At 33.0% G+C, this 555,022-nt stretch overlaps 2 protein-coding genes across 3 annotated transcripts; one reads left to right on the top strand and one right to left on the bottom strand.

Annotated features, from left to right (window-relative positions):
* The first annotated feature begins 31,049 nt into the window (after positions 1–31,049).
* Positions 31,050–97,967, top strand: LOC114324276 (F-box-like/WD repeat-containing protein TBL1XR1). Its single transcript, XM_028272075.2, has 8 exons — positions 31,050–31,398; positions 36,150–36,437; positions 69,680–69,963; positions 70,170–70,322; positions 73,641–73,832; positions 75,394–75,620; positions 77,184–77,373; positions 91,258–97,967. Exons 1-8 carry the CDS (start codon positions 31,341–31,343, stop codon positions 91,339–91,341), a joined length of 1,476 nt encoding a protein of 491 aa, XP_028127876.1. The 5' UTR covers positions 31,050–31,340; the 3' UTR covers positions 91,342–97,967.
* A 26,487-nt stretch (positions 97,968–124,454) lies between these two features.
* LOC114324275 (growth factor receptor-bound protein 14-like) lies at positions 124,455–541,040 on the bottom strand. 2 transcript variants are annotated; one of them, XM_028272074.2, is made up of 5 exons: positions 540,815–541,040; positions 455,515–455,820; positions 372,656–372,751; positions 152,745–153,028; positions 124,455–125,045 (listed from the first exon to the last, which is right to left on the bottom strand). In XM_028272074.2, exons 2-5 carry the CDS (start codon positions 455,527–455,529, stop codon positions 124,745–124,747), a joined length of 696 nt encoding a protein of 231 aa, XP_028127875.1. In that variant the 5' UTR covers positions 455,530–455,820; positions 540,815–541,040; the 3' UTR covers positions 124,455–124,744. The 2 variants fall into 2 exon arrangements, with proteins under 2 accessions (XP_028127875.1, XP_028127874.1); XM_028272073.2 differs by lacking the exons at positions 372,656–372,751; positions 455,515–455,820; positions 540,815–541,040 and adding an exon at positions 161,497–161,878.
* Positions 541,041–555,022: the final 13,982 nt, after the last annotated feature.

Below are 555,022 nucleotides of genomic sequence, written 5' to 3'. Positions count from 1 at the left end.
CGTCATATAGAAATTTAAGAATTTCGCAAATCATTACATGACATTTTAGTTAAATCTGACAGTTGTCAGAATATTTATATAAACATCAATATTATACAGGGTAGGGAGAATGTATGGAAACACGGTAATTTCTCGGAAACCGCTAGAACGATTTTTATAGATTTTGGTGGGTAAAGTGCTGGTTTCCTCGAGAGCGGTGCCGACAGGCTGCGACCGTGACACTGCGATGAATGACGTCATAAAAAACTGTACCATGCAAAATAATAGCGGTGGTTTCCAAGGATGCGTTGGAAGCCACCGCTTGCTGAGTTTGCACATTCCATTACCGCAGTGAAGAACCTTGAATTTTTCACCGTAATCTGACGTAATTCGTCGCAGTGCTGCGGTTGCGGTTTGTCGGTGCCGCTTTTGAGGAAACCAGCGCTTTGGGGACTTTTAATGCGACCGATATTATAGTGGTAATTACATTTACATTGCTGTCAAATCTTCCGTTTTTCTGTAAATCTAATGAACTTTCTTATTTTAAATGGAACATCCTGTATAATTTTTATGTTTTGAATTAAGAAATGCTGATTATTTTTCGTGTTATATTCCCTATACCTAAATGCCGTTATTTCGGAGTTATTGCTACATTTATAAAAATAAATTATAAAAATCAATTTGTTTGGCGCGGGTAGATATTATTTTTATGTTCTTTGGATCATTGGGAACAAAAAAGGTATTTTGTAATTTTCTTGTAAAGTTAATTGTTTCAGAGTTATAAACAATTTAAAACTGAAAAAAAAGACGATTTTCAAGGTTCAAAAACACAAGAAAAAAAATAATTTTTGAAATTACGAGGCACCTAAATTAAAGTTCAAACTTTCTTCTATCAGCTCACTATAAGAATCTTTGGCACATTTTATTCTAAAACATTGTTTTTTTTTAATTGTTAATGAAGCGCATATGAGATGACGGGCGATCGGGGGCTGCATTAACAATTAAAAACAATGTTTTAAGATGAAATAAGACCAAATCACTTATCGGTATCTGATACAATAATGTTTATACTTAAATTTAGGTTCTTCGTAGTTCCAAAAATAATATTTTTTACTTGTGTTTTTGAACCTAGAGAATCGTCATTTTTCGATTTTTTCAGTTTTAAATTGTTTGTAACTCGGAAACGATTAACTTTTTTGTTCCCAATGATCCAAAGAACCTAAAATAATATCTACTCGGGCCGAAAAAAATCAATTTTTATAATTTGTTTATTTTTTTTTTAATAAATGTGGTAATAACTCTGAAATTACGGCAAATAGGTATAGGGAATGTAACATTAAAAATAATCAGTATTTCTTAAGGACTTCAAAACGTAAAAAATATACAGGATGTTCTATTTAAAACAAAAGAGTTCATTAGATTTCCAGAAAAACGAAAGATTTGACAACAATGTAATTACCACTATAATATCGGCCGCATTAAAAGACCCTTGTTCACCAAAATCTATAAAACATGTTTTAGCGGTTTCCAAGAAATATAGTATATAAATATATTATATATACAGAGTCGATATTTTGTTATCGATGGTATGCGCATTTAATAAGAGCAACAAAGAGACATGTATTTATTATACATTTAAAACGGGTTAGAAGATGTGGGACGGTCGAACGTGGCGGAACTGGGAAGGGTCACCAAAAAATTTCGGGTCGTAGGTAATGGCTTTGTCAGACAGTGTTGCCAAAGTTGGAAATTATCAAAAGAAAATAATAAAATAGAAAAAATAATATATTTAACTTTTTGTAAACAGATATAATAAACAAATTATTTAAAAGAAAAAAACTTAAGTAAAAAAATATTGTTTTCGCCAATTTTAAAAAATGTGAAAACGTTGAATTATATTTTAACGTTTATTTTTTTATTAATTTTTTCTTTTAAATAATTTGGTTAGTACCTACACTATTATAATATGTTTTCTATTTTAATTATGCAAGTTTTTCTGTCCCAGAGACTTTGTAAACACAACTTTTCCGTCATAAGATCAGACAGAAGGACAAATGAGGTGTAAGATTGAAAGCTCTTAACCCAAGGATGTTATTAAAGTGAGAAACTTGATCGCACAAGTACTATTTTAAAGTCGCCGAAATAGTACAAGCGACATATTATTCGACGCGCCGTAGCAAGATGCTTCCGGTATTAGTCAAGTCCGACAAAAAAATAGAATGACAAATGATGTGTCGAATGAGAGCTTATAACCCAAAGATGGCATTAGAAGTAAGACATTTGACCTCGGACTTCCGTTTATAGAGTTACAACCGGGAGTACGGTTTTAATGACGCCGAATTAATACAAGCAATGTATTATTTAACACGCTTTAGCAAGACGAAAACAAATGTATTGTACTATTTCGGTGATTTTAAAACAGTACTTCCGGTTGCAACTGATACCATCTTTGGGTTATAAGATCTAATTTGATACCTTGTCTTCGTATTGCTAAAGCGCATCGAATAATATGTCGCTTGTACTATTTCGGCGGCTTTAAAACACTACTTCCAGTTTCAACCGGAAGTGTGAAGTCCAATTTCTCAGCTTTAATACAATCCTTAATTCGACACCTCATACTTACTACGTACTACGTGGCGTTACAACCCTTCGTGGGTTTTAGCCCACTCGACAGCATGCCTTCACTCTTCTCTGTCTTAGACAATCTCTGTCCAGTTCTCCACGCCCGTAGCTTTCAGGTCTCCTGCTATATTATCTTGCTACCGGAGTTGAGTGTTTTAATAACGTAGGAGTTATATTCGATAGACAGACGGACGGACAGACTTGCACAAAGCCGGAAAAATATAATGGTTTTCGTCTTGCTAAAGCGCGTCCAATAATAAGTCGTTTATAATATTTATTGGGCGACTTTAAAATAGTACTTCAAGTTTCAACTCAAAAACTGGAAGTGCAAGGTCAAATTTCTCACCTTAATAAGATCGTTGGGTAATGAACTTTCATTCGACAGCTCATTTGTCCTGTCTTATCTAATGACGGAAAAGTTGTGTTTACAAAGTCTCTGAGAGAGACAGACATGCGTAATTATCCATCAAAGTAGAAAAAAAATAATACAGTGATGAGCGCGCTAATAACCGGCAAAATAACGCAAAAGATGGAAAACTTAATACGTTGTAAAATAAAACGAGATGAAACTAGTAGATGTGTAAAATTATCGATAGGAACCTATAAGTTTACATTACATCAGGTACCTACATAGTTTCCCTCCTTTAGACGTCTGTGACAGAAAACATTTAGAATTTTATAAAATTCTCCTGTCACGGTTAGATTTGTTATACTAAACATATATGTCTAAAGGTGCGAAACTATGTAATGTTATGTAAATTTATAGGTTCCTATCGATAATTTTACATCTCTATTAGTTTCATCTCTTTTTATTTCACAACGTATTATGCTTTCCATCTTTTGCGTTATTTTGCCGGTTCTTAATAGCGCACTCATTACTGTACCTATATTATTTTTTGTGAACAAATAAGTACATCTACTAAACAAATTATTTAAAAGAAAAATATAAGTAAAAAAATAAACGTTGAATTATAATTCAACGTTTTCACATTTTTTTAAAATGGATGAAAACAATATTTTGTTATTTTTAAATAATTTGTTTATTATATCTGTTTACAAAAAGTTAACTATATTATTTTTTCTACTTTAATATTTTCTTTTGATAATTTCCAAATTCGGCAACGCTGTCTGACAAAGCCATACGGCCATACCTACAACGCGAAATTTATTGGTGGCTCTTCCTACTTCGGCCGCCCAATATCTTCTAACCCGTTTTAAATGTATAATAAATGCATGTCTCTTTGTTGCTCTTATTAAAAGCCCATACCATCGATAAGAAAATACCGACTCTGTATATACTCGTATAATAGAATAAAAATTGTATTGTATTGCCTTCAAGCACACCACTGCTCATTGTTTTAAAGAGACGATATGGCTCATTTCTCTTTCCAAAGGTTCGAACTTTCTTGCAAAAACAATTCGAGAATTCCACCGTGCATTTGTATATTTATTTACCTCTTTATGGTTCAAGTCCGTCAGAATTTAATACAAAAAGGTATTTAAACGCATAGAGGCATTTAAATAATTATAATTTGTAAATAAAAAGTTGGAGATATTGCAAAAGATTGTTTGTGGTGAAATAAATATTGAAAACATGCATTCCAATACATATATTATGATGTTAACTATTATCTTTTATTGGATGCGCTTGAATGGGTTTTATTGGTTGATTGTGTAAAAACAATATAAATGATAATGTTTATGAGTTTCTCTTCAAAAGAGAATGTCCCTGTTATATTTGGAAATGCGAACAAAGTATATAGGTTATTGGATGCATTTTCAATAGTACATCAATATTACAAATGCAGGATGACACTGTAGTTATTGACCAATATAGAGTTTCCATAGTAAACCTATGCAACTTAGAATCCATCTTGTAAGTTTTTCTTAGTAGACAATCCATGAAAGCCGTTTTATGTATTTGAACTCGTAAGACAAGTTCTATATTGATCGATTATTCAATTATGTCCGTTCTATGTGCTGTTTTTAAATGTATATCTGCAATATCATCGCTAAAAGCAATTTTCTACTACATTTACTCGTTGGGGTATCTTTCAGGGGCGGCCCGTCGGGGTAGGCAAGGTAGGCGCCGCCTACCCTCTTCAAATGTAGTACAATAATATAAATTATTAATATAAATTACTTATTTCAAAATTGTAATTTATAAATTTTGACACAATACCTACAATAAAATAGCAAAAATTATCCAAATTATTTTTAAAAATATCCAAAAAATTTTCTCCGTAGTTATAATTATTGTACGCTCCTTGTACTGTATGAGATTCTATATTCTTCCTTGGTCAGGCACTTGAAAACGTAGCCTGAAATAGAACGACGCCAACACCGAATTAACGTGCGATCTCTCTCTGTTTTTTGATTTTGGCTGTTATTAGTAGGTTAAGTATTGAATAAAACTAGGTAGGACAAATTAAATTTGTTTATGAAAACTGAATAATAAACAGGTAAATTTGAGATCGGTCTATTGAAGGGCATTTTAATTTTATATTAATTTAGTAATAATTCACTAACGACAAATAAATCTGTGAATAGTTATTTGTCAGTCGTCCATTATATTTTATAGATATAAATAGATAGAAGTGTTATTAGAATTTATAGATAATTAAAAATTTAAAGCGAGGTTAATTGTTAACTTATCAATTTATTCGAAGAGTAAATTATTATTTGATACAAAAATAAAATAAGTAATATTTGACGTTGTTGAAACGTAGGTGTGTTAGTTTTATTGGTGGAAAAACTTTAGTCATCGAATATGAATATTTTAAACGATGTAATATGCAGTTTGATCGAGATGCCTTATTCAAGGCGCCAAAATCAAGAAAGGTCAGAAATTATTTCAATGGGCCGGCCTTTACCAAATTTAACAATTTTATCCACAGATAAGACAAAAGACAATCAACCATTTTCGAGATCGTTTAAAACAATATGGTATGAAAATCATAAATGGCTAAGCGGAAGTTATTTTAAAAATTCACTTTTCTGTTGGCCTTGTCTGTTGCTCTCAAATTTGAAGCAAAATGTTTGGGTGAGTCAGGGATATTCAGATTTGAAAAATTTATCAGCTAGTGTAAAAAGACATGAATCTTCGAAAGAACATTTAAACAATTGCTTAGGTTCAAAACGGTTAGAAAAAAATAAACAAACTATTGACAGTGCTTTAGCTGGACAAATTTCTCTATCTAATAAGATATATAATGAAGAAGTTGAAAAAGATTGAAGAAGTTGAAGAAATTGATGTTACAATTCTGTTAGTAAAACAAGAACCTGCATTTCGCGGTCGTGATGAGAGCCATAATTCTTCAAACATGGGTAATTTTAAAGAAATTTTTAATTTAGTAATTAAACGCGATCAGGAAATCCAGGATCATGTTAAAAAATAGAAGGGGTGTTCACGGGTTTGTCAAAAACAATACAAAATGATTTAATAGATTGCCTTGCCGATTACATAAAAAATGAAATTTCAACAGAAATTAATGAAAGTCAATTTTTTTCTATACTAGCGGACGATACTACTGATATAACCGAAAAATCACAGTGTACTTTAACAATCCGTTTTGTTAAAAAAGTTAATCAGGTAACAGAAAGATTTTTAGGGTTTTTTGATGTTAGCGAGAATAGATCTGCAGACGCTCTATATAGTTTAATTTCAAACGTGCTTGAGCCATATGATTACAAAAATAAATAAATTGCTCAATTTTACGATGGTGCAAGTGTAATGGCTGGCTCTTTAAACGGATTACAATCAAAAATTAAAGTAGATGCTCCAAAAGCAATTTTTACACATTATTGCGCTCATAGATTACATTTAGTATTGCAAGACGGCTCAAAATGTATTACAAATTGTAGGATATTTTTTGTCGCCCACCCGAAGTATATGTGTAGCCTACCCGCATACTGAGGTCGCGAGCCGCCACTGGTATCTTTCTGCACCTACTCTTCTTGAAAATATTCTGAACATCTTATCTTAATTTAAGTTATGTTTTATAAGTTTTTCTTCTTTTCTCTAAGTTCATTGCCCTTCAAGAATATTGGCGACCAGTCTCATGATCTTTTCTCTGTTTGCAGTGGACCTAATGGTGTTGGGATGCTCCATAGCTCCATACCACTGGCGGAAGGTTTCTCCATCGTATCTCTATCTAGCCTAGCTTGATCACAATGATCACAATTACTGTAGCATGCCGTCGGTATCTTCATTTGGATTATAAATTATCTTCTTCAAGTGCCGTCTCCTAATCGGAGGTTGGATATCATCATCACTATCTCTACTCTATCCACCGCTGCTCTAAAGAGTTCTATAGAACTGCATCTAAACCAGTCCCTTAAATTCTTTAACTATGACACTCTCCTTCTTCCTATACTCCTTCCGCCTCTTATCTTTCCCTATATTATCAGTCTTAGCATTTCATATCGCGGTCCCCTCATTACTTGTCCCAGATATTGTGACTTTCTTATTTTTATTGTGTTTATTATTTCGCATTCTTTACCCATTCCTCGCAATACTTCCGTGCTCGTTGTCCTCTGTGTCCATGCGATTCTAAGCATCCTTCTGTAACACCACATTTCAAATGACTATAGCTTATTTATGTGTTCTTGCTTTAATGTCCAGCTTTCAAGTCCATATTGTAGTATCGAGAACACGTAGTATCTCAAAGCTCACTCTCAGTTCTAAGCTAAGGTCTTTGTTGCAGAGAACTGTTTTCATTTTTACAAACGCATTTCTTGCTATTTCTATCCTGGTCCTTATTTCTGTTGTTTGATCATTTTTCTCTGAAATCCAGGTTCCTAGGTATTTGTATTTATCAACCCTTTCTATCGGTACATTTCCCAAATGTATGCTTGTTTGTATGTTTGTTTTCTTAGTTATTATCATGTATTTGGTCTTTTTTATATTCATTTTTAGTCCATATTCTTCACAGAAATTGTTTGTTTTGTTTAGTAGTAGTTGGAGTTGTTCAGTTGTAATTATAAATTATGACTAGGTTAATTGTTTCGATTTACTCCTGAAATTTCATAAATTGCAGGAGTAGCAGTATTCAATATTTCTTGCCATGTTTCGAAAACTGCTGCGTCACTGTAACCGTTACATCCGTTCATGTAAACTTGAAAGCAGTTCTTCTTTCAACCATTTCACAAACATCTCCGTATTCATGTTATCGTGATAATTAGCAGATTTTGATTTTGACGAAAACACAAGATCTGTTCCATCAATAAAACGAGGTTTTCCACCAGCATGCAATATAATAGGTTTGTTCTAGCATCAGTTTCAAACGGTTTGAAACCATCAGCGAATAGTGGACCAGCGTGAGTAGAGGGGATAGCACTAGTGACTGTATTATTTTCTCTCACTAACCAACTATTTGCTGACGGTTTGTGATTAGTTTGACTGTTTGCTAGAACAAACATAATATATCTGTTTTCTATATGTGGTGTGTTTTATAAATTTTATACTCTCGTCCTGTCAAATCCCCTGTATTCCACCTTGAAAAAATCACGTTGCATCTAAATAAACAAGAGAAGAGTGTTATTTTTTAAAACTGCTAAAATATTTCTTTTACAAAAATTAAAAAAACATTAGTCTTAAAAAACATCACTTTAGTTAAAATTATTTAAACGTTGACATTTAAAAAAATTTCAAAATCAAAGTCCATCTCTTCGTTAGCATTAGCTTCAATATCTTCCTCTGACACCTCAGTTATCTTAGAGTTCCCACAATAAGTACCCATACACATGCACCCTTTTGTAGAATATTGAACAACTAATTCCTATCTTCCTACAACCCCAGTTTTTTGTACATCGTTTGGTTATATTTACATGCTATTTTTTCAAGCAAAGCTTGTAGTGCAGGAGCTTTGACAGTAAATATTGGAATTAATCCATATTTTCAAGTTTGCCCGGCCGAGTCAAGTGGATCAAAAGTATTACCTATAAAAAATAAGATTTAATCATAACACACAATCACATAAAAAAGTTATAATGGGGAATTTAAAAAATAATCCTAAAATCAAAAATCGTTGCAAGTACTTATTACAATTTGAAAAAGCATATCTTATTCAAAAATAACCCTAGAATTTTTTATAATACACCATTTTAAAGTAAACAGAATAAGCTTTCTTTTTTATTATATAATATATACCATATATAAAAAAAAGTTATAATGGGAAATTTAAAAAATAATCGTAAAAATATAAAAACTCGTTAAAAGTCTTGAAAAAGATAACCTCTTTAAAAGAAGTCGTACAACATTATACAGTAGACCATTTTAAAGGTAATTAATTTCTATTCCTCTTACATGTATTGCATATACCTAAAGTTACGCAGAAAAAAGTTACAGAACAATATTTGCGAAATAACAAGGAAAATTGCCCAAAATTACTGTGAGTGGCGAACTTTGAAAAATCATATTTCGAAAACTGTAAATCCTAATGACCTCTACCAAACATCATTTAAAAGAGAAAATATGTAAGTTTTTTTTCTGTGAAGCACTGTCTATACCTATATCCCCGTGGACAAAAGTTATGGGACAAAAAACAAAATTTCTTTCTTTTGGGTTTCTTTGTGCTTTTTCTTTTGAATATATTTTTGTAAAAAAAAGTATCTTTGACTTTAAAAAGTTATATTTAGATAGGAAATTTAACCAGGAACAATTTTTATGTAGACGTGTTTGTACCAAAAGTGAATAGAACTCACCCTAATGTAACCTGTGCGCAGGGACTAATTCACTCATTTCTAAAAACGCACCCCTTTAAATGGTAGCACTCCGCGGTTTTTTCATATAGAGAGAGATTCATTGACCATATGAAATAATAAAACCCCGTTAACGTTGTAGTTCTTTTCTATAGTACATAATCAATAGCCTATAGTTGGAGTTGACTTCATAGTACCCAGGCAAATACGTAATACTGTATTTTGAAACACGTCTATTTTTCCCAAAATATACATAGCTGCAGCTATACAGAGAGAGTCTGTAATTTGGAATAAATTGAATATCTTAAATACTAATTGTTTTTTTTTAAATGCTTAGGCCCGTCGATTAGTATTTCAAATTGTCCTTTTTGACATACAATAATAATGTATAAAGGGTGTCCAAATTTAGAGATATGACGTCATGGTTGATTTTCTTAAATGGCAACACTGTCATTTTGATAGCTATTTTCATAGGGTGTGAAAAGTTATACACAACTGCAAAATATTAAATTTTTATTCAGTACCATTTACAAGATAATAGAAAATAACAAAGTTATGTCTGTAATCTGGATTAAATTCAATAATTAAAATACTAATTGTTTCTTTGAAAAATGCTCAGACTCGTCGATTAGTATTTCAAATTGTCATTTTTTACATACAATAATAATGTATACAGGGTGTCCCAATTTAGCGATATGACGTCATCGTTGATTGTCTTAAATGGCAACACTGTCATTTTGATGGCTATTTTGATAGGGTGTGTAAAGTTATACACATTTGTAAGATTTCAAATTTTTATTCCCTACCATTTACAAGATAATAAAAAATAACAAAGTTATGAAAAACAAGTAATCACATAATAATTGAATTTAATTATTTCAATTAAGCAAATACTCATAATATTGCCCTCAATTATTGTCAAATTGTCAATGGGCAACGTTATGAGCATTTGCTTATTCGAAATAATTAAATTCAATTATTATTTAATTTCTTGTTTTTCATAACTTTGTTATTTTTTATTATCTTGTAAATGGTAGGGAATAACAATTTGAAATTTTGCAGTTGTGTATAACTTTACACACCCTATCAAAATAGCTATCAAAATGACAGTGTTGCCATTTATGAAATTCAACGATGACGTCATATCTCTAAATTGGGACACCCTGTATACATTATTATTGTATGTCAAAAAGGACAATTTGAAATACTAATCAACGGGTCTAAGCATTTTTGAAACAAACAATTAGTATTATAATTATTGAATTTATTCCCAAATACAGCCATAACTTTGTTATTTTCTATTATCTTGTAAATGGTAGAGAATAAAAATTTGATATTTTGCAGTTGTGTATAACTTTACACACCCTATCAAAATAGCTATCAAAATGACAGTGTTGCCATTTAAGAAAATCAACGATCGCATCATATCTCTAAATTGGGACACCCTGTATACATTATTATTGTATATAAAAAAGGACAATTTGAAATACTAATTGACGGGTCTGAGCATTTTCCAAAAAAGCAATTAGTATTTGAGATATTGAATTTATTCCAAATTACAGACTCTCTCTGTATATAGCTGCTGAACCATACAAAACACATCCATAATCGATGATTGATCTTATGTACGATCGATAAAAAAGCAATGCCATTTCTACATCGGCTCCCCACCAAGTTTTAGAAATTGCTTTAAGGAAATTTAATCCCTTGTTGCATCTGTTTAACATGAATTCGATGTGTAGCTTCCAAGCTAATTTACGGTCAAGAATCATCCCTAAATATTTAATTGAAGCACAGAAATTATACTCACGACTGCTTACTGTTATCTTGTCTATTTTTGGGAGATTATGTCTCGTGAAAATACATATACTGGATTTGCTTGGTGCTATTTCAAATCCATTTTCTTTGAACCAGCTATTAGAGAAGTCGTCCATTTTTCCTAAAATTTGTATGCACTTTTCGTATGATTTTGAAGATGAATACAGGGTGTCCCGAAAAGATTGGTCATAAATTATACCACACATTCTGAAGTCAAAAATAGTTCGATTGAACCTAACTTACCTTAGTACAAATGTGCTCATAAAAAAAGTTATAGCCCTTTGAAGTTACAAAATGAAAATCGATTTTTTTCAATATATCGAAAATTATTAAAGATTTTTCATTGAAAATGGACATGTATCATTCTTATGAGTTCCAATTAAACTATTATTGTGGTACCATTAGTCAAACACAGTGTTTTTAAAACTTTTCTGCCTCTTAGTCTTTTTTTGATGTCACCTTTTATCGAGATGTGGCTTCTTTTTCAAAATATACCTAAAAATGTAAATTATAAATACATTTTCAGATTATTAACAGGTCTCTATAATGTACTTAACCATATACAAATATGTGGTGGGTTCGATAAATATTCAAAATATCTCGATAAACACTGGCTTATCGAAAAAATCCTAAGAGGCAAAAATGTTTTAAAAACAGTGTGTTTAACTAATGGTGCCACAATAATAATTAAATTGGAACGTACACAAAAGTTTGGGGGGGTTTAACGGAACAAAACCCCCATAAAATTTTTATGGGGTACACAAATTTTACTTTAATGTTTATTTAAGATACTGCTGTTATAAAAATGCCACATGTCCATTTTCAATGAAAAATCTCTATGAGTTTTCGATATATGAAAAAAAATTGATTTTCATTTTGTAACTTTAAAGGGTTGTAACTTTTTTTGTGTGCACTATTGTATATAGGTAAGTGAGATTCAATCAACCTATTTTTGACCCCAGAATCTGTGGTATAATTTATGACCAATCTTTTCGGGACACCCTATATCAGAAAATCATCAGCATGTATTATATTAAAGCTGTTATTTACTATTGAAATATTGTGCAAGTCAGCTGTATACAGATTAAATAATAGAGGGCTTAAAACTGACCCCTGTGGAAGTCCTAGGTTATTATATCGAGGACGTATTAGTTTATTATTATTACAAAAGAAGTAGTTGATTTTTCAAAGTACGCTAAGATATTTATCTCTTGTATCTGCAAGCCAATAAAAAGAGAAAGTGGGAGAAGACTTTATAAAGATAGTTAAAGTATTTTTAATATTTTTTACGTATAATCAATCTATAAATCTAAATAAACTTTAATTATATTCATTGTGCATTGGTACAACTACCAATTATTCGGTTAAATGACTCAATTTATTCACTTTCCTTTTCTCGTATGTCTGATCTGAATCTTACGTAATTTTGTCTCGTTTGAAAATTTCTCTTACGCTTTTTTTATCGGTCGTTGTCACTTTAAAGCTCACACCTTTATTTGAAACTGTCGTGTTAGTCCGGGCTGTATGCCCGACCCGTTAGGTAAATTATTCCGATTCGTTTTTCTTTGCACAAACTTAGTGCACGTTCAGAGTGGAGCGAAGAAAGAGTGCGAGCAAAGAGCAAAGAGCAAAGCGTTGAAATCAAACTGCTACTGAGAAACGGGGGTACACAGAGTGCTAGCAAAGAGCAAAGCGGCGAAACCAAACAAGTTTGATTTCTCCGCTCGCACTCTTGGGTATTTTTCCGAAAAATGAATCTCGATATTCGTGTTTCAAAGAAAGCTGTTATGGGATCAGAAAGATTCCCTATTCAGATGACAACGATGAGTTTTTAAATTTATAACTTTATGCAATTTTATAATTAAAATAATATTATGTAACTTAATAATTATTATTAGTTCTACAGTGTGGCAAAACCAAATGGAATAAATTCATTATTTCGTAAACCGACGACTTTAAGAAAAAATCCCGAAACAGGACGATTTTTATTTTTAAATTATGATTTTTTGGCATTTACATACTAGTGACGTCATCCATCTCGACGTGATGACGTAATCGATGTTTTTTTAATGGGAGTAGCAGCAGTGTGCTAGCTCATTTAAAAGGTTATTCAATTCTCTATGTAGTAATATAAGCATTAACATAATTATACAGGGGGTCCAACAAAATTCTTATTGAATTAAATTAGAAGAAAAGAAGAATGTGTGTAATTTATTTAATTCAAAATACATTTTACTGCTCTCAGAAACCAGAAAAAAAATGTTTATTTCTCAAATAAGGCTATGGGTACATATGCTATGTACCCATATTTCTCAAATATGGCTATGGGCTATGTTCTCGTATTAAGGCTATGGGTACATATATGTATTTGTACAAATATTTTACGTACAAATATTTTACGACTATCCCTACCTTTTCTGTCTTTACATGGCAAATTACGTATAGTAAAATTCACACTGTTATGGATATGTAAATATTACTAGAATGTCATTCTACTTGACAATGTCATAACTAACTTAAAGAGATGGCTTTTGAATGTTCTTGGATAACTGTTATTTTTTGTATAATTGCAAATTATTAATTCAGTTAATAAATGTGATAATTTGTTCACTAACTGTGTATTCAGTGATTGTAATAATTTATATGTACCTACAACAAAAACTAATACTCAATCGAGAAAAGAGGAAAAGTGTTAAAGCGATTTTTTAATAATATATTGTTACTATGGAACGCTTACAATTTTGAACATCTTTAACAACAAAATACTTGGATCACAGAATATATCTTGATGTATTCTCTGCTTCTATCTTCCATAAATAATACACAATAAATAACTTTTTATAACACGTCTTAAATCAATTATTTATCAAATACACTATATCAATATTATTTAATCAACAACTCAAAATATTCCCGATTCATGTCAAATATTTAAAATTGTCACTGATTGTCAGTGTCTGACTGACATTATCCTGACAATATTCTATTCGACTGGGCCGAAAGTCCCTTAGAATAAATAAAAAGTTTATTTTGAATTAGATATTTGAAATTAAAAATAACACTAAATTTTCTCTTAGTTTTTCACCCCTGTAACTTATTAAAATACATATTATAGAAGTTCTCAGAGACTTTCGGCCCTCTATAATAACGTAATCTTTCATTCAGCGTTTAAATTTTTCAAAAATACTTATCAGTTTTCTCAGGATTCGAAAAAAAATGAATCCCCATTTGAATAGCATTGCAGCCGAAAATACGTGCCCATCCTCTTAATTAAATATTCGAACTGCCAAGAGGCAGGTGGATGGCAGCTTGAACCTTGAATTTAAGCGAAAAGCAATGTTAATTTTTCAAATAAACATTTTTTTCTGTTTTCTGACAGTAGTAAAATAATGGGTATTTTGAATGAAATAAATTACATACATTCTTCTTTTTGTTTAAATTAATTTAATTCAAAAAAAATTTTGACACTCTATATAAATAATTATATCAATGTTTATACAGTAGACTCTCTCTATAACGAACACGGTTATTACGAGGTTTCGCCTATGACGAGATACACTAGATGTCCCATGAAATTCCTATTGAACTGAACACCTCTGTAACGAGGGGTATTTGGATATAACGAGGGAAAATGAAATCGTAAAATATGTATCTTTATCTATTTTTAGCGTTGTAATGGCTATAAGTAAATACCCTAACTACCTGTATACATAAATCCCCAACATATGTGCGGTTATCGAGGGTAGTGCTGTAATAAAATCCACCGCCTACCTATAATAGACTTCTTGCTGATCTGTTTATGTATTGACCGATACTGAATGTTGTAAAAGAATTTATAATTTGTGATGGTGAAGCCTTATTGTCGAGGAAACAATATTTAGCATTTTATATTGCCGAATGGCTTCACTAAAGAAAGTTAATATTTTTGAAAACTATATACAGTAGACTCCCTCTATAACGAGAACTAAAATGGCAGACTAATTACCTCGTTATACGCGGATCTCGTTATATCAGACAACAATAATATTGTGCATACATATGAATATACAGTTTTCTAAAATATTAACTTTCTATAGTGAAGCCATTCGGAGCAATATAAGATGCTAAATATTGTTTCCTCGACAATAAGGCTTCGCCAGCATAAATTATAATGATTTTTTCGACAATATTCGGTATCGGTCAATAGATAAACAGAACAGGAAGAAGTATACAAAAAATTTACAGAAGTTTGTAAAAATGTATTTTTACAAAAAATACATCAATTTTATTACGATAGTCATTTATTTGTATTATGTTTGCATTGTATAATGTATTGTATATACACAGAGAGTCTGTAATTTGGAATAAATTCAATATCTCAAATACTAACAGTTTTTTTGAGAAATTCTTAGACCCGTCGATTAGTATTTCAAATTGTCCTTTTTGACATACAATAATAATGTATACAGGGTGTCCCAATTTAGAGATATGACGTCATCCTTGATTTTCTTAAATGGCAACACTGTCATTTTGATAGCTATTTTGATAGGGTGTGTAAAGTTAAACACAACTGCAAAATATCAAATTTTTATTCTCTACCATTTACCAGATAATAGAAAATAACAATATCTGTAATTTGGAATAATTTCAATAATTAAAATACTAATTGTTTTTTTGAAAAATGCTCAGACTCGTCGATTAGTGTTTCAAATTGTCATTTTTGACATACAATATTAATGTATACAGGGTGTCTCAATTTAGAGATATGACGTCATCGTTAATTTTCTTAAATGGCAACACTGTCATTTTGATAGCTATTTTGATAGCGTGTGTAAAGTTATACACAACTGCAAAGTTTCAAATTTTTATTCCCTACCATTTACGAGATAATAAAAAATAACAAAGTTATTAAAAACAAGTAATCAAATAATAATTGAATTTAATTATTTCAATTAAGCAAATGCTCATGACGTTGCCCATTGACAATTTGACAATAATTGAAGGCAACATTATTAGTATTTGCTTAATTGAAATAATTAAATTCAATTGTTATTTGATTACTTGTTTTTCATAACTTTGTTATTTTTTATTATCTTGTAAATGGCAGAGAATAAAAATTTGAAATTTTGCAATTGTGTATAACTTTACACACGCTATCAAAATATCTATCAAAATGACAGTGTTGCCATTTAAGAAAATCAACGATGACGTCATATCTCTAAATTGGGACACCCTGTATACAATATTATTGTATGTCAAAAATGACAATTTGAAATACTAATCGAGGGGTCTGAGCATTTTTCAAAAAAACAATTAGTATTTTAATTATTGAATTTCTTCCAAATTACAGATATACCTTTGTTATTTTCTATTATCTTGTAAATGGTAAAGAATAAAAATTTGATATTTTGCAGTTGTGTAGAACTTTACACACCCTATCAAAATAGCTATCAAAATGATAGTGTTGCCATTTAAGAAAATCAACGATGACGTCATATCTCTAAGTTGGGACACCCTGTATACATTATTATTGTATGTCAAAAAGGACAATTTGAAATACTAATCGACGAGTCTTAGCATTTTTCAAAAAGACAATTAGTATTTGAGATATTTAATTTATTCCAAATTACAGACTCCCTCTGTATAATGCTTGCCGCCCCCAATCAAAATTTCAAATGACGCCCCTAGGGTGTCAGGAGGTACCTCGGTCGACCAATTGTTTAAACATTTTTTTAAACAAATCCAAAATATTAATTTTTTACTTTTGGCAATTTTTTTTAGCTTCTTTGGGTCATTATGAGGCAAAAAGGTCTCTTGTAATTTTTCTCTAAAGCATATATTGTTGTCGAGTTATACGCGATTCAAAATTTGAAAAACGCGAAAATGGCCATTTTTAAAGCTTAATAACTCTGTTAAAAAATTTTAATATGAAAGTCAGAAAGTGGCCAAATCAAAGTGTAAAGCCCCCCCTAGAAGATCCTGAAGAAATAATTTTTGTCATTATTTTATTACTAAGCTGTTATCTTTAAATATAAACAATGAGCGTTAAGCGCGTATTAGCCCACCGTCAATGGTGAGTGCGTGTGATATGCACCATTGGACGGCCAGAATGGTGCATCTCACTCGCACTCACCATTGACGGCCGGCTAATATGCGCTTAACGCTCATTGTTAATATTTAAAAATCACAGGTTAGTAATAAAATAATGACAAAAAATTTCTTCAAGGTGTTGTAGGGGGGCTTTAAACTTTGATTTGGTTTATTTCTGACTTTCATAATAATAATTTTTAACCGAGTTATAAACCCATAAATAGTATATTAAGTATGGAGGACGGTAAGGGTTTTATACCGATCGAAGACAATTGTTTGGAGGAGGAGCGGAGCGACGACTCCAATTATTGTCTGAGATCGGTTACCCTTAACGTTCGACATGCTTACATTGTTTTTTGCACGATTGATACCATTATAAATTATAAAATTAAACATTTTCGTCATATTGACTAGTTTCATTCATTTTATCAAGATAGATACTTTGGTTGTTAGGTAGTAACTAGGGTGCATAACAACAATGGAGAATTGAGTTTTTATTTGGTTGTCAATAATTTTAAGTACAATTTTGATTATTATAAATTAAAATATGAGCGAAAGTGAATTTGAAGAAATTGAACGGGCTTGGGAAGAAGGGTGTTCCGAAATTATTCCCGAAAAATCCAAAATCTGTTATCAAAATACCTACCAAAGTTTTAAAAAATGGTGCGAAGGCAAGAATTTAAGAATCGAAGAAAAGACTCTATTGGCATATTTCGTTCAAAGACATATGCAGTTGAAAGCTCCTGGAAGCCTCTGGGCAGAATATTCAATGATTAAATCCACCGTTTTTCTTTATGATGGCATTGATATTTCCAAGTTTTCAACTTTGATCGCGTATTTGAAGAGAAAAAATGTTGTGCAATACTAGTAATACTACTAATGTATGCGATTCTGCAGGAGTTTCTGTTAGAAGTGAAACCACAGCCCAAACAAGTGGCATTTCATTAAATAATTTAACAAATTGTACCATAAGTTTCAATATTAATAAATAATTCGTTAGTTTTCTTTATTCTTTCAAAAAATAAATTAAAATTAAGAGATTTTTTAACTCGACGGTAAGTGAATTACTTACCGTCGAGTTGGAGTACTTACCGTCGAGTTGGATTACTTACCGTCGAGTTGCTAGTAAATGTCACCTACTGACGTAAAATCTGTCACGGTAAACAGTCAAATTTGATCAATCGTGCAAAAATGGCCATTTTCGCCTTTTTCAAATTTTGAATCGCGTTTAACTCGACAATAATCAACTTTAGAGAAAAATCACAAGAGACCTTTTTTGCTCGTAATGACCCAAAGAATCCCAAAGAATCTAAAAAATGAAAAATTTATATTTTGTATTTGTTTAAAAAAATTGTTTAAACAATTTTCCGACCGCAGTATCTCCTGGCACCCTGTGGATTTGTTATAAGGACCTCTTTTTAGGTAAGTCTGTGAAAAAAAACGAATCGGAATAATTTACCTAACGGGGGCGAGCATACAGCCTGCACTATATGTTAATCGATTATCTATGGATCGGTATAGACAAATGCACTAAATGACAGGAAGTAAGGGACATTTAGGCCACTAAGCGACATAAAAAAACGTTATGTTTACTCAGCGAAAAGTCGTAAGGTTCGTTAATCAATCCAAAAAGATAAAATAGACTTAGATCAGGGGTTATAATGTTTTAAGCAAAGTTGATATTTTATAACTGTTTTTTTTTATTTGAAATATGACTATCAAAATATTTTGAATTATCTGATCTTCGTATTTCATTGCGTGTCCAGTTATGTCAAATCAAATTTTATTCATCCAAAAAAGAACGGTCTAAATACCCTTCCCATTTGTATACAAAAGATTTATACTCTGGGCTAATTAGCAAAATTCATGGAAAAGTTATTCACCAGCAATTTTATTGCTGGAATCGAATTATAAGATCCTATATATTAATAATATAGGTATGCAAAGTCCGCAGATAGTGTGCTACTGTTTTTATAAACAAAATGGCGCCGACAAATCGTATTTTTTTCAATTATTGCTCTATAACTCCGAGGATTTTAACTTTACAACAAAAACACTCAAATAAAAATTCACCGCAATTAAATTTTGCATAGAGATATGTTTTTCACGATTTGCTCCGACGAAAATATTCCTCGGAAAATGCGGGTTTTCCTAACAAAAACTCTAATTTTCAAATAAAGTTTTAGGTAAGTATTTATTAATCAATAATTAAATAACTTAGTGACAGCAAAGCTTTCTTGGTATAGATTGTAATTCCAGAAGTCGGTGAAAATTAAACGAATATTTTAGCAACAATTCAATTGTTAATTAACAATTTACGATCGCAATAATAACCAAAATAATAATGATACATTGATCAAACTTATAAAGATTATAAAGATGAGATGCTTATTTAATATTTTATCGACAAAATATAAATTTTTCTTTTTTTTTGCATAATCTTTAAATTTTGAAAAAAAAATAGTTATAATACGCTGGTCTAATTAGTAAAGTACAAAGAAAGAAATTTTATTGCTGAAATCGAATTATAAGATCCTATATATCATTAATATAGGTGTGCAAAGTCCGCAGATAGTGTGCTACTATTTTTATAAACAAAATGGCGCCGACAAATCGTATTTTTTTTTTCAATTATTGCTCTATAACTCCGAAGATTTTAGCTTTACACCAAAAACACTCAAATAAAAATTCACCCCAATTTAATTCTACATAGAGGCACAATAGTTTTTCCCTATTTGCTCCGACGAAAATTTTTCTCGGAAAATGTGGGTTTTCCCAACAAAATCTCGAATTTTCAAATACATTTTTTGGGCCAGTAATTATTTATCAATAATTATATAGCTTCGTGAAATAAAAGCTTTCTTGGTATAGATTATAAATTCAGAAGCCGGTGAAAATGAAACGAATATTTTAGAAACAATTCAATTGTTAATTAACAATTTACAGTCGCAATAACAACCAAAATAATCATGAGACATTGATCAAACTTAGAAAGATTATAAAGGTGTGATGCCTATTTAGTATTTTGTCGACAAAATATAATTTTTTTCATTTTTTTGCATAATATTTAAATGTTTAAAAAAATTGTTATAAACAAATTAACATTTCTCAGAAATTGTTTATTATATTCTAATTTTAAAAAATACTTAAAATGCGTATTTCATAGGTCTTGAAAATGAATGCTTTAAAAAAATTTTACAACCATTTGCAAAAAAGTTATGAAATAGCAAAGTAAATATACGAATTCTCCGTTGTTTATAATTTGTTTTAATTGTTTCAAAGCTTAAATGTGAGTCTATGGTACAAACTAATTACTCACAAAGAATGTCAAAAATTAGTGCAATGGTTATATTTTAATCAAAGATTAAAAATACTTTTTTTTGTAATTTTTAGCGCAAAAGTAGGCCTGATACAGAGTCGGAGCTAAAATGTTCACTCGAAGCGACTGACACGCAGCATACATTATTTATTAAAAGTGTACGTTGCGCGGCCGGTCGTCGCTCCGAGTGAAAATCGGAGCTTCGGAGTTATAGAGCAATAATTGAAAAAAACACGATTTTCGGGCGCCATTTTGTTTATAAAAAAAGTAGCACACTATCTGAGGACTTTGCATACCTATATTATTAATATATAGGATCTTATAATTCGATTCCAGCAATAAAATTGCTGGTAAATCACTTTTCCCAAAAATGGCCTATTCTCCGATAATCAGCCCAGACTATTAGCTCTGTGCATGGATTTCCCAAAATAGAGCAGATAAATAGATGTGCTGAATCTTGCTGCACACTATAATTACATCTTACATCCCCATTACTCCAGATTCATTTTACACTGAAATACTCCACCTCGTAGGCGACTGAGAGTTCTCAACAGGGCCTATTTTACCACTAGGTCCGTGAGGCACCTGCCTCGGACCCGTATTTGTATGGGGTCCGGAAAGATCACCAAACAAAACATGTTTATTAAAATAACAAAACAAATTTTCAAAATTCTTTCATTTTACGAACACGCAATGATAAATGATAACCATAAGAGTTTTAATTAAGTGGATAGGCGCAAATTTTCGGCTTCAATGCTCTTTAAATGCATTCATTTTTTCGAATCCTCAAAAAACTAATAAATATTTAAAAAAGATATATACGCAGAATGAAAGATTACATTATTACCGAGGGCCGAATGTCCCTTAGAATAAATAAAAAGTTTCTTTTGAATAATATTATTTAAAATTAAAAATCACACTAAATTTTCTATTTTTTCACCCCTGTAACATATTAAAATAAACATCATCGAAGATTTCAGGGACTTTCGGCCCTCGGTAGTAACGTAATCTTTGATTTTGCGTTGAAATTTTTCAAAAATACTTATTAGTTTTCTCAGGCTTAAAAAAAACGAATGCATTTAAAAAGCCTTGAAGCCGAAAGATTGCGCCTATCCCCTTAAACAATGTTTAATTAGTTAAATATAAATTTTATTTATTGTTAATAAAAATTTTATTTTCTTGTGCAACTATATTTCTATTAAATAGTTAATCCATTTAAAAAAGTTATTATTATTATTAAATTATATTTAGGTGCCCGAATATTGTGTAGTGCCTCGGGCATGATTTGAAGTAAAATAGGCTCTGGTTCTCAACACAGATTAAGAAAGCTTGCTACCAGCTCGAAACTATAGAAGTTCAGGAATGACTTTCTTTCATTTGAAAAAATTAGTTATTTTGTAATATCTCTGCTATGTAGCTTTTCCACTCTTTTATTGATCTGCCTCTTCTGTTTTTTCTTATTGGTTTAGCTTTCCACACGTTTTTTACTTGCCTGTTACTGTCCATTCATGTTGTATGACCAAACCCTGCTAATTTTTTCTCCTATATTGTATCAGATAACGGTTTAATTTTAAGTAGGTATGTTCCTTGTTCCTTCATTTTTGAGTCTGTCTGTCAGATGATATATAGTCAATAATTGATTATTCGTTTCTTGATTTGACTATTCTTGAAGTTTTTGAAATGTGTATTCATAATCATCATGTTATTGTCTAGACAGAATTATTTAAGTAAATAATACTGTTCCATTATTGTTGATTTTATCCTCTCCGTATGGTCCTATAATATCGTTCCATTTTTCTACTTATTTTCCCATTCTAGCATTCATATATTCTGTGATTCTGTGATTGTTACTATTTTCGCTTTACAACCATTTATTTCTTCTTGCAGTCTGTCCCAGAACTCATTCTTTTCGTTTTTCGTAGCATCTCCATAAGTACCATAGCATAAAATTAGGTTTGTTGCTTCCTTTGTGCCCATCTCTATAATCTCTAAGTATGTGCATAACCTTGCTAGTTTCATGATCTTCAATTAATCCTCCGCATCTTTTTATTATGGCCTGGATCCCGCGTACCAAAAAAAAAGTGTATTACTACCAAGCTGAAAATTTGTTAATAGCTTAACGGTGTCTAGTCGGACAAACTTTGATGTACGGTAACACTGGAACAGGTGAAGTTTTAATTGTGGAACAGGTTACAGGTTTCGATCGTCAGACTATGAAAACGTCCCATGTATTTTGACGGACAGAACTTACAATTGATTTGTTACTCTTTCATTAAACTCTCATGCAATAATCAGATTGATATTTACCACTAATATAATTCCTGTAATTTAACATGTTCTACTTGTCGGACTTATTAAAATGCCCAACATATTTGTCGGACAAACATTTTTTCATATATAATATAAAGTTTGCTAATGAATAAACTTAAAAACAACCTGCTAGTTTATACAATCATAAACTTGTCAGGATGACACGTTCCACAATTAAAATCACGTTCCACAATTATTAAAACTTCCAGTGTTCCGGTGTCCCCATATACATTATATCAAAGTTTGTCCGACTAGACACACCGTTAAGCTATTGACAAATTTTCAGCTTGCTATTAATCAACTTTTTTTGGTACGCGGAATCCAGGCCTATTAATATGTACTTTGATATTGAAATCACCCATTGTAACAACTATGTCATGTTTTTGAGGAATTCCATTAATTGCTCCATTTATTCGAATCCTTTTCGAAGCAATTTTACTCCAGGGAAATAAGCAATAAATAGACCATGTTCGGGACACTCAAATATCCAGATAGCTGACAACTTTTTTAGTTATTGTAGACCTATAGGAAGAAAACCTACCTGTTTCCTGCCTAGAGTTCGCGTCCGTTTTTTAATTATTAACAATTTAGTGCAAAAAACGCGATTTTTTCGATTATTTGCATTCCATTCGAAAGCTAAATAATTGACATAAAACTACTAATTGATTAAAAAGCTTCAAAATGCCGGTTTTTGAATGTTAAAAAGTCAATTTGTTGCTTCGCAAATTGCAAAATAATTGAAAATCGATATTTTGTTAACAACTTTTACTAAATTTAACTTAGAACTTTAGGGTTTCATCCAAAGTTGGGTATTGGTGGGGTACATAACAAACCCTCAAAATTTGAGGCCGATCCATTAATTAGTTTAAAAGTTATTCTATTTGTTTATCCCAGATAGGTACCTACCTTTATTTTGCAATAACATAAGACAGAAAAAAATGAATATAGGGCAGTTCTGCGCGTGCCAAATGAAAGTTGAAGAGTTATACTATCAAAATGCATTAAAAAAAGATAAAAAATGTATCTAGGTCTAGATCTAGGTCTACAATAACTAAAAAAGTAGTCAGCTACCTGGATATTTGAGTGTCCTGAAAAAATCCTTATTTCTCTGGAATATTTGTATAGGTACTTGTATATTTGTATATTTGTATACAAGTTTAGAAAACACCTTTTAATGTCTAGAATATTCCATAAAAAGTAAATAATTGTATAAAAATTTTTACAACGTGCAGAATGTAAAAAATTGGGGTTACATGGATTGCACAAAAACGCAGTTTGGCCATTTTCAGAGATCTTTGTGATGTCACGTTTATTTACCAAAGTTATCAAAAGCGGTCAATGCGAACCACAGAAACCTTGAATAATAAATGAGCAAAAAAGCAACTAGCCAACGAAACAGAAATAAAAGAATGAGATTAAGACAGGTCTGGCTTTTAAGATTTGTTTTATTTCAATAGGATTTATTTGGATTTTATGAATTAAGGCCAAAATTAATCCAAATCGATATGGTATCGTATCAGACACCTCTTTTTAAAATCAGGTTTTTCGGAGACTATGCTACGTGCTGGAAGCGATTCGTGCATGATAATATGCCGCGACCTTTAGGTATCAAAACGTGTTTAACCATATATTTATTGGCAGGGCCTATTTTACCACTAGGCCCGTGAGGCAGCTGCCTCGGGCCCGCATATTAATGGAGCTCGGAAAGATCACCAAAAATTTTTTTATTGCAATAACAAAATAATTTTTTAAAATTCTTTCATTTTATGAACAATAAATGAAAAATGATGACTCCACTGTTGATTTTCAAGCGACTTCACCTGTCGCAAGTATATCTCCGTCATCTGCTATAGAAAACGACAATAACTTTTCCTTAGCGATATAGAAAATTGGCCAAAACATTTAAATCTGAAATGTCAACAATATCTTATAAATAATCGACCGAATCAATATATTGATAAAATTAGTGAATGTGTTACACAACTGGATAATAAAAAAACCAGACGTTTGCAAAGTGCAATTTTTTAAAACATGAAAGCTGATGGGGAAAAATTCTTCGCGAGTGGTTAATGTTTAGTCCTAAATTTAGCCGTGTTTATTGTTACGTTTGTAAACTGATTTCCACGAAAATTATTGTTTTTCTAACTTTCGATGGGTATAATGACTGAAAAATACCAATAGGACAGTAGTTATTCAACACGAGTAATCTCCTGAACATATTTCATCAACTGGTTGTCAAAAAAATTAGTACAGCAGTACAAATTGTAACATTAATGGAAAAAAGTTATTTAGAAGAAAAAGAACATTGGAGAAACGTTCTTCAACGAATAATAGAAATCACTAAATTTTTGTCCTAAGATACTCAGCTAAGATTAATATGTATTTTAAACGCAGCCTACTGCGACTCCAAAAACAGGGTAAATTTTCGATATTTTGCTTCGCGTTAGAGATATCGGAAACAGTTATTGAAAAAGATGTTCCAAATATTATTCTAGCCCCAGATACCAAATTTCATGACAAAATTCGCACTTTTAGTTTTTTCATTATTTGTAGTCAGGATCCTAAAACTTAAAATTAGCTGGTCCGAGATGCATCTAAAATTGCTTAATTTTTTGGAAATTATATGTTGAAATATTCGATTTGGAATTTGACGAATAAGAACGCATTTTTCATGAGCTACAACTTTGCTTTTCCTGGGTTTAGAGACTTCATTATTACACGATTTTTTCGTTTTTTTAGAAGCTATATTTTTGCTAGGAACATTTTTTTCGATAAAATATTTACTTTTTGAGTTATTTGCGAAAAACAGCTTGAGTTGTTTTTTTTTGTCGAAAAATCAACATTTTTAATCGCAAATAACTCGTAAAGGATTGAATTACGCAAAAAACTCTATAGAACTAAATTTGCTCAGATTTAGCCAATTTATCCATTTCCGGACTTACTGTAAACTCGCGTTTTGTGGGGTGATATTCCCCCCTTCTCGGGGGTGAATATCACCCCCAAGTAAAAGCAACCAACGGGACAAATTCAACTTTGAAGTAAGTAGAACCAAAATCCAACTTTTATCCAATTTTGAGTTGACCCTGAAAATTACACTCCAAAACCGTCATTTACGGGGCTCTAGTAGTAATACGTTATACAGACGGAATGAAAATTAAAATGTACCTATAAAAACAAACCCAATGTTTTCCAAAATTCCAAATGTTTTTATTGCACTAAAAATATACCGAGCAATGAACACTTTTTTTCTAAGCTCAACATTATTAAAACATATTTTAGATCGGGCAGTATCGTCGCCCCCGCTAGCGAAATTATTCCGATTCGATTTTTTTGCACAAACTTACTTAAAAAGAGGTCCTTATAACATATCCACAGGGTGCCGGGCGGTGCCGTGGTCGAAAAATTGTTTAAACAATTTTTTTAAAACAAATTCACAAAAAAATTTTTTCCATTTCGAACAAAATTTTTTTAGATAAATTGGCTTATTCTGAGCAAAAAAGGTCTCTTGTCATTTTTTTCTAAAAGTGATTGTTGTCGAGTTATATGCGATTAAATATTTGAAAGATGCGAAAATGGCCATTTTCAAGGCTTAATAACTCGATTAAACATTATTATTATGAAATTCAAAAAGTCACCAAATCAAGTTTCAAATCCCTTCTTCAAGGTCCTGAAGAGATTTTTGTCATTATTTTATTAGAGAGCTGTTATTTTTAATTATTAACAATTAGCGCTATAGTCCAGGATATATCGTCGCCCCCGTTAGTGAAATTATTCCGATTCCATTTTTTTGCAGAAACCTACTCAAAACGAGGTCCTTATAACATATCCACAGGGTGCCGGGCGGTGACGTGGTCGAAAAATTGTTTAAACAATTTTTTTTAAACAAATTCACAAAAATAATTTTTTCACTTCGAACAATTTTTTTTAGATAATTTGGGACATTCTGAGCAAAAAATGTCTCTTGTGATTTTTTTCTAAAATTGATTGTTGTCGAATTATACGCGATTTATAATTTGAAAAATGTGAAAATTGCCATATAACTCGACAACAATCAATTTTAGAGAAAAATCACAAGAGACCTTTTTTGTTCAGAATAACCCAAATTATCTAAAAAAAATCGTTCACAATAAAAAAAATATTTTTGTGAATTTGTTTAAAAAAATTGTTTGAACAATTTTTCGACCACGGCACCGCCCGACACCCTGTGAATATTTTATAAGGACCTCGTTTTGAGTAAGTTTCTGCAAAAAATGGAATCGGAATAATTTCACTAACGGGGGCGACGGATACATCCTGGACTATAGCGCTAATTGTTAATAATTAAAAATAACAGCTTTGTAATAAAATAATGACAAAGATCTCTTCAGGACCTTGAAGAAGGGGTTTGAAACTTGATTTGGTCACTTTTTGAATTTCATAATAATAATGTTTACTCGAGTTATTAAGCCTTGAAAATGGCAATTTTCGCATTTTTTAAATTTTTAATCGCATATAACTCGATAACAATCAATTTTAGAAAAAAATGACAAGAGACCTTTTTTACTAAGAATAAGCCAATTTATCTAAAAAAATTTTGTTCGAAATGAAAAAATTATTTGTGTGAATTTATTTTAAAAAAAATTGTTTAAACCATTTTTCGACCACGGCACCGCCCGGCACCCTGTGGATATGTTATGAGGACCTCTTTTTGAGTAAGTTTGTGCAAAAAAATCGAATCGGAATAATTTCGCTAGCGGGGGCGACGATACTGCCCGATCTATTTGGGAAACTCTATGTCACAAACTAGGCTATCGAATCTAGGTATTTTAAGTACCTATATAGAACAAGATACCGCTCGAACTTAAGACATCGTTCATTAATTGACAATTTCGCACAGGCAAATTCACCACGACTTGCTAAATTTAATACCATGTTACAATACAAAAATGTACCAGGAAAATAAATATACATAGGTACTTATTTCTTTTTTGTTACCTATTTATTTTTTTACTTAGTCTCTTTCATTTACACATATTTTAGTAATTATACTGTTATTAGTTGTCGTTATGTTTATAGTACGGGAGCCCACAAAAATTGTCGCGGGGGGCCCCCAATCTTCAGCTACGCCACTGTTTAGCTTTAGTATTAAATGAATGTCTTTGGAGACTGTCTTCAGAATCGGCGATTAAGCCAGCATCGTCAGCGTAGCAAACGACTCCAAAGAATGCGTTACCCAACTTAAATCCAGCTGTTCTAGAAACGATTTCTATTATTTTGTCCATTATTAAATTAAATATGAAATGGCTCAGTGAATCGCCTTGACGGATTCCTGTGTTTATAACTATGTCTTCTGTTGTCAAATGTCCTACTCTTATTTTTGTTTTACATTGTTTGTTAATATCGTGTATTGTACCCTCGGAGATCCGTGGAAAAAATTTACACCCAAAATAACAAAATTCAGTTTGGCAACACTGTGTAAATGTTGATAGTAACATATCCTTTTTAAGATAAACACAACTGTAATTTAGTCCAAACAAATTAATATATTTTTTTTGCCAACAAAAATGAGATTTTTCAACCAAATAATGTTTCAAATATGATGTGCAAAATAATTTTTAATTGGGTTCTGCTAATGGGCTTGCTCTTTTTGTCATTAAAGTAAAAAAAATTTCAAATTTCAGTCATTAAATCATTATTGTCCGGTTATCGGCTTAATTATTTTAACTGTACTAATATCCGTCGAGTAATTCTGAATGATTATAGGTCGTTAAAACATTTTATCTGTAGCGGCTTCTGGAATATCTTAAAAATATCGAATTTCATTGATAAAATGCACATATCCCACCGAACTTCGCTTCGACCATACTAGGTTAATTAGCCTGTAGTTTAGCCGTTTTTCTCCCATTATTTCTGACACGTCCTTTAATCGCACTCTGTCAAAAGCCTTGCTCATATCGACGAAACACAGATATGCAGGTTCATTAAATTCTATGGATTTTTCCGCTATCTGTCTGATAACAAATATTGCATCAATGGTAGATCTATTTTTCCGGAAACCTGGTTGTTCTTTCCGTATGGTTATAGTTTTGGCGATTTCTTCCACTATAGTTTTTGTGAATTCTTTGAGAGTGCTGTTAAGCAGTGTTATTCCCCTAAAGTATCTGGATGTGTTTTCTCTCCCTTTGTGAAAATGGGTATTGTTATTTGATTTATTGATTTTTTTCAAAACCCTGTCCTGTAAAAATGCAGATGCGTGTTTAACCATCTGTTCTTTATTCTCACAAACCCAAAGTAACTGTAATACCAGATAATTATGTAATTAAATAAGACATGGTACGTTATTAGGTGTCTTACTCTTCTAGTTAGACAAAACGGCTTGACATGCGGAAGTTGCAATTGTTAACTAAATACTCACGGAAAGTATTTAGATCAATCTATTTACTCCTCTCCTGTTCCAGTAAATTTCGTGTCCTTGCAATTTAAATTAAAAGCATATAAACATCATAAATATAATATTATCAATCAGCCAATCGCGTCCACTGTTGGACATAGGCCTCCCTCAGTTCTTTCCAGTGTTGTCTACACTGGGCTGCTTGTAGCCAGTTTCTCGCTACTCTCTTTTTATGTCGTCAGTCCATCTAGTCGGTGGTCGCCCTCGGCTTCTTTTGCATTTTCGCAAATAGGTTAGGAAATAGAAATAGGTATTCTTCGTTCCTCCACCGCAAGTCTCAGATTTGCGATCTGATTCCAGTTAAAGCTTCTAATTACTTTCAGATCTTTGCTGTTAATAGGGCTTTTCGTGGCTTTTCATTCACAGTCATTTGTTTCGAGCTGCTGTCATATGTCGTATATTCCGTCTATATTAATATTATACACAGATTATACAACACATGACAGACAGAGGTGTAACCAGGATGATCCTAAGGGGGGGTTACATCTACTTGAAGGCACTTGAACTTGAAGGTCTCTGGGGGTATGGAATAATAATGGTGTTAATAGCGTGTATTATACACGGTGTATAGAGCTCAAAGTACATCCAAAAGGAGGGTTATAACCACCAAAACCACCCCTCGTTACGCCTATGATGACATAGAAGCTCGAAATAAATGACAATTGATGAAAAGCCCTATTCCATAGACTTATATATTATCATAGACAGAGTGTCATTCAGAGTTAAGTGACGACACCTTTTTTTTTATTTGGCTCAGTGCTGTTTCACTTTTATGCATATTAAAGTTGCGACAGTAGTCCTCCCCTTCCGTGCCTATATACTCACTTTTAATGTCATCTTAGTTTCTCTATACAGTGCTAGAAAGAGATACCACAAACCAGTGCAAGAGATCTTGTCGTCAGGAAGCGCGGAGGGTAGGCTCACTCTATGTTAATATTTACCTCTATGACCTATTCCTGCTCCTTTTAAATATTAGAAATCTTTCAATGCTCACAGCCCCCTCTGACCGAGCAACTCCGCCCAGCTGTGGCCTTTTCCCTAATAACACTAAACATTCCAGGAATGTTCCTAGAAGGTACACACAGGACATTGAAAACATTCCTGGAATGTCCTCAAAAGCACACGAATGTCCCTGGAAATTCCCAGGAAAGTGCTGTGTCAGCATTTTAAACATTCCTTGAATGTCTTGTTGGAACATTCCATGAATGTCTACGAATGTTCTTTGGATATTCACAGTATATTTTTTAGACTGAATGTCTTGTTGGAACATTCCATGAATGTCCACGCGAATGTTCGTAGGACATTCACAGTATATTTTTTAGACATTCTCTGAAATATATCGTCAGTGATGTGACAATACCTCCTATATGTTCTGCCGTCTTGCCACCCTATTGTAACGCCACTGGTTCTAGAAATAGTTTAATTACTAAAAAATCATTTCATTTTTAACTGGCTGAATAGTAATTTAAAATGGTATTTATGCAATTTGTCGATTTTATTCATTGTTTCACTTTTCTTCCTAATCACGTCCTGTAAAATGGCACCCGATTTGGGAGTCGAAGTGTTAATAATAAAATCATTTTTTTAACATCTTTGTTAATTGCAAAAATGCCACAACAAAATAGCTTCAGAACAACATTCCAAATAAAAATTAAAACTTCTGAGAATATGTGTCAGCCACACAGATAGGCAACTTGTATTACCAGTACGCTGAAGAGGAGAGGCCGCAGCCACAAAGAAGAGTAGCGTCATTACACAAATTTAGCTTCAAGCCAGCTTGCAAACCAAAAAAGAAAGAAGTGACATTGACAGTTGACTTGTCATGACAAAATGAAAAAGGTTAAAAATTTTGTTAGTTAAACAATTTGTTGGATACTCTGAAGGCGTTGGACAAAAACAAAAATTGATTAGGGCGAAACCTCAAAATATTTCCAATCAGTATTATACAAGGACCAATTAAACTTAGCCACTATTATTTCAGTACGCCTCGAAGAAAATGATTGTTTGACCGCTGACACGAGTATTTTTGTTGATTGTTTACCGAAAAAAATTAAAACCTTTTTAATAGATGGATCCCTACAAATAGCCAAAATGAGTTTCTCAAGTGACGAAGTTAACTTTTTAGTTTATAGGTATTTACAGGAATCTGGTGAGTACATGCAAAAATAAAGAAGATTCATTCATACACACATAACCTGATTATGGGACGCGTCCAAAACCAAAAGGAAAAATTACAAAATTTGAAACTTCATTACTATCCCCAATTACCTTAAATCTAAATAATTATTACTTTAAAGCATAAACATTGTTTTTGATCACAAAAAGTTTCCTAATATTTCCACCATATTCCAATGCTTATGTGGTTGGCTAATTTTAACAGTATAATAGCTTATGTGTATTAGAAATATATCTTTATGATAGTGAGAATCTACATTTTAAAACCACAGCCTATTTTTTACCAAATATAATCATCTCTAGGCCCCTTTCTGTCCACCCATTGTTTAAATTAGTTGGGGATCCTTTGGTCTAACATTGCTTTATTAATTAAGTAGTAAAACTGGTTGTCAGTGGTGGTGTGCTTTAAGTAATTTCTTTTTCTTTTACACAAAATCTTTATCTTCAAAATTTGTTTTTCTCAAAATTATGGCCAAATAATAGAAGCCTTAAAGTTTGATGTATGCATGAAACGATGCCACAAAGTCTTCCCTATAGTTGATGAATCAAGCATGCAAGCCTACATTCATGTGCACTTTTATAGATAATAAGTGAAAAATATTCAGAATGAGGTATAGTTGTTATGGTTAAATTTTTGAACACATTCATGGACGCATCTTCGTATTAACACAGTAATGACCCTTTATAAGTGTCTGCATATGCAGTTGTGTCTGTGAATGTATTAATTATAGATGATTGTGCAATTGTATCAGAAACTGATTCATCTCCAGCTTGTGATCTTTTTTTTTAATATTTTCAATAGAATGCTTGTGAGGTTAGAAAACATGCATAAACTAGTCATAAAAAATTTGTACTTTTTAATAACCTCCCACCCCTTCGTTGTAAAGCATTATTTACAATCGAGACCCTTCCTCATGTAGATGTCACAATTACAACTCATGATCCCTTTTTTTAGTGATTTTTTTAAATTCCTGGTTATATCTTTCATTTGATAAAATTATCTATAAAAATTGATTTACAAATGTATCATAACAAGAATAATAACTCACGTAAATAATTTAATTTAATAAAAAAATATGACAGCCTGAATAAAATGAGTACCTTGGGTAAAACCAGGGGTAATAATAGGCGGTTAAAGCGTAGCACTGGCCCTGTTACCTTCCTTGTATACCGTAGGCCCTAGATATAGCAGACTACCCTGCTAGAATCCCAAAGCTGCGTCAGCGGTATAAAACGGGAGACTACTGTTATTAAAAAAATATGAACACAGGATTTTGTGAAGAGCATGATACAGTTGACCTGTTGCATCTTTGTACATCGTCATCATTTGTGTTTTAGGAAATAAATCAAAACAGGTGAGCCAAGCTTACGTTGGTTATAAGAATTGGAAAATGGCTAATATTACAATGGATTACAATATATTATTTCATTTAGTGCATTTTGAAAACTGGGTATACATTTATGAACGTGACTTTCCAATTTTTGGAAACTTATAGGTTGTCCAATAACATCTACAGTAAATAAATATTTAAACCGTATTAATCAGAAACTAAAGTGTTGTTATTGAATATAAGAAAATATATGGTGTTGAAATGAAGGGTGTAGGGAGAAAATCATGGATGTCATCAAGAAATGATTTGGAGAAAAACGAATTTTAAAGTTCTAACATATATGGTTTTCTCCCGACATGGTCAATTTAAAAGGCTTAAAATCACGGAACATTAATCGTTTTCTACCGATTTGAAGAAATGGTGCGATAGTATTTATTAAAAACTACAAGATGACATATTTAACTACATTTCACTCATTTAGTGACATCCACGATTTTCTCTCAACCCCCTTCAAATATGACATAAGAAGGTTACAAAAAATATGATAAGAGAAGACTAAAATGTAAGTTGCACGGATTCTTTCAGAGAAGCTAAGTAACAGGAGCTAACATATAACGAAAACAAAAACCCTTAAAAAATATTTCATATCACCACATTGACATGGTTTTAGCATTTTTAAATAACTAAATGTCAATTTAGAAGTTAAAAAAATATATTTTTTGTTATTTAGCTAATAAATAATTTCTTAAGCTAATAAATCAAACACTATCTAAACAAAATTTGCAATTGTTAATAGGGCTATTCAACGCTTCTCATTAATTTGAGTTACTTGAGTTTGACCATAGGTTGCCTGTCATATCAGACATAAAAATTGTAAAACACATAATTAGTTTTTGGCATTTCTAGCATGCCATAAGTTTAAATTAAAATCTTATAACTCATTAATTCTATTGAGTACGTAAATAAAAGTGTTTTTATAACGTCAGTTTAGATTCACATTATGTATGAAGCAATTCCAGGGCTATCTCGGCCAAAAGACTACAAGGTAAATGCAGTAAAAAATCAAGTTAGCACCCAGATCACTTTAGGCATATTTTGTCAGCAATAGAATATCTCGTTAAAGAGAAGTGTTTATGTGGAGTTCTGTTTTTATAATAAATAATATATACACTAGTCTGTAATTAAGTTCACCCTTTAATTCAATAATTGAAGTTTGCGTTTAAAATATGTTAATAAAATTTAAGAATAAATTGTATAAAAACATGAATTTTATTTGAACTAAATCAAATTTTATGTGAGAGTTTAACACTTCATTCCATTTTAAATTCAACTGAAGGTTTTTAACATGTTTTATTCAGTTCTACCAAATACAAATACTTTAAAATAAATAGAAAAAAAGATAGAGGTGTTTTACATAATGTTGTTAGAAATATTAGATTGACTAAACAGCTACGACAACCTCAGTGCACTTTCATGTGTCAAACAGTGACACACAGTTCAGTAGGCATGTACAGCTGGTTCCTAAAAAAACTGATACCATTCTTAGTAAGATTTGATCATTTTGAGCAGTGTATGATTGGTCTGACATTATACAAGGTGTCCCAAAAGTAGTGGAACGGTTGAATATTTCGCGAACTAAACATCGGATCGAAAAACTAAAAAATACATGTTCAATCATTTTCAAAAATCTATCCAATGACACCAAACACCAACGCCCACTACACCCCTTGGAGGTGGGGTGGGAGGTAACTTTAAAATCTCAAATGGAAACCCCCAGTTTTTCTTGCAGATTTTAATTCGTTACATAAAAGTAAGCAACTTTTATTCAAGACATTTTTTCGAAGTGTGGATAGATGGTGCTATAATTGGGAAAAACGATTTATCCTAATACCATAGGTAAATTATAGAAACAATCTAATATCTCACGAAATACACTTCCAAATGAGAAACTAAAAAACAGGTTTTTAATCTTTTTCTAAAACCTGTCGAATAACACCAAACGTGACCCTCCAACCCACCCCCTGGAGGTGGAGTGGGGGATAACTTTAAAATCTTAAATAAATTTAATTAATAGATTAAATCTTAAATAGGAATTACAGATTCGGATCCGTCATGAAAAATTAAGCAACATTTATAAGAAATATTTTTTGGAATTGTTAATATATGGCGCTTTAATTGGAAAAATTCGATTTATTAGCGCCATCTAACAGAAATTTTAAAAAATGTTTCCAATAAATGTTGCTTAATTTTTATGACCAATCCGAATCTGCAATAAAAAGTGGGGGTTGCTATTTAAGATTTTAAAGTTACCCCCCACCCCACCTCCAGGGGGTGGGTTGGAGCCATGTTGGGCGTTATTCGATAGGTTTTCGAAAAAGATTAAAAATCTGTTTTTTGGTTTTTCATTTGGAAGTGTATTTCGTGAGATATTAGACCGTTTCTATAATCTATGGTATCAGGATAAATCGTTTTCCCAATTATAGCGCCATCTATCCACAGTTCGAAAAAATGTCTTGAATAAAAGTTACCTACTTTTACGTAACGAATCCAAATTTGCAAGAAAAACTGGGGGTTTCCATTTGAGATTTTAAAGTTAGCCCCCACCCCACCTCCAGGGGGTGTAGTGGGGATTGGTGTTTGGTGTCATTGGATAGATTTTTGAAAATGATTGAACACATATTTTTCAGTTTTTCGATCCGATGTTTAGTTCGCGAAATATTCGACCGTTTCGCTACTTTAGGGACACCCTATATTATATTTATTATGGCAGACAAATAATAAAATAAACAAACAAACAGCCATTTTTTGAGGTTGAAGTTATCTGACAAATTTTAAGATTTGGCAGTGACAGTGACAGTATGTAAATAATAAGTTATCCTTCAAAATATAATAAATTAAATATAATTAAACTCATATTCATTATATCACACCTCATCAAAAGCTTTTTACAAGAACATAGTCAGAGATTTTGATATGGCTTAGAGCCAGACTACATCAAGATCGCCTATAAATCGTGCTGGTAATTGCCTTGCAACGAGACCAAAAACTAAAAGAAGAAGAAAATACACTGCTCAATTTTCTACAAAATACGCTTTAAGAGTCGTATTAGTTTTTTGGAACCAGCTGTAATACATGCCAACGACTTGTTTGACATTTTACTTGCTATCACGTTAAACTGCAAAGGGTTAATAAACAAAGTTCCCCTCCAACTTCTCTATGACATAGTTTATGGATCTTTCCTGAATAGGGTTAAATTAAACTATTTTGTTGCACTGTTATTTATTTATTTGCTACCAAAGCAAGGTTATTAAGTTGGTAACTATTCAATTATTACATGGAGAATGTAGTTAAAAATAATATATTTATAAAAATTATATAAAATTATATATTTTAGGATTTCAACACTCAGCGTATACCTTCGGAATAGAATCCCATATATCCCAATCAAATATAAATGGAGCACTGGTGCCCCCTGCAGCCCTATTAAGTATCCTTCAAAAAGGGCTGCAATATACAGAAGCTGAAATTAGTATTGGAGAAGATGGTACTGAACAAAGGCTAGTAGAAAGTCTTAGTTTAATAGATGCTGTGATGCCAGATGTAGTAGCTAGTAGACAAAATCAACAAAATCAGCAAAAGCAGGCTGTTAAAGCTGAGCAATCAGAAACAAACGGAGAGGAAGGTAAGTGTTTTTAAGTAATTACAGGGTTACACACAATTTCTGCCTTTGAAGATTTTGAAGAACGCAATATTGAAAAAAGGGCAAAAAACGGTGATCACTCCATATTAAGATATTTTATTTTCAAAACTTGTAAAATAAATATGGTTAGATGCTTGAGTTATTATGCGGAATATTGAGTTTTCAAAAAAATTCAAGTGGACCAATTATTATTTTGAAAATGGATTTTATCTGTGTTGCTTCCAAAAGTTGTTTTTTGCATGTTGCATCTCAGTTTATGGAGTTTATTTATTTTTTGCTTTATATAATAACAAATAGTTAAGAAGTCGGTAAGATAGTGTATGATGATTTCATTACATTCTTCAAAAAGATCTCATTACATATCAAAAAATTGACATAAAACTTTAATTAAGCGTTGATTAGACTGACTCAAATTGTACCTCGTTCAAGAAGCCTTTTGACCTCGAGACATTTTTTTCTTGTTGAAGTTATACTTCTTTAGACGCGATTGAGATTGAGGGTGAATTTATATTGATCTGCGCGCATGCGCACACCGACAGTTTGGTATTAGTCTTTATACGGGCTCTGATTGGGTGTTGAAATGATCTGTCAATAATTGTTCAATATGGAGGTTATCGGTAAACAAAAATGTTGTATAATATATTACTAGTTTTTATTGTTGTGAGGACAGAAATAAAATCAAATTTATAATTATAGTGACTTTTTAAATAGTTTTGAAAAGCCACAGGTACGTAATTCTAAATGTTTCAGTTGTATTCCAATAAAAAATTATCTTCATACCTATTTGGAAAATGTAAAAAAAAAATAATGTACTTACCTAGTACTTGGCTATGCTATACCCCTAGTAGGCAATGCTTTAATTTACATAATCTGATTACGAACAAACTTTCTACAAATTTTCATCTAATGTATCGTTTTCTTACTCTATATATTGTTAAAATCAAACTAATAAAAATTCATATAAACAAAATGTCAAAAAGTTGTTCAGTTTGTGTATATTCCCACATGACGTATACGCGAAGGTGGTGCAGTTTGAAATCGCTTCGACTCTCGTAAGGCGGGATACACGGGAAGTAGGTTCAAGCCCAATGCAAGTTATATCATTTTTTTATTTTTTTTTTTATAGATTTTATGGTTGTAAGTATATTATTATATAATTTTTTTCAGAAAATACGTATTTACATAATTAAAATTTTTGGCAACAATTATTGTTCAGAAATCATTTGTGGCATTTTTCAATGTGTTTGTGTGTGTTTTATTCTTTTATTTTTTTAATTTTTGGTATTGTTTTAATAAAAATTTTTGGTAAGTAATAGAGAAACTGTTTAAAGTATATTGATTTCGTTGAAATCATATAATAGAAGTATAACTTCTTACGTGCGTACAAAGTACACACATTCTTTTTTTGTTAAGCTATTGTCTTTTTAGTTATTTTGAAGAATTAATGCTTAACTTTTTTTTCCTTTAATAATATTCCGGTAATAAAACCGTTCTGCTTGGACGAGAATCATGTGCTGGAATTTTACTCCTCCCTTAAATTTGAACTTTTTTGAAGGCTAAAATTTAAAGTGCCATTGAGAAATATGTTTAAATTATCTACTGCCTCTTGCTTCCAATCAAAAATATCTATGACAGTAATTAGTCGTCTGCTGATCCCATACTTTTTTAATTCTTTAATTTTTTAATTGTTTTTTGATTCATTCGCTTATGTTGGATTATAAAAATGTTAGGTACTTTAACAACTAGCCTTGTTTTTCGTCAATACGTTTTGTCAATCGTTTTTAAATAAGTATGGCAAACTTCAAGGGGTAATTCTGCATGAAAAATAATGACAGTTTGCTTTATAAACGTACCTATGTCTGCAAATGCTTCGTTTCTGAGATAGGGGTGTTGAAATTTTTCTTACAAACTGAAGATTTATTTGTTGCTCTAAAACCGGTTGAGATATGCAAATGAAATTTGGTGGATTTTAAGAGATAGTTATTGTGCATTTTTTGACATATAGTTAAGAATTTTATGTTCACCATTGCCGCACATCAGGGTTGTATTACCTGTATGCGCGCCAATGGTGAATATTAAATAAACTTCCATTATTTTTTCATGCAGAATTACCCCTTAAAGTTTGCCATACTTATTTAAAAACACTCTGTATTGACGAAAAACAAGGAAAAAAATAGAGTGTTAAGAAAACATGAGGCTATAGTTGGGTTTCAATTTCGGTATTTCATAAATACTAGAATATTCCACAGGGTGGAGAAAAATAGAATATTCCACTTTAAGAAAAAATGACTTGATTGGTACACCCGGTATACAATGACAATTTACCTGTCTAGCAACAATATTATTACAGCCATATTGTTAAAGAATAAGGCTATAACTATTAAAAAAAATTACTCAAATCGGGTAACAGGTTTAGGAAATTCGAGACATCAAAAATAACCCATTTTTGCGTCTTTCTGCGTTAATTTCTTGGAGTGTACATTTGGATTCTCGATAAATTCTTGTTTGAATTTCTTTTTGCAAAAACCAAATAAACAGTTTAGTGGTATGAAAGAATGGCCTTGTATTGTACCCTCAGAGATCGCTGGGAAAATTTACACTCAAAATAACAAAATTCAGTTTGGCAACACTGTGTGAATGTTGATAGTAACATATCCCTTTTAAGATAAACAGAACTGTAATTTAGTCCAGACAAATTAATATATTTTTTGCCAACAAAGATGAGATTTTTCAACCAAATAATGTTTCAAATATGATGTGCAAAATAATTTTTAATTGGGTTCTGTTAATGAGCTTGCTTTTTGTCATTAAAGTAGAAAAAACTTTAAATTTCACTCATTAAATCATATCGTCTTAATTATTTTAATTGTACTAATATCCGTCGACTAATTCTGAATGATTAATGGGTTGTTAACACATTTTATCTGTAGCGGCTTCTGGAATGTCTTAATAATATCGAAGTTCATTGATAAAATGCGCATATCCCACCGATCTTCGCTTCGATCATACCAGAAATATCAATTCTACCTCTACAACATTCTTAGAGGCGAATATCTGTTTAGCATAGAAATCATACTTTTATTCTTGTTTTGGCCACTGCAGTCATAGCAAAAAGATTAACTTGCGATGTATCTAAGTTTTGCAGATAATGAAATACACATGACGGTACCTCATTTAAACCTTTCGGATAGGTTCCTTCAGCTTTTTATGAGCCAAAGCCTTCTCAGAACAATCCTTCATTTACCCCTGTCTCTGGCAACTCTTCTCCATGCGCTAACTCCCAATAGCCCAATAGACAAAGTATTTTGAGACAGTTTGCACTGAGAACTACCAACAGCAATAAAAAATTGAAAAGGTAAATTTGATGTCGTTATTTGGTCTCCTTATCGGGAATTGTGGGACTGAGCAAATTTTTCTGTCAATCGAACGAAAGCATGAATTCCCTGTTCTTTTACTTTTAGTAAAGCAAAAAAGGTTAGCTATTTTCTTGTGAATAGCTTGTTTAGCTTTAAAGATGTGGCTTACCGAGGATCAATTACTTGTTTTATTTTTCTGAAAGTTACAGGTATGTCTAGCATACATTGACTCGAGGTGAATCAAAGCCCAAATTAAACTTATGCACAAAAATGAGGCACAAGTAAAAATTTTTCACAAGTGAAGGGATTAATATTAATAAAATTACTAATAATAACTGCAAAACACCTCCCAGCATGTGGCCAGATAACATTTACAAAGAATAATTGATTGATTCGACCGTTACTTGATGGAAGTTCATTTTATCTAACAGTAAAACACTGAAAACGTTTGTTTTCTATACTTCCACAAAAATTTATTATAACTATGTGACTACAGCTGTTTCGGCAGAGTGTCTTTCTCAAGTGATTTAGTTTACTATGGGTTTGCCTTTTTAAAGTCTTTAACTGAAGAGGTTGAGGAGTAGGGAGCTGTTTGTCTCGAGTGGGTCATTCAGAATTATATCTGTATTTTTTAATTTATTAATTTCCATAGATTCTAATAAAGATAGCTTAAGGTCTTTATTTTGAATATGCAGAATTTGAAACTCTTCATTAAAAGAATGATTATGATCTTGAAGGTGAAGTGCGTATGTAGAAGTGTCTGTTTTTCTATTGTTGAAAGCCCTTTTGTGTTCTGCTATCCGTTTTTCAAAGGTTCTGCCAGTTTGACCGATGTCATTTTTCGGACAGTCACCACAAGTTAGTTTGTAGACAACACTCTGTAGTTGTTTTCTCTTTCGGCTCTTATTGTTCTTAATATATTTGCTTAAGAAACAACTACAGAGTGGTGTCTACAAACTAACTTGTGGTGACTGTCCGAAAACTTACATCGGTCAAACTGGCAGAACCTTTGACAAACGGATAGCAGAACACAAAAGGGCTTTCAACAATAGAAAAACAGACACTTCTACATACGCACTTCACCTTCTAGATCATAATCATTATTTTAATGAAGAGTTTCAAATTCTGCATATTCAAAATAAAGGCATTAAGCTATCTTTAAGAGAATCTATGAAAATTAATAAATTAAAAAATACAGATATAATTCTGAATGACCAACTCGAGACAAACAGCTCCCTACTCCTCAACCTCTTCAGTTAAAGACTTTAAAAAGACAAACCCATAGTAAACTAAATCACTTGAGAAAGGCACTCTGCTCTCATAATAAATTTTGTGGAAGTATAGAAAACAAACGTTTTCAGTGTTTTATTGTTAGATTTACAAAGAACTCAACTTTAGACTCTATATTAAAATAAAATATTGACTCCTGACCAATATCTACCTCCAAATGTAACGCCATCTCACATTCCCTGGAGGTAGAGTATAAGGTGCCTGTCTGCAAAACTAGTAGGCACCCTTCGTTTTTTAATTAGTATTTTGTAGTATAACACCAGCAGAAAAAAAGCTCATTTCGCCCACCAAAGAGGGGGGCCCGCCTGGAGTCTAGTTATCGCGGGTCCTGCCATTTCACGTTTATTGTAAATATTTTTATGAAACAATCCTGCAAAAATCCGCTCTGTGGTATAAAATTTATGACTCTATGATGCGTGATGCCAGTTTTTTAAGGGTACTCCAGTTGTTTGACGCACCAAAGTTTAGAAACCTCTATATTAAAGAAAGTTTCATGATGGAGGTAAAAATTTTTAAGTGTGAGCCCAAGGTCTATTAGAGGTCATAAAATTTTATGTTTTTCTGGCTGCATAGTTCATAATAGTCCAGGAACCAAAGTTTTTCACCTCGCAATTTTTACAGAATGAATCAATTTGCTTGAAAATTTGAGAATAAGTAGTGGATAGTCTATGAATCAAAATCTATATGATGTCGACAAGCGCTTTTACCATGGGGGTACCATGCGGGTTTGCCACCCCATCTCGGGGGTGGAAATTTTTTATTATATTTTCACCGCAAAGTTAATAAAAATATGCATTCTACGCAAAAAAGGTTCTATACATTTTTTTGATAAAATTAATAGTTTTTGATTTATTTGCTGTCGAAAGTGTTTTATATCTAAAAATCAATGTTTTTCGATGTATACTCATGTACGATTGACTCAATTTTTTCCGTAGAACAAGTTTTATCAGACCAAGTTCTTGGGAATTAAATTACCTACAATTTCATATTTAAACGTTTTTTCGTATCTCTGATGCTAATCTTTCTATTCTGAAGAAAATGGCATTTTTTACCAAATTGCAAACATTCGTTATTCACTTTAAACTTCAGTTTTTTAAAAACTAATCATTCTAAGCGAATAAAACTTCTAGAATCTATTAATAATACATAAATAAAGAAGAATAAATAAGTGCAATGACTAAAAACACCGCTAACTTACATTATTATGCTTCCAATTGGATTTCTCTTTTTTTTTTCTCTCTCAAAAAATATTTGATTTTTTAACCGTAACTTTTTTTATTTTTTATCGTAGAAAGTTCGTTAAAAAAGAATTTTGAAGGTTTTTACAAGATCTATAAGGCTATTAATATTAAATCCTTTTAAAATTCTCAGTCACAAAAAGAGGTGGCATTGAAAGTGTTGGTAAAGGTGGTTTTTGCATGATATTACAAGTTTTAATTGTCAATAGCTCATTCAATTTTTGCCGTAAAAAAAATTTTTGCCAACCAAGTTCTTGGGAATTAAATAAGCTGCAATTTCATATTTCAATATTTTTTCGTATCTCTGATGCTAATCTTTCTATTCTGAAGAAAAGGGCATTTTTTAACAAACTACAAAACTCGTTATTCGCTTTTAACTCCATTTTTTTTTAAACTAATCATTCTAAGCCGATCAAATTTCTAGAACATGTTAACAATTCGCTCCGAGCGTTAACAAAGTGTCAAAGCAAAATCGACCGACCTGCTCATGGTGGCGGTTTTTTGAAATTTTATAAGGACGCTTTGTGTATGTTTAAATGAGACATTTAAAAAAATGTCGTGTCACGCTAGTGATATTATGTATTAATATAAACAGAAAATAAAAACGCACTATAAATTCTTCACTTTCCAATATTGATTATCAGTTTGATTTTGTATGCATAACCTCACTATCGCAGTTTATGTCAATAAATATTTATTAACGAAAAAGAAAATATTTTGTTGCACTATAAATTACAGTATAAATTAATAACTAATGAATTCTAAGAATTGTATTCGGTTATTATCACTACAAAATAAAATATTCAAGTTTAACAAAATAATCCCATAAGACTCAATGTTAAAACGTCCTTACAAAATCTGACAGCGTATCACGTGACTGTACGTAGAGGGGAGACGCACGGAGCCAATTTAACAATACATAAATCAAGAAAACCAAATCAGGTCAATGACAAATTTTAATTAGGGTGGTGATTAAGGGGTTGTTTACGATCACTTTTTTGCTGAAAAAAATAGGGACTGACATTCTTTTCATTATAAGTCACTTAATTTTTTTAGCTAGAGGTAGAGATTTTTTTTATTTCTGGAGATACATATTTTTAAATACTTTAAATTAGTTTCAACAAGTTATCCTCGAAAAATGCATAGTTTTCCCGTCCTTTGACTTTGAAACTACAATATTTAGCATTTGACGAAGAAGAGCCAACATATAATAAAGTATAGCTCGATTACTATTGGTCTTAAAGAAAATACAAAAAAAAAGCGGTTTTGTTTATTTTTTCAAAAGGTAGGTACATTTTTGTTAGGTAAAGTTGTTTTGATAAAACAAAAACTTTTTGAGTTAATAGCAGAAAACTGATTAAAACAGCGTTTCCCAACCGGTGGGTCGCGACCCACTAGTGGGTCGCGGACGGTTTTCAGGTGGGTCGCGGTGTTGCTCTTACCGTAGCTGTGTAGCGTATAGTGACCGTGTTCCTTATTGTTTTCTATCATCATGGGTGAGGGATGGGTCGCGAATATGAAAAAACATCAAGAGGTGGGTCGCCAGACATAAAAGGTTGGGAACCACTGGATTAAAACATTGATTTTTTCGATATAAACTAACACTTACGATAGCGAATAAATCGAAAACTATTAATTTTATCAAAAAATATGTAGAACGTTTTTTGCTTATAATGAATGTTTTTACCAACTCTTGCGATCAAAATATAATAAAAATTTCCACCCCCGAGATGGGGTGGCAACCACCCCCATGGTAAAAGCGCCTTTTGGCATGATATAGATTTTGATCCTTGGACTATCCACTACTTATTCTCAAATTTTCAAGCAAATCGATCCATTCTGTAAAAATTACGAGATTTTGTCCTATTTTAAGTTTCATTACTTGGACTGATAGGAATGAATTATCATATAATCTAGATGTAATAATTATTAAGAAATTGTCAGAAAATATATGAGCATAATGTATTTATTTAAATGTTGAGTGTCAATAAGTGATTAAAATTCTCCATACACTAATTATTTTTAAAGTGAATAATTATTTAGCATTAATTTCAAATAAAAACTGATAATCTAGATTAAATTCAATGCTTTCCTTTCTTTAACCAAATAATTAGTTCTTCTTCAATCATTTATTACACATTAAATGTGTACAGATGTTATTTACAAGAACATCACAAATTCAGAAAAGATTAAAACAGTAAACATGATTAAATTCTTGGAAATAGGATTTGATAACTGTAAACAAACATCAACAACTGGTCACAATAAAGCTCTAAATAGTCCATCTGGTGAGACCGCTCCCGTCTGAAAAAATTTCTGATTCGGTTTCTTTGTGGATTCCTATTCAAAAATATCTCCTTTAAACAAATCTGAAGGGAGCCGGGCGAAATTTTTGGGCAGAAATTGTTTAAACAATATTTTTAAACAAATGCAAAAGATCATCTTTTTTTGTCCCGAAAAATATTTTTTTAGATTTTTTGGGTCCTTCTAAACAAGAAAGGTATCTTGTGATTTTTCTCAAAAATTGATAGTGTTCGAGTTATAGACGATTTAAAATCTGAAAAATGCGAAAATTCGCATTTTCAAGGCTTAAAAACTCATATTTAAATTAGTATTTTTGAGGTTGCCAGGTACTTGAATTGTAGTTTAAGCATTCATTTTCAAGATTCTGCCGACTGATCGGGTCTATCTTCAATTTACACCGTTGCAGTTGGTAATTAATTGTTTATTATGCGTGTCCATCCGATTTTTTTGCCGGTGCGGCGCGCACTTTTTCCAAAAGTCTCCTATTATCCCCCGAAAAATATATGTTTTGATTTTTCGCGACATTCAAAATAAAATAGGTTTCTAGTCATTTTTCTCAAAAGTTAATAGTTTTAAAGTTATAAGCGATTTAAAATCCGAAAATGCGCTTTAAATCGCTTATAACTTTAAAACTATTAACTTTTGAGAAAAATGACAAGAAACCTATTTTATTTAGAATGTCCCGAAAAATCTAAAAAATATATTTTTCGGAGGAAAATAGGAGATTTTTGAAAAAAGTGCGCGCCGCACCGGCAAAAAAATCGGATGGACACGCATAATTAACAATTAAATAACAACGGTGTAAATGGAAGTTAGACCCGATCAGTCTGCAGAATCTTGAAAATGAATGTTTAAACTACAATTCAAGTACTTGGCAACCTCAAAAATATTAATTTAAATATGAGTTTTTAAGCCTTTAAAATGCGTATTTTCGCATTTTTCACATTTTAAATCGCTTATAACTCGAAAACTATCAATTTTTGAGAAAAATCACAAGATACCTTTCTTGTTTAGAATGACCCAAAAAATCTAAAAGAATATTCTTCGGGGCAAAAAAGGTGATCTTTTGTATTTGTTTAAAAAAATTGTTTAAACAATTTCTGCCCAAAAATTTCGCCCGGCACCCTTCATATTTGTTTAAAGGAGATATTTTGAAATAGGAATCCACAAAGAAACGGAATCAGAATTTTTTTTCAGACGGGAGCGGTCTCACCACATGGACTATAATGTAAACATATACGCATCTTCATTGATGGGTTTTTATAGATACTTATATACAGGGTGTCCCAAAAGTAGGGGAACGGTCGAATATTTAGCGAACTAAACATCGAAGCGAAAAACTGAAAAACAGGTTTTCAATAATTTTTAAAAATCTATCCAACGACACCAAAATCAATCCCCCACTCCACTCCCTGGAGGTAGGGTGGGGGGTAACTTTAAAATCTTAAATAGAAACCGCCAGTTTTTATTGCAGATTTTAATTCTTTATGTAAAAGTAAACCACTTTTATTTTTTGAGACATTTTTTCGAATTGTGGCTAGATGGCGCTATAATCGGAAAAAACAATTTATTGTAACACCATAGGTAAATTATAAGGCGCTCTAATATCTCGAGAAATACACTTTCAAATGAAAAACCAAAAAATATGTTTTTAATATTTTCCAAAAACCTATCGAATAACACCAAACATGACCCTCTACCCCACCCCCTACAGGTGGTGTGGGGGTTAACGTTAAAATGTTAAATGTCAACCTATATTTTTTATTGCAGATTTGGATTAATCATATAAGATTGAGCAACATTTATTTAAAACATTTTTTTAGAATTGTTGATAGATGGCGCTATAATTGGAAAAAGGCTATTTGTTAGCACCATCTATCAACAATTCTAAAAATTGTTTTAAACAAATGTTGCTTATTTTTTCATGACTAATCCAAATCTGCAATAAAAAATGGGGGTCGCTATTTAAGATTGTAGAGTTAACCCCCGACCCCACCTCCAGGTTGTGGAGTAAGGGGGTCCTGTTTGGCGCCGTTCGATAGGTTTTTGAAAAATATTAAATACGTAATTTTTTGTTTTTCCTTTGGAAATGAATTTCTCGAGATATTAGACCGTTTCTATTATTTACCTATGATATCATAAATGATAAAAATGATCTATCCATAGTTCAAAAAAAATGTCTCGAATAAAAGTTACTTACTTTTACGTAAGGAATCAAAATCTGAAATAAAAACTTGGGATCTCCATTTAAGATTTCAAAGTTACCCCCGCCCCACCTCTAAGGGGTGGAATGGGGGGTCGTGTTTTTTGTCATTCGATAGATTTTTGAAAATTATTGAGAACGTATTTTTCAGTTTTTCGATAACATGTTTATTTCGAGAAATATTCGACCGTTCCGCTACTTTTGGGACACCCTATATAATCTAGTTACAGAGAGGACCAAAAGTCTCGAAGCGCCTAATAATTATGTCTTAAATGAATGATCCGAATTATACAAAAACAGGGATACACTTTGCAATATGAAGATTTAAAATTTCATGTTTGTAACATTGCCAGATTTACCATTTTTCTTATTTCATTGGTCACTTTCGTTTTATAAGTGCAACACCCTGTATATTGTACCTTTTTTGGAATCTCCACTTCAGTACCAGTTTAACCATATACAATACTTTCGATTTTATGTACTCAGGAACATCTTAAAAAGATAAAACAAAAGCCTAGAAATGTCTAATTACTGTCTCAATACATTTTTTGATTCAAACTATGTACAACTAATTTGAACATAATAATTATTAATTGTAATTAATTATAATTGCTAAATTAATGTCTACCTAATTAAGTATTCAAAATGTCCTCCGTTGTTAATTTGACAGGATTCTAAACGATGATAGAATGAGTATATTACAGATCTCCATGTTTCTTTAGAAATTAATAAGGATTAATCGATTACCTTAATCGATAAGGTAATATTAATAAGGATTAATCGATTAATTGTTTACCTTAGCTCTGCAACACTTGCTGGTTTAGTTTTATAAGTTCTACTTTTTAAGTAAATATCCTGACTTTTTAAATAAAAATATCCTTTATAGTCCAGGGCCGATCTGTTCATCTGTATATGTCTGTGTCATATAATAATTGAGTTATCCTCCCACTCAAAAAGGTCCGAAACATTGTTTAAATAATCAAAATGTCAAAAAATGAAGGAAAAATTCGATTTTTTTCTTCGTTTTTTATTATAACTTTAAAAGTATTTACTTCCGAGAAAAGTTGCACAAAAATAAAAGTTGCGTAATTAAATTTCCTACAATATAAGATTGGTTAAAATTTTTAAAATTGTTACCCTTGTTGCAAAATAGCAATAATGGGGAAAAAACATTAAAAAACAAATATTCGCATTTTACGTTTTTCAACCATTTCTACTACACTTAGAACCTTCATATTTCACCCAGAAAAACTTTATGATATGATAAAACAAGATTTTAAATTTAGTTAAGATTTGTTTAATAGATTTTGCAAAATAAATTTTGCAATCCAGCTTTCGCAAAAAAATTCAATTTTTCAAAATGTTGCAGGACTGAAAATAAAGCAAAATGCAAGTTAAATTTTTTTTAAATAGAAGAATACTGTACCTTTCATTTGCAGTTTGCATAATTAAAATCGGTTAACTACCATGGCGTCAGGAATTTTTTTAAATAAACATTAATTTTTGGTGCTGCGCGCAGAACAGCGGTGTTCGATTCACATAAGTTGATTTCCACTAAAATTTCTTCCAATCTTTATCTAATATATTATTTTCTTACTATGTATTTTGTTGTATGTTCATATTTTAATTCCACAAAAATCAAACTAATTTGATTATTGTTTGTGAAAAATTGTTTAAACAATTGCATATGTTTAAAAATAATACACTTTTATTTTCTAAGTTAAAATATATAAACAAAGAAAGTTTTTGCTAAAAAAAGTGTTATATCAAAGGACAGAGTATGTGTTTTTATTTTGTAATAAACAAATTTATTTATTTATTTCGAAATGTATTAAGAATTAAAATTTATCAATCATTATCAAAGGTCATTGGAATGCCCAATCAGAGCGAACGTATCCGCTGTCCTGCGCGTAGCACCAAGAATTAATGTTTATTTAAAAAAAATCCCGATGTCGTGGTAGTTAACCGATTTTAATTTTGCAAATTGCAAATGAAAGGTACAGTATTCTTTTATATATATAAAAAATTCAACTTGCTGTCTGCTTTATTTTCAGTACTGCAACATTTTGAAAAAATGATTTCTTTTGCGAAAGCTGAATTGGAAAATTTATTTTGCAGAATCTATTAAACCGATCTTAATGAAATATACAGCATTGTTTTGTCATATCATAAAGTTTTTCTAGGTGAAATATGAAGCTCCTAAGTGTAGCATAAATGGTTGAAATACGTAAAATGCGAATACTATGTTTTTTATGGTTTTTTCTTATCCTATGGTTAATCCTATATTATAGGAAATTTAATTATGCAACATTTATGCTGGTGCAACTTTTGTCGAAAATGAATACTTTTAAAGTTATAATCAAAAAACCATGAAAAAAATCAAATTTTTCCTTCATTTTTTGACATTTTGGTTATTTAAACAATGATCCGGACCTTTTTGAGTGGGAGGATAACTCAAATATTATTATATGAGTTATTTTCAAGCAATTTCTGCAAAAAAATATGAGTCACCTCTCAACATCCAAATGTACTAATATTTTTACAGATGCGTCCTGGTCTATTAAGATTCACATGGGGTATTTTCTGAAATCCAGGTTCCTATGTAGGTATTAGTATTTATCAACTCTTTCTATCGGTACATCTCCCAAATGTTTGTATATTTGTTTACTTTGTATCATATGTTTAGTCCTTTTTGATTTTTAGAATACATTTTTCACAGAAACTGCTTGTCTTGTATAGTAGTAGTTGCAGTTGTTAAACAGAGCTTGTAATCATCCGCATATTTATGTTGTTAATAGTTCTTCCGTTAATTATGATTCCTTCACTTTCAGATAGAAATGTTTCCTCAAAAATGCCTATAGAATAGTAGTGGAGACAGAATACATCCCTACCTAACCCCTCTCCTGATTTCAAGTTCTGAATTAGATTCGTTATCGTTTACAATTTATACTCTTTGATTCCAGTAAAGGTTTGTTATTATTCTTAAGTCCTTTTTGTCTTTAGAATTTGGACTTATTTTTCAGGTCTTACTTTGCCAAATCCCTTTTCAAAATCAATGTAACAAATATGCACATCCACATTCATATTCATGCATCTTTGAGCTATCATATTAAAAGCTAATAACGCCTCTCTGGTTTCTAGTCCTGTTCTGAATCCAAACTGACCAGAATCTATTCCTTCTTCCAGTTTTTTTTATACCACCATGTATTATTTTCAAAAATAATATGAGAACATGACATTAATCATATTGTTATGCATTCATTGCAGACTTTAGCGTATGTATTTTTAGGGATAGCGCAAAAGGTGGAGAGTAACCATTGTTTTGTCTATTTCCTGTTTTGTATATTGTGTTAAACAAGTCTACTATAATGTCTGAGGTCATCATTTACATTTTAAGCTTTCTACTGGGATATCCTCTTTTAATACCTTTAAGAGCCCGCGCAGACTGCAGACTTTTTATCGGCCGATAGTTTAGTCACCTGGAACCTCTAATATACTGTGGTTTAGTCGGCTTCTTAATCAATGCAGAGAGGTATGCAGATGCGCACATTACACCGATTCAGTCTCGGCCGACAAAAAAGTTTGATGGGCTTACCCATCATGGACAGTCCAACCCGACTAAACTATCGGCCGATTAAAAAGTCTGCAGTTTGCGGGGACTCTTAAACCACGTCATCTTCTACTTCTAGTTCCATCTGTTGCCATCTCTATCTCTTGCCCGGGCAATGCAATACTCTGCCTACTTTTCTTATACTATTTAAATTGCCATTATGGTATAGGCTGTGATAATAACTGGAGTTTTGTTTTTATCTTCTACTGATAACAGAAAACAGGTTCTTAATGACCTTTAGTACACACAAATCAGTTGAGTTTAAAATTTTTGTTGCTCATTAAGTCAATTAATGAACTACCGATTTCTTCGAATAGTTAAGTAGCTAGAAAGAAAAGAATTGCTGTACAATGGTCAACGTGTTTTTACGTAAGTTTTTAAATTTTTGATTAAAACAATTTTTAATATTAATTTGGAAAACGACAGTTTGCCATACTTGCACTAAGCAAGTATGGCAATTCGCAAAATTAAATTCCAACAGAGGGCGCTCAAAATTTCAAAGATGGACGACAACGCTAGGAAAACAATTCATTTTGTCATTTGAATTCACAGTTCTAAAACGTTAAATTAAAATCATTTACAGGAGTGTTTTGCCAAAGTAACCACTAAGTTTTGCAACTAAGACATCATATTATAAGTTAAAGACGACTCAAAATTATGTTTAATCTGTATGCATTTATTAAAATTTGATGCTAACTACTGATTTGTTTTTACCTTTTTTTCATAAAAAAATCTGGCCCCCGATAATCACACAGCGTTCTGAAAATTATTAATCTATCTTAGGATTTCTAATTTTGTTTTTAATTTAATTAATAGGTACACTACAGTTTATTTTACACCAAATTTTTAATTAAATAAAAACTGGAAACTAAGTAGGTGAATTTATTTTATAATAATTGTGTTCTGGAAATTACGAAGTGGTCGGGATATTTTTCATAACAATGTACATTCTATGTACAGAATATATACTACATTTTATTCATTTATTCTATGCTTAAACATTAAAAAATACTACGTTTAACACAAACGTTAAATTAACAAAATGTGTGATTTGGCATTGGTTAATTTAGGTCATTACGTAGAGTATAATAGGAATGAATACTGAGGAACACTGCAATAGTTTTTTTAAGTCGAAATTATTGTTAATTACAACATAAACTGACCGCAAATATGTACACAAGTTAATGGCAAAGTCAATGTTTTCCTTGAGTTGATGCTTTTCAACTTCGCCACCAGGCGTCGCCCACTTTGCGGTTCCTCGCCTATAATAATTTAGAGCTCTTAACGGCATAGGCGCAAAATGTCGCCTATCAAAATGTATTAATTTTTTTTTTCGAATCCTGAGAACACTAATAAATATTTTTGAAAAATTTAAACGCAGAATCAACTATTTTGTTATTACTGAGGATAGAAAGTGCCTGAAAACTTATACCGGGTGTCCACTTATATTTTCCCCCATTTTAACTGCCTATAACTTCTAAACAGCTAAAGATAGAAATATGCGGTTTTCGATGAAATGTTTTATTTTAGTAAAAGTTTTGTCTGAATGAATTGAATTTTTTATATCGCTTTTAAATACGAAAAGAAAAATGGCGGATTTTTGAAAAAAACGTTGTTGACTTTTTTTTAATGGAAGACCCAGTATATTTTTTTGTAAATTGAAAGAAAGGGCATTCACCTATCCAGCGATATAAAGTTTTTCAAAATCGGTTGTCAAATCACTGAGTAATTAATTTTTAAAATGAGCGGTGCAACGTGGATATCACATACCTAAATAACATAACATGTGATTTCCACATTGCATCTTTCATTTTAAAAATTATTTTCTGTCATTTGACAACCGATTTTAAAAAAATTAATATCGCTGGATAGGTAAATGACCGTTTTTTCAAGCTACAAAAAATATACTGGGTGTTTCAATAAAAAACGTCAACAACGTTTTTTTTTCAAAAATCCGCCATTTTTTATTTAAAAGCGACATAAAAAATAGTAATTTACCTAAAAACTTGAAAAAACGGTCATTTCCCTATCCAACGATATAAATTTTTTTAAAATCAGTGATCAAATGACTGAGCAATTAATTTTTAAAATGAGAGATGCAATGTGGAAATCACATAACATAACATCAATTTGCTTAGTTATGTTATTTAGATATGTGATATCCACGTTGCACCTCTCATTTTAAAAATTAATTACTCAGTGATTTGACAACCGATTTTAAAAACCTTTATACCGCTGGATAGGTGAATGACCTTTCTTTCAATTTACAAAAAAATATACTGGGTGTTATATTAAAAAAAAAGTCAACAACGTTTCTTTCAAAAATCCGCCATTTTTCTTTTCGTATTTGAAAGCGATATAAAAAATTCAGTCCATTCAGACAAAACTTTTACTAAAATAAAACATTTCAGCGAAAACCGCATATTTCTATCTTGAGCCGTTTAGAAGTTATAGGCAGTTAAAATGGGGGAAAATATAAGTGGATACCCGGTATAATATTTGTTTTAATAAGTTACAAGGGTGAAAATGAAGAAAAAGTTGAGTGTGATTTTTAATTTTAAATATTTTATTCAAAATATACTTTTTGTTTATTCTAAGGGACTTTCTACCCTCGGCAATAATGTAGTATTTCATTGTGCGTTTAAATTTTTCAAAAATAGTTATTATTTTTCTCAGGATTCGAAAAAAATGAATACATTTAAAACACATTGAACATTTTGACAGGTGACATTTTGCGCCTATTCCCTTAAGTTACATAAAAGTTGTAATGAAAAAACTATGGTGTTGTTCTCTTAGTGGTCTCAATTTTTGCAACTTTATGTGGTATTCTTTACCGTTTAATATGTCAATAAAAAAGGTGGTATCATTTGGTTTTATTTACAGTAATAATAATTATCAATCATCCTTTCTTACGGTCATCTTATTGTGGCTCCATCCCTTAATAGGTCCAGAAGGTATATTCTAATAATATTAAAGGTTAGCATATGTATTTCCGTCCCCTATTGCATAGCTAAATTGATTAGCAATTACCGTATTTCAGTTTTTTTAACTCTTTATTGTTCTTCTTCTTTTTTTAGCATCATAGCCTTGGATGAGTCTTTGCCTATCTGGCTAAGTCTTTCCATTCAGACCTCTCTTGTGTCCAACCCTTTTTTATTAGTGTTAAAATTATGGTATAGATTCAATTATTAATTTTTCACTTATTTGTTGGCAATTTTTTAGCATTTGAGGGCTTAATAGCCCGATCAAAGAACAATCTGACCCAAAAAAAATTAAGCAAGGATGAAAATTTGGGAATAGGTAGTTGAAATTGTCTATTATTATATAAGCAAAAGTTTACAATTCTACATCCCCTCCATTTTACAAAAATGGAGGGGAATTCCCCCTCCCGAAGGTGAAAAATATACATTCAAAATAAGACCAGAATTTGATAAAGTGACTAATTCTAAGCCAACTTTTGTTCTATAGAGTTTTTTCGCTAAGTCGATACTTTTCGACTTATTTGCAAGTGAATATGTTCATTTTTAACAAAAAAAAAAACATGTTTTTGGACGGTTTTTCGGAGATAACTCAAAAATTAAATATTTTATTGAAAAAAATATTAAATATTATAAATAAAAAAATGGTGTATGCATGAGGTCTGTAGACCCAGTAGAAGCAGAGTTGTAGCTAATGAAAAGTAGGTTCTTCTTCGTCAAATTCCAAATCGAATATTTCAATGTGAAATAACCCAAGAACGGAGCACTTTTCGGGGAAAATTCCTTTTAACTTTTTTAAAGTGTTTAAAATAAGTTTTATTTTTGTTTTTTTTTTTAACGTCAAACATTAAAATTAAGTGAGTTACGCTCAAAATATTGTTGGTCCCTTTTATTTTTTGGCAAAAAAAATCGCGAAAATCACCCCCTAATTAGCACCACAAATAAATTTTATCATTACAACTTGACAAGTTACTTTGCTTATGTATTATTTATAGGTATGATCTGTAAGTTACATCGGTTAAAAGTGCTTATTTTTGAAAAAGATGTAGTTAAAATGGCTTGAACGAGTAACTAATCACGAGTTTAGGCAAATTTTGAACAGCCATAGCATAAACAATTTTTGTCTAACAAGAAAACAAAAAATCAAAAATATTCAGAAAAGCAAAGACGAACATTTTATTACTCTTTGAGATTTTTGGTATTACTAATAATTTTTAAGTTAAATCCATAAAAAATTCCATTTTATTCAAAATTAAAAAAAAAAATGTTTTATTTGAAACCCAATTTTTTTCAAAAATGAGCACTTTGAACCAATGAAACTTATAGATAATATAAACAATACATAAGTAAAGTAACTTGTGAAGCGCTAACGATTAATTTTATTTAAGAAGCTAATTAGGGGGTGATTTTCGCGATTTTTTTAGCAAAAAATAAAAAAGACCAGCAATATTTTGACCGTAACTACTTACTTTTAATGTTAGAAGTTTTTTAAAAAACAAAAATTAACCTTTTTAAAAACACTTTAAAAAACTTGTAATGAATTTTCCCCGAAAAGAGCTCCGTTTTTGGGTTATTTCAAATTTAAATATTCGATTTGGAATTTGACGAAGAAGAACCTACTTTTCATTAGCTACAACTCTGCGTCTACTGGGTCTACAGACCTCATGCGTACACCATTTTTTTTTCAGTTTTTTATAAGCTATATTTTTGCTAAGAATATTTTTTTCGATAAAATATTTACTTTTTGAGTTACCTGCAACAAACCGTCCAAAAACATGTTTTTTTTTGTTAAAAATGAACATATTCACTCGCAAATAACTCGAAAAGTATTAACTTAGTGAAAAAACTTTATAGAACAAAAGTTACTTAGAATTAGTAATTTTATACAATTTCGGACTTATTTTGAACGTATATTTTTTCACCCCCGAGAAAATATTTTTCACCCCGTATTTCTTAATTTTTGTAAAATGGAGGGGATGTAGAATTGTAAACTTTTTATTTTTTTGGAGGTTTTCGTAAAATTTTATGATCCCTGATCGGGCTATAACTCTTGTGTTACCGACCAAATAAATTTACACTATTGGACAACCGGGGTACCCATATATTATTTTTTATCTAAAATTCCGTTATAACTTAAAATTGTCTTGCAGCCGATTTCATAATCATTCGAAAAAGTGGACTTTAGTAAAAGAGGCTTTATGTTAAAGTGGACTTTAAAGCGGCTGTTAACGATTTTTATTTCATAATTTGATTTAAAGGATGCTTTTAGTAAAGTCTATTTTAATGAAATTTTATACTGTTGGTTAAACTGAATTATGTTATATTTGAACCAAAGAATGCAGCACCCTACAGTTGGGTGCTGTATTCTTTGTTTGAACTAAAATGGAAATAATGACATTTGAATGTCATACATTTTGCCAGTTTGTAGCGTTTTGTAGGATACCTACTCTCGGATACTACTCCTATAATTTTTGTTTTTACTGCAAAAAGTTACTTATTATTAGTTAATTATTGTAATAATTATTATTAACTATTGTTATTACTATTTCTATATATTTATTATTACTCTACTTTTCTTTTTAATCGCCTAATACTTACTTTTTAATTTTATTATTGTATAGGTATTACTATTATTTAATAATTATATACACCTACTATTACTTAATTACTCATCAATAAAAAGTGAAATCTAAAAAATGGACATATAACGAGATAACAAAAAATTACTTCTACAAACTTTAGCAAAGAGGAGGAACTTCTTTTGTTACAAAAGACAGAAAGTTATAGAAATATAATAAATAAATGTGAAGAATAAAGGAAAGGTCGGTACAATATTTTATTTGTTAAAAATCATTTAAATTATCCAAATAATTGAGTATCATGTACAGGCAAGCTAATGTTCATTTGCATTGCATATTTGCAGAACAGAAGGAAAAAAAGGAGAGAAAGGGAAGAGGCAGAATATAAAAAAAAATTATTGGATTTAAAAATAAAACTACCTAATAGGCCTGGATCCCGCACACCAAAAAAAGTTGATTAATAGCAATCTGAAAATTTGTTAATAGCTTAACAGTGTCTAGTCGGACAAACTTTGATGTATGGGAACGCTGGAAGTTTTAATTGTGGAACAGTTTAAAAATTTGGAAAGTCAGATTACGAAAACGTCCCTTTTTAATTAATTTTGTCTGACAGAACATCCAATTGATTTGTTCCCTTTCCTTAAGCTCTCATTCAAAAGTCAGACTGCTATTACTAACCAACATGATTCCTGTCATTTGACATGTTCTTCGTGTTCCACTCATTAAAATGCCCAGTTGGTGATAAACACCAGTCTGATTTTTGCATGAGAGTTTAATGAATGGTAACAAATCAATTGGAAGTTCTGTCCAACAAAATACGTGGAAAGTTTTCGTAATTTTGCGTTCCAAATTTTTAACCTGTTCCACAATTAAAACTCCCCCCATTCCAGTGTTCCCATACATCAAAGTTTGTCCGACAGACACCGTTAAGCTATTAACAAATTTTCACCTTGCTATTAATCAACTTTCTTTGGTACGTGGGATCCAGGTCTATAAAAAATGGGATAAACTAGAATAAATAAAAAGTTCAATACATTCATTTTGTTTTTATTAATAAATATATTTACAATCTACCAAAGTGTTCATTTATTAACACAGTTGTATTGTTTTCTGAAATATTTTCATTATTTTTCATATATATGATGTTTTCATATGTATATTCATTGTTTGCTTCATCTTCAGTTCTATTCACAGGAAAATTGTCATCCATATCAATGGCAATATTATGAAGCACTCTAGTTGCAACAATCACAGTCATGTTTTCTAATTGTAGTCTCATTCCTAAGGAAGTATAGGAAATCTTCATTTCCACAACCCATATTGCTGTTCTACTACATTCCTTGTTCGTCACTGTCACCAACCAGTATGTAATAGCCAAAGATACCACTTTCAAAATTCAGGGGGTTAGGGTCAAACAAACATAACTACATAACTACTTATTTAAGATTCACATGAACGTAAGTCCACCTGCTTTAGTTCTAATTTGGACATGCATACCTAGACTAGGTACCTACATATTATAACGTTCAGTTACCGTAACCCTAATATTTCTGTAGACGAAAATAAAACAAAATGTAGCTACGTTTGTGTGATTCTAAGCCCCTGAATTATGCTTCAGCCTACTATTATTAAAAATGTCTTATTTGATGGCCACAGTACAACAATATCTCTAATTTTAAATTTTGCATCACTGACTGAACATTCAATGCAAAAAATGATTTTCTGGACCTGAAAATTTCTGCATCCTGGACACCTGCAGAATCTATTTTAATTAAAGTATAACCCATTGCACTCATTTAGTACAATTAATTAATCCTAGTAATAATTTAATAATTATTATTGACTGTTATGTTAACCTTAAAAGTTAAATACAAAAACAAAACAACTGTGTTTTCAACTCAACAAAATAGGTTATGTATCCTTTAAAGGAGACTTTAGCAACTTAAAGGTCCGAAATCTGCACTTTAAAGTTAAAGAGGGCTTTTGATAAAAAGGGCCCTTTAACTTGATTATGAAATGAAAATCTCAAGTTAAAGGCAACTTTAAAGGGCCTAGCCGGGTAAGATGGTGAAAAGTGCCCCCAACTCGATTTAAATTCCATATAGGCCACTTTTTAGCACATATAGAGGAACTCACTTTCTGAAATTTTTAGCCCCCTAGGTGGTCATGTGACCCCCCCCCCCTGAGCCTAATTAGTCTTTTTAGGTTTTTATTTTTTATCTCAGCCGCATCAAGAGCTCTAGCCAAAAACTTTATTTAAAAAAGTTGTAAGTTTCAAAAAGATCTATATGAAAAAATTTTTTTTTTTTTTGGAAAGAAATTAGAATTTTTAAAATTGGTGAAACGTACCTTTAAAAATAAAAATCCGCATTTTTTCGGTTTTTTTTTTCGTTTTTTGATACAATTTTATACATATTTTTCAAAATAGGTAACACCGTCACTAAAATAGGTAAAAAACTGAAAAATAATTGGGGTTTTCTTAATAAAAATTTTTTGTAACGCCATCCGTTTTCAAGATACAGGGCGTTGAAGATTTGATATTCAATGATGAATATCAAATCCAATTGTATGTCAAAACATGCACAATAACTACCTCTTAAAACCCGCCAAGTTTTATTACAATGTTCCCAGTAGTTTCGGCAAAATCGTAAAAAATGTGTAAAATTTTGTTTTCTTCAACGCCCTGTATCTTGAAAATGGATGGCGTCACAAAAAATTTTTATTAAGCAAACCCCAATTATTTGTCAGTTTCTTACCTATTCTAGTGACGGTGTTACCTTTTTTGAAAAATATGTATAAAATTGTATCAAAAAACGAAAAAAAAAACAAAAAAAATGCGGTTTTTCATTTTTAAAGGTACGTTTCACCAATTTTAAAAATCTGAAAAAATTCAGGGTGAAAGATTGTGCAAAAATACACATTATAATTGATTTTCGTAAAAACGAGTGTCTTAGATTTTTTTTTTCAGAGTTGTGTGTGTGTGTTTAGATTTATGACCTTGGTTTGAACCAATTGGCCAGCTCAATTTTTTTTTTTTTATTTTCATAGACACAATTTCCTAATTTTAACTGATATACATTATATTTTAATAATCACAAACATATATTACATACATTACATTAAAAATACATACTAATAAAACACTATTACTAAATACTTATACTAAACCACTAATTGATATTAATTTTTTTTTTTCTTTTTTTTTTCTTTTTTTTTTCTTTCGCGCTAAGACTTAAACCCGATTCATCCTCGCGGAGGTTTAGGCCTTCTTTGTGATTTTTTTGTTTTTTTTGTTTTTTTTTTGTTTTTTTTTTTATTTTGTTTTTTTTATTGTTTTTTAATATTTATTTTTTTTATTATTTTTTTTCTTTTTATATATATATATATATTTTTTTTTAATTTTTTTTTTATATATATATTTTTTTTTAAATATCAATTTTCATATTTTTTAAGTGGTTATAAACAATTTTATACAAATTTATATTTCGTGTACATAAAATGGAATTTAAATTGGTGGGGAGAGTAACTCCTACTGTTTGTAGATTCTTATATAACTGTTGATTCAGCATCTGGAAGTTTGCGCAATCGAAAATCACATGCTCTAAAGTACCCAACTCCCCGCATGTGCAGTTTTGAGAAGTGGCCAACCCTAGTTTATTTTTGTGAACTGGATATAAACCATGTTTGTTCCTTGCTCTATTTAAGGTTTTAATGAAGTGACGATTTGTAATGTCGTTAAACCACGGTTTTCTATAAATTTTTGGTTGGATATCATGAAATCGTACACCTTTAAGAGATATATCATATTCCAGTTGCCATTGCTCCATTTGTTTTTTCTTAAACCATTGTCGTAGATCAGTGACTGGCATTAATGGTTCTTCTATCGTTTCCCCTGTTGTAGTAGCATCCTTGGCAAGTCTATCCACTATTTCATTTCCGTTAATTCCATAATGAGCCTTAATCCAAACCAAAGAAATTTGTTTACCTGTATTCGTAAGTAACTGGATTGTTTCTAAAATTTTTATAATTACTACTGATGAAGTGCTTGATAATTTAGTTTGTACTATTGTGTCTACCGAACTTTTGCTATCTGTTAATATAACAAACTTATTCTTGTGATGGATATTAATATACCTCAAAGCTTGAAGAATTGCGATGAGCTCAGCAGTATAACTAGACATTTGATTTGAAAGTTTAAATTTTTTGGATAGATTTTCATTTGAATGGTAAAAGGCGCATCCAGTTGACTCAGCGAATTTGGATCCATCTGTATAAATACAATCGGACTCCGGCCATCTTTTCAGAATTGTTTTCTCAACAAACGTATTTATGTTAAATTGATTAACGTGTGGTTCAATATTAAGATAATAATAAGGAATTTGTAGTTCTAATAGGTTATAATCACAATTATAAAAGGGAAGGATGTCATTTCTGTAAACCTCGCTATTAAATTGGATTAATAGCTGATAACTGCTTATTACTTTGGGATGAATTTTACGTCTCCAGAAGGGACTATCTATTTTTGAATTGAGGTTTTGTATTTTCTCAGATCTTTTCTGTGCTAGGAGTTTTGACATAAAAACATCACACAAAAATTGCCGTCTAAGATGCAAAGGAGGCTCTGCTGCTTCAATTTCTAAAATATGTGTTGGTGTGCTTTGTATACATCCAAGACAAAGTCGTAAACACTTATTTTTTATTTTTTCCAATATCTCCAATTGAGTTAAATTTGCATTTCCATATAAAATACAACCATAGTCAATCACTGAACGTATTAGTGCTCTATAGAAGATTAGTGATATATTTGGATCGGCTCCCCACTTTGTGTGGCTAAAAGCTCTTAGTATATTTATTGCGTTTTCACATTTTTTTGACAAATGATGAATATGTTCTTTCCAAGAGAGCTTTTGATTTAAAATTATGCCAAGGTATTTAACAGATGTTTTATATGGGAATGTGAAAGGTCCTATATTAATTTGGTTTGGTGGTTGATAACGTCTTCTCGTAAATGAACACATGACTGATTTATCTTGAGAGATGCTGAATCCATTTCTTTGTGACCATTCGGCAATTCTTTCTGTGGCGTTTTCTAATGCATTGATTGAAGCTTCGATCGACTTCTTTTCCGTATAAATGCAAAAGTCGTCTGCGTACTGAAGTATTCTAGTTTCTTCGGTAATAGAACTAGTAACATCAGCAGTGTACAGAATAAACAATAATGGACTTAAAATACTTCCTTGAGGCAATCCAATTGATGTTGATTTGGGCGTACCTATCACTCCATTTATATTTAAATACACTTTTTCTATCACGGTATAACTTCATTAAGTTCGCAATAACCCCTTCTGGAATTCCTATGGCGTATAATTTATCTGTCAATATGTCTAGATTAACTACATCATATGCTCCCTTAATGTCTAAAAATAGGCAGGATATTGAGTTGTTACGAGTAAATGCTAATTGTACATCAGTAACAAATGATGTTGTAACTTCTTGAGTTGAACGTCCTCTTCTGAATGCATATTGGACTGCTGATAATAATTGATTTTTCTCCAGCCAGTGTTCTAACCTGTTTTTAATAAGTCGTTCGTACGTTTTCATTATACAAGACCCCAATGCAATAGGTCTGTAGGAGTCTGCAGAATCTCTAGGTTTATTAGGTTTAAGAATAGGTACTATTAAATATTTTTTCCAATCGTCTGGTATGTTCGACTTGTTTGTATATATACTGTTATAAATGCCTAATAAGCGCTGCTTAGTTATAAATGGAATCTCAGCAATCATTGGGTAATGGATGTTGTCTATTCCGGGAGACGTATTATTTCTTTTCTTACAAGCTTGTTGTAATTCGTTCATTGTGAAAGGTTTATTTAGCATGTGATCATTTGTATAATTATTTTTGAACTCTCTTGGTTTTTCGTTAACCCAATTCGGACAGATTTTACTATGAAAATATTCTGTCCAGTCTCCCCACTCTATTTGATGTCTATTTGCTTGTTTCCTGTTTTTAAATCTGTTTAATTTAGCCCAAACATCTTTCATTGGAGTATTTTTGTTCAAACTTTCACAATACGATTTCCAACTAGCTCTTTTTGCTTCATTTGTAATTCTTTTAACGATCGCATCTTGATTTTGATACTTATTAAGATTATCCAAATTTGGATTCTCTTTATATTTACTAAATAATTGCTTGCGTTTCGTTACTGCATCTTGGCAGTCATTATTCCACCATGGTTTGCATTTTTCCCAAGTATTTCGTTTATTTGTACTCTTTTTTGGTATAGCTACGGTAGCTGCTTCGTTCATATCTTCTAATAATTTGTCATAACTATCGTCAATAACATTCAATGATTTTTCATATAACAAAGTGCTAAATTTTCTCCAGTCTGCCTTGTTAATTTTCCATATTTTATGACTTTTTGTTGGTGGTGGCGTTCCTCTAAGTTGACATTTCATGAGTATTGGCAAATGGTTAGAGCCATGGGGATCTTGAAGTACCTCCCACTGGAATAATTGACTGATATTTTGAGAGCATATAGTAATATCAATAGCACTTTTTCTTTGGCCTGGTCTAGTAACAAGGGTTGGTTCCCCTGTATTTAAAAATACTAGATTTAATGAGTTTATTGCTTCTAACAGGTTTCTTCCTTCAAAATCTTCTAGATCTGATCCAAAAGCCGAATGATGCGAATTAAAATCCCCACCAATTATACATGGTTTTGGTATGCTATTAAAAAAATTAAGAAATTGTGTCAGTGTAACTCTACTCAAAGGTTTTATGTAAACTGAAACAAGATAAACTTCCTTAAATTGACCAATCCGAACACACACACACCTAGCCATAATCTTTTCCATTTGAGGTAAATCTATCTCAGAAAAACTAATTTCATCCTTAATTAAAATTGCTACACCAGCTTTTCCATCTTCTCTATCTAAACGTGAACAATTATAACCTACGAAATTATAATAAATATTTGGTTTAAACCAAGTCTCCGAAAGAAGACCTATATTGACTTTATATTCATGAAGTAAATACTCCAAATTACATTTATTTGAAACTGCCGATCGGCAGTTCCATTGTGTAATAGAAAAGGTTTTGTTCATGTCTGCGAGCTTAATCCCTGTTTATTGAGTCTGTCCTTAATAATATTAACCACTTCAAACTGTTGAACATTTAAAATATTATCCCTATTTAAAGACTTTAATATATCCATAACTAATTCAAATACTAATGTTATCGTTTCTGTTTCTGACATTTCATTCGTTTTAATAATATTCTCTCGGTAAGATTCTTGACTCAAAATACCCCCTTGTAACCTAGCGATTTCAATTGGTTTAGTTATTTTGATTGCTTCATTAATACAAGGATCAGGTGTTTGAGGCCTGGCCCTTTTCGTTGGATTTCTATAGATAGTGTATTTATGGGAATCTATGGGGCTAGACTGCGAAAAACCTGAAGAATATGGAAGAGCAGCTTGACTTGGAAGGAGTGGAAAAGCTTTTTGAGACGCTAATTCTATGGGAAATTGAGGATTTAATGTTTTATTTTCACTAGTAGTTGCATTTGCATATGTTCTATTGGGGATTAATTTAATTGCGTCATTGTATGTTAAATTTTTTTGAGACATAATATCTTTAATAGTTTTTTGCCTCAGATATTCAGGACACAGCTGAAAATTTGTAGTTAAATGATCTCCGTTGCACTGAAGACATTTATTGTTTGGATTTTCCGTGCATTTGGAGGATAAATGTTCACCGTGACATTTGAAACATCTAGACTTACCACGACACTGTCCACCCACGTGCCCGTAACGATGGCAATTGAAACACAAAATTACTTTCTGTACAAATAGTTCGACCGGAATTAATACCTTATTAATAACTACATACTTAGGTAAACTTTGTGCCCTAAAAGTCACAATAATACTTTTAGTTGGAACATATACCGTAGTATTATTCTCAACAATTTTCCTTTTTAATCTTTTGACTTCTACTACTGTAAATTTACAGTGGTAGTCATAGGCTTTAATTTTATTTTTTAACTCCTCATCTGAAATGTCTCTATCAATATCCCTTAAAATACCCTGACGATGAATCATAAATTTAGGTACATAAGCCTCAAGTTTATTTTCAGTAAACCTTTTTGATTTATTTTGATCTACTAAAAAATTGGCCCATTTTGACTCTCCAAAAACTACTTTTACTCGATGTTTTCCTGCCAAATCAATTCTTTTTATTTTATTATCCAGTTCCGGCCAATTTTTTAGTATTATATCACCAACCCTAATCGCATTTAGACGTAAATCACTTTTATTTTCAATTATTACTTCAAAAGGACCTGTGTCAGTTTGTAAATATTTATAGGTAGTTCTAATGTCATTTGTATTTATTTGGGACGAGTTTGACGAAATATGAAGTTGATTTTTACTTACGTTTGAGCTGCTATTGACATTTTTATTAATATTATCGATACCTGAAACCGCTGTTATTTCCATATTATTATTCTGTTCTTCTCTAAACTTGTAAAATTCGTCCTCTCCGGGATCGGGAGGGTCACCGTCACCGTGTCCGCTCATCAAGATTTAATCGCTTCGAACGCTAAAACTGACTTATATTTATATAAAACTTAAACTATAACTAAATTAACGAAACTAAAAAAGAAAATTTAACGGATTTAACTAATAAAAACTGCTAATAAATTTAAATTTTCGAGAGGAACTTTGAAATGCGTCTTTACACTTTGACAGTAGTTTGACGTTGTGTTTTTTCAGAGTTATTTAAAAGATTAAAATTGTTCTGAAAATTCGAATTTCCCGCCAAAAAAATAAAAAAATTTTTTCATATAGACCTTTTTGAAACTTACAACTTTTTTAAATAAAGTTTTTGGCTAGCTCTTGATGCGGCTGAGATAAAAAATAAAAACATAAAAAGCCTAATTAGGCTCTAGGGGGGTCACGTGACTACCTAGGGGCCTAAAAATTTCAGAAAATGAGTTCCTCTATATGTGCTAAAAAGTGGCCTATATGGAATTTAAATTGAGTTGGGGGCACTTTTCACCATCTTACCCGGCTAGGCCCTTTAAAGCCTCCTTTAACTTCATTATGAAATCGGCCGTTATTATACATCCAGGGGATGGAAAATGGGGAAATGTCCCCCCTAACAAGATCCAAAATTAAAGAAAAAATTGTTGAAACATGAAACTTAAACCAAAGACAGACACATGCAACCCCATAAATACGCTAGTTAGGAAAATTAAGGAAACTTAATGCATATAAGTTATTATTAATGTCTATTATGTAGTTTACGTTTACCTTTTTTATGTCTTTTGGTTGGTGTTTCATTGGAAGTTCCCCACCTAAGACAAATTTCCTCTCCCAAGGCAAATTTCTAGACCCGCTACTGTATGGTTGATGAGGATGTTCGGAGGTAAATAAAATTATATAATTACATAAAATGGCCATTATTATCGCAAGTCAAATATAAAACACTGACAGCCATTATAATCTGCCCCGTAAATTTACTTTTCTTTGTAAATTAGATATACTACCAAGAAGTATTTCTATCCATAAGCTTTTATACCTGAGGGATCTTTGAAATAAACATTACACAATTGAAAAGCAAAAGCAGTTTAGGTTAGTTTGTATTGACCACTTGGATTAGTAAGACGTGTAGTTTAGACAGTACAGCTATGCACCGTAAGTTAATTTGAATATTTTTATGTGCCTGTGTGTTGTATTTATATTTCAGAAATATTATGTATAAGCATTCATTTCATGCAGTTGTTTATTATTTATAATGTAGTTTATAATTTAAACTAAGGATTTCCACAGTTTTCACTGTATTCCTTTACTCGCCCGTTCTCTCCAGTTTTTTATGATTTTCTAGTACTACCCTTCCTTCCTGCAGATTTTTTCATCCATTTCATCTCTGAAAGATCTTCGGGGTCTATCTCCCTTCCTTCTTCCTATCGGACTCCACTCTTTTATTCTGTTTATCCAACGTTTTTGGTATTCTCTTCTGACCTGACATATCCGTATCACGTTAATTTCTTTTGTTCTATGTAGTCTATTATAACTAAGTTCATTCCCATTATTTTCTTAATCTCTATGGTATTAATTTATTCTATCTCTTCTTGTAACTCTGCAGCTTCTCCTTAGGAATTCCATCTCTATTGCTCTTATTTTGTTTTTGGTTTTTTATTTATTATCCAATTTCCACACCCATATGTCATTGTGTTATATTGTATTCTTCTTTTTGTTTTTACACTCTAATGCAATTTTTATATGCAGTCTTTTGTTTGTCATAGTCTATTTTTTATATCTTCTTCAGTTATTCCTTTGTTTATTATTTTTGTTGATAAATAAAAGAAATAACAATAGTTTCAATCTATTTATTTTGTACGGAATATAAAAGATGGTGATGATCTCAAGAGCTGAATTTTTGAGTTAAGGTTCTTGGAGAAAATTTTGCTAATTTAAAGTTACATGAAACGGTTTTTTGGCTGATGCATACGTTTATTTATTTACAAATGCAAACTTGGCTGCTATTTACAAGCCAACAGAAAATTTAACTATAGATGAACAGATCTTTCCTTTCCGATAGAGAACGAAATTCACTCAGTATACGCCTTCGAATATGGTATAAAAGTGTGGTGTATATGTGTCAAAGAATTGGTTGATTTCAAAGGATCTGGTCGAAACATAAGTATGGATAGAAATTGAAACTTTCTTCTCCGTGGAACCTCACTCTCGCTGGCACTTAAAAAAAACCAAAGCATATTATATTTTTCAAGATTCTAAAACAACAGAACCGTTGTCAAGTCTTTTTGGCTTTCATGTCTCTTGATCATTTCATTAGCTTTAACAAGTCTCTTGGTAATAGGTCTAGACTATAAGATTTATGGGTTTTCATCGATATTATTGAATGAATAACCTTTACATTAGTAATACCGAGTGCGAGATTTCAGTTTCTCCAGGACTTGTGTTATGGGAAAATTTCGACAAATCACGGGTCAAAGATTTTCGATTTTACACTTGAACATTTATCATTTTGTATTTGTGTAGACATTTACTTATTCGACAATAATAAATAATTTGGGTAAAGAATTTAGAATTTGTGTCTATTTCATTTTAAGCTTTTTCTGGCCATTTTTTAAATATATTATGTACGTTTAACGGTTTAATGGGTAATTGTGATTATTATATCTGGCGCGCGTAGATTTGAATTGTTTTGAAAGTTAAGGCAATTAAGGATTCATTCATTCAAAGTCTTAAATATTTAAGATAAAATTGTATATGTATATGTATTTAAAAGTATAAACGCACTTTTGATTACCTTATAGTTTTATATATTTTATTTACAGTCGGAAAATGAAAGAATACCCATGAACGATCACATCAATCACATATTTTGTATTTGAAAAGATAGTAAAATCCTTTATAAAAGGTATATTTAAAATCCCTAAAAAGAGCTACATCACAATCACATAACTAGTTTTCGACTGGTTTACCAGTCATCATCAGTGCTTACCTAAAATGAATATAACCTGGTAAATAATGCAAAGATTTTAAAAATTTTGTAACGTGGTAGTTCTTCTAAGGACGACAGACTCAGTAAAACACAAGTTAAAAATAAAGTATATATATTAAAGATAATTATATACAGTTTAAAACAAATAAAATAAAATATAATTCCATCTTCTGCAAAGGAAAAAACAATATTAAACTTTATTACAGCCATCCGATCATAACAGCAACATTAAAATAATACGATAAACCATATATACAATAACAATATTGCTACGTTAAATCAACATAGCCTGGAGACTGCATTTCACTACAATGCAGTCACTCGCTACTACCGCCTCCTGCGATAACGATTGTGGCAAGACTCCACGTCACTACGGTGGCGTCTACCTAGGCATAGTTCCACCTCACAAACGGTGCATCTTTGCCAAGCCAGCTAAAGCTCGTTCAGTACGCGAGCATTAGCTGTTGAGCCATAGTTAGTTCAGTACGCTAACCATGACTGATTTTCTCATTCTCCTAGCTCGCCTTAAATATGCTCTCGATGCCCTCTCCTTCGGTTTCCCCCAGCGGTGCTATGAAGAAGGAATGCGCAAACACGGACACTCCATCGGTCGCCTCTGGTAATAGCAGCTCATCGCTTGCCGAGGTATCATATCGTTACAATTTGACTACGGTTAAGAAAAGTTGTAGGTTATACTCACGTGAAGTTTACATGCTAACCACCAAAATTTAACTTTTTGTAAATTATATGATATTTTTTTTTTAATTATATCTTGGTGGTTAGCATGTAAACTTTACGTGAGTATAACCTACAACTTTTCTTAACCGTAGACAAAATTTTAAAATCTTTGCATTATTTTACCAGGTTATATTCATTTCAGGTAAGCACTGATGATGACGGGTAAACCAGTCGAAAACTAGTTATGTGATTGTGATGTAGCCCGTTTTAGGAATTTTAAATACATATACCTTTTATAAAGGATTTTACTATTTTTTGTATTACATGGTATACAGCCAACTACAGGAAAACTTTTTCCTTGTGAATTTTGTATTTGCTGTTTTTTTTTTTCATAATAAGAAACGAGAGAGATAGATTATTAATAATCTGAATAATATGTGATTGATGTGATCGTTCATGGGTATATAAGCAAAAGCATTGTATAAGTAGATGTACTTATGTACTATGTTCTGTAGGGAATACCGTAAAAACAAGTTGAGATTATTTAGTTGTTTTTCTATAAAGAAATGATAGAACATCCAAAAGTATTTAGGTACCTTATTATTTTGTGTGAATCGCAAGCATAGATAAATGTCTTATAATGAAAGGTGAAATACATACTAGGAAATTAAAAAATCCCAATATTTTATTTCTTTGATTGTAACTTGTCTTTTTGGATCCAACAAAAATACCTCATTTACTATTTAAAATCTGTTTTGGTAAAACACTTGTATTTATATTTAAGGTGTATTTATTTTACATTTTCATAGTATTAACATTAAAATCATTATTACACATCATTATACACACATACAATTACACCTTCTGAATTTGAACTCATTTTCAGATATTTGATACATGTAAATCCAATTATACTTCTATAAATCCAATTAACCTACAAATATCAATGAAAGTACAGAATACGACAGAACAAATTAAATAGTGGATAAAAATAACAAAATGAAAGAGGTAGACACACATAATTAAAAACAATAGTATATTGTACAACAAGAGAGAAAAAAGACATATTTCTCACGAGCGCAGAAGTTTGTTGGCACGAGCCGAGGCACGAGGCGAGTGCCGCAAATCAAAACGCAGCAAAACGCAGAATGAAAGACTAAATTATTACCGAGGGCCGAAAGTCCCTTAGAATAAATAAAAAGTTTCTTTTGAATGAGATATTTGAAATTAAAAATAACACTAAATTTTCTCTTAATTTTTCACCCCTGTAACTTATTAAAATAAACATTATAGAAGTTCTCAGGGACTTTCGGCCCTCGCTAATAACGTAATCTTTCATTCTGCGTTTAAATTTTTCAAAAATACTTATTAGTTTTCTCAGGATTCGAAAAAAATGAATCCCCATTGCAGCCGAAAATACGTACCCATCCCCTTAAACAAAAATTTCTGAATGTTTTAGCTGCAGTGGAATCTACACAAAGTGAAACCATGGAAGTGGATGTCACCATTGAGATTCCATCCTCAAAAGCAACAGTACTCCGTGGACATGAATCTGAAGTTTTCATTTGTGCTTGGAATCCCACCATCGACTTGCTGGCCAGTGGATCTGGAGACAGTACAGCTAGAATCTGGGATATGTCAGACAACACAGCCAGTCCTAATCAGCTGGTCCTGAGGCATTGCATACAGAAAGGAGGCACGGAGGTGCCTAGTAATAAGGATGTTACATCGTTAGATTGGAATGTAAGTATATACAGTATTAACCATTTTTTGCTTATTCCTCAAAGTAGTCAAAATAATTATGTTTATGTTCCTTCACTTCAAACTTCTTCCTTGATCAGTTTTGGAATCCTTAACTCTTACTATGATTTGGAAACACTTACCATTGATGTTGTTAATCGTACACTAACGTGGAAGTATCTTTATATAATTTTGTTCTTATTTTTTAGTGTGATGGAAGCTTACTAGCAACAGGAAGTTATGATGGGTATGCGAGAATCTGGACAAGTGATGGTCGTTTAGCAAGAACTTTGGGACAGCATAAAGGGCCAATCTTCGCACTGAAGTGGAACAAAAGAGGCAACTATATTTTATCCGCGGGGGTAAGTTATTTGTAACATTTATTTTTACATCATGGCCATAATCAATAAGCCAATCGCGTCCATTGCTGGACATAGGCCTCCCTCAGTTATTTCCAGTGTTTTCTACACTGGGCCGCTTGTAGCCAGTTTCCCGCTACTCTTTTTATGTCGTCGGTCCATCTAGTTGTTTGTAGTTCTCGGCGTCTTTTATAGTTTCTGGGCCTCCATTCCATGATTCGTCTTGTGCACTGCCCATCTTGTGTTCTAGCTAAGCGCCCCGCCCAGTTTCACTTAAGCGTCGCGATTCTTTCGATGACGTCTTGTACTCCTGATATTTGTCTGATTTGTTTGTTTGTTATGTGGTCTCGAAGGCTCACGTTCAGCATTGCACGTTCCATGGCACATGTAACTCTTTATTCGAGGATTTTTGCGTCAATGCTAAAGTCTCTGCTCCATAAGTTTGTACGGGCAAAACAGATTGGTTATAAACCTTAGAGTATCCTAATCCTAAGAGTACCTACCCGCTACTGCTACCTAGCGGTGGCGGATAGATATTCTTCCACAATCCCAGTGGAAGACAGACTTACTTCAGGGATTCCACCCTGCCCTACGCAAGCCTTGATTTTCTCTCAACTTCTGTGGAGAGAAATCATGTCCCAACCCCATTCCTACCCAATACCCATCCATCATCATCAATCCGTACTCGTCCACTGCTGGACATAGATTTCCCTCAGCTCTTTCCATCTTTCTCTGTTTTGTGCAGCTTGCATCCAGTTGCCGACAATACGCTTCAGATCGTCAGCCCATCTGGTTGCTGGTCGTCCTCTGCTCCGTAGTGCTTCTTCTCGTGACCTCCACTCGACAATACGTTTTGTCCATCGGTTGTCTGACAATCTGGCGACGTGTACTGCCCAATTCCACTTGAGCGACGCGATTCTTTCGACGGCGTCCGTTGTTTTTGTTCTACGACGTATTTCTTCGTTTGGGATTCGGTCCCTCAGGGAAGCACCCAACATCTGGCGCTCCATAGCCCTCTGAGTTATGCGAATATTGTTCACTACCTTTTTTGTGGGTGTTAATGTTTCCGCTCCATAAGTAAGTATAGGGCAATACACACTGCTCAAAAATTTTCCTTTTCAGGCATATGGGTAAGTCTGATTTAAATACATAGCTCAGTTTACCAAACGCTACCCAGCCTAAACCTATGCGACGTGGGAGCTCGCACGTTTGGTTATCTCTTCCCAACCGAATTTCATGTCCCAAGTACTTATAAGATACAGTCTGTTCAATATCCATTCCATCAACAACAATATTAAGATTTAACATCAGATTGGTCATTATTTGGGTCTTATTGATGTTAATCTTTAGTCCGACCTCTAAGGAAGCGTGATATAACTTGTTCAACATTATTATTGCATCATCCATACGATCGGCTATAAGGACGATGTCATCTGCGAATCTCAAATGACTGAGCTTCTCTCCATTTATATTGATACCATATTCGTTCAGATCTGCCTTCTTAAAAGTGTGTTATAAAAGTTTTGTGAATAGCTTTGTTGAGATGGTGTCTCCTTGCCGTACTCCTCTCTGCATACAGAATTTATTAGTTTGTTGATCAGAGAGTCTTACCCACCCAATACCTACCATATCCTACCAATTTCCCAAACCAACTCATCAACCCGCCTGGCAAGCATGGTGTTTAAATGTAAAAACCCCCTCAGTATCATGGCCATACCTTGTTCTAAATAGTAGCTAATCATGAGAATAATAATTTTAACACCTTGGCTGCGTTTAGAGGTATTAGGGAGTTTTTGTTGCTACGTAACGTACGCATCTCCGTATACGTAAAGCCACTAACGTGTCGTAGAGGATGAACGTTAAAATAGGTAGTTTTTGTGACTGCCTTAACGTAACGTAAAGTAATTTTTAAATTCCGTTGACATTAAAAAAATAAAACACAATATACAATTAATATACAAATGTAAAAAAAGATAAATGAATGATGAAATTGTATGGTTTTTATTGCTTCTATTTAAATATAAAAATATTATTTTTCCTTAGGTTAAAATTTTTTTATTTTTGTTTATACCTACTTTTTAGTTGTAAATTATTGTACCTACATCAGAATTCCAGTATAATGTAAATAGTTTGTTCATATTTATTTGAAAATTTTACAGAAATTAGCTCATTTATTTATCAAGTTATTAATTGTGGTGATCACTGTATTTCTTAAATTAATACAAGATTTGTTTGTTTTGCTTTATTAATAGACAACTTGAAAACAATAAAATTTTAAATCTATTATGAAGTTCCAATTTCCAATTACAAACACAGAATAATTTTACTCAAATAGACTAAACCAATAACCAATATAACCTTAAATATTTATAAACGGGTACTGGTAGTACGCTGATGAAATGTTCATTTACTTCATTTGGTAGCCATTGGTAGATAATCGCCAATCGGGCAAGATCCTCGTGTGCATTCGGTGACTTTCGTCTCGATAGGGATGCGTTCTCACGTACGTATCAGAGCGCTACTTTAGGTAATACGCATCGAGATACGGGAGTTCAACCATTAATGCGCAAGCGTATATGTCAAAAAGATGGGTTACGTTTACGTATTTGTGTGCACAAAAACTCCCTATTTATAAATTATTTCCGTTGAGTGTTTTACGAGGCATATATGTCCCGTTTGTATACCACATTTGCCACCCTGTGTTGCCACAAAGGCGACGCAGCCAACCGTTAATCTAATACGAGGTATATTTGTCTCGTTACGCAGCCAAGGTGTTAACTTCATTTCAAATGCTTTTATACTAAGCCGGTGTTTATACTAAGAAAAAAAATCGTGCAATTGTAAAACATCGTAAAAGAAAACTTATTCTACTTCCTCGGATTTTCCCTTCTTAGGGTCGCTTTTCCTTACCCCTTATTGCGAAAGTAATTTTGGTGATTGACTGTCTTGAAAAAGGTAAAACCATAACTAGAAAATATTCTATTAAAGTTAGATGCAAACATTCTTGAAAACAGGCTTAGTTTAAAGAAGAAAAATCATTCACCATTAGGATAATGTACGTAGCCACAAAAGGGTTCTGCTAATGCGTAAATTGAGGGATACGCACTATGAATTGCTGGAACATCCACCCTATTGATTAGATTTGACTCCCATCTATTGTTATATCAAGACGCTGTAGATGGATATCTTTCGGTAATTCAAGAGGAACTACCTCTACCACCATCAGATCCAAATTAAAAGAGATCAGATCCCATAAAAAGGGTTGAGTTTTAAGTGAATATTTTGGTATGATAAATTTTAATCCCTTTAATTTACTTTTAGGTTGATAAAACAACAATAATATGGGATGCGGCCAGTGGACAATGTACACAACAGTTCAGCTTCCATTCTGCACCAGCTTTAGACGTCGATTGGCAAACCAACACTTCATTCGCCAGTTGTTCAACAGATCAGTGTATCCATGTTTGTAAATTGTCGATGGACAAACCCATAAAATCCTTCCAAGGACATACGGTAAGATTCTGCTAATGCTTTTAACCTACAAGAAGATTCTACTAATGCTATTCAGTAAAAAAAACAAATCTTGCTCTGGCTGTGTTAGTGCCGTATACTTGGACTACTTTTCGTTAATAATTAAATTAACGTCTTCTACCGTAGTTTTGAATATTTGTGTTACACTACTCTTAGTATCTGCATATTTAGATAAAATCGACTTCAGCGTAGGTCACTAACTCTTTATTCATATTCTATAAAACCCTGATCTATTTAATTCATTTTCTCTTATTGCCCATTCTAGGTACAGATTAAAGAGTTGTAAAGGAAGGTGGTCTTCTTGTTTTAACACTTGTTTAGTCCTAAAGCTTTTTGAGAGTTTTCTGTAGTATTTTATCTTCATGCTCACGTTACTAATTGTCATTTTTACCAGGTTTATTCATTTTTTGTGTATCTACACTTTGCAGTAGTTTCACTAGACGAGAAACGATCGTGCGCGAATAGCGGAAAAATGTTGCAACTTTCTTAAATAATTCATATTGTCAATTGAAATTGTCAAATTGACGTATATTTCATACCTGTCATTGAAGAAGAAAAATTATATGTTACTCCACAATATTGATATGATATGCAATTATGTATTATATAAAAGTAAATTTATTAATTGTATTTTACTTGCAGTACTGTATTTTAATAATTAATTTTATTTGCTACATACAATTGTTTACCTTTTAATAACATAACCTCAGTCTTACTTTTTCTTCTTATAATTTTTTTGGGCAATGGCCTTGACAATTATCCAGCAACCAGGACCTATATGATTGGCCAATATAATTAAAAGGGCGAAAAAAGTTACCGAGCTATGAAACCAGGTGTCCGTTTTCCGAACTTGCACGGTCCCAATAGGAAACACTGGAAACTGAGTTTCCTTATAGGAAACCACATTGTGACTCTACTTCTTTTCTCCGTACCATGTCTATTACTGAACGTTTGTTATCGTACTGGCCTATCATAATTTTATACACCGCAGCTCTGAAGAGGGACTACGAAGACTAACCAAAGCCACTCACGCAGGTTACTAAGTCATGATGTTCTTCTCCGACCGGGTCCCCTCTTTGCACATATTGTGCCGTGAATAATAAATTGAATGGATCCATATCATCCCGGGTGTCGCATGCCATGGGTAAAATATTCCATTTTTCGTATTTTTACGATTTTCATTACTTCGGTTTATTTTTTAAACGTTGTAATACCTCTTCGACGTTGTAATACCTGTAAAACCAAGGTCAAGCAAAAGAAGTAGAGGCAGACCTCAAACAAGATGAACTGATGACATCAAGCGAATGGCTGGCCACGAATGGAAGCAAAAAACAACTAACAGAAATTAATGGAAACGCCTAAGGGAAGCTTGCATCCGACGATGGATGGAATAGCTGTTGATGATGATGAATACCTCTTCATTTGTCATTCTGTCAACCTCAAAACAGATCCGGACTGGGTTACTTTTAATGGAACTTTTCTTTTTTGGCACTATTTTTGTTTAGTTTAGATTTTGTTTGACAAATATCTGTTTTTCTTTTAGAACGAAGTAAATGCTATCAAATGGGATCCTCAAGGACAACTGTTAGCATCATGTTCCGATGATATGACATTGAAAATATGGTCCATGAAGCAAGATACGTGTGTGCATGATTTACAAGCACATTCAAAGGAAATTTATACGATCAAATGGTCACCAACAGGTCCGGGAACTCATAATCCCAATATGAATCTTATATTAGCGTCTGCAAGTTTTGATTCGACAGTTAGGTAAGTGCAATGTTTTGCTTTAGTTTGAAAAATATTTAATAGAAAGAGTACAGTATAGTCGCGGTGACATATATTTGATACCTTCTTGTTTACAATCGACTGGATTCAGATTTAGTGAGATAAGCGTTTTAGTTAGGAAGCAGGTCGTTAGTAGAGTGTCGACTGTTTTGCATTTAGATTAGAACATTTTGTTCGACATGATGTTATAAAAATAGGAAGGTCCCTGTAAGGTGAAATGTATAAAAATTGTAAAAATTAATTTTGGGACATTCGATATGTCCTGATTTAGTGGTATAAAACCAAAAATAAAAATTTTTAATTACATATTTAATTACAACCAGCTGCCGCACTATATCTTAAATCAGAAACTATCCAAACCTATGGTCTACTCAGTTGCCGAATACTGTGCTCCAGTGTGGTTGACACGACTGATATACAAATCCGACGAGTAGTGCGACAGGGTTGCGTCTTATCACCGCTATTATTTAATCTGTATTTGGAGTCTATATTCAGAGAAGCATTGGACGAGGTCCAAGATGGAATCAAGATTAACGGAACCAGCATAGACAACATCAGGCACGTCGATGATACCGTCCTAATAGCAAGCAACGCACAAGAACTACAGAATATAATAAATAGTTTCCAACTAGTAAACGTTTCCAAAACTAAAATTTTAGTATTCTCAAAGATACCTCTAGTGTCTTGTAGTGCCTCACTCTTTTTACATGGGTTTGGTTGATATAGAGTTGACCTTCTATTGTCTTTTTCTTGCTGACGATCATAAGCTTTGTTTTCTTTACGTTTATATTGAGTCCATATTGTTGACTATAATACGTGATTTTGTTCATGAGGACTTGTAGGTCTTCTAGGTTGGCCGCAAATACTATGGTGTCATCTTCATACCTGATGTTATTTAGCCGGTACCCGTTTAGTAGAATACCTTTTTCAGTTTCGTGCAAAGCTTCGATAAACATTCTTTCAGAGTAAAGATTGAAAATTAGGGGGGACAAAATGCAGCCCTGCCTCACTCGACGCATGATTTTCACATATTCGGTTTGTTCACCGTCAACTCAGGTTTGCAGTCTGATTCCAGTAAAGTTTTCTAATTATTTTCAGATCTTGGTTGTTAACTCCTGCTTCTTTACTTGCATCATCTTTACGTGTTGTACTCGATCAAACGCCTTCTCGTAATCAACCAGACATGCGTATACGTCGCAATTGACGTCTCTGCATCTCTGGAATAAGACTTGTATTGAAAACAAAGACTCTCTCGTACCACCAACATTTATGAACCCGAACTGGTTGGGCGAAATTTGACTTTCACATAGCTTGTAAATTCTCGTATGGATTGCCTTTAGGAACAATTTTAGGAGATGACTCATCAGGCTGATCGTACGGTATTTTTCGCATTTTTTTGACTCCTTGTTTTTTTGGAAGTGCAATAAACTCAGACTTCAGCCATTCTGTTGTTATTTCTCCAGAGTTGTATATGTTGTTGAATATCTTTGTGATTAATTATTTATATTGAAATATTTAGTAATGCTTAATTTTTTATTTTTTCAGGTTATGGGATGTAGAAAGAGGCTTCTGTATTCATAGGTTAACTAAGCATACTGAGCCCGTTTATTCAGTAGCATTCAGTCCAGATGGTAAATTTTTAGCAAGTGGTAGTTTTGACAAATGTGTTCACATTTGGTCGACGCAGTCCGGGCATCTTGTTCATAGTTATAAGGGCACAGGAGGAATATTCGAGGTAATTTTGTTGACACTTATTGTAGATGTAAGACAAGATAGCTACTAAACTAAATATTTAATATAATATGAAACAAATTTTCTAACAAAGTAAAAATGACAGAATAGAAATAATATCCAAAAGATTTAGTTCTTAGAAAAAGTTCTTACAATAATAGCAAGTTGCAAAAAATACCAACATTACAAAGAATACATAAGACTACAAAATGTATTCTCATGAAGGGAAAACATATAAAATATGTCGTTACTGTTATATCTGTTTTCATAAAAAATTACAAAACATTATACAATGTTAACATAAGATTAGGTACAATACCCAGTTAGTTTTCATCAAACTTGTTTTTGAAACTATTAGCTATGTATTATTTGAAACTAGTAGCTTCTGCTATGTCATCACTTAAACTGTTCCATTTCTCAAAAACTCGATTAGTTTTGCCTTACAGTAGTTTTAGAAGACTCCTTTTTCAAATGAAAGTTATGACCCTTAGTCTAGCATCTTCGTTGATATTAAAAAAGTTTGAACAATCACAAAAATGCTCCCTAAGAATTCAACAAGAACATCTACTTGTGGATGCCATATCTATATGCCATCGCCTCTTTCTTGTCTGAGTTAATGGAGACACTTGAGCTTTCTTAGTCTGGTTTCATAAAAGGTCATCGGAAATAAGTAGCTTAGTAACTCCTCATTGTACTAGTATTAATGTCTCTTAACAAATGGGGTGACCAAACTGACACTGCATATTCTTGGTGAGTTCTGACATAACTTTTGTAGTTTCAAAAACAACTCTGGACATATTCTGTGAAAAGCTTTCGATGTAAAGTATAAAACAGAGTTCGCTTTACTGACTACTTTTGCTGTTTGAGCAGACCAACTTAATTTTGGTTGACCGTAACACTCGGATCATTAACTTCCAGTACCTATGTCAGAGGAACTACATTCAAAAAATTTGCTATTCGCGGTGTGCAAGTACTTGGAAGGGGAAACGAGAAACGACCCTGCGCGAGTCGCGGAGAAATATTGCAACTATCTTAAATAATTCATATTGTCAATTGAAATTGTCAAATTGACGTATATTTCATACCTTCTGTCAATGAAGCAGAAAAATTATATATTGCTCCACAATATTGATATGATATGCAATTATTATATAAAGGTAAATTTAATTAATTTTATTTTGCTTGCAGTACTGCATTTTAATAACTAATTTTATTTACTACATACAATTGTTGACATTTTCACAACATAACCTGAATCTTATTTTTTCTTCTTATTATTTTTTTGGACTATGGCCTTGACAATTATCCAGTAACCAGGACTAATATAATTGGCCAATATAATTAAAAGTGCGAATTTTAGTATAGAGCGTAGAAATAGGGGTCCCTTTGCCGAACTTGCACGGACCCAATACATGGTGATTGATTAGTGGGGTAAAGCTCAATAGCTCCGCTATAGTAATAGATAGCAATAAAAGTTAATAACAAAAATGTTAGCCACCTTTGAGCTTCACATTACAAAATTAGTTAGAATGTTACAGGGTGTTCGATAACACAGTGGCAGACCAAACTTATGTTTTTTTAAATGGAACACCCTATATTTTATTTTATATTGGAAATCCTGTTAACTTCTCCATCACAAAAATATAAAGGTTTGTAATGTTATACAGGGTATTTACAAAGTTATAACCAATTTTGTATGAAAATCGTAACAAGTTCAACTCCCTGTATAAATAAAAATAAGTACAACAGTAATGGTTTATTAATGCCATATTTTTTTATTTATTGTCAAAATTTTCAAGAATTATTGACATTGCTAATTTTCTTTATATCAAATACAGGGTGAGTCAAAACGCAAGTACATTATTTTCTCAGTAATGTTAAATGGAACACCCTGTATTTTATATCATTATTGAAAAGTAACATTACCGTACTTTAATTTTTATATAACATTCCCTATGCCCAAATTTATTAGTTTTCGAGATATTTTCATTTTTCAGAGAAAATTATTTTAGGTGTTTAAATTGATCTAAATTTTAAGTAAGCCATGACTGAATTGACAATTGACGATTATCGATTATCAATCCGGTAATCAATGTAACACTGTAGCAAATAAAGAAATAAAAAGAATTTATTAGTAATACATTTTACAAACAAAAACACAACCACACCAGGCAACATTTTTGAAACAATTAAAAACTATCTTTTTATGTAAATGCAACAAATAAACAAAGAAAATTAGTAATAAATTTTACAAAAAACACACAAACACAAAATACAACATTTTGTGAAGACAATTAAACACTACTTTTGTATGTAAATGTAACAATGTAACAAATAAAGAACGAAACATAATTTATCAGTAATACATTTTGGAAAAAAACATGTTTGAAAAAATTAGAAGCTACTTTTAATAAAATATTTTTAATATTTAATTACATAAGATGTTCAAAATTATCTCCATAACACATTTATGCACATAACACATTTAGGCGATTGTTAACACATTCTTTAAAAAGAGAGAAACTCAACTTATTACCTACAAAAGTGGACAACATCAATCCCAAATAGACTACTTCATGATAGGGAAAGAAGACATACGTGAATGCAATGACTGCAAGGTAATAGTTAGTGAGACAGTAAGCCAACAACATAAGCTGCTTGTTCTGGACATCGAAGTAAAAAGCGAAACTAAACAAAAATATCGGAGAGGACCACAAAAAATCAAGTGGTGGCTGCTGAAAGATGAGAAAGAAGGTCTATTCAGGAGAAGAATAGTAGAAAAAATATGTTGGAACATGAAAGGAAGCCCTAATACAATTTGGAGAAAAATGGCCAGTAGTATTAGAGAGACTGCTATTGAAATACTTGGGAAAACGTCAGGAAAAAAGTTTGAGGATAAAGAGACTTGGTGGTGGTCAAACGAAGTAAAGTTCTTACGATGTCAGTTGGACCAGTATAAAAACAAAATTCGACACCGATTGTCGGCACCGTTTGTAAAACATAGGCGGCGCAATAGAAATTAATGAGTAAACTTTTATTTTTAAATTATGGTTCAATATTTGTTAAACAGTAATAATGTTGTTAATTGTTCACATTTCTTTATGAAATTGACAGCAAAGATAATTAAAAATACATAATACAAATGAAATTTAACGTGCTCATTAATTTGAGAACTAAAGAAATAATACTACACTTTGAATATACACATAAAATACATGAAAACGAACAACTCGTCTTCCAGTCGAATTGTCTTAATTCATGACTAATGGAGAGATCACTTCTACTACTGTACATGGGACATATTTTTGACAAGTTGAAATATATCACTATCCGTGTGTTCAGAACTTGACTCGACACTTGTTGTGTTTATAACTACCACACCAATATTGGAAAAGAAGTGAAAGGCGCAATTTACACAACAGTTATCAGACCAATAATGACATAAATACGCGGCAGAAACGCGACTTGATACAGAAAGGACAGAAAGAATGCTAGAAACAGCAGAGATAAAATACTTTGCAAAATCGATGGGATATGGGAAGAGCTAGAAGTGCAGATATACGACAGATATGCAAGGTGGACAACATTAATAACTGGGTAAAAAGCAGAAGAGTATAATGGAACAACTACATGAGCCAAATGACAAAAAACAAAGTAGTAAGGACGGCGAGAGACGGTTCCCCAAGTACGGATAGTAAGCTGAAAATTTGTTAATAGCTTAAACGGTGTCTAGTCGGATAAACTGTGATATATGAGAACACTGTAACAGGGGCAGTTTTAATTGAAGAACATGTTAAAAATTTGGAATGGTCAGACTTAAACTCTCCGAACAGAGATTAAACTCTCATGCAAAAATCAGACTGCTATTTATCACCTGTCATAATTCCTGTCATTTGACATATTCTACACGTTCCACTCATTAAAACGCCCATTTGGTGATAAATAGTAGGCTGATTTTTGCATGAGAGTTTAATCTCTGTTCGGAGAGTTTAAATCTGCTCTGTCGGACAAAATACATGTGCCGTTTTCGTGGTCTGGCCGTTCCAAATTTTTAACTTGTTCCACAATTAAAACTTCCCCTGTTCCAGTGTTCCCATATATCAAAGTTTCTCCAACTAGACACCCTTAAGCTATTAAAAGATTTTCAGCTTGCTATTAATCAACTTTTTTTTCATACGCGGGATCCAAAGCTAAGTGGGAAGACCACTAAAACCATGGAATGACAATTTACTGGAGGCACATTGAAAAACAGACAGAGTCATGTCTACACAAGAAGAAGAAGAAGAAGAAGAAGGAAAAGAAGAAGAAGACATTAATATTGGTGACAAAGCAAGATAATATTTTTATTTTACTTGAACATGAGCTACACAATTTTTCCAAATGTCACTTTTGACTTATAAGTATATATATTGTATTAAAACAGAAAATAGTGAAGAATTACAAAGAATGATGGAAGCACTAGATAGTGAATCGACAAAGATGGGACTGAACATCGCTTACCGTAAAACAAAAACCATGACCAATCAACAAGGAGAACCAATAATTACAGTGGCACAAACAAGAATAAAGCAAGTAAAAGAGATATTCTAGGACAAATCACTAAATTAAATAAAAAAAATCAGACCGAAGAAATAAAAAAAAAATAAGATTGGCCTGGGCATCACTCGAAAAACTGTCTTTTATTCTAAAAAAAAAAAATACCCCCAATACCTAAAATCAAGAGTCTTCAATCAATGTACACTCCCTCTCCTCATATATGGCTCTTAGACATGGACACATACAAAGGAAAATATGGAAAAAATAAAAATATGAAACATGAAAAATTCCATTAATTACATTATCCAATCAGCGGACTGAGCAAATTGACGTCATTAAATCTCGCATAATATATGGGACATCCTGTATAAACAATACAGTTATTAAAATTTAAAATTGATCATTAAAAGTATATAATACTTACTTACAAATGCAATTTAATGTGCTTATTCATTTTTTAAGTACTAAAGAAATGAGACAAAAAATGTATTATAAAAATAAAATAATTGTAAGTTATGACGACGACACTGTTTAAATAGTGTTTATATTGCTTGCCGCCTTTGAAACATGAGAAGGTATTTTGACCAGATAACGATATGATTTGAGCCTAAGCACTTCCGAACAATTTAACCAATTACTCTTCAGTATTGCCCAATAAGATAAGTTAGAAAGTAATAAGCCACACCCGCGTCCATGTGGACTAATACAAGGAGTGATCAATTTTAAAGCAAGCAAATGTTTATATGGTTTATCTTTATTTCTATGCTCTTCGTAGAATTACTGACCGGACCCCAAAAATGCTTCTGGTCCAACTGACATCGTAAGAACAGTACAAGGAAAAATAAAAGAGAAGAGAAAATTATATAAAAAGTGGCAAGAAACCAGATCCGACACAGATCTTCAAAACTATATGGTGGCGAAAAAGGAAGCAAAAGTAGCAGTAGCAAAAGCCAAGGCAGAAGCGTATTCAAACCTATACGATCAACTTGATACCTGGGAAGGCGAAACGAAGATATATAAAATAGCCAAACAGAGAGCAAAGAAAGCAAAAGATTTTAATCAGATTAGATGTATCCGAGATGAAAATAATAAAATACTAGTTCACGAAAGGGATGTCAAAAAGAGATGGAGAAAGTACTTTGACAGCTTATTAAATGAAGAATTTGACAGACTAGAGTCAACGGAGAAAGTAGCAGCAATGGTCACCAAAATAACCAACGAGGAAGTGGCTCAAGCGCTTCAAAAAATAAAGAAAGGAAAAGCGGTAGGACCAGATGATATTCCTGGGGAAGTATGGAGAGCATTGGGAGAGACAGGAACAAGGTGGCTAGCAGGTCTATTTAATAAAATTATGGAAGTTGGACAAATGCCAGACGAATGGAGAAGCAGTATACTGGTACCTGTTTACAAAAACAAGGGAGATATACAACAATGTACAAACTACAGGGCTATAAAACTGCTTAGCCACACCATGAAAATATGGGAAAGAGTAATTGATAGACGAATACGTGAAGAGACCGAAATATCCGAGAATCGATTTGGCTTTATGCAGGGTAGATCAACAACAGATGCAATTTTCATTATAAGGCAGTTGATGGAAATATACAGGAGTAAAGAAACAAACGCTCATATGGTATTCATTGATCTTGAGAAAGCATATGATAGAGTTCCTCGAGAGATTCTGTGGTGGGCACTCAATAAGAAAGGAGTCCCTGGTGAATATGTAAAGATTGTGAAGGATATGTATGAGGGAGTAACGACTAGTGTTAGGACAGGTGTGGGAGAGACTGATAAATTTCATGTGAAAGTAGGATTGCACCAAGGCTCTGTGCTTAGTCCGTATTTATTCTCATTAGTTTTGGACCAGATAACAGCGAAACTACAGGGTAACATTCCATGGTGCTTAATGTATGCTGATGATGTCGTGTTAGTAGGAAATAGTGAAAGAGACTTGGAACAAAAACTGGAACAGTGGAGACAAGCTCTGGAGGAAAAAGGTTTAAAACTTAGTAGAACAAAAACAGAGTATTTGGAATGTTCATTTAAAGATGGAGCTACTACAAATAAAATGGTATCTTTGGATGGTGAAATGATTGTGAAAAGCAATAGTTTTAAGTACCTAGGATCGGTATTACAGAGTGATGGAGAAATAGATGGAGATGCATGCAGTAGAATTAGGGCTGGATGGATGAAGTGGAAAGAAGCGAGTGGTGTGTTGTGTGACAGAAAAATTCCAATGAAGCTGAAGGGAAAATTCTATAAAACAGCCATAAGACCGGCTATGATGTACGGAACTGAATGTTGGGCAGTGAAAAAGAAAGAGGAACAACGAATGCATGTGGCGGAAATGAGAATGCTTAGGTGGATGAGTGGAGTGACAAAGAAGGATAAAATTAGAAATGAGTATATTAGGGGAAGTCTAGGTGTGGCACCAATTGATGCCAAAATGAGAGAGCATAGGTTAAGATGGTTTGGTCATGTTCAACGTCGAGACGTTAATCATCCAATACGAAGAGTAGCTGAAGTGCAGATTCCTGGAAGGAGTAAGAGAGGAAGACCAAAGAAGATCTGGGGGGAGACGATAAGGCAGGACATGTTGGTAAAGGGAATTAACATTGATATGACCCAAGATAGAATTGTGTGGAGAAAGGCAATTAGGGAAGCCGACCCCGCATAGGGATAAGGCAAAGAGAATGATGATGATGACATTTATGCACGCCTAAAAACGATCATTGAATGAGCTACTTACTCTACGAAGCATTTGTAAATTAACACATCGAAATACACTTTGTATTCTATTGTTCATCTCATCCCTTGTTGTTGGAGGTATTTTATAAACTTCATTATTAACGTAACCCCAAAAAATTCAGTCCAGTTTATTAAATTCTGGTGATTTGGTTGGCCACGCTACTGGTCCATTGAAAAATGAAAATATCTCGAAAACTAATAAATTTAGAGACAGGGAATGTTATCTAAAAATTAAAGTACGGTATTGGTACTTTTCAATAGTGATATAAAATACAGGGTGTTCCATTTAAAATTACTGAGAAAATAATGTACTTTCGTTTTGACTCACCCTGTATTTGATATAAAGAAAATTAGCAATATCGGTCATTCTTGAAAATTTTGACAATACGTTAAAAAATATGGCATTGCTGGTTTGCTTATTTTTATTTATAGAGTGAGTTGAACACAAACAGAATTTCGAATTTAAAATAAAATATAGGGTGTTCCATTTAAAAAAACATAAGATTGGTCTGCCACTGTGTTATCGAACACCCTGTAACATTCTAACTAATTTTGTAATCTGAAGCTCAAAGGTGGCTAAAATTTTTGTTATTAAGTTTTATTGCTATCTATTACTATAGCGGAGCTATTGAGCTTTACCCTACTAATCAATCACCCTGTATGGCTACTGCACGTGGAACACTCGAGTGATTTTCAACTTTGACCGAAAAAGTTCTTTCAAAGAGGAAGTTTTCTAACCACAATAACAACTCACCAGGCATGCCGTAATGTTCTAGCTTCAGCATTAATTTTTTTATAGATGGCTTATCAAATGCACGGGAAAAATCTATATAAACAGTATAAATCGGCTCATATCGGTCCAAAGATAAGTCCAGTCATTAAGAGATAAAGAGAAGGAGGTTGCTAGTTACAGAACAATTCGGCAGAAATCCGTTTTAAGAGACTGGAATAACATTGTCCTCTAAGCAAAAGGATACTCTTATTTACGAGGGTTGTCGTTTTAGTTTTGCATATAGCCATAAAGACAAAAAATATACAGGGTGTCCCGAAAAGATTGGTCATAAATTATACCACAGATTCTGGGGTCAAAAATAGGTTGATTGAACCTCACTTACCTATATACAATAGTGCACACAAAAAAAGTTACAGCCCTTTGAAGTTACAAAATGAAAATCGATTTTTTTTCATATATCGAAAACTCAGAGATTTTTTATTGAAAATGGACATGTGGGACTCTTATGGTAGCAACATCTTAAAAAAAAAATTAAAGTGAAATTTGTGCACCCCATAAAAATTTTATGAGGGTTTTGTTCCTTTAAACCCCCCCAAACTTTTGTGTACGTTCCAATTAAATTATTATTGTGGCACTATTAGTTAAACACAATGTTTTTAAAACTTTTTTGCCTATTAGTACTTTTTCGATAAGCCAGTGTTTATCGAGATATTTTGAATATTTGTCGAATCCACCACATATTTGTATATGGTTAAGTACGATTGTAGCGACCTGTTAATAAATCTGAAAATTTATTTATAATTTACATTTTTAGGTATATTTTGAAAAAGAAGCCACATCTCGATAAAAGATGACTTATCAAAAAAAGACTAAGAGGCAAAAAAGTTTTAAAAATACTGTGTTTAACTAATGGTACCACAATAATAGTTTAATTAGAACGTACACAAACATTTGGGGGGTTTAAATGAACAAAACCCACTTAAAATTTTTATGTAAACATATTAAAAAAGAAGCCGCATCTCGATAAAAACTGGCTTATCGACAAAATACTAGGAGGCAAAAAAGTTTTAAAAACGTCGTGTTTAACTAATGGTACCACAATAATGAATTAATTGGAACGTACACCAAAATTGTGGGGGATTTAAGGGAACAAAACCCCCATAAAATTTTTATGGGGTGGACGAATTTCATTATAATTTTGTTTTAAGATGTTCCTGCCATAATAATGATACATGTCCATTTTCAACAAAAAATCTCTAATACTTTTCGATATATTGAAAAAAATCGATTTTCATTTTGTAACTTTAAAGGGCTGTAACTTTTTTTATGAGCACATTTGTACTAAGGTAAGTTAGGTTCAATCGAACTATTTTTTACCCCAGAATGTGTGGTATAATTTATGACCAATCTTTTCGGGACACCCTGTATAAATTAAATTGAAAAAGACTTCACACTTCTAAGTAGGTCAAACCGGCAAACAGGTGTATGTTCTCAAAAAAATTTATAGTGTGTAAATTTTTTTTATTAAAATTAGCTGAGTACTTTCAGCACATCACGTGCCATCATCAGAGCTTCGTCCTAAAGCTATAAATCCTTCATAGAAGAGTAATTGCCAAACAACATATTAAAAATGGATAGATGTTGGACTAAGCCTCAGATCTAGGGTGTAAAAACGCTTTACAATTACTAAAATCACATCTAAATTCTTTTTAAAGACAATATGGCTGCGCTACACCATTATATATTCAAGTGAACAGCTGTAGACTACAAAAAAAATTTAGACACTATCAATTTTTTTGAGAACATACACCTATTTGCCGGTTTGACCCAAAATATATACAGGGTGTTTCATTAATAATTGTCCATATAGTAACTGGAGAAACCTTACCACAAAATACGATGATTTAACCTAAAACACTTAAATAAAATGTGGTTCCTTACTGAGTTACAGGGTGTTTATCTAAAAATTTAAAAAATATTTTTGCTCAGCATTTTAAAACTATTCGACGTATCCTTTTCATACTTGGCAGGAAGTATAGGTACTGTACGAACTACTAAATTATGTTAAACAAACGTTTCTGGCGATTACCAGAGGCGTACAACGGAGGAAAGTGAATGGTTGACCCTTTCCAAATTTTACGCCACTGGCGAAATTGCTATTTTAGTTCAATTTTTGGATTTTCCAATACTTTCTATCAGTGGCGGCTCTTGGCTTTAGGGACAGGGTCGGCAAGGTTTTGTCTCCAAAGGCTTCAATTTCATAGGAGATCTTTGGTTTTTGTTTTTTTTATTTTTTTGTTTTTTTTTTTGTTTCTTTTTTCCTATAAATTTAGAAACTATACCTGTTTATAAATTAACTCTAGTCTATGTTGTTACTAAGTAGCAAAATGGGTTATAATGTATGTAATTGTAAAATTTATTATTGTTTTGGAGGGATTTTAAAAGTTTTTTTCTATCGACATTTGAGACAAGTTTGACATTCTCTCCTGTTTCATGGTGTTTCGACAATACGTTTTTACTCTTTTGAGACAAGAGAAATCCCGTTCATTTGAGACAGAATTTGCCCACATTTGAGCACAATAATTTATTAATTTCGGGAACAGTCTGTTGTACCTAATGAATTGCAGTATATAAAATTATACATAGTCTGTAACTTATCCCACCTTCCGAAAATATTTGGATCAGAATATAAAACTGTTAATTCATTTTCTTATTTTATTTGATTAAAAAATGATGGATAATTTTTAATGAACTTGTCTAATAGATATTTTGAAAATTCTTTGGCGTAACTTTTAAATTTTGAATAGTCAAAGAGGTCAATGACTTATAACAGTGAGTAAATAATAGTTTTGCCTGATGCAATTGTTTTAACTTTTGTCCGGAGACCATACAATTCACTGGACATCAAGACAGCCCCGTCATAAATTTGCCTTACCAATTTATTTTTGATATCAAAAAATTTAATCTATCCTTTAAATTAAAACACCAAAAATATATTCTGTCTTATGGCTTCTACTCACGTCTGGAAACCTAACAACCTCTCATAAATTTAGACGTAACGCGTATCGAAGAACAATTATTGATACTTGTGAATGACATGTTACCTCTATCAGTAGTTTCGTCTACTTCTACCGAAAAGGATCAAAATGTAACTACTAATTGATTCTTTCATTCTGTCCTGTTTTAGGTACGCCGGTATATTCTTCGAGTCAGAAAATAAATTAGAAAATTCCAGATCGTATTTGTTAAACAATTTTATTTGTTCTCTATAATTAACTTGATTTAACGAATGCTTCGATACATCCTGTCCCCTAAATGGTAATTCCTAACAACTTAAAAGAATTACAATATCAATAATAATATTAATAATTAAACGACGTAAAACTACTTAGGTACCTATTTCATAATTATCCCGGGCGTGCTAGCAAGGCAATACGTGGCTACGTACGTGCCTTTCTGCCGTTTGCAGATCACCGCTCGGCCTCGGCAGAGGTACCCGCTGCCGTACTTGCCATTCAAATAAGTACGGAGATGTATAATTGGTTGCCTATCGGCTAATATTCCATAGCTTCTTATTATATAGCAAATCCTCGATCTGGGGACGGCATGCCGTGCCGGGCTTTATAATAAGAATTCACGCAATCGGGTGCGGGTGCATGGCTATAGGATCATTAATTTGAAAAGTCTCTTACGCACAGCGCACAGGGATCACTTAACTAACGTATCGGGATCGAAGTCTTTTAAAAACAATGAATAAAATTTAGTCTGTATTATCTCACAGATATATTTTTTATTTCACAGAAACGAATATCATCAACTCCGATTAAATTAAATATTTAAAAAATCTATAATGTGTCCATAAATGTGCGGGTCGGCACTGCCGACCCTGACGAGCCGCCACTGCTTTCTATGAAAATAATATACTCTTATTCGTAACGAATTCATTAGTTTTCGAGCTCTTTGAAGTTAAAAATGAAACGATACGGTTACTTTGATTAATGTATTGTGTGGCTTCATTTTTAATTTCAAATATCTCGAAAACTAATCATTGTATCGTTACGAATGAAGAGTATATTACTTACATAAAAAGTATTAAAAAATAAAAAAATTACACTAAAATAGCAATGTCGTCAGTGGCGTAGAATTTGGGAATTTATATTCTTTTTTTTTTGCTTGTATATATGAGGCCGTGTAAAGATTAGTTTCTTTCTGAAGAGGCGGAATATGGAGGTCCATTTAAAATTCGGATGGCAATTGGCATAAGTGGCTGCGATGTACATAAACCTTGCTACCATATAACGGGATTAGTAGGTACTACAACATATTTGCACTATCCCATAAAGAATTTCGACTAAAAAATTCAGTTTTTGTTCTAAATTGGGCTAGATTTGCCACCACCTTCCCTACATCTAGGTTTAGGCCCAGCCTTTTCACCTCCGAATAAATAGTTATCGGGAAGTTTATCCGGCAGATTACATGTAAATCTGTCAAATAAACTTCCCGATAACTAGTTATTCGGAGGTGAAAAGACCGGGCCGATGTGAACAAGCCATTTAAGAAATGAAGTCTATGGCTTCCATTAGTTGGTCTTCATTCAATTATTCTTCTTTAAAGCGAGCATCAAGAGGCTGAAAAGTGAATCAGCTTAGAACAAAATTCGTAGCGTTTTTCAACATACATATTTTAGCAAGCTTTCGATAAGAGAACTAGTCTGGTTAATTTGTTGGGGAATATTTTTTAATATTGTGTCTTTTATATACCTACTTAAAGACAAAAGGCACTTCTGATGATATAGATCTATCGAATTCTACTAAATTTATCGATTTTGATACGGGATGCAAAATTTGTTTAGTATATTATAAGAGATGTCAATTTTTCCGTATTTTTCCATTTTTTCCTGTTTTTTTCCAGGTTTTTTTCCTGTGCCCAATTTTTCGGGAAATTTTAAATCTCTAAGTGTTTCATAGCTATGGAATCCTGTCCATTGGCGAATATTGCGTAGCCATGACATCTTTCTACGTCCCAGGCCCCTCTTACCCTTTACCTTTTCTTCGAGTATCAGTTGCTGAAAAGTGTGTCGTTCTCCTCGAAATATGCGCCCCAAGTATGCAGTCTTCTTACTTTTAACATAATTAAAAAGTTCCCTATCCTGTAAGCCCGCTCTTCTTAATACTTTCTCATTTCTGACTGTCTGTCCATGATATTCTAAGCATTCGACGTAGGTACCAAATTTCAAACACTTACAAGTTTGTTAATGAAACTGGCCTTTAAAGTCCATGCTTTTATTCCGTACAAGAGCACAGGCCAAACGTGACACTTTAGGATCTTGTATCGGAGGTTGAAATCCAATTTGCGAACAGTCAGAAATTTACGAAGCCTCAAAAAAGCATTTCTGGTTTGTTCTACTCTGCTCTTTATTTCATTCTTAGGGTCCTAACCCTCGTTCAGCAGACACGAGGCAGTCATCCTTAATTAGCTGACAAACCACATCAATATTTTTGGGTGGACCTGGCCTGGATTCGTCGCTGAGACTGGAGCGGCCACGTTGAAATAAGCAATACAGACTGGTGTGATGCTTTATTCCCAAACACAGAAACCATTTCAGCGAAATATTGCTGTTGGGATAATGGGATAATCCTCTCCGAAAATTGCCAAAAATTTTTTCTCGAAATGTTCTTGGCCAAGATCCATTTTTCAACCGACTTGCTTATTTCAAAAATTCTGGATTTATGTCAACAAAAGATTGAGGTTACATTTGTGTCGAAAGGTTTTATTGGTGGCGTCCTCTAAGCGGCTATAGGCAAAACTAAAAAGACAAACCTCGTATTAGCCATTAATTTTTCATTATTTTAATTGACTAATTGTTTTCAGGTTTGTTGGAATTCGAGAGGAGATAAAGTGGGCGCCAGTGCTTCCGACGGTAGCGTATTCGTTCTAGATTTGCGCAAGCTCTAGCATTGAGAGAAAAATTCTGATATTGAAAAACTTTTGATAGTAGTTAGTAATTATTTAGTTCTACATGTAAAATAATTATTGACGGCTGAATTGAATGATTAATTTATAAATAAAAGTGAAAAAGGTGAAGAAAAAGTCTGCCGTGACATTTCATAGTGTTAACGAAAACATTTATGTAACTGTTTTACCTGTTTATAAACCACTCATCAGCGGTAAAAAAATGTAAAACCGTGGAATTTTGAAAATCAACACCCATTTTAATGAAAATTTGGGTTTAAGTTCGATTGACCATCTTCTTCAAAATTTACCTTATGCCGAACCGTGCTTTTGCCCTGGGGGTATAAACAATCCCATCTAGGTGATGAAAAATTTTTCAATCAAAATAACTATGGAAATCGATAGAGTGATCAATTCTGAGTAAATTTTGCTCTATAAATTTTTTTGCAAAATTGACACTTTCCTAAGTTATTAGCGATTAAATCTATACATTTTTATTGAAAAAAACGCACGTTTTATAACCGTTTTTCATGAATAACTTAAAAAAATAATTTTATCGAAAAATCATTAAGAACAAAATTGTGACTGATAAAAACACAAATAGATTCCCGGTGCGAATACCATAAAGACGAGTCATTGGTCTTTAAAGGATGGTTATTTTCCAAGAACCTCGAAATGGAGAACCTTCAATCTCAAATAACTCGAATGTGGTGCAATTTTTTGGGAAAACTTAACAGGCATCTCTTAAAGTTCATTATCTTTCAAACAAGCTCTGACAAAAGTTTTTTTTGCATAAGAGCTGACTGACTTATGACAAAAATAAAGTCGCTCTCTGCTTTTTTCTTTTTGAAATGTAACAATTAAACCCTCGTCAATACAATCCTAACAGAAATGAATAGCTTCCCACTTGAAATTAACTTTATTTAGGTATAGTTGATACGATCCATGCGATTTGACCGGTTTGGAATGCCAAGTTTAGAAAAAATAGTTGATTAAATCGAAAATGACATTTTTATAATTTAAAAAAAATGCATTTTTCCTAAATAAATCTAAAAGTATTCATAATATGAAAAAATGTTTCAAATGTTATTTGTAGGATTTCTTTTACTAAAAATTTTAATTTTTCTTTATTTTGTATCATGAATACTTTTAGGTTTATTTAAGAAAAATGCACTTTTTTTAATTATAAAAATGTCATTTTTTATTTAATCAACTATTTTTTTAAACTAAGCATTCGAAACCGGTCAGGTTACATGGATCGTATCAGTTATACCTAAATAAAGTTAATTTCAAATGAGAAGCTATTAATTTCTATTAGGATTGTATTGAAGAGGATTTAATTGTTACATTTCAAAAAGAAAAAAGCAGAGTGACTTTATTTTCTTCATAAGTCAGTCAGTTCTTATGCAAAAACTTTTTGTCACAGCTTATTTGAAAGGTTTTTTAATGATCTTTAACGGCTGTCTCTTAAGTTTTCCCAAAAATTGGCAACACATTCGAGTTATAGTCTGGACTGATTATCGGAGAATAGGCCATTTTTGGGAAAAGTTATTTACCAGCAATTTTATTGCTGGAATCGAATTATAAGATCCTATATATTAATAATATAGGTATGCAAAGTCCTCAGATAGTGTGCTAATTTTCTTATAAACAAAATGGCGCCCGAAAATCGTGTTTTTTTCAATTATTGCTCTAGAACTCCGAAGATTTTAACTTTACAACAAAAACACTCAAATAAAAATTCACCGTGATTAAATTCTGCATAGAGACGTGTTTTTCCCGATCTGCTCCGACGAAAATTTTCCTCCAAAAATGCGGGTTTTCCCAACAAAATCTTTAATTTTCAAATAAAGTTTTAGATAAGTAATTATTTACCAATAATTAAATAATTTGGTGACTTAAAAGCCTTCTTGGTTTAGATTATAGTTCCAGAAGCTGGTGAAAATTAAACGAATATTTTAGCAACAATTCAATTGTTAATTAATAATTTACGGTCGCAATAATAACCAAAATAATTATGATACACTGATCAAACTTTGAAATCTTATAAAGATGAGATGCCTATTTAACATTTTGTCGACTAAATATAAATTTTTTATTTTTTTGCATAATCTTTAAATGTTTAAAAAAATAGTTATAAACAAATTAACGTTTCTCAGAAAGTTTTTATTATATTATAATTTTAAAAAATAGCTAAAATGCGCATTTCAAATATCTTGAAAATGAATGCTTTAAAACTTTTTTGCAACGATTTGCAAAAAAGTTATGAAACAGCAAAGTAAACATACGATTACTACGGTGTTAATATTTTTTTTTAATTCTTTCAAAGCGTAGAAGTGAGTTTAAAGTATAAGCTAATTATTTATAAAACAATATCGATTATCAGCTTAATGGTTACATTTTAATTAAATATTATAAATATATTTTTTTTGTAATTTACACGCGCGAAAGTAGAATAATACAGTACCGTAGCTACCCGCCCACATACACAACTCGCGCGGGTTTAAGCGTGTCAGTCGCTTCGAGTGAACATTTTATTTCCGGCTCTGTATCAAGCCTACTTTCGCGCTAAAAATTCCAAAAAAAAATATTTTTAAACTTTGATTAAAATATAACCATTGCACTAATTTTGACATTATTTGTGAGTAATTAGATTGTACCATAGACTCACTTTTAAGCTTTGAAACAATTAAAACAAATTATAAACAATGGAGATATCGTATATTTATTTTGCTGTTTCCTAATTTTTTGCAAATGGTTGGAAAAATTTTTTTAAACATTCATTTTCAAGACCTATGAAATTCGCATTTTAAGTATTTTCTAAAATTAGAATATAATAAACAATTTCTAAGAAATGTTAAATTGTTTATAACAATTTTTTTTAAACATTTAAAGATTATGGAAAAAAATGAAAAATTTATATTTTGTCGACAAAATATTAAATAGGCATCACACCTTTATAATCTTTTTAAGTTTGATCAATGTCTCATGATTATTTTGGTTGTTATTGCGACTGTAAATTGTTAATTAACAATTGAATTGTTGCTAAAATATTCGTTTCATTTTAACCGGCTTCTGAATTTATAATCTATACCAAGAAAGCTTTTATTTCACCAAGCTATATAATTATTGATAAATAATTACTGGCCCAAAAAATTTATTTGAAAATTCGAGATTTTGTTGGGAAAACCCACATTTTCCGAGGAAAATTTTCGTCGGAGCAAATCGAGAAAAACATGCCTCTATGTAGAATTAAATTGGGGTGAATTTTTATTTGAGTATTTTTGGTATAAAGTTAAAATCTTCGGAGTTATAGAGCAATAATTGAAAAAAATACGATTTGTCGGCGCCATTTTGTTTATAAAAAAAGTAGCACACTATCTGTGGACTTTGCATACCTATATTAATAATATATAGGATCTTATAGTTCGATTAAAGCAATAAAATTGCTGGTAAATAACCTTTCTTTGTACTTTACTACTTAGACTACGTATTATAATTATTTTTTTTTCAAAATTTAAAGATTATGCCAAAAAAAGACAAATTTATATTTTGTCGATAAAATATTAAACAAGTATCTCATCTTTATAATCTTTATAAGTTTGATCAATGTATCATGATTATTTTGGTTATTATTGCGATCGTAAATTGTTAATTAACAATTGAATTGTTGCTAAAATATTCGTTTAATTTTCACCGGCTTCTGGAATTACAATCTATACAAAGAAATCTTTGATGTCACTAAGGTATTTAATTATTGATTAATAATTACTTACCTAAAACTTTATTTGAAAAGTATAGTTTTTGTTAGGAAAACCCGCATTTTCCGAGGAAAATTTTCGTCGGAGCAAATCGTGAAAAACATATCTCTATGCAGAATTTAATCACGGTGAATTTTTATTTGAGTGTTTTTGTTGTAAAGTTAAAATCTTCGGAGTTCTAGAGCAATAATTGAAAAAAATACGATTTGTCGGCGCCATTTTGTTTATAAAAAAAGTAGCATACTATCTGCGGACTTTGCATACCTATATTATTAATATATAGGATCTTATAATTCGATTCCAGCAATAAAATTGCTGGTAAAAACCGTTTCCATGAATTTTGCTAATTAGCCCAGATGAATTTTGCTAATTAGCCCAGAGTATTATGTGAGATTGAAGTTTCACCATTTCGACGTTCTTCGAAAAGAACCATCCTTTAAAGACCAATAACTCAGTCGTTATTGGGTTTACTAAGGCGTTTAGAAGCCAAGGAATACAAGTGCATTTTTGGTACTGTTGAGAAAATCAAGTTTGAAGTTTAACATCTTTCCTAAATTCTACCGCTTGTCTTTCAAAATAATTAGTGATTGGCTAGTCTTTTTTACTTTAATAACTTTTTTGTAATAGTACAATTATATCAGATTAAAAAAAACTTATCATTTTACAACCTATTTTAAAATAAGAAACGGCACTTATACCCATTATCTTCCAATTGTAATACTTGGACTGTACTTGTATCTTTATTCTTTTAAATACAATTTTATTAACAAAACACAGAATTTTTGTGAAAAAGTTAAAAATTGGTATATAATATGAAAAAAGTAGGAAACACAGTAAAGATAAACTTAACTAGTCATCATCGCTTTCAAAGCAGTTATCTGGTTCGTCGGGTTCTTCCTGAATATTATCCCGAGGGGCTTGATCTGGGATTTGTTGTCTTTTCCGTTGTTGATGAGGCAAATTTCTGTAGAAGTTGTGATGGATGGGAGGCTATTAAGGGAGGATTATTAAGAGATATTATCTAGAGCTCTTTAAAGATGGCATCTGGTGATTAATTTTTTTAAAATACCTCCAGAACGCTACCATTTAAAAAAACGAAAACTTGTGTGCCTATTTATTCTCCAGATATAAATCGATTCCATCTATTGCGAATGTATAGTAGTGGTCATAGGCGTCGGTTTTAGGCAGGGCAACGGTTATTTTATCGCATAACTTTTTTTGTTTATCTTTTAAGCAATTTTGACCCTGGATTATTAAATTATGAGGTATTCTGTTACTAAAAGTTACTCTTACTTTAAGTCGATAAACTACAATGTATTCTATAAAAATCGATATGAAAATATTTCGTTTTTTGAATTTGAAAACAATGTTCACAAAAAAAAACTATTTAGAATAACGAAAACTGGTACGTTTATTTTTTTTCCAGATATGAATCGATTTCATCAATTTCGAATCTCTAGTACCCATCGTAGGCGTCCGTTTTGTGTAGGTCAACGGTTATGGTATCGCACAACTTTTTTGTTGTGAATTTTTAAGCAATTTTGACACTAGATTATTAAATCATGAGGTATTCTAGTACTAAAAGTTATTCTTGCTTTAAATTTGTAAAATACGCCGTTTTATTTTGAAAATATTTTTCAAATTTTTCTCAAATTCAAAAAATGAAAATTTTTCAAATCGATTTTTCTAGACAACGGTGCATCTTAGCGACTTTAATCAAGAGTACCTTTTAGTACTAGAACACCTCACAATTTGCTATTACAGTATCAGAAATGCTTAAATGTTACCGAGAAAACAGTTATGCGATAAAATAGCCCTTGCCCTACCAAAACGGACGCCTATGACCGGTACTAGAAATTCGCAACTGATGCAATCGATTTATCTCTGGAAGATAAATAAGTTTACCAGTTTTCGTTTTTCTGAATAGAAGCGTTCTATAGGTATTTTAAAAAAATTAATTGTAAGACTCCATCTTTAAAGACCTCTAGCTCCCTTAGGAAGCATTTTCGGACTGGATGAATTGAGTTAAATTGTCTTAAAATTGTCTGAGGAATCTCCGGTCTTCGTTTGTCGGGATATTTTCTGAATGCCCCTGTATGACTAACACTTATTTGGAAGCCAAGAGATATAAGTGAAATATCCATATATGTCACTACTGGTTTTAAATTCACTTGTATCCTTTGTCCACAACATTAAAATGGGTATTGACTATCTATTTCTGTACTTACCTCCAACTTGACCAAAATTGCACTTATACCACTTGACTTCTAGACGCCTCATATATGTCTTTCCTACGCGAATCTCTTTGTTTTCTTATGAGTCACAATTTATTATTTAATAATTGTTTCTATAAAATTAAAATTTTTTAAACTATTCATGAAAAACGGTTATAAAACGTGAGTTCTTTTCAAGGAAAAAATGCATGGTTTAAATCGCTAACAACTTGGAAAGTATCAATTTTGCAAAAAAAATTTATAGAACAAAATTTACTTAGAATTGGTCACTCTATCGATTTCCATAGTTATTTTGATTGAAAAATTTTTCATCCCCTTGATGGGGTTGTTTCATCCCCAGGGAAAAGCGCAGTTCGGCATAGGGTAGATTTTGACAAAGGTTATAATTACTACCTAAATCCAAATTTTCAAGGAAATCGACCTTGATTCTCAAAATTCCACGAGAAAATGGCTGTTGATTGGACTTTTATGTACATACTTGAACATGCTGAAATATTTCCAGTAAGTGATGATGACGAATCGTTTGACCGGCGATTTTTGGATTTAAACTAATTAAGACACATCAGATATACTTAATTGTGAGTTTCTGGACTTATTTTTATAATATATAGGTGAATAAATTTTTATTCCATTAGTTTTTTTTTTATTGTCCCCACCCATCAACTAGATATTCAGGTAAGGAATGGTAAAAATTTATGCTGGGTATCTTAATTACAAATCACAAGAAGGGAGACAAACAAATATGTCGGAACTATAGAGGAATATCGTTAATTAATACAGCATACAAGATTATATCCATAATACTGTTTAGAAGACTAACTCCATACGCAGAGGAAATAATAGGCGACTACCAAAGCGGATTCAGGCCGGGAAGGTCGACTATAGACCAGATCTTCGTCCTACGCCAGGTGTTGGAAAAAAACTGGGAATTCAACCGCGATGTACACCAAATCTTCGTGAACTTCAAACAAGCTTACGATTCTGTTAGCAGAGAAGCATTGTGGGAGACTATGGTAGAAATGGGAGTACCTGGAAAACTGGTACGATTAGCAAAGGTGAGCACGGAGAACGCTTCCGCACGAATCAGAATTGGCAGCACCACGTCGGAGGAATTTCTCATTGACACCGGACTTAGACAAGGAGATCCTCTCGCCCCCCTGCTGTTTAACTTCGCACTGGAACATGCGGTAAGGAAAGCTCAGCCACAACTGACAAACGGATTTGCCGCCCAAGGATCAAAAATACTATTAGCCTTTGCGGATGACGTGGACACAATTGCACAATCCACCAGAGATGCAAAAGAAGTTTTCACCCTATTCGAGAACGGAGCCAAGGAAGTTGGTCTTAAGGTCAACGAGGACAAGACCAAAGTACATGGTGGTTACGAAGAACCCAAGACCAAGGGTTAGACAAAACGTAACAATGAATACAATTTTGAAGTCGTCAAAGAATTTAAGTACCTGGGAGCGATCATAACATCTGAAAATAACTATGAAAAGGACGTGGCAGCCAGGATTATTGCAGGAAACAGGGCATATTACTCATTAAGGACCCTACTTAAATCAAAAATACTCTCAAGACCAGCAAAAATAAGAGTATATAAGACAATAATTCGTCCCACAATAACGTATGGAAGCGAAACATGGACTCTGAATCAGCGGGAAACAACAAAATTACTGGTACTTGAAAGAAAGATACTGCGGACTATCTATGGGCCTTGCAGAGAAGAGACAACAGGAGAATGGAGAAGAAGACACAATGATGAACTCCAGACAATATACGGAGATGAAAACATAGTACGTTACATTAAATCAGAATACGACGGGCGGGTCACGTACTAAGATCAAGTGACGAAAGACTTCTAAACGCCACATTCTGGGAAAGGTCAGTTGGTCGCCCAAGAAAGAGATGGAAGGACGCAGTAGCCAGCGATCTACGCAAAATGGGAGTACAGCAATGGGAAATAGCTGCTCAGGACCGACAACAATGGAGGGAAATAGTAAACGCGGCCAAGACTCACATAGAGTTGTAGAGCCAAATGATGATGATGATCTTAATTACAAATGCTAAATTCTCGATAATTAATAGTGTTCTCTGTATGTTTTAGAAACATGATCAGGGCAATTTGTTACCTAATGGTTATTATTTATTTATTTATTTAGCGTATGGCTATATCACAGTTTTTGTATATAAGTGAAGATTATAAATAATAATTAATTTTTATAAACAAAAATTTAGTTGAAATTTGTCTTCTGTGTGTGTTTCTTGTATTGCGACCAGATCAACATCGTTATCCTTTAATAGTCTGTATAGAATTTGACATTTTGCTCTACTTACACCTTCTATTATTTAATTGGCAAACTCTTACATTGGGTCCAGTTTCTTTTGTAATTTGTTCCTTGGGAAGTCCATTCATTGACTGTGTCATCTTTAATTATTCTAAAAAAACTGCGATATACTTCTGCCAGGAGATCTTTGGAAAGATTGTCTGGCGCCTCTTGTGCTAGCTCTTTAGTTTACGCAGGGTGCACGTGCAGTATTACCTGCGGACGCGAACTAGCGTTCAGCTACACCCCCTTTAAATATATAAAATTATGTATATGAATAAGATATAAATATAAAAATATATTTTAAACGATTCGACATTAATTTACGTTGACATTCATTAAAGAGTCATCTTTCCAGCAAGTGGCTTATGTATAATATTCTTCCCGTAAATACAATTGTCAGTAGTTATATTAAAAGGTGTATCAACACCATCTACTTTTAAAAACAACGTATAATGTCACGATTAGTGGGTCTATCTAAAATGGTTCAGATCTTGACTAGTTTGATAGCAAAAGAAGGTCGACCCCAAAATCTCAACTGTCATTAAAGCGGAAAACACACCGAAGCGATAGCGTTCACGATGGCGATCGCGATCCAACTCGTCTGAAGCAAACAAGTAAACGAGTTGAATCGCGATCGCGTTGGTATGTTTTCCGCTTAACACGCGCAACTGTGATACATTCAAAAAGCATAGGCACCAAGTTGGAAACGACCCTATTCATGTGCACAGCAACTCACATACATTATATTAAGAAAAATAAATACATAGAATATATCGTCGACCTAATATGTAAACTGCGTAACTCCATTTATTAAAATTTTACAGGAGACACAAAAAACTATCTCTCTAAATACGACTAATGCGAATACTACGTATCTCCCATTTTAAAAGATAGGATGGTAAAACGGAAATATTTTATGGATACACATATCACTAACATTTGTATATTATTTAATAAGTATTGAGTGGAATTTCATTTCGCTTATTCCCCGTTAGAGGGCGTTCTATCCATACTGCGATATAAATTATTTTAATTTATATCGACAATCTACGGTCGGAATGGTAAAAATCTGTCTTCCTTAGAGCCTCCTTGACAACAGGTAGACCTAGAAATAGTACTATCGGAGGATGGAGGAAGACAGATTTTAATCAAAACGAAACCGTAGATTTTCTTATTTTATTTAATATTACTTACCACCAACTTTTTCTTTAACCTTTAACTACACGCGCTGGCGTACTTTGTACGCCAGATATAAGAATTCTACTGGAAATATATTTAAAAATTTAATTTTTGACCTTGCTTATTTTTCTAACCTATCACTGGAATGTGCTTTACAATTTGGTTTTAGTTTCGTTATAATCGGCGTTCTGGAAAGATCGTAATTTACATTTTATTATTTGTTGTTTCCGGTGGTGGACAATATACCCCAGGATTATATTACTATAAGTCGTAATATAAGTACATATTTTAATTGTTTTTTAGTCATTATGGCAAAAAATATATTTTTCTTTGTAAACAATACTTTTTCTCCTGTAAAAAATCACATTTAAAAAAATTTTTTATTAGTAATTTTATTTATCATGGAATCCAGTTATTCCATGATTCCAGTTATAAATACCAATTGGCTTACTGAAAAGGAACTCCAAGTATTCACTGATGCCGAATAAGGTTTATAACAAACAACTAAGTGTATTTTTTCAAAAAAAAAAAAACAAATCCGCTGTTTTTAAGTGTATTTTCTTGTGGCGTACAAAGTACGCCACGCGTGTAGTTATGTTATAACTTGATGCGCGGGTAGTTAAAGTTACACTTTCTAAACAGTGATAGGTCAGTAGTATGGTATGACTAACTAGGGAGTTATGTGTTTTTCGTACTAAATTTGGCGGCAAGGGAAATACGGTGTATACGAAGAGGTCGCTATTTACTCATCTGGTATAAATAAGCACGTGCATCCTTTTTTTAAACGATAAGTAGGGAATTTTTGAAACAGATAGCAGTAATCTCATTTTCATAAAATTGTGGAGTAACGCATGTTACAGATTAGGTCGACGATATTTGGAAATTGAATTAATGATGCCATTCTATTATATTTATTATACGTGACGTTTGACAGTTCAAAGTTGTTGATATTTTGCGTCGCACCCAGCAAAAGGCACGAACCGCAATAAGATTCGTGGGTGGAGGTCGGTAATGCAGATCCAATGCTTACCGACATTAGCATTAGTTGCGTCAGAATTGAACTTTGACCGTCTGGCAATACCGTCCCAATAACTGGTGATATTGAAAAACTTTGAACTAACAGGCTCACCCTACCTCCCAAAATCAGACTTCTGAAATTTTATGTATTCCCAGTTTTGTTATATGGAATGGAGGAGTGGACAATGACCGCAGTAGTGGCCTTCGAAGTGTGGGCTTACCAACGTAAATTACGTATATCCTGGACCGAGCACGTGACCAACCGAGGAGGTACTACGTCGGATAGGTAGAGAGAGAGAGAGGTAGGAATAACCCCAGATATAATAACATGTAAACTTGTGGCAAGTTTGATTCTTCCATTGATTATAAAGCACCCTCTAGATAGCTCACCTCTTGATGATTCTTCTTTGATTTTACATTGCTGCGTCAAATATGACGAGGCAAGTTTGCTGCAATATTGTTATGACAAAGATGATGATTCAAGTTTGTAGCAACTTTGCTGCAAGCTTACGGCTGCACAGCCACGCGTGCCAGCTATTTGGTTGACCTACACGATACGTTCGGTTCGGTGCCCTGACTGACGTCACGCCCACGCCAACGAGAGTGTGCCCTCCGGAGGGAAATTTCCATTTTAGCGAGAATTTTCAGCATGAAATGGAAAAAATTAACTCAAAAGGGAACTTTTTCCCCAGACCAAATTGTAAAATATAAAAAAAATCAAAATATTTGAAAATATTTGCTCTGATTTTGTAAATAGGAGGGAATTCTTTCATAAAAGTGAGAATTTTTAAGGTAAGTTGCGGGAAAAGGCTTACTCGACGGCTGGCAACACGGGAAAAATAACCTGGTACGCGGTGATAATTTGTGGTTATGTTCTATGTTATATTTTTTTTTCGAGTTTTTTACAACTTAAATTTACCGTACAATTCTTCGAGACTATTGCCTTAATTGTTATTACTAAACTGAAGCTTATTTTCTTCAATTTTTCATAGACCAACCTGCTTATGGTGATTACAGAGATTAGTATCTTTTTTGCTTTGGTGGCATCGAGGTAATTTTTTTTTTGTCTTTTTTGTAGCTTCTAGCTGTATTCACATACTACCTAAAATAAATTATATATTATAATATACTAGGTGTCCACAGAAACTAACGACAAATGAAGACAGGAGATTCCTCAGATTATTTCATTCATAGGAGATTCTGACCAATAAAAGCTACAGACATGCAAATTAAGGTGATAATTTTTGATAATCTCCCGTCGTTAAGCATATTACGTCAGATGCCCTTCGTTGCTACGAAAAAATACATTCAGTGACATTAATGACAAATGTTTTAAAAATTATAAAAGTGATGACTTTCAACCGTCAAATACATATTTATAACAACTGTGTGTTTAATTTCACTAATTGGTACTTACATATATAAATTACAATAAAATTTTGGTTTTGAACAGTTTTATTCATGAAATAATCGCAACAAATTGCACTCGAACTCTAAAATTAATATAGAATTAATAAAAATAAAAATGTATACCATTTTTATTCATTCAGTTGCGGTGCGAAACCAAAACTGTCTTAATTTTTACTCAGATCAGAGAGTGCAGCCAGCACTCTTATCGACGATTTCACCTCTTGTTAGAGGTTCATCAGAGACTGCATAGGCTGCTTTTCTCTGGCCCAGGTAAAAATCTTCGACATATCCACCTCCCACCGCAACTGACGAGATGGTAGTAGGTGCCTAGCGGCATCTGCTAAATAAAAGACTAAGTTTTTCAACCTAATAAAAATATTTGTAAATTAAATATTTTTAACAGATTTTTAATTGAAAAACTTTATTGGCCCATTTCCTGGTGACAACCTCCAAGGCTTCTACAATATGCAAGCCAAATGGATGCTGCAGTGAAGACTAAAGGGAAGGAATTCTACACTATGCAATTCACAACCCCCGTCTGCAGCGTGGTAAAGCTCCAACGGAAAATGGACCTAGTTACTCTATAGGAGTAATACTAATATAAAAATAAAAATGTATACCATTTTTATTCATTCAGTTGCGGTGCGAAACCAAAACTGTCTTAATTTTTACTCAGATCAGAGAGTGCAGCCAGCACTCTTATCGACGATTTCACCTCTTGTTAGAGGTTCATCAGAGACTGCATAGGCTGCTTTTCTCTGGCCCAGGTAAAAATCTTCGACATATCCACCTCCCACCGCAACTGACGAGATGGTAGTAGGTGCCTAGCGGCATCTGCTAAATAAAAGACTAAGTTTTTCAACCTAATAAAAATATTTGTAAATTAAATATTTTTAACAGATTTTTAATTGAAAAACTTTATTTTCCGTTGGAGCTTTACCACGCTGCAGACGGGGGTTGTGAATTGCATAGTGTAGAATTCCTTCCCTTTAGTCTTCACTGCAGCATCCATTTGGCTTGCATATTGTAGAAGCCTTGGAGGTTGTCACCAGGAAATGGGCCAATAAAGTTTTTCAATTAAAAATCTGTTAAAAATATTTAATTTACAAATATTTTTATTAGGTTGAAAAACTTAGTCTTTTATTTAGCAGATGCCGCTAGGCACCTACTACCATCTCGTCAGTTGCGGTGGGAGGTGGATATGTCGAAGATTTTTACCTGGGCCAGAGAAAAGCAGCCTATGCAGTCTCTGATGAACCTCTAACAAGAGGTGAAATCGTCGATAAGAGTGCTGGCTGCACTCTCTGATCTGAGTAAAAATTAAGACAGTTTTGGTTTCGCACCGCAACTGAATGAATAAAAATGGTATACATTTTTATTTTTATATTAGTATTACTCCTATAGAGTAACTAGGTCCATTTTCCGTTGGAGCTTTACCACGCTGCAGACGGGGGTTGTGAATTGCATAGTGTAGAATTCCTTCCCTTTAGTCTTCACTGCAGCATCCATTTGGCTTGCATATTGTAGAAGCCTTGGAGGTTGTCACCAGGAAATGGGCCAATAAAGTTTTTCAATTAAAAATCTGTTAAAAATATTTAATTTACAAATATTTTTATTAGGTTGAAAAACTTAGTCTTTTAATATAGAATTTTTGCCCTCGTGACACTTTGACATAATTTCACTCGCCTTCGGCTCGTGAAATTAAAACTGCCAAAGTGACACTCGGGAAAAATTCAATAATTTTAGAGCTCTTGTGCAATTACTACTGATAATTTTAAGACCATTTAACCAAATTCAAGTCCGAAAATGTTTCCTAAGGGAGCTAGAGCTCTTTGAAGATAGCGTCTTGTAGCTAGTTTTTCTTATATACCTCCAGAACGCTTCTATTAAGAAAAAAATCGGTATGCTTATTTATCTTCTAGAGATCAATCGATTCCATCCATTGCGAATTTATAGTACCGATCATAGGCGTCCGTTTTGGGTAGGGCAACGATTATTTTATCGCATAACTTTTTTGTCTTTAATTTTTAAGCATTTTTGACACTGGATTATTAAACTGTGACGTATTCTTGTACTAAAAGGTACTCTTGCTTTAAGTCGATAGGATTCACTGTTTTCTAGAAAAATCATTTTGGGACTAGGCGAATTGGGTTAAATTGTCTTAAAATAATCTCTCCTGTCTTAGTTTGTCGGTAAAGTTTCTGGACACCCTGTATAATAACATTATATATAAATAAATTTTAGGTTTTATTGTAAAATTGTTACTTTAACATCTTTTTACCTCTTTTAATATCGATGCCTCGGAAGCCAATCGGTGTAAGTCAATAAATGTTTAAAATGAGATACTAAAGATGTTTCTGAATGCAGTTGCAGAAATATAAGTAATTATTAAAAACAAATAAACCGTCTTTATTTATCATAATATGGGTAACATATTCATAAATACAAACTAGGAAATAATATTATATATAATAATGTGTGTTAAACTTCAATAAGTAATTTTTAGGAAGAATTGACTTACACCGTTTGACTTCTGAGGCATCAGAATCTGAGGCATCTTGACAAGATTTCTCATTCCGATGGTTTGAAGGCCCTTGAAGCAGCTCTCGCATACGTTGAGCAGAAGAGGAATCATCGCCAGCAATGTCCTTCATTTTCAAATGTTAGCGCAACATCGCCGCCTCAAAAAGAGGAATGAAGCTTACGTAAAAATAAAAAAGATCAATCACGACTTTTTAAACAGTAATATCAAAGAATACTCCATCCAACAAGAAGCGAAACCATCGACTATTTCAGGATCCAAATTTCTTTGAGCATGTACGATCCGCCATGTTTCATGTATTATTTCTTATTTCTCAACCTAACCCCTAACAACTGTTTGTTGAACCTAACAAATAATGTATTTGTATAATTATTATTGTGTTGTTTAATCTTTTCTTATTGTAGAAAAAAGGATAATACTATTAAATATATCTATTGTTAAAATAAACTCTCATTGTGATGGCTACACGCAAAGGTGGATTTTCTTGTGTGGTTCGTAGTTCGTACTGGGATGCCCCACTAGATCGTGAACAAATAGAAATAATTCTGTTTTCAGTACCGAGAAATCGTAACAGGTAAACGATCGTAGGGCAATGAGAGAAGTTCCTTTTAAACATTATGTGACATTTTCAAACATTTATGTGATTTCATATATCTACGTACCTATCTATTAAAATTATTTATTCCCAGATTTTTAATAAAGAATAAAAACAATTTAAACATAGCTATTTTATTAGTGTTTTATGTAATTAGCAATAGTATTATTTTATTTCCAGTTAACAAACATTTGCTTAATTTTGTTCAGATCATTAAGTATTTGTCTTAGCACCCTATTCAAAATAAGTTTTCGTCATCGTAATACATTTGAAATCTAACAAACTTTAGTGTGTACGGTTCTAGAAATAAAAGTCATTTTGAATTTATGCAAGGCAGGTCCACAACATCAATTTTTATTTTATGTCAGCTGAGGGAAACACTTACGAGTGGAAGAGAAAGACTTGTACATAGTGTTTATTAATCTTGAGAAGGCATATAGCAAAGTTACCAGAAACCTATTGGTACGAAGTAGGAACGGAGTGTCAGCTGCATATGTGAGAGTGGCTTAAGAGATGTGTCAGACGGTAACAATTAGAGAGCAGCTAATATGCAGCTGAAACTGGAAAATTTTGTGTGAAAGCAGAGCTTCATTAGGGTTAGGTTAAGTTCCGTATTAAACCCGCAGTTATTAATAACTAGAACTAGCGAATAACTAAAAAAGATAGTGTTAGGAATCAGTATATACGATAAAATTAGGTGTGTATCCTATTGGAAACAAAATAAGAAACAGGTTAAGGTGGCTAGATGCCAGATCTGATATCTTCTTTGTTTCATATAGGCAGTACTGCCTGTTTTTCTTCAACGGTGCATTTCATTCTGTCCCTAAATTGTCATTACAGCTTTTCCTTGGGCGTCCTATACTTCTTCTGCCTAACAGTGACCTGTCCCTGGCTATTCTTACTATCCTTGATTAAAACATCCTGCTTATATGTTGAGTCCACTCTTCTTTTCTGTTCTTTACCCAGGTATTTATATTGTCTACCCCACATATATGCTTCTGATTTCCTCACTTCTTACCCTGTCCTGTAGTCCTTTTCCAGCAATCCTTCTTAAGATCTTCATTTCGTTGGTCTCCAGATGTCTGTGTGCTTTGCTTGTATCTGGTCTTGTTTCGGCCGTATAAGTCATAACGGCCTAATAACTGACTTATTGGGGTCTTTGTTTGCACTCTTACGTGTTTGTTTTTCCAAATTGTGTCATTTAAGCATCGGGCCGTTCTATTGGCTTTAATGATTTGTTCTTTTACCTCTTCTTCGATATTGTTGTCAGCTGATAGATTAATTCCCAGGTATTAGATGCTAGATGTGATGGAATAATTGTTATATATCCAGGCAAGTTGAATTTGGTACAGTACAACCAGAGTTTCCAGAAACCTCAGATACACAGAAAGAAATCGAAGGTGAATAAAGTAATTCTAGCCTCAGCCGTATAGTTTCCTCGTGCAGCGAGAATATGGTGGTGTTGGAGGTCAAGAGACATTCAAAGAAATTTCTCAAAAGGAAGCAAAAAAGTTATCAACATAAGACAAAGTTAATAGAAAATTTGAAAGTATAATTCTGTACTAAGTTAAAAGGTCTTGGGTCAAAAATATCTATTTTGACAAGTTTTTTAGTACGAAAAAATGTAATAGAAATCGATAGAAATTTTAATCTCTATTTTGAAATTAACTATTAAATTCAACTAAGCATTAAAAATCCATCACGTTTATATAAGTTTACAAAACTTAGTCAAAATCGATATTTTTAACTTAAAACCTTTTTACTTATCAGTACAAAATTGATATATGGGTTATATTAAATTATACATAAAAAAATACAATTCATATTAAATAGATCAACTTAAAAACACTATAGTTTTAATTATTACTTTGTTTCTCAGTGTAACTCAAATTTCCTACTGTTTTGAACGAATTCTTCATTACTTTTCTCAGTGTGGTGTGAAGTATTACCCCTAGCATTCTCTGGCGGATATTTCTGTCCCCTGAATATCAAAGGAGCCGACAGGTACTTTCGCTTCTTGTTGGATGGGGTATTCTTTGGTAATATTAATAATAGAAGTCATTAAAATAACCCCAGTTATCGTTTTTTCCGTATCCGAGGTAGTCGCGAGTCATTTAGTCAAATGTAATGTTCCTTTTCTTGCAATTCCTGTCCTTTTATTTTTTTTTTTTCGCCGAAAAATACCGCCCTCTAGTCGTCTTTATTTCTGTCTTAACCCATTCGCAGACACGACTGCATATGGAAACCCCTTTGTAAGTGTCTGCATATGCAGTCGTGTCCACGAATGGGTTAATAAGATCATAGGGAGTTCGACATCTAGGTTATTTTCATAGAACTCTGTAGTTCTATTGATCTTCGTTGGTACCTAGTAAAAGTCAAATGGTAAAGGAAAAAAAGTAAGCCAAAGTTTATTCATCAAATATAAATTTATTTTGTCATGAAACTACAATACAAAAAATGTGATTTATAGAAAAAGTGACTTAGAAGAGGTTAAGTTATCTAAATTAGACCGGAGCGTGATGGTTTACTGTTCTAATTCAGAGACATTAGTCTAGTATGTTTCATAAGTTACTACGTTATAATATTTTGTGTTATGCTAAAGGGTTTGAGAAACAGAAAAATCGGAACACAGAAACGAACAACTTTTGATTTCAATGTGTCCCTTAAATTTACCAATTTTTATACTGTATAAACAAGTAAAAGTCGATAATTTTAATGTTGAACACATAAGAGTTGAAAGGGACACAAAAGATAAAGAACCACTTAAAGCTTAAGTAATCCAAGAGATGACAAACTACAAAACTAAATAATAAATTATTGTTTTGTACTTTTTCTCTATATATTTTTATTATTATTATTGCTTGCGTATGTCCCGAGTGGTTCTGACAAACTTAATACAAAATAAAGACGATAAAAGAAATCAAAAGTTATTCGTCTATGGTCAGAAAATGTTACATACTATCATTATAGGACAAATAAATGTGTATATACAAAAATAATAGAAATGAAAACGGACTACCAAAGTCTAAAGTACCAAATTCTGAAGTCTAAGAGATGAAATTTTCCAAACAATACATAAAAATCCCAAAACATTGTAATTTCATTATTTCTTAATTTTAAAAATTTTCTTAAACAATATTTTCCTAGTTAAGATCCTGTATGGACTTGTTTGTACATGCAATTATCAGTTTGTAAACGTTCATCATCTGCTCCTATCTCTTGTGACATCAACACTTTGGTAGTCCGTTAAGAATATAAATAAGCAATCACTTAAACGACCGATACAAATTGCTGCCTCTCGTATATTTGTCGAGCATGGTCAATTTGTACCGGATTTTAATTCTAATGCAGCAATACAAAAATACTGGTTCACATGTAGGGATAAATAAAAAAAAGTATAAAAACATGGAAATATCACATCTATATATGGATAAATCTACGGTAGAAGAAGGAGTCACAAATTTCAAGTCGAAATGAATTCAAGTCCACAGTTTGTGAACGCCAAAAGAAGACAGTGGCACCTGACTTAAGTATGGTCCTACAATCTATCTAAGAGACTCATCAGCGGGGTGCTATTGTTCGAAATGTGTTCTTACATAAACAAGGGATCGTTTCATAAAGCAAGTAGATCCCTTGTTTATGAAATTCCACACCTCTAACAATAGCACTTCGCGGAGCTGAATATTAATGAGTTTCTTAGGCAGACTGTAGCATTATAGAGCAAAACGTTTCTTGGCGATTGATGGCAGCGAATGTGTTAAGTGAAAGTCTCGCTCGTCCATTTTTAATTTAAATTTGGCGGAGTTTTCAACTGCGCAGATACGTGTCATTGACTGCGCAGATTTGCCAATTGTTCAATACTTCCGTAAAATTTTTATTCATTACTCTTGATCACAATTAATATGTTTGAATAAGTTGTATCTACTGTGCTCAAAAATACGAACGAAACGCCAAGATTTCTCCAAATCTTAACGACATTGAATATTTGTAACTCCAAGTTCTTTGTTACATGTAAAAGGTGTATTGCTTTTCTATTTAGAAGATGAGTTTTTGGCTTGAACATCTGTAAGATTTTTTAAGTTAGACAACTAACAACTAAACAGAAAACAGTATTATTTAGATTATTATATTCATAGATATAACAGTTTGTTTGTGAAATCAGTACAGAAACTTAAGGATAATTTTCTTATTACTGGTTTTAGATTGTAGATTTAGATAAAAAGACAGAAATCATCGAATTTGTATATACAGATTGGGACATATTAGATTCTTTTTCTTCTTTTGGTGCCAATTAGTTTCGAATATTGACGATAATTCTGGCTATAATTATTTTATTTACTGATGCTTTAAATAGATTAGTTGTTGTTTTGGAGAACAATTTTCTCAGGTTCTTTAACCATGATATTCTTCTTTTCCTTATACCTCGCTTTCCGAATAATTTGCCTTGAAGGATTATTTTCAGTAATCTGTATTTAGTGCCGTTTCTCATTATGTATCCGGGATATTCTAAATATTAGATAAAGTTCAACAAATAGTTTGACTATCATTCAAAAAGTACAAAATCTTTTCCTTGGTATTTTAAATAGAAACTATTGAATATGATGGCTCAGATACACAAAGACAGATGGAGATTGACGCCTTATTTATTACATTTGATGTACCTATATCATATGTCACATCCATATGCCAATTGTGACATGTTCATGCTTCAACAACTGTTACATGCTCTACTGAAACGTTTTTGTTAACAAAATATACTCAGAAGAAATCTACTGACACTTTTTTGTTGTAAATTAAATGAAATATAAATTTCTAAATATATTCTTTTCTATTTGCGATTACCCCTTCGGTTTTGACAGACAGCAACGTTTCTTATTGTGACAGTGTCTCCGTTACATGTTTAGACTGTCTCTATATTTTTATTCGTTGCTTTTTTGAGTTGGATTATTAGGGTAGGCCTAACATCAGACGTTTAAATAAAGGATAGCATATTACTGACTGATATATACCAATTCGATGATTTGTGTCACTCTATAAGACTGCTTGCATTATTTATTAATATTGAGAAACAGGAACGATACACTGATAACTTATTAAAAATGTTTTCGTCTAACATGATGTTGCTTCCTGTTCCCAACGGATTTTTTAAAATTGTCCTATATTCGACTTCTATATCTATCTAAGAGACTACACAGTAAAATATAACCAAATAAACAGATCTATAAAGTGAAAGTAAATTTTAAAAATACACAAAAGTGGTAAAATATATTCAATTTTCTTTAAGTCTTCTAATTGCCTAGTTTTTGTTTGCCTAATTTGAGTGTATTGTTTAACCCCCTCTCTTCGTTAGTTTTTTAGCGCATGTCAATAGTACATTGCCAAAAACGCATTGTTGACTTAAGCCTGAACCTGAATTTGCATGTCCTAACCTTAAAATGTTTTGTACTAACCTTAGAAAATACGTAGGTACATTAAAAAATCAGAAACATTTTTAGAATGATATCTTCAACCCGACTTGTAACATTTAAAAAAAATGATATTTGTTTATGCATGTATGCTGCAGTAAAATTTTTAAAAAACAAAAAACAGATAAAAAACAAGAAAAATGGCATCCTGATAAAAATGTAAAAATTTTACATACCAAATTTTAAGAACTTTTGCAAAGAGAAAAACTGAGAAAAGAAATTTCCGAATTCCCCCATTACCAGATTCAAAATCATTATTTTTACATTATATTAGCTAATTTTCATTCATACGTGCTGGAATATTTGCTTTGCTAATTGGAGAAGCAACTTCTAAGTTTAATTAACCAATACCTAATTCATTTTTGAGGTAGACTCAATGTTCTTTTTTACCATGACATCCATCTACAACAGTTCATGCTTTAAAATGAAAAAAAAAGATCCTATCCTAAGATTTTATCCGATTTTCAAATTATGCAAACAATATCGCAGACATAATTTGGACAAAATACTAGTAGATAAAATGACCAAGTAATGATTCCGTAATTTTGGTTTATATACTAGAAAAGACATTAAATTGTACAAAATAGGGACACATAATTTAAAAAGTAACATGGTTGAATATAGTCGATACAAACACAAGAAAAATGTGGAAAATAGAACGATTGAAGTACATATTTATGTATATTATATAATATTTTTTGATGCAGTGGCCTACCACAGAAAAATTTCGACGAAAAATATTTAGAATTGACTGGATTGAACAAAGAGACAGTTTGAGTCAGTCTTATTTATTTTACGCTTATTAAACAACGAAAGAAATGGAAAGAACAAACTGATTAATGGACAAATGCAGTGAAAAGTATGCATGAAATAAGGCTAAATAAAAAAAAGTAAAAACATGAACAAAAATAAACAAGGAATGAGTTAATCCCGAATTTGCACGTTTTTTATTACTATTATTTATGAACTTTGTTTACAGATTAATGTTTATTTTTTTTATTAAAATTTTACTAATTTACTAACATTTATTTATAGTTTATTTTTTAAGTTATTTCTTATCTGTTTGAAACTATGCAATTAGTAACCCTTTGTTTCCTTCAAAATTATGGGATTTATCGAATCGTGTATTTTCAAAATGTACTTCGTCTAAACTAAAAAATGGAAAATCCTTGATGTTTTTCTATTTTCCACACCTAAAGCCACAGCCTTTTCGTCTATAATAAGAAGTATTAATATTTATCTCCTAGTGGTTTTAAATCTAGTAAAACCCTGTATATCGAAGATTTAATACTGAAGAAATTGAATAAACTTAATTTTAAACTATTTTCTTTGGGGAAATTTTATATAAAAATTAAATCAGAGATTATAGTCCAGTCAAAATGGGATATTTTTATTATGTGCCTTTATACCGGGTGTCCACTTATATTTTCCCCCATTTTAACTACCTACAACTTCTAAACGGCTTAAAAGATAGAAATATGCGGTTTTCGCTGAAATGTTTTATTTTAGTAAAAGTTTTGTTTGAATAGATTGAATTTTTTATATCTCATGAATTTTTTATTTCAGCGAAAACCGCATATTTCTATCTTGAGTCGTTTAAAAGTTACAGGCAGTTAAAATGGGGGGAAATATAAATGGACACCTGGTGTATTATTTTTTAACATTTGCCAGGAAATAATCTCCCAGAACGAAGAGGGAGACTTATTTCTATATCTAGCATTTATTGAAATATCTAAAAACAACAGTATATAGGAATTAAGTAAGAATATTGTAGATTTTTCGGTAATACATTTTACAATAGCAGATTTTTTAAATTTGAAGATGTGTCAATTTGTGTTATTAACAAATGAAGAGTTTGTTTGTCTAATGGGTTGTATACGCTCTGAGCTTCGCTGGTGTCGCTCCTAGCGGACTACTAATTCAACTTTCACCGGTAATTTTTAAATTTATTATTTAATTGTTATCGCTTAATATTTACTAACGCAAAAAAGTAATTAAATTGTAATCGATTTTTTTAAGATTTTGTTAATCATTTTGACGTTCTATTGATAAAATATAAATTTCTTACTTCGGATACTTTCACAATTATCGTGTAGATGGCGCTAAGATTCATAGAGTAATTTATAATTACATATTACGGAACATTAAAAAAACTTAAATTCAGTATTTAAAGCGTAAGTATATTTAAGGTAAAAATATATACCACAGCTTTGACCAACTAATATTTTTTATAATTAATGTTTTTAATTTGAATTTTAAATTAATCACTTTCGACATTTATGTCAAATTTCCGGTAAAGGTTTACAGACTTGTCACTACTGGCGCTTGCGAATTTGTAAATATCCCCTCTACGTACGAACTCACAGCGTATAGATATCTATTCACATCATAATGTTCAATATTAACGTATTTTGAACATTTTTGGTTGAACTGATTGTCGGGAATTGGGAATATTCCATACATTGACTGGACTAGCCATACAGAACAAATAATAATGATTTAATATTTGGTCTTTCTTAAGCAAGTATTTCAATAAGTTGATAATCAGGTCATTTTCTTATTCAGTCGAATTCAGTTAAAACATATACTGCACGGGATATTTCAAGAAAAAGTGATGAATTTTGTATTTTTAAAAACCCCACTTTATAATTTGTAGTCGCTTTTACCAAAGAAGGCACTGGAATTGTTTTTGAAGGCCGTTGATATAAGCGAAATAAATGAGTTTGCTGTCCTTCCTAAATAAAAAGCTATAAATAAGAGTTACTGATTTGGCAACTATTTAGACAGATAGACAACCCGAACAAGAAAAAAAATGGGCAAAAGAAAATTTTAACTTGAATACTTTGATCCATGCTAGCAGACGGATACTGTATGAACAAAAATATCGGATGATAAACTCATTAATAGAACTGAAATATCAACGATAGAAGAGATATACGGGAACATAGCAAATAGTGGATGATCAAACAAAGAAACAGACAAGAAAAAAGGGAAGGGTCTATTAAATGGTTAGACAGTAAACAAAAAAAAAACAAAGCTGAATACCTGGAGCACAAAATCACAACAAGAAAAACAATAACATCAGCAAAAAGGGAAATCTGGGAAAATACATAGGTACTAGAAGATTAATATCTGAAATGATAAGAGTAGGAATAAATTTCAAGTCTTGTGAAAATTCCAGAATCATAGCTCCCATCCGTCTGGGGAAACTATGACGTAAGCCCCATGATACCTTCCATTATAAGCTTAGCTCTGATATAACGCTGCTTGATGCCAACTTCACGCTAATTCGTCGTTAACTTCCACTTAGCGTCAAATCCATAGAGGTATATATTAACATAGAGAGAGTGTCATTCAGAGTGAAGTGACGACACCATCTTTTTTCTTTATATTAGTGCTGTTTCACTCTTACGCATAGTAAAGCTGCGACAGTTGTCCTCCCCTTCCGTGCCTATACTCACACTTAATGTCATCTTAGTTTATCGATACAATGTGCTAGAAAGAGATACCGCAAACCAGTCCATGAGACCTTGTCGTCAGGACACGCGGAGGGTAAGCTCACTCTATGTTAATATATACCTTTATGGTCAAATCAACCTAGACTTAATGTGAAGTTAGCATCAAGTCTGCGTCAGGGGTTAAATAAAGGTTATAATGAAAGATGTTTAATGTAGACCTTCCTCATTCTGCGCTCGTGTTGTCTATCATCTCTGGCGACTCAAGAGATCGATGCCTTGGAAGATTTGATGAAGACTCTACGAAGAGGGTCGAAAGCTCGACGTAGCAAACTTCGATGCTGTTCAACCAGAAAACTTGATAAGTGATAAATATAGAAACTAATAAGCCTTAAAGTGACAAAGAATGAACTTTGATCTGCGGAATAGTTTCTTGATTGAAGTAAAATGGGGTGTCTAATTAAAGAGAGGTGAAGCAGAGAATTAAATGGAAAATTTTTGGACTTTTATTAGTTTGAGCCTTGACTTCGAAAGACGTTTTCTAAAATAGTTTGGCAGAAAAGTGCCAAATTATTTTAGAATATTAGCCGAAGACAAGAAGCAGCATAGGTATGTGTAATAGTTAATAGCATGATCACAATACTAAAAAATAGTAACTGGTTGTGGAGTACAACTGAATACTTTGCTTGAAATATCCTCTACAGTAAACTAATTAATTTATAGTTATTATCTACCAAATCAGTATGTGAATGAGTCAAGCAAATTCATGTTTTCTTTAATATTAAGTTCATTCACGTACAATTTTTTTATTAAATTTTAAAATGCCCAATTTTTCATATTTACAAATAATATTTCAAAAGTTAGTAATAATCAATTTGCAAACTATTCATTTTATCAGTTTTGAATTTATAATAATTATCATAATACGTGAGTGTGCGCTTCACCTAAAATACGTATCTAGAGCCTTTTTTCTAAAAATCCGTTGCACGTCATTATCAGCTGACCAGATGTCTCTGTCATCGCTGTACACTGTTGCGCGATCGTCTAAAATTATGTTAGGTAATTTATAAAACAGTGACAAAAAATAAGAGCATGTTAAATCATTCTGTTTTTATTAATCTTAATTTTTTTATATTACAGGTTTATATGCATTATTACAGGTTTATCTTTAAGCAACTGGGTTTAATGTTTAGTATTATTTAGGATTTCAATAGCTCATTTACGTTTATATATTTATAGTGTTGTTATTGATTTGTGTAAAGCAGTCTTCAACACGATCGTATACAATTTGGATTTGATGATCCAGCGATCCACTGAATGTACCTTAGTAAAGATCAGTGGATCAAACAGACTTTTGCTATTTTCACTGGTAATACTTCAGCACTTACATGATACATGTAGTTTAAAGAACTAAAAAATGTATAAAATGAATTGTTTGCAAATTCTGGACGACTATCATATAAAATATTAATAGTAACTGACTACAAAAACCGTTTGCCAGAAGCCATAATATATAAAAATTATTAGTAAACTTAACTTTGTATTATAGATACCTTTATATTCTATACAAACATTAAAAAAAATTATAATTAAAGATAAAGATAAAAAAATAATGATTTGGACTAAACGATAAAGAAATATACAGTATAGAGAATCTAATATCACATAATTAACTAGCATAATATGAAAATAAAAAAAATATTTATTATGGAACTAAATACTAATGATTAGTGACTTATACTAAAAGTATATAATATAAACAAACGATAATGACAAAATCACACTGAATGACAAAATGTTATATGCACAGTGTTTAACAAAATGTGGCAAAACTACTTAATGTTCAAGAAGGAAATAGTTTGTTACAGTATCATAAATCCGGTATGGTGTTACAAATACCTAAAACTAAAAATCAAGTGTCAAAATTCCTGGAATATTTGTGAAGACAATATGTAGGGGTACAGAATAACCGGAGACAGATGTTCGCCAAAATATTGTATCATTTTGTGTCCAATTTTTAATTTAAAGACTCAAAGTGTGAAAATTGTTATAAACAAAATAAAGTAAACCGTTGTAATGGGTCATATACGTATTACCCCTGATTGAAAACTGGTGTCAGAAGTGAGGTTAAATAAAAAGAAGTCATTTCAGAGAAATCGTATGATGAAATAAGAAGCCAGACCAAGATGGAAGAAATTCGAGATATGATTATAGCAATTAAACAACGTTGATGAGAAGAAAAGAGGCCGAAAAAAAAAACGGCAAGGAGAAAAAGAAAAACATCGAAAAGAAACCGAAGAGATACTTCGTCAGAAAGAAAAGGAAGTTGAAGAGAAACTTCGTCAGAAAGATAAGGAAGTTAAAGAGAGACGTCAGGAAGAAAAGGAAGCTGAAGAAAGACGTTGTTAGGAAGAAGCGGAAGCTGAAGAAAGGGAGAGCTGCTTATGTGTCTCATAGCAAAAATAGAGGTCTCAAAAATGAGTAAAGAAAAGATGAATAAAAAAGAAATCGAAGAGACAAAAAAGAAGATCAATGACCCTGTATATAGTGTGCAACTGTCGCCACGGAGTAAGCAGAAGGTCTTCCACGTGAAGAGACCGTGTCCTTAAGAAGAGCAGAATCCACCGACCTGCTCCATCTGGGTACGGTTCGGGGAAAACATATATAGTGACCTAAATATAAAGACGTGTAAAATTATCTAGCCATAATGAGTTATATCTCCAAACAGGTAATATCAACGTTGAGATACTATTGACTACTCTAGTTTTACAGTCTCGTTTCCCAAAAAATCTGTTAAACATTGCGTACATAGATAATATACTAATCAATGGGCTTTATTTTCGTCAAACGGTTTTTTAGCTTATTGTACAATAATAAATGTATTTTATATCAATTTATCACAAGACAAATTCTATACATAATATTTTCCTTATTTCGAAGCTATTTTCGTTTTGATGCCAACCTCATATCGTGCGCAGGAGTCCGAGTGCAAATTCTGGCGACAGTGAAACTAAACGGAAAAACTGGAACTATGGGTACAGTCAATGATATGTTGGCTCTATATAATATAACAATCTATAGGATCGTGATGGTGATCGAATACCCCCAAATTTAACCTCTTGACGGACATTTTTGTGGGTATTTGACAGAGCTTTTTGGTATTTAGACAGTTATAGTATCTAAATTAATTTTAAGAAGCAATTGAACCTGTAAATTCAATTTGTAAATAAATACTGCATTATAATGCTTAGGCCGTGTCCAGATCCAAAAGCAACCGGGATCGCAACGCAACGGCAACGCATCTCGGCGTTAATGTTTAAATACGGGTGTTTCCACCTGCTAAAAGGTACCTCAATTGTAACGCAACCAGTTGCTCATTGGTTGCTGGCAGCGCTGTATACCGCGTTGCTGGCAACAGTTGCGGTCTACAGTTGCCAAGAATAGTTTAGTCATGGCGGAAGAGACAGCAAAAATTTTGAATTTTGTGGCCTCGTCGAAATAAGAGATTTAAAAACAGTTGATTTCACTAAGTACACAAAAACAACTCAACGCAACTACAGTTGAGGTCGCATTGCAATTGCGTTGCGGTCTCCTTTCAATTGCGTTACGGTCGCCGGTTGCTTTCGTGGAACACGACCTTACAACTATTTGATTCAAAATATCCATTAAGTAAGTCTTTTTAAGAACGGCATTTTTGTGTAACTCTGGCCAATTAGCTTCAGCTTAGCGAAAAGCTTATTTTACTGACTTTCTGTAATAATACCCTGGAATCTATGATCAAATATTTGTACCAAAATCAAGTTTTTACGGAATTTCTGGTAAATTCGACCAATTTTTGTCTAATTCCACTGTATAACGTACAACTAAGTTCAAACACAATCAATCTATGGCCTCTGGTCGTTTCTGGCATTAGTCGAAATTAAGTTTTCTCTCGAACGAAAATAGCTTTTAATTTGCTCGAGTCCTTAAGTAAACAAAAGTGCACTCTACAAATGCGATTTCTATTGTCTAGAGTAAATACAATTTGGTTGCTGCTGCAACTTGGCGAAAGATTTGAAAATCATTTCCATGTTTAATTAAATAAATACTAAGAGTTCGCCACGCTTTATTTCCGGAGTTAGTTCAATATTTTAGCACAATAATTGATAAAGAAAATCCACGAGGATAAATAAAATTCCTGTAGCTGGCTGTATACCATAAATCACAAAAAATACAGGATCGTTTGTAAAAGGTATATTTAAAATTCCCAAATAAGGGTTACATTAAATCACAAAACGTTTTCGGATTAACAAATCCATTATCAGTGTTACTAAAAGCCCTAAAATAAGTATAACCTAATTAGTTAAGAAAAATGATTTAAAAAGTTGACTAAGGTTAAAAAATGCAAGAGGTCATACTTACAAAAATATCATGCCTGAGCCACCAAACTGTTTTGGGTAAAAACACTTTAAATGTTGAAAGTTGTTAAGATATACTACATATTTTTAATAATATTGAGTGATGTTCCAAATATTCCTGGATATTACCCAGGGCAACACAGGACTCTTCCCACGTGGTTGGAATTTAAGGATTTAAACCTCACATATTGGAGTTAAATGGCCCAATGAATACAAAAAGACCTTAGAAGGATGTCAAATACAAACTGTCAATGCAATGTTAGAAAGTTACTGTTACTTCAGCTATACAATATAACATTTTCTAACGGTGCATTGACAGTTCGTCTTTGATATCCTTCTAAGGTCCTTTTGTATTCCGTTGGCCATTTAACTCCAATATGTGAGGTTTAAATCCTTAAATTCTAACCACGTGGGAAGAGTTCTGTGTAGGCCTGGGTAGTATCCAGGAATATTTGCAACATCACTAAATATTATTAAAAATATGTAGTATATCTTAACAATTTTCAACATTTAAAGGGTTTTTACCCAAAACATTTTGGCGGCTCAGGCATGCATATTATTGTAAATATGACTTCTTGCATTTTTTACCCTTAGTCAACTTTTTAAATCATTTTTCTTAACTAATTAGGTTATACCAATTTTAGGGCTTTTAGTAACACTGATAATGGATTTTTTCATCCGAAATCATTCTGTGATTTAATGTAACCCTTATTTAGGGAATTGTAAATAAACCTTTTACAAGGGATCTCGTATTTTTTATTTCAATTCATAAATACTTTTACGAAGTGTTCTATAACGATTAATGTGAGTATATACGCGCAATCAACGTTAAGTAATAATCGGCATATCAATTCCTGTCACTAGAACGCTGCTGAGATTTTTACAGACACGATAAAAGGAGAATTGATCAAAATTAAGTGCAAATTTTGAAATGATCATAAAGTAGTGGAAACATTTAGAATTTGCAGTGTCCAAAGAGATTATATAGTCCTGTCGCCAAGGGGGGTACAACGGCCTTCTTAATTCAGATGGACTTACCCAAGTTTTTTTTATGTATTTTGACCCGTAGAACACGAATTTTTTGGGTAACAGTTGATCCGGATGTCGATAAGATTGTTATAAACAAAGAAGTTGAGGAATTACATAACAGCGATTTCTCGCAAAACAAAACAATTTTTTGTATTTTTTGGGTCATTCTAACCAAAAAATGTTCCTACAAGTTTTTTCGTAGGATGCATAGTTTTCGAGATAAACGCGGTTGAACTTTCAAAAAATCGAGCAATTTTTGAACCCGAATAACCTTTGAATGAAAAATAAAATAGCAATTCTGCTTACCGCCTTTAAAAGTTTAAGTCAAATTGTATCTGTTTTGCTTAAAATTTATTTTTTGATTGTTAAAAAAAGCTATAAACACATAGTGTTTCCCGTGCCTAATACATGCGTTTTAATGCATGTTACGTAGAAATAGCCATGCTTGCACTTTTACCTCCTCTACCTACTCATTCGATTTTAAATGAGAAATCATTGAAAACATCACTCAAGCACTAGGTGTTTATAGCTTTGTTTTAACAATAAAATAATAAATTTTTAGCAATACAAATAATTAAAACCGATAAAATTTGACTTGAACTTTCAAATGCGGTAAGCAGAATTGCTATTTTATTTTTTAATCAAAAGTTATTCGGGTTCTAAAATTGCAATTTTTCGATTTTTTGAAAGTTCAACCGCGTTTATCTCGAAAACTATGCATCCTACGAAAAAAATTGTAGGAACATTTTTTGGTTAGAATGGCCCAAAAAATACAAAAAAAATGTTTTCTTTTGCAAGAAATCGCTGTTATGTGATTCCTCAACTTCTTGGTTTATAACAATCTTATCGACATCCGGATCAACTGTTACCCAAAAAATTCGTGTTCTACAGGTCAAAATACATAAAAAAAACTTGGGTAAGTCCATCTGAATACAGGAGGCCGTTGTACCCCCCCTGGCGACAGGACTAATATCAACATAACCAATGCTAGAATAATTAGAGGTGGCAACCGAGATAGCATTGCATGCCATATAGATAAACACCAAATTTATGGCAAATTCTATCGCCACAAATTTTACGAATTAGAAATAAGTATAAAAAAATATTTTAAATATCTCAAAAATTGGTAGTCAATAATATTTACCCACAAATATCCCTTAGCAAAGTATTAAGAGTTCGCCACGCTTGATTTCCGGATTTATTTCAATATTTTAGCCCAAGAATTGATAAACACTTTTACGAGGTGTTCTATATTAGATTGACGTGAATATATACGCGCCTTCAACGTTAATTAATAATCTACATCTCAATTCCTGTCACTAGAACACTGCTGAGGTTTTTACAGGATTAAAATTAAATGCAAACTTTAAAATGATCATAAAGTAGTGGTAACATTTGGAATTTACAATGGCAAAACAAGCAGACATGAACATAACCAATGCTAGAATAATTAGAGATGGCAACCGTGATAGCATTACATCTTACAAGGGCTATCCAGAAATTTCTTTACGTTTTGATCTGTAGCCGCTAGGGGCGAGGCTAGCGCGGCCATGTTAGTATGGTGGCGTTCCTCCGTTCAGTTGCTGTCCAGCTGTGCTAACCAGAAGTCACTGTCTCTTCTCGTTATTTTCAAACAGCTATTTAAAATATGTGCCGCGATCTAAAATCCTGTCAGTTGTGAGGTGCGATAATACGGTTCTTGTTGGCTAAAAACAACAAACCAATTGAAATTTATCGCGAAATGGGTTCTGTTTATGGGAACAATGTAATCACTGAAGGTGGAGTGCGCCAATGGTGCATTTAATTAAAAAATGGCCTAACCAATGTGGACGATGAAGAACGATGTGGACGGATAAGCATTGTGACTGATGAACTTGTGTCTCTTTTTTTCAAGTGGGAGGTGTGTCCTTGTACGCCGTATAGTCCGGATCTTGCACCTAGCGACGACTATCAGTTTCGAGCAATCAAGACCTGGCTTGCAACGCAGCGCTTTGATGACGATGAGGAGCTACATGACGACGTTGAACACCTGGTTGAAGTCTCAGTCGGCAGAATTTTACGACAATGGTATTTCAAAGCTGGTTCACCGCTATGATAAGTGCCTGAACTCGTTGGGAGATTATGTAGAAAAATAGTATTTGAGTGTCTCTTTCAAATGTATATACATATAAAATATTTGTCTTGTACTTGTTCTTTTTTAATCCAAAACGTTACGTACTTTCTGAATAGCCTGCTTACATCCCGTGTAAAAACAATGGTCTTCTCCAGTTTTTTATATGGATCTGAATACAAATACATAGATCTTTAAAGAAAGTTGATAAACAAACTATAGATTCACTTGAAATGTTTTGCTGGCGAAGAATGTTGCGAATGTCCTGGAGCATAAGAAGAACCAACAAGTCTATTCTTAGACAGCACGTTAAAAGTAGGCCTCGAAACATTGTGACAGAAAAAATCACCGCTTACTTTGGTCATGTGGTGTGTAGAGATGGCCTGGACATCGCAGGGGATGGTGCAAGGAATGGGAGCCCGGGGAAGTTCTAACCGGGGGAGAGCCCGGGGAACTAACAAGGTAGTGGACCACGTTACAAAAGAGGTCTGAGCTCCACTAAACTTTTGCTTCAGAGTTGCAGAGGACAGTGAAAGGTGGAGACAGTTTAAGAGACACCATTGAAAATCCAAGTTAACATGATCTGAATCGCACGACCAACTAGGAAGAAGAAGAATTATATTTTGTAAATAGCCACGATTATTGGCTTCTAATATGACCATTTGATCGGTAATACAGTAACGAACCAAGATACGCACAAAAAATATACCCATTGGATCGAATGAGCAGCTTTTGGCGAAAAAAATCTGCTGTTTGGCAAATTGAAAGGAACCTCTAGCCGGTATGTAAGACAAGGGATGATATACGGCGAGAAAAAAGCAGCCAATACATTATTATGAATAGCACAAACATGGACACCACGAATTATATACAAGATGTAGAAAGAAAAATCGATAGCTAAATGTTATAAACGTGTTGGAAAGAATGCGTTTGAGTTTTTAATAATTTTCTGATAGAGCTGCTGCATCGCGAAATTTTGGGAGTAAAGCTAAAGTAAAAGCGCTTTTAAAGCCGGTAAGGGCGCAAACTCAAACAAATAACTGACTGATCTCTACGCTTATGCCATCTTTTCAGGGTATACCAAAGATTCATAATAATTGTATACAAAAAATGTAGTTGACCTGAATCTGATACTACAAGTTGGGTTCAGATATGAAAATTAACAAATAACAGAGACTGCAATGGTCAACCTGAACTCAACCTGCGATACAGTGAATGACAGAAAATCCTTGCTGCAAAACAGTTCATTCTAGTACGCTGGAAGAAGAGAGGAGCCGATGAAGAAAAAATAATGACCGAACTCAGAATAGCGTTATATCCACCATCCTCATTTACATGTACACAAATGACCACGTACCTATTCGCGAACTCAATCGATTATAGGTGGCAGTGCAGTTGCATGAAAATGGCCGATGTAATTGGGATAACGTATTTTGATGTAATTAATATTATTATTGATGTAACTGATTAAAAAAAATGAATCACTCATTAAATGAACACACCCGACAAGCATTCAGCGACCGCGACGTTGATATAAAGGTTAACGGTTAATGGTTTGTTTACATTTTCATCCCAATTCCTCTAGTTCCAAATAAGCGACAGCACCCTCGCTTGAGTTCGCGAATATAGAACACTTCTTATATGCCGCTGTAAGTAGTGACTTTCTTTTTTTCAGATTTAAGCGAATTATGTGGTGGTAGCACTCCTATTATAAACAGGAGCAGTGTTACCACATCGCCGAAGGACTCGAGCAATATAAACACACAAAGTTCAAACATCCACAATATCAATCATTCAAGTTCTATCTTTTAAAAGGAAATAGAAAATCACCATATTAAAAAATTTGAATAAATGTCCATTGAAATGAAACGCACAGATGATCCTAAGTGCTCGTTCCCGCTTTGGGAAACTGCTCTTCGTGCTTCTCGGAGATGTCCTCCGTTAACAAAAAGGTTACATAGTGTGTCAGCCTTGTAGGTAGGCAACCCGCATTCAATTGATAGAATTCCACGAGTTGTAGCAGATCGTAGAACTTGGTCGCCCCGTTGTCAATCGAGAACACGGGCCGATCTCTAAGGGGGTCTAGAATCGGGTTGACTTGTGCATGTATAACTTTCCCCCCGCATTTGTAGGTTATCACATAAGAACCAGGATTGGAACGACTATCACGAACTAAAAATACCCTAAAACAAAAAAAAATACATCAGATATGTTACATATAACAAAAATAACATAAAAATAGACGGTTTCGTTTTGATTCAATTCGAGTCTCTTGTCATTCTATGACACGTGTTTCTAGGTTTACCCGTAATCAAAGAGGCTTTGCAAGGAACTGATCTGAATCAAAACGCACCGACCGGTTGGTTTAAATATTATAACTATTTATACATACAGGGTGATTGATTAGTGGGGTAAAGCTCAATAGATCGGCTATAGTAATAGATAACAATAAAAGTTAAAAACAAAAATTATAGACAACTTCGGGATTCATATTACAAAATTAGTATAAATGTTACAAGATGTTCGATAACCGAGTGGCAGACCAAAATTATGTTTTTTTAAATGGAACATACTGTATTTTATTTTATATTCGAAATCTCCTTAACTGCCCCATTACAAAAATATAAAGGTCTGTTATGTTATACAGGGTATGTACAAAGTTATAACCAATTTTATATGAAAATCGTAACAAGTTCAACATCATGTATAAATAAAAACAAGCACAACAGAAATGGTTTATTGGTGCCATATTTTTTTTTTTTTATTGTTAAAATTTTCGAAACTGATCAATATTGCTAATTTTCTTTATACCGAATACAGGGTGAGTCAGAACGCAAAACAGAAATACATTATTTTCTCAGTAATGTTAAATGGAACACCCTGTATTTTATATCACTATTGAAAAGTACCATTACCATACATTAATTTTTATGCAACATTCCCTATGCCTAAATTTATTAGTTTTCGAGATATTTTCATTTTTCAGACCAAATTATTAATGGGCGTCTAAATTTTTCCAAATTTTAAGTAAGCCATGACTGAGTGGCCGCAAAACTGGCAGTTCATCGTGATAAAACTGTTATTGTGTTGATAGCAGTGTTCGCGCAGTACATTTCGCTGTCCAGTTAGACTGTTAGACTGTCCTAACCACACTCCGCTGCAAATATTTTATTATCTGCAGTTCTTCTTCGTTTCGTTATGGTTCAATTCAGTCTACTTGTAAAGCCTCTTTGACAAGGAATAGATTCCGAAACATCAGATGTCAGAGGATGGCAAGAGACTCGAATTGAATCAAAACGAAAACGATTATTTTCTTTTTTGTCATACCTTCCTCGGTTTTAGAGTACAAAATGACCACGTTTCATTAAAGTAATCTGCGTCGCATTATTGGAGTGTTCTCCTAGCGGCGCCGCTTGGTACTACTGTATCTCGGTTAACAGTTTTCTGGACTCGTGGTCGAAATTATTTTTCACTCATTTCAGAATAAAAAGTGAAGACATCAGACAAAACTGTGGAATACAGGATATAGGAAAATGGGTCAGACAGAGACGAAGATATTGGAACAAACATATAAAGAGAATGGAGGACAGCAGACTCGTTAAAAGCGTAAAAACGAATAACCCATTAGGTACAAGACCGCAGAGTAGACCACCAAAACGATGACGAGAATGCTGGACCTCATCGTCCGGGGAAGACTTGATGGCAATGAACAGGCAGTAGCCTACTAGCTATCATGCTAGAAAGAAGAAGTAGAAGAAGACGAGATTTTGATAGGACAGTTTATTGTTAAATATGGACGTGCTTACAGAATTGAGTTTCGCTTAGTACTGATTTAAAATATTCCAAATTACAAAAATGATTAAACATAATGAATAAAAATAAATTAGAATGAATAGAAATAAAAACAAAATGAATAAAATTAAACAAAATTAATTAAAATTAAATAAAATTTTATAATTTACTCCTTGTTCTTTTCGTGTGCTCAGAACTTTTCTCCTGCTTGCCGTTCGTCAGAAAAGTTAGGTTTAGAGATAGGTCTGAATCCCGCGTATGAAAAAAAGTTGATTAATAGCAAGCTGAAAATTTGTTAATAGCTTAAGGGTGTCTAGTCGGACAAACTTTGATATATGGGAACACTGGAACAGGGGAAGTTTTAATTGTGGAACAGGTTAAACATTTGGAACGGTCAGACCACGAAAACGGCACATGTATTTTGACCGACAGAACAGACAAACTCTTCGAACAGAGATTAAACTCTCATGCAAAAATCAGACTGCTATTTATCACTAAATGGGCGTTTTAATGAGTGGAACATATAGAATATGTCAAATGATAGGAATTATGACAGGTGATAAATAGCAGTCTGATTTTTGCATGAGAGTTTAATCTCTGTTCGGAGAGTTTAAGTCTGTTCTGTCGGACAAAATAAATGTGCCGTTTTCGTGGTGTGACCGTTCCAAATTTTTAACCTATTCCACAATTAAAACTGCCCCTGTTCCAGTGTTCCCATATATCAAAGTTTATCCGACTAGACACCCTTAAGCTATTAACAAATTTTCATACGCGGGATCCAGACCTAAGATATTTTTTGAAAGTTTCGAAAAATTAAAAAATTCATATTTTGCCCAATTTAAGTCCAAAAGTTAAACAATTGCACTTTTCTTCGATGAAATTTGTTGCTCGTTCTTCTTCTGGCATCAGAATATTTCTACGGCTTAAGATATTGTATTTCGGACACCGTTTGAGCTAGAGAAAAAATTTTAGTACGGTTCTGTTCGGAATTCAGCAAGGAGTCTACCTACTTAATGTCATATTATTCACGTCATTATTGTACGAGTTATGGCGTCATGGGTAATCCCCTTATGAGGTACGGGTATGAAATATAGATAACCTACTCCCAGTCCGGTCGAATATACCTGCCAAATTTCATAATCGGTAAAGTCGTTTCGGAGGAGTATGGCGACAAAGACTGTTTTTTATACAGAGCATTTTATACATATGGATGTAAAAATTTTGGTGGCTAATAAAATGACTATATAAAACCGTATAAACCTTCCCTGAACTTCTACAAATAATTCAACATCAAAATTAGCCAAATCGGTCCAGCCATTCTCGAACAGCAATTGATTTTTTATATAAGATTGCTTTCTACGAACGCAGGTAAATAAGCAACGGAAACTACAGTAGACTCTCTCTATAACGGACACGGGTATTACGAGGTTTCGCTTATAACGAGGTACACTAGATGTCCCACGAAATTTCTTTTGAACTATAACACCTCTATAACGAGGAATATTTGGTTATAACGAGGAAAAATGAAATCGAAGAATATATTTCTTTACCTGTTATTGGCGTGGTGATGGCCATAAATAAATACCATAATCTGCCTGTATACAGGAATGTCCAACATCGGTGTGCTTATTGAGACCAGTGCTGTAATAAATGCCACCGCCGGTAATAACTTCTTCCTTCCTGTTTAACTATCGAACGATATTGAATATTCTAGGAAATTTACAAGTTACGATGGCCAAATTTCATTGTCGAGGTCGACCATCGACACCTAATAAACTACGTAAGAAGCATCAAAACATTTCAGTGGTGGTGGTATGTACAATATTATTGTTGTCTGATATAACGAGATCCGCTTATAACGAGGCAATTAGTCCGGCACTTCAGTTCTCGTTATAGGGGGAGTCTACTGTATTTACAAACAGAGGGAACAACAAAGATATAGGAATTTTAACGGAAATAAAAGACAGATGTCGAGCACTGAATTTATTAAATCTTGCCCAAGTATACTTTCGCTCCTAGAGCATCATCAGTGGCGTTTCGTCAAATCAGGAAGGAAGGTATCCTACCTATCCTTGAACCTTCGTTCCTATCGTTCAATTTTTACAATCTCCCCAATATGTACTTGACATAGATACCTCCATCTTCAACATATACTTGACGTAGACGTAGTACCGGCATTTAATTTTAATCTGTTTGTCCTTTGTCCAGTGTGTGCTACATGTTATGTGTTAATTTTTGCCATCACTTAAAATTGAACAAATGTTTGACATTCAAGGATACCTTCTTGAAAGGGGGGGTATGGTTTGAAATATTTAATTTTTTTTATTATTTCAAATAAAAGTGCATACTTTCAATAATACTCTTCGAACATTTCAAAATAATCGGAGTAAAATTATCAGAGATACAGCGTGTTGAATATCCCTACCCTCGACTCGCTTTGCAGCGACTTCGCACCAGCACGCTTGAGCGTAGTGAGAAACGTTAAACAACTGTTCGCCTTCTCTTTTGTAGATTACTCCTTGATTCAAAAAACATATTCTAATGTGCATCACTTTACCATTTGGCAGACAAATAAGAAGATGAAGATGCAGTTGTCAAAACTTTAAACGCACTTTTCTCAAAACTGCTTTTTCAAATGCGGTGGACATTGTAACTGAAAAACTACTGGGCCGATCTACCTGATATTTTGCACAAATTTTCTTTAGACATTTCATGAGGTAACAACGTCGAGATATTTTTCTTTTTTTGCTTATTTTTTGTTCAACAAAAATAATCCTGTTGATTTTCACAAAATTTTTACCAAAAATTTCATTTTTTGACTTCTGAGTGATACCAAAAATTCAAAAATCATTAAAAATAAAAAAACTCGACGTTGTGACCTCGTGAAACTCATAAGCTAATTAAATCTTTTTGAATTTTTTGTTTCGTATGCTCGAGTGTCGAGTTCTGATGTCCACCGCAAAATCCATTTTTTTGTGAGCTGCCTGTCAAAATTTGTCATCAATTGGCTTATTTTTCCATATTTTGGATTGAATTTTTTTTCTAAATATTCTTTGAATTGTACTTAATATGCTTATTTAATTTAAAAATAAAATAATTGTACCACAGCTTCGAAAAAAATTCACAAAAATGTGCTTGATTTGTTGATTTCAAACCATACCAATTGATACCCCTTAACGAAACGCCCCTGATGATGTTCTAGGAGCGAAAGTAAATATACTTGGGCAAGATTAAATTAAATTCAGTGCTCCATTTCCTATGAACAGGACCTTTATATGATTAGGAAAATTATTTCCAAATTTCCCGTTGATACAATTCCCCGTAAAATCCTCAATCATTAAATTGCAGCCTCCGGTCTCGTTATGATTAAGAAGCAGCATAATTATCTTTTTTTTTGTAAAGTCTTTGATTTATAGAAAACAAAGGAAATAATTATAAAAGCTGATAAGGCACTTCAAGAAAATGCGAGTAGTGACTTTGGGGCCATAGGGTCGATACAAATTTGCTCGCCTTGAACCCGAAGTCCGTGGGCAGCAATCAATCATACAACAAAGTATCAACAGTATTATTCTAACAGGCGTGGTAAGTCTCTCTATAATTTTTATTAGGCAAGGCAATGTTCTTCGGTTTTACTACCCACTCGATGTAATCAACAGGTTTTGTTAAATAGTTAGGTACCATGTGGGATAACGAATTTTTCAAATATGGTTTTTATCAATCAAACTGTATAGGCCAGTAAAGAAAAAAACTTTCAGACATTTTAAGATTATAAAAAGTATTTAAGGGACAGCTCATGACATGTTCTTGAAGACGTAGGTACAGCTAATTTTGTTTTTTTAATAATCATAAAAAGTGAAAAAAATATTTTTTGTCTATAAAACATTTTTACATTTTAGAGAAAAATGGTTCCAACAAAACCTATAGATCTTTTAAAATTCATAAACAATTTACCGTCCAGAAATTGAAATCAGGAGAGGAGTTAGGAAGGGATGTATTATGTATCCACTACTCTTTAACCTTTAACTACACGCGCTGGCGTACTTTGTACGCCAGATATAAGAATTCTACTGGAAATATATTTAAAAATTTAATTTTTGACCTTGCTTATTTTTCTAACCTATCACTGGAATGTGCTTTACAATTTGGTTTTAGTTTCGTTATAATCGGCGTTCTGGAAAGATCGTAATTTACATTTTATTATTTGTTGTTTCCGGTGGTGGACAATATACCCCAGGATTATATTACTAGGAGTCTTAATATAAGTACATATTTTAATTGTTTTTTAGTCATTATGGCAAAAAATATATTTTTCTTTGTAAACAATACTTTTTCTCCTGTAAAAAATCACATTTAAAAAAATTTTTTATTAGTAATTTTATTTATCATGGAATCCAGTTATTCCATGATTCCAGTTATAAATCCCAATTGGCTTACTGAAAAGGAACTCCAAGTATTCACTGTTTCACAAATCCGCTGTTTTTAAGTGTATTTTCTTGTGGCGTACAAAGTACGCCACGCGTGTAGTTATGTTATAACTTGATGCGCGGGTAGTTAAAGGTTAATAGGATAATCGCATAGGATTAACCTGGGCAGCGTTTGGTAAACTGAACTATGTATTTAAATCGGACTTATACCCATATGCTTGAAAAGGAATATCTTCGACCAGTGTGTGTTGCCTGTACTCACTTAAGCGGGCCATTCACAATCTGATTTGTGGTACCTCTAGTGGTACGAGTTTCGTAAGTAGTTGGATCTAAAATCAGACCGTGAATGGGCCGGTTGGGTTAGTTGTACCACTAGTAATACATACCACTAGTGGTGTTACTAAGAAAGTTAGAGCGTGAATGCTGATGTTGGATTAAAAATGTTCACTACACTGCGAGTCATAAGTTAAGGATATAGAAAATGCATGCTCATTTTCATGGTTGATTTTTTCGTGAACGGATTAACGGATTTCGCTATTTTTTTTTATTATCTTAGATATTTCTTTAGTATTTACACAGTTGTGTAAATTTTTAATTTAATTAAACTTCTTTTTTGTACTTATACCGGGTGGAAGAAAAGTAATGTTTTTATGTTAAGTTTGAAACACCCTGTAGGGAGAACGAGGTACAAATCTGTGTATAGATCGGAATCGTATTGTAGTCTTATATTTTGTGAACATTTTGTTTTTTTGAAACAAAACTAAATTAACACTAAAAAATAACAGTTAACAAAACTTTAAAAACAGAAAGGCACATAACGTAAACGATTGTCGATCAGGTAAGCGGTATGCACAGCACAACATAAGAGAGACGAGATTGTTTAATGGAGGCTCTATGCTGCTTTGGGGTGGAATTTCCCTGAAAGTAATACGGATTCGGTGTCTACCTGGAGGCTCTTTAAATATCGAGAGATACATTACACATATTCTTTTTCTTTGAACACTCTTTTTCTTTAGCACCATATATAGGAAATAATTTCGTCTTAGTGGTATGATGACATGACCTCCTCACGTATCGCAGTCGTCAATTAAAACACATATTAAAAAGTAAAACCGTTAGTTTCGTTGTTATTTATTAAAGATATCAGAGAAATTTAAAAAAATAAATGGTTCACAAAAGATGAGACTACAACATAGTATCGATGCATAACCACCATTCACCATTTTATCTTTTCCTCCCTAAAGGGTGCCTCAAACTTTTGTTTCGGTTAAAACACATGTTAAACTACAAAACAGATACATCTAAATTCTTTAAACATCGACTTATTGTCGACATTGTTGTAGCCGAAATGGCCTAATTATTGTAATATTAAGGTCTTTTGACCTAACTATGTAGCTAATTCCAACTACTTTGGATCTAAAGTAAGTAACCACATGTTTTAATTTTTCCTAACTTTCTAACAGTCAAAATTTCATCTTGGCCTTTTTTAATACAGTGGTTTGCTTATTTTAGGTTTCTACCTGATGATGGACTGATTGGTCCGAAAACGTTTATGTGTTTATAGATGTTACCCACTTCAATCCAATTTGGATCATTTTAGATAAAAATTTTAATAAATTTATATACCATCTACCTACAAGTGAAGTTTTACTTCCTTAGTAAGTTTTCTATTATGGTATACAGCCAATGAGAAGAATCTTTTCCTTTATAGAATATAAAAAAGACAAAATACATGATAATAACTACGAAAACAAACATACAAACAAGCACACATTTGGGAAATGTACCGCTAGAAAGGGTTGATAAATACAAATATGTACCTAGGAACCTGGATTTCAGAGAAAAATGATCAAACAGCAGAAATAAGGACCAGGATAGAAATAGCAAGAAATGCGTTTGTAAAAATAAAAACAATTCTCTGAAACTCTGCAACAAAGACCTTAGATTAGAAATGAGAGTAAGATCTCCGAGATGCTACGTGTTCTTGATACTGCAATATGGACTTGAAAGCTGGACATTGAAGCAAGAACACATAAATAAACTGCAGTCATTTGAAATGTGATGTTACAGAAGGATGCATAGAATAGCATGTGCACAGAAGAAAACGAACAAGGAAGTATTGCGAGAAATGGGCAAAGAATGCGAAATAATAAACACAATAAAAATAAGAAAGTGCAATATCGGGGACACGTAATGAGGGGTGAGGGGACAGCGATATGAAATGCTAAGACTGATAATACAGGGAAAGATAAGAGGCGAAAGGAGTATAGGAAGAAGAAGAGTGTCGTGATTGAAGAATTTAAGGGACTGGTTTAAATGCAGTTCTATGGAACTCTTCAGAGCAGCGGTAGATAGAGTAAAGATAGTGATGATGATATCCAACCTCCGATTAGGTGACGACACTTAAAGAAGAAGAATTCCCCATTATAACCTCCAAAAACCTGTATAAATTTTATTCAGCTGTTTTTTTTTCTTTACTCGACTAATTAAATTACTTTTGCTTTTAAATGAACTATTGGCAGGAAGATAAAAATAATACCGTGTCTCTCTCAAAAATGTCTTGTCAATAATCTTATTGTAATAGAAATTCCCATCAGTATATAATCGGTGCCAATCAACTTGTTAAGGATTAAAAACTGAACATGAGATTAAAGAAAGATTGATGACTACAAGTTTTTTCAAAGGTATACAGAGATCCGGACTACGTAATATTTTAAAAACATAAGATGTAGATCTTTGAAACACACTCAGTGATCAAAAGATCCAAGGTTAATGGTTAACGACCACTCGTACGAAATCAAACAGATGAAATAGAGAATGTGGAAAAATCCCCTTACGAACAATTCACACATCCACCATTTCGGGCTGGGAAAAATTTTTCGAATAGAATCAAAGATCCAAACATCAGTTCTCAGAAATGTGTTTCGCCCTCTTCAACCTCTCTGGGCTCATCAGTAAAGATGAGAGGTTGAATATCTTTAGACACATTCCAATCAAAAAACAAAATTCGAGACCTAGACATAGCAGGAGCGTAAATCTACGGCAAATCTGACAATGACAGTCTCAAGTTTTAATTCCCTAATTACTTAAAGTAAGTAAAATATATGTTTAAAAACACAAGATGTAGATCTTTGAAACACACTCAGTGATCAAAAGATCCAAGGTTAATGGTTTAACGACCACTCGTACCAAATCAAACAGATGAAATAGAGAATGTGGAAAAATCCCCTTACGAACAATTCACACATCCACCATTTCGGGCTGGGAAAAATTTTTCGAATAGAATCAAAGATCCAAACACATTTTTTTTTCCACATTTCACAATGGGATTTTTCCACATTCTCTATTTCATCTGTTTGATTTCGTACGAGTGGTCGTTAAACCATTAACCTTGGATCTTTTGATCACTGAGTGTGTTTCAAAGATCTACATCTTTTGTTTTTAAACATATATTTTACTTACTTTAAGTAATTAGGGAATTAAAACTTGAGACTGTCATTGTCAGATTTGCCGTAGATTTACGCTCCTTCTATGTCTAGGTCTCGAATGTTGTTTTTTGATTGGAATGTGTCTAAAGATATTCAACCTCTCATCTTTACTGATGAGCCCAGAGAGGTTGAAGAGGGCGAAACACATTTCTGAGAACTGGTGTTTGGATATTTGATTCTATTCGAAAAAATTTTCCCAGCCCGAAATGGTGGATGTGTGAATTGTTCGTAAGGGAATTTTTCCTTCATTTTTTGACATTTTAATTACACACACCGGCAAAATTAGCCGAACACGTTAAAAATGGGACATGTTTGATGTCTCGTATTTCATAAACCAGTGGTCCGATTTGAGCGATTCTTTTAGTATCTTATAGCCCTATTATTTAAGAATATCGATGTAATAATATTGTTGCCAGACAGGTAAATGTCATTTTATACCGGGTGTAACAAGCATACTGTGTTTTTTTCTTAAAGTTCGGAACGCCCTGTGGAATATTCCAGCATATATAAAATATTAAAATTAAAGCTCGATTGTAGAATTATGCTTTCCTAACATTTTCTTTTTTGATTCATTTGCTTATGTTGGAAAATCAAAAAGTTATGTGCTTTAACAACTAGTCATGTTTTTTATCAATAAATCCTCATAGTAGGGGAGAAAAGTATGTTAATTTGCAATTACTCGAGCGTTCTTGTGACCTGGAGTGGATTCTGAAGAGTGGGTGCTACAACCAAAAAAAGTTAAGTTAAGTTTTCCATAAAGTGTGGGACTCTCCATTTTTCAATTTAATTTTCTATTTCCACCAATCGTTTTTTCCGATTTTAGCACTATTTATCCATAATAGGAAAAAATGTTGCGAATAAAAGTTGCTTATTTTTATGTCAAGGATCCAAATCTGCAATAAAAATTGGGGGCTCCTATTTAATATTTTAATGTAACCCCCCACCCCACCTCCGTGGGGGGTCGTGTTTGGTGCCATTCGGTAGATTTTTGAAAAATATTGAATAGGTGTATTTTGCAGTTTTACGATCTGATGTTCATTTCACAAAATATCGCAGGGTTCGTATTTATAATTTTTAATTTACCCCCCACCCCTCTCCGTGGGGTGTCACGAGCCCCCACGGAGGTGGGGTGGGGGATTTAATTTGAAATCTTAAATAGGAGCCCCCAATTTTTATTGCAGATTTGGATTCTTTGCGTAAAAATAAGCAACTTTTATTCGACATATTTTTTCGAATTATGGATAGATAGCGCTATAATCGGAGAAAAATGATTGTTTCAAATAGAAAATTAAATTAAAAAACGAAAAGTCCCCCACTTTATGAAAAACTTAACTTAACCTTTTTCTGATTTTAGCACATACTCTTCACAATCCAATAGGTTCCCATAACGCTCGAGTAACTGCAAATTTAGTATACTTTCCTCCCCTACTATGAGGATTTATTGATGAAAAACATGGATAGATGTTAACGCACATAACTTTTTTATTATCTCACATTAGTAAATGAATCGAAAAGGAGACTGTTAAGCAAGCCTAAGTCTATAATCGAGTATTAATTCTAATATTTTACATATGCTAGAATATTCCACAGGGTGTTCCAATTTTTAACGTGTTCGGCTAATTTTGCCGGTGTGTGTATTTAAACAATGTTCCGGACCTTTTTGAGAGGGAGGATAACTCAAATATTATTATTTGAGTTATTTTCAAGCAATTTCTGCAAAAAAATTTGAGTCACCTCTCAACGTCCAAATGTACTAATATTTTTACAGATGCGCCCTGGTCTACATATGTTTATAAAGAAAACGGTCATTATTTTTTCATGCAGAATTACCCCTTAAAGTTTGTCGCACTTATTTAGACACACCATGTATTGATGAAGAACTTGGCTAGTTGTTAAAGTACAGTACAGTAAAGTAAACTTTTTTATTACCCAACATAAGCGAATGAATCAAAAAAACAGAATGTTAAGAAAACCTGAGACCATAGTTGGGTTTTAATTTCAGTATTTTATAAATGCTAGAATATTCCACAGGATGTGGTGAATTTTGAGAAAAAAGACACAGTTTGATTGGTACACCCGGTATACAATGACAGTAGGAGGTTTAGGAAATTCGAGACATCAAAAATGACCCATTTTGGGGGGTGCCCGTTTTTTTTGACGCGCAGTGTATAATTAAGCAATGGCCAGATATAAAAGCATAGCGTTTGGTGATTAACCATAAAGTTGTAATAAGAATTTTCTTATCGAAATTTCAACTATATTTCTAGATAATTGGCTTCTTTTATACAGTGAACTAAAAATTTCATGGGAATATGTAAATTAGTCTTTGGACCATGAAACGAAAACACAATACTCCGTAGACATTTCCAATAATAAATGTACATACAAAATCCACCTCTATCGAATCCCACCGGCTTTACCTAATCGCCTATTGATTCGTCAAGTTTTTTTGGAAGTCTACAAACATTTCAACATCGATTCGAGCTAGTCCGGATCTTCGGAGCTTAGAAACAATGGCAATCATTAATTCGTCCTGAGGTAGGTCAGGTAGAGAAATGACTAACCAAGGTCAAATCGGTCGTATATACCAGTTAATGTTTAATGCCATGCCAAATTCGCTGTAATAACTATTTTGTGTAGAAAAAATGCTTCGTTATTTTTTTGTACTTAGAAGTAATGAGCGGAGATTGGATTCCGACATGGCTGTCACGTTTCGCTCGCCAGGAGACACGCAAATTTTTTCTTGCTATTATAAAAGTAAATCTTTGGGATATAAGAGTCACGAGTGGAATAAAAACTACAAAGTTGCCTAAAATATTCATTTTACATACACAATAGCTTGTTTTATAGCTGGAGAGAAATATAGAAATATAGATTTTTAAGTTTTGTTGGCGATTTATTAACCTTAAATCATAATCGTAGCCACAGCGGATGCCGTGGAACCCACAAAGCGTGTGATACACACGCGAGTAAGTACGCGAACTTATGGCTCGCGACCATTTTCGCGCGTGTGTCACAGCAAATACCTACGCGAGCACACGCGGGTAAGTACGCCGTCGATCCAACAAGTTCGAAATCTTATACGGGCTCCACACTAGGGTGGTGCGAAAAAAGTCAAGTTGATAATTCCGTATCGCTATAGTGCGGAAAAGTTGCGATTGGTAATTACAAGAAAAACAAAAAATTATTATTCAAATCGGACTTTATCTTCCGATCCCGCAACAGGCCTAAAGATTATGAAAAAAATTAAATTTTACCTTTTTTCAAAAAAATTTTATTCATCCTTCGTGTACGTTTTATTTATCGCTATCTTCTTCTTTAGTACCGTACCCAAATTTTTAGGCGTGGGTAGCTTCCATAACAATTTGCCGATATCGTTCTCGATCTTTTGCGGCATGTAATGCATTTATCGCTATAGTAAAATTTATTTACAGTTTGCATGGTAGAGTAATAAAAAAAAATAGATTTACGCAATTAACCAATATCTTCCGATCCCGCAAGATCAATCCAAATCTATAAAAATTCGAAATTTTTAATGATTTTGATAAATTAAAAAACATTTAGTTATCTCATTTTTCTGTTACATTGCGAAGCTTTTCGCTTGTTTAGATATTGTATGACAATATTTAAACAACCCAGAACTCAAAACGAGGGGGTGGTTGCAGTTCTAGCTCCACACGCACCCCTCTCTCCAACCAACCAATGAGTGTGTGTTTTTTACATTATTTACATAATATGTAATACATTTCTTTTTCATCTGTTTGTGTCCAGCTCTTATACATCAACTTTTGTATTGTGATTTCTTGGTAAAATCTGGCAGTATGGACCTTGATTTAAATGTTTTCCTGATGAATCCATCTGTTGATTGGGGCCCATATACATTTGCATTAGACGATGCTTCCGTGGGCAACTTTAGACACCGCCCGTCAGCTTGCATGTGGCAGGGATAGTTTTTGTACATTACAGTCTGGCATGTCTCCCGATGTAATGCAAGAAGTTATATCTTCATTTGAAACTCTTCGAAGAACTGGTGGAGAAGATAGTTTTGTAACATTCTAGTTTATTATTTCAGTGTAGTCCTGTGCTTGAAAATTTAAAGTAGGAGGGATGAAATTTCTAATACTTTTGCCCTTGGCTTTAGTCTGTCCGGCTTTTAACACTCTCCTTGGCCCTAGCTCTCTAATGTGTTTCCTTTCTCCCTACTACTTAAAATTTTGAAGCACAGGACTAAACTAAAATAATAGACTGGAATGTTGCAAAACTATCTTCTCCGCCACTTGGTCGAAGAGTTTCAAATGAAGATGTAACTCCCTGTCTTACATCGGGCGACATGTCAGACTGGAATGTACAAAACTATCCCTACCACAAGCCAGCTGATGAGTGATGTCTAAAGTTGGCCACGGAAGCATCGTCTAATGCTAATGTAGGTGGTGCTAGTACATATGTAGTAAATAATGTCAAAAACACACACTCATGGGTTGGTTGGAGAGAAGGGTGCGTGTGGAGCTAGAAGTGCAACCACCCTCTCGTTTTGAGATCTGGGTTGTTTAAATATTGTCATACAATATCTAAACAAGCGAAGAGCTTCACAATGTAACAAAAAAACGAGATAACTAAATGGTTTTTAATTTTCCAAAATCATCAAAAATTTCAAATTTTTATAGAAATAGAAATATTTATTGATCCTTTCAAGACATTTTTACAAATGTATAGGACAGGTCATATACATGATTTTACATTGTAGAACAGTAATATAACTGTTACAAGCTAACATGGTTCAACTACAAAATTTCATATAGGTACCTAACACCTAACACGTGATAACATATATAAAATAACATATTTAGACATATACAAAACAATTTATACATAAAAAATAAAATAGTTTAAAATAGTTTATAGGTTATCGTCAAGGAATTCTTTGACTGAATAGTAGCATTTGGCTAATAATAAATTTTTGATTTTATTTTTGTAACTGTTAAAACTAGCAATCTCCTGCATTTCATCGGGACGTTTATTGTACAATTTCATTCCCATAAATTTAAAACTATTTTCTAATCTTGATGTTTTAAACTGGGGTATTCGGAGCTTATTAGAATTTCTTGTATGGTAATCATGTCGATGAGCATTAGTTTCAAATTGATTGAAATTTTCTTTGACAAACAGAAGAGTGTGGTAAATGTATAGACTATAGAATGACATAATTTTGTATTTTATAAACGTTGGTTTACAAGTTTTCCGAAATTTTAGCCCGACTATTTCACTAGACTGTTTTTAACTGATAAAACGGCATAGCAACGCTTCGTTTCCTACTGACAAAACGACGTGAAATCTCAGCGACATAATTATGACAGATAATAAATAAAGATAAATAAATAAATAAATAAAGAAATAAAGATTACATTTCGTTGATATGGTGCATTAACCCTCCGTTAGGCGCGTGGTCTACAATCGTAGACCACTCTCCTTTAAGTGGTCGCCAATTACATAAAACTTCACATACGCCCCCATCCCGCTTAGTAGCTGTCACTAATACTTCCAACTTACTCTTCAGTTTCCTAAACGCCGCCGATCTGTTTGCATGATTTTTTACCATTATTCAAAGAGCACTGGTCTACAACCGTAGACCACGCGACTAAGCGCGTTCCAGTTTTTAGTTGTATATATAAAGCTAATATGTAGCCTGCTGTGTATATAAAGCTAATAACATAAACGAAAATGTTTCAAAAAGCGACTTCATTGAAAACTTGCATGGTAACTAATCAAACAGCAAATTGAATATGGATCAACTAAGCCTTCCCCGCTAAGAGAACTTAGACGACGAGCTCGCGTACTGCTCGGAGTTCAAGAAGTGTACCCCCTTCCCCTAATATTCCAACAAATTACGTGGGACGATGTTGTATTTGTGCATGCACTTGCAATATGTCAACAAGAAGGGCATGCCAAAGATGTGACGCATTTGCATTCAAGGATCATTTTGGGGATATTTGCACTGAATGTTTGACGAACTAAAATTGTGCCATTTTGACCATTTAATAGTTTTGTTCTTTTTTTACTTTTTAGTTCTATTCTTTATTATTTATCCCTATTGGTCATTCTATAAGTTGAAAGATAAAAAATATTTGTGTTTTTTACTAAATTGAGCTTATTTTTGTGACCATTTTCATTTACTTGCGAATAAAGACCAAAAAAATCATGACCTCGTTTTTAATTTTACCACTGTCAAAATGAGAAAAGCCAAGGAACAAAACATATCTAATATCAAAGTGCGAACATAAATAAACATGTTATTAACCACTAATTTGTTAATTTTGTCAAAATCCGGTATTATACGACAAAAAACTATTGGTCTACAATCGTAGACCACGCGCCTAAGCTTGTCAGCAATAGCGACGCGCCTAACGTAGGGTTAATTGTCTCGTGAAATAGTCTTGTCGAATATCATTCGAGAGAAAATTATTTCCGGCAAAATTTTCTCCTGGTTTCATTCAAGTTCGTTGCCTTTTGGTAATTTTCGCTTATGAAATTTTGACAAAATCACTCGACTGACGTCTCGTGATTTAAGTCAAAATTTAATTCGCGAAAATTGCCAGGCAACAAACTTTCATACCAGTCGAAAATATTGCCGGCAAAATTTTCTCTCTTGTGATATTATATACGAACATTTTTCGAATAATTTTTTTCTGAGTTACAAAAATTTTACAAGCTGTCAATAGAATTTCCCCATAGTAGTATGTTGTAACTCATATGACTGTAAACAAGGCCGTAATAGATATTGATCAGTGCTGATATCGGCATAGTATCTTTTATTCTAGAAATAGCATAAAACGATTTATTTAATTTTGATTTTGATTGACCTTGCGGTATCAAGGGCGCCCATATAAAAATTTTTAGGGGGGGGCCAAACGTGAAGATGTTGCACATTACATTTTGTATATTTCGGATGACAATATATACAGTAGACTCTCTCTATAACGAACACGGATATAACGAGGTTTCGCTTATAACGAGGTACATTAGGTGTCCCATGAAATTCCTATTGAACTATAACGCTCTATAACGAGGCATATTTGGTTATAACGAGGAAAATTTAAATCGAAGAATACTTGTCTTTACCTGTTTTTAGCGTTGTAATGGTCATAAATAAATAAATGCCCCAACTACTTGTACATAGAAATGCCCAACATCTGTCTTATTATCGAGGCCAGTGCTATAATAAACTCGGCCACCTGTAATAAACATCTGCCTGTTTATCGACCGATATTGAATACTATAGGAAATTTACAATTTATGGCGGCGAAGTCTCATTGTTCACTGTTCAGGTTGACCATCGACACATAATAAACCACGTAAGAGGCATCAAAAGATTTCAATATTATTATTGTTTGATATAACGAGATCCGCTTATAACGAGATAATTAATTCACCATTTCAGTTCTCGTTATAGAGGGAGTCTACTGTAGTTTAAACCACCTAAAAAACCTAGTTTGAACCCTGTTGTGAGGAATTATTCATACATTTAAACACTAGACCAAGTTTTTGAATGGAAATGTCATGGGTACCACAAAAGTTGCGCCTCTCTTTAAAACCCGTTTGAAAAGAATACAATGCTTGCAAAGCCTTCCCTTCAACTTTGGCGAGTAGACTAACCATGAGTATGTGTCGAACCAAGTTTTTACTTTAATATCTTAAAAAGGAGCCCCCTTTATTTTTGCAGATATAGAATCCTTATGAAAAATAAGGCACACATATTCCAAACATTTTTAGAATTGTTGATAGATGGCGCAAATAAATCGCATTTTCCGAATATAGCGCCATCCGTCAACAATTCTAAAAAAGTTCGAATAAATGTTACTTATTTTTTGAGGAGGAAACCCAATCTGCAAGAAAAAACGGGGGTTCCTATTTAAGATTTTAAAGTTAACTCTCACCCCACCTCCAGAGTGTGGAATGAAAAATCCTGTTTGGTGTCATTCTATAGATTTTTGAAAAATATTAAACACGTGTTTTTTAGTTTTTATTTGGAAGTATATTTCTCGAGATATTAGACCGTTTCTATAATTTTGCTGTGGTATCACGATATACCGTTTTTTCCGATTATAGCGCTATCTATCCACAATTCGCAAAATGGCTCGAATAAAATTTGCTTATTTTTACAAGGAAAATCCAAATCTGCAACAAAAATTAGGGGTTCCATTTAAGATTTTAAAGTTACCCCCCGCTCCACACCCAGAGGTTGAAGTGGTGGACTTGTTTAGTGTCATCGCATAGATTTTTGAAAATTATTGAACAGGTATTTTTCAGTTTTTCGATCCGATGTTCATTTCGCGAATTATTCGGCCTTTCCGCTACTTTTGGGACACCCTGTATATAACACTCATTCATCATGAAAGATCACCTGTTTTTTATTTAAATAAAATTGTTCTGTTCATCATAATGCACACTTTAAAAATAATCTACTTGCTAAAAAAATACTTTTGCAAACTAAAATTTGACTATGTTCAATAAATTTAAAAAATTATTTTTCAGTATGAATTTTTTCAAAATATAAAATATAATTACTTTATACCAGTTGTTAAAAACAAATGGCTCATTAGTGATTATCGATCAGAGATCGGATTTCTTGCTGATATGGTTTTTTTGCAGTATTATAAATGATTCATTTAATTTGTAATTTTGGGTGTCGATTACAGTGTATATGTTTCCCACGCCTCTAATCTCTTTCAATGTTTTCGTTAGTAGCATACCGTGATTGTGGGAAATGTGTATTATGCACATTCCATACAGACCACTGTTGCAGACACAAATATTTTCTGTTAAACTATTAATAACTACCCAATATGTGAATTTTTTTTATTAATAAATATGTTGTTTCCAATTTATCTCTCAAAATTATCCAATAATGTTTTGACAAAAATACGTTTATGTAATATAAATTTAATTTTTTTCTTTCCCGAAAAGCTAGGGGGGGGCCACGGCCCCCCCCTGCCCGTGTGTATGGGCGCCTATGTGCGGTATCGGAAAATATCCGTTAAATGCGTAAAATATTTTTTTTTAGTACTCAACAATGCAAAGTGTAAATACATTTTACTATAGCGATAAATAAAACGTATTCGAAAGATAAATAAATTTTTTTGAAAAAAGGTAAACTTTTATTTTTTTTCATAATCTTTAGGTCCGTTGCGGGATCGGAAGATAAAGTCCGATTTGAATAATTATTTTTTTGTTTTTCTTGTAATTACCAATCGCAACTTTTTCGCACTATAGCGATACGCAATTATCAACTTGACTTTTTTCGCACCACTCTACTCCACACTCTCGGCGAAGTTACTTCGCCAAAGTTGCCCGAAGTCCGAAGTGGCTCTCTACACACTCGTTCTACTTCGCGAGGAACACATTCACATTCAAGCGGTGCGATACCGACAAAGATCCCTTTGATTCGGACGCGTCAGACCGACAGATTTCGGAAGTAGAACGAAGTTAGGCAAAGTTAGACAAGGTGGCCGTCTACACTCTCGTACTTGTTGAACCTCGATCGACTTCGGCGAGAGTGTGGACGGCGTTTTACTCGTAACCCGTACGTGTATCACTGCCACGAGCCGCGAGCCTCGGGCCATCATGTTATTGCGTTTAAAGTTACACTTATATTTTCACTAATTAAGCAAATTGCCTAGAAATAATTCAATCGTTTATTGTTGAAAGGAGACAAGTTATATTTTGTAAGTTTTGAGAAAACCGTAAAACACTATTTTAAGCTTTTTTGATTATTTGTTTTTGAGTAAACCTAATTATTTATAGGCTGTTTTATCCTCCTGATGAAAATATTTACCCTCTTATCTATGATATTTTGTTTGTTACCCACACTTTTCGATTTCGTCCTTTTTTATTAGTATTAAAAATATACAATACGATAGTATACGATACGAAGTATATAATACGATAAAATTCCTAAATAGCACAAAGCATCTTCTCTCGACGACATCGCAACTGCCGTGTATCACCGACGGCGAGCCGAGTCCGCGATCTTTAAACCCGCGTACTTAAAGTTTGCGTGTGTATCACACGCTTAAAGCGGAAGCAAAATCACTAAAAAGCCCAAAACCGAGGAATTTTGTGAAGTAAGATGAATCGTCATGCAACTTTTTGCATTCGATTCAGGAGAATGTCAGGAAAGTTTGTGAACTAAATTGATCCCCGGCAGATGAAAATTTCCATAAGAAAAATGCATTCAAAATGCATCTCGAAGAGATGGAAAATGAAAAATTTATAACTCAGGAAATACTGACGGAAATGAGTTCAATTTTTATACTCGGGGGTTTTGGAGGTCGTTGAACACGAATTTCATCGCGGCGATAATCTCGGAGGTATCTGGTGACTATGGTAGAACTCGTCGCCTGCAGTTTTATGTTATAATCAAAATCAGTCAATAACCATTATTTGGGGGTTTTGGCGGTTGCTGAGCACGAATTTCATGACGGCGATGGTCTCTGAGGTACCTGATGTCCAGGGCGGTTGTCGTCGCCTGGAGTTTTTCTATAATCTCTCAAAATCAGTAAATATCCATTGGTCGGGGAGTTCTGGGAGTCGCTGAGCACGAATTTCATGACGGCGATAGTCTCCGTGGTACCTGATGCCCATGGTGGAACTCTTCGCCTAGAGTTTTCTGTTATAATCACTCAAAATCAGCCAATAACCATTACTCGGGGGTTTTGGCGGTCGCTGAGCACGAATTTCTTGTCGGCGATGGTCTTCAAGTTACCTGGTGCCCAGGGGGGAACTCGTCTCCTGGAGTTTTATGTTATAATCATTCAAAATCAGTCAATAACCATTACTCGGGGGGTTTTGGTGGTCGCTGAGCACGAATTTAATGCCGGCCATGGTTGCCGAGGTACCATGATACCCAGGGTGGAACTCGTCGCCTATAGTTTTACGTTATAATTATTCAAAATTAGTCAATAACCATTACTCGGGGGGTTTTGCTGGTCGCTAAGCACGAATTTCATGACGACGATGGTCTCCGAGGTACATGGTTTACCAATGAAAAATTCATATTCAGCGACTTCCAAAACCCTCGAGTAATGGTTATTGACTGATTTTACACTGTTTGTTTAACATACATCTACACTGTTTGTTTTTTCACAAAATAATATGAAACATCCAACGAGCGGTCGTACACCACTGACCACTGAGTGAAAATGAAACATGAAGAGACTTCTTGCCCATACACTGTCGTTCTTTCCCGATCAGTGACACCTTTAGCCTTAAATATTTAATCAATCTTATCTTCAACGCCTTAAATATTTAATCAATCTTATCTTCAACCAAGAATATTAAAAATTTTTCGAACGTACCCAACCCTTAGCCTCTTATTATCTTGTTAGATAATTACATTAAATTGATTAGGTTCTTCCGCCGTTTCCCAGACTGAAATGCGGATGGGAAGTTACACGTTAATAACAGGTTTTGTATAATTAGAGCGAAAACAAAAGAACGACAGCATATGATTAAGTTGAGAATAGAAATCTGCGTATAATGAAAAAACGTTTCTGATTATAGTAGGGGAGGAAAGCATTCTAAAATTGCAGTTACTCGAGAGTTATGGGGACCTATTGGGTTGTGAAGAGTAGGTCCTAAAACCAAAAAAGTTAAGTTTTCCATAAAGTGGGGGACTTTACATTTTTTTAATTTAATTTTCCATTTCCAACAATCATTTTTTCCGATTATAGCGCCATCTATCCATAATTCGAAAAAATGTCTCGAATAAAAGTTACTTATCTTTACGTAAGCAACTCAAATCTGCAATAAAAAATGGGGGCTCCTATTTAAGATTTTAAAGTACACGACCGACACCAAACACTCGTGCTTGGTGTCATTCCATAGATTTTTTAAAAATATTGAATACGTGTATTTTTCAATTTTTCGGGGAAATATCGCGGGGTTCGTATTTAAAATTTTAAATTTACCCCCACCCCTCTCCGTGGGGGTCGTGTTTGGTATAATTCGATAGATTTTTGAAAAATATTGAATACGTATTTTTTAGTTTTTCGACCTGACGTTCATTTCGCGAAATATTCGCTTTTTCTTGTGAAACTTTGTGACTCACCCATTTCCTTACGCCCCGCTCAAATCGCCAGATTTTTGAAATAAACTGCTCGTCAAAAGTTAGGGATACAGAAAATTATGCTGATTTTCATAGTTGATTTTTTCGCGAAGAGACGGATTCCGCTATTTTCTTTATTTTAGATGTTTCTTTAGTATTTACACAGTTGTGCAAAGGTTTACTCAAACTTATGTGTTGTACTTATACCGGGTTGAAGAAAAGAAATGGTTTTCTTATGTCAAGTTTGAGACACCCTTTAGGGAGAACGACGTACAAATGTGAGTATACCTACATCAGAACCATGTTCTAGTCTTATGGCTTGTGAACATGTTGTTGTTTGAATGTCCCTGATATCTTTAGAAACAAAAAAAATAGACGGTTTTGTAATTTGACATGTGTTTTAACCGAAACAAAAGTTTGAGACACCTTGTAGGGAGAAAAAGGCCCAAAGCTGAGTATACCTCGATATTATGTTGTAGTCTCATATTTTGTGAATATTTTATTTTTTTAATTTCTCTGATATCTTTAATAACAAAGAAACTAGACGGTATTACGCTTTAATATGTGTTTCTATGTTTCACATGTGTGATGTGACGCAAGTCTTCAATTAAAACACATATTAAAGAGTAATACCGTCTAGTTTCTTTGTTATTAAAGATATCAGAGAAATTAAAAAAATAAAATATTCACAAAATATGAGACTACAACATAATATCGAGGTATACTCACCTTTGTGCCCTTTTCTCAATACAAGGTGTCTCAAACTTTTGTTTCGGTTAAAACACATGTTAATTTACAAAACTGTCTATTTTTTGTTTCTAAAGATATCAGGGACATTCAAAAAACAAAATGTTCACAAAACATAAGACTACAATACGATTTCGATGTATACTCACATATGTGCCTCGTCCTCCCTACAGGGCATCTCAAACTTAAAATAAGAAAAACATTTCTTTTCTTTCACCCGGTATAAGTAAAAAAAAGGTTTAAGTAAACCTTTGCATAACTGTGTAAATACAAAAGAAAAATCTAAAATAATAAAATAAAATTAGCGGAATCCGTTAATCTGTTTACGAAAAAATCTATGAAAATTCAGCAGAATTTTCTATATCCCTATATACAGGGTGTCCAGAAACTCTACCGACAAACGAAGACAGGAGATTCCTCAGATAATTTTAAGATATTTTAACCCAATTCACCTAGTCCGAAAATGCTTCCTAAAGGAGCTAGAGCTCTTTGAAGATGGCGTCTTGTAAGTAGTTTTTTCTTAAATAACTCCAGAACGCTTCTATTGATAAAAACGAAAATTGATACACATATCTTGCAAAGATAAATCGACTCCATGCATTGCGAATTTCTAGTACCAGTCATAGGCGTCCGTTTTGGGTAGGGCAACAATTGTTTTATCGCATAACTTTTTTATCTTTAATTTTTAAGCATTTTTGACTCTGGATTATTAAATTGTGAGATATTCTACAACTAAAAGGTACTCTTGTTTTAGCTCGATAGGATACACCGTTTTCTAGAAAAATCGATTTGAAAATTTTTCTTTTTTTGAATTTCCAAAAAAAATTTCAAAAAAAACTATTTAGAAATCTGAAAACTGGTACGTTTATTTATATTTCAGAGATGAATCGATTTCATTAACTGCAAATTTCTAGTACGGGTCATATGCGTCCGTTTTGGGTAGGTCAACGGTTATTTTATCGCATAACATTTTTGTCTTTAATTTTTAAGCATTTTTGACTCTAGATTATTAAGTACTAGATTTAGGTATTCTAGTACTAAAAGTTACTCTTGCTTTAAGTTGATAAAATACACCGTTTTTTTTTTAAATTCAAAAAACGAAAAATTTTCAATTCGATTTTTCTAGAAAACCGTATGTCCTACGGACTAAGAGTACCTTTTAGTACTAGAATACCTCACAATTTAATAATCCAGTGTTAAAAATGCCTAAAAGTTAAAGACAAAAAAGTTATGTGATAAAATAACCGTTGCCCTAACCAAAACGGACGCCTATGATCGGTACTAGAAATTGGCAATGGATGGAATCGATTTATCTCTGGAAGATAAATATACGTACCGATTTTCGTTTTTCTAAATTGAAGCGTTCTGGAGGTATTTAAGAAAAACTAATTACAAGAAGCCATCTTCAAAGAGCTCTAGCTCCTTTACGAAGTATTTTCGGACTAGGCGAATTGAGCTAAATTGTCTTAAAATTATCTGAAGAATCTCCTCTCTTCGTTTGTCGGTAGAGTTTCTGGAGTATAACTTTTGACGAGCAGTTTATATACTGGTTTGCATGTACTTAACTTACCTTTCTTAATCTAACGATTTTGAGTTTTTTTCGGACTCCCCTTGTATTAAGAGCAAGAGCCAATATATGTAGAGGTACATTTACAGGATACAAGGTTTCTCCCCATGTGATAATCTGACGCGCTCGAGTAACTGCAAAAATCCCCGCTTGGGCTCCCCTACCATTATGGGTACGCTATGTTACACATTTTTCGTTTAAATATGCAATACCTATATCCGGCACTAATTAAACTTAAATAATTCGACACTTCGACTGTGATTTAAGGCAGAACTAGATTTGGAACAAACGATGAATACAGAAAGTCTTAATTCAACTTCTACTTCGGAAGAATTCAAATCCAAATTTTCTGAATTTTTCTAACGATATAATTTTGCCTACTGAATAAATATTTCTTTTATTCTTGGTCAAATTTACCGTTTAATAACTGAATCATTCTGTTTAAAAGCGGATAAAATACAAATGATCACAAGTGTCTTTGGAATAAATATTATCAAGAATATAGATGATTTGATCCTTAATTCTTCCAAAGCAACTGCTAAATTTTTTCTATAGCTTCACAAATATCTATGTCTATAGTCCGTCTCACCTTGACTTTACAGTATATGGAATATAGGCAACGCAGTCCTCATGAGAGTTCATTATGCGTTCCAAGTTTATTTAATATACTGCTATAGTTATTACGCCTTTCAATCCTAAAATAATTGTAGATTGCCTTTCTAAAACAGTTTTAATTTAATCTATCTAATATTCAGTTACAAATTATTTTTGTTAAAATCGGCATCACCGCGTTAAAAACTCTCATAAGGACTGCATTGCCTATGTTCCTTATTCTGTAAAGTCAAGGTGAGACGGACTATAGTATCCCTTTACCTTCAGCTCTAGCTTTTGCATCAACTGTCTCTTCAATTGCTCTATAATTGAGCCATTGAGTACAGGTGTATAGCTCGAATGGTTTCTTCCCGACCGTAAAAGGAATTTTAACCTACATTACGCAAAAATTAGCACTTTGAGTCTAACTTATACAGGGTGTCCAGAAACTCTACCGACAAATGAAGACAGGAGATTCTTCAGATAATTTTAAGATAATTTAACCCAATTCACTTAGTCCGAAAATGCTTCCTAAGGGAGCTAGAGCTCTTGAAGATGGCGTCTTGTAATTAGTTTTTCTTAAATACCTCCAGAACGCTTCTATTTAGAAAAACAAAAATTGGTACGCGTATTTATCTACAAGACATAAATCTAATCCATCCACTGCAAATTTCTAGTACCTATCATAGGCGTCCGTTTTGGGTAGGGCAACGGATATTTTATCGCATAACTTTTTTATCTTTAACTTTTATGCATTTCTGACACTGGATTATGAAATTTTGAAGTATTCTAGTACTAAAAGATACTCTTTTTTTAAACCGGTAGGACACACCGTTTTCTAGAAAAATCGATTTTAAAAATTTTTCGCTTTTTAAATAAAAAAAAAATTCAAAAAAAAACTGTTTAGAAAGACGAAAACTGGTACATTTATTTATATTCCAGAGATAAATCGATTTCATTAATTGCGAATTTCTATTACTGGTCATAGGCGTCCGTTTTGGGTAGGTCAACAGTTATTTTATAGCATAACTTTTTTGTCTTGGAATTTTGAGCATTTTCGACACTAGATTATTAAATTATGAGGTATTCGAGTACTAAAAGTTACTCTTACTTTATGTTGGTAAAATACTTCGTTTTTTGTTGAAAAGTTCTTTCAATTTTTTTTCAAATTCCAAAACGAAAAACTTTCAAATCGATTTTTCTAGAAAACGGTGTGTCCTACCGACTTAAAACAAGAGGACCTTTTAGTACTAGAATAACTCACAATTTAATAATCCGGTGTCAAAAATACATAAAAGTTAAGGACAAAAAAGTTATGCGATAAAATACCCGTTGCTCTACCCAAAGCGGACGCCTATGACCGGTACTAGAAATTTGCAATGGATGGAATCGATTCAACTCTGAAAAGTAAATATGCATACCAATTTTCGTTTTTCTAAATAGAAGTGTTCTGGAGGTATTTAAGAAAAACTAATTTCATGGCGCCATCTTCAAAGAGCTCTAGCTCCCTTAAGAAGCATTTTCGGACTAGGTGAATTGGGTTAAATTGTCTTAAAATTATCTGAGGAATCTCCTGTCTTCGTTTGTCGGTAGAGTTTCTGGACACCCTGTATATGTAGGTGTCAGAGAGTCGCTTCATTGTTTGTTTTTTAGGGAGACGAGAAGACGAGTTGACACCTATTGATATGAAAAGGCCTACTCATATTGTTTTTATGACGATAACCTGGTGCCTACAGTTTGAAGATCCAGATATTGTTTAAATAAAAAATGGTCTAACAGGTCGATTCAAATAGAAATAGATACTATTCCTTTGTTATACAGGGTGTCCCGAAAATATTGGTCATAAATTATACCACAGATTCTGGGGTCAAAAATAGGTTGATTGAACCTCACATACCTATATACAATAGTGCACACAAAAAAAGTTACAGCCCTTTGAAGTTACAAAATGAAAATCGATTTTTTTCATATATCGAAAACTCTTAGAGATTTTTTATTGAAAATGGACATGTGGCATTATTATGGCAGTATCATCTTAAAAAAAAATTAAAGTGAAATTTGTGCACCCCATAAAAATTGTATGGGGGTTTTGTTCCCTTAAACCCCCCAAACTTTTGTGTACGTTCCAATTAAATTATTATTGTGGCACCATTACTTAAACACAATGTTTTTAAAACTTTTTTGCCTCTTACTACTTTTTCGATAAGTCAGTGTTTATCGAGATATTTTGAATATTTATCGAATCCACCATATATTTGTATATGGTTAAGTACGATTATAGTGACCTGTTAATTATCTGAAAATTTATTTATAATTTACATTTTTAGGTATATTTTGAAAAAGAAGCCATATCTCGATAAAAGGTGACTTATAAAAAAAAGACTAAGAGGCAAAAAAGTTTTAAAAACACTGTATTTAACTAATGGTACCACAATAATAGTTTAATTGGAACGTACATAAATATTTGGGGGGTTTAAAGGAATAAAACCCCCATACAATTTTTATGTAAATATATTAAAAAAGAAGCCGCATCTCGATAAAAACTAGCTTATCGAAAAAATACTAAGAGGCAAAAAAGTTTTAAAAACATTGTATTCAACTAATGGTACCACAATAATGAATTAATTGAAACGTACACAAAAGTTTGGGGGGGTTTAAGGGAACAAAACCCCCATAAAATTTTTATGGAGTTTACAAATTTCACTATAATTTTGTTTTAAGATGTTTCTGGCATAAGAATAATACATGTCCATTTTCAATAAAAAATCTTTAATAGTTTTCGATATTTTGAAAAAAATCGATTTTCATTTTGTAACTTCAAAGGTCTGTAACTTTTTTTTTGAGCACATTTGTACTAAGGTAAGTTAGGTCCAATCGAACTATTTTTGACCGCAGAATGTGTGGTATAATTTATGACCAATCTTTTCGGGACACCCTGTATATGACATGTTTTGCTGATTTATGAGGTAAAAAACTTTTAGACAGTTAACGAAAATTTTGACCTTTTTTGTGAGTTAAGTAAATATAATGAAGGAACATTTACAAAGAAATATGGTACAGAATTGGATTGTGTTTGCCGAGTAAGAAATTGAAAGTAGTGGCGTTAATTTTGGTCCGACCTTTATGTAACCATTTTAATGAAGAAATATTTTAGTGATCAAAAATTAACTTACCCATCGACGGTGCCATGTTTCGATATCAATTCCGCAGCCTTATCTCTAGACAAACCACTGTGGAACCAGGGTTGTGTCATGTGGATGCCGGCATCTATAGATTGCACGTACGCCGTTTGTTGACTGAGACCAGTGGGACCTGTCGACCCACGAGTGTACCCTCTCCAACGGCGTTTCCACGAATATCCTTCGGCTACTGCGATGGCCGTCGCTTCTTGGGGATCTTCCACTATCCTACCCACGGCGCCTGTGAAGTCCATGGCGACGCGAGAGCGGACTGATTCCTGAAACAAAGAATTTGGGTCCATTAATCATTAATGCATAGTCAACAAAACAAAACAAAAAGGTAAGTGAAAATTAGAATAAAATACAACATAAAATGTAAGTGACAAAGCCTTAAGGTGATACAGTAGCGATCAACAGGTAGCCAAAACGCGTTCCAAGATTGCGGCTGTAATTTTGAATATTTTTTCGAGAAATTTGGCACACGTATTCGTAATATAATAAAGAATGGCGGTACAGAGCCCAATTTGAAAAATATATTAATATGTGGCAATTACTCTGTAATTAAATACAATATTAATAAAACGAGCCTGTACCGCCATTAAGAAGAACAAAAAAATACACTTTCTTCAAATAAACTTTTTTATCCGATGCCTAGATTTTGTGTCATTTTGGAACTACTAATGAAATAAAAAATTTTAGTAGTTCCAAAATGACACAAAATCTAGACATCAGATAAAAAAGTTTATTTGAAGAAAGTGTATTTTTTTGTTCTTCTTAATGGCGGTACAGGCTCGTTTTTTTAACATTGTATTTAATAACAGAGTAAATTCCACATAATAATATATTTTTCAAATTGGGCTCTGTATCGCCATTCTTTATTATATTACGAATACGTGTGCCAAATATCTCGAAAAAATATTCAAAATTACAGCCGCAATCTTGGAACGCGTTTTCGCTACCTGTTGATCGCTACTGTTTCCTCTTAAGAGTAAACAGTAGCGCGTCATCAATATTTTTGTTTTTCGAAAGTTCTGCGAACTTTCAACAGTGAGGCAACAGTGCGTTGGTAATTTGACACTGACAGTGACATTATACTATCAAAAACAATAATTTTTATACTCATATGAGTATAAGCTGTATTGCATGTATTAGCTCTAGAATTACCACAGTTATCCAAGTAAATGTGGGTACGATCTAAGGAACCATAACTGATTTAATGAGCCTTTCGCGGTTTCACCTTAATTTGGCTTGTACTGAGACATGCATGGCTTAATCTTTGAGACAAGCATATGACTACTGGCAGGATCAACCAGGGAATTGTAACTCTAAATATATGAGATGAATATGTGAAATGTTGCCGAGTCAGTCACGTTCGATTTCTTGTTATAGAAAATCGATTTTTAGTAGATCCAATGTGACACAAAATCTAGGCATGGGATATAGTATATTATTCAACGAGCATGTAATACCCATTACATGTAAGTAGAATACTATACTTTTTCTACGACCTTTTTTATTTTAATTAGTAAAAAAACATAATTATCAACTATTCGAGATTAAAATTATAATTTACAAAAATAAATTTTGTTTACCAATACCTAGTACACGACTGAATAATTTGTTGCTTACTATTAATTAGCAATGCTGTCTTTGTCTTAATTATGTATTGTAAAAGACAACAAGAAATAGTCAATTCAAATTATATTCATTTCCGAAAAATTAGAAAAAAGTATAAATTTGTACCTACTGTCATTGTAATAAACAGGAAATGGTGCGTGGACGTATTTTTAAAAAGTTATAATGCACATTTATATTTAACTATATATTAATATAATAATATAACTATGTATAATATGTTATATTGTATTTAAAATATATAGCACAAGATAACTTTATAAAATAGTCACAATATAAGTTTTAAATTCCAATAAACACAGCAAATACGCTAATGTCACTGTCACTGAAAATAGTAAACGTCAAAATTCATAATAGTAAACAAGGTATAAAAGTAAAAAATATATTGACGCATTGTTTCAGTAAAAATCCTTTAAAAATTTTTCGAAGTTAAATATTGATATAAATTACAATAATTATTGTGTCAAATAAACAAGTTTAAGTAATTTTATTTGCAGTTTATATAGTCACATTCGCCACTTGAACCTAACTTCAGCCCGTGAGTAATGACCCGTGACTAACTTCAGCCCGTGAGTAATGAACTATTACTCACAGGTAAAGTAATGGGTGTTATTATCTATTTAAAAATAGCGAATAATGAGCATATTATTAAACGGTCGTAGAAAAAAAAGTTTATTTGAAGAAAGTGTATTTTTTTGTTGTTCTTAATGGCGGTACAGGCCCCTTTTTGCAATGTTTTATTTAGTTATACAGTGTGTCAATTTTAAAACTTACAATGGCTATATCTCACGAACAAAAGCTGATACGGAAAAATGCTTGAAACCGTTTCTAGGATAGTAAGGGGGAACTAAAATGACTTAAAAGAGAACTCACCCCTATCAACCCCCTAGTTATATATCAACCCCAATACCCATCACACCAAAAAAGTTTAAATTGCAATCCCCTATTTGTGATACATCATTGAAAAGGCTTTAAAAAATGCTATTCAATGGTATAAATAATAATTATACAGGGTGAAGCAATAATTGTGAATCTTTGGCTTAAATGAAAAATTTAATAAAGTTTTGTTGAATTACAAATTTATTAAAAATGTCAATTAAGTAAATATTTAATGTGAATTTCGTTGTTTGGTAAACAATAATACAGCCTATTTTTAAATTCTGCACGAAATTTAGCAAATGTTCTAGTAATAGAGCGACATGTTTGAGTAATGCTTTCTCGCAATTCCCCAAGTGAATCAAGTTGAGTTTTATAAACAACTGATTTAGGGTAACCCCATAGAAAAAAGTAGTATACTATCCTACTATAAAAAGTACTATCCAATGGTATAAATAATAATTATACAGGGTCTTAATATCATCTGGCTTACTATCACTTTTGTATTTGTAATACTCCCGGTCCATTATTTTAAATGGAAAGTGTCCGCTCGTAGTTTTTTTGTTAATTAAAACTTAATTTGCCATTTTTGCCTTAAATCAGTTGTTTATAAAACTTAACTTACGTCACTTGGAAAATTGCGAGAAATAATTACTCAAGCATCTCGCCCTATTACTAGAAAAACATTTGTCAAATTTCGTGCAGAATTTGAAAACAGACTGTATTATTGTTTACAAAACAACGGAACCCACTTTGAACATTTACTTAATTGACATTTTTATCAAATTTGTAGTTCAACAAAACCTCATTAAATTTTTCATTTAAGCCAAAGTTTCACAATTATTGCTTCACCCTGTATAATTATTATTTATACCATTGGGTAGCATTTTTTATAGCCTTTTCAATGATGTATCACAAGTAGGGGTTTGCAATTTAAACTTTTTTGGTTGTGGTGGGTGGGGCCTAGGGGGTTGATGGGGGTGAGTTCTCATTCGTGTCATTTTAGCTCCCCCTTACTATCCTAGAAACGGTTTCAAGCATTTTTCGTTTTCAGCTTTTGTTCGTGAGATATAGCCATTGTAAGTTTTAAAATTGACACACTGTATAGTAATTTCCACATACTAACATATTTCTCAAATTGGGCTCTGTACCGCCATTCTTTATTATATTACGAATATGTGTGCCACATATCTCGACAAAATATTCAAAATTACAGTCGCAATCTTGGACCGCGTTTGTTGCTACCTGTTGATTGCTACTGTATGCTCTTAAGGCCTTAAGCCTTAAGCCAGAATAGCACGCCTCAGTGGCAGAGAAGAAAAGTTTAATTTTCCATGGAGAAATAGGCACACATGATGTCTTCCGTACGGGGATATATGAGTGAAAATTTCAATAATTCATTTAGTCTCCCGTCTTTGCCTGCAGCTTTTCTGTTCTTTAGTTTTTCGAATGTTTTGTACTTCATGCTTGCAGTGGCGGATGCAGGGGAGGGCGATGAGGGCAATCGGCCCCTCTCTCAAACCAAGTTATATAAAGATTATAAAAACATTCATTTATTTTTCATAGAAATTTAGCCAATCCCCCCCTCTTGACGATGCTGGATCCGCCACTGCATGCTTGCTTATGTGAACTTTATGTTTATGGTAATTTCTGGTGTTTGTGAATCCAACGTCATTTATTGTACCTCTGTAAATTCCTTTTTTTTTAGATAGTCAACCCAGCTGGATGGCTCGCTGCCAGGATTTTTAGTCATTCAAAGGGTGAAAAGTTTAACCGCGTAAAATAACAGAAGATTACACAAGGGTATCCAAAGTAAAAAATCAGTACAGCCTCCTCTTTTGGTAAGTACTGCCACTGTACTGCTTTAAGCGGAGGGGTAGCTTGGGAGTCAGATAGGTACCGTTTGATCTTCAGCATGTGGGTTTCACTATTTGTCTGGAACACAGATGCCTTTGTAGGAGCTGGATTGTACGCTTTCGTGAGTGTATCTTAACTGAACTCATTGACAATAAGGAACGCTATAGCGGGTTAAGATGGTAAAATCTGCACTCGGCTGGATTCCTATTTGGGATTGGCCACTAGAAATTAAATATGTAATTCAAAACACTTTCACCAAAATTTTTAGCACCATATGTGGCCCCAGATGTCCCCTATCGCAAAAACTGTGTTTTTTCAAAAAAACATTTTTCTTAGCGATCCTTCACTTTAAAAAATCTGAAAAAATTTATATGAACATACATTGTTATGTCCAAAAATATACTGATTTTTTCCAGATTTTTTCAGAAAACACAGCTCAGAATTTTTTTGAATTTTGAAATAAATTTTAGGTTGTGTAGGAAATTTTTGACAGACTTCGAAATAATTGTTTTTCGTGTATTTTTTTTTTTCGTTCTTTCGACAACAAAAAAATGGGGTTTTTCTAATTTTCAGGAAGTTCCGAAGAAAAAATGGTAAATCTAACCTTGCCACTCCAAAGAATGAAAAAAAAATACACGCAAAATAATTATTTCGAAGTTTGCCAAAAATTACTTACAAAACCCAAATTTTTTTTTGAAGAATTCAAAAATTTTTTTCTGAGCTCAGTTTTGATCCAAAAAACCTGAAAAAGAATTAGTGTGTTTTTGGGCATCAAAATGTATGTTTGTAATTTGTTTCGGATTTTTAAAGCAAAGACTCGCTCAGGAAACGCTCAAAATATGGATGGGGGACACAAAAAAATGGGTTTTTTTTTCTAATTGTGACAAATTTCCGGAAACAAAAAGCCAAATTTGACCCCGCCAAGTAAAGGAACGAAAAAAACATTAACGAGATATAACTTTTTCGAAGTTTGCCAAAAATTACTTATATAATCTACCTAAATTCAAATATTTTTCCTGAGCTCAATTTTGATCCAAAAAATCTGAAAAAAATCAGTGTGTTTTTGGGTATAAAAATGTATGTTCGTAATTTGTTTTAGATCCTTTTAAAGCAAAGGATCGCTCAAGAAACGCTAAAAATATGGTTGGAGGACACCAAAAAAACGTTTTTTTTTAATTTCGTGAAATTTTCGAAGACAAAATGGCAAATCCATTTAAAGGAACGGAAAAAAATACACAAAAAATAATTATTTCGTAAAAAAGTATGCGAAAAATTTCCTACATAACCTAAATTTTTTTTTAACAATTCAAAAAATTCTCCTGCGCTCAATTTTGATCTAAGAAATGTGAAAAAAATCAGTGTGTTTTTGAACCCAATGCCAAATACGAATCCAGCCGAGTTTTGACTACCTTATCCCGCTATAGCCTTTTATGCCAATTGGAGATTTTAACCTTTTTCTAAGAGACTTGCTACTTCTTACTGATTAAAGTTTGTACCAGCATAGATTATAAAGATACCTAGATTATATAGATTACTGTTTTTTAAAATACTGCAACATTTGAGACAGAAAAACTTCAAATGATTTGAAATGTAGGTACATATTGGGGATTATCAGCTGTCGGCGTAAAAAAAACTATCATGCGTTTCGGTTACCTTTATCACGTGTTTGAATTAAACTTTTCATGCTCATTAAATAATGTTAAATGTCTATAGATTAACGAACCTCTTAAACTAAATTTGGAAATATTTGCATGTCATTGTATTAATAGAAATCTTTATCAATTTTTATCAGTCTGTACAAAGTTTGATATAACAGTTTTTGGATTGAATCAGTAATGACTAACAATATAATCAAGTTTGACTAATGAGAATTAATATTATGTGAATTAATATTATATGAGAATTAATATTGGTCTAAATCGCCAGTCTGGAAGAAGAATGACGTAACAGCAAAAAGCAAATTTTTTCAGCAGAGCAGATAAACGATTTTTAAATATTTAAAATAGGAATGAAAGATTAAATGATGAATGATCGTCCCCATCGAAGAATCCCCCCATCTGAACCTTATCTACAGTTGCGTCATTATGCATCTGAAATAAGGGCTATCAAATAGCGCGTATTTCAATAACGGCACAACTACCCTGTAGTGGCTCAGCACATACCTAGTTACGTTCTGTCGTTTTTGTATTATACTGGGTTGGGATAAAGTATGGAACCAAGCAAATATCTTTGAAACGAAGAGAACAATACTTATGAAACTTTGCATGCAAGTACAGTGACGCAAAAGGCATCTGTTGCCATAATTTTTGTTACTACTCCACTTCCTGTTTTACCGGAAATACCCTTAACTTACTTAATTTAAATGTGACACCTTATATATTTTTGCGGATATTAAAATAACTTGTTATTTTTAATTCATACATACCAAATTTGGTAGAAAAAATTTGTTAAAAAGTGTCTGTAGATAATTTTTTGTATTAATACAAAGAGAATACATAGTAGAAAATAAACGAGTAAATACCATCTACACTACAGACTAAAATTGTTACTGAACTAATTGTTACTAAAATTGAAAACTGTTACTGAACTAATTGACAGAAATAAGTTGTATTAAAAATGGTTCATCTAAGTGAAAAAGATCATATTGAAATATTAATGATAATCGGTTATGGTGAATTTTCATTTTTTGGAAGTGAATTATCCAAATCGATGGATTGGACGTAAAGGATTCATTCAGGAGTGGCCCGCTCGTTCTCCGGACCTCAACCCGTTAGATTTTTTTTTCTCTGGGGTTATCTAAAATCACGTGTTTACGTTAGGCGACCAACATGCTTGCAGGATTTGAGACCAATAATAATTGATGAATGTGAACTAATACGTGGAGAAATCTTGCAAAAAGTGACTTACGAATTTATTTATAGGCTTGCACGTTGTCAGGAGGTGAACATTCATTAAAGAAAAACGTGGCGTGGCGCGTCTTCATCGAATAAACGGTTTTCGCACCACGTTTTTCTTTAACGAATGTGTTAGATTTTTTCATTTTTTTTTTATTTTTTGCTTTTTAGTTGATTTTTTTTATAATATGTTTAATTTTAGTCACTCGTCACTAAAGAAAAGCGTTTCTTAAAAATATTTTTTTCATATTTTTTTATTCTTTACTTTTTAGTCTTAGACTTTTCAAATATTAAAATATATCGTCATGTTTATTAAAATATGTATAAAACATATGATGTACAAACATAAAAAGTAGTCGGAATCGGCAAAAAATTTGAAACTTTATTGTTTATTTATGAAGCATAACGTAAACAATTAACGTAAAAAGTGAAATTATGTATAGTTCATATAATTAGCTACAATCCGTAAAAGTTTCAAGTTTCTTCATTGTAAAAAACAAGAGAATTTAAGCGTTTTCCGTTAAAATCGTATTTTAATTTAAACAATTAAAAAACAAAAAAAAATTTATTGTCTATTCGTGTATAGTTCCCGCGAATGCATATGTCTGCAAATTTTTAGTCATTTGCATTGAAGAAAAGGCAGTCAAATTAACGTCCAAAGATTTGACTCAAACGATTGAACTAAAGAAGAGTTTAATTAATTAATACGAAAAAACGAATTCTTGTTAATTGTAGCACAAAACGTATCTACCGGGAGTTTTTCTAAGACTACGATAAAAACACGAATTTTTTGAATTCGAGTTTTGGTTGAAGTTTTGTTTCGTATCGTAGGGTAATGGATCCAAATATGAGACCTTTTTTTGAAACTCCTGGTAATGGTAAAGTTTATGGATTCAAGAAGTCTTAAATTAGATACATGTCAGATAATTATGCTATTATATTGCAACAGGTTCAAAATTAATTTTAAACTAACATTTTTTTACCAATAAATTAATTTGTTAAAAATGTCAAAATTCCCAACTTAAAAAAAGGTGTCTTAATATGAGACCACGTGGTATCCTAATATGAGACATTACGTTATACAGGTTAAAAGGCGATACATATTATTTTAACACAATGTTCTGGATATAAACTTTATTACATGCTGTAGACATGATTCTATTGTTCTGAAGCTGTTTCTTTGTGGCATATTATGCAATTTACTATTTTATTGGGAAATAAGCCACAATTTAAGTTAAAAATAAAAATTGGAAGTATAAACGTCAATAAATTTGATTTTTAACTTAAATTGTGGCTTATTTCCCAATAAAATAGTAAAAAGACATAATGCTATTCTCAAAACATATCTCAAAACAGTATGTGTTTTATCTCGCCAGGTATTAATGACGCACGGGTAAAGACTCGCGGACTCAACTGTATATATGTAATTTCCTGAAAAAAAAAACAGAAAGAAAATGAAATGATGAAATCAAATCAAATATTACCTGTCGTTTAACAGAAGAATAATCACTATAGTCTTTACAATTCCTCCTCCTCGAATCAGATCTTCGACGCGATTCTTCCACGCTTTTGCACATTATCTTTAAATGAACCATTACAGTTTCCTTAATTGTTCTCAAAAAGTAAAAACAATCCATTGCCCGCCCGTCCGTACACTATGAAAAGCAAGACCGGCACTTCGCAACATAACATGTCAGAAACACCACAGGAACTGAAGATAAATGGAGGCTTTTAAAAACAAATTAAGAGAGTAGATGTGGTGAGGCACTGGAGGGGAGACGAAATAACAGATCAGGTAACCACCCCTAAGTCAGTGGTGGAGAAGGGTGCGATTTTGGTGATGTTCCGCGATGAACTAACATTGATTCGGTGAAGTTTTAACAGTTTAAATGAAATTGATATAAATGTTATAAACAAACGTAGAAAACGCAATTTACAAGCTGATATTACGATTTCTGGGAAGTTCCTATAGATAACGAGGTATAATGGGTTTCGAATGTTTAGTGTCACGTAGATATTAAGAATTACATACTGTTAGTATATAATAATAACTTTCCACTACAAAGGGTTAACTTGTAAGTTAAGCACCAATGAATCACATGTGTGACCTTGATGAAAATACAGGAAAAAAGAAAATGTTAAATATTATTGAAATTTGAAAGTTAAAATATAAATTAAGTGCATTGAAAAAACACGAATGTATTATTTAAATTTATAAGAACACAACCGTGTTTTGAGGACTTACCTATAATCAGAAAACCGATTAGTTAGTCGGTTTTCGAATTGAATAATCATTTTATTAGTTAGTAAATGCGTAAAAAGGGCTTTTCATTCAGTCATTTGTTTCGAGCTTCGGCCATGTGTCACATAATATTAATATATCTACGTCTACGTCGTACGTTATTGGTATATGGTATATACCAATGATACAAACCAAAGACCGTCAAAGACGTATGACGTAGATATATTAATATTATGTGACACATGACTAGTGTTGCCAGGTTTAATCGGCACATAAGCAAAAATAAATTGGGATGTATAATTCCAAAAATATTGGAAAATGCTCTTTCTTCAAAATAACTTAAAAAGTATTAGGGATACTAAAAATCTCAAGGAGTAAAAAGTAGTTATAAAGTTCTTATATAGTTCTTTTATAAATATGATAGATTCATTTTGTTTTTCTGTTAGACAAAAATTGGTTCAGATATGGCTGTTCATATTTTGCATACACTCGTGATTATTGAGTCGTTCAGGCCCTTTCAATCATGTAAAAAATACATAAGTAAATTGTTTGTAATAACGATTAATTTCATTTGGGGTGCAAAGTAGGGGGAGATTTTCACGATTTTTTTTACCAACAAAAAAGAGTCAACTTGATTTTGAGCATAACTCGCTTAGTTTTGATGCTAGAAACTTTTTTAAAACATAAAAATAAAGATTTATTAAAAGTTTTAATTGGGTTTTCTCGAAAAGTGCTTCATTTCTTGGTTATTTCACGTTGAAATATTTGATTTGGAATTTGACGAATAAAAACGTATTTTTCATGAGCTACAACTCTGCTTTTGCTGGGTCTATAGACTTTACGAGTTCACATTTTTTTTTTAATTTTTTTATATACTACATTTTTGCTAAGAATATTTTTTTCGATCAAATACTTACTTTTTGAATTATTTGTGAAAATCGCCTGAAAACGTGATTTTTTTGTCGAAAAATAAACATTTTCATTCGTAAATAACTCGAAAAATATTAAGCAAGTTAAAATTCTATAGAACTAAAATTGCTTAGAATTAGTCAATTTATCCTTATTCGGACTTATTTTAAACGCACGGTTTTTCACCCCCAACTAGGGGTGACTGTCACCCCCCGAGTAAAAGCAACCAACGGCACAAGCCGTCCAAATTTTCAAGCAATTCGGAGTTGATCCTGAAATGTACACGATATCGCCATATTTCCCGTTCATTTACTGGACTACAAGGTGCTTCTATAATCTGTATTGGATCCTACATAATAATAACCAGACGAAATTACAAAAAAAAAATCGTAGATTAAGTAAATTATTTATTTTTTTGTTAAAATTATATTTTTCATTCGATTTTACCCCTTGTAGGAGTGCCTTGTTTGTATAACGTAGTTATAAAATTCACTGCAAGTCCTCCTGAAATTGTTTTTCGTGGTTGGAAATCGGGACATTCAGTATCCCGATCAGGTACAATTGGTACGCGTCCCCAGACCGCTGAAAATCGGGACGTCCCGCGCAAATCGGGACACCTGGTAACGCTACACATGACAGAAGCTCGAAACAAATGACAATCGATGAAAAGCCCTATTATAGTACCGCGTTTAGATAGGCAAAATGCCGTTCGTCACTCCCAGAATTCAATACTTTTCACATGTTTTTACTTTCTGTGATTAAATAATAACACTTCTCGCAATTTTAGCCCAGCTTTCCCCTCTCCCTAACCAAAAAAACTTCATTTTTTCGTTTTTTTGGATGGGTTCAAATCAGTGTTAAGATTTCAAAAAATTCCCACGCATATATGAGGAACAGAACTTATCTATTTTTTTATATGTCACTAGATTGAGTGTACATATCCTAAAAATGCATTATTTTCTAAAAAAGCGTATAACTTTTTTTGGAATGGCTGCTGATCTAATATTTTTTAATTTGTATATTCTATCTAAAACTATATCTCTGATCTTTTCCAGATTTTTGCGTAAGGTAGGCCTGGATCTGAATACAACGTAACTTCCCAATGGGAAATGCATAATAATATCTGGATAAGCTCTTCTTCTTCTTCTTTCTCGAAACTCCTTATGCCTCTCAGGGGCGTCTGAGGTTTTATTCATCCTCTATCAATATCTTCCATTTATTGCGGTAATTTGCTAACTCTTTCATTTGTTGATGTGTTTTTCCTTTTTCCTCTTCAATTTCTATAATCTGGTCGATCCATTTTTTCCTTGGCCTACATTTCCTTCTTTTACCATATCCTTTTGTTTCAATCACCTGCTTTGGTAGTCTTGCCAGGTCCATTCTGTTAATGTGTCCATACCATTTTAATTTTCTTTTTTGGATCTTTGTTATTATCGATTTCTATTTCAGTCTTTGTCTAATATCCTCATTTCTTATTCGGTCCAATTTCGTTTTTCCTGCTATTTTTCTTGACTGCGTCATATTGTTGTACTGTCTATTTTTGCATTGTTTACCCATGTCTCGCTTGCATATCTGGATAAGCAAATGACAAAATCTATATAGACGGACATGCGCTTATAAAGCTAAAGTACTGCGAAAAACAAGCAGAAATCAGCTCAGAATCATAGACATGCGCCAATCAAGGAATACCTGCATATAATGGGGCTGTTGCATGAAGACTTAAGCTGCAGACATAGTAAGCTATAGTCAACCATAGTTTAGATGACTGCGAGTCACTAAATCGCATGTGGCAAACAGTGGATACTACCAAGTGGGCCACACGGTACCCATCCACTGGATCTGTACAAGCTAGTACAGGGTTCCAGAATTCTGGAATTATTCTGAAATCATTAATAAATGAAAGATGATAGGCGAATTGGATGCAGAATTAGTGGTTGATGACAGATCGAATATGCCACAATTGATTGTGGCTTAATATGGCAAAACATAGTGTAGAAGTAATAGGTTTAGAATTTAGAACATACGGCTTCAGAAAATAAAAAAAGGTGGCTCCTAGCAGTTTATTGTTCACTTTTGTATTTACATATAAGCTATTTGAGTCATATCATTCTTCAAACAAATGAACTGGAACCAAGGTTGTTCATCATATTATAACCGCTCTAATAACGAGTAGTTTATATAGATTCAAATTGTCATTTAACATAAATATGATTTTTATTGTGCAATATAGTAAGTAAATATCGGGGTGCGTGTGGCCAATATTGCGCAATGTTCAATTTATAGGCTAGACCACTTGTGAATTTTAAATGTCCAAAAGTATTTCCAGTAGCTAGGTTATTGTTAAAGGTTGACTTGGTGAGATGGAATCTCGCATCACATTTTCCTTTTTTTTTAATTTCACGGTTAATGATTCTTAATAGTTTATCAAAGAATGTACTATCTAGTCGTATTATAAATATTTTAATATCACGTAGCTCACTGATTCTTAAATTATTTAACAAATTTTCTTGAGGTTACTTATTTCCTTTTTTAAACCATCTCTTCATCCTCCTTCGATTATTTTTCCTCTTCTTTTTCGTCTTCCTTTATGAAGCTACAACTAATACAATAGACATACAATTCGCTATCATCCCACATATTGATAGCATCAGATCCAGCCGGAAACTAATTTACTGCGCAATAATTGTGCATCGTGTGAACTTTATAAGCAATAAATAATTTGAAAGAGACTGATATGTTTCTGTATACACTTATGACAAGTGAATTAATGAGAAAGGAAACGTATTTTTGAAGTGTGTAAAAATATTTAATTCCTATTAAACAGAGTTAAAATTGACTAAACAGAAACTCAAAATTAAATCAAGAATTTGTTAAAAAACCATAGAACGCATCTACATTCAATTTCAATTAAGTGATATATGCTAAGTGATAAAGCATACGTGACCGCTTCCTCGTAGCAAAAATAAGTTCAAGTCCCCGATCCCTAAAAATGGACGGCGAAACGTTTGCAACATTATCACGCAATCGTTTCTTATTTTAATTTTTTTGCGGTTTCATTGTTTAACATTGTCGCGAAATGTGTCAAGAGGAAAGTAAATTTAAGTGGTGTGTATATTTTTTGAGTACATTCATTTTAGACATGCAACCTTCATGTTGTTTTAGTGAAGTCTCTTTCAAATTTATTACTGGGGCAAATGACTTTTCCGTCCAGGACTGGAAATTATTCCAAATATTTTTTAGTACATTCAAAATATATTGGCAATCTGTTTTATATTTACAGTCGAACCCGCTTCTTGGAATACCGGTTATAGGAATTTCCCGGGTTAAGGAATAGAAATTTGAGGTCCCGAAAGGTTTCTACTAACCACCAATGATCGGTTATTAGAATATCCCGGTAATCAGAATACTTTTAATTGCCACGAAGGCTATTCCAATAAGCGGGTTCGACTGTATTATGAAATGATAAATCAATTCCGTTCCATTAGTTTACTGTTTTGTTTTCTTTCCTAAGCGGCTCCCAGCTTCTTTGGTCTTTCTCTCCTACTGCTTTCAGAAACCCGCAACACTACGAGTGTTTAGTTTTCTTCTGCATTTTTTCTTTAACTTCCTTTGACAATACCCTTCTTCTTCTTGTTGTGGTTCTGTCTCCTTTAGTGGAAGTTAGCAACTACACTGGCAAATCCGTCTCTGTTCAATGCGGCTCTAAACAAAGATGATCAAGGCCGGTCCAGTCTTTAATATTTCTAAGCTATGAAATCTGGCGCCTACTGGGACACCGTTTTCCTTCAATCTTAGCCTGGATGATTAGTTGCGCGAGACGGTACTTTTCGTGTCTCATTATGATGTGTCCCAGGTAGGCAGCTCCCACAATAACCAGCTCCCGTTTTTCTCCAACTTCTTCCTGAAGTTTTTTCATATTAATTAGTATTATAATAGTACCTGTAATAATAGTAGCCGTTACTAGCCATATTTCTGCAAACTGTATGATTTCCTTTCATATTCTGGATTTCCTTTGTTCTGCTATTTTTGCCCTTAATAGACCTTCATTTTTTTAAACATTTCTCATTTCTTAACCATCACTTGATTTTTTGTAGTCCACTGCGATATTTTGGTTAGTTCCTACCAGGCGAGCGGGAGATACCCCTAAAATGACCAGGTACTGACCACGGAGAGGTGAATGGCTAATTTTATTCATACTTTATATTTTTGAAGGTGCTGAAAACGAAAATGAGGTTTATTTTGAATTTTATGTGGGGGAACATTGTCAAAATCGCAATTTTAACCTAAAAATAAAAAAAAATGGAAATCACGTTTTTTTGCGTTTACCTCGCTACAACTCTGTTCTCCTTTAATATTTTTTTCTGAAATTTTTGCAGTATATATTTCTCACCATTCTTAAGAGAATGGTACTTACTTCAAGCTTTCAGTCTTATTCTAATAAAAGTTATGAATTTTTTAAAGTGAAAGATGAAAAAAAAAGTGAAGTCACGAATTTTTACGTTTAACTCACTACAACTCTGTTCCATTTTAATAATTTTTTCTAAAATTACTACAGCATATATTTCTCACCTTTGGGAAGACTGTGAAAGTAACTGAAGTCTTTCAGTCTTTATTTTTATAAAAGTTATGAATTTTTAAAAATGAAAGGTGCAGATTCGTGAATTGCAGAGTTAAATCGCAAAAATTAAGTGACAAAATTTATCTATTTGATTTCGTTTATGTTGTAATTATATTATATACTTAATTCTTTGAAGGTAAAATATTGCAAAACCTCTAAATTTTAAAGAACTGCCTGGATTGACATGAAATTTGGCATACACATAGCTAATAAGTCAAAGAAAATAAGTGATATTGTGCCGATGTGTGCTTTTGCCCTAGGGGTGAGTTTCATCCCCTTTTGGGGATGAAAAATATATGTTCGAAATAAGTCCGGAAATGGATAAAATGCCTAATTCTAAGCAACTTTTGTTCTATAAAGTTTTTTCACCAATATAATACTTTCCGAGTTATTTGCGAGTGAATATGTTAATTTTTCTACAAAATAACTACGTTTCCAAACGGTTTTTCGCAAATAATTCAAAAAGTAAGTATTTGGCGGAAAAAAAGTTCTTATCAAAAATATAGCACGTAAAAAAGTGAAAAACTTGGTGTATATATTAGGTCAATGTATCTAGTAGAAGCAGAGTTATAGCTAATGAAAAATAGGTTCATATTCGTCAAATTCCAAATCGTATATTTTAACGTGCCATAACCAAAAAACGAAGCACTTTTTTGGGGAAAACTCATTTTAACTTTTTTAAAGTGTTTAAAAAATGCTTATTTTTGTTTCTTAAAAAAATTTTTAGCATCAAAAGTAAACAAGTTACACTCAAAATAAAGTTGGTTAAAAAAATTTTTAGCATCAAAAGTAAACAAGTTACACTCAAAATAAAGTTGGTAAGAAATCGGGAAAATCACTTGTTATCACTTTACAAGTTTTTTACTCGCGTATGTGTTGATCATACGATCTGTAAGTTTCATCGGTTCAAAGTCCTTATTTTTGAAAAAGCTGTAGTTAAAAGGGCTTGAACGAGTCACTTATCACGAGTGTATGCAAATTTAGAAACACCGAATCGTGACCAATTTTTGTCTTACAGAAAAACAAAAAAATACAAAATATTCAGAAAAGTAAAGCCGACTTTTTATTTTTTAAGACTTTTGGTATCTCTAACAATTTTTAAGTTATTTGAAAAAAAGCATTTTTTTCAAAATTAAAATTTTTAAAAATTTTACTTTAAAACCAAATTTTTTCATAAATAAGCACTTTGAATCGATGAAACTTACAGATCATATAAACACAACATAAGTAAAGTAAATTTTGAAGCGGTAACGATTAATTTCATTTAAGTTGCTAATTGGGGGGTGATCTTCCTGATTTTTCTTGCCAAAATAAAAGGGACCAACTTTATTTTGAGCGTAACTTGCTTACATTTGATGCTAGAAATTCTTTTTATAAAAACAGAAATAAAGATTTTTTAAACACTTTAAAAAAGTTGTAATGTGTTTTCCCCAAGAATGCTTCATTATTTGGATATTTCACATTGAGTTATTCTATTTGAAATTTTTCGAATATGAACCTTTTTTTCATTAGCTATAACTCTGCTTTTGCTAGGTATAAAGACCTAATATATACACCATTTTTTTCACTTTTTTATAGGCTGTAGTTTTGCTAAGAATATTTTTTTCGGCAAAATGCTTACGTTTTATTTGCGAAAAACCGTCTAAAAACGTGGTTATTTTGTTGAAAAATAAACATATTCACTTGCAAATAACTCGAAAAGTATTGATTTGGTGAAAAAACTCTATAGAACAAAAGTTGCTTACAATTAGTCAGTTTATCCATTTCGGAACTTATCTTGAACATATATTTTTTCACCCCCGAGATGGGGTGAAACTCACCCCCAGGGCAAAAGCACACATCGGCACCATATCACTTTTTTTCTATGACATGTTAGCTATGCGTGTGCCAAATTTCATGTCAATCTAAGCGGTTCTTTAAAATTTACAGCAAAAACCGTGAAAGAATGGACTATTAAACCATAAAGTTCAAAGAAGTTTTATGGGGAGTTTTAGGTCTAGATGTGTTATAGAAAAAATATGGTGCAACTTTTAATTTTAAGAAAAACGTGGTTTAACTTTTTTTTATTTTTAGGGCAAAATTGCGATTTTGACAATGTTCTCCCACCTAAAATTCAAAATAAACTTGATTTTCGTTTTCAGCTCCATCAAAAACATAAAGTAAGACCAAAATTAGCCATTCACCACCAATGATCAGTATCTCGAAAAATTAGCGTTATTTTGGGGATTTATAACGTAGATGTTAAACGTTGCACGATTTGTTTTCTATAAAACATTTTGATCCAAAACTTTCCAGAAAACTTCTTTGTACTCATGTTTTATTTTTGAATTTGATTTAAAATCTATATTTCAAATTTTGTCAGTCAAATTTTGCGATTAAACTTTGAAATTAACAAATCTGCACCTGTACTTTAAAAGATTCATAACTTTTACTAGAATAAGACAAACAGCTTCAAGCAGAAACCATTGTCTTTAAAAATGTGAGCTATATATAGTGTACACAAACTTTAGAAAAAAATATTAAAACGGACCAGAGTTGTAGCGAGCTAGACGCTAAAAACGTGATTTCATTTTTTTTTATTTTTAGGGTACAATTGCAATTTTGACAATATTCCCCCACCTAAAATTTAAAATAAATTTCATTTTCGTTTTTGTCACGGTCAAAAACATAATGTAAGACCAAAATTAGCCATTCACCACCCATGGTCAGTATCTCGAAAAATAAGCGGTATATTGGGTATTTCTAATGTCGACATTAAAAGTTGCATTACTTTTTTTTTCTATAAAACATTTTGATCTAAAACTTACCAGAAAACTTCTTTGTACTTCTACTTTAACATAAACGTGATTAGGAAGCTAAGTTTTAAACTTCGTCACACAACTTTGGCGATTAAACTTTGCAATGCACAAATCCGCACCTTTTCCTTTGAAAAATTCACAACCTTTATCAGGATAAGAATAAAAGCTTGAAGCAGGTACCGTTGCCTTCAGAAATGTTAGAGCTATATACTGTAAAAATTTCACAAAAAAAATATTATAATGGAACAGAGTTGTAGCGAGGTAAACGCAAAAAAACGTGATTTCACCTTTTTTTTATTTTTAGGTTAAAATTGCGATTTTGGCAATGTTCCCCCACATAAAATTCAAAATAAACTTCATTTTCGTTTTCAGCACCCTCGAAAATATAAAGTATCAATAAAATTAGCCATTCACATCTCCGTGGTCAGTATCTTGAAAACTAAGCGCTTTTTTGAGGGTGTCCCGCTCGTGTATATCTCCATTGTTCAGCAATAGCAACTTAAGTTGTAGGCTTAAAGTCTGGCTGACTATTGCCTTGTATTCTATATTCTTCTTTTTTTGGTTCCTATTCGTTTCGAATATTGGAGATCATTCTGGCTATAATATTATTTTTATTAACTGATGCTTTAAATATATTAGTTGTTGTTGTGGGGAACCATTTCCTCAGGTTTTTTAACCATGATATCTTTCTTCTCCCAATTCCTCGCTTTCCGAATACTTTATCTTGAAGGATTATTTTCAGTAACTTTCTTTTTCTATACATTCTATTATATATACATTCACATGATATATCGCCTTTCTGGTAATTACAGATATGAAAATCTATATGAAAATAATTTGTTCTAGTTTTGTATGAGATAAGTTAACTTTATCTCATTTGAAATTTCGTTTTTACAATGGCCTTATCTACAATTATCTGTTACCACTTCCAAAATACCATCGTATTATTTGTAGTACGAAACTACTACAGGGGAATTCAAACACTGGATTCGACACTTCTATACAAAGTACAAATTTTATAACCCAATTCTTCCAATAGTTCTTACAACTTTCTGCTAGTTCTTTTGCTCTTTGTCCTTTCCACTTCATGTTCGAATACAAACAGTTTGTGCTTTCCTTTTATTCACACATCTACTTAACACCATACTCTTATCTGTAAGAAGTCCAAGATCTCAAGACCCTATTCTAAATTTCTGCTTGCTTTATGTACATATTTTTGATTGTCTTTTATGTATTTTTAACGAATTTTGATATTATCTCAACGTTTTTTCAAAAATTTTATAACTTCGTCATTGACATTATTGGCTTCAGCAACTTTTCTGTTTTTACTGTAAGTTTATTTATTTCACAAATTTTAATTATATCTGATTTTTATTGATAATCAGATACATCTACGATTCTTTTCTAATCCCGATAATACACGCCTAATAGCATAAAGTGGGAAAGTTCCCGGGGGTTGGCTGTACACCAGAGTACCTACTTAAAAAAACTCCACAATGAAGTACAGTAAAACCTCCTTTAACAGAAACCTTTTTAACCGAAACATCGTTTAACCGAAACGGCCGATTTCGGCAATAGAAAGTAAATTTTTATCGCAAAACGGAAACAATTCGGTGTTAGTTTGTCAACATCTTCAACATTGCTTTCATACAACTAAAGAACGCAATTAAATATACAACACATTACGAAATCACCTCATTTTTTTAATACCAACTGTGCCCAAGTATACTATGTAATTTAATATAAGAAAAATACAAAAATCAACGTTATTTTTAACCGAAATTCTTGTTATCCGAAATGGCTTCTCCCCCAATTATTTCGGTTAACGGAGGTTTTACAAACTTCTACTGTAATTGGTATACGTTACAACATAATATGTTATATTGGTGTATGAACATATTACACCAATTACATACATTAGAACTTTTTACTTCATTGTAAAGTTTTTTACATTCCTAATAGATTTTTTATTTTCTATATTCATTCCTTAGCAACCTATAAAAATAAGCGTGAGCTGCCACTGGAGAAATCCAATTCAGAGAGAAAAAGTGCCGTAAGGGATACATTTACCAGACCTGTCAAATTATTTGGACCACTTTCGATGGCGTTTCCTTTTTGCACTGGGCCCCTGGGGTCACTACATATGGATGTGTATATCCGTTGTGACGAAAACGGGAGAATATCTTTTGTTGTCTGCTAATTTTTGGGGGTTTTTATGCGAATAGGAAAGCTTCTCGGTTTGATGCGGCGCGAGAAAAAATTAAGGGTGCGAATGGAAGCGTACCAAAGGTCCATTTTTCGTTTTGGGTGATGATTTTTGTGAATGAGTGGAAAAATTCGGGGCGGAAGTGTGTGAGTGATTTACAGGAGGGTAAATTTATATTTCTCTTAAATAAAAAAATAACAATTGATGGATTCGACCGTTACTTGATGGAAGTTCATTTTATCTAATAATAAAACACTGAAAACGTTTGTTTTCTCCACAGAATTTATTATAACTAAGTGACTACAGCTGTTTCGGCAGAGTGCCTTTCTCAAGTGATCACTTGAGAAAGGCACTCTGCCGAAACAGCTGTAGTCACTTAGTTATAATAAATTCTGTGGAAGTATAGAAAACAAACGTTTTCAGTGTTTTATTATTAGATAAAAAAAATAACAGTTTACTTACACTTAAATTTTAAATACTATAAAAGATAGCTTGGAGGGTTAGTAGACAAGAACATCAAACGTATTGTAGACAAAGAAGAACGATAAATTTTTATAGGCATGAAAAATTTACATAATTACATTCAAAAATAGAAAATCACCAGGAGAGGACAGAATATCGAATGAACAATGAACTAATAATGGTAGGGAGCCCAAGCGGGGATTTTTGCAGTTACTCGAGCGCGTCAGATTAGCATATGGGAAGAAACCGGGTACCCTGCAGATGTACCTCTACCATATATTGGTTCTTAACATAGGGGAGTTCGTTAAGGGGGGCCCGAAAAAAAATCTATCCTTAAAAATACTCGAAATTGTCAGATTAAGATAAGGTAAGTTAAGTACATGCAATATAGTGTATATTTAAAAAATCTGACGATTTGAGCCGGGCGTAAGGAAATGGGTAAATCCCAAAGTTTCACAAGAAAAAAGCGAATATTTCGCGAAATGAATGACAGATCGAAAAACTAAAAAATATGTGCTCAATATTTTTAAAAATCTATCAAATGATACCAAACACGACTTCCCACGGAGAGGGGTGGGGCTGTAAATTTTATATTTTAAATACGAATCCCGCAATATTTCGCGAAATGAACATCAGATCGAAAAACTGTAAAATACACTTATTCAATATTTTTGAAAAATCTATTGAATGGCTCCAAACACGACCCCCCACGGAGGTGGGATAGGGGGTTACCTGAAAATCTTAAAAAGGAGCCCCCATTTTTTATTGCAGATTTGGATTCCTTACGTAAAAATAAGTAACTTTTATTCGAAACATTTTTTCGAATTATGGATAGATCGCATTATAATCGGAAAAAACGATTGTTGAAAATGGAAAATTAAATTAAAAAAATGGAAAGTCCCCACTTAAATGAAAAATTTTACTTAACTTTTTTGGTTTTAGGACCTAGTATTGGCAACCCAATAGGTCCCCATGACGCTCGAGTAACTGCAAATTTAGCATACTTTCCTCCCCTACAATTATGTTAATTAATAAAAATACATTAAATGGGTATCCCGAATGAAGTACGTGCCTCCTAGTGGCGGGATACGGGCAACAATACATTGGCTTATAGGGCAGTCCTTACAGTAGGGATCCTGGCCTATACAGAAAAATGCAGGCGGGTGTGGGGTAATACTGCACTTTGGTTGCATTGGTGGTGTATTGGCTAAACGTGCAGGATAGGGCAGGGTATGGTGCTGATAGAAAAGGCATTCAGGCATCAAATATCCAAAAATCTTTTCAGGCCATAATAATGAAAAGACCTTCTCCAAACGAAATAAAAACTTATACTGAAATGATGGCATCTCCTGAGGTAAAATGTTCCGGAAGTAAAATGAGCCTCCATTCGGATCTCCGGGTGAGGACTATCTCAGGGGGAACACCATTGCAGGTTAGAAAAATCAGGATAGGGTCTTGGAATCTTGGTAGTCTTACAGGTAAGAGTCTGGAGTTAGTGGATGCGCTCAAACGAAGAAGAGTTCAAATTGCTTGTATTCAAGAAACTAGGTGGAAAGGACAAAGGGCGAAAGAACTAGGTGATGGATATAAATTGTGGTATGTAGGGAGTAGTAACAGTAGAAATGGAGTTGGTATAATTGCTGATAGTGAAATGAAAGATAACGTAGTAGAAGTTGTAAGAACGAGTGATAGAATGATGTCAGTGAAATTTGTAATTGATAAAGAGGTATTGAATGTTGTGTGTGTGTGTATACTCCTCAAACAGGTCTGGGTGAGAATGAAAGAAGAGCTTTCTATGATCAATTGGGAGACATACTGAGTGATATTCCAGCGGAGGAGAAAGTTATAATAGGAGGTGATTTCAATGCACATGTGGGCCAAGCCAAGACAGGATATGAAACAATACATGGGGGATTAGGCTTTGGAACTAGAAATGAAGCTGGATATGACATGCTAGAATTAGCAACAGCATTGGATATGGCGATTGTTAACACATTCTTTAAAAAGAGAGAAACTCAACTTATTACCTACAAAAGTGGACAACATCAATCCCAAATAGACTACTTCATGATAAGGAAAGAAGACATACGTGAATGCAAGGACTGCAAGGTAATAGTTAGTGAGACAGTAAGCCAACAACATAAGCTGCTTGTTCTGGACATCGAAGTAAAAAGCGAAACTAAACAAAAATATCGGAGAGGACCACAAAAAATCAAGTGGTGGATGCTAAAAGATGAGAAGGAAGGTCTATTCAGGGAAAGAATAGTAGAAAAAATATGTTGGAACATGAAAGGAAGCCCTAACACAATTTGGAGAAAAATGGCCAATATTATTAGAGAGACGGCTATTGAAATACTTGGGAAAACGTCAGGAAAGAAGTTTGAAGATAAAGAGACTTGGTGGTGGTCAAATGAAGTACAAGGAAAAATAAAAGAGAAGAGAAAATTATATAAAAAGTGGCAAGAAACCAGATCGGACATAGATCTTCAAAACTATATGGTCGCCAAAAAGGAAGCGAAAGTAGCAGTAGCAAAAGCTAAAGCAGAAGCGTATTCAAACCTATACGATCAACTTGATACCAGGGAAGGCGAAACGAAGATATATAAAATAGCCAAACGGAGAGCAAAGAAAGCAAAAGATTTTAATCAGATTAGATGTATCCGAGATGAAAATAATAAAATACTAGTTCACGAAAGGGATGTCAAAAAGAGATGGAGAAAGTACTTTGACAGCTTATTAAATGAAGAATTTGACAGACAGCCTGTAGAGTCAACGGAGACAGTAGCAGCAATGGTCACCAAAATAACCAACGAGGAAGTGGCTCAAGCGCTTCAAAAAATAAAGAAAGGAAAAGCGGTAGGACCAGATGATATTCCTGGGGAAGTATGGAGAGCATTGGGAGAGACAGGAACAAGGTGGCTAGCAGGTCTATTTAATAGAATTATGGAAGTTGGACAAATGCCAGACGAATGGAGAAGCAGTATACTGGTACCTGTTTACAAAAACAAGGGAGATATACAACAATGTACAAACTACAGGGCTATAAAACTGCTTAGCCACACCATGAAAATATGGGAAAGAGTAATTGATAGACGGATACGTGAAGAGACCGAAATATCCGAGAATCAATTTGGCTTTATGCAGGGTAGATCAACAACAGATGCAATTTTCATTATAAGACAGTTGATGGAAAAATACAGGAGTAAAGAAACAAACGCTCATATGATATTCATTGATCTTGAGAAAGCATATGATAGAGTTCCTCGAGAGATTCTTTGGTGGGCACTCAATAAGAAAGGAGTCCCTGGTGAATATGTAAAGATTGTGAGGGATATGTATGAGGGAGTAACGACTAGTGTTAGAACAGGTGTGGGAGAGACTGATAAATTTCATGTGAAAGTAGGATTGCATCAAGGTTCTGTGCTTAGTCCGTATTTATTCTCATTAGTTTTGGACCAAATAACAGCGAAAATACAGGGTAACATTCCATGGTGCTTAATGTATGCTGATGATGTCGTGTTAGTAGGAAATAGTGAAAGAGACTTAGAACAAAAACTGGAACAGTGGAGACAAGCTCTGGAGGAAAAAGGTTTAAAACTTAGTAGGACAAAAACAGAGTATTTGGAATGTTCATTTAAAGATGGAGCTACTACAAATAAAATGGTATCTTTGGATGGTGAAATGATTGTAAAAAGCAATAGTTTTAAGTACCTAGGATCGGTATTACAGAGTAATGGAGAAATAGATGGAGATGCATGCAGTAGAATTAGGGCTGGATGGATGAAGTGGAAAGAAGCGAGTGGTGTGTTGTGTGACAGAAAAATTCCAATGAAGCTGAAGGGAAAATTCTATAAAACAGCCATAAGAACAGCTATGATGTACGGAACTGAATGTTGGGCAGTGAAAAAGAAAGAGGAACAGCGAATGCATGTGGCGGAAATGAGAATGCTTAGATGGATGAGTGGAGTGACAAAGAAGGATAAAATTAGAAATGAGTATATTAGGGGAAGTCTAGGTGTGGCACCAATTGACGCCAAAATGAGAGAGCATAGGTTAAGATGGTTTGGTCATGTTCAACGTCGAGACGTTAACCACCCAATACGAAGAATAGCTGAAGTGCAGATTCCTGGAAGGAGTAGGAGAGGAAGACCAAAGAAGACCTGGGGGGAGACGATAAGGCAGGACATGCTGGTAAAGGGGATTAACATTGATATGGCCCAAGATAGAATTGTGTGGAGAAATGCAATTAGGGAAGCCGACCCCGCATAGGGATAAGGCAAAGAGAATGATGATGAATAAAAATACATTAAATATGCAGCTATAACGTGTTTACACTATTACACTGTTTCATTCAAGTTTTCATTTGGTTTTAGGGCCTACTCTTCACAACCCAATAGGTCCCCATAACGCTCGAGTGACTGCACATTTAGCATACTTTGCTCCCCTACTATAAAGTACGGTGGACAAGATCTGACCAAACAACTATTAAAACTAATACAAAACAGAATACCACTAGTAGAATGGAGATCAAGCCAATGGCGGATCCAGAAATTTTTTGGGGGGTGTCATGGATCTTGAAGGTGATTTAATTACTTTTCTCTGATGCAAGGTCATTTAGTCTTACCACCCCTAGGATAAGTGGGTTTTCAATTATTATTTTTTGGATGGGCCTAAAATTTTTATTTTGCTTGGAACCCCCCTTGGATCCGCAACTGGATTAAGCATCCTAATACCTCTCTTCAAAAATGGAGAAAAATCGGACCCGGGGAATAACAGAGGAATTAATTTATTTAATGTCCGACTGGTTTATTATTTGACAAATAATGACGTTATTTCGAATTATATTAAGTACGATATAATGCCCAAGGGCGTGTTATTGAAAAATTACGCCCTAGGGCCTATTCAATTTAAATAACGAGTTAAATACTGTCAAGTTGACAAATAAAACTCTAAGTAAAGCTATGGTTACCACAATTACGTTACGACTATTTCTGGTAAATGTACTTAGGTATTTGAAAACTAATTAATTCAAAATTCATTCAAATTTTTTGCATATAAAGAATAATTTAGTCGGAAATTAAACGTTGAAGGCACCACGGGTATTATAATAATAACGCTTTCGGTCAACGTATATACCTCGGGCCGAAGGCCCTCGGTCTGTTGACCTCAAGCGTTATTATCCTTATAATACCCTTGGTACCTTAATAACTAAAACACAACACTAAAATTAACCACCAAAGTGATAACAAACTGAATAAAATTATAACATTAGCAGAAGAACAACAATGTTTTATGTCGGGAAGATCATGCACCGACGCTATATATTTAAAGAGGCAAGTTCAAGAGAAATCAGTAGAATACAACAAACCGGCCTACTTATGCTTCGTGGACTTTAAAAAAGCATTCGACAGGGTCAAATTAAAGGACGTTATCCATTTATTGTAGGCAATGTTGTACGGAATAATTAAAACGATCGAAAATATCTTCCAGAACAACACAAAAGTAAAAGTAGATGAAGAACTAACTGACCTAATTGAAGCTGGCAATGGGATAAGACAGGAAGACTCTCTGAGTCCTCTATTGTTCAACCCGATCATGGATGAAATAATAAAAAAAGTAAGAACAAAAAAAGATACCAAATGGGAGAAAAACAACTTACAATAATCTGCTATGCAATACTAATCTCTCAAAGTGAAGATTATTTACAACGTATTCTGCACCAATTTAATATAACCGCTAGAAAATTTAACATGTTAATTTCTCCAAAAAATACTAAATGCGTGGTCATAACAGCAAATCTAATAAGGTGTAAATTACTGGAGCTAGATCAAATATCAAGATCTAGATTCATAAAGGCGAGAAAGCTTTTAAAGAAATGTTACTCTCTACCTTACTTTACGGATTAGCAGGATGGACGTTAAAAGTAGCAAGCACAAAATATTGAAGCTTTAGAAGTACTGAGCATTACAGAGATATTAACACCAATGGGTAAAGAGGTGAAATTGTTAATAATTGTGAAAAGGAGAAAAGCTTCATATCTGGGCTACGTGTTGCGTAATGTTATGTATATTCTGCTACAGCTTATAGTGGATTAAAGGTACATTCTCTATACCTCCAGTTGTAAGATGCAGTTTTTGATCAAAGCGAATTTTCTTTTTACTTTTATGTGTCGTTTTTCCTCTCTTCTCTTGGTCTGATATTCGTCTGTGGTTGCTCTAGTGCGCCTATTAGTAGTTTTTTTTTGCAGAATTCTTCTTCCCTAATTCCACACACTTCCTCACACTTCATCTTACCAGGTGCCCCTTTTATCTTCTCTTTCAACGTGTTTTCAATGATTGATTGAATACATGAACTTATATAATATACCTCGTAGATAGTGCAACAAAGTTAACAAAACATGAATTATGCAAAAAATCCTAATAAGTACTATAATCCTTTAAAAACTGATAACCGTGACATTTGAAGATAAGGAAAACTCAAAATGTGACCAAAAATACATAAAAAGTATATGATTCATTCCGAATTTTCCAGTTGTTAAAATTATATTCGTAATTAGTCATTTTTTATCGTTAGGATATTAAAACTGCATAAATTAGCAATAAATTGTCAAGGTACAGCCGAGACTAATTATTACTATTATTATTATCGGCATAATTTTCACCGTAAATTTAATTTCATTTGGAATTTCCTTGTAGAAATAATTAATAATAGGTAACAAGGGTAAGACGTAAATTACGTCTAAGTGATATTTTATGGAATTTGTTCTATATTCTATGTTCATTACAGTAACATTTTTAATTGAAGCACTTTAAAATTGCCCTATACTGTATAACAAAATCCATTTTTATCTGGTTTCAAAAAGGTAGATAATAAATATGAAGTGTTTCTATCATTGTACCTTTCCCAGTACTGTTATTTCTCTGTAATTTTCTTTTTCCACCTCTTTCTCTCTCCTCAGTCCTGACACCCCCCCTCTCTTCCAAATGTAGTGGTCATCGTGATGACCTGTATTGTCTGGCTCTGGTTATCTCTTTTTTAAACACATGCACAGGTCTTTTACATATTCCTGTAATTTGGGAATCCATCTTGTTAGGGATCTTCCTCATGATCTTCAGCCTTCTACATTTCCGTGTATAAGTCTTTCCGTGTGTTCTGTGCCTGATCGCATATCACGTCCAAAGTATTTCCATTGCTGAAGATGGACTTTGCTGGAGAGCCTTTTGCTGATCTTTAGCTCATTTAAAATTTAATTATTTGTCCTGTAGACGGAGGAAAAATTATTAAGAAGCATCAACTACCTAATAGTTAGAATGTGGTAAGCACAAGAAATGCCTCAGGATGGAAAGAAGGCAGAATTTTACCAATATTTAAGAAAGGAGAAGTAAGAGACTGTAACAACTATAGAGGAAAATATCTACTGAGTACAAGACACAAAATTCTAACAGACCTCCTCACTCATATCACAATCAGACAAAAACTCAATCCACAGTGAAAAAAATTGGGAACTACTAGGTTCCACATATGTAATTACACAAAAAATCGAGAAATGCCACGAAAACAACATAGAACTCCACACCCTCTTCGTAGACTTCAGACAAGTCTTTGACTTTATTGGAAGAAATAAAGTATTTAATGAAATGAAAAATCAAAATATACCGGCAAAGCTAATCAGATTAACAAAAATAACTATGGATGGATCCTGAGCCAAAATAAAGAACAAGGTAGCACAAACAGAATTAAAATAGAAACAGGAGTGTGATAAGGTGATTCCTTGCCAACAGCACTATTCAACATAGCAATAGAAGGAACAGTCAAGGCCAGAGGAATTAAAAAAATATAGCCCACTCTCAACAAAAATACATAGTAGCATCTGTAGATGACATAGTTCTCATTGTAAGATACCAGGAAAGATTAAAAGAGGCATTAATAATCCTGGCAAATTAGGCAAAGAAAAGAGGTCTAGAAATTAACGAAGGAAAAACAAAATATTTAGTCTGCAAAAAGAAAAGATAACAAGACGAGAGAAAACTACACTTTTGAAAGAGTTCAATAATTTAAATAGGTACTTAAGAGTATTTGTGAATAGCAAAAAACAGAATGTGTGTGTACTTTGTACGCACGTAAGAAGTTATACTTCTATTATAATATAATCTAACTTCATATTATGATTTCAACGAAATCAATATACCTATCTACTTTAAACAGTTTTTTTGTATTGTATTTAAATATTAAACTAGTTTTAGAAAGAACAAAAAGAATACCAAAAATTAAAAAAAAAGGATATGACTTTGTCAGGATTCGAACAGGGGACCTCTCGATCCCTAGGCGAATGCTCTACCGATCAGCTACCACCGCTTTTGTATTCAGTCGATCATTTCTCGGACATAATTTCAATAATCAAAATTATAATAAATATATTTACTAAAAACACTAATAATATATTCTTTTCACGCACACCTTATTTGCGCTACAGAACTTAAAATATGTAGCGACTAATACCATACTGTCGGTGTGCGCATGCGCCAGGGAATGTAAAAATTCACCCTCGTGCCTAAAGAAGTATAACTGCAAAAAGAGAAGTAATGAAGTATCGGAGGAAATGCTAGCAAGCAACATAACATACTGGAGATACCATAGGTTAATGAAGGACAAGACCTTAGCCATAAATACAAAACTAAAAATATTGCAATATATTGCAAAATATTACAATCACATCTGTAGTTAGGTATATACGCAGCTGAGACAATGTGCCCCACAGATAAATATGAACGAACAATAAAAATAAAAGCAAAATCCTCAGAAGAATTATGGGTTCGATACGAACGGAAAACTGAGAAATGAGAAGAAGAGTGAATGAACTTCTTCTGAGAAAGAAAAAAAAATGAACCATGAAATACGAGACAAATATATAAGTAGTTAGATTTATTAAAGCGCAGTTACTGAGATGGATGGACACATAGAGGGAAGGAAAAATGACATACTGATTAAGAAGGTCACCAGATGTTAGCCAGAACCTGAAACACCGAAGGAAAGACATGGGAGGACCAGAAAGAGATGGGAGGACCAGGTCATGAGAGACATCAAAATCCTGAAAGAAAGAAACTTGAGGGATCTAAGCACAGATTGAAATAAGTGGAAGAAAATTATAACAAAAATTAAGTAACTCATACAGAAGTAAAAACAAGGTGTATACTGGTATAAAATGGTTTATTAAAAAACTTCATAAAAAGTCGTGCAAAACGTTTTCGTGATAATTCAGAACATCTTCAGTGCCTAGAATGAAGTATTTCCACGTTAGATGAAGGAAAAAAAGGTTACAATTGTGACTGTTAATTAGAAAAAACATGTGGAGAATACTTACATTCTGCTAAGTAGTTAAAACTAGCACACTAATTAAAGTGGTAACATCATAATATATGGTTTACATGATAGATTTAAATAAAATATGGTGAATACCAGTCGATGTTAAAGGATTAAATTAGTACATGCTTAAAGGGAAACATGCTTCCCTGCTCGAAAAACTAGGTACTTTGCCAGTTCAATGGGCACAGACCAACTGATAAAATACTAAATGTACTTTCAATATGACATGACAAAGAGTGACATGACAAGATAAGACAAAGTCAATTTTTGGTTAAGAACTTCAAAAAGTGTAGTTTTAAGTTCGGATTTTAATTAAAATGTAAAGGTTGTTAATAACTGTTTGAGAATGTAATTAAAATTGTTTAAAAAATTAGAATCTATTTTAAAGTCTAAATTAGCAACTCTCTATTCCAGAAAAAACTTTTGGATTGTAGGATTTAAGGTTGGTATAATCCATGGTTAAAAGTGTGACGTCATCGGTTGTAAAATGATAAGGTAAAAGTTTAATTTAGTATAATAAAATGAGATATATGCTACATAGTAAACAATTAATAACCTGACGTGAAAGGAATGGATGGTAAATAAAGCAAAGTTCTAATTTTATATGTTTTACCGATATGTACTATTGGTTGCCTAACAAGATGGGAAGTGTTTGGATTTAGCTGCATACTGTTGTAATATACTGTTGTTGACGTTATAGATTAATTCTGTCTGTTAAGATTGGATAGGAGTTGTGGAGAAGTTAAAGTAACTAAAAGAAAAAAAAAACAAATCCGGAAGTGAATGATAATGTTAAATAAATAATTTTAAATAATAAAATCAATAAAATTATGTAATGGAATTAATAACAAAAAGGGGAAATAAAATATGTGACAGCAAAATCTAATTGAACTTTATGTTGTTTTCGATGGAATAAAATAATTTGAGGAAATATAACATGATGGGCTTCCAAACGGAGCGGTTATTGTATGAGTGAATAATAGAAAGAAAGCTAACTAATATAGGTCTAAGTGTGTGTATTAATGTCAATATGTAATGGAGAAACTAAATTTACTGAATATCTGAGATACTAGCGAACTATGAGTTTTTGTAATTGGTAGTGGGGTGAACAGACTGAAACAAGTGTGATATATTTTGAGTGCAACAGTTTATAAACTTACGTGACAGAGATGACCAAAAGAATTAAGACTGATGTAAGAAAGAACGAATATGAAATTAAATTAAGATAGTTGAGTAATGGCGGTTGCCTAATATGAAGATGGAAAAATGAAAAAGGAATGGTATATATGAAATTATAAACTTATATATAACTAATATATGATATGAAAGAACTGTGAATGAATGTAAGCTAATGAATTTAGGTGTGCAATACCCTATTGTTAAGTATAGTCAAAAAATAATCTGAAATAGGAGAAGGTAACATGAAAATTAATAAGAAACAGAGAGTGAAATGTGTGGCAGACCAAAGTAATTAACTGTATGTTGTTATTAAATGGGATGAATGAAGTGATGATGACATAACAGGCAAAAAGACAAAGTGATTGTGTAGTAAGTTACATTCTAAAAAGAGACAAGTAAACCAGATCAAGATTTGAGGGTTATTAACAATAAGAAACGGAGAGTCTAAATAAGTTACGATAGAATTGGTGAATAAGATCTGGAATAAGATCTAAAGGAATAGAAACAAGTGTAAAAGAGGATTGGAATTAAAAGAGGAAGAAAAGAAAGAAAAGATAAAGAAGAAGAAATGAAAGGAGAAGAAAAGAACAGAAAGAAAGGAAGAAAAGAAAGAAGAGAAAGAAGAAAAGAAAAGAGGAACAGAGAAGAAGAATAGAAATTGTGTTAGGAATGGGATAGTGGAGGAGGAAAGAGTGAACGAAAAGAGACGGTGTAAGTTGAGATGTGTGTTAATGGGTGATTAGTAAGGAAATAGAAAAATGTTAAAAAACTAGTGGGGTGGTGGAAAAGAGGGAACAGGTAATGAATAGAAGAAACGGAAAAGGAATATGGGAAAATAATAAGATAAACCAAAGTTGGGTTAAGGGAATAGTTGTCGAAGGATAGGAGTGAAAGGTCGGTTTAGAGTAGTTTGACGATTGACACAATTAGGGCTAGTCCTCATGTCTCTAGAAATCTCAAGGTCCTCGTACAAATCCAACCGTAGAGTGTTCTTATCTTGGATATTGTGAATTAATTTAACACCATCAGGGATGCTGAGATGGTGATTATTAACTTTGAGGTGATGTGAAAAGGCTGATGTAGTATCTCTCTTAGAATGTTCAGCACATCTAGTTGATAGTGATCTGTAAGTCCTGCCGATGTAAGAGGCATCACAATCAGACAGTGGCGACGCGTGACTTTTTCTGAAGTGTTACCAAAACCAGATGCAAAAAATCTTATTAAAAAAAATTAAGATATGGCTAAATGTATATATACACTCACCGGCACAAAATTCTGCTACCCAAAATTTTTGATTAAGTTTGACAATCTATAACTTTCTTATTTGTACTTCGATTTTAAAGATTATTGCACGTGTTTGTAGGTACATGTATTGATGTCAACTGCTATTATTCCGGTAACAAAAAATTTTTGCTTAGATGGCATTATACGGGGATGAATGTAAGCGTTGTTTTTTCTCCTAATTTTAAAAAATTTTGTGGAAAAATTGGAGGGCTGATTTTGTTTCATACTCCTTTTGTATTATCCTGGAGGTATCACTAAGGTCTTGTTTTTTGAATTATCTGAATATCTCTTTTCTTGTAAGAGCTGTAATTAAAAACACTTCTTTGAAGGTTTATTTAATTAAAAATATCAAACGCACTAAAATTAACAAAACAAAACAAATTTAACAACAAAACAAAACAATTCAATAGCGGTTATGTCCACCTCTTGCAGCAACGACTGCTCGCAATCTGTTTAGCATCTAATAAAGATGTGTTTTCCTTGCCTGGGGAATAGCCCGATATTGCTCTACCAGTGCCAATAACTGTACCAAATTTTCTGGAGGCCTAGGATGACGGCAAATAGCTTTTTTTATTCATCCCATAAATGCTCAATATGATTGAGATCTGGGCTGCATGCGGGTCATTCTAATCTTATCAATCCAACCTCAATTGTATGAGTCCAGTGTTTTTATTTACAAAAAATGGTACAGCTCTTACAAGAAAAAATATATTCGGATAATTCAAAAAACAAAATGTTGGTGATGCCTCCGGGAAAATATGATAGGACTATGAAACAAAATCAGCTATTCCATTTTTCCACAGATTTTTTTAAAATTAGGAGAAAATACAACGCTTCCTTTCACCCCTGTACAATGACATGCAAACAAAATTTTTTGTTACCGGAATAATACCAAACAATATGAATACATGTACCTACAAACTGGTGCAAGAATCTTGAAAATCGGAGCACAAATAATAAAGTTATAAATTGTCAAACTTAATCAAAAATTTTGGGTGGCGGAATTTTGTGCCGGTGAGTGTAGCTTCAATAATATCATTTTGTATATCACTTAAAACTCTCACAAAAACAGATGTTTCTAGATGTTGACAAAATTTTTGATCTTTTTTGGCAATTATTGTTAACAATTTCCTGTAATTGCCTAAATTGTCAGAGTCGTCGCACTCAAAATGACCACGAAACGCTAGTTCTTGTTTGGCCCAAAAACATACAGTATCTATTATATAAGTGTGCTAAGGATATACCTATCTATTTTTTTTAACAAATTCATTATGTTTAGCAATATTTGCTTTAAAAGCTTGGTTAAGAGAACTTTTGATTTTTGTTTTGCCAAACTGAATCAAATTGGGTATACATCTTACATGTAGGTAACGGAGAAATTTCATGTCTCCTTTTTAAAAATCTAACACTATTTAAATCGTGAACCTGGTCCACCCATTTTTCTGTAGAAACGAAAAGACATGTCGAACAATACAGTATATTTTTCTTGCAACCATAATATAACCAAGGATTTTCACTGTACCAACTAAATTTAAAATATCGAACTACTTTTGTTGATTCCTTTTTTAAATTGTTTAATAGGTCTTTCATTTTTAATCTCATTTTTTTCTTCAAAATTATACAAGGAGAATTACTTTTCAAGTAGTTGATCGATTAAGAAGCGACACTCATTCATGGTTAAGGGGGGGGGGGTATAGTTAATTCTGCGTTTTTTTGCATAATTTTAAAACGTTTTCCCTTGAAAGTGGTGGGGTTAAATTAAATGGGTAAAATGATATCTTAAAGAACAACACTTGAAGATGATTCAGTTAAATTTTTATTGAAAAATATTAAACAATGAAGCAGTGGCGTCATTTTTAAGTAGACGATCCAAAAAAGAAGATGATTTGCGGTGTACACTATATCTTCGGACTGAATCATTTGAAACATATAAACCACAAAAATTATTTTAGTTTAAGAGTTTCTTGAGGTAGTGACGTCGAGTTTTTATGATTATATTGATTTTTAAATTCATGGTATAACTTTAAAATGAAAAAATTGAAAAAAAAACAAAAAAAAAAGTGTGTTTGGAAAGAGAAAAATGGTAATATAAACAAAAAAATAAATATAAACAAAAAAATCACTACCTAGTAAAATATCTAAAAAAGAAGTCTGCAAAATTTCAGAAAGATCGGTGCATTACTTTTTGAGTTACAGTACACCGCCTCAAAAAAACATGTTTTTCAGAAAACGCGTTTTAAAAAAAATGTAGTTTTGTCAATAATACTAAGAAATTTTTTGTATATATGTATCCATATCTCCGTCAATTTTGCTCAGATTAACTTGAAATCTTAATGGTACACTCTTGAAAATATTTACAATCGAATAAGCCAATAAAAAAAATCGAAAAAAAATAATCAAAAATACTATACCCCCCCCCCCCTTTAACTGCACGCACACTTTTTATAGGTACTGTCACCAATTTAAATCTGGTATAGTCGGTTCTCTAAACTCAGACACAACTGGCTAGTGATTTTAGTAAGTAATTTGGAAAATTTGGTAAAATTTGCAAAAAAATAATTACTGAATAGTTAATAATTACTAAATAGTTAGTAATTTTGCCAATTTTGGCAAAATTGGTCAAAAACCAAAAAATTGCCTACTAAAATCACCAGCCAGTTGTGTCTGAGTTTAGCGAACCGACTATAACAGCGCTACTGATACACAGCGCGCTTATGCCGTCGCTTCTTCAAAATTTTCAGTCACTAGCCGGTCCCGAGCGCCAGCGTGGGTAGGGTATATAACCATTGTAACCAGAAATGAGTCTGGTAACAGAGTATAATAAAGTGCAACTGAGTCACATAAACTCGCCAATATTTTCGTGTCTACGAGTAGTTGGCTATTTACTGAGTTAGGTACTATTACCACATAATATAATAATATATTTCTATTGGTAAATAGAATTATTCATCGTCATAAAATATTTATTTGCAAGATTTTTAACTGTTACCAATGGTAACAGTGGTTACATGGACGCTTCGCCAGTGCAATCAGAACAAGTCAGTCTGTAAACTCCACTACGGTTCATATAGTGTATTGTATCTTTAGTATTTGTCAAAAAGTGGCCAAGGGTATTTCCAACTTTAAAAGAAATATGTAAAAATCATAGGCGTAACCAGGGGCGGTTTTGGGAGTTAACACCATACCCCTCGGAGACCTTCCAGTAGTTGTAACCCCCCCTTAGGATTATCCTGGTTACGCCTATGGTAAAAATTAAGTCTTTGTACAACAAACTTTGACAATACATAAGAATAATGCGGAGTGATCCATAGACTAAGAGCCGCTATAGGTGAAATTTCTTAATCATTTTAGGCACGACGGGACCCTATAACTTAAATAGTATAACCTAAAAGAAAACGTTTGAGCACTGTGCCGTCACTTTTCAGTGGCACATGCGTCTACAGTGGCGCATCAAAGTTTCCACTTATGGACGGGATACATAAATTAAAAAATACCCTCCCTCATTACCAGAATTTAATTTTTTTCATTTTTTTAAGTTCTATGTGATTAAGACATAAGATTCATCGTAATTTTAACCCACTACCCCCTTCTCCCTGCCCCCACCATCAAAAACTTTATTTTTCGATTTTATTTTTTTTAGTGGGATGCAATCAATTTTAAAATTTCAAAAAATTCACACACATAGTTAAGGCTTTTATAAAACACGTCTATTTTTTATAGACCTGTAGGTTGAGTTTACATAATCTCAAAAAATGTAAAAAAAATTTTTTTTGGAAAAAAGTATATAACTTTTTTTGGGGATAGCTGCAGATCTAATTTTTTCTTAGTCTTATGTATTTTATCAAACACTATATTTCTAATTTTTTTCAGATTTTTCTGTAACGCTGGTCACCTTCAAAAATCCAAAAAACTGTTTTTAAGGGGGTTTTTGGGGGGTTTGAACGTGTTTTTCTGATTTTTAAATATTTTATAGGACTCAGTTACTTCAATTTACATATAACCTATAAAAACAAAATTGATTTGATATATTATGAAGTCTATAAAATAGGGAAAATCCCCCAAAACCCCCCAAAAAACAGTTTTTCGGATTTTTGAAGGTGGGGAGCCTTACGGAAAAATCTGAAAAAAATTAAAAATATAGTGTTTGATAAAACACACAAGATTAAGAAAAAATTAGACCTGCAGCTATTCCTAAAAAAAAGTTATGCGCTTTTTTGAAAAAAAAAATTTCTTTTAATTTTTTGAGGTTATGTACACTCTACCTATGGGTCTATAAAAAATAGGCATGTTTTATAAAAGCCTCAGCTATTCGTGTGAATTTTTTGAAATTTTAAAATTGATTGCACATAACAAAAAAAAATAAAAACGAAAAATGAAGTTTTTGATGGTGGGGGCAGGGGAAGGGGGTGGTGGGTTAAAATTACGCTGAAACCTATGTGTTAATCACATAGAACTTAAAAAAATAAAAAAAAAATTATTCTGTTAGTAAGGGATGGTAACTTATAATTTATTTATCCCGTCCATAAGTGGAAAGTTTGATGCGCCACTGTCGACGCATGTGCCACTGAAAAGTGACGGCACAATGTTTAAACGTTTTCTTTTAGGTTCTACTATTTAAGTTATGGGGTCCCATTGTGCCTAAAATGATTCAGAAATTTCACCTATAGCGGCTCTTAGTCTACCACTGCAATCAGCGCAGCGCATCAAAGAATAAGAGTGGCAATCATACCATCAGCATCAGGAATGAAATGCCTTCATGATGATGTTTTATTAAAAAAACATTGTATATCAATTTTATCATGCAGGGTAGTTGCCTATGCCCAAAATTGAGTATGAGTAATTAAGAACCAGAATTTTCGCAATAGTTCCCACGCCAGAGGTACAATAACAAGTTATTAACCAGTTTTAACAATATCGTTCTTTAATTTGTAATCCATCATTTCTTCCAGTCTACCGCACTGGTTTTTCAATAGTTGGGATATTTTATCATCCTCTAATCTTGACGTCTCCATTTCAGAGATCTTAAAATTTTACACTTATTTGCTTAAAGTCTGTCATGAGTGATGAATGATGCTGTAGGCGGCTATGCAAGTATGAATAGAAAATTATTCATGTCAAATTTCGGAGTTCTATCATTCGTCTATGTTGAAAATTTGTTATTATTTTTTATATATTTACCAGTATTCCATTTGTGTCTGTCGGGAGGGTACGTCTCAAGGCTACTGCACAAAATTATAGAATAGAGGTGAGTGCGGAACGACTCATTTAAGGAACGATAACCAAGACGGCATAAAAATATTCATGTTTAAGGAAATGAGAAAAACAATAAATCTGAAAATTGTCGTGGAACCACTTTCTGGTAACATCCTTAACCCTTAAACGCCCAACCTTTTTTAGGTTCCATGTACGCCCAAGGGTGGGTAAAAAATGTCCACCTCGAAAATAGCTAATATATTTATTGAGAGTTGTTGGAAATGGATTAAACTTAAGAATCTTATGCTTAATAAACACCGTATCTTCTAAAATATTAAGATAAACAATTTACAAACCTTACAACAACATTAAAATGTACATCAATATTAACATACCAGTAAAAGCAAGTAATTCAGATTTGTCGATTTTCTTCACATTCTTCTTTCAGCCTCCTCATTGGCGGATAATTATGTCGATTATGTAATTATACGTCGATAATTATATGAATTGTGTTCCTATCAACGAGAAATTATATTATAGAAACCTTTAGTAACAAGTTTTACCAAGGGTGTACTTTTTATGCCCACCCATATTTAACTCAAGATATTACTTTTATTTTCAAAAATATCGATAGAACCAATTTAACATTAGATAAAAGGCTGTCTTTTTAACAACAAATAATTTTTGGAAAATGTTTAAACACGTAATCAATATGTTATGAACAATCAATATGAACAAGTGGGTCGAGGTGGAGGTGTAGGTCGCGGTGGATGCTACTAGTTAAGTCGCGGTCGATGTCGACAGCACATAGCAAGGAGGTTACCTGCACTAATCTCGAGCTAGAACCACTATCAAGTGAAGTAGTTTAATGCAATTTGAATGAAGCATCCTTGTAGGCCGCGCAGTAGACATTCATGTAAAACAAACTGATTTTACTTTCAAAAGCATCGATGTAAACTTCCTGGATAGCATCGCGCTAAACCTCCAGCACGACTTACCTGCTCTGTTCTCTTCCGTTCACTACAATGTGTTTGTATTACATGGATCGACATCGACCGCGACCTCCACCTCCACCGCGACCCACTTGTTCTGTTCTTACCCTAAGGGCGGGGTTACAAATACTTGATAGTCTTTGGGGGTATGGAATAGTAATGGTGTTAAGCGTATAGAGCTCAAAGTACATCCAAATGGGGAGGGGTTATAACTAGTGTGACCAACTAGCCCGAAAAATCCGGGACATGGCCCGAATTACGAAGTGGTGTCCCGGCGTCCCGGACAAGGCTTCCGGGTCATCCGAATTTTCGATGTTTTGGTTTCTATTTTGAATGCGTTATTTTTCTAAGAATTCACATCAAATTGAGTTGGTGGGACGTGGGACACGAAAAAAGGCGACAATTTCTATAGTGTAATATTCTAATACCACATCCAAAATGCATACATTTTATATAGTGGTATTATATTGCATCTCAAGACAACTATGATTTTAAGAAACACGCTACAATAGTAAGAAGTAATCTGTTCTGAAGCGGTTTTCTTTTGGCATGTTTGACAATTATATTTTTAATGGGATTAAGCCACCATAGGTTTGATTGATAATTACATTTTTATATTAACCATATTAAGGTTATATTTACATGGAAATCCATCATTAGTTGATTTTCTAAATTTTCCTTTTTTTGAGAACAATTTCCAGATTGGAAGTCGAAACGTCAAAAACTAACAAAAATGTAATTATCAGTAGTATTTGCACAAGAGCTCTAAAATTATGAATTTTTCCCGAGTGACACTTTGACAGTTTTAATTTCACGAGCCAAAGGCGAGTGAAACTATGTCAAAGTGTCACGAGGGCAAAAATTCTATATTAATTTTAGAGTTCGAGTGCAATTTGTTGCGATTATTTCATGAATAAAACTGTTCAAAACCAAAATTTTATTGTAATTTATTTATGTAAGTACAAATTAGTACAATTAAACACAAAGTTTTTATAAATATTTGACGATTGAAAGTCATCACTTTTATAATTTTTAAAACATTAATTGTCATTAATGTCACTGAATGTATTTTTTCGTAGCAACGAAGGGCATCTGACGTAATATACTTAACGACGGGCAATTATCAAAAATTATCGATTTAATTCAGATTTCTGTAGCTTTCTATTGGTCAGAATCTCCTATGAATGAAATAATCATTACAACCAATTGTAGCTAAATCCCATCAAAAATATTATTGTTAAGATGAAAATGTTAAATAATAAATAAAATGATAATATTAAAGTTCAATGTTAAAAAAATGGCCCGATTTTCATTGAAAAGTCCCGGATTTCAGGTAGTTTTTTCAGCCTTGTCCCGAATTCGACTGAATTGGAGTTGGTCACACTAGTTATAACCCCCAAAACCCCCGTTACGCCTATGAGACGACCAATAAAGAAGACGAAAGGGACTACAATATGCAGTCACATTACGTGTATTCGTCTAGGAAAAATTCCATGCTGTCTTTAAATTTTCATTTTACTCATATTTTGAGTTATGTACACGGAATCAACTTTCGTTGGAACTGTTCCTAGACGAATAAACGGAATGTGACTGCATATTGTAGAGTCTCTTTCGTCTCCTTGCCTTATAAATTGTAAAAGGCAGAGATTAAGGATGATACCAGGGACTTCTCATTTCTTTAATAGATGTCGCTACAGCGTCCGATACAACAATTTTTGTAAATTTTATACGAGGTATGTCAAAAAATATGAACTTCACTCAAAAGTAAAGTACCTTTATCGTTCAGAATATTTCAACTAGAAAGATGCAATTTCATATCGAAACATAGTTTTTAATCCCGAACAACTTTTTATAATAACAATTTTCAATATTGTGAAAAATAAAGATACTTTACTCTTCAGCGAAATTCATATTTTGACATACCTCGTATACTATTGATGAAATTTGATATATGATTTCATCAGACTAAATTTTTAGTTTTTAGACGTTCAGACGTTTATACTTTTAGACGTTTTAGACTATGCAGAGCAGTTTATGAAGAACTTTTTTTCGTAAAATTGATATTAAAAAGTTTTCCCACATATGATTCCAAGTTACGCAGACAAAATGTACCAGATTTATTCAATAAAACCGCCTTCTCTACAGCAATAAAACCGTCGTCCCTGCTATACTTTTTCTTAGATCTCTAGATAATCAGCAGTTATATATTTTTTACATTCAATAAAACTGTAATTAAGTCATAACACTTTACAACTGTAAACCTTTATTTCAGAAGTTAGGTATTATGTCACTACCTTCACTCTATATATATGAGACGCTGATTGAAATTCATTCCAACAAAACTAAGTTTAACACAAACTCCAACTTCCATGATCACCATACAAGATCGAGCGATGCTATTAGAGCACAACGTATATTGACGAAAAGTATAAAAAACTCAACTGATGTTAGTTTGTACAATTTTTTGCCAGATGAAGTAAAAAGTCTTCATTTGCAGTCGTTTAAAAATAAAATAAAATCACACTTTTTAAAACATTGTTTTTACACAAAGACAGAGTAGGTACTTAGGTACCGCTTATAATACATTATAATAAGTACACTAGTTTGGTCAAGGTTTTTTTTGCCGATTATGACGATATTTCATGTTTTTAAGTTTATTTCATGTCTTTAAGTTTTTACATAGTGTGTTAAATTGTTTAAATTTGTTACTACCTGTTTGTATATCTGTTCATTATAATTTATAATATTTATCTTTTAAATTTTGTCAAAATTTTATAATGTAGGTACGTACTCTTTTGACTTGTCAAAAACAAAAATAAATTTTGTATATTTGATGAAATAAATTCTATTCTATTCTATTCTATTCAACGCCAATTTAATTCTCTTAGCAACTATTATGCATTTTTTTGTAGGAATAACCTTGAACTTGAACGAATATTTCATAGTGAATCACACCCATACAACAATTTCATTGTTCTGCGGTGATAGATAAAAAAAATATGTAAATGTCATTAAAAAGCAACGAATACTGGTGACTACTGTAATTAGCGAGTAGAAGACATGTATCTTGAGACAGATAAGTTTTATAATTAGACAGAAGAATTTAGTTTATACTTCAACAAGGATATGAAGTGAACGACTTTAAAAAACGTAGATACGATATTATGATAGGACTGTAAACGTAACTTCTAATTATTTTTTAATAAGGAAGGAACATACGTAATTTATTGTCTGACATTCCTACTTCCAACGAAAGCCATTTTCAGACAAAACAATATGTATTCGGAAGTGAAATGAACGAAAAAGAAAGAGAAATGACAATCAAAGAAATTAAACGAAATAAAATATCTAGAACTAATAAAATCCTACGAGAAATGCCGAAGGAAGATGGAAAAGAAGTCACCCCTTACCCCAAATACCCAAAAACTGGATTTTAAAAGAGGTACACAGCACATTTGACCTTACATACTCTGAAAATACTAGTAAAAAAGATTAATTATGTCTTAAGCGGGTAGGCACAAAATCTTGGTCCAATGCTATTTAAATGTGTTAATTTTTATCGAATCCTGAGAAAACTAATATGTAAATATTTTTGAAAAATTTAAAGCAGAATGAAAGATTACATTATTACCGAGGGCCAAAAGTCCCTTAGAATAAACAAAAGGTCTCTTTTGAATGAAAAATTTGAAATTAAAAATTACACTAAATTTTCTCTTTTTTTCACCCCTGTAACTTATTACAATAAACATTATAGATGTTTTCAGGGACTTTTGGCCCTTGATATTAATGCAGTCTTTCATTCTGCATTTAAATTTTTCAAAAATCTTTATTAGTTTTCTCAGGATTCTAAAAAAATAAAGCATTTAAATAGCATTGGACCAAGATTTTGCGCCTACCCCCTTAAGAAGAAACAAAGTTTTTGCAGGAAAACATTCGAATTTTCAAGAATTATTATCTCACGCGAAATGTTAAAATCTGATTATGATCAGCACAAAATCAAATTATTTATATAATTCGAGAGCCTTTCAGCATCGTGTAAATGTGACCCATATCTCATACTTGAACCGAGTGGCTCTCGACAATAATTTCATTAAATATAACAGACCTTCCAATTTTTCATTTTTCCTACACACAAACATTCTTAAGAAGGGATTCAAAGGTAAAAGAATTTTTCATTTCCAGATTTTTTTTCGGGGAAGCCGTAGCACACGTATCGGTTTCCTCACTTTTGCGGCTCTTGAGATGAGGGATTTAGAGGTATTTCATTATTTCCAGGTGGTTGCTGTGATTTTGGATGTACAGGGTGGACATAGTCCATAGAAAGGTAAATATTCCAATGGAAATGATAAAAATAATTATCTAATATTGAAAATGTAGACAAAATTGACAAAAAATTTTTTTTTAATTTTCTTTTTGTTTCAATAACTCTTCTACACCATCTATTGTAGAAAAAAAATTATAATGCAACATTTGCAGAGAGTTGTAAATCCCTTCACACTTTTTTATTGTGAGGTTTTTCAGGGAATTTTACCTGGAAACTCACATCTTTGATTGACTTTTAACAAACTTTCTAGTTTACATTTTACAAAGGCAATAAAAAGTTTTTATTAGCGGACACATCAAGTAAATGTGTCATGTTATTTTGCAAACAATTGAAAAAACTGATTGAATGCAGTGATTAAGTGTATTCAATTCAAATTAATCAAGTTAATGTAATTTTACAGCTTAGCTTTTTTTACTTTTGAGATATTTTAAAATTGAATTTTTGTTTCATAATAATTTTATACACAAATTTTGTATTAAAATTTGAGCGCGGTCAGGTATTAACCCTGATTCTGAGCGCGGCCTGTTAACCTTCGGATGACCAAGGGGGTACATTTGGACCCCAATTAATGTTTTTATTTAATAAATTCAGAAATATTTTCAATTTTAAACTCATAATTTTTTTATTGACTTTAATATCATTCTAGATACCCTCATATTTTGTAATAAAAAAAATTCCCTACATTTTACGAAAAAAAAAATATTTTCTGAATTTGGGGTCAAAGACGAACGTCGCCTTCCATATTCCAATTTTATATTAAGTAAATACAGTCTATTATGTGGAATTGTATGTAAGAAACCTTTCAATATTGAAAAAAAATTGTTGGTTAAAGCTGTGGCGACGTAATTAGTGTATATTTTAAAATTTCTTTAGTGAGAAATATTTTTTCTCACGCGTTCTCGGCTTTCGTATATGATCGCCGTTTCCATGGTAACATGCACAATACAAACACAATTAATGTTGTCAAACAAAATGTGTTGAAGATAAACTTACCAGGAATTACCTTTCAAACCGATTCAAAAATAACTGTTAATTAGAATTTTAAATAAATAACGAATATTATAAATTAAGACTATTAAATATCTACATGTACTCGTATAATGTATTTTACTTCAATGTATGCATATAATATACCTAAAAGCACATAAATTATTTAATTTTGAAGTTTGAACTCTTGACAAAACCGCATCCATAGAAAAAGTACAGTGTACTTGAAACACATGAGAAAATGACATATTTCTCCCTCGCTTGATTTGATTTGCTTCTGCACTCGTGAGAAATGTGTCTTTTTTCTCACTTGTTGTACAATATAATATTATTTATCCTGGGGTAGAAATTTGATGAAGTATTTATACCACCTCCAAAAGAAGCCTGTTGGTCCAATTATTCTTTCCTTTGTAATGATATTCTCAAATATGCTATTATAATGGCCAAAATATATTATTTAGGCTTTAAATTAATACCCCATTCGCATTATTTTCCAGATTTGGTTACTAGCGATTTTTTTAAAAACAATTTTACTACTTCCGAGGTAATGGCTACTCTAAATAGCAGTTTTGGGGACTAGTATTCATCAATTTGGGTATTTTTTGGCCACCTAATAGTTATGAAATAATCCTTGACAAAAAAATGAAACAGATATAAATAGAAAGATTATGTCGATTTAGGCACATTAGAAGACGGGAACCGCAAGTAGCAAAAATCTAGATAGAAACCATTAAGACAATAATAAAAAACAAAGTTTTTCTTTATCAAAACTAAATTGAAACGCTTCAACTAAATCAACAATTGTTTTGAATATTAAAACATATTTATTAGATTCTTAGCAATTATAGATACATATACAATTCTACTCGGAAAAGGATAAAAAAACTTTCACTGATGCAACAAGCCAATTTTTCATAAATGGTAAAATCCAGTTTTTACCATCAGTATTCATTTCTTTGAAAAAATTGAAAAAATTGTAAGAATATCGCATTTCCAATATCAACAATATTTATAGAACTATATAGAAAGTTTAACATTCAGTTAACCGTTATGTTTAATTTATTATATAAAAATGATAAGAAATATGACAATAATAATAGACTTATGGTCACTTTCTAATACATTGTTAATTTGTTTTAATAACAGATCTTAATAAAAAATATAATTGCCTACAGCGTGCTGTGAGGAATATGAAATCTAGATCTTTCATATTCGCGCTTATATTACTCAAAATAGGAAGTCAATAACATAAACAAGATATCCAAAGAATATAGACGTAAGTAAGGATATAGAATATAGATAAGTCTATATTCTTTGATAATACTAAACTACAAGAGAAAACGAAGGAAAAAATTGTAACCTTACTTGTACTATCTTTAGCTTTGTTTTGACTTTCTGTATGACCATCTGCATTCAAAAATAAAAATGAGACCAATATAATAATTATCATACGTTTTAAGTCTTACGTTTTAAAAAGGATTGCTTATAATTAAATTCTAATAAATCTTCTAATAAATATTGAGCCCATACATTAATCTTCTCATTTACTTCATCAACAAGTTACTCTCGTTTATTTCTACGACATAGGTACTTATGAATTTCTTAGTGTTATCCTCTTTTGTTTCTTGATAGAAGTTATTTCTGTATGTTCTTTTTACTACGACTCTCTTTTCCTTGTACAAAATTTACTGTCCTATTAGTATTAGACAAAAGTTTTGACTTGATTTTATTTCTTTCCTGGCATACTTTCTTACATTATTCATTGGACAGATTGCAATTGCGCGCAGCGATCTGAAAGGAGGAAGACCTAACCCTTCGGTCCAAACCTAACTTTCGGGTATTAGAGTGAGAGAACCGCAGGAGGTATTTGACCGCTGCGCGCAATCACAACCCACCCTATTCATTATATTAGTTATTACTTGGAGTTTTTGCATATTTCTGAAAACTTTTTGTACTGTATCTGCTATTATTTTTTTCAAACTTTTTCTTCTTTTTACAATTTTGTCTTTATTTTTTTTTGTTGCTAGGTAATATACATTCGCGAGGAACCGCAAAGTGGACGACGCCTGGTGGTAAATTTCAAAAGCATCAATTTCGAGAAAACCTTGAAATTGTCATTAATTTGTGTACATATTTGCGGCGGTTTATATTAAAATTAACAATGACTTCGACTTCAAAAAACTTTTGCAGTGTTCCTCAATGTTCATCCTATTACACTCCATGTAATGATGTAAACTTCTTCAAAAGGTGCCTATCTTCTGGAGATGTTGGCGACCACATTGACGTATCTTATTCTATTTACGGCAGCTCGAAATAGATCAGTTGACGTTAGACCAGTCCACTTCCTAAGATTGGCCAGCCAGGATATACATATGTATACGTCCAAGGCCTTTCTTGCCCTCAAGCTTGCCTTGAAGAATCAACTGTAGTAGTCGGTATTTATCATTACGCATAATGTGACCGAAGTAAGCCAATTTTCTGTTCTTTACGGTGTTAATAATTTCTTTGTATTTTCTTAGCCTCTGGAGAATAGTTATGTTAGTTGTGTGGTGTATGTATGAGACCCTCAACATAGCTCCGGTAGCTCCACATTTCAAACGCCTCTAATCGTTTTATGGTATCTTCTGTATGACTCCAGCTTTCAACACCGTATTGCAGTGTTCCTCAATGTTCATCCTATCCTATTAATTATACTCCACGTAATGAAGTAAACTAACCAATACCAACTCACATTTGGTTAATTTAACGTTTGTATTAAACGTAGTATTTTTTTAATAATGTTTAAGCGACTCCAAAATTAAATAAATAATTAAATAATGCGTAAATATATTTTGTGCACAGAATGTACATTGCTATGCAAAATATTCCGACCACCTCATAATTTCCAAAACACAATTATAAAATAAATTTACATACTTAGTTTGCAGTTTTTATTGAAATTAAAATTGTTATCTGTTAGTGTAAAATAAATAATTGTAGTATTGTTCGTCCGCTATAACTTTTTCCATGCGTCACGATTCATTTTCAGTAGTAATTGCACAAGAGCTATACGCTGTGAGCTCGTACGTAGAAGGGATATTTACAAATTCGCGAGCGCCAGTAGTGACAAGTCTGTAAACGATTACTGGAAATTTGACATAAATGTCAAAGTGATTAATTTAGAATTAAAATTAAAAACATTAATTATAAAAAGTATTAGTTTGTCAAAGCTGTGTTATATATTTTTACCTTAAATGTACAATACGTTTTAAATAGTGAATTTAAGTTTTTTTAATGTTCCGTAATATCTAATTATAAATTAATATATTAATCTTACCGCCATCTACACGATAATTGTGAAAGTATCCGAAGTAAGAAATTCATATTTTATCAATAGAACGTCAAAATGATTAGCAAAATCTTAAAAAAATCGATTATAATTTAATTACTTCTTTGCGTTGTAAATATTAAGCGATAACAATTAAATAATAAATTTAAAAATTACCAGTGAAAGTTGATTAGTAATCCGCCAGGAGCGACACCAGCGAAGCTCACAGCGTATACGCTGTGAGCTCGTACGTAGAGGGGATATTTACAAATTTGCGAGCGCCAGTAGTGGCAAGTCTGTAAACGTTTACCGGAAATTTGACATAAATGTCAAAGTGATTAATTCAAAATTAAAATTAAAAACATTAATTATAAAAAATATTAGTTGGTCAAAGCTGTGGTATATATTTTTACCTTAAATATACTTACGTTTTAAATACTGAATTTAAGTTTTTTTAATGTTCCGTAATATATAATTATAATTTAATCTAAAAATCTTAGCGCCATCTACACGATAATTGTGAAAGTATCCGAAGTAAGAAATTCATATTTTATCAATAGAACGTCAAAATGATTAGCAAAATCTTAAAAAAATCGATTACAATTTAATTACTTTTTTGCGTTGTAAATGTTAAGCGATAACAATTAAATAATAAATTTCAAAATTACCGGTGAAAGTTGAAGTAGTAATCCGCTAGGAGCTCCACCAGCGAAGCTCAGAGCGTATACGCTCTGAGCTTCGCTGGTGTCGCTCCTGGCGGATTACTAATTCAACTTTTACCGGTAATTTTTAAATTTACTATTTAATTGTTATCGCTTAATATTTACAACGCTAAAAAGTAATTAAATTGTAATAGATTTTTTTAAGATTTTGCTAATCATTTTGACGTTTTATTGATGAAATATTAATTTCTTATTTCGGATACTTTCACAATTATCGTGTAGATGGCGATAAGATTAATTTATAATTACATATTACGGAACATTAAAAAAAGTAAATTCAGTATTTAAAACGTAAGTAATTTAATTCATCACGAGTGTCCATTGCCACTAAATATTACAGCTCTCCTTTCTTCCCCAGATAAAGCGGTACTAGATTCCATCATTAATTTTATCAGAAATTCAAAAATAGCGGTATAGTTTAGAAATAGACAATATGAAATCATTTAATGTAATTAAGAATTTACATGTTTTGTGGCAAATAGATTTTGTCTGATGCCAGGATCTCTCACACACACACACACACAAAACGTAAGTATATTTAAGGTAAAAATATATACCACAGCTTTGACCAACTAATACTTTTTATAATTAATGTTTTTAATTTTAATTTTAAATTAATCACTTTGACATTTATGTCAAATTTCCGGTAAACGTTTACAGACTTGCCACTACTGGCGCTCGCGAATTTATAAATATCCCCTCTACGTACGAGCTCACAGCGTATAAAATTATCGAATTTTTCCCGAGTGACACTTTGACAGTTTTAATTTCATGACCCGAAGGGGAGTGAAATTATGTCAAAGTGTCACGAGGGCAAAAATTCGATAATAATTTTAGAGATCAAGTGCAATTTGCTGCGATTATTTCATGAATAGAACTGTTCAAAACCAAAATTTTATTGTGTAAGTAAATTTATTTATGTAAGTACCAATTAGTACAATTAAACACACAGTTGTTATACATATTTGACAGTTGAAAGTCATCACTTTTATAATTTTTAAAACATTCATTGTCATTAATGTCACTGAATGTATTTTTTCGTAGGAAAAGGAAACAAGAAAAAATGGAAAAATGGAAAGAGGAAAAAGGAAACAAGGACAAGGAAAAATAAAAGAGAAGAGAAAATTATATAAAAAGTGTCAAGAAACCAGATCCGACACAGATCTTCAAAATTATATGGTGGCGAAAAAGGAAGCGAAAGTAGCAGTAGCAAAAGCCAAAGCAGAAGCGTATTCAAACCTATACGATCAACTTGATACCAGGGAAGGCGAAACAAAGATATATAAAATAGCCAAACAGAGAGCAAAGAAGGCAAAAGATTTTAATGAGATTAGATGTATCCGAGATGAAAATAATAAAATACTAGTTCACGAAAGGGATGTCAAAAAGAGATGGAGAAAGTACTTTGACACCTTATTAAATGAAGAATTTGACAGACAGCCTGTAGAATCAACGGAGACAGTAGCAGCAATGGTCACCAAAATAACAAACGAGGAGGTGGCTCAACCGCTTCAAAAAATAAAGAAAGGAAAAGCGGTAGGACCAGATGATATTCCTGGGGAAGTATTGAGAGGATTGGGAGAGACAGGAACAAGGTGGCTAGCAGGCCTATTTAATAGAATTATGGAAGTTGGACAAATGCCAGACGAATGGAGAGGCAGTATACTGGTACCTGTTTACAAAAACAAGGGAGATATAGAACAATGTACAAACTACAGGGCTATACAACTGCTTAGCCACACCATGAAAATTTGGGAAAGAGTAATTGATAGACGGATACGTGAAGAGACCGAAATATCCGAGAATCAATTTGGCTTTATGCAGGGCAGATCAACAACGGATGCAATTTTCATTATAAGGCAGTTGATGGAAAAATACAGGAGTAAAGAAACAAACGCTCATATGGTATTCATTGATCTTGAGAAAGGATATGATAGAGTTCCTCGAGAGATTCTGTGGTGGGCACTCAATAAGAAAGGAGTCCCTGGTGAATATGTAAAGATTGTGAGGGATATGTATGAGGGAGTAACGACTAGGACAGGTGTGGGGGGAGACTGATAAATTTCATGTGAAAGTAGGATTGCACCAAGGCTATGTGCTTAGTCTGTATTTATTCTCATTAGTTCTGGACCAGATAACAGCGAAACTACAGGGTAACATTCCATGGTGCTTAATGTATGCTGATGATGTCGTGTTAGTAGGAAATAGTGAAAGAGACTTGAGAATAAAAACTGGAACAGTGGAGGCAAGCTCTGGAGGAAAAAGGTTTAAAACTTAGTAGGACAAAAACAGAGTATGTATTTGGAATGTTCATTTAAAGATGGAGTTACTACAAATAAAATGGTATCTTTGGATGGTGAACTGATTGTAAAAAGCAATAGTTTTAAGTACCTGGGATCGGTATTACAGGGAGAAATAGATGGAGATGCATGCAGTAGAATTAGGGCTGCATGGATAAAGTGGAAAGAAGCGAGTGGTGTGTTGTGTGACAGAAAAATTTAAATGAAGATGAAGGGAAAATTCTATAAAACAGCCATAAGACCGGCTATGATGTACGGAACTGAATGTTGGGCAGTGAAAAAGAATGAGGAACAACGAATGCATGTGGCGGAAATGAGAATGGTTAGATGGATGAGTGGAGTGACAAAGAAGGATAAAATTAGAAATGAGTATATTAGGGGAAGTCTAGGTGTGGCACCAATTGATGCCAAAATGAGATAGCATAGGCTAAGATGGTTTGGTCGTGTTCAACGTCGAGACGTTAATCACCCAATATGAAGAATAGCTAAACTGTAGATTCCTGGAAGGAGTAGGAGAGGAAGACCAAAGAAGACCTGGGGGGAGACGATAAGGCAGGACATGTTGGTAAAGGGGATTAACATTGATATGACCCAAGATAGAATTGTGTGGAGAGATGCAATTAGGGAAGCCGACTCCGCATAGGAATAAGGCAAAGAGAATGATGAATGTAAATAATCAAACAAATTAAGTCAAAACATAAAGTGAAACGAACGTCGATGTGTATATACATTTTGTATACTGTATACTATAGACTACACACATCGGCGTACGTTTTACTTTATGTTTTGACTTAATTTGTATAGCGGACGAACAATATACCTAATACTAAATTAAAAAACAAAATTGGAATTGTAAGATAGATTAATAGTTTTTAAAACACTATGTGATTATCGGGCGCTAGATTTTTTTGGTGGACTGGGTATATCGAGCATGATAAAAGGTAATGGCCACTTTAGTATAATTTTTCCTTTTCTTTATAAAGAAATTAAGCAAACATATCGACGGTTTAATATGAAAGCATTGTAAGAGTTCCTTATATTAAACTATGATTATCGCAGATGCAAGTACATATTTGAATTATTGATAGTTTCTAGTTAATGAAAAAAAAAAAAGGTAAAAACAAATCAGTATTTCGCAACAAATTTTAATGGATGCATACAGATGAAAGATAAATTGAGGCCATCAGTGCAAAAGTGGTGTAACCCACAATCCACAATTTTACCAAAACGCTTTTATTACATTAAAGTTATCCTTTAATTAAGTATTTTCGGATGCAGAGTGTAGTGAGCAACCATTGCTTGAGCCACTCTGCATCTAAAAGTACTTAAATAATAACTTTAATGTAATAAAAGCGTTCTGGTAAAATTGTGGGTTGTGGGTTACACCACTTTCTCAATAGCCTCAATTTTGAGTATGGGTCTTTAACCCATTTAGCGCCAAAGGTGCGAAAACGCACCATTTTTTTGTAGAATTTTTTTTTGACAATTCGTTAATTTTTTTAAATCTTTGTATTTTTTAAGCAACCAGAAGATATAAGTGTAACTAAATTTAATTTTGTTTAATTTCCAAACTCATGTTTTCATCACAAAAATATTTTCTAAATGTCCGACATTTTCAATCCTTCGACACAACTTTATTTTTACTGTAGTAATTTTATTGGCATAACACTTTTGTGGTCAAATAAATTAAAACATTATTTTTTTAACCTATTTTTACACCAATTGTTATAAAAATACAAAAAAAAATTTTCGGAGTCATCAAATCTCGTGTTTGAAAATAATGGTTCGATAACGAACCATTGGCGGAAGTCGACATATAATCCTGTCTGATCAGGAATAAGTTCAAGATGATGCACAGGCAGTAATTTGTTGGGATATTTCTTTATTATGTGTAAAAGCACGTATCCACTATGCTTGCACTCCGAGCTCCTGCAACTGCTCCACATAGTGGACACGTTTGGCGCTCCCGGACTGTGCAATTTTGCGCACTCTGCCTCGGCGTTCCAATCTGTGGCGGTTTATATGTAAGGGAGCGATACCGTGAAGTTCGTGAAAATAGTGGATGCGCTCTCGGACCATGCAACAGTGTGAGCTCCGCTTCAACGGTCCAATAGGTGACGGTTTATATGTAGAGGAGCGCATACATGTACATGGGAGCAGTAGCAGGGAGCGCGGAGCGCAAGAGGTTTGTGAACATAGTGGATGGTTGGCGCTCCCGTACCGTGCAAAAGTGCGCGCTTCGCCTCGGTGGTCCAATAGGTAGCTGTTTATATGTAGAGGAGCGCATGCCGTATCGATGGGAGCAGTTGGAGGGAGCGCGGAGCGCAAGAGGTTCGTTAACATAGTGGATGGTTGGCGCTCTCGGACCGTGCAACAGTGGTCCGGTGGTCCAATATTACGAACGTAGTGGATACATACCTTTAGAAAGACGGGTATTCTGGTATTCAGTTTTGTTATAATCTAGGGTGGGGGAGGGGGCTACATAAGGGAGGTTGTGTAGTGTTGTAGACAATATGTCGATTTGTCGAATTTATGCAACTGGCACAGTGCAAGATACAGGATTAGAAAGTGTAAACTTGAAATATCTAAAATAATTTCTAAAAAAGATATAGGGCCGTTCGACTTCGTTTTTGAGAAAGAAGCTGAAGAAGGTGTAGGCAATGTTCTAACCATACTATTTTTGTTTATCAAAACTTCCAGGTCCATTTACACTCTAAATGTTTTGAGACTTTTCACAAAAAATAAAATTGTGTATTTCAATTTTTATATCTCATTTCCGCCAAAGGTCCGAAAACGAACCATTTTGTTGTTCTGACACCTGCCATTATCAAAGTGTAAAACAATTTTTTTACGAATTTTACGAGGTTTATTTTACTCTAGTTAATCAAATATATTACACATTATTGCAGTATTTCTTTGCTTGGCGGTTAATGGGTTAACCCATAAGACGTCTTAGTGGTCACTTTGGCAAAACACACGTGTAAATGATTTATATTCAACGTTTTATGCCTTCGAGATCAAATTAATGACAAATTAATTGTTTTCCCAAAGTTATCGTCTATCTTTGAGATTCTGTCAGAATTGGCTATTGCGAATACCCAATAAGCTTCATTTGCTACTTTACAACAAGAAATATAGCTCGGATATAAAAAACGGTCAATGTTTGTGATTAAAAACCATTAGTTGCAACATAAGAACAATATTTTTTCTTTAACTTTCAATAAGAACCGGCCTATTTTCAATAACAACTGGATAAAGTTATATTATCTAAGTTTTAATGCTGAGCGATGATAACAAATAGATTCATTATGGATTTATTTAAGTATTTTTACTACCCACTATCTTTATGTTAATGCTTTTTTTATTTTTTTTTTTCGGGTTAAACGTGTCCATCCCGTACATTTACATCCATCTGTCCCTTTTGTCACGTATAGGACCGTGTATTATTTGTCGAAAGGGACACTGCGTTCAGTATTCCTGTCAGCACGGATCTTCAGAATCCCAAAATCCACCCACTAAACAAGGGACCTCAGGTCCCGTGGAATCTGTAATCCTCCCGGATCTCTAAATCACTTTACTAAATCTTCCCTAATTAACACAGGTTCCATCGAATAAGAGGAACACATTTGGCACAAACAACTCCTTAGGCCTGATACACAGGAAGGTCTTTAGGTCGTCTTAATCGGCAAAAAATAACGTAATTAATTTAAGGGAAAGATATTCCTGCAGGATTAAATACAGTAAAGGTTTCCAAAAGATACTTTTCCTTTTTATATGAAGAGGTATATCAATTTTATCACACAAGAATATAAAATGAATGTTGCATATTTATAACCAGTTTTTATTTACAAAAATTATTTCCGATTTGAAATTTGGAACGTAAATAAATATTTTCATATAGTCCTGTCACCAGGGGGTTACAACAGCCTCCTTTATTCAGATGGACTTACCCAAGTTTTTTTTATGTATTTTGACCCGTAGAACACGAATTTTTGGGTAACAGTGGATCCGGATGTCGATAAGATTGTTATAAACAAAGAACTTGAGAAATTATATAAAAGCGATTTTTCGCAAAACAAAACATGTTTTTGTATTTTTTGGGTCATTCTAAGCAAAAAATATTCTTACAAGTTTTTTCCTAGGATGCATAGTTTTCGAGATAAACGCGGTTACACTCAAAAAATATTTTTTGAACCCGAATAACTTTTGACTAAAAAATAAAATAGTAATTCTGCTTACCGCATTTGAAAGTTAAAGTCAAATTCTATCGGTTTTGATTATCTACATTCCTAAAAATTAATTTTTTTTCTACGTAGCATTGCATTAAAAGGCATGCATTGGGCACGGGAAACACTATTTGTTTATAGCTTTGTTTGACAATAAAAAAATTAATTTTTAGCAATGCAAATAATCAAAACCGGTATAACTTGACTTGAACTTTCAAGTGCGGTAAGCAGAATTGCTATTTTATTTTTTAGTCAAAAGTTATTCGGGTTAAAAAATTGCAATTTTTCGATTTTTTGAAAGTTCGATCGCGTTTATCTTTAAAACTATGCATCCTACGAAAAAACTTATAAGAATATTTTTTGCTTATAATGACCCAAAAAATACAAAAAAAACGTTTTGTTTTGCGAAAAATCGCTCTTATGTAATTCGCGAAATATGTAATTACGAAATATCACTCTCAAGTTCTTTGTCTATAACAATCTTATCGACACCCGGATCAACTGTTACCCAAAAAATTCGTGTTCTACGGGTCAAAATACATAAAAAAGAATGTGTGTGTACTTTGTACGCATGTAAGAAGTTATACTTCTATTATAATGATTTCAACGAAATTAATATATGTACTTTAAACAGTTCATTTATATTTTATTTAAATATTAAACTAATTTTAATACTTACTACCTCTCAAAATTTTTTATTAAAACAGTGCCAAAAATTAAAATAATAAAAGAATAAAACACACACAAACAAACACATTGAAAAATGCCACAAATTATTTCTGAACAATGTAGGAATTTTTTTTAACTAAATACGTATTTTCTGAAAAAAAAATTATATAATAAATAAACTTACAATCTTAAAATGTATAAAAAAAATAAAAAAATAAAAGTTTCCATTGGGGTTCGAACTCGCTTATCACCGCAGTTAGTATTGAAAGTCATTCACCTTAAACTTTTACCCACGGAGACCATGTGTCATCATGTGCGAAGATCAACTAACTAAACGGATTAAACTTTTGACGGTTCTGAATTTAACCAAATTATTTTGATTTTGAATTGAAATTATTTAGAATTGAAAGAAATATTACCATACAACAAAACATAGAGTAAGAAAACAATATATTAGGTGAATATTGATAGAAATTTTGATGGTAATCAAATTATGTAAATCAAAGCATTACATGCTATTTTGGTTGGTTCTTTTTAAATTTTCCTAATAATAGGTAGGTACTATGAAATTTTTTATTAGGATACTGAAACATTTACAATTATTACGTACCTGTCGCTTTTAAAAACTATTTAAAAAGTCACTACAATATTATAAACTTTTTTCTCTGCCATCACAACAATAAAAACTAATATACACAACATTAATTTGTTTATCCAAAATCTCCATATTGAACAATTATTGACAGATGATTTTAACACCCAATCAGATCCCGTATAACGTTTATACCATACTGTCTGTGTGCGCATGCGCGCAGAATTATGAAATTTTACTCTCAATCGCGCCTAAATAAGTATAACTTCAAAAAACTTGGGTAAGTCCATCTGAATAAAGTAGGCCGTTGTACCCTCCCTGGCGACAGGACTAATACAAATGCATTTAGCACTAAAAACACCGGAATAAATCTATTTTTAAATACAGCACCTGAGACTTGCAACTTTTTACATTGTGTTCAGAATGAGGAAAAGTCTCCAATAGAAAAATGTGTGAAAATGCATAATTGCATTTAATAACATGCATCGAAAAATGCATAAACATGTCAAAATCAGTATATTAGGGGCCAGACTTTGTTCATTGGGAGGTTTTTGGGGCCACTGAATACGAATACGCAATCAGAGCCAACCCCCGATGCATCTGGTGCCCAGGGTTACTGCTAAGGTACGTAATCTTCTGAAGTTTCGAGGGTTTTCGGCACTAAATTGACACAAATAGATTACTCCGGGGTTTTTGAGGTCGCCGAACACGAATATGACATCAGAATTGACCCTCATAGCACCTAGTGACCAGGGTGACTGATATGCACGTCATCTTCTAGAATTTCGAGGATTTTCGATTTTCGGATGTTGGTTCTGACGGCATATTCGTGTTCAGCAATCCCAAAAATTACCCAGTAATCTAGTTGCACCAATTTGGTATCTGAAAGTTTTTTACCCTTGAAAGTCCAGAAGATGACGTGCATATCAGTCATCCTGAGCACTAGGTGCTCTGAGGGTAGGTTTTGATGTAATATTCGTGTTCAGCAACCCCAAAAACTCAGTGCCGAAAATCCTCGAAACTCCAAATGATGTGCCTCAGCACCAACCCTAGGCACCAGGTGCTTCGGGGGTCGGCTCTAATTGCGTATTTCGTGTTCAATGATCCCAAAATGGCCCTGAATATCAAAATCGGGTCTTTAACCTCTTCAGCCCCAAGAAAAGATTTTTTATTATTTTAACAATATTTTCTATTTTCTCTCATCATTTGTGAAAACAATAAACGAAAATCTATAAAAACTATAAAAAAATTATTTGAGAGACACAATATGACTGGTCCAGCATAATGGACATCAGGACTTAGCTTTCATATAATTTAAGTTTGAAACTGAAAAAACATTCTCGTTCAGGAGAAATACACATTTATACATTTTGCATTTTGTACAATAGAATCTCGTCTTCTTAGTGCATCCAAGAGGTTTAGGCAACGCGGTAAGAATTTCTATTGCTGACAGAGCATATTGGCAAATGGTCATTACTGGTTTTTCTTACATCTATAGGCGGTAACTGAACAACTGTAGATCTTTTTGCAGGAATTATGGGCACTTCACCTTCAGATCTCTCCGGTTCTCTTGAAATAGACGCACTAGCTTGTCTCCACTTGCAGGCTTACCACCTAGAGCTAGTGACCTTCCAACATACAGCTTAAATTCCTGTAGATCCATTTCTCTTGATCATTATCGCTATTTTCACTGACGAAAAAATCGTTATCTGTCAAAATAGCCTCCAATGCACGTTCTATCAATATCCTTTTACTATCTGTAACTAAACTTATTGGTTGGGAATGGTTCGGCTGCAGTTCCATCGACCTATTTAGGGCGGCCGCCAGTAAAATAAGAATAACTGTGATGATTTCCAACCTCCGATAAGAGACGGACTTTAAGAAGAAGAACTAAACTTAAAAAACATGAGTATGGTAACATATTTTGCTAACTAAGTCCCAATGTCCAAAATGCTGGACAAAAAGTTTAGAGGACCGCTAACGTGTCCAGTTGTAATTATTTTTAAATATATTGATGTGATCATGATTATTGATATGAGATAATATTCTTATATGTTACTTAATTTAATCAATGTATTAATACTAATCTAATTAATTAACCAGATCACATATCAATATGTTTTCAATCTCAGGGCGAATTATAAATTAATTACTTACTTCCGTGGCTTCTAAATATTTCTTAATGGTTCCTAATCGGGATAGAAAAGAAAAGAGTAAAAAAAATACACATATGGGTTACAATTATAATCAAAATATTTTTTATTTTATTTAAAAGGCAATCAATGCTTAATATTTGCTATTTCTTATTATTCTTAAACATAACATTTACAAATGGGAATCTTATTTCCTTTTGGTTTTCAATTGAAAGTTTTTATTAACATTTAACTATTAGGAGTTATTAGGAACAACTCTATTTAATCTAACAATAAAAAACTGAAAACGTTTGTTTTCTATACTTCCACAAAATTTATTATATCTAAGTGACTACAGCTGTTTCGGCGGAGTGCCTTTCTCAAGTAATATAGTTTACAATGTGTTTGCCTTTTTAATCTTCAACTGAAGAGGTTGAGGAGTGGGGAGCTGTTTGTCTCGAGTTGGTCATTCAGAATTATATCTGTATTTTTCAGTTTATTAATTTCCATAGATTCTAAAAAAGATAGCTTAAGGCCTTTATTTTGAATATGTAGAATTTTAAACTCTTCATTGAAAGAATGATTATGATCTAGAAGGTGAAGTGCGTATGTAGAAGTGTCTGTTTTTCTATTGTTGAATGCCCTTTTGTGTTCTGCTATCCGTTTGTCAAAAGTTCTGCCAGTTTGACCGATGTACGTTTTCGGACAGTCACCACAAGTTAGTTTGTACACACCACTCTGTAGTTGCTTTCTCTTTCGGCTTTTATTGTTTCTGTGGAAAGCAACTACAGAGTGGTGTGTACAAACTAACTTGTGGTGACTGTCCGAAAACGTACATCGGTCAAACTGGCAGAACTTTTGACAAACGGATAGCAGAACACAAAAGGGCATTCAACAATAGAAAAACAGACACTTCTACATACGCACTTCACCTTCTAGATCATAATCATTCTTTCAATGAAGAGTTTAAAATTCTACATATTCAAAATAAAGGCCTTAAGCTATCTTTTTTAGAATCTATGGAAATTAATAAACTGAAAAATACAGATATAATTCTGAATGACCAACTCGAGACAAACAGCTCCCCACTCCTCAACCTCTTCAGTTGAAGATTAAAAAGGCAAACACATTGTAAACTATATTACTTGAGAAAGGCACTCCGCCGAAACAGCTGTAGTCACTTAGATATAATAAATTTTGTGGAAGTATAGAAAACAAACGTTTTCAGTTTTTTATTGTTAGATAAAATGAACTTCCATCAAGTAACGGTCGAATCCATCAACTCTATTTAAGTTTGATGAAGCTTTTCTGATATTATTGATTATGTTATTCAATTTTTTATGTGGAATTTAATACGAAAACCCATACATTCATGTCCAAACAAATGAGACTGACCTTTTCCTGGTGAACTGAAAATGTCCTCACACAAGACCCTTTCCTGCTATCCTTGGCTGCGATCAAACCTCGTCCTGGCTTCCAGTGATGTTCTCCTTTGAAAAACTAGCTCGAATAGCTCTCGTTCCTGCTTTTGTCGTGATGCTGTGTTCTACCTTTTTCGAAACTGCTATCAGCTACCGGGACACTCTGGGCTCAAGGAGGTTCTTTTACTCTCGACCTGGCCTACTTCTCGTTCCACGATAGATACTCCACACTCACGGAACTACACCGGCTTTCTCACTCCTCGAACACTACCGTCTACTACTCGACTTCACTTCTCGACAGCTCAAAACATTCTCCTCTCTATTTGTCATTCATTCCCCTACTTTCTAAATATCCCTTCCAGATTCACAAATCAAACTTCCACCACCAACTCTCATTCGCAGTATTCCTCAAAACCAATTTTTAATCTTTCTAAATATGCTTAATGGATTTCAAAAGAAAAATAGTTAATTCCCATTCTAAATTTACTTTCTACTAATTACAAAATTTAATGATCTATTATCTACTTCCACTAAGTCTTATTTAGCATCGGCTGATGATCGAACCTTCCGCGAACTACGATAATGACCTATTATCGATTTCACTTTGTTTATTCTAAGCGCATTTTCCCGACTTTCGTTTAATCACTTCTTAAAATTAAATATAACAATTTGTTGTATACAGGTTGTTCTAAATTTATATGCCCGTGGTTGAGAAAATTGAAAATATTTTATATTAAATTGAATTCTGTTTATAATTATCAAAATTTAATTTTCATATCAAATAGAAATATAACAAATCCCCGCCTTGTATTCGATAAAATTTATCCGCATTTTTAAATAAATTTTCTCGAGGCAAAACCAACTCCCTGTATATTTCCTTACTTTAATCTACGTCTTATACCCCTTCTTCTTGTATTACTCTAATTAGTCCCACCTGTAGAGTAATTGTTTCCTTATTTTCAGTGTCCTCATCCTGTATTAGAGTGTCGGCTATTATGTTGTCTTTCCCTTTTTCCCATATCAATCTTCTGTCTTTTTCCTCAGATTTTTCACATACTTTTACCATGTATTCTTCATCCTCGTTTTCATATGCCTCCTCTTCAAATGCCACTGTTTCGATCATATCTTTTTCGCTTTCATTTGTTAGCTTTATTTCTTCTTCTCCTGAGCTCATCTCTTCTTTTGAGGAATCCCAGTTTTCTTTTGCTTTTGATACTCTCAATTTTTCTTCTTCTGGGCTCAACTCTTCTTTTGAGGAGCCACAGGTTTCATTTTCTTTTGTCTTTTTCTGACTTTTTCTCCCTTTTCTTCTTTGTCCTTGCTTCGTTGCCAAATTCATTTCCACTGTTTGTTCTTTACCTGATTCGTCCGTATTTTGTTTCTCCTGTTCCTTGTCCTGTTCTTCTTCTTTTTCTTCTGTTAGATTCATCGTATTATTTTTAAAATCTATCACTACATGTTTTTCTGCCAATTCGTCAACTCCTACTATCATGTCATGTGACATGTTTGGCATTATTACACATTGTAGTGCATACATCTTCTTACCCAGTCGTACCATTACTCGTATGCCTTCATTTATAGTTGCCAATGTCCGTTTGTTTGCGCCCACTAAATTTACCCTAGGTATTTTATAAATTAAATTTGTTAAGTTAACTTCTTCTATTAGTTTTCTGTTGACCAATGTTATTTCAGATCCAGTGTCTATCATAATTTTAATTGGTTTCTCGTTGATAAATCCATCCACAAATTTTAAATTAACTCCATTTTTCTTTTCGTTGTTTCCTGCCAATTTAATAAACTCCTTGGGGTGACAAAAAATTCCTGTTTGATTTTTGGTTTTTAGTGAGCGCCGTCGTGAAAAGACGCCGGTTGCTCATCGTTGTTTATATTTTCGTCATAATGTCTCTCTCCGTCATATTCATCTGTCTGGGTATTATTTACTTCTCTTCTATTTTCTCTTGGTCTGTCGGATCTGTTTCGGTTTTCTCGATATCCCTGTTCATTTTGTCTACCATTATTTCTGTTTTCTTGATTTGAGCGTGTGGTGTTTCTATTCTGGTATTCTCGATTTCTGTCCTCATTCCATTGCCTATTTCTTTGTTCATAATTTCCTCTTCCGTTGTCTCTATTTTCGTTTTCCCTTCTGGGATTAAAATCTCGTCTTGTATAGTCCCTCCTATTTTGATTTCTATCTCTGTAATCTTGTGTTTCTCGGGGCCTGTAATCTTCTCGCGACCTTCTTGATTTTCTTTCTCTTAGACGTGATTCTCTTATTTGTAGGAATTGGCATAAACTATCTGTCTTTGTAATTTTGCAATGTGATATGGTCTTCCAGCGTTTCCTCGAAATGTCTTGCAATCAGTTCGACTAATTGTTCCGATGAGTAATTATATTGTAAATGTTTTGCATTATTGTAAATTTGCAAAGCATATGTCCTTTCTGATACACCCATCCTATCATTGTATTTCCCATTTTGCAATTCCTTGTTAATTTCCAATTGTTGGACCTTTCCCCAGAAATAATTCAAAAACTTTTGTTCAAATTGTTGCCAATTGCCGAATTCTTCTTCTTTACTATCGAACCATAGGCTTGCTTCATATTTGAGATGGTTTCTGATAGTTTCTTTTGCTGTATCGAAATTTCCGATGTGTTGTATTTTCTTTTTCAGGCTATTAATGAACGGCACTGGGTGTAATCTTCTTACATCCCCGCCAAACCTTATCTTCACGTCATCTGTGCTATGTATAACCATTTCTCTTCTTTCTCCGACATTTTGTTGCGTATTGATTTCCGCAATCTTTCTTTCCACTTCTTCTATGTCTGCTTGAATAGCGTTTTGCAACTTGTTTTCCAAACTTTCCATTTCTTTTTTCTGGCAATTCGTTAACTCCTTCATTTTATTTTGAATTTTCATTTCTTGTTCTTTCATGTGGTCCTTCATTCTCATTTCTTGTTTTTGCATGTGATCTTTAATTTTCATTTCATACTTTTCTATGCGTTCCTCTATTTTCTTATTGTTCTCTTCTATCGCTTGTTTTGTTTCCTGTTGATTGTCATCCATTTTTTTCTCCACTTTATCCATTTTCTGATCCAATTTTTGTTGTGTTTCATCCATTTTTCGATCCACTTTTCGTTGATTGTCATCCAGTTTTTGTGACTGGAGTTGCATCAGTTGTAATAGTTTATCTATTCCTGATAATTCTTGCTGTTCTGATGCCATGATTGTCGTGTCTAAAATATCTTCTTGGTCTGAATGTTCTTTTTGTTTTTTGTTGTCCTTGCTTTGGCTTCTTGTCACAGACATTTGTTTTCAAGAAGTATTATCCCCGCCAAATATGAAATTTTACTAGTATGTTACCAAGACGACTTTTTTTTTACCCAAATATTATAAATTGTCAATAAATATATCAAATGTAAATATCGTAAAAATAAAATATTAAATCAGTTATGTAAAATTTGTACCTAAAGAGATCTAAAATTTTATGTTATCAAATGTAAGTATCTCACTTTTTACCACAGGCATATAAATTTTCAAATACCGGCTTTACTCTTTCTATCCTTCAAATTTGCCACTAGAAATACTTTACAATGCTTTCCACGTTGGACGACAGTTGATGTGATCATGATTATTGATATGAGATAATATTCTTATATGTTACTTAATTTAATCAATGTATTAATACTAATCTAATTAATTAACCAGATCACATATCAATATGTTTTCAATCTCAGGGCGAATTATAAATTAATTACTTACTTCCGTGGCTTCTAAATATTTCTTAATGGTTCCTAATCGGGATAGAAAAGAAAAGAGTAAAAAAAATACACATATGGGTTACAATTATAATCAAAATATTTTTTATTTTATTTAAAAGGCAATCAATGCTTAATATTTGCTATTTCTTATTATTCTTAAACATAACATTTACAAATGGGAATCTTATTTCCTTTTGGTTTTCAATTGAAAGTTTTTATTAACATTTAACTATTAGGAGTTATTAGGAACAACTCTATTTAAGTTTGATGGAAGCTTTTCTGATATTATTGATTATGTTATTCAATTTTTTATGTGGAATTTAATACGAAAACCCATACATTCATGTCCAAACAAATGAGACTGACCTTTTCCTGGTGAACTGAAAATGTCCTCACACAAGACCCTTTCCTGCTATCCTTGGCTGCGATCAAACCTCGTCCTGGCTTCCAGTGATGTTCTCCTTTGAAAAACTAGCTCGAATAGCTCTCGTTCCTGCTTTTGTCGTGATGCTGTGTTCTACCTTTTTCGAAACTGCTATCAGCTACCGGGACACTCTGGGCTCAAGGAGGTTCTTTTACTCTCGACCTGGCCTACTTCTCGTTCCACGATAGATACTCCACACTCACGGAACTACACCGGCTTTCTCACTCCTCGAACACTACCGTCTACTACTCGACTTCACTTCTCGACAGCTCAAAACATTCTCCTCTCTATTTGTCATTCATTCCCCTACTTTCTAAATATCCCTTCCAGATTCACAAATCAAACTTCCACCACCAACTCTCATTCGCAGTATTCCTCAAAACCAATTTTTAATCTTTCTAAATATGCTTAATGGATTTCAAAAGAAAAATAGTTAATTCCCATTCTAAATTTACTTTCTACTAATTACAAAATTTAATGATCTATTATCTACTTCCACTAAGTCTTATTTAGCATCGGCTGATGATCGAACCTTCCGCGAACTACGATAATGACCTATTATCGATTTCACTTTGTTTATTCTAAGCGCATTTTCCCGACTTTCGTTTAATCACTTCTTAAAATTAAATATAACAATTTGTTGTATACAGGTTGTTCTAAATTTATATGCCCGTGGTTGAGAAAATTGAAAATATTTTATATTAAATTGAATTCTGTTTATAATTATCAAAATTTAATTTTCATATCAAATAGAAATATAACAATATATTTACCACAAATACGTACAATCATCAAGTAACATACATTAAAAACAATCAATACTTTAAAGTACAGCAAAACACTACAACTTAGTGTATTTTTGTGGAACCACCACCATAACTTAAAAAGTTCCACCACATGTAACAACAAACTACCGAAGTAGGCGCTGTTGTCAAATTTTTCAAGCGAGTAAATTTTACTTTTGACGTTTAGCACTTTTGGATGCATATTGTGCACTTTAAAATGCAATTATGCATTCTTACCTATTTTTCTATTGTAGACTTTTTTCCTGACATTATCCTAAATACAATGCAAAAAGGTGCAAGTCCCTAGGTCTCTCTTCACCTCAAACCATCAAATAGGTCAAAACATTTAATTTATACTGCACAAAAATGAAAAAGTTTTTTTTCTATTTATGATTTAATTTCAGAGACAAAAGATTCTGAATCCGGTCCTGTTTTATCAAACTTTTCCAAGTATCCTATCGCTTCGTAATCTATTGTCAATTATCCTTAAAAGGTTGCTTTAATTTTTGCGTTAGTTTTCCAGATTTAATTATACTTTTTCCCGTTTTCTTTGATCGGATGAACTTCTGATATCTGAACGACCAATTATGGTGAATAGTATTATGTACATTGTTAGAGCAACCTAATAACTTTTTTCTTCTTGTATGTTATTAAAACAAATTGAGTTGCGGGGATTTTTGCAAATTTATCGAGGCGTCAGATTAGCATATGGGGAGAAACCTGGTACCCTGCAGATGTACCTCTACCATATATTGGCTCTTAAAATAGGGGAGTTCATTAAGGGAGGCCCGAAAAAAATATATCCTTAAAAAAACTCGAAATTGCCAGATTAAGATATGGTAAGTTAAGTACATGCAAAAGAGTGTATATTTCAAAAATCTGACGATTTGAGCCGGGCGTAAGGAAATGGACGAGTCCCAAAGTTTCACAAGAAAAAAGCGAATATTTCGCGAAATGAATGACAGATCGAAAAACTAAAAAATATGTGCTCAATATTTTTTTAAAATCTATCGAATGATACCAAACACGACTTGCCACGGATAGGGGTGGAGGGGTAAATTTAATATTTTAAATACGAATCCCGCGATATTTCGCGAAATAAACATCCGATCGAAAAACTGTAAAATACACTTATTCAATATTTTTGAAAAATATATCGAATGGCACCAAACACGACCCCCCACGGAGGTGGGGTGGGGGGTTACTTTAAAATCTTAAATAGGAACCCCATTTTTATTGCAGATTTGGATTCCTTACGTAAAAATAGGTAAATTTTATTCGAAACATTTTTTCGAATTATGGATAGATGGCGTTATAATCGGAAAAAACGATTGTTGGAAATGGAAAATTAAATTAAAAATGGAAAGTCCCCACTAAAATGGAAAACTTTACTTAACTTTTTTTGGTTTTAAGACCTACTCTTCACAACCCAATAGGTCCCAAAAGCGCTGGAGTGACTGCACATTTAGCACACTTTGTTCCCCTACTATAAGTATTGTTACTGGGAGACAGATATAAATTGTCTATACCAGCGGTTCTCAATCTGTGGTACATGTAGCACTGGTAGTACATATCATTATTTGCGGTGGTACACAATACGCAAAAACAGCCAAAATTAGCACCACTATTATAGTTAATTAGATTACCTAGCAAGATAGGTATTTCAGTTAGGTGGTACCAAAAATAATAAAAAGTATTTTGTGGTACATGACTCAAAAAGATTCAGAACCACTGGTCTATACAATATATTAGGCTATTGATTATAATAATATTTGATATAATACTCGATAAATATGTTCGAAAAACACTTAAAAAGCTGAAGAACAGAAAAGCTGCAGATAATGACGGAATACCAAACGAGTTACTGAAATACCGTGGAGCAGCAATGACAGAACAATAGGGAACTTGCATACAATTTTAAATTTGAAAAAAATGGTATAAATCACAACAGAACATAATTTAGAACCTGTATCAAAGATAAAAAAGTTTTGTTTGTCTTTCGTTTGGCCCCTAAAGACGACTAAAAATTCAACTTACACCAGCCACCCCAAAACGCATCGTGACGTCACGGGGTTGTATGTTTACATTCTACACCAATTAGTGTAGGAAACAGAGGTTGAACCTTGCAAAATGGACACAAGTCCGGTTTTATTTTTTTTCTGGCATATCAAGGGGTGCTTATTATAAGACTAACTTTTTCTGAAAAAATTTCGCCCCGGAACCCCCCCTTTCACCCCTTTAAAGGGGGTAATTTATGGTTTTTGCAGAACGTAGCCCTTCCTGTACCTTTTACAAAAAATTTCTTTTATAGAAATATGAAGAGGACTATATTTTCTACGATTTATTTTCGACAGCATCTCTCTATCATCCGACGTTTAGCAAGGGTGGCGCCCCAAAGTTGACAAGTTTTTAAAAAAGATGTTTTTAAAAAAAATATATTTTTCCCTAACTGTAACGGAAATTAAAAAGAAATGCTGCGGAGATTATTCACAAATAGATGATTGATTTTTTGGTATAGGTTTCACTTAAGGGTAATTGCCCTTTTTTTAATTACAGGGTGTTACATTTTAAAAAACCCCTTTTTATACCATCTGAACCGTTTATGCTAGAGTAAAAAGACTTTCAGAGATTACCCATGTACTGGTGTTATTTACAAATTTGTATAATGCACCCCCATTTTTTCCCCGGAACCACCCAAACAAAAAGAAGAATTAATAAATAAAGTAATTTTCTTGGAATCCTTCACACACAATGCCCTTCATTAATATGCTTCATATATCATTTTGTGCAAGTTATTATTACCCATGCATGGACACTAAAAGCGATTTCCTAGTGCAACCCCTGTAGCCAAAAACAATAAATAAAATGGGGGGTTGAAAATTTTTTTTTGTTTTTTGCTTTTTGATCCATATGGGCATATGCTTCATAAATAGTGCTTTTCAAAAATATATATGGTTATTGTAACATCCCTGCGCAAACCACCCCTATCCTTGAAAATATACTGCAGAACCTACCCCTATACCTTATCCAGCATGTTTTTACGATTTTCTCATTACCTATTCATTTTTTTTAAACAAAACTTATACAAGGTTAAAGACCACTATTTACTCTAAAAATTAGGTCCTATCAATTTTTTTCGTTTAAGCAACCGTTACGGCACAGTGGCGCCGTAAACCTCATATATGCTTTGACGGGCTCCAGTTTTTGTTTATTTTTTCGTCATCTGTTTGTTTTATTGATAAAGTACTTATGTAAAATAAAACAACACAGTGTAACCTACAAATCATGACCTATGCACATTTTACATTCTTTGCTCCCCAAAGCTACAGTGGTGGCCCAAAATAAATTTTTTCATATTTTCGCCACCTACACGCATTTTATTGCGTTAATGCTACCTTAATAGCACAATATTCACCCCTAAGTGGTCGCTAAGCAGTGGCGGATCCAGGGAGGGGTGATGGGGGCGATCACCCCCACCGCTCTCAAACCAAGTGATATTATATTTGAAGATTATAAAAATATTCATTTATTTTTATAGAAATACTTATATTATATTAATATTATTTTTATAAGAATGACTTTTTATGCTTTAGCGACAGTGGCGGATCCAGCATCGTTAAGAGGGGGGTGCCAATTGGTTAAATTTCTATAAAAATAAATGAATATTTTTATAATTTTTGAATATAATATCAGTTGGTTTGAGAGGGGGGGGAGGTGATCACCCCCATCACCCCTCCCTGGATCCGTCACTGCGTAGCGACCACCTAAGGGTAAATATTGTGCTGTTAAGGTAGCATTAATGCAATAAAATGCATGTAGGTGGCGAAAATATGCAAAAATTTATTTTGGGCCACCACTGTGGCTTTGGGGAGCAAATAATGTAAAATGTGCATAAGTCATAATTGGTAGGTTACACTGTGTTGTTTTATTTTGCATAAGTACTTTATCAATAAAACGAACAGATGACGAAAGAAGAAACAAAAACTGGAGCCCGCCAAAGCATATATGAGGTTTACGGCGCCACTGTGCCGTAACGGTTGCTTATACGAAAAAATGAATAGGACATAATTTTTAGAGTAAATAGTGGTATTTAACCCTGTATAAGTTTTGTTTAAAAAGAACACATATGTAATGAGAAAATCGTAAAAATATGCTCGCCAAGGGATAGGGGTAGTTTCTGCATTATATTTTCAAGGATAGGGGTGGTTTTCGCAGAGATGTTGCAATAACCATATATATTTTTGAAAAGCACTATTGATGAAGCATGTGCCCATATGGATCAAAAAGCAAAAAACAAAAAAAAATTTTCAACCCCCCATTTTATTTATTTTTTTTTGCTACAGGGGTTGCACTAGGAAATTGCTTTTGGTGTCCTTGCATGGGTAATAATAACGTCCACAAAATGATATATGAAGAATATTAATAGAGGGCATTGTGTGTGAAGGATTCCAAGAAAATCAATTTATTTATTAATTCTTCTTTTTTTTGGGGTGGTTCCAGGGAAAAAATGGGGGTGCATTATACAAATTTGTAAATAGCACCAGTATATGGGTAATGGCTGAAAGTCTTTTTACTCTAGCATAAACGGTTCAGATGGTATAAAAAGAGGTTTTTTAAAATGTAACACCCTGTAATTAAAAAAAGGGCAATTACCCTTAAGTAAAACCTATACCAAAAAATCAGTCAATTATTTGTGAATAATCGCCGCAGGATTTCTTCTTAATTTCCGTTACAGTTAGGGAAAAATATATTTTTTTTAAAAACATCTTTTTTAAAAACTTGTCAAATTTAGGGCGCCACCCCTGCTAAACGGTGGATGATAGAGAGATGGTGTTGGAAATTAATCGTAGAAAATATAGTCCTCTTCATATTTCTATAAAAGAAATTTTTTGTAAAAGTTACAGGAAGGGCTACGTTTCGCAAAAACCAGAAATTACCCCTTTTAAAGGGGTGAAAAGGGAGGTTCCGGGGCGAAATTTTTTCAGAAAAAGTTAGTCTTATAATAAGCACCCCTTGATATACCAGAAAAAAAATAAAACCGGACTTGTGTCCATTTTGCAAGGTTCAACCTTTGTTTCCTACACTAAATTGTATATATAATTTTAAATTAGACATTATAAACGTCAGTAAAAAATACAGTTATGTGACGTTAAAGGTGTTTTTGATCGTTTGAACTATTCATAGAAAATTTGTACTTTTACAAAATGGTTTTATTTTCAATAGTAAACCTTCTTTCCTTTCCTTCAAAAACTGTATCAAACTCCAATCTCAACAAACTGGTATATATTATTACAACGACATACGATAAATGTCATTAGAATATAAATATTTTTCCTTTATTCCCCGACGACAGCGACAAGCTGGGCAAATACCCAAGTAGGTGGAGGCCAATAAACTAAAGAAGAAAAAGAAGAATATACGTAGGTAAATATAACCATAAACGGAACCACCTAGTTAAACTCTGTGACGTCACGGGTCGTTTGAACTAATTTAAAATAAAGAAGACTTTAAATTTGTACTTCTAAGTTATTATGAGTTTTTGACGCGTGAAATTTTGGAAATCTCATTTTTATACAAAACTGATCATTATTTACGTAGACTACATATATAGACGTATCAATCAGCCAATGAATAGGCAGAATTGCTTATAAAGAGAAAGAAGAAGGAGAAGAAGAAGAGGAAGAAGAATGAAACAATTTAGACAAACTTAAAGTACATTAGTTTTATATTTTCTGAGAACTTGAGATATTTCATTTTTGAAACAATAAGTCTGGCAACCTTGCCAAGGAAACACTATCATATAATATATCGCACATCGTAAATCTAACTTCTAAAGTGATACGAGTATTACAGCTATTAAAGTTTTCCACTATAGTCGTTTCTTTTCCAAAATTATTTGGCACTTAGGACCTGGTCATTTATGTAAGCAATTATGGGCAACGTAATGTAGCAAAGTCATATAGAAAGTTAAGTAACCATAACTAACGAATTTAAGTGTACTGGAGTACAGTTAAGATATATTTCAATGGGCTATAAGGGTATGGGCTTTAGGGCTTTGAGAGTTTTACAGATAATAAAGCCAGAGTGTAATAATCATTAAAATGTATTTTTACTGTCTTGTCTTTGTTGCCTTCAAAATAATGAAAATAATATTTGGAAACGACTGGTTTTCGTTAATTAGATAATCGGAAAACATTTTGCAAAACGCCGTTTTTTATAACTCCCTTTTATAATTACACTAGTTTACACTCAAAATGCGACTGGAATGCCACATGCTGTTTTTGGTTAATTTTTGCTCTCTGAACAGGAATATGATGGTAAAAACTTCCTAACAAGTAAAAATTTTTAAGATATGATTAAAAAAAGATCAGTATTTTGATAAATTTTTTTAAAACAGTCATTACCAAATTCACGTTTTTTCTAAAAACTGTGCATAATTTGGCAACACTGGGATATGTAATGTCTACGAATAACACATTAAATAAAAAATAAACCAAAGGCAATCCTTAATCGGCAAACCTACCCATTTAAACCTATTTCCAAATGTCTTTATTCCTCTGAGCTGCATCTATTTTTATATGAGCCCCCATGTACGAGAATTTCGCCGTGGTTTGTTGATCTTTGGGTTTTCCAGAAAATGCTAAAAGTATGGAACGGCTATAAAAGCAGCTCGTTGGTAAATCACACCTTCAGTATTGGTTTAGTGCGCATAGTGGTGTTATATCGAAAAGTGAAAGTATCCAAAGTGAAAAATATCCCAACTCCAGAAACGTGGTTGTGTTAACCCCGCGGATAGTTTTTGTTACATATGTGGTCAGTTTACTCCTAAATCGCAGAAAAGGACAATTAATAAGAAGACAAAAGTAGCTTACCATAAGTATTTTGGATGTGTTATTGGCGATCAAGATCGGGACTGGGCTCCTCACATATGTTGTCAAACCTGTGCTGCAAATCTAAGTAATTGGTTAAATGGCAAACGCTTTTCTATGCCGTTTGCAGTTCCGATGATTTGGCGGGAACCAATAAGTCATTTCAACGACTCTTACTTCTGCATGACAAAATTGTCTGGATTTTCAAGGAAGAGCAAACATAAAATTGAATATCCAGATATTCCGTCAGCAATAAAACCGGTTGTGCATAGCGAAAATTTACCAGTTCCAGAACCCCCGGCAAATTGGGAGGAAGATTTAGAAATCTATGACGATAGAAGTGAACCCGATAATGCAACAGAAAGGGGCGATTCCTATTTACCCGAAAGTGACGAAAAAGAACCTCATTTCATCCAACAAGCTGAATTAAATGATTTAGTTCGAGATCTTCACTTGTCCAAAGAACATGCTGAACTCTTAGGTTCTAGATTGAAACAATGGAATTTACTAGCCAGTGGAACCAAAGTTACAACATTTAGGAACCGTAACCAGGAGCTATCCTCGTTTTTCACTATGCAGGATAAAATGTGTGTTTGTGTTAATCCAAATGGGGTTATGGAAAAATTATGATTTGCACATAACCCAGAAGAATGGCGTTTGTTTATAGATTCTTCTAAATCAAGTCTAAAAGCAGTTCAGCTCCATAATGGCAACAGAAGACCATCTATTCCTCTTGCACATGCAGTTGACATGAAAGAAACACACGAGAGTATGTCGCTTATCCTAAATGCAATAAGCTATGCTACATACAAGTGGCAAATATGTGGTGACCTAAAAGTCATCGGATTATTACTAGGTCTTCAGGGAGGATTTACAAAATTTTGCTGTTTTCTTTGTCTTTGGGACAGTAGAGCAACACAGAGCCATTACCAAGTTACAGAATGGTCTCCAGGAGATCAATATATTCCAGGTCAAGCTAACATTAAGAATATACCTCTCGTTGATCCCCAAAACGTTCTGTTACCTCCGTTACATATGAAACTGGGATTGATTAAAAATTTCGTTAAAGCATTAGATAAAGAAGGATATGCGTTTAAACACCTTAACCTTCGGATGACCAAGCAGGGGAAATTGTGACCCCAGCGTATGTTTTTCTTTAATAAATTCAAAAGTATTTTTAATTTTTAACTCATTATTTTTTTTATTTGACTTTAATATCATACTAGATATCCTCATATTTTGAAATAAAAAAAATTCCCTATATTTTACGAATAAAAAATATGTTCTGAAGTTGATGTTTAGTAAAATAGCGTCTATTGTGTGTAATTACAAGTAGTTTTACGCTAATGACGTCGACTTTGCAAAGTAACAAGACACTTACTCAACATACACACTACACATGACACTAATACTCATTTTGTGACTGGCTGAACGACATAAAGTCCATGCCAAAAAAAAATTAAAAATTAAAAAAAAAATCTTTATTTTTTTGTTAATAATTGTCATTTTTGACCTGGGGTAATTTTTCCCCCCTTGGTCATCCGTGTAACAAAAAAAGGTTGGTCATCGGAAGGTTAAACAAATTTTTCCTAAATTAAGTGACGCGAAGCTGAAAGAAGGGGTATTTGTTGGACCACAAATCAGAAAACTACTAAGAGATCAACAGTTTGATGAAAAATTAAGTGATATTGAGTTAACTGCGTGGAGATCTTTCAAAAGAATTGTTTCCGAGTTTTTGGGAAACAAAAAAGTAGAAGATTACCAAAATGTTGTAGAAGAACTACTTAAAAACTACTGCAAAATGGGCTGTCGTATGTCTCTGAAAATACACTTTTTGCACTCCCATTTAAATTTTTTTCACGGAAAATTTGGGTGCGGTCAGCGACGAGCAAGGAGAAAGGTTCCACCAGGATATTCTCACAATGAAGCGACGCTACCAGGGAAGATGGGATTCAGCAATGATGGAGATTACTGTTAATTCCTCATGAGAGAAACTGATATAGAATATAAAAGGAAATCAGTGTTTGCAAAAAATTTGTATACCAAAGACTTACCATAGTTTTTTATTTTAGTTCTAAAATTGTATATATAGTGTATAAGTATTTTTATAATAAATATTAATATTTCTATAACTCAAAATATATACGTGATGGAAAATTTTGGTGTTTGAATTCGTAATCAGGATGCTTTAAACTTCCCGATACAGCTATTTTTACATCAGTCGCAACTTTTTTTTTCCTTTTTGTTGACTAGTGTTATTATTCTTGGAAAAACTCTCCAAGAACAACTGTTGTCTTTTTCTTTTTGTTCACCGTCTGTAATCCAGAATTTAATTAGTCCTTGTTAGCTTCTTCTTAACTGGTGTTCGAAACAAGGACTTTGAGTATATCCTAATAAAAAGACACTTGTTTTAAAAACTATCGTTCTCAGAATAGGTTCAGCATCTCAGAGTTATCCTAAATAGACAACTTATATGTAAAGTATATTTCACGATTTTGTGACTGTTTTTGATTATCGTTAAATACGCGACAATTAATGGTCGATAATGAAAATATGAAACAAACAGTTTCTAAATTGTATTAAAAAAATCCTTTTATAATCTTTTTTTTACAATAATTTATCCTTTACTATCCTTTAATATTGATACTTTATGATCAAATATGTACTTAAATTTATTTAAACAAATACCAAATCACTGTTAAACTGATATTTCGAGAAAAAAAAAAAGAAGACTGTTCGGGCTTAAATGCTTCAGCTCAAGCTTATTTTTACGTACCGCAGAAGCTATACAAAAACTTTTAGACAAATCGAAGCCCCAAAAGTTTTTTGATCCAAAATTGAGTGGTTTCAAATGGAAACCCATACATAATTTTTTTTAAGTGTGAAGGACCACTTACAGTGATTCCCAATACACTTTGTTGTTTGGGCCGTGATAATGATAGTGATCTTTGAATGAAACAGTGTAGTCCTGTCGCCAGGGGGGGTACAACGGCCTCCTTAATTCAGATGGACTTACCCAAGTTTTTTTTATATATTTTGACCCGCAGAATACGAATTTTTTGGGTAACAGTTGATCCGGATGTCGATAAGATTGTTATAGACAAAGAACTTGAGGAATTACATAACAGCGATTTCTCGCAAAACAAAACATCTTTTTGTATTTTTTGGGTCATTTTAAGCAAAAAATATTCCTACAAGTTTTTTCGTAGAATGCATAGTTTTCGAGATAACCGCGGTTAAACTTTCAAAAAATCGAAAAATTGTAAATTTTAAACCCGAATAACTTTTGACTAAAAAATAAAGTAGCAATTCTGCTTACCGCATTTGAAAGTTTAAGTCAAATTATATCGGTTTTGATTATTTGCATTGCTAAAAATTTATTATTTTATTGTTAAACAAAGCTGTAAACTGTAGTAAACACCTAGTATGTGAGTGATGTTTTCTATGATTTCTCATTTAAAATCGAACGAGTAGGTAGAGTAGCTACAAGTGCAAGCGAGGCAATTTCTACGTAGCATGCGGTAAAACGCATGTATTAGGCACGGGAAACCTATGTGTTTATAGATTAGTTTAACAATAAAAAAATTAATTTTTAGCAATGCAAATAATCAAAACCGATATAATTTGACTTAAACTTTCAAATGCGGTAAGCAGAATTGCTACTTTATTTTTTAATCAAAAGTTATTCGGGTTCAAAAATTGCAATTTTTCGATTTTTTGAAAGTTCAACCGCGATTATCTCGAAAACTATGCATTCTACGAAAAAACTTGTAGGAATATTTTTTGCTTAAAATGACCCAAAAAATACAAAAATATGTTTTGTTTTGCGAGAAATCACTGTTATGTAATTCCTCAAGTTCTTTGTCTATAACAATCTTATCGACATCCGGATCAACTGTTACCCAAAAAATTCGTATTCTACGGGTCAAAATATATAAAAAAAACTTGGGTAAGTCCATCTGAATTAAGGAGGCCGTTGTACCCCCCCTGGCGACAGGACTAGTGTAAACACATTAACATAATATTGTAGGGGAGGAAAGTATGCTAAATTTGCACTTACTCGAGCGTTATGGGGACCTATTGGGTTGTGAAGATTAGGTCCTAAAACCAAAAAAAAGTTAAGTAAACTTTTTCATTTAAGTGGGGACTTTCCATTTTTATAATTTAATTTTCCATTTTCAACAATCGTTTTTTCCGATTATAGCGCTATCTATCCATAATTCGAAAAAATTTCTCGAATAAAAGTTACTTATTTTTACATAAGGAATCCAAATCTGAAATGAAAAATGGGGGTTCCTCTTTAAGATTTTAAAGTAACCCCCCACTTCACCTCCTTGGGGGGTCGTGTTTGGTGTCATTCGATAGAATTTTCAAAAATATTGAATACGTGTATTTTGCAGTTTTTCGATCTGATGTTCATTTCGCTAAATATCGCGGGGTTCCTATTTCAAATTTTCCCCCCACCCCTCTCCGTGGGGATCGTGTTAGGTATCAATCGATAGATTTTTGAAAAATATTGAACACGTATTTTTTAGTTTTTCGATGTGACGTTTATTTCTCGAAATATTCGCTTTTTTCTTGTGAAACCTTGTGACACCCATTTCCTTACACCCCGCTTAAACTGTCAGATCTTACCGTCAGAAATAATAATATACACTGTTCTGCATGTACTTAAATTACGTTATCTTAATCTGACGATTTCGAGTTTTTCTAACGATAGATTTTTTTTCGGCCCCCCCTTAACGAACTCCCCTGTATAAAGATCCAATATATGGTAGGGGCTAGGGGTACATTTACAGGGTACAAGGTTTCTCCCGATGTGATTTTCTGACGCGCTCGAGTAACTGCAAAAATTCCCGCTTGGGCTCCCCTACCATAATAGACAACTTTTTTGTTTTAAAAAATTCAGTTTTTTAAATTTTGTATTAATTACTGTTAATATAAATCTAATTAACTATTTTTTAGACCGACTATTTGAATCAAGACGTAATGAAGGAAATAATGATACAAATATTGTACTTTAGACTGAGTAAAAAATGTGAATGTACGATGACCTCAAATGAATCAATAATAGTTATTTATGATATAAGTGTTAAAAGTACACGTTTAAGGCACGCATGTGAAAGATTGCAGAATGAGCGATAGCGAGTTCTGCAATTCAAATGAGTGCCTTAAGAATGTACTTTTTAACACGCATATCATACAATATTTTTTCTACAAACGTAATTACAGGACAATATCTACAAAAACTTTTACTTGAACTTGACTGACATTCCATTTTTATATTTTTTTGACATTACATCAAAATTGCCTATACGGTCAATACGAACTGCAGTGCCTTAAAAATATTTTAAAGCACTAGTGCCTTAAAGTAGCATTTTTAACGCTCGTATGTAGTGCTAAAAATTGCATTTTTAACACGGTTGTAGAAAATAGTTATTTATGAAACAGTTCGTGAAGTATGCTTTTTGCGAACGCACGCGTGTTTAGAGCACGAGCGACAGCGGAGCGAGTGCTATACATCGCGTAAGTTCGCAAAAGTACTTCACGCACAGTTTCATACAATATTTTATCTACGACAAACAAATAAAAAAAACTGTAACTTTTCGTCACTGGAATTCATTTCTATTCTACAAATCTTAGACCTTTGACATTTAAAAATTCTAACTTCTTTCAAGCCACAAAACTGTCAAAACTTTTGTTGTAAATTATTGCTCAAATGTCATCACCATGGTAAACGCGAGTTAAGAGTATTTGATTATAACGACAGAGATAACTATACAGTACATGTCTATTATTAATTCAGATATACTTTCCAGTTTACCTCACCTTTGCAGTGTACGTCAACTTAACAAGAAAATTTAGGTTATGTAGAGATGTTGGTGGTGGACATATACAGCATATTGTTTGATTTTATTTATTATTGTTACTTATAATTTTGTTAATTCTTTTTATTTTTGATTAAAGTTCTGTGTTAAAGGTTTTGACTGATTTTTTATGTTTTATAATGTTAATCAAAATTAATTGATAAACCAAGGATATAAATTCAGATTAAAACAAGACATACGTAATGTTTTGCACGGATAGCTTTGATCCCAATAATTGTGGATCGCTCGTTATGAAAGTGTGCCAAAAAACACTGCGAAAAAGTAAACCCCATTTAAAATACATTGTTACTTTAAATCCTTCACGCACTGCTATCTACAATGACAGTTTTCACAAACTAAAAACTTATGCATAATATGAGATAGAGTAGATAAATGGCATTTACATGTAACAATAAATACATTTTTTTTTTTCATGAAAAAGCATTTCAAGTTTAATTGCAACCCTATAGTGGGATGCATTTGGGTGTGCCATTACGAATGTGTGGTTAGTTTTTTCCAGCAGGTTTTTGGAGAAGTTTTCTAATAATTATAATTTTTAGGACAACAAAACTCTATAACATAATATGATTATTGAAATATCTTTGGTTCAAACTTCAAGGACATATGACAATTGATTACTCTTCACTCAAATGCATAGACACGTTAAGCAAATAAATAATAACCCACTTTCAAAGCAACATAATCTTGGAACTAAAAATATATTCGAATCATCTAGAATCTAGAACACTGCTCATCCCTGTGGACTTCCTGATGAGAACACTCGGGGGACAAAAACTCAATTGTCGTTTTTCATCGAGCAGAAACAAAAATTGTAACTCAATTAAACGACATCGTCGCCGATTTATTTCTGGATCGATTAATTCACAAAAATTAATTGAAAAAGAATTTTATCTCTCGATTGTCAGGAAGTTATATCGCGTAAATTTATAGAAAGTTTAATTGATTTTTTATTAATTTTAATCGATGTTGCCGCTTTTTGCTTTTATTGAACACGGGGGGGGAGTATTAATAGGCCTGGATCCCGCGTACCAAAAAAAGTTGATTAATAGCAAGCTGAAAATTTGTTGATCGCTTAACGATGTCTAGTCGGACAAACTTTGATGTACGGGAACACTGGAACAGGGGAAGTTTTAATTGTGAAATAGGTTAAAAATTTGGAACGTCGGACGTCCCATGAATTTTGTCGGACAGAACTTCCAATTGATTTGTTACCCTTTCATTAAACTCTCATGCAAAAAACAGACTGGTATTTATCACCAATTGAGCATTTTAATAAGTCCGACACGTAGAACATGTCAAATGGCAGGAATTATCTCTCTCTCCTGTCGTTTCCCCATTACTGAGGATCGTGATTTCTTCCAATATTCCTAACAATGTTTCTCCATTGGTCTCTATCTTCAGCTGTTCTAAGAGCTTCGGGGTGTATAATTGAGTGTGAGTGCTATAATTTTTAAGACAGGTGATAAGTAGCAGTCTGATTTTTGCATGAGGTTAATTAAAGGGTAACAAATTAATTAGAAGTTCTGTCCGACAAAATACATGGGACGTTTTCGAAGTCTGACGTTCCAAACTTTTAACCTGTTCCACATTAATTAAAACTTCCCCTGTTCCAGTGTTCCCGTACATCAAAGTTTGTCCGACTAGACACCGTTAAGCTATTAACAAATTTTCAGATTGCTATTAATCAACTTTTTTTGGTACGCGGGATCCAGGACTATAAGGATCCATTTTAATCCGGTTCATAATATAGGGTGAGGCAGATAACTGGCCTATTAGAAATATCTCGAGAACTAAAGACAACAGAATCATGAACATTGGAATAAAGGGGTTTTGAAGGATGATCTATTAAATGAAAATATTTTCATCTCTTTGCAACTTCCGGTTATACCGGAACTTATAACTTCGTTTTTTTTAAATGGGACACCGTGTATATTTTTACATTTTTGGATTCTCTTCGATGTCTTCTTTCTTAAAATATGAGGTTTTGTAATATTATACAGGGTATTTTAAAAGATAATTATTACGTTTTTTTTATTAATTTCGTAGGAACATTTACACCCTGTAGAATTGTCGTAGTTTGACATCTAAAACTCTACTTACGTTCAAATGATTTTTAATGTACTCTACTATTGTTAAGAATCATTAGTATAGCTAAACTTTTAATTTTAGTATACAGGGTTGGTCGAAACTCAGAATGAGTATTTTCTGAGTTTTCTTAAATGGAACACCCTGTATTTTTGTGTTGTAGTGAAATGATATTTTATAGTACTTTTTTATTTCTTAAGCATTCCCTATACCTCACTGCTTTAATTTGTGAGTTATTGGTGATTCAAGCTAAACATTAATTGCAACAAAAAATACGTAAAATTTTATTAGGTTGGCCGTGAAAATACTCAATCCCAAATAATTTTTCAGAAATAAATACATATTAATCCAGACTGGTCCTTAAAATTACCAATAATGGCTTAGCTATCAAAATACCTACGTAGTTAAGATTGTTGGTGCGATTAACAATTAAGCACAAATTAAAGCAGTTAGGTATAGGGAATGCTTAAGAAATAAAAAAGTACCATAAAATATCATTTCATTACAATACTAAAATACAGGGTGTTCCATTTAAGACAACTCAGAAAATACTCATTCGGAGTTTCGACCAACCCTGTATACTAAAATTAAAAATTTAGCTATACTAATGATTCTTAACAATAGTAGAGTATATTAAAAATCATTTGAACGTAAGCGGAGTTTTAGATGTCAAACTGCTGCAATTCTACAGGGTGTTAATTTTGCTACGAAATTAATACAAAAACGTAATTATCTTTTAAAATACCCTGTATAATATTACAAAACCTATATTTTAAGAAAGAAGACATCGAAGAAAATCCAAAAATGTAAAAATATACAGGGTGTCCCATTTAAAAAAACGAAGTTATAAAATTATTACTATTATAAAAGTTATTAAAACCGGAAGTTGCAAAGAGATGAAAATATTTTCATTTAATAGATCATCCTTCAAAACCCCTTTATTCCAATGTTCATGATTCTGTTGTCTTTAGTTCTCGAGATATTTCTAATAGGCCCTTTATTTGCCTCACCCTGTATAGGCGTTTTCATTTAGTATTTTTTAATAAATCATACAACAAAATAAAATGATACAATTATTCATTTGCAAGTAAAAAAATTAATTAAAATCTGGAACCTTTCTTCTTTTCTGTTCGAGATGTCGCAACAGCGTCTTAAAAGTGGATTTTTAATTATTTTTGAAATTCCACTGAAATACGCAGTCTATTTTCATCTTGGTTCAGAGGTGTTCACATAGCCCTACTGAAGACGTCTAAGAGATAGAAACAGCTGTCTAGGGATGGTGAATATCCTCTGAATCGAAAGGAAACATAAACTGAATTCACTTTTAATCTTTACTCAGATTTTGGGTATTGGAACTATCTTTCGGACCTCTTCCTAGACGAGTAAAGAGGAAAACTGACAGAGTGACATTATGAGTGAAATAAAAAAATGTAACAGAAAAAGATAAAAACTGAAGACGGAATTCAACCCAACGTGAAAAAGATTAAACGTAAGAAGAGATAGAGAAATTTCTGTCAAAATTTGGTATTTATGACCCTTAAAATAACACCAAATGCTAAAATTTATTAGCCTGCAGATAGTGTGGATGTCTCGTCAGCCGAGGGTATGATCAGTGGCGTGGTAATTTTATGGTCAAACTACGTTTTGTTCTAATTTTTATCATTGTGAGAATTAAAAAAATCAACTAATATTTTTATCTCCACCACTGAGAGCGGTCAACTTTTTGGTTGCCTGTATTCTTCGGGACATATTCGGGACATTTTATCACAAAGTGTAAATATGACTAATTTTACCATCTTGTAGGGTATCTGCGTTCTCTTTCTTTTCCACTATTATATATATTATATCTCTCTTTGCCGACGTTTAAATTAGGACCCACTTGAATCTCGCTTCAACACGCGCCTCGACCTCGTCGTGAGAATTCTCCATAAGACAAAAAGTGATTGCATATTGTAGAATCCTTTTCGGTTCTCTTTATTAGTCGTCGCTTGGCTTATAAATTATTGTAAAAGTCAGAGATAAAGGATGTTACCAGAAAGTGGTTCCAAAAAAGGTTTCAGATTTAAATCATTATTTGATATTTAATTTTAATAACGAATTGTGTTTCTGGGACCTTTGTTCTATCCTTAATTAAAATCCTTTATAAAAGGTATTGTCGTGTTGGGTCCTTAAGGGACGGAAAGGGAGTCAAGGAACTAGGGAAACACTGACTCTAACTTATACTTTTATTTAAGTAGTCCTGTCGCCAGGGGGGTACAACAGCCTCCTTTATGCAGATGGACTTACCCATGTTCTTTTTATGTATTTTGATCCGTAGAATACGAATTTTTTGGGTAACAGTTGATCCGGATGTCGATAAGATTGTTATAAACAAAGAACTTGAGGAACTACATAACAGTAATTTCTCGCAAAACAAAACATTTTTTTTGTATTTTTTGGGTCATTCTAAACAAAAAATGTCCTGACAAGTTTTTTCGTAGGGTGCATAGTTTTCGAGATAAACGCGGTTGAACTTTCAAAATATCAAAAAATTGCAATTTTTGAACTAAATAACTTTTGATTAAAAAATAAAATAACAATTCTGCTTACCGCATTTGAAAGTCAAGTCAAATTATATCGGTTTTGATTATTTGCATTGCTAAAAATTTATTTTTTTTTATTGCTAAACAAAGCTATAAACACCTAGTGCTTGAGTGATGTTTTCAATGATCTCTCATTTAAATTCGAACGAGTAGATAGAGTAGGTACAAGTGCAAGCGAGGCAATTTCTACGTAGCATGCATGTAAACGCAATAGCAATTCTGCTTACCGCATTTGACAGTTTAAGTCAAATTATATCGGTTTTGATTATTTGAATATATATTTTCTTTGAATGCAAAATTAACGAGAGATATATAAATCAATTGTATTACAATTTACGACAAACACAAGTTCATTTTCCAATTAGTATAGAATATCTACTAAGTTGTCATAAAATGGAAATATTTAAATTACTCATAAACTACTTGAAAGAAACAAATATAGTCATTTGAGTCAGATAGGTGGGAATATAACAAAACTAATAAATTGAGGTAAAAATAAAATAAAAATCTGTGGCTAACGGACCCGCATCCAAGCCATTTTTTCACACACACACACACTTTGATTATTTGCATAATAATATATTAGGCACGGGAAACACTATGTGTTTATAGCTTTGTTTAATAATAAAAAATAAATTTTTAGCAATGCAAATAATCAAAACCGATATAATTTGACTTAAACTTTCAAATGCGGTAAGCAGAATTGCTATTTTATTTTTTATTCAAAAGTTATTCGGGTTCAAAAATTGCAATATTTCGATTTTTTTAAAGTTTAACCGCGTTTATCTCGAAAACTATGCATCCTACGAAAAAACTTGTAGGAACATTTTTTGCTTAGAATGACCCAAAAAATACAAAAAAAATGTTTATACCTGTTTTGTTTTGTGTTGTATATACATGTTTTGTTTTGCGAGAAATCGCTGTTATGTACCTCCTCAAGTTCTTTGTTTATAACAATGTTATCGACATCCGGATCAACTGTTACTCAAAAAATTCGTGTTCTACGGGTAAAAATACATAAAAAAAAACTTCGGTAAGTCCATCTGAATAAAGGAGGCCATTGTACCCCCCCTGGCGGCAGGACTAAAAGGTTTACAACATCCATAATCGTAAGGTTAGGAAGATGTTGTTTCACGGGGTAGTCATTCAGACACCTATCTCGCACAAATGCTAACTATAATGACAATCTACTAATGAAATATTAATTTGGACTTTGAAAGTAAACGGTACGTGAGTATCGTTACTTACTTAGCGAGGTTACCCAAACAAACTCTATCAATCAACCTTCGCTTTGCTTGTGATTATAGAAATAACATCTTCTGTATCGACCTAATTATTCTTAAATTATATACATACTTTGGATACATATTATATTATACAGTAAGGGTTTTTTCCCTTACTGTACAGGTACATTTATATTAAAAAAGACCCTTTACGGCTACATCACATAACGTTTTCGGAATATCAATCCCATCATCAGTGCTGCTGCAAGTATACATGCTTTGAACCACCAAAATATCTAGGTGAAAACTCTTTAAACAGTATAAAGTTATTATAAAGCTAACTTTTTGTATAAAATAATATGTGGTGTTTGAACTTTTCCTTGATTTTACATCACTCCATCAGAACCTATTTTACTTCAAATCAGGCCCGAGGCACTACATAATTTTCGGGCCCCTAAATATAATTTAATAATAATATTAATTAAGTTAATTAGTTAATATTGATATCAAATTTTTTAATTGTTCTAAGACCTTCTTCTTATTAACGTGCCCTATCAAGTCCTCTTGACGTTGGCGATTAACATGGCGAAACTGTCTGTCTCGAGCTATTCTAAATAGTTGTTCTGCTTTCTTTATTCCTGTCCACTCCCGGATATTCTTCAACCAAGAGGCCTGCTTTCTACCAATTCCTCTGCGTCCTTCGATTTACCCATCATAATAAGTTGAAGAATATTATACCGGTCTCCCCTTACTACATGTCCAAAATAGGCCATCTTTCTATATTTGATGTTATCAAGCAGCTCGCGGGCAGCATTTGCTCTCTTAAGGACTGCCACACTTGTCAGAGTAGCCGTCCATGGTAGTTTCAATGTACGTCTGTGAAGCCACATTTCAAAGGCCTCCAAATGATTAATGGTCGATATATTTTTAATGTTCATGCTTCGACAACATACAAGAGGACTGACCAAATGTAACATTTAATCATGCGCTTTCGAAGTTTAAGTTGCAATTTATCATTACAGAAGAATGACCTCACTTTTAAAAATGTCGTGCGGGCTATCTCGATTCTACATTTTATCTCTTTATCTGGATTTAGTTGTTCAGTAATATGGCAAACAAGATATTTAAAACTGGGTACTCTTTGAATGATATGACCATCAACATATAACTGCGAATCTTGATGGGCCAAACGGCTAAATACCACGTATTTTGTTTTTGAACAGTTTATGTTTAGGCCAAACTCTCTTCCCACTGTGTCAATGGCATTTAAAAGATGTTGTAATCTATTCATATCATCACTTAAAATAACTGTATCGTCTGCATATCTGATTGTATTTATCAGAATTCCATTAACCTTCACACCCCATTCCAAAATATGGAGCGCTTCCTTAAATATTCTATCTGAATATAAATTGAATAACAGTGAGAACAGTATACAACCCTGTCTGACACCTCTTTGCATTTTGCATATTTCTGTTGATTTTCTTTTTATGCAAGCTGTCGCTGTTTGACGCCAGTATAATTTTTCTATGATTTGTACATCTTGACTATCAACTCCTTAATCCTTTAATATTTTAATTAATTTGTGATGTTGTACTCGATCAAAGGCCTTCTCATAGTCAATAAATACAGCAAATACGTCTTTCCTTTGATCTCGGCATTTCTGCAATAATACATTTAGTGCAAAGAGTGCGTCCCGGGTTCCCAGTCCATTTCTGAAGCCAAATTGTGTTTCATCCTGGTCTTCTTCACATTTATCTCTGATTCTACTGTGAATGATACGTAGAAAGATTTTTCAAAGTGTGTCTCATGTGGTTCTAAGACCACAGTTGACAAATTTGAAAATTTATCTTGTTTTATTGCAATAAAATTTTTTTGATGATCTTTCCGGGCCCCATTAAAATGCGGGCCCGACGCAGGTGCCTCACTGGCCTAGTGGTAAAATAGGCCCTGCAATTCATCATAAAACTCCCTCACACTGTGGTGTGATTTTGAAAATCGTGAGGTTTTACCTCCAAGACCAGCAACACGTAGATTTATCCTTCAGCATTTCTAGAATACCCAGGACCTCCATTTTTGACCCTTCGCTTCGTTATCGATCATTCGCTATCTGTACAATAAACAGATACGAAGCGAATACGTTCCATAATGAAGCGAAGGGTTAAAAATCGAGGTCCAGAATGAATCTAAAGCGTGGAGTTATTTCACAGTTATAGACCGTTTCCTTGGAAATAACAAAGTCTTCAAACTACTAAGAAATTGTAGCCAATGTACATTTACAAGGAAGATGGGATATTAGAACGATAGCTGTTTACTGCTGGACTTAGAGGGCTTACAATATCAACAAAAATAAAATTACAAAATGCAGTTTTTACGGAAAAAGAAAACGATTTTATTAAAAAAACAACGAATGTCTAATGTAGATTATACTGCATTGTTGTTTATGGAAAACTCAAGTAATTTTCTGTTAAATATAGTTTCAATAAAAATTTTCTCCGTATTTTTGACAGTTTGTATGAAAAATACGTTGGATAAACAGAATAACAGAGTGGAGCTCAAAAGGAAGAATGAAGAGAGGCAGAACCCGATGATCTTTCAGAGATGAAGTGGACGAAGCAATGGAAAGAAGAATCTAAGGACAGATTCGTGCTGAGCACACCTCATTTACTATAGGGCTCTAATTAAACTTGACGCTTTTTCATAAAAAAAATGTATTTGTGTTATTTATTCATTCATTTTTGAGTTCATCGTACATTCACATTTTTTATTAAGTCTAAAGTACAATATTTGTATCATTATTTCCTTGATTACGGTTTGATTCGAATAGTCGGTCTAAAAAATAGTTAATTAGATTTATATTAAGCGTAATTAATACAAAATAAAAAAAATTGAATTTTTCAAAACAAAAAAGGTGTGTATTAAGTTAATTAGTAAAGAATACATTAAACATGCAGCTAATTAAAAACATGTTTACACTGTTTCATTCAAACATCATTATCACGGGCCAAAGAACAAAGTGCGTATTGAGAATCACTTTTAAGTGGTTCTTCATAGAAAAAAATTATCTATAATATACAGTCGAACCCGCTTATTGGAATGGCCTTCGTGCCAAGCAAAAGTATTCTTATAACAGGGATATTCTAATAACCGATAAGTGGTGGCTAGTAGAAACGTTCCGGGACCGCAAATTTCTATTCCTTCAAGCGGGATATTCCTTTAACAGGTATTCTAATAAGCGGGTTCGACTGTATTTCGCGAATATGCGACTATTTTGGATTAGGGATGAAGATGAAAACTTCTATATATGCCGTTGAAAAAACTGGTAGGGGAGCAAAGTATGCTAAATGTGCAGTCACTCGAGCGCTTTGGGGACCTTTGGGTTGTGATTATTAGGTCCTAAAACCAAATAAAGTTAAGTAAAATTTTCCATTTTAGTGGGGACTTCCCATTTTTAATTTAATTTTCCATTTCCAACAATCGTTTTTTCCGATTATAGCAACATCTATCCATAATTCGAAAAAATATTTCGAATAAAAGTTGCTTATTTTTATGCAAAGAATCCAAATATGCAATAAAATATGGGGGCTCCCATTTAAGATTTTAAAGTAACCCCCACCCCACCTCCGTGGGGGTCGTGTTTGGTACCATTCGATAGAGTTTTCAAAAATATTGAATAAGTGTATTTTGTAGTTTTTCGATCTGATGCTTATTTTGCGAAATATCGCGGGATTTGTATTTAAAATTTTAAATTTACCCTCCACCCCTCTCCTTGGGGGGTCATGTTTGGTATCTTTCGATAGATATTTGAAAAATATTGAACACGTAGTTTTTAGTTTTTCGATCTGACGTTCATTTCGCGAAATATTCGCTTTTTTTTGTGAGCACCATAGCACACGAATTTTCCTTAACTTAGTTTACCGGTGACATTAACAGTTGTTTAAAATTTACACCTTTCTTAAGATATCTGGAGATAGAAAAAAGGTAACGATATGCGGTTTTCGGGATTATGTTGCTAATTTGGTCTAATTTTGTAATACAGGATGAAAAATGCATACTTGTATTTAATATTTTCCAAAGAAAACTAGATTTCCGAAAATAATTAAATAATGCCTACTAGCTGGCATATTACTTATTAGCCTATTTCGAAAATAAGACTCTTACATTGACGAAAAAGAGCTGTTTTCAACAAGACCAAGTATACAAAATTCGATTTAGCAGAACCGGACTTACAGCCATTTTTTCATAAGAAGGTTCCCACTCACCCCCACCTCTTATCTGCAAAGATGGACTTAAGCTTGTGAAATCAAATATGCGTAGAATTTTATGAAGAATACGATGATTGGATTTCCGGTGTCCTTTCATTAGGTAAAATTTGTAAAATTTTGATTTTTTAATTTTTGATATTCAATTACGCCCTCTAGCAGTGGACCTTTTTCAAGTGCTTTTTCGGCTTCGTTTCCTTTCTTGGTGTAATTATCACAATAAATATCAAATTTCCTTAAAACCTTTCCATTGTGTATATATTGCGTGACAACTAATTGGGCACACGTGTGGCGTGGTATTGGATTTTTTAGAAAACCTCAGGGCCGCCGCTACCATATGTGCAAAGTGTGCATCGCACACGGGCGGCCGATTATAGGGGCGTCCAAAAGCAGTCCACTGATGATAATTTTTTTTAAACGAAAATAAATTCAAAAAACAAATAGTAACAATTCAGATATTTCTATAAACTCTAATATTCCAAACAATCTAAACAAAAATGCCAGAAAATGTTACGTATTATATGAACTGCCCTTTTGCAGCTGTAGTCATACAGTAGTTCCGGGAATGCTTTTTAATTCAAAGTGGCTGGCGGTTTTCGGACTTTGAGGATATTTTTATCTACGTGGTCCATATGCGAATTTTTCAAATTCTGAACATTTATGATTTGTTAAGAGAGTACGACACGACAATAGGATACTTTCCGAGAATTTAGATAAGTGCTTGTTAAGTTGCTCTTATTGAGTAATAAAAAAGTCTTTTTTATTACTCGATGGTTTAAAAAAATCTTTTTTATTACTCGATGGTTGCTCTGTTGTAATATTGTTCCTTTATGCTTATGTATGGTTATAGATGGGTTATAGTTCAGTCATGTTCAAGTTGAGAATTTGATGATTTTAGACACGCTTTTGATAAGCGATTTTGTTTGTAATAGATATATTTAGATTTGTGACTGCATAGCTTCACTGATGAGGCATGAGGATGCTGAAATGGCTATATGGAGATGGTGGTCCAAATCTGAACCGAATATAAACAAAAATCTGCATTTATCTTTTCCATTTGTACTCAGTTCTGAGTATTTAGAAACTGTCTTTCGGTCCTTTTCCTAGACGAAGAGAAGGTAAATGCGTGGCCTAAGTGTCCTTTTTGCTTTCTCCTATTTTCGTCGTCTCTGTGATTATATATTGTAAAATCCGGAGATACGGGATGCAGCCAGAAAGCAGTTTATTAATGAAAACTCTTGGATTTAAAATATTGTTTGCTGTATTTTATTTCAATTATTCTAATTGTTTAAAAGGTAGTAAACTTTGTATCTAGGGCTTTTCGTTTTCCTCTTAAGATATATTATAGTTGTGTGCCCGTTTGTTTTGCACACTACTGTATTTCAAATAGGCCTGGATCCCGCGTGCCAAAAAAACAGTCGATTAATAGCAAGCTGAAAATTTGTTAATAGCTTAACGGTGTCTAGTCGTGAAAACTTTGATGTACGGGAACACTAGAACAGGGGAAGTTTTAATTGTGGAACAGTTTAAAAATTTGGAACGTCAGATTACGAAAACGTCCCATGTATTTTGTCGGACAGAACATCAAATTGATTTGTTACCCTTTCATTAAACTCTCATGCAAAAATCATACTGCTATTACTAACCAACATGATTCCTGTCATTTGACATGTTCTTCGTGCTTCACTCATTAAAATGCCCAGTTGGTCATAGACACCAGTCTGAATTTTGCATGAGAGTTTAATGAAATGGTAACAAATCAACTGGAAGTTATGTCCGACAAAATACATGGAACGTTTTCGTAGTCTGACGTTCCAAATTTTTAACCTGTTCTACAATTAAAACTTCCCCTGTTTCAGTGTTCCCATACATCAAAGTTTGTCCGACTAGACACCGTTAAGCTATTAACAAATTTTCAGCTTGCTATTAATCAACTTTTTTTGGTACGCGGGATCCAGGTCTAAAAGTAACGTCGAGATCAGAGCAATTATTTTTCATATATCCGTTACGGTTACGATGTATCTCCTGCACATTTCTTTAAATACTAGAACCTATGTTAAAACGACTAAAGTAAAGTGTTAAAAGGGGGGCGACAAATATTAAGTTGCACACGGGCGGCCAACACTTTAGCGGCGGCCGCCCTGGAAAACCTCGTAAGATGATGCAATATCTGGTGCATTGTATACGCTGTAAATATAATAGTTCATTTACTACGTCCATCAAGTTAGCAGAACAAAGTCAGCAGAACACAGTTATTCTTATACCATAATTAAGTGTACATTAAATGCAAATTTAATGTTCCAAGAAAAAATGTATTGCTCTTTTTTTTTAAGTTATCGCACATCGCATGTTCCGATAACTTGATTTCAAGCTAGCAGTAGTTCAACTTTAACAATGAATAGTAAATGACATATTTCTCCCTCGCTTGATTTGCGGCGCTCGCCTCGTGCCAACAAACTTCTGCGCTCGTGAGAAACATGTCTTTTTTCTCACTTGTTGTACAGTAAACTATTTTTTTGTTGAAAAATCAACATATTTACTCGCAAATAACTCGAATTGACTTGGTGAAAAAACTCAACAGAACAAAAGTTGCTTAGAATTAGTCAGTTTATCCACTTCCGAACTAATTTTGAACATAATTATGTTTTTTCACCCTCGAGAAGAGGTGGTACTCACGCCCAGGGCAAAAGTATACATGGGCCTAATAAGTATCGCTTTTTGTCTTTGACATGTTAGGTAAGTATGTGCTAAATTTCATGTCAATCCAAGCGGTTCTTTAAAATGCAGAAATTTTGCAATATTTTACCGTGAGTGAATTGACTAAAAATGAACCTGCGATAGATGTACATTTCGTATCGATTCAAGTTTTGAACGAAATCTACGTTTATTAGGAAATCAACAGACTGCATCGATATTAGCATAATATAAAATTTCCATAAAACCTTCCGATTGTCTTTTTAGAAGATGCAAATGTGATTATTAATTATTGCGTTACAAGTAATTGGACACACGTGTTGCTTCATATTGGATTTGCTAGAAATCCTCGTAATATGATGCAACATCTGGTGGATCGGAAATTTAAAATAAAAAAATGACCTGTTACATATGTACATAATTTCAACAGTGACAATCGTGAAATCTTTCTTTTTTATGTAGTACTAATTGGTAAAGCTGGTTACTAACAGTTTGGAACATATATTTGAAGTGACAGTTTTGAAGTTTTGAAGTAAAAAATTTAAAAGCAGATGTATTAAAAAAAAAGAACATTCTTTTCACTCCAAGTTTCCGGGATATTACATTCTATTGTATTACGTGCTTTTGCGAGTTCCATGCATCTAATCTACAGACATTTGTACACAAATGATATATATTTTCATTTATTTCTTAATAAGAAACATATTTTACTAATTTTAAAGGATATTTACTAATTTTTTGCATTAAAAAAGTAAAACTTAGTTTCAAGCTTCGAATAATATTGTTTTACTGACAACACACCCTCTCTCTCTGATGGCGCTATAGCACAAATTAAGCCTGGGCCCCACTATCTACGAAACTGTGCCTCCACACTTGTAACGTATCAAAAGTGTTGATACGTTACATCTTGTCCAAATTTCGTTATTTTATTAGTAAATTTTATTAGTAAATATTATCTTCATTTGAAAACTCTTCAGACTTACACTGGATGGAAGTTTTGAATGTATTTCTGTCTTTATTTTTTTTAACAACGTCTATACAGAAACATGTTCTTTTTTTTCACGCATTTTATGGGTGTCCAGAAACTCTACCGACAAACGAAGACAGAAGATTCCTCAGAGAATTTTAAGACAATTTATCCCCATTCACCTTGTCCGAAAATGATTCCTAAGTGAGCTAGAGCTCTTTGAAGATGGCGTCATGTAATTAGTTTTTCTTAAATACCTCCAGAACGCTTCTATTTAGAAAAACGAAAATTGGTGTGCATATTTACTTTCCAGAAATAAATCGATTCCATTCATTGCGAATTTCTAGTACCGGTCATAGGCGTCCGTTTTGGGTAGGGCAACGGTTATTTTATCGCCTAACTTTTTTGTCTTTAATTTTTAAGCATTTTTGACTCTGAATTATTAAATTGTGAGGTATTCTAGTACTAAAAGGTACTCCTACTTTAAGTCTATAGGATACACCGTTTTCTAGAAAAATCGATTTGAAAATTTTTCGTTCTTTGAATTAAAAAAAAAAGATTAAAAAAAAACCTATTTAGAAAGATGAAAACTGGTAAATTTATTTATATTCCAGAGATTAATCGATTTCATTACTGGCGAATTTCTAGTATCAGTCATAGGCGTCCGTTTTGGGTAGGTCAACAGTTATTTTATAGCATAACTTTATTGTCTTTAATTTTTAAGTATTTTTGACACTAGATTATTCAATTAAGAGATATTCGAGTACTAAAAGTTACTCTTGCTTTAAGTTGGTAAAACACATCGTTTTTTTTTCAATTTTTTTTCAAATTCCCAAAACTAAAAACTTTCAAATCGATTTTTCTAGAAAACCGTGTGTCCTACGGACTTAAATCAAGAGTACCTTTTAGTACTAGAATAATTTAATAATACAATGTCAAAAATGCTTAAAAGTTAAAGACAAAAAAGTTACGTGATAAAATAACCGTTGCCCTACCCAAAACGGACGCCTATGACCCGTACTAGAAATTCGCAATGTATAGAATCGATTCATTTCTGGAAAATAAATATGTATACAAATTTTCGTTTTTCTAAATAGAAGCGTTCTGGAGGTATTTAAGAAAAACTAATTACATGGCGCCATCTTCAAAGAGCTCTAGCTCCCTAGGAAGCATTTTCGGACTAGGTGAATTGGGTTAAATTGTCTTAAAATTATATGAGGAATCTCCTGTCTTCGTTTGTCGGTAGAGTTTCTGCACACCCTGTATAATTATAAATGTAACAAATTTCAGATTTACAAGCCCATTTGGTCTTAGGGTGTGGTCTAGGTTTATATTATGCGACCTCTACTTCACTATTTACATTTTTTCAAAACTGACTTGAGTTTTGTCTCACTAATACACAATGCATCATAACACATTAATGAACTCGATTAAACTGGTCGCAAAGGTCCTCCATTGGCTTTTTCAACATTAAAATAAGCGCGCAAAACGATAACAAAGGCGAACGAAGAGAGACAACTTGTTTGGGAATGAAAAATCCTCAGGAAGGTCTTTGGGCCTGTGCTTGATGAAGCAGCAGGACATTGTAGGATAAGAACTAACAAAGAGCTCGAAGAATAATACCCAGACGTCAATATCATAAAGGATGATATTGACTCCAGAGACTCCAATGGGCAGGACACCTCAGAATATATTCTCACCAAAGAACAGTAAGAGTGGTATGGGAAGGAGCCCCAACTGGAAGCAGACCACGCGGACACCCTCGACTCCGGTGTCGAGATAATATAGCAGGAGATCTGAAAAATATGGGCGTGGAGAATTGGATAGAGATTGCTCAAGACAAAGAAGAGTGGAGGCATATTGTCCAAAACAAGGGTTGTAACGCCACGGAGTACGTAAGGAGAGTATTCACAAGGAAAAAGTTTTCCTGTAGTTGGCTGTATACCATGTAATACAAAAAACAATAAAATCCTTTATAAAAGGTATATATTTAAAATCCCTAAAAAGGGCTACATCACAGAACTAGTTTTCGATTGGTTGGCCAATCATCATCAGTGCCTACGTGAAGTTACATGCTAACCACCAAGATATAGTTTTGCAAAAATATCTGGTTCAAAGCCCTTTACAAGTAATCCGTCAAGAAAACATCGGTTAAAAATGCTATCTTAAGCATGGATGTTTAAAATATTTATTAATGCGCCCCAGGTAACATCTAAGCTATGGTTTTACTTGTTCACATGGTGACAATAAGCATTTTTAACCGATGTTTCCTTGACGGATTACTTGTAAAGGGCTTTGACCCACATATTTTTGTAAAATTATATCTTGGTGGTTAGCATGTAAACTTCACGTAAGCACTGATGATGATTGGTCAGGTCAACCAATCGAAAACCAGTTCTGTGATGTAGCCCTTTTTAGGGATTTTAAATATATACCTTTTATAAAGGATTTTATTGTTTTTTGTTTTAAGGAGAGTACTTCTGATGCAGACCATGGGCTATCGAGTGTCTAACGATAATCCGAAATAGTCGTAAATTCGGAAATATATTTTAGATAAGATAGTTTAGTCACAAAAATAGTTTTAGATATTATTCTGATTTTATCTCATACAATAAATACGTCAAAGGCGATAACTTCAGAACTAATGCGAAACAAGTAAACTTATACATACTTTCATTGATCGTGATCTGGAATTATTTATTTCTGACGCTTAAAGTCAAAAAAGTTCCGACACTTAGAGAAATGGGTACTCCAAAACATCTAACCTTTCTGTTAAAAAAACTATGATGTAAGTCAGACTCTAAGGCAGTATTACAAAGTATTTGTAGTAGTGTTGCCCAAATGCAAGACCAACACGAGACTTAGAGAGTCTTGGTCTTGGTCTTGCACCAATACACCTGGTATTGTTCTTGGTCTTGGTATTGCACTGCCGGTCTTGTTCTTGGTCTTGCAGCAAGAGTCTTGCAAGTCTCGCAGTTACCCACTAGCATATTGCTATTTATTAAACGTTACTTTAGATCTTAGAACAACGTAACAGTATAGGTACATTTTCAGCTTGACTTAACATACAGGGCACAAGGTGAGGCAGATAACCTTCCTATTAGAAATATCTCAAGAACTAAAGACAACAGAATCATGAAAATTAAAATAAAGAGGTTTTTAAGAGTGATCTATTTAATTAAAATATTTTTATATATTTCCTACTTCAAGTTATACCGGAAGTTGCTTATACCTTCGTTTTTTAAAATGGGACACCCTGTATATTTTTTTATTTCTGAATTCTCGTCTATGTCTTCTTTCTAAAAGTATGAGGTTTTGTAGTGTTATATATGGGTACCTAGTTTAAAAGATAATTACGTTTTCTTATTAATTTCGTAGCAACTTTCACACCCTGTAGAATTGTAGTTATTTGACATCAAAAACTTTATTTATCTTCAAATGATTTTTAATATAGTCTACTATTGTTAAAAATTATTAGTATGTATATCTAATTGCATTTGATATACAGTGTTGGTCGAAACTAGGAATGAGTATTTTCTGAGTTTTCTTTAATGGAACACCCTATATTTTAGTATTGTAATGAAATGATATTTTATGGTACTTTTTTATTTCTTAAGCATTCCCTATACCTAACTGCTTTAATTCATGCATCAATTCCGATATTAACATCATATGGGGCACAATTTGATGCATGCATTATTATTATTCCGATATTAACATATGGGGCACAAACATGGACAATCACAAAAAAGAATATGAACATACTCAGAGTCACTCAACACGCGATGGAAAGAGCAATGCTTGACATATCACTTAAGGACAGGAAAACAAACACACGGATAAGACAAAAAACCAAAGTCACCGATGTGGTACAAAAATCATTAAAATTGAAATGGGAATACGCTGGACATGTAGCTAGGTGCGATCTAAACAAATGGCACAGAACAATTCTAACCTGGAGACCATACCAACACAAAAAGACCCAGAGGCAGACCTCCTATGAGATGGACAGATGATCTGAAACGAACTGCCGGGAAAAATTGGCTACAAGTAGCGTACAACAAAAAACAATGGAAAGGAAGACTTGAAGAGGCTTATGTTCAGATGTAAACGGAATGGCTAGACGAAGAAGAAGAAGAAAGAACTGCTTTAATTTGTGCTTAATTGTTAATCGCGCCAACAATGTTAACTACGTAGGAATTTTGATAGCTCAACCATTATTGGTAATTTTTAGGATCAGTCTAGATTATTATGTATCTAATTCCGAAAAATTATTTGCGATTGAATATGTTCACGACCAACCTAATAAAATTTCACTTATTTTTTGTTTCAATTAATATTTGGCTTGAATCACCAATAACTCACAAACTAAAGCAGTTAGGTATAGGGAATGCTCAAGAAATAAAAAAGTACCATAACATATCATTTCATTACAATAATAAAATACAGGGTATTTCATTTAAGAAAACTCAGAAAATACTTATTCCGAGTTTCGGCCAACCCTTCGAAAATTAAAAATTTAGCTATACTAACAATTCTTACTAATAGTAGACCATATTAAAAAGCATATGAACGTTAATAGAGTTTTGATGTCAAACTACTACAATTCTACAGGGTGTGAATATTGCTACGAAATTAAGAAAAAAATGTAATTCTCTTTTAAGCTACACTATATAACATTACAAAACCTTACGAAGATATAGAAGACCTATATTTTAACAACGAAGACATCGAGGAGAATTTAAAAATGTAAAAATATACAGGGTGCCCCATTCAAAAAAACGAAGTTATAAGCAACATCCGGTATAATCAGAAGTAGGAAATAGATGAAAATAGTTTCATTAAATAGATCACTCCTTAAAACCCATTCGTTCCCATTTTCATGATTGTGTTGCCTTTAGTTTTCGAGATATTTCTAATAGGACATTTATCTGCCTAACCCTGTAGACATAGTAAAAACCAACCAAATTAATAAATGTCTAAACAACTCACATCGGGTGGGGTTTGAACCCACGATCTAAACTATCCCTGCCTATACTCTCACTAACTGAACTATCTACCATATCCCACGGGAGTCAGTCTGTTTCTTTAAACATTTGCATTTAATAACCTTATATTACATATGTGCTAAAACATGGTTAAAACACAAAAACCAAATAAATGACATAAACTTGACTGTATTAAAGAACATTCTCTGTCTAGAAAGGAATTTTGTTTGACCCACTGATATAAAATTGCACACTCTGCAGAAAGTTTACAAATACGATGTTTTTAGAATCCTACTAACTGAAAAGGAAAAACAATTGAGTGTGTGTCGTATTATATTTTTTATCAACTTGGCTACATATCTTTAAAAAGTTTCAATAGGATATTACTGTCGGCGTCACAACACAGATTATTTTATGAAAGGACAGCTATTCTCAAAATCTTGACTCTAGACAGTTAACATACAAATAATTTCAGAGCGAAGCGTCCGTCGCCGTCGTCGGGAAAGAATGTATTACAAAATATTTTATTTTTACCTTTTAATAATTTATTATGACCTCTGAGTACGTGTCAAATAAATATGTCAAGTGTTCTTTTAATGAATATTTTGATTCGCTATGTATATTTATTGTATTGTTCATAATCCGCACAAGTCCAATTTTCCAAATTTTTGTTACCTACATATCTTTTTGCGTCTCATAGTCTCTAAGCATATACCCGAACTACTATATTCCCTAAAATGACACTCAATCCTAACTGCAAGACGCAAGAGTCTCGCAGGCTTAGGCTTGTTCTTGCTCAGGTCTTGCATGGTCAGTCTTGGTCTTGGTCTTGGTAAAATAAAGGGGTCTTTAGCAAGAGGCTACAGGGGGCAAGAACAAGACCAAGACTGCAAGACCAAGACCGATTTTGGGCAACACTAATGTGTAGCAAACCATTAGGTAATTTCCAAAACTCCATAATCTTTGATATCAAAAAATTATTGTATTAACTAATTGGAAACGAAATCGTGGATATAATGGCAAAAAATATATCAGACATATCAGGAATTGATATCCCAGAAGGTTGTATCAAATTAATTTTTTTTAATATAATATAAGTCAGAGGTTTATGCAATTAATATTAGGTTTGTTCGTGCAACGATCAGCAACCGTTGCCAACCATCAGACGCATGCGCGTTCGTAGTCTACGAACGCTAACTGTTAACTGCGCATCACTAACTGTTAACTGCGCATCGCTAACTGTCAACTGCGCATGCGTCTGATCGTTGGCAACGGTTGCTGATCGTTACACGAACAAACCTATTCTTTAAAAAATAAAGAGAAACAATTTTAAATATTGCAAAAAGATGTCGCTTTTTTGTTATAAACATCTGGAATATCTTTTTAAACATTGTATGCAAGAATATTTGTATAACAAGGGAGGAAAGTGCTACTTTTCCTCCCGAGAATGAAGTTTACTGCCCGACGCATAGCGGAGGGCAGTAATCATTCAAGGGAGGAAAAGGCACTTTACTCCCATGTTATACATATGGTTTTTCCACCTTCCTCAATTAACAAGTCATTTTTTCATTTTTAAATCATTTATTTATGTAACTAACAAAATTTATTAGAGAACTGAAACTAACAAGTAGGTACAGTATAACTGTCAAATATAAGTCAAATTATTAATGTAAACATTATTAAATCAAAATAACAATTAACTGTTTTTTACCATTCTGCAAAATACAGGGTGTTTTATAAATAAACGTTAAAATGTATAGATACTTAAGTAATAGAAAATAGACACAAGGGCGTCAATAAGTTATATTTCATCAATGAAATACCATGACGTCACTTTTACTTTTACTCCCTAGGGAGTAAAGTACGACTTTACTCCCTACAATCAGGTCCGGAAAATTATACTTTCGGTAGAGGTAGGTGGAAAAATAATTTTTTCATGTTTGGAAAGTTTGCATATTTTCAGAAATTAAAAAGTATCCTAGGTCAATTTGGAAATTTGACCGGCTTTAAAGCTCATATACCCATAATGAACTAGTAACTTTAAATTGGAGCTGTTAGCGGTATTTCTGGTTCTTGTTTATTGATATCGACGTTTCTTTTTTTAATTTAGTGTATGTATAAATAAACAAAAAACCACCGACTGATAAGTTGACCATTCTTTAAAATTATTCTTCGAAGTTTTTCACTACAGAATCTCCACAAAATGAGATAAGGTTATTGGTTGCTCACAATTTGGATTTAGAAAAGGCCTGGGTACCAGGGAAGCACTAGTTGCAACCCAGGTGCTAGCTCAGAACTGCTACGATCAAAGGAAAGATGTAATTATGTGCTTTATAGATTATGAAAAAGCCTTCGATCGAGTACAAGATTAAAAACTCGTACATATACTAAAACAACTCGACATAGATCAAAAAAACATTCGTTGCATAGAAGCTCTTTACTGGAATCAAACAGCTGTCATCAAGGTGAATAATGAAACAACGCAAGCTCAAAAAATTCTCAGAGGTGTAAGACAGAGATGCATTCCACTAGCGTTCAACTTATATCCAGAAAGTATCTTCCAGGAAACTCTTGAGGAATGCGAAAGCGGCATCAAAGTAAATTACCTGGGTCAATAATATACGATATGCGGATGACTCGGTCTTAATAGCAGACAATATAGAAGACCTCCAAAACCTTCTTAATAAAATTGGAGAACATAACGAGAACATGGGACTTATCATCAACATAAAAAAGACGAAGTTCCTTATAATCAGCCGTCAATTATGTCAACGTCAAAATGCAAGACTAGCATATAACAATCAAGATGTAGAGCGCGTAAGAAAATTTAAGTACCTTTGAACCTAGCTATGTGAAGACTGGATGTCGGATATGGAAATTAAATGTCGGATAGAAAGGGCCAGAAGTGCATTCATGAAATTCAGAAATGTTTTTACGAACTCTGACTTTGACCTGAACCTAAAACTAAGATTCACGAAATGCTATAATATGGTCGGTGCTCCTATATGGCATGGAAGGATGGACTTTAAAACTAAACACAATGACTAAGCTAGAGGCATTTGAGATGTGGATTTATCGACGAATCCTTAAAGTTCCCTGGACCGCACGAATAACAAAAGAAGAAATTCTGAGAATAATTGGTACAGAACGACAACTGCTATGCACAATTAAACAGAGAAAAACGGCATACCTGGGGCACCTAATTAGAAACGAAAGATACCAATTTCTGCAAACCTTAATTAAAGGAAAGATCGAAGGAAGAAGTGGGCAGGAAGAAAATGTCATGGCTCCGTAATGTCAAACAATGGACAGGGCTAAGAAACACAGGAGACCTAATGCATACTGCAAGGGATAGAGAAAAATGGTCAAACGTGATCGCGAACATCCATTAGTGGATTGCATAAGAAGAAGAAGAATAAATAAATAGTTAATTAAACCATCTAATTTCTAATTTGTTTAAACAATTTTTTTAATTGTTTATTTTTTTAGTAATATCTGAGGTAATTTTTATTGTAAAACATTACTATTTATGATTCATGCATACTTCGTCAATAAACTTCATAAATAATTTATTTATAATAGATTTTATAACAAAAACAAATTATCCTATTCAATTATTTCTAAAAATAGTATTGGTTTATGTATTACTTTGGGAATAAAAAATCTCAAATACAATAATCAATGAATAAATAATCTGACTTATTTTGCAATTTTCTAAGCAACAAATAAAGATAGTTAAAAATTAAAAAAAAACGCCACTAAAGATTTGTATATCACTGATGAGTTTCTTACTCTCAAATTTGTTTCAAATGCTTCACTTTTTGAGAAAATGGACGAAAAAAAAGCGAAAAAATCAACTGCAGGAAACAAACAGGGCCTTGTTATAAAGGTCCATACTACTCAAAACAAATGTGGTTTGCCTGGTCAAGTCAGGGTCACCATAAAAATCTTATTGTCCTGGACTAAATGACCAGATAAGGCTAAGGCAAAACTCACCAAACATAAAAAACATCAAAATTACAACAAATTACTTTGCTTTGTCTGATTGACAATTGACAAATGAGAAATCTCGCCTTGCATTCTGATCCTAGATCAAAATTGTTTATTGAATATATTGATTGTAATATATTATACTGTGAGATGTAGACTAAACAATTAATTATTTTTCTATTATATAATGCACATTTTATCAAAAATATCGAATACTAGAACCAGCTCAAAAGTGAGAATCTAATTTTCAACGCGTTATTTTAATCGGGCGTCTAATCTAATTGGTTGGAAATTTATGCCGGGTTTAATATGAGTCTTCGCTCTCTGTTAATGGCCTTCCTCTGGCTCTCCATCCGGAGAATAATACTACGGGGTGAATTATTTTTCGGGCCTCAGATGCTATCTTAGTATTTATAATCTAATCCTTTACCGGAACCCATTAATGTCCATGATATTTCTGTTGATCAGAGGGTCCGATAGGAACACGATTTAAACACGATATGTCAGAATTGGTTAGATATAAATAAAACTAGGAGAGAGAAAAACAAGGAAATTGCTCTAGTTGCAATATGAGCAAAATGGTCAAGTGAATTCTGACAGTTAACATAATGTCAAAATTGTTCTCATTAATTTATTATAGAAACCGACACGAACAAAAAAATATAACTTTTTATGGAAACAGCGGTTTTTATATGTTGTGGTGTATAAAAATATTCAAATATGTGGTTGAATTCGTGTCTTTCTATAATTAAATATGTAGATTTGGTTTTACCGTAGACAAATCTATTTTCGTGTTCCATTATCCGTTTCTTAACACTATTTCCTGTCTCACCTCTATATAACTTTTTGGCATGCCACAGAAGTGGTCTTGCACACTCTAGCATTTCTGTTTCTAGAGTCATTTCTATACAAAATAGAATGAAAGATTACTTCGAAGAATTTTTAAATGACATACCCACAACAGAAAATGAAAAAAAAAGAACTGAAGGAAAGTACCGGTCAACAAAGAACAGAGGAAAGACAGCCTAATGAAAAACAAAACTAAAGAAATAATAGAGAAACTAAAAAATATAAGAGATTAGGAAATGGTGAAATAACAGCTAAAATTTTCAAATATGAAGGAATAGTAGGCACTAACTAAACCTCTGGAAGAGTTGTTAAAACAAATATGGGAACAGAATAATACATACTTAAAGAATGAATCGAAGCTACACTGTAACCAATTCACAAAAAAAGGCGACCAACTATAAAATAGATCCAATAGAAGGTATATCTATCAATGGAGAAGTTTTGAACAACTTACGTTTTGCAGACGATACAGTAATGATAACGGATAACAACAATGATCGCACATTCGCTTCACCTGGTTTAGATGGTTTAACACCAAATCTGTTAAAAAAATGCGCAGACACACTTGCAATACCTTTAACGTTAATTATGCAGACTTATTTTATCCAGAATTCCTTACCCCCTAATTGGAAATTAGCATCTGTCACCCCTATTTTTAAAAAAGGCAACAAACTCGATCCCAACAATTATCGTCCGATTAGCTTACTACCAGTAGTTAGCAAAGTCATGGAAGCCATTATTTCCGAGGAGATGACTAAATTTCTTCTCCAAGAACATGTTATTCCAACACAACAACATGGATTTGTTTCTGGTCGCTCTACTCTAACCAGTCTCCTACATTGTGTCGACGACTGGACGTCATCTCTTAACAGTTCACAGCCGGTCAACGTTGTTTATCTAGATTTCCCTAAAGCCTTTGACCGTGTTCCTAAGCGCAGCAAGACTTCTACATAAGCTAGAACATTTCGGAGTTCGCGGTACTTTACTATGTTGGATTGATGCACAGCGATGTTCCTTACTATGTTTCAAGTAAAATATCGTTCTATGCTGATGACACAAAAATATATGCCAATCTTATCACAAACCAGTTAACACTCCAAAGAGACTTAGACTCTATTTTCACTTGGTGTTCCCAGTGATCACTACCTTCAAACGCAGAAAAATGTGTAGTGCTTAGAATTGGTAAAAGTAATCCACACGTGCCGTGCTTCGTTAACGGACAACCATTAGATTCAGTGTTCTCGAATAACGACCTCGGTGCTATCGTAAACAGCAGCCTAACGTGGTCCGACAGTCCGACCATATTCAGTCTATTTGTAAACGTGCGAACTCCAGACTATATCTTATTTGGAGCCTATTCGGTGGTGTTTTTCGAGAGTTTCAATGCAGTCATTCTGTAAATTTTACACTATTTACATAAGACCGATTCTTGAATATGCTGATCCAACGTGGTATCCTGATTTGGTTCGAGACAAAACTTTGTTGGAAACCGTCCAAAGAAAAGCCACTCGAATTCCATTGGGACTGAGAAGACCTTCCTATGAAGAAAGGCTTAGTATGGCCCACCTAACTTCTTTTGAACTTCGCTGACAACGTGGCGACTTAATAACCACATTTAAAATATTAAAATTCAATTTCGGAAATCTCGACGAAATGTACCATCAATCAAGATGAACGCCTCAGAGGTCACCAATTTAAACTTAAAAAGAGAACTTTTGTACGAGATCAAGACAGAATTTTCTACCAAATAGAGTTTTCGATATTTGGAATAACCTGAATGATAACATTGTCTCACTCAGCCCCATCTACCAACACATTTAAAAACAGACACTTTTCTGCTATAGCTGAAATAATTTTTTTTTGTAAACCCAAATTGTATCTTTTTTGTTGTTGTTTTTCTTATATTGTATTTACTAGTAGGTTACTTATGTAATTTCTTTGTTTTTGGGCATAATGCCCAATTCTCTGCCCTTGTTTATGTATAGATAATAATAATAATAATAATAGAAGCACATTCACCAGAAGACAAAATATAAAGAAAAAAAATCCAAGTGAGAATTATGGCTGGTAATCGTTCTATCTTTGTTCTAAACAAGTTAATAAGATTATATTATATCCTTATATTAGCCCTTCTCCTTCTAGATATGTTTTTATATTAAAAAAAGATATAAAACCTATATCATTATATGCAAGTGAAAGTGTACGATGCATTGTATGTAGTACGATGATGAAATCCGAACATGTCATGCTCCAAGTGTGGGAAAGAAAAGTCCTCAAGAAAATTTTTGAAGGAAAGCTAAGGAATGGAATGTGGATAAACATATAGAACTAGAGAAGATGTATGAAGAAACGAATATCGTAGGGATAATAAAATCACAAAGACTGAGATGGTTGGGACATATCCAAAGGATGCCAAACATTGGAAAATTAAAGTAGCGAACAGGAAATAATGGAAAAGAATAATAAACCAAGCAATGGGCCTTCCAGACCTGGAGATCTAAATTAAAAATCTGTTACAGTTCAAGTTGATTCTCAGTTAAAGTTGACTATTCCTAGTTCGAGTCAACTCCAACTAAAATGAGCAATAAGAGTTGATTTGATCAACTTTTACTAGTTGAAGTCGACTCTTCCTAACCCTTGTCAGTAAAAGTCGATCGCGGGAAAAATATAATCAACTTTTACTAGTTTGAGTATTCCTGGATCGATTCAGTAAATTTTGATTATACGAGTATATTGTTATCTTAGGTTCTTTTTTTATGAGTGTGCGTCTCTTTGTTTTGACCGTTTCAACTTAGTCCGGGCTTAATCGTCGCCCCAGTTAGGTAAATTATTCAGATTCGATTTTTTTACACAAGCTTACTCAAAAAGAGGTCTTTATAACAAATCCACAGGGTGGCATGAGGTACCGTGGTCGAAAAATTGTTTAAACAAATTTTTTTAAACAAATTTGAAAAACGCGAAAATAGCCGTCTTGGAGTCTAAATAACTCGGTTAAAAATTATTATTATGAAAGTCAGGAAGTGACCAAATCAAAGTTTAAAGTCCCCCTTCCAAGATGCTGAAGAAATTTATGTCATTCTTGTATTACTAAGAAGTTATTTTTAATTATTAACAATGAGCTCTAATCGCGTATTAGGCGGCCGTTAATGGTGAGTGCAAAAGAGATGCACCATTCCATTCCGGCCGTCCAATGGTGAATCTCACTCGCACTCACAGTAATAAAATAATAACAAAAATTTCTTCAGGATCTTTAAATTTTGATTTTCTCACTTACTGACTTTCATAGTATGTAATAAAATTTAACCGAGTTATTAAGCCTTGAAAATGGTAATTTTAGCATATTTTTCAAATTTTAAATCGCATCCAACTCGACAACAATCAATTTTAAAGAAAAAAAAATGACAACATACCTTTTTGTTCCTAATGACCCAAATTATCTAAAAAATATTTGTCCGAAGTGAAAAAATTGTTTTTGTGAATTTGACTTCTTTTTGAGTAAGTTTGTCCAAAAAAATCGAATCAGAATGATTTACCTAACAGGGGCGACGATACAGCCGGGACTAACTACTTATCACGATTTGAACACATTCAGTAACATTTAATTTCTAGAATCGGTTGTTTGTGTGAATCAACTCTTACTAAATGGCATTGGGAAGAGTATACTTTCTCTAGTTGGAGTGTACTTTTACTAGTAAATGTTGAATAAAAATCTTCATTTTATATTTGAAGAGCTCAGGGCTAAAAGGACGAGGGTCCAAAAAAACAAGTTTTGAGAAATTGGGTTTTTAAGCTTTAAAACTAGATATAAAAATAATTAACAGAAAGGATACTTCATTTTGGTTACTAGTTCATGCAGTAACTTACAGGGAACGTATAGGTCATGTTTTTGGGGTTATTAGTTTAAAAATTACTATAAATATAAATTTATTTATCTTTTGATGTCCAGAAATCTTAGGCTAAATGGATGAGGGTCCACTAACGTGTCTTAAAATGAAAGTAAAAATACAGATAAGGTAGTTTATATTTTCAAAAGTAAAATCCTACAGATCTGCTCCTGTTGATTACACAAAAAGTAGAGTAGAAGATTGTTAGTAATGGATACAATGAAAAGCTTTAAGCATGTGGCAGTGCGTCAAAATATGCTTGAGACTTTACACAGAAAATTTTTTTCAAATGCTGAATATTGTCGTGTTTTGCTTTATTTAAAGGTAAAAGTCCACAATATGCTAGGTCTGGCAGGTGAAAACAGCCTTCTGGTAGTGCAATTTGTTTCCTCTTAGGCTTAGTAACAATACTTTCTTCATTTAGGCCATTAACAGTCTGTCGATGTAACATCATTCGAGGGTGATGAGAAACGATGCTTAGTTGTCGTACAGGTCGTATTTTGAAAAAAAAAAAAAAAAGAATGTGTGTGTACTATGTACGCACGTAAGAAGATATTCTTCTATTATATAATAGGTAATTTAAACGAAGTAAATATACTTAAAAGGTTATTTGTATTTTATTTAAAAATCAAACTAACTTTCTTATCTACCACTTTCAAAAAATTTTTATTAAAACAACCAAAAATAAAAAAAATATGAATCGGCCGGGAATTGAACCCGCAACCTTCCAATCTCAGTGCTAACGCATTTCTAACTACCCCATCGAGGCACTAGAAACAGACATGTAAGTTTCGGATATAATTACACAACACGGCACACGACATAATAGTTAAAAATGTTATGCTTACATAATATTTTATTAATCCAAAAACACAAGAATTATAATAAATAATACATTTCCTAAAACCACTAATATATTCTTTTAATGACTTATTTGCACGGTTACAGATACATACATACCTATCTTGAAAGATTAGCAATGAGCAATGAATGTCAAAACTACATACTGTCAGTGTGCGCAGGCGCGCTGTAAACGTACAATTTTACCCTCAATCGATTCGCCGCTAAAGAAGAATATCTTCAAAAATTTATACAAGACATCTGGGCAAAAAACAGCACTGATAGCAGGGGCTTCTGTGGTCAGCAATCTGAACTAGGTGGACTGTTGTCATTCTTTTAGCTTGCATAATGTAGCACCTTCATCCTTTTAGCCTAGAAGACGTATTTTTCAAAGCTGACTGGCTTGGATACCTTCATCTTTTTGGCTTATTTAGGTACCATGCAATATTTTATGAGATAAAGTACAAGAAATTAGTATTATCTCCATAATGACAAATAATGGACCCTCATCCTTTTAGCTTCGAGCTCTTCATTTATAATCAACTTTTACTAAAACCAGCCGTTTGAGTTGACTCGAACTAGGAATAGTCAACTCCAACTGGATAATCAACTTGAACTGTAACATATCCACCTAATGATCGACCTGTATATACGATTCGTTTGTCTCATTGGTTTTGAAAATGCTTATTTGAAATATTTTTCCGTTCCGGAAATAAAACAAAAATTCAAAATCAATCTACAAAATGCCTCCCGTCTGCCAACATTCGAGAGCAGAACGGAATGAGTGATGATTGTTAACCGAAATTCAGTTCAGATCCTTCATCCGACGATATTACAGTCCAAATTAAATCACAGAGTGTCGCTCGCAGCTCTGTTTGACACTTAGGTGGCAGTAACGCACCCTTACGCATTATTAAATTAGGCCGTAATTGAACGAGAAGTCCTTACGCCCACCCCGGTGCGGCCCAGCTACTACAAAAAGAATCTGACGACTGGCGCGTTTACACAAATTAATTTTTCGTTTGAAAAATTGAACAGGTGATTTGTGAAAAACAAATATTAAGGATGGGAATTTGTTTCCGGAGGGTGCGGAAAAAACCTGGTGAAAATACAAACGATGCTTGAATTGATTTACGTTTTAATTGATGCAGATAATATTCTAATTATAATATAAGCAGATTGTTACAACCTTATAATATATCGATTATTTCATTCATAGGAGATTCTGACGAATAAAAAGCTACAGATATCTGAATTAAATCGATAATTTTTGATAATCTCCCGTCGTTAAGTATATTACGTCAGATGCCCTTCGTTGCTACGAAAAAATACATTCAGTGACATTAATTACAATTATTGTTTTAAAAATTATAAAAGTGATGACTTTCAATCGTCAAATATTTATAAAAACTGTCTGTTTAATGGTACATAAATAAATTACAATAAAATTTTAATTTTGAACAGTTTTATTCATGAAATAATCGCAACAAATTGCACTCGACCTCTGAAATTAATATAGAATTTTTGCTCTCGTGACACTTTGACATAATTTCACTCGCCTTCGGCTCGTGAAATTAAAACTGTCAAAGTTTCACTCGGGAAAAATTCAATAATTTCAGAGCTCTTGTGCAATTACTACTGATAAAGACTTCTACTTATATCGATAATAAATAATTTATCAGATCTTCTACTACTTTATACACGTGTTCGGGCATCTGCCGTTTGCAGGTTCCAATTAACTCGAATATGAGAAAAGTCATTAAATCACTAATCCATTTAGCCCAGTCGGGATATCATTTGACCTAGCATTACGAGCTGCCCCAAATTTTATTTTTCTAATCTTTACACTCAAAAAAATTTAGTTCGTAATATTGATTAACAGTGATTACTGAATAGTATTCCGTTGTCACAACAATTTAATTTGTTGTTTCAACGAACTTTTAGACATTGACGAATGTATTTGGTTATTGTCACAATGATTGAATAATAATTGTGAGAATAACTAGAGTACATTAATCAATAAAACTCAATTTATTCAGCCAATAACTTAGTTTCGTATATTTAATAAATACTGTTAATTCTGGCAGCAACTCACGTTCTTGATTTCGTAGATGACAAGCAATTACCTTGGTTTATCGTGACAACGTACAGATTTCATTAAAACAATGTACAAATGTTGTTAATATAGAGTAATACCTATATGATTATTGAATATATGTAAATTGATTGTTGTGACAACGAATGCATTAATCAATCTATTACTGCATTTAATACCCACAATCAATGCGTTCATTGTGACAATAATCGTAGTTGTTGAGACAATAAATGTTTTGCTTGACCATTTGAAAGTTAACGGCTTTTCCTTATCGTGATACCCCTAGCTTCTCTGTGTTACCGAAGTGCCGAATAAGAATTGCATTTCGTTTTCAAGTGTAGTCCGTAGTAGAAGGAAGTTTTTGTGTGTCTATTATTGTGAAATTTCGGTCGAATTCTTTTTAAATGTATTCATTTTTTTCGAATCCTGAGAAAACTAATTATTATTTTTGAAAATTTAAATGCAAAATAAAATATTACAGTATTATCGAGGGTCTGAAGTCCCTGAGAACCTCTATAATGATTATTTTAACAAGTCACGGGGGTGAAAAAGAGAAAATTTAGTATGATTTTTAATTTCAAATAGGCATACCATTCAACAGAAACTTTTTGTTTATTCTAAGGGACTTTCTGCCCTCGGTAATAATGTAATATTTTATTCTGCTTTTAAATTTTTCAAAAATACTTTTCTCAGAATTCCAAAAAAAAATGAATGCGTTTAAAAATAATTCGATCGAAATTTTGCACCTGCGCTCTCAAAAAGGATTAAAGTGTTATACATTTTTGGTATCACTATTTCAAACGCTTTTGAATAAGCTGTCACATGGCGTACTTTCCCATTAAAAAAAATCAAAGTTACGCCGCGCCTGTCACCTGAAGAGGGATCGTGTAAAGTTCGAAACATTGATTTTATAATATACTTTGATTATTTTAAAAATCGACCTGTCCGAGCGTTTTGCTTATGTGCTAAAAATAAATAAGTTAATAAGGGGGTGGGAGAGTGTAACACTTATTCCAGTACACTGTATAAGTGAAATCATATGAAAAATCACACAGTGTAAAGTCCTTTAGGTTAAGAAGAAAAAAGGGGAATTTAAAAAATTATTATTAATCAATTAATTTCATACATTGGGCTATTGCATTCAGTAATTATTAATATAAAATACGTTCATAGTAGGAATGAACGAAACTGATTGTAAGAATGAATAGAATTGCTTGTAAGAAAAACCGTATTTATTGTGGGAATGAACGGAATTAATTGTAACAATAAACGGAAATAATTGTAGAAATAAACGAAATACAGTAGGAGAAATAACACTGTTATTGACACAACGAATAGTCTTCGTTGGTCAATTAACGACGTTGTTATTTCAATAAATAGTGTTCGTTGACCCAGTGAACAGAGTTCGTAATATCAATAAATAGTGTTCGTTGACTCAGTGAACAGAGTTCGTAATACCAATAAAGTGATATTATGGTATACATAATGAATGTTCATCCATTCAATAAACGTAATACATTGGCTCAACGAACGAAAATAATGAATTGATGAACATCGTTTTGTTGTCCCAATAAAACCAAGAATTAGACAAATTTTAAGTATTGCGTTTGTTGTCTGAATTAACATTTTTATTGATATTACGTACCTTTTTCGTTGAGTGTAGGGAGGGTCAATGTTAGTAAAAATTTAAAATCTCGACTGAATTCCACTGTTGCGTTAGCCGCCATCTTGATTTTAAACGAGAACCGTTTTTGCTCAATATCTCCGCCATTTTCAACTTTTCGACAAAAAGTATAGAAACTGAAATTGTTGAAAATGCGATTTTCTATAATTTCGTTTATTATATTTTTATTATATTTTTTCGTGCCGTCGATATTTTCCGAGTTATGGGGGGGGGGAGTTAGAGCATAATTATTGAATTCGTTTATTATTAGTTTTACAACAAATATGTACCTATACAAAAATGAAGAGAATGAAATTTTGTATAATTTTGATGTCGTTCATTTTTTTGATAAAAGCAATATTTAAGGTAGTACGTATGCGGTAAAGATGAGAGCGTAAGACTTTATTGATTTTATAGAAAATTTAATTCTCTCTATTTCTGTATAGAAACATTTTTGTCGTAAAACTAATAATAAACGAAATCAATAACTGCGCTAACTGTCAATATTTTCAGCCATAACTCGGAAAATATCGACCGCGCGAAAAAATTGTAATAATAGAAATTATAGAAAATCACATTTTCATCTTTCATCAATTTTGGTTCGTATACTATTTGTCGAAAAGTTGAAAATGGCGGAGATATTGAGCAAAAACGGTTCTAGTTTAAAATCAAGATGGCGGCTAACGCAACGGCGCAATTCAGTCGAGATTTTAAATTTACACTACTATTGACCCTCCCTAAAGATTAGAAAAATAAAATTTGGGGCAGCTAATAATGCAAGGTTAGGCCTGTTAGTCGTCTAACCCGACTAGACTAATAATTGGTGTTCTCCGTATTTCCCTAGACTGTCGCAAACCCTTTTAACTTGGAAATATTTACCCTCTGAAAACAAATTTATAATCTCGACCCCTAATTTACTTCTTATTTTTACCATAATATGTAGCTTAATACCGCTCGGATTATAAACATAACCTCAGTTCGATATTATTTAGTCCAGAAAGCCACTGCGCATCCGCTAGGAAAAATATTCTAATTCGGATTTTTTGCACAATCTTACTCAGAAAGGACTCCTTTTAACAAATTTGCATGTTGCCAGGACCAAAAGGTGGTCAAAAATTTTTTAAACGTTTTTTTTTTTGTTTTTTTTATAAAATTATTTTTCTTGCATGGAAAAAAGTTTTTTAGGTTTTTTGGATCATTCCAAACAGAAAAGGTCTTTAGTGACTTTTCTCTAAAAATGATAGTTTTTGACATATAAGTGATTAAAAATTGAAAAATTGCGAAATCGGCCATTTTTAACCCTAAATAACTATGTGAAAAACTGAAAATTTGAATGTTGCCAAGGTAGGTAGATATTCTTTAAACATCGATTGATGAAATCCCGAGAGTTTTTTGCAATACAATATTAAAAACTCCTTTGTTTTTTAATTGCTAATCAACCGTGCGCGACACTATTTTCCACCGACAGTATGGTGCAAATGAAAGGAATAAATTCGTTATTTCGTAAACCGGCGGCTTTAAGGAAAAAACCCGAAACAGGTCGATTTTTATTTTTAAGTTATGATATTGTGGCATATATGGTATATTAGTGACATCATCCGTCTGGGCGTGATGACGTAATCGAAGATTTTTTAAATGAGAATAGGGGTCGTGTGGTAGCTCATTTGAAAGGTTCTTCAATTCTCTATTCTAGTAATGTAAACATTTACATAATTATTTATACAGGGTGTCCTTCTACTTCTTTTTTTGTCAAATAATTTAATTTAATAAAAATTTTTTGGACACCCTGTATAAATAATTATGTAAATGTTTATATTACTGAATAGAGAATTGAATAACCTTTCAAATGAGCTAGCACACGACCCCTATTCTCATTTAAAAAAATCATCGATTACGTCATCACGTCCAGATGGATGACGTCACTAGTATACCATATATGCCACAATATCATAACTTAAAAATAAAAATCGACCTGTTTCAGGATTTTTCCGTAAACTGGCCGGTTTACGAAATAACGAATGTATTCCTTTCATTTGCACCATACTGTCGGTGGAAAATAGTGTCGCGCATGCTTGATTAGCAATTCAAAAACAAAGGAGTTTTGGATATTGTATTGCAAAAAACTCTTCGGTATTTCATCAATCAATGCTTAAAGAATATCTACCTACCTTGGCAACTTTCAAATTTTCAGTTTTTCACATAGTTTTTGAGGGTTAAAAATAGCCGATTCCGCAATTTTTCAATTTTTAATCGCTTATATGTCAAAAACTATGATTTTTAGAGAAAAGTCACTAAAGATCTTTTCTGCTTGGAATGATCCAAAAAACCTAAAAAAACTTTTTTCCATGTAAAAAAATAATTTTAGGATAAAAACAAAAAAAAAACGTTTAAAAAATTTTTGACCACCTTTTGGTCCTGGCAACATGCAAATTTGTTAAAAGGAGTCCTTTTTGAGTAAGATTGTGCAAAAAATCCGAATCAGAATATTTTTCCTAGTGGATGCGCAGTGGCTTTCTGGACTAATTGGAGTTTATATTTTCCGAAACTCTAAAAGCCGACCGAACTAAAAGGTTTATTTGCTTATAATTTAAATTAGACACGCAAAAAAGTTGATTGATTTTCCCCTTCGTTGTAAAGGTCTAAAGAAGCCGATTTCTTATGTTTCTCAGTTAGTTTAGTCAGTTACCAACGAGTCACAGAGTTAGTTGGTCGCGTTTAATACAACTCAGTGTATTTTAGTCTCAGTGTACATACTAATGTAGTCTTCTCAATTTACAATTCTCTCGCTACTCTTATTTAGTCCATAGTTTGAAAAATGTCACGTTTATTACGCATATTTCTCATTCTCATTATATCATTATTACGTACAATGGTCCAAGAGCTGTGAGACATTTTTGAGTAGGTATTTTAGGCAACCTGAAAATTTTTCAGGTGACTCTTCCATGATAGCCTAATACAAAAATGCCGGTCTGGCTGGAGGGTAGCGGTTATTTTCCCCAAACATCCCCCCCAAAGTTAAAAAAAAGGGTAAAAATTGTTATTACAAAAAATATCATTGACGTGACTTTAAAGTAAATTTAAATATTCGAATATAAAGAAAATAAACAGGCCAGGCGATTTGAGGGCGATTTTAACTCTGCAAGATACTTGCATGGGCGCCCCAGGATTATTTTCAGGGGATGCATCTGAACTTCAGAAGATTTCATCTGAATCTGTACATACTATTAACGAGTATAAAATATACAACTATACATGCAACGCTATGCACATTCCTTCCGGACAGGGAAGTACAATTATTATTTTGACAGGGTATTTTTTTAATATCAAAAATAAATATTCTAAAAAAGACAGAATTTTTTTTGGTGAAATTTTCCAACTGCCATGTGATCAAACAAATTACGCGTACATATAAATGAAAAGCGCTATAGGTAAGCAGCAGTGTGAGAAAGAGCGTATACCGATAGCTGTTTGCGTTCTCTGTTGTACCTGAGCGAGTCCGTTCGCTCTAGAAAAATCACGTGACCTGGCGATCCCATGTTGTTGTGTCTCGAAACGTTAGAGTAATTATTATATATTATAGTTTTTTAAGTAACTTTTTCTTAATTAAAGGAAAATAATACGTACTATACAATAGATTTTGCAAATATGATAGAAAAAGACAGATTTATTATTATAAATATATAGGTAGAAAAGTATAAAAGTATAAACTAAATTAATTCTGTGTCCGAATCTTGTACTTGTTCTTCAAATTCCTCATCTGTGCTTAAATATTCACTGTCTTCTTCTTCGTCAGACTCCCCTCGAGACTCAGATTCCTCTTCTACATGATCTGTAAATAGTTGTAATATGTATTTAGAATTAATTAAAAATTAATTAGCGATAATTTAATTGAATTACTACGTATTCTCTGTCCTTTCATACGGAGTCGAAGCCTGGACAATCACGGGCGGATCTGAAGAAAGACTTGCCATTGTTGAGATGTGCTGTTATTGAATAATGTAAAAAATATCATGAACACAGCACGTAACAAACACGGAAACATTAAGAAAGATGAAAAAGGCAAAAGAAATACTCAACACTATAAAGGAAAGAAAGATGAGCCAAAATAAATATTCATTCTCTTCTTCTTCGTCAGACTCCCCTCGAGACTCAGATTCCTCTTCTACCTGATCTGTAAATAGTTGTAAATATGTATTTAGAATTAATTAAAAATTAATGTATAACTAATACTTAATACTTTTCCTTATATTATAAATTACATCATGTTTTTTATTTCTTAGTATATGACCAAAGTAGCTCATTTTTCCTTCCTTCATAGTGGTGAGTATTTTTTTGACTTTTTATCTTTATTAATGTTTCCGTGTTTGTTACGTGTTGCGTCCATGATATTTTTTACATTATTCGATAACACCACATCTCAACAATGGCAAGTCTATCTTCAGATGAGCCCGTGATTCTCCAGGCTTCGACTCCGTATAAAAGGACAGAGAATACGTAGCAACTCAATTAATTAATCACTAATTAATTTTTAATTAATTCTAAATACATATTACAACTATTTGCAGATCATGTAGAAGAGGAATCTGAGTCTCAAGGGGAGTCTAACGAAGAAGAAGACAGTGAATATTTAAGCTCAGACGAGGAGTTTGAAGAAGAAGTACAAGATTCGGACACAGAATCAATTTAGTTTATACTTTTATACTTTTCTACCTATATCTTTATAATAATAAATCTGTCTTTTTCTATTATATTTGCAAAATCTATTGTATAGTACGTATTATTTTCCTTTAATTAAGAAAAAGTTACTTAAAAAACTATAATATATAATAATTACTCTGACGTTTCGAGGCACAACAACATGGGATCGCCAGGTCACGTGATTTTTCTCGAGCGAACGGACTCGCTCAGGTACAACAGAGGACGCAAACAGCTATCGGTATACGCTCTTTCTCACACTCCTGTTTACCTATAGCGCTTTTCATTTATATGCACGCGTAATTTGTTCGATCACATGGCAGTTGGAAAATTTCACCAAAAAAAACTGTCTTTGTAGAATATTTATTTTTAATATTAAAAAATACCCTGTCAAAATAATAATTGTACTTCCCTGTCCTGAAGGAATGTACATAGCTTTGCATGTATAGTTGTATATTTTATACTCGTTAATAGTATGTACAGATTCAGATGAAATCTTCTGAAGTTCAGATGCATCCCCTGAAAATAATCCTGGGGCGCCCATGCAAGTATCTTGCAGAGTTAAAATCGCCCTCAAATCGCCTGGCCTGTTTATTTTCTTTATATTTGAATATTTAAATTTACTTTAAAGTCACGTCAATGATATTTTTTGTAATAACAATTTTTACCCTTTTTTTAACTTTGGGGGGGATTTTTGGGGAAAATAACCGCTACCCTCCAGCCAGACCGGCATTTTTGTATTAGGCTATCATGGAAGAGTCACCTGAAAAATTTTCAGGTTGCCTAAAATACCTACTCAAAAATGTCTCACAGCTCTTATACTACAAGTTTGACACTCAAAACGCAGTCTACATTTACTTACGATTCGCTAAGACATAGTAAAGTTGTTTATTAAAATTCGTACATTCTGCGTATCAACTTGTGATGAACAAGTTGATACGTGCACTGGAGACTAGAGTGGTCAAAATAGCAAAGATAAATCACAACTGATAGAAATATTAGCGGACCGCGCAAAAGATAGAGAAACCCTCCACATAGAGGTAACAATCAGTCAATGAACAAGCTGAAGTCACCATTTATTTTTTTCTGTTATTGTCCATATCTCACTGACCATATATAAACTATTTTAATAATTTAAAATTTGTGTTTACCGAACTGTTAATAATGAATGTAATGTAACACAAAAATTATAAAAACAACACTCTGTGTACTTATACTATTAGAATATAAAACACATTTCAGCTGTTAATACCGATGTCAAACTTCCAATGGCCATCAATCTCTTGCTCGGACAACCGTGCTAAAAATCTCATCTACCGTGACCTCCTCAATATTTTAGATCAGATTACGTGTGCACACACACATATAGAGAGGAAACAGATAAAGTTACATAACACGTAACTACTTCAACCCATATATTAACTGCTCGCTTCGTTCAAGGTTAACCACTAGCGGCATCTCGCCATCAGATCAGATATACCATTTTAACAATTCATCCAACTATATTAGGTTGATACATACTGGTTTGCCGAAAAATTAGATGCGCAAGATGTATTCGTGAGTCAGTTTTTTTGGCCTTTTTTGTGGTGTCCCGGCTCGAGAATAAATTACTGGAGATTTTGAACAGAATTTCTGGTCTATTCATGAACAATAGATACCAAAGGAAAATTCGATATGGAATTATCATATAAAGAGAAGACTGAAGAGTCATTATGTAAGAAGTAACAAGTAATGAATAATTTGATTATTATAATAGACATCACAGGAAGGCAAGTAATTAGGAAGAGTGTGTCTATAAAAGAATTTGAAATAAAAAAATAATTCTGAGCTTTGAACACTATCACAAAGAACGTATCGTTGTATCGAGTCATCAAAAAAAACCTTCAATAATATTGGCTGTGGAATATAACTTTCATAGGTTGGCAAAAAATATAAATAACTTTTATTTAAATATTTGTTCCTTGGGACCCCCATTAAAAAAAATTATTACCTCCTCATTAGGGTGGTTCGAAAAAAACTTTTTGTTTTATTTCAGATCGCTATAGTGCGCAAAAGTTGCCATTGGTATAGACTTGAAAAAAGCACTAATTATTATTTTTTTTTATTAATTTGTCTTCCGGTCGCGCAATGCCATCGAAGTTAGCAAAAATTGAGAAAAACCTTAATTTTTAATATATTTTTTTAAACAGGCCAGATGGTTTTAATTGAGTTCCTATACCATGAATTAACTAGTAAAGTATGTAAAATCAATATAAAGGCACTTATACATTTGTTTCATATCTTCCGGTCGCGCAACACAATACAAAATGAGAGTAAAATTAGTAGTTTTTGTAAAATTTCAAAGTTTGACTGTTTAGTGTAATTTAATCATAAGACTTTTAGAGATGCTATAGTTTAATTCATTTACAATAATATATTTAAAATCCAAGCATATAAGATAAATTTTGATATTCAAATGGAATTCGGTCGCGCAACTTCGTCAAAAACAGCAGACTACCGAGAAGCGAGGCGAAACTGACGAATGCCAGCAAAGCGCGCGCAGCCACAAATAAAGATACATGTGGGAATACCTCTACAATGGAGTATTTGTCTTCTCCATTATAACGAACTGCCATTCCACCACCTTTTCCAACACTTAGGTGAAAATACAACAGGCCCAATAGGATATTACGGACCAATTGGAAAGGCCCTACCTGATTGTGAAAGACTACCACTTATTGATTTTAATCCTATTGATTGTGAGATTCCAAAAGTTGACGAGCGTATTCTTAGCAAACACCAATAATTGTACTTGCTTGAGATATCAGAAGTCATCAAGTCAGGACATTGTTCAGAAGACTTTTTTAGTGGGTACGTGATCCTAGCCTAACGTCACATTCAAGATGGCTTACTACTGCTAACAGAGTTTTGCGTTTTTACGTCAGTGTGTCCAACTCTTCTGAAAATCTGAGAGAGATTGTCACATTCATTCTCAAAAGTTATAATATGCCTATGTGATTTGCCACAAAAATAAACCACAAATTCACAAATGGGCCTAGACATGATTACAAAATCATTGAATATTCAAGGTACTTAGCAGTAGAGCTTCTTCAAGTTGTTGATCACGTTTTACAACAGAATGCTTACTTTGTCGACCCAAAAATTTATTTTGGCTATGGTAACTGATGAAAGAAACCATATCCGAGAGCTGGGCTTTAGGTGTATCATGAAGGAGAAGCCAGCAATATCTGAAACTGACTCTATCAGAATCTTTAAACCATCAAACTTAAACTTTGAAGGTAAATATTATTATGAAATTATCAAATGGAACACCAGTACACTGACTCCTCTCCACTGATAGGAACATTGACTAATGAAGAGATAAAACAGTATGTGAGCAATCACTTCAAGCCTGTTATGAGTATAGATACTTTCCCATGCCATACACAGGCAGTTAAAAGATGCGTTAAGCTAGTGACCGAAGCTTCAAATAAAGTGTGTAGAGACAGTTCCAGCGGCGGCTATATTAGAACCACATTATTGCACCGCTCAGCGATGCCAACTTTGACTTTGGGCCAGGATCACGTACCACAAAGTTTTCTGAACAATGTCCTAACTTGACGACTTCTGATATCTCAAGCAAGTACAATCGGTCCTTGCTAAGAATCCGCTTTTCAACAACAACTGGTAGTCTTTCACAATCAGGTAGGGCCTTTCCAATCGGTCCGGATATCCTATTGTGCCTGTTGTATTTCCATCTAAGTGTTGGAAAAGGTGGCGGAACGGCAGTTCGTTGTAATGGAGAAGACAAATACTTCATTGTAGAGGTCTTTTCACATATATCTCTATTTGTGGCTGCGCGCGCTTCGCAAGCACTCGTCACTTTCGCCTCGCCTCTCGGTAGTCTGCTGTTTTTGACGAAGCTGCGCGACCGAACTCCACTTGAAAATATAATTTATTGAAAAATATAATTAATTAGAATGGTAATTAACGTTAATATTCAAATTAATATTGTGACAGTTCGTCATATTGACCAGTCTTTCCTGGGTTAATGCAGCAGGTAACTGACGAGTTTACCTTAAGCATTAAATATTTATCATCCGGAGCCTCCCGTAAGAACTGATCTACCTGCTCAGACGTGAGAATTCTTGACTTCTTTGGCTTAAATCCCTCATTTCTTCTCTTCAAAAAAGCTAATAATTTTGGAAATTTACTTATATCAATATCTTCTCTAATGTTAATAACCGATTTCAGCATTGAGTAATGTGCCCAGAGAGTTGAGGCACAAACCGCTTTTGATTTATCATCGAAGTAGACTAACAGCGCATTTTCAGTAGGTTGTCTCACATTTTTTAAGCGGCACCACTTTTTAAAAGCATCGTACTGCTGCTCGTATAGTTTTCTAGATTTCGGTGGTAACAATTCTTCACCTACTTCGGCTGCTCTTTTATCAATATCAGATACACCTTCTTCACTCATGATACCAATAATTATCAATAACAATGTTTCTTTACAATGACACTAGTAATGACAATGTTTCTAAATTATAACTGTCACAACGCAATGTTACTATGGTAACTTATTTTAAAGACAGTTTATTAAATGAGTTGAAGAGAGAAAAAACTGATTGAAATTATTGAAATAATTAATAAAATCATACCGGAAGTACGAAAAGTATCGTATATACCTTGCGACTGAAGTACATTTAATCCTTCAGGTAAATTATGGCCCTCCCTGCGGTCGGGCCATAAACTTTACCTTCAGGATTAAATGTACTACTTCAGTCCCGCGGTATATAATGTACTATTTATTAAGTTCACGTCTTAAATCAATTATTTATCAAATACACTATATATCAATAATATTTAATCAATTTCTCAAAATATTCCCGATGCAATGTCAAATATTTAAAATTGTCACTGATTGTCAGTGTCTGACTGACAATATATGCTGACAATATTATATTCGGTTGAGTGCGTTTTAAGACAAAGACAGATTTGGAAAATATTACCACGGCATTGTGTTCATTTTTTTCAAATCCTGAAAAAACCAATAAATATTTTTGAAAAATTTAAACGCAGAATGAAAGACTAAATTATTACCGAGGGCCGAAAGTCCCTTAGAATAAATAAAAAGTTTATTTTGAATGAGATATTTGAATTTAAAAATCACACTAAATTTTCTCTTAGTTTTTTCACCCCTGTAACTTATTAAAATAAACATTGTAGAAGTTCTCAGGGACTTTCGGCCCTCGCTAATAACGTAATCTTTCATTCTGCGTTTAAATTTTTCCAAAATACTTATTAGTTTTCTCAGGATTTGAAAAAAATGAATCCCCATTTGAATAGCATTGCAGCCGAAAATACGTTCCGATCCTCTTAAGAAAAATTCATATTTTTTACATACCTCGTATACAATTAAAAAAGTTTGATATCTGATGGATGTATCTTAGATTCTAGACCAGGGAGAGCATTTTATGAAGAATAAGTTTTTTTTCGTAAAAGTGATAATAAAATAGATATCATAATTGTAATAAAATGATGATAAGTATCCGTAATTTGAGAAAAAATTAATTTTTTTTTCAATGAGAATGATCTTTTCAAACAACTTTTCATAATATCATTTTTTGATATTCTGGAATATAAAGGTATTTTACTCTCTAACGAAATTCATATTTTTGACATAACTCGTATAAAATTGATAAAATTTGATATCTGATGGTTGAGTTTTAGATTTTTGACTATCCAGAGCATTTTATGAAGAATAACATTTTTTCGTAAAATTGATAATAAAAAAGTTTTCCATGTGGTTCCTAGCTACGCAGACATACTGTATAAGAGCTTCTGTATAAGAATTTTCAAATTGCAATGCCATATTCGGATTCAGCATAATCAAAAACAAAATAGAAACATTTTGATCAAAGTAAAATGATGAATTTAACGATATTTTTAAAATTATTTATACAAAACAATTGTTATTGTTTAAACAATTAATAAACAATTAGCGGCCAAATCTGCGATTAGAACTTTTTACTTTAACATGTATATAAACTAACAAAAAAAGTTTTAGAAAAATATAAGCTTGTGTGAATTTTTCCGAAACAATGCATATTTTCGTTCTAATTGCACTCCCCTAAAAGACATGTTAACAATAGACCAAGCTAGAGTTATATGCCACTCAATGCATCGGGGTGTATCAAGTACGGTGGTCTACTAGCTATCTTTGTCTGTCGTACCGTCGTACGAGATGTGAGTCGTACCTTTTAAAATTTAAGATTCTTTGACCGATCGCTTTGAAATTTTTGAGCGTATTTTAAGCACCATAAGACCAAACATTCCATATAATAATATGAAGGTTCTAAGTTCATTTTAAAAAAAGTTGTTCAAAAAAAGTCATCTAAACCGGAATTTTTGTTTATTTTGAAGGTTTTTATTATAGGAACTATTTTGTATTTCATATGCTAAGTGGTTTATTTTATATTAGATTTTACACCATCCTATCAGAGGCCAGTCCACTCCTGGCAAGTTTTAATGAAGCGATGTTTGTATAATAAGAATAGATAGCCGCTAGTGGCTTCTTTATGGTTTACAAATTTATTTCTATTAAACTTTCAAGTATAAATTATCATCACATAATGGTCGTAACCATAAATAAATGTTAATGCCTGCACCTGAGTTACTCTGTAAATGCTGAAACAGGTTGTCCGACGCATCGTTTCACTTATCTCATGTGATAAATGTATTCAAGGTAGAAGTGGACAAAAGCGATCTTTTTAATGATTCAACTCCTCGGTGCAGTGACACTATCTTCTCTACTGCTCTTATCTTCTCTATGGAACTGCATTTAAACTACAAATAGTCCCTTACATTTTTCAACCATGACACCCTTCTTCCTCCTCTTATCATTCCCTATATTAACAGTCCTAGCATTTCATATGGCTGTCCCCCATTACGTGTCCCAGATATTACGAATTTCTTAATTTGTATTGTGTTTATTATCTCGTGTTCTTTCCCCATTTCTTGCAATACTTCCGTGTTTTTTTTTCTTTTGTGTCCATCCGATTCTAAGCATCCTTCTTAGTCCAGAGTAATAAGGATTTTTTTGTGACACTCAAAGATCCAGGTAGCTAACTACTTTTCTAGTTATTGTTGACCTATAGGACGAAAACCTACCTGTTTCCTGCCTAGGTTTCGCGTCCGTTTTTTAATTATTAACAATTTAGTGCGAAAATCGCGATTTTTTCGATGTTTTGCACTCCATTCAAAGCTAAATAGATGACATAAAATTACAAAATTCAGTTTTTTAGAACATTGAAAAACCTTCGAAATGCCGATTTTTGAAAGTTAAAAAGTTAATTTGTTAATAACTTGTGCTAAAACTATCTTAGAACTTTATTGTTTCACCCAAAGTTGGGTATTGGCGTACTTAACAAACCTTCAAAATTTGAGACCGATCCATTAATTAATTTAAGAGTTATTATATTTGTTTATTCCAGACACCTTTATTTTGCAATAATATAAGACAGAAAATATTGAAGATAGGGCAATTCTGAGTATGCCAAATGAAAGTAGAAGAGCGATAGTATCAAAATGTATTAAAAAAAGGTAAAAAATAATAATTAATATAGTCAAAAATCCTAATGCCAAATTTTTGAAATCTTGTAGTTTATAAACATTTAGAATAACTTTAAAAATGTTGTCCGTAGAAACAATGTTTTTATTTATTCGAAAAGATAGTATTTTAACACGAATTTTCAAATAAAAAAATTTAGCCTGGGTTTATTTGGGACAAAGTTAGCCATATGTTTATTTTTTAATTCACAGCTAATTTGTTTATAATAATTAAGGAATCTCATTAATGCCATTTTAAAGAATGGGATTTGTATTTTTTCTTAAAAAATTTGAACAAACATTGTACCTTCACAGCACCCTCTACGATTTTTTTAAAATCAAACGATTACTAGGGAGAACCTAAAAATCCACCGAGTTAAAGTACTGAAAAAACAATTTCAAACGAATATAATTTTCTGTATCTCCGGATCAACTCAATGGGTTTTGATCTTTCTTTTTTTAATTTGTATGTAATTTCTACGTACATTACAAAACTTTATTTAAAAATATTTTTTTACAAAAATCTATTTTTTTAATCATAGTATCATTAATGATCATAGAAAAAGTTAAAGTACACTTTAATAAATAAATGATTTTTATTAGATAATTATTTATTGAAGATAATTTATTTATTAAAGTATACCTTAACTTTTTCTATGATTAATAACGATAGTATGATTAAAATCATGGATTTTTGGGAAAAATTATTTTTTAAAAAATTGTTTAAACAAATTAGACTGTTTATTAATTAATAAATGTCTACACAAATTGCATATTTGTAATGTACAGAAAAATTACATACACATTTAAAAAAGAACAGTCAAAGTATATTCAGTAGATCCCGAGATATAAAAAATGATAGTGGTTAAGTTGCCTTTTTTAGTTTTTGAACTCATGAATTTGTCGGCTTCCACCTCCCCCTTCACTTACCACGACTAGTCATCAACTGAACTACATTTTTAAAGTTATTCTAAATGTTTATAAACTACAAGATTTCAAAAATTTGGCATTAGGATTTTTGACTATGTTAATTATTTTTTTTTATCTTTTTTTAATACATTTTGATACTATGTATCACTCTTCTACTTCCATTTGGCATACTCAGAATTGCCCTTTCTTTATTATTTTCTGTCTTATCTTATTGCAAAATAAAGGTCTCTGGGATAAACAAATATAATAACTCTTAAACTAATTAATGGATCGATCTCAAATTTTGAAGGTTTGTTAAGTACGCCAATACCCAACTTTGGGTGAAACACTAAAGTTCTAAGATAGTTTTAGCACAAGTTATTAACAAATAATGATTTTCACTTATATTGCAGTTTGCGTAGCAACAAATTAACTTTTTAACTTTCAAAAATCGGCATTTTGAAGGTTTTTTAATGTTCTAAAAAATTAAATTTTGTAATTTTATGTCAACTATTTAGCTTTTGAATGGGGTGCAAAAAATCTAAAAAATCGCGATTTTTGCATTAAATTATTAATAATTAAAAAACGGACGCGAACTCTAGGCAGGAAACAGGTAGGTTTTTTTCCTATAGGTCTACAGTAACTAAAAAAGTAGTCAGCTACCTCGATCTTTGAGTGTCCCCAACATGGTCTATTTCTAGTTTATTACCCTGGAGTATCTGTAACACCACACTTCAAAAGCTTTTTTATGTGTTCTTGCTTCAATGTATAGCTTTCAAGTCCATATTGCAGTATTGACTCGAAAACACGTATCATTTCAGAGCTCTTAGAGAGGATTGATACGATACAAGAATGCTTGGATTCCAACTTGGACCAAGTGCATTTGTATAAGTTTTTGTACTTAAATCAAGTTGGTTGCCACGGTTAAATTATTTAGATGTCAAATAACCAGATGGAAGTGATTGTGGAAGCTGTTCGAATGGTTGCTCGAAAAAAGGAATAAAAAAAGAAAAATTTCGATTCATAATTACTCAACCATAATGTTTCCTCATCATCATATATCTCCATACATCTAACGCTCTCCATTTTAGACCATTTTCTTTTTGTATTTCCTTCTCGATTTCGATTTTTCGACACTGACGCCATTTTAATTTTACAATTCGACACTACTTGGATCCAAGAAAGTTGGCCAGCATCCTACTTAACTTGGATAGAACCTGTTGACACAAGTGTACTTGGACGAATAGGTGACACTATCAAAGTAGCTTCCAAGTGCTGCGTGCGCAGCGTCCAAGCAGACTTTAAAAAAGTACACTTGGATCTGCCAACCCGCCTTAATACTCTCAGTTCTAATCTAAGGTCTTTGTTGCAGATCATCATCATGAGTGGCGTTACAGTAGGTAGGATCGAAAAAAACGTTTTTTCGAATTTGATAATGGCCCGGGTGGCAAAAATTGCCATTCATAAAAGTAAGTTTTTTGCCAAAAATTTTTTTTTAAATCAACCCCTTCAGGTGCCCCAACCCCCTAAAAAAAAGTTTTTTTTTTGGAAAAATTTTTCGATACGGCCCTACGTGTAAACTCTTCTTGAATGTTTAAAAAGTGTGTGTTCAAAAATTGGAGGCACTCGGAACATTTTTGGAGGTGCCCCAGTTGGGGATGGCCCGTTTCGGCGCCGGCGATTCGGCGCCAGCGATTCGGCGTCGGCGTTTCGGCGCCTGCCGGTTCGGCGCCCGCCGATTCGGCGCCCGCCGGTTCGGCGCCCGCCGATTCGGCGCCCGCCGATTCGGCGCCGGCTGATTCGGCGACAGATACTTTGGCAAAGTGAGAGAGAAAAAAAATAGTTGTTAATGTATGATAGTCTGAAATTTTTTTTAACAAAAAATGTAGAGTCAGGAGAACAATTTTCGACATTTTAATTTTAGAAGATGTAAAATAAAACCCGAAAGTTAGGTTTGGACCGAAGGGTTAGGTCTTCCTCCTTTGAAAATTGTACTGTATAATATATAATATATATAATATATTAATTTTTTAATTAATTATGTGCAATTAAATAGCTTACATTTACAAAAGTTGGAAAAAATAACATTTAATATATTTTTTTAGTGTGGTATAGATATAAATCAAGAGCCTCTTAAATTTCTAAAAAAGTAACGTAGGTATAATCTGGCGCCAAAACAGCCGACGCCGAATCGGCCGGCGCCGAACCGGCCGGCGCCGAACCGGCCGGCGCCGAACCGGCCGGCGCCGAATCGGCGGCGCCGAACCGGCCGCGCCGAACCGGCGGCGCCGAATAGTACTAGACCCCCCCAGTTACGTAAAGAAATATGTGTTTTTATTTATTTTGACTTTCAAATATATTTTGGTTACTTTTCACATTATTTCGTTTTATTCAAGTTAATTAAATTTCTATAGTTAAAAATATTATAATAGTTGCTTTTGTTTCAGATACCAAACAAAGTAAAATGAGCGCAAGAACACCTACAAGGAAAGCCACCCTTTGTCCTATCTTTGCAACCCTTGCCGAGATGTCCCAGCTAAGACTTCCCACGAATGCGGATATAATTCGACACTACTTGTTTGTCAGGAATGAGAAAAAAGGCATCATGGCAGGCAAAGATCCACCAGCTTCAATAATAGCAACAGAAACTGCAAACACTCTAGTGAACATCTGGAAGAAGTCATCGGTTCCAACAATTACATTTAAAAAAGTTACTGAGAAAGTAAAAAAATTGAATACTGACTATAGGACTCTACTCAAACCATATAAGGGCAGGCAGCAATCTGAAAGCTACACAAAGAAGCTTACAGATTTAAAACTTAGCTGGGAGGAAACTCTCTTTGATATTGCTAGTTGTAAATGTAAAGACCTCAACGATTGCCACTGCTCCAAAGAGAAGAAGATTCCAGCACAAGAAAGGGAATTTGTAATAGATCAGCAAACTACCAGAAACCTAGTCATAGGATCAATTGATGTAGCATCATCCAGGAAATTAGCAAAAAGAAACCAAAGAATGATGGAACGATCTCAAGAACATGAAGAACAATTTGAAAAACGCCCAAAATTAAAGTCTAGAGATACTGCATCTGAGCCAGGAGACTCTGAGAATGAGACTAGGACTGATCCTGGAAAGTTGTCTGACTCTGATCCCCAGCCCTGTTGTTCTTCCACATCTGAAAACGTTACAAATTTGCAAATGAGGGTAAATCTCACAGCTTTTGCTAGGGAGTGCGATCGTTACGGTGTTTCAGACAGAAGCGCTGCATCACTTTCTTCCGCTCTGTTACAAGATTTGGGCATCATTAATGAACAGGACACTTCCAAAATAATAGATCGAAATAAAGTTCGTCGGGAAAGGGAAAAGCACAGGAAAGAATTGCAAAATGAGAACATGGAGGTAGTAGAAGCATTATATTTTGATGGACGGAAGGATAAATCCCTGACACAAACTAAGAAGGGCGATTACTATAGTATCATCACAGAGGAACATATATCCTTGGTAAAAGAGCCAGGTTCCATTTACCTCGGCCATTTAGCCGTATCGTCTGGATCAGCTGTCGTCATCAAAGATGCAATATTGGATTTCTTTAATAGAAAAGAAGTATCGACTGAATCGTTAATAGCAGTTGGATGTGATGGCACCAATGTCAACACAGGGACAAACGCAGGAATAATAAGACTACTAGAAATTGCCCTAAATCGCCCTCTTCAGTGGTTTATTTGCATGTTACATCTAAACGAACTTCCGTTACGCCACTTTTTAATCCAACTTGATGGTGTTACTCAAGGTCCGAAAGCTTTCTCTGGTGCCATTGGAAAATCAATACAAGCTTGTGAAACCCTCCCTTTAGTCAGATTCTCGAAAATTGTGAGTAACACTATTCCTGATTTAGATAGAAAGATTTTGAGTACTGATCAGCAATATTTGTATGATATGTTGCATGCAGTATCATCTGGAGAATGCAGCGAAGACCTTGCGAGGATTAAACCAGGACCAGTCGTACATTCAAGATGGGTGACAACGGCGAGTAGAATCCTTCGGTTATATGTCGCATCGGAGCATCCCTCCGAAAATCTGGTACACTTAGCTAAATTTATCATGAAAGTATATGGTCCATTATGGTTCAGTATCAAATGTAAGCCATTGTGTACTGAAGGTCCACGACATTTGTGGAGATTGATTGCATATTCAAGATATATGCCGACTGATTTAAGGAAGATAGTAGATGGGCTAATACAAAGGAATGGCTATTTTGGCCACTCAGAGAACCTGCTTCTAGCGATGTTGGCAGATGCCAGAGAGCACATCCGCAAGTTAGCCTGCCGCAGAATAACTGCTTCTAGAAAAGAGAACAAAAATTCAACATCTGTCAGACAATTTCGCGTACCTCCTTTAAATATGCAGGCAGAGGATTATACAGATATAATTTACTGGTATGAAACAGATAGGTCAGAACCACCAATAATAAAGCACGTCTCCGACGAGGACCTGGAAAGTTTTGTATCTGGTCAAGAAACTGCAGCACCCTTTCTAGATTTGTCCAAGTTCCCCTGCCACACTCAGGCCACTGAAAGATGTATACATTTAGTTACAGAGGCATCATCTAAAGTTTGTGGAGAGGAAAAACGAGATGGTTTCATAAAATCTCGAATCGAGTCCAGGAAGCTAATGAAATCATTTAATTCTAAGTCAGAATTTAAGTTTAAATAACCTTTTGTTCCTTTTAATAATAATATACGTTATAAGTTAAATATTTGTTAATAATAACATATTTTTTGTAAATCGGTACACGTTCCTTTTAAGGTAAATACGTTTTGGCAGCTTAAGTGTTTTGTTGAATTGTTAGTTTTATTTTTCTTACCTACATTATTGTTCCTACACTCACTTTTAATATTTAATATTACCTTATAGAAATGTAACGAGTCGTATTACCGTCAATAAATGTATTATTTCGTTAATTTGTTTAGATTTCAGCTAAAATTGTATTATCTACATGAAATAGGATTTTTTTATTTTCCGTTAGGTCTTTGGGGCACCTCCAAAAATGTTCCGAGAGCCTCCAAATTTTGAACACAGACTTTTTAAACATTCAAGAAGAGTTTACATATAGGGCCGTATCAAAAATTTTTCAAAAAAAAAAAAATTTTTTTAGGAGGTTGGGGCACCTGAAGGGGTTGATGTAAAAAAAATTTTTTTGGCAAAAAACTTACTTTTATGAATGGCAACTTTTGCCACAAGGGCCATTATCAAATTCGAAAAAAAGTTTTTTTCGATTCATCCTACGTTACAGCTCTTTATGAGCCAAATCCTTCTTCAGAACAATCCCCCATTCGTCCCTGTATCTGGCAACTCTTCTCCATGCTCTAATTCCAATAGATTTTAAATCATTTTCTAGGTTGTCTTGGTACCTAAGTCTCGGTCTTCCTCTTGCTCGTTGTCCTATCGGCCCTCTTCGGTCAAAAACTTTTCTGACTATGGCATCTTCCTCTCGCCTGATTACATGACCTATCCATCTAAGGCGTGCTACCTTAATGAATTGTACAACGTCAGGTTCTCCAAAATTTCTATTCAACTCAAATTTGTTGCAGATAATTGTTTTTATTTTTACAAACGCATTTGTTGCTATTTCTATCTTGGCCCTTATTTATGTTGTTTGATCATTATTTTCTGATATCCAGGTTCACAGATATTTGTATTTGTCAACCCTTTCTATCGGTGTATTTCCCAAATGTATGCTTGTTTGTAGACGTTAAGTTCTGTGGACGGCTGTAGATCAGCGGCAAGGTACCTACTGACTCCATAAGCCAAAGCGCACGAGTTCCATTCTCGACACCAACAACGACATTTTCATTTCTAAAAATGATACGAGCTGTTCACCGTGCTTCTCCGCAGCACAAATCCCATACGATATTATTATTATAGTTAAGCATAGTGTTGAACTGCAGTTTCTTCTCTAAAACATCACTTTCATTGCATTTATTCTGTTTTCCATTTTTTAAATTGTCATCCACGTCTCAGCTATTAGCCCAATAAATGACCGTTTTGGAGTGTAATTTCCAGGGGCAACTCCGAATTGCATGAAAATTTGGATTTAGGTTCTACTTACCCTCCACTTCAAAGTTGAATTTGTGCTTTTGGTTGCTTTTACTTGGGGGGTGACATTTACCCCTTCTCGTGGGGTGAAACACGCGTGTTTAAAATAAGGTCGGAAATGGATAAACTGACTTATTTAAAGCACCTTTTGTTCTATAAAGTTTTTTACGTAAGTCAATACTTTTTGAGTTATTCGCGATTTAAAATGTTGATTTTTCGACAAAAAAACTACGTTTTCAGACCGTTTTTCCCAAATAACTCAAAAAGTAAATATTTTATCGAAAAAAATATTTTTAGCAAAAGTGTAGCCTACAAAAAAACGAATAAATGGTGTACCAGTAAAGTCTACAAATTGAGTAGAAGCAAAGATGTAGCTCATGAAAAATACATTCTTATTCTTCTAATTCCAAATCGAATAATTCAACGCGAAATCACCGAAAAAATAAGCGTTTTTCGGGAAAACCTTATTAACATTTTTAAAGTATCGAAAAAGGCTTATTATTTGTTTTTTACAAAAGTTTACAGCATCAAAAATAAACGAGTTACACTGAAAAAGAAAGTTGGCCCTTTTTTTTTGGTAAAAAAAATCGTGAAAACCTCCCTCTATTTAGCACCCTAAATGAAATTAATCGTTTGGCTTTACCATTTATTTTAACTGTATGTGTATTGTTTATATGATCTGTAAGTTTGGTTGGTTTGAAGCGCATATTTTTGGAAACAGTTGGTTTTATAGTATAATAAAATTTTCTAAAAATTTTTGAAAAATTTCATTTTTTCAAAATAACTTAAAAAGTATTAGTGATAAGAAAAATCTTAAAGAGTAAAAAAATGTAGATTTTGCTATTATAAATATGCTATTAAACTTAATATGCTATTATGCTATTAATGCTATTATTATGTTAACTTAAATAATACACAGATACCATATGCCGACACCGCAAAGTATTTGGGTATTACACTAGACGCTAGGCTACGCTGGAAGGCCCATGTTAAAAAGAAACGAGAACAGCTTAACATGAAGTATAAAAAAATGTATTGGCTATTGGGAAGACAATCCACTCTCTCAATCTACAATAAAATACTTTTGTATAAACAGATTATAAAACCTATATGGACATATGGCATCCAACTATGGGGCTGCGCTAGTAATACAAATTTAATTATCATTCAACGATTCCAAAACAAAGTGCTAAGGAGCATTGTCAACGCTCCATGGTACTATAGGAACAGTGATCTCCATAGGGACCTAGACATGGATACTGTTAACAAGACCATAGAAAAATTTGCCAAGAGTCACGAACAACGACTTCTTCAACACGTCAATGTTGAGGCCATCCAGCTCCTCGACAACACGGATCTAGCTAGAAGACTCAAGAGGAAGAAACCCTTCGAGTTAGTTAAGTGAAAAATAGTGCACGGTGCAAGTGATGGTACAAGTTAAAATTTGTGCAATATATTAACAGAACCTAGGGGGTACTATCGAGTTTGTCCTTAGTCTTAAGTTTTTTAGTAGTAATTTAGGTTAGAAATAAGTTGCTCATTGATCACATTATTTGATCAGATTGTAATGTTCTTAAGCATCTTATTGGTGTTTAATAAATAAAAAAAAAAAAAAATAATAAATATGCTAGTTTTATTTTGTTTCTCCGTAAGACAAAAATTGGTTAAGATATGGCTGTTCAAAATTTGCATACACTCGTGATTAGTGACCCATTCAAGCTTTCTCGATTTAAACCCTTTCAAAAATAAACACTTTAAACCGGTGAGACTGACAGATCATATAAAAAATATATAGGTAAGTAAATTGTTTGTAAAGCGGTAGCGATTAATTTCATTTGGGGAGCTAAACACGGCGAGATTTTCATGATGTTTTACAAAAAAAAAGAGGGCCAACTTTATTTTGAGCGTAACTCGCTTATTTTTAATGCTAAAACTTTTGTTAAAAATTAAAAAAAGCTTTTTATAAACACTTTAAAAAAGTTTAAATGGGTTTTTCCCGAAAAGTGCTTAATTTTTCGGTGATTTCACCTTGAAATATTCGATTTGGAATTAGACGAATAAGAACGTATTTTTCATGAGCTACAACTTTGTTTTTATTTGTTTGATAGACTTTACTGATACACCATTTATTGGGGTTTTTTATAAGCTACACTTTTGCTAAGGATATTTTTTTCGATAAAATATTTATTTTTTGAGTTATTTGCGAAAAACCGTCTGAAAACGTAGTTTTTTTGTCGAAAAATCAACATTTTCAATGGCACATAACTCGAAAAGTATTGACTTAAGTAAAAAACTCTATAGAACAAAAGTTCCTTAAAATCAGTCAATTTATCCATTTCCGGTCTTATCTTGAACGTATGTTTTTTCACCTCCGAGAAGGGGTGACTGTCACCCCCCACGTAAAAGCAACCAACGGCACAATTTCAACTTTGAAGTGGAGGGTAAGTAGAACCTAAATCCAAATTTTCATGCAATTCGGAGTTGCCCCTGAAAATTACACGGTATCGCCGAATTTCCCGTTCATTTACTGGGCTATATCAAGTCAGGAGCTTTCCACTATTGTTTTATTAACGATTATTAATTTGGTGTTTTGATTTGCTTGTAATGTCGTCGCTCCATATAATCTAGTGCAATTGTCACGTTAAAGTCACTTTAGAAATCAACAGTGAACCCTAACAGGGTGATGCGTTATCTCCACTACTTTTTAACCTTATATTAGAGAAAGCCATGACGTCGGCCGAAATAAAAACAGAACTGCTATCGGTGCATAAGCAGATGACATTGATCTCGTTGGAGACTCCATCCTATCCACAAAAACCATTTTCAACAAGGTGGAAGGAGGAACAAGCGAAGTACGGCTGAGGATTAATGAAGAGAAGACGAAATATATGTGTATAAATAGAACGACACGAAGAGACAGGATAGGACAAAATGTGACGGTCAACACCTTCAATTTCGAAAGAGTACAACGTTTTAAGTATCTGGGGGCCGTAATCACAGCTGACAACGATGTTACTGAAGAAATAAAAGACAGAATCCAATCAGCAAATCGCTGTCTATTCGCACTGGATAAGTGCTGGATAAGATATAAAACCAAAAAATCTTACAAGAAGTTCCAAGATCGAAATCTATAAATCCATCGTCAGACCTGTACTAACATAATATGGTTGCGAAACGTGGACCATGACCAAATCAAACGAAGAAAAGCTCAGACGTTTTGAACGAAAAATACTTAGAAAAATTTTGGACCTCACCACGACATTAACACAAACCAGTATAGGATCAGAACCAACTTCGAATTAAAAGAACTCTACAATGACACCGATATTGTCCAAGAAATTAAATCACAGCGACTAAGATGGGCAGGCCACGTGCACAGACTTCATAACGAGAGACTTGTAAGACTGGTATGGGAGGAGATTCCTACAGGCAAAAGACCACTCGGACGTCCCAGAATGCGATGGAGAGATAACATCCAAGCAGATCTCCGAAAAATGAACATCCCATTTGAGCCTAGGTTGATGGAAGACCGAACAAATTGGAAGAAAGTTGTACAGTCAGCCAGGACCCACCCAGGCTTGTAGCGCTACATGATGATGATGATGAATTGTCACGTTGCTGTTCAGAAGCTGTCCCTCCATCCTTTCCTCATGATTTTCCCATACAACTTATCCACATAAGGTGCGATTACTGTTATTCAATTAGTGGGGTCTTTTTTCGACTGAATAGATTAAATTGGTTCCCTGCTCGATACCGTCAGTTTGTTCAAGACCGATCCACCTCTAATTCAGAATGTCCATTTTTTAATATTCAATTGATACTAAAACGTAGAAGGAAGAATCTCTAATAGCAAAAAGAAAAAATGTATAGAAATTGTAAAAATTTACTACTACTTTTATATATGATTACATATTGCACGGGAAAAATTAAGAAAGTTTTACAATCTTTAACGTGAGTTGGTAACAGATGCAAGTTGACGATCGATCTTCGAGATTTGTAGTATTCTACAGTGTGTCAACTTGAAAAGGTACTCTATCATTTAGTAACTATAGAAAATCTAAAAACATACGAAAACACGTCAAATATATTTGTGAGGGAGACATTTTGTAGACCCGTTTCAACTAAATCATATCAACACTCTAGCGGGGCCGGACACAACCCCCAAAATCTTAAATGGAAAGCGGGTTGAATGATTTTAAAGGTTGTTCAACTACCTTTTCAAAAATACCTTATGTCATATACATTATATTTCTTTTCAGTACTTTTGGAGAAATCTTGGACTCAATAGTCCAAAAAATTTTTGGAGTACTGAACTCGATATTTAATAATACGGTTTTACTTGATTTTTTCGAAAAAATACTGCAAAAATATTGAAAATACTCCAATACGCTAAAAAAAATTCAATTTGACTTCTTGAATTTTTTTTAGCGTATTGAACTATTTTCAGTATGTTTTGGAGTATTTTTTGGAAAAAATCAGGTAAAACCGTAAAGATATTTTAAGCATGTATCGAGTTCAGAACTCCAAAAATTTTTTGGAGCGTTGAGTCCGAGATTTTTCCAAAAGTACTGAAAAGAAATATGATATATGGTATTTTTGAAAAGGTAGTTGAACGACCTTTAAAATCATTCAGTCCTCCCTTTCAATTAAATAGTTTGGGGGTTGTGTCCGCCACCGCTATAGGGTTGATGTAATTTAGTTGAAAAGTGGTCTACAAAATGTCCCCCTCACAGATAGATTTGACGTGTTTTTGAGTATTTTTAGATTTTCTATAGGGACCAAATTATAGAGGGTAGGTACCCTCTATTTTTGGAGTTCTGAACTCGATACCTCAAAATACTCCAATATGTACTAAAAAAAAATCAATTTAGAGTTCAATACTCTTCTGAACTCTTTACTTAATATCTGTACAGTTTTACTTGATTTTTTCAAAAGTACTGAAAAGAAATATAAGGTATGGGGTATTTTTGAAAAGGTAATTGAATGAACTTCAAAATGAGGTATCACTCAATCCCCCTTTCTATTGAAGATTTTGGGGGTTGTGTCCGCTAGAGGGTTGATGTAATTTAATTGAAAACAGGTCTATAAAATGTCCCCCTCACAAATAAATTTGACGTGTTTTTGCATATTTTTAGATTTTCTATAGGGACAAACTTATAGGGGGTGCCACCTTTTCAAATTGACACACAGCACAGTATGTAAAATATATTACACCGAATTGACAACGAAGAAAAAAATATCAGATGATTAGTTGGAGCCACATACCAACGAAAGGTAGGCCCACGAAATGCAGTTTTTTTGAGACTTCAGTGTATCAGTGAATCAGTGAATCAGTTTGAATCAGTTTGATTAGCCATACACTTTGATGAGATACTTTTACGAATTATACAAAACAGAGTATTTCTTCTATACGAAAGTAGGATAGGTAATATCCTATTAGAATGGTCTAGCTAGTAACTAGGAAGGAACTATTTTGTATGTATATTCTCTTACAAAACAGTTGTGAGTTGCGAAAGAACGTTTATATTTGATTCATCGGCTTCGAGAAGGCATTCGACCGAGTGTAACACGATACATATTTCGATTGCCTGCAAGCAGCAGGACTTACAAGATCTTCAGACATTAGTAAATCTAGTCAGTCTGCAGTGAAGCAACTTGTCGGAGAGGTCTTAAAATTAACATATTACAAAGACAAAGTGGATGGCAGTAGGAAAGATTAATAGAGATCAAGCTCTGCGTTCCTGAAATGCTATGACATTTCAGGAAACATGACTTAACCATCATTTACCTAGCCGTGATCAATAGCTCCGACACATGATGGTGGCTCAGTTAAATCAGAAATTAAAAAAAATATATTTACGGCCGCCACATTAACAGTATCAAAAGGGATAATCGAAAATATCTAGCACAGTTTCGACAAAACACTTACAACCTCAACCACAACAACTAGAGGACATTATAAGAAAAATACACGACAAAAGAAATTGTAAAACGGATTTTTTAAAATTGAGAGGAAAAATGACAAAAATGCGGCCCAGGGAAAAGACAATGGTTGTGGTTAAAGCCTATAAGGGACTGTGGAGACATTCACGTCTATTTAGTATGAAGAGTAGCACAAAATAGAGAGCACTGTGCTGAAACTATCACCAACTTTTAGTAATGGAGAAGGCACCTTAAAAAGAAGAACTAATATGAAATAAATAACCGCATATCCGCAACACCATGTAATGACTGTGCAGAATCGAACCGTTCAATTATTATTAGTCTGGCGAATGTGCGAACCGCAGTAATTTCAGTTAGTTCATCAAAATGTTAAAATATACAAAACGTCAGATACACATCCAGCATCCAGTTTGAGAGAGATCAATTAATTATTTGAGTATACTATCGTCATCAGAATTTAGATAGATTAATTAAACTCGGACCAAACTCAAATACAAAGAACAAATGCAATTTATAATGGCCGGAGAGACAGTCTTAACGTTTACCCTACCCTTCGCCTTTACGCATCTACACTGGAAAATGGAAACTGTGCCTTATAGGGCAGTCAATGAGGGTGTTTGGCTCCGAATTCCATCCCATCCTACTGCATCGATTTACTTAATATTTTCACAGTAAGTAGGGAATAGCCCAAGAAACAAAATCTACCCTATTTACTATGGCGCTTTTATCTTGGGGGCGGTTCCCACCCCATCAAGGGGGTGGAAAATTTTTTGGTCACAATAACCACGGAATTGGCTAGAGAGCCTAATTCTAAGCATAAACGGTTCTATAATTTTTTTTTTGAAAACTCAATACTTTTTGTATTGAGGAATAGATATGGGGATTTGTATTGTAAGATCGGGAAGGCAGCGCAAGAGGATGTGGTATAACCATGTAAGACGAATGGATGAGAATAGACTCCCAAAAATTCCCTACAAAACAACCCGCCCGGTTCAAGACCACCTAAAAGTTGGAGGGATAGTTAGCAATCTACCTCCCAGGCAATTAACCAGAGGCAGCTTCAGAATTAAACAGATCGAAAGATGTCCAAGAAGTAAAAGAAGAAGAAGAAGAAGAATACTTTTTGAGTTATTCGTGGTTGAAAATTGGCCATTTTCATTGAACAATGACACCTTTTCGGACGGTTTTTTGCGAGTACGCGAATACCTTAAAAATTATGCATCTGACCAAAAAACCTATATAACGGATTTTTATAGCTTATAAACAATCAACGAGATTCGTTCCTTCATACATCTTCTAGATATAATACAAAAAGAGATATGGTAGGTGAAAACAGTTTGTTTTTTGGTGCATGCTCAAATCGGTGTAATCAACTTAAAATAAAGAAATGGGCGATTTTAGGTGTATAACGCTACTAATATATTTTTAATGCTTAAAAAGACCTTTAAAGTGAGCAATATGAAATGCCGATTACATTCAAACTAAGCGAGATGTCCTGCAAAAAAAAATTGATGAGTAATGTATTTTAAGAAAAAATGAGGAGTATATTTAACCACTCATCCACCAGAATTTAAATGCGTTTCCGTTTTCGTTTTCCGTCTACAATACCTTTTACTATAGTGTTATTTCTATGGTCAAAAATATTCAAACGGTTTTTGAAAAAAATAAGATCAAATTATAGACCAAATTTTTAAGTTTTCTTAAAAATCCTCCTTTTTCTCCATGTAACTTGAAAATGATAATAGATATTATGGTAATGAAAAATTAAAAACAAAAATTTTATCTAAAAAAACCCTACATTTTGTATGGTACCTTTTTTTAGTATCTCTTATCATTTTCGAGTTACACGGAGAAAAAGAAGAGTTTTAAGAAAATTTAAAAATGCGCTCTATATTTTTTTTCAAAAACTGTTCATTTTTAATCCGTCCAACTTTTTGAACATAGAAATAACACTATAATTAAAAGTATTGTAGAAGGAAAACGATCCAGTTAAATTCTGGTGGATAAGGGGTTAAGTATACTTCTCATTTTTTCTTAAAATACAATAGTTATCAATTTTTTGCAGCATATCTCGCTTAGCTTAAATGTAATCGACATTTAACATTGCTTATTTTAAAAGGTCTTTTCAAGCACTGCAAAAGGTATTGGTATACACCTAAAATCGAACGTTTCTGTTATTTCAAGTTGAATACACCGATTTGAGAATGCACAAAAAACAAACTTTATGAGCTACAAAAATGGTTTGATAGTTTTTCTAGTTAGATGCATAGTTTTTAAGATATTTTCAAAAAACCGTCCGAAAAGGTGTCATTTTTCAATGAAAAGGCCAATTTGCAACCACGAATTCCGTGGTTAATTTGACCAAAAAATTTGGTGGAACTGCCACAAAGATAAAAAGCGCCATAATATATAGGGTAGACTTTGAATTAGGTGATAAGTAGAGGCTAAGCCCCCCACTCCTCCTACTCCCAAAAACGTCATTTTTTCGTTTTTATTTTTTTCCTTTCAGTTGAAATCAATTACAAAATTTCAAAAAAGTCACACGCATTGTTGAATGTACGTAACCTAAAAATTCATTTTCGAAAAAAAAATACATTTTTTTTGAGATGGCTGCAGGTCTATTTTTTTTACTTTTGTGTATTTTATCAAAAAATATGTTTTTGACAAATTTTCAGAAATTTCCGCAAGTAAGCTGTGCCACCTTAAAAAACCCGAAAAACTGGTTTTATGGGCTTTGGGGGATTTTCTCCATTTTAGTCTTGAAAATAGATCAAATCAAGGATTTTTATAGGTTATATTATTTGAGGCAAATGATTTTTTAAAATCGATACAACCTGAATAAATGTCATCCTTTTTTTACGTATTGTGTTTAAAAAAATAATACAGCGCAATTTTAGCCCCCATCCCCACTCCTCTTCCTCCACCCTAAAACATAATTTTGTCGTTTTTATTTTTTTTTTCGATGAGTTGCAATCAATTACCTACAAAACGCAATTTTTTATAGACCCCTAGGTTGAGTGTACATAACCTAAAAATGCATTTTTTTTTTCGAAAAAAGCGTGTAATTTTTTTGGAGATGGTTGCAGGTCTAATTTTTTTTAGTTTTTCAGATTTTTCCGTAAGGTGCGTCACCTACAAAAACTCGAAGAACTGCTTTTTTAGGGGTTTATGGTGTTTTCCAATTTTATAGCCTTTAAATTAGATCAGAAATTAGAAATCAATGTTTTTGTACGTGATATATAATTGATGACATTCAAAAATTGGGCGAAACATCTTTAAACCCTCAAAAAATATGCTTTATCAAGGCTTTTAAGAGGTTTTGCAGGTTTTTGCGAGTTTTGAAAAAACAGGTTTATCGAGGTTTAAAGTTGTTTCACAAAATTTTTGGACCAAAAATCAAGGTCCTATATTTAATCTGTTTTGAAGTCTATAAAATAATAAAATAGGAAATCCCTAAAATCACTTAGAAAACCAGTTTTTTTGGGGTTTTTGAAGGTGGTGTATCTTACGGAAAAAATCTGGAAAAAATCAGAAATATATTTTTTGATGAACACAAAATAAAAAAAATAGACCAGCAGTAAAAGTTATACGATTTTTCGAAAAAGAATGCATTTTTAGATATACACTCAGCTATAGGTGCTATAAAAAATAGACAAGTTTTGTAAAAGCCTCAACATGCATGCGAACTTTTTGAGATTTTTAATTGATTGCAACCCATCGAAAAAAAAATAAATAAATAAAAACGAAAAAAATATGTTTTAGGGGTAGGGAAGAGGGTAGCGGGCTAAAATTATTGAGTGTTATTATTTAATAAGAGAACGTAAAAAAATTAAAACAATTTAGTTGTGAGAGTGAGGACATTTTGCCCATCCTAACTAGCGCCAAATAGTGCAGCCGATATGTGAAACAATTGTGCATTTAATGATAGAAGTATATAATTTGGACCACATATACTGCACATATAAAGGCTCAAATTTAGATACGAGGCGATCTCAGATTTTGCCTTTTACAAAAATGGCGGGGATTCAAAATGGCCACTATACATTGTGACTAATAGCACGATAACTTTTGAACGAGACTTCAGATTTTAACCAAATTTGGTATATAGGTTCTTTTTTTTGATGTATAAGATCGAGGTCTTGAACCGGAAGAATCGGTTTACCAGAAGTTGTGTTTTTCCTGGTTTTTATGTAAAAATATGCTGTTTTTTTTTTCAATTCTTTCACCCTTTATGTATTAATTTTTCAAAAAGTTAATACAGCCATAAAAGAGCGTAAAAATATTTTTTAGGAAATATTTTTAACTTTTTAGTTATGTTAATTACCATTTAATAAATGCAAAACGTATCTTTACATGTACGTATATGCGGCAGATTCGTGCAAATATTATAAGAGCTATTGTGCATTTAATAGTAGAAGCATATAATTTGGACCACATATACTACACATATAGAGGTTCAAATTTAGATACGAGGCCATCTCAGTTTTTGTTCCTTTTACAAAAATGGCGGGCATTCAAAATGGCGACTATACATATGTGACTAATAGCACGATAACTTTTGAACGAAACGTCAGATTTCAACCTTTGGTATATAGGTTCTTTTTTTGATGAATAATATCGAGGTCTTCAACCGGAAGAATTGGTTTACCAGAATTTGTGTTTTTACTGTTTTTTTTTTATGTAATAATATGTTGTTTCTTTTTCAATTCTTTCACCCTGTATATATAAATTTTTCAAAAGGTAATAACGCCATTGAAAAGAGTGTAAATATATTCTTTAGGAAATATTTTGAACTTTTCAGTTGTGTTAATTACCATTTAATAAATGCGTAACGTATGTTCACATGTACCTATGGGCGGCAGATTCATTTTGAATGCCCGCCATTTTTGTAAAAGACTAAATCTGAGATGGCCTTATATCTAAATTTGAATCTTTGTATGTGTAGTATGTGTGGTCTAAATTATATGCTTCTACCATTAAATGCACAATAATTCTTATATTATTATTTGCACGAATCTGCCGCACATAGGTACCTACATGTGAAGATACGTTATGCATGTATTAAATGGTAATTAATACAACTAAAGAGTTCAAAATATTTCCTAAAAAATATTTTTACGCTCTTTTCAACGTTAGTATCACCTTTTTGAAAAATTAATATATACAGGGTGAAATAATTGAAAAAGAAACAACATATTTTTACATAAAAAAAAAACAGTAAAAACAAAAATTCTGGTAAACCGATTCTTCCGGTTCAAGACCTCGATATTATTCATCAAAAAAAGAACCTATATACCAAATTTGGTTGAAATCTGACATCTCTCGTATCTAAATTTGAACCTCTATATGTGTAGTATATGTGGTCCAAATTATATGCTTCTACCATTAAATGCACAATAATTCTTATAATATTTACACGAATCTGCCGCACTAAAATTCAGATAGGCTTAAATTAACTTAAATTTTTGAGCTCAACTATTTTTAAAAGAAAAATAGTACAACAAAACACAAAGTTAATAAATAAATAAAATCAAGAGAAATGTGAATAAAATAATTATTTAAATAAAAATATATTACATGTGACGTTTATAACGTTACAAAATCAATAAAACCAAAAAATAATTCTCTATATTCAAGGCGACACCAGGAACAGTACAGATGTTATAGGTCCTTAAAATGTAATATACAGGGTGTCCCCGAAAATAGTGCGTTCCTTAAAGTCTTAAAGGTATAGGCAGAAGGCACCATGTAGAGCAAAAAAATCTTATAATATTTTTTTCTAAACTCAACCGTTTGGCCAAAAAACGAAAATACATTTTGGTATGCAAATTGAAATGTGACAACTATGTATACAAAATCTAAAGATAGACACAGTCACAATTCAAAAAAAGTTGCCCCATGGGCCTTTAGTATTAAATTTACATTAAACCCTGTCTTCCTCCTCAACAAACAAACAAATTCTTGTTTTGTTTGATTTTCACGCATAGGGCGGTATTACTATTTTGCAGGTGTCTACTGTATGACCTACATTGCTGGTGTCAATAACCCAAGTCATAAACAGTTCTTGTACAGTGATATCAGATTAGTTAATTTTATGAAAATAAAAGTTCGCTTATATGGAGAACAATGTAATTTTTTTTTTGGAAATGGTTAACTTTAGAAAAAAATCTTATGGGACTTTTTTGTTCTACATTGTGTATTATATCCATACCTTAAAGGAATGCACTATTTTCGGGGACATCCTGTATAATCAAACAAATAATTCCTTAAACCCATTTTTTCCAAACCACACGTATATTTTCACCGTAAATCGAAAGAAAACCGTACGATGAACTTTGAGACCTTACAGTAATTGCGTTACCAGACCTCTCAGAGCAAACAACATCCACTTTAGGCAGCAGGCGGTTCCACTTTCAGGCTTCATTTTTATGCGTGTATTAGAAATCAATAAGCTCTATGTACGTCATTAAAGATTTCCCATTTCGGAAATGAGACGAGCTTGTAATTTCCCGGTTGACGAAGCGCGGTTGTGCCTCCACAAAGAGCACTGTTTGTCGGAGTCTGTGGCGAGGACCAAATCGGCCATGGCAGGCTTTTTATGTTCGAATTGTGGTACTTACATTTATTAGGGGCAAAGTACTACTCTGGTGGTGTGGTTGTACTTACCTGAAACAGAAAAATATACATGAACAGATTTTTTCATGGATTTTATTTTCTAAATTGGAAAAAAGACAATTTTTAAATATTTTTAAAGAAAAAACTACTATATTTATGGTTATCATTTTTTTTACATTGTAAGGTTTGCAGGTATAGAAACATATTTTTTTGATACTTTTAGTATTGTTTTTCACCACTGTAGAGGGTGTCTTCCAAAATATGTAATTTTAGGCCAGGAACCGAAGCATTTCACCTCGCAATTTTTCCAGAATGGATCGATCTGCTTGAAAATTTGAGAATAAGTAGTGGATAGTCCAAGGATCAAAATATATATGATGCCGAAATGCGCTTTTACCATGGCGGTGGTTGCCACCCCATCTCGGGGGTGGAAATTTTTTATTAAATTTTGACCGCAAAAGTTATAAAAACATTCATTCTAAGCAAAACATGTTCTATACATTTTTTTGATAAAATTAATAGTTTTCGATTTACTCGCTATCGAAAGTGTCAGTTTTTCGATATACTCATTTACGATTCACTCAATTTTTGCCGTATAAAATTTTTTTTCAAACCAAGTTCTTGGGAATGAAATAACCTACAATTTTATATTGAAACATTTTTTCGTCTCTCTGATGCTATCTGAAGATCTTTCTATTCTGAAGAAAATGACATTTTTTACCAAACTACAAAAAATTGTTATTCGCTTTTGACTCCAGTTTTTTTAAAAATCTAATCATTCTAAGCCAGTCTAGAATGTATTAATAATACATAAATAAATAAGAATTAATAAGGCCAATGACTAAAAACACCGCTAACTTACATTATTATGCTTCAAATTGGATTTCTCCTTTTTTTTTTTCAAAAAAATATATTGATTTTTTAACCGTAACTTTTTATTTTTTATCTTAGAAAGTTTGTTGAAAAATAATTTTGTATGTTTTTACTAGATCTATAAGCCTATTAATATTAAATCTTTTTAAAATCCTCAGTCGCAAAAAGAGATGACTTTGAAAAGGTCGGTAAAGGTGGTTTTTGCATGTTATTACAAGTTTTAATTGTCAATAGTTCACTCACTTTTCGCCGTAAAAAATTTTTTTTGCAAGCCATGTTCTTGGGAATTAAATAAGCTGCAATTTCATATTTAAACATTTTTTCGTATCTCTGATGCTAATCTTGCTATTCTAAAGAAAAGGCCATTTTTTTCCAAACTACAAAAATTCGTTATTCGCTTTTAACTCCATTTTTTTTAAACTAATCAGTCTAAGCTGGTCAAACTTCTAGAACCTATTAATAATACATAAATAAAAAAGACTAAATAAGGTTAATGACTAATTTTAATTAGGGTGGTGATTGGGGGTTGCTTGCGATCACTTTTTCGCTGAAAAAAATAGGGACTGACATTCCTTTCATTATAAGTCACTTAATTTTTGAGCTAGAGATTTTTTTTTTATTTCTGGAGATATATATTTGTAAGTACATACTTTAAATTAGTTTGAACAAGTTGTTCTCGAAAAATGCATAGTTTTCCCATCTTTTGACTTTGAAACTACAATATTTAGCATTTGACGAAAAAGAGCCAACATATAATAAAGTATAGCTCGATTACTATTATTGGTCTTAAAGAAAATAAAAAAAAAACGGTTTTGTTTATTTTTTCAAAAGGTACATTTTTGTTACCTACGTAAAGTTGTTTTGATAAAACGAAAACTTTTTGAGTTATTAGCAGAAAACTGATTAAAAACATTTTTTTCGATATAAAACTAACACTTTCGATATCGAATAAATCTAAAACTACTAATTTTATCAAAAAAATGTATTGAACGTTTTTTGCTTATAATGAATGTTTTTACCAACTCTTGCGGTCAAAATATAAAAAAAATTTCCACCCCCCGAGATGGGGTGGCAACCACCCCCATGGTAAAAGCGCCTTTTGGCATGATATAGATTTTGATCCTTGGACTATCCACTACTTATTCTCAAATTTTCAAGCAAATCGATAACTGATAACGATTCTGTAACAATTGCGAGGTTTTGTCCTATTTTAAGCTTCGTTACTTGGACTAAATGTCGCATAAATTTCTGTGTTCATAAATTTTTATTCACTAAAAAAAATACTCCGAAATCTCTGCAGAAAACGTATAGGTATTCTTAATATTGGCTTATAATAACTAAAAAAAATCAGATAAGTCAGAAAAAATCTGGATTTGTCACTGAAAGATATCTTATTCTTATTTCTCAGAGCCAATAGCCGTGAAAGGGCAGAGAATATCAAACTAGTGATCAAGAGAGAACAAGAGAGGAGTGGGCAGACATCATAAATATCAAAAGAGCAGACATAAACATATCGTGAGCAAGCAAGGATGAGACTTGCTAAAAGCAGACATCAATGGAAACCAATGGAAATGACCAGCAGTGTTCTATAAACCCGTAAAAGTTCTACGAATACTCGTAATGCGGAGAAGGTTTAGGAATAGCACCAAATGATGCCAAGATGGGACACTATAGATAACATGGTTGCGATATGTTCAATGTCAAGATAATAATCACCTAATACAGTGGTCGGCAAAGTGCGGCTCCGGAGCCGAGTGTGGCTCTTTGGCTCCTTAGGTGCGGCTCTGGCACAAATATCCACGGAACGAGCAATATTTTCTTGGAAAAAAACTTTAGAAGGAAAAACATTACCTATATCTTATTCTGATAAATTAGCTTTTATCAAACTTACAAACTTTAGCATTTGTCAAAAATCCTCTTAATGCTACGATAACCGAGTGGAAATTTTCTCCTTTTGAAATTGGCAGTAATAGCTTTGAAATACAATTTCTGGATTTAAGAACAAGGAGGTGTGGCTTGGAATGGCTTCAATGCTTGGAATAGTATTCCTGATTCTTAAGATGTGCTGAAAAAGCTCACGTTTGCTGTTCTTTCCCTTCGGTTCTACATATCAACATTAAAATAAAAAAAATTGAAAAAATCTAACACATCCGTCAAAGAAAATCGAATAAACGGTTTTCGCCCCACGCTTTTCTTTAACGAATGTGTTAGATTTTTTCAATTTTTTTTATTTTTTGCTTTTTAGTTGATTTTTTTATATTTTTAATTTTAGTCACTCGTAACTAAAGAAAAGCGTTTCTTAAAAAAAAATTTTTTCATATTTTTTTATTTTTTACTTTTTAGGCTTACACTTTTCAAACATTAAAATATATCGTCATGTTTATTAAAATATGTATAACACATATAGAAACTTTATTGTTTATTAATGAAACATAACGTAAACAATTAACATAAAAAGTGAAATTATGTATGGTTCATATCATTAGCTATACAATCCGTAAAAGTTTCAAGTCTTTACATTGTAAAAAACAAGAGAATTTAAGCGTTTTCCATTAACATCGTTTTTTTTATTTAAACAATTAATAAACATGAATTTTTTTTTTATTGACTATTCGTGTATTGTTCCCGCGAATGCATATGTCTGCAAATTTTCATTCATTTGCATTGAAGAAAAGATTTGATCTAAAGATTTGACGCAAACTATTGAACTAAATAAAAGCGTTTAAAAAATGGATTTTGCACCAAAAATTTTGTAAAAAATGCAGTGTTGTAGTAAATAAAGGCTTACAAAACGGAAGAAAATATAAGTTTTTACGATGATTAGAAACGAATATGTCACAAAAAAAAAGAAAAAACATGTTTTAATTTTTTGGTGGGTTATGGATGGGGTTTAAATTTTTTTTTGTAGAATACTTTTTGATGTACCTAGAGTCTAGAGCATGTGTTTTTTGGAATTTCGCTGGGAGCATTTTCCCCCAACTTAACCGACTAGGCCCTTTAGAGGTTTATTTAGTGTAATAAAAGTTTGCTAAAAAAGCAGATTTGGCTACCAATTTTTTTAATTGTTGCAATGTTCATATTTGGCTCTTTGGCTAAAAAGTTTGCCGGCCACTGACCTAATACACATAATTACTGAGTTGCAAGTTTCTGGAAGAAGTAGGACAGAAAGACCACAGAAGACCTGGTTATTCAAAATAACACACACACACACACACACACACAACCGTCAAATTTCCGAACAATATTCCACAAAACCGAAGAATTTCGTCAAATAAAGTGGAGATGATTCTACAGGCAATTTATTTTTTCCACGTGCCGCTTAACATTGGCGATTAACTTGGAAAAACTATGTCTTGACCTATTTTAAAAAGTTGTTTGACTCTCCATATTCCGGTCCATTCTATGACGTTCTTGAACCACGGGGCTTGTTTTCTACCAATTCCCCTGCGTCCTTCGAATTTGTCTAGCATAATTAACAGGAAATAACAGGTAACTACAAACTAGTTATTTAGTACAGTTACAGTTTAGTAATTACAAAAAATCCAATTATTTGGATTTTACGTATATCATTCATGAAGTCTAAAATTACCTTCATCATGTGAAGGTAATTGGGTTCGTCTTGGGTTTTAGAAGCTATTGGTTTCTCCTTTATAATATTCAAGAAGCGGTAATAAAATATAAATCCTAATTAGCCTTATTATAGTTATATATTATGAAACAAACAACACAAAAGAAGCCGAGTAAGAAATTCTTAAAACTCGGGAGAAATTCACTAATTTGACGTCATTTCCCGGAAAAGCTTTCCGTATGAAATTCAAAACGGCGCTCTCTCTATCTCTCTCTTTTCTTTTTGGTGTAAACGCCAGCATCGCATCTGTTCTCCGAAACTATGAAAAACGATTATTGAACAAGCGGCGAAAAGTTAATTTAGTTCCTTGGCACTTGGCAAACTTTATTATCTGCGTAATATGCAGATTTTAATAACGTGGGGTCTTCCATCATACCACTGAGACTCACATGAACTGATCGGAAGGTTAAATATACTTTTCCCAGAACGACGCCTCGGGCTTATCTTTGCCGGAAGCGAGGGAGGCTACAATGTGCTACAGTTTATAAGGGAAACACTTTCGATCTAAGGTGGATTATCAAGTTTAATTTAGAAATACCTCAAATACCATCATTTGCTGATAATTAAAGTTGTTGAGAAAGTATAATATGAACAAAAAAAAAAAGAATGTGTGTGTACTTTGTACGCACGTAAGAAGTTATACTTCTATTATATGATTTAAACGAAATTAATATACTTTTTATTTATATTTTGTTTAAATATTAAACTAATTTATACTTACTACTTCTCAAACATTTTTATTAGAACAGTGCCAAAAATTAAAATAATAAAAGAATAAAACACACACAAACACATTAAACAAGCCACAAATGATGTCTGAACATTAATTGTCGAAATTTTTTTTAACTAAATACGTATTTTCTGAAAATACAATTATATAATAAATATACTTACAATCATAAAATGTATTAAAAAAAAACAAAAAAGAAAGTTTCTATTGGGACTCGAACCAGCGCTGATAAGAGCGGTTGGTATTGGAATTCATTCGCCTTCTCCGCTTAGCCACGGACACTATGTGTCATTATTTACGAAGATCGACTAACTAAACGGATTAAACTTGTGATATTTTGATATTTTGAAAATTGATCAAATTATTTTAATTTTGAATTGAAATGGTTTAGAATTGAAAAAATACAACAAAACATAGAGTAAAAAAACAATATATTAGGTGAATATTGATAGAAATTTTGATGGTAATCAAATTATATAAATAAAAGTACTACATACTATGTATTTTGGCAGATCAAATAGGTAGGTTTATACCCATGATACATTAACAATTATTACGTACCTGTTGCTTTTAAAAACTATTTAAAAGTCACTACAATATTATAAACTTTTTTGTTTCTGTCCTCATAACAATAAAAGTAATATATTATACATTTGTTTACCTTTACCTTTACCTCCAAACCACAGCTGCCATATCGGATAATTTTTGACATGTCATTTGAACATCCAATCAGAACAAAGTTATAATGCGCATGCGCCGGGCTGATAGGTTTTAACATATAAAAAAATCACCCTCTATCGCCGGTAAAGAAGTATAACTTTAAAAACAAATTTTGTTTTTAATACTTCTACAAAATTTATTATAAGTAAATGTCACTAGAGTTGTTAAATTAGCAGCGTATGCATCTTACATAGATTGACAGAAATGCCCGTGGCAAAAAATAACTTCGAGATAGAATTGAACATAATTAACCAAACAGCAGTAAACAATGGATACAACGAACAAAAAATAACAAAATTTTAAACCAAAAACTGCTTAAAAAAGCACTGAAAATAGTCTTCCCCCACCACAGAAAAAACCCAGACCCAAAAACTAGTCACAAAAAAGAAAGGAGTAACACCAGCTTTCAGAACAAACAACAACTTAAGAAAATACATTAAAACAATAAGAGCCATAAGAGAAAGGAATTACCAGAGTGGTGTTCACAAACTCACATGCGGTGACCAAAAACTTACATCGGCCAAACTGACAGAACCTTTGACAAACGAATGGCAGAACACAAAAGGGCTTTCAATAATTGAAAAACACATTCTACGTACGCAGTTCACCTTCTGGATCATAATTATTTTTTTAATGAACAGTTTCAAATTCTTCATATTCAAAATAAAAAGTCCTAAAGTATCTTTATCAGAATCTATGGAAATTCTATAATTTTGAATGACCAGCTTGAGACAAACAGCTCCATACTCCTCAACTATTCAGTTATATACTCTAAAGTGCACAGACATACACTTCTCCAAAAAAATTAACGCGCCATCTTAAAATTGGGACTTTGATGTCTCGAATTTCCTAAACCTGTCGTCCGATTTGAATGATATTTTAATATGTTGGCCGTATGCTTTAAGAGGAGACAGTAGCGATCAACAGGTAGCGAAAACGCGTTCCAAGATTGCGGCTGTAATTTTGAATATTTTTTCGAGATATTTGGCACACGTATTCGTAATATAATAAAGAATGGCGGTACAGAGCCCAATTTGAAAAATATATTAATATGTGGAAATTACTCTGTAATTAAATACAATATTAAAAAAACGAGCCTGTACCGCCATTAAGAAGAACAAAAAAATACACTTTCTTCAAATAAACTTTTTTATCTGATGTCTAGGTTTTGTGTCATTTTGGAACTACTAATGAAATAAAAAATTTTAGTAGTTCCAAAATGACACAAAATCTAGGCATCGGATAAAAAAGTTTATTTGAAGAAAGTGTATTTTTTGTTCTTCTTAATGGCGGTGCAGGCTCGTTTTTTAATATTGTATTTAATTACAGAGTAATTTCCACATATTAATATATTTTTCAAATTGGCCTCTGTACCGCCATTCTTTATTATATTACGAATACGTGTGCCAAATATCTCGAAAAAATATTCAAAATTACAGTGTTTTTTTCTCAGTTAGTAACATCCTGTGGAACATTCTATCATTTATTATAAAATATTGAAATTAAAACTCAATTGTAGCCTTGGCTTACTTATATTTTGTTTTTGATTCATTCGCTTATGTTCGATAATAAAAGAGATAATATGTACTTTTATATGCCAAATGAGGTACCTATCTATGCTATTTTTTGGTCTTGATCAATATCATTACAAATGTCGAGAGCTTCTGTTTCTACCTCTTGTAAGGTTCTAGGAGGTGGCAAACGCTGTCGTAGTCTTGTGCCAATTATGCCCCACCAATTTTCGTTCGGATTAAGATCTGGACTAAGCGGTGGCCTATTCAAGTCCAAAGATTTACCTGTTGTAAATATTCGATTATAGTTCGTGCAGCTTGAGTTTACTCCAAAATATGCAAAATACACTTTCATCACAAAATCTCTTATACTGAGTTGTTTCTTTAGTACTGTACATTCGCTACAGATAAAACAAAAGAGTCTGGTGATGGTTAGGAACAAAACTGAGTAGTCAGCCAGCGTACACATTTATATATGCCGCGCTTGGCGATCTGTGCTGAACTGTGCTGTATGTAAAATGCAGATAGGTTAAGGACGTCTTACAACTCAGGTCCATTCCCATATTCCCTTCATAATATAACAGTATAAGTAAAACAAAGACAATGATCCATAATTTGCATTCCTAAATTTTCCAATTTTTTGAGAAACTAAGGGATAAGGATTTGGTCTCATCTAATCTTCAATCTCTACCGTGAAAGAATATGTATCGAAGACTTGCACGAAACTGAAAAAGGCATTGTACTAAACGGGTACCGGCTAAATAACATCAGGTACAGTTGAGTCCCTGAATCTTTACCCGTGCGTCATGATTTAAAGCATATATACGAAATAAGTCGATGGTAAGTCGGAAATTGAAATATACTAAACGCAACAGCAAGTCACTTACTGTCACTTGCTGTTGCGTTTAGTAAATTTCAATTTCCGACTTATCATCAACTTATTTCGTATGTTTTAAATGATGACGCACGGGTAAAGATTCAGGGACTCAACTGTATGCAGATTACACCATAGTATTTGCGGACAACCTAGAAGTCCTCATGAACAAAATCACGTATAACAGTCAACAATATGGACTCACTATAAACGTAAAGAAGACAAAGCCTATGGTCATTACTAATACTCCAGGCTGTGGGTGAAAAATGGGTCGATTTCAGGATATAATTTAGGAATTTTTGAAACCTATCAGGTGTTGTAAAGGACGATGCCAGGAATAACTTATACTAAAATGTGACCAAAAATATTGTGAGCTTTTTTTTATTGCGATTTTCATTTGTTAAATTTGCAATTTTTAAAGATTTTTAATTTTGCAGCTTAGGATATTGATTCTAGAGAAAAACTTTTTAATAAAAAGTTGTAGTAAATTAAAAAACCTACAATTTGAGCTATGGTAAGTTTAATTTCGTTTACTGGTTATTTCAAAACAGCCTGCGAAAGGTCCAAAATGGCCGTTTTTTACAAATGCGTTATTTATTGTACAAATAATTTTTTATTTTTTAAAGCTTCAAAATGAAGATCTTTCAATTCCAAACATAAAAAAAATTGTAAGGCCGGATTAACGAATTTGTTGCTTAGATATTATAAATTATTTATCCCAAAAGGTCAAATGTCGAAGGCTATAACTTTTTGAAAAAAAAATCGTAGAGAGTTGGTGAAACATCCAATCTCATTCTAATAAACATTTAGAGCTAAGCGGCCCTGTACATCCTATGACTTTTTAACTTACCGATTATTGTTGCTGAAGACGAAACGAAGATTTATAAAAAAATAAAAAATTTCTACAACCAACTGAAGCCGAGATAATTGTTTCTTTTTTCTTAAATCGTAGTGCCTTTATTTATAACAATTAAGAAATTATTTTACAGTCATTAACTAAAGAAAGACTTATATTATCTTAAAATAAAAATTATTATAAAATATAGTTACATTTAATTATTAAAAATTATTTTTAAAATCGGTGCTTTTGCGAACGGCCGAATTTTGCAAATCGCCCGGCTCGCTTCAAATCCGCGAGCTTGGAAAATTTTTACGTAACTTGTATTAAATTTTGACTGAAAACAATTTAATAATATTACCATTATAATATACAGTCTATTTACCACTGTATTTGTTTTTCTTGATAAACTTTTATATGTGAAATCTCATTTCTGAAGAAATAATATTACAAAAATGATATATACCTATATGAAATATAAGTATAACTATATTTTTAATTTTTTCATTGTTATATAAATATAATAATAATAATGTTACTTCTTATTATACAATATAAAACTTTTTCTTCTTGTAGTGACTATCCGTTTTGGATGTTGGCGACCATCATGGCAATCTGTACTTGCACACTAAATCGGTACTGCTGCTCTAAAAAGATTTGTAGTTGTTGTGTTGAACGACGTACATAAATTTTCTAGCAAGGTAATCCTTCGCCTTCCTGGTTCTCAGTTTCCAAATGGGGTTTGCCAAATTGCCATGATGGTCGTCAACATCCAAAACGGATAGTCACTACAAGAAGAAAAAGTTTTATATTGTATAATAAGAAAAATTTTATATAAACATTATATTATTATTATATTTATATAACAATGAAAAAATTAAAAATATGGTTATATATTTCATATAATATATGTATCATTTTTGTAATATTATTTCTTCAGAAATGAGATTTCACATATAAAAGTTTATCAAAAAAAAAACAAATACAGTGGTAAATATACTGTATATTATAATAGTAATATTATTAAATTGTTTTCGGTCAAAATTTAATACAAGTTACGTAAAAATTTTCCGAGCGCGCGGATTTGAAGCGAGCTGGGCGATTTGCAAAATTCGGCCGTTCGCAAAAGCACCGATTTTAAAAATAATTTTTAATAATTAAATGTAACTATATTTTATAATAATTTTTATTTTAAGATAATATAAATCTTTCTTTAGTCAATGACTGTAAAATAATGTCTTAATTGTTATAAATAAAGGCACTACGATTTAAGAAAAAAGAAACAATTATCTCGGCTTCAATTGGTTGTAGAAAATTTTTATTTTTTTATAAATCTTCGTTTAGTCTTCAGCAACAATAATCTGTAAGTTAGAAACTCATAGGATGTACAGTTCCGCTTCAGCTCTAAATGTTTATAACGAAATTTGCCCCCTTATTGTCAAACCCAAAAATTAGAGGTTTAAAAATGTTTAGATAAACAAATAACTCTTTAGAAGGAGATTGGATGTTTCACCAACTCTACGTTTTTATTTCAAAAAGTTATAGCCTTCGACATTTGACCTCTTGGGATAAATAATTTATAATATCTAAGCAACAAATTCGTTAATCCGGCCTTACAATTTTTCTTATGTTTGAAATTGAAAGATCTTCATTTTAAAGCTTTAAAAAATAAAAAAGAATTATTTGTACAATAAATACCGCAATTGTAAAAAACGGCCATTTTGGACCTTTCGCAGGCTGTTTTGCAATAACCAATTAACGAAATTAAACTTACCATAGCTCAAATTGTAGGTTTTCTAATTTACTACAACTTTCTATTAAAAAGTTTTTCTCTAGAATCAATATCCTTAGCTGCAAAATTAAAAATCTTTAAAAATTGCAAATTTAACAAATGAAAATCGCAATAAAAAAAGCTCACAATATTTTTGGTCACATTTTGGTAGAAGTTATTCCTGGCATCGTTCTTTACAACACCTGATAGGTTTCAAAAATTCCTGAATTATATCACGTTTTTTCACCCACAGCCTGGGGTATAAGAAAAAAATAACGGTCAACTAAACCCCTGTAGAAAGAGTGAGGCCGTGCAATTACCTCGGCACCATAATAAATGAAGAATGGACCAACAACCAAGAGATTAGAGCGCGCATCGGAAAAGCTAAATCCACCTTCAACAGAATAGGACCTTCTTCAAGAGACAAAACCTCTCTCTTGGTATAAAAGTAAGAATGCTGCTTATCTGTCCTTTTTTATGGTGTTGGATCGCGGACCTTGAACGATGATAAATATCCTCAGAACTTGATTCCACACAACACCTGTGCAGCTTTTCCGCTCTGCTGCAGATACGATAAAGATTGCCTTGATGATCGCCAACATTCGACACCGTAGGCACAACAAGAGAAAGAAAAAGAAGAAGAAGAAGAAGAAGAAGAAGAAGAAGAAGAAGGGATGTGGGGACAGCCAGAAAATAGTATATTATCCAACGAGCATGTAATGATGGCTATTACTCACGATGATGAAGTTTGCGACACGAGCCGTAGGCGAGTGTCGTAATTCATCAGAGTGAGTAATAGCCATTACATGCGAGTAGAATACTATACTTTTTCTACGACCTTTCTTTATTTTAATTAGTAAAAAATTTAATTATCAACTACTCGAGATTTAAATTATAATAATTTACAAAAATACCTAAATGCTATTTACCCCTAGTACGAGGCTGAATAATTGGTTGCCTACTATTACCAAATTCTTATTTATTGTAAAAATACAACTAGAAATAGTCAATAAAGTTCTATCAGTTCTATTCCTTTCCGAAAAATTATAAGCTTAAATTTGTACCTACTGTCAGTGAATTTAATAAATAGGAAACGGCTGTTGTCGGTGGACGTATTTCATATAATAGTTATAATGTATATTTACATTTAACTATATATCATATAATAATATAACTATACATAATATGTTATAACATATTTAACACAATATAACTTGAAAAATAAACACAATATTAGTTATAAATTCCAATTAACATAAACAAAATGCGCTAATGTCACTGTCACCAAAATAAATCATAAACGTCAAAATTTTTAGTAAACAAGATATAAACGTAAAAAATATACTGACATTATTACAGTTAAAATTCCTTTAAAATTTTTTCGAAGTTAATTATTGATATAAATTATAATAATTATTTTATTAAATAAACAAGTTTAAGTAATTTTATTTGCAGTTTATATACGATTAATATTAAAAGTGGCATGCGCCACTTGAATCTAACTTCAGCCCGTGAGTAATGACCCGTGAGTATAACTTCAGCCCGTGAGTAATGAATTATTACTCACGGGTACAGTAATGGGTGCTATTATCTATGAAAAAATAGCGAATAATGAGCATGTTATTAAACGGTCGTAGAAAAAACACATTAATTCGTTAAACTGCCGAGGTTTTTACGGGTTTTAAAGGCTTTTTCAGTGTTTAAAGCGCGTAAACAATTAAAGGAATTAATACATTTTTCTTTTGACTGAGCCCGCTCAAAAGTTTCTCTAAAAACTATCATCAATAAATATCACGATAAATTTAGTTTAAAATTTTAAACAAAGAATTTTCTGTAATATTTTTCATAAAACTCTTTTTTAATAAAACTCTTTTTTCATAAAACTAAAAATCACTCAAAAGAACTGCCTTTGTATATTCTTTTTTGTGGCTGACAATATGGCCACGGAGACAATCATCATAAAAAACATAGAACCGTAATAATAAAGAAAACCCACCTCTTCCTTACCCAACGTTAAGATTTGTCTTTTCACTATTTACATTTTTATAGATCTTCCTGCAAAACAAACGAAATTTACCCGTCCTGCCATTTCCGGAGGTGTGTATCTACCTACCCAGTTTAAACACTACAAAGTCGATGTGTAAGAAGTATTCAAACAAATCGATAAACGACGAAAATATTGTTAAACAAACGTTTCTCGACTATATTGTGGTGCCATGTCGTGTGTGATGTAATCGACGTGCACTGTTTACCACGAGAAACAAAGAACGATACATAACGTAAGAGGAAATGGGGATGCATCTCGCTGGCGGGTTTGATAGTTGATCAAAGGGGGCAACGTTAAAAATCAAGTTTACCTCAATATTTTTTTATAAAAATCAAGTAAAGCATAATTTTGGTGGCACTAAGACACAATGGCCTCAACGTCTGACAAAAATTATTAATATATTTATGCGGAGTAAGGCTACGGAAAGACAAGCGACAATTTACAGCGCTGTAAGAGCAGTAAAATGAAGTGCGATAAATGGGTCCCACGGTGAATGTAGTGGATGGCCAGACTGAGCTGTAAAATATCGCGCAGCAACATAACATAGGATAGGACCCTTTTTCGCGCTTTATTTTACTGCTCTTACAGCGCCGTAAATTCTCGCTTGTCTGGCCATAGCCTTACAGTGCTGTAAATTGTCGCTTGTCTGACCCTAGCCTAATACCAAGAACATTGAACATGGCTTTTCCAATGAAAAGTATGAAAACAAAATCAGCCTCAGCTTATCAGCCATATTTAAAGGTTACTTCTAAAAATCATACGTCGAAGGCTTATAGACTAAGGGCGAGGAAAAAACCAGTCATACACAGTTTGGTTTTCGGAATGCAGTGGGTTCTCTTTGGCATACAACCATACAAGTGATATTTCAACGATGTAGAGACGTGAACTGTGATATCTATGCAGGCTTCATTAATTACCATAAAGCGTGCGATAGAGTGAAGCACCAAAAGCTGATGCAGATATTGACAAATATTGGAATAAACACCTAAGAATCCATAGTAATGTAAGAATTATTAGCAATCTTTACTGGGATCAAACATCGTCTAGCTGTACAGAGGCAGGAGAATCCGATGATATCAAAATCAAACGTGGGGCCCGACAGGAACGTATAGGTACTACTATCTCTGCTGTTCAACATATACTCTGAGGAAATCTTCTAAGTAGTAGAGGATGTTGAAGCCGGAATTTTAATTAACGGAGAATGTATCAATAACATCAGATACGCGAACGACATGGTGGTATTCGCTGACAGTTATGAAGATCTGCAGGAGTTAGTGAAAAAGATCAGAAGTAAGTCAGAGATATAGACTTCCTCTAAACATTAAGAACACAAAATGTATGCTGATCTCTAAGAACAAACAGCAATTTAAACGAATCAGTCCAATCATAGTGTGACGAAACAGTCAACGAATAGAAAAAGTAAACACATACACCTACCTTGGTACAAAGGTCAAAGAAAATTGGGATGATTTCCTAGAAATCAAATGTAAGATAAAGAAAGCAAATTCTGCATTTCAAAAAATGCAAAAATGTTATGATTTATCAATACCCATAAAAATCAGGTTACTACGATGTTATACTTTCCCTATATTGTTGTACGAAGTTGAGTCTAATTTTAGTTTAGTTGAGTATTTTAATTTTACAAATTAATACATTGTCACATCAATTTACTATTTTAGTTGGGAATAAGCTAATTTTCTCGCTTATTATCAACTAAAATAGTAAATTTATATGACAAAGTATTAATTTGTAAAATTAAAGTAATAATTCTTCTGATTTATGTGTCTTATACATTTTCTAAAGATTTTTATTACTGTGTGCAAACCCTTCTGAGAAAAGATTATCATGTTGTTAAGGCCATACAGTGCCCACAAAAAAATCTTTACAAAGTAAATAAAACGCATACATTAGATGAATTATTATTTTAATTTTACAAATTAATACTTTGTCATATCAACTTACTATTTTAGTTAACAATAACCTCACAATATTTTCTTTAATTGTAATAATTAGAAATAAAAATCTGTTTTTAATTTTTGGCACTTTTATTTTTTGTTACGTCATAGTCATTGATTATGCCACCGGGCTTTTACAAGGAGACCTTTTTTGAAAAAAGTAGTATATTCTCAAAATGTATCCCAAACTTTACTTTTGTAACCATTAGGAAGCCTAAAAATTTAATATTTTAAAAATTCAGGAAAAAAATAAAAAAATATGCACATATGCTGCTGTCTCTGACCCAACTAGGACAAACCACGACGTGCAGTCACGAATTACAACGAACGAAATGGCAGGGATGCCCTAGCGGCAACTGCTAGGAAAAAACTAAGTTTTCAATCTAATAGCACATAAAACAACATCAAAAATGTTACTCTACATCCTACCAGATTGAATGCTGTCGGGGTTTGCCCTAGTTGGGTCAGACAGAGCAGATGAGCCACCTGATGAGAGACTAATAAGTTTCGAAACGGGTAGAGGTGCTTGTTGCACTCTCTGATTGAACTAGAATAATGATGCGGCTGTAGTTTCGTGTTGCAACGAAATTGAAAATGGTTATTCATTTTTTATTTACATGTTTATTCTGATTGGAGTACGAAGGGAACCATTCTCGTTGGAACTTTACCGCGCTGAACAGATGGGACGTGAATTATAAATTGTAAAATTCCCCCATCTTCCTTAGTCTCAGCATCCGTTATGGCTTGCAAATTGTAGAACCCTCGGAGGTGTTCCCATTGTTTTCAATCTGGTAGGATGTAGAGTAACATTTTTGATGTTGTTTTATGTGCTATTAGATTGAAAACTTAGTTTTTTGCTAGCAGTTACCGCTAGGGCATCCCTGCCATTTCGTTCGTTGCAATCCGTGACTGCACGTCGGGATTTGTCCTAGTTGGGTCAGAGAGAGCAGCATATTATGTGCCTCCTGAGAAGAGACTAATAAGTTTCGAAACGGGTAGAGGTGCTTGTTGCACTCTCTGATTGAACTAGAATAATGATGCGGCTGTAGTTTCGTGTTGCAACGAAATTGAAAATGGTTATTCAGTTTTGAACAAGAAAAAACGTTTCGACTGTATGTGGGTTAAAAAATCCTAAAATGATACTAAAATAATAATTGTACTAATTTAATATCTGGTGAAAGAATACAAGTTTTTGATTCTCCAAAAGTTAAAATAATCTAAATACATACATCGATAGTAAATGGTCAAGTAGTTAATCTTCGCAGCGTCCGCCACTGATAGTTTGGCAATCATCATCAGCTCAGCTGTGAGCTGAAGCCATAAACCAGGGCCAAGGGCGATTCCGGCTACCAGAGTTAATGTTGATGCGAGAGGGAGAAAGCCATTAGAGGGAGAGGATCAACGTCCGCTGTTGCTAGGTGAACTGCTGCAATAATTATTATTACGCCGAGTGTCGAGTGTCGAGTCGGTGAAAACGACGGACGGCGGCAGGACTAATATCGCAACGGTGTCGTAATTAGCAATAACAAAATGCAATTAGTCGAAAAATTGCAAGAAGACGATAAACTCAGCCATTGATCACACAGGCGCTGAAAACGGGATGTGCCGGATATACAGGGTGTGAAACCGGTACCGTAGAAAAATGTTTCTGATTTGGTTTCTTTGCGGATTCCTGCTAAACAATGTCCCCTTACAAATCTGAAGGGTGACGGGCGAAGTATTTGGGCAGAAATTGTCTAAACTATTTTTTTAGACAAATTGAAACGATTGCCTTTTTTGTTGCGGAAAATTGCTTTTTTTTTGGGGGTTTTCTGGGTCATCTTGCAAGTATCTTGTCATTTTTCTCAAAAATTGATGGTTTTCGAGATACAAGCGATTTAAAATCTGAAAAATTCGAAAATACGCATTTTCGAGGCTTGAAAACTCATGTAAATTAATTATTTATGAAGATCCCAAGTGCCTAAATTAAAGTTTAAACATTCAATTCCAAGATTTTGAAGAGTAATCGGGGCTTATTTCAATTTCCACAGTTGTTTTTTAATTGTAATTATGCGCGTACACTCGACTTTTAAACCGATGTGGACATGGACTAAGAGTGTAAATAAGTGCGACAAACTGAAGATTTTTGGATAAAAAATAAAGACAGTTTGCTATATAAACATATATATCCGCAAAAGCTTCGTTTCCGAGATACGGAGTGTTGAAATTTTTCTTACAAACTGACGATTCATTTATTGCTCTAAAATCGGTCGAGATATGCAGATGGAATTTGGTGGATTGCACATCACAGTATTTGCACATTTTTTACATACAATTAATAATTTTATATTCATCAGTGGCGCGCATATGTGTAAATTTTCGTCCCCCACAGTACTATTCTTCCAGTCACCATCTCTGAGGTATTCATTAGGGTGGTGCGAAAAAAGTCAAGTTGATAATTCTTGAAATTACAAGAAAAACAAAAAAAAAAGAATTATTCAAATCGGACTTTATCTTCCGATCCCGCAAGATGCCTAAAATTTATGAAAAAAATGAAATTGTACCTTTTTTCCAAAAATTTTTATTTATCCTTCGTGTACGTTTTATTTATCGCTATAGTAAAATTTATTTACAGTTTGCATGGTAAAGTAATAAAAAAAATTAGATGTACGCATTTTAGTCCTGTCGCCAGGGGGGGTACAACGGCCTCCTGTATTCAGATGGACTTACCCAAGTTTTTTTTATGTATTTTGACCCCTAGAACACGAATTTTTTGGGTAACAGTTGATCCGGATGTCGATAAGATTGTTATAAACAAAGAAGTTGAGGAATTACATAACAGCGATTTCTCGCAAAACAAAACATGTTTTTGTATTTTTTGGGGCATTCTAACCAAAAAGTGTTCCTACAAATTTTTTCGTAGGATGCATAGTTTTCGAGATAAACGCGGTGGAACTTTCAAAAAATCGAAAAATTGCAATTTTCGTACCCGAATAACTTTTGATTAAAAAATAAAATAGCAATTCTGCTTACCGCATTTTAAAGTTTAAGTCAAAGTATATCGGTTTTAGTTATTTGCATTGCTAAAAATTTATTATTTTATTGTTAAACAAAAGTATAAACACCTAGTGCTGGAGTGATGTTTTCAATGATTTCTCATTTAAAATCGAACGAGTAGATAGAGTAGGTACAAGTGCAAGCGAGGCTATTTCTACGTAGCATGCATGTAAACGCATGTATTAGGCACGGGAAACACTATGTGTTTATAGCTTTTTTTAGCAATAAACACATAAATTTTTAGCAATATATATATTCGAAACCGATAGAATTTGACTTGAACTTTCAAATGCGGTAAGCAGAATTGCTATTTTATTTTTTAATCAAAAGTTATTCGGGTTCAAAAATTGCAATTTTTCGATTTTTTGAAAGTTCAACCGCGTTTATCTCGAAAACTATCCATCCTACGAAAAAACTTGTAGGAACATTTTTTGGTTAGAATGGCCCAAAAAATACAAAAACATGTTTTGTTTTGCGAGAAATCGCTGTTATGTAATTCCTCAACTTCTTTGTTTATAACAATCTTATCGACATCCGGATCAACTGTTACCCAAAAAATTCGTGTTCTACGGGCCAAAATACATAATAAAAACTTGGGTAAGTCCATCTGAATACAGGAGGCCGTTGTACCCCCCCCTGGCGACAGGACTATTTAACGAATATCTTCCGCAAAGTCAATAAAAATTTATAAAAATTTGAAATTTTTGATGATTTTGATAAATTAAAAAACATTTAGTTATCTCATTTTTCTGTTAAATTGTGAAGCTCTTGGCTTGTTTAGATATTGCGACAATATTTAAACAACCCAGAACTCAAAAGGAGGGTATGGTTGAAGTTCTAGCTCGACACGCACCCCTCTCTCCAACCAACCAATGAGTGTATGTTCTTTACATTATTTACATATATGTAGATTTATTTTTCATCTGTTTGTGTCCAGCACTTCAACATCAACTTTGTATTGTAATTTCTTGGTAAAATCTGGCAGCGTGGACCTTGATTTAAATGTTTTCCTGATGAATCCATCTGTTAATTAGGGACCACATACATTAGCATTAGACGATGCTTCCGTGGGCAACTTTAGACACCGCTCGTCAGCTTGCATGTGGCAGGAATAGTTTTGTACATTCCAGTCTGGCATGTCTCCCGATGTAATGCAAGAAGTTATATCTTCATTTGAAACTCTTCCAAGAACTGGTGGAGAAGATAGTTTTGTAACATTCCAGTTTAATATTTCAGTGTAGTCCTGTGCTTGAAAATTTAAAGTAGGAGGGATGAACTTTCTAATACTTTTGCCCTTGGCTTTAGTCTGTCCGGCTTTTAACCCTCTCATTGGCCCTTGCTCTCTAATGTGTTTCTTTTCTCCCTACTACTTGAAATTTTGAAGCACAGGACTAAACTAAAATAATAGACTGGAATGTTGCAAAACTATCTTCTCCACCACTTCCTCGAAGAGTTTCAAATGAAACCTTGTATTACTTCGGGCGACATGTCAGACTGGAATGTACAAAACTATCCCTGCCACAAGCCAGATGATGAGCGGTGTCTAAATTTGGCCACGGAAGCATCGTCTAATGTTAATGTATGTGGGACTCAATCAAGAGATGGATGCATGAGGACAACACTTTAATCAAGGTCCATGCTGCCAGATTTTACCAAGAAATCACAATGCAAAGTTGGTGTTTGAGAGCTGGACACAAAAAGATGAAAAAGAAATGTACATATTATGTAAATAATGTAAAAAACACACACTCATTGGTTGGTTGGAGAGAGGGGTGTGTATGGAGCTAGAAGTGCAACCACCCCCTCGTTTTGAGATCTGGGTTGTTTAAATATTGTCATACAACATCTAAAGAAGCGAAGAGCTTCACAATGCAACAAAAAAATGAGATAACTAAATGTTTCTTAATTTTTCAAAATCATCGAAAATTTCAAATTTTTGTAGATTTTGATTGACCTTGCGGGATCGGAAAATATCCGTTAAATGCGTAAAACATTTTTTTTAGTAAACCATGCAAAGTTTAAATAAATTTTACTATAGCGATAAATAAAACGTACTCGAAAGATAAATAAAAATTTTTGAAAAAAGGTAAAATTTCATTTTTTTTTTTCATAATCTTTAGGTCCGTTGCGGGATCCGAAGATAAAGTGTGATTTGAATAATTCTTTTTTTGTTTTTCTTTTATTACCAATCGCAGCTTTTCCGCACTATAGCGATACGGAATTATCAACTTGACTTTTTTCGCACCACCCTAGTATTCATCGATCATAGCATTTCCTATGCAAGTTTTCCATCTCATAGCACGTCGTCCTCTCTATCTTCTTCCCGGCGAGTCCCAGTCCAGTATTTTTTTCGGCCACCTGTGCTCTGGCATTTTTTGTACATGCCCGTACCATTGCAGGGCATACTCTGTTGTCCAACTTTTTTGTAATTGAGCATTCTACTTCCATTCTGTTCCATATTTCCTCTATTCTTAATCTATCCTCTCTGGTGATTTGTAGACACCTTCTCATAAACTACAATAATTCAACTGTTTGTATTTTATTTCGTATTGTTGTTGTCATTGGCCATACTTCAGCTCCATATTATATGGTAATATTCAGCACTATGCTCTGAAATATCCTTTTTTGTTCTCTTTGGTTAGAATGTTGATGCCTATCACTCCATGGAGCGCTTCCGTGGCTTGTTTTCCTCGTGCTATTTTCAATTCTATATCTTTCATCCAAGTACCATCTCTGCTTATTATTGACCCTAAATACATAAAAGTCACAACTCTTAATATGTAGTATCTTCTAAACTTAAGTTCAAATCTAAAACATCGGATCCAATACATATGTATGTAAGTACAGTAAAACCTCCATTAACCGAAATAATTGGGGGGTAGGCCGTTTCGGATAACAAAAATTTCGGTTAAAAATAACATTGTTTTTTTGTATTCTTCTTGTATCAAATTACATAGTATTCTTGGTCATAGTTGGTATTAAAAAATACTATGAGGTGATTTAATAATGTGTTGTATACATTTAATTGCGTTCTTTAGTTTTATAAAGGCAATGTTGACAAATTAACATCGAATTGTTTCCGTTTTACGATAAAATTTTTCTTTTTATTGACGAAATTATAGAAACTGTCAGCCGTTTCGGTTAAACGATGTTTCGGTTAAAAAGGTTTCGGTTAGCGGAGGTTTTACTGTATTCTTATACATATTTATGTTGTCTCTTATTTTCCTTATCATATTTTATACACCAGGCATGTTTGTTCATAAGGAATTTTTTTAAAGAAAAAAAAACGGTGCATGTTTGAGATATTCAAAAAAATTCAATTCCTTGTTAAATTTGTGAAAAAATAGCTAACTAACTAAATAATATTAAACCAAAACAATAACAGAACATTAGAAAAAATTTTAAAATAGGCGCACAAATGCAACAAATATTCAAAATGACCTGCATTAGACGTGGCACAACATTGAAGTCTTCGCCTCATTGTCGTATTTACGCAAATATTACTCGCGTATTTCTCATTGAGAAGAAGAAAAACTATTGATCCCAAATTCAATACAGCTTCTTCCTTGCATCATAATAAACAAGTTTGGGATTTTGGTAGACCTCAAAGATTAACAAAAAAGTTTAATTTTTTAATACATTTAATATTTCGTTCATTTTTCAAGAAATAACTAAATAACATTAAACCAGAACAATAACAGAACATTAGAAAATTTTTTAAAATAGGCGCACAGATGCAACAAATATTCAAAATGACCTGCATTAGACGTGGCACAACATTGAAGTCTTTGCCTTAAGTTGCGTTTACATGATGGCAATTGGCGAGACAATTGTCATTGAACAATTGTCATCACGTGGTTGCGGATTGTCGGAGGCCAATCCAGTTGAAAGAGAAGATGTTTACACGGGGCCAACTATTGCCATGGCAGTAGACAGCTAAAACATGGCCGACTGCTCGTCATCTAGAGGGAACTGGCAAAAAACAAGACAGCACTACTGGCCTACACCGTTCACACGGCGCCAATTGTCGCGACACGGCGCCAATTGAGATTTCGAGTGGTGGGGGGCTCACTGGGCGCAGCTCATTGTCCACAGTCTACTCCCGGAGACAACTGAATTTTGGGCCAATTGTGAGGGCAGTTGGCAAGGCAATTGGCCTGAAGTGTTTACACGAAGACAATAATTTCATGCCAGTCAGTTGTCTTCTGACAATTGTCTCGCCAATTGCCATCGTGTAAACGCGACTTTATTGTCGTATTTACGCAAATAATACTCGTGTATTTCTCATTGAGAAGAAGAAAAACTATTGATCCCAAATTCAACACAGCTTCTTCCTTGCATCATAATAAACAAGTCTGGGATTTTTGGGACCTCAAATATTAACAAAAAACAAATTGAAGAGTCTCAAATGCAGAATTCACCATTAAAATGGTAAATAATTATTTAAATCTGAGACTCTTCGTGTTGAAAGTTCTTTCTGGTACATCCTTAATCTGCAACTTTAACAATTTATAAGACCGCAGACGACGAATATAGAAAACAAAAAGGACTCCTTGCAATCACATTCCGTTTTCATTCGTCTAGGAAAAGGACAGAAGAGGAACTTTCTATTACTCAAATCTGAGTAAAGATAGAAAAGTAAATAGATGTTTTAACAAATCTGAGTAAAGTTTTGCTTGTTTTCGATTTAGAGGGTTGCATAATCGCTGGACAGCTGTTTCCACCATTTCAGGCTTCCTCAACAGCGCTAGCATGCACTCTTCTGAATCGAAAAATAACTCAACCATCAATTTAAGGGGAACTTCAAAAATCATTGAATTTCATGAAATATTTACTTAATTAACAAAAAAGTTTTAGAGTTGCGAACAAATTTTGAAGCCATGGGAGGAACCGAGGAATGTAATAATGACATCCAATTTAAAAAAAAAATGGAAGAAAAATAAAAAACGCATTTAAGGAAAAAGCTGAAACAGGCTTCCTTAAAGTGTGTTTCAGAAAAATGAGATTGAAAATCATTGTAAAAAATTTCAAATTATAGTTTCAGTACCAAGCTTATTTCAATGAAATTTCAAATAAAGCATATTTCAATCTTCTCCTTCCACTCCTGTTATAATTCAGGCCTAATGAAATAAATATTTCAAGCATAAGTAACTCTAAGATTTATACAAAGAAAACACCAGTTCTAACATAGTAACCCTTTTCATTACATTAAACTCCTTACATTAAATATCTGATTCGGAATGGGAGCTATTGTACTAAGCCCAATGTTATATATCAACGGTAGATTGAGTGGCCACATACTGCGACACATCGAACGGATGAATGAAATCCCTCTGAACCCCATCGCAACCCCTCATATTCCGAACCCTTCCAATCCAAATTCGTGTGCAATTCATTTTATCGTGATGTGCAATCTATCGATATTTTCGCTACACTCCAAAAAGTTTTCAGCGTACTCTTAACCAAATTCCAACAAGATTATTTCAATATTAAACGTAAATACATACCTATATAATATTATCTACAACAATAAAAAACCGCTAAACGCGGAAAAAATTAGCAAAAATGCGCACACAACATTCCAGTTACAAAAGAGGTGATATGGATATTACGTGGCCCAAATATGTATTTTCATTTTGATGGAAAATAAAATTATACTTTGTAACACCAGCGTGGATAACAAAGGCAAAAAAATAATATGTAACTCGACAAATCAAACACACATAAAAATATACTTGGTGCTGCGTAACTTTACTGAGTACCTTGGTAGCTCTAAGGCTTCAGAGATCTAAGGGTGTGGATTCTTAATAGATTTTAAATATAATAGAAACTCAATTGCTCGGGGAGAGCCATAATTAAAAGAAAATGAAAGACGAAGCTTACATAAAACTTCAAAAAAAAAATAACTAAAGTAAAAAGTTAATAAAAATATATACAGTAGAACCTCACAAATCCTAACCCCGCTAATCCGAACGTTCGGCCAATCCAAACCAACGAAAAGTGAAAAAAATTTAAACATTCACGACAAAAACTTAAAAACGTGTTTATTATACAGAGTAAAACCAGAAAATTGAACGATGTAGGATTAATAGCACTTTCAGCATTTAAAATTTCTTAAAAATGAATACGTACTTTATACATTGTGCTTATAAAGGTTAAATAAACTTACTTCGGTTCTCTTGCAGTTAAGTTAAGTCCAAAAATATTGTCCACACTCTTGCGAGAACGTTTTGCGACTTAAAATCAACGACAACGAAAGGTTTGAATTATTAGTTAGGCTAACTTTCGGAATCCGAACAGGCTGTCCCCCCAATTAGTTCGGATTTGCGGGGTTCTACTGTAGTTATCATCAGATACAAACACGTTTACGTAAATATAAAAATATCATGACCTACCTTAGTGTTACTATGTTGATTTCTCACTTATGAACAAGAGAAAAGGGATCAGATAATAATACATATTATCAATCAAAAAAAAAAAATTATAAAATGAATCAACTTTTTATTAAAATTAAAATAAAAAAAAATGAAATGATGAATCTCTTGTAGACAACATAAGAGATTCTGTTTACAAAAACAATAAAAAGGTTTACAAACAATACCTCGTCATATAGTCCTGTCCTTACTCTTCACGTTGTAAATGTCCAAAGCACGCACTTTTCACTGAATTCAGATAAAGAGTACAAAAAAGGTCGTTTCTATGAAAAGTTTCAGCAAAACTAAATAAATAAACTCCAAATCTGTTCATATCGACTTTTTAAACTATTTAAATAACTTCTAATTAACTTCTTGAAGTACTTATTATTAATATTGACACCTAATGCATGACTTTATCCATGACTGCTTCAAAAAAAACTTAGGTAGTGTAGTATACACTAAAATAAACTGGCTCTTTGCCTAACAGCGGCATTTGGCTTGTGACTAAGAAGTCACGAAAGGAGAACAGTTTCTAACACTACATTTTCAGGAACTTAAAAACTTGATTAAGAACTATGTCGGAACTTAATCTTCGAACTTAACTTTCTCAGAAAACCGCCAAAGCGGCTTCTGCCGAGGCTCAACAAACCTCTCTCTTTGAAAGCCCAAACTTGAATTCCAATCTCACAACTTGAATGAATGTTCTCAAACCAAAACGCTTCCTTCCAAAAACCCACTCCATTTCTCTCATTCCAACCTACTCATCCAATCAACCAATAAGAGAAAAGTTCAATCCTTCCTTCCCTCATCATTGACTAAAAAAAAAATAACTAAACTTCCTACACTTACTATCGACCAATAGGGAAAAACAAAACATATTTGAAGCCCAACCTACTCAGTAGGGAACCATGAAAAATCAGTTCGCAAATTCAGCAAAACTCTCCTAGTTCCACAGTTCTCAAGAAAGATATTGCTGAGTCCACAATTAACACCTGTGCTTCTCTGATACCAAAGTAGCACGTATTGTGTATCTAAACTCCACAAACCGCGGCGCCAAAGGCCATTATAATATACAATGTAACTCTTTTTTACATCACAAACTGAACGTTAAAAGTTCAATTTTCGAGCGATAATATAAACACAGAAAGCCGAAATTAGACATGACTCCAAAATAATATAACGTCTTTCTTTAACAAAACTGATAAACTACAATCCCCACTCCTCACTTTTTTTTTTCGGAACTGAAATGAATTCCTTACATTTGCTTGGCATATGAAGCGATATTTTTATGTCTACAGGATGGGACAAAAATGTGTTACAATACATTTACGATTTTTGGTTTTTGGGTGAGGCAAAAACTTATACCGCAATCCGAGTTCATATCCTAGCCATCCCAATATTTATTTTTCTATCTAATTCTTTGTGTCCATCAAATGTACACTATATTATTTTTTTATTCGGAATAGATTGAAAAAACAATATTGGGATTTCTGGCAAATAAACTCGGATCGCCTGAATAAGTCGTAAATAGCGTTGTAAATACTAGACTTTTCGGCGATAATTGTTAAATATTTTTGGGGCTCGATAACTTCTTCTAAACGATGTAACTGATTTTGATCACTAAACATGAGATTGAAACGTATTAAAGGTAGTATAGTAACAAGGAAAAACCGATATCTGAAGGTACGGTATTATAGGATTTAGTAAGATTGAAAAACAGTTTTTTCCCATAGGAAATGGATTTGATTATACTTAAGGCCTATAACTTAAAAATTCGAATTTTCCCAGATATGAGGTATTCCGATATAACCGTTTAGTTATTGGCGCAGTTCGTAGGTGGAAATTTTGAGTACCTAATTGTCGAGAAACCAAAATTTTTAAAGTTCAATTTTTCAGTTTTTCGGCTATACTGAGTCAAGTGTATGTCCGATCCTGACTACTTAGGCACCATTTGAAAGCTAAACTCAAGCGCTAGTGATTTGGTGTATTTGCCGTTTTCCCGTCTCTCTTTGAACCTGATTTACCCAAAAAATATGCTCTGTTTTACTAGTCCTACAGCTGGCTTATGGGTGGTCAAAAGCAAAACATTGCTGAAGTCGACAGAAGATATCAACAGGTCGCCAAAAACCGAACAGAATGGTGAAAAACAATTGATGATGATGATGATGATCAATATTGGTAGTTTACTAGCGTTGAAAGTTAAATATTAGTTTAAATTTTTTTATGTGATCTATTACATACTGCAGTGAGAACTAGGTGGGAAGAAGGTAATTGGACAAAAAATGACCGAGAAACAAAACTGGGTGAAACTTGATGTGAGAAATTTTTCTAGTTGAACCCACAGAACTTTTTATTTCTGTCAATATCCATTAAAGAAAAAAAAAACAATGAAAATAAAAAAGTGTTTCCTAAAATTTCCTAAAAGTTTTTTTTATCTTTCTTTGTGCCTTTTACGCTATTTATCTCAGTGTACATCCGAATTAAACATCAACTGCAGCTACTAACAAACGCTGCCTGGTAGGTTGACATTTTTTAAATTCTGCATCGCTGATGGTTGAATGGCAAAGAAAAAAGAAGTTTGCAAATAAATGACGTAATAATCTATTATCTGGGGTTGGATTTCACCCGGTTCCTGGTGAAGGGATATCATTTTTATTTTGTAAAACTGGATGCGGGCTTCGTAAGCTTGAATACCAGGAGTAACATCATTCCGCCATGTTTTTTAAACGAAGGGTATAAAATTACCCAGAGATATTGCAATAATAGCAAAGTAACTGAACAAAAGGTTATACGTCATAGATTCAACAATAATTATAAGACAATTATTGCTACGAAAAGTGCTAAGTTCTACATAAAACACAATATATTTCTCCATTTTTGATTGTACTGTGAATCAATCGTTTGTAGATTAATTTTTTTTATTTATTTCTTTCAAACATAGTATAATAATAATAATAATATCGTATGGCATTTTTGCCGGGGAGATCCTTTCGGATAGTTCCGGCGCCATTTACATCTTTAACCCTGTTTTAAGTAACTAGTGTCGATGTACACTAGCCCATGGGGACCGACGGCTTTACGTGCTCTCCGAGGCACGGTGAGACGGCTCGTGTCATTATTGGAAATGAAAATGGTTTGTCTTTGGCAGGGCTCGAACCCACGTCTACTGGCGTATGAGGCCAGCGTTTATGCCGTTATTCCACGGCCGCTCGGGCCGCTCTTCAAACATAGTATATAATGGTAACAATATGAATAATCTTAGTTCAGAGAAATAAGGAAAAAAAAATATCCCGTTGGTGACACAACCCCCTCCAGGCCAAAACTAAATTTTTTGAGGAGTATGGACATCTATAATAATAACCTATATGTTTCCTGCAGCCGATTTCGATGATATACATAGTTATAAACAAATGAAGATAAAAAACGGTAAATTTTCGCTTTTTTTTTGCCTATTACCAAAGAGTTAAACATTTTAAACAAATTTGAGAGTAAGAAACTCATAAATCGTATAAAAAACTTCAATATGGCGTTCGCTGAATATGTCTATCGTTATTGGTTGCTTAGAAAATTGCAAAATAAATCATACATTTTGTGTTTTTATAAATATTCATAACTTATGTAAAAATGAGCTTAGAACCTTCTTATTACACGCAATGCCGAGACTTCTGGTGCTAAAATCATACCCTAAATTTCAAAGCAATTTTTCACATAGTTTAAAAGTTATTTAAGTTGTTTATCCCAAATTAATTTTTTTTGCAACACTATAAGTCAGAAAATGATGAAGTTACAGTAATACTTTGGATAGTTTATGAAAGAAGAAGATTTACACTAATAATTTAATGAAAAAAAATGATAAAAAATAATTCTAAATATTGCAAAATTATTTTGCAAGAACATAAAAAAGGGGGGGGGGCTAACTTCGTCCCTAATTGTCCTAGGACAATTGTTTTTCTGTCTAAATGTGTCTAAATTCAGTCTTCTAATTGTTTATAATTGTTTATAAAAGTTTTCTAATTGTTTATAAGTAAGCAAAAAATCCACATGTTTTTGCAAAATAATTTTACACTGTTTAAAATTACTTTTTGTCATTTTTTTTAAATTAATTTAATAGTATAAATGTTCTTATTTCATAAACTGTCCGAATTATTACTGTGACCTCATAATTTTCTGACTTATAGTGTTGCAAAAAAAATGAATTTGGGATAAACAAATTAAATAACTTTTAAACTATTTGACCAATTGCTTTAAAATTTAAAATATAATTTAAGCACAAGAAGTCTCAGCATTCCGTGTAATAAGAAGGTTCTAACTAAATTTTTACACAAATTATGAACATTTATGAAATCTCAAAATGTATGACTTATTTTGCAATTTTCTAAGCAACAAATAAGGATAGACATATTCAGCGAACGCCATATTGAAGTTTTTATATGATTTATGAGTTTATTATTCTTAAATTTGTTTAGAATGCTTCACTTTTTAGTAATAGACGAAAAAAGCGAAAATTTACCGTTTTTTGATCTTCATTTGTAGTAACAAAAGTATTATAGGCACTGTCCAAATATAGGCAAAGAAAGAGGTTTTGGAAATAAAAAACTTGATACATATGAGTAAAGAAACTGCATTAAATATGAGTCAAAAATACCTTATATTTATAACGTTTTGAGACACCTACGAAGAGATACAAACATTATTCCGCCTATAAGAGAGTACCTACCAAAGTGAATATACAGGAATTTAAAAATTTGCATTTCCAGTACGACCCTGAAAATTATATATGTATAATAATATACAGTGTAGGTGAGACACCATGTGTTGTCCAAATAATAGAAATGAATGCAATAATATAAGGCAAAAAATTCGTTACTTTGTGAAAGGGAGTAGTAGTTAGAACCAGAAAAAGACCTGTGACAAAAGAGCACGCAGAGTGTTTCCCTTACAAAGAGCAATTATTCATATTTTAAATTATACAGTTGAAAATATAATGATAACTTGTTTTATGACAAACACGTAATATGAAGATTTTCTTAGAATTTCCCAATTTTATAAAAATCTTTGATTAAATGTAATTTTAAATTTTGGCGAAGGAGCGGGTTATAGGAAGGAAGTTATGTTTCGTTTTTATGGATAATAGGTCTGGATCCCGCGTATGAAAAAAAAGTTGATTAATAGCAAGCTGAAAATTTGTTAATAGCTTAAGGGTGTCTAGTCGAATAAACTTTGATATATGGGAACACTGGAACAGGGGCAGTTTTAATTGTGGAATAGGTTAAAAATTTGGAACGGTCACAGCACGAAAACGGCACATTTATTTTGTCCGACAGAACAGACTTAAACTCTCCGAACAGAGATTAAACTCTCATGAAAAAATCAGACTGCTATTTATTACCTGTCATAATTCCTGTCATTTGACATATTCTACATGTTCCACTCATTAAAACGCCCATTTGGTGATAAATAGCAGTCTGATTTTTGCATGAGAGTTTAATCTCTGTCCGAAGAGTTTAAGTCTGTTCTGTCGGACAAAATAAATGTGCCGTTTTCGTGCTGTGACCGTTCCAAATTTTTAACCTGTTCCACAATTAAAACTACCCCTGTTCCAGTGTTCACACATATCAAAGTTTATTCGACTAGACACCCTTAAGCTATTAACAAATTTTCAGCTTGCTATTAATCAACTTTTTTTTCATACGCGGGATCCAGACCTATAAAGCATTTATTATAAATAACTACGTTGTAGGGAGGCTATATACACGGTTAAAATTTTTTAATATTACCAAATACATTAATAGGCCTGGATCCCGCGTACCAAAAAAAAGTTGATTAATAGCAAGCTGAAAATTTGTTAATAGCTTAACGGTGTCTAGTCGGACCAACTTTGATGTAGGGGAACACTGGAACAGGGGAAGTTTTAATTGTGGAAAAGGTTAAAAATTTGGAACGTAAGACTACGAAAACGTCCCATGTATTTTGTCGGACAGAACTTCCAATTGATTTGTTACCTTTCATTAAACGCTCATGCAAAAATCATTTATCACCTTTTTGTGAGATTCTGAGACAATATCATCTCTACTCGGTTTCGGATATGCAACAATTCATAAGGGGCATTTTAATCTTAACTGGTCTACTCTATTAATTACTCTCTTCAATGTGTTCATGGCTTAATCAACCAACCAACTAGTTTGATGGTTCTAGTATATGGGCATTACTATTATCATCTATCTCCCTTGTTTCTGTAAACTGGTACTAATATAGAGTTAGCTCCTTTCGTTTGGTACTTGTACCACTTTTATAATAATTCTATTACACAAACTTGTTAGCCAACTTTTTCCTGTCTCGCTTAAAGCTGTCGGTGTGTCACACTTCCCTAAGAATATCATCTGGTACAAGTGCTTCCTTCACCTGTCTGTAGTTTTTGAAGTGCTTGAATTACTTACTCGTTTGTTGTTTTCTTTGCCCAACCTGACCACTACGTGAATGTGGTCCTATTTAAAAAAAATGATGACATTGGATATATCAACACATCTTAGCTTACAACCCATTTGCAACTGATATATTATTATAGTATTTGTTTACAAATACCCCCCTTAAAAACAAACCCCCTTTTCTGGCCTGAGAATCGGACAGATCTTGTAAGTCCCGAGACTGGTAGCCACTTTCTTCTTCTTATATTAGGCCTCTTGGCCTGTTCTTAACCGATTTTGAGCTTGTATTCGTAGCGGTGATGTTGACTGCCAGCTATCTCGCCACCTTTTACATCTTTTTACATCGCCACTTTAACATCAAAATAAAAATAAAAAGATTGTGAGTACTGACCATTTTTCTTGATTGAATTAATACACTATTAATCTCAAACGATTGCAATATGTATAAGTTTATTAAATAGTTTATGTAGTTTCTAAAGTTATGATATGGTCATAAACATTTCTATATATACATTTATTATGTTAATAATTCACATTTCAATAATTCCTGACCTATTTAACCATGAAGTAATGAACTCATACAGATAATTACGTGCGTTTTAAAAGGTTGTACGACCTCTCACTTGTCGTATAATCCCACAATTTATAGCTCTGTTATTGGATCTGTAAGGTTACTGTTGTCTCACTTCCTTGGCGCCGCCTAGGCATCTTAAAAATAAATCATAAAGGTACGCGATTGAAAACGGAGGAAATGATAATGAATTCAAAACGAACGTGGAACGTGGATTTTCTCGGTAAAAGGGACGCTTAGATTCAACTGTCAGTTGGACCGATTTCCCTGAAAATATGGATAGGGGTCCGAAATACATCTTTCGGTTTTAGGCAAAAAAGTTTTTTATTGTTCGGTGGCCTCAGTCATAAATTTCGATAACGTATAGATGTGTTCGAAATGTACCGAATTTCTACTTAATATAATGAAATTTTACCGCAAAAGGTAAAATATTATACTTACTTATTTTATGTATTCAAGTCATTATTCTATGACATATGACATCTACCGGAACAATACAATAAAAGTAAAAGTAGAAGATGAATTAACTGAACTGGCCTTATTGAAGCTGGCAATTGGATAAGACCTTGGTAAGGGGGATTCCTTGAGTCCTTTATTATTCAATCTGATCATGGATAAAATAATAAAAAAGCAAGAACTTAAAAAGGATACCAAATGGGAAAAATACAACTTAAAATAATCTGCAATGCAGACGATGCAATTGGCAACACTAATCTCTCAAAATGCTCAAAGCAAATCCAATAAGATGTAGATTTGTGATAAACGAAAACTGAAAACGAAAACGGCACCAGAATGGAGCCATACTAGATAAAACAGGACCTGGGCTCAAAACAATATTCAAAATCAAACAGATTTGCAGAACATTTTACAGGCGACTTTCCAGACGAATGATGGAGAAGATACTGAAGACTGGAATGAAACAGAATCAGAAAATGTTGACAGACATTGAAACACTGAAACAGACACCAAAATTAGTGTCTGCCGAAATTAAAACAAACACATATCCAATGAAAGCACCTGGCTTTGACATTATCACTGGAGAAGTACTAAAACAACTACTAAACGAGGTTATATAAAAACTTACTAATTTTATAAATGTATCATTTCGGTTGAAGTATGTACCTAATATGTATGTGGAAAGTAGCAGAGGTAATTATGATCCCTAAACCAGGAACATGATTGTTGTTTAATTCAGTTGCCATCCAACGTTCCTAATGTAAGGAAAGATCCATCTGATCAACAACACACGTGGTGTGAAGGAGTCATGCATTTTCATAACATTCAACCTTCGAGTGGTAACGTACGGTCCCTGACACCGACGTAATGGATTTTTCGCGGTAAAACTCAAATGCGCAAATTTTTTTGTCCGCGCGGCCAGGTAGCTTTCAAATTCAAATCCTCATCACACTATTCAGTCTTGAAAAATCTGTGGCCAAGTGTGGATAGTTCATATGTTATTTGACCTGACGGTGTGAGAGACCGAGGTTACCATTTGTGTTATACTTAACGGTAAGTTTTTGTCGTTTTTGGTCCATAGTCAGTTTAAATAATAGATATTAATTTTAGGAGTTGTATGTGAATATTGATTACGAAAGAAAACAAGTCAGGTTGCAACAACTTTTTGACGAAATTGTTGCTAATTCCGAACCAGAAGCGTACAGTGCGGTGCAGTGGAGTGTATAAGAAAATGAGGAAACAAACGGACAATAATTTCAGTTTGTGTTGGACATTAATTTGTTGAATAATTTAATTTTTTTTGTGACATTTCAACCCTTGTCGATATGTTTGTTGATATTTTGTACTACAAAACTTGACATGTTTTTGTAAATTGTTTATCAATTATGTTAGTATCTAATTTTTTAATGTGCATTTTTTTCCCGAATATAAATAAATATTGATTATAAATCATTTCTTACTATATTGTTATTTAAATATAGTTTATTAAACATTTAGTCACATCAAAATATTAACATAAAATCACAACCTAAGATATTCATTATTAAAAAAGTCGGTGTCGTAGACCGACGTTACCAACTATGTTACAAGAATTCACGTTACCGGCGGATCTATACTTAAGTATTTTTGATGGCTCAGCATGTGAATAACCTGTACTAGCACTAATGATGACATTTATATATCTAAAACGTTCTGTTATTTGATGTAGCCCTTTTGAAGCGATTTTAATAAACCCTTGAAGCGATTATATGTATACCTTTTATAAAGAATTTTCAATAAAACTTTTTGCGATTAAAGTATACAGTCAGTTACAGGGGAAATACTTTCCTTGTGGATTTTCATCTTTTAACACTAATTATATTTCATGTCTCTTATGACTATATTATTATATTTATTATTACGTACCATTTTATGCTGATTTAACTGAATTGTATTCATTTACCATTAATTGAATGTATAGTTTAATTCTAATTTTCATTTGAATTATTGCATTATTTATTATAACGTATGTTTAATCAGGGACGCGCCGTTCATATGGGCAAGGTCGTGCGGCGCACGACGGCGCCAAGGCGTTAAAGGCGCCCTTTGAGTCGGCAAAGTTAAATAAATATCCAATTCAAAACTAAATATTTTTTTAAGCTTAAAAAACAAAAAATAAACATAAAAAAACAAAAAAATTTCTACTAATACCAATGGTGAAATTTTATTACCCACCAATACTGACCGGCACCGGTGGTGAAATAATGCTGTTTTAACTACCTACTTACTTGTCTTCTCTATTGCTTACTATATTCTATCGAGAAAAACTGCCTTGGACGTAGATGCGAAATTCAAAAATGCAGAAACCTTACGGCCACGAAGAATAAAAAACAATTTTCCTATGAAAGTGAAGATCAGCCAATTGAAAACCAATAATTAAAATTCAAAGTCAACTGTTTTTTGAAATGCTATATTACTCTTCTATCTGTAAATGAGAGGTTTGAGCTGTTATCCTCCCATGCCAATGTTTTCAAATTATTGTGGAATACTGAGGATTTCGGCAACTATTCTGATGAAGATCAATTTAATTTTTGTAAAAAACTTGAAGAAGCGAAGAAACTGACAAAAATCGAAACGAGAGAGACACAGACGGAACGAAACTTTTCACCGAACTACAATTGCTACAAATTTGCAACGGAAAGGTAACATCTGTAGTAAAAACACTTAATTACATTACAAAAAATAACTTAGCCCACTCATTCTCACTATTAGTCCTGTCGCCAGTGGGGGTACAACGGCCTCCTTAATTCAGATGGACTTACCCAAGTTTTTTATGTATTTTGACCCGTAGAACACGAATTTTTTGGGTAACAGTCGATCCGGATGTCGATAAGATTGTTATAAACAAAGAACTTGAGGAATCACATAACAGCGATTTTTCGTAAAACAAAACATTGTTTTTTATTTTTTGGGTCATTCTAAGCAAAAATCGTTTGAACAAGTTTTTTCGTAGGATGCATAGTTTTCGACATAAACGCGGTTGAACTTTCAAAAAATCGAAAAATTGCAATTTTTGAACCCGAATAACTTTTGATTGAAAAATAAAATAGCAATTCTGCTTACCTCATTTGAAAGTTCAAGTCAAATTCTATCGGTTTTGATTACTTTCACTGCTAAAAATTAATTTTTTTATTGTTAAACAAAGCTATAAACACATAGTGATTGAATGATGTTTTCAATGCATTTCCCATTTGAAATCGAATGAGTAGGTGCGCATACACACAATTTCTACGTATATTACGTACATTAAAACGCATGCATTGGGCACGGGAAACACTATGTGTTTATGGCTTTGTTAAGTAAATAAAAACTTAATTTTTAGCAATGCAAATAATCAAAACCGATAGAATTTGACTTGATCTTTCAAATGCAGTAAGCAGAATTGCTATTTTATTTTTTAATCAAAAGTTATTCGGGTTCAAAAATTGCACTTTTTCAATTTTGTGAAAGTTCAACCGCGTTTATCTCTAAAACTATGCATCCTACGAAAAAACTTGTAAGAGCATTTTTTGCTGAGAATCACCCAAATAATACAAAAAAATGTTTTGTTTTGCGAAAAATCGCTGTTATGTAATTCCTCAAGTTCTTTGTTTATAACAAACTTATCGACATCCGGATCAACTGTTACCCAAAAAATTCGTGTTCTACGGGTCAAAATACATAAAAAAAACTGGGGTAAGTCCATCTGAATTAAGGAGGCCGTTGTACCCCCCCTGGCGACAGGACTATATTGCGTTACGTATATTATTAACTATACCGATTTCTGTAGCTTCAGCAGGGAGATCATTTTCTAAACTAAAACTAATTAAGAATTACCTACTTAAGGGCATAGGCGCAAAATGTCGCCTGTCAAAATGTTCAATGTGTTTTAAATGTATTAATTTTTTTCGAATCTTGAGAAAGCTAATAAATATTTTTGAAAAATTTAAACGCAGAATGAAAGATTACATTATTACTGAGGGCTGAAAGTCCCTGAAAATTTCAATTACATTACAAAAAATAACTTAGCCCACTCATTCTCACTATTGCGTTACGTATATTATTAACTATACCGATTTCTGTAGCTTTAGCAGGGAGATCATTTTCTAAATTAAAACTAATTAAGAATTACCTACTTAAAGGCATAGGCGAAAAATGTCGCCTGTCAAAATGTTCAATGTGTTTTAAATGTATTAATTTTTTTCGAATCCTGAGAAAGCTAATAAATATTTTTGAAAAATTTAAACGCAGAATGAAAGATTACATTATTACTGAGGGCTGAAAGTCCCTGAAAATTTCTGTAATGTTTATTTTAATAAATTACAGGGGTAAAAATATAAGAGAAAATTTAGTGTGATTTTTAATTGCAAATATTTTATTCAAAAGAAACTTTTTTTTCTTCTAATGGACTTTCGGCCCTCATAATACTTATTATGAGGGTTCGAAAAACATGAATACATCTAAAACTCATTGAAAATTTTGACAGGCTACATTTTGCACCTTTCCCCTTAATAAGATCTATTATGGGGATCTATTATAAGATCTAGAATGGGTCAGGAGCGGATAGAAAATCTTGCTATTATTTCTATAGAATCGGAGTTTTTAAAGGACTCGAATATTCAAAATCTAATTAATGAATTTGCCAAAGGTTAAGCAAGATAAGTTCAATTTCTACAAGAAATTTCCGTTGGTTTTCATCATAATAAGTGTATTTGTTTAAAAAAATCTTATATGATCTTCAGTTTTTTAATAAGTTTAAGTAATGTTTTATAATTTTAACATAGTTTTTATTCTGTTCTGTTTTATTGTGCAATATAGTGTTTACTATACTTATTGTTTTTTATAAGTGTAGGTACTGTGTACTTATTGTTTCCATAAAAAAATCTAGGTAGATGTAGAAGAAATTTCATAGTTTTCCACGTTGAAATGTGAAGGAGTGATTGATTATAGTATTTCTACCCCGATAATTTTGATCAAGGCGCTCATCAATATTTCGCACGACGCGCGACGGCGCCGAAGTTACTTCGCGCGTCCCTGTGTTTAATATAAATTCATTCTTTTGTATTCTTATAATACGTAATTTTTGCCTAATTCTCAAATTTTTTGTATATGAATGCTTTATTTACACCGATCCTAGGCGCAGGTACTTAATTGAACTGTTTGCACTGTACATTTTCTTGTATACTTGAGGATCATAACGGGTTATTTAGTGAGATTCTAATCTTTTAGTAAGATTGTCACCTGTTGTAAACTCATTCTAGGCTATAGCTAACTGTTGGATTTTATATCTATGCCACGTCGCAATTAATTTATAGATATTAATGATTTAGACCATTAAATGTATGTATTGAGGTGCTCAAGGCTAAGAGCAGAAACCAGTGGGTTCTAGATTGAACGTACATATCCAATATCTATACTCCCCTTCTTATGACGACATATCAAGGGCGGATCCAGAGAGGGGGCCATGGGGGCCATGGCCCCCTCCGAGAATTTAAAAAAATATAAATTTAAATATTTACCTACAGTTCAAATATTTTTATTAGTTTCAAACACATATACATTATACATATATGTACAAAACAAGGGATAAATATGTCTTCTGGACTAAAATTGAACAAAAGCAGTAACGGAAGCTTCATTGAAGAATGAGAGAATGTTTTGTAAATCAAAATGTTGGTAATTTTATAAAGTGCCAATTGTTAGATCGACCTTGGCAGCCATCAAAATGATATCAACTTCCATATTCTGTACACACAAAGAATAAAAAGAAGAAGAATAAGAAAGAAGAATGAAAAATGTGGTCACAATAAAGGGATGATAGTCCAAGGCCTTGTCACGAAACCTTAAACATCTTTCATCTTTCGCCAAACTCATGGGCACAGACGGAGCCATACAAACCCATAACAAGGAGTGCGTTCAGGTTGATCTGGATTTTAGAATAGAATAGAAAAATATGCTTTATTGTCACTGAAATTTTTTACAATTTTATGGACAAAGCTTACATACAGTCAAAAGAAAAAATTATCAACAACAAATAACATAAATAACAACTACAATTTACTAAAATTAGATAAATCGTCAATATACAGTAAATATGATATAAAACCAAAGACAAAAACAATTAATTGCAAAATTGATATAAATTGCAAATTGAACATACTTACAACAAATAAAATACAACATTAAGAATTGACAGTTTAAGCTACTGCGTATGAAACCCAATTTTCTTAGTTATCCCATTAAGAAATTCTTCTATTGAATAATATGGTATTTTAGATAAGATAGGCTTTTGTCATTTTACGGAACTTTGGGCAAGATGTTGCAGATTTAAGTTGTAAAGGGAGATGGTTGTAAAGTTTTTTTGCGGAATATAATATAGATTTCTTTACTAACTCAGTGGATGGGATCGGTAAATAAATATCAAAGATTGAATTTCTGGTGGAGTAAATATGATTGGACCTTGCTGGAAAGACATGAAAGTGTTTACGAATTAAACAAACCGTTTCTAGAATATATAAAGATGGAAATGTTAAAATTCCGTGATTTCTGAAGTAACTTCTGCAACGTGTAGATGTTCTGAGGCCAAACAGATATCTTATTGCTCTTTATTTTTCTACAAAGTTATCGCAATCCGCAAAAGTCAGTCATTAACCAGATATACTCTCACGAGGTCTAAATAGATACAAAAAAATAGAGAAAGACTACGACCAATATAGAGTTCTAGAGAGTCTATAGAGTTCTTAGGTCAATAAAATATTCCTCCAAGGGGCCATCGTGATGATGGCCTTCTGCTTCTGGACGAATATGCTCGGCATATCAATGAAGGAAATTTCAGGGAATTGTTAAGGATTAAAATCGCATCCGGAGTTGAGACTTTTAAGCAACACCTATCCACACTCCACAGCATCTTCCCGAGCAACATACATATATTGTGGTGAAGAAATATTTGAACAAATAATGAATCAGGTTCAAAGTTCAAATTATTATCTGTCATATTTGACAGATAATAATTCCCACGTGGAACAGCTTTCTCTAAATTTGAGATACATACACAATAACAACATTCATGAAGACTTAGTCAAGTTCATTGACGCTTACGAGAACGTAAAAATACTTAGTGAAAATCAAGAAAGAGGGGAAGAACAACGCCTGACAGGAGAAGCTTGGGAAAAATAGTATTAAACTTGTTGAAAGAACTGCACTTGGATTCGAAGAAATGTGTAGGAATCGGTACTGACTTTAATGGTAGTTTAATAACGGTAAGGTTTGAATGTCTTTATGCCACTCAAAAAAGTGTGAAAAATGCCTTAAAACTCACCATTTTAGCCATAATTAAAAAAAAATTATCCCAGTCCCCCGTTACCCCCCTAAAAAAAAAACCCATGCCCCCCACCGAAAATCGTCCCTGGATCCGCCCTTGCGACACATGTTATATAGAGGTCATTGTATGTGCAGAAAGTACATACTCCAAGATCCGTTCGATTTCCAAAGCTGAATCGTAGGATTGCAAGCTTTTATTTTTTCAGATGCCGTTGGATCTATGCTTGGTCAGGTAACTTTTGTTTAAGATGTCCTTATTGAAACACTTGTTTCAAAGGTCTATTCAGGGCAAAAATTGTAGACAAATGAGCCAAGGAATATGCCCCAGATTGTTAGAGATAAAGGAAGGAAAAATTACCTTTGAATAGATGGTCTATCCATACTGTGTCTAACATACGAAATTATAATTTCTTTAATAACTCTACACTACTATTGTTTATACTCTTTTTGCAATTGGCTTTACGTATTGAAATCAAAATATCCTAATTCTCAGCTAGTCCTAGTACTATCCTGTACCAATTTGAATAATTATTTTTTTTATTAGCCTTTAGACCTGCTATAACGACCAATAATAATTAACCTCAGATCATTAGAATAATCTAGACATAAAAATTGTGCTCAATATATCACTGTTGAACACTAAAAAATATCTTTATGCTTTTTCGTTGTTAATAAATTTACTACTGGTTGTTGGGAGGGGCCGAAGAATAGAACTGTTCAATCCGAGCTAATTAGTAGGTCTCCTTTGTACCGCGACGGTGAATGTATTAAAATTATTTGAATAAGGAAATGGCAATGAAATAGCCACTTCAGAATACAAAAACGACTATATAGGACAAAACGTAAATTATAATACCTTCAAGAATTGTTTGTTAAGAGTCCAAAAATTTAATAAAGTATACAGGGTAAGTTTGCCTGCGGCTTTATCAGAAAATTTTAATTTTTTGTACAACGTTCTGGTATTACAGTTATCACCATACACAGTGAACCAAACTATAAGGAAGTAAGCTCTGGACCTGGACACTGATATACTTTGTGACTCGAGAACACCGTTGCTCAGTCGTTGTAGATGTCGGAGGGCTGATACCAAATCACTTATTTTGAGAAGGATTTCCGAAATGAAAATTGAAACGACAAGACAAACTTCCTTTAAAGTAAAATTGTAGCTTATTCCCAATTAAAACAGTAAAAATTTTAACCAAGTTAATTAATGAGAGAATATCACATGAGGATGAACAAAAAAGCTTTCATAGATAGGTGAAGATCGTGAACAGGCGCAGTATTTGTTTTGACAAATCTGTGAAAAGGCATTAGAAGTAGATATATTATAGAAATGGAATACAATCGACCCGCGTTTCTTTGCTTATTTTACTTAAAAAACCTTTGACAGAATAAGGCTAAAGGACATTATCATTCACCTTTTATACAATACATACAGTAGGAAAAATGAAAGAATACCCATGAACGAACATATAAAACACGCTGTATTTTCCTGTCACCGTGTCACACAAAAAATTGGCCAGCGCAAGTACATGTAACAATAGTTGTTACATGTATTTCCACTGGACAATTTTCTTTGTGACATGGTGACAGGAAAATACAGCGTGTTTTATATGTTCGTTCATGGGTATTCTTTCATTTTTCCGACTGTACATTTAGTGCAGTCACTGAAGGTGGATATGAGCTATTACCTCCGATTTCGTTGAACCTCCATCGATCTGAATGAAAATTGGTGAGCGGTTAGAGGATATCTCAAGGAACAAAGGTGACATGGTGCCAACTTGCGCAATTATTTTATTAAAAATAACCCCACAATTCGATAGAGGCACAAATTATGAGCAAAATTTGTAAGATACAGTTATTAAAATAAATCAAAACTTTTTGAGTTATTAAAGATCAAAGATTTTAATTTTTCGTGAGAAAAATGCATGTTTTTAACCTATTTTTCATAAATAACTCAAAAACTATAAGTTTTTACAAAAAAGTTAATATTATCAAAATTGAGCTAATAAAAAAGCAAATAAACTCCTTACTAGAAAAACCTTCCTATTTTAACTAAAAGTAAGTTATAGCTAATTGAATGTATATTTCTTTCGTCGAGTACCCAAATCTAAGTACATATTCAAGCTTGAATACCGGCAAAATGATGCATTTTATAACATAAACTTATTTAACATTTGTCAAAGTTCATAGAAATATCTATCAAATAAGCCCTCGAACAAGTTGATAGCATTAAAATTTATGCACCAAAAATGTTTAAAAATGTATCTTTTAAAAATTTTTCAAAAAATGTTATTTTTTTTTGTAAATAACTCCGTTAATTTTTAAGATATCAGCTTCACCTAAAAACTAATTAAAAGTCGATTCCAAGAGATTTTAAAAAGTGTCGAAATTAGTCTTTTAAACTTCTCACTTTTTTAACAATAAAAGGTTAAATGGCCCCGGTTACATGGTTCTCGCAGCAAAATTGAAATTTTAAACGTTTCTATCTCGGTTATTTTTTACTCTGCGGAAATAGTAAAATGGGTAAAGAATTTGGAATAAAAAAAACTAAAATTTAAACTTAAAACTTTTTTTCAAAAATATGCATTCTAAACCGGTGAAAACTGTTGAAATCATTAACTATGTTAACCTAAAGAAATATTTGTGAAGATTACTACAAATTTTAATTTTTGTGGAAATGGCGTATGTTTTATTTTTCACTTTTTCCTAAAAAAATCGAAACGGTTCTCTTATTTTCATCATAACTTGCTTAATTTTGATGCTATTAACTTCTACTGGAGCTCATTTGATAGGTACTCCGAAGTACTTTGACAAGTGCTTAACAAGTTTATTATATAAAATGCATCGTTTTCCCGTTATGTAAGCTTGAATACTTAGATTTGAGTACTCGTCGAAAAAAATATACATTCAATTACCCATAACTCACTTTGAAATAACTTTCGTTTAGTTCTTTAAGTGGGGAGTGTATTAAATTTTTTATTATCTTTAATTTTGGTAATAATAGTATTTATAAAAAAGCTTATAATTTTTGAGTAATACGTGAAAAACAGCTTTAAAACATGCATTTTTTTAAGAAAAAATAAATTTTTTGATATTTAATAACTCAAAAAGTATTGATTTATAATAATAACGTTATATAACAAATTTTGCTTAGAAGTTGCCCCTCTATCGATTTCTGGTATTTTTTTTATTAAAAAAAATTTCACCCCCGAGAAGGGGTGGCATCCACCCCCAGGATAAAAGCGCAAGTTGGCATCATGTCACCTTTGTTCGTTGAAGTATCTTCTAACAACTCACCAATTTCCATGGAAATCGATGAAGGTTCAACGAAATCGGAGGTGAAAACCTTCAGTGACTCCACTAATTCTATTAGATATCATTAAAACAATCGACGATATAGAATATCGGAAAGGGCTTGCGATTTTTATAGGTTTTGGTGGGTAGGAGTTTTCTAATGCGGCCGATATTATAGTGCTAATTACATTGTTGTCCAATTTTCCGCTTTTCTGGAAATCTAATTAACTTTCTTATTTCAAATGGACCCTGTATATTTTTTGCGTTAGTCCTTAAGAAGTCCTTAAGAAATACTGATTATTTTTTATGTTATATTCCTTATACCTAAAAGCCATAATTTCGGAGTTATTGCTACATTTATTTAAAAAAAAAATTTAAACAAATTATAAAAAAAAAATTTCGGCCCTGGTAAATTATTTTAGGTTGTTTGGATCATTGCTAACAAAAAAGGTCTTTTGTAGTTTTTCTCTAAAATTAATCGTTTCCGAGTTATAAACAATTTAAAAGTGAAAAAAATCGAATAATGACGATTTTCAAGGTTCAAAAACACAAATAAAAAATATTATTTTTGAAACTGCGAACTACCCAAATTCAAGTTTAAGCCTTATTTTATCAGTTACCGATAGGCGATAAGTAATATCAGCTTGTTTCATTTTAAAACATTGTTTTTAGTTGTTAATGCAGCCCGATCGCCCGTCCTCTCATATGCACTACATTAACAATTAACAAGCAATGTTTTAGAATAAAACGAGCCAAAAAATCTTATGGCAAGCTATTAGAAGAAGAGTTGAGCTTGAATTTAGGTACTTCGTAATTTCAAAAATTGTATTTTTTTACTTGTGTTGTTGAACTTTGAAAATCGTCATTATTCGATTTTTTTCAGTTTTAAATTGTTTATTACTCGAAAACGAATAACTTTGGAGAAAAATTACAAAAGATCTTTTTTGTTCCAAATGATCCAAAAAACGTAAAGTAATGTCTAGCCGAGCCGAAAAAAATGATTTTTATAATTTGTTTAAAATTTTGTTTTTAATAAATGCAGCAATAACTCCGAAATTATGGCACTTAGGTATAGGGAATATAACATGAAAAATAATCAGCGTTTCTTAAGGACTTCAAAACGCAAAAAATATACAGGGTATTCTATTTGAAATAAGAAACTTCGTTAGATTTACAGAAAAAGGGAAGATCTGGTAACAATGTAATTAGCACTATAACATCGGCCGCATTAGGAAACCCCTACCTGCCAAAACCTATAAACATCGTGCAAGCCGTTTTCGAGATAATTGTGTGTCCATACATAAAACTCACTCTGTATTAGTGATGTTGATTATAGTTACTTTCAAGTATTTAAAGTATTCGTTACTTTGATTACTATGATTACTTTTGTTACTTTTGTATTTGAGTACCGGTAATCATATCGAGAATCGTATTTCTCTCTAAGTAGGTAAATATTTTGTATAAAGTAATCATTTACAGTATTCGTTACTTTGATTACTATTATTACTTTTGTTACTTTTGTATTTGAGTACCGGTAATCATATCGTATCGAGAATCGTATTTCTCAGTAGGTAGGTATTTTGTATACGCTGTGAGCTCGTACGTAGAAGGGATATTTATAAATTCGCGAGCGCCAGTAGTGACAAATCTGTAAACGATTACTGGAAATTTGACATAAATGTCAAAGTGATTAATTTAAAATTAAAATTAAAAACATGAATTATAAAAAGTATTAGTTTGTCAAAGCTGTGTTATATATTTTTAAATTAAATATACAATACGTTTTAAATACTGAATTTAAGTTTTTTTAATGTTCCGTAATATCTAATTATAAATTAATATATTAATCTTACCGCCATCTACACGATAATTGTGAAAGTATCCGAAGTAAGAAATTCATATTTTATCAATAGAACGTCAAAATGATTAGCAAAATCTTTAAAAAATCGATTATAATTTAATTACTTTTTTGCGTTGTAAATATTAAGCGATAACAATTAAATAAGAAATTTAAAAATTACCAGTGAAAGTTGATTAGAAATCCGCCAGGAGCGACACCAGCGAAGCTCACAGCGTATAGGTATTCCGATATAACAACGACCTTCACCAATCTGTTTAAGGGATAAAAATGATTTGATTACTATGGTTACTTTTGTTACTTTTGTATTTAAGCACCGGTAATCATATATAGAATCGTATTTCTCAGTAGATAGGTATTTTCTATAGGTATTCCGATATAATAACGACCTTCACGAAGTACGAAGTAATCAGAGTAATCAAAGTAGATACAATAGTTGTTACTCGCTCTGTTACGATTGGTACGAAGTAATCAGAGTAATCAAAGTAATCATGAAATGATCCCTTGTTTATATAATTTCACAGATCGAACAATAGCATCCCACCAACTGAATATTAATGAATCTATTACTTCTCTTGTTTAGGAAAACGTGGCTGAAATAAAATCTGATACATTCAAAACAAAAAGGATAAGAGACAACATCAATGCGAATACTAAGAAGAAACACGGGAAACCAACTGAGGGATCGATGAAGAAGTGAAGAAATGGGATCAGCAAGTAAAGTGGAATAAATCGGGGACTGGATACTGAATAGGAATAGATAATTTAACAATCATATATATATATATATATATATATATATATATATATATATATATATATATATATATATACGTCTTAATATCAAGGCGAGATCCGACTAAATCGAGGACAACCCGAGATCCACCAATAGGAAATTAATTATTGGAGTATATTGTTCATAAGTATCTTTATAATTAACATATTAATCATGGCACATTTAGAGGGGAAAATATTTTTGTACTTAAATTTTTCTGATAAATTTACAGCGAAACGAGATCCGTCGCTGAAAAGTAAGGGGGAGGACTTATATACGAAATTTTAGATATTTACCGTTCAACGCGAGATCACACACTGATGCCAGCTCTAAAGAATATTAGTCGAGCGGTTGGAGCTCGTGTTGTATTGTATATTTCCCACGATATAAAGATATATAATGGGCGTAACTTTTAAGTATCGCTTCTTTTGTGTCTTTAAAGTCTACGATTGACCTTTCAGAAAGTCCCTTAATTTTATTACATACATAAGGGTGTGAAAAAAGAAAAAGAATACTTGACAAATAATAACCATTTAATAATGATAATTATTTGCAATACAATATTTTAAAACTATACATTAATATTCTTAAAAAACACTTACTACGAAACCAAAATGTAATTATTATATTCTTAAATAATACAAATTGTTACAAAATAATTATTTAAATGATTGCTTGTTTTAAAAATACATTACAAGAAAGTAAAATTTTTTATAAATATTATTAAAGTTTAAAAAATAAAATAACTCAATATGTAATTATTATTTGATAGTTAAAAAATGATTTTAAGTAAAATGATTTAAAAGATAAAAAGAAACACACATAATTTTCAGAGTCAACTCCTAATTGCATGAAAATTTGGATTTAGATTCTACCCATCCCCCACTTCAAAGTTGAATTTGTGCCGTTGATTGCTTTTACTTGGAGGGTGAAAAAATATACGTTTAAAATAAGTCCGGAAACAGATCTGACTAAGTTTAAGCAACTTTTGTTCTATAGAGTTTTTTTAACTTAGGTACTAGGTTAATTTAGTAGTAGGTCTAATTCTTGGAAAAAATGTAGCATATAAAAAAAAACGAAAAAATGGTATATTCTTAGTCTATAGAACCAGTAAAAGTAAATTTGTAGCTCATAAAAAAGACGATCTTATCCTTCAAATTCCAAATCAAATATTTTAACGTGATAAAAACGTTTGGTACATAGTACCAAAAAATGAAGCTCTTTTCGGGGAAAACCCATTAAATTTTTTTTAAAGTGTTAACAAAAAGCTTTATTTTATTTTATAAAAGTTATATACGGGTAGGAGAGACAACGGAACGAATTTTCGAACGTTTAAACAGACGACATCCCAGATTTACCAATTTCTGGACAATTGATCCAAAGGCTGGATTCTAACAACGAAACAGTTGTTGATTTTCAAGTTTTCAATGAGAGTTAGAATGAAAAAACATTAGTGACCTCAAGTATGATGGTTTGGAGAATTTGGCTGGTTATATCTGCCATAAATTGAAGGACTCCAGTATTCAATCCGAAGATGTTTCAACGTACACGTGGGTTGATCATTTGAGTAAGTGTGGTTTATGTAAACCATCAGACACTCTCTTGTCATATATTAAGTAACTGGAGACAATTTTTCCTTCCACATGAATGGTGATTCCATTTTGGTAACTAAAAATTATTTAGAAAACCTTATGTCCAAAAGTGTAACTGTAGACTGTTCTAACAAAGCGAACAAGTTATTTTTTAGGTCTCGGATGTACTTCCGAATTAAAGAATTAAACAAGTCTCTTAACAACCTGACATTGCGTAAAAGAAAAATTATGAAAACTGCTACATAGTTGCTGTATGTACGTCTATTTCACATGCACAAAATTTAAATAAAGTGCATGGCATGAAAACTGTAAAACTTATTTTTGTCTTTTCCAAGCCTCTTACTTAAATCTGATGAAATACATTATTTAAAAAGTAAAAAATTTTGTTTTTTTATCAATCCATTAAATTTATGGTTTTATTTTGGGGCTTTTCTTCCCCTTGGTAAAAATTATATTTACTAATGTGTAGGCCACTAATCAATTTTTGCCAACTAACGAAATATAATAATTTTAGTAGAAATATAATATAATCAAGAAACTGGGAACTTTACAAATAACTGAAAATCAATTTAAATAAAAGTAAATAGTTTAATAATTTTCCTCTAAACTATAAAAATCACTTAGTTTCTTTTAGTCATAATTCATTAATTTGTACTATTCTCAAATTTCATTCGCGTTCGTATTACGAACGCATAGACGGGACTATGCTTTACTCTGTTGTTAACGTCATGCGCCAATCGGACGAGCTTACGCAACTAGAATATCAGGGTGTGCATATTTCCGGGTCCCGGTGAATTCGTATCTATTTTAATCCCCATCCTAATTACAGACCAACTGGCAACTCTGGTGCGCAGGTAATTTTTAAATAACGCATTAACTACCGGTGAATTGGTAACTTTCATTTTTTAAGTATTGTTGATAATCTAATATCGGTATTCCAGGTATTTAGCGCTACACTCCTAGAAAATGGAAAAAATGTCACAGGAAGTGAAACCGATGATGAAACGAAACGCAAAAGAGAAAACTTGGATGATTGTTTTAATAGAAGTAAAATTAAAAAACGGTCACCAAGCAAAGCAGGCAACGAAAACAAGGAAGACATTGAAAATGTTATGATTACAATAATGAAAGAGCTAATGAATAAAAACGATGAAATGCTTCAGGAAATAAAACCAATAAGGAAAGAATAACAACAAACCAATAAAGAGTTAATGGGTGTAAAAGCAGAGAAACAAAAACTAAAAAAAGAAGTAAAACAGCTACATGAATGAATGGAGCAGCTGGAGAAATTTAGCAAAAAGAAAAGCTTGATCGTAACTGGGTTAAAAGTAGAAACAAATGATTATAAGAAATTAAAAGAAGAAATGGAAAATGTCAGAGCCCAAGGGTTGCAAATACAAATAAAACTAAGAAGTGCAAAAAAAAATAGGAGAAACAGTATGCGCAATAGAAACAGAAGCCCTAACGGATAAAATGGAAATCCTAAACAAGAAACGTAAACTAAAACAGCATAAAGATCGTATCTATATAAACAACGATTGGACATCGAAAGAAAAAGAAATACAAAAGGAAATAACTAAAATAGCAAAGGACGAAAGAAGCAAAGGTAAGCAAACGAAAATCGGCTACAAGAAATTAATAGTGAATGGCAAAATCTAGATATGGGACGAAGAGAGAGAACAGCTGATAGAAAATTCAAAAAACTAATAAACGAAGAACAGCGGCTGAAATATGATATTGACATGGCAAAAAAGACTCGGAAATGCAAACGGTTAACGAAAACAAAATAACGCACACAAAATAAAGAAAGAATCTCAATAAGAAGAAAAGAACAAAACCCATTAGAATGGGCTCTTGGAATATTAGAACCATGCTGGCAGCAGGTAAGATGCAATAAATAGCTCTTGAAATGAAAAAATACCAACTAGAAATCCTAGCCGTACAGGAAATACGATGGAAGAAAGAATGAAAAATTGAGAAGAAAAACTTTAGCATGTATTATTCGGGAGAAAACAAACAGGGAACGAATGGTACGGCATTTATGGTGAACAAAAAAATGAGGAAAAAACTGATACAATTCAAAGCAGTTAATGAAAGGATATCTTCATAAGAAAATAAACAAGCCCACATCTCGATAGTCAATTGCTATGCACCCACCGAAGAAGCAAACCAAGAAGATAAAACAGAATTCTAAGACATCCTGGAAGAAACCTGTGAAAATATTCCGAGGAATGACATATTAATAATATTGGGTGATTTCAATGCAAAGATCGGAAATGAGGACTATAATCGTAATGTAGCTGGCAAAGAAACCATTCATGAAACTACGAATGATAATGGAGGAGAAATCTGCAACCTAGCAGCAGCAACAAATACATATATAGTTAGTACTGGGCATAAACATAAAAAAGAAAACAAAATAACATGGATGATACCAGGAAGAATGGATGGAAACCAAATAAATCATACTATAATTTCGAAAAAGTGGACACAAATACTACAAGACGTAAGGTCATATAGAGGGGCAAATGGAGGCACTGACCACATATTGTTTATAGCAAAACTTAAGATGAAAATAATCAAAGCAAATAATCATAAGGAAGGAAAAAGGAGGAAATGGAATATAGCCAATCTGAAAACGCAAGAAACAAAGCAACAATATACAGAACAACTGGAACAGAAATTGGGTCAGTACGAGCACATAGAAATAGAAGGAGAATGGAAAAACATAAAGAACAGCATAATAGAGACAGCAGAACAAATAATAGGATTCCAAAAAAAACAAAGAATCGAAAGAATGGTTTGATGAGGAATGTCACCAAAAAAGTCAACTGAAGCATCTCGCAAGAAACAAATGGCTACAAAGTGCCGAACAGGAACAACTGGACCAATATAGAAAAGAAAAACAAGAAGCATTGAAACTCTATAGAAGAAAGAAGAACACATGGATCTCTGAACAAATGCAAGAATTAGAAACGAATAATAAAGACAACAAGAAATTGTTCGAATAGATAAAACAACAACACAGTACCAAAAAATCTGTCACAAAAATAAACAAAAAAAATTGGGAAAAACATTTCACGGACCTATACAAAAACGACAATAAGGCATATTCAGAGGATGAGGATATAAGAGATAACAGAGATGAAGAGGAAGTCGCACCTACTTATTAGGAATTCATGGAGGTATTAAAACAACTAAAAGTAAACAAAACGCCAGGGCCAGATGAAATCAACAACGAACTGATCATCAACGGCGGAGAGGAGCTCACGAAGCGAATGCACAAGTTAATGGTTACAATTTGGAAGGACGAAAGCATGCCCATAGAATGGAAAAACGGACACATCGCACCAATCTTTAAGAAAGGAGATCCAACTAAGTGCTGCAACTACAGACCAATTATGCTACTAAATACAACGTATAAGATATTGACCACAATTATAAGAAACCGACTAAATCAATACACAGAAAAAATTATAGGACAATATCAACAGGGTTTTAGAACAATAGATCAAAGGAAGATCAACAATAGATGCAATACACGTACTGACACAAACAATTGAAAAAAGCTATGAAAATGACATAGAATTACACATACTATTCATCGACTTCCAACAGGCCTTCAACAGCATATACAGACAACAATTATTAAAAGAAATGAAAAAAATGGAGATACCGGCAAAATTAATAAGACTAACTAGAATGACAATAAAAGACTCAACAGCAAAAGTTAAAACAAATGAGGGCGATACAAATGACATCAAAATAGAACTTGAAGTAACACAAGGAGACAGTCTGTCAACGACAAACGACACTATTTAATATCGCTCTAGAAGGAGTAATTGGGGACACAGGGCTGAAAAAGGCAATTATTCAAAGCTCAACACAGATCATAGGATATGCAGATGAACTGGGACTGGTAGCACGAGATAAAAAAAGACTAGAAGAGGCACTTTTAACCCTGGTAAGAGAAGCAAAGACGAGAGGACTAATAATCAATCAGAATAAAACAAAATATCTTATAAGCACACGAGACAATGTAAACAGAATAGCAGAAATAAAGATAGGTGAAAATACATTTCAGAGAGTAGATTGCTTCAAATACCTGGGGGTGATGGTGGACGGCAAAAACGGAAGGAGTATAGAGATAAACGACAGAATTAAAGCAGGTAATAGAGTATATTGGAAATATCACCAACTACTCAAGGACAAAAACCTGAGCAAAAAAAACAAAATCAAAAATATACACAACAGCAATCAGATCAGTGATAGCCTATGGAGCAGAAGTAATGTGCCTTACGAAAAAAGACGAAGAAAAGTTAAAAATAATTGAGAGAAAAATTATAAGGATACATGGCCCAGTAAAGACAGAAACAGGGGAATATTGAAAGCTGATGAACCATGAAATAATAAATATAAATAAAGGAGAAGATATAGTAAAATTCATTAAAGCACAAAGCCTCAGATGGTTTGGGCACACACAAAGAAGAGGGGTAGAAGAACTGATCAGGAAGATAATGAACTGGAAACCAGTAAAAAATAGACCAAGAGGAAGACCAAAAATTAGATGGGAAGATCAACTGCTAGACGACATATCAAAGATGGAAATTGCAAACTGGAGAGAAAAGATTCAGGACCGGAGAGAGTGGAAGAAGATAGTAGAGAGGGCAAAAAAACATCACAACCTATGAACTAAGACCTAAAGCAAAAGCGGACTAATTTACCGCGTGAAATGGATTAAAAGAGCTCATATTTGAGCGAACTATAATCTAACAAGAGTGAACGGTCCATATAATAATTCTAGGTATGTACCTGTATAAATTACCCTCCTTGAAGTTGGTGTAAAAGGTATTCACCATTTATGTATTGTCTTTTGGAAGGATTACTAGAGAAAATCCAAATAAATTTTGAAAAAATGGCTGAAATCGCTGAAATTCTTGTAACAGATTCCGTAATGAGTGTACATGGGTGGTAAATGATTTTAAATTTCACTTAAAGAAAGTGCTAAAAAGTCTAAAACATTTATGGTACTGTTCTGCATCTGGTTTCCAGGCAAACTGTTATACCGACGGTTAGTTTTTTTAATATTTTGAGTAGTAACTATGTTGGTTATCAACAATTTGATGTCAAAAATGCACATTTTGCCATTTTTTGTCTACCAGTAAGAAGAAAAACATTCAAAACAAAATTTAAGATAACCGCATTATAGAGCATGTAAAACAATTTAAACAAGGTTTTATAAATTTCGCTATACTTAATTGTTGCTTATAAAACTATAAATTAAGTCAGTTTAACGTTAATATAACTTGTGTAAAAAATACAACTTATATCTCGATATTACGTGAAATAGCTCAAAGAAATGAGTAAAAATACACGGTTTTTGTGACACTCAGTGTAACCACGTAACAATTGTTTTAGTTTCTATATGGACGGAATAACAAAATTTATGTAAATCTGATCAATTTTTTCTCAATTTAATTATTTATTGACAATTTAAATGAAAAATAGCCGAATTTAAGAATTTTCGTCTATAAGTTACAATGTTTTACCAAAAAACTGAAAAAAGAACCGATTAGTTTATTGAAATAGCGTTAAAATGAGTTGAAGTAAAATAGAATTGGAGCTTTGTTTATCAATAAACATTAACTATTCAAATTTATTTCTTACGTTTTAAGCTAACTACCTGAGGTACCCCTAAACCCTAAAAATGTCATCAAAACGACGATTTTGAAGCTTTCCGACTGGATTAAAGAAGCTATTATCGATTCAAACAAAAGTTGTGTATTTTTAATTCTAAATTTCAACTATTTAATTAAAAATAAAGTGTTTCAGTTGAAATTTCAAAGTTGCTACACCCACCGCTTTCGCAGGCAGAATAAGAACCCTGCTATTGCATAAGTATATAGATTTTGAAAAACCATTCAAAAAGCATTCCAAAGTTTTTTCGATATGCCGTCTAGATCTCGAGATATTTGAGAATCGCCTTTCTGGACAGAGCCCTTAAATAATGTAAACATTCTTATTCAAGCTAGACATAAGCCGAGTGAGAGAGCTGACCGTGAAATTCATTTGCGATGTTTCCAAATTTACCGGATCTCGGGTTGTCTGCAAAATATATATTTACCATATACACAACGGATCGCGCGCGCTGCCCTCTACAGCGGATTTAGTGGAACCACTGCAATATAAAATTCACCAAAAGGGGTGCAAAATGAGGTCCAGGCAAAAATCGATTTCCTTGTACCCTAACCATTGTTACATCGAGATGTCACTATATACACGTGAATACAAGGTGAGATCCAAAATCGGATCTCGCCTTGCAAAACGGATCTCATCTTGTATAGCTTATGATACAAACGGATCTCGCCTTGATATGAAGACATATATATATATATATATATATATATATATATATATATATATATATATACGAATTTCACTATTTTTGGGTATAGAAGTCAAACTGGGGCCTTAAAGTACACTATTATCCAATATTCAAGCTTTCGTAAATGTTTATTTCCTTTCTCAAGAATTTCTACAATTCAGTAAGATAAAATTTAGAACATATGTATGAAAGAATAAAAAATATTAATGAGTAACTTAAAAAAAAAACTTAAAAACTCCTTTCTTTTGAAAAATAATCATAGTTATATCAAATCATTATTTTTTTTTTCTAATCTACACTTTATAATTTGGCATTAAATGTTAACAAAATTAATTAATATCACCAATATTTAAAATTAATTTTTTTTTGCCTTTAAACATTTCCTTATTTTTATTATCAAAAAATGTTTTCAATTCCTTGTAGATGTAGACACCGATATGCTATGACCATAGTTACATTTAATCTTTGTCAGCCATGTATTTAGAATTTATAAATAAATTTTAAAAAGTCAATCAAAATTAGATCAAAACTTCAAAATTAATCAATTTTTTAATCTTTTCTAAAATGTTTTCTGAAGAATTTTTATTGTTTCTATGTTTTTTTTTTAATGTTTAACAGCCGTTTTAGTAATAGTATTTTTAATTATGTATTGTAATCAACATTCTTTTATAATCTAAATTCTGGTAAGTTACTCATTAATATTTTTTATTCTTTCATACATATGTTCTAAATTTTATCTTATTGCATTGTAGAAATTCTTGAGAAAGGAAATAAACATTTCCGAAAGCTTGAATATTGGATAATAGTGTACTTTAAGGCCCCAGTTTGACTTCTATACCCAAAAATAGTGAAATTCGTATTTCCTAATAAGTCAATTAAGATACTATTTATATATATATATATATATATATATATATATATATATATATATATATATATATATATATATATATATATATATCAAGGTAAAGTAGTCAAGATAGCAAAAGACATCGTCGTCAGGTAGAAGAAGCGTGGGCCGACCGCGGAAAAGATGAAGTGACAATATAATATGAAGACAAAATGCGATGAAACAAAAACAGGAAGAATTGCCTAATAAAAAGTTAGAAGCGAAAAGAATTCAAGTAGCAGAATTTAAATGGAACTTTGCTGAAAATATCCTGAGATAGAAAGATGACAGATGGATAATAATTATATATCGGAGCTCAGCAAATTACAAATAACAAAGAAAAAGACCACAGTTGTGACCACAGATGAGATGGCACTAAACCACGTACTGGACTAATATAGATGCAAATAGTGCAGTATAGACACCAATGGAGAAACGAGGAGAGGTCTATGTCCAAAAATTGGTATTCTTGTCTGATTTCGAACAGAGAATTTGTTGGGTAATTTTAGAACGAAGAATTTGTTGGTTAATTATTTCGAATTTCGGAATGATATAGGGCAGGGCTTTATCCAAAACTATAAAAGATGGTTCATGTAAACTTGGAAGCAGTTTTACTTTTCAACTATTTCATAAACATCTCCGCCTTCATTTTATCATGATTTGGAAAAATATAAGACGCATTTCATCAATAAAACCATGTTTTCCACCCACATCCAATATAATATGTTTTTTCCCTAAGTAGGTATCGGTGCGCTTTATCGATTTTATACTCTCGTCTTGCCAAATCCGTTTTATTCCATTTTTAACAAAAATCAACGTTTCGTCTAAATAAACAAATAAAGCGTGTTCTTTTTTAAATATAGTTTCATATAAATTCGATTATTTTGTTAACGACACCCTTTCACACAAGGCTTTTCTATTTTCTTCCATTTTGAACCTGAACTCAATCTGTTTGAAAACTCTCCAGAGACTACCTTACCCTGGAAATTTCGAATGATACAGTAGAGTAGAGCACTGGCTGTTGAGTGTCTAGCAATAATCCAAAACATTCGCGAATTCGTGAAACATACCGTGGGCATACTGGGAAAATCCACTAACTCCATTTTTTTTTCAATTTTGGCATTTTAATGCCCTTAAATCCACAAACATCGATATGTTAACAGGAAAAACCGTATATCTCCAAATTCGTCATCCACCGTGCTTAAATCGGTACATTCAATGACAAAAAAAATCAACTAACTCCTTTTTTCTAAGTTTTCCTGAATAAAATAATATTTTTCCAAATATTTTTATGTACATGTATGTGCACACACCTTTGGTTAACATTTTCCTTCAAAATCATATCCAGGTACCAAAATTTGAACAGCCAGTGTACTCGATTTTTAAGAGGTAAGCCATTAGTATAATAATGTTTAAATGCGTTTTTCTCAAAACTTTACTTATGTGAGTTAGTGGATTTTCCCAGTACGCCCACGATACTTTGAAAAATAATCGAAATAAGCAAAGTTATGAAAACGGAATAGAAAAATAAACATCCAAAGCAAAATGCATAAACATCATTCTATTGACATATTCATGTCAATTACTAAAACTATTTTATTTCAAAGTTATTGTCCGTTTTCCGTAATTATAAATGCTGATCATAACGGTTAGTTTCCATTAATTGCAATTAAACCAATCAACTAAATTGCTACTATTCATCAGCTTTCTTCATTTCATTTAATAATTGACGTTTGTCAATGTGAAGTAGTTAATAGGCAATTACAAACTAGACTAGATCACATCAGCTTAATGTCCAATCAAAGTTTTGTTTTATTTTAGAAGAACTACAAGAAATTAATAAACATTGAAATTAAACCTAACTATATAATATAATTAATGTTCTAAGAAATATGCGATGTGAACGGAATGTACCTACATAATCACTGGACGACTTATTTGCCTTGTTGCATTATTACCCCAGTCTATCTGTAAAAAATCATCGATTTAACGTCTTATACAGGTTTTTAAAAGTTCTAAAAGGTATATGAGAGACAACTGATGACAAATTCTTCTGAAGACGTCCAAGGAGACGATCAATAATCACAATATGAGCCAGTCGTAAAGCTTTTACTTAATCTTTTTTTAACAAAATCAGAAAAAAACAGATACATTTCTTTTTGCGTCAATAATTTTGTCTATACCTCGAGAGATATTGGTGGGTCACTAAAAGTTTTGTTTTCCAATTTTTGCGCAATATTTGACTAGCTAGAAATTGAAAATTTTATAAAAAAAACTAAGTTTTCAATCTAATAGCACATAAAACAACATCCAAAAATGATCTACATCCTACCAGACTGAAAACAATGGGAACCTTCTCTGGTAACACCTCCGAGGCTTCTACAATTTGCAAGCCATAACGGATGCTGAGACTAAGGAAGATGAGGGAATTTTACAATTTATAATTCACGTCCCATCTGCTCAGCGCGGTAAAGTTCCAACGAGAATGGTTCCCTTCGTACTCCAATCGGAGTAAATATGTAAATCAAAAAAGAATAACCATTTTCAATTTCGTTGCAACACGAAACTACAGCCGCATCATTATTCCAGTTCAATCAGAGAGTGCAGCAAGCACCTCTACCGGTTTCGAAACTTATTAGTCTCTCATCAGGAGGCACATATGCAGCTCTCTCTGACCCAACTAGGACAAACCCCGGCGTGCAGTCACGGATTGCAACGCGGCAACTGCTATCAAAAAAACTAAGTTTTCAATCTAATAGCACATAAAATAACATCCAAAAGAGAGCTGTATATGTGCCTCCTGATGAGACTAATAAGTTTCGAAACCGGTAGAGGTGCTTGCTGCAGTTTCGTGTTGCAACGAAATTGAAAATGGTTATTCTTTTTTGATTTACATATTTACTCCGATTGGAGTACGAAGGGAACCATTCTCGTTGGAACTCTACCGCGCTGAGCAGATGGGACGTGAATTATAAATTGTAAAATTCCCTCATCTTCCTTAGTCTCAGCATTCGTTATGGCTTGCAAATTGTAGAAGCCTCGGAGGTGTTACCAGAGAAGGTTGCCATTGTTTTCAGTCTGGTAGGATGTAGAATAACATTTTTGGATGTTATCTTATGTGCTATTAGATTGAAAACTTAGTTTTTTTGATAGCAGTTGCCGCTAGAGCATCCATGCCATTTCGTTCGTTACAATCCGTGACTGCACGCCGGGGTTTGTCCTAGTTGGGTCAGAGAGAGCTGCATATGTGCCTCTTGATGAGAGACTAATAAGTTTCGAAACCGGTAAAGGTGCTTGCTGCACTCTCTGATTGAACTGGAATAATGATGCGGCTGTAGTTTCGTGTTGCAACGAAATTGAAAATGGTTATTCTTTTTTATGAAAATTTTATGTTTGTTTATTTAAAAAATAGCAAAAATTACAAAAAATGCAAAAAATTGAGTTTTTCCTTTATTTTTTCCTAATTTTGTTTGACCCCTTAAGCATAACTTACCGACTTCATACTATAATGATTCCCTTCCCTCCCCTTCATATTATGCTTACGGGGTCGAAAAAATTTAAAAGAAAAATTTATATTTTTTTGACAAAAACATTTTTTGCATTTTTTCCCTAATTATTGCTAATTTTTAAACAATAAACATTAAATTTTCAATTTCTAGCTGGTTAAATATTATGTTAAATTGAAAAACGAAACAATTATTGTGTTTAATTTATTGTATCTCTCGCGTTATAGGCGAAAATATGAGTACAAAAATCAAAAACTTCAGCTTTTTTTTTCAGATTTTGTTAAATAAAAAATTAAGCACAAGGTTTTCGAATGGCGCATAATGGTGATATTGAAGCCATCATAAAATAATTCCAGCAAAAAAAAAACTAATGAACAATGTCCACTATGGTCTTATTTTTGACCGATGATTTTTTTAAGTGAGAAACAGGTGGATAGAGAAAATAAAAACTGGTCTGCTTTCACGGAAAAATAAATTAATTATTTTTTATATTAATTTTATATTATATTTTTATATTTTTTTACTTGTTTATATTTGTATTTTATATTTTTTTACTTGTTTATATTTGTATTTTATATTTATTTTTATATTTTATTTTTTTTTATATTAAAAGCCCATCGATGTTTTCAAAAAATCAAATATTTTGACGTGAGAATTTTTGATTGAAATTAGTTCTTTTTCAATACTTTTCGATAAATAAAATACGAGGAAAAATATTTTAAATTGAAAAAAAATTATAGTGAATTTGGAACAAACTAGGTATGTTTTGGTGAAAACTAGTAAGTTTTCACCAAATCTCGGGAAACAATTTTTCTTGTAACAGATAATAAAAAAAAAGTTGTATATCTTTTTATTACCTACTCTTTGATATTTAACGTTTTTACCTAGCACTTGTAGTATTACCTTAAATCGTAGTAGTATTACCCCCCTTTCACTTTCCGGCATCAGATCGCTCGTAAATTATTTTCCTTTAATTTTTATTATATTTTATTACTATTATAACGGCTGCTATCCTGCTACGATTTTTTTTCACTTTTTATCATTTTCTAAGGCTTATGTTCTGGTCTAATATGCAGATTTTATGAATCATCCAGTCCTGGAAAAAGCCATTGCCGATACATAATACATCATATTTATAGACAATTCTGTAAACAGCTTTTATAACTTGAGACGAAGTATGTATGCTTATACGACCATTACTGGTGTAATGTTAAAATAAATGGGAAATAAAATATCTCCACAGCATTTAAATGAGCAGATCATAAGGTTTCGGCGTAGATTTGATATTTATCTACTAGAATTTTAATAGCATGCACGACCTCTAAATGTACACTCACTATTGTTGAATACTTAATTTATATCTATATCACACTTCCAAGTTATTTTATACAAAAATATCTATAAGGAGTTTATTCAATTTTATAATTTGTGCAAAATCTAGGAAGAAAAGTATACCAACTAGTTGACAGATCTTTTCACCTATACCTATAGTGCAATCGCTGAAATTGGATATGAGCTATTACCTCCGGTTTCGTTGAACCTCCATCGATTTTTATGAAAATTGGTGGGTGGTTAGAGGATACCTCAAGTAACTTGACAACTTCGGCTTTTATCTTGGGGGTAGATGCCACTTTTTCTCGGGGGTGAAAGTTAATCATATAGATAGATAGATAGATAGATAGAGGGTCAAATTCTAAGCATTTGTTATATAAAGTTATTGAAGTAAATCAATACTTTTTGAGTTATAAAAGTTCAAAGATTTTAATTTTTCGTGAAAAAAAGCATGTTTTAAAACGGTTGTTTTAAAATAAAACATACATAAATACATACGTACCTTAAAAATTATTAAGTTTTTACAGAAAGTTACTAGCTCCAAAATTCAAGATAGTAAAAAATCGAATACATTTCTTACTTAAAAAACCTTTTAATAATAAGGGCGTAGGCTTAAAATTTCGCGCCAAGGTGTTTTAAATGCATTTATTTTTTTCGAATCCTGAGAAAACAAATAAATGTTTTTGAAAAATTTAAACGCAGAATGAAAGATTACATTATTATCGAGAGCTAAAAGTCTCTTAGAATAAGCAAAATGTTTGTTTTGAATGAGATATTTGAAATTAAAAATCACATTAAATTTTCTCTTTTTCTCACTACTGTAACTTATTAAAATAAACATTGTAGAAGTTAATATCCGATATGTCCTGTATATTATTTGACAAATAATGACATGATTTCGAAGTCAGTTAAGTATGATATAATGTCCTAGGACGTTATTTTGAAAGATAACGCCCTAGGGCATTAAACTAGTTAAATACTGTCAAGTTGACAAATACCAAAAGCTATGGTTACCACAGTTACATTACGACTATTGCTGGTAAATGTACTCATTTGAAAACTAATTAATTCAAGATTCATTCAAATTTTTTGCATATAAAGAATAATTTAGTCGGACATTAAACGTTGAGGGCACCACGAGTATTATAGGTAATAACGCTTTCAGTCAACTTATATCCCTCGGGCCAAAGGCTTTCGGTATATACACCATTGGCCTCAAGCGTCATTATCCTTATAATACCCTTGGTACCTTAATAATAACTATTTCAGAGACTTTCGGTAGTCGGTAATAACGCAATATTTCATTCTCCGTTTAAATTTTTCAAAAATACTTATTAATTTTCTCAGGATTCGAAAAAAAAAGGAATGCATTTAAAACACATTGGCACGAAATGTAGCGCCTACGCCCTTAATTCAAAATGAGTTATAGCTAATAATAATTGGATGTATATTTTACTCAAATCTAAGTATTCCAGCTTAAATAACGGGAAAACTATGCATTTTATAAAAATATATTTACTAAACATTTGTCAAAGTACTCAGAAATATCTATTAAATGAACCCTGCAAGAAGTTGATATTATTAAAATTTATGCCCCAGAAATTTTTCAAAATTTATGCTCCAAAAATTAAAAAAAAGTTACGTTTTTTAGAATAACTCTATTAATTTTTATGATTTCAGGTTTATTTAAAAACCATTTGAAAGGCAATTTCAAGAGCTATAAAATCGTATTAAATTTAATTTTCTAAATCCCCTTTTTTTAAGATAAAAGGATAAAGGACTCCGGTTACATGGTTCTCGCAGTAAAATTCGGGCTTTAAACGTTTCTATCTCGGTAATTTTTTATCCTACAAAAATAATAAAAAAGTAAAATATTTGCTACAGGAAAAAATAAAATTTGGTACTGTATCATTTTTTACGTATATCGAGTATTTTTGGGGTTATTATCAAACAAAAATGATATTACGAAAATCTGAAAAATTATTATTTTTTAAATCACCATCGATCTAAACCGGACAAAATTTTTGAGGTCATTACTGATGCTAAAATGAAGAAAGTCTTATAAGGATTACTATAAATTTTAATTTTTGTGGAAATGGCGTAACTATGTTTTATTTTTCACTTTTTCTTAAAAAATTCGAAATGGTTCTCTTATTTTCATCATAACTTGCTTAACTTTGATGCTATCAACTTCTACTGGAGCTCATTTAATAGGTATTCCTGCGTACTTTGACAAGAAAGTGTTAGGAAGCATATTTTATAAAATGCAACGTTTTCCCGTTATTTAAGTTTGAATACATAGATTTCAGTACTCGCGGAAAAAAAACATACATTCAATTACATATAACTCGCTTTGAATTAATATTAATTGGTTTTTTAACTTATTCGGTTTTTTATTATCTTTAATTTTGGTAATAAGAACTTCTTTGCAAAAACATAGTTTTTAAGTTATTCATGAAAACCGCTTTAAAACATGCATTTTTTACGGAAAATTAAAATTTTTGATCTTTAATAACTCAAAAAGTATTGATTTATTTTAATAACTTTATATAACAAATTTTGCTTAGAACTTGTCCCTGTATCGATTTCGGGGATTATTTTTAAATAATTTTCACCCCCGAGAAGGGGTGACATCCACCCCAAGATAAAACCGCAAGTTGGCACCATATTACCTTTGCTTCTTTGGGTATCTTCTAACTACTCACCAATTTTCATAAAAATCGATAGAGGTTCAACGAACTTGGAGGTAAAAAAATTCAGTGACTGCACTATAAGTACGGTGACCATATCTTTTTAAAGAAAAAAAAGTACAAAAAACAAAAATGTATTAAAAACGCAAAAAGTATCTTGTTATTGGACAAATATAACTTTTTGGAATTAAAAATAAATAAACTACATAATATGTAGCTAAACATAAAAAATTATATCAATTAAACTAAATATAACACATTACATTAACTTTGAAAAAGTTACAAGCCTGTAATTAAGAGTTTTTAGATGAGAGACCTGGAATAGCCTCATCTTCTTCCGGTTTTTTGCATCATTCATATTCTTCTGAACTTAAAATTAATTTAAGAAGGTCCGACTTCGACTGAAGTAAATGAAGCATTTCATACAAGTCTCATCAAAATTTGCGTACACCAGAATCGCTGCCTTGAGAGTGGATATATGGACATTTGTGATTTCTCCGAGGTCCAATAATAATTATTTATTACAGAAAATAAACACTCGATAGCCGCACTAGTATCCGGAAGACAAAAAATAAATTCGCATAATATTTGTAAGTTTTTCAGTTTTAATTGATCTACACACTTAAAAACTTTAAGCCATCGATCCTGACTATTTTTTTCTTTTCTGTTCCACTCAGAAACTTTTTCACTTGTAGCCACGTCTTTCAAAATTCCCAGTTCGTCAAAGAGTTGATCTTCGTTTAACATGGTTGCCTTGATATACAATTTAAAAGCTTCGAGAGAATAACAAACATTGTTCCATGTTATTTCACTTCTTATGCGAGCTCCACACTCTCGCCGAAGTCGATCGAGGTTCAACAAGTACGAAAGTGTAGACGGCCACCTTGTGTAACTTTGCCTCACTTCGTTCTACTTCCATTTTCTGTCGGTCTGGTCAAAGGGATCTTTGTCGGTATCGCACCGCTCTTTGTCGGTATCGCACTTCCTCGCGAAGTAGAACGAGTGTGTAGAGAGGGTACTTCGGACTTCGGTCAACTTTGGCAAAGTAACTTCGCCGAGAGTGTGGAGCCCACTTTAGATCTATGCTTTTGAATAGTTTAAATTCATGAAAATTTGTACTCCAGTTTTCTAGGTAGATTACTCATTTTGTGTAAAAATGTTTCACTTGTGCAGTGAAGTTTTGTGTACGATCACCGCACCATAAGCCTGATGTCTCACACACTTAAAATGTTTTTAAATATCATTCATAAACGCATTTACCAAACACTTGATATGAATATTGAAGAAACCCACTTTGGATTTACACTACTAATCCAGAGATGCTTGGATGTGAACCAGGATATGTACGTCTGTTTCATAGATTACAACAAGGCTTTCGATAAAGTCCGCCACAAAGAGCTAATGGACGTCCTCAAAGCAAAACAATTACAATACAATGACCTTTGAATTATAACAAATCTATATTATAAACAGCAGGCACACATACGCATTAACGAACACACATCAGAAGAGTTCAAAATTAAAAGAGGAGTGCGACAGGGATGTTTATTGTCACTACTACTATTAAATGCATACTCTGAAGAAATTATGAAAAAAGTTCTTGAGGGAGAAACAGCAGGAATAAAGGTACCTAAATGGAACGCCAATTAACAACATTAGATATGCGGACTACACTATCATAATAGCGGACAACCTCCAAGACCTCCAAAAGCTAATGAACAAGATAGTTGAGTATGGTGAACAATATGGATTATCAGTAAACATCAAGAAAACTAAATTTATGAGGATATCAAAAACCCAAAATAATGATAAAAGCCTGACTGTAGAACAAGTTGAAAACTACAAATATCTTGGCACAATAATTAATCCCACAAACGATTACTCCAAAGAAATTAAAGTTCGAATAGAGAAGGCAAGAACCAACTTCAATAAAATGAGAAAGGTAGTTTGTGCAAGAGAACTGAAATAATTAAGACTTGAGAGTTAGGCTGGCAAGGTGTTATATTTTCTCGACTCTGCTTTACGGGATAGAAGCATGGTCAATTAACGCGTCGACTACTAAAAAGTTGGAAGCATTTGAACTGTGGGTGAAGGTACCTGAAGATAGCATGGACCGAGCCTGTAACAAACAACGAAGTCATGAGAAGAGTCAACAAAAGAATGGAAATATTGAATGGATCAAGACACAAAAGCTGCAATACCTGGAACAGTATACAAAGAAATTTGTTTAAAAGTAGTAAAAGATAAAAATATTCATTTTTTAGAAAAAATAAGTACATTCGCGTGTCCTTAGAAAGGTTTTAAAGTACATTAGGACAATATTTAAAAATAAGTACTGTCCTACTTAAATAAGTACATATGGTCACCGTAACTATAAGGAGTTTATTATATTTTATAATTTGTACAAAATCCAGGAAGAACAGTATAATATTATGATCTAGTTGACAGATCTTTCACCTAGAAATATCTCTCTTGTTGTGCAGCAGTTATTTACCACACGTAGAGAACTGACCTATGTATAATAATAATTCATTACCCAAGTAATAAGTAGCCATAATTTTCTGCTTCGTCTACTGTACATTTCGTTATTTTTATTGCCGTCTTATATTATCTAGTGGAGCAAACCAGGTCAATGCTAATTGTTTATGAGTTTGTTATTACAATTCCTTGATGTCCTCTAACTTTTATTGTTTTATGGCTATTACAAGGTATTCGTTGAAGTAGGCAATTGTTATTTTTTTTAATGTCTCTTCGTTGACTTTGATTAAAAAAAATATAGATAAATTGCTTGCGTTTAAGAGACGAAGTGAAAGGAAAGAAAGTGTGAGAACTAGTATAGGGGAACTAGAGCTTCACGATACGATAAAATGTCGATACTTTTTAAGTATTGAGTATTGTATTGGTTATGTCAATGAAGTATAGTATCGTGTATCGACATCGGCAATACTTTCTTATAAAAATATCCTATTGCTGTTGATTTCGATACGACATTGATACAATACTCGATAAAATTAATAAAGGATTAAATTAATACACAAAAACAAATACACGCTCGATACAAAAAGGATTAAATTAATAAAAAAAAGATTCTTTATTCATTTATCACTATCTATATTAAAAAAATCTCTTAAAATATATAAGAAATAGGATAAATTACATTGTAACTAGAGCTTCACGATACGATACAATATCGATACTTTTTAAGTATTGTGTATTGTATTGGTTATGCCAATGAAGTATCGTATCGAGTATCGATATCGGCAATACTTTCTTATAACAATATCGTATTGATATTGTTTTCGATACGATATCGATACAATACTCGATAACATATTATCGACATAAAAATAATTATTAAATATAATAATTAAACATTAAATTAATAAAACAAAAACTATTCTTTATTCGTTTATCACTATAGCTCTTAAAATATACATACTGCAGTCACTGAAGGTGGATTTGAGCTTCGTTGAACCTCCATAGATTCTTTTGAAAATTGGTGGGTGATTAGAGGATACCTTAAGGAACAAAGGCGACATAGTGCCAATTTGCGATTTTTGCATTTTAGGGGTGAAATCCACTCCTGTTTTAAAATTATTTTTTATATTTCTGAAAGTGCAATCACCGAAGATTTTCACCTCCGATTTCGTCGAACCTTCGTTGATTCCCATGAAAATTGGTGAGTAGTTAGAGAATACCTCAATAAATTTAAGTGATATCGTGTCAACTTCCGCTATTTGCATTTTAAGGGTGAAATCCACCCTTTTTAAAGAAAAAAAAATGCAGATTCAAACATTCTGGTGTAAGCAATCTACTTTAATCAAATAAAATAAATGTTTTTTTAACAGTTCTATGCATAATTTATCGGAATAAATCGCAATTCAGTATTTGTTGAAAACTATTTTTGCGTCATCCTTACTCACTTCCATAATATTACCACAATGCCACATGATATAAACAATGTAATCAAAGATGATGTGATTTACTCACTCTCAAGAGTTTCAAGTTTAGGCACTCAAGTGTATAATATTATAACAGCTCATGCTTGGGTTGCAGATCACTTACACTTTTATGTAAATAATTATGATCTAAATACCTATTCCACAAAATATAACCAAACAACTGTAGAGTTTTATTTTTTTCTCGATATCGATATTTTCATAATATCGAGGCAAGAGTATCGACAATACAAGAGTATTGTATTGATTTCAGATAATGAGTATCGTATCGACATTAATATTGCTTAGGTATGTATTGTATTGGTTTTCGATACGATATCAATACAATATCGATATTTTTATCGAATATCGTGAAGCTCTAATTGTAACCTCACAAATAGTATCCTTTAAAGAGCTCTTCATCTATCTGTTCACATGAACGAGTTCTTTTGGGGTACTCATTAACTGATTGCGGAGGTAGGGTGGGGAGTAGTATTTGGTGTCATTCGATAGATTTTTGAAAAATATAGAACACGTATTTTTCAGTTTTTTGATCCGATGTTCATTTAGCGAGATATTCGATCGTACCGCTACTTTTGGTACACCCTATATTAGTTCAGAGAAATAACGAAAAAAAATATCCTGTTGGTGACGTGACACAACCCCCTCTAGGCCGAAACCTAATTTTTTGATTAGTATGGACATCTATATTAATTGGAAAAGACTGTAAGACTTGTACACACTTCTAATTAGGTCAAAACGGCAAACAGGTGTATGTTCTCAAAAAACTTTTGATAGTGTGTAAAAAATAATGTGTCTATATTAATAACTTATATGTTTCCTGCAGCCGATTTTGATGATATACATAGTTATAAACAAATGAAATTCAAAAAACGGTAAATTTTCGCTTTTTCGTCTATAACCAAAAAGTTAAGTATTTTAAACAAATTTGAGAGTGAAAAACTCATAAATCGTATAAAAAACTTTAATATGGCGTTCGCTGAATATGTCTATCCTTATTGGTTGCTTATAAAATTGCAAAATAAATCATAAATTTTAAGTGTTTATAAATATTCATAACCTATGTAAAAATTAACTTAGGAACGTTCTTATTACACGGAATGCTGAGACTTCTGGTGCTTAAATCATACCCTAAATTTCAAAGCAATTGGTCAAATAGTTTAAAAGGTATTTAATTTGTTTATCCCAAATTAGTTTTTTTTGCAACGCTATAAGTCAGAAAATGATGAAGTTACACTAATACTTTGGATAGTTTATGAAAGAAGAAAATTTATACTATTAATTTAATTAAAAAAAAATGACAAAACATAATTCTAAATACTGCAAAATTATTTTGCAAAAACATGTGAATTAAAAAAAGGGGGGCTAACTTCGTCCCTAATTGTCCTAGGACAATTGTTTTTCTTTATAAATGTGTATAAAAATTCAGTATTTCCAAATATGAAAAAATAATTTTTCTACGGGTAACGGTTAAAAAGTTATTCTAATTGTTTATAAGTAAGCAAAAAATCGACGTGTTTTTGCAAAATAATTTTACATCATTTAAAATTACTTTTTGTCATTTTTTTAAATGAAGTCAATAGTATAAATGCTCTTCTTCCATAAACTGTCAGAAGTCTTACTGTAACCTCATAATTTTCTGACTTATAGTGTTGCAAAAAAATGAATTTGGGATAAACAAATTAAATAACTTTTAAACTATTTGACCAATTGCTTCTAGAATATATCTAAATGTGCAGTACAAAATCAGCGTTAATATTTAGAAGGTACAACTCGACTTTTACTGTATGAATGAGGCGCCAGAATTAAAAAAAAAACGAAATTCCAAATACAAATAACAGTCAAAGGTGAATTTAAAAACGGAACGGATCAAAAATGAAATATGGCTTCATAAATAACAGTTACATTGTAATCATGTATTATAACTCAACTTTCCTGACGCCACGGTTTATTTATGGCGTACAGGATGATGCCAAAAAGCGTCCATTTTACATACAAACACAATCAGTGGATATATTCTGATGTAAAAGTACATATTTGTCCCGAAATTATTCAAACTTTCATAGAAATATAGTTCTGCAGCTATTTTCTTGTGGCATATTATGCAATGTACTATTTTATTTGGGAATAAGTCACAATCTAAGAAAAAAGAAAAATAAACAGATGGTAAAAAAAGAAAAATAAACAGATGGTAAAAAGAGAAAAATCAAAGAAGTCGCTTTAATTATACTAAATGAAACCAATTGTGTCGTAAATTCCTCGGAAAAATGCAGTAGAATGTGGTTATTCATGTTCAAAGACAAAATCAATAGATAGAAAATACGATTAATTAAAGTCAATAATATATCAAGGATACATCATTTAAATTTTAAAATAAGATACATAATATTATAAAATAAGATTTTTTTATTAACTTTTACCCAGAAGTTTTTACCCCTTTTCTTCTTCTTTCCCATAATCCTTAGTGCCCTTCGAAAACTATTTGAACCATTTATTGAAAATTTTTTGAAGGTAATACATTGTCGTATCTACAATTAAGTGGCTCACAGTTTGGTTTCCGTAATGGATTTGGAACGAGAGAGACATTGTTTGGGATAAATGTGCTTGCTCAAAGATGTCGTGATATATCTGTAGACACATACTGTTGTTTTACGGCCTTCCAAAAGGCATTTGATCTTGTTTACTTAGCACTTGTGGCGACAAGCTTCAATTACTATTTTGCTAATTTTAATTTTTAATAACTTTTTCAAAATGAAATAATCCGTCCCATTTTAAAATTCACAAACCATATGCATAAAGGGCCTATTAAATTTTAAGAAACGAAATATATCAGTATTCAGATAAAATGCCTTCTCAGGTTTTAAAACACCAGATGTTGATGGCCTGATCAGTTTATGTAATGGAAAACTCAAATTCCATAATAGATAACGATAGGATACAGGGCCAGCCTCCTTATGTCAATAAATCAGTCTCTAACTTCTTTAAAAACCACAGAAATGTAAAACTAATGTTTTTAAAAATGTATAAACATTTTCAATTTCTTTGCAACACGAAAATGCAGCAGCTGCATAATACTCTGGTTAAATCGGAGAGTGCAGGAAGAGTCTATACCGGTTTCGGAGGTCTCTTCCCCCTCATCAGTAGTCTGATATCATCTTCTCTCCGATTTCTCCAGGTATCACACTTTGGGCCTTTCCGAATTGCAAAGAAAGAAATGTCACAAATGAACTAGACCCATCTACCCAAAAATAAAGTAAGTTATTAATCGAAGTAGCACAGAAAACGACAATAAATATCGTTCCCATACCACCAGATTGACAACAGGTGGAATACTTTCTTTGGTTACACCCCTAAGATTTTCAAAATTTATAAATCAAACAGGATGCCAAGGAAATTAAGATGAGAGAATTTGAAATAATTCATTACTCATCTGCTCAGCGTGGTAAAAGTTCCAACAAGAAAGATTCCTTAATACTCCTACAAAAGAGTAAATGAATTAAAAATGTATAAACATTTTCAATTTCTTTGCAACACGAAAATGCAGCAGCTGCATAATACTCTGGTTAAAATCTAATGTTTTTAGTTCATCCACAGGCAGTCTGACACAAACCCACGTCCCGCAAAGAATAACAAACCCTCTTACGAGACATAAGCACGCCTTTTTAACCAAAAATAAATAAATATGTTAGTGTTCGTTGTCTTACACTTATTTTAATTTCATTTAATTGTTTCAGTAAACCACCAACGGAACACACTCAATATTAATCGAAGTTCTAAAAGACATTAGCTTGGACGGCAGATAGCAAAGAATTGCAAATTTGTATTGGAATCAAACATTATCAGTTTTAGTAGACGGTTTGGAATCACAAGCTCTTAATATTAAAAGAGGAATACGGCAGGGATGCCTCTGTCGCCCCTGCTTTTCAACGTTTACTCCGAAAGAATTTTCAGAAATGCACTTTCTGAAAAACAAGAAGGAATAATTGTAAACGGTGAAGTCATCAATAATTTGCGGTATGCGAATGACACAGTACTCCTAGCTTCTATTCAAGAAGATCTGCAAACATTACTTAATAGGGTCGTTGAGAGTTGTAAAGAAACAGGTCTGACAAAGTTGATCAAATTGTTTACCTTGGATATCAATTAAATTGTAACGCAGATACTAACGGCGAAATTAAATCTATAAATTTATAGGATAGCGCAGGGCAGAGCCGCTTTTAGAAGGATGTCCAAGGTATTATGTAACAGAGACAAAATCGGCATTGAAGATCCGCCTGCTTCGCTGCTACGTGTTCTTGATCTTACTTTATGGTGTCGAGTCCTGGACTACGAATAAAATCGATCTAAATCGCCTTGAGGCTTTCGAAATGTGGTACTATAGAAGAATTTTAAAAGTTTCTTGGGTGGAGAAGATTCGAAACTCCACAATACTAGAACGTCTCAGTAAGACTACTGAGATAATAAAAAGCATCAAGAAGAGAAAGCTGTAGTATTTCAGACATGTAATGAGAGGTCCCAAATATAGGTTGCTACAAAATAATAAGCTCGGGAAAATACACAGCACGCAAACGCAGTCCAGGACGAAAAAGAACCTTATGGTTGAATAACTTGCGAGATCGGTATGGGGTTGATACAAAAGTGCTATTTAGGGTGGCAGTGAATAAAATTATTATAGCTATGATGGTAACCAACGTTCTCAAAGGACGTGGTACATGAAGAAGAACCTTAGTCAACATTTAAAACTTTTCCATTCATTTCAAGGGTTATATGTACTTATTTTAGGTTCAGCCCTTTTATTGCGATTCCTTAAGGGACTTTTAATTAGTAAATTATATACCTTTTATAAAGAAGTCTACTAAATACATTTTTTTTGTGATAAATGGTATACAGCCAGCTACAGCAAATCATTTTCCTTATTGATTTTTGATGGCAGCTTGACCGTACTATTTGGCACGAGGAAATAACATTGTCTATTGGCAACCGCAAGTCGTTGAGTTTCCCCAACATTAATTATTACATAGAAAACACAGATGTTCCATTATTTTTATAAATATAATTAGACAAATCAAATCGGTGATTTGAGTTAAAAACATTGTTGCACAGTGACAGCAGCTAATTCAATGAATGTCTAGTTACATATTTCCAAATAGACACCATTTGCAGTTTCCTTTGTTGTTACATTAATTGATCAGGTTCGTGGTTTATTTTTCCAAATACGGTATAGCCGAAAATAAACAGTACTGAACTTGTAACTATTTTGTTGTTTTAAGAAATACATTGTCATATTATTGACACATTATTTATTACATGTTCTAAATGACTCGCTCAAGACTGATTTCATACCGATTCGCGATGTTTCAAGTTTCTCGTCATGTTATTATGGAATAAGGGTTGTCTTATAGTGCAGGCCCTGGAAGTATTTGAGTATGCAAAACCTGAGGACCGGAAACTATGTTCGGATTCTTTTACCTGAGACCTTGAACAATGAAAAACTGAATCTTGCCGGAAGGTGCGATGGTGCGAATTTTCGCAAAAAAACATTTTTTTTTTGTATTTTTTGGGTCATTCTAAGCAAATAATGTTCTAACAAGTTTTTTTGTAAAAAATTTTTGAAACCGAATAACTTTGGTTAAACAATAAAATAGCAATTCTGCTTGCAGCATTTGAAAGTTCAAGTCAAATTATACCTGTTTTGATTATTTGCATTGCTAAAAAATAATTTTTTTATTGTCAAACAAAGCTATAAACAAACAGTGTTTGGGCGTTTTGTCGCATGTCCGCACCGCGCCAAGGAAGTCCTATCTGGTCGGTTCCGTTCGGTTTTAATCCTTGGCGCGGTGCGGACATGCGACAAAACGCTCAAACACTGTTTATTTATAGCTTTGTTTACCAATAAAAAAATTAATTTTTAGCAATGTAAATAATCAGAACCGGTATAATTTTACTTGAAATTTCAAATGCTGCAAGCAGAATTGCTATTTTATTTTTTAATCAAAAATTATTCGGGTTCAAAAATTGCAATTTTTCGATTTTTTTAAAGTTTAACCGCGTTTATCTCGAAAACTATGCATTTTACGAAAAAACTTGTAAGAACATTTTTTGCTTAGAATGACCCAAACAATACAAAATAAAATGTTTTTTTGCGAAAAATCGCTTTTTATCTGCCCATAACATGGGGTTCCGGCACGATTCAGTTTTTCATTGTTCAAGGTCTTAGGTAAAAGAATCCGAACATAGTTGCCGGTACTCAGGTTTTGCATACTCATTACTTCCAGGGCCCGGTCTTTTAGGTCCATGAAGAATGCTCTAACGGCATTTAATCGGTGAAAAATTGGTTCCGAAATGCCAAATTACGACAGAATTGACGGAGATCCGGGATAAAGCGTGTTAAAATTTGTATGTATGTACTTCTACGTGGCCCGACAAATGAAAACGTGCTTCGTCTGAAAATCATACATTTTTAAAAAATTCAGGGTTTTCTTAACGAAAGAATTCTGTCGCAATATTTCACTCTACTGCGATAATGCCGAGGATGTAATTGTTGATGTACCTGAATCACATACGAAAATGCACCGAGCTCTTTTAGGATTCTTTGCAAGGAAGATCTTTTTAAGCCAAGATGCAACGCTGTCCTTGTCTGGCTGGCTTTCAGATCATCCAAGATTCCTTAAAAACACGTTCATGGTTATTGTTGTTGTTAACTGAACTGTGACGCTCCGAGTTTCCTTTTCTTAAAATTACTGCATTACTTGGAGAACGATTATAAACCGTCCGTCGCGTTGTGTGAATTGATCACACACGTATCGCAGACTTGCATCATTACGTCGGCCGATTCCGTATAAGCGAAAATATTGCTCCACCAGAAACACTTTCTCCTCTGTACTTACCATCATTTTTAACAATTCTTCTTCTTTAAGGTCCATCTTCTATCGAAGGTTGGAAATCATCATGGCAATGCGGACCCTATTGACTGCCGCTCTAAATAGCTCTGCACTACTGCATTCGAACCATTCCCGTAAGTTCTTAAACCAGGATGTTCTTCATCTTCCCACATTTCGCTTTCCTCGGATTTTGCCTTGCATAATAAGTTATAATAATGGGTATTTTTGCCCTCTCATCACATGTAACAAGTACTCAAGTTTTCGTCTTTTGATAGTTAGTATTATTTCTGGTTGATTTCCTATCCTTCTAGTTACTTCCACGTTTGACATTCTTTGAATCCATGATATTCGTAGGATTCTTCTGTCACACCAAAATTCAAAGGCGGCGAACTTATTCAAATGGACTTGTTTCAATGTCCACGCTTCCAAGCCGTAAAGAAGAGTAGAGAACACGTAACATCGAAGCATCCTTAGACGTAGTTCTAACCTTATATCCCGACAACAAATAAACTTTTTTGTCAGTTTAATGAATTATGCACGTGCTAACAATTATAGTCTGTTTTTAAACCAAGAGGAGTAATTCAAAGTTCCAGCGTCGTAAAGCTTGTTTGTAATTGGTCCAACCTCAGGCAAGTTTACACCCATTTTGATACTAATGACATTTATGAAATTTTGACACCTCTGTCATTATATAGGTTAATTAAGTTATATCGGCGATTTTTAGCAAGTTTAATTTTTTTTAAATATAGAAGAAAACGGTACCTTTCATTTGCAAATCGCAAAATTAAAATCGGGTAACTACTACGGCGTCAAGATATTTTTTAAATAAACATTAATTTTTGGTGCTACGCGCAGGACAGCGGATACGTTGTAAATAAACAGAGGCAAAAGTAAGTTGATACTTGTAGCAACTTGTAGTGACATTTTAATGGTTTTTAAAAGCAACAGCGCAGCGTTTAAAAATAGAATAGCGAGAAATAAAAAGCGTTAAGTGTAAATATTTTAGCATTGTAATGAAAAATTATATATTCTATTTGGAAAATGTAAAATGTTCGATTCACACAAGTTAATTTCCACCAAAATTTTTATCAAATCTTTATCTAATATATTATTTTCTTACTCTACATTTTGTTTTATTTTAATATTTTAATTCCACAAAAATCAAACTAATTTGATTACTGTTTGTGAAATATTGTTTAAACAATTACATATGGTTAAAAATAATAAACTTTTATTTTCTAAGTTAAAATATATGAACAAAGAAAGTTTTTGCTAAAAAAAGTATTATTTCAAAGGACACAGTATGTGTTTTTATTTTGCAATAAACAAATTTATTCATTTATATCGAAATGTACTAAAAATTAAAATTTATCAATCATTATCAAAGGTCATTGGAATGCCCAATCAGAGCAAACGTATCCGCTGTACTGCGCGTAGCACCAAAAATTATTGTTTATTTAAAAAAATTCCTGACGCCGTGGTGGTTAACCGATTTTAATTTTGCAAATTGCAAATGAAAGGTACAGTATTCTTCTATATTTAAATAAAATTTCAACTTGCTGTCTGCTTTATTTTCAATACTGGAAAATTTTGAAAAAATGAATTTTTTTGCGAAAGCTGTATTGCAAAATTTATTTTGCAAAATCTATTGAACCCATTTTAATGAAATTTACAGTATTGTTTTATCATAAAATTTTTTTTTGTTGAAATAAAAAGGTCCTAAATCTAGCATAAATGGTTGAAAAACGTAAAATGCAAATACTTGCTTTTATGTTTTTTTTTTGCAATTATTGCTATTTAGCAACATGGGTGACAATTTTAAAAACTTTTAACCAATCCTATATTATAGGGAACTTAGTTAAGCAACTTTTATGTCAGTACAACTTTTCTCGGAAATGAATACTTTTAAAGTTATAATCAAAAAACGAAGAAAAAAATCGAATTTTTCCTTTATTTTTTGACATTTTGATTATTTAAACAATGTTCCGGACCTTTTTGAGTGGGAGGATAACTCAGTTATTATTATATGAGTTAATTCCAAGCAATTTCTGCAAAAAAATATGAGTCACCTCTCAACGTCCATCTCAAAACAGATGCGCCCTGGACTAATAGAACAATCCCTGACTATTATAATGGTATACTGTGGAAGGTTCTGGGATTTTAAGTAAGATAATATGGTTCTTCAAAGTTTTCTACTGTAACGATTTTTGCTTAATTTTCGGGGCTATTTTTTAAATTTCTCATTTTTGAGAAAATGGCCCCTATGGCCATTCGAAAAATAAACACTAGTCTGTATCCAACACATCTAATCGTCTGATTCACACATATGTACATTACATATTAAATGATACATTTATAATACCGAGTTCCAAAATTACCGTCCGAACAAACACCTTGTACACAATTAAATGTCTTGCAAAACTAAGTTACTAAAGATACTAGTTGGGTTACATATCCCACAATAGAACTTCAGAGCCCCAGAACTTCTCAGTTTTCGCAGTGGGTGAACCTCTAATAGCGTCACCATACCATCCGCGCCGGTGGTAAAAACCGCATGCAAATCGTTGCCCTACTAAGAACAGCAAGGGCTCAACTCCAATTATCGTTTTTCACCGAAATGACTGGAAGTTCAGACATGTCTCCATCCCCTAGGTAATGCCCGTAGAGGTTTGAGGACTGTTTTTGTGAGGATATGTTGTATAAGTAGATAGGTATCTAAATTGCTTGAAGAGATTTTTAGAAATTCAAGTACTGGAGTGATGCCTGCCAGCTACCTTATGTATGTAAGATGTATCAATTTTTAAATGAGCAAAAGTTGGAGGATTGTTGAGGAAAATACGTTTTGTAAATGAATTGAAATGGACACCTTTTTATATGATACGTAATCTGTATAATTTTATATATAAGAGCAGAGGGGCAAAATTTCGGGCAAATGCTTTTTAAATGCATTCATTTTTTCGAATCCTGAGAAAAATAATAAATATTTTTGAAAAAACTAAACGCAGAATGAAAGATTACATTATTACCGAGAGTCGAAAGTCCCTGAAAACTTCTATAATGTTTACCTTAATGAGTAAGAGGGATGAAAAAAAAGAGGAAATTTAGTGTGTTTTTTAATTTTAAATATCTCATTCAAAAGAAACTTTTTGTTTATTCTAAGGAACTTTCGGCCCTCATTAATAATGTAATCTTTCATTCTCAGTTTAAATTTTTTAAAAGTTTAAATTCATTTAAAAAGCATTGGTCCGAAATTTTGCGCTTACGCTCTTAAGACTAGTGATTTTACCCATCGCCATGCGATGGATTCAATCAATTGCCATCTACAGTAACTCTACTCAATTTTCTAAAAATTTTAGGATTAACAAACTTTTAGAAGAATCATAAATTTAATTTTTAAAATAATAAACGTTTTGTATGTAAACCAAGTAAATATAAAGTTACATAAAGCTTTAAATTATTTTTCTTAATAAAATAACAAAAAATTTTAACGTTAACAAAATATAACCTTTTTAACGTTAGTTGTTAATAACTCCTTCCAAACTATACCTACAGTCGGAAAAATGAAAGATTATCCATGAACGATCACATCAATCACTTATTTTGTATTTGCTGTGTTTTTCTATACGCTCTGAGCTTCGTACTAATGCAACTTTCACCGGTAATTTTTAAATTTATTATTTAATGGTTATCGCTTAATATTTACAACGCAAAAAAGTAATTAAATTGTAATCGATTTTTTAAAGATTTTGCTAATCATTTTAACGTTCTATTAATGAAATATTAATTTCTTACTTCGGATACTTTCACAATTATCGTGTAGATGGCGCTTAGATTAATTTATAATTACATATTACGAAATATTAAAAAAACTTAAATTCAGTATTTAAAAGGTAAGTATATTTATTTAAGGTAAAAATATACAGCACAGCTTTGACCAACTAATATTATTTCGTATTAGTCCAGAAAGCCACTGCGCATCCGCTAGGAAAAATATTCTAATTCGGATTTTTTGCACAATCTTACTCAAAAAGGACTCCTTTTAACAAATTTGCATGTTGCCAGGACCAAAAGGTGGTCAAAAATTTTTTAAACGTTTTTTTTTGTTTTTTTCCTAAAATTATTTTTTTTGCACGGAAAAAAGTTTTTTTAGGTTTTTTGAATCATTCCAAATAGAAAAGGTCTTTAGTGACTTTTCTCTAAAAATGATAGTTTTTGACATATAAGCGATTAAAAATTGAAAAATTGCGAAATCGGTCATTTTTAACCCTCAAAAACTATGTGAAAACTGAAAATTTAAATGTTGCCAAAGTAGGTAGATAGTCTTTAAACATCGATTGATGAAATCCCGAAGAGTTTTTTGCAATACAATATTCAAAACTCCTTTGTTTTTTAATTGCTAATCAAGCGTGCGCGACACTATTTTCCACCGACAGTATAGTGCAAATGAAAGGAATAAATTCGTTATTTCGTTAACCGGCGACTTTAAGGAAAAATCCCGAAACAGGTCGATTTTTATTTTTAAGTTATGATATTGTGGCATATATGGTATACTAGTGACGTCATCCATCTGGACGTGATGACGTAATCTAAGATTTTTTTAAATGAGAATAGGGGTCGTGTGCTAGCTCATTTGAAAGGGTCTTCGATTTTCTATTCAGTAATATAAACATTTATATAATTATTTATACAGGGTGTCCTTCTACTTCTTTTTTTGTCAAATAATTTAATTTAATAAAAATTTTTTGGACACCCTGTATAACTAATTATGTAAATGTTTACATTACTGAATAGAGAATTGAATACCCTTTCAAATGAGCTAGCACACGACCCCTATTCTCATTTAAAAAAATCTTCGATTACGTCATCACGCCCAGACGGATGACGTCACCAGTATACCATATATGCCACAATATCATAACTTAAAAATAAAAATCGACCTGTTTCGGGTTTTTCCTTGAAGTTGCCGGTTTGCGAAATAACGAATTTATTCCTTTCATTTGCACCATACTGTATACACATGCAACGGTGTCGCGCACGCGTGATTAGAAATTAAAAAGCAAATGAGTTTTGAATACTGTATTGCAAAAATCTTTTCTAGATTTTATCAATCGATGTTTAAAGAATATCTAAGTACCTTGGCAACATTCAAATTTTAAGTTTTTCACATAGTTTTTGAAGGTTAAAAATGGCCGATTTCGCAATTTTTCAATTTTTAATCGCTTATATGTCAAAAACTATCAACTTTAGAGAAAAGTCACTAAAGACCTTTTCTGTTTGGAATGATCCAAAAAACCTAAAAAAACTTTGTTCCGTGCAAAAAAAATAATTTTAGGAAAAAAACAAAAAAAAAACGTTTAAAAAATTTTTGACCACCTTTTGGTCCTGGCAACATGCAAATTTGTTAAAAGGAGTCCTTTTTGAGTAAGATTGTGCAAAAAATCCGAATTAGAATATTTTTCCTAGCGGATGCGCAGTGGCTTTCTGGACTATATTAATGTTTTTAATTTCAATGTTTTAAATTAATCACTTTAACATTTATGTCAAATTTCCAGTAAAAGCTTACAGACTTTGTCACAGTCACTACTGGTACTCGCGAATTTTTAATTATCGGCTCTACCTACGAGCTCATAGCGTGGTATAAAAAACGTTTAAAACTTATAAAAAAATTTTTACTTATTTTTGTTTATATATTGTTTGTTGGTCACTTGACAATAAAAAGTAATACAAACAAAATTGTAGAAAATTTAATTTGCTACATTTTATTTTTAGTCAGATTTTCCGTAGGGTTAGTAGTTTAGCGCGAAACCCCTTTGCCCTCCTTTTCCAAGATGGTGGCCGGGGGACAAGGGTGGCGACCCCAAAAACTTGAACTTAAGCTTTTACTGATCCCCCCTACACATTAAAAAAATAAAATTGATTCCTCTAACAAATGCAAGCTATGGCCTACGGCCTAAAAAATATAACATTTCAATGGACTACAAGAAATGTACCTAAAATAATTTTGAACACAAATGTGTTAAAATGGTTATTAGCTTTTGTGTTAGAATGAACTGTTCTCTCAGAAACAATGCTTGAAACGAACGGCGAATATGAATGTCAGTTACGCTCGCGAAATTTTGTTTTTAAATAAAATTTTTATTAACTCGACGCCGACGGTAAAAATTTTCTAAAAAAAGCTTTTAAATAAGCGTTGTGCGATTTTTGTCATTTTTATTATTCTCATGGGATCAATACAATTTATCACTTCCATTGACCGGTCGCTGTGGAGTTTCAATGGTTAGAGTCTAGTCTTCCAAACCAATAACATGAAATTTCGATTTTGAGTTTGGCAACAAATATGAGGCATTTTAAATATGCCTAAAAGACGCTGAATTTAAACTTTCACATTACAAACGATCTACAACGTTTAAAACTGTTTTTTCCATTGCGCAAGTACGTTTTTCGAAACCATACAACTTCCAAGTAAAATTGTTTATAACATGCGGCGCTTAAAATTTTCGTTAATTGTCCTCCAGTTAATTAGAAGAGATGTAACAAAAATTATAGCGACCATCTACAAAAATGTTGTCATGAAGTCGGGGCAAAAAACCAATACATTAAATATTTTTGTAAACAATAAAACTTTTTGATAACGGATTAGATATATTTTTCTGAGAAAATCTAAATTGTACTTACATTAGGTACGGAGTAGCTATTATAGTCTTTTGAGTTGATAGTGTCACCCTGCTTATTCCGAAAAGCCCTATAGTTTTCCCTGAGCTGCTTCCCATACTGAAACAAAAGACAAATGATCAGAAATCGATGGCATCTTACATCAGAATAGAAACGGATACAACTTAAAATAATTACAGGAGTAAAACAAATAATAGGTCTTGGACCCACAAAAAATTATGATTACCTCCCTCATGAGACTTCGTTTATTCAGTTATTCATGTCGAGTCGTACAACTTTTCTATTACCAAAAATTTTCGGAAGTGGGTCGTTTCGTAAATATAGAGGTCTCTAAATAGGGGAGTGCAATTTAAACGAAAACATGCATTGTTTCGGAAAAATTCAAACCAGCTTATATTTTTCTAAAACTTTTTTTGTTAGTTTATATACTTGTTAAAGTAAAAAGTGCAACTCGCCGATTTGGCCACTAATTGTTTATTAATTGTTTAAACAATAACAATTGTTTTGTATAAATAATTTTAAAAATATCGTTAAATTCATCATTTTACTTTGATCAAATATGTTTCTATTTTGTTTTTGATTATGCTGAATCCGAATATGGCATTGCAATTTGAAAATTCTTATAAAGAAGCTCTTATACAGTATGTCTGGTCTTAACCACATGGAAAACTGTTTTATTATCAAATTTACGAAAAAAAGTTATTCTTCATAAAATTCTCTGGTCTTAACCACATGGAAAACTGTTTTATTATCAAATTTACGAAAAAAAGTTATTCTTCATAATATTCTCTGGATAGTGAAAAATCTAAAACTCAACCATCAGATATCAAATTTTATCAATTTTATACGAGTTATGTCAAAAATATGAGTTTCGTTAAAGAGTAAAGTACCTTTATATTCCAGAATTCCAGTACCTTTTAATTGTTAAACAATTTACTTATTGTAATCATTATTACAGATTGTACATAAATGGGATGTTAAAAAAAATATTCCAGAATATCAAAAAATGATATTATGAAAAGTTTCTTGAAACTAAAAACTACGTTTAAATATACAATTACATCAGTCTAACCGAAAAATTTTTTTTTCAATTTTTTCTCAAATTACGGATACTTATCATCATTTTATTACAATTATGATAACTATTTTATTATCACTTTTACGAAAAAACGTTATTCTTCATAAAATGCTCTCCCTGGTCTAAAATCTAAGAGACATCCATCAGATATCAAACTTTTTTAATTTTATACGAGGTATGTAAAAAATATGAATCTTTAAATGTATTTTAGGTAAGTTTTACAGAAAAAAGTTTTGATCACTTTGTATAAACATTTTTTTAGCTGGTAATTTTCGGTTTTTGTATTACATTTTTGTTATCTTTCTTAATTTTCTCAAAAAGAAATAGTTTATTGTATCTCTAAAGTAAAATAAGTTAGTGCACTTTAAAGATTGCGTCCTAAGCTTAAAAAAAGCACTTATAAAACTGTAATAGATCTGTTCAGACTTGAGTAATACCGTTTTAAAGTGGTGGTAATTCTATAAAACTACGAAGATTTCAAAAATTACATTTTTTGAGACGTCATATCATTTCCATTAAATTTTTGAGATGTTTTTTTAATGAAACATCATTTAGTAAGATGCTTGAAAGGTAAGTTGTGCAAAATTGAGAGTTTTATAAGAAAAATTGTATTAATTACATATTTTTTTACAACCGTGTTAAAAATGCAATTTTTAGCACTCCATACGAGCGTTAAAAATGCTACTTTAAGGCACTAGTGCTTTAAAATTTTTTTAAGGCACTGCAGTTCCTATTGACCGTATATGCAATTTTGATGTAATGTCAAAAAAATATAAAATTGGAATGTTAGTTCAAGTAAAAGTTTTTGTAGATATTGTCCTGTAATTACGTTTGTAGAAAAAATATTGTATGATATGCGTGTTAAAAAGTACATTTTTAAGACACTCATGTAAATTGCAGAACTCGCTTTCGCTCATTCAAATGCGAACTTTCACATGCGTGCCTTAAACGTGTACTTTTAACACTTATATCATAAATAACTATTAAATCATTTTTAAACAAAATTCATGTAAGGCTCACTTTTCACCCACACCGTACTTATGCCCATACATTTTATTTCTATTGATTATATCCATAAGATAGCTTCTATTTATTATATCCATTAGTTAAAAAATTACATTAAAATAACTCAACCGTGCACTTCGCCGTACGCTAGTTTACAGTGCGCCAATGTTTGTGAGAAGGGTGATTTTAGCGTTATAAATAAAAAATTATAGAAGATACAGATTTAATTTTAGAAAATTCTTTATATAAGGTTTTTTTTTGTAAAATTTTCTGAATTTTTCAATGGTCAAGGCAGTTTTTTCTAAAATTTATATTTTCGGAGTTATTTAAAAAACATCTAATTTCGTAGTTCATTTGTTTAATAAAAAATGAAGCACCCACTTCTCGAGTAGAACTTTTTGATATGTTGTTTATTCAACATTTGTTTAGGAAATTACAAAAAGTTCTATTTGATTTGATTTTTTTCCGAATTTTTTTAAAATTTTTTTTATTGTTTGATTTTTTTCCGAAGTGAAAATCTATATGCACTCCCGACAACACTGGAATCCTTAAAATTTTATCGGACAATAGTACCAGTTAATTTGTAAGTATTTTGATCAAACAATCCTGTAAAAATCAGCTGCGAGGGTATAAACTTTATGACTATTTACGATACGTGCGCCCCCCAAACACAGCAAAGTTATGGAGTCATAAGATTTATACCCTCACAGCTGATTTTGCAGGATTGTTTGATAATAATATTTACAATTTCCTGGTAATATTGTCCGACAAATTTTTAAAGTTGCTCCAGTTGTCGGATCGACCAAGTTTAAAAACCTCGATATTTGCTAAGCGCACCCATCCGAAAATTTTCCGTATTAGAAAAGTTGTCCGACTCGATTTGAATAACTGAATAAACGAAGTCTCATGAGGGAGATAATCATGATTTTTTTAAAGTATGGGCCCAAGGTCTATAACAATTAGGTATACTATTATTTGTCATCAGCTATCCCTCAAACACCTTTTAGAACTCTCAAAAATTTGTATAAGCTTTTTACGTGAAATCGATGATTTTTTCACAGATAGACTGGGGTACTGTTGGTATTTTGTATGTTGGTATTTTGGTTTTTAAATTAGTAACGTATTTAAATAAATGTCAATTTCATAATAAAAAGAAAAATCATTCAATAAGCAATGCAGTGCATGTAAACAACGATTTTGGTTATTAAAGATGTTCAAAATTTTTCTACTCCTTCCATAGTAACAGTATATTATTAAAATCACTTTATCAATTTTTCTCTTTTCTCGAGTACATATTAGTTTTTATTGTATAGTATATAAAATATTGTACCTAATCACTGAATACATAGTGAATAAATAATGATATTAATTAACTGAATTTATAATTTACGCTATTATACAAGTGTGTAACTGTTATCCAAAAATATTGAAAAACTGAACGAAATAGTTGTTTCGTTTAAATCAAAAAATGTTCGTTGCTGATGACGACATAGCTGTCAACTAATGTTAGGGGAACAAAGTATGCTAAATTTGGTGTCACTCGAGCGTTGTGGGGACCTATTGGGTTGTGATTATTAGGTCCTAAAACCAAAAAAAGATAAGTAAAATTTTCCATTTTAGTGGGGACTTTCCATTTTTTAATTTAATTTTCCATTTCCAACAATCGTTTTTCCGATTATAGCGCCATCTATCCATAATTCGAAAAAATGTCTCGAATAAAAGTTGCTTGTTTTTACGTTAATAATCCAAATCTGCAATAAAAATTTGGGGGTCCCATTTAAAATTTTAAAGTAACCTACCACTCCACCTCCGTGGGGAGTCGTGTTTGGTACCATTCGATAGATTTTTCAAAAACATTTTGAAAGTGTATTTTGCAGTTGTTCGATCTGATGTTCATTTTGCGAAATATCGCGGGGTTTGTATTTAAAATTTACCCTCTCCGTGGTGGGTCATGTTTAGTACCATTCGATAGATTTTTGAAAAATATTGAAGACGTATTTTTTAGTTTTTCGATCTGACGTTCATTTCGCGAAATATTCGCTTTTTTATTGCGAAACTTTTTGACACCCATTTTCTTGCCTCGCTCAAATCGTCAGATTTTTGAAATATACACTCTTTTGCATGTACATACTTAACTTACCTTATCTTAATCTGACAATTTCGAGTATTTTTAAGGATAGATTTTTTTTCGGGCCCTCCTTAACGAGCTTCCCTGTGTTAAGAGCCAATATATGGTAGAGGTACATCTGCAGGGTACCAGGTTTCTCCTCATATGATAATCTGACGCGCTCGAGTAACTGCAAAAATCCCTGCTTGGGCTCCCCTACCATAATGTTTACATCTCCTGCATAGCTTATGCGAATAAACTTTATTATTTTTCTAATTGTTGATGAAAAATGTATTGTTACCATCAAATGCTTCATGTTTTTGCTGCCAGCAAACGCATTCTTAGCACTAATACGGAGAAAATATTAACTTTGTAACCTCGTTTTTGTTTTCGGTTCATGGATTGGAGATTACTGTACAACATGCCGGTTTAAATTCAAATTGCCTGACGAATGAACAAAACTAAATTTGCGTGGCTAACAAGTAACTCTTTTTTTTTCTTTCACTTAAACTTGAACAAAACGTCCGTCATGTTCAGAGAAATGACTCAGCTCGTTGTATGTTCTTATGAAAGAGTTTTTTGTTGTCGATTGTTAGCACAAGGCAATGATGCAGTTGATCAATGGCGTAACAGGTACACATTGTTCAAAAAGTTAATTTATTCGTAATTAAAACTTTAGTTTCAAAATAATACAGACCAATAGGTCTGGATCCCGCGTACCAAAAAAGTTTATTAATAGCAAGCTGAAAATTTGTTAATAGCTTAACGGTGTCTAGTTGGGCAAACTTTGATGTACAGGAACGTTGGAACAGGGGAAGTTTTAATTGTGGCACATATTACAGGTTTCGGACGTCAGACTACAAATACCTCCCATGTATTTTGTCGGACAGAACTTCCAATTGATTTGTTACCCTTTCATTAAACTCTCATGCAAAAATCAGACTACTATTTACGACCAATATAATTCCTGTCATTTGACATAATCTATGTGTCGGACTTATTAAAATGCACAACATATTTGTCGGACAAACATTTTTGGAGAGAATGGACGATTTTGGAAAAAAATCCTGAAATAGGTCAATTTTTATTTTAAAATTACAACTTTTTGGCATATATATTATACTAGTGACGTCATACATCTGGGCGTGATGACGTCATCGATGATTTTTTTAAATGAAAATAGGGATAGCTCGTTTGAAAGGTAATTCAATTCTCTATTCAGTAATATAAACATTAACATAATTATTTATACATGGTGTCCAAAAAAAAATTGTTTTGAATTAAATTTATTGACATAAAAAGAAGAATGTGTGTAATTTATTTAATTCAAAATACATTTTACTGCTATCAGAAAACAGGAAAAAATGTTTATTTTGGCAAATAAATATTTTTTTGATTAAATTCAATATTAAAGCAGCCTCGTGACAGTTTGAACATTTAATTTAAGCGTCAAGCCATGATTATTTTTCAAATAAACATTTTTTTCTGTTTTCTGAGAGCACTAAAATGTATTTTGAATTAATAAATTACATACATTCCCCTATTAGATGAGCAAAAAAATCCCGCAAACGGGTATTATTACCAGTATACACGCCAATGGTGAATATAAAATTCTTAATTGTATGCCAAAAAATGTGCAATAACTACGTCTTAAAACCACCAAATTTGATTTGCATATCTCAACTGATTTTAAAGCAATAAATAAATCGTCAGTTTGTAAAAAAAATTCAACATCCCGTATCTCGGAAACGAAGCGTTTGCGGACACATGATTATAAAGCAAACTGTCATTATTTTCATGTGTAACCTCTTAAAGTTTGCCGCACTTATTTCGAAACACCCTGTACTGATGACGAACATGGCCAGTTGTTAAAGTACCTAAATTTTTTTATTATCCAACATAAGCGAATGAATCTAAAAACAGAATGTTAAGAAAACCTGAGGCTATATGTAGCTGGGTTTTAATTTCAGTATTTTATAAATGCTAGAATAGTGCACAGGGTGATGCGAACTTTGAGAAAAGAACACAGTTTGATTCGTACACTCGGTATACTATGACAGTTTACCTTTCTAGCAACAATATTATTACAGCGATATTATTAATGAATAAAGCTATAACATGGTAAAAAATCACTTAAATCGGACAAGTTTAGGAAATTCGAGACCTCAAAAATGACCAAATTTTCAGTGGATCGATTTTTTTACATCTAAGTGTAACTAGTTCGCTACTACAAATAAGGTTAAAATTGCTATATTGTCTGCGACGTCCGAAGAGAAGATGGTACCTGAAGATAAAGACTACTCCTAAGCTTCCGTTCCGTCATAATCTCTCATATATCCAGTTTTTTCCAGTTAAGTTCTCAAACTATACTTATAGCTCAATAGTTTATGATGCATAATGCTTAACATAGATCTAGTGGAAAAGCGTGTTGAAGGAAAAATAAGTAGCCAAATCAAGAAAGCTAAAAGCAATTTCTTGATTATATACACCAAAATCCAAAATTCTATTTCAAATAAATCCGAAAATATTCTATTCCAGACAGATGCCAAACGCAGATGAGGTTATGTAAGGAGTAATTTTGAGACATTGATACTGTTACCAGATTTTATGTAGAATGCTGCGTGTGACAACTTCATTAACGCAATCAATTCTCAAAGGCCGATGCCGCAGTGCAGGAAGTTTGCTAGGATGGTGGATGGTAGATACCCGCCTGACGACTATCCAGCTACTTATACCACGAATAATACAACGACGGTAGCCGCAGTGGCGTCCCACTACCATCTACCCACCCGGTGGTCCGCCAGGCGTCTATCCACAGTATCCACCCATATCAGTCGTGTTTGATAATCCATCCGGGTAGCCTCGCTATGGATGAAAGCGTAATAAGTGCTGTGTATAAAAGAAGGGCAATTTGGGACCCAGCAGACCCACTATGTGACTAAACATGGCTTAAAATATCTGTTTGATTTATTCTTTGCAGTTGCATTAAAAAAATCCAATATTCAAGTCAGGTGAATTTAAAAAACAATTTTTGCCTTTAAGTCGATTTTTCTCCACTTTCTGAAAAGTTTAGTGAGTGAGTTTTACCCTAATATGACGATATGCTAAAAAAACAAACCAAATGTAACGTAACAAATGAAACAAACGATTCCTCAGCAGTCAGTTGGATACTGACTTCTGACTTCATTTCACTCTTTCACTGCGTCCAGGATGCAGCGACCCTCCACCATCCACCTTTAAAATCCACCCTCCAAGCCACCATCTAGCATCCTGCAGTGCGGCATCGGCTTTAGAGATGCAGATCCTTGAATATTATCTTTGAAATACATGAAATGTAGTCTTCTAAGCCCGGCCGCACATCAAAGAAACATGAAACGTAAATTACGTTTCATGGAAATAAACCACTGCTAAACAAATATATATCCGGCCATTTATGAGACTCTCCGAAAATAAAAATGTGTCATGAGCATGAATCACACTCGTTTCATTAGTAGGCGGACTTTGAGATTTTTTTAGCAGTGTTTTCTTTTCATGAAACATGTTTTTCGTTTCATGTTTCATGTTTTTCGTTTCATGTTTCTTTGGTGTGCGGCTTGGCTTAGGAATCGTAAAATTTAAAAAGAAATAAAACATTTCTGCTACATATAACTAGAAAAGTAAAGCATACTCGTATTAGATCTCAGAAGTTATACTCATTATAATTTATCACCCGCATAAAGTCATCTCGTACGTCAATGGCCGAACTCTTTCATCCGAGACCACATAGCAACAACAAAAATTATGCAAGTGAAACTGAAAGTTTAGTACCCGAATAATTAGGGGTTTATGGTTTCCATTCAGAGCCGTTCAGGAATGAAAAGAAAGACGTAAAAGACCCTTTTGATTTGTTATGAAGTTAGCTATAAAAAGGTCGTAACGTCGAAAGTAAAGAAAAGGTTGACGATAAACGTCTAACTACCGGAAATTAAGAGATACCCTTGTTTTATCTGAGAAATTGGCAGTGTTGTTAAATGATGGCAAACAGTAATAGAAGTAAGCTTTGAAATTACATAAATGATTTATTTTCTTTTTATGAAATGTTAATTTTTTGAGAAACGATATCGAGCATTCTACGATATGAGCACATCTCGAAGGCTTCTAATTTGTTCATTATGATCCAGGTTTTACTTCCACATAGTAATACAGGATACATATACCATTTCAGGAAATTGATTCTTAGTTGTAAGTTCAGCTAATAATTGCGCAGATTAGATCTACATAAGTTTCATAAATGCTCCTCTGGCAATTTCTACACGAGCTTTAATTTCCTTATCAGGATTTACTGTCTCGTACGTAGTCTGTCTGGAAACCTTCCTCTAAAACGGCAACTTATTATTAAAGTATACAAAACAATTTCAATTGTATTTCAATTTAAAAATATTTATTTTCTTATTTAATTGAAAGCATTGTTTTTTATTTTTACTCGTGGCAATGTTTTAAAATTTTTATACTTGATTGTGGATTAGACTGTCCTATTTTTGTATAAATCTTCTCGAGTCTACATCAGATTTATGATGAATTTTAAAGGGTATAATCCAACGCAAACAATTTTATATTTTTCAGGATCCATTTATAATTTTTTCTCATTACACAATACAAAATCTCGCTTTCAAGTAATACTTTTTTCGCGCACTTAAATAAACAAAAGCCCAACAACCCCTCATACTTTCAACCCCGACATACCACTCGAAAAATGACACAAAAAGGAAAAGGAAGCTTCATCCAAAAAAAGCTGAATACTCTTAAGCTTTCGGTTTTTCAGATGACTGGTTGGGGATGTCATGTCATTGCCAGAATTTATTAGATTTAGATGCCACCCTATCTTTCACGGTTATATCTCCCCGAAAGTTTATTTGCCAAGTAAAATGACAATAGGATTCGGTGGAGAATAGATTTGTTGTGAATCTATCTGGCAGTAAAATCTGCATGACGACTCAGGAAGTTTTTCTCATGATTTCCGCTTTAAAAAATCAACGGACCAACCCTAAGGGCATTATACCTACCACAAAAACATCCTGATTTTACTTATGTAAAAAGTTGCTGGCGTTTTATGTCCAAAGTTTTAATAATATCGGGCGCTATACTGGGATTAATGACATGCTTGAATTAAAACCCAATTTTATCAGCGTTTTATGATACGCAATATAAAACCACTAACTATTTTTTATTTGTGCAGAGATAAGAATTGCAACTAGGTCAAAGAAGATAGGGTTTGATAGTTATTTACCAGTTATGGCTTTATCGGTTTATACAGTTTTTATCAATCACACTAAATTTAGAACTTGATTACATAACTAATTTTAAATATAACTTCAAAATAATATTTACGTTCAATAATTTACGAAAAGTTCAATAAACAAATAATATTTACAAACTTAACAAATACTTTTCTAACTAAGATGCTATGTATTTTTTTTATTTAACCTCCTAATATATTTGCAATCTTTAAAACAAGTTACAATGAGTAAATGTGACCACTAGTGGAGGTGACTTGGAGAAAATGATTCTATAATCATTTTCTTTACAAGTATTTTACATAGCTAAATTGTTTGTCTCTGGCAAACGCCAAGACAATCGCGATGGTAAATCACTAGGTGTATTTCGTCTAAGTCTTCGTCTGGCTGGTTGTCTTATCTGGCTAAGTACATTTGGATGTTGTGTCAGTCTGTCTTCGTATTTCTGTGCGAAGTTAGTAATTTCTTCTTTTACTGTTGCAATTTCTAGGCCGCGTCTAATAATATTATTTGCAACATACCATGGGGCATTTGTGATTCAGTTCCAGTCGAAGAACCTTCGACTGGAACCTCTCCAAGATTTCCATATGAGAATTTGATGCAGTACCCCAAAAGTTGGATCCCGTAACTCCATATTGCCTTGAAAATGGCTTTGTAGACAATGGCTTTATTGTTCATTGAAAGTGATGATTTGTGACCAATCAGTCAGTATAGATTGTGTAATTTGAGACTAAGTTGTTTACGCTTCATAAAAATCCAGTTTAATTTTTGGTCTAGGTGCATTCCAAGGTATTTGACTGTTGCTTGCTGTTTTAGTTGGTGATTGTTGATATATACAGGTGGGCAGTGACCCTTACGGTTTGTACAATAAATATATTATACACGGCTCACTAAAATAATTAGTTACGCCCCTGTACTACTGATTACTTAAAATTCAAGTAGTATTTATGTAACCTTTCTGGAAACTCCAGGTTATTGTTGAGACTCGCATTTGAACCCCTCGCCGGGGCAGATCGTCAAAAGCTTCCTAACGAGAATCATCTCTAATCTATCGACGCTCCCGCTATTCGTAAAAAGGCCGCATTTTACCGGCTTTTTTTTGCTATCGTTTTATACCGCTCAGATAATTCAATCTGCTCAGTATTATCGACGATGATTTATTTAGCGTATTAGTGAGTGCCTTACAAATGAACCAAATGGATTATGGAATTCAATCAGAGCTCTGATGTGACACGTCATCAAGGAATAAAACTGTAAGTACTCTACATGTATGTGAACATAACTTATTAGTCGTGATACTGTATGCATTTTGAACCATATACCTCTCGTAGCAAATATTCTTTGTGCCATTTATGCAGATAATACTTTAAATTACATATGAAAAATCGTTATCTACTCTTAACCAGCTTACCTATGGGAATATACTCTATAACCGTACAATAAGTATAGGTTACTATTGTTAAGGATACTTTACGTATTGCCTAAACATTTCTGTTCCATCGAGCCGTATCATATTAATTATTTATTAATTAAATCCTCAAGGTCCTTCGTATTTGCATATTTTGATAATCTCTATTCTGAGAATAACGGTTTTTCATTTATAGTGTCTTTCTGTTGCATTTGGAAATTTCCAAGCCACGCCGCCCCGGCACAAAAATAAAATATTCCTCTCTTTCTGCACTCAAATTCTCAGTATTTAACCCAGCACGTCTCTACAATAGCTGGTAGGTTGTTAAGCCCGGTCTACACGTGCAATTTCAGAAACTACTTGCTTTGTTCAAATAAAGGAGTCGTTTTGTTTGTATGAAAAAATATTTGCATATATTACATTATTTTATTTTCGTAAATATATTTTTCTGTTTATAGTATACAAAAAGTGTACTCATTTCTTGGCTGATACTACGGGTGTTATAATTTTAACATTGTTTGTTCAACCTTTTGATTTAAATTAAATTTATAATTTTGAATCCGATTAAGCCTGGTTCACAGGTTACAAAAATTATTAAAAATAATTTTGTTTTCTTGCATAAATTGTAAGTTTTTGCTACATTTAGCTTCGCTTAAGCTCATTTTACACTTCTAGAAAACTATAGAAAATAAATAATTGTTTTTTCCTTCAATTTAATTAATTTAAATACTTGTTAAGGGTGTCTCACACTTGCTGAAAAATACCCATTTTGGAAAATTGCATATATTTTGAAATTTTATAGTTTTGCATTTCATATACTAATCTGCGCTCATACAGGGTGATACTATTAAGCCAATCTCACACTATTAAACGTGTAATATATAATATATTGTACATATTCTCTCATTTTCGCATCGATTTATAGGTTTAGACATTTGCAAATAATCTATCTAATCTCACATTCTCGCAACATGGCTGACCGATCAAAATATAACCGACAGAGGCTCACCGCAAAACTTGATATAACCAAGTTGGCTGATTCGGTTCCCACAACTCTTAATTCTCTAAACAAATATAAAATTCGTGAAATAATTTCACAACTCAAACATTCTTACGGACTTTTCCGCGATGCTCAAAATGTGCTGGAGACGATCCCCGAGGAACCTACCCCCTCTACTGATTCCTCTGTGGTTTTTGATAAATATTTGGATACAATTTCTCTATTGGAAGAAAGGTTAGAGGTCATTGAAAGTTCTAATGTGACTGCTACCCCCTCCCTCCAATTTGACCCTAATTCTTCTCTAACCTCACAGTCTATGGCTAGGCAACGAACAGTAAACCTCCCTCGTATTCAGTTAAAACCATTTAGTGGCTTAGTTACTGAATACAATTCATTCATTGAGACCTTTGATACAATAATAGGATCTGATACTACATTAAGTGATCTGGAAAAACTCATTTACCTCAAAAGTTTTCTAACTTCCGAGCCTTTGACGCTTCTCGAGCATATCCCACTCACAGGTGACAATTACAAAATAGCCCGGGATAACCTGACACAAAGGTACGCCAACTCTAAATCGCTTATCAAAACTCTCATCTCTCAAATTCTTGATGCGCCTCCTATTTCTGGAAACGCAAATCACTCACAATTAAGAAATTTTCATACGGTCATGTCAAATAATTTCAAGGCCCTATTGAACTTGAATAGGCCCCCTTCAGATCTCTTGCATTTACTTCTCATACATATCGCTACTCAGAAACTCGACGCACCTACCATTAGGGCTCTTGAGTTCCAATCCGGTGGTAGCCAAGCTACCCCTGATTTTGTCCATTTTCTAGGGGAAATCGAGACACGCGTTGTTCATCTTGAGAATATTCAATCTCAATCAAAACCAAAATCGACTACTACTTCCAGACACTCTTTACACCTAGCCTCAGACACTTCTACCAGTAACCTTTCGCCTCGCTTAGGTCCTAAGAAATGTTCCTATTGCAACGACTCTCACTCGATCTACTCTTGTCCTCAGTTCAAGCAGTTGAATTCTAAAGAACGTTTTAGTTTTGTCAAACAAAATAAATTTTGTATTAATTGTCTTGGGTCTCACATGCTCGATCAGTGTAAATCCAAATTCTCTTGCATAGTTTGTAAATCTCGTCATCACACGTTGCTCCATTTCGACAAAACGGGTCATAGTAACCCTTCCGCGGCTGTTGGCCAACACAACTCAAATAATCATAATAAAACCGCTATCTCAAATAACTCCCATACACAGGGTAATTCACAACAGGGGCCCTCACATGTTAGAGCTCCTGAAACGGAAGTTAATCTTCAAAATTCGACTCCACATTCAATGGCTCTATCTGCAGCCTCGCTTGATAATCATTTGGTGTTATTAAGCACACTCCAGGTCTATCTTGTCGCTCCTAGCGGCAAGAGGGTCTTCGCAAAGGCACTTTTAGACTCGGCCTCACAGGTTTCATTTATTAGTGCTGACCTCGTAAAGGAACTGTCACTCACCACTAGAGATGGAAAATTACGGATCAATGGAATTAACTCCACCTCATCCTCGTCTCAATCTATTGTAGATACAACAATTTTCGCTGTCGCTAACGACGTTCCTTTTGACATCTCGTGCTCTGTACTCCCAAAGATAACAAATCCGCTTCCTCAAATTTCTATTTCGGCGAGCAAACTAAACATACCCTCAGAGATACCATTAGGTGATCCGATGTTCCATGTAACATCCCCAATTGGTATCCTGCTCGGTGCAGACCTGTATAACGATATCATTCAACCTGAAATAATTCGTTTGGGAAAAGGTCTTCCCGTTCTTCAACGCACTCTACTCGGGTACACGATATCAGGGTCAGTTCCAGACTTTGCTCTTAAGTCGAAAAATACTAAAAAGGCTTTGGAATTTTATTCAAACTCTCTCGTTACTTGTTGTTCTCATAACACTCCTTCCGCCGTAAATGAGCCGGTAGTGTCCAACGAGGAACTATCCGATCATTTACAAAAATTCTGGGAGCTGGAAGAAGCCGCTCCTCAGAACACCGATCTCATTAATGATCACCCCGCTGAAATTAATTTTGTAAAACATGTTAATGTTCTCCCCAATGGACGATATGAGTCCACACTCAATCTCAAACTCCCTATCGAAGATATAGACATGGGAAATTCGTTTCTCTCGGCAAAAAGACGTTTTCTCAGTCTCGAGAAACGTTTTCAACTCAACCCTGATTTATTGGAAAAATATCAGGACATTATATCGGAATATCTCAATAACGGACAAATAATTCAAGTGCCGTTAAAAATGCTAAATGACTCAGGTAAACCTAATTACTTTCTCCCTCACTTTCCCGTTTTCAAATCCAACTCTACTACTTCCACTCGTATAGTTTTCGATCCAAACAATAAATCGTCTACGGGAATCTCCCTCAGTGACGTCATAGACAAAGGTTATGTCGTCCAACATGAACTTTTTGACATTCTCGCTAAGTTTCGTCAGTTTAAATTCGCACTAGTAGGCGACATCAAGGCTATGTTCCTACAAATCGCCATTTGTCCCACTGAAACATTTCTGTTAAATTTTCTCTTTAGGGACAATATTCAGCAGCCTTTACGGTGCTATCAATTTCAAAGATTACCCTTCGGGCTCCCAAGTAGCCCATTTATCGCTCAAAGAGTTATCAAGCACATCGCTGACAACAACAAACATACCCACGAACTTGCTACTAGTGTTCTGCAAGAATCTATCTATATGGATGACCTGATCAGCGGTGCTGACAGTCTTCATGAATTAAGTTGTCTTTTCGAACAATTAACTTCTTTGCTAGAAACCCATGGTTTCCTCCTCCACAAGTGGAACTGCAGTTCTTCAGAATTTCTGTCTCAACACAATTTAAATCCCGTCTCTGAAGTCAGTCTTAACTTCACGGGATCTGATAAAGTCTTAGGCATATTCTGGGATTCAGAACGCGACCACTTTTCGTTTAAAACTCCTATCTTCAAATTGGCTAATGTTGTTACTAAACGTACTATTCTCTCCTACATTGCTACTTTGTATGACCCGCTAGGATGGTTATCCCCTGTCCTTGTGAACGCTAAGCTCTTGATACAGGAAATATGGTCCCAGAAATTGGACTGGGATCAACCCATTGACTCACCCATCATTATGAAAAATTGGCAAAACCTCTTATCGACATTCAAAACTATAGAAGAGGTCAAGGTACCTCGATGCTTACTTTTACAAAAGAAAGTTGTTGATGTTCAATTAATTATTTTCACCGACGCATCGGAAAAAATATACAGCACTTGTGTGTATCTCAAAGCGACATACTCAGACTTTTCTGTATCGTCGCGGCTTATCGCTTCTAAAAACAAAATTTCTCCGCTAAAAAATAAACTCACCATCCCCAAATTGGAACTTTGTGGAATAGTGTTGGGAGTCACTCTGGCTCATAGACTTTTTCACATCTTCAAGAAAAATTTGAGTATATCTTCATCTCATCTCTTTGCTGACTCTACAATTGCCTTGTCTTGGATACTTTCTAAAAAACACATTTGGAACATTTTTGTACAAAACAGAATTCAAAAGGTCAATTCCTTGTTGGAAACTTTTCCTTGTGATTTCCATTTCGTCAGAAGTCACGAAAACATCGCTGACCCCGCTTCCAGAGGGATAAATGTCTTTGATAATCCCCAGACCACCGAAGACTGGTTATGCGGACCTAGCTTTATTAGAGACAATCCCATCGATTTTTCTCTTCATCAAATTCCTCATTTTCAGGATGATCTTCCTGAATTAAGGAAGTTAGTTGTCTCAAACATAGCAACAAATCACGAACTCAACGACACCTTTGAAAATCTATTCGCTAAATCTTCTTCTTTTCGTAAAATTCAAAGAATTGTCGCTTATCTTTTTAGATTCATCAGTAATATTAAAAAGAAAATAAATAACTCTCCACGAGATACGGATATATTGACGCCACCCGAAATGGAGATCGCTGATCACGCGATCATCAGGTATATCCAAAGTATCTACTTTAAAAAAGAGATTCTTGAATTGAAAAATGCTAAACTCGTGACCAATAAAGCCATTCGTAAACTCAACCCCTTCCTACAACATAATGATGGGCTGATTCGTGTGGGAGGACGTCTCCGACACGCCCCCATATCGTATAATCAAAAACACCCCATTCTACTTCCTTCTAAATGTCGAGTTGTAGAACTAATCTTGACTCAAGCTCATCATAAGTTATTACATTCAGGCGCGCAAACAGTACTTTCGTATGTCAAAATGAAGTACTGGCCAATTGACGGATTAAGACAGATTAAACGCTTAATTCGTAAGTGTGTAAACTGTTTCCGATTCATGACACCCAATTCTGTTCAACAGATGGCAGATATGCATCCCGATCGTGTACTCCCCACTAGACCCTTCCAAGTCGTCTCAGTGGACTATGGGGGGTTCTTCTTAATTAAGTCCTCACATTTGAGGAAGGCACCGCTTTACAAAGCATACGTAGCCTATTTCATTTGCATGAGCACTAAATGTGTTCATATCGAACTCGTCACAGGATTAAGCGCAGAAGCCTATATTCTTACTCTGAAAAGGTTTATTGCCAGAAGATCCACGCCCAGTATTATTTGGAGCGACAATGCCACAAATTTCCATGGGGCAAAAAATGAAATGCGCGAATTCTATGATTTTTTCTTAAATCAAAATAATTCGGAACAGATTAAGGAATTCTGTACTCAAAACTCCATAACTTTCAAGATGGGTGTTCCCCGCAACCCCCATCAATTCGGCCTCCATGAGGTAGGAATAAAGAGTGTGAAGTATCACCTCTATCGAATTATAGGAAATTCCCACTTCACCTTTGAAGTGTTTAACACAGTATTATGCCAAATCGAGGCTATTCTAAATTCGAGACCCATCACTAGGATGTCGTCTGACGCCAATGACTTCGCTTTCCTATCTCCAGCTCACTTCTTAGTTCAAAGAAGTTTAACCGCGCCCCCTGAACCAAGTGTTTCAGAGATACCTGAAAATAGGTTGAATCTTTTTCAGCGTATTAGTAAAATTCAACAGCAATTTTGGAAATTGTGGAAAAAAGACTATCTTTGCCTCCTGCAGCAAAGAAATAAATGGACCGACCCTACTGACCCTGTCAAGATCGGGGATTTGGTTCTGTTGAAGGAGGATGGTACTCCTCCACTCTTATGGCCAACTGCCAGGGTAATAGATGTATTGCCTGGTAAGGATGGTCTAGTTCGTACTGTCAAGATTCACACTACTCACGGTGATTTTCTTCGTGGTATTACGAAAATCGCTGTGATTCCCCTGGAAGATTAAAATCTATCCCTAGGGGGAAAACTTATCGTTTTCCTCCATTTTATCGTTGTTACCCCTTGTGTATATAAACTCTAATTTCTTCAAACATTTCTTATCGTTGTGCACATCTTTGCCAATCCCCTCTCTTCGAGGTGATATAGGCCATCTCTCTCGCCTGTCGCCCCCGGCAATATGTACAATAAATATATTATACACGGCTCACTAAAATAATTAGTTACGCCCCTGTACTACTGATTACTTAAAATTCAAGTAGTATTTATGTAACCTTTCTGGAAACTCCAGGTTATTGTTGAGACTCGCATTTGAACCCCTCGCCGGGGCAGATCGTCAAAAGCTTCCTAACGAGAATCATCTCTAATCTATCGACGCTCCCGCTATTCGTAAAAAGGCCGCATTTTACCGGCTTTTTTTTGCTATCGTTTTATACCGCTCAGATAATTCAATCTGCTCAGTATTATCGACGATGATTTATTTAGCGTATTAGTGAGTGCCTTACAAATGAACCAAATGGATTATGGAATTCAATCAGAGCTCTGATGTGACACGTCATCAAGGAATAAAACTGTAAGTACTCTACATGTATGTGAACATAACTTATTAGTCGTGATACTGTATGCATTTTGAACCATATACCTCTCGTAGCAAATATTCTTTGTGCCATTTATGCAGATAATACTTTAAATTACATATGAAAAATCGTTATCTACTCTTAACCAGCTTACCTATGGGAATATACTCTATAACCGTACAATAAGTATAGGTTACTATTGTTAAGGATACTTTACGTATTGCCTAAACACGGTTTGTGAAGGTAATATGAACCAATTTTGTTTCATTTGTTTGAAAACGCCACCGTTTTAGTTAAGTTTGCATTTTGTTGAGGCTAGTTTGCAGAAGTTGAGAAGCTGTCCGTGGGTCATGATGTACTGACATCACTGCTGTGTCATCTGCATATATAGCTATCGTGGTTTGAAAGTTTGTTGGTAAGTCCGCTGTGTACAATAGGTATAACACTGGCCCCAGGACACTGCCCTGTCGGACTCCGGATGTTCTCACTATGTTGTACAAAAAAGTAACAGTTATGGAGGTAGGATTTTAAAATTAGGAAGTGAGTGAGAGGAAGCATTTTTTAAATTTGTATAGAAGAATTTACTACAATATAGGATTGGTTAAAAATTTTAAAAATTGTCACCCTTGTTGCAAAATAGCAATAATTGCGAAAAAACCATAAAAACAAGTATGTATTCGCATTTTACGTTTTTCAACCATTTCTTCTACAACTAAGACCTTCATATTTTACCCAGAAATACTTTATGATATAATAAAACAACACCGTAAATTTCATTAAGATCGGTTCAACATATTTTGCTAAATAAATTTTGCAATCCAGCTTTCGCAAAAAAATTAATTTTTTCAAAATTTTGCAGAACTGAAAATAAGGCAGATAGCAAGTTGATTTTTTTTACATATAGAAGAATACTGTACCTTTCATTTGCAATTTTCAAAATTAAAATCGGTTAACCACCACGGCGTTAGGAATTTTTTTAAATAAACATTAACTTTTGGTGCTTCGCGCAGGACAGCGATGTTCGATTCACACAAGTTGATTTCCATCAATCTTTATCTAATAGATTATTTTCTTACTCTATATTTTGTTGTATTTTAATATTTTAATTCCACAAAAATCAAACTAATTTGATTATTGATTGTGAAATATTGTTTAAACAATTACATATGTTTACAAATAATAGACTTTTATTCTCTAAGTTAAAATATTGAACAAGGAAAGTGTTTGCTAAAAAAAGTATTACAGAGTATGTGTTTTTATTTTGCAACAAACAAATTTATTTATTTATATCGAAATGTACTAAAACTTAAAATTTATCAATCATTATCAAAGGTCATTGGAATGCCCAATCAGAGCAAACGTATCCGCTGTCCTGTGCGTAGCACCAAAAATTATTGTTTATTTAAAAAAATTCCTGACGCAGTGGTAGTTAACCGATTTTAATTTTGCAAATTGCAAATGAATGATATAGTATTCTTCTATAGGCAAAAAAATTCAACTTGATGTCTGCTTTATTTTTAGTCCTGCAGCATTTTTAAAAAATGTTTTTTTTTTTGCGAAAGCCGGATTGCAAAATTTATTTTGCAAAATCTGTTAAACCGATATTAATCAAATTGACAGTATTCTTTTATTATATCATACAATTTTTCTTGGTGAAATATGAATGTCCCTAAGAGTAGCATAGATGGTTGAAAAACGTAAAATGTGAATACTTGTTTTTATATATATATATATATATATATATATATATATATATATATATATATATATATATATATATATATACACCGGCATTTTAGGCGTTAACGCCCTTCCGGTAGATATCTATGGGGGAGTATCACCGAGCCGCAAGCCCTTATCCCTTAACGTACTGCTCCCTCATAGGCCGATCAGACGCCCCATATTCCAGTCTAAGCACCAGATTCATATTTAGAATTTTATACTGACGCGTTAGCCTTTTTTGTTTTCCGATGACCTGGCTGGGCTCGAACTCACATACCTCACGGCGAAGTGAAGTGGCGGTCAGCCGTTAGTCCCACTGAGCTGTCCGATCGCGGATTTTATGTTTTTTTAACCAACTCTATATTGTAGAAAATTTAATTACGCAACTTTTATGTCCGTGCAACTTTTCTCGGAAATGAATAATTTTAAAGTTATAATCAAAAAACGAAGAGAAAAGCGAATTTTTCCTTAATTTTTTGACATTTTGATTATTTTAAACATTGTTCCGGACCTTTTTGAGTGTAAGGATAACTCAAACGTTATTATATGAGTTATTTTTAAGCAATTTCTGCAAAAAATATGAGTCACCTCTCAACATCCAAATGTACTAATATTTTTACAGATGCGCCCTGGTCTATAAGTTGGAAAAACAAAATAAAAACGATTCATTGCTTCGATACAAAAACAATACCCTGTAAAATTAAAACGGAAACTATAACCCGGCCCTTGTTGATACCCTGTGTCTGGAATATAGAGAAGCACTATGACATACTAATCAAGCCGCTAAAAATTCTTCCAACGCACATTCCACTACTTTTTCCCTCTTGGCCACTCCCATAGCGTTTTTCGGCCGAAACTTCGCACAAGGTCAGCACTAATTAAGCATTAAGAATGTTGCAAAAACGAAACCGGGAGCGGGAGGAGCAGACGGGAGCGAGTCCCCCGCGGAAACTTCGTAATAACTAGGGGAACATTTATTCTAAATCAACACGCCCCGGGCGTGTATGCTGAAAATTAAACGGGGAGCAATATCCATGCCGAGAAAATGAGATTTTTGTGTAAGCTTTTTAGTATAATTGCTGTATAAAAAGGTTTAATACATATTTAATGCAAATATTAACATGAGATGCTATGTTCGCTGTGTGCTTATCTTTCATTTCTCTTCTTTTTTGTATTTTGCAGGTTTGCAGAAGACATACCCGTGAGGAAAAGAAATTAACGACCATCATACTAAAAGATTTAAAAACAAAGTTGAATTTAGAGCTAATCAAGCAGCCTTTAGACCAGAATCCTCCTGCATAGACCACATCGTCATAAGGTACCAGTACATTAGAAGACCAAAAATAATAATTTTTTTCAAGAATTTTTTTCTCAGAACCTTTATTAAAAATGAACATAAAACTTTTTACATATTAATATCTAACTCTTATTAGAGCACAAAAAATATATCTTTTTTCATTTATGCACGTACACTAATATTGCAGAGGGCGCAAAAGTCGAGGCTTCAAAAAATGATGGCGGACAGTTAATCTCAGGATTAAGATATCTGAAACAAGAAAATCGTACAGCATTTGAAAAGGGAAGGTTTCTTACGTTACAATTTACCACAATTTGACCAAAAAAATAAAAAATAAATATTTTTTAACCATGAAAAATAAAAAAAAACGGGCGATTTTTCCACAAATTTTTTTTAAATTTCTGTAAAATGTTTGTTTTGCGGAATTTTTCACTAACGGTGGTAAATTGTCGAATATAGTATCACAAGAGAGAAAATTTTGCCAGCAATATTTAAATCACGAGACGTCAGTCGAGTGATTTTGTCAAAATTTCATAAGCGAAAATTACCAAAAGGCAACGAACTTGAATGAAAGCAGGAGAAAATTTTGCCGGAAATAATTTTCTCTCGAATGATATTCGACAAGACTATTTCACGAGACAATTAATGCACCATATCAACGAAATATAATCTGTATTTATTTGTTATTACCAGACACTTTCGTGACGGATCTGTCATCATTTTGTCGCTGAGAAATCACGTCACTAAGGAGTTTTATCAGTAGGAAACCATGCGTTGCTATGACGTTTTATCAGTTAAAAACAGTCTAGTGAAATAGTCACGTAAAAAACCTTCCTTTTTCAAATGCCGTACGATTTTTTTGTTTCAGAGATCCCAATCCTGAGATTAACCGTCCGCCATCGGAATTACTTTTTTTCGAGGCCTCGACTTTGGCGCACTCTACAATATTAGTGTAAGTGCGCATACATGAAAAAAGATTAAATTTTTAATTCTCTAGGAGTTAGATATTAATATGTATAAAATTTTATGTTCATTTGTAATAAAAGCTCACCGACAGATCATCCGAAGTAAACACCCCCAGAAAATTTAAAAATGGTTTGCCACAAGGCTCGGTACTCGCACCATTGCTTTTTAGTCTCCAAATTGTGAAACTTTGACAAATTGAAAAGTCAGTATATGGCGTAGCAATACAATTCGTCTTCCTTCGAGTGTTATGACCTTATTTCGGCATCCCTGCCTCATCAGACACTCAGGTTGAATACAAATTGCTTTTTTCAACTCGTTTTTCAGTGCAAAGTGTATGGTAAAAGAGTACTAGGGAGAAGAAGAATTTAATTGCTCCAGAACCTGAGAACTAGAATCCGACTATTCCAAATAGAACAGCGAATAACAAAATAAGGTTAGCCATATTAATCGCCAACACCCGGAATGAATAGGCACCGTCAGAAGAGTGAAGAGAGTAACTAAATATTTTTAAATAATGTTTTGTCTTTGTCCAATACCTATTTTCTTTACTATTGGGTCGTTCCATCGGAATTTTCTTTACGCTGTTCTCTTTTTCTAGATTTTGGTTAGAGTTTGGAGAATTGAGAAAATGGAAAAACACCACTTTTTCCGTACGATTTATACAATGCGTACCTTTTTTCGCAAGATTTCTGTACGAAAATATTTCTCGAGCGAAATAGGAAGAAACTTGTAAAGTTAGATTTGCTAGTTTATAATATATGCATCAGAGCGTTTACTTTGTAATTTCGTATAGGGCCAAGGGCGGATCCAGATAGGGGGCCATGGCAGCCATGGCCCCCTCCGAGAATTTAGAATAATATAAATTTAAATATTTGCAGTTCAAATGTTTTTAATTTCAAACACATATACAGGGTGTCCAGAAACTCTACCGACAAACGAAGACAGGAGATTCCTCATATAATTTTAAGACAATTTAACCCAATTCACCTAATCCGAAAATGCTTCTTAGGGGAGCTAGAGCTCTTTGAAGATGGCGCCATGTAGTTAGTTTTTCTTAAATACCTCCAGAACGCTTAAAAACAAAAATTTGTATACATATTTACTTTCCAGAAATGAATCGATTCCATCCATTGCGAACTTCTAGTACCGGTCATAGGCGTCCGTTTTGGGTAGGGCAACGGTTATTTTATCGCATAACTTTTTTGTCTTCAACTTTTAAGCATTTTTGATACTGGATTATTAAATTGTGAGGTATTCTAGTACTAAAAGATACTCTTACTTTAGGTCGGTAGGACACGCCGTTTTCTAGAAAAATCGACTTGAAAGTTTTTAGTTTTGGGAATTTAAAAAAAAATGAAAAAAAATAAAAAAAAACGATGTATTTTACCAACTTAAAGCAAGAGTAACTTTTAGTACTTGAATATCTCATAATTGAATAATCTCGTGTCAAAAATACTTAAAAATGGGTCTAGGACGTTTCATCGCCGCCAGTTCATCGCCGCCGTTTCGATGCCGCCAGTTCATCGCCGGCCGATTCATCGTCGGCCGTTTCGATGCCGCCGGTTCATCGCCAGTCAGTTAATCGCTAACTGATATATTTCCGAATTTTCGACAGTTACATTTATTATTTATTTTTAGTATTAATTAGGAATTCTAGGAAATGCGAGATATGACCATTCCCGTTGCCATACTTAATCTTTTAATAGACTTTTAAACTTTTATAATATAAAATATAATTTAACACTACAAATTTAATACTGTTTAGTATCAAATTTAGGGGAAGTAGAAATAGAACAGTAAATTAATACAATAATATTTTTATCTATTTATTTGTCATAAGTTTTAAACTGAATTTAACGCCGTGTCGTGTCATCTCCCATAATACAAGATCAACTGACTAACTGGCGATGAAACGGCCGGCGATGAAATGGACTGGCGATGAACCGGCGGCATCGAAACGGCGGCGATGAACCGGCGGCGATGAAACGTCCCATTTCGTTAAAAATTAAAGACAATAAAGCTATGCTATAAAATAACTGTTGACCTACCCAAAACGGACGCCTATGACCGGTACTAGAAATTCGCCATTAATGAAATCGATTAATCTCTAGAATATAAATAAATGTACCAGTTTTCATCTTTCTAAATAGTTTTTTTTTAATCTTTTTTTTAATTCAAAGAACGAAAAATTTTCAAATCGATTTTTCTAGAAAACGGTGTATCCTATGGACTTAAAGTAAGAGTGCCTTTTAGTACTAGAACACCTCACAATTTAATAAGTCAGAGTCAAAAATGCTTAAAAATTAAAGACAAAAAAGTTAGGCGATAAAATAACCGTTGCCCTACCCAAAACGGACGCCTATGACCGGTACTAGAAAGTCGCAATAGATGGAATCGATTCATTTCTGGAAAGTAAATACGCATACCAATTTTCGTTTTTCTAAATAGAAGCGTTCTGGAGGTATTTAAGAAAAACTAATTACATGACTCCATCTTCAAAGAGCTCTAGCTCCCTTAGGAAGCATTTTCGGACTAGGTGAATTGGGTTAAATTGTCTTAAAATTATCTGAGGAGTCTCCTGTCTTCGTTTGTCGGTAGAATTTCTGGACACCCTGTATATGTACAAAACAGGGGATAAATACGTTTTCTGGACTAGAATTGAAAAAAAGAAGTAACGGAGAAGCTTCAAGAATGACTTTTGGGTTTTTTATAAATCAAAATGTTGATAATTTTACAGAGTGACAATTGTTAGAAAATCTTGACAGCCATCAAAATTGTATAAATTTCCATATTCTATACACACAAAGAATAAAAAAGAAGTAAAGCGTTATTTGGGTCACTAGCACTTAGAACAAAGGAGTTGGTTGGTATTTTCACACAGTCAAAAGGAATTGTTTTACAAATATTGCGTTTCATTTTTCTAATGAAAAATATGGTCACAAAAACGCGATGACAGCCCAAAGCCTTGTCATGAAACCTTAAACATCTTTCGCCAAACTCATGAGCAAAGACGGAGTCATATAAACCCATGAAAAAACATCATACCACAAGGAGTGCGTTCAGGTTGAGCTGGATTTTATAAAAAGTTATCGCAACCCTCAAAAGTCAGTCATTAACCAGATAGGCTCTCAGAGGTCTAAACATAAACAAAAAATAAAGAAAGACTACGACCAATAGTAGGGTCTATAAGTGTTCTTAGGTCGACAAAATATTCCTCTAAGAGACCATCGTGATGAAGGCCTTATGCTTCTGGACGAAGATGCTGGACCTAGGAATGAGGGGAATTGCTGTGGTACTAAGGCAAAACCCGATATGTCAAAAATTATCGATTTTTCGTTTTTAATGCCAATATGAACATTGACCGATGAAGAATGTGATGGCTAAACGCATCCATGTAACCAGTATATAATAAAATTGTTTCCGATATGTCCACTATTACAACAACACCGCGAACTTTTAAACTCATCTGCTGCAAAATCACGTTTTATGACATATCGGGTTTTGCCTTAGCACCACAGTGTTAAGGTTTAAAACCGCATCAGGAGATAAGACTCTTAAATAACACCTATCCACAGCATCTTCCTAAGCAACATGCATTAGTAGCAGCAGCAGCAGTCAAAATCAATTAATAACATGTTGTGGTGAAGAAATAATTGGACGTATCCCACGTGGAACAGCTTTCTCTAAATTTGGGATACATACACAATAACAACATTCGTGAAGACTTTGTCAAATTTATTGACGCTAATGAGAACCTAAAAATAATTAGTGAACATCAAGAAAGAGGGAAAGAACAAGGCCTGGCAGGAACGCATTGGAAAAAATAGTATTAAACTTGTTGAAAGGACTGCACTTGGATCCGAAGAAATGTGTAGGAATCGGTACTATGGCAGGAATGGTGAGTTTTAAGGCACTTCTCAAAGTGTGTGAAAACTTAAAACTCACCATTGTAACCCTAATTTTTAAAAATTACCCCCCGTACTTCTGGTACTCCTCCCCAAAAAAAGTTTATGGCCCCTCCCGAAAATCGGTCCTGGATCCGCCCTTGTATAGGGCATTGAAGGAAGCGCTAAAATCAGCAACATTGCTTACTATTCCACTATAGTATCGATGTTTAATCGTCCATCGGCAGATTCAAACAAATAATTTAAGTTTGGAAATTACTCATTTACAAGGAGTAGGTAACCTAATACGATTGTTAAATTAATACCCGCAGTGGTTATCTACATTTTCGTTTATTGCTTACTATTCCTTTCAGCCTTCCCCTCTCTTTAACTTTGGAACCTTGCCGCTCAACAAGAGTAAGCAAGTAGTAAGGTATGGCATTTCATTTAATAAAGAGATGGAAATTACCGCTATTTAACGGTAACGTTCCCTTCGTTACGAGATATCGCGGTAATAGGTGACAGTCACCTATTATTTTGTCACCATATTACCAGATGCATGTTAGATAATTCCCGTTGTTCCGTCCCGTTCTCGTACATGCGTTCTTGACTTGCCGGGCCGGGCCGAAACGACGAGTTATTTCATTACTGTAACTTCTAATCAAAGCGACACTTTGCTACTTTTTTGTAACGATTTGCTGGTGTGGTGCGAACACACACAAGATAAAACAAAAATATATATTTATTTTTCAAAGAGTAATTACCCAATGTACAACATTACAAAATAGTAAGGTATAAAATTAATAATTTAAATAGTTAAGTCTTCTTCTTCTTAACGTGCCCTATCAAGTCCCCTTGACGTTGGCGATTAACATGGCGAAACTGTCTCTGTCTCGAGCTATTCTAAATAGGTGTTCTGCTTTCTTTATTCCTGTCCACTCCCGGATATTCTTCAACCAAGAGGCCTGCTTTCTACCAATTCCTCTGCGTCCTTCGATTTTACCCATCATAATAAGTTGAAGAATATTATACCGGTCTCCCCTTACTACGTGTCCAAAATAGGCCATCTTTCTATATTTGATGTTATCAAGCAGCTCACGGGTAGCATTTGCTCTCTTAAGGACTGCCACATTTGTCAGCATAGCCGTCCATGGTATTTTTAGAATACGTCTGTGCAGCCACATTTCAAAGGCCTCCAAACGGTTAATGGTGGATATTTTTAATGTCCATGCTTCGACACCATACAAGAGGACTGACCAAATGTAGCATTTAATCATGCGCTTTCGAAGTTGAAGTTGCAAGGTATCATTACAGAAGAATGACCTCATTTTTAAAAATGTCGTGCGGGCTATCTCGATTCTACATTTTATCTCTTTATCTGGATCTAGTTGTTCAGTAATATGGCAACCAAGATATTTAAAACTGGGTACTCTTTGAATCATATGACCATCAACATATAACCGTGAATCTTGATGGGCCAAACGGCTAAATACCATGTACTTTGTTTTTGAACAGTTTATATTTAGGCCAAACTCTCTTCCCACTCTGTCAATGGCATTTAAAAGGTGTTGTAATCCATTCATATCATCACTTAAAATAACTGTATCGTCTGCATATCTGATTGTATTTATCAGAATTCCATTAACCTTCACACCCCATTCCAAATTATGCAGCGCTTCCTTAAATATTCTATCTGAATACACATTGAACAACAGTGGGGACAGTATACAACCCTGTCTGACGCCTCTTTGTATTTTGCATATTTCTGTTGATTTTCCATTTATGCAAGCTGTCGCTGTTTGACGCCAGTATAATTTTTCTATGATTCGTACATCTTGACTATCAACTCCTTTATCCTTTAGTATTTTAATTAATTTGTGATGTTGTACTCGATCAAAGGCCTTCTCATAGTCAATAAATACAGCAAAGACGTCTTTCCTTTGATCTCGGCATTTCTGCAATAACACATTTAGTGCAAAGAGTGCGTCCCGGGTTCCCAGTCCATTTCTGAAGCCAAATTGTGTTTCATCCTGGTCTTCTTCACATTTATCTCTGATTCTACTGTGGATGATACGTAGAAAGATTTTCAAGGTGTGGCTCATAAGGCTTATCATTCTATAGTCGCTACAGTTTTTCGGACGTTGTTTTTTTGGTAGGGTTATGAATTCGGACTTTAACCAATCTTCAGGGATATCACCAGTCGAATAAACATCATTGAAAAGTTTGACTAGTATTCCAATGTTTTCCTCATTTATGAGCTTTAACATTTCTGTAGGTATGTTGTCGGGACCAACGGCTTTATTGTTTTTTGCCAATTTTATAGCATGTTGTATTTCTGATTTTAGTATTTCTGGTCCTTCACCTTCATCTAAAGTGTCCAGTTCTTCGGGTCTATCATCATTATACAGTTCATTTATATAATTATACCAGGTAGTTCGGATTTCGTGTTCGTCTATTATCATTTTTCCCGACGAATCGGTTATAGTATGTGGAGTTTTCTTATAATAAAGACCAGCTACTTCTCTAACTTTTTTAAACATATTAAACGTATCATGTTTTTCATTCAACTTTTCTAATTCCTTGCATTTATCCTCCATCCATTTTTCTTTAGCTACCTTTATTTTTTGTTTAATTAGTTTTTGTTTTTCTTTGTATTCTGTTTTGTTATCTTTCAGTTTTCTTCTCTGCTCCATCAATTCCAGGATTTCATCAGTCATCCATTGTTGTTTTTTGTGCCTCTGCATCGTTGTCGTATATTTTTCCATTACTTTCCAGGTAAGATCTTTAAACGTGTTCCATATTTCTGTATTGTTTTCATTTGTTGAATTCTTTAGCTGCTTATTCAGGTCATTTTCTATTAGCGTTTTGTTGGATGCTGATATATGTAATTTTGGTGTTTTGGGGTTTTCTTCGACTTTTTTGAGCTTCACTTGGATGTCAGCTATTAGAGGGTTATGGTCAAATAGTTAAGTACATGTCATAAAGTTAAAACTAACATTGACAAAATAAACAGTGAACGAAATGACAAAATAATTCCTAATAAAATGTAAAATATTTCTTTATGCCCTACAGTATTCAGAAATGGTTCAAATATACCACCGTTTGCGTATGAACAATATCCCAATCTGTCATAAAAACTCCTGCGGACAGATGACAGAGTTTCTGCTGTAACAGAATTGGAGGCTTCTCTTATTCGAGTTTTTAATTCATTCAAGTTTTGGGCTTTAGCCTCAGGATGATCGTAGATGGTGTTTTTTTAAATATCCCCAAAAAAAAGTCCAGGGGTGTAAGATCTGGAGATCGCGCAGGCCACTTAATATCACCTGTTTCACTGATAACTCGATTCGGGAAAGTATTGTTTAAATACTCCTGACTTATTCGTGCGTTGTGAACTGAACATCCATCTTGATGGAACCAAACATTCTCCAGATTTATATCAGGAAAATTGATAATAGCGGGAAGAACATGATTCTGCAACAAATCGAGGTATATTCTGCTGTTCAAGTTGTCCTTAATAAAAATTGGACCTATTATGTGGTCTCCTAAAATACCAGTCCAGACGTTAACTTTTTGGGGACGTTGAGTTCGGCAAACAACACTTTTATGCCTGGTTTTCCCGAGCCCAATACCTCGTAATGGAAGGATCATGTCTCCCTTCTAACTAAACAGAAGATTCATCAGTGAACAATACGTTTTTAATAAAATTTGGATCATCATTAGCCTTCGTCATTAGATCTTCACAAAACTCCATTCTTCGAAAGTAATCGTCTGGATAAAGCTGCTGCGTTTTTACATATTCAAAAGTCTTGTAACCGTGCTTTTTCCATACTTTAGTTACAGTAAGCAGTAGTTGAGCAACGCTTTTACTTGAATGTGTTGAATCTACGTCGATTGTAGCACAAATTTGTGTATCCCGGTATTCTCTTTCCTCAACTTTTTCTGGTGACACTTCTAGGGGGTGGCAATTTCTGCATTGTTTGAGGCAGTAACAATTTTCAAAATTTTTAACAATATTATGAATTGTTTGTACGCACGGAATTGGTCTCCCCTCACAAAACACAGAAAATAAATATACACACTGTTGTCCGGTATTACCACTGTAAAACCATTTTCTTGTTTTAGCCTTTTCTGCTGGAGTATAAACTGACATGGTAACAGAACAAAACAGATCAAACAGAAACAGAAATTAAAAACATACACTGTATCGTCCTAAACAACCACGTAGAATAATTTGAATAAATGAAAGAATTGCCGCATTGGCACAAAATGAATTGGTGCGAAATGGGGTGCAATAAGTTAACTTTCAAGAAGATATCGTTGTTTAGAATTATATTTTAACTGTTAAAGATGTAACTGGAAAAATGTATCTACTCGTTCGGATAATAACAGTATGTTATTAAAATCACTTTGTCAATTTTTCTCTTACCTCGATTATTAGTCTCTTTATTTCATAGTAATATTTCTCTTGTCTCTTGTCTCTATGTCTCTTTATTTCATAGTATGTACATAGTTGGTGAAAAAATAATGCTATTAATTAATAATGAATAAGCTTATTGCATGTAACTTATTGCATGTGGGAAGCTGGCAGTATTGCCATTTTAAGACCCTATCTCTAATCGCCAAGTTAACACAGGTATTTATCTGCACAGCGTTAAGAAATATTTCGTTTTTCCTATTAAATATCTATTCTAGTATTCGCACACAATTCAAGTCAAAGAACACAAAAACTTTACTTCTTGGACTCCAAAAACTTCACGCTACATAATTAAAAAAAGATGACAGCTTACTATAATAATACATTCTGGTCCAAGGTCTACCAATGTCACAAATTTTTGGCAGAAAAAAGCTCAAATATTAATCAATAAAAGAAAAAATGTCGACTGCTTGCCAAACGCCCTTAACTGATTTGGCGCGGCTCAATACTTATTCTAACTTGTATGTTTTTACAACTAAAATAGCCGCCTCCAAATTATATTTTAAAAGTAATAAAAAAAAGTTTGATGAATCCATGCAGATCAACCCAAATATCATACAAGATGTACAGGATCGTACTGTACGAAGACTCGAGTATTAGGCGAGGCAATGAAGCATTAAACCTAGGAATTTTGTGCAGTAAGATGAATGGTCATGCAACTTTTGGCATTCGATTCGAGAGAGTGTCAGGCAATTTTGTGAACTAAATTGATCTCCGATAAAAAATTTTGTGCATCAAAAAATGCATTTTTAAAGTGCATCTCGAAAAGATGGAAAATGAAAAATTTAGAACTCAGGAAATATTGACAGAAATGAGTTCAATTTTTATACTTGGGGGTCTTGGAGGTCAACGAACACGAATTTCATGACGACGATGGTCTCCGAATTACCTGGTGCCCAGGGTGGAACTCGTCGCATGGAACGATCGAATAATTCGCGGGACGATCGTATAATTCGCGAAATGAAGATTGGATCGAAAAACTGAAAAATACGTGTTCAATATTTTTCAAAAAGCTATCGAATGACACTAAACACGATCCCCCCACTCCACCCCGTGGAGGTGAGTGAGGCTAACTTTAAAATCTTAAATGGAAACCCCCATGTGTTATTGCAGATTCGGATTGCTTACGTAAAAATAAGCACCTTTTATTCGAAACATTTTTTCGAATTGTGGATAGATGTCGCTATAATCGGAAAAAACGATTTATCGCGATACCACAGGTAAATTATAGAAACGGTCTGATATTTCCAGAAATACACTTCCAAAATAGAAAAACAAAAAATACGTTTTTAATATTTTTCAAGATCCTATCGAATAACATTAAACACGACCCCTTCACGCTACCACCTGGAGGTGGGGTGGGGGGTAACTTTAAAATCAAATAGGAATTCTTGTTTTATTACAGATGGATTCCTCATGAAAAATAAGTAACGTTTATTTTTTCATGTTCAGAGACATTTTTTCGAATTATGGATAGAAGGCGCTATAATCGGAAAAAACTATTTATTAGCGCCATCTATCAACAATTCTAAAAAATGTTTCGAATAAATTGATTTGAAACATTGATTGAACCGAACATTGATCATTGATTGAACATTGATTTTTTTGATATAAACCCACACTTGCGATAGCGAATAAACCGAAAAATATTTATTTTATTAAAAAAATGTATAGAACGTTTTTTGCTTAGAATGAATGTTTTTACCAACTTTTGCGGTCAAAATATAATAAAAAATTTCCACCCCCGAGATGGGGTGGCAACCACCCCCATGGTAATAGCGCCTTTCGGCATCATATAGATTTTGATCCTTGGATTATCCGCTACTTACTCTCAAATTTTCAAGCAAATCGATCCGTTCTGTAAAAATTGCGAGGTTTTATCCTATTTTAAGCTTCATTACTTGGACTATACAGTAAATTTTTTTTTGGGTTTTTTCAATGGTCTATTGATTCTTAGTAAATATAATTTGACTAAAATGACAAAGTATTTGTTTAACATCAAACTACTTACGTTAAACTATAGTGTCTTGGACGTGACAGCAATTTGGCACAGGTGCCGCCAACTTTTTTGTGTATAAATATTCGTACGTGTGGGTCAGCGATTTGTGCGTGGTTTCAGCAGGAAATCACTGGTTGTAGTTGTTACGTTACGGCATAAAGAGCAAATCGATGTCTATGAATGTTTGTATGTTCGCGGCTTGTTTCCTTGTTTTTTTTTCATTAATTATTTATGATTCTCTTTTTAAACAACCGCTTTTGAAACTTATACTTCAATTTTATTTGTAGAACGATATTGTTTGATTTGAGGGCATGGCAGAGTGAGCACGTATCATCATTCTTTATACTTTTGTCCCTATGAGGGATCTCTTCAGGATCTTAGAGGTAGTTTTAATCTTTGATTTTTTTTAGTTTCTGACTTTCATAATATATAATATTGTATGGTATTTTTGCCTTTCGGACAGTTCCGGCGCCAATTACATCTTTAACCCTGTTTCAAGTAACTAGTGTCGATATACACTAGCCCAGGGGGACTGACCGCTTAACGTGCTCTCCGAGGCACGGTGAGACGGCTCGTGTCATTATTGAAAATGAGAATGGTTTGTCTTTAGTAGGGCTCGAACCCACGTGCACTGGCGTATGAGGCCAGCGATTATGTCGTTACTCCACGGCCGCTCGCTCGACTTTCACAATAATTATCTTTAACCGAGTTATTAAACCTTGAAAATGGTTATTTTGGCGTTTTTCAAATTTCAAGTCGCTAATAACTCGATAACAGTCAATTTTAGAAAAAAAAGGCCCAACGGATAAAAAAAAAATTTGTACGAAGTGAAAAAATTATGTATTTTTGCGAATTTGTTTAAAATCATTGTTTATCGCCAAACTTCACTAAAATCATTCATTATTGTACTCATTTGCCCTCATTTTCGGCAGTAAAGTAACACTTTGTTGTATTGAAAGAAGAATGTTACTTTACCTGCCGCGATAATTAAACAAATTAACCGAGATTGAATGTAAGTGGTCAATGGCAGCAATCGATTATTTATTTGAGTGAAATTAAAATTTATTTACTTTAAATATTAAAAATATTGTACAAAATTTATCTTATTATTAATGGGGCTTATGGAACAAATGAGCACCATGCTAAACTTATTAACAACACTTGTCTCAAAAATGAACTAATGGCTAATACACTAAAATTTGCCATATGGAATGCTAATGGCTTGACACAACACAAACATGAGTTGTATGCATTTATAGCTAATCACCAATTAGACATAATACTGATTTCAGAAACACACTTCACGAAAAAAAGTTTCATAAAATTTCACAACTATAAAATATATCACACAACACATCCAGATGGAACTGCACATGGTGGGACAGCAATCATTATAAGAAACAACATCAAACATTACCAGACAACTCACTATCAAAAAGCACATATTCAGGCCACAAATGTAGTTGTAGAAGACTGGACAGGACCTATAACTTTTTCAGCTATATATTGTCCACCAAAACATTCAATTAAACAACCAGAATTTAAAACCTTTTTTGATACACTTGGACTTAGGTTTATTTGTGGCGGAGACTACAATTCAAAACATCTAATGTGGGGATCTAGACTTATTAATACCAAAGGCCGTGAACTACAAAAAGAAATACTAATAGATAATCTGAACATAGTAACCACAAGGGGGCCAACATACTGGCCTACAGACCCTGCGAAAATTCCAGATCTCCTCGATTTTGTTATAGTGAGAGGAATAAATGAAAAATACTTTAAACCAAAGTCTTGTTACGATTTATCCTCTGACCATTCACCTGTTATCATAACTGTAAGCAAAAACATAACAAAAATAGAAAGGAGCTGTATATTACACAACAACAAAACAAATTGGAGTTATTTTAGATATCAAGTAAATAATCAAATCAATTTAGACATCCCACTAAAGACCGATAAACAAATCGAACAAGCAGTAGAACATTTTAACACAGTTTTACAGGAAGCAGCATGGAACTCAACACCATTACCTACAAATCGACATATGAACAAACACTGTTCCAATACAATACATGAAAAAATAATTGAGAAAAGAAGACTCAGAAAACAATGGCAATTATCAAGATCACCTCAAAGTAAAACAAACCTCAATAAAGCACAAAAAGACCTAAAAAAATTGATAATAGCAGAAAAAAATGCAAGCTTTCAGGAATACCTACAAAAACTAGATGCAACTCAAGCTACTGACTACTCGTTATGGAAGGCTACAAGGACTCTACGAAGGCAGAACTATACAGTCCCACCACTAAGAACACAAACAGGACAATGGGCGAGAAGTCCTCTAGAAAAGGCCGAAACATTTGCGACACACCTTAAAAAAGTCTTTACATCAAATGAGGGAAGTTACTCACTACAAACTGAAGAAGAAATTATTTCGATACTCACAAAACCTTATCAACTAGAACTTCCTGAAAAAAGATTCACAAAAAATGAGGTAAAAAATATTATACAACACAACATCGATCCAAAAAAGGCTCCAGGATACGACCTGATTACAGGAAAAACTCTTCAGCAACTCCCAGAGAAAGGCTTCCAATTTCTGACACAGTTATTTAACTCTATAATGAGACTAGGTCATTTCCCATCACAGTGGAAACTAGCACAAATAACAATGATACCAAAGCCAGGAAAAGAACCAGAAAATGTACAGTCCTACCGTCCTATTAGTCTTCTTCCCGTGGTATCCAAAGTTTTTGAAAAGCTGACACTTACTAAGCTAATGCCTATACTAGAAAACAAAAAACTAATACCACCACACCAATTTGGGTTTATAAAACAACATTCAACAATACAACAGGTACATAGAATTGTAGAGAGAATCAACGAGGACTTTGAAAATAATAGGTACTGCTCGGCGGTATTTCTGGACGTAAGTCAGGCATTTGATAAAGTCTGGCATAAAGGCCTATTATGTAAACTAAAACAGAATTTACCTACAAATTACTATATACTCTTAAAGTCATATATCACCAACAGAAACTTCCAGGTAAAGTATGAGAATGAATACACAAACATACAACAAATTCTCGCTGGGGTGCCCCAAGGAAGTGTACTAGGACCTATATTATACCTTATATTCACTGCTGACTTACCGACAGATACACATATCACTACAGCCATATTTGCGGATGATACGGCAATACTATCATCGAACAAAAATCCCAAAATAGCCTCAGAAATCTTACAAAATAATCTAAATAAAATTCAACAATGGATGACAAAATGGAGAGTCAAAATTAATGAAAACAAATCGCTACACCTAACATTTACCACGCGTAGGGAAACATGTCCGGCTGTATACTTAAACGATAAAAGAATCCCACAAGGGGATGAAGTCAAATATCTAGGTATGTACTTGGACAGAAGATTAAACTGGAGGAAGCATATATTTACTAAGCGAAAACAACTGGGTCATAAGTTAAGAACCATATATTGGCTGTTGGGCAAAAAATCAAAACTATCAACTGAAAATAAAATATTAATCTACAAATCCATCCTAAAACCAGTGTGGACTTATGGGATAGAATTATGGGGAACCGCCGCACATTCCAACATTGAAATCATACAAAGATTTCAGTCCAAAATATTGAGATCAATACTAGGAGTTCCATGGTTCATAACCAATGAAGCCATCCATCGGGACGCCGGACTACCATACGTCAAAGATGACATCAAAAAGTGCGCGAAAAAACATACAGAAAAACTTAAAGTGCATCCAAACGTGTTAGCAAAAAATTTAGTGAATAAACCGCGTACTGTTCGTAGGTTAAAACGAAAAGTTCCGTTAGAGTTAAGTGAACAATAGGTACTAAATTAATGTGTATAAGTTTATGTCAGAAATAGTCAGTGTTGTAGGCTAAGTTTTAAAAAAGGGGTGCATCACTGGATGCCTCCCTACATGTCATTCCTAATTATTGTCAGTCCTATTACTTATTGTCTGTTATCTACCTAAACATTTAGGTTTAGATTGTATAGATAGATTGTAATAAATGTGGGGTTAAAAAAAAAAAAAAAATTATTAATAAAATGTATGTCAAAAAGTAAAATTCTGTAGTGTTTCGCAATTATATTCATACAAAATAAATCAAAACTTTACAGATATAATATTGATATAACTATCGATTAAACATCAAAACCGGCCATCATGCAAAAGTCATCTGTCATTACTGTCATTACTGTCATACGATATTTTTATTTTGTCTAAAATTAAAAAAAATTCCTCAAAGTTGTAAGTAAGTGTTAATGTTTTTTATGATTGACGATACAATTTTGTACGCACCACCTCAATACTCTTTATCGAACGCGTCTGTTTCTCTGCTCGTAATATCAGACTCGTTCGATAAAGAGTCACTTTACTGACTGACTTTACTGAAATTGGTTAAACAATTTTTCGACCGCGGAACCGCGTGACACCCTGTGTATTTGTTATAAGGATTGTTATACGGATGTATTTCTTTGAGTAAGTTTGTGGAAAAAATCGAATCAGAATAATTTACCTAACGGGGGCGACGTTACAGACTATACTAATAAGTAGTTGAAACGGTCAAAACAAAGAAACGCACACTCATCAAAAATGCACTTGAGATTCTCGTATAATCAACATTTACTGAATCGATCCAGGAAGAGTCAACTCCAACTAGTAAAAGTTGATTTAAATTTTTAAAATCAACTTTTACTGCTCGTTTCAGTTGGAGTTGACTCCAACTAGTTGGAGTCAACTCTAACTGAGAATCAACTTAAACTGTAACATATGTATTAATAATATAGATATGCAAAGTCCGCAGATAGTGTGCTACTTTTTTTATAAACAAAATGGCGCCCGAAAATCGTGTTTTTTTCAATTTTTGCTCTCAAAGATTTTAACATTAGACCAAAAACACTCAAATAAAAATTCACCGCAATTAAATTCTGCATTGAGACGTGTTTTTTCCGATTTACTTCGACGAAAACTTTCCCCGGAAAAAGCGGGTTTTTCCAACAAAATCTTTAATTTTCAACTAAACTTTTAGATAAGTAGTTGTTAATCAATAATTAAATAACTTGGTAACGTAAAAGCCCTTTCCCTATTTATTATAATTCCAGAAGTCTATGGAAATTGAATGAACAGTTTAGCAACAATTAAAATGTTAATTAAAAATTTACGGTCGCTATAATAACGACAATAATTATGATGCATAAGAATAACTAAGATATAAACAACAGGATCATAATTTTCAAACCATCACCTTTTTATTTTTGTCCTCTTTCTCCACACCAATTTTCATATCTTTCAAATCCTCATAACATATATTATTATAATAAAAACTATCGATAATACGTGTGAAAATTGCCAAAAATAGCAAAATTCCAATCAAAAATTAGGTTGGAGACCCTCATAGTTCAAAATCGGTATACGTTAACAAAATGCATTTTCTCGGCTTCACATGGAGCAATTTCCTTCATTCTTTTTTGTTCCCTAATAACTCGAGTAGAGCCATCGAACTAACGCATTATTAAAGGTCAAACTTGCTTTTGTTTTGTTATAATAGATTAATTTATTTATAAGAACAGAAAATTACATATTTTTTCCAGTTGTAGGCTTTTTTTAGATAAACTTACTACAAGTGTACCATTTACAGTTAAAAACATAAATATTCTCATTTGAAAGCTGTATAATTATTTAAACAATTTTTATTTAAACAAATTAAAATATTGTGTTATAATAAATAAATTAATTTATTATAACAAAACAAAAGCAAGTTTGACATTTAATAATGCGTTAGTTCGATGGCTCTACTCTAGTTACTTGGGAACAAAAAAAGAATGAAGGAAATTTCTCCATGGGAAGCCGAGAAAATGCATTTTTTTAACGTATACCGATTTTGAACTTTGAGGGTTACATTTTCTCCAACCTAATTTTTGATTGGAATTTTGCTATTTTTGGCAATTTTCACACGTATTATCGATAGTTTTTATTATAATAATATATGTTATGAGGATTTTAAATATATGAAAATTGGTGTGGAGAAAGAGGACAAAAATAAAAAGGTGATGGTTTGAAAATTATGATCCTATTGTTTATATCTTTGCCGTAAATTTCGGTCAACTTTGACCGGTTGTATCTCAGGAACCACTCGTCATAATTAAACGTTTTTTCTTTTAAAAGAAGCGCCCTGCCGCTGTCTTTCGAATACCGTTTTCACAATTTAATTTAGTTTAATATTTCCCGAGATATTCTATTTGTTTATTAGCCAAAAAATTGTTTATAATTTTAAAATATTCCTGAGGCCGCTTAAATAGTCCAATTTCAATTCTGTAAAGTACTTTAGATAGGTATAGCGTCTTTTTATGAAAAAATCATATTCTTATGCATCATAATTATTGTCGTTATTATAGCGACCGTAAATTTTTAATTAACATTTCAATTGTTGCTAAACTATTCATTCAATTTCCATCGGCTTCTGGAATTATAATATATACGGAAAGGGCTTTTACGTTACCAAGTTATTTAATTATTGATTAACAACTACTTATCTAAAAGTTTAGTTGAAAATTAAAGATTTTGTTGGAAAAACCCGCTTTTTCCGGGGAAACTTTTCGTCGAAGTAAATCAGAAAAAACACGTCTCTATGCAGAATTTAATTGCGGTGAATTTTTATTTGGGTGTTTTTGGTCTAAAGTTAAAATCTTTAGAGTTATAGAGCAAAAATTGAAAAAAAACACGATTTTCGGGCGCCATTTTGTTTATAAAAAAAGTAGCACACTATCTGCGGACTTTGCATACCTATATTATTAATATATACAATCATAAGATTCGATTCCAGCAATAAAATTGCTGGTAAATAACTTTTCCCAAAAATGGCCTATTCTGCGATAATCAGCCCAGACTATAAATTTTTTAGTCAATGTCCTAGTCTACTATAAACATTATATTTTTACATAAATATTTAGTTTACTTTGTTTGCGATATTTGGTCGTCGACGTTATTTCATTTATTTTTTGGCAAAGAATGAAAAAGGGCCGAAAAGAACTTGTTAAACACTATTTTTATAAAACTGCAAATATTCTCGTAACTGAACAAACATTTTAGTCGGTTTCCGCTGCCAGTGCCATTTTTTCGCCTTAATAATACATTTTAAAATGTGGCGTGCTCTAATGTACCAGTTAATCCGATACTGTAAAGGACTAGTAATCGTGATAAACATCGTGAACCCCATCGTAACAATGCTACTTAGGAAAACATGCTACGAAATAACTTTTGAGTGTGTAATTTGCGGCAAATAACCAAACATTTTCTCATTATTTGAGTTAGTGAATCGCAGTTTCCCGTTTCAAGGTAAATTTATTTTGAAGAACTCGGTGTTCATGCTCGGAGAGGTTAATACGACTTTATGGGCTGTTCGTATTCTAAACGTTTGTTTATTTTCAAAGTTTCGAGCTAATTTAGTTTTCACCTTTTGTTCTTAATGCTCAATTTCGATTTATAATTCATTTGGCGATATTCGGTAATTAAAAGGTATGTGTAATTGGTTTTTTTCTGATGTATATGTTGATGTGATAAATCCGGTCTGTATTAATAATTACCGGTAAATATTAATAATAACCGTAGTAACTGGTCAATGTGATAAATAATGCCTTTATAATAAAATTTACCGGTTTTTATTAATACTTTCCTAACAATTCTAGTTAATGTAATAAAAACGCATTTTGGGCTTCACTACTGTTTATTTATAAAATTTGATAACACTTAAACAAAATATATCAAGTAAAAACAAACTCATACACACGCATTAGGCTTTAAATTACTAGACTATAATTACTTCTTTTTATAGCAAAGGCTGTTGTGGCACTTAGAATTATTACAAAAAACGCTTAATTTTTTGCGTTTGCAACATTTTTAATTGCATTGGCCACTACAATTGCAGTGGCGGAATCCTTGACTGCCTAAATTCGAATCTTTACGAACGCATTCACTGAGACTTATCTCAGTATCAGGCGCTTCATTGACTGAAATAAGTGTTTCCTTGCAGGCGGTAAATTCGTTTCTTGCATGAAGTTGGTTTAAAATAAAATGCTTATTGCCTAGCTTGTATAGCTTTTCATCTATAACAGAAATAATAATGGCAATAATGTTTCGGCTATCGGCTTTAGCTCTATCAACTTCTGGAATTCGCACTCTAACACTTTGGCCTACTTTTTCAACAGAGAATCTATTATTAGAATGCTTTAACATTCTGTCAGATTCTTTTACAAGTGACTGTTTAGCAAGATGCCGAGTCTTTTGAATTTTCTTTTAAAGTTTTGTCAATTGCAGTGCCATATTCTTCGCCTCCCTCATTCTTTTTAACGCCAATAGTGACATTGTCTTCCTCATTGACAGTAATTGTCGCACACGCATTAAGTTCGATTGGACTGTTAGTGTTATCTGTATCTTCAACATTCGCTAACTGGGAATCCTCGGTCGAACTGTTGAGTTCCATATCACCAGGGTGCTTTGCTCCATCATCAGCGTCATCAGAATGATCTGCTATTGTCGCTTCTAAATCTTCTTCTGATTTCGGATAAAGTACCAGGAGGTAAAGGTGTTTTTAATCCTACTTTAGCCTTATGTATTTAATACATTAAATAGTGTATTACACAGTGACCGCTTCCGACTACAGATTGACTAATACTATGGTATGGGCTATGCGCCGTATTTAGCTCTGGTATGTCACAGTGACTAATAAACCTTTCTACACTCCGCAAGCTTCTACGCACTTAACTGTATTGCAATTATTTATCATCACATTTACCGTTTTAATCCGGGATTTATTAATAATTACCGGTCGATGTGATTAATTCTGGCATATTTATTACTTTTACCTAGCTATTCGGTTTGTATTAATAGTAACCGGTAATTATTAATAATTTCCAATTAATCATACTAACCGTAACATATATACATCTTTGGGTATATAACAATCGCCATATCTAGTGCTGTTGCTAATTCAAGCATATGATCTCCAGCTTCATTTGTAGTTCCAAAGCCTAATCCCCCATGTATTGCTTCGTATCCTGCCTTGGATTGCCCCACATGTGCATTGAAATCACCTCCTATTATAACTTTCTCCTCTGACGAAATATCACTTAGGACGTCTCCTTTCTATGACCAATTAGGAGACGTCCTGAGTGATATTCCGTCAGAGGAGAAAGTTATAATAGGAGGTGATTTCAATGCACATGAGGGCCAATCCAAGGCAGGATACGAAGCAATACATGGGGGATTAGGCTTTGGAACTACAAATGAAGCTGGAGATGATATGCTTGAATTAGCAACGGCACTAGATATGTCGATTGTTAACACATTATTTAAAAAGAGAGAAACTCATCTTATTACGTACAAAAGTGGACAACATTAATCCCAAATAGACTATTTCATGATAAGGAAAGAAGACATACGTGAATGCAAGGACTGCAAGGTAATAGTTAGTGAGACAGTAAGCCAACAACATAAGCTGCTTGTTCTGGACATTGAAGTAAAAAGTGAAGCTAAACCAAAATATCGGAGAGGATCACAAAAAATCAAGTGGTGGATGCTAAAAGATGTGAAGGAATAGCCCGATCAGGGAACGCAAAATTTTTCGAAAACCTCCAAAAAAATAAAGGAAAGATGAAAATTTGGGAATAGGTAAAATTAGGGAAATTGTCTATTATTATATAAGAATAAGTTTACAATTCTACATTCCCTCCATTTTACAAAAATTGGAAAATACGGGGTGAAAAATTTTTTCTCTGGGGTGAAAAAATATACGTTCACAATAAGTCGGGAATTGGATAAAATGGCTAATTCTAAGTAACTTTTGTTCTATGGAGTTTTTTTACTAAGTCAATACTTTTCGAGTTATTTGCGAGTGAATGTGTTCATTTTTAACAAAAAAAAAAAAAAAATGTTTTTGGACGGTTTTTCGGAGATAACTCAAAAAGTTAGTATTTTAGCGAAAAAAATATTCTTAGTAAAAATATAACTTATAAAAAATTGAAAAAAATGGTGTATGCAAACCCAGTAGAAGCAGAGTTGCAGCTAATGAAATGTAGTTTCTTCTTCGTCAAATTCCAAATCGAATATTTCAATGTGAAATAACAAAAAAACGGAGCACTTTTCGGGGAAAATTAATTACAACTTTTTTAAAGTGTTTAAAAAAAGGTTTATTTTTGTTTTTTAAAAAAACTTATTGCTGCCAGAAAACAGTAAAAAATGTTTATTTGAAAAATAAATATTGTTTTTTGCTTAAATTCAATGTTAAAACTGCCACCCACCTGCCTCTTGGCTGTTTAAACATTTAATTTAAGCGAGAAGCAATGTTTAGTTATGAAATAAACATTTTTCTGTTTTCCGACAGCAGTAAAATGCATTTTGAATTAAATAAATTACATACATTCTTCTCTTTGTCTCAATTAATTTAATTAAACAAAGGAAACCCTGTATAAATAATTATGTTAATAATAATAATAATATCGTATGGCATTTTTGCCGGGGAGATCCCGTGCTCTCCGAGGCACGGTGAGACGGCTCGTGTCATTATTGGAAATGAAAATGGTTTGTCTTTGTAAATAAAACCAAATTAGAGGAATTTTTACAATTCTTAAAAATCAAAAAGAAATAAGATGTAGTAGTACACAGTTTGCTTTCCTCATCAAAAAATTCCCAAACTCCCGTTGTGTCCACGTCCTTTGTGTGCGTTCGAGAATCTGTTATGTGTTATTTTTATCGACTTTAAAACAAAAAATATTTCAAAAACTTTTTTTGACTTTTCAAAGAAACCATATAATTCAGCTCAACCAGGTAACTTTTTCAAAGATTTTTTGAGATTAATTTTTCAATCTACTCAACTATTTATTACATTCAACAGATATTAACATAAATGAATCATTTTTTTCATCTATTTTTTCATATTTGCCTTTTTTCTAACTTTTTAGTAATATCTCATAAAATCTCATTCATTGCTGCACAAATCATCATAACTTTATATTACTATAAATTTAATTTCATGTACAGTTAGTTACCTTCACATTTGAATTTAATTCTGAATTATTTATTAATGATTTTATTGTTTGACACTTTTAAATTTTAGCAAATTTTACCTATTTACTATTGTTCAGTTTAATTTCAATGTCTCCAACAAATCAAAATTAAAACATTTTCACAATCACACCACAACTAATACACAACTGACAAATTCTGGTTTAAGAAAATTGCACAACCAATCTTACATCCATCAGTTCTTGAACATCCAGAACAACATCTAATAATCCCGATTAAAATTAAAAATATACACTTTAAAAAATTTAAAAATAACATCACTTTATATATAACTAACAATTTTTGGTTTCACGGTTTAATGTCGTGTTCCCTTACTAATCCCCTCAAGATCCTGCCAATTATTTTGTTTTGTTTGTACATTACAATCAAATCTGTCCCTCTACCATCTCTCCCTTTAGCATAATTTGGAGAACAAGTATGATATTGAATACTACTATATTCTTCCCTTATACCGAAAACATTTAATTTTACTTTTACCGTGACCTGAAGATGCTGTGAATATTGTAGACAGCGAAACCGGTCGTCAGTTGTAAAATAAATTGTTTGTGAGAACGTCTCTTTTTTCTTTACTACAATAGTATGGACTCACATATGCAACCCATTCATTATTTAAAATGGTTTGTCTTTGGCAGGACTCGAACCCACGTGCACTGGCGTATGAGGCCAGCGATTATGCCGTTACTAAACGGCCGCTCACATTATGTTAATAAATACTATATAGAGAACTGATTAACCTTTCAAATGAGCTAGCGCACGACCCCTAATCCCATTTAAAAAAATCATCGATTACGTCATCACACCCAGATGTATGACGTCACTAGTATGATATATGCTAAAAAATCTTATGTAATTTAAAAATAAAAATGGACCTGTTTCGGTATTTATTTCCAATTCATGAAAAAATTAATGTATTCCAAAAATAAAATAAAAATTCCATTTTTATTCAGTTGCAATGCGAAGGCAAAACAATCTTATTTTTCACTTAGACAGGGAGCGCAGTCCAGCACTCTGAATCGACGATTTTCAACTCTTGTTGGAGTCTCATCGGAGAGAACGTAGGCCTGCTACTCCATACTCCAAGTGACCAACATCGAGAGTTTATCCCCCACACCGCAACTGACGTGAATGGACTAGGTGACTAGCGTCATCTGGCAATTGAAAGATGAAGTAATTTTCAATCCTAATAGAAATATTAATAATATTTAAAAATATTCAAATATTACTAAAAGATTTTTAAATTGAAAACTTATTGGTCCATTTCCTTGGTGACACCTCCATGGCTTCTAAAATTTGCAAGCCAGATGGATGCTGAAGCGAAGAAGACAAGAGGAAATGGACCAATAAGTTTTCAATTTAAAAATCTTTTAGTAATATTTTTAATAAACTAGGTACACCAGAACATATAGTGTTACATTGTGAAAATACTATAGAAAATGAACAACATAGAGAAATGAGAAGAAGATTAGAAAGAATTGAAATAAGAGATATATTACAAAATGAAGAATATTTTGGAATATTAAACAATCTACCATAAATAATATCTAAAAACAACAAGAAATTTATAATAATAGAAGAAGACAACAAATAATCCAACCCTGATGAAGTTGAGTAAGATAAAGTTAAAATAAATAAAATAAAATATAAATTCAAAAATAGATATTCACAATTATAATAATAATAATTCAATATAAAATAAATAAATAAAAATAATAATTCAATAAATAATTCATTAAATTAAAAAAAAAATACCAACTCTCTTCTTAAAATAGAGGGACTGTCTTTATAACTTAGAAGGGAGTTGATAGTACCAAAAATATTTTAACAAATATATATTGTTTCTTTAAATTTGTTAAATGTAATTAATAGATTATGGCAAATTATTAATTGTAAAAATAGATTTAGTAGTTTAGTAAAAAATGCAAAAATATAAAAAAAAATATCTGTAATCCCATCAGGAAAAAAAAACGACCTGGATTAGTCACTAGAGGCCAGGTCATATGTATGAACAATAAATAAATAAAAAAAAGTAATATTTTAATATTTTTAAATATTATTAATATTGCTATTAGGATTGAAAACTACTTCATCTTTCAATTGCCAGATGACGCTAGTCACCTAGTCCATTCACGTCAGTTGCGGTGTGGGGGATAAACTCTCGGTGTTGGTCACTTGGAGTATGGAGTAGCAGGCCTACGTGCTCTCCGATGAGACTCCAACAAGAGTCGAAAATCGTCGATTCAGAGTGCTGGACTACGCTCCGTATTCTAAGTGAAAAATAAGATTGTTTTGCCTTCGCATTGCAACTGAATAAAAATGGAATTTTTATTTTATTTTTATATTGGTCGTTACTTCTTTGAGTAACTAGGTCCATTTTCTGTTGGAATTTACCAGCTGAACAGACGGGTCCATCCGGACTTATTGGTCCGGATAGACCAATAAGTTTTCAATTTAAAAATCTTTTAGTAATATTTTAATATTTTTAAATATTAATAATATTGTTATTAGGATTGAAAACTACTTCATCTTAATTTATTCCAAATTATACGTGCTTACTGTATGTATTGTGCACTAATGGTAGGGGAGCCCAAGCGGGGATTTTTGCATTTACTCGAGCACGTCAGATTATCATATGGGGAGAAACCTGGTACCCTGCAGATGTACCTCTACCATACACATATTGGCTCTTAACATAGGGATGTTCATTAAGGGGGACCCGAAAAAAAATCTATCCTTAAAAATACTCGAAAATGTCAGATTAAGATAAGGTAAGTTAAGTACATGCAAAAGAGTGTATATTTAAAAAATCTGACAATTTGAGCGGGCCCTGACGAAATGGGTGAGTCAAAGATTCACAAAAAAGCGAATATTTCGAGAAATGAACATCAGATCGAAAAACTAAAAAATTCATCTTCAATATTTTTCAAAAATCTATCGAATGGTATTAAACATGACCCCCACGGAGAGGGGTGTGTGGTAAATTTAAAATTTTAAATACAAAACCCGCGATATTTCGCAAAATGAACATCAGATTTAGTCCTGTCGCCAGGGGGGGTACAACGGCCTCGTTAATTCAGATGGACTTACCCAAGTTTTTTTTATGTATTTTGACCCGTAGAACACGAATTTTTTGGGTAACAGTTGATCCGGATGTCGATAAGATTGTTATAGACCAAGAACTTGAGGAATCAAATAACAGCGATTTTTGGCAAAACAAAACAATATTTTGTATTTTTTGGGTCATTTTAAGCAAAAAATATTTCTACAAGTTTTTTAGTAGGATGCACAGTTTTCGAGATAAACGCGGTTGAACTTTCAAAAAATCGAAAAACTGCAATTTTTAAACCCGAATAACTTTTGATTAAAAAATAAAATAGCAATTCTGCTTAGCGCCTTTGAAAGTTCAAGTCAAATTATGTCGGTTTTGATTATTTGCATTGCTAAAAATTTATTGTGTTATTGTTAAACAAAGCTACAAACAACTAGTGCGTGAGTGATGTTTCTATGATTTCTCATTTAAAATCGAACGAGTAGGTAGAATAGGTACTAGTGCAATCAAGACTATTTCTATGTTACATGCGTTAAAACGCATGTAAAAGCACGGGAAACCCTACGTGTTTATAGCTTTGTTAAACAATAAAAAAATAAATTTTTACCAATGCAAATAATCAAAACCGATATAATTTGACTTAAACTTTCAAATGCGGTAAGCAGACTTGCTATTTTATTTTTTAATCAAAAGTTATTCGGGTTCAAAAATTGCAATTTTTCGATTTTTTTAAAGTTCAACCGCGTTTATCTCGAAAACTGTGCATCCTACGAAAAAACTTGTAGAAATATTTTTTACTTAAAATGGCCCAAAAAATACAAAATATTGTTTTGTTTTGCCAAAAATCGCTGTTATTTGATTCCTCAAGTTCTTGGTCTATAACAATCTTATCGACATCCGGATCAACTGTTACCCAAAAAATTCGTGTTCTTCGGGTCAAAATACATAAAAAAAACTTGAGTAAGTCCATCTGAATTAACGAGGCCGTTGTACCCCCCCTGGCGACAGGACTAATTGGAAAACTGCAAAATAAACTTTCAAAATGTTTTTGAAAAATCTATCGAATGGTACCAATCACGACCCCCTAAGGAGGTGGGGTGAGGGGTTACTTTAAAATCTTAAATTAGACCGCCAAATTTTTATTCGAGACATTTTTTCGAGTTATGGATAGATGGCGTTATAATCGGAAAAAACGATTGTTGGAAATGGAAAATTAAATTAAAAAATGGAATGCCCCCACTAAAATGGAAAATTTTACTTAACTTTTTTTGGTTTTAGGACCTAATAATCTCAACCCAATAGGTCCCCATAACGCTCGAGTGACTGCAAATTTAGCATACTTTGCTCCCCTACCATAAAAACAGATATTTTTGCTACAGTTAAAAATATAACAATTATTCTTTCAATTTTGATTTGTACCCTCCTGTTTTTCATCATCTGGTTTCCAAACAGCCAAAATTTTCTGAATATTTATATTATAATACCCCTAACGGTCCTAATAGACGAGTGCAAATAGCAAAAAAACAATAAAAAATTAATAGCAGGATGAGACCAATTCCAAATGAAAGTACACATATTAGATAACATGTGGAACATCTTTCACCAAATCTGGATGAGGGGAACATGGGTTGGGGGAGCGCTTTTAGGGATGAAAACGGTTAATTACGATTTGCGGCCAAACGGCACATCCTATCGAAAAAAGTTAAATCGCAAAGTTGTAGGCTATAAGAAGATCTACAACTTTTGTAAATAAGCATTTTTCACATAACCTCAAAATATCCGAGAAAATTGGAAAAGTCGATGTTTTTGATTTTATTTTTTTTTCTAACTGAAAAAAGAATTTTTTTTTACCAAATATGGTGGAAACTTACCTCTTTATGTCCCAAACACGCTGTAATTTTTTTGTATAAAAATATTTTTTAAAACTCTTGTTTTTTAAGTTTAAGGGAAGATATAAGCATTTTTTCAATTGAAAAATCTCCCGAAATTTTTTTAGCTTTTTTAAAGAAGTTGGCATTTTTTTTGTTTATTGAAACCTCTATTTTCTGATGGTGTAAAAAAATATATACGTTACTGTGGAAAATTTTGTCACAAAAGGCAAAAATCGGAAATTTATTTTCAACCTCTCACCATTTTCAGATTCTCAGACGTAATATAAGTTGCATAGCGAGCAGGAACCAACGAACCTCTGTTAAAAATTTACTACACTAATGCCGTTGCCTGTGATTTTTAATTTTGTGAATAAATTATAGTTAAACGAAAATAAAAAACACGCTTTTAAAGCACTAAAAATTTAAAAATAACTTTTAAAATTAAAGCTAGTAATATTTTATTTTTTAATTTTTAGTGCTTTAAAAGCGTGTTTTTTATTTTTTTTTAACCATAATTTATTCACAAAATTAAAAATCACAGACAACGGCACTAGTGTAGTAAATTTTTAACAGAGGTTCGTTGGTTCCTGCTTGCTATGCAACTTATATTACGTCTGAGAATCTGAAAATGGTGAGAGGTTGAAAATAAATTTCCGATTTTTGCCTTTTGTGACAAAATTTTCCACAGTAACGTATATATTTTTTTACACCACCAGAAAATAGAGGTTTCAATAAACAAAAAAAATGCCAACTTCTTTAAAAAAGCTAAAAAAATTTCGGGAGATTTTTCAATTGAAAAAATGCTTACATTTTCCCTTAAACATAAAAAACAAGAGTTTTAAAAAATATTTTTATACAGAAAAATTACAGCGTATTTGGGATAGAAAGAGGAAAGTTTCCACCATATTTGGTAAAAAAAAATTTTTTTTTCAGTGAGAAAAAAAAATAAAATCAAAAACATCGAATTTTCCAATTTTCTCGGATATTTTGAGGTTATGTGAGAAATGTTTATTTACAAAAGTTGTAGATCTTTTTATTGCCTACAACTTTGCGATTTAACTTTTTTCGATAGGATGTGCCGTTTTGCCGCAAATCGTAATTAACCGTTTTAACCCCTAAAAACGCTCCCCCAACCCATGTTCCCCTCATCCAGATTTGGTGAAAAATGTTCCACATGTTATCTAATATGTGTACTTTTATTTGGAATTGGTCTTATCCTGCTATTAATTTTTTATTTTTTTGGTCCATTTTAGAGCTATCTGCACTGGTCTATACCGCTCAATTGGAACAGAAAAAACGCCGAGAAGCGAGTATTCCATCTTCTCACTATTTCTATTAAAACCCAGGAAAATAAATACGGCTTTTCAATTTAGTGCTCCCCGTTCGAGCGGAAAATCTCATATTTCGAATATTTTAAGGAAACTGCTTAAATAAAGATCTTCCGAAGTTGACCTTGTGAAGGTCGCGTCGAGGGTTTTAACAGGAGGGTAGAACAAGATAATATTTCATAAGTTTCTTGTTCTTTTCGTACACAACCCTGTTCGTATCTAGTGTAGCGGCCATATTTTCAAGTCTAGTTTTAAAGTAAAATTGATTTTGGTCCAACTTTACTGCTTGCCGGGTCTTCTTTTGTAGGCCAGTTACTTTTGCGCAGCAGGACGATAAGAATCATCGTTTCCGTGGTGTTTTTAATTAATACGAACCGCAGAAACCGCAGACGATTATTTGTGGTTATACTGACACAAAAGTTGCAATTTTTAAGGTTATTTCAAGTATATTAACAATAATTATTAAATATCTTTAAAGCCGGGATCCAATGGAGTGTGGCGTGGCACTTTTCACCAGTTTACGGTCGCAAAGAGAAGTAGAAAAAATATATAATATAATAGTTAAAAGAGAAGAAAGCACGGTTGGCACCCACGTTATTGTCTTCTTCTTCTTCTTCTTTTTTTTTTGTATAGACATGACTCTGTCTGTTTTTTCAATGTGCCTCTAATAAGTTGTCGTTCCATCGTTTTCGTGGTCTTCCCATTGATCGTCTTCCTATTGGGGAACCGTCTCTCGCTGTCCTGACTACCCTATTTGTTGTCATTCGCCTTATGTGGTCATTCCATTCTATTCTTCTGTTTCTTACCCAGTTATTAATGTTATCCACCTTGCATCTCCGTCGTATATCTGTACTTCTAGCTCTGTCCCATAGAGTCTTACCATCGATTTTTCGAAGGGTTTTCATCTCCGCTGTTTCGAGCAATCTTTTTGTCCTCTCTGTGCCGGGTCGTGTTTCTGCCGCTTATGTCATTATTGGTCTGATGACTGTTTTGTAAATTCTGCCTTTCATTTCTTTTCCGATATTTTTATTTCTGTATATTGCTTCATTCATGCAACCTACGGCTCTGTTTGCTCTATTCACTTGATCTTCCACTTCTGTTTCGAACCTTCCGTAGCTAGATAGTGTGATGCCTAGGTATTTAAACTCCATCACTTGTTCTATTATCTGACCTTCCAGCTCCAATTTACATCTTATTGGATCTGCTGTTATAACATGTTAAATTTTCTGGCGATTATGTTGAATTGGTGCAGCATACATTGTAAATCATCTTCACTTTGAGAGATTAGTATTGCATCGTCCGCATAGCAGATTATTTGAAGTTGTTTTTCTCCCATTTGGTATCCTTTTTTAGTTATTACTTTTTTTATTATTTCGTCCACGATCAGGTTGAACAATAAAGGACTCAAGGAATCCCCCTGTCTTATCCCATTGCCGGCTTCAATTGGATCAGTTAGTTCATCTTCCACTTTTACTTTTATTGTGTTGTTCTGGTAGATGTTTTCTATCGTTTTAATTATTCCCAGAGGTACCTCTCTGGAGTGTAACAAGTGGATAACGTCCTTTAATGTGACCCTGTCAAATGCTTTCTTAAGGTCCACGAAACATAAATATGCCGGTTTGTTGTATTCCAACGATTTCTCTTGAACTTGCCTCATTAGAAATATAGGGTCAGTGCATGACCTTCCCGACCTAAAACCTTGTTGTTCTTCTGCTAATGTTATAATTTCATTCAATTTGTTTGTTATCACTTTTGTTGTTAATTTTAATGTTGTGTTTAATAAGTTAATCCCTCTGTAATTCTCCGGGTCTGATTTGTCTCCTTTTTTGAAGAGAGGTATTAGGATGCTTGATCTCCATTCTTGTGGTATTCTGTTTTGTTCTATTATTTTTTGTATTAGTTTTAATAGTTGTTTAGTTAGATCTTGTCCTCCGTACTTTAGGAGTTCGTTCGACATTTTGTCCTCTCCTGAGATTTTCTATTTTTTAATTTTCTTAATGCTTCCTTTACCTCTCCCTCCTCGATGTTTATTTCTTTATTTGTCATAACTTCAGGTGTTGGTGGTTCATTATAGTCGAATTTAGTAAATAGAGATCGGAAGTAGTCTGCCCATGTTTCCTTCTGAATGTGTTTCACTTTTATTAATTCGTTCATCTCCTTTCTTTGCCCTCTGATCATTCTCCATACTTCTTTTTGTGTTCCGTAGAAGTCGTGTTCCATCTGTTTTGAGAAACTCTGCCAGTGCTCCCTTTTTATTTGCCTCACTAAAGTATTCGTTTCGTTTCTGATTCGTTTGTAGTGGTTGTATGCCTGTTGTGTTTGTTTTGTTCTGTATTGTAAAAAGGCTTTCTTCTTTTCTTGGCATTTTATCTTAACTTCCTCTCTAAACCACGGAGTTTTCTTCTTTAATATGTGAGTATTCGTTACTTTTCTCTCTCCAAGTGATTCTGTTGCAGCGTCGATTACGTTATCTTTGAGTTTTTGCCAGCTTTCGTCGATGTTATCGTTTTCTAATATTCCATTCTCAGCAATCTTCTCTAATATTCTTTTCCTGTATAAGTATTCCGGGGATTCCGTATGTAGTCATTCGACTTTGATTTTTGTTTGTGTTGGTGCTGCCCTCTTAGGTGTAAAATATTTCATAATGATTCCTATTTTACATAATACTAGGCTATGGTTGCTACCTACATCTGCTGAGTTGATGCATCTTACGTCGATTATTTTTGATGGATGTATATCTCTGTTGGTTATAACATAATCTATCATAGATCTTTATCCACGGGTGTTATTGAATGTATATTTGTGTTGGTCTTTGTGGTCAAAGACGTTATTGTGAATCTAATAAATATTTTTAAAAAACTTACAAAGAAGTAAAAATCTTCGGTTTGTATACTGGTATAAAATTTATTAGAAACTTTAAAAAAGTCATTTAAGTGGATTTATACCGGGCCCTGGAAGTATCTGAGTATGCAAAACCTGAGGACCAGCAACTATGTTCGGATTCTTTTACCTGAGACCTTGAACAATGAAAAACTGAATCTTACCGGAAGGTGCGACAGTGCCATGTTATCCCCTCCCTGCTCTATATTAGGGGCAGATAAAAAGCAATTTTTCGTAAAACAAAACATGTTTTGTGTATTTTTTGGACCATTCTAAGCAAAAAATGCTCTTACAAGTTTTTTCGTAGGATGCATAGTTTTCGAAATAAACGGTTGAACTTAAAAAAAAATCAAATGCAATATTTTAACACGAATACCTTTTGATTAAAAAATAAAATAGCAATTCTGCTTGCAGCATTTGAAAGTTAAAGTAAAATTATACCGGTTTTACTTATTTACATTGCTAAAAATTAATTTTTTTTATTGTTAAACAAAGCTATAAACAAATAGTGTTTGAGCGTTTTGTCGCATGCCCGCTATGCTACGCAGAAATTGCCTGTTTGCAGGCGCTTGCACTTGTACCTCTACCTACTCGTTCGATTTTAAATGAGAGATGCACTGAAACATCACTCAAGCACTATCGTGAATTTACATTATTTCCGAACATGTTGAACAGGGGACAATTCGATGTAAATATTATGTTCGAATTGTTTTCTAATGACCTGTGTTCGTTTCTTCTCGATCGACGATGAAAAATAAATGTTTGAAGTTGTGGAGTAAAAAATATGGTTTTTTGACAGCTACTGATAATTACACTATAGTTGTCTGTTAGGTAACTTCCTATAAAAAACTGCACTCAAAAGAGCTCAAATCTCCAATTTATAATGTCACAAATAATGTATACTTACATAGCACAGAGGCCAATGCCTCTATCATAATATCAACCTTTGAACTATGAGCTTACAATTACCAGAGAACGGCAGTTCTCGTCAGTGGCGCAGAACCCCAACAACAATACCACTACAAGCGACACTATATATACACGAAATTTTCGATTTTCTAAATCTGACTGAATTGAAAATTGGACCAAATCCCATCTTAAAGTTTAGGAAAAGACTCACCCATCCATATGTCAACTCTCCATTTTGGTCCAAGGGTGTGGATTTTACGGCCCATTTAGGGTCTGTTTTTCGTTCTCGTCCCCAAAACTCCCAAAAATTTCAAAAATTTAAGTCCGAGCTTTACGGCTTCTGATAATACTGATCATTACCTTTCCAACGGATGTCTAATTTTGAAAATCGGTTATACCATTCAAAAGTTACGGAGCTCAGAAGTATGACTCAATTTTTATTTAAAAAGGGGAAAATGTTTGTGGATATTGATGGATTCGACCGTTACTTGATGGAAGTTCATTTTATCTCACAATAAAACACTGAAAACTTTTGTTTTCTATATTTCCACAAAATTTATTATTTACAACTATGTGACTACAGCTGTTTCGGCAGAGTGCCTTTCTCAAGTGATCATCACTTGATTACGTGAAAAAAAATTTAATACACTCCCTACTTAAAGAACTAAACTAATGTTATTTTAAAGTGAGTTATGGGTAATTGAATGTATATTTTTTTCGACGAGTACTCAAATCTAAGTATTCAAGCTTACATAACGGGAAAACGATGCATTTTATAGAATATACTTGTTAAGCACTTGTCAAAGTACTTCGGAATACCTATCAAATGAGCTTCAGTAGAAGTTAATAGCATCAAAATTAAGCAAGTTATGATGAAAATAAGAGAACCCTTTCGATTTTTTTAGGAAAAAGTTAAAAACTAAACATACGCCATTTCCGCAAAAATTAAAATTTGTAGTAATCCTCACAAGAATTTCTTTATGTTATCATAGTTAATTATTTCAACAAATTTGACCGGTTTAGAATGCATATTTTTGAGAAAAAGGTATAATTTAAAAAAATCAGAATTTTTAGAATTATCGTACTTTTCATTTTCTTTTGATAATAACTCCAAAAATACTCAATATACGTAAAAAATGATAAATAACTAAATTTTAGTTTTTTCTGTAACAAATACTTTACCCATTTTACTATTTTCGTAGAGTAAAAAATAACCGAGATAGAAACGTTTAAAATTTCAATTTTGTTGCGAGAACCATGTAACCGGGGCCATTTAACCTTTTATTTTTAAAAAAGTAAGCGGTATAAATGACTATTTTGACGTTTTTTAATAGCTCTTGGAATAACATTTTAACCAGTTATTAGATGAACTTGCTACTTTAAAATTTAACGGAGTTATTTACAAAAATACAATAACATTTTTTAGAAAATTTTTTAAAAGATACATTTTGAAACATTTTTGGTGCATAAACTTTAATGCTATCAACTTGTTCGAGCACTTATTTGATAGATATTTCAATGAGCTTTGACAAATGTTTAATAAGTTTATGTTATAAAATGCATCATTTTCCCGGTATTTAAGCTTAAATACTTAGATTTGGGTACTCGGCGAAAGAAATATACATTCAATTACCTATAACTCACTTTCAGTTAACATTGAAAGGTTTTTCTAGTAAGGAATTTATTTGATTTTTTATTAGCCTCAATTTTGACAATAATAACTTTTTTGTAAAAACTTATAGTTTTTGAGTTATTTATGAAAAATCGGTTAAAAACATGCATTTTTCTCACGAAAAATTAAAATCTTTGATCTTTAATAACTCAAAAAGTTTTGATTTATTTTAATAACTTTATATAACAAATTTTGCTTATAATTTGTCGCTCTATCGAATTTTGGGGTTATTTTTTATAAAATAATTTTCACCCCCGAGGAGGGGTGGCATCCACCCCCAGGGTAAAAGCGCAAGTTGGCACCATGTCACCTTTGTTCCTTGAGATATCCTCTAACCACTCACCAATTTTCGTGCAAATCGATGGAGGTTCAACGAAATCGGAGGTAATAGCTCATATTCACCTTCAGTGACTGCACTAATCCTTTTGTGGCGCGTTTTACTTCAAATTTAGCAAATATTATAGAAAAATCTTTTAAAATAAAACTAGAATTTTATTTTCCATCAAAACGAAAATACATTATCGCGCCACGTAATATTCATATCAGCTCTTTTGTAGCTGGAATATTGTATGCGCCACTCATTTTTACGGAGTATAGCGATTTTTTACTCTTGTTCAATTTAATCGAGGACGTTATTGCAACACTTACGAAGTTCAACTAGAAAATAATATATTATTTGGCAATTTATTAAGTTTGCAGGTTTGCAGGTTGAATAGACTCTAATTATTAAAATATTACTCGATATGTTTCACAATGTTTCAATTATTATACAAGGTAAAACTATAAAAGTTTAGGATGTTGAGAATAATGTGAGATTACAAATTAAGATATGCACCTTTACCCACAAACTTCGATTAACTGACGATGAATGTCAATAGGTGATAGTGATATCCATTTTGCATTTAAAAAACGTTTCATAGCATGAATTTCACATTGGCGGTAAAGCGACCGGAACCTCCATCTTCGAAGGCTGCCAGGCCGACACTGAGCAGTGCGTCGAGGTGAAAGTGGAGGGGTAAGAGAGAGGGAGTGTTAATGTGTAAGGCAGTGTTGCCAGATTTTTCCAAGCACGTCGGATTCTTTTTCAGCGGAAATCTTATTTTACGCATGACTCTCGTAACTAACGTTTTCTTGCTGAAATTACATTTTTAGTTTAGATTTTATTACCCACAGCGAACAACTTTAAAATAGTTGACAGTAAAACCTATTTTGACCGAATTTTAATGGCTTTACAATCACCAACTAACCGTCCTACGGTGTTTGCCATCTCGCCCCTTTTTCTTTCTTCATTGAAAAGATATTTTTACATTAAGTCGGTAAACAGTGATCTAGATTAACGGCCGACAACTTCGGAACTTGCCAACTTTTGGAAGAAAAGTTGAAAAGGACCAAGTGACAACTTCACTAATGACACTTTTTAACTTCCACAATTCCATGTTGAAGATGTAATTTGGGTTCAAACTTATCGTCTCTCAATATTGTCATTATGGACCATGTTTGTGGAGTTTTTATTTGGGGACAGGCAGTAAATTGTTGGCTCGAAGTGATATCGATAAGTCGTTTGGAATATAGCTACGAACAGTTCATTACGCTTTATGTTAGATACAGTTTATCATAGATAAAGTATATTTCACCAATTTGCGATTGTTTTGAATTATTGCTAGACACTCGAAGGCAAATGGTCCACTTTACTGCATAGTATAAGAAGTACGAAAGTAAATTTCTTTAATACTGAAAATATAAGTAATTTCTAATTGAATTAAAAAAATCCTTTCATTATGTTTTTTTACACATTTTGCACATTTTACCCGAAAATGTTTGTTTGTCTAACAGTTTTACCTTTTTTGTTCAACATTACAGACAGTTCCATGCAAGGGTTATGAAAAGCAGAAATGAATAACCATTTTCAATTTCGTTGCAAAACGAAAATACAGCCGCACCATATTCTAGTCCAATCAGAGAGTGCAGCAAGCACCTCTACCGGTTTCGAAACTTATTAGTCTCACATCAGGAGGCACATATTCTGCTCTCTCTGATCCAACCAAAACAAACCCCGGCGTGCAGTCCCGGATTGCAACGAACGAAATGGCATAGATGCCCTAGCGGCAACTGCTAGCAAAAGACTGTTTTCACTCTAATGGCATATAAAACAACATGTTACTCTACATCCCACCATACTGAAAACAATGGCAACCTTCTCTGGTTACACCTCCGAGGCTTCTACAATTTGCAAGCCATACGGATGCTGAGACTAAGGAAGATGCGGGAAAGCCGGGGTTTGTTTTGGTTGGATCAGAGAGAGCAGCATATGTGCCTCCTGGTGAGAGACGAAAGACCTAGAGAGTCCTAGAGACCTGAAGTTTCGAAACCGGTGGAGGTGCTTGCTGCACTCTCTGATTGGACTAGAATATGGTGCGGCTGTATTTTCGTTTTGCAACAAAATTGAAAATGGTTATTCATTTTTGATTTACATGTTTACTCTGATTGGAGTACGAAGGGAACCATTCTCGTTGGAACTTTACCGCGCTGAGCAGATGGGACGTGAATTATAAATTGTAAATTCCCTCATCTTCCTTAGTCTCAGCATCCGTATGGCTTTCAAATTGTATAAGCCTCGGAGGTGTAACCAGAGAAGGTTCCCATTGTTTTCAGTCAGGTGGGATGTAGAGTAACATGTTGTTTTATATGCCATTAGAGTGAAAACTTAGTCTTTTGGTTATGAAAAGATTTAGAGGTTTGAAACATATTTTTATTTTATATTTACCCTGCAAAATATTTGTTATAACCAGATTAGTTATTACCTAGAATTTAATTTGGTTCTAATCAGTGACTTCTGGGAGATTAACATAAGCATAGATATTTATTGAATACCTCACAGCCTGTAATTGGGATTTTGGCCATTTGGAGAAACTGGTATCTGACTTTAGCTATGCTCCTACACCGGTTGCAAATTAATGGTAGCCTAATAAGTTTTCCATAGTAGTACATGTGATTGGAAAGATTTTGTTTGTGTACTGACAGCGAAAATGGTGTGTTTTAATATAAATCAAGTAATATTTAATTTGCGCGCTTATTTTACTGTTGAACATGCCAGTGGAGGCCCTTTGCGACCAATTCCACCCGTACATCAACGTGTGTATGATGCATTGTGTATTAGTGAGACAAAACTCAAGTCAGTTTTGAAAAACAGAAAAAGTGTTCACATTTAAGAGCACAAAAGTGCTCAGTGTTCACATTTAAGATGAAAACATCCCTGTATTTCGGCTATCAAAATAAATACAGGTTTGAAGTTTTGCACAGTCATACAAATATTATTCTAACTTCTTCTTCTTTAAGTGCCATCTACGCGACGAAGGTTGGCAATCATCATTGCTATTCTAACTTTTGACACTACAGTCCGAAAGAGTTCAGTTGAGCTGCATCCAAACCATTCTCTGAGATTTCTTAGCCAGGATATTTTTCTTCTACCTACGCTGCGCCTTCCTTGAATCTTTCCCTGCATTATTAATTTTAGGAGCTCATATCTGTCACCACGTGTTATATGACCCAAGTATTAACCCAAATATTATTCTAACCCACATACCAAATTTCATGATTATTAGTTTCTTCATTACGTGACCATCTTGGGACTTGCATTTCGGGACACCCATTTACAGTCCATTCTTTCACGGTTTTTGCTCTAAATTTTAAAGAACCGCTTGGATTGACATGAAATTTGGCATACGTATAGCTTACATGTCAAAGAAAAAAAGTGATATTGTGCTAATGTGTGCTTTTGCCCTGGGGGTGACTTTCACCCCTTTTGGGGGTGAAAAAATATATGTCCAAAATAAGTCCGGAAATGGATAAACTGACTAATTTTAAGTAACTTTTGTTTTATAGAGCTTTTTCGCCAAGTCAACACTTTTCGCGTTATTTGCGAGTGAATATGTTCATTTTTCAACAAAATAACCACATTTTTAGACGGTTTTTCGCAAATAACTCAAAAAGTAAGTATTTTGTCGAAAAAAAGTTCTTAACAAAAATATAGCCTATAAAAAAGTAAACAAAACGGTGTACACGTTAGGTCTGTGGATCTCGTAGAACCAGAGTTATAGCCAATGAAATATAGATTAATATTCACCAAATTTCAAATAGAATATTTCGACGTGAAATATCCAAAAAATTTAGCACTTTTTGGGAAAAACCCATTATAACTTTTTTAAAGTGTTTAAAAAAAGCTTTATTTCTGTTTTTACAAAAAGTTTCTAGCATTAAATTTAAGCAAGTTACGCTCAAAATAAAGTTGGTCCCTTTTGCTTTTGCAAAAAAAAATCGAGAAGACCACCCCCTAATTAGCAACTTAAATGAAATTAATCATTAGCGCTCCAAAAATTATTTTACTTATGTTGTGTTTATATGATCTGTAAGTTTTATCGATTTAAAGTGCTTATTTCTGAAAAAATTTGTTTCAAAGTAAAATTTTTAAAAATTAAAATTTTGAAAAATATGCTTTTTTTCAAAATAACTTAAAAATTGTTAGAGATACCAAAAATCTCGAAAAACAAAAAAAGTCAAATTTGCTTTTCTGAATATCATGTATTTTTTTGTTTTTCTGTTAGACAAAAATTGATTGAGATTTGGTGTTTCTAAATTTGCATACATTCGTGATCAGTGACTCTTTCAACCCCTTTTAACTACAGCCCTTTCAATAATCAGGACTTTGAACCGATCAAACTTACAGATCATATAAACAATATATACAGGAGTCAAGAAACTTGTGAAGTCGTAATGATTAAGTTCATTTAAGAGACTAATTAGGGGGTGATTTTCTCGATTCTTTTACCAAAACCAAAAGGGACTAACTTTATTTTGAGCGTAACTTGTTTAATTTTGATGCTAGAATTTTTTTTTATAAAACAAAAATGAAGCTTTTTTTAAACACTTTAAATAAGTTGTAATGAGTTTTCCCCGAAATGTGCTTCATTTTTTGTTATTTCACGTTTGGAAGTATCCCATTTGGAATTTGACGAATATGAACCTAATTTTGATTAGCTATAACTCTGCTTCTGCTAAGTGTAGAGACGTGATATATACACCATTTTTTTAAATATTTTATAGGCTATATTTTTTCTAAGAATGTTTTTTCGACAAAATACTTACTATTTGAGTTATTTTCAAAAAACGGTCTAAAAGAGTGGTTATTTTGTTGAAAAAATGAACATATTCACTGCCAAATAACTCGAAAAGTATTGACTTAGTGAAAAAACTCTATGGAACAAAAGTTACTTAAAATTAGCCAGTTTATCCATTTCCTGACTTTCTTTGGACGAATCTTTTTTCACCCCCAAGAGTGGGTGAAAACCACCACCAGGGCAAAAGCACATATCGGCACAATATCACTTTTTTTCTTTGACTTGTTAGCTATGTGTATGCCAAATTACATGTCAATCCAAGCGGTTCTTTAAAATTTAGAGGTTTTGCAATATTTTACCGTTAAAGAACGGACTATTAGAGTCCTGACTACAAATAATGAAGAAACTAAAAGTGCGAATTTTGTCATGAAATTTGGTATGTGTTATTAGAATAATATTTGGAAAAACTTTTTTAAATAACTTTTTCCGATATATCTAACTCGAAACAAAATATCTAAAATTGACAGTGTTTGTGGATGCGTAGTAGGCTGCGTTTAAAATTTAAGTTTCAGTTGAATATCTTAGAAAATGTGAACCTTCAACCTGTATGACTGTGTAAATCTTCCAACCTGTATTTATTTCGATAGCCGAAATAGAGCTGTCTTTTAAATGTGACACACTGTATAAAAAGCGTAAAAAACACGCTTCTCTAGATGGAGCGTTTTCAAACAGATTGGGTTTATGTTCAAAATGGAAGAAATAGCTGGAAAAATGGAAAAGCCTTGTGTGAAAGAGCTCACAAAAGAATCCAGTTTTTAGGAAACTACAATATTTTGAAAAAGGACCACGCTTCATTTGTTTATTTAGACCAAACGTGGATTTCTGTTAAAGGTAGAATAAAGCGGATTTAACAGGATGAGAGTATTTATGGTTTTATTGATGAAGAGGATCATCTTGTGTGTTCGTTAAAATCAAAATCGGCCGATTATCACGATAACATTAATACGAAGATTTTGTGAAATGGTTGAAAGAAATACTGCTTACAAGTTTACACGAACTATCTGTTATAGTTTTGGATAATGCCCCATACCATTCGAAATTTTTAAATAAGCAACGAAGAAAATTCCTGGACGGACAGTAACGAATGAAAATATTTAATTTACGAGAGATTATACATAGTTTTGGACATAATGTGTTAACACTGCTCCCTTACCACTGTGAATTCAATCCCATTGAACATATGTGGGAAATATGCAAAATCTACTACGATAACTATATTGGATGTAACGGTTACAGTGACACAGCAGTTTTGGACATATTCAAGAAACATTGAATACTGCTACTCCTGCAATTTGGGAAAAAAGTGTGTGGCAGTGTGAAAACATAATAGAAGAATGTTGGATGCGTGAAAATTGCATCAAAGCAATTAAACCAGTCAACAGAATTTGTAATTTCGTGTTTTTGTTTAATTTCAGTGCTTCGGATATTGGCAGAATTTGCTATTAGATGTATCAGCCCAGCGGACGGTTTCAAAGCTTTCATCTCTAATCCAAAATAGTCACAAATTCGTGAAATATACTATAACTTCTAATATAGTCGGTTCGCTAAACTCAGACACAAATGGGCTAGTGATTATAGTAAGTAATTTTGCCAATTTAGTAAAATTGGCAAAAAAATAATTACTAAATAGTTAATAATTACTAAATAGTTAATAATTTTGCCAATTTTTTGCAAAATTGGCCTAAAACAAAAAAATTACCGACTAAAATCACTAGCCAGTTGTGTCCGAGTTTAGCGAACCGACTATACTACAAATCGTGCCACACTATAACAATGATGGAATGTACCTAAGGCATCTCCCCTGACAAATCTACGTTAAATTTTGTGTATTTAATCATCTGCAATTACGCGAAAATCGTCATATTTCCCTCGTAGTAATTTACCACAGAAGATATATTTCTGGCAGGGCGATAAATTAGGCAGGCCATATGTATGTGATGTGGCAGGCTTGCACATCTCACACGAGTTCGTGACTCATGGGATATCCTGCAGAACTTGCATTAAACCCAGTAGCGGCTTGGAGGGATCTGTGTGAGTGGCGTGTACAATTTAATACGGGGAGTATAGGCAGTATTCTGGCTCACAATTTATCCGCAAGCTACAGTCGACTCTCGTTAATTCGAAACTCGAGGTACTCTAATTTTATAATAATTTTTTTAAGAGAAAAAAGTGCCTGCTTTTTCATCACTTTCGTTTTGTAGACAGAAGGTTTGTAAGGTATCGAATGAGGACTTTGCTTCCTTAACTGACACCTCTGCCAAAGGTTCTTATGTATCGTACTCATCTTCATCGTTACTTTTTTCATTCGTATCTGTCGCAGATAAAATTTCGCCATCGGTTAGTGAACCTAAGACAGCAACATCTTCATCTACTTGAACAAAGTCAGAAAAACTCACTGCTGATGTCAACTAATGCTGGTTCTTCATCATCCATAAGTATTGGAAGATTTTCCTGATCTTCTTTTAAGAAACCGGATTTTTTGAAGCACGTACAGAAAAAGAAAGTACAGAAGAAAAAGTACAGAAAACTTACTACAATATTTCCGCATCTTTCTCTCTGCAACTTTGAATTGTCGAGTGCTGGACGCCGATGAGTTCGAATTAACGCGTCGTTTTGTTATATAGCAATGATTTTTTTCGTTCGAATTACCAAGTGCATAAAAATGTATTGATTTAGTTCGAAATATAAAGAGATTTTGTAGGGAACTCGTGATAACTTTGAATTATAGAGAGGTTCGAATTATCACAGGTTTGAATTAACGCCAGTCGACTGTATATAATACTGAATACAGAAAAGTACAAATGAATCGCTATATTATGCAGAAACAACACATGTTCATTTTTCCGGATACCCGATTTTTGTCAGAATATGAGAATATACATGTAATTACATCGCACTACGGCAAAATAACACATTATGTCCATATTTAACTTACATAATAGCCAACGAGATATTTATTTCATAATCAGCAAAAACCACACAAGTCCTGGACATGTGCGGTTTCTGCTGTGAAAGAAATTAGACATATTTTTTTGACATGTGTTGTTTCTGCATATAGCGATTCCGATGTTAATTGCATTGTTAGATCAAAAATGTGTTAAAACCATTGCTAATTCATCACAACAACGTCCTGAGCCAATTATACCTTCTGATCTATGGGTCGTAAAATTCTTGCCTGGTAAATAGAAAATTTAGAGTTGAACCAAATTGTGATTTTCTAAAAATCTAAGTTTCCTTATTTTCCACAAATTTTCCCAGTTTTTCGTTTTTACGACCTGTCGCTATGCCTTTTTTTGGCAGGTTCCTAATCGTGTAGTCTAACAAACTTTGACGTGGCATGAAGGAGAAAAGCACGAACACTGACCTATTAACATTACATGTTTAGATCACTATTAGGGCACCAGCAGCCCTATGCCAAAATTTTTAAAAATATAATTAATATAATATAATATACTCCTCTATCTATTCATAAAATGGCATATGGGAGAAAATCGTCTCAGTATTCAATCATTTATTATGCAGATGATGAGGTGGTTACCAATGAAAATGCACAGTTTAAAAGGTGAAGTTGAACTGTTAGGCTTTTGGATAGCCCCATTAAATGGAGCCTAGCCTGTCTCATACCTGCACCACTAACTCAGGAGTCTTGAAATTTCCACAAAACAAGCTACTTGAGACTACCAAGACCAGTACTGAAGGGAACTCCAATTAGGCTGGGGCCTCACAGGCAGAGTGGATGAGTGCCGTCTTGATAGGGCGTCAGCCCCTTCGTTCTCGTCCACACCTGTGTGTCTCGGTCCCATATTAAGTTGACACTATTGGTTAGTGCAACATCAGCTAGTGCTCTCTTGCACCCAAGAACTAGCTTAAGCTGACTTTGGGTGCTTCCTGAGCCGTTAGCGCTACTTGACCGTCACAGCAGAGAGTCCTGCTATTATCTCCTGAACAGATACTAGGATCGCAAAGATCTCGGACTAAAAGGTTGAGATCCGTGATCCGAAATATTCCGGTTTCGCTGAAATGGAATATTTTTGGATGTCGTGTGTACTTCATTTTGTTTAACGGTAATTTTTGCTTATTTTCTTTGCTATGTTCTATGGAACTGAATGGTTGCAGTTAAAGAAAAAGTGGAACAATGGTATTTGGTAGCATCTGGTAGAAATGGGAATGCTAAGATCGATGAGTTGAGTCACAAAAAAGGACAACATTAAGAATGAGTAGGTATATTAGGGGAAATTTAGGGGTAGTACCAACTAATACCAAAATAAGAGAGCTTAGTTTAAGATGGCCCGGGCATTTTCAACGTCAAGACTTTTTCGCCCAATACAAAGAATTACTGATTGGCAAGTTTCTGGAGGGAGTACGAGAGGAAGACCAAAGAAGACCTGGGGAGATGCTTAAGCAGGACATGTCAGCAAAAGGAATTTCTATTGATATGAGCTAAATATGAAGCCGATAGGAAAGGGAAAAAAAGAAGGCCCAGACGAGATGGTTGGATGATTTGGAAGACGACCTGAAAATCATAAAAATAAGACAATGAAGAAGAAGGGCACAAGAGAGATCTGAATGGAAGGACATAGCTAGACAGGCAAAGACCCATCCAGCGTTATGATGCCAAAAGAAGAAAAAGATGCGCTAAGATATATATTTATGGAGAAATGTAATTAGAAAACCCGAGGATGAAGGCAAATGGAATGATGATTATTAATTGTAAATCAATTTACCGTTAGTGGTATAGTAACGTCCAATATTAAGTGTAGAATAAAGTGTGTTTTGGCAACGAACCCTTAGTCCTTAAAACCACATCCTGTAGGTACGCCACAGTCTAATCCCTATTTTATCGTCATCTGATGAAATGTACCGTAAAGTTTCATAGTGAAACGTTAATTGCCCAGATGTAATTAATTTATTCTTATTGTCATTTTAGTATCACAATTACTGCACTGCACACAATGAGATTTTGCATAATAACGGGAATAATAGCAGACGTAATATGTATACGGCCCCCAGAGTTTGTAATTCCCAACATTCGTTATGCGCAATAAGAGAACACTTTTTAATGGCACTGTAAATGTCATTTGGATATATTGTGGACTATTTTCATAAAAAAAAAACGTTACTAATGTTTGCAATTTAAACTTTTATGCAGTATAAAGTTATGGAGGTGATAAAGTTTCTATAGTATAGCGTAATTCTGGCAGGCAGAGAATAGAATCATTAATCAAGAACTTTTTTCTTAAAGTATCGTCAGGAGTAAACCACAAATCATAAAAGCACGACTAGTTTGTTTAATTAAAACAATATAAAGTTGTCAATTGAAAATTCATTCCAATTTTGAAGTTAAAAAAATTAAAGAACACAACTTTTCGTTGTTCTCCAAAGATATTTGAGAAGAACTGAGATGTCACAAAAAGGCACTTTCAGAACAATATTTGGAAGGAATATTGAAAACATATAATGTAGAGAGCTATCGCTTATTTCCAAGGGTCGGTAGTAGTCTAGTCACTACGCGAAATGACGTAACAATTTAGTTTTGACATTATCAGTCTAAAGTGTGGTTAGGTCTATATTTTTAAATCCGTCAAATGGAATCCACAAGAACCCGAAGTTCTACGGGATAATGAGACAGTTGAAATTTTAAAAGAATATACAAGTAGCACTAACAAGGACAGAGGAATACAACAAGATTCTGCTTGGACAATTACAAAATTAACTCATAAACATAAATAATCATGGCTAGAAAGGCTAAAAAGACAAAATCCCTCGCACAATAACAGTGAAAAATATAAACAGACAAGAACGGAGACAAGAAAACTAATGAAAAGGAAAAACAAGGAGTACCAGGAACAAATAATCAGAGATATAGAAGAAATTCGGAAGAACAACCAAGTAAGACACAACTAATTCCTTTAAAATAACAACGGGTAGCTTATTACTGATTATAAGGAAATCCTAAAAACCTGGAACGAATTCTTCTATCAACTTAGACGAAAAATCAATCAGAAATACATCAAACATAGAAGTGCATACCTACAGATGAAATAGAAGACCAATACCCAATATAAGAAGAAGTAACCCAGGCAATTAAAAAACTTAAAACTTTAAGGCTCAAGGCAACGATGGCGTACCCGCAGAGTGATTAAAACACGAAGGAGAACAGTTGTACAGATCTATATACAAGCTAATTCAAGACATTTTGGGAGAACAAACATTAATAGAAAAATCAGAAAAATTGTCAGAAAAATTAATAGAAGTGGTTATTGTACCAATCTACAAAAAAAAAGACAAAAGCAATAGGAAAGAAAGGCCAAAGGAAACACAAGAAGTGGTTATTGCACCAATCCACAAAAAAAAACAATGTATTAACTCTTGGGGGATAATGCTCCTAAATATTACCTTCAAATTCTTTGCAAACATCCTGCTACAAAGAACCAAAGCGTACACAGAAGAAGTCGTTGGGGATTATCAATGCGGTTTTAGACCGGGCTCCTCTACTATTGACCAGATATTCACAACAAAATATATAATGGAAAAATGCTGGGAGTTTGATCGTGAGCTTCATCAGATGTTCATAGATTCTAAGCAGGTATTTGATATAATATGCAGGGTTAGACTGGGAACAACGATGCAAGAACATGGCTTCACAAAAAACCTAGTCAATTTGATACGAATGTGTATGGAAGGGCTAGATACTATATGCTAGCCTATATGCAGGGTTAAACTGTGCACAGCGATGCAAGAACACGGCTTCCCAGAAAAACGTGATCAAGTTGTTAAACCCCTTTTAACAAATTTGCATGTTGCCAGGTCCAAAAGTGAGTCAAAAATTTTTTAAACGTTTTTTTGTTTTTCTCCTAAAATTATTGTTTTTGCATCGAACAAAGTTTTTTTAGGATTCTTGGATCATTTCAAAGAGAAAAGGTCTTAGTGACTTTTCTCTAAAGTTAATAGTTTTTGACATATTAGCATTTAAAAATTGCGAAATCGGCCCTTTTTAACCTTCAAAAACTATGTGAAAAATTGAAAATTTCAGTGTTGACAAGGTAGGTACAGTCGGAAAAATGAAAGAATACCCATGAACGAACATATAAAACACGCTGTATTTTCCTGGCACCGTGTCACAAAGAAAATTGTCCAGTGCAAGTACATGTAACAATAATTATTACATGTACTTGCGCTCGCCAATTTTTTTTGTGACACGCTGACAGGAAAATACAGCGTATTTTATATGTTCGTTCATGGGTATTCTTTCATTTTTCCTACTGTAGATATTCTTTAAACATCGGTTGATGAAATCCCGAAGAGTTTTTTGCAATACAATATCGAAAACCCCTTTTTTTAATTGCTAATCAAGCGGGCGCGACACTATTTTCAACCGTTGCATGTATGTATGTAATATACGTAAATATATATATACATATTTGTGCGGAAAAATATTCCCATTCCATTTTTTCCCGTCTTGCTTGAAAATGTATGCTGTTAACAAATATTCATGTTTCCAGGATCAAAAGGCAGTAAAAAATTTTTTTAAACGATTTTTTTTGTTTTTTTTTCGAAAACTATTTTTTTTGCATTGGACAAATATTTTTTTTTGTTTTTTGGATCAAGCCAAATAGAAAAGATCTCAAGTGACTTTTCTCTAAATGTGATAGATTTCGAGATACATATAAGCAATTGAAAATTTAAAAATTGCAAAATCGGCCATTTTTAATCATCAAAAACTATGTAAAAAACCGAAAATTCCAATGTTACCAAGGTACGTAGATATTCTATGAGCATCGATTGATGAAATCCCGAAGAGCTTTTTGCAATAAAATATCGAAAACCCCTTTGTTTTTTTAATAGCAAATCAAGCGGGCGCGACACTATTTTCAACCGTTGCATGTAAATGTAATCGGAAAACATTTAAAGTTAAAAAAAATTGTTTAAAAAAAATTTTTGACCCATTTTTGACTCTGGCAACATACAAAATTTTTAATAGCGAACCTTTTCAAGCAAGATGGTGAAAGAAAATTGAATCAGAATATTTTTCCGCACATATATTTACGCATATTACATATAGGTACATGCAACGGTTAAAAATAGTGTCTCGCCCGCTTGATTAGCGATTAACAAACAAAGGGTTATTGGATAATGCAAAAAACTCTTCGGGATTTCATGAATCGATGTTAAAGAAATGTTTCAGTTTTTCACATAGTTTATGAGGGATAAAAATGGCCGATTTCGCAATTTTTAAATTTTTAATTGCTTATATGTCAAAAACTATCAACTTTAGAGAAAAGTCATTAAAGACCTTTTCTGTTTGGAATGATTCAAAAAACATAAAAAAAATTTGTTCGATGTAAAAAAATAATTTTAGGAAAAAACAAAAAAAAAAACGACCCACTTTTGGACCTGGCAACATGCAAATTTGTTAAAAGGGGTAAGATTGTGTAAAAAATCCGAATCAGGATACTTTTCCTAGCGGATGCGCAGTGGCTTTCTGGACTAATGGGGAGATATAAGTATGCCTGAAACTCTAATATTTTCAAGGTTGCCGCCTCGGAAAGCAGAAGTAAATATTGATTGTTTTTAAAGAAACCGAACGCATTAGAGAGTTTATAGTCTAAAATCCCAATTTATGGGCCTTTTTAATGTTCGTTCAGGGAGCACTTGCCTAAACGACCTCGCAACCCCGAAACAATCAACCCGGAATAGAGTTTAATCGTCGAACAATAAAATAAACGACCACCATCAATATTATCTTAGTCATTTTCGCGATTTTAAACCGAGCAAATCCTTTTCCGGTATGAAGGTCTATTTAATTACTTCGGTCCACGGCGACAGCTCGAGAGTTTAATGTCCGTTCGAAATGTTTTTGTATCAATTTCCAGTTGGAAAATCCCGAGGTAAATCCAATCATAAAGCAGCATTTGGGACAATTCGAAACTGCAATTAATATCTCTTTTCAATCGATGCGATAGCTGCTCACCCTTTTAGAAGATGCGGCAGTTCAATTTGGACAATATTCTCTGTTTTAATTGCAATGTTGCGTGACCACGTCAGTTTTATGAAGAGGAAAGTAAATAGAGACATATTTGTGAACGATTGTAACTATACTTTGTGAACTATAAACATACCTATACAGTATAAAAATCTAAAATTATAGATTTTCCAAATGCCAAACAATCTAATAAGACTTATTCTTGATATTCCACAAAAATACACACACCCAAACTTATGGAATCACCTGATATTTCTTATTATTTCGTGCGAATTTAAAAAAAACGAACACACGAAGTCAAACATAATTTATTTTAAAGCAATTTAATAACAAATACGTAACAATTAAATAAAACAATAAAGTATTTAACAAACAAATTGAAATTAGTTGTTTTAAAGTCAATAGCATAAAAAATTTCAATATAAAACGAATAATGTTTAAATTGTTTTTATTTATTTTTTTTTGTTTTTTTTTTTGGTAGTCAGTGTTATCACCTCTAGTCCTTATGCAAGCTTCAGTTTGCGTGGGCACGCTCCTAATCAAATTATCAACATTTTGTTGTGGTAGCTTGCTCCAGCCTTCAAGAGCAGCTTGTACTAGCCGTGAGGTGTTTTGTGGATTATCCTGGCGAACTCTAATTTTTCTTTTAAGCATATCCCACAAATTCTCTATAGGGTTAAGCTCGGGTGAGCAAGCCGGCCACTCCAAACAAGGGATGCCTTCTGCTTCAATGATGTCTCTAGTCACTCTAATGGTATGTGGAGGTCCATTATCATGCAAGAAAATTAAATTTTCTCCTGTTGCACCTCTCCACAGCCTAACTACAGGTTATCAACATATCTGTGAGCAGTTAAAGTTGATTGGATAAAAATTAAAGGAGTTTTTTACGGATCACAATTCCTCTCCAGAACATTACACTTTCTCTTGTATATTTGTGAACAGATCTGACATTTTTCGTTCTTGCTTGTCTTCCTCGACCTCTACGTACACGATTTCATGGGTCATCTGATTTTACACAAATCCTGACTTTTTCTGAAAATAGCACATTTTATCAATTCCCAATGTTCCAGTTTTGGTGGTATAACTCGGGAACCCATAACTGTCTTCTGCTGTATACTTCTTGGCACGAACTCTTCTTCTTATCGTTTCAACTGAAAGAGTTACACCTGTAGCTTCCAAAAGCTGCCTTTGGAGCTGCAGGTGAGAAATGGTTGGGTGTCTTCCAGCTGAATGGACAATTAAACGATCGTGGCGAGCCGTTATTTCTTTTTGGCGACTTTCCCTTGCTTTATTTTTGAGCTTTCCTATGTTACCTAGCATAGGTTTTGGACAGAACGCCCTGTTACGGCTAGCTCTACAGCTATGTCCCTCTGAGAACATTACTTGCTACACAAGACCAATAATCTTTCCCCGTTGTAAGTTCTATAACCCCATATGACGCATATTTTCGTTTTTGGACGCAAAAGTTAGTTTATTTATTTTCGTTCAATTTGCAACTCAAGCAAATAACCTATGCCGTACCGAGCTGTACTATCTGATTGTCTTATAGATTTGTTTATTTCCAATAAAAACCTTTATTCTTCGCAACAATAACAAGTTTTTTCAAAAGAAATAAATATTACTTTGAAATACATGGTGATTCCATATAAGTTTGGGTGTGTGTATATCAGATCGACCCTATGCACCTTCTAAAAAATGTCTATCTACTGTCAGTATTGTTATCTACCAGAACAACACAATAACAGTAAAAGTAGAGGAACAACTAACTGACCAATTGAATCTAGCAACGGAATAAGACAGGGGGATTCCCTGAGTCCTCTATTGTTTAACCTGATTATGAATGAAATAATAAAAAAAGTAAGAACTAAAAAAGCATACAAGTGGGAGGAAAACAAATTAAAATAATCTGCTATGCAGACGACGCAATAATAACCTCTCAAAGTGAAGACGATTTACAACGTTTGCTGCAACAATTTAATACGACCGCCAAAAAATTTAACATGTTAAGATCCCAACAAAAAACAAAATACATGGTTATAACAGCAAATTTACTAAGATGTAAATTATAGCTAGAGAATCAGATGAGAGAACAAGTGATGGAGAGTTTAAATATCTAGGCATCACACTGTCTAGCTGCGGAAAGCTCGAAACAGAAACGTAGCCTACAAAAACATGAGCCAATGACTACTAGACCCGTACAAAACCACAACATAAAAAAGGGTAGAGTCAGATAAATCAGCCAGAAAATAAAAGAACTCAGTAGGCAGAAGAATATGGCAAAACAAAGAGCAGAAACTAAGAGGATAAAAATAGAGCAACTCTGTTAAATCGACAAGCAAGAACTACAAAACCACAGAACCCTAGCGTGGGGAAATCGTATCAATATTAAAAATAAATAAATAAAAAAATATGATAAAAAAATTTTTAAGAAACGCTTTTCTTTAGTTACGGGTGACTAAAATTAAAAATATTATAAAAAAAATAAACTAAAAAGCAAAAAATAAAAAAAATTGAAAAAATCTAACACATTCGTCAAAGAAAAGCGTGGTGCGTCTTCATCGAATAAACGGTTTTGGCCCCACGCTTTTCTTTAACGAATGTGTTAGATTTTTTCAATTTTTTTTTATTTTTGCTTTTTAGTTGATTTTTTTATAATATTTTTAATTTTAGTCAGCCGTAACTAAAGAAAAGCGTTTCTTAAAAAAATTTTTTTCATATTTTTTTATTTTTTACTTTTTAGTCTTACACTTTTCAAACATTAAAATATATCGTCATGTTTCTTAAAATATGTATAATATATATGATGTACTAACATGAAAAGTAGTCGGAATCGGCAAAAAATTTGAAACTTTATTGTTTATTTATGAAGCATAACGTAAACAATTAACGTAAAAAGTGAAATTATGTATAGTTCATATCATTAGCTACAACACGTAATAGTTTCAAGTTTTTACATTCTAAAAAAACAAGAGAATTTAAGCATTTTCCATTAAAATCGTTTTTTATCTAAACAATTAATAAACATAAAAAATTTTATTGATTATTCGTGTATTGTTCCCGCGAATGCATATGTCTGCAAATTTTCATTCATTTGCATTGGAGAAAAGGCACTCAAATTAACGTCTAAAGATTTGACGCAAACTATTGAACTAAATAAATATAAATATAAAAGCGTTTAAAAAATATGAAGCTTTGTCCTAATCTGCCTTGTATAAATTTTGACTAGAATTTTATGCAGAATCTAAAAATGCAATAATATATTGTGTTCCATTTAAAATAACAAAGTTGTAATTCCCCTCCGGTATAACCGAAAATTGCATGTTTACAGCGGAAATCCATAAACCAATTTTCATAAATATCGTGAAACACCTTGTATAGAGCTCTAAGTATTTTGTTTATTCCTATTTTGTTTATTTTATTTATTTTTGATAAAACTTTTACATATCGCTTATCATATAAACATGTCAAACAACTTTTAAAAACAAAATCTGCAACTAAGTATTATCACCATAACGTCAGAATGAAATATTACAATAAAATAGCCAATCCTTATTAGTCTACAGTTGTTATAATTGAAACAATCACCGCTATGTATATCTATAATTATATTGATATATGAACCATCTGGCTTATGTTATAAATCAAAATGCTTTGCATATCATGTCAAAAGTGAAGTTATGTCTGGCGCGAAACAAAGAACGTTCTCTTCTAAAACCTTGAGCATTGAGATACTATAAAATTCTCTATGTTTATTATATTGGCTTCGACAGTAATTAACACATCAATTAATAGCTATTTGTATAACAAGGGAGGAAAGTGCTACTTTTCCTCCCGAGAATGAAGTTTACTGCCCGACGCGTAGCGGAGGGCAGTAATCATTCAAGGGAGGAAAAGGCACTTTACTCCCATGTTATACATATGGTTTTTCCACCTTCCTCAAATAACAAATCATTTTTTCATTTTTACTTAATTTATTTATATAACTAACCAACAAAATTTATTAGAACTAAAACTAACAAGTACGTACAATATAACTGTCAACTGTCAAATATAAGTCAAATTAATAATGTAAACATTGTCAAATCAAAATAACAATTTACTGTTTTTTACCATTCTGGAAAATACAGAGTGTTTTATAAATAAACGTTAAAATGTATAGAAATTTACGTAATAGAAAATAGATATTGTACAGGGCGTCAATAAGTTACATTTCATGAATGAATTACCATGACGTCACTTTTACTTTTCCTCCCTAGGGAGGAAAAATATTTTCCTCCCTAGGGAGGAAAAGTACAACTTTGCTCCCTACAATTAGGTTCGGAAAAGTATACTTTCGGTAGAGGTAGGTGGAAAAATATATTCCGTTATATGCAAGGAGTGCCGTATCCACCAAATACGTTTTTTTTAATGAATTACACCAAACTTCATCAATTCTTAATTGCTGTGGCTAAATAATGAAATTGTCCTTAAATTACTTCCTTGTGACATCTCAGTATTTAATAAATATCTCTGAAATACGGGTAGTAAGTAGAAGTATCATACGTGTTTTTTCCATAAAAACATGCACTACATGTAGTCTGTGCAGATTATCGAAGAATATGCCATTTTTGGGAAAAGTTATTTACCAGCAATTTTATTGCTGGAATCGAATCTTATGATTGTATATACATACATGCGTATGAATCCGCGGAAAATGCGGGTTTTTCCAACAGAATCTTTAATTTTCAACTAAAATTTTAAATAAATAATTGTTTATCAATAATTAAATAACTTGGTAATATAAAAGCTCTTTAATAGATAATAATTCCATAAGCCCATGGAAATTTAATGAACAGTTTAGCAACAATTGAATTGTTAATTAAAAATTTACGGTCGCTATAATAACCAAAATAATTATGATACATAAGAATAGCTATGATTTTTGTATAAAAAGACACTGTACCTATCTAATGTACTTTACAGAATTGAAATTGGACTATTTAAGCGGCCTCAGGACTATTTTAAAATTATAAACAATTTTTTGGCTTATAAACAATTAGAATATCTCGGGAAATATTCAATTAAATTAAATCATGAAAACGGTATTGGAAAAAAAGCGACAGGACGCTTCTTTAAAAAAAAACGTTTAATTGTGATAAGTGGTTCCTGAGATACAACCGATCAAAGTTGACCGGCATTTACGGCAAAGATATAAACAATAGGATCATAATGTTTAAACCCTCGCCTTTTTAGTTTTGTCCTCATTCTTCACACCAATTTTCATATCTTTAAAATACTCATAACATATATTATTATAATAAAAACTATCGTTATTAACGAGTGAAAATTGCCAAAAATAGCAAAATTTCAATCAAAAATTAGGTTGGAGAAAATGTAATCTCAAAGTTCCAAATCAGTATACGTTAAAAAAATGCATGGAGCAATTTTCTTCATTCTTTTTTTGTTCCCAAGCAACTCGAGTAGAGCCATCTAACTAACGCATTATTAAATGTCAAGCTTGCTTTTGTTTTGTTATAATAAATTATTTTATTGATTATAACAAAAATTTTTAATTTGTTTAAATAAAGATTGTTTAAATAATTATACAGCTTTCAAATGAGAATATTTGTGTTTTTAACGGTAAAAGGTACACTTGTAGAAAGTTTACCTGAAAAAAGTCTACAACTGGAAAAAATATGTAGTTTTCTTTCCTTATAAATAAATTAATATATTATAACAAAACAAAAGCAGGTTTGACATTTAATAATGCGTTAGTTAGATGGCTCTACTCCAGTTACTTGGGAACAAAAAATTGCACAGTAAAATGGGGTGCTAACGGTGCTCTCTGTCCTTTTCACCATTATATATATTCTATCTACCTTTGCCGACGTTTAAATTGGTAAACTGATCAAGCGAGCCTCAACAAGCGCCGTTGGTCTGGGGCTTGAGACATGTTATTGTTTTTCTATGTTTTTACTCAATAAAATAGAACTACATATGAAAAGGTCATCTTTAAACCACTCCCACTATTTTCACTAATGTCTCTTCCGCTCCATTGGTATTAAACATTTTGACAAAAATCACTTAAGAAAACTCCCAACGATACCGAAAATATCTCAAACTCAAAGTTACATACTTTTCCGTGTTGAGTTTCATAAAATGTAATGTCTGATTAAACAAAGCTGTTAAATCATTTGCAGTGATGTTGCAATCCAAAAGCAAACACTAGTAGGTACATAAATACTCAAACCAAATATTTGGTTTGAAGTGTTCAAGCATCGGGTGCAAGTAATTGGTTTATAGGGGAAATGTTGTAATGGTGTTAAACTGGTGGACGAAATTAAACAATTTACAACAGTACCTACGTTAAGTAGAGACAGAAGTTTTTTGTTACGTAACATATACAGTGATGAGCGCACTAATAACCGCCAAAATAACGCAAAGATGAAAAACATATTAAGTTGTGAGATAAAAAGAGATGAACTTAGTGGAGGTGTTAAATTTAGCGATAGTAACTCATAGATTGACATTATATTGATTGTTTTCCATTTCCCACCTTTAGATATATCCGACGAATTTGAGAAATGCCACTGTCACAGTAGTTTTAGTTGGCATACTCCTCTGATACGTCTAAACGTGGGAAACAATCAATATAATGACATTTATATGTTACTATCGCTAAATTTAACAACTATACTAGTTTTATTCCTATTTATCTCACGAAGATACTTCTACTTCTAAATACACAGCTTTATGACATATTCAGAAGGGTTATCCTGTAGGTATTCTCTGTCTGGTCAATTTTAAGTATTTTTCAAAGGTCTCCTTAAAATGTTTGGCCATACTTTATTAAATCATTTATATTGAATTTCAAAATAATCGTAGAAAAGGTAAAGTTTTCAATTCTAATAGCAACATTTATAATATTGAAAAATATTAAAAATATTACTAAAAGATTTTTAAATTGAAAACTTATTGGTCCATTTCCCTGGTGACACATCCAAGGCTTCTACAATATGCAAGCCAGATGGATGCTGCAGTGACGATAAAGGGGAAGGAATTCTACACTATGCAATTCATAACCCCCGTCTGCAGCTTGGTAAAGTTCCAACGGAAAATGGACCTAGTTACTCTATAATAGGAGTAATACTAATATAAAATAAAAATAAAAATGTAGGTATACCATTTTTATTCAGTTGCAAAAGGCAAAACAATCTTGTTTTTCACTTAGAATACGGAGCGCAGTCCAGCACTATGAATCGATGATTTTTGACTCTTATTGGAGTCTCATCGGAGAGACGTAGGCCTACTTAATATTTTTCAATATTATAAATGTTGCTATTAGGATTGAAAACTTTACCTTTCAATTGCCAGATGACGCTAGTCACCTAATCCATACACGTCAGTTGCAATGTGGGGGTAAGCTTTCATCGTTGGTCACTTCGAGTATGGAGCAGCAGGCCTACGTCTCTCCGATGAGACTCCAATAAGAGTCGAAAATCGTCGATTCAGAGTGCTGGAGTGCGCTCCGTATTCGAAGTGAAAAATAAGATTGTTTTGCCGTCGCATTGCAACTGAATAAAAATGGTATACATTTTAATTTTTATAATCATAGAAACATTAGCCATGGAGCACCAAAAGCAAATATTAAGGCACTTATCTACTATGTTCGCGAACCTCTTGGGTTCCGCGCTCCCTGCAACTACTCCAATGGATACAGCATACGCTCCTCTACATATAAACCGCCACCGATTGGAGCGCTAAGGCGGAGCGCGCACTGTTGCGCGGTCCGGGAGCGCCAACGTATCCACCATGTATAAAAGTTGCAGGAGCGCGGAACGCAAGAGGAGCGCTAACATAGTGTATACTGGCCTTTACCGAGATTTTAGTACATGTTCTAACTCAAACAATTTTTGAAAGAATAGCGTGTCCATATGCACACTATACTAACATTATTTAGAATTGCCCGGTCTTTCGTTGCATGTCACCGCTGTGTAAAGTAGCCTTTAAGAAATACATAGGTACAAATTAAGGGAACCATATCCGTCATGAACAAAAAAACTGTAGCCACTTCTTGAAGTGATTAACAACCGCAAAGTGTAGTAACCTCAATTACATTTAACTTAATAAAAGAAGAAACGTCATGATAAGTCCTAGGTGTCTTACCGGAAAATAGTAAACCAATACCATTGACTAAAATGCCAAAATTATTTTTAATACTTTTTGATCACTGTTTTCATTTATATCCTTTTTGTGTACCATTTCAATTCTTTGTGTCATTTCTATAAATTTCAGTACCTACCTTTGTTTATGGTAGGGGAGCCCAAGCGGGGATTTTTGCAGTTACTCGAATGAGTCAGAAAATCACACGCAACACCTTGTACCCTGCAAATGTACCCCTACCATATAATAGCTCTTAATACAGGGGAGTTCGTTAAGCGTGGTCCGGAAAAAATGTATCCTTAGAAAATCTCGAAATCGTCAGATTAAGGCAAGTTAAGTACATGCAGAACAGTGTATATTTAAAGAATCTGATGATTTGAGATGAGAGTGACGTAAGGAAATGGGCGAGTCACAAAGTTTCACAAAAAAGTGAATATTTAGCAGAATGAACGTCAGATCGGAATATTAAAAAAATACCTGTTCAATATTTTTCAAAAATCTATCGAATGATACTAAACATGGACCCCGCGGAGAAGGGGGGGGGGTTAGTTTAAAATATTAAATAGGAAGCCCGCGATATTTCGCGACATGAACATTAGACCGAAAAACTGAGAAATACACGTATAGACCGGTCTAGTTAGACTCAAAAATAGGAGTGAGGCTGCAATAATTACCATCAAGCTGAAAATTGGCAGGATTGTTCAAAATACTATCATAAATGAAATCTAAAAAGTCCTCATAAATCCGACCCCTGCTAAAAAATTTACGCGGGGTCAAGGGTCACCAAATATGGTTTTTAGCGATTTTCAGCGAAACGGTAAGTTTTATCGTAAAATTATTTTTAACAAAAAATGTAGATTAGATAATTATCTATAAAAAATATCTTAATAATTTTTTTCCTAAGAGGCACTGTTTTTGAGATACAACGATTCAAAGAGTTGAAAGACTTCTAATTGTCATAATATATGTATTAGTACACCAGGTATATACATCACTGAAGCTGTAATACAAGTAAACATAATATTCTACGGTCAACTTAACTTATATTACACATAATAATATAAGATTATAAATATGATAATGTTTCTACTACACAGCTTGCGGTCTACCGAGGGATGCAATGTATAAGCTGTATTATATTACAGTGCCAACAAAAAAATCTTTACAAAGTGAATGTAACGCGAAAATAATAAGAATTATTTGAATTTTACGGCTTAATCCCAACAAAAATACAGTAAAACCTCGATAGAACGGACCTCTATTTAACGGACTTCGGATATAACGGACAAAAAATCCTATCAAATGTAAAAAATAATTGAATGCAAAAAAAAATGAAAAATCGAATTCTGTATGCAAAAACAGCAAGGATAGGATCTCACTGCTTTGTGCTAACGCCGATGGATTGCATGGATTGACTGTTATAATTCTTGGCAAATCTCGTAAACCTAGAGGTGTCATTGTCAAAGATAAATTGCATTATCTGCCCGTTTCATATTGCTATAACTCTAATAAGCATGGTTCACCAAAGATATTTTCAAAAATTAATTTTTTTTAGAAAATGTATCTGCATGTGCAGTGAGAAAATTTCAAGAGAAGAAACTGGAAATATCGCCGAAAGAGGTGAAATGTTTATCGATTTTAGACAAAGCTCCTGCTAATCCCCCTGAAAATATTCGACTTTCAGAAGATGGCAACTTTAATTGTATCTTTTTGCCAAAAAATTCATCGCTTATTCAACCCATGGATCAATGAATATTGGCAACCAAACGAGTATATTACTTGATCCTTTTTCTAACTTACATATGTGTACACTGTATCTAAATACAGTACATATTAAAAAAAATTGATTTATTTTAAATATATTTTTATATAACGGACTTTCGGCTTTCACGGACATCCGGTCCCCCCGATTAGTCCGTTATATCGAGGTTTTACTGTACACAACAAAATACAACAAATGACGAAGTATTAACTTATAATAATTCTTTTTATTTATGCGCCTTAGTTCAATTTGCAAAGATGGGTTTTTTTCGGAATAAACACGTTCGTCAGCTAATCTAATCACCCGACCTATTCTCTTCTCCGAAGGGTTTGAACATAATAATGAAAATGAAAGACAACTTTCTAGGAAAAATGTTTATTGCTAAGTACTAATAAATACTTATGCAAATTACACCGTAATTTTCCTGGGTGGCGAAATCCTTCAGGTAGATGACACCCTCAAGGTATTAATTAGTCTTGAGTACTACTCCGGAGTGAAAATACGTGTTAAACCTATATTTTTTTTATCGTGTATTTCGTGTTATTTTCATTGTTATAACAAAAATGTCAGAATATTGTTTTATTTGCGCTAAAATTTTAACTGAAGGTGAAATTGTTACCGTTGAACTTGGTATAAAAACATTAATCAATGCAAGTACTGAAAGAGCTGATGGATTTTTAGAATTTCTTAAACAGCAGAAATCTGTGACCATACATGTGGAGTGTCGTAAAAGTTATACTCGAAAGTGTTCTATTGCTGCAGCTATTAAAAGACAATATATGAAAAACAAGAAGCCAGTACATCGACCAAAAGTCCTCCTCTTACTAGAGCACGTGTAAGTGAACCAGCTTTTTGTTTTAAAAAACAATGCTTATTTTGCGGCCAGGAATGTAATGAAGAGCGTGAAAAAAACCCAGGATGAACAAGAAGAAGAACAAGAAGAAGAAGAAGAAGAAGAACTAGAAGATGAAGAAGAGGAAGAAGAACAATGAGAAGAAGAACAAGGGAAGCAGAAGTATTAGAAAATTATGAACCAGTTTGATAAATTTCCCTTTTTTTTAATTTATACCGCTTTATATAAAGTTTTATCATTTTTAACCCTTGCCAATATCCATTATTAAATAGCTTTAAATTAAACAGAATCATAACAGATCCGTGGAATAGGCCTGCTGGGGAAACCACGTTAAAAAAACGCGCTAAGTACACTACCTCAAAGGTGGTGTGCAAACGTGTGCGCATATTATGATGATTACCACTTTTTGAATCGTTATATCTCAAAAACGGTGGCTCTCAGGAAAAAAAGTAATGAGACATTTTTTATAGATAATTATCTAATCTACATTTTTTGTTAGAGCTACCGTTTACCGTTTACCGATAAAACTTACCGTTTCGCTGAAAATCGCTAAAAACCATATTTGGTGACCTTTGACCCCGCGTAAAATTTTTAGCAGGGGTCGGATTTATGAGGACTTTTTAGATTTCATTTATGATGGTATTTTTAACAATCCTGGCAATTTTCAGCTTGATGGTAATTTTTGTAGCCTCGGATGTGTAAGTTGACCGGAGTAGTATTCAATATTTTTGAAAATTGACACCAAACACGACACCCACGGAGGCGGAGGTGGTTACTTTAAAATATTAAATAGGGCCCCCACTTTTTATTGCAGATTTCGTTTCCTTGCGTAACAATAAGTAACTTTTATTCGGAAGATTTTTTAGAATTATGGATAGATGGCGCTATAATCGGAAAAAACGATTGTTGGAAATGGAAAATTAAATTAAAAATGGAAAGTCCCCACTAAAATGGAAAACTTAACTTTTTTGGTTTTTGGACCTAATCTTCACAACCAAATAGGTCCCCATAACGCTCGACTAACTGCAAATTTAGCGTCTTTGCCTGCTCTACTATTTATTAATGTGAACATGTCTCACATTGGTATAATAATACTGAAACGCAAAAACGAGTGGTTTTCAAACAAATTTCAAACTAAAAATAAATCTGACCTTATTTTCGGCAACGACCTTTGCACACATTTCAAACCTTAATTTTTCTTCTTAATCTCCTACAATCAATCAACTGGGATATTTAATTAGGTTATGCCATAACCATTACGGAAGCAATTAAAAGTTTAGCGAATTCTTATCATTATCTTTTGTTTTATCGCAACATTTTAACTTGCAATTGGTTTGTTCATTCCATATAAAATGATCAAATTTAAAACACGATTATTTCTAATACTCGATAACGATATGTTTAATCTCATATTGTGATGCGTTAGGATACTTCCAACAAAATGATAATAATTATTATTCAACTTAGTGATTGTACCCAATTGCCCCCTACAGTCACTGCACTCAATTTTTTATAGATTATAGTCCTGTCTATATATTTTATAGACAGGACTATATTTTATAGACTATAAGAATTATAGTCCTGTCGCCAGGGGGGTACAACGGCCTCCTTAATTCAGATGGACTTACCCTAAAAATTTTTAATTTGTTTAAATAAAGATTGTTTAAATAATTATACAGCTTTCAAATGACAATATTGTGTTTTTAACGTTAAAAGGTTCACTTGTAGTAAGTTTATCTAAAAAAGGTCTACAACTGGAAAAACCATGCAGTTTTCTTTTCTTATAAATAAATTAATCTACTATAACAAAACAAAAGCAAGTTTGACATTTAATAATGCGTTAGTTAGATGGCTCTACTCGAGTTACTTGGGAACAAAAAAAGAAAGAAGAAAATTGCTCAATGGGAAGCCGAGTAAATGCATTTTTTTAACATATAGGTACCAATTTTGAACTTTGAGATTACATTTTCTCCAACCTAATTTTTTATTGGAATTTTGCTATTTTTGGCAATTTTCACTCGTAATATCGATAGTTTTTATTATAATAATATATGTTATGAGTATTTTAAAGATATAAAAATTGGCGTGGAGAAAGAGGACAAAATTAAAAAGGAGATGGTTCGAAAATTATGATCTTATTGTTTATATATTTGCCACAAATGCCGGTCAACTTTGACCGGTAGTATCTTAAGAACCATTCATCACAATTAAACGTTTTTTCTTTTAAAAGAAGCGTCCTGCCGCTTTTTTTACAATACCGTTTTCATGATTTAATGTAATTTAATATTTCCCGAGATATTTTATTTGTTTATAAGCCAAAAAATTGTTTATAATTTTAAAATATTCCTGAAGCCGCCTAAATAGTCCAATTTCAATTCTGCAAAGTACATTAGATAGGTACTGTGTCTTTTTATTCAAAAATCATAGTTATTCTTATTTATCATAATTATTGTGGTTATTGTAGCGACCGTAAATTTTTAGTTAACAATTCAATTGTTGCTAAACTGTTCATTCAATTTCCATCGGCTTCTGGAATTACAATCTATACGAAAAGGGCTTTTATATTACCAATTTATTTAATTATTGATAAACAATTACTTATCTAAAATTTTAGTTGAAAATTAAAGATTTTGTTGGAAAAACCCTCATTTTCCGGGGAAAATTTTCGTAGAAGTAAATCGGGAAAAACACGTCTCTATGCAGAATTTGATTGCGGTGAATTTTTATTTGGGTGTTTTTAGTGTAAAATTAAAATCTTTGAAGTTATAGAGCAAAAATTGAAAAAAACACGATTTTCGGGCGCCATTTTTTTTATAAAAAAAGTAGCACATTATCTGCGGACTTTGCATACCTATATTATTAATATACACAGTCATAAGATTCGATTCCAGCAATAAAATTGCTGGTAAATAACTTTTCCCAAAAATGGCCTATTCTCGGATAACCTGCCCAGACTATGAGTATTGTAAAGTAAACTTACCTTGGCCAGGCGCATGGCTATGACCCAACAGGAGCGGACTCGCTCAGAATCGCAGGCGAGACAGCGCAATTGGTCAGAGGAAGAAGTAAAAGAGGATGAGGATGGCGTCGAGGCGATGGCGGCTGCGACGTCCTCGTCGTTGTTGTCCGCCGTTTTGCCGGTAGATATAGAAGCAGGTCTCAGTACGATGCCCCACTCGGTAGGAGCGCGGAATTGGTTTTTGGCGTTAAGCGTCGTGTAAGCGTGAAACCTGCGAATGTCGGCGTATATCTCTATATCGCTGCCGACCCTCTTATCCTCCGAGATCTGAAACAAAAACACACCTGTAATACGAATATCACACTTCTCCATAGAAATAATAAACCACGTCTATTAATATAGTCTTCTAAAAGTCCTTACAAGACGTCGTTCTTTTATACTAATGTATATCAATAGAAATATTTTTATTCAACCAGTATACTACAACTTTGGTCTTTCGAGCCGGATTGCTTGTAGTAATAAACTATTTTCGTACTTCTTTAACTTTATTTATCTTTTAAAAAAACTTAAAACATAGCTAAATATTTTAAGAGATTAATTTCACTACAAAGTTGAAAGGATTTGGAGAATTAGTGTTCTTCAGCACTCTACACGCTTTCAATTTTTGGCCATGGGTTTAATGGTGGCATTTTTTGTTGAAGTGATCAAAATATGCGTATATAATTAATACTAAATTCTCTTTAATCACTTTGCTCCTGATGAAGTAAGTAAAATTTTAATTTTCATATTAACTTTATTGTTAATTTTACAGTATAAACATTAAATTCTGTTCAGTGAAACATAATTTTTAAACGTTTCGCGCACGTCTCGACGCGGTCTCGTCGCTTCACTATAAATTACTTACCGTTTAGTTACAAGTTCAGCACCTCTATCTAAGCGCCTCTTACGATATCCTCGACGCTCACCGTTTCGTTATAAACCGGGACAGACTGTCAGATAAAAAGAGGAACGACTGGGTAAAATCAAAAACAAAAGTTAAGAGCAAAAAGTAGCGATCAACAGGTATCAAAAAACGCGTTCCAAGATTGCGGCTCTAATTTTGAATATTTTGTCGAGATATTTGGGACACATATTCGTAATATAATAAAGAATGGCGGTACAGAGCCCACTTTCAGAAATATGTTAATATGTGGAAATTACTCTATAACTAAATTAAATATTGAAAAAGGGAGACTCTACCGCCCTTAAGAAATACAAAAAAATACACTTTCTTCAAATAAACTTTTTTATCCCGTGCCTACATTTTGTGTCACATTGGAACTACTAATAACCGATTTTTTTATAACAAGAAATCGAACGTCATTGACTTGGCAACATTTCGCGCCTATGTGTATAAAAATTATTGTTTTTGATAGTATAAACGTCACTGTCAGTGTCGAATTACCGACGCACTGTTGCCTCACTTTTGAAAGTTCGCAGAACTTTCGCTATCTTGGACCGCGTTTGTTGCTACCTGTTGATCGCTACTGTGTGCTCTTAAGGATATCACAAGAAAAATTGTCAAACTCAAATGTATAAACAGAGGAAGTATGATGGTTACGCTCAATTCGCGTAACCATTGGAGGGGGGTCGGGATTCGTCGATTTCGCTCAGCTCGCCAAATCGATGGGGTTCGGAAGGTTTTAGAATATGGTTGGTTATCCCCCATTTAACTGACAGATAATGTTCTAATGGATTTCTGTTCGGTCTTTTATACTTTCAAAGACGGTATAAGAATACGTTTTGTTTAATACATAAGCGTACTCTAGGCGTACATGTATTGTTGTAGAATTGTTTTTTTAAAAGAAATTCAAAAAAATTATAGTTCATTTCAAAAAAAATTAAATTTATATCAAAGACCATGAGATCATAGATTCTCATCCCAATCTAATTTAGCTATTAAACAGTTCGGGAAAGTGAAAACGATTAGTGATAATGATTCGACGAAATGAATTGGTACACTAACAAACAATTCGGGATTAGAAAGTGAACATATCGTTTGGCGAGAACAATAATGTTTTTAAAATGTTTCCGGGAAGGTTTAATGATGGTAAACACATTGTTTTAGTTTTTAGAAGTAAAAGTAGCATGTAGGAAAAAACTAATTAGGATATTTCTTAAAATTTGAAAAATTAGAAAGTTATATAGAAAAATATTTGGTTCTTAAGAAATGGGTATGAAAGATGAGAGAGGCTTGTTTTTGATTGGGTGGAAAAGATCGGTAGAAGAGATAAGACAGTTGGAGTCTGAATTTGCGAGAGAAAAGAGGGTCACTGTATATTGGATATCTGAGGAGAGCAGTCGAGTTTTTAAAAAGTGAGAGATCAGTGTAAAGTGGTGTGATCGGCCTTTGCGAGCAGAATCAAGTTGAAACCGAATTGTCGACCGGTTGAAAAGTTAATTTTCCTGGTCCGAGGGAGATTCCTTTGTTTTGTCTAGAACGAGTAGCTGATTGATATCTATTTGCACAAGATATCGAACAAGGAGAAAATTGAGTAAGAGAATTCGAAGTTCTGTGTGTTGTTTTGGAAGCAGTTTGGACGAGAGGGACCTTTCGCAACATCCAGAGAGTACGTTGGGAGAATCAAGGACCACGTAATCCGGAAAAAGAGGAAGTGAAGAAACAAAAAGGTTAGTCAAATCATTTGTCGGAATGGAGAGAATTTGTTTATATCAGAACCATATTTGCTTATTTGTTTATTGAACATTACTATAACGCAGTTAGTCATTTAAAATTTAAGAATTCAATTCAAATGAATAAAAGTAAATTTTAATAAATTTAGTATGAGAAAATAATAATTTATTTAAATAATTTTTTTTTGTTAAAACAAAGAGATATCAGAATTAAAGTTTGATTTATTAAGTAAGAAATTGTTGCAACAAAGTTAAATTTAGTATTTTTTAAATCATATGTACACGGCTTATTTGGTAAATGAATAATATATTACATTTATATGATATTGAATGTTTTTAATTTCCCTGTTCCATCCTGAAAGAAGTAAGCAACTAGAAATACTAGAAGCCACAAATCATAGGTATTGTATCAAATACAAAATTAGCCCTGAGAATAAAATTTATTGGACTATTTAATTTGAATTTAGTTTTGTTTTACATAGGCATTGATTAAAGTAAATTAAATTAAGAATTTGCTAATCAATTTAAATAAAGAGATAAAGTAGAGCATAACAGTTCTATACAAGCGGCCTATGTTCAAAATGACGCTAGGAACAAGAAGATTACCTTTTACACTAAATAAGTTCAGTCATCATTGCGCACAGAAGCGTTAATTTATCCGTTGGCAAATCTTTTTATTGGAAATTAATTTAACTCATTAGAAATATGTTAACGATTTGGCTACCGTTCCATCTTTTCGTTGCAGTGTTGCAAATATCTTTTTAATGGATTTTCGTTTACGTCAAACGACTATATATAATTTTATTACTTCGAAGTACACTCGTTAAAGGTGTATTTATAAATTTAGTTATTTTGTGATGTCTCTTTTACGATAATGCCATCAATACGACTAATTAACGAGAATTTATTGGTTGTAATATTTAAATTCAAATTACCGGATACACTGTGAAAGGTTAAAAGAATCTTAGTCCAGTCACTGTGGAGGAAAACAGGTCAATATCTCTAAATTTTTTTATAACTGAATCGATTTTGCTAAAAATTTGCCCCTTCCAAAGTTTTATTTGCGCTAGGTGAGCTTTTTATTTTGAAGGGGTGAAAATCACCACTTATCTTTAACAACTACTCCTATGCCAAAAATATATAAAAAATAGTTTTCAACAACTTCAAAAGTTTTAATACATAGGTAATGTGTATGTGTGACTGTTTGTCTGTCAACGGTATTTCGAATAATGTATTGTACTTCATAAATCCTTCATAATATGTACCTACAGAAAATAAGTTGATATTCCAAAATACAAGTTTTTACGCCCTCAAAAAATTTTTTCCAATAAGTGTAATTGGTTTTTTAGGACAGCTACGTTAATTTTTAAGCTAGTGTCCACCTGAAAACATTTTAAAGGTAATTTCAAAAGATACAAAACTAATAGGTACGTATAATGAAATAGTTTAGAGCTCTTTCTTTTTAAATAGTAAAGGGCCAAAGTGCTTATTGGACCTTTGAGAAATGAGAGGTGTGTCAGGCGCTTTATCTCAAACTTCAAATTAGCTATGTAGAAGAAAAGCTTATGTTACTTACTTACTTTCCGTGTCCGGAACACCAACAACTTTAAATTCTGTATTTCCAATGGTTGGCCACATAGATGGCCCTGTCATTTGCTATAATTAAGTCTTGTTCTGTGCAGGTCTCTCTCATCTCTGTGCATGATAGTAGATGCCGGCTGGTCTGAACCGCGCCACAGTCGCAGGTATCGTCCTCCTGGTATCCCCATTTTTTCAGGTTACTAGCACAACGTGAAACGCCGGTTCTTAGTCTGTTTAGCGCTTTCCAAGTCGGATACGGTAAATTGTGTCCAGCAGCCATTTCCTCCGAGGGAGGAAAATGTGTCGCAGTAGTTGACGCTTGCCATAGGTGTATTCGGCGCGTCTCTGGCGCTTCGGGGATGGATCTTGATGTTTTCAGGAAGCTTTTCCGAGATCTTAGTCTGCTTGGCTGAGTTTGGTGGTCATATAAGGGGTGTCTTCGGTCCGTCTCCTGCTTTTTCCGTTCTACCTCTGACGTGACCTTTCTCCTGATTGGTGGTGGAGCAATTCCAGCAATGGGGTATACCTCTTCGATAGGTGTCGGTTTCAGGCAACCCGATATTATACGGACCGTTTCATTTAGAGCCACGTCGACGTTCTTTGCGTGAGCAGAGTTTGCCCATACTGGTGCTCCAAACTCCGCGGCCGAAAAACATAATGCCAAGGCAGAAGTGCGGAGAGTGTGTGGTTGTGCTCCCCATTTTGTATTAGTTAGCTTGCGGATGATATTATTTCTGGCACTTACTTTCTTCTTAACATCTTGACAGTGGTATCGGTAAGACAGAGTTCTATCCAGACGGACGCCAAGGTATTTTGGCGTCTTGTTGTGTTCCAGCATCTGACCACGCCATTCCACCTCCAGCGACCTTCGGGCATGCTTGTTTCTCAGGTGGAAAGCACATACCTGGGTTTTTGTGGGATTGGGTTTCAGATGGTTTTTATCATAGTATAGAGCTAAGTCTCCCAGGGCATCTGTCAGCTTCACTTCGACTTCATTGAAGGTTCTTCCCTGAGCTGCCACCGCTGTATCATCAGCGTAAATAAATTGCCTTGTTTGTTGGTGTATGGGTTGGTCGTTGGTGTATATGTTGTATAGAAACGGCGCGAGGACACTTCCCTGTGGTAGCCCATTTTTTTGGTCCCTCCACCGACTGTTCTTGGACTGGAGCGTTACGTAGAAGCGTCTATTCTGGAGGAGACATTTCACTAACCTTGTTAGTCGGAAGTCCTTTGTAGTTTCGTAGAGTTTTGCGAGTAGCCGTTGATGGTTAACTGTATCATAGGCGGCAGTTAGGCTTATGTTAAATCTTAATGACATTAAATACTGAAAATGACTGAATGAAGTGTTTCCTTACAGGTGGTAAATTCGTTTCTTGCATGAAACTGGTTTAAAATGCCATGCTTATTGCCTAGGTTGTATAGCTTTTCATCCATAACAGAAATAATAATTGGAAAAGACTGTAAGACTTGTACACACTTCTAAGTAGGTCAAAACGGAAAACAGGTGTATGTTCTCAAAAAAAATTTTGATAGTGTGTAAAAAAAATTTTATTATCAGCTAAGTACTTTCAACACATAACGTGCCATCATCAGAGCTTCGTCGTCTTATAAAACCTTCATAGAAGAGCAATTGCTAAACGACACAATAAAATACATGGATACTGGGCAAAAGCCACAGATATCGGGTATGGGTATAACAACCCCGATTTTTTTAAGGGGTTACAGTATCCATGTATTTCATTGTTTAGCAATTGCTCTTCTATGAAGGTTTTATAAGAGGACGAAGCTCTGATGATGGCATGTTATGTGTTGAAAGTACTTAGCTGATAATAAAACTTTTTTTACACACTATCAAATTTTTTTTGAGAACATACACCTGTTTGCCGTTTTGACCAGAAATAATAATGGCAATAATGTTTCGGCTATCGGCCGTAGCTCTATCAACTTCTGGAATTCGCACTCTAACACTTTGACCTACTATTACAACAGGGAATCTATCATTAGAATGCTTTAACATTCTGTCAGATTCTTTTACAAGTGACTGTTTAGCAAGATCCTGAGTCTCCTGAATTTTCTTTTAAAGTTTTGTCAATTGCAGTGCCCAGTGGCGTAGCGTGAGTGTCGGCTGACCGGGGCGGAAGACAATTTTGCCGCCCTCTTATTTAGGTATTTTAATTTAATGTAGGTATACTATACATTACATACATTAATTATATAGATTAATAATAGAGAACTTTTCGGCGAGAACAGTCATCATTATTTTGCATTGTACAGGTTAGATTTTAAATAAAAAAGTTTATCTAAGTTTTCCAATTACGTTTATTAATACAAAAATTCTTTTACTTTATAATCAATTAGATACATTGATATAACTTAGGTACCTCTATCACTTAGGATTAGGTACACCTAGGACGATCGACAAGATTAAATAAAATCAATTTTTAATTACAACTAGAACGATACTATAATGTTATACAGGGTGTCCAGAAACTCTCCCGACAAACGAAGACAGGAAGTTCCTCAGATAATTTTATCAATAATTTAACCCAATTTACAAGACAATTTAACCCAATTCACCTAGTCCAAAAATTCACCTACGGGATCTAGAGCTATTTGAAGATAGCGTTTGGTAATTAGTTTTTCTTAAATACCTCCAGAACGCTACTATTTAGAAAAACGAAAACTGGTACACTTATTTATCTTCCAGAGAAAAATCGATTCCATTAATTACGAATTTCTAGTACCGGTCATAGGCGCCAGTTTTGGGTAGGGCAACTGGTATTTTATCACATAACTTTTTTTCTTTAACTTTTAAGCATTTTTTACACTGGATTATTAAATTGTGAGGTATTCTAGTACTAACTGGTACTCTTACTTTAAGGCGGTAGAATGAACCGTTTTCTAGAAAAATTGATTTGAAAATTTTTCGTTTATTGAATTTAAAAAAATTTTGAAAATTTTTTCAAAAAAGACGGTGTGTTTTATTGACTTATCGCAAGAGTAACTTTTAGTACTAGAATACCTCATAATTTAATCATCAAGTGTCAAAAATGCTTAAAAATTAAAGACAAAAAAGTTATGCAATAAAATATCCATTGACCTACCCAAAACGGACGCATATGACCGGCACTAGAATTTCGCAACTAAGGAAATCGATTTATTTTTGGAAGGTAAATAAACGTACCAGTTTTCATTTTTCTAAATGGTTTTTTTTTATTTTTTTTTTTCAAAATCAACCGACAAAAAATTTTCAAATCGATTTTTCTAGAAAACGGTGCATCCTACCGGCTTAAAGCAAGAGTACCTTTTAGTACTAGAATACCTTGCAATTTAATAATCGAATATAAAAAATGCTTAGAAGTTAAAGATAAAAAAGTTATACGATAAAATAACCGTTGCCCTACCCAGAACGGGCGCCTATGACCGGTACTAGAAATTCGTAATTAATGTAATTGATTTATCTCTAGAAGATAAATAAATGTACCAGGTTTCGTTTTTCTAAATAGAAGCGTTCTGGAGATATTTAAGAAAAACTAATTCCAAGACGCAATCTTCAAAGAGCTCTATGTCACTTTAATTATCTCAAGAACCTCCATTCTTCGTTTGTCGGGAGACTTTCTGGACACCCTGTATTTTTATTTTTATTGAAAAATAATATGAGTATTTGTTGGAATTAAAAACAAAACTTCCGTCTTTAATTAAAAATTTAAACGTCTACTTTTTTTCAGAACAAAGTATTTTATTGCACCGTTGCCGCTTTTCATTCACAATCATTTGTTTCGAGTTTCTGTCATATGTCGTATAATCCGTGTATATCAACAATATACATAAATTATACAACATATGACAGAAGCTCGAAACAAATGACAATCGATGAAAAGCCCTATTAATACAAGTCATTCTCGCTGATTGTTAGTCATAAACGGGTAATTCCCACAAGTCAGTATAGACGTTGTTGCCAGTCGCTACTAAATATTTAAAGAAAATGAATTCCCCGAATTCGTCACAAAATAAGTAATGAAAAATTCCGTGCTCCTTTCAATCGGTCCGAATTTTGTAGGTGCGATGAAAATATAAAATGGTTCAAATATTTACAAAATTTTTTTGTTATTTATAGTTAAATTTTGCCGCTCCCTAAAAAGTGCCGCCCGGGGCGGACCGCCCCTGCCGCCCCCACTACGCTACGACACTGGAACTGCCATCTTCTTCGTCTTCCTCATTTTCTTTAACGCCAATACTGGCATTACCTTCCTCATTGGCAGCAATTATCGCACACGCATTATGCCCGATTGGGCTATTTGTGTTACCTGTATCTTCAATATTCGCTAACTGTGAATCCCAAAGATCTTATACACATAGATTTGGGCAACTCCGAAAAATAGCGTAACGCGGAGCAGTTCGGGTCGGTGGTCTATCTTATCTATCTCTCTCTACTGACGCTTAGCTTTCTCTCTCTAGCATATGATGGCTGCCGCCTCTGTGTAACTGTCATTCCATTACTCCCACCTCTTGGTAGATACGCTCACACTCGCACGACAGACAAATATAGCCAGACCACCGTACTTGATATCGACGTTACACCCCGATGCATTGTTTAGCATATCCCTAGCCAGATCTATTCTTGACATATCTCTGGTGAATCCTCGGTTGTACTGTTGAGTGCCATATCAACACGGTGCTTTGCTCCATCATCAGCGTCATCAGAATGATCTGCTATTATCGCTTCTAAATCTTCTTTTGATTTCGGATAAAGTACCAGGAGGTAAGGATGTTTTTAATCCTATTTAATACATTAAATAGTGTATTACACAGTGGCCGCTTCTGACCTCAGATTGACTAAGGGTGCGAAAATGCCGAAGATACATGGATGAGCCCGGTGTAGGTTGCGATTGCGGTCGAGATTTGCATCGGTAACGGGCAGAACATACCGAAGATACCTTTCTTTCAGTGTTCTTTGTGGTTTCCATATAACCAAAACTTGTCGCAACCTGTTTACAACAAGAAATGAATAAGGACACCAGCCTTATCTCCGGCGAATGTCACGTGGTTTAAAGAGCACCAAAAAACTATAATTCGTCATGCGATCAGCAGTTCGATCGCGATCTAAAACAAACTGACATCGACATTGCTGTAAACCGCGATGATAGGTCGCGAGGGTGACGGGTGTCACATCCTTGGTATGTGCGATCTCATAAGAAAATGAAGGTTTGTTTTGACATCGATATAGCGACCGCGATCGCGATCTACACCGCGTATCTTTGCAATGTTCGTACCCCTAACACTGTGGTAGGCGCCATGCGCCATATGCATCTAAACATTCCGTATATGTATTTGGACCGTAGGAGTTTTCTATTGGTTCGTTGCAGCACGCGGTAATATTTTAACCAATAGGCGGCGAGGTTCCAGATGCATATACGGAATGTTAGTCGGTCCCAAATTCATATACGGAATGTTAAATATCGTACACCGAAAAAGATAAGTTTTTTTAGAGTCTTTTAAAAGGAGATTGATTTTAAAATACTTGTTGCTGTATTATTAAATAAAAATAAAACAATTATAGTATTTCGAATGTTATTTGGTGCGAAATTCATATGCGGAATGTTAATTATTCGTAGACCAAAATAAATATATAAACCAGAATAAATAATATTTAAAACACAACCGCAAACGTTATAACCAAGTTAACATTTATTTTCGTCTGATAGCACACAGCCCTAAACTTCAACAGAATTGAATTGAATAGCTGAAACAGATCTAAACTACTTAACAACACGTGCAAGTCATTAAAAATTCTGAGAAAGCAAAATCTTAGTCAAATAAAGAAATATGTCTCTCAAATCTATACAATCCCATTTATGAATTTCGCAACCAAATAGGTACCTAATCATTGTTTTATTTTTCTTTAATAATACATAATAAAATAGGTATTCTAAAATCAGTCTCCTTTAACTGAGTAATAAAAATTCCCATTTTTGGTCTACGAATAATTAACATTCCGCATATGAATTTCGCACCAAATAACATTCGAAATACTATAATTGTTTTATTTTTATTTAATAATACAGTAACAAGTATTTTAAAATCAATCTCCTTTTAAAAGACTCTAAAAAACTTATCTTTTTCGGTGTACGATATTTATAACATTCCGTATATGAATTTGGGACCGACTAACATTCCGTATATGCATCTGGAACCTCGCCGCCTATTGGTTAAAATATTACCGCGTGCTGCAACGAACCAATAGAAAACTACTATGGTCCAAATACATATACGGAATGTTTAGATGCGCGCCGTATTTAGCTCTGGTACGTTGCAGTGACTAATAAATCTCCCTGCACTCCGCAAGCTTTTACGCACTATTTATTTATCACATTTACCGTTCTAATCCGGGATTTATTAATAATTACCGGTCGATGTGATTAATTCTGGCATATTTATTACTTTTACCTAGCTATTCGGTTTGTATTAATAGTAACCGGTAATTATTAATAATTTCCAATTAATCATGCTTACCGTAACATACACTGCGATGCAAAAAATCGATCCACTAAAAATTTGGTCATTTTTGAAGTTTCGAAATTCCTAAACCCGTTGTTCGATTTAAGTGATTTTTTTACCATATTCATTGACAATATCGCTGTAATAATATTGTTGCTAGATAGTCAAACTGTCATTGTATTGTATACTGAGTGTACGAATCAAACTGTGTTTTTTTCTCAAAGTTCGCATCACCTTGTGGACTATTCTAGCACTTATAAAATACTGAAATTAAAACCTAACTATAGCCTCAGGTTTTCTTAACATTTTGTCTTTCGATTCATTCGCTTATGTTGGATAATAAAAAAGTTAGGTACTTTAACAACTGGCCATGTTCGTCATCAGTACAGGGTTTTTTTGAAATAAGTGCGGCAAACTTTAAGGGGTAATTTTACACATGAAAATAATAACAGGTTGACAGTTTGTAATAACAGTTTGACAGTAATAACAGTTTGTGGGATGTTCAATAGTTTTTTACAAACTAACAATTTATTTATTGCTTTAAAACCAGTTAAGATATGCAAATCAAATTAGGTGGGTTTTAAGACGTAGTTATTGCACATTTTTTGACATACAATTAAGAATTTTATATTCACCATTGGCGTGCGTACGGGTAATATTATGGGTCATAATACCCGTTTGCGCGCCAATGGTGAATATAAAATTCTTAATTGTATGCCAAAAAATGTGCAATAACTACTTCTTACAACCCACCAAATTTGATTTGCATTTCTCAACTGGTTTTAAAGCAATAAATAAATCGTCAGTTTGTAAAAAAATATTGAACATCCCGTATCTCGGAATCGAAGCTCTTGCGGACATTATGATTATAAAGCAAATTGTGATTATTTTCTCATGTAAAATTACCCCCTAAAGTTTGTCACACTTATTTAGAAACACACTGTACTGATGACGAACATGGCCAGTTGTTAAAGTACCTAACTTTTTCATTATCCAATATAAGCGAATGAATCGAAAGACAGAATGTTAAGAAAACCTGGGGCTATAGTTAGGTTTTAATTTCAGTATTTTATAAATGCTAGAATAGTCCACAGGGTGTTGCGAACTTTGAGAAAAAGGCACAGTTTGATTCGTACACCCGGTATACAATGACAGTTTGACTGTCTAGCAACAATATTTTTACAGCGATATTGCCAATGAATAAGGCTATAACGTGGTAAAAAAATCACTTAAATCCAATAACAGGTTTAGGAAATTCGAAACTTTAAAAATGACCAAATTTTTAGTGGATCGATTTTTTGCACCGTAGTGTATATATTAATATAGTCCTGCCCAGGAATGACAGACCCGTGTATAGTTTATATTGTTCAATTTGTATATCATTTAAAATGAAATCATGTTAACAACATAAATATCTATCCATCATATCCATTTTGATAAATTACAATAAAAAAGGCTGCTTTATTAACCTATTTACATATATAGCGTGAGGCAGATAACTGGCCTATTAGAAATATCTCGAGAACTAAAGGCAACAGAATCATGAAAATTGAAATGTAGGGGTTTTGAAGGATGATCTATTAAATGAAAATATTTTCATCTCATCGGTGATACCGGAAGTTGCTTATAACTTCGTTTTTCTAAATGGGACACCCTGTATATTTTTACATTTTTGGATTCTCCTCAATATCTTCTTCCATAAAATATGAGGTTTTGTAATATTATACAGGGTATTTTAAAAGATATATACGTTTTTTTATTAATGTTGTAGCAACATTCACACCCTGTAGAATTGTAACAGTTTGACATTAAAAACTTTGCTTACGTTCAAGTGATTTTTAATATAGTCTACTATTGTTAAGAATCATTAGTATAGCTAATTTTGAAATTTTAGTATACAGGGTTGGTCGAAACTCGGAATGAATATTTTCTGAGTTTTCTTAAATGGAACACCCTGTATTTTAGTACTGTAATGAAATGATATTTCATGGTACTTTTTTATTTTATAAGTATGTATTCCCTATACCTAATTGCTTTAATTTGTGAGCTATTGGTGATTCAAGCTAAACATTAATTGCAACAAAAAATACGTAAAATTTTATTAGGTTGGCCTGAAAAAATTCAATCACAAATAATTTTTCAGAAATAAATACATATTAATCCAGACTAATCCTTAAAATTACCAATAATGGTTTAGCTATCAAAATACCTACGTAGTTAAGATTGTTGGTGCGATTAACAATTAAGCACACATTAAAGCAGTTAGGTATAGGGAATCCTTAAGAAATAAAAAAGTACCATAAAATATCATTTCATTACAATACTAAAATACAGGGTGTTCCATTTAAGAAAACTCAGAAAATACTCATTCCGAGTTTCGACCAACCCTGTATACTAAAAATAAAAATTTAGCTATAGTCCAGAGAAATAAGGTTTTTCTCGTGACACATCCCCCTCCAGGCCAAAACCAAATTTTTTGAGTAGTATGGACATCTATATTATTAACCTATATGTTTCCTGCAGCCGATTTTGATGATATACATAGTGTTATAAACAAATGAAGATCGAAAAACGGTAAATTATCGCTTTTTTCGTCTATTACCAAAAAGTTAAGCACTTTAAACAAATTTGAGAGTAAGAAACTCATAAATCGTATAAAAAACTTCAATATGGCATTCGCTGAATATGTCCAACCTTATTGGTTGCTTAGAAAATTGCAAAATAAATCATAAATATTGAGTTTTTATAAATATTCGTAACTTAGGTAAAAATTAACTTAGAATCTTCTTATTACGCGGAATGCCGAGACTTCTTGTACTTAAATTATATTTTAAATTTCAAAGCAATTGGTCAAATAGTTTAAAAGTTATTTAATTTATTTTTCCCAACATTTTTTTTGCAACACTATAAGTCAGAAAATTATGAGGTTACAATAATACTTCGGACAGTTTATGAAAGAAGAACATTTATACTATTACCTTAATTAAAAATAAATGACAAAAAATAATTTTAAACAGTGTAAAATTATTTTGCAAAAACATGTCCATTTTTTGCTTACTTATAAACAATTAGAATAACTTTTTAACCGTTACCCGTAGAAAAATTATTTTTTTATATTTAGAAAGACTGAATTTTTATACACATTTAGAAAGAAAAACAACTGTTCTAGGACATTTAGGGACAAAGTTAGCCCCCCCCCCCATTTTTTTAATTCACATGGTTTTGCAAAATTATTTTGCAATATCTATAATTATTTTTTGTCATTTTTTTTTAAATTAAATTAATACTGTAAATTTTTTTCTTTCATAAACTATCCAAAATATTACTGTAACTTCATCATTTTCTGACTTACAGTGTTGCAAAAAAAATTAATTTTGGATAAACAAATTAAATAACTTTTAAACTATTTGACCAATTGCTTTGGAATTTAGGGTGTAATTTAAGCACCATAAGTCTCAGCATTCCATGTAATAAGAAGGTTCTAAGTTAATTTTTACATAAGTTATGAATATTTATAAAAACTCAAAATTTATTATTTATTTGGCAATTTTCTAAGTAACCAATAAGGATAGACATATTCAGCGAACGCCATATTGAAGTTTTTTAACCGGTTTATGAGTTTATTACTCTCAAATTTGTTTAAAATGCCCAATTTTTTAGTAAGAGACGAAAAAAGCGAAAATTTACCGTTTTTTGATCTTCATTTGTTTATAACTATGTATATCATCAAAATCGGCTGCAGGAAACATATAGGTTATTATTATAGATGACCATATTACTCGAAAAATTTGGTTTCAGCCTGGAGGGGGATGTGTCACCAACACGATATTTTTTTTCCTTATTTCTCTGAACTACTATACTAATGATTCTTAACAATAGTAGACTATATATTAAAAATCATTTGAACGTAAGTAGAGTTTTATATGTCAAACTACTACATTTCTACAGGGTGTGAATGTTGCTACGAAATTAATACAAAAACGTAATTATCTTTTAAAATACCCTGTATAACATTACAAAACCTCATATTTTAAAAAAGAAAACATCGAAGAGAATCCAAAAATGGAAAAATATACAGGGTGTCCCATTTTAAAAAAAACGAAGTTATAAGCAACTTCCGGTATAACCGGAAGTAGCAAATAGATGAAAATATTTTCATTAAATAGATGACTCTTCAAAACCCCTTAATTCAAATTTTCATGATTCTGTTGCCTTTAGTTCTCGAGATATTTCTAATAGGCCCTTTATTTGCCTCACCCTGTATGTTACATGCTACTTTATAACAAATTTATTTTCAATTTTAAAAACGAGCCTTCATAAAAAATTCTATACATCGAAACATAATCTACCGGCAGCCAATTTGAATTGAAAAATACGAACGTTGCATCTTTGATATAAAACCCGAGGAAGAAAAAGGGAGTATATTACGTAGCTTCGAATCGAAACAAATGATCATCGGCTCAGGTGCGGAAAAAACAGATTTGGAAAACACCCAGGGAAATAAGTTCCAATAAAAACTAGATTAGTATTAGGGCTAAGCTACCGAATATATCGAATAGAAATAAATCTCTCAAATAGAAACACGGAGAATACGATTGAAAAACAAAAACGGATGGAAAAAGTTTGTTTTTCGAGTATATACGGTGAATAATTGCTTTGTTTCGTAATGGGAACTTTTCAGTTATTTAACGTTCCCTCTATAAACAGTTTTGTGAAAGTTTTGCAATTTGTAAAAATTGGACGATAAAAAGTCTATTAAAAATACACAATATTCGGAACTACACCGCCTCGTCAAATTAAACAGACATGCAAAATATTTAGCAAAATATAAGTTAGCTTCATCCATTATCCATTCGTTTTTTTATTTTGTCATTTTTTTTGTGGCTGAAAAGGTTGTCTTCTTCTTCTTTAGATGCAAATCCACTAATAGATGTTAGCGATCACATTTTCCATTAACTCTCTGTTTCTTGCAATATGTATCAGAGATTGTATGTCGCTAATACCTGTCCAGTCCACTGCCTTATGTTTCGGAACCAGGACATTTTCTTGCGTCCCATTCCTCTCTTGCCTTCAATTTTACGCTTGGTTAAAGCTGAAGGAACTGGGAGTCTTCATTTCGCATGATGTGACCCAGATATGCCGTTTTCCTTTTCTTGATTGTTTCGTAAAGTTCCTTTTCTTGATTGTTTCGAAATGTTGGCCTTCTTAGTTGATTCTTTTAAGGACATCTATACTTGTGACTTTCGCTGTCCATGGTATCTTTAGGATACGGTGATAAAGCCACATTTCGAAAGATTATAATCTGCTTATATCCCTCGTTTTGAGTGTCCAACCCTCTACGCCATATAGCAGCACCGACCATACGTAGCACTTAGTAAACCTTAGTCTCAGTTGAAGATCGAACTTTGAACAGGTCAGTACCTTCCTGAATTTTACTAAAGCTTGCTCAATGCGACATTTTACTTCTCTGATATAAAATACAAGTTGTAGTCTAGAGAAATAAGATTTTTCTCGTAACACATCCCTCTCCAGGCCGAAACCAAATTTTTTGAGTAGTATGGACATCTATATTAATAACCTTTATGTTTCCTGCAGCCGATTTTGATGATATACATAGTTATAAACAAATGAAGATCAAAAACGGAAAATTTTCGCTTTTTTCGTCTATAACCAAAAAATTAAGCATTTTTACCAAATTTAAGAGTAAGAAACTCACAAATCGTCTAAAAAATTTCAATATGGCGTTCGCTGAATATGTCTATCCTTATTGGTTGCTTAGAAAATTGCAAAATAAATCATAAATTTTGAGTTTTTATAAATATTCATAACTGATGTAAAAATTAACTAAGCAACCAACTAAATTTTCTAAGCAACCAATAAGGATAGACATATTCAGCGAACGCCATATTGAAGTTTTTTATACGATATATATGAGCTTCTCATTTTCTTTGTTTAATATATTTAACTTTTTGGTTATAGACGAAAAAAGCGATAATTTACGGTTTTTTGATCTTCATTTGTTTATAACTATGTATATCATCAAAATCGGCTGCAGGAAACATAAAGGTTATTAATATAGATGTCCATACTACTCAAAAAATTTGGTTTCGGCCTGGAGGGGGATGTGTCACCAACATGATATTTTTTTTCCTTATTTCTCTGAACTATTGATCAAAAAACATCAGAACGTTCTTAGTCATATCAGAACGTCTAAGTACATTAGATTGGAACCAGCCACAGAAGAAGTCAAAATTCTTCTTCTTCTAGTGGTACTGTCTCGTTTAGTCGAGGTTAGCGACTACACTGGCAATCTGTCTCTGTCCAAGAGACTCTGTCTAGTCCAGAAAATAATAACCGAATACGACAGTAGGCCGATAATTTTCAGGCATCTTGTTAACTTTGCCAGGCTTCTGAATTGTCATAATTTATGTTCTTTTGAATTCTGGAGGTAGTAAAGCTGTAATCACAATGTCACTAAAAATAAATTTCTTGAACCACTGCGGTGTATTTGTGCCGGTGTGGACTTTAAATTCAGGATACACTCCATCGAAGCCAACTTCTTTTCCTGTTGTGGTTTGATTAAGTGCTTCGTTTATTTTATGCAATGAGAAGACACGTGAGTACTATGATGTTGCTGGAGTATTTGCTTTAAGTTGTTTAAGAGCTCTGCTGTGGCAATTTATTTTGTGGCTCTATTATTTTGTTGGCTACCTTTTTTGGCTCAAATGTTGATTTGTTCGATTGTTGTGCTCTACTTGCTTCGCCCAGTTTACGGATCAGTCCACATGCATTCCGACTGGAACAATATTGTTCGTCCGCTATAACTTTTCCCATGCGTCACGATTCATTTTCAAACAAATTAAGTCAAAACATAATAGGTCTGGATCCCGCGTATAAAAAAAGTTGATTAATAGCAACCTGAAAACTTGTTAATAGCTTAAGGGTGTCTTGTCGGACAAACTTTGATATATAGGAACACTGGAACAGGGGAAGTTTTAATTGTGGAACAGGTTAAAAATTTGGAACGGTCATACCACGAAAACGTCACATGTATTTTGTCCGACAGAACTTCCAATTGATTTGTTACCCTTTCATTAAACTCTAATGCAAAAATTAGACTGCTATTTTATCACCAAATGGGCATTTTAATGAGTGGAACACGTAGAACATGGCAAATGACGACAGGAATTATGACAGGTGATAATAGCAGGCTGATTTTTGCATGAGAGTTTAATTAAAGGGTAACAAATCAATTGGAAGTTCTGTCGGACAAAATACATGTGACGTTTTCGTGGTCTGACCGTTCCAAATTTTTAACCTGTTCCACAATTAAAACTTCCCCTGTTTCAGTGTTCCCATATATCAAAGTTTGTCCGACTAGACATCCTTAAACTATTAACAAATTTTTAGCTTGCTATTAATCAACTTTTTCTTCATAAGCGGGATCCAGACCTATAAAGTGAAACGTACGCCGATGTGTGTAGTATATAGTATACAGTACACAATATGTATAGATATACACATCGAAGTTCGTTTCAGTTTATGTTTTGACTTAATTTTTTTGAAAATGAATCGTGACGCATGGGAAAAGTTATAGCGGACGAACAATATCAATATATTGCACTGTAGACTTCCATTTATTAATGTAGTTGAGTCCAGTGAAGTCAGTAAGTTGTCTCCAATTTTGTGATTTTCCGATTTCAAAAATTCGTCATATACTTTCCTCCGTCAAGCTTGGGATGTACTCCTTTCGGAACCTCAGGGGATATGTTTTTTGGCGATAGAGATAACCATTCCTAAAAAAAAACGGTGATAATTATTGCTTTTTAGGCAAATGAAGCGAATACAGGTGTCCAGCCCTTTGGTTTCTTTTGGCCACATGGCTTTGTTAAGTTCCAACGGGGTCTTGGCGTGGATTCAGCGAAAGAAATTTGTTGCCCATTTCGATTATGGCAGTTCGATGTTGGCTGTGGCGGAAACTAGGGAGTACGCTTTAGGAGCTTGAGAGTGGTTGCATCTGTGAGTTACTCGAAACCCAGCAAATATCGGGCAAATGATGTAGTCTTTGGGCCATTTTCTGGAAAGGAAGGTGGTTTTATCTTTTAGACTAGGTATAACTTTGACATACTACACGAGTTTTCCCCATTTTCATTGTTTTCTTCTTCATCATCACGTAGCGCTACAACCATGGGTGGGTCCTGGCTGACTGTACAACTTTCTTCCAATTTGTTCGGTCTTCCATCAACCTAGGGTCAAATGGGATGTTCATTTTTCGGAGATCTGCTTAGATGTTATCTCTCCATCGCATTCTGGGACGTCCGAGTGGTCTTTTGCCTGTAGGAATCTCCTCCCATACCAGTCTTACAAGTCTCTCGTTATGAAGTCTGTGCACGTGGCCTGCCCATCTTAGTCTCTGTGATTTAATTTCTTGGGCAATATCGGTGTCATTGTAGAGTTTTTTTAATTCGAAGTTGGTTCTGATCCTATACTGGTTTGTGTTAATGTCGTGGTGAGGTCCGAAAATTGTTCTAAGTATTTTTCGTTCAAAACGTCTGATCTTTCCTTCGTTTGATTTGGTCATGGTCCACGTTTCGCAACCATATGTTAGTACAGGCACAGTGTACAGGTCTGACGATGGATTTATAGATTTTGACCTTGGAACTTGGAAGGATTATGAGAAAGAAGAAGATCTTGGAACTTCTTGTAAGATTTTTTGATTTTATAAGCTTATCCAGTGCGAATAGACAGCGATTTACTGATTGGATTCTGTCTTTTATTTCTTCAATAACATCGTTGTCAGCTGTGATTACGGCCCCCAAATATTTAAGGACACCCGAAGTTTCATTTAACGACAATGTTAACATTATGTCACATAGCTCTGTAACCAAAGCACTTCGAGACCTAATGTTTATTTTGAAACTAGATGCACTGTTTAGTTCCGCGTAGATTTCTGTAAAGTTACAGTGAAAGAAACACTTATTTTAAATTGTTTTAAAATACTCTTACAAAAAAATCCCAAAAAGTTTAGATTGTATTGTTTATTTTACTTGTTTTTGTACATTTTTCAATAAAACTTTAGGCGGAACGTGATATTATCTATCTACAACTACTGCAAAAATTTGGACCTTATATTATCTAAGGATCCAGAGATATTTGACATCAAAAGTTAGCTAGGCTACAAAGCTATAGTCCGTCCGCTATAACTTTTCCCATGCGGTACGATCCATTATCAATCAAATAGTCAAAACATAAATTGAAACGAACGTCGATGTGTATATACATTTTGTATACTGTATACTATATACTACACACATCGGTGTACGTTTCACTTTCTGTTTTGACTTAATTTGATTGAAAATGAATCGTACCGCATGGGAAAAGTTATAGCGGACGGACTATACCGGTACACGGTAAGTTGAGTGCAGACGTTCAAAAAAATAATAATTTTGTAACCATGGATATTTTCTACTATAATGTGTTATATATCGTTGGAAAGAGAAGATTTTAGGGAATAATTTTGAATCATAACCCAAAAACGTTAAAAAATTCAATTTTCGGACTTTGGCTGCCCTTAAAACGTTGTACTCTTTCGAAATTGAAGGTGTTGACCGTCACATTTTGTCCTATCCTGTGTCTTCGTGTCGTTCTATTTATACACATATATTTCGTCTTCTCTTCATTAATCCTCATCCTTCGCTTGTTGCTCCTTCCACCTTGTTGAAAATGGCTTTTGTGGACAGGATGGAGTCTCCAACGAGATCAATGTCATCTGCGTATGCTAGTAATAGCTTGGGACCTTGAACCGATAGCAGTTCTGTTTTTATTTCGGCCGACCTCATGGCTTTCTCTAATACAAGGTTAAAAAAGTAGTGGAGATAACCAGATAACGCATCACCCATTGTTTTCTTAGTATCATTTATTATGCTAACTGTTAAAAGTCCCCACTGTAAACTGTAGGGTGATTGTCCAGATATTTGATTACATTTAGTTACTGGTTGTTTGTAGGTATTCTTGATGGTTATGCCATTCCCTTTTTTAGAGATTATGAACACACTATTTTCACAGCTCCAGTCCGTTATCTTTGGTACTGTTATATGCAAGTAGTAGTGCCGTCAGTACCTTCTTCTTCTTCTTCTTCTTCTTGTAGTGCATATCCGTTTCGGATGTTAGCAACCATCATAGCAATCTGTATTTTTCACAATGCTGCTCTGAAAAGATGGTGGTTGTGTTGAACCACGTACGTAGATTTTTTTGCCAGGAAATCCTTCGTCTTCCTGGTCCTCGTTTTCCTTCTACTTTTCCCTGCAAGATTAGTTGCAGCAGACCATATCTGTCGCTGTTCCTCATGATGTGACCAAGGTATTCGATTTTGGTTGTTTTTATTGTGGTTAAGTAGCTCCAATCATGCTCTATCCCGGAATTTTACTCCTCCTTAGAAGCTCGATTCCGCACATTAAAAAAGACAAGCGAAAAAAAAATAATTTTAACGTTCTCTACGTTAAAGTTAGACGTTTTTCAAGAACCAATAAAAACTGTGCAAATGCTTTTCTTTACTTTCAAACTTTCCCATTAGCAGCCTGGTAATATCTAGTTATTTAGTAAACCAAAATAGGTAAAAGCTCATGGAACGAAATCGACAATCGGTTCGTTAAATATTCATCATTCCTTTTTTTTTTCTTCTTTGTAAAAAGGTCGATATCGGTAAAAATTGCCTTCTCCCTCGGTTGATCGCACGCTAGAAAAAATATTTAAAATTTCACCGAAAAGCGATTTTCCTTTGCGAGCGCAAGAAATACTATTAATTTCCCAAAGTTTATGAAATGAGCCTGTCTCATGCGATATTTTCGTTTGAGTTGGTGTGGAAAATAAACTATCAATTTTAACTGAAAGCTAATTTCTAACTTTATTACTTTTAGACTAGTTTAAGAAGTTGAAATTTTGTCTTCTAATACAGATTATGTAAGTTATGTCGTTATAATAATTATTTATTGGGTGTGACGGGTAGCTCTTTTAGGATAAAAAAAACTCAGTAAAACACAGGTTAAAATAAAATAAATTGATTGACGATATTTATATACAGTTTAAACTTAAAATAATTAAATAAAAAATAACACTATATAAACCGGGAGATATTAACAGAACGTCAAACACGATTTTCTAAGTCCTGCCCTTTGCAATACTGGAAGGTAAGAAAAGGTACTTACAATTTATGGAAAAATCCACGGGTTTCCTGTGACATTTTCCTGTGAAAATTAGATTTTTCATGAGGAAAAAAATGGGGAGTTGCGATGAAGTCCTGCCATATCCATAGAATGACAGGATACTATCAATTTTATGAAGAAAATTTGTTGGGCAGGAGGGTTGCAAAAGGACTAAGGGAGTATATGGATATACGAACATGTAATGAAAATAATGAAATTTTCATAATTTTCTGAGTCCTGCCAACTTAATAAATTAAACATAATTATTTGAAAATAATCGAAAAAAATGTTGGCGTGACGTCTCCTAATGTTTAACTGCACTTTCACAGGAAAATTTTCACCCTGGTTCCGTGATTTTCTGAGTCATAAAATAAATTTTATTATAAAATAAATAATTTAAGTAGACATTATTCAAAATGTCAGGATGTTTAGTTACACCTTTTTTACTAAACATAGTTAAAAAATGTGTAAGGAAATTCGTGGAAAGTTACACGATTTTCTGAGTCATGCCATTTCGGACATATCTCAAGAATGTTAATATAAAGCTATTTACAAAGAGGCAGGATGGTTGTGTAGTTATTTCGTATATAAAAATAAAATTTTAGTCAGTAAAATTATTGTAGGTTGTTATACAAACATATTCATATCACCACAATTTTCTGAGTCATGCCATGTCAGGTATGCTTAAAAAACACTAATCTAAAACCGTTTACAACGTGGCACCATAACCGCAAAGATCTTTAATACATAAAAATTCATTTTTATATCGTTAAAAGAATCGTACGGTATTAATATTATTTTCCTGAGTAATGTCTCGGATTTTTACACACCTTTCAAATCTAATACCAAACTGTAACATATTTATTTTAAGCGATTAGATCATATTTGTATCTAAGTAAACGTAATAAAAGTAATAGGAAGAAAATCAATAATTTTACAATTAATTGGTTATAGTAGGAATTGTACTTATTATACAAGGTGTCCAGAAACTCTTCTAACAATCGAAGCTCGGAGATTCCTCAGATAATTTTAAGAAAATTTAACTCAATTCACCTAGTCCGAAAATGCTTCCCAAGGAAGCTAAAGCTCTTTAAAGATGGCGTATTCTAATTAGTTTTTTTTAATAGCTCCAGAACACTTCTATTTAGAAAAGCGAAAACTGGTACACCTATTTATCTTCCAGAGTTAAATCGATTCCATCATTTGTCAATTTTTAGTACCGGTCATAGGCGTCCGTTTAGGGTAGGGAATCGGATATTTTATCCCATAACTTTTCTGTGTTTAACTTTTAAGCATTTTTGTCACTGGATTATTAAACTATGGGGTATTCTTGTACTAAAAGGTACTTTTGCTTTAAGTCGGTAGGACAGGCCGTGTTCTAGAAAAATCGATTTAAAAAATTTTTCGGTTTTTGAATTTGAAAAAAAAAATAAAAATAAAACTATTTAGAAAAACTAAAACTGGTACGTTTATTTCGGTGTGGAAAATAAAGCTTTTATTTTAAATTTTAAGTGAAATCTAATTTTTAATTTTATTACTTTTAGACTGGTTTGAGAAGTTGAAATTTTGTCTTTTAATACAGATTATGTAAGTTAAACCAAAAAGGAGAAACCATGTTTGAACAAACAGATCAGCAGAATATGGGAAGAATAATTATGAAAAAATGATATTCACTACGGATGAAACACTGCGATCAAGAACTAAAGGCTCGTTTTCACGGTACACTTTGGATGGTCATCCCGGATGAATCCTCCAAATTGAAAAATAAATGAATCGTGTAAACTATTAATCATCGGAAATTATCATCCAAAATGAATATTGAACGAAGTTGAACCGAGTTCTACTTTTGTTCATTTTAGGGGATGCATCGCGGATGAATCATCCAAAGTGAACCATGTAAACATGAATTTGTTGACGTGATTCATCGGCAGTGACTAGTGAACGGCGGCAACAGGTCCACTTGGTTGTTTATTGTCGCATTTAAAGTGCGTACTTGCTGTGTTTGTACGTTGTGTTTTGTACTTCGATGGTTTTTTAACATGGCTTGATCTTTTGTAGACCATTCCTTTAACAAACACGTTGACGCCCCCATTTTGTAGCGTCGAATTATCCACGGCCTTACCCACCAACGTCGTTTTTTCTAATCTTCTGTTTTTTAAGTACATGTCTAAGTTCATTCATTTAAAATTATATTAATATTCACTTATTATGCCAATTCCAGCACGTACAACTTCAGTCGGCGCCATTTGTAAGTGAACAGACTAGTTCAGTCTTGGTGATCCATGTAAACGATAATTACTTTCATCGCCGTAATCACTTTGGATGATTCATCCGGGATGATCATCCAAAATGTACCGTGAAAACGGGCCTTAAGACCAACAGAAATTCCCACAGAAGAATAAATACAAAAAGAAATTTAAAACCTCTGAAACGGAAAAGCAGCAGTAGAAGATGAAATAGTAGTAAGATTAATAAAATACGAAGGAAGAGAATTACATAAAGAAATAAACCAGCTAACACAACAAATATGGACACAAAACTGACTACCAGACGATTAGAACAGAGGTATCTATATAAAAAAAGAGATCGAGAGGAGTGCGAGAATTACAGAGCAATAACTTTATTAAATACTGCATATAAAATTCTAGCAAACATACTGAACATAAGACTTAAATTATGCGCTAAACGAATATTAGGAGATTACCGGAACGGGTTCAGACCGGCAAGATCGACAATAATTAATTACATACATACAGTGGATCAAATAATTCAAAAATCGAGTGAATATAATAGAGAAATGCACATAATATTTATAGATTTCAAAAGCGCTCTAGACACAAAATATTGGACGAAAATGATGGAGGAGCTAGAGACTCTTGGAATCCCAAAAAATTAAGGAATTAAATCCCATAATATAATGCTAACAGTGAGCCTAAAGAACACCACAGCAAAGATCAGTTTCAACGGAGAAAGTTTTAAGGAGATCAATGTAAAATGTAAACAAAGGCGTGAAACAAGGTAACTCCATCTCACCAACACTATTTAACCTGACGTTGGACGTAATAATAAGGAAAAACTTTGCAAACAAAAATATTATAGATTAACTTCAACTAGTAGCATATTATAGTCATCACAGCGAAGACGAAGATAACACTTGCACATGATGAACATAAAAGCAGTTGAAAAATTAGATAAGGAAGCGAGGAGAATAGGGCTAGAGTTATACCAGCACAAAACAAAATACATGACGATAGGGAAGGAAGACCAACAACTCAGAAATATCTAATAACAGACAACCATAAATTTGAAACTGAATCCACTTTAAGCTGCTTGGGAATAACAACAGGGAAAACCGGAAAAGAGTGAACAGAGGAAAGAATTTTGAAAGGCAAAAAAACAAATGGAATTAATATAAATCTGCTGAGAAGCAAGGCTCTAAGTAAGAGAACGAAGATGAACCTATACAAGACCTTAATACGAGCTGTTGTTACATATAGGATGGAAACAACCACGATTGACAAGAAAGAGGATAGCCTTCTGAAATTTGAAAAAAAAATAATGAGAACAATACTGCGCCATAATGTAACAAGAGATGGAGAAATAAGAATGAAAACAAATGCCGAACTTGAAGAAGAATTAAAAAGAGAATAGTCAGATTCATAAAATCTCTTCGCTTAGAATGGATAGGTCATAAATATACAGAGACGCGCACAATCAGATATGTGGAGAAGGATAACTTACTAGACACAGACACCACTATGACCCAGGTGTAGAGGAAGATGGCTGGATGATGAAAAAGAGGACATAAGAGTAATGAATGTGAAAGACTGGAAAGTTCAGTGCAAGGGCAGGAAGAAATGGAAAATAGTCACGACAGCAGCAAAGACACACAACAAGCTATAAATGACAGAGGAGTAATCCACCTCACAAGAATAGAATTTTGAGCGTCATGGCGTTAGCTACAATCCCTAGAGACAGAGCCGGGTTTAAGGCAGTGGGGGCAAAATTGGTGTGGGGGCCCTACCTCCTACCATTAAAAAAAATGTTAATCTACTTTTATAAATATAATTTTAAATAAAAAAAAGTACAAGAGCTGTAACTTGTTACAGTAAAATATTAAAAATGATAGTAAGATGTATTGTTTTAAAATCCGGGAACTTTTCGAGATATTTTAATTGAAAATTTCTTGATTATGTGAGACATAATCTAGTTGCATTAAAACATCGTGGCCAATGCTCATTGTAGAGAGATCATTCAAACACTCTTGGCCCACATAGACAGAAGTCGATTTTTAATTAACTTAAATTTTGAGAATGATCTCTAACCACTGCAGTTAGTTAGCATCACAACTAAATATAAACAGTGTCATCTCAACATTTGGAAAAGCATCATTCATATACCTTTGTTTTAGCAGTTGGTACATTTGAAGCTCTTTGCTTATATTTGATGATCTGATTCCTTCTTTAAATGAATTGTAAGAATCTTACAAACTGTACCAGATGGACAAATAAGTTTTCATCTAAATCATTGCTATAAATGTTGGTAAGTTGATGATAATGTTGGTGAGTGAGCTTCAATTTCATTGAGGGTTAAATTTTCCAATTTTCCCAAATGATGTAAAAATCCAAAATTGGAATGAATGGATTCATATTTATGCAGAAAGCCCATGACTTAAAGAGGTAATGAAGTGACTGAAATTTTGAGTTCTAAACTTTTCTGATGTTCTCATATCTTTCGAAATTGTCATTGACTGTATAATTTATTTAAGTGATCCAAGTGCTGCCACTCCTGAATTAAGGTCAATATTTGGATCTTGAAGAATACGACTTGTGCTGTTTGTTCTCCCTAATATCCTCTGTGTTTCCAGTAAACACATTTGATTATAGGTACAAGCCATTTGCAATGCTACGAGTTTTAAATTGTTGCTCATAGTCTTCCGAAATTTTGGATAATGCTCCTTTAATCTGATTATAACCTTTAACTAGTCCTTTTGCGGCATTACCTCCATGACCATCCTAGTATTTGCTCTTTTAGAAACAATAATATTTTTGCCACGGTCTGCGTCGCTGTCGCTTACAGACGCAGCTTTTAAACATTCTGTTAAGTTGTATCTATATAAAGGAAGTGAAAAATACATGAAATTATTCTAAAAAATTGATTGTTAATTGATTGATATGAACTGAATAATATTTTGACTTTTTAATTTTTGAAACTATTTCATTTAATACGTTTTGACCCATCGGATGTACAATTTCCTCACATATAGTTGATGAAAGATAGTTAACATGTCCGCTTCCAGGATTTGAATATTTCTTAATATGGTGCTTCAAAAATTAATCATATTCAGCTAATAACATGAGTATTCCCAAATAATTTTCATTTTGTGATGAATTCGACAACTCATTTTCACTGCGAAATGCTAAATCTTGTTCACAAATAAACTTGGTAACACTAAAATTAGTCTTTGAGTTACCATTTTCCAATAATTCTTTATTTCTTCGGCCTGTTTTGCTATTTCAGAGTCAATACGCCCAATTCCTTCGTGTGCTTTAGATATTTCGTGATCTATAATCCTACTATCTGCATGTTTCCAATCACAAAATCCTCTTAGAACACTCGATAAGAATTTACAAACGAAGCAATACACTCACCCGGTGGAATTTGAAAAACATTACCATGAACAATGTATTATATTATCACTCCTTCATTTTATACTTGTCACACATTGTCGAGTTCCTGTATCTCCTGCCAATATCTCTTATGTTTGGCACTTTGTGGGAGCCTCGAAATGTGGGGGCCCCGGGCAGCTGCCCAGCCTGCTACCCCTTAAATCCGGCCCTGCTTAGAGACTGTACTGCTTAATGAAAGAATGAATGTATAAATGTAAATTGGATAAAATATATGATATAAGCCATACGGTAGATAAGAAAATAAATTCAATACATTTTCTATATCATTCTTTAGAAGACAACCAACCTGCTTTCAATAGCGTATTAAACCTGAATAAAATGAGAGAGTTTCTAAAAAAATGTTACATATTTTATAAACAATCTAAATTTAGCCGATAACTTTAGTTACGTTAAATCTTTTATTGGATGGTCTTGATTGACTAGTCTATTATCTATCAAGTTTTTGAACAAAATTTAACTTCCGAAATCGATGTTTATGGACAGGTATCACGCTATGTGCGTTAGAACTGAACAGCTATCAACTAACTTGGAGAAAATGCGATGAAAAGGTTAAGGTTGTGGCTTGTGGCGGTATTTTCGACAGTAGAAAAACGCTAGGTTTGTTAATAATTCATGGGAGTCAGATACAGTCAGTTCTCTGATAAAACCGATTAATGTTAATGGGCATGTTAGAGATATTGCAGGATAGGGGAAATATTTATGTATTATAATAGAAAATTCTGAGCCCAGCGAATACGATTTTACTAGTCTAAAGTGGCGTTTAGACGCCGCGATAAATGTGAGAAATTTATTGTGAGGATAAATTGCTACGAGTTATTGATTTTTTTAAAGCTGTTTAGAAGCTGCGATGTATTGTCGAGAATTATTAAAAACTGAAACAACTCGGTTGTTACAATAAATTGATGCAATCTGATACCAACTCCAATCCCATTCCGATAAGTCGCTGTGATGTACCGTTTACACACAACTCGATCGATATCGATAAATTGCTCGGATTTATCGCGGTGTCTAAACGCTGTCTTATATAAATTGAGTACAAGATAACGATCAAGTAGAAATTCCCACAGAAGAAGTGCAGAAAGAAATTAAAAACCTTCGAAACGGAACAGCAGCAAGAAGGTGCAATAGACGATTGGAACAGAAGTTAGTGTTGCCCAAATGCAAGACCAAGACGAGACTTAGATAGTCTTGGTCTTGCGCCAGTACACCTGGTCTTGGTCTTGATATTGCGCTCTTGGTCTTGCAGCAAGAGTCTTGCAAGTTTCGCAGTTGCCCATTAGCCTATTGCATATCTTAGAACAACGTAATGAGAGGTATATTTTAAGCTTGAATATCATAGCCATAGTAAAGACTAGCTAAATTAATAAATATCTAAACAACTGACACCGGGTGGGGTTTGAACCCACGATCTAAGTGATCCCTGCCTATGTTCTAACTAACTAAAGTTCAAACTACCTCTTAAAACCCCCAAAATTTCATTTGCATATCTCAACCGGTTTTAGAGCAATATCTAAAAGTGATCTCTAATTAGTGAGTGAGTTAATCTAAGTGATCCCTGCCTATGTTCTAACTAACTAAAGTTCAAACTACCTCTTAAAACCCCCAAAATTTCATTTGCATATCCCTAAACATCCCCCATTTGGGAAACGAAGAATTTATAAAATAAACGTTTATGAAGCAAACTGTCATTACTTCTTCGTGCAGAACTACCCAATAAAGTTTGCCATACTTATTTAAAAACATCCTGTATTGATGAAAGACATGGCTAGTTAAAAAAGTACCTAACTTTTTTATCATCCAATATAAGTGAATTAATAAAAATACATAATGCTTAGAAAATATGAGGCTATAGTTGGGTTTTAATTTCAGTATGCTATTGAATGCTTGAATAATAAGTTAGCCTAATGCTAGAATATTCCACAGAGTGAGAAAAAACACAGTTTGATTGGTACACACAGTACACAATGACAATAATTGACCTGTCTAGCAACAATATTATTACAGCAATATTTATAAAGAATAAGACAACTTATGAGAGAGAGAGAGAGAGAGATAAGACACATTGAGAGAGCTAGGCGTTCAGGACGTAGTGAGATGGACAAGAGCGCGACGACGCATGTGGAGGACCACGTAGATCGGATGGACCCTGAACGTATGGCGCATTGGGCGAAAACACAGAAGCCCAACACCAAGCGACCCATAGGAAGACCCAAAAAACGATGGTACGAGAGTTGGAGCTCCGGATCGCAGCAAAGACTGTAACAGAAGAAACAGGACATAGTCCTATTACAAGATGAAGAAGAAGAAGAAGAAGAAGACAACTTATTAAAATAAATCACTTAAATCAGACAACAGGTTTAGGAAATTTAAGACATTAAAAATGCCCCGTTTTTAAGGTGGTGCGTTAATTTCTTGGAGAAGTGTATATCGTTAAAATATTATTTCGGTTAATATTTCGGTATTTTGTTTACACGATATCCGGCATTATCTGTATTTTGTCTCTTATTATGATACTGAAATAATAGCCGTGCTGTTTAGGCAAATTTTGTTTGGCCGAGTGACCTCATAGCACAGTCAGCATAAACAATAATAATAGTCTTACTATAATAATTATGTATACCGATAAGATTTCTGGTGTTTGGATTCCTAGAAAACTAATAATGAAAAAAATTAATTATTACTTATATACTTATTAGGCATATTTTCTATTAAAGGTGACACATTTTTAAAAAGTTTGTATACGATATTCGATATTACTGTAGGCGCCGCAACGCAGGAATGTTATGTTATGATTAGAAGACGACTATTTTCTCAAAGCCTGGACAATTAATTACAGAGAAAAGAAGTCGGCTGCTGGGAAAGGATGTACAAAATATTTTATTTTTACATTATAATAATGACCTCTGAGTACATGTCAGATGTGTCAAGTGTTTTTTTAATGGATATTTTGATTTGCTTTGTATGTTTATGGTATTGTTCGTAATGCGCATAAATCCAATTTTCAAATTTTTTTTCATTTTTTTTTGTTTCTCATAGAGTATCTAAGAATATAGCCGAACTTATAAATACTCCTTAAAACGACCCTCAGTTCTAACTGCAAAACGCAAGAGTCTGGCAGGCTTAATCTTGTTCTTGCTCAAGTCTTGCACGGTAAGTCTTAGTCTTGCTAAAATTAGGCGGTCTTGGTCTTGCGAAATCGCAAGAACAAGACCAAGACTGCAAGACCAAGACCGATTTTGGGCAACACTAACAGAGGTATTATAGTAGCTATCTATAAAAAAGGAAATCGGGAGGAGTGCGAAAATTACAGAGCAATGATCTTATTAAACACCACATATAGAAATTCTAGCAAACATCCTAAACATCAAACTTAAATCATGCACTGAACGAATATTAGGAGAATACCAGAACGCATTTCAGGAACTCTCGGCCCTCACACTCAAAAAAATTTAGTTCGTAATATTGATTAACAGTGATTACTGAATAGTATTTCGTTGGCACAACAATTTAATTTGTTGTTTCAACGAACTTTTAGACATTAACGAATGTATTTGATTATTGTCACAATGATTGAATAATAATTGTGAGAATAACTAGAGTACATTAACCAATAACACTAAATTTATTCAGCCAATAACTTAGTTTCGTATATTTAATAAATACTGTTAATTCTGGCAGCAACTCACGTTCTTGATTTCGTAGATGACAAGCAATTACCTTGGTTTATCGTGACAACGTACAGATTTCATTAAAACAATGTACAAATGTTGTTAATATAGAGTAATATATGATTATTGAATAGATGTAAATTGATTATTGTGACAACGAATGCATTAATCAATCTACTACTGCATTTAATAACCACAATCAATGCGTTCATTGTGACAATAATCGTAGTTGTTGAGACAATAAATGTTTTGCTTGACCATTTGAAAGCTAACGGCTTTTCCTTATCGTGATACCCCTAGCTTCTCTGTGTTACCGAAGTGCCGAATAATAATTGCATTTCGTTTTCAAGTGTAGTCCGTAGTAGAAGGAAGTTTTTGTGTGTCTATTATCGTGAAATTTCGGTCGAATTCTTTTTAGATGTATTCATTTTTTTCGAATCCTGAGAAAACTAATTATTATTTTTGAAAATTTAAATGCAAAATAAAATATTACAGTATTATCTTAGGTCTGAAGTCCCTGAGAACCTCTATAATGATTATTTTAATAAGTCACAGGGGTGAAAAAGAGAAAATTTAGTATGATTTTTAATTTCAAATTGGCATACCATTCAACAGAAACTTTTTGTTTATTCTAAGGGACTTTCTGCCCTCGGTAATAATGTAATATTTTATTCTGCGTTTAAATTTTTCAAAAATACTTATTAGTTTTCTCAGAATTCCAAAAAAAATGAATGCGTTTAAAAAGAATTCGATCGAAATTTTTCACCTGCGCTCTCAAAAAGGATTAAAGTGTTATACATTTTTGGAATCACTATTTCAAACGCTTTTAAATAAGCTGTCACATGACGTACTTTCCCATTAAAAAAATCAAAGTTACGCCGCGCCTGTCACCTGAAGAGGGATCGTGTAAAGTTCGAAACATTGATGTTATTATATACATTGATTATTTAAAAAATCGACCTGTCCGAGCGTTTTGCTTATGTGCTAAAAATAAATAAGTTAATAAGGGGGTGGGGGGAGTGTAACACTTATTCCAGTACACTGTATAAGTGAAATCAAATGAAAAATCACACAGTGTACAGTCCTTTAGGTTAAGGACAAAAAAGGGGGATTTAAAAAATTATTATTAATCAATTAATATCATACATTGGGCTATTGCATTCAGTAATTATTAATATAAAATACGTTCATAGTAGGAATGAACGAAACTGATTGTAAGAATGAATAGAATTGCTTGTAAGAAAAACCGTATTTATTGTTGGAATGAACGGAATTAATTGTAACAATAAACGGAAATAATTGTAGAAATAAACGAAATACGTTAGGAGAAATAACACTGATATTGACATAACGAATAGTCTTCGTCGGTCAATTAACGACGTTGTTGTTGCAATAAATAGTGTTCGTTGACTCAGCGAACACAGTTAGTAATATCAATAAATAGTGTTCGTTGACTCAGTGAACAGAGTTCGTAATACCAATAAAGTGATATTATGGTATACATAATGAATGTTCATCCATTCAATAAACGTAATACATTGGCTCAACGAACGAAAATAATGAATTGATGAACATCGTTTTGTTGTCCCAATAAAACCAAGAATTGGACAAATTTTAAGTATTGCGTTTGTTGTCTGAATTAATATTTTTATTGATATTACGTACCTTTTTCGTTGAGTGCAGTAAAAATGTAATCTTTCATTTTGCGTTTAAATTTTTCAAAAATATTTATTAGGATTCTAAAAAAAATGAATACAATTAAAACCCATTGAAAATTTTGACAGGCGACATTTTGCAACTTTTCCCTTAATGAAAAAAGGGTAAAAACAAATCAGTAAATAGTTAGCTTCAACTTTTAATGAATGCATCATACATTTTGAGTCGTCTTTAACCCATAAGGCATCTTAGTGGTAAAACTTAGTATGTAGTCACTTTGGTAAAACACACGTGTGAATGATTTATATTCAACGTTTTACGGCTTAGAGGTCAAATGACAAAATAACTGTTTTCCCGACGTTAACGTCCATCTTTGAGATTTTGAGAGCCCTCTGTCGGAACTACCGTCCTTCTTCATATTTATGTCTTTGTTCTATATATATTAATATTATTGTAGATGAAGGGTCCAGCGGAAAAACCTGATAAGCGTCATTTTGCTAATTTTACAGGAGAGCAAAAATACGTTTCAAAACCTAGTAATATGAAACCTGCTATACTAATATGTATGTAATTAATATGGTTTCTAGGTTTATTAATGATAACAGGATATGAAATAAATACTAAACATTGGAAACCAGAAATATTTATAATGAAAATTATTGATATAAATAATGATGATGAAAATGATATTCATATATTTATTTAAAGTGAGACAGGGGTAGATTTTATATTTATTTAAAGTGGGAGAGACAGGAACAAGGTGGCTAGCAGGTTTATTTAATAGAATTATGGAAGTTGGACAAATGCCAGATGAATGGAGAGGCAGTATACTAGTACCTGTCTACAAAAACAAGGGAGATATACAACAATGTACAAACTACAGGGCTATAAAACTGCTTAGCCACACCATGAAAATATGGGAAAGAGTAATTGATAGACGGATACGTGAAGAAACCGAAATATCCGAGAATCAATTTGGCTTTATGCATGGCAGATCAACAACAGATGCAATTTTCATTATAAGGCAGTTAATGGAAAAATACAGGAGTAAAGAAACAAACGCTCATATGATATTCATTGATCTTGAGAAAGCATATGATAGAGTTTCTCGAGAGATTCTGTGGTGGGCACTCAACAAGAAAGGAGTCCCTGGTGAATATGTAAAGAGTGTGAGGGATATGTATGAGGGAGTAACGACTAGTGTTAGGACAGGTGTTAGAGAGACTGATAAATTTCATGTGAAAGTAGGATTGCACCAAGACTATGTGCTTAGTCCGTATTTATTCTCATTACTTTTGCACCAGATAACAGCGAAACTACAGGGTAACATTCCATGATGCTTATTGTATGCTGATGATGTCGTGTTAGTAGGAAATAGTGAAAGAGCCTTAGAACAAAAGCTGGAACAGTGGAGACAAGCTTTAGAGGAAAAAGGTTTAAAACTTAGTAGGACAAAGACTTTGAAAGAATCACAAATCTTGAAGTAATACGAAGGATAGGAAGAGACCCAGAAATTTTGTTAACGATAAAACGAAGAAAACTCGAGTATTTGGGTCACCTGATGAGAGGTCATAAATACGCAGTACTTTAAAATATAATGCAAGGAAAAATAGAAGGAAAACGGAATCCAGGCCGTAGAAGAATGTTATGGTTGCGGAATTTGAGACAGTGGTTTGGCTGCACCACTAATGAACTTTTTAGGTCAGCTGTAAACAAAGTCAGGGTAGCCTTGATGATTTCCAATCTCCGATAGGAGTGGCACAAGAAGAAGAAGAAGGACAAAGACAGAGTATTTGCAATGTTCATTTAAAGATGGAGTTACTACAAATAAAATGGTATCTTTGGATGGTGAACTGATTGTAAAAAGCAATAGTTTTAAGTACCTGGGATCGGTATTACAGAGTAATGGAGACATACATGGAGATGCATGCAGTAGAATTAGGGCTGGATGGATGAAGTGGAAGGAAGCGAGTGGTGTGCTGTGTGACAGGAAAATTCCAATGAAGTTGAAGGGAAAATTCTATAAAACAGCCATAAGACCGGCTATGATGTACGGAACTGAACGTGGGCAGTGAAAAAGAAAGAGGAACAACGAATGCATGTGGCGGAAATGAGAATTCTTAGATGGATGAGTGGAGTGACAAAAAAGGATAAAATTAAAAATGAGTATATTAGGGGAAGTCTAGGTGTGGCACCAATTGATGCCAAAATGAGAGAGCATAGGTTGAGATGGTTTGGTCATGTTCAACGTCGAGACGCTAATCACCCAATACGAAGAATTGCTGAAGTGCAGATTCCTGGAAGGAGTAGGAGAGGAAGACCAAAGAAGACGTTGGGGGAGACGATTAGGCAGGACGTTGGTAAAGGGGATTAATATTGATATGACCCAAGATAGAATTGTATGGAGAAATGCAATAAGGGGAAGCCGACCCCGCATAGGGATAAGGCAAAGATAATGATGATGATATTTATTTAAAGTGAATATGTAACAAACTAAAAACATTATTTTCAAAATACACTCGAAAATAAAATCATTATTTGTGGGGAGTTGTGAAGAATATTCTGAGGATGAAGACAAGTATAAAACATGAACGTTAGAGCGAGAAGTTGAAATGCGAATAATGGCAGGAAACTTATTATTTGCAATACAACATCTAATGAGGTCAAAACTTCTTCCACGAGGTGCAAAAATCTAGACATATAAGACCATAATACAACCAGCAGTCGCGTATGGAAGCGAAACATGGACGCTAACAAAAAGAGAAGTAAACAAATTGCTGGTGTGGGGACGTAAAATCCTTCGAATGATATATGACCCTTGCAGAAACAGCGTGACTCTCTATTCGGAAAGGAAAATCTAGTCAGATATATAAAGGCCAATAGACTCAGATGGACAGGGCATGTGATACGCAGTAACCACAATCACCTTATAAACAATGTGGTCTGGGAAATGCCAGATGGAAGAATGTCTGTAGGACGGCCTAGAAAAAGTAGTCCAGTCGGATTAGATGAATAACAGGCCTAACCTTGCATTAGGAGCTGCCCCAAATTTTATTTTTCTAATCTTTAGGGAGGGTCACTAATAGTGTAAATTTAAAATCTCGACTGAATTGCGCCGTTGCGTTAGCCGCCATCTTGATTTTAAAGTAGAACCGTTTTTGCTCAATATCTACGCCATTATCAACTTTTCGACAAATAGTAGACGAACCAAAATTAGTAAAAATGTGATTTTCTATAATTTATATTATTACAATTTTTTCGTGCGGTCGATATTTTCCGAGTTAGGGCGGAAAATATTGACAGTTAGAGCATATTTATTGAATTATTTCGTTGATTATTAGTTTTACGACAAAAATGTTCCTATACAAAAATAGAGAGAATTAAATTCTACACAATTTTGATCTCTTTCATTTTTTTGCTAAAAGTAATATTTAAGGTAGTACGTATCCGGTAATGGCGCGAGCGTAAGACCTGATTGATTTTATAGCAATTGTTTTGTTCAATATCTACACCATTTTCAACTAAAATTGTTCAAAATATAATTTCCTACAATTTCTTTTTAGCAATTTTTTTCATGCGGTTGATATTTTCCGAGTTACATGGGAAAATAGTAAAAAGTAGTGGGGGGAGCATAATTATTGAATTGAATCTTGTTTCCGAGCTGTCCCAAATTTTATAATTCTATCCTTTAGGAGAGATCAATAGTAGTGTAAATTTAAAATCTCGTCTGAATTCCGTGGTTGCATTAGCCGCCATATTAATTTTAAATGAGAACTGCTGTTGCTTAATATCTCCGCCATTTTCAACTTTTCGACAAAAATGGTGAGAGAGAAAATTATTGGAAATGCAATTTCCTACAATTTCTTTTCCACAATTTTTTTATGCGATCAAGATTCTCCGAGTTAAGGAGGAAAATAGTGGAAGCGGAGGGGAAGCATAATTATTGAATTGCCTCATCTATTATTAACTTTACGACATAAATATACATAAACAAAAATAAAGAGAATTATATTTTATAGAATTTTTGAAACTTCCAATGAAACATCAACCAAACTAAGTATATAAAAGACATAAATAATAACTTATATGCATTAAATTCAGTTAATTTTATTAACTAGCGGGTTTTATTGGTTGAATTCTTCTGTCGATATTTTAAGTTTCATGTTAGCTAATATATATTAACATTTCAACAATATTTTTTTTTAATTTTGGACCCTGTTGGGGGGAATTTTCCCATCCCCCCTTGTAGACCCGCCACTGGTTCTCTGGAAAAATTATAGTAAATCGTAATTGCAACAATTTCAGTTTTTACACTTTTTGTCGAAAAGTTGAAAATGGCAGAGATATTGAACAAAAACAATTGCTATAAAATCAATTAGGTCTTACGCTCGCACCTTTACCGCGAACTTACTACTTTAAATATTGATTTTATCAAAAAAATTAATGACATCAACATTGTACAAAATTTAATTCTCTTTATTTTTGTGTAGGTACATATTTGTTGTAAAACTAATAATAAACGAGATAATTCAATAATTCAATAATTATGCTCCAACTGTAACTATTTTCCCCTCATACCACGGAAAATAACGACCGCACGAAAAAAATTATAATAAATGAAATTATAGAAAATCGCATTTTCAACAATTTCAGTTTCTGCACTTTTTGTTGAAAAATTGAAAATGGTGGAGATATTAAGCAAAAACGGTTCTCGTTTAAAGTCAAGATGGTGGCTAACGAAACGGTGGAATTCAGTCGAGATTTTAAATTTATACTAATATTGACCCTCCCTAAAGATTAGAAAAATAAAATTTGGGGCAGCTCGTAATGCAAGGTCAAATGCTATCCCGACTGGGCTAAAGGTTTAAATGTGCAGTCAAAGAAGATCTGGAAAAAATGGGAATTACACAATGTGAATTAGTGGCACAGGACCGACAAACATGGAAGGCAATAGTAAACGCGGCAAAGGCTCACGAATAGTTGTAACGCCATTAATGATGATGATGATGATGATGATGATGCTGCTAACGTTGACGCAATCAAATGGACTTGTTAAGTTATTCCCCTGGACGGCTGGTGAATATCAAGTTCTCCCTCTGTATGCATATTTTTAATAGGCAATATCGTGGTATTTAACACCTTATTTTCCAGCAGAGTTTATACATTTTGTAGGGACCAGGTAGAGGTGTTATAATTTTGTAAAACCTCAAAATTAATAAATTGGCGCTTATCATGTTTTTCCACTGGACCCTTCATATGGAAAAGCAACTTAATTTTTCATTTCTCTGGTTCTGTAAGTAGAAAGAGAGATAATATAAAAGTAATTTGTGAATAATGTCCTCATGTGAAAAGAACCAGTGGAGAGACTGTACATACCTACATATTTATTTTTATAATTGAATATATATGTAATAATACATATCAGCGTGGTGTGGAGTTATTGTCATTAATCTAGAACGAGGTCGACTTGCGGATTTATCAAAAACGAAACAAGTCTAGTTGTGGCCGTATTAAAGATATCAAATGGTTATATTCCGACCTCAGTTTCCTTTTGCTCTTATCGGCGCTGCAAATAAAATGCACTTGTTCAACGATACCGCGTTTTATATCCTTTGCAGTTTGGTTCTTATCGTCGCAGTGTATTGGGAATAGGAGCGCAATTTTAGATAACGTCTAATGTTCTATTTTTAGTGATGATGATTTATAGGTTTCATTATTTTCTGGCACGGAATGGAAAATAAAAAGCTACAATGTATCGTACTTCTAGTGTGTTGTTAACAACCAAAGTAATTTCAGAGGAATCTAAGACAATAACAAACATCAATCTTAGAAAACACCACATGAACGACAAATAACGGGAATTTAGAGCAAATCGATGGCTTAAAGCACACTTATTGTATGTCCACTTTTTTCTGTATGTACTAGAAGTTATAAAGTGTTGCAGTTAGAAAGAACAGAAGTTAGACTGCAGATAGAAAACTCCGAAAGACATAAAAAATATTCAAAGTGTTATTACTTACTAGACGAAAATAACGAAAATAAAAAAGTATCTCTGTAAGTTTTTCTGTAAGACTTTGAGCATTAAGTTAAAGATCAGGAGATAAAATTCAGGAGCCTATGTAGGGACAGATAAAAGAAAAGGCCGTAAGGCTCCTAATATTATAGATGCAAATATAATTGTCAAAGCTTAGGAACACATCGATTCCTTTCCTCGTATGGAAAGTCACTATTGTAGAAAAGACTTAAAGAAGCTTTACTGGTCTTGCGATTGTTTGACTATGAACAATTTGGCCATGAGAATAATATACCCAAGTGTACTATAATTGTATACAGATCTCTTTTCAATAGCTAAGAATCTCCATTAAGATTTTTTAAAGCAAAAAAAAAGATCATTGTGCTCTCTGCAATAGTTATAAAAAGGCTTCAGACAAGTCCGCCTTAGAAAATGGCCTTCAAGATCATAAAAAAAGAGAGAGAAACTGACTCTCTTAAAATGAAGGGTGATGATATAAGAAACGGTCAATAGATGGCAAAGGTGTAACATTTCGATATGTTTCATTGGACTTGCACGCAGTTTTATCTATGCCCTATGGTGGTGATGCTCAAATCTACTACAGACCCAAACTTTCTGTCTATAACTTTACAATATTTGATTATTGTAATATAGCGACTGACATTGTTAATATCCGGGACGAAATAAATGGACGAAAAGAATCGTCTGAAATTGCATCCTGTTCCTAGTAGGTACTGTCAAACATGTAAGCACATTTTACGATACTTGCAGGGGTCAGAATCGCAACAAAAATATGACAATTGAATATTACATGTGGTAAATACAATACAGCATCCAGATATGATTTATTTAAAATTCATGGAAACTGGCTACTCGTATTTAGAAGCAGATTCGATTCATTATCGACAGGGTGGCATAGAAAAACACAAATCAGTTTATTTATACTACAAGATTTCTACTACATATTTGAATGTGTCAGCCACACGAAGAAAATCACCCACCTGGGAAGAAACCTCTTCCTACCTGGGAAGATTGAAAAAAATATACTCTGCAGCAACTGCAACTGCCAATATATTGCCAATTGAGTTATACCCAAAGACTACAAAGGCGCAATAGATTCTCTACCGACCAAAGGCAATTTGCAAGACATAATAGTTCCAATAGAACATGCTTCTGAAAGTGAAATAGACTGTTGACGTTCTTTATTTTGTTAACATGAATAAATACATTTATGTTCTATTTTTTACACAAAACGTCCAATAATTAAATCAAAATCATGATGTACACTTTTTGTATGTCCATACTTTTATTGCCAACCATTGTATGTCCATACTTTTTTTTTAAAAAGTCTTCTTAAATTTTTTTTTGTGAGGAAAGGTATTTATTTTTATTAGATACTCATTTCAATGTTTATTTAATTCGTATCATAAAAAAATTACGTAAAGTTCAATATTTAATGTAACGCTGTTCTACAAGAACCCAAACATTCAAAATCGATTTTCTCAAAAAGTACATTCACGGACATACAATAAGTGTGCTTTAAGCCATCGAAATATGGAAGAGAAAAACAAAAGAAGTAATGAGTGACTAAAGAAATATTACAGATGGTGGACAAGCGATAATTTCCGAACAGATGCTTAGCTATAATATACAGAGTGGGCCAAATAAAAGGAGCCACCCCGATATTTGGCAGTATTTATTGGATTTTAAGAAAATAAAAAAACAGGTCAATTTTTGATCTAAGGGGGACACATTTTTACGATACAAACATCTGTCATTTGTCAACTCCTTCCCTTCCACTTCCCCCACCCCTTATTTTTAAATAGGGAATAGGGGTTGTGTGCTAGCTCATTTGAAAGGTTATTCCATTCTCTATTCAGTAATATCAACATCGACTTAAAAATGTATACAGGGTGTCCAAGAAAAATTATTTTGAATTAAATTAATTTACACAAAAAGAAGACTGTATGTAATTTATTTAACTCAGAACACATTCTACTGCTGACAGAAAACAGAAAAAAATGTTTTTTGATAAATAGACACTGCTGTTTGCTTAATTTTAATGTTCAAGCTTCCACCCATCTGCCTCTTGGTAGGTTGAATATTGAATTTAAGCAACAAACAGTGTTTATTTATCAAATAAACATTGTTTTCTCTTTTTTATCATCAGTAGAATGTATTCTGAGTTAAATAAATTACATACATTCTTCTTTTTGTGTCAATTAATTTAATATAAAATAATTTTTCTTGGACACCCTGTATAAATTTTTATGTCAATGTTGATATTACTGAATAGAGAATTGAATATCCTTTCAAATGAGCTAGCACACGACCCCTATTCCCTATTCAAAAATAAGGGGTGGGGGAAGTGGAAGGGAGGGAGTTTACAAGTGACAGATGTTTGTACCGTAAAAATGTGTCCCCCTTAGATCAAAAATTGACCTGTTTTTTTATTTTCTTAAAATCTAATAAATACTGCCAAATATCGGGGTGGCTCCTTTTATTTGGCTCACTCTGTATACTGAGTACATAATATGTAATTTAATCACTGTGATAAAAAACGGTTTATCATCATATTCATTCTCTTTGCTAATTATATTTGTCCGTAAGCTTCCATCTTCAGTCATACTATACCAATATCACTTCAATTTATGGTTCTGTCTAAGCGTCTCCCCGATGTCTTTTTGGTCTTTCTCTGCCCCTCCTTCCAGGAACTATATCAGATCAACAATTCTTCGTTTTGGGTGATTAACGATCAATTATTGGAGCTACGTGTAGACGTCTTCTAATATGACAAAAACCGCAATTTTTCTTTTTATCCCATAAAATTTTTCTAAGGTGGTATACAGGGTGTCCCAGACTAATTTATCCAGGCTATATCTCTTAAACGAATAGAGATTTTCGAATGGGACAAAAACAGGTATATTTCATTTGAAATACACTTTAATATGGAGTAGAAAAAATCATCCCCTAAATATTCATCCCTTAGTTACAACCCCTAACTTTAATGTTTTTAATAGCACCCTGTACATTTTTTTATAGTTTTGGATGTGGTCTTCTATCGTATATTCAACAGATTTTTTAAAATCGGTTTGTAAATAATCACTAGTAATACCACTAGAGGTCAAATTATTTCCGGAAATTTTGCAGCTTTGGATTTTCAAATGCAAATTTGGTGTGGAATTTTCTTACCGAATACCACGCGAAGTCAAATTAATATCCGGAAATTTTTTTTTTGATCATGAATATTTTTAGAAAATTTTCCTCGTCTGCGAGTCGGGAAATTTTCAAAATATTCATGATCTCAAAAAAATTTCCGGAAATAATTTGACCTCTAGTGGTATTACTAGTGAAAATTCCACACCTGTAATTTTGAACCAATCAAAATACGTTATTTTGACAGATCACCATGGCAACGGAGGTATTTTATCGGAAATTTTTTGCTCGTGGGGTACCCAACAGCGAATTATAGTGGAAATTTTTTGACGTTTACAATAACAGAACATTTAAGACAGACTGGTTTTTATTTGTTTACATAATTTAGTTTTGATTCATTTTAGTTACAAAGCTAAGATGTTTTCTATATTCTTCGGACACATCCTCTCTTCTTAATGGCGAAAATGCAGGACTTTGAATGTTTTCAATTAAGTTTCTATGTCTAATAAAATATATATAATATTTAGACACTAATTTATTTACCTTTTTCCCATTCAGTACTTTCAATTTTGCGTAGTTTAGTTTTAAAAACGCCAAAAAATAATTTTCTATCACTTGTAGTTACTCAAAACTTATGTAAAATTGAAGAATTATAGTATTTTCTTTCTTGAAATGGTATTCCCATGCAACTACAATGAGTAGAAATTACGAATTTGAAAGCCTAAATAATTGCTGACAAAGCTATGGCGCGCTATTAATCTGTTCATGCAGCTTTGGATTTTCAAATGCAAATTTGGTGTGGAATTTTCTTACCGAATACCACGCGAAGTCAAATTAATATCCGGAAATTTTTTTTTGATCATGAATATTTTTAGAAAATTTCCCTCGTGATCTGTCCAAATAACGTATTTTGATTGGTTCAAAATTACAGGTGTGGAATTTTCAACAAAATATCAGTTTATTTTTTATTTTTGTTAAGTATGGTATAGTTTTTTATGCAATTTTTCTTTTTATCCCATAAAATTTTTCCAAGGCGCTATATGTATATACAGGGTGTAACAAAAATACAGGTCATAAATTAAATCACATATTCTGGGACCAAAAATAGTTCGAATGAACCTAACCTACCTTAGTACAAATATGCACATAAAAAAGTTACAGCCCTTTGAAGTTACAAAATGAAAATCGATTTTTTCGAATATATCGAAAACTATTGGAGATTTTTTATTGAAAATGGACATGTGGCATTCTTATGGCAGGAACTCTTATTGTGCATCCCATAAAAATTGTATGGGGATTTTGTTCCTTTAAACCCCCCAAACTTTTGTGTACGTCTCAATTAAATTATTATTGTGGTACCATTAGCTAAATTCAATATTATTAAAACTTTTTTGCCTCTTAGTATTTTCTTGATAAGGCAGTTTTTATCGAGTTGAGGCTTATTTTTCAATATGTTTACATAAAAATTTTATGGGGGTTTTGTTCTTTTAAACCCCCCAAATGTTTGTGTACGTTTGTGACTTATTTTTTAATATGGTTCAAAATATCCCTAAAAATGTAAATCATAAATAAATGTTCATATTATTACAAAGTCTCCATAATCGTACTTAAACCATATTATACAAATATGTGGTGGATTTGACAAATATTAGAAATATCTCGATAAAAACTGACTTTTCGAAAAAGTACTAAGAGGCAAAAAAGTTTTAAAAACATTGTGTTTAACTAATGGTACTCCAATAATAATTTAATTGGAACGTACACAAAAGTTTTGGGGGGGGGTTTAAAGGAACAAAACCCCCATAAAATTTTTATGGGGTGTCCAAATTTCACTATAAGTTTTTCTTAAGATGATATTGCCATAAGAATGCCACATATCCATTTTCAATAAAAAATCTCCTAGTTTTCGATTCATTCGAAAAAATCGATTTTCATTTTGTAACTTAAAAGGACTGTAACTTTTTTATGTGCACATTTGTACTAAGGTAAGTTAGGTTCAATCGAAATATTTTTGGTCCCATAATATGTGACTAAATTTATGACCTGTATTTTTGTTACACCCTGTATAGGCATGGCTTCACAGAAAACAAAACTTCTATCATTTCTATTTAAAATGACCTTTGGTAAAAGTCTTTAGGATTTATAGTATCCGAGATACGATTTTTCAAAGTTAGCCACTCACATCATGTTTGGGCCATTTTTCCTATTTTTTCGCAAACAAATGGATGGAAAGAATCCCATGTGACACCTAATGGTTAACAAACACGGGAAAGAACAACATGTTCCCGCAAAATTACAGGCCGATTAACTTTCTTCCAACAGTCAGAAAAATAGTAGAAAGAATAATACAAATCAGACTCCAAACAGAGACAGGACCAACTTGGGATAATTCCTGAAGCACAATTTAGCTTTAGACCACAGCACTCCAGTGAACATTATAAATCCACTGAATGTACACTAAGTTTTCTAATATCCAATACATTTTATTTAATAAATTTATTATACATTGTATTATTTACATTAAAAAAACGTTTATGGGATATTCGACATTTCAATTCGTATAAATTGAACTATGGTGTGCAACGAACTGACGGGCCATGGTGCCATGGATATTGCCAACTGATAATACTGTTATGATGACTATAAAGAAGCCAATAAACGATGCTATATTTATATCAATTTCATGTTTATTTTTAAATATTTTAATACGGAATTTGCTATTATAATCACTGATTATTTTATAAAATAAACACTAACAGTGATAATCTCAATATTTACAAATTATAAATGAAACTATAAATAAAATTAATAATTACTAAAAGTTACCAAATAACTCCAAAAGCAGGGAGTAACGACGAAATACATTCCACGATTGGCCAAGCAAGATCAGCTACACGGACTATTGTGGAATAATAAACTAACAAAAGAAAATAAAAGAAGAATGTATAAAACAATAATAGAAATTGGTTTGTACGGCGCCGAACTTCTGGGAAATAAACCAAAGAAACAAATCAAAAATTAAGGCCATGGAAATGAACTATTAGAGACGTTGTTGCCGGCTCACTAGACTTGATAGGGTGAGAAACGAAGATATTAGGAGAGAAATGGAAATTGATCTAGATATAATAGATACAATCGAAGCCAAAAGACTTAACTGGTATGGACACCCTCAGAGAATGCCTGGCATATAAAATCTCCAAGTATTAATATTGTATTTAGGGGCGGTTTCTCCATTGGTTCACTTGTGCAGTGAACACCCAATCAAATTTCATTAAAATACAGATTTTTAAAAATCTCCTAAATATTATAGTATCATTAAAATATTTGTTCTTAAATCTCATAAATATCATAGTATCATTAAAATATAACTGTTTTTATTAATCCTAATATAATTTATTTTGAACTACACCGCTACGCTAGAGGCACGTTGGCAAGTGCAGAATTCAAATTGAACCCAGCCACCAGCCACTATACAGTAAACCTATAGAAGAACGAGAGATCTTAAATCCGTGAACCAGCGATTCTTCTATCTTAAAACATTGAGGATTTGTGCACTGCACACATAGACCGGGGCGAAGCGTTTCGATTTTTCGATTCACAGTTTGACGTTTTCTGTTGTGGGAATTTATTAAATACAATATTGGTAGTTTTTTTTAGGATGGAGCCTTATTCAGTGAAGTTTATAAAAGAAAATGCAAATATTTTTGAAAATCGACTTCTTATAAAAAGAATGGACTAACTTGGCCGGAGATAAACTTTGTACAAGAATGTGCAATAAGACATAAAAAGTTTAAACATTGTTTTAAAGTTGAACAATTAAATATAGAAAAACTTCGAGTGTGCAAGAACTTAAGAGAACAAAAAACGGAAAATATTTTTTTTTGAAAATTTTTTTTGTTACGCTACGTAGATATAGAACAAGTTTCGTGAATTTTTATTTAGCTTAGCTTGACAACTAAGGCCATTGGCATGGCATAGTTGATTTTGCAAATCATATTATAGTGTAATCTGTAGTATGTGTTGAGTCAATGTCTTGTTACTTAGTAAAGTCGACTTCATTGTCTTTACAAAGAGACGCTAATTGTATTCGAACGTCTGCAATCAATTTTCGTAAAATAAAAGATTGTTAAGACAAATATAGAAATAATATTTTTATTAACTTAATCCAAAACATTCTAAAATCTCTCTTTTGTCACAGGGCCCGTCCTTTATTCAACAGCTTTGTGTTCCGGAAGAGTAATTCATTTCAAAAAAGGGTTTTTATATATTTCACGATTCTACACCCCAGAGGAAACTTTTTGCTGCTTATAAAAAGAAAAACTAACAATGTCATGACCCTCTAAATTCTATAAAAAAGAAATTTTGCTAAATAATGAAGTGAAACGAATAGAACCGCTACAGCGCCGCTGAATAATTCAAAATATAAATGGAAGAGCAGAAGCGAGAAAAAATTTCCAGAAAAAATCACCGCTGCAGGATCCAGCGAGACGTGTTCAGAAAGAATCTCTGTGTCGAGAGCATAAAAAATTTAAGAAATTGGACTCCGAAAGACTTACTTTCTTGTGTATGTTCGTGTATGCAGATGAGAAGGCAAGGATTTTTCACAATTGGTGTTTTATAGGTTAATATTATACGATTTATTTTCCTTTCGAAATATTTGCTTTGACAAGAAGGTATAAAACAATGATAAATAAATTAAATTACTTAATACATGGTTTGGGGGGAGCATAGTTTGAAAATTTTGAAACTTTGGATTTTTTAATTGTTTTTATTTTAAATTTATTCAAAAATACTCTCTGAAAATTTACTTTCAACTCATTTTGCAGCAACTTCGTGCCAGCGCGCTTGAGCATAGTGAGAAACGTTATACAACTGTTCCCTTCTCTTTTGTAAATTATTCACCGATTCAGAAACATATTCCGGTGTGCATCATTTTACGATTTGACACAGGAAAAAGAAATTGAAAATAAAAGTTTTCAAAACTTTAGACGCGTTTTTCTTAAAACTGCTTTTTTCAAAGGCGATGGACATTGTAACTCAAAAACTACCTGACCGAGCCACCTGAAATTGCATAGATTTTCTTTATGCTTATTTTTTGTTTAACAAGAATAAATATATTGATTTTTACCCCTTTTTTACAGAAAATTTTACTTCTGAGCAATACCAAAGACTCAAAAATTGTTAAAACTAAAAAACTTGACAGCGTTACCTCGAGAAACTCATAAACTAATAAAAAAATCTTTTTGAATTTTTTGTTTCACATCATCCAAGCATGAGTTCTGATGTCCATCGTAAAATCCATTTTTTTGAGGTGCCTGTAAAAATGTACATCGCGTTGGCTTATTTTTTAATATTGTATCTTAAATTTTTTTTAATATTCTTTGAACTGTACTGAATATGCTAATTTAATTTAAAAATAAAATAATTCTACCATAGTTTTAAAAAAATCACAAAAATGTGATTGAAATGTCTAATAATGCACTAAACTGGTCTAAAGTCGATAAATTTTGAGACCATAACATATTGAAATTACAAGAAAATTCTTACGCAACTAACGATGCCTATCAAAGAAATTTTGTTCTGTACAAATTTTCAAATCATACAGGTAGGTATCTTTGGTAAAGAGATTGCTTGAGAAAGTGGTAAAAGTCTTGCTAAAGAAAGCGCTAAAAGGTGAAAAAAGAACTTAATGCAGCCTACTGGAAATATTCTGGACCAAATGCAAGCAATTACTGTATTCTTCTCTCAACGTAAGACACTCTTCGAGCATCGGAAAACTGAATTTAAATAATTACAGGTGTTCTCACTAGACAATTCTTATTCAGATACTATCTTTGTAAAACGGGCAAAGTGGACAGACCAAAAAAAACAGAAAATAATTTTAACATATTGTCGACAAATGCAAATGGATGGAACCTATTTGGATAACGTAGCATCTAATAATTGAATATTAAACTTTTGAGAAATTAAAGAGCCTGCATATCATGCCTATCCATATACAGAGAGAGTCGGTAAAGTGGAATAAATTCAATATCTCAAATACTAATTGTTTTTTTGGAAAATGCTCAGACCCGTCGATTAGTATTTCAAATTGTCCTTTTTGACATTCAACAAAAATGTATACAGGGTGTCCCAATTTAGAGATATGACGTCATCGTCGATTTTCTTAAATGGCAACACTGTCATTTTGATAGCTAATTTGATAGGGTTTGTAAAGTTATACATAACTGCAAAATATCAAATTTTTATTCTCTACCATTTACAAGATAATAGAAAATAACAAAGTAATATCTGTAATTTGGAATATATTCAATAATTAAAATACTAACTGTTTTTTTGAAAAATGCTCAGACCCGTCGATTAGTGTATCAAATTGTCATTTTTGACATATAATAATAATGTATACAGGGTGTCCCAATTTAGAGATATGACGTCATCGTTGATTTTCTTAAATGGCAATACTATCATTTTGATAGCTATTTTGATAGCGTGTGTAAAGTTATACACATCTGAAAAATTTCAAAATTTTATTCCCTACCATTTACAAGATAATAAAAAATAACAAAGTTATGAAGAACAAGAAGTAATCAAATAATAATTGAATTTATTTATTTCAATTAAGCAAATGCTCATAACGTGGCCCATTGACAATTTGACAATAATTGAGGGCAACATTATGAGTTTTTGCTTAATTTATTGAAATAATTAAATTCAATTATTAGTTGATTACTTCTTTTTCATAACTTTGTTATTTTTTATTATCATCTAAATGGTAGAGAATACAAATTTGAAATTTTGCAGTTGTGTATAACTTTACACACCCTATCAAAATAGCTATCAAAATGACAGTGTTGCCATTTAAGAAAATCAACGATGACGTCATATCTCTAAATTGGGACACCCTGTATACATTATTATTATATGTCAAAAAGGACAATTTGATATACTAATCGACGGGTCTGAGCATTTTTCAAAAAAACAGTTAGTATTTTAATTATTGAATATATTCCAAATTACAGATATAACTTTGTTATTTTCTATTATCTTGTAAATGGTAGAGAATAAAAATTTGATATTTTGCAGTTATGTATAACTTTACAAACCCTATCAAATTAGCTATCAAAATGACAGTGTTGCCATTTAAGAAAACCGACGATGACGTCATATCTCTAAATTGGGACACCCTGTATACATTTTTGTTGAATGTCAAAAAGGACAATTTGAAATACTAATCGACGGGTCTGAGCATTTTCCAAAAAAACAATTAGTATTTGAGATATTGAATTTATTCCACTTTACAGACTCTCTCTGTATACATTATACAGGGTGTCCAGAAACTCTACCGACAAACGAAGACAGGAGATTCCTCAGATAATTTTAAGACAATTTAACTCAATTCACCTAGTCCGAAAATGCTTCTTAAGGGAGCTAGAGCTCTTTGAAGATGGCGTCATGAAATTAGTTCTTCTTAAATACCTCCAGAACGCTTCTATTTAGAAAAACGAAAATTGGTATGCATATTTACTTTTCAGAGATGAATCGATTCCATCCATTGCAAATTTCTAGTACCGGTCATAGGCGTGCGTTTAGGGTAGAGCAACGGGTATTTTATCGCATAACTTTTTTGTCCTTAACTTTTATGCATTTTTGACACCGGATTATTAAATTGTGAGGAATTCTAGTACTAAAAGGTACTCTTGATTTAAGTCGGTAGGACACACCGTTTTCTAGAAAAATCGATTTGAAAGTTTTTCGTTTTTGGAATTTGAAAAAAAATTTAAAGAACTTTTCAACAAAAAACGAAGTATTTTACCAACATAAAGTAAGAGTAACTTTTAGTACTCGAATACCTCATCATTTAATAATCTAGTGTCAAAAATACTCAAAAATTCAAGACAAAAAAGTTATGCTATAAAATAACTGTTGACCTACCCAAAACGGACGCCTATGACCAGTACTAGAAATTCGCAATTAATGAAATCGATTTATCTATGGAATATAAATAAATGTACCAGTTTTCGCCTTTCTAAACAGTTTTTTTTTTAATTTTTTTTTAATTTTAAAAGCGAAAAGTTTTCAAATCGATTTTTCTAGAAAACGGTGTGTCCTATCGATTTAAAACAAGAGTACCTTTTAGTGCTAAAATACTTCTTAATTTAATAATCCAGTATCAGAAATGCATAAAAGTTAAAGATAAAAAAGTTATGCGATAAAATAACCATTGTCCTACCCAAAACGGACGCCTATGATCAGTACTAGAAATTTGCAATGGATGGATTAGATTTATATCTTGAAGATAAATACGCGTACCAATTTTTGTTTTTCTAAATAGAAGCGTTCTGGAGGTATTTAAGAAAAACTAATTACAAGACGCCATCTTCAAAGAGCTCTAGCTCCCTTAGGAAGCATTTTCGGACTAAGTGAATTGGGTTAAATTATCTTAAAATTATCTGAAGAATCTCCTGTCTTCGTTTGTCGGTAGAGTTTCTGGACACCCTGTATACATAGTAGTGATATGTTGCTAAATAGCAGACTGCTTTTTAACTGCTATCTGGTTCTTAGTAACTGCTATTGCTATCGGCTTCGAAATAAGCTGCTATTTTTGTAGCAGTAGATTCAGCGCTGACACGAACCAAGGCTGATTTTCAAGTTGAGTGCGTTTAGGTGATTTCGACTATTTCAAGCTCTGCGAACTGCTATTTTGATTGACTATTGACTATGATATTGCGAACAGTGTGAGTAAACGGTAATTCATGTTCGAGCCAACTGAAAGTTTAATAATATTAAACTCAAAACTTTCGAAAACTGTATGTCCTACACTGAGCAACTGTATGTCCTACACTGAGCAACTGTATGTCCTACCAAGAGCAATGCTTGGCATATCACTTAAGGACAGGAAAACAAACACATGCATAAGACAGAAAACCAAAGTCACCGATGTGGTACAGTAATCATTAAAATTGAAATGGGAATAATCTGGACATGTAGCTAGGAGCGATCTAAACAAATGGCACGGAACAATTCTAACCTGGAGACCATACCAACACAAAAGACCCAGAGGCAGACCTCCTATGAGATGGACAGATGATCTGAAACGAACTGCCGGGAAAAATTGGCTACAATTAGCGTACAACAAAAAACAATGGAAAGGAAGACTTGAAGAGGCTTATGTTCAGATTTGGACGTAAATGGCTAGACGAAGAAGAAGAAGAAGAATGTCCTACACTACTCACGTAATTTCCAGTACTATTTTAGTGGCTGCCTATGCAATAATGCTAAAAAAGCAACTGCTATTAAAGTGGCAGCTATTTTAACTGCTATTTTCATTTAGCAGTAGCAGAAGCAACTGATATTATCAAAATAGCGAATCGGACACATCTGTAATCCATAGCCTACAAAATGAATGGAACTTGGTTGTGTAAAAAAGGAGGAATTATTTAAAGTTGATGATGATTATCGTTTCCGTCGAAAAAACAATACTAAAACAATTGTTTTATTTTTCACTCATTCTGTACCCACTTTAATACTGTTTGGATGCAATGCATATAATAAGGATGCGATAAAGATTGAAGTTGACGAACCATATCGCTTAAGTAAATAAAATGTAACGCTTTTTAGCCAACCTATCAGCAAATAATTGGTTATATTCACAGCTGACGGACATGCAGTAACTGGTAATGGTAAGTACAGGGTCGGCAGGTTATTTGCGGTTTACGCCCGATTGAGATTATTTATTGGCGATTATGTTGTTCTTTTGCAAATATTTAACCGACGGTAATGAGCCTCGACGTATCCAGTGTGCTGTAATAAGAGATAATAAACTTTGTGTTCGTCGAGTAAAGATGTTTCATTCTCCCTTAGTTACTTAACACTTTGGCTCCCATATGAATCACCGGTGATACATCAGCTTCAGTCGCTGTTATACCGGTATACATTTGCATAGACTCCTGTCTGGTACCAAGCTGCAGCAGACTACGGTTATAAATTTATTCTCCGATTCATAGGAGTCGCTCTGGACGACTTAAATATCATACCGGAATAACTTTTATGGTTCATTCCACCAACATACGCCTGTTTTGGATTATCGCGACAACGAATATTTCAGTGTGCAACATAAGAAGTACGAAAGTAAATGGCTCTAATAATTATTCCAGTAAACAGCAATGTAATTTGCAATTTATTTTCGTTCTTCCTATTTTGCACAATAAAATATTCGTTGTCGAAATAATCCAACACAGGCGTATATTCCTGGAATAAACTATAGGCGGGTTTGCTTGTGATCACCAGTGATTCACATGGTATATGAATGAACCACAAGAGTATAGTTTTCGCCTCGCACCCTTCTAATTTGTTTAAAGGGGACATTTTTGAACAGGAATCCGCAAAGAAACCGAATCAGAAAATTTTTCATACCGGGGCGGCCTCACAGTATGGACTCAGACTAAATAGTGGCCCAAATGCTCCGGCGCTATGTTTGGAATGTTTTCATGTTATTTTGTATTTGTTAAAACAGAGGTTCTCGATCTGTGGTACATGTAGCACTGGTGGTACATATCATTATTGGCTGTGGTACACAAAACACAGAAAAAATTAAAATAGTAGTACTTAGTAAGTATTGATAATACAATTTAAAAATATAGGTGGTACCAAAAATAATAAGAATAACTGTTTTTTCTGTTACTTTTTATAATATAATATTAGATAGATAGATAGACCTTTAATTAAATAGAAAAAACCTAATATACATACAATATAAAGAAAAGAAAGTACACTATAAATTTTTGATATGTTGTTTAAGCAATATTTTGAAATTATTGAGACTAGTACATTTTTTTTACAGCTGCAGGTAACTGATTAAACTTAAGGAAGCTTTTAAAAAAGAGCGAATTCATCGTACCTACTTTTATACATAGTTCTTGGTATATATATGTCATCTAAACCTCTGGTATTTTAAGAATGAATATTTTTGTTAAAAGAAATGAATTCTGAAATTGGTCTTTTTATTTATTTTTTGAAATTTGTTTGAAAATGAGGTAACATGTCATTAATCCGATACGTTACACCTTGTCAAAATTTTCGTTATTTTATTAAATTCTATTTCACCGTGTACATCCAGCCTGCTTTCTGTAATATATTCTTATGAAATGCCCTAAGTTAGCTGTTTACCTAAACGCTGTTAAATCTACTGAGTCCGGACACTTTCTGTCTGCAAATATAGAATATAATCCCTCAAAGAAAGCGTCGAAAGATGTCCCGTTAGATGAAGATCATTTTAGGCCACACACCAACTAAACGGTATTTTTCTATTTGAATATTTTCCTTTAAATAGGCCTACTCTGGCTATTATATTCATTTCCCGTTAGACATTGAGTTTTACGATCCGTTTTCGCCCTCTAAGTTGGATCATTTGTGCCACCACCTCTGTTAATTAAACTACCCAATCTTAATTTGGTAAATGACATGCATTTATTTCTTAACATTTCCTCTTTATTTTTCTCATTTTTACTTTTTACACTCTTACTTTATGCTTCGTCCCTCCGTCAATGCGAATCTGATTGTTACTATATTATAGGATTCAAGATTTGACTGGTGTGACAAACTTATCAAATTAAGACCCATTCTATTTGCTACCCCAGCAAATTGCTTGAACTCAAATCTTCAGCATAAGGAATTTGACAGTACAGAAAGAAGTTCAACAAGTTAACAAAAAGTTAACGTGTTAAAGACACAAAAATAATGCGATAAAATAACTGTTGATCTACCCAAAACGGACGCATTTGACCGGTACTAGAAATTCGCAACTGATAAAATCGATTCATCTCTGAAAGATAAATAAGCGTACCAGATTCCGTTTTTCTAAATATTTTTCTTTTAAATATGTTTTAAATTCAAAACACATAAAATTTTCAAATCGATTTTGCTAGAAAACGGTGTATCCTACCGACTTAAACCAAGAGTAGCTTTTAGTACTCGAATAACTAACAACTTAGTGAGGTATACAACAATAATCCAGTGTCAAAAATACTTAAAAGTTAAAGCCAAAAAAAATATGCGATAAAATAACCGTTGCCCTGCCCAAAACGGACGCCTATGACCGGTACTAGAAATTCGCAATTTATGGAATCGATTTATCTCTGGAAGATAAATAGGCGTACCAGTTTTCGTTTGTCTAAATAAAAACTTAAGGTAGTTAAAAAACAACTAATTACAAGACGCTATCTTCAAAGAGCTGTAGCTCCCTTAAGAAGCATTTTCGGACTAGGTGATTTGGGTTAAACCCTAATATTTTGAGCCCAGGAATCTAGAGTTAAAATATTTGTAATTATTGATGAAACACCCTTTATTTACCTTATTTGAATATTTTACCTGAACATTAATTTATTTGAAATGAGTGAAAAATAATTTCTACCACGAATCAAGTAATTTGTTAACCGAGGTACACAGTACCAAGCGGCGCCGCTAGGAGAACACTCCAATAATGCATCGCAGATTACTTATGAAACGTGGTCATTTTGTACTCTAAAACCGAGTAAGGTATGACAAAAAGAAAATAATCTTTTCGTTTTGATTCAATTCAAGTCTCTTGCCATCCTCTGACACCTGATGTTTCGGAATCTTGTCAAAGAGGCTTTGCAAGTAGACTGAATTGGACCATAACGAAACGAAGAAGTGCAAATATTAAAATATTTGCACCGGAGCGGAGTATGGTTAGACTGTCCTCTAACGGGGAATGATGAAATGATGAATTTGCCGATTATATTTGCCGATAATAAATTAATTTATTTGCCGATTTTGTGATATTTGCTTGATATAGTGAATTTTACCTTTTTTAATGATATTTGCATTCTTTCTCTTTGATTTGTGAATATATCATTTCTGTTTTTTTTTTGTAACCAAACATTTAAAAAGAGTGTTAACCTTTCTTTTTTGAGGAGTTGTTCTCTTCCTTATTTCCTTTTTTGTTGTTACGTATCTATTCTTTCATCTGTTTTTCACTTCTGTGAACGACCACACCCATAATCTACCCGGACTGAGCCAAACAGTGCCTTCGAGTTTATTGTATACCTGTGTTCTAAAATGAATGCTTCAACATCTAAATCACTATAAAGCGTTTCACGTTAAGAAAGGAACGATGCGTAGATATGGCTACGTATTTCTTATGAACGATAGAAGCGCGCCGATGCCGCTTCTATATGAATCGTATATCGACAGCCTAGTAGCAACACGTGCCTGAGAGTTTTGGCAACACTGATCTGCATAAGCCCAACGTTCCGTCCTTAACGTGAAATAATGTATAGGTATTGTACAAAGCAGTGGCGGCCCGTGAGGTAGTGCCATAGAGCCATGGCACTACCTTGCTAACTATGCAGAAACATATTTTTTATCTTAAAAACATCTTAATGCCTGTTAATTTTTTTTGTGATTATTTCTCTTTATTTTCATAAATTATATAAAATCTGGCGACTGTGTAGCGTAATGCAAATCTAACCACCGACTCTGGCCTTCCACAGCTGACCGGATAAGAGATGAAGATCCCGGTGCCGAAAGTCATAGTGGCTCTCCAGAAAAGAGGAAGATTTTATAAGCATCCTATGTAAGTGACAGAGATAGAGCGGTATTGCACTTTTAATATACGTTTAAATGGGACTCTTCGTGCCAGGCTCGAAATCTCGAAAAGGAAGTTAGTAGATCTTAAGATACAATTAGGGGAGTGCATTTAGATTTTCACTTCGGAAAAAATCAAACAAGATAAAACTTTTTGTAATTTCATTAAGAAATGTTTAATAAACAACATATCAAAAAGTTCTACTCGAGAAGTGGGTGCTTCATTTTTTATTAAACAAATGAACAGCGAAGTTAGATGTTTTTTTAAATAACTCCGAAACTATAATTTTTAGAAAAAAACTGACTTGACCTTTGAAAAATTCAGAAAATTTTACAAAAAAAACCTTATATAAAGATTTTTCTAAAATTAAATCTCTAGCTTCTGTAATTTTTTATTTATAACGCTAAAGTCACCCTTCTCACACACATTGGCGCAATGTAAACTAGCGTTGGAAGAAGTGTACGGTTGAGTTTTTTTAATGTAATTCTTTAACTAATGGATCAAAAGAAATTTTACAAATTGGACATGAAAGAAGATAAAATAAGCTATCTTATGGTTGTAACAAAAAGAAATAAAATGTATGGACATAAGTACGGTGTGGGCGGAAAGTGAGACTTACATGAATTTTGTTTAAAAATGATTTAAAAATGTGTAACTAATACAATTTTACTTACAAAGCTCTCAAATTTGCACAACTTACCTCTCAATCATCTTACTAAACGATGCTTCATTCAAAAAAAATCTCAAAAATTTAATTCAAATAATACGCTGTCTCAAAAAATGTAATTTTTGAAAACTTCGTAGTTCTACAGAATTCCCACCACTTTAAGACGGTATTACTCAAGTTTGAATAAATCTAGTACAATTTTTTTTAATATTTTTTCAAAGCCTAGGATGTAATCTTTAAAAAACACTGAATTATTTTTGATTAAAGATGAAATAAACAATTTCTTTTTGAGAAAACTAAGAAAGATAACAAAAATGTAATACAAAAACCGAAAATTACCAGCTGAAAAAATGTATATACAGAGTGATCAAAACTTTTTTCTGTAAAACTTACCTAAAATTAATTTAATAATAAGCTTCAAAAATAATAAATGTTCAACAAAATTTTTTTTTAGCTCTTATACAGTATGTTTGCGTAACTTGGAACCTATTGATAACTTTTTTAATATCAGTTTTACGAAAAAAAGTTATTCTTTATAAAATACTCTGCATCGTATATAACATAAGATGCAACCATCAAATATCAAATTTTGTTAATTTTGTACGAGGTATGTCAAAAAATATGAATTTCACTCAAGAGTAAAGTACCTTTATATTTCACAATATCGAAAATTTTTATAAAGAAAGTTGTTTGGAATTAAAAACTATGTTCCAATATGTAATTATATCCTTTTAATCGAAAATTTGTTTTTTTTAATATTGTTTCAAATTAATTATACCAAACCTCATTAAATTTTCACTTATTATTTATGATAACTGATTTATTATTAATTTTATGAAGAAAGTTATTCGTCTTAAATAGCTGTGCATGGACTAACACTTAATATGCAAATATAAAATATTATATTTTATCAATACTATACGAGGTATTATGTAAAAAAATTGCATAAAAGTGTAATTGCATATTGACAGATCGTTTTTAATTCTGAACAACTTTCCATAATAACAATTTTCAGTATTATGAAAAATATAGGTATTTTACACCTAACTGAAATTTTTATTTATTGACATATCTTGTACCAAATTGATAAAAATTGATATTTTATGATTGCATTTAAACTTTTAGAATATGCAGAGCTTTTTACTAAGAATAACTTTTTATTTATGATTCCATTGCAACAATTTTTTGAATATTGAAGAGACAGATTTTGAATAATTGGTTCTTTCTTTCTAATACATTTTAATTTTAATATTTTTGTGAAAATTATTTGTTTATCTTTTTTTTTAAGAATGAAATTCCATATTTGTTTGATTGGATTCTACTTGTTTTTTATTTAAATATCCGCCATTTTGGATCCGCCATTTTGAAATTTAAATTTTTAATCTTTAATTCAGATTCAACAACCTGTTAAAAATAAAGACAATAAATGTTTTAGAAAAATGTTCTTTTTTATGTTCTTTTTAGAAAATCCGCATTTTGGATCCGCCATTTTATAGTTTATAATGTTAACATTTAAGTTAGGTTTATCAAAGCTCTCAAAAATAAATATCTGTAGAAATAAATACATTTTGTAAAGAAATTATGATTTTACAACTATTTTTTAAGTTATCCGCCATTTTGGATCTGCCATTTTATAATTTAAATTATCAAAATTTGATTCAGGTTCAGCAACCTCTCAAAAATATCCACATATATGTAAACAAACACGTTTTATAAAAAAAATTCGGATTTTACAACTGCTTTTTAAGGAATTTTAGGAAAAAATCCGCCATTTTGAATCCGCCATTTTGAATTTGCAAATTGTAATGTCAGATTCGGATTCAGCATAATCAAAACTAAAATAAAAACATTTTTTATCAAAATAAAATGTTGAATTCACCCATATTCTTAACATTATTTATACAAAACAATTGTTATTGTTCAAACAATTAATAACCAATTAGCGGCGAAATTTGTGAGTAGAACTTTTTACTTTAATATATTTATAAACTAACAAAAAAAGTTTTAGAAAAATATAACCTTGTTTGATTTTTTCCGAAACATTGTATCTTCTCGTTCTAATTGCACTCCCCTATTAGATCTATTTCTAGTTTCTTTACGCGTTCGCTTGCCGCTACTGTGTTTATTATCTACTACTGTATTGTACATTGTGTTTATACTCTACTATATTTTTGAATTTTTAATTATTAGTGCGTCGTGGTCGTGGGTGTCGTAGGTATATAATTAATATTTTGATTATTTTCTACGTTTAATTTATTTATTGACAATGAATCAAATTAGTATATTAAAAAACTCTTTTGGTGGTTTTTCGTTAGAAAAAAAACTACAAATTAAAGAACTCGGTCGGCCTTTACCCGATTTAAAAATTGAAAAACAAAGTGGAAATGGACAAAAACTACGCTGTCGTAAGTTTAATAAAACTATTTATGATAAAAATAGCTGGTTGTGTGGTTGCGAATTTGCGAACAAACTAATAAACTGTTCTGTTTTGTATGCGTTTTGTTTGGAGGTGACGAGACTTGGTCAAACAAAGGCACCGATGATCTTGTACATATATGGGAGAAGTTGAAATCCCATGAAAAATCTACCCTTGTTGAGCTGCCGCCCCTCACTTGCAAAAATTAAAAAACAAATAGCGCTGATTTATGAGCTATTTATGAGCTTTCATATTTCGCACATTAAAAATTTTGAGCTCGTTACACTGAGCAGGAAAAACATAGGGATATTGAATCGATCTTTGCGACAGAATTACGAGCTATTTATGAGCTCTTGAAATTATATAGTTTCGATTTTTGAGCTCATCCGCTTCACCCCCAAACAACCCTTTAATTGATTTAACTTAAGAGAAACATGCTGAAAAAAAATTAAAATATATCGTATCGCGGATATAATTCCTATAGCTTATATATTCTAAGAATAAACTCTTAAATCACGCGCATTTCGATTATTGAGCTACAACCCCTTCGCAAGAAAACCACCCCATCTTCCCGGCTTAGAGAGAGTTGTACTTAAATTGCATTAATAGTACATTATATACCGCGGGACTGAAGTAGTACATTTAATCCTGAAGGTAAAGTTTATGGCCCGACCGCAGGGAGGGCCATAATTTACCTGAAGGATTAAATGTACTTCAGTCGCAAGGTATATACGATACTTTTCGTACTTCCGGTATGATTTTATTAATTATTTCAATAATTTCAATCAGTTTTTTCTCTCTTCAACTCATTTAATAAACTGTCTTTAAAATAAGTTACCATAGTAACATTGCGTTGTGACAGTTATAATTTAGAAACATTGTCATTACTAGTGTCATTGTAAAGAAACATTGTTATTGATAATTATTGGTATCATGAGTGAAGAAGGTGTATCTGATATTGATAAAAGAGCAGCCGAAGTAGGTGAAGAATTGTTACCACCGAAATCTAGAAAACTATACGAGCAGCAGTACGATGCTTTTAAAAAGTGGTGCCGCTTAAAAAATGTGAGACAACCTACTGAAAATGCGCTGTTAGTCTACTTCGATGATAAATCAAAAGCGGTTTGTGCCTCAACTCTCTGGGCACATTACTCAATGCTGAAATCGGTTATTAACATTAGAGAAGATATTGATATAAGTAAATTACTGTCACAATATTAATTTGAATATTAACGTTAATTACCATTCTAATTAATTATATTTTTCAATAAAATATCCCTTAAATTCGTTTGTTTGTGATTTAATCGTTCCGGGAGTTTCGTCAATATTTAATCCCGGAGGGATTAAATGTGACACTTTAGTACCTGTCACAAGGGAGTGAAGTTGTCACTTTAGGCCCGGAAGTACGAAAAATAATTATTTGGCGACTACATATCATTTCATAATCTATGAGCTACCAAAATACGCGCATTTAAATCATTAAATTGCAATTCCTTTTGTATAGTGCAGTCACTGAAGGTAAAAATCAACTATTACCTTCAATTTCGGTGAACCTTCATCGATTTTCACGAAAGTTGGTACGAAACTCACGAAAAGTACATCAGCAGTAAATACTGCTGGTAAGTTGAGTTTTTTTTTATTGTTAATTACTTAATTTAAGGAACTGTTTTGATAAATTTTGGTCAATTTCTTGGCATCCCAAAAATAGTAGATACATTGATACATATATACATATAAGATAAAAATATCTGCGCCTATTTTTTTTAATTTCTATTTTATATCCTTCTTGACAATACCGTGAAACCGTCACTAAAAATTTAGGCAGCTGCCCGGATTCTGGCATTACCTTCCTAAAGATATACAAGCCGCCACTGGTACAAAGACAATATAAAATGAGCATGTATCTGAACATATTCTCACAGAAGAAAATAAGGAAATCACCAAGCACTTTCTATATAGCAAAGACTTCCTCTAAGAAAATCCAATAGTAGATGGTATCAGAAAAAGAGCACAAGATTGCTTAGTTTAATTCTGTGGTTCGTTGACTTCCGTAAAAGCCTAGATCCGACCCTGCATAAATGATATTCTCGCATGTACAAGATAAAATCTTTTGTAGGCAACAAATGTATATAAACTACTTCAGTTATTTGTGTATGCATAAAGATGTTTCGTACGATTTGCATATCGTATAATTACGACAAAAAGAAATCAATTTGTATGCACCTTGATAAAGCAACGCGTGCACTCAGGTCATATTTTCACGATGTATTCGCCAATTAAAATTATTCTATTTCTTGAGAAGATAAACGATGCATTTAAAAGACAATGTTTTATCTTGTTCTTTTCTTCGTTTTGTTGACATTAAGACATTACTCCATGTTTTTTTTTTTTCGATGTGCCTCCAGTAAGTTTCGTAAGTTAGTTTTCGTGGTGTTCCCGAAGATCGTCTTTTTATTGGGGAACCGTCTCTCACCGTCCTTACTACTCCATATTTGTTGTCATTCGGCTTATGTGGTCATTCCATTCTATTCTTCTGTTTCTTACGCAGTTATTAATGTTCTCCACCTTGCATCTCCGTCTCCGTATATCTGTACTTCTAGTTTTGTCTCATAGTCTCATAGTGTCTTACCATCGATTTTTCGATGGGTTTTCATCTCCACTGTTTCGAGCAATCTTTTTGTCCTTTCTGTGTTTCTGCCGCGTATGTCATTATTGGTCTGATGACTGTTGTAAATTCCGCCTTTCATCACTTTTCCGATATTTTTATTTCTCCATATTATATCATTCAAGTAACCTGCGTCTCTGTTTGCTCTATTCACTTGATCTTCCACTTCTGTTTCGAGCTTTCCGTAGCTACATATTGTTATGACTGATGCCTAGATCACGGTGAGCTTGAAACACGTTATTATCTAATTTAAAATAGCTTTTTTTATTGGAATATCTTCTACAACTGAAAAGTAGACAATACAAGACAAAATTCAAATCCGCTAAGTGTCCCTTTTGAAAAAAACGATTTTTTCTAAAAAATATATAAATTTGTGAAATGTTCGAAGAATTTCTTTAACCCCCCCGCATATCCTCCACCCGTTGCATTTTTTGTAATTTGCAAACTAGTGGATAAAAGAAAAAAATTAAGTATGTATTTGTTTATACAGGGCGGGCCAAAGAAAAGCGTCGACTTCGATATTTGGCAGTAGTTATTAGATTTTAAGGAAATGCCGAAACAGGTGCATTTTTATTTTTAAATTACAATTTTTGATACATATTTCATACTAGTGACGTCATCCATCTGGGCGTGATGACGAAATCGATGATTTTTTAAATGGGAATAGGGGTCGCGTGGTAGCTCATTTGAAAGGGTGTTCAATTCTCTATTCAGTTATATAAACAATAATATCATTATTTATACATGGTGGCCAAAAAATTTTTTTTAAATTAAATTAATTAACGCAAAAAGAAGAATATATGTAATTTATTTAACTCCAAATAGATTTTATTGCTGTAGGAAAATAAAAAAAAGATGTTTATTGGGCAAATAAACATTGCTGTTCGCTTAAACTAAATGTTAAAACTGTCAAAAGAGGTAGGTGGGAGGCTGTTTGTGATTTAATTTAAGCGAAAAAAAATGTTTATTTGTGAAATAAACATTTGTTTTCTATTTTCTGACAGGAGTACAATTTACTGCTGGTAAATAAATTAAAAGTACATTCTTCTTTTTGTACATTTACACCCTGTATAAATAATGATATCACTCTTTATATTACTGAATATAGAATTGTACATCCTTTCAAATAAGCTGCCACACGACCCCTATTTCCATTTAAAAAATCATCGATTACGCCATCACGCTCTGGAGGATGACGTCACTAGTATGAAATATATGCGAAAAAATTGCAATATAAAAATAAAAGTCGACCTGTTTCGGCATTTTTTTTAATCGAATAACTACTGCCAAATATCGAGGTGGACTTTTTTCTTTGGCCCACCCTGTATTTATATATTGCTGTATTCATGTACTATTAATATAGAAGTTTGAATAAACGTTTCTTTCATATTTCAAACGATTACAACGATAGTTATTGCAAAATATTTATGTAAAATGTTACTTTTCAGAAATTTATATTTTTTAGAAAATATAGATTTTTTCAAAAAGGGACTCTTAGCGGATTTAAATTTTTGTCTTGTATTGTCTATTTTTGAGTTGTAGAAGATATTCCAACAAAAAAAGTTGAAGCTATATTAAATTAGATAATAACGTTAGCTTTGGTATGATGCTGTGTGGTTTCTCTTACACTTTTGTAAATTTTTTTACTTTCGTGCCTGTTGTTATGTGCAAACATTTCCTCTGTTTGCTTTTTCTTTCTTCAACACGTCCTATTATTCTCTTCACTGTCGCAATTTTCTATCGTAGAATTCGCTATGGCTATAAGATACGTTGTGATATTAGTTACGTCGTTCGCCCATCTCTTTGAGACGAGAACGTGGTCACGTTTGTTAGTTACATTTGATTTTGGTATTGTATTATCCAAGTTCCTTTTTGGACCGGGCTGTATCGTCGCCCCCGCTAGCGAAATTATTCCGATTCGATTTTATTGCACAGACTTACTCAAAAAGAGGTCCTTTATAACATATCCACAGGGTGCCGGGCGGTGCCGTGGTCGAAAAATTGTTTAAACAATTTTTTTTAAACAAATTCACAAAAATTATTTTTTCATTTCGAACAATATTTTTTTAGATATTTTGGGTCATTCTGAGCAAAAACGGTCTTTTGTCATTTTTCCCTAAAATTGATTGTTGTCGAGTTATTGCGATTAAAAATTTGAAAAATGCGAAAATAGCCATTTTCAAGGCTTAATAACTCGATTAAAAATTATTATTATTAAATTCAAAAAGTGACCAAGTCAAGTTTCAAATCCCTTCTTCAAGCACCTGAAGAGATTTTTGTCATTATTTTATTACAAAGCTACTATTTTTAATTATTAACAATTAGCGCTATAGACCAACTGTATCGTCGCCCCCGTTAGTGAAACTATTTCGATTACATTTTTTTGCACAAACTTACTCAAAAAGAGGTCCTAAAACACATTCACAGGATTCAGAACAAATTCAAAAAAATAATTTTTTCATTGCGAACGTTTTTTTTAAGATAATTTGGGTTATTCTGAGCAAAAAATGTCTCTTGTGATTTTTCTATAAAATTGATTGTTGTCGAGTTATATGGCCATTTTCGCATTTTTCAAATTTTAAATCGCGTGTAGCTCGACCACAATTAATTTTAGAGAAAAATCACAAGAGACTTTTTGCTCAGAATATCCTAGATTATCTAAAAAAAATTGTTCGAAGTTAAAACATTATTTTTGTGAATTTGTTTTAAAAAATTGTTTAAACAATTTTTCGACCACTGCAGCGCCCGGCACCCTGTGGATATGTTATAAGGACCTCTTTTTGAGTAAGTTTGTACAAAAAAAAAATCGAATGGGAATAATTTCACTAACGGGGGCGACGATACATCCTGGACTGTAGCGCTAATTGTCAATAATTATAAATAACAGATTTGTAATAAAATAATGACAAAAATCTCTTCAGGACCTTGAAGGAGCGATTTGAAACTTTGAAACTTTTTAATTTCATAATAATAATTTTTAATCGATTTATTAAGCCTTGAAAATAGCCCTTTTAGCATTTTTCAAATTTTTAATCGCGTATAACTCGACAACAATCAATTTTAGAAAAAAATGACAGGAGACCTTTTTTGCTCAGAAATGCCCAAATTATCTAAAAAAATTATTTAAGGGGCTTTCCTAGTGTAAAAGTACGAAATATAATATGTACTTTTTTGGGAATTTAAAAAAAAAGTACTATACCAATTGTGTTGAAAATTTGCATGAGCATTTATTATAAAAAGAAGTACATAAAAACAATTTTCATAAGAAATATTGAAAATTAAACGATTTATGCGCCATCTGCTGGCACCGTGAAAATAAAAACATAGCTCCACTGCTGCAGTGATTGGGACTAATAGAGATTCTGAAACATAAAATTTTAAAGTTATTATTGAAGTATATGTCATTTTCTATACCATCAACTAGGGGTTTTTTGATCGGATAAAAAATGTCAATTTGGTGGTTTTTGAAACTAAAAATGTTTTAGCTAGTTTAAAAAAAATCAACACTTCGTCGTTTTATTTTAGAAATTCCCAAAAAAGTATATGCATTTCGTACTTTTACACTAGGATAGCCCCTTAAACAATTTTTCGACCACGGCACCCTGTGGATATGTTATAATTTATAAGAACCTCGTTTTGAGTAAGTTTGTGCAAAATAATCGTATCGGAATAATTTCTGGAATATAGTACTGGTAATGACATAATTATTTGCTATTGCAAATAAGAAGTGTTTTTAATAAAAAAAATAGGTGGTAATATATTGAAGTTGATACTACGTAGTCAATTATATTAGTTACCAAGGATGTACAACGCTACGTAGTAATTGTAATAGCATACTGATAAGGAGGTTATCAATTTGAAGTTACTTTCCTAGATTTTAATAAATAAATAATGTACCAATTGCTGACGTGACTGATTTTTTTCATTTTTTTTTCTAGCAATGTGACTAATTTGAAAATATGAACAATGATTTCAATGAATATTTTGGATCTGATTTCAATTTAAACTTATTTTGTTCTGAAATTAGTCCATTGAAATGTTACATTTTTTAGGCCATACCTTGCATTTGTTAGAGGAGTCAATTTTATTTTTATAATATGTAGGGAGGTCAGTAAAAGCTTATGTTCAAGCTTTTTGGGGTCACCACCCTTGTCCCCCGGCTGCCATCTTGGAAAAGGGGTGCAAAGGGGTTTCGCGCTGTATTTCGTAAACTAGCAACCCTACAGAAATTTTAATTTCACATAAAATGAAGCAAATTAAATTTTGCCAGACTCTATGGGACAGAGCTAGAAGTACAGATATACGACGGAGATGCAAGGTGGATAACATTAATAACTGGGTAAGAAACAGAAGAATAGAATGGAATGACCACATAAGCCGAATGACAACAAGTAGGGTAGTCAGGACAGCGAGAGACGGTTCCCCAATAGGAAGACGATCAGTGGGAAGACCACGAAAACGATGGAACGACAACTTACTAGAGGCACATTGAAAAAAACAGAGTCATGTCTATACAAAAAGAAGAAGAGAAGAAGAAGAAAACCACCATCCATAACAAAGTGGCTTCTATGACTGTTATTACAGTCGTTCTATTGGTGTAAAGGCATTAAACAAAGATGATTTGGTACCTTTTCTCATTCCATCCTCTGTGAATAATGTCAATGGAAAAGGTGAAAAATAGTTTAATAATAGCATAGGAATATTAAGATCATAATAAATTGTACGAATAAAAATATATAGATAGAAAAGTAAGCCTAACGTTTTGTTTTTATCGTATCCCTATGAGCATTCGAGAATCTGGTTAAGTTTGGAGAGCTGTGAAACCTTGATATATTGGTTATTTATGATATAAGTGTTAAAAGTACACGTTTAAGGCACACATGGGAAAGTTTGCAGAATGAGCGATAGCGAGTTCTGCAATTCACATGAGTGCCTTAAAAATGTACTTTTTAACACGCATATCATACAATATTTTTTCTACAAACGTAATTACAGGACAATATCTACAAAAACTTTTACTTGAACGTGACTGACATTCCATTTTTATTTATATTTTTTTGACATTACATCAAAATTGTCTATACGGTCAATACGAACTGCAGTGCCTTAAAAATATTTTTTCTACAACCACTATTCAAAGTGCACTTTTCTGCACGGTTTTATGTTAGCAAACTTGATATTTTCTCACAGTATAAGATATTTGACATTAGTGTGCAGAAAAGTGACGTTTCTGTGCCGTAAAGTGACGTTTCTGTGCCGCAAAGTTCTTTTCTGCACAATTGACTACCTCATTCTGAGTAACGTTACATTCTGTTTACATCCGTGGACTACCGCATTCTGAGTAACGTTATATTCTGTTTACATCCGTGGTTAAACTTTAGACAAAAATATAACCTATAAGACAATTATTATATTTAACTATAGCATAGAAACTAAATTATGGATGTTACAACTGTTTTATTTTACAATTTTATTCTTATTAAACATTTTATAATTATCACATAACCAATAAGGATTTAGCAACCTGTGCAAGAGACGTCGAATGAAGTAGGTTTTGTGTAAATCCGTGACTGCATAAGTATAATGTCAATAATGTGTAATAATTGTTTAAATTTAAACAAATTAAGGCAGTGCATTAATTTTTTAACTGATTTCTGTGCAATTTATTTAGGTATAAGGAATTTAAATTGATTAGTTGGTATTAATTAAATACAGTTTAAAATTTATCACATAGGTACCTATTATAATTAATCGTCGTTTGGAAATTGTGATTTTTATTTTTAGGAAAAACTGTGCTTGTAGAAAAAGTATAGTGTGAAACACGTGCAGAAAGGTAATTTCTCACTCGTTTGAATTGCGGCACTCGCTTGCGCTCGTACCGCAACTTTTCAAACTCGTGAGAAATTAGTACCTTTCTGCACTTGTTGCACAATATACTATTAAAGCACTAGTGCCTTAAAGTAGCATTTTTAACGCTCGTATGGAGTGCTAAAAATTGCATTTTTTAACACGGTTGTAGAAAAATAATATTAAACAACTTTTTACTGGAAATTGTTCGTTAAAAAACTCTCTACAAAATTGCTGTCATTTTATTGTAAAATGAACGGAGAAAAAGTTATAACCTCCAAAAGGAAAATTTTCTCTTATTTTTGTTTATAACTTTTTTGTTGGTCACTTAACGATAAAAAGTAATAGATATAAAATTGTAGAAAATTTAATTTGCTTCATTTTATGTGAAATTAAATTTTCTGTAGGGTTGCTAGTTTACGAGATACAGCGTGAAAGCCCTTTGCACCCCTCTTTTAAGGTGGCGGCCGGGGGACAAGGGTGGCGACCCCAAAAACTTGAACTCTCTACTGACCTCCCCTACACATAAAAAAAATAAAATTGACTCCTCTAAAAAATTCAACCCTAAATGTAACATTTCAATGGACTAAATACAAATAATACAAATACAGTAAGAACCAATAACGAGAAATCCAGATAATTTACTACAAGTCAAGCGAGTCAAACAGAGTTGCGTGTTTAGTCCACTGCTATTCTCAGTGGTGCTGGATGAACCAATAAAGAAAGCCAAGAGAAGAATGAGAAAACTAACATTAGGCTACTGGCAAATGAAACAGACTCAACTATCGGAGCTACTATTTGCAGATGACATGGTATTAATAGCAGAAAACAGAGAAGACTTACAGAACAACTTTGAAATCCTAGAAGAACTTTTAAACATAAATATAAAAATTAATACAGAGAAAACAAAAACAATGATAATTTCAAATATGAGGAAGACACACGCAATAGAATTAGATGAGAAACAACTAGAGCAAGTGGAATATTTTAAATACCTAGGAGTAATAATTGAATCAAATGGTAAATAAGACATGGAAATAATCGAGAGAATGGGACGAACAACTTATTCAACAGTATAAAAATAACATTTTTAGGAAAAAAAGAGATACCGGAGAAGGTAAAAACGGCAGTTGCTAGATTAGTAGTTAGACCAACAATCATATATAGCAGCAAGACATGGACATTGACGGGAAGGCAAAAATCCAGAGTCAATGCTATGGAAATGAGGTTCCTTAGGAAACTAGCAAACAGAAAGAGGACAGACAAACTAAACAATCAGACAAAAGCTAAAACTATAACCAATCAATGAAAAAATAGTAGAAGGACAACTTAGATGCTTCGTGAACGTGTGTAGAATGTCGAACGAGAGGCTAACAAAACTAGTGTTCGAAACGAGAGTGCAGGAAAAAAACAAAAGAAGAAGACCAAGTAGTGTGGGTAGATGAAATCAGAAAAGAAGTCGAGAAGAAAGGATTGACATTGGAAAGTGCAAGAAACCTAACACAAGATAGGAAAGCATGGAGACTACAATGCCAAACTCAACTCCACCAGCCATACACCTAAAGGCTTAGGACTAAGTAAGTAAAGTAAGGTGTGAAATTACTTCAACAATCATATTACACAGCCTTACAAAAAATTCAGCGGCTACCAATCGTTACATTTTATAATCTTTTAGTTTTTCGTTTAGCAAAAAAACGATCCTATTCATTTAAAAACTTCACGAGCAGACGACTTGTTAAAAAGTATATTATTCTCTGTCGTCCGGCGTCCTGAAGTTGCCATTGTTACTCCGACGAAACGTAAATAAGGAATTTAAAATTCTATTAAAAGTTTGAGCCCTAGGTGATAACAGTAAATATTTTACTATTAAAAAAAAAAACGAACGGTGACAAGTAGCAGGAAGCGCGCGTGAAATGTGAAAAGTACGAAAAATAGCAGGAAATTTAGCTATAGTAGATCTAGAAAAAATGTGGAAAGTTCTAGAAAATTAACTCATTTAATTAAATCTTTGTCTTCTATTCCCATTTGCGCCAATACAGGGTGGTGGGTGGTCCTTAAGAAATTGTACAAAAAGAAACAGTAGATTTTAAACTATCCAAAACTATAAAAAATACTGATATAAATCAAAAACTATCCAAAATGACCAAAAATTACAAATAAACTACAATTAAATACGCAGAAATAAACTAGTTTGAAAAAAACTCATGTTTTTGAGAAAAAAAAAAGGAAAAAACTTCAGTTAAAGAAAAGATAGCAAGGTAAAAAGTATCACATATTTATATATTTTTAGATAATACTTACGAAGAAATACATTTGATCCAAATAAATAATCGGATACAACAATAATCGGATCAGTATATAAAAACGCAAAAGGGCGAAAATAGCAGGAAACGTAGCTCTAGTTACTCTAGTAAATCTAGAAAAAATATGGAAACTTCTAAAAAATGAACTCTTTTAATTTAATCCCTGTCTTGTATTTCCATTGGCGCTATTTAATGCGAATATATCATCTGTTTATTTCATCTCTCATTTTGTCGCATGGAATAAATGTATTCTTTTTTTTTATTATAAAGTTTTATATGAGATATTTAGCTTTTCATTGACCTCTTGTTCTTTTAAATTATATTAATACATAATTCACCTGTCTTTTATATAAGTTTATGAAGATTCTAAAATATACAGTATGGTGCAAATGAAAGGAATAAATTCGTTATTTTTAGTAGGGGAGGAAAGTGTGCTAAATGTGCAGTCACTAGAACGCATTGGGGACCTATTGGCTTGTGAAGAGTAGGTTCTAAAACAAAAAAAAGTTAAGTAAAGTTTTCCATTTTAGTGGGGACTTTCGATTTTAGGGGGGACTTTCCATTATTAATTTAATTTTCCATTTCCAACAATCGTTTTTTCCGATTATAGCGCCATTTATCCATAACTCGAAAAAATACTCCATACTCTCCAAAATCCATACTCTCCAAAAAAAATCCAAAAAAATTGTTGTATGTGAGTTCTAACTGACCTGACCTGTTTGATTTTTAATCGACTGCAAAAAATTGCTGAAATTATTTTTTGTACTAACCTAAGCTTTCGAATATTGACCTAACCCAATTTCCAAATTGTTTTGTAATCAATAAACAATTTTCTACAATATTCAACAAACAAGATTTCAACGTAGTCATGAGTATGTCCCACATGGCAATAACCCCCTGTATTTTTATAAGTCACTAATTTTAGCCGGTTCAATCATCCGTAAGCATATTACTAAAAGAAGCTATTGCAGCAAAATGTTTCAAAAATTATAAAACAAACAGTTATAATAATATCGATTCTGCGATTTTGTTTTAAATTTCAAAAGCATGTGCTAATTTGCGTTTGCGTTGCCATCTGCAGTAGGTAATACAACTGATTGAGATTGAAGTCCATGACTTTGATATTTTTGCCAGTTTTGCAATCTGTGTATTAGGGTCATTTTCATTTATTTTCATAAGATGCCTTATCCTCTTCTTCCTTTATATAAGCAATTTTGCTTGTTCGTTGTCGGGGTATTGCATCATTACCGGATTTACACTCAGTCCTGTTGGACAGGGAAGTGGGCAGCGTGAATGTGTAAATAGCTCACTCGCGCTGCCGCTGCTCATGCTACTGCCATTGCACGGCGCTCCCTCAAAAGTCGGTTTTCGAGATGGAAGTCAAAGGACGGGCAGCGCGAGCGCGAGTAAGCATTCACATTCAGCTACTCTCTCTCTCTCTCTCTCTCTCTCTCTCTCTCACTTGCCGCCGGCAAAGCGGTAAGTGAGTAAAAGAGCAAGACGATGCTGTCGTCACATTCCATTCTTGAGAGTCGTTCACTAAATGAGTTGTGAGGACATTGGCGAGGAACTGATGTGAACACCTCAGTCGCGTCGATATCGTATTTCGGGCAATATTTCCGACAGCGGCATTAGTAGTGGCAAAGGCTGAATATAAATCCGGCATATTGCCGGATATTGTCACTCCATCTCTTGCGTGGTCGGCCGATATTCTACCACTTGATGATTTGTCCTTGCTCTTTTAATTACCCTATCATTCTACTGATGTGATTGTTCCATTATTTTTTTCTATTTAGTGTGAACTCGTTTATACCCTGTAGATTACATTTTATTCTGATTTCATCATTCCTTATTCGGTTTCTCCAGCGTGATTCCTGTAATTCTATTGGGAGTTGGGAGTGCTCATTTCTGCTGTGTCCAGCATTCGCTTTGTTTTGGCTGTGTCGGGTCATGTTTCTGATGCGTATGTCATTGATTTCATCTCACAGTTAATATGTCGGTTACGCCACATAACAATATAGAGTGCTAATAACCGGCAAAACAACGCAAAAGATGGAAAACTTAATACATACAGTACGTAAATCGTTCATCTGGTTCATAGGGAATATACATTGAGACAATTATGGCAACTACGCTAACCTGTGTTAGTTGAAGCTTCTGTTCGAGTACGAGTTTCTGGTGTAATAGAACTGTTAAAACGAACAGAATGGGTGAGTGACTACATTGCTATATATTTTGACATATATTTGTGTCAGCCGAAATGAATTGTCAATTTTTAGGTTAATACCCCTTAATGCGAACAACCATATTGTCTCAATGTATATTCCCTATGTCCAGCTGAACGATTTACGTACTGTATATTGTGAAGTAAAAATGAAACTAGTAGAGGTGGAAATTATCGATATAAACGTATAAATTAACATTGCATTACATAGTTTCCCACCTTTATACGTATCGGAGGAGTATGACAACTGTCGCTGTGACAGGAGAATTTTATAAAAAACTGTCACAGACGTCTAAAGGTGGGAAACTATGTAATGTAATGTTAATTTATGCGTTTATATCGATAATTTCCACCTCTTCTAGTTTCATCTCTTTTTATATTTCACAATGTATTATGTTTTCCATCTCTTCCAGCACTAAGGTATCATCGGCATATCTAACATTGTTCACGATTACTCCATTTTAGCACAGAACCAGAGCTTTTCCCCTTGTCTAATACTAAATGCGTTAATTTAAAAAATATTTCGTGCTTACAGTTGAGTGGTTTGTAATTTTATATTCTTCTTACTTTGAATCACTTTTATGCCGTTTTTTGTAAAAAAAAGTTTGTAGAAAAGTCCATGGAAAGGTTTTCAAACGAGCTCCACAACTCTAGAGGTGGAGTGTTGTAAAAAATCTTGAATTTACAACTAAAATAATATATAATAATGGTCATTTTTGTCGGGATAAAAAAATAGCAAAAAGAATACTAAGTTTTAATAGTATACATATAACATACCTAGCGGGAAAGTACTCTATTTCAGCCGAGCGGCAAGGTAGTTTACCGAGGTGCGAAGCACCGAAGTAAACTACAGACGCGAGGCTAGAATGAGTTCCCGCGAGGTTTGTATACTATTTTACTCACAATCGGTTAGTAGTTTATGGATTTCTAATACTCACAATCTACCAATAATAATTTCGTTTCAAATATCTGTATCCATTTTCATTATGTGATAAGATGAATTATTTTAAGTAACCTGTGAGATCGTTGCTAGGTAACAAAACAAGTTTAATAATAGTTAATAGTAATCATAATTCCAATGTAACTATTAATATTTATAATTCCAAATAGTTTTCTTTTTGTTATTGTTGTTGTTGTTTCTTAATTAAATAAATGTTGAGTGGATTCTATTCTTTCTAAACAATATTTTAATCAAAAATGACATTGACATTTGCAGGTAGAAAAGTGACAGATGCTAGCCGGGAAAGTAAAGTAAGTAATAAGTCGCTTCCTGATTACTCCAAAGGTTAGAAATCCATAAATTACTAACCGATTGTGAGTAAACCATTTTCTTTGAGCCTGTCCCCACTGTTCCAGTTTTTGCTCGAAATCTCCTTCAGCATTTCCTAGTAACATTACATAATCCGTATACAGTAAACACCAGGGACTGTTACCCTGCACTTTTCCTGTTATCTCATCCAACACTAATGAGAATAAAAGGAACAAGCACTGAGCCCTGGTGCAATCATACTTTCAGATGAAATTGATCCGTCTCTCCCACACCTGTCCCCACATCAGTATCACTAGTTATTACTCCAGTGGCGGATCTGGAAATTTGCCTTGGGAGGGGAAATTTGGTTTAGGGGGAACTTTTAATGAAACACCAACCAAAAAACATAAAATAGATAAACCCAAACTAGATACATAAAAGACATAAATCGGTGGTACCTATGATTAATGTCATTCCTAATACATTTTCAGTGAAAATAATAACTCTTTGATAAGTGTTGGAGATACAATGTTTTTTATATGCGTGTCCGCGAAGATTATAACTTCTAAAATATTTATGACGAAAAGATTTAGTTCTTAATAGATGCCGACGAAAATATTTATTTCCCTTTCTGTTCTCGCGAAAAAAATAATTCTTGGAAGATTTACAGCGAAGAAATCATTTTTCAATAAGTGACTACAAAAAAGAAATAATTTTGTTGATGTACCGGCGAATATGTACTATAATTTCCAAAAGGTTGTTGGGAAAACAATTACTTCTTTACAGATATCGGCGGAAAAAATTATTGCTATTTACGTGCCCAAGAAGATTATAAATTTAAAAATATTTGTGACGAAAAGAATTCTTTTTAGACCAGGAACAACAAAAAATAATTATTGTTATCTGTACATCCACGAAGAACATAACTCCCAAAATATTTATGACGAAAACATCTAGTTCTTAAGGTACTAGTACACTTTAGAAGACCAAAAATAAGCATTTTTTCAAGATTTTTCTTCTCAGAACCTTTATTAAAAATGAACATAAAACTTTTACATATTAATATTTAACTCTTAGAGAATATAAAAAATATATCCTTTTTCATTTATGCACGTACACTAATATTGTAGAGGGGCTAAAGTCGAGGCCTCGAAAAAAAGTAGTTCCGATGGCGGACAGTTAATCTCAGGATTGGGATCTCTGAAACAAAAAAATCGTAGGGCATTGGAAAAAGGAAGGTTTCTTACGTGACAATTTACCACCGTTAGTGAAAAATTCCGCAAAAAAATTATTTTACAAAAATTTGAAAAAAATTTGTGATTTTTCTTCAGTTTTTCATGGTTTTTTCAAATACCGTATGATTTTCTGTTTCAGATATCCCAATCCTGAGATTAACTGTCCGCCATCATTTTTTGAGGTCTCGAGTTTTGCGCCCTCTACAATATTAGTGTACGTGCATAAATGAAAAATATATATTTTTTGTACTCTCTAAGAGTTACAAATTAATATGTAAAAAGTTTTATGTTCATGTTCATAAAGGTTACATTAAAAATATTAATCGGCAACACCAAAATTTTTATGCATGTACATCATTTTATCTTTGCATGTACTTTCGGGGGAACCTGTAACCCCTAGAGAGCGCGTCCCCAAGGTGGCGGATAGGGGCATGTCCTCACCAGCCTAGTGCTGGCGGATAGGTAGGAAATAAAATACTACCCGCGGACCAACAGGTAGGGCGGAGGATGCTCTAAAGCTGTAGAGAAAGCAAATCCTCTAGGAGAAGGAATACTCCAAAATCAAACCCTGGTCCTCCAGGTCGGGGGTTGAGGCATCGGGTTAACTCCCGTTACTCGGAAAAATTCAAACTGTTAAAAAACCTAGCGAAACGCCTCGGAATCGATTGATTATAAAACGACGACACATGCTACGGAAAAGGATGACGAATATTGTAACTTGGAACGTACAAGGGTTTAAACAAAAAATAAATGAAGTAATACACGAAATAAATAGACTGAACATAGACATCGCAGTGATTACCGAAACAAAACGAAAGGGTCAAGGATCAGAAAATATCGGAGAATATGATTACTCCTACAGCGGGGTACCAAAGGAGAAAAGAGCCCAACAAGGTGTAGGTATACTTATACGCAAGAAACTAAGGAGATTCATAACTGCTTGGGAAGCCATCAGCGAAAGGCTCATAAAAATGAATCTAACTATCAAAGGAAAAAAGATTACGATTATTGGAGTATATGCAGTAAACGATGATGCACTGGTGAATATTAAGGACGACTTTTTTGAAAAGCTACATTCAGAAATTGCAAATATCGGCAGATCACGAGAAATTATAATCTTGGGGGACCTAAACAGTAGAACAGGCAAGAAACAGCACAATAAAGTCATAGGCCAATATGGTGAAGAAGCTATAAATGACAATGGTACTAGGCTAATAGCCTTATGCGAACAAAATGATATGAAAATCACAAACGGATTCTTCCAACACCGAGATATCCATAAATATACATGGACACAAAATACCCGAGGGCTGAAATCAATCATAGACTATACAATCATAAGACAAAAGACTAAATTGATTGTACAGGATGTGCGGGTATATAGAGGAGCCACTTGCGGCAGTGACCACCATCTATTAAAAACAAAGCTCACAATAGGAATAGATAGAGCAAGAGATTTAAAAGAAGCTGCAGCGGAAATAGAAAAATTTACAGAAAAGAAATACAACCTAAACAGCTTAGAACAAGAAAGCGTGAGGGATTTATACAGGAGTAGATTAAATAAAAAGTTAGAAACCATGCAATTTACCAGCAATGAAGAGCATTATCATTATATAAAAACATGTCTTCAGGAAGCAGCAACAGAGGCCCTCGGACTCCAAATAAAAAACCACAGAAAAACTCCGTATTGGTGGGACGAAGAAATAGAACAAGAGATTAAAAATAAAAGAGAGAAGTATAAAAAATTTCTGAACACAAGGACCGACGCCGATAAGGTAGAATACAAGAGGGTCCAAGCTAAAGTGCGAAAAATGATATGCCAAAAGAAGAATGAGGCTTGGGAGCAAAAGTGTAACATGATTAACACACATTTAGGAGGACGGAGAAGTACAGAAAGTTGGAAAGTATTAAAATCGCTACGACAAGAAAAGAAAAGAGATATAATATCAGCAATCACACCGGATCAATGGGACGAATATTTTGAAAAACTCCTAAATGAGGACAGAGCGGAATTTTTAAATAACAGTGATACCAGCAATGTAAATATCTTAGCCTCACCATTACGGGTAACAACAAAAGAAGTAGAAGAAGTATGTAAGTTTTTAAAAAATAACAAAGCACCAGGACCAGGGAACATACCAGCTGAACTAATAAAATATGGCACAACAAAATTATATGAAAACCTGGCTAAACTCTTTCAAAGATGCATCAACGGAGCGGAAATCCCAGAAGAATGGAAGACATCATGGATATCCACCATACATAAAAAAGGCAGACGGGATCAATGTGACAACTACAGAGGCATCGCTGTAACGAACTCGATCAGCCGAATATACGGAAAAATGATTAAAAATAAAATCGAAAACGAATATAAAGATATAGAAGCTGAAGAACAGGCAGGATTCAGGGCAGGGAGATCAACGGTTGACCATCTGTTTTGTATTACACAGATTATTGAGAAGAAACTGGCCGTCAACCAGGAGGTGCATCTGTTATATGTGGACTTAAGAAAAGCGTATGATAGCATTCCACAAAACAAACTATGGGAAGCATTAGAGAAAACCAATATAAGCGCAAATTTAATAACAGCGACGAAACAATTGTATACCAAAACTGCATCAAGGGTGAAAGTTGGAAGCAGGCTATCGAGAGGATTCCAAATTAGCAAAGGCCTAAAACAAGGGTGCTGCCTTTCACCGACATTATTTAAGATCTACCTCGAACAAACTCTAAAACTTTGGAAACGCAAATGCAAAAACATGGGATTACCGATCAGCAACAATACAATATACACTTTGTCATTTGCAGACGACCAACTTGTACTAGCGCAAGACTACGATGATATAGAATATATGACAAGGAAATTAATAGAGGAGTACAAAAAAGGTGGTTTGGAAATAAACATAAAGAAGACCGAATATATGTGTATCGGTGGGACACAGCAGGACCTTACACTGAGGAATGGCGAAATTATTAAACATTGCGACGCATATAAATACCTTGGTATGACCATCACACAAGAAGGAAGCGTAGACCGGACGATAGAAGAAAGAAACAACCAGGGAAGAAAAGCAATTACCCTTCTCAATAGCATCCTCTGGGACCAGTCAATATCAAACAACAACAAACATAGAATATACAATACAATTGTTAAGAGTATTAATCACTTACAGCAGTGAAGTATGGCAAATAAAAGAAAGATACAAGAGAAAACTTGAAGCAACAGAAATGGATTTCTGGAGGCGCTCAGCAGGAAAATCAAGATTAGAAAGGGTAACCAACAACAGAATTAGGGAAATAATGAATGTGAAACACACAATAGTAGATGACATTAGTACCAAACAGCTTAGATGGTATGGACACGTACAAAGAATGTCCGAAGAACGACTCCCGAAACAAATCCTAACGTGGACCCCTCATGGTAGACGAAAAAGAGGAAGACCCCGCCTGAGTTGGAGAGAAGGCATAAATCGAGAAATGAGAGAAAGAGAATTGGATGAAGACCTTTGGATGGACCGAAGTGAATGGCGACTAGGCATCGGAAGACGTAGGAGAACGTTTTAAAACCGATATATATATATATATATATATATATATATATATATATATATATATATATATATATATATATATATATATATATATATATATATATATATATATGTATATATGTATATATATATATATATATATATATATATATATATATATATATATATATATACATCATTTTATCACTCCAAAAACCTTTAAAATAAGCTTTTGTAGATTAAACTCTGTACAGCCATTTCGGATATTATAATATATTATAATTACATACACACACATATACTACAAGCACGCACACATACACACACATACATTCACATAGAGATCTGATGATCTACTCGAAAAGTTACATCGATTGGTACTAAATAAGTTGTTTTTGATATGCGAATTGACAAAGTTACATTTCCGTACGATGCCAAAGCTTCCTTGGAAAGGAAGCAAAATAAGTGCTCGCTGTCGCTTTAGGATTATTCTTTTCGTCGCGCATTATTAGGATTCATAATCTTCGCAAACATAGAAATAGAAATGATTTTTTTTGCTGTCATTCATCGAAGAGTAATTATTTTGGCCGAGAAATTTTTAGTAGATAATATTAATTTTCGTGGAAATATAATCAGAAATAATTCTTTTTACAAGTAATTATTGTGAACTTTTTCTTTTCACCACACTGTATTAGAAGGTATGGTCTTCGAGAGTATAGAACAGAAAAAATATTTTTCCACCTACCTTTACTGAAAGTATACTTTTATGGACCTGATTGTAGGGAGCAAAGTTGTACTTGTTATTGGCGCCCTGTACAATATCTATTTTCTATTACGTAAGTATCTATACATTTTAACGTTTATTTAAAAACACTCTGTATTTTGCAGAATGGTAAAAAACAGTAAATTGTTATTCTGATTTAACAATGTTTACATTAATAATTTGACTTATTTGACAGTTGACAGTTATATTTTACTTACTTGCAGTGGCGGCTCGTGGTAATTTAAGGAGGGTGTTCAATTAAAGAATGTAATTATACAAACAGTGAATAAGCGCCGCAGGCGAAAAATTTTTGGGGCCTCGCCAAAAGATGTCCTTTAAAATGAAACCTGTCTTTGACCCGATTAGTCAGGATGTCACACACTTTTTTTGTTTTGTGCAGAATATGATACCTACTGAATGATGACGCTTCTTCGGTGGTGAAGGTGGAGGCAGAAGTTACGAATAATGATATGGCTTTGTCAAAACTGTTTAAAAATCCGTTTATTTTAACGGCATCCAAAGACCGAGATTGAAATTATAGTTTTATTCTTTGAAAATACTAAACATGGAAAACAAAATAAAGAATGTAGTTTATCACACCCACATAATCACTAAGTTTTTCTATATTGTTCAACTTTAAAACAATGTTTAAACTTTTTGTTTCTTATTGCACATTCTTGTACCAAGTTTATCTCCGGCCAAGTTAGTCCATTCTTTTTATAAGAAGTCGATTTTCAAAACTATTTGCATTTTCTTTTATAAACGTCACTGAATAAGGCTCCACCATCCTAAAAAAAGTAACCTACCAATATTGTATTTAATAAAATCCCACAACAGAAAATGCCAAACTGTGAATCGAAACGCTTCGCCCCGGTCTCTGTGTGCACTAGTGTGCAGTGCACAAATCGTCAATGTTTTAAGATAGGAGAATCCCTGGTTCACGGATTTAAGAGCTCTCGTTCTTCTATATTCTATATAGGGTTACTGTATAGTGGCTGGGTTCAATTTGAATTTTGCACTTACCACGTACATCTAGCGTAGCGGTGTTGTGCAAACAAATTATGTGATTAATAAATACAGTTATATTTTAATGATAATATGATATTTATGAGATTTAAGAAAAAATATTTTAATGATATTTATGAGATTTTTAAAAATATGTAGTTTATTGAAATTTTATTGGGTGTTCACTGCACAAGTGAACCAATGGAGAAACCGCCCCTGCTTACTTGTTAGTTTTAGTTCTAATAAATTGTGTTGGTTAGTTACATAAATAAATTAAGTAAAAATGAAAAAAAGACTTCTTATTTGAGGAAGGTGGAAAAACCATATGTATAACATGGGAGTAAAGTGCTTTTCCTCCCCTGAATGATTACTTGAATGAAGTAAACTTCATTCTCGAGAGGAAAAGTAGCACTTTCCTCCCTTGTTATACAAATAGCTATTTCGCTCTCATTCATTCAGGCTCATACTTTTCACCGCGCATAATTAGGAGTTACTTATAATCTTCATGAATACTGAATTAGAAATAATTTTTTTCAATGTTATTCACCGAAGAATAATTATTTTCAACGAGAACTTTTTAGTAATTATAACTTTCGTAGACCTACAAACAGAAATCATGTTTTTTGCTGATACTCCCCAAAAAATAATTTTTTGCGTTAACACTATATTAAGGCCCCGTCTCACCATCAAATAATTGACATTTATTTGATCAAACTTGACAGTTAGTGACACAAAGTGACAGTTAGTATGTATAGTTTGTGTCACTAGTCAAGTTTGACTGTCAAGTTTGATCAAATAACTGTCAATTATTTGATGGTGAGACGGGGCCTTTAGGGATTATAATTTTCACAATCATATAACCGAAAATAATATTTTTCGCGGCGTTCATTGAAAGTTATACTCTTCACCGCATTTTTCGGAGTTATACTTTTCGTAGGCGGCGGCGAAATAATAACTTATATGCATTAAGTTCCCTTAATTTTCCTAACTAGGGTCTTTATTGGGTTGAACTTTGAACTTATATGTATGTGGCTTAAGTTTCATGGCAGCTAATATATTTTATTATTATATGTTTCAACGATTTTTTTCTTGAATTTTACACCTCGTTGAGGGGAAATTTCGTTGTGGCGAATACATACATGACACTCCCTCATACATAAAATATATCCCTCACAACTTTCACCTACTCACCGGAAACTGGTTATTCCATTTTTATAACCTATAAAAATAATTCAAATAATTGAAATAATAAAATATAATTTACACATCGGCGAAAATGAATTTTGAGTAATTTTATGATTTTATAAAAATATCTCTGTGATTTCTAAATTATATTTTATTGTAACAAATGTTCATTCTGCTTATTTTTATAGGTTAAAAAACATAATGAAGCATGATGAAAAAAAAAACGAAATGAGTTCTGTAAATAAATTGATAAGAAATGTTTTATCAATATTTATTATTTATAGAAGGGAGAAAAGAACAAATTTTTTATCCTTTAATAAATATTTACAATTTCAATTTCGCCTAGGCTTTACAGTTCTTGTTTGTTTAGTAGGTGCGTTAAATAGCTATTTGTATAACAAGGGAGCAAAGTACTACTTTTCCTCCCGAGAATGAAGTTTACTGCGCGACGCGTATTGGACGGCAGTAATCATTCAAAGGAGGAAAAGGCACTTTATTCCCATGTTATACATATAATTTTTCCACCTTCCTCAAATAACAAGTCAATTTTTCATTTTTAATTAATTTATTTATGTAATTAACTAATAAAATTTATTAGAGAACAAAAATTAACAAGTAGGTACAGTATAACTGTCAACTGTCAAATATAAGTCAAATTATTAATGTAAACATCGTTAAATCAAAATAACAATTTACTGTTTTTTACCATTCTGCAAAACACAGAGTTATAAATAAACGTTAAAATGTAGATTCTTACGTAATAGAAAATAGAATATTCTATAGGGCGTCAATAAGTTATTTAATCAATGACATACAATGACGTCACTTTTACTCTCTAGGGAGTAAAAGTACTTTGCCTTCCTAAGGAGGAAAAGTACGACTTTTACAAAAGTACGACAATCAGGTCAGGAAATGTATACTTTCGGTAGAGGTAGGTGGAAAAATACTGTTTTATGTCCGAACATCATTCAACTTTGGACGAAATAAACAGGGCTGTAGATTTTCTTACCCTAATAGGCCGAAATCTTTTTAATCGCAGACTCAAAGTCACCTATTTTCAGACAAAAATAACATTTAATAAAACCAGAGACAGGTAATTTGTTGTTTAAAAGGGGGTACATTTTTCCGGTATTTCCGATTATTTTACTTTCACCCCAAAGCCAGGGTCAGAATCACATGAACATTTTTAATGGCAATAGGGGTCTTTGCAAGATTTTGTAATTTTCTATAATTTTTCTTTAAATTTTTAAACTCTGTCAAAAATTTTATTTCACCCTGTAGAATATTCTAGCATTTAGGTATAAAATACTGAAATTAAAACCCAACTATAGCATCAAGTTTTCTAACATTCTGCTTTTTGATTCATTCGTTTATGTTGGATAATAAAAAAGTTAGATACTTTAACAACTAGACATGTTCTTCATCAATACACGGTGTTTCTAAATAAGTGCGACAAACTTTAAGGGATAATTCTGCATGAAAAAATAATGACAGTTGGCTTTATAAACGTATGTCTGCAAATGTTTCGTTTACGAGATACGGGTTGTTGAATTTTTTCTTACAAACTGACGATTTATTTATTCCTTTAAAACCAGTTGAGATATGCAAATGAAATTTGGTAAGTTTTAAGAGATAGTTATTGCTGATTTTTTGACATAAAATTAAGAATTTTATATTCACCATTAGCGTGAATACGGGTAATATGAACGGTCATATTACACGTATGCGCGCTAATGGTGAATATTAAATTCTTAATTGTATGTCAAAAAATGTGAAATAACTACGTCTTAAAACCCACCAAATTTCATTGGAATATCTCAAAGCTATATCTACTGGTTTTAATTTTAAAGCGATAAAATAAATCGTCAGTTTGTAAGAAAAAATTCAACATCCCGTATCTCAGAAACGAAACATACGTTTATCAAGCCAACTGTCATTATTTTTTCATGCAGAATTATCGCTTAAAGTTTGTCGCACTTATTTAGAAACACCGTGTATTGATGAAGAACATAATATGTCTAGTTGTTAAAGTACCTAACTTTTTTATTATCCAACATAAACGAATGATTCAAAAAATAGAATGTTGAAAAAACCTGAGGCTATAGTTGGGTTCTAGTTTCAGTATTTTATAAATGCTAGAATATTCCACAGGGTGATGCGAACTTTGAGAAAAAAACACAGTTTGATTGGTACACCCGGTATACAATGAAAATTTAACTGTTTAGCAACAATATTATTACAGTAGTATTGTCAAATAATCAGGCTATAACCTCTTCAAAAAATCACTTAAAATCGGCCAACAGGTTTAGGAAATATGAGACATCAAAAATGACTAAATTTTTAAGAGGGCCGATTTCTATGCACGTTAGTTTATATAAAATTAACATCCTTACACTTTATTTGATAATTTTTAAATAATAATTAGGGAGCAGATTTTATGCTAAATGCATATTGATTGCATATTTCGCATATCTGGGAACTTTACCAAATTTTGCATATTTTTAAAGAAACGTGCATATTATGTGTCTATTTAAAAACATTTTTGTCCAAACGAAAAAATTCAAAAATTTTTTAATTTGACACAAAGGACTACCTGAAGTCGGCTCATTCACTACATTTTCGCTTTTTTTAGAAGACTCCCGATTTTTACCCACAATAGGATAGGTAGGATATTAAATGTCCCATTGTTAAAAGAATATTTACATCTTTAAACATCGTTCTACGATTCTCTAATGGAAATTTAAATGTGGTTTAAATGAGATCTCGTAAATCAGTAAAATTAGTCGCCTTTAGCCGGTCAATGCGATTGTTTAGTTTTTGTGTAAAAGTCCTTTTGTTTATGAATAGTGCAATGTACCGAAAGGTTCTAGCCTGTTTTATTTCCGGATCAGAATCTATCCCCAGCTTCTTTACACCAATGGAAAATTATTCTGCAAAGCATGTAGTAAAATGGTGAGTTTAAGATTGCTTTCTTCCTCATTTTTCTTTAATAAATACTATTTGACTGCTTCCTCATCATTTTAAGTTTAAAATATGTTGACGTAAGTCAAAATGCAAGAAGATGAGCGAATCGAAAGTAGTTGATCAGTGACCCATTGACAGTAGACAATCGTATCCAATGAACAATTTTTTAATTCAGATTTATGCGAGGCGATGATTTATGCAAACATGCCTTGAACTGCCTGAAAAAACTGGAAAATCCTATGTTTAAAAGCTTTTTGGCAATATATTCCAAGAAAAGTATTCCCGATGAAAGTACATTGAGCAAACATTATTTATTTGTTATATTGTAGATAGATATGTGGTTTCTCAAAATGCGCATTTTTTGAATTTATTGTGCATATCTTGTTATATTTCGTAATTTTTCACTGCATATGTATGCGGATATTTCATCAAAATTGCTCGCATCATATAAATCCGCTCCCTAATAATAATTTTATATACATAATATGATTCGAATGTATTGTAGAAGGGTTTGCGATCTGAAGGCTGTAATGTGAATATTTGTTTAAAAACGATAAGTTGTTTATTGCTCATTTTAGTAAATTATAATTGTAGAATTTTATAAACAAAACATTAAATTGAGAAGTTAACATTGTATAAATTAAAAATTTATATAATTTTTAATGTTATAAGTTATAGCTTATGAAAGATACTCAATCTAAGGGGAAAATAACCTAAAATTGATATTTACAGAAAAAGCAGGAATTAAAAAGGGTAGGTTGTACACGACCAAATTAACTATAATGTTAGTATTTAGAGACCAAAATATATCCTCCTTCATTTTCAACTAAAAATAGCTCAGAAAACCCTAACCGACAAGTTTCAGCAGGATCTCGAATATTCAGCAGGGACTACAGAACTAACCTTACCCTAGAAATGGAACAGTCTATTTTTGTAACAGCCCTCTGTATCCATTCAACGAAAGCTGCAATTAAATGACTAAAACTGCAGTTTTCTAATTAAGGATGATATTTGTTGACGAATCAATAGATTAGATTAAATAGAAACTTAAATACCGTAGTAACAAATTCTTAGACATACTCATAGACAGTAGACAATGTCTCTGGCATTGAAAAAGACTGGAATATTTGACTCCCTTGATTAGTTAATTGAATCTAAATAACTTTTGATATAATAAGAATGGAGTAGTCAAAATAAAATATTAAATGCATGTTAGGTGCTACAGCAGGTGCTGTAGCACCCAAATGATCTATTGTGTCAATTATAATATTTAAATGGTAAGGTTTTATAGTTATGTGGGTAAAAATACTAGAAACGATTAGCAGAACTACAGTAATAATTTTTTTTCCAGGTTAATTTTAATTTATAAACATCAGTGTAAATATTATCAATATAAACTTGATAGAAACAAAGAAAAACTATGACTAAAACAGGTGATTTTAAAATACGGACAAAATATGGAAAGAATCGGGTTGTTTATAGAACAGAAAGTATGTATAATAAATGATAGTTGTTTAAAAACTTACCAGTAAGAGTTTAATTAAAGAATATCAAAAACCTATCGCAGAAAAAATCACAAAGATACGTGTCAAGGCGACCGACAACAAAGAATCGCACAATATTCAAAAAAGTCTTTAAACAGTTTGTACCATGATCAAATTTATCACATAATTTTTGTTTCTAAATCTATTTATTGCAAGTGAGAAGGTGGATGGAGAATCCGTGATCGCGTGCCGTACACCCCACCTCGATTGCCGGCTTCCGACTATTTCAGTCAGAAGGTTTCGTACATCCATAGTCGCCTGTGTGTCTAAAAGCCGGTATTCCGGGAGCCGACCGGCTACGAGGTTACCCGAACATCTGACAAACAGCTGATTCTGTTGCTACCTCGATTTTAGCAGATCCCATCGCCGGTGTTTATTAGTCAGGACGATAATTTGTCCAAATAGACCGGCAGTATCGTCGCCCCCGCTAGCGAAATTATTTCGATTAGATTTATTTGCACAAACTTACTCAAAAATAGGTTCTTATAACACATCCACAGGGTGCCGGGCGGTGCCGTGGTCGAAAAATTGTTTAAACATTTTTTTAAAACAAATTCACAAAAATAATTTTTTTATTTCGAACAATTTTTTTTTTTAGATAATCTGGGTCATTCTGAGCAAAAATGGTCCCTTGTAATTTTTCTCTAAAATTGATTGTTGTCGAGTTATACGCGATTAAAAATTTGAAAAATGCGAAAATAGCCATTTTTAAGGCTTAATACCTAAGTCGATTAAAAATTATTATTGATATTCAAAAAATGACCACACCAAATTTCAAACCCCTTCTTCAAGGTCCTGAAGAGATGTTTGGAATTATTTTATTACAAAGCTGCTATTTTTAATTATTAACAATTAGCGCTATAGTCCAGGAGGTATCGGCGCCCCCGTTAGTGAAATTATTCCGATTCGATTTTTGAAGTTATACTTCTTTAGGCGCGATTGAGAGTAAAATTTCATAATACTGCGCGCATGCGCACACAGACAGTAGGTAGTTGCTAATCTTTCAAGATAGGTATGCATGTATCTGTATCAGCGCAAATAAGTCATTAAAAGAATATATTAGTGTTTTTAGTAAATGTATTATTTATTATAATTCTTGTGTCTATGGATTTGTTTTCCTCTGTAGTAAGATTCACAAATTTTTTTTAAACAAATTCACAAAAATAATTTTTTCACTTCGAACAATTTTTTTAGATAATCTAGCTAGAGCTAGGACATTCTGAGCAAAAAAGGTCTCTTGTGATTTTTCTCTAAAATTGATTGTTGTCGAGTTATACGCGATTTAAAATTTAAAAAATGCGAAAATGGCCATATAATTCGACAACAATCAATTAGCCCTGTGATGTAACAAACCCGTTATAAATAACGTGTACACGTTATGTTAACATAACGTTTGATTATAACAGCCTGTATAACGTGTTGCCAAAAATTAGATATGATTTAATTAGATGTGATTTAATTAGTGTTCTAAACGAGCACGTTATCCTGCATGTTATTTTCAAAACGTTAAAGTATCTTCTTGCAAGACAAGAACAACAGTATACAGAAATTGAATAAGTTAGAGAAAGACAGACATAAACATGCAGCGTGCAGCGAAGTACGCATCTTGTTCATCGCACTCGCACATCTGGCACTGGCACCAAAACCAAGATGTTATTTGAAATTCCCAGTCCTCGGTCCGTGAGGTGTTCTTTCTATTGTGCATTTTATTTAATTTTTGCTTGTCGTGTTGTAATGTTATAAAATGGCTCAAAAAGGATTGAAATAAACTACAAAACGGACATTCAAATGAATTTACTCAATCTGGCCAAACTGGTCTCTATAGTCTGTATGTTTTCTTCATTTAGGTATATGAATAAAATGTTTTTGTTTACAAATAACATAACCTCAAAAAATAATACACTATTTCTAAAAAAATTTAATAACCTGACGTTTACAATCTGACAAAATTCTGGACTAAATTGTCAATTCTTTATATTTACTTATTCTTTATACTACACGTTGTTTTATAACAAGAGGTTGTTAAATAGGTCCCGTTAAAATGAACCTGTTATGTTACCAGTAACTAATAATGCCAGAAATCTCTTCAGGATCTTGAAGAAGGGGTTTGAAACTTGATTTGATCATTTTTTGAATTTCATAATAATAATTTTTAATCGAGTTATTAAGCCTTGAAAATGGCCATTTTCGCATTTTTCAAATTTTTAATCGCTTATAACTCGACAACAACCAATTTTAGAGAAAAATGACACGGAACTTCTTTGCTCAGAATGACCCAAATTATCTAAAAAAATTGTTCCAAATGAAAAAATTATTTTTGTGAATTTGTTTAAAAAAAAATGTGCAAACAATTTTTCGACCACGGCACCGCCCGGCACCCTATGGATATGTTATAAGAACCTCTTTTTGAGTAAGTTTGTGCAAAAAAATCGAATCGGAATAATTTCGCTAGCGGGGGCGACGATACTACGCGGTCTAAAAGGACTCTAAAAACATAATTAAAATTAATATAAAGTTAATGTCGCACACAATGACGGTCTCTTTGGGAGAGAACTGTAGAGCGGTTGGTTGAGAGAGACATCGATAGGACAAGAAGAGTTTAGGTTTGAGATGTCAGGAAGGAGGACAACAGATGCTTTGTTCGCTTTAATGCCGGATTTACACTCATTCCAGTCGGACATGCAATTGGGCAGGGAAGTGGGCAGTATGAGTGTGTAAATAGGTCACTCGCGCTGCCACTGCTTGTGCCGCTGCTATTGCACAGCGGTCCCTCAATTGTCGGTTTTTGGAGACGGAAGTCAAAGGACAAGCAGCGCGAGTGCACATGAGTGTTTACATTTAGCAACTCTGGCTCACTTGCCGCTGGCGTCTGAGTGCGAAAGGACGTGTTGTGTTTCGTTGTTTCTAGGACAACTTGTTTCTATACAGTGATGAGTGCGCTAATAACCGGCAAATGGCGCAAAAGATTGAAAACATATTAAATTGTGAGATAAAAAGCAATAAAAGTAGTAGAGGTGTTAAAATTAGCGATAGTAACATATACATTGACATTATATTGATTGTTTCCCACCTTTAGACGTATCAGAGAAGTATGTCAACTAAAACTACCACTGTGATAGTGGCATTTCTGAATTGCATTTCATTACTATTGCTAAATTTAACACCTCTACTAGGTTCATCCCTTTTTATCTAACAACTTAATATGTTTTCCATCTTTTGCGCTATTTTGCCTATTATTAGTGAGCTCATCACTGTATTATGTTGTAATAAAACGGCCCTATTAAGCTACCCTCACTACACACACACAAGCTACGCCTACGTTTTTACTAATTAATCAGATTGCATATAAATAAATAAACTTCGAAAATCATACAAGAAAAACGATCAATATTAATTTAGGGAACAAGTACTAATAATTTTTTTCTACAACCGTGTTAAAAATGTAATTTTTAGCACTACATACGAGCGTTAAAAATGCTACTTTAAGGCACTAGTGCTTTAAAATTTTTATGGCACTGCAGTTCGTATTGACCGTATAGGTAATTTTGATGTAATGTCAAAAAATATAAAAATGGAATGTTAGTCAACTTCAAGTAAATTTTTTGTAGAAAAAATATTGTATGATATGCGTGTTAAAAAGTACATTTTTAAGGCACTCATGTGAATTGCAGAACTCGCTTCGCTCATTCTACAAACTTTCACATGCGTGCCTTAAACGTGTACTTTTAACACTTATATAATAAATAACTATTATAATTGCGATGAATTATTATCAATCATATTCTTTGACGACGGCGTCTTTGATTACTTTTTAAAAAATTCTTCTTCTTCTTTCTCGAAACTCTGTATGCCCCTCAGGGGCGTCTGAGATTTTATTCATCCTCTATCCATATCTTCCATTTCTTACGGTCCTTTGATAACTCTTTCATTTGTTGATGTGTTTTTCCTTTTTACTGTCCAATTTCTATAATCTGATCGATCCATCTTCTCCTTGGCCTCTCTTTTCTTCGTTTATCAGATATTTTTGATTCCATCACCTGCTTTGGTAGTCTTCCCTGGTCCATTCTGTTAATGTGTCCATACCATTTTAATTTTCTTTTTTTGACCTTTGTTATTATCGATTCCTGTTTCAGTCTTTCTCTAATATCTTCATTTCTTATTCTTTCCAATTTATGTCCAATTCTGTCTAGGTAAATCTAGTCAATGTTTCCATGACTGTTTAATTTTAATGGGTTTTTACCCAAATATTTTCAAATAATGAACATGTTGCTGATATGAGCACATTGTGTAAATGTTATGATATAGAAAGTGTAATGTTTACAATCTTATTGAAGGTTTTTATTTAAACAGTTTTCGGGCCACCGGTTTCGGCGTTTACAGTTTATACGCTATCATCAGGCCCTACAGAAACTGAACAAGTTAAAATGAATAAGCTATGTTAAAATACAGTTGCCGTAGGTTAAGTTTTAGGTTTAAGTCTAACAATAGGTAACAGGTTGTAGAAAGTTTCACAATGGTGTTCCAATAGACCAGTACTACTCTGATGTTAACTAAAGTATATGATATATAAAATATAAAAAATAAATAAAGTACAAATAAAAAATATATAAAGTATAAAAAATATATAAGGTTTTACAGTTGAGTCCGCGAGTCTTTACCCGTGCGTCATTAATACCTGGCGAGATAAAACACATACTTTTTATCTAGCATCATTCTCTTCCACGCATGAAACTCATGACAAACCAGCTGCCGTTTGTTATTAAGTAAAAACACTTGTTATCTTTATGAACCATCTAGACTCAGTACATTGAAAAGAGATAGGTACAAAAAAAGACGATTCGGTATGTTTTCATATTTTAAGCACAATTTGTTTGACGTTTCTGCTTTGTTTACTTTTTGGCTGTCAGTCAGTTGAATTTTTTGCGGTTATTGTCGAATTTTTGTATTTTGAAGTTTCTTTATAAAGTTGTTTTCACAACTAATTTTATATTGGGCTTTGAACTTTTAAGGTAAATTTTGGAAATTAATATTTAAAACATACAAAGCTAACGTCATTCACACAGTAAAGAAATGATTGTGTTTAGGTTTCCATCAAAGTGAATAAAATAACAAAAATAAAATATGTTATTGAATTGTTTTATAAATTGTTTATTTATTTATTACTCAATAATAATAAAAAAAATTATTAAGCTACTTCAAATGTAGCTGTAATTCTGCACAAAAGTTTTGAAGCAAAACTTACATTTGACATTTTATATATTTGATAACGTCAAATTTTATAATAAAACCCGTAATCGGAACAGTAGCCACTTTCTGTCACTTGTTGTTGCGTGAAATAGATTTCCGATTTATTTCGTATGCTTTAAATGATGACGCACGGGTAAAGACTCGCGGACTCAACTGTATATATCATATACTGACTAAAACAGTTAACATCAGAGTAGTACTGGATTTGGAACACCATTGTGCTTACTATAACTTGTTACATATTGTTAGACTTAAACCTAAAACTTAACCTAGGGCAACTGTATTCTAACATAGCTTATTCATTTTAGCTTGTTCAGTTTCTGTAGGGCCCGATGATGGCGTATAAATTGTAAACGCCGAAACTGGTCGCCCCAAAAATTGTTTAAATAAAAACCTTCAATAAGATTGTGAGCATTAGACTTTCTATATCCTAACATTTACAAATATTTTCAATTTTGGTGGGTTAGCATGTCAACATCCTATTCAGCACTGATGATGATCTATAATCAGATCGAATACTAGTTCTGCTTTTGTGATGTATCTCTTTTTAGGGAATTTTAATAAATCCCTTTTATAAAGGATATTGCTTAATTTTTTTTAAGAAAAACGGTGTAATTACGTACATACGAAAAAATTATTAGACAATACATTCAATCATAAACAATTATTTGAATAGAAGTCTAAATAATGAACAGCTGGTTCAAAGATAGTGGAGAATAATCGCCCAAACTATAGTTCGGATCGACAATATTTTTTCATGATGACGACGTCGACAAAGTTGGTGGCGGTAGCGCGGCATAGCTGCGTGCAATAACGCGGTTGAGGTAGGTAGCGACTTATTACATCAATCGCTGTATATACTCATATTCCTAGAACTGGTAATTGTTCATATCGCTATAAGTTCGAACACTAGGCACAGGCACAGCCTGGCAGTCGGGTCCATTGTCGATGTCGAGCTTTTCTTTATCAATTATTTTAGAGGTGAGTCGATTCGGAACATCGGAACTAACTTTTCAATGTTCAAAATTTTCTCTAAAAACGATCACAGTAAACATCGAAAAATAGATTTTCCCCCTTTAATAGCATCACTTTTGGGAAAGATGTTATACATTGATAGTCCAAGTCATGAAGCTTAAAATAAGACAAAACCTCGCAATTTTTACAGAATGAATAGATTTCTTTGAAAATTTGAGAATCAGTAGTGGATAGTCCAAGGTCCAAGAACCAAAATCTATAAGAATGCCGAAAGGCGCTTTTGCCATGGGGGTAGTTGCCACCCCATCTCGGGAGTGGAAGTTTTTTATTATATTTTGACCGCCAAAGTTTGTAAAAACATTCATTCTAAGCAAAAAACGTTTCATTCTAAGCAAAAAACGTTTCAATACATTTTTTTGATAAAATTAATAGTTTTCGATTTATTCGCTATCGAAAATGTTGGTTTTATATCGAAAAAATCAATGTTTTTAATCAGTTTTCTGCTCTCAAAACTCAAAAAGTTTTCGTTTTATCAAAACAACTTTGCTTAATAAAAATGTACCTTTTGAAAAAATAAATAAAATCGTTTTTTTCTAATTTTTAAGACCAATAGTAATCGAGCTATACTTTATTATATAGTAGCTCTTCTTCGTCAAATGTTAAATGTTAGAGTTTCAAAGTCAAAAGACGGGAAAACTATGCATTTTTCGAGGATAACTTGTTTAAACTAATTTAAAATATTTAAACATATCTATCTCCAGAAATAAAAAAAAAAGTCTCTAGCTCAAAAGTTAAGTGACTTATAATTTATAATGAAAATAATGTCAGCCCTATTTTTTTCAGCGAAAATGTGATCTGACACAACCCCCTAATCACCACCCCAATTTAAATTAGTCATTGACCTTATTTGGTCTTCTTTATTTATGTATTATTAATAGGTTCTAGAAGTTTGACCGGCTTAGAATGATTAGTTTAAAAAAAAATGGAGTTAAAAGCGAATAACGAATTTTTGTAGTTTGGTAAAAAATGCCCTTTTCTTCAGAATAAAGAGATTAGCATCAGAGATATGAAAAAATGTTTAAGAATGAAATTGTAGCCTATTTAATTCCCAAGAAGTTGGGTTGCAAAAATTTTTTCTACGACAAAAATTGAGTGAGCTATTGACAATTAAAACTTGTAATAACATGCAAAAACCACCTTTTTGCACGATTGATCATTTTTGACTGTTTACCGTGACAGATTTTACGTCAGTAGGTGACATTTACTAGCAACTCGACGGTAAGTAATCCAACTCGACGGTAAGTACTCCAACTCGACGGTAAGTAATTCACTTACCGTCGAGTTAAAAAATCTCTTAATTTTAATTTATTTTTGCAGAATTTCTAAATATGGAATTTTATCGTCTGGTTTATTAACGACTGTAAAAGTACGCTGGATGTTCGTTTTTGTATTGGGTACTTTTACAATCATTAAACCATCGGTTTGTTGGATGTCATTCATAGTAATATTATATAATTCTTCTCTTCTACAGGCACTAGATATTCCCAATATCATTGCGACCTACAAATTATGAAAAAATCTTCATTAGAGTATTTCTTTTATCTAAACTAGCTTATATTACCTTGTGAACTAGAAATTCTTCATCCGGTGCTTCCATCATAAATTTTTCAAATTGCTCCCGTGTAAAAATGCTAGCTTTCTTAGGCCTATAGCCAACATTTTTTCTCTTCAAATACGCGATCAAAGTTGAAAACTTGGAAATATCAATGCCATCATAAAGAAAAACGGTGGATTTAATCATTGAATATTCTGCCCAGAGGCTTCCAGAAGCTTTCAACTGCATATGTCTTTGAACGAAATATGCCAATAGAGTCTTTTCTTCGATTCTTAAATTCTTGCCTTCGCACCATTTTTTAAAACTTTGGTAGATATTTTTATAACGGATTTTAGATTTTTCGGGAATAATTGCCGAACACCCCTCTTCCCAAGCCCGTTCAATTTCTTCAAATTCACTTTCGCTCATATTTTAATTTATAATAATCAAAATTGTACTTAAAATTATTGACGAAAATACTGAAAATTAAAACTAAATAAAAACTCAATTCTCCATTGTTGTTATGCACCCTAGTTACTATCTAACAACCAAAGTATCTATCTTGATAAAATGAATGAAACTAGTCAATATGACGAAAATGTTTAATTTTATAATTTATAATGGTATCAATCGTGCAAAAAACGTTATAAGCATGTCGAACGTTAAGGGTAACCGATCTCAGACAATAATTGGAGTCGTCGCCCCGCTCCTCCTCCAAACAATTGTCTTCGATCGGTATAAAACCCTTACCGTTCTCCATACTTAATATACTATTACAAAAATTTAGTGAATCGTAGATGAGTATAATATCGAAAACATTGATTTTTTCGATATAAAACTAACACTTTCGATAGCGAATAAATCGAAAACTGTTAATTTTATCAAAAAAATGTATAGAACATTTTTTGCTTAGAATGAATGTTTTTATCAACTTTTGCGGTCAAAATATAATAAAAAAATTTCCACCACCGAGATGGGGTGGCAACCACCCCCATGGTAAAAGCGCCTTTCGGCATCATATAGATTTTGATCCTTGGACTATCCACTACTTATTCTCAAATTTTCAAGCAAATTGATCCATTCTGCAAAAATTGCGAGGTGAAAAGTTTCGGTTCTTGGACTATGAATAATACTAACAGTAATACCAATGAATCAAATAGATAACCAAGCAAGTACCTCCTTGCAGTTTTGTATCAAAATAATGTAATATGCAAATAATATTCTTCTTCTTCCTCTAATGGTGCCAAAATCCTTTGTGAGTCTTGGGCTGCTTAACAATGTTCTTCCATTCTGTTCTGTCGGATACTTTCCTTCGCCACTGACTATGATGTTCATGGTTTTAAGATCTTCTTATACGTCGTCTATCCATCTTTTACTGGGCCTTCCTCTTGTTCTATTTCCTTGGGGCTTCCATCTCTGGATTACTTTTACAGCTCGTTTATCTCGCATTATTTCTAAGTGATCAAGCCAGTTTAGTTTTTGTGACTTTACAAATCTAACAATATCTGCGCTCTGCATTAGTTCGTTCATCAAGTTCGTATTTCATTTTAATTCTCCACGAAATATCGTTTTCGGGTTAGTTCTATCGGGTTAGTTCAAATATATTTCTTAATATTCTGCGGTCAAATATTCTCAATTTATTTTCATCAGTGGTTGAGAGGGTTCACGTTTCACATCCGTATGTTAATTACTGTTTTGTAATTCTAAGCTTAGACTCACGATTCAGTAACTTATGATGTACCTAGCTGGGGGTAGAAAAGAAAAATGGACCATACTATTGAACGATTTCAACATGACCTAAAACAGAATAGCAGGCGGTTTATAGGTATGGAAGCTCATTAGAAAATTTAATGACGATCCTGTTGCACCATCTGCAGACCTCTCAGATGTAACTCGAAACTAAATATATAGTCAGCTATTACTAGATCGTAAGACTAAAGGCAGTAAACCAAGAGAAATTATAGTAAGAGTTTTTGATGAGGGGAAAACTCTTTTTCCATATCCTTCACTCACCATTGAAAGACTTCAAAAAGTTATCAATCACATTAAAGAAAACAAAGTTGCTGGTCCATACGACAACAGGACAAAAACTACAAAGCATTTCAGGCCAATAAAAAACCAATGGCTTGTGGAGATATTGAACAAGTGTGCTGAGAGCTGCAACTTTTCGGACACTGTAGGAAAGCTGCAAACGTCTCAAACGAATAATTGTTAAGACAAATTGGACATGACATAAAGCTTATGTACCCAATTTAAATTTTTTTATATAACCCCTAATGGATTCTGCAACCTGCCGGAAGGGCAATAAGCGTTTGCTTTGACAAATGTGAGATTGAAATGTATAGTATCACTCCAGTGAGTGATTTCCTTTAAAGAACTAGCTAAATTTAAATTTAGTGTTTTTCTGACAATGAGAGTACTTATTGGTGTCTATATGTCCTTAGAAGCTAAAACTTATCTGAGTCCTGTAGACAGGTCGGCAGGCAGCAGGCGTCCAAGTCTATGCACTTCGTTGACATCGGGCACGTTTAGGCGGTTGGCCAACATGTTAGGGTGCACTATCACTCGTTCACTGTAACGAACACTTAACTGGTAGATCACTTCCTTGATGGATTCCAACTCGACGTCGTGTAGAATGACCCTGTTGGGGATGTAGAAAGGTGCATCGACGATGGTTCGCAACACTTTGTTTTGGAATCTTTGAAGGATGTCAATGTTGGAATTACTGGCGGTTTCCCAAAGTTGTATACCATATGTCCACACAGGTTTGAGAATGGCCTTATACAACAGTATTTTGTTGTACAATGATAATTTAGATTTGCGTTCAATCAGTCAATACATTTTGCTAAATTTAAGGCCTAGCTGTTTTCTTTTGGTGAATATATGTTTCCTCCAGGTCATCCGTCGGTCCAAATGCATGCCAAGATATTTAGCATCGTCAGCTTGTGGGAGGTAGCAGTCGTTGATTTTTACTGGTGGACATGTTTCTCTGCGTAAAGTGAATGTAACTTGTTTGTGTAGATTTCATTTGATTAACTCTAATACGCCATCTTTTTAGCCACTTTTGGATTTTATCAAGGTTTGTCTGAAGGTTCTTTGAGGCTGAGGTGTGGGATGCCAAGACCGCCGTGTCATCAGCAAATGTTGCTACACTGGTTGTTCTTGTTCTTGGCAGATCAGCTGTATAAAGGAGAAACAATATAGGTCCCAAGACGCTACGCTACCTTGAGGAACGCCAGAATATATTGGATGTAATGCAGTAAGTTCACTCCCTTGTTTCACGAAGAAATTTCTGTCTGATAGGTAGGATTTTAGTAGTAGATAGTGAGGATAGGGTAAGAGTTAATTAAAATAAGAAGAAAAACACCTTATCTGGGCCGCATACTTCGAAAGGATAAATACTGACCTACACGTCATCATGCAAGGAAGAGTAGAGGGAAGAAAAGGCTTGGGAAGAAATAAGTCTTGTCTAAGGAATATTACAGATTGGATTAACCTCAGTGTTGAACAGATATTTCACATTACAAAAGATAGGGAAGCGGTTAAAGAAGTGATCGTCAACCTTCGTTAGAAGACGGCACAATTAGAAGACGGAGGAAAGCCTAAGCCACTCCAGAAGACGGGAAAATCCACATCTGCAAAGTGTTTGAAATAATGGTTCTAGGGAGAATTTCCCAGATCATGGACGAAAAGATTATCCCGAAATAATGTCATTCAAACATGGATATGGAATATGGATATACATACAATCTCCCTGTATTATCTCAATAAAAACTTTTAGGAGCATAATCAAAAGTATGTTTAAGAACCGATCATTCTAAGTACCACTGCAGTGGAAAGAAAAAAGAGTGGATGGAGGAATCAAAAGAATCGTTTTCTTAAAACAGTGTTTTTATCTCCTTTACTATATTTAGAATAATATATACATCATTGGCCATCCCTTGGTACCAACCACCAGAAGATATATTATGGTTGTTTGCAGAGCAGAGAGAACATATGGTGAGGTAGAAAAGAGCCTAGGAAGAGTTGTTTAGTATTATTCATTGTATTATAACCCTAACTATTTAAGGCGAAGCCTGGCAAGAACAGACTTGTGAGTTTTACCTGCGTATCACAGACACTAGGAAACTGCTGAATGTAACGTAACGTGAGATTAGACTGGAGCACTGTAACTATCCCAGATACCTGCATGTTGTATTAGATAGGACACTTTCATTCAAACATATGGAATAAAGTTAGGAAAACACAGCAATATCACCTATATTATTTAGGCACCAACGTTAACCATAACTGGGATATGGACAAATAAATAAGACTATGCATTAAAAAAGCCAGAGCCAAGTTCTATAATCTAAAAAAAATTCTCATTAATAGATATTATAATAAACCTTATCAGATTGATACTTCTCTTCATCTTTAGGTGTCGTCTTCTTAGCGAAGGTTGGCGATGACTTCTGCAAAGTATTCTCTATTTTGGGCTTTTCTTATTAGACTTTGAAAGTCATCCTGTCAATTCTTTGATATTGCGCAGCCAGGTCATTTGTCGTCTACCCGGGCCACGTCTGCCTTTATTTTCCCTTCTGCTGGAAAATCCAGATCTATATTGATCCTATCAATCCAGATTGATGTGTGACTGACCGGATCACAAATGAGGAGGTCCTCAGAAGAATGAAGAACCAGTGGCGCACCTAGAATTTTCCTCTGGGAGGGGTTGACTAGGCAGCGAATTTTTTTTGTATTGTTTGTGAAAGACAAGTTACATTTTCCTATAGGCGAGGAAATAAAGCAATAAGTTATGAAACCTTTTGCATTCGATTCGGGAGACCTTTAGGAAAATTCTTGAATAATCGGCATGATGGACAAATGAAAATTGCATTGTTATAAACGGAAAATGCATTTTCCAAAATGCTTCTTAAAGTGTTCAAAAAAAATTCACAGCTCGGAAAAAATTATGTAAATGAGTTCAATTTTCATACTTAAGGTCGCTTAACAGGAATATGGGGTCGTCGAAGCTAAAAGAGGTACCTGGTGCCCGGTATCCCGGTGGGCACGCCGTCTCCTGGAGTTTTATGGAAATTCATTATGAAAATCGTTGAAATTTTATGTTACCTGTTAATCCGAGGTTTTTCCGAACTATTATTGCGAAAATTCGTTATGAAAATAGTTGAAATTTATTATCTCAGAGTTTTTGATGTCTCTGAACAAAAATATTACATGGAAGATGCTGTATGAGGTAGCTGGTGCCCAGTCTCTACGTCGTCCCCTGAAGTTTTATAGAAATTCGTTATAAAATTCAACAGTAAGTAACAATAACAGTAAGTTATTTTAGTTCAGAGCGTAAATTAAGAAAAAAAAAATAATTCGAATTTCTTTTCAGTAAATAATATTTTTTTTAGATATAAAGATGCCAGAACCTTGAGTATATGATTAAAATTCTCAGTTATCTTAAAAACCCCGGAATAACAAGTTTTATCAAATTTTATTACGAATTTCCATAAAGTTCCCGGAGACGACGAAGATACAGGGCACCAATATTCGTGTTCAGCGATCTCAAAACCCCGAGATAATAAATTTCAACTATTTTCATAACGAATTTCCATAAAACTCCAGGAGAAGACGTAGATTCCTGGCACCAGGTACCGACCCTATATTCGAGTTCACCAACCTCAAAACCCCCCCGAATATGAAACTTGATCTCATTCTCATGATTATTTTCCGAGTGAATTTTTATTTTATGTGAACAGTTTGAGATGTACTTTGGAAACGCAAGAACGCAATTTTCATTTGTTCCTCATGCCAAAATTTTCATGAAGCTCTCCCGAATCGAATGGGAAAGGATTCATCACGATCCGTCTTACTTTAAAAAAGTTTAAAGGTTTAGGCGGCGTTAGTGCTTTATTTCCTCGCCTACTACTATTCTTTACATATTTTTTATATGCCCTGGGAGGGGTTTTAACCCCCAAAACCTCCCTGAGTGCGGCACTGAGAAGAACCGAGAGGTACTGACCACCATTAAATCTCGAAAGTTTTTCATTATTCATTTTTAAGATTTCAAATCGAATATAAAATATAGTGTACTTATACATATAGCCATAAATAATGTAGGTAGGTACACAAAAAATGCAACTACAGCCCATAGAAAACTTGAAATAATAAAAAAGTACACCCTTTTAAATAATAGACCTGACTGCATTCCCGTAATCGACAAGTATGTTTTACGAGCAAACTTTGTAGTGCTTGTTTCCGGAAATGATTGTTATACTTATATTAGATATGCCTATTGTCGTGATAAAGCACACTGGGCAGTATACTATAATTTAAATTTTATCACAAAACAATATCCTATAATTTCATTTTTATGGGTAGAGCTCGGC

Source organism: Diabrotica virgifera, chromosome 1, assembly GCF_917563875.1.
Source record: "Diabrotica virgifera virgifera chromosome 1, PGI_DIABVI_V3a".
In the NCBI taxonomy this organism is placed as follows: domain Eukaryota; kingdom Metazoa; phylum Arthropoda; class Insecta; order Coleoptera; family Chrysomelidae; genus Diabrotica; species Diabrotica virgifera.
Note: the sequence above shows the minus strand (reverse complement) of the source record. Positions and strands in the feature narration are given on the sequence as shown.

Coding starts and splice junctions, on each gene's coding strand:
- LOC114324276 (XM_028272075.2), top strand. CDS start 31,341: ATGAGTTTCTCAAGTGACGAAGTTAACTTTTTAGTTTATAGGTATTTA. Junction 31,399..36,149: donor TAGGTATTTACAGGAATCTG/GTGAGTACATGC, acceptor TATATATTTTAG/GATTTCAACACTCAGCGTAT. Junction 36,438..69,679: donor AGAAACAAACGGAGAGGAAG/GTAAGTGTTTTT, acceptor TGAATGTTTTAG/CTGCAGTGGAATCTACACAA.
- LOC114324275 (XM_028272073.2), bottom strand. CDS start 161,649: ATGGATTGTTTTTACTTTTTGAGAACAATTAAGGAAACTGTAATGGTT. Junction 153,029..161,496: donor ATTCTTCTGTTAAACGACAG/GTAATATTTGAT, acceptor TCTTTGTTTCAG/GAATCAGTCCGCTCTCGCGT. Junction 125,046..152,744: donor AAACATGGCACCGTCGATGG/GTAAGTTAATTT, acceptor TTTTTGTTTTAG/GGTATTTTTAGTTCGTGATA.